Source organism: Podarcis vaucheri (assembly GCF_965113315.1).
Source record: "Podarcis vaucheri genome assembly, chromosome: 3".
NCBI classification, from domain to species: domain Eukaryota; kingdom Metazoa; phylum Chordata; class Lepidosauria; order Squamata; family Lacertidae; genus Podarcis; species Podarcis vaucheri.
In genome coordinates this window covers 19,688-567,944 of record NC_138761.1, presented here as the reverse complement: position 1 = coordinate 567,944, position 548,257 = coordinate 19,688, and the positions used below count along the sequence as shown (strand labels likewise).

Sequence of the window (548,257 nt, the reverse complement as noted above, 5' to 3'; positions counted from 1 at the left end):
TTCCATGTAAAATTCAATAGGGAGTGATCCAAGAGAGTCTGGGAGAATCTGATGCTAACTGCCAATACCAAGATGAAAGTCTGCCAGGTTTGCATGTACACACGCCTGTCTCAGAGGATGGGAAAGAAGCAGAGCTCTTAAGACAGGATGGCAGATTTGACCACATAGGCCAGGGGTAGGCAACCTAAAGCCCAGGGGCCGGATGCGGCCCAATCGCCTTCTCAATCCGGCCTGTGGACGGTCCAGGAATCAGCGTGTTTTTACATGAGTAGAATGTGTCCTTTTATTTAAAATGCATCTCTCGGTTATTTGTGGGGCATGGGAATTTGGTCTTTTTTCTTGTTTCCAAAATATAGTCCCCCCCCCACATGGTTTGAGGGACGGTGAAGCAGCCCATGGCTGAAAAAGGTTGCTGACTCCTGTTATAGGCATGACTGGGACCTGGTGGGATGAGACTCATGACTGGAATGTGGGAATTGAGGTGTATAACCTGTTCAAAAGGAACAGACCAAACAGGAAGGGAGGAGGAGTAGCATTATATATAAAGGATGTGTACACTTGTGAAGAAATCCATGACCTGGAGCCTGAAAATCAGATTAAGAGTATGTGGGCAAAAATGGTTGAGAGAGAAACCACCGTGGATTTAACTTGGACTTCCGGTTGGGCGCGGGTCCGGTTGCAGGCGAGGGTTCGTCTCCCCGGAGAGAGCTCTAGCTTTTTCGGCCAAATTGGGAGTTTTTGAGGGCGGAAAAAACTCCCGCTAATCCTCTGGAGGGTGTCCAGAGTTCCAGGTGCCCAGCAGCGCCGAGGTGCCGTTCGTCCGGTCGTCAGGTAGCCTTTGAATAAAGGTGAAGAGAACGACGGAGCGAGCGGCGGCGAATTGGGCGGCCATTACAGCGGCGAATCAGCGAAGCCCCGAGCCTACAGGCTAAGCGCCCCGCTCTCGATACAAAGAAACTCAGACACTGAAAAGGAGGCTGGAAAACAGTGTGTGTGGAGAGGATAAGAAAGTATCTGAGTAGAAAGAGATACATTCGAGTTCAGCGCCAGCTTGTCTTCATCGGATTAAGACGTAGCGCGGTTTGCAGAGCCGAAGGAGAAAGTAAGTTGCCGCTAGCGGCTACAGTGTTTGTCCTTCCCATAGACTCTCATAGAAACTAAACCTTCTCCGGAAGCAGAGGAGAAAGGGAAACAATCAAAGGAGGGCAGAGAAGTGCGGCGTTAAAAAGGGGAACCCAGTTGATATATTAACGGGACAGAGAAATATAAAGAGACAAAGGAGAATACTATTAAGAGGACTGCTGTTGGGACTGCTGTGCGAGGTTGTGTTAAGCGGCTGTGAAATAGTTGCGGAGAAAGAGAAGATAAAGCATATTCTGGTCACTTTGAATTACTGTATCGTTGTTCTGGGTCTCTCTCCGTTTGCTACCCCTCTTTTAGGATTCAATTTTTGGGTTGTGGAGAGAGTGAGGAGAGGGGGAAGAGCAGCGTGGAAAATAAGCAAACAGGAATGACCAATTAACCAAATACTCAACTACTTAAAGAACTCTGCTCATAAAGCTTGAAAGGAACGAACTTCCCCTGGTGGACTGAACTAAACATTGCACCCCAATCTTGGAAATTTTAGACCAGTTCGGGACTGGGAACCTCCTGAGCTAAAAGACTGATCGGACTAAGACGAACAGGGGCAACAAGAATTAAATCAGGACATTACTTCGACGGAGAATTAACCTACCCCCCCAAAATCTCAGGGGGATAACATTTAAGTAACATTTAAGTATATTGGTTAAGATGAATGTTTAGAGAGATGATGGCTTAATGGTTCTCGCTCTACCTTAGGGAAACTGCTATCTGTCATTATATATTGTCAACATATAAGGGGTTTATATTATATTATTTTCGGTGGTTAATAGCTTTCTAGGGTTAATTGAATAATTGGATAGTCTAATTATAAGGGTAGCTTAATTATAAGGGTAGGAGGTTATACATCGGGAAGACAAGTGATCAAGTGATATATTCAGCGATACAAAGGGAATCCAGAGGCTCAACAACAATGTCACATACCCAAAAGAAAGGGGCAGAGGGAGGAACCCCAACAGATAGGAGAACCTCAAAACAAGAAACTGAATTTAGAACAGAAATATTGAGGATGTTTGCAGAAATAAAGCAAAGTGAAAAAAACTTAGAGACAAAATTGGAACAGGTGGATAACAAAATCGGGGAAATGGACAAAAAGATTGCGGAGACAGTAAGTGAACTAAAAGGACAGATTAAAGAGGTTTCAAAAAGAGTGGATGAAGGATTAAAAAAGACAAAGCAGGAAATGAAAGAAATGAAACGAGAAGAAGAAAGGATGAGGAATGAGATAGCAGACCTGAATAAAATACAGGAAGAAATAAAAGACTCTATTGCAATGAACGAACTAAAACAGAGGGAGATTAATTTAAGATTGAGGCAAATCCCGGAAGTACAAAATGAAAATATAAAAGAAAGATTAATAAAAGAAATAGCACAGTGGATGGAGGTGGAGGAGGAAGATGTGGCGAGGACAATAATAAATGCTTATAGAATGAAAATAAAATCAAACAAAGCCAGGAAATTCCCAGGGGACTGTTTAGTTACGTTCAAAGATAGAGAGATGAGGAACCTGGTTTTGCAAAGAAACAGGGAAAAAAGATTATATATAGATGGACACTATATAATCATATTTAAAGATATTCCAATAAGGTTGTTAAAACGAAGAGAACCCTATAAACCACTAGTGCAGGGGTCTGCAACCTTTAAGACAAAAAGAGCCACTTGGACCCGTTTCCGAAGAAAAAACAACAACTGGGAGCCGCAAAACCATTGCGACATTTAAAACAAATATATCTCCGGAGCCACGATCTGACAGCGGGCGGGAAGGTGACGTCGGGACGGTGCGTGACTAACGCATGCACCTCCCCATGCGACGTCACAGCCAGTACAGCGCCCGCCACAGTGGGGAGTGTCGGGGCGCACAATGCGCCTCCTCCCCTCGCTAGTATCCGCCCCAGAGTCGCAGCAAAGATGTAAAAGAGCCACGTGCGGCTCCAGAGCCACAGGTTGCAGACCCCTGCCATAGACTGTCCCTGGGACAGGGGAGGCTGCTGATCCCTCATTTTCAAATCTGAAAGTTGACAGCTATGGCAGGATCCCGGGCCGGATGGGTCCCCTTTGGCTCCATGCACCTGCCTCAGGGCTCTTCTTGCATGGAGCCTCCATGGACAGAGCCAGTCCACCTTAGAGGGCAAAAGGCGCTCTCCTCCTGGGTGCCACTGTGGGCGCAGGATCCATAGCTGTCAACCTTCCCTTTTTTTGGGGGGGGGGGTATTCCCTTATTCCAGCACCGTTTCCCGCTGCTATCCCGGATTCTTAGCCCTCCCCTAGCCTGTCCCCGGGCCCGGGGAGGCTGCTGCTCCCTTGTCCGCTCTGGCCCGGCCTGACTGGAGCCCTGGCCCCCGAGGCCGGACACTGCATCCCCTCCAGGCCCCCCCCGCCCTTTCTTCTGCCCTCTCCATCCCGGGGGGGGAGGGGGCTCCTCTTTCCCCCTCTCGGCTCCTGGCCGGGCTCCTTTTCCTCCTCCGGCCCCCAGGCTCCCCCCAAACGAGGGAACAGCTGGGCGCGCCATTGTGGGCACAGGATCCTGGGCCGGATGGGTCTCCTTTGGCTCCATGCACCTGCCTCAGAGCTCTTCTTGCACGGAGCCTCCAGGGCCAGAGCCAGTCTACCTGAGAGGGCAAAAGGCGCTCTCCTCCTGGGTGCCATTGTGGGCGCAGGATCCTGGGCTGGATGGGTCCCCCTTGGCGCAAGGCACCTGCCTCAGGGCTCTTCTTGCATGGAGCCTCCAGGGCCAGAGCCAGTCTACCTTAGAAGGCAAAAGGCGCTCTCCTCCTGCTTGGGGATGCCTGGGTGCCACTCTGGGCGCAGGATCCCGGGCCGGATGGGTCCCCTTTGGCACAAGGCACCTGCCTCAGGGCTCTTCTTGCATGGAGCCTCCATGGACAGAGCCAGTCTACCTTAGCGGGCAAAAGGCGCTCTCCTCCTGCTTGGGGATGCCTGGGTGCCACTCTGGGCGCAGGATCCTGGGCCGGATGGGTCCCCTTTGGTGCAATGCAGCTTCCTCAGGGCTCTTCTTGCATGGGGCCTCCATGGACAGAGCCAGTCTACCTTAGAATGGCAGAGCGCAAGGCAGGGAGGAAGATGCTCTCCTTCTGCTTGGGGGCGCAGGATCCTGGGCCGGATGGGTCCCCTTTGGCGCAATGCCCCTGCCTCAGGGCTCTTCCTGCACGGAGCCTCCAGGGCCAGAGCCAGTCTACCTTAGCGGGCAAAAGGTGCTCTCCTTCTGCTTGGGGTGCCTGGGTGCCACTCTGGGCGCAGGATCCTGGGCCGGATGGGTCCCCCTTGGCGTGATGCACCTGCCTCGGGGCTCTTCCTGCACGGAGCCTCCAGGGCCAGAGCCAGTCTACCTTAGAGTGGCAAAAGGCGCTCTCCTCCTGGGTGCCACTCTGGGTGCAGGATCCTGGGCCGGATGGGTCCCCTTTGGCGCAATGCACCTGCCTCAGGGCTCTTCTTGCATGGAGCCTCCAGGGCCAGAGCCAGTCTACCTTAGCGGGCAAAAGGTGCTCTCCTTCTGCTTGGGGTGCCTGGGTGCCACTCTGGGCGCAGGATCCTGGGCCGGATGGGTCCCCTTTGGCGCAATGCCCCTGCCTCGGGGCTCTTCCTGCACGGAGCCTCCAGGGCCAGAGCCAGTCTACCTTAGAGTGGCAAAAGGCGCTCTCCTCCTGGGTGCCACTCTGGGTGCAGGATCCTGGGCCGGATGGGTCCCCTTTGGCGCAATGCACCTGCCTCAGGGCTCTTCTTGCATGGAGCCTCCAGGGCCAGAGCCAGTCTACCTTAGCGGGCACAAGGCGCTCTCCTCCTGCTTGGGGCGCCTGGGTGCCGGATTCTTCGACCTCCCCTAGCCTGTCCCCGGGTCCGGGGAGGCTGCTGCTCCCTTGTCCGCTCTGGCCCTCCTGCCTTGAGCCCTGGCCCCCGAGGCCGGACACTGCACCCCCCCAGGCCCCCCCCCGCCCTTCCTTCCGCCCCGCCCATCCCGGGGGGGGAGGGGGCTCCTCTTTCTCCTTCTCGCCAGGCCAGGCAAGGGTTAAGAGCAGCTGAGCCGCACGCCTAGAGAGGACAGGAAGTGACGGAGGCGGGTCTTCCGTATCCCCTCCCCGGCCCCTCCCCTCTGGTCTCCCCCGGTGAGTCTCCTCTCTGGTCTCGGGGTCCCGGGGTGCAGGGGGTCCTATGGGGGGGGCTCCTGCAGGGAGGGGCAGGCAGGGCTTTGCAAAGGGGGGGGCGAGGGGGTTTCTCCAGCTGGGGGTCCCCAGCCTACAACTCCCCCCATCCCTGAGCCCTGGCCTGTGGGGAAGGCAGGCCGGCAGGCGGATGGACGGAGAGGCGTCCCCTGGGGGGCTGAGTCTGGGGCAGGAGAGGAGAAGCCGGGGGAAGACCCTCTGAACCAGAGCTGCCCACCTTCAGATGGGAAAAGAAGGGATCCTAGAGAGAAGGGATTTGGAGAGACGCTGTGCCTGTACTACTGTGTTTAGGCCTCTGACATCTTTTCGTTTAGTTGAAGAATAGCTTAACTTCCACCTGAAAGAATGCCTCTCCTGACCCAACTTTCTCTCACCAACATTTTGTGTTTTTAAAAAAAGCTTTTCTGGTTTGACCAACTCCTGCCTCAGACTGCAAATCACGAGGTTTTCCCTCACGCAAGACGCCCCCCCCCCTTCAGCATCCTGTGGCAAAGGGTAGAAATTTGGTGGGGCCACGATAATGAGTGAGTCTGCGACATATGAGTTGGTGCTTAGCGGTGGGCTCTGCTCCAGAGGCTCCTCAGAGATTGGGGTCCCAGTGAACCCCTCATGTCAGCACCTTGAACGGAGCCCCATTGTTGTGGGGACTCAGTGAGGAGGGGTAGAAATGCCATCAATAAAGGGAGCCCAGCCAATCATCTGGGAGCTGCCAGATGGGTCTGGCATGACGTGTTTTCGAGAAACCCCTGCTGGGCCTTGGTAATCACAGCATCCTTTTCTCAGTCCTCACAGACTGACGGTTTAATGATCTCTTCTAGGACCTTCCCTGGTTGCCTGGTATCAATCTCAAGCTCACCAGTCAGTAGTTTTTCCTGTGTTTGAAGATGGGGACAACATTTGCCCCCCTCCAGTCTGCAGGAGCCTCTCCTGTTCTCCAAGAATCCTCAGAGCTCTAGATGAAGGCTCTGAGATTACATCCCCAAGCTCCTTCAGTACCTTGGATGCAGCTCAGCAGGTCCTGGAGATCTGAATTCACTTGAAGAAGCCAGGTGTCCAGTTCCTCCCTCTTTTCCGATCCTGGACTGCAGCTCCCTCCTTACATCATTTCTTCTTTGATTACTAGGCTGGGCATCACTTTCCTTATGCAGCCACACTGTTTTCCTTAGATGCTTCTCACTTTTATTTCCTGTTGGCACTGCCTGCATTTGGGCCTTCAACCTTGAAGAAGCTCCCATTTCTTTCAGTATTTCAGAACATAGGATCTCGCCCAGTATCTCCTTAAGTTTCTTTTAATTGCCCGCCTTAAAGTGAATTCCTGACTACACTCAGCTTGCCTTTCCCTCTGTCTCAGGGGAGGACATGATCACTTCCTCCCAGGTTTCCCAGTACTTCCACTTGGTTGATCAGTTCCCATCTGTTGTTGAGGACTAGGTCCAAGACAGATGATCCCCTTCTTGTTTCTTCCACCTTCTGGGTCATGAAATTGTCAGTGAGGCCAATAAGTTTGCTTTGTAGGCTTCGCTAGCACCTCTAAATCGGACCATCAGAACTTGGCAGAATACGAAAGGATTCCTTCGGATCTCTTGGAGGCTTCATGAGAGCCCAGATGGATGAGCAAGACTCAGCTGGCCCTGAAGCAGGAGGAGGCCCTGCCCTCCAAACTGGGAGCAGTGGGGAATTATGGGAAAACTCAGTGCAGAAGATCCTGGGTGAGGAGGACACCCTCTGCTCAGAGGTGCAGAGCCAGCAGTTGACGCAGTTCTGCTCTCAGGAGGCCAAAGGACCCCGAGAGGCTTGCGGCCGACTCCACCACCTTGACTGTCGGTGGCTGAAGCCAGAAAGTCATACGAAAGGTCAGATGCTGGACCTGGTGATCTTGGAGCAGTTCCTGGCTGTCCTTCCACTGGAGATGGAGAGCTGGGTGAGGGAATGTGGAGCAGAGACCAGTTCCCAGGCTGTAGCCCTGGCCGAAGGTTTCCTCCTGAGTCAGGCAGAGGAGAGGAAGCAAGCAGAGCAGCAGGTGAGAGAGACTTTCCTCTGGAAACTCCCAAGGGGCTCCAAGCAAGACAGGGAGCCTTCCAAGATGCTCTCCTAACGGCTCGCCCTCTTTGGAGAAGCAAGGGATGAGATCTGCTCCCCTAAAGTGTTTGCTCCGATCATTCCTTTTCTAATCCTTCTCCCCATTCTCTGTTTTGAACCCTTGTTACTCTTTCAGGGAAAGGATCTCTTTGCGGAAATGGGCCTGGATTCCTGTGAGGCAGAAAAGACTCCGTTGGACGCCAGAGGGAGGCCACTGGGTAAGGAGGAACTCGTCTTTCTTCTCATTCTGTGGATCTTGAAACTAATCTTTGGGTTCTGTTCATCTTTAGGGGGGGAGGCACTTGGGGCCAAGAGCCCAAAGGAGGGCAGATGTATTTTGAAGAACACAAAATTTGAAATGGGTACAATGTCAAAATGCACTCAACAAGCAAGACCTTTTCCATGGCACATCTTGTCAGAGGCTTTGTGCTGTCCAACTGGCCATAGATAAGACTCCCGGCTCCCAGCCAGTTCCAAACAATTGATTTATTTGACAAAATTCAAACGTACATCTCCAGCGTTTCCATCAACCTCCTTCCCCTTGAGCGCAGTTGCTCCCACTAAAGTTATTTCCTTCTTTTCTTTACCCAGCATGTAAACCTGCGAAGACTCCTCCCCTTACTTCCTCTGTGTACAGCATGACTTGTCCCAGGCTCACACTCCTCCTCCCCCTCTTATTCAGACTGACTGTCAGACGACTGGCTGCTGATAATCTCTCTAGGCTCCCTATAACTGCTGATTTCTGTCCTTTCCTCTTTTCCCGTTTGCCTCTCCCTGACATCCACCCCCTCCTCAAAGGCCCCCTCCCACTCAGGAGACCCGACTACGTCCCCTTCTCTTTCCTCAGAGGTGGTCGGGGAGAACCCCTCAAAACTACCCTCTTCCTCATCTGTCTCTTCGAACACACTTATCCAACCCCCAAGTCCGGGTGTTCCCCAGTCTACGTCTTTGTCTTATTCTTCCTCCTCATCCGACGCTGGGAAACCTTCGAATTCCTCTTCGTCATCTGTTGTTTCGAACACCTCTTGTAAGGACCTCACCTTGCTTTTTGGTTTGTCCGGAAAGAAATTGTGGAACTCCTCTACCAGCTCATGGTTAGACATACTATCTTCCGGGACCCAGTTATTCTCTGATGCCGGGGCCCCTTCCCAAGCCACCAAATATTCCACCCTTCCCCCTCTCCAACGAGAGTCCAGTATTTCCGTGACCTCGTTGCACTGCTCCCTTTCCTCCATTTCGGGTGGTGAGCCTTCCACTCCCCCACTACCCACTCTCCTTCCCTCCTCCCTGTAGGGGAACAGCAGTGACCTATGGAACATCCGATGGATTCTCATGCTTTCCGGCAACCTGAGCTTAAACGCCACCGGATTTATTTGCTGGATAACCTCAAAGGGCCCCACCTTCCTGGGCTTGAGTTTCTTACAGCCCCCTTTCCAAGGCAACCCTTGCGTGGACAACCACACCTTGTCCCCAATCTTGATGACCTCCCCTGCTCGTTGATGTTTGTCGGCTTCCTTCTTGTATAACTCCTTAGCCCTTTCCAAATTTAACTGCAGCTGTCTGTGGATCGCTTCCATTTCCTCCACAAACTGTTTGGCCGCTGGAACACTCCACGACTCCTCCCCCCTCCCGGGGAAGGCCCTTGGATGGCGCCCATGATTGGCAAAGAACGGTGTCATCCCTGTGGATACATTCTCTGCATTGTTATAAGCAAACTCTGCCAGGGCTAGTTTGTCCACCCAATCGTTCTGCTTCTGACTTACTTAACACCTCAAATACTGTTGTAAAACAGCATTCGCCCTCTCCGCTTGCCCATTGGTCTCGGGGTGTCTCGCCGTTGTAAAGCTCACTTCCACCTGGAGCAGCCCCATTAGCTTGCACCAAAATCATGAGGTAAATTGAGCCCTCCGGTCTGACACCACCCTTGCAGGTACCCCATGTAACCTAAACACGTGCTCTACAAAGAGCCTAGCTGTTTCCTCCACCGTTACGGCGTGTGAACAGGGCACAAAATGGCACATTTTGGTTAAGTGATCAACCACCACCATGACCGCTGTCTTCCCCTTACATCTGGGCAGATCAGTGATAAAATCTACACCCACCACCTCCCACGGCTTCTCAGGTGTAGGCAATGGTTCCAGCAATCCCGCTGGTGCCGCCCTTTCCCCTTTGGCCCTCTGACATGTGTCACAACCTCGCACATATTCCTTTACATCCTCTCTCACCCTTGGCCACCAAAATTCCCTCGTGACCAGTAGCATGGTCTTATGCTGTCCAAAATGCCCCGCCGTACAACTGTCATGTGTCGAGAACCAGCTCGACATCAGTAAGAAAATCAGTAAGAAATCAGTCTCACACCAAGATGACTTGAAGAAGAAGCTTTGGCTTCAGCCGTGCCATGTTTATTGTGTGCAGTAAGAAATAAATCATCCTCTCTCCTCCAGCACTGCGCTTGTTCTGCCTGGTACTCAAAGGTACCAAATCAAAGGAATGTAACCTTGCTTTTGCCCACAGACAAAGAGAGTGTTATGCTACGTGAGCCAATCATTAGTCTAGCATGAGGTGGTCACGTGCTCATCATGCTCTTAGCAATATCTCGTGCTGTAAAATCACTCTGCAATAATAAGAACTCTGCTCATGCTCTTATGTACAAGCAATCATTTTCCCACAGTCATGGAGTTGCTTGAGTATTCGTCCCCGAAGGTCTTCTCCTGGAACATACAAGGCCCCTTTGTGGTACAGTAACCCCCCTTTCACCTCAAAACCACCCTCGGCACCCCCTCTTCCTCTTAACTCCTCCATCTTTTGTCTGGCAAAGGCATCGTCTCTGACCATTTGCATCAGTTCGTCGTCCTTGACCAATGTCCCCCCGCATAACCATTTGCTCTCCGGGAACATCAGTCTTGCTACAGGTGGCCCTTCCCCCAACATATACTCAGGTTTCTGGGAGAGCGCATCCGCCCTCACATTCTGCTCTCCCGGCACGTATTGGATCTTGAAGTTGAAGTTGGCAAAGAACTCTGCCCACCTTATCTGTCTCTGGCACAACACCCGTGCCGTGCGCCAATACTCCAAGTTTTTATGGTCAGTGCACACCAAAATTTGGTGCTTTGCCCCAACCAGGAAGTGCTGCCATTGTTTAAAAGCAGCCACGATCGAAAGCAATTCCTTATCGTAGATGGTGTAGTTCTGCTCTGATTTGTTGAGCTTCCGCGAAAAGAAAGCACACGGACGCCATTCCCCTTTTCGATCTGGCTGCAGCAGCACCGCCCCTATCGCTCGATCTGATGCATCTGTTTCCACCCGTAGTGGTTGAGCCGGGTCGACGTGGATCAGTTGCTCCTCGGAAGCGAAAGCCTTCTTTAGTTTCTCAAACCCCTCTTGGGCCGCCTGCATCCACTGAAACTTTTTCTTAACACTGAGACAGTCCGTGATTGGTGCGGTCAATTCTGCAAAATTCTTTATGAATTTCCTGTAGAAATTGCTGAAACCCAGGAAACGCTGAACATCTTTCCTGGTTTTGGGACACTCCCATTCCACCACTGCCTTCACCTTCCCCGGGTCCATAGCCAACCCCTGGTCCGACAGCCTGTACCCCAGGAATTCGACTTGCTTTGCGTGGAACTGACACTTCTCCAGCTTGACCCACAAGCGGTTCTCCTTGAGTTTGCTCAGGACTTGACGTACATCCTTCACGTGCTGTTTTTCGTCTTCCGAGAACACAAGGAGATCATCTAAAAAACAGACACAGTTCTTGTAGAGCAAGGGTCCTAACATGTGGTGCATGAAGGCTTGGAAACAGTGGCTTCCGCACTGCAAACCGGAGGGCATGACTAAATACTCAAACGCCCCCATCGGGGTGAACATGGTGGTCTTCCACTCATCGCCTTCTCTTACTCTGATCAGGTTGTAAGCCCCTCGGAGATCCAGTTTGGTGAAAATCTTCCCCTTCCGCACCCGTGCCAAAACCTCGTCGATCCTCGGCACCGGGAAGGCCACCGGTTCCGTCTGGCTGTTCAAAATTCTATAGTCCACCACTAGGCGTCGCTCTTTTGTCGATCTCGTCGACGAAAAACACGGGACTCCCGCCTGCAGCCTTGGACTCCCTGATAAAACCCCTTCTCAGGTTCTTCTCAATAAACTCCTTGAGGTCCTTGAGCTCTCCCTCCGACATGGAATAGGTTTTTCCCACCGGCAACGTGGCCCCCGGTACCAGGTTGATCTGACAGTCATACGGCCGATGGGGTGGCAACGCATCCGCCTCTTTCTCGCTAAACACCTCCTGTAGATCCCTGTAACACGACGGAATCTCGCTCGTCCCCGCTCTGCATGCTGCTGCCCTCCTGCCCTCACTTTGACGATCTAGCCCTTGGGCTAGGCAGTTCTCCATGCAGTGCGTCGAGCCAAATGTCAGGGACCGTTGGTGCCAGGAAACCATCGGATCGTGCAACGCCAACTAGCTCATGCCCAATATGATAGGCGGCCCCGCCAGTGTGGCAACGTGAAAAGCGATGACCTCAGAGTGTGTGGCCACCCGCATTCGCATTGGGGGTGTTTGATGCGTCACTTCACCCCCCAGCAGTTCTCTCCCATCAATTGTTGTCACTTGCAGCGGAAAATCCAAAGGCCTCAGGTTCAGTTGGTGTCGCACCGCAAACTCCTTGCTGAAAAAGGAGGCTGAGGCCCCAGAATCAATTAACGCCAACTCCTCCACCGTCTGTCCATTTGGGAGTTCTAGCACCACCTTCAACATTATGCTTGCTTTGGGGTGCCCAAGCCGGGGACTTTCTGTGCTGCTCCCGCCTGGCTGTTGCCCCGGTTCCCCACCAGCCAGGCCTCTTCGTTTCCCGAATGCTGGGGCTCCTCTCCCTCTGCCTGCTGGGTGGCCCCCACCATTCCCTGCCAGTTACGACGCTCTGGGCACACTCTGGCAAAGTGCCCAGTCTTCTGACACACAAAACATCTTTTTCCTGCTTGCCAGTCTTTTTTTTCCTTCCCGCCAGACCGTTGGGCTTTCAAACTCTCCCGCGCCCTGGCTGTGCCTATCTCCGTAGGCTCCGGCGCTTGTTGACATTCCGAGGCAGCTGCAGGCATCTCAGGAATGTGGTCACCATGGAAACTCCGCTCTCTGCCTTGCTTCCTTTCCCGCCTTCTGGCTTCTTGTCTCAAACCCAGCCCAAGAGCCGCCTTTGTTAATTCGTCCATATTTTTAGGTCGTGGCCCCCTTGCCAGCTCGTCCTTAATTTCTGGATTAAGTCCATTTTTAAATATTGCTTGTACTGGGTCCGCCTCTAAATCCCACCCCAGTTTCTGAACCAGCCTAGCAAACTCAGACCAGTAACTGCGTACGGTGGATTTGCCTTGTCTCAAAGCCAGCAGCTCCTCCTGCGTTCTGTCAATTAAACTCTGATCTGCATAGATAAAATCCATTGCTTGCCAAAACTTGGCTTCATTTCTGAGAGCTTCATTCCCCGCGGCTATTAATGGCCTTATCCAGCTTCAAGCCCCTCCTCCCAGATGTCTAATGATGTGAGCAACCTTTGCTGCATCGTTCTGAAACTTATCTCCTTCCAGTTCCAGAAAATATTTCATCTCAGTCTTGAAATCCAAGTAACTTTCCGTGTCTCCCTGGAACCTTTCCACCCACACGCACCTGCCCCCATCTGCCGATAGCCCACCTTGGGTTCCTCTCTTAGCAGTACGGGCTTTCTCCAAACGGCTATGCAGGTCTTGGGATCTTTGTTCCAGAGCGACATTTCGCTTTATCAATTCCAACAGCTCCTTCTCCATGTCGAAGCTGTTCCCTTATTCCACCAGCTTTCCAGCAGAAAAAATAGTTGAGTGGGAGCAAGCTGTCAGAGGCTTTGTGCTGTCCAGCTGGCCATAGATAAGACTCCCGGCTCCCAGCCAGTTCCAAACAATTGATTTATTTGACAAAGTTCAAACGTACATGTCAGGGCTGCCACCCAGTCCCAGCTCACATAGGACCAAGTCCGCCAGCGTTCACTTTATAAGAGTCTTTATTAAGTTACAGGTTTCATTTCCGAACTGCAGCGTGCAGCTCTACACCTTCTGCCCTAGGTCGGCGAAGACCCGTCTGAGTCCCCGCCTCTTGCACACCAGCTTAATACCCTAGCCTTGCTCCACCTCCTTCGCCTCTCCCTACGTCTCTGGGTCCTTCTGCCCCCCTGGGCCTCCTCCCTTCTACTCTCCTCTGACGCTGACCCCCCTGATCCTTCTGCCTCCTTGCGGCGGGCTTTAGGACCTGGCTCACTCTCCGGGCTGCTTACTGCTCCAGCTTCCGCTGCATTTGAACTTGGCGCGCGCGCCCAACTCTCTACTTTCCTCTTAACCGTTGCCTCGCTCTCTGAGGAGGGCGTGACCACCCCTGACTCGTGCCCTCCCTCCTGCTGACAGCCTCCGGAACCCGATGCCTGGCTACCTTCCTCCCTGCTGCTCTCAGTCTTGAGCGTGGGTCCCGACTTCCAGCTGCTGCCGCTCTCAGTTATGAGCGTGGGTCCCGACTTCCAGCTGCTGCTCTCTGAATCTCCTCTGTTCCCTTCCTCCTGGGGTGTCCCCCCGGATCCCCCCCTTGCTCTGCTCACTGGGGCTCCCTTTTGGGAGTCCTCTGACTCACTGCTTAGGCTTGGAGATCTCGGGTCGTCATCATCACTCATTTTCCCTTCGGATTCCTCCCCCTCGCTCTCTGCTTCCTCCCTTCTCTGCGTCTCTGCTCCTGAACCCCTGACATCCATCCCCCCCTCGAAGCCCCCCTTTCCCCCCTCCCCGCTTTCAGGTGTGGGTGCTGGGTGCTCCATCATCACGGGAGGGAATGCCGGATACAGTTCGCTCCCCGTGGTTGGCCGCCAACTGAAGACCTCCGAGTCTTCCTCCTCGCGGTCGCCGACGTTGACCTGTTCCGCTTCCATCTCTGTACCGCCGTGCTCGAACCCAAGGTCCTCCCCGAACACGTCCATGTCAGTCTCTGCGTCGGTCGCTCGACCTGGCATCTCCAGCCACTTCCGGCGCCATTGCTCCTCCGGTCGATCGTCCCACCAATACGAGGTGTCTGACGCCGAACCCGCCGGCGATCCTTCTGGGGAACGGGTGCTCAGTGCTGGTTCCCCGTCCGAGTCGAATCCATGGAACGTGCTGGAAGAAAGTGTGGGCGTGAACAGCCAGTCGTCGAAGAAGCTCGCTGGCATGGGTCTGTGTGGGAAAAGGGCATGAAACTCGTCCTTGAGCAGGGGTTCCTCCAAAGCGTAGTCTGGCACCCAGCTATTGGCGCTGGCCCGGGTGCCCTCTCTGGCTAGGAGGTATTCGACTCCCTCTTCCCCCCATCTGGAGTCCAAAATCTCCGTGACCTCGTTGATGGGGTCTTGCTGCGTCACCCCTCGCGTCTCCGTCCGCTCCCGGAACGGACTCGGTGCCGTCCCTGGCTCCTGGAATCTGTGAGGTGCCTTGTAGGGAGTGAGCACCGACCTGTGGAACACCGGATGCATTCTGGAACCCTCCGGCAGCGCCAGTCGGAAGGCTACCGGGTTGATCTGTGCTTCGACTTGGTACGGACCAATTTGCTTGTGCCCCAACTTCTTCTTGGCTAGTGACCTGGTCGGCACTGCGTGGGCTGCCAACCAGACCCAGTCTCCCACTTGGATCTCTTCGCCCACCCGCCTGTGCTTGTCAGCTTGCACCTTGTAGGCGTGCTTAGCTAGCTCCAGCTGCCGTCTGAGTTGATCGTGTACTGCCTGCAACTCTGACGCGAACGCGTCCGCCGTCTGTGGTTCTCCGTCCCCCACTCTCTCCCGTCCCGGGAAGGTTCTGGGATTCCTCCCATTGTTGGCGAAGAACGGCGTCACCCCTGTGGACACGTGCTTCGTGTTGTTGTAAGCGAACTCGGCGAGCGGCAGGTAATCCACCCAGGTCGCAGGTTGTTGATTGGCATAGCATCTCAGGTACTGCTGCATGATGGCATTGACCCTCTCTGCTTGCCCGTTGGTCTGCGGGTGTCTTGCTGATGCCAGATCGACCTTGACATTTAGAAAACTCATCAGCTTCTGCCAGAAATTCGAGACGAACTGGCGCCCGCGGTCGGACAGGATAGACCGCGGCAGACCATGCACTTTGAACACGTGATCTATGAACAGTTTGGCGGTTTGTTCCGCCGTGGCCACCTTCGCACACGGAATGAAATGTGCCATCTTGGTGAACAAGTCCACCACCACTAGTACAGCTGTCTTGCCTCTCGAGCTGGGTAGATCCGTAACAAAGTCCAGGGCCACTCTCTCCCACGGTTCAAACGGCGTTTGCAGCGGTTCCAGCAGTCCCGCCGGTGGTTTGTGCACCGGTTTGGCCCTCTGGCAGGTGTCGCACCTCGCAACGTAGTCCGCGACTTCCCCTCTCAGTCTGGGCCACCAAAAGTCCCTTGCGACTAATTCCACCGTTTTTTCCGTGCCAAAGTGCCCGGCCGTGGGTGCGTCGTGCAGCTGCTGCAGTACCCTGGCGCGAAGTTCGTCTCCCGGCACGTAGATGGCCCCTTTACGTAAGAGCAAGCCGTCTCGTATCTGGAACTCGTCGCCCTTCGCCGTGCCCTTGTGCACCTCTGCCATCTTCGCCTGCGCGAAGGAGTCGTCCTGCAACGCCCGCCGCACCGCATCCAGGTCTACTGTGGCTGAAGCGCACGCCCACGCTGTTGGCGCGAAGATGTGCATGGCTGCCGCTGGCGTCGCCTCTTCGAGGTATTGCGGTTTGCGGGACAGTGCATCCGCCATGACGTTGGTGTCGCCTGGGACGTACTCTATTCGGAAATTGAAGTCAGCAAAGAACTCCGCCCAACGTATCTGCCTCTGGTTCAGGAACTGAGCCGTGCGCCAGTGCTCCAGATTCTTGTGATCCGTGCAGACCTGCACCGTGTGCTTGGCGCCGATCAGGAAGTGCCTCCACGCCTTGAAAGCTGCATGAATGGCCAGCAACTCCCTGTCCCAGATGGTGTAGTTCTGCTCCGACTTGCTGAGCTTTCTGGAGTAGAACGCTCCCGGCCTCCAGACCCCCTGTGGGTCCCTTTGCAGCAGGACAGCTCCCACTGCTCTATCGGACGCGTCTGTCTCTACCCGCATCGGCCTGCTGGGGTCGATATGCAGCAGTTGCTCTTCCGACGCGAAGAGACGCTTGAGTGCCTGAAAGGACTGCTCCGCCTGCTCCGTCCAGATGAATTTCTTTTTCTTGGAGCTTAGCGTGTCCGTAATGGCCGCCGTCTGCATCGCGAACCCCTTGATAAACTTGCGATAGAAGTTGGCGAAGCCGACAAACCGCTGGACCTCCTTCCGGTTGCGCGGGCTCTTCCAATCCAACACCGCACGAACCTTGGCGCTGTCCATGGCTAGCCCCTTGTCCGACAACTTGTAACCCAAGAAATCCACCTCCGTCGTGTCGAACTGGCACTTCTCCAGTTTGGCGTACAGTCTATGCTGCTGCAGCCTCTCCAGCACCTCCCGAACATCTTGGTCATGGGCTTGCTGCGATTCGGAGAATATCAGGATGTCATCCAGAAAGCAGACGCACTTCTTGTAAAGGAGTCCCGCCAACACATGATGCATGAAAGCTTGGAAACAGTGAGAACCGTTTTGCAATCCAAACGGCATCACTCTGTATTCGTAGGTGCCCAGAGGCGTGAACATGGCTGTCTTCCACTCATCGCCCTCCCTCATGCGGATGAGATTGTACGCACCTCGCAGGTCCAACTTGGTGAACACGCGTCCCTTGCGCACCGTCGCTAGTAGGTCGTCAATCCTGGGCATGGGGAAATCAGAAGGCTTGGTCATCTTGTTTAAGAGGCGAAAATCCACCACCAGTCTTTTTTGGGGCGTGTCTTTCTTCTTCACGAAGAAAACAGGACTGCCCCCTACTGCCCTGGACTCCCGGATGAAACCGCGCTGCAAATTGTGATCTATGAACTGTTTGAGTTCCTGTAATTCGTCCTCAGACATGGAATACAGCTTCCCTTTCGGCAGCGTCGCCCCTGGTAGGAGGTCAATCTTGCAGTCATATTGCCTGTGCGGTGGTAGCTTGTCAGCCTCTTTCTCGCAGAAGACCTCCAGAAAGTCTGCGTATTTGTGGGGGACTGCTTGCAACGTTCCCAACTGCAGTTGTGATTCCTCCTCCTCTCCCTCCTGTCTGGGCAGGATGCAGTGTTCTGCGCAATAAGAGGAGCCGAAGATCAGCTGTCTCTGGTACCAAGCCAGTGTCGGACTGTGCCTGTCCAGCCAACTCATGCCCAACACAATGGGCGTGTCCGACAGTTGGGTGACATTAAAACTGATGACTTCCCTGTGGTTGCCAAGGCGCATCACCATCGGTGGCGTTTGCTTCACCACCTGCCCCCCTAGCAACTCTCTGCCATCCACTGTGACGACTTGCAGGGGCAGAGTGGCAGGCAGTAGCTGTATAGCGTGCTGCTCCACAAAATCCTGCGCTATAAAGTCTGCGTTGCTTCCAGAATCCACAGAAAGCGGCACTTCGATAGTGACGCCATCGGGTAGCTGGAGAGATGCTGTGAGCTGCACTACTGGTTTGGGTGGGAGGGGGTCCGTGGGTTGCAAGATCGCTGGGGACTGCTTCACTGATGCGTCTGGCTGGGCCCCAGTGCCCCTGTCTCCAGCCAGACATCGTCGTTTCCCTGCTGTGGTTCTCCTTGCTGCGTTGCTGCAGTCACCATTGCTGAGGCTGCAGTGTGCTTGTGGAGCCTCCGGGGACACTCTTTCGCCAAATGGCCTGGATCCTCGCAGATGTAACACTTCCTGTTCCCTCTAGGAGGCTTCGCTTTCACTGCTGTCGGTGCTTGGGCTCTGGCTGCTGACTGAGCCCTTGCACCTCCCACCTCCATCGGTTCCCCTCCCCCTCCAGGCGGAGGTGTGGATTGCGCACGCGCTGCTTCTCTTGGAACGAAAGAGAAACTTCTCGCTGCTTCGCGCCCTCCACGTCCTTCATCTCTGCACCATGGACGTTCTTCCAGCCTCACCCCCACAGTCAGCGCCCTTTGGACCACCTCCTGCGTGCTTCGGGGCCTCTCCCCCCTTGCAATTTCATCCTTGACCGCAGAGCTTAGACCCTCCCAGAACAGGTCTCTGACAGGGGGCGAATCCCGGTCCCACTCTAAGGCACTGACCAGCGCAAAAAAGCGGGCGTGGTACTGCCGGACGCTTGCCCTCCCTTGTTTTAGTCCATGAATCTCCCGTCGGGCAAGATCCACATCAATGGTAGACAAAAAACACGCATCCATCGCTTTGATAAAGGCATCTGCATTCTGAAGCGCCGGATCTTTATCCCTCCACAAATTGCGTAGCCACGCTTTAGCATCCCCATGCAAATGGGATAGTATGAACCCCACTTTCTCTTCCTCATCTCTAAAGTCTTTTGCCAGCAGTTGCAGTGCGCACATTACGTCTGCTCGAAAATTGGGGTACTGTTGTAAATTCCCATCGAAGTGAGCCACAAGCCCTCCTGCTCTCCGTGCCAACCCAACCCCCTCCGGTCTGGGTCCTGGCTGCCCGTGTTTAACCCATGCTTCAAACCTGGCGTGGAGATCTCTGTAGGCGGCTGCCGCATCCTCCTCCCTCTTCTTGGATGCCAGTACCTCCGCGTTCAATTGGGTAACTGCCTGTTGCAGCGCTGCAACTGTCTCTGCTTCCGTCATCTCTGCTAACCGTCGTGAGCTTGCTCCCAAACACCGATCCCCTCCTCCAGCTGCCTCTCTCTCCGCTGCGAGATATCAGGTGTCCGAAGCTTTTGAGAGACGGGTCTTACTGTCAGGGCTGCCACCCAGTCCCAGCTCACATAGGACCAAGTCCGCCAGCGTTCACTTTATAAGAGTCTTTATTAAGTTACAGGTTTCATTTCCGAACTGCAGCGTGCAGCTCTACACCTTCTGCCCTAGGTCGGCGAAGACCCGTCTGAGTCCCCGCCTCTTGCACACCAGCTTAATACCCTAGCCTTGCTCCACCTCCTTCGCCTCTCCCTACGTCTCTGGGTCCTTCTGCCCCCCTGGGCCTCCTCCCTTCTACTCTCCTCTGACGCTGACCCCCCTGATCCTTCTGCCTCCTTGCGGCGGGCTTTAGGACCTGGCTCACTCTCCGGGCTGCTTACTGCTCCAGCTTCCGCTGCATTTGAACTTGGCGCGCGCGCCCAACTCTCTACTTTCCTCTTAACCGTTGCCTCGCTCTCTGAGGAGGGCGTGACCACCCCTGACTCGTGCCCTCCCTCCTGCTGACAGCCTCCGGAACCCGATGCCTGGCTACCTTCCTCCCTGCTGCTCTCAGTCTTGAGCGTGGGTCCCGACTTCCAGCTGCTGCCGCTCTCAGTTATGAGCGTGAGTCCCGACTTCCAGCTGCTGCTCTCTGAATCTCCTCTGTTCCCTTCCTCCTGGGGTGTCCCCCCGGATCCCCCCCTTGCTCTGCTCACTGGGGCTCCCTTTTGGGAGTCCTCTGACTCACTGCTTAGGCTTGGAGATCTCGGGTCGTCATCATCACTCATTTTCCCTTCGGATTCCTCCCCCTCGCTCTCTGCTTCCTCCCTTCTCTGCGTCTCTGCTCCTGAACCCCTGACAGTACATCTCCAGCGTTTCCATCAACCTCCTTCCCCTTGAGCGCAGTTGCTCCCACTAAAGTTATTTCCTTCTTTTCTTTACCCAGCATGCAAACCTGCGAAGACTCCTCCCCTTACTTCCTCTGTGTACAGCATGACTTGTCCCAGGCTCACACTCCTCCTCCCCCTCTTCTTCAGACTGACTGTCAGACGACTGGCTGCTGATAATCTCTCTAGGCTCCCTGTAACTGCTGATTTCTGTCCTTTCCTCTTTTCCCGTTTGCCTCTCCCTGACACATCTATGGCCCTTATCTCTAAGTGCTGAACCTCTAGTTACAGGTAGGTAGCCGTCTTGGTCTGCCGTAGTTGAAACAATATAAAAAAATTCATTCTAGTAGCACCTCATAGACTAATTAAGTTTGTTATTGGTATGAGCTTTCATGTGCATGCACACTTCTTCAGATACACTGAAACAGGTTTCTGAAAGAGACTTCTGTTTCAGTGTGTCTGAAGAAGTGAGAGATGCAGGAGCTGATGGCTTCCCTTTGACTTTTGTCTCTCGCAGGTGACCAAAGGATGCCCTCCAGACCTCCTCATCCATCTTTTCATGAGAACGGAGGAGAAGCAGCAGCTGTGGAAACAGACCTGGTATGGGGAAAGAGCTTTGTAGGGAAAGAGTCAGAGGAGTGGGGCAGCCAGGGAGCCTCTGGGCCGGAAAGAATTTCTCCTCCTCTTGGCTTCCGTCAAAGCCTCTGTCCTGAACAAAGATGGACAATGCCATTCAGGAAGGTTTCTGTGCTGACAGGAATGAACAGCCATCTCTCCTTAACTGGGCTTCAGAATGTCACTATTTTTATGATTTATCAGTAGCTGCAGTTATATTTCTATATTGATCTAATCAGGCTTCTAAGCAGTTGAGAAGCTTCCAAGAAGTTGAGAAGCCATAGCAAACAGTGGCCGGGATTCACATCAGCAGCCCCATCAGCTGCACAAGGGAATCCCCCTCCTCTCCCTCTCTGTGCCCCCATGAAGTTGGCTGTAGGGCAGAGGGAGGGTCCCATCGCCCCCCAAGCATCGCACAGCGGGAGTAGAGAAGGGATCGTTCTGTCTGGCAGACAGGAATACTTCCACAGACAGAATAATTTGAAGAACAGCATGCGGAGTTCCACCCATGCACACAAAGATTAATACCCATCATTAGAATGCACAGTAAAATAAATCAGTTGAAATGCTAAAATAGGCATCCAGACCTAAAACGTGCAGCCAAATAATCCCATGAAAAGAACACAACAAGGAATGGGCAGAAAACAACCGAGCAGTGTATAGTGGATAATCTTTATGCTGTCTCAGAAGAGGACCTTTTTCCTTTTCCTTCAGGGTCCGCTGTGCTTTGAAGATGTCGCTGTGTATTTCACAGAGGAGGAGTGGGCGTTGCTGGATCCTGACCAGAGAGCTCTGCATAAGGAAGTCATGGAGGAGAATCGTAGGATTGTGGACTCTCTCAGTAAGGATTCCTGCTGGACTATAATATATGTTTTGAAATACACCCACCCACCCACCCAAACCCACAGACCCCTACCTCCACCTGTGAGAATCCTGCAATATTTTGATGGCGCTCAACAGCATCTGGGATTCTCCTTCCCCCATCTCACCTTGAATCTACTGTTCTGTCTGCAAATATTCTTGCCCCACATATGCCTTTTTAAACCATGACCAGGCTGCTCTGAGCTGTCCAGACCTTCTGGAATGTAACCTTCCATGTGTTGGCAGAAGAAGTAGCAGCTTCTGTGAGGTTTTGTGTTTTTGCTTTGGTCACTTTCTGGTTGACCAAAGAGACAACTGGCCTTGCAGATGGAGGAGATTCCATGATTAGGCCAAACAAGATCCTTCCCGGAAGATGCCAGTCTGTTTGGATCTCAGGTTCCGATCAATCTGTGTGTCAAGGAGAGTCAACAAAGGCAGTGAACCCTGTAGTAAGACCTCAGATCTAAGTCCCTTCCGTTCTTCATCGATCACAAACTTTAATTAGAGCCAGTATGGTGTAGAGGTTAAGAGCGGTAGTCACGTAATCTGGGGAACCGGGTTCGCGTCTCCGCTCCTCCACATGCAGCTGCTGGGTGACCTTGGGCCAGTCACACTTCTCTGAAGTCTCTCAGCCTCACTCACCTCACAGAGTGACTGTTGTGGGGGAGGAAGGGAAAGGAGAATGTTAGCCGCTTTGAGACTCCTTCAAGGGAGTGAAAGACGGAATATCAAATCCAAACTCTTCTTTGTTTCCTGCTTGGCAGGGGGTTGGACTCGATGGCCCTTGTGGTCTATTCCAACTCTATGATTCTTCTTCTTTTTAAATGTAGACTTCATCATGGGGACAGAAGATGAACCTGCTTCTATCAGGTTTATTAGGTTTTTTCCCTGCAACTTATTGGTTTACCAAAGAGAAGACTGAACTTGCAAATGGTGCAGATTACATTGAGCCAAACAAAATCCATCCTGGAAAGTGCCAGGCCTTTTGAATCTCAGGTTTCCATCAATATGTCTCTCTCTTAATGCCAGTCAACAAAGGCATTCATTAACCCTGTAGTAAAACCGCAAATCTAACTCCCTTCTGTTATTTGTCTGTCACAAGTGTTTATTAGCATTGTTTAATAAGTTGGGGCTCCATTTCTTCCTGAGACTCTAATCTTCCCTCATTTTTGCAGGTGGTGATGGATTGGAAGTTATGAACAAGGGAGACCACGACAAATTACACACAGTGGGGAAGTTGTATGAATATTTGGAATTTGGAGAGAGCATCAATCGCAGCTCCGATTCCACTTCCTATGAAATAAATCCCATTGGAAAGAATCACTATCAGTGCTTGGAATGTCAAAAGACTTTTAGTCGGAAGGGTAGTCTCACTTCCCATCAAAGAATTCATACAGGAGAGAAACCATATCAGTGCTTGCAATGTGGAAAGAGCTTCAGACAAAGGAACCATCTCACTCGCCATCAAATAATTCATACAGGGGAGAAACCATATCAGTGCTTGGAATGTGGGAAGAGCTTCAGGCGGAAAGCTAAGCTCACAGATCATCAAAGAATTCATACAGGGGAGAAACCATATCAGTGCCTCGAATGTGGAAAGAGCTTCAGTGTGAGGGCTCACCTCTTGGCCCATCAAGTAATTCATACAGGAGAGAAACCCTATAAGTGCTTGGAATGCGGAAAGAGCTTCTCTCAGAGAGCTAAGCTCACTTACCATCACAGAATTCATACAGGGGAGAAACCACATCAGTGCTTGGAATGCGGAAAGAGCTACAATCACATCTCCAAACTTACTTGCCATCAAAGAACTCACAGCGGGGAGAAACCGTATCAGTGTTTGGAATGTGGAAAGAGTTTTACCCATAAGGAAAGTCTCACTTCCCATCAAAGAATTCATACAGGGGAGAAACCCTATCAGTGCTTGGAATGCGGAAAGAGCTTCCATAGGAGCTTCAATCTCACTTCCCATCGAAGAACACATAGCGGGGAGAAACCCCATCAGTGCTTTGAATGTGAGAAAAGCTTCAGTGAGAGGGCTAATCTGGTAGCCCATCGAAATATTCATACAGGAGAGAAACCATATCAGTGCTTGGAATGTGGGAAAAGCTTCAGTAGCAGATCTAATCTCACTTCCCATCAAAGAATTCATACAGGGGAGAAACCCTATAAGTGCTTGGAATGTGGAAAGAGCTTCAGGCAGAAAGCTCAGCTCACAGATCATCAAAGAATTCATACAGGGGAGAAACCATATCAGTGCATGGAATGTGGAAAGAACTTCAGGCAAAGGGCCCAACTCACTTCCCATCTAAGTATTCATGAGGGGAAGAATCCACATCAATGCTTGGAATGTGGAAAGAGCTTCAATAGGAGGTCTCATCTCACCTGCCATCAAAGAACTCACAGCGGGGAGAAACCATATCAGTGCTAGGAATGTGGAGAGATTCATCTGGAAGATAAGTCTCACTTCCCATCATACAATTCATACAGGAGAGAAACCATATCAGTGCTTGGAATGTGGGAAAAGCTTCAGTAGGAGATCTAATCTCACTTCCCATCAAAGAGTTCATACAGGGGAGAAACCCTATAAGTGCTTGGAATGTGGAAAGAGCTTCAGGCAGAAAGCTCAGCTCATACCCCATCAAAGAATTCATACAGGGGAGAAACCATATCAGTGCCTGGAATGTGGAAAGAACTTCAGGCAAAGGGCCCAACTCACTTCCCATCTAAGTATTCATGAGGGGAAGAATCCACATCAATGCTTGGAATGTGGAAAGAGCTTCAATAGGAGGTCTCATCTCACCTGCCATCAAAGAACTCACAGCGGGGAGAAACCATATCAGTGCTAGGAATGTGGAGAGATTCATCTGGAAGATAAGTCTCACTTCCCATCATACAATTCATACAGGAGAGAAACCATATCAGTGCTTGGAATGTGGAAAGAGCTTCACTAGCAAGAATAGTTTCACTTCCCATCAAAGAATTCATACAGGGGAGAAACCATATCAGTGCTTAGAATGTGGAAAGAAGTTCACCTGGAAAAAAAGTTTCACATCCCATCAAATAATTCATACAGGGGAGAAACTGTATCAGTGCTTGGAATGTGGAAAGAGCTTCAGTCACAGGCAGGGTCTCACTTCCCATCAAAGAATTCATACAGGGGAGAAACCGTATCAGTGCTTGGAATGTGGAAACAGCTTCAGGCAGAAAGCTAAGCTCACAGATCATCAAATAATTCATACAGGGGAGAAACCATATCAGTGCTTGGAATGTGGAAAGAGCTTCAGTAGGAATAGAAGTCTGACTTGCCATCAAAGAAGGCATACAGGGTATGAACCCTATAAATGCTTGGAGTGTGGAAAGAGTTTCAGTCGGAAGGACCTTCTCATATCCCATCAAAGTATTCATACAGGGGAGAAACCATATCAGTGCTTGGAGTGTGGGAAGAGCTTCAGGGAGAAAGCTAAGCTCACAGCTCATCAAATAATTCATACAGGGGAGAAACCATATCAGTGCTTGGAGTGTGGGAAGAGCTTCAGGCAGAAAGCTAAGCTCACAGCTCATCAAAGAATTCATACAGGGGAGAAACCATACCAGTGCTTGGCGTGTGGGAAGAGCCTCAGGCAGAAAGCTCTGCTGATATCCCATCAAAGTATTCATACAGGGGAGAAACCATACCAGTGCTTGGCGTGTGGGAAGAGCCTCAGGCAGAAAGCTCTGCTGATATCCCATCAAAGTATTCATACAGGGGAGAAACCATATCAGTGCTTGGAGTGTGGGAAGAGCTTCAGGCAGAAAGCTAAGCTCACAGCTCATCAAAGCATTCATACAGGGGAGAAACCATATCAGTGCTTGGAGTGTGGGAAGAGCTTCAGGCAGAAAGCTAAGCTCACAGCTCATCAAAGCATTCATACAGGGGAGAAACCATATCAGTGCTTGGAGTGTGGGAAGAGCTTCAGTCAAAAGAATAGTCTCACTTTCCATCAAAGAAGTCATACAGGGGAGAAACCACATAAGTGCTTGGAATGTGGAAAGAGCTTCAGTCACAGGGCTACACTCAAGGCCCATCAAAGAATTCATACAGGGGAGAAACCATATCAGTGCCTGGAATGTGGAAAGAACTTCAGGCAAAGGGCCCAACTCACTTCCCATCTAAGTATTCATGAGGGGAAGAATCCACATCAATGCTTGGAATGTGGAAAGAGCTTCAATAGGAGGTCTCATCTCACCTGCCATCAAAGAACTCACAGCGGGGAGAAACCACATAAGTGCTTGGAATGTGGAAAGAGCTTCAGTCACAGGGCTACACTCAAGGCCCATCAAAGAATTCATACAGGGGAGAAACCATATCAGTGCTTGGAGTGTGGGCAGAGCTTCAGGCAGAAAGCTAAGCTCACAGCTCATCACAGTATTCATACTGGGGAGAAACCATATCAGTGCTTGGAATGTGGGAAGAGCTTTAGTCGCAAGGATAGACTCACTTCCCATCAAAGAATTCATATAGAGGAGAAACCATATCAGTGCTTAGAATGTGGGAAGAGCTTCAGTCGGAAGGACCATCTCATATCCGATCAAAGTATTCATACAGGGGAGAAACCATATCAGTGCTTGGAGTGTGGGAAGAGCTTCAGGCAGAAAGCTAAGCTCACAGCTCATCAAAGTATTCATACAGGGGAGAAACCATATCAGTGCTTGGAATGTGGGAAGAACTTCAGTCAGAAGGGACAACTTACTTCCCATCAAACAAATCACTGTTAGGAGAGACCATATCAGTGCTTGGAATGTGGAAAGAGCTTCAAATGGAAGAAAAGTCTCACTTACCATCAAGGAACTCACAGCAGGGAGAATCATGTTATTTGAAGATGGGTCTCATATGTCCTCTCAATCTCCTCTTTGGCAGGCTAAGCCTACCCAGCTCCTTCTATCGTTCCTTAAAAGGCTTGGTTTCCAAATGCTTGATTATATTGGTCACCCTTCTCTGCACAGATTCCAACTTCTCAATATCCTCCTTTGATTGTGACATCCGGAATTGAGCACAGGACTCCAGGTGTGGTCTGACCAAGGCAGAAGGGAACATAGTATTACTTCCCATGACCTGGACATTAGACATAATAATAATAATAATAATAATAATAATAATAATAATAATAATAAATTTTATTTATATCCCGCCCTCCCCAGCCAAAGCCGGGCTCAGGGCGGCTAACAACAATCAAATAATCAGTCAAATAATCACACAATCTAAAAATATTTCATCTGTTGAGATAGCCTGAAATAGCATTAGCTTATTTTGCTACTGACTCACCTTGTTGACTCACGTTAAGCTTTTGGTGTCCTAAGACCCTTAGATCCTTTTACATGTGGTGTTTCCCATAGAATCATAGAATTGTAGAGGTCTTAGTGGACCACAAGCTGAACATGAGTCAACCGTCTGATGGCATCCAGCATGGAATGTGTGCCTCCGTTTTTCAGCATTTTTAGTAGTCTATAGCAGTCTCTGCTCTTTTTGCCTTCCCTGGGAGGAAGGCTGAGTGGATGTCTGAAACTCAATGTCAAACTGAAACTCAATCCAGATAAGACTGAGGCAGTTAGTGGGTGGTGCCCTAGACCAGATGGGTGGGAGATGGCCTGCTCTTAAAAAATTTAAATTGGTTTTACATAAAGTTATACACGATACCTGTAACCTTTCCAAAACATAAACAGTAACAAGGTTCTTTCAGACCTTCCACCCCATGGGTTCCAGTTCCAAAGATGTTACCTTTTCCCTTTTCCCTGCATCTTTTACCATTATCCATCTCTTATGTCACCATAGTAACCAAAGTTCAGTTCACATTACAAGTGTCCTTGTATCCCTGCCCATGATTTTAACTGTCTACAGTGGTCTTTCAAGTATACAGTAAAATTATTCCAGTCTTTTAAAAATACTTGTTCTTCCTGGTTTCTGATCTTTCCCCTTAGTCTCGCCATTTCTGCGCATTCCATCAGTTTGGTCTGCCGCTCTTCCTTAGTCGGTACTTCACCTTCTTTCCATCTCTGGGCCAAAAACATTCCCGCTGCCGTCATTCCGTACGTAAACAGTCTCTTATTTCCTTTGGGAATTCATCACATATATGATATTATAAGAGAGAAGCCTCTGGTTTTCTGCCAAAGGGTGAGGGGAGAGACTCCATCAGGCAAGGCCTCCTTCCACCTGCCTTGCCCCACCCTCTGCTTCTCAATGTGTTTTGTATGTACTGTGGCTTGTCGTTGTTTTATTGATTACACTGGTCAACAACAAATTTGTTGTCTGCGTTTTTTCAGCTGATTTAGGATGAATCTGATGCACTGAATCCAAAAATCACATTGGTTTTGCTCAATCAGGTCAAGTTTTTGAGCTATGGCCACATGTCATTTTTTTACGTTTTTGTTCACATGTATGCTTGTGTGGAGCATTTTAGAAGAAGTTGCTGGGGGTAAAATGCCATGTCGAATAATTGTTTTGATTGGAAATGATTATTTTAATGACAAGAAGTATTCAGGTCCAATAGTTCTGGGTGATTATGTCGAAAAGGGATCAGTTTGAAGTCATAAAGCCTCGAAATCTACCATAAATTGGTGCGGCAAAGCATAAAGTTGGGGGATCAAAACCCCTGGCTCACTCGAGTACATTGAAGGAGAACTATGAAGGGGTGAAGTATGTGCTGGAGAAAATTGGTTATGATCAGCATAAGTAGTTTATTTGTGTTGACCTGAAGATGGTGAACTGTTGGGACAACAGTCTGGCTTCACCAAGTTCCCATGTTTTCTGTGCATGTGGGATAGTAGGGACCGTGCTCAGCATTACACGAAGAAGGACTGGCCTGTGCGGGAGGAATTGGTGCCTTGCAGCAAAAGGAACGTCATCAACGACCCTCAGGTGGACAGAGACAGAATACTCTTCCCACCGCTGCACATCAAGCTCAGCTTAACTGTGACTGCTTCACTTACTTGTGCCAGGCTTTTCCAGGATTGACCATGGAGAAGTTGAAAGCTGGCATCTTTGATGGTCCTCAGATCCGTCAGCTCATCAGAGATCCAGAGTTCGGAAACTCAATGAACGAAATGGAACTGGAAGCGTCGAAGGCATTTGTTCTGGTAGTGAAGAACTTTCTTGGCAACAATAAGGCCAGAAACTACGCAGAACTTGTCAACAACATGCTGACTGCTTTCAGAAACCTGGGCTGCAACATGAGCGTCAAGATGCACTACCTATTTTCACATATGGACCGGTTTCCTGAGAACCTGGGTTCAATGAGTGACGAGCAGGGGGAGAGATTCCATCAGGACATGAAAGAGATGGAGACCAGGTACCAGGGTCGCTGGGACGCAGTCATGATGGCTGACTACTGTTGGACTCTGAAGAGAGACCTCCCTGCCGCTGAGCATTCCAGGAGTTCCAAGAAACGGAAGTTCAAGCCCTCAAGTTTGAAAAATGGTGAAGCAACATGCAATTTACGTGTACAGTGGTACCCCGCAAGACAAATGCCTCGCAAGACGGAAAACCCGCAAGACGAAAGGGTTTTCTGTTTTGGAGGCGCTTCGCAAGACGAATTTCCCTATGGGCTTGCATCGCAAGACGAAAGCCCATAGGGAAATGCTGGCGGTCAGGAGCAAAGACTTTCGCCCACAGCCGGCCTTCAGAAGAGGACCTCTTCTGAAGGCCGGCGGGGGGCAAAAGTCTTTGCTCCCCCCGCCTGCCTCCCCCCCGCCTGCCCCGGGCGATCTTAAAATGCTGGCGGGCGGGAGCGAAGCGTTCGCTGCCGACCCCCAGCATTTTAAAAATGCTGGGGGTCGGCAGCGCTTCGCTCCCCACCCCCAGCATTTTAAAACGCTGTTCCAAAGTGGGGCGGGGGGGGGTCGGGAACACCTGGCCCCGCCGCCCCACTTCGGAAAGCTCTTCCGAAGTGGGGAGGGGGGTCGGGAACACCTGGCCCCGCCGCCCCACTTCGGAAAGCTCTTCCGAAGTGGGGAGGGGGGTCGGGAACACCTGGCCCCGCCGCCCCACTTCGGAAAGCTCTTCCGAAGTGGGGAGGGGGGTCGGGAACACCTGGGCCCGCCGCCCCACTTCGGAAAGCTCTTCCGAAGTGGGGAGGGGGGTCGGGAACACCTGGGCCCGCCGCCCCACTTCGGAAAGCTCTTCCGAAGTGGGGAGGGGGGTCGGGAACACCTGGCCCCGCCGCCCCACTTCGGAAAGCTGTTCCGAAGTGGGGCGGGGGGGCGGGGACACCTGGCCCCGCCGCCCCACTTCGGAAAGCTCTTCCGAAGTGGGGAGGGGGGTCGGGGACACCTGGCCCCGCCGCCCCACTTCGGAAAGCTCTTCCGAAGTGGGGAGGGGGGTCGGGGACACCTGGCCCCGCCGCCCCACTTCGGAAAGCTCTTCCGAAGTGGGGAGGGGGGCGGGGACACCTGGCCCCGCCGCCCCACTTCGGAAAGCTCTTCCGAAGTGGGGAGGGGGGTCGGGGACACCTGGCCCCGCCGCCCCACTTCGGAAAGCTCTTCCGAAGTGGGGAGGGGGGTCGGGGACACCTGGCCCCGCTGCCCCACTTCGGAAAGCTCTTCCGAAGTGGGGAGGGGGGTCGGGGACACCTGGCCCCTCCGCCCCACTTCGGAAAGCTCTTCCGAAGTGGGGAGGGGGGTCGGGAACACCTGGCCCCGCCGCCCCACTTCGGAAAGCTCTTCCGAAGTGGGGAGGGGGGTCGGGGACACCTGGCCCCGCCGCCCCACTTCGGAAAGCTGTTCCGAAGTGGGGAGGGGGGGCGGGGACACCTGGCCCCTCCGCCCCACTTCGGAAAGCTCTTCCGAAGTGGGGAGGAGGGTCGGGAACACCTGGCCCCGCCGCCCCACTTCGGAAAGCTCTTCCGAAGTGGGGAGGGGGGTCGGGGCACCTGGCCCCGCCGCCCCACTTCGGAAAGCTCTTCCGAAGTGGGGAGGGGGGGCGGGGACACCTGGCCCCTCCGCCCCACTTCGGAAAGCTCTTCCTAAGTGGGGAGGGGGGTCGGGAACACCTGGCCCCGCCGCCCCACTTCGGAAAGCTCTTCCTAAGTGGGGAGGGGGGTCGGGAACACCTGGCCCCGCCGCCCCACTTCGGAAAGCTGTTCCGAAGTGGGGCGGGGGGCGGGAACACCTTCTGAAGGCGGGCAGGGGGCGAAAGTCTTTGTCCCCCCCCCCCGCCTGCCTTCCCAGGGGCTTTTAAATCGCCCTGGACAGCGGAGAAGTCCTCCGCTGTCCGGGGCGATTTTAAAATGCCGCCCGCCAGCATTTTAAGATCGCCCCGCACAGCGGAGAAGTCCTCTGCTGTCCCAGGGTTTTTTAAAATGCTGGGGGTGGGAAGAAAAGCCCTTGTCCCCGCCCCCAGCCTTCAGAAGAGGTCCGGGGACAGACTGTCCCCGGACCTGGTATGAAGGTGGTTTCCCTAGGAACGCATTAATTGATTTTCAATGCATTCCTATGGGAAACCGTGCATCGCAAGACGAAAAAACCGCAAGACGAAGAGAATTGCGGAACGAATTAATTTCGTCTTGCGAGGCACCACTGTACTTACCTTTATCAATGCTCACCATTCAGTTTACAGTAATCGATGTTTCTATCAGGTAATCAATATATGTTGTTGGAAAAAACATTTTTTTCTCTTAAAAACATATTTAGGATGATATGTGTTGACAAAAATCAGCTGATAATGCCACAAAAATGTAATCGATTTTGTCACAAGATCTGATTTTTTTCAAATCAACATAGCACAAAAACCTGACCTGATGGAGAGAAACGGATGCCATTTCCTGATTCAGCAGTGCAAAAATACCCTAAATCAGTTGTAGAAATCTAGACAACATTCAAAAAGTAAAAAATTGTTGCCCAGTGTTATACTTTAGATATTATTGTATCTGTTGAGTGGATTTCTGTTTAACTTTTATATGTTATTATTATGGTATACTATTCTAATTAATGGTTGAATGTTGCTATTTTGATGTACGCTGCCCATTTTAAAGTTATGTTTTGTATTGCATTAGATTGTTAGAAGATGTACATTTTCTGTTTCTTCAGCTTGTAAACCGCCTTGAGTATTGTAAGATAGAAAGTCGGTATACAAATTAAAATTGATGATGTTGATGATGACAAAAGTTTTCTTAAATGCTTTCTTTAATTCAGTATATATCATTTCCCAGAACTCTTTTACCACTCCACAGGACCACCACATATGATAAAAGGTACCTTCTTTCCTTTTACATTTCCAGCACAAATTTGAGCTGGTTCTATACATTTGTGCAATTTTACTCAGTGTTAGGTACCAACAGTACATTTTCATATAGGTTTCTTTCAACAGAACCGCAAGCCGTAAACTTCATATCCTCATTCCATAACTTTTCCCATGATAAAAATTGTATATTATTGTTAGGACATTTCCGTTCCACCTTAAAAGGGAGCAGGCTGTGAGTCACAGAGTCTGCGTATTAATCATGTGAAATTTGATTTTAATTTATTATTTATACCCCGCCCATCTGGCTGGGTTTCCCTAGCCACTCTGGGCGGCTTCCAAAAGAATATTAAAATACTGTGATACATCAAACATTAAAAGCTTCCCAAATTGCTGAGACTGCGTGACTACGGGAGGTTGATGGATCGTCCGGCAGCCGGCTTGGGGGCTCAGATGGACGTTATCTCCCTGGCAGTATCCCAACAACGGGTTTCGGGCCCAGATTCACGGCACTTACAGGAGAGTAAGACTGCAACAGACTGCTATTAATAAATCAAATTTCACCTGAAATGTGTATCTTGTGCAGAGAACAAGGTGAAGGTTGCTCCAAAAGGCAAGGAGTCTAGCAGGGAGGCTTCCAAACCCTACCAGCTAGTTCATGCAGACCTGGTTGGTCCTCTTGCGCCCTCTTTGGGAGGAGCAAGGTACTTCATGGTTCTAATTGATTCTTTTTCCAGGTAAAGGTAAAGGTACCCCTGCCCGAACGGGCCAGTCTTGACAGACTCTGGGGTTTGTGCGCCCATCTCACTCAAGAGGCCGGGGGCCAGCGCTGTCCGGAGACACTTCCGGGTCACGTGGCCAGCGTGACAAAGCTGCATCTGGCGAGCCAGCGCAGCACACGGAACGCCGTTTACCTTCCCGCTGGTAAGCGGTACCTATTTATCTACTTGCACCCGGGGGTGCTTTCGAACTGCTAGGTTGGCAGGCGCTGGGACCGAACGACGGGAGCGCACCCCGCCGCGGGGATTCGAACCGCCGACCTTTCGATCGGCAAGCCCTAGGCGCTGAGGCTTTAACCCACAGCGCCACCCGCATCCCAGGTACATTCATGTATTTATGCTCGAGCAAAAATTGCAAGCGTTTCCTAGGTTCAAAGCATTCTGTGCTTGGTTGGAGAATGCTCACAGTAAACGTATTGGCTGTCTGTTTACTGATCGAGGCGGGGAGTTCATTTCTCAGCAGTTTGAAGCTTTCCTGACTGAGAAGGGAATCCAGCATGACTTGACAATGCCTAGATCGCCATGGATGAATGGGCTTGCGGAGCGAGCAAATCAAACGTTGCTGCAAGGAATGAAAACCTTGTTGCATGATGCCAACCTCCCTGAGAAGTTTTGGGGGGAAGCACTGTCAATGGTAGTTTATACCGTTAATCGCAGACTGTCATCACCTATTGGTTGTACTCCGTACGAGAAGATGTTTGGTAAGAAACCGAACGTCAAGCACATGAGAATTTTTGGTTCTGACATGTGGGTACACACCCCACAGAGCAACAAGCTTGGGAAGCGTGGGGCACATGGTTTGTTCATGGGGTACGAAAAAGGTGCATACAGGGTATGGATGACTGACTCTAAATCCATAAAGTTCACAAGGAGTGTTGAGTATAATCCTAAGTGGGGGGAAAATGTGGGAATTTTCCAGAGTTACCCAGAGGAGGATGAAGGTGATGTGAAGAAAGCAGATCATGCTGAGAAAGCTGAGGAAACTGAGGATGATGATGATGATGATCAGAGTTCGGATTCCAGTTCAGTGGGCGGCGCTGCTGCTGGTGTCAGTGACAGTGATGACACAGCAGACTACAAGAGCGCAAAGGCGTCAGTCAGACCATCTGATGCGTCTGACAATGGACTGGAAGAACCACTGCTCACCATTGGTCACTTTTCTCCTAAGAAAGAGGAGATGAGTCCAGAAGACTTGCGTCTAGTACGTAGGTCTGAAAGGGCGACCAAAGGCAGACCTCCAAAGAGATTTGCTGATGAGTTTGCTAAGACGGCAACTGCTGTTCTTAGTAGCTCAGAGAAGGTGTGGGAACCTTGAAGCTTCAAAGAGGTTCACGAGTTAACCTCAAAAGATGCTGAGCCTTGGCTTAATGCCATGAAGGCTGAAGTTGATTCCTTGAACAGGAACCAAACTTGGGAACTGGTACCGGTAGTCCCAGGAATGAGACTGGTTGGCAGCAAATGGGTCTTCTGACAAGGTTGTCAGACACAAAGCCAGATTGGTTGCCAGAGGTTTTTCACAGGTACCAGGACAGGATTACCACGAGACCTACTCACCCACCGTCAAATATGAGAGCATTCGGCTGATGCTCAAGATCGCTGCGGAGGAGAAACTGCATGTTTCCCATCATGACATTAATACAGCTTTTTTGTACGGGGTTTTGGGGGAGGAGCTGTTCATGCTTCCACCTGATGGGGTGCAGATACAGAAGGGAATGGTCTGTAAACTGCGGAAATCCTTATATGGTCTCAAGCAGAGTGCCAGGTGTTGGAACACAAAGCTCACTGAGACATTGCTTTCTCTAGGTTTTCACCAAGGCAAAGCTGATCCGTGTGTGTTTGTCAAGGAGGAGGGGCAAAACAAACTGTATTGTTTATGTTTTGTTGATGATCTTCTGATGTTTTGGAAGAATCAGGCTTTTTACCAAAGCACCCTAGCTCAACTGAAGGAGCACTTTGACATGAAGGATCTTGGTGAGGTATCCAACTATCTTTCTCTGCAGGTGGAGAGGGACCAAGCAGGTAATTTTCTGGTACACCAAACACAGAAAACTGCTGATGTATTAACCAGGTTGAATTTGGTTGATGCAAACCCAGCAGACACACCGATGGTGACAGGTTACCAGGTAGACAGTACTGCTGAAGTGTTTTCTGACACAACGCTGTACAGATGCATTCTAGGCAAGTTGAATTTCATTGCTAGATGCTCAAGACCTGACATTGTTGTAAGCACTAACCTGATTAGCAGACATGCTAACAATCCTACTGTTCAGGATTGAAAAGCTCTGAAGCGCATAGCCCACTATTTGAAAGGGACTTTGCACTACAGGCTGAGGTTCACCAGTCAGAAGACTGGAGGTCTTGAAATCTTTGCAGATGCAAGTTTTGGAAGTGACACCACGGATGGTACGAGCACTTCTGGAGTATGCTACATGTACAACCACTGCCTGTTTGACTGGTTGTGCAAGAAGCAGACGACAGTGAGCCTAAGTTCCTGTGAAGCAGAACTCAATGCTCTGTCATTTTCACTCATGGATTGTGAATGGTTGATGCAACTGTTTAAGGACATCGGGGTTTCTGTGAAATGTCCTATACAAGTGTATCAAGACAATAGATCCTGTTTGACTTTGCTGAACTCGGAGGGTTGCAAGCAAAGGACCAAGTACTTGCAGATTAAGCTACATCGTGCAAGAGAGTGTATTCAGAAAGGACTCATTCAGGTGTCCTACATGCCAGGAAATGAAATTCCTGCTGATCTGTTGTCGAAGGTTGTTAACAGAGAACAACTTAAGGTTTACGTACAAAGGTTGCAATTGGGTTGAACCACAGGTACTACAGGTTACACGGAAAGGGGGAGGTTACACGGAAAGGGGGAGGATGTTAGGATATTTCCATTCCACCTTAAAAGGGAGCAGGCTGTGAGTCACAGAGTCTGCGTATTTCCTGTCACAGGATGTTTATGTTTGCTATTGCTTTCATTTTCTCTGTCTGTGCTTGAACGCTGAAGCAGACGGTCATGTCTTTTCTTTGTTCTGACCAACGTTGAATAAACTGTAAATATGCTCTCCTGCTGTGCATCTTTTGCTGTGTGGATTCTGCTGAAAGAGTGTGCACCAGCCTAGGAATGTGGCAATCTATTTCTAAGGCTTCGTGCCGCTAATTGCTGAGACTGCGTGACTGCGTGACTACGGGAGGTTGATGGATCGTCCGGCAGCCGGCTTGGGGGCTCAGATGGACGTTATCTCCCTGGCAGTATCCCAACCAAAGTCTCTTGCCCAGCAATGATTTAACTTCATCATTTTTAGTATACCATTCTAGGGAGATGGCCTGCTCTTGATGGGGTGACCCTTCCTCTGAAGGAGCAGCTTCATAGCTTGGGGTCCTCCTGGATCCTTTCCTGTTGCTCCAGGCTCAGGTGGCCTCCGTGGCCCAGAGTGCCTTCCATCAGCTTCGGCTGGTGGCCCAACTACGCCCCAGTCTGGACAGGGATCACCCAACTACTGTTGTCTATGCTCTGGCAACCTCAAGGTTAGATTACTGCAATGCGTTACACGTTGGGCTGCCTCTGAAGACGGTTTGGAAACTTCAGCTGGTGCAGAATTCAGCAGCCAGGTTGCTCACCGGAGCAAGACGGTTTGAACATATTGCACCAATCCTGGTCCGACTGCACTGGGTGCCCGTTCACTGTGCTGGTTTGACCTATAAAGCCTTAAACAGCTCAGGACCGCAATTCCTCAAGGACCGCCTCTCTCCCTATGAACCTCCCCGGACCCTGAGATCATCTTCTGAGGCCCCTCTTCGTGTCCCTCCTCCTTGAGAGGCCCAGAGGGTGGCAGCACAGGAACGGGGCCTTCTCTGCAGTGGCTCCCCATGTGAAGAATGCTCTCCCCAGGGAAGTTCCCCCAAGCGCCTTCGTTATACACCTTTAGGCACCGGGCAAAAATGTTCCTTTTTAACCAGGCCTTTGGTTGATTTGATTGACATCCTATGGCCTTTTAAAATGTGTTTGGGGGGGAGGGTTTATCAGGTGGTTATTGTTTTTATTTTGATTATTCTGTGGTTTTATATTCTGGTTTTATTCTGTGAATTGCCCTGAAAGCCTGTGAGCATAGGGTGGTATATAAATTTAATTCAGTGGTACCTCGGGTTACATACGCTTCAGGTTACATACTGTCAGAGCTGCTTGAAGATCCTAGCTCACAGAGGATCACGCTAGCCAGCGATCATTAAGTAAAAGTCTTTATTGAATTACAGTTTCCATTCTCACGCTGCTGCGCGCAACTCTACGTCTAGTAGCTAGATCGACGAAGCTCCGTCTGAGTCTCCGCCCCGTGCGCACCAACTTAATATCCTAGCCCTGCTCCACCTTTTCCGCCTGACTGTCCTCCTCTGGGTCCCTCTACCCCCCGGGGCTTCTTCCTTCCGGGATTCTTCTGACGCTGACCCGGACCCTCCTGCCTCCTTGCGCCGGGCTTTAGGACCTGGCTCCCTTTCCGGGCTGCTTACTGCGCCGCCTTCCTCTGCATTTGAACTTGGCGCGCGCGCCCAACCTTCCACTTTCCTCTTAACCGTTTCTTCGCTCCCCGATGGAGGTGTGGCCACTCCTGACTCATGCCCTCCCTCCTGTGGTGAGCTGCCAGCGCTTGCCCCCTGGCTCCCTTCCTCTTCCCTGCTCTCTGGCGGTGACGCTGGTCCCGATTTCCAACTGCTCTCCTCTGAGTCCCCTCTGGCTCTATCTTCCTGGGGTGCCCCCCTAGACTCCCCCCTTGCCCTGGCCACTGGTGCTCCTTTCTGTGAATCCTCTGATTCACTGGAAAGACTCGGAGATCTCGGGTCGTCGTCATCACTCATCTTTTCTTCTGCCTCCTCCCCTTCGCTCTCTGTTTCCTCCCTTGCCCTTGCCTCTGCTCCTAAACCCCTGACATCCATCCCCCCCTCGAAGCCCCCCATTCCCCCCTCCCCTCCTTCCGGTGCTGGAGCTGGGGTCTGCTGTTGCAAAGGGACGAACGTCGGATATCGTTCGCTTCCCGTGGCGGGCCTCCATCTGAAGTCTCGCGGGTCTCCCTCCCTGCTCTCGTCGACGACGGTCACCTCCGCTTCCATCTCTGTGCCGCCGTGCTCGAAACCAGGGTCGTCCCCGAAAACGTCCATGTCCGTCTCTCCCTCACTTCCTCCTGGCGGCGTTGCTCGTCCTGGGCCTTCCAGCCACCTTCTGCGGAACTGCTCCTCTGGTCTATCGTCCCACCAATACGAGGGTTCTGATGCAGATCCCGAGGGTGACCCCTCCGGGGAACGGACGTCTTGTGTCGGGTCCTCGTCCGAGTCGAACCCCCGGAAAGTGCTGGCCGAAAGCGTGGGCGTGAAAAGCCAGTCGTCGAAAAAGTCTGCTGGCATAGGTCTATGTGGGAAGAGGGCATGAAACTCGTCTTTGAGTAGAGGTTCGTCCAAGGCGTAGCCCGGCACCCAGCTGTTCGCACTGGCCGGGGTGCCCTCCTTGGCGAGAAAGTATTCTACCCCCTCTTCCCCCCATCTGGAGTCCAAAATCTCCGTGACGTCATTGATGCGCTCCTTCTGTGCCACTCCCGCGTGCCCCGTTCTGTCTCTGACCGGACTCGGCGCCGTTCCGGGTTCCTGGAACCTGTGCGGTGCCTTGTAGGGAGTGAGCACCGATCTGTGGAACACCGGATGCATTCTGGAACCCTCCGGAAGTGCCAGTCTGAAAGCTACCGGGTTGACCTGCTCTTCGACTTGGTAGGGCCCCAGTTGTTTATGCCCTAGTTTCTTCTTGGCCAACGACCTGGCCGGCACTGCGTGGGCTGCTAACCAGACCCAGTCTCCCACGTGGAGCTCTTCGCCAACCCTTCTGTGCCTGTCCGCTTGTACCTTGTATGCGTGTTTGGCCAGCTCCAGGTGGCGCCTCAGCTGATCGTGGACTTCCTGCAGCTCCGACGCGAACGCATCTGCTGTCTGCGGCTCCCCCTCCCCCATTCTTTCCAGTCCCGGGAAGGTTCTGGGGTGCCTCCCGTTGTTGGCGAAGAACGGCGTGACCCCCGTGGACACGTGCTTCGTGTTGTTGTAGGCGAACTCGGCAAGCGGCAGGTAATCCACCCACGTCGCAGGCTGTTGATTCGCATAGCATCTCAGGTACTGCTGCATGATGGCATTGACCCGCTCCGCTTGCCCGTTGGTCTGCGGGTGTCTCGCCGACGCCAGGTTGATCTTGACGTTTAGGAAGCCCATCAGCTTCTGCCAGAAATTCGAGATGAACTGCCGCCCGCGGTCGGACAGAATAGACCGCGGCAGACCGTGAACCTTGAACACGTGGTCTATGAACAGTTTGGCGGTTTGCTCCGCCGTGGCCACCTTCGCACACGGAATGAAATGTGCCATCTTGGAAAACAGGTCCACCACCACCAGCACTGCCGTCTTGCCCCTCGAGCTGGGCAGATCTGTGACAAAGTCCAGAGCCACCCTTTCCCAAGGTTCGACCGGAGTTTGCAGCGGTTCCAACAGTCCTGCCGGCGGTCTGTGCACTGGTTTGGCCCTCTGGCAGGTGTCACACCTCACCACGTAGTCTGCGACCTCCCCTCTCATTCCAGGCCACCAGAAATCCCTGGCTACCAATTCCACCGTCTTCTCCTTGCCAAAGTGCCCGGCCGTGGGCGCGTCGTGCAGCTGCTGCAGCACCTTGGCGCGAAGGTCGTCTCCCGGTACGTAGATGGCCCCTTTACGGATGAGCAATCCATCTCTCAGCTGGAAACCGTCGGCCTCAGCCTTGCCCCTTTGCACCTCTGCCATCTTTGCTTGCGCGAAGGAGTCATCCTGCAACGCTCGCCGCACCGCCTCCAGGTCCACGGTGGCCGCGGCGCACGCCCATACTGTTGGTGCGAAGATGTGCATGGCGGCCGCTGGCGTTGCGTCCTCCAGATACTGTGGCTTACGGGAGAGGGCGTCCGCCATGATGTTAGAGTCCCCCGGGACATACTCTATGCGGAAGTCGAAGTTCGCAAAAAACTCAGCCCAACGTATCTGCCTCTGGTTTAGGAACTGTGCCGTGCGCCAGTGCTCCAGATTCTTGTGGTCCGTGCAAACCTGCACCGTGTGCTTGGCGCCGATCAGGAAGTGCCTCCACGCTTTGAACGCTGCATGAATGGCCAGCAACTCCCTGTCCCAGATGGTGTAGTTCTGCTCGGACTTGCTGAGCTTCCTGGAGTAAAACGCTCCCGGCCGCCACACCCCCTGCTGGTCCTTTTGCAGCAGGACCGCCCCCACGGCTCTGTCCGAGGCGTCTGTCTCCACCCTCATCGGCCTGCTGGGGTTGACGTGAAGCAGCTGCTCTTCCGACGCGAAGAGACGCTTGAGTGCCTGAAAGGACTGCTCCGCCTCCTCTGTCCAAACGAACTTCTTTTTCTTGGAGCTAAGCGTGTCTGTGATGGCCGCTGTCTGCATAGCGAAGCCCTTGATAAACTTGCGATAGAAGTTCGCAAAGCCGACAAACCTTTGGACCTCTTTCCGGTTGCGTGGACTCTTCCAATCCAATACCGCTCGAACCTTGGCGCTGTCCATGGCGAGCCCCTTGTCAGACAACTTGTAGCCCAGAAAATCCACCTCCGTCACGTCAAATTGGCACTTCTCCAGCTTGGCGTAGAGCCTATGTTGCTTTAGGCTGGTCAGCACTTCCTTGACGTGTCTGTCATGCTCCTGCTGCGATTCCGAAAAGATCAGGATGTCATCTAAGAAACAGACGCACGTCTTGTAGAGAAGTCCCGCCAACACGTGATGCATGAAAGCTTGAAAAACGTGGGAGCCATTTTGCAATCCAAAAGGCATAACTCTGTATTCGTAGGTACCCAGTGGCGTGAACATGGCCGTCTTCCACTCATCTCCCTCCCGCATGCGAATGAGGTTGTACGCCCCTCGGTCTAACTTGGTGAACACTTTTCCCTTCCGCACCTTCGCCAGGAGGTCGTCTATTCGGGGCATGGGGAAGTCCGATGGCTTGGTCCCATTGTTTAAAATGCGATAGTCCACGACCAGTCTTTTTTGGGGCGTGTCTCGCTTTTTAACAAAGAATACAGGACTGCCCCCCGCTGCCTTGGACTCTCGGATGAAACCGCGCTCCAAATTATGATCTATGAACTCTTTGAGTTCCTGCAGCTCGTCTTCAGACATGGAATACAGTTTCCCTTTAGGCAGCGCCGCCCCCGGAAGCAGGTCAATTTTGCAGTCATATGGTCTGTGAGGGGGTAGCCTGTCCGCCTCCTTCTCGCAGAAAACTTCCAAAAATTCTGCATACTTGTGGGGAATCGCTTGCAGCGTGCCTAGCAGCAGCTGTGACTCCTCTTCCTCTCCTTCCTGCCGGGGCACGATGCAGTGTTCAGCACAAAAGGAAGAGCCGAAGATCAGCTGCCTCTGGAACCAAGCCAGCGCCGGGCTGTGCTTGTCCAGCCAACTCATTCCCAATACAATGGGCGTATCTGATAGTTGAGTGACATTGAAGCTGATGATTTCTTTGTGATTCCCAAGTCGCATCGCCATTGGCGGCGTCTGCTTCACCACTTGCCCCCCTAGCAACTCCCTGCCATCCACCGTGACAACCTGCAGGGGCAGTGTGGCCGGCAGCAACTGTATAGCGTGCTTGTCGACAAACTCCTGCCCTATAAAGTCCGCGTTGCTGCCCGAGTCGATAGTAATTGGCACGTCCATGGTGATTCCATTGGGCAGCTGGAGAGATGCGGTGAGCCTCACCACTGGTTTGGGCGGGAGGGGGTTCACGGGCTGTAAAATCTCTGGGGACTGCGTCACTAACACGTCTGGCTGGGCCCCAGGGCCTCTTCCTCCAGCCAGACTGCTTCGTTTCCCTGCTGTGGTCCTCCTTGCTGCGTTGCTGCAGTCACCATTGCTGAGGCTGCAGTGAGCTTGTGGAGCCTCCGGGGACACTCTTTCGCCATATGCCCTGGCTCCTCACAGACGTAACACTTCCTGTTCCCTCTAGGAGGCTTCGCTTTCACTGCTGCCGGTGCTAGGGCTCTGGTTGCTGACTGAGCCCTTGCACCTCCAACCTCCATAGGTTCGGCTCCTCCTCCTGGCGGAGGCGTGGATTGCGCCCGCGCTGCTTCTCTGGGAAGGAAGGAGGGGCCCCTGGCTGGTTCGCGCCCTCCACGCCCTTCGTCCCTGCTCCACGGACGTTCTTCCAGCCTCACCCCCACTGCCAGTGCCCTCTGAACGACCTCCTGGGTGGTTCGGGGTCTCTCCCCCCTCGCGATCTCATCTTTAATCGAGCTGTGCAGCCCCTCCCAAAAGAGGTCTCTTACCGGGGCCGAATCTCTGTCCCATTCCAGGGCACTGACCAAGGCGAAAAAGCGGGCATGGTACTGTCTGACGCTGGCCCTCCCTTGTCTTAGTCCATGCACCTCCTTCCGGGCAAGATCCACGTCAATACTTGATAAAAAACACCCATCCATCACTTTAATAAAGGCATCTGCATTCTGGAGCGCCGGATCCTTATCTCTCCATAAATTGCGTAGCCATGCTTTAGCATCCCCATGCAAATGGGACATGATGAATCCCACTCTCTCTTGCTCATCTCTAAAGTCTTTATGCAGCAGTTGCAGTGCGCACAGTACGTCTGCTCTAAAGTTGGGATACTGTCGCAGGTTCCCATCGAAGTGAGAGACCAGCCCGCCTGTTCGTCTCGCCAACCCAATTCCCTCCTGCCGGGGTGTCTGCTTCGTCAGCACGTCTAACCTGACCTGGAGATCCCTGCAGGCGGCAGCTGCCTCCTCCTCTCTCTTCCTGGATGCGAGAGCCTCGGCATTCAGTTGTGCCACTGCTTTTCTGAGTTCCTCTATCTGCTGCTCAGCCGTCATGTCGTCTGCTGTTCGTGAGCTCACTAGTAGGCACCTGTTTCTCTCCCCTCCTCGGGGCTGTAGATGCCCACAATTCTGAGACGGAGCTTACTGTCAGAGCTGCTTGAAGATCCTAGCTCACAGAGGATCACGCTAGCCAGCGATCATTAAGTAAAAGTCTTTATTGAATTACAGTTTCCATTCTCACGCTGCTGCGCGCAACTCTACGTCTAGTAGCTAGATCGACGAAGCTCCGTCTGAGTCTCCGCCCCGTGCGCACCAACTTAATATCCTAGCCCTGCTCCACCTTTTCCGCCTGACTGTCCTCCTCTGGGTCCCTCTACCCCCCGGGGCTTCTTCCTTCCGGGATTCTTCTGACGCTGACCCGGACCCTCCTGCCTCCTTGCGCCGGGCTTTAGGACCTGGCTCCCTTTCCGGGCTGCTTACTGCGCCGCCTTCCTCTGCATTTGAACTTGGCGCGCGCGCCCAACCTTCCACTTTCCTCTTAACCGTTTCTTCGCTCCCCGATGGAGGTGTGGCCACTCCTGACTCATGCCCTCCCTCCTGTGGTGAGCTGCCAGCGCTTGCCCCCTGGCTCCCTTCCTCTTCCCTGCTCTCTGGCGGTGACGCTGGTCCCGATTTCCAACTGCTCTCCTCTGAGTCCCCTCTGGCTCTATCTTCCTGGGGTGCCCCCCTAGACTCCCCCCTTGCCCTGGCCACTGGTGCTCCTTTCTGTGAATCCTCTGATTCACTGGAAAGACTCGGAGATCTCGGGTCGTCGTCATCACTCATCTTTTCTTCTGCCTCCTCCCCTTCGCTCTCTGTTTCCTCCCTTGCCCTTGCCTCTGCTCCTAAACCCCTGACACATACGCTTCAGGTTACAGACTCCGCTAACTCAGAAATAGTACCTTGGGTTAAGAACTTTGCTTCAGGATGAGAACAGAAATCGTGTTCTGGTGGCGCGGCAGCAGCAGGAGGCCCCATTAGCTAAAGTGGTACCTCAGGTTAAGAACAGTTTCAGGTTAAGAACGGACCTCCAGAACGAATTAAGTTCTTAACCTGAGGTACCACTGCAAATAAGTAGAATGTCTCCTCCCAGGATTCTTTCCCCCTCTGGATAAACAGCTCCTGCTGAAGTTGCAGGGGGGCAACGAGAGCGGCAGTAGCAGACCCAGCACCCCCCTCTTGCGCCCCAGAGGCGCTTGCTCTAAGGGGGAAGGGGAGGCCAAGGCAGCCCCCCTTTTCCTGCTCAGTCCAACAGGTGGACCTTCCCTTCCTCTGTTGGGTGAGGAAGGGCCGCTGGACGGTTAGTTCCGTCAAAGGCGACTGGGGCGCAGAGCTCATCTCGCTTCGGGCTGAGGGAGCCCATGTTGGTCCACTGACAGGTTTCCGGGTCATATGGGCAGCAGGACTGAACCGCTTCTGGTGCAACGGGACACTGTGAGAAGTGCCAGAGCGCACAGAAATACCACAGTGGTACCTATTTCTCTACTTGCGCTGGTGTGCTTTTGAACTGCTCGGTTGGCAGGAGCTGGGACAGAGCAAGGGGAGCTCAGTCTTGGGGACTGGAACCACAGACCTTCCACTGGGCAGCCCAAGTCTCAGTGGCTTATAGACCACAGAACCCCCTGCGCCCCACAACCTGTCCATAGTTGTCAACCTTCCCTTTTTTGCAGGAAATTCCCCTATTCCAGCGCCACTTCCCACTACTATCTCGGATTGTTAGACATCCCATAGACTGTCCCCGGGACAGGGGAGGCTGCTGATCCCTTCTTTTCAAATCTGAAAGTTGACAGCTATGGCAGGATCCTGGGCCGGATGGGTCCCCCTTGGCGTGATGCACCTGCCTCGGGGCTCTTCCTGGTTTCTGAGGAGTCCTGCACGGAGCCTCCAGGGCCAGAGCCAGTCTATCTTAGAGGGCAAAAGGCGCTCTCCTCCTGCTTGGGGCGCCTGGGTGCCACTGTGGGCGCAGGATCCTGGGCCGGATGGGTCCCCTTTGGCACAAGGCACCTTCCTCAGAGCTCTTCTGGTTTCTGAGGAGTCCTGCATGGAGCCTCCATGGACAGAGCCAGTCTACCTTAGAGGGCAAAAGGCGCTCTCCTTCTGGGTGCCACTGTGGGCGCAGGATCCTGGGCCGGATGTGTCCCCCTTGGCGCAATGCAGCTTCCTCAGGGCTCTTCCTGGTTTCTGAGGAGTCCTGCATGGAGCCTCCAGAGCCAGAGCCAGTCTACCTTAGCGGGCAAAAGGCGCTCTCCTCCTGCCTGGGTGCCACTGTGGGCGCAGGATCCTGGGCTGGATGGGTCCCCCTTGGCACGATGCAGCTGCCCCAGGGCTCTTCCTGTATGGAGGCTCCAGGGCCAGAGCCAGTCTACCTGAGAGGGCACAAGGCGCTCTCTTCCTGCTTGGGGTGCCTGGGTGCCACTGTGGGCGCAGGATCCTGGGCTGGATGGGTCCCCCTTGGCACGATGCAGCTGCCCCAGGGCTCTTCCTGCATGGAGCCTCCAGGGCCAGGGCCAGTCTACCTTAGAGGGCAAAAGGCGCTCTCCTCCTGCCTGGGCGCCTGGGTGTCACTGTGGGCGCAGGATCCTGGGCTGGATGGGTCCCCTTTGGCGCGATGCACCTGCCCCGGGGCTCTTCTTGCATGGAGCCTCCAGGGCCAGAGCCAGTCTACCTGAGAGGGCACAAGGCGCTCTCTTCCTGCTTGGGGTGCCTGGGTGCCACTGTGGGCGCAGGATCCTGGGCTGGATGGGTCCCCTTTGGCGCGATGCACCTGCCCCGGGGCTCTTCTTGCATGGAGCCTCCAGGGCCAGAGCCAGTCTACCTTAGAGGGCAAAAGGCGCTCTCCTCCTGCCTGGGCGCCTGGGTGCCACTGTGGGCGCAGGATCCATAGCTGTCAACCTTCCCTTTTTTGGGGGGGGTATTCCCTTATTCCAGCGCCATTTCCCGCTGGTATCCCATATTCTTAGACCTCCCCTAGCCTGTCCCCGGGCCCGGGGAGGCTGCTGCTCCCTTGTCCGCTCTGGCCCTCCTGACTGGAGCCCTGGCCCCCGAGGCCGGACACTGCCTCCCCTCCAGGCCCCCCCCCCGCCCTTCCTTCCGCCCCGCCCATCCCGGGGGGGGAGGGGGCTCCTCTTTCTCCTTCTCGCCAGGCGAGGCAAGGGTTAAGAGCAGCTGCGCCCCTTTCCTAGAGAGGACAGGAAGTGACGGAGGCGGGTCTTCCGTATCCCCTCCCCGGCCCCCTCTTGTCTCCTCCGGTGAGTCTCCTCTCTCGTCTCGGGGTCCCCGGGATGCCGGGCGGGGCTGGGTCAAGGAGGGACCCCCCATTCAGGGGGAAGGAGGCCGAGGGGAGGCAGCTTCCCGGGGGGGGGCTGCGGGGGGGGCTTCCCTGCGTGGCAGGACAGGAGGGAGCCCAAGCCGGGCTCAGAGCGGCTCCCCACAAGAAGACAGGGGGACCTTCTCCCCCTCCGGCCCCCTCCAAAGGAGACCAGCTGGGCGCGCCAGGCTAGGCAAGGGTTAAGAGCAGCTGAGCCGCACGCCTAGAGAGGACAGGAAAGGAAGAGGCGGGTCTTCCGGAACCCCTCCCTGGAGTTACAGACTCCGCTAGTCCAGAAATGGTACCTCGGGTTCAGAACTCTGCTTCAGGAGGAGAACAGAAATCGTGCTTCAGGTTCAGAACAGTTTCAGGTTCAGAACGGACCTCCGGAACGAATTAAGTTCTTAAACCAAATAATTCCGTTGTCCCCGAGAGGGGGCAATGACAATAAAGATATTATTATTATTATTAAACCCGAGGTACCACTGTAATTAATAATAATACTAATCGTAATAATAATTTCTTCATCCCCCGCCCACCTGGCCGGGTTTCCCCAGCCACTCTGGGCGCCTTCTATAACATATTTTCAAAAATCAACAAAACACCCAAGAGTGAAAACTTCCCTCGCTTCTCACGCAGATAGGTAGCCGTGTTGGTCTGCCATAGTCAAAATAAAAAAATCCCTTCCAGTAGCACCTTAAAGACCAACTAAGTTAGTTCTTGGTATGAGCTTTCGTGTGCATGCACACTTCTTCATCTCAGCTATCTGCCAATCTCCCATTCCCACCACCCTTCTGAGTAATACCCCTCCCCACCTTCTCACTATATAGAAGGGTCTGGCAACTTCTGTTTCAGTGTATCTGAAGAAGTGTGCATGCACACGAAAGCTCATACCAAGAACTAACTTAGTTGGTCTTTAAGGTGCTACTGGAAGGAATTTTTTTATTTCTCACGCAGAGCTCCTCCAGATGCAGGCAACGCCTCAGCTGCCTTTCGCCCCCATTCAGACATGCACAAGATGGGCAGAGATCTCGGCAGCCCGGGGTCAGGATGGGGGCTCTGGGTTCGTGTGAATCATAGAATCATAGAATCCTAGAGTTGGAAGAGACCACAAGGGCCATCGAGTCCAACCCCCTGCCAAGCAGGAAACACCATCAGAGCACTCCTGACATATGGTTGTCAAGCCTCTGCTTAAAGACCTCCAAAGTAGGAGACTCCACCACACTCCTTGGCAGCAAATTCCACTGTCGAACAGCTCTTACTGTCAGGAAGTTCTTCCTAATGTTTAGGTGGAATCTTCTTTCTTGTAGTTTGGATCCATTGCTCCGTGTCCGCTTCTCTGGAGCAGCAGAAAACAACCTTTCTCCCTCCTCCATGTGACATCCTTTGATATATTTGAACATGGCTATCATATCACCCCTTAACCTCCTCTTCTCCAGGCTAAACATGCCCAGCTCCCTTAGCCGTTCCTCATAAGGCATCGTTTCCAGGCCTTTGACCATTTTGGTTGCCCTCCTCTGGACACGTTCCAGTTTGTCAGTGTCCTTCTTGAATTGTGGTGCCCAGAACTGGACACAGTACTCCAGGTGTGGTCTGACCAGAGCAGAATACAGTGGCACTATTACTTCCCTTGATCTAGATGCTATATTCCTATTGATGCAGCCCAGAATTGCATTGGCTTTTTTAGCTGCCGCGTCACACTGTTGGCTCATGTCAAGTTTGTGGTCAACCAAGACTCCTAGATCCTTTTCACATGTACTGCTCTCAAGCCAGGTGTCACCCATCTTGTATTTGTGCCTCTCATTTTTTTTGCCCAAGTGCAATACTTTACATTTCTCCCTGTTAAAATTCATCTTGTTTGTTTTTGCCCAGTTCTCTAATCTGTCAAGGTCGTTTTGAAGTGTGATCCTGTCCTCTGGGGTGTTAGCCACCCCTCCCAGTTTGGTGTCATCTGCAAATTTGATCAGGATGCCCTTGAAACCAATCGGTTGAAACCAAGCCAGGAACAAAGGGGAAAGAGGATGGCCCCCCATGCGCCAGGTCAGGAGCGCCTCTGGCTGGGCTGAGATGCAGCCTCCTCGAGAGTCATTTTCCTCCTCTGCCTCTGAAGTCTCTGGGTGAAGGCGGGAGGAGCCGGTGATTGACAGCCCAGCCAGGCCGAGTGGGGGTGCAGTTCCCCCGAAAGGCCACCAGGGGGCCGGAGCCTCTCTCTCTGATTGGCTGCCCAGCCAGCCAGTCAAAGGGGGCGGAGCCAGCACTTTGGGCGGGAAAAGAAAAGGCGCTGTTTCTGAGGGAGTTTTGAGTCAGGGATGATGATGATGATGATGATGATGATGATGATGATGATATTGTCCTTTCTTGCCCTCTTGTCTGGCTGGCCTCCTCCCCCAGCCACTCTGGGCAGCTTCCAGCTCATATAAAGCCATAATAAAGCGTTGAGCCTGAAAAGCGAAGCTTCCCCAACGAGGGCCTTCAAGTGAGACAGGGAGGCAGAAAGAGGGATTGGGACCCAGGCCTGGACGGAGGGAGAAGTGGCTCTGGATGGAGCCTCTCGGAGGAGAAGCTGGTCTCTGGCCAGGGGAAGAAGTGCTCCTCCTCCTCACATCATTTATTATTTTATTACCTTGTTGGGCATCCACACTGTTTTCCTTAGATGCCTCCCACTTTCCTTTCCTGTTACAACTGTCTGCATTTGGGCCTTCAATATTTCACCTTGAAGAAAGTCCCAACCATCGTGGACTCATTCAGTAATTCTGACCCTGGGACCTCACCCAGTAGCTCCTTAAGCTTTCTGAAATGGGCCTTTTTCAAGTCCAGAGTGTGAGTCTGACTGTACTCAGCTTCCCCATGCCTGTGAGTCATGAAACCCAGGGGGACATGATGATGATGATGATGATGATGATGATTTATTTATACACCACCCATTTGGCTTGGTTTCCTCCCATGTTTCACAGTACAGTGGTACCTCGGGTTACAGATACTTCAGGTTACAGACTCTGGTAACCCAGAAATAGTACCTCGGGATAAAAACTTTGCTTCAGGATGAGAACAGAAATCGTGCTCCAGCGGCACCAGGAGGCCCCATTAGCTAAAGTGGTGTTTCAGGTTAAGAACGGACCTCCAGAACGAATTAAGTTCTCAACCCGAGGTACCACTGTACTTCCACTGTGTCAATCACTTTGTCCCTGTCTCAGGTCCAAGATAGATGTTCCCCTTCTTGTTTCTTCCACCTTCTGGGTCATGAAATTGTCAGTGAGGCAATTCTGCATGGTCGCTTTCCTTAGACCAGGGCTAGAGGCTTCCTTCTCTTTCTTCTTCCTTTTTTCCTGTTAATGAAGGTTCATAGGCGGTCCTGGAGGTGCTTTTGAATATGATCAGAGGGGACCGGTTGGTTGAAGGAATTCAGGTCGGAGCGAAACAGTACAAACTTAAAGCTTTTGCAGATGACTTGGTTTTAACACTACAGGAGCCAGAATCTAGCACAAAAAGAGTTTTAGAATTGATTCATGAGTTTGGTCGGGTGGCGGGATTTAAATTAAACAAGCAAAAAACCAAGGTTTTGGGGGGGAAATTGACACCTTTGGAATCAGAAAGGTTTCAGAAAGAGACAGATTTAAATGTGGTTAAAAAGGTGAAATACCTAGGGGTTAATTTGACTGCCAAAAATCTGAATTTATTTAAAGATAATTATGAAAAATGTTGGTCAGAAATCAAAAAGGATTTAGAAATTTGGTCAAGATTGAAACTTTCCTTGTTGGGTCGAATTGCTGCTATAAAGATGAATGTGTTGCCAAAAATGTTTTTGTTTCAAACCCTACAGATCATGGACAGAGTGGAATGTTTTGGAAAGTGGCAGAGAGATATTTCTAAGTTTGTCTGGCAGGGCAAAAAGCCCAGAATAAAATTTAAAATACTAACTGATGCAAAGGAAAGAGGGGGGTTTACCCTGCCGGACTTAAGGTTATATTATGAAGCTGCAGCTTTCTGCTGGATGAAAGATTGGTTACTCCTAGAGAACACTGATGTCCTGGATCTGGAAGGGTTCAACAATGCTTTTGGGTGGCATGCTTATCTGTGGTACGACAAGGTAAAGGTTCATAAAGCGTTCAAGAATCATATTGTCAGGAAAGCAATATTTAATGTCTGGACAAAATACAAAGACTTATTAGAAAACAAAACCCCAAGGTGGTTATCACCTATGGAAGCTAAGGCTTGGAAAAGACTCAATATGGAGGCCAAATGGCCGAAATATTGGGAAATAATAGAAAAAATTGGAGACACTTGGAGGTTGCAGAGTTTAGAGAAACTAAAGGATAAGGTGCGAGATTGGTTACATTACGCCCAGATTAAGGAGGTTTTTAATTTGGATAAAAAGACAGGATTCCAGGTGGAAAAATCGAAACTAGAAACAGAATTGTTAGAACCAAAGACTAAGGTACTTTCAAGAATGTACAACTTGCTGTTAAAATTGAATACTCAGGATGAAACAGTTAAATCAGCCATGATAAAATGGGCTCAGGACATTGGGTACAATATTATGTTTGCCGACTGGGAACGGTTATGGACCACCGGTGTGAAGTTCACGACATGTAATGCCTTGAAAGAAAATATTATGAAAATGATATACAGGTGGTACATGACCCCAGTCAAGCTTGCAAAAATATACCATTTGCATGATAATAAATGTTGGAAATGTAAGGAGACTGAAGGGACATTCTTTCACCTCTGGTGGACTTGTCCAAAAGTGAAGGCTTTCTGGGAAATGATCTATAATGAGTTAAAAAAGGTATTTAAGTATACCTTTCCCAAGAAACCAGAAGCCTTCCTCTTGGGTATTGTCGGCCAGAAAGTGTTAAAGAAGGATAGAACTTTTTCTATGTAGGCAACAACAGCAGCAAGAATACTCATCGCAAGATATTGGAAAACACAAGATTTGCCCACACTGGAAGAATGGCAGACGCAACTGATAGACTATATGGAGTTGCCCGAAATGACTGACAGAATCCGAGACTTGGGAGAAGAGACAATGGAAGAGGATTGGAAAAAATTTAAGGACTATTTACAAAAACAGTACAAACTGTATGAATGTTAAGAAATTGCATGACTGAAAAGAGTTTGGTACCAGCAACTTAGTTGAAAAGTATATGAGATTAAGTGATGTATAAGAAAATGAAATTTGAAGTAATATTATATTTGAATTAAATTAATAAGTATTGGAAAAAAATTATTTGAATTTTGAGACATAATATTTGAGAAGTATAAATTAAGAACTGAAACAAGGTAATAAATTGCTGTCTATAACTTTAATACTGAGAACGCAGAGAAGGGAGATGTGAGGAAGTCCAGTTAGATATGGAAAAATAGGTTATGAACAGTTATGATGTTTTTTATTTTAGACTTATGTTTTTGTTTATGTATATTTTCTTTGTTTGTTATTTCTTGGTGAAGGGATTGTAAATGTTTGGTGATCTTTCTTTGTCTGAAACTCATAATAAAAAATTTTTATTAAAAAAAAAATGAAGGTTCATAGGGCTGTGGTGCAGTCCAGCCCTGTTCCTAGCAAGACTCAGCCATGCTTGCTCAGGAAACATTTCTCTTCTCCTGACAGACCAATATGTTTGCTTTGTAGGATCTGCTAAATTGGACAATCAGAACTTGGCAGAAAACTAAAGGATTCCTTCCGATCTCTTGGAGGCTTCCTGAGAACATCAATGCATGAGCAAGACTCAGCTGGCCCTGAAGCAGGAGGAGGCCCTGCCCTCCAAACTGGGAGCAGTGGGAGATTATGGGAAAACTCAGTGCAGAAGATCCCAGGTGAGGAGGACACCCTCCGCTCAGAGGTGCAGAGCCAGCAGTTGACGCAGTCTGGCTCTCAGGAGGCCAAAGGACCCCGAGAGGCTTGCGGCCGACTCCACCGCCTTGACTGTCGGTGGCTGAAGCCAGAAAGTCATACGAAAGCTCAGATGCTGGACCTGGTGATCTTGGAGTAGTTTCTGGCTGTCCTTCCGCTGGAGATGGAGAGCTGGGTGAGGGAATGTGGAGCAGAGATCACTTCGCAGGCTGTAGCCCTGGCCGAAGGTTTCCTCCTGAGTCAGGCAGAGGAGAGAAAGCAAGCAGAGCAGCAGGTGAGATAGACTTTCCTCTGGAAACTCCCAAGGGGCTCCCAACATGAGGGAGAGTATTCCCAAATTCTCTATTAATGGCTCATCATTTTTTGGAAAACATTCAGTGAGTTAGATCTGATACGCCCAAAGGTTTTGCCTCTGCCATTTCTTTTCCAACTCTTCTCCCCATTCTCTGTTTGAATCCTATTTCAGGCAAAGGATCTATTTGCAGAAATGGGCCCTGATTCCTGTGAGGCAGAGAAGACTCCGTTGGATGCCAGAGGGAGGCCGCTGGGTAAGGAGGAAGGAGTTTTTTCTCATTCTGTGGATTTTGAAACTAATCTGTGGGTTGTGTTCATCTTTTGAGGGGAGGCTGAAAGCCCCAAGGGGGGGGGGGAGATGTATTTTGACACAACTAAAATTTGAAATGGGTGCAAATGTCTAAATGCACTCAGCAAGGAAAACTTTTAATAAGGCCTATCTGTAGTTAGAGATGAAGTGCTTCCCATTGACTTTTGTCTCTCTCAGGTGACAGAAGGATGCCCCCAAGATCTCATCCATCTTTTCATGGTAGTGGAGGAGAAGCAGCAACTGTGGAAACCGATCAGGTATTGTGATCAGGAGCTTTGTGGGGAAAGAATTAGGGAGCCTCTGGGCCCATTAAAATGCACAATAAAAGAATTCCATAAAAACATTATAAGAAGCATACATAATTAAAATATGTAGGAAAATAATCCCATTGTAACAACACAACAATTAGCGCACAAAAAACAACCGAGCAATGTATAGTAGATAATCTTTATGCTGTCTCAGAAGAGGACCTTTCCCTTTTCCTTTTAGGGTCCTCTGTGCTTTGAAGATGTCGCTGTGTATTTCACAGAGGAGGAGTGGGCGTTGCTGGATCCTGACCAGAGAGCTCTGCATAAGGAAGTAATGGAGGAGAATCGTAGGATTGTGGACTCTCTCAGTAAGGCTTCCTGCTGGATCATAGTATCTGTTTTGAAATCCAATACATATCTATATGTGAGGAATTTTCAATATTTTGATGGAGCACAACAGCACCACCACTAACATCTGGGATTCTAATTCCCCCACAGCTCACCTTGAATGGAGCGCTATCTACCATTTGGTCTGACAATATTCTTCCTCAACATATGGCTTCTTAAACCATGTTCATGCTGGTCTTCACAGTCGTGAGGGAAGTTAAAATAGCTTCTATCAGGTTTTTTGTCTCTGCTTCTGTTGGCTTTTTTGACAACTGACTTTGCAGATGGCAGAGATTCCATGATTGGGGCAAACATAATCTATCCTGGAAGGTGCCAGGCTCTGGTCCCCATCAGTGTGTATGTTAATGAGCATAAACAAAGGCAGTAAAGCTTGTAGTAATGATATTGTTCAATAATTTGGGGCTCCATTTCTTCTTGAGGTTCTAATCCATTTCTCTCTTTGATGCAGGTGGTGATGGATTGGAAATCATGAGCAAAGGAGACCATTACAAAATTGACACAGGAGATAACTCCTATTCCACATCCCATCAAGTAAATCCCATTGGGAAGAATCACTATCAGTGCTTGGAATGTGGAAAGACTTTTAGTCGGAAGGATAGTCTCACATCCCATCAAAGAACACACAGTGGGGAAAAACCCCATCAGTGCTTGGAATGTGGAAAAAGCTTCAGTCAGAGGTGCAATCTGGCGTCGCATCAGAAAATTCATACAAGGGAGAGACCATATCAGTGTTTGGAATGTGGAAAGAGCTTCAGTCACAGCTTCAATCTCACTTCTCATCGAAGAACTCACAGTGGGGAGAAACCATATCAGTGCTTGGAATGTGGGAAGAGATTCCGTTTCAGCGGCTCGCTCACTCTCCATCAAAGAATGCATACAGGAGAAAAACCATATCAGTGCTTGGAATGTGGAAAGAGCTTCAGGCAAAGTTCTAACCTCATGGCCCATCAAAGAATTCATACAAGGGAGAAACCGCATGAGTGCTTGGAATGTGGAGTGAGCTTCTCTCAAAAGGCTAAACTCACATCTCATCAAATAATTCATAAAGGGGAGAAACCATATCAGTGCTTGGAATGTGAAAAGAGCTTCAGTCGGAGGTCCCATCTCACTTCCCATCAGAAGATTCATACAAGTAAGAAACCCTATCAGTGCTTGGAATGTGAAAAGAGCTTCTGTCAAAGGGCTAAGCTCACTTCTCATCAAAGAATTCATACAGGGGAGAAACCATATCAGTGCTTGGAATGTGGAAAGAGATTCACCCATAAGGAAAGTCTTGCATCCCATCAAAGAATTCATACAGGGGAGAAGCCATATCAGTGCTTGGAATGTGGGAAGAGATTCACCCATAAGGAAAGTCTCACTTCCCATCTAAGAATTCACACAGGGGAGAAACCATATCAGTGCTTGGAATGTGGGAAGAGATTCACCCATAAGGAAAGTCTCACTTCCCATCAAAGAATTCATACAGGGGAGAAACCTTATCAGTGCTTGGAATGTGGAAAGAACTTCAGTCAGAAAGCCAAGCTCACAGCTCATGTAAGTGTTCATACAGGGAAGAAACCACATCAGTGCCCCGAATGTGGAAAGGGCTTCAATCACAGCTCCAATCTCAGTTGCCATCTAAGAACTCACAGCGGGGAGAAACCCCATAAGTGCTTAGAGTGTGGAAAGAGCTTCAGTCACAGCAGCTCTCTCTTTTTCCATCAAAGAATTCATACAGGGGAGAAACCATACCCATGCCTGGAGTGTGGAAAGTGCTTCACTAGGAAGGAACGTCTCACTTCCCATCAAATAACTCACAGCGGGGAGAAACCCTATAAATGCCTTGAATGTGGGAAAGGCTTCATTCAAAAGGCTAAGCTCACAGCCCATCAAAGAATTCATACAGGGGAGAAACCTTATGAATGCTTGGAATGTGGAAAGAGCTTTGGTCAGAGGGCTAAGCTCACAGCCCACCAAATAATTCATACAGGAGAGAAACCCTATAAGTGCTTGGAATGTGGAAAGAGCTTCAGTCAGAAAGCTAAGCTCATGGCTCATCAAAGAATTCATACAGGGGAGAAACCATATCAATGCTTAGAATGTGGGAAGAGCTTCAGTCAGAAATCTAAGCTCACAACCCATCAAAGGATTCATACAGGAGAGAAACCACATAAGTGCTTGGAATGTGGGAAGAGCTTCATTTGGAGGGCTACACTCACTTCCCATCAAAGAATACATACAGGGGAGAAACCATATGAGTGCTTGGAATGTGGAAATTGCTTCAGTAGAAAGGAACATCTTATTTCCCATCAAAGAATTCACAGTGAGGAGAGACCATATCAGTGCTTGGAATGTGAAAAGAGCTTCAAATGGAAAAAAAGTCTCAGTTTCCATCAAGGAACTCACAGCAAGGAAAATCATATTATTTGAACATATCCTTTGAATTTCCAGGCTAAACATATGGAAATCCCTCAAACGTTCCTCATAAGGAACCTCTAGGATTAAAAATAATAATATTTATACCCCACCCATCTGACTGGGTTTCCCCAACTACTCTTGGCAGCTTACAGCATATATACCATAGTAAAATATCAAACATTAAAGACTTTCCAATGTCTTCTAAAAGTTATGTAGTTCTTTATCTCCTTCAGATCTGAAGGGAGGGCGTTCCACAGGGTGGGCACCACTACCAAGAAAGCGTTCTGCCAGGTTCCCTGTAATTTCCCTCTTGCTGTGAGGGAACCAGCAGAAGACCCTCAGAGGAGGACCTCAGTCAACATGCTCTATGTGCTTGATATCTGGTTGGAGAATTCAGGATTGGCTCCTTCAGGAACAGCCAACAGTTTATTCCATTCTCCACCAGTGTAGTCCGGAATGTTGTCTTCTCCACCAGTAGCATGACACCAGAAGTCGTTGTGCTGCTGAACGATCTGTCTTGGATGTGGGAGCCCAGGGTGATGTTGCCTTGGATCCCTGTTGAATGTAAGACAGCTTGCCAGCGGCCTCAGGTGATCTTGCACCCAAAGGTGGGAGCTGAGGAGATCATCTTCATTGGATCATAGAACAGCAGAATTGTAAGGGACCCCAAGGCGCATCCAGCCCAATCCCTTGAAATGCAGGAATAGAGAACAGACTCAGCAGGCAGGAGGGTGTTTTATGAAAGGAAGTACCAATCCAGAGGAGGCTGAGAACATCAGAAGGGCCCCACTGTTTCCACATTGGCCAACCAGGTCTCCACATGGTTTATGAGAGAGGCTGGATCAATGGCAATACTTGCAGCTGCAACACGCTGTAACATCTTTATTTGGACCAGCAGCTTTTACAGAATCTAAGACACCTGAGATATTAGAACAATTGGCTAAATCCTTTGGGACTAAAAAGCAAGGGATTGTTTTCTATAGATACCTGGTTTCAGTCATTCAATTTGACATACAATACCTGAGAAACGAACAGAATAAAGAACTGGAGGTTCCTGTCTCGCCCCACCAGTGGGACAAAGTTTTAACTTCTGTAGCTCATGTTTCATTAGATTATTAATCATGTCTTATACAACAAAAAATAATGTTTATAATTTATTGGATGCAATGTCTGACACTTGCACATTTTGGGAGGAAAGTATTATGCTGTATAAATACTACTTTGGGGCAGGGAATTGAAATTGTCAGGGGATAATATTCCCTAAACCACATACCAACAACTATATGTGGACGACTAACGCCCTTCCTTCTGCTGAAAGACTGAAATTGATTCTAATATGGATATTTAATTAGAGATTAGATATAACTTTTGACTTTGTTCCAACTGTTCCAGTAGTAATTGCATTTAACCTTCCGATAGAATGCCTCAGTGAATGATTCCTGTGTGCCTGTATTTTGTAACCCTCGTGCTTTCTTCCTATGCTGTGTGAACATTGCATGGGCTTCTAGGAGGGAAATAGATGTTTTGCCAAAGGGTTACGTGTGGAGTTAGCATCCGGGGAAGAACTAGTATTTCTCCTGGAAGCTATGTGAGGCCCAGAAAGAGGAGAGAAAATTCTGGTCCTCGTCCCTTGTCACAGATGGTCTGGTTGCTAAGAAAACTCTACGATGAGTTGTAAGTTAAGACCTAACGGACTGTCAGTATGCTAGATAAATAAGGGAAATGATATCAGTATAGAGCCATGTGTGTTTACATCCCATGACCTGCAATCTTTCCAATGTGCGTAGTAGGATGTTTTGATGTTTATGGTCCTGTATTTTATGACTCTCTGTGTGCTGTGTTTGAAACTCTTGTTTGAGCTTTGTTCTGATGTGCCTCATGGCAGTCCTCTTCTTCACTGGCAGTACGACTAGAACAACCATGTTCTCGTCTATATTTGCCTATGGCAAATATAATATCTTGAATGCATTTATAAAAATAACCGGTCTACTTATTTACCCCTATATTGTATTGTATCGTGCTTCAAGCAGTTCATTTTGCTTTGTTGTGACCTTTCTCCACCTTTTTAACTTCATTTCTCTACCGAAACCTTCAGTAAAGTATCAGTATTAAAGGGGGGGTTGGCTCATAAAAGAAAAAGTGCCACCCAAAAGTACATCTAAAGAAACTGTTGTGGCTGCATAAGGAGCTTACAGATGAGCTGAGAGTTAAGAAGGGCATGTATAAGAAATGGAAGAAAGGTGGGCAAAAAAGCGGGACGCCTGGCCCCCCCTCCCTCAACAGACCCAAGACCAGTTCTCCTCCCTCCAAGAGAATAAACACAAACCAGGCAGCCACCACACGGGCAAAACTCGTCCCTTAGCCTGGGCACCTGGCTCCTGCGGCCCCAGAGAACAGCATGTACCCAGCCCCCTTCCCCACTTCCTCGGGGGGCTCCCTGAAAGAGTCCCCCCCCCCCAGTGCTCAGAATAGTTGGGAAACCCTCTTCCACCAGCCCTTTCCACCCATGCTACAATTCACGTACCCAGCAACCCTTTCCCCTGGTGTTAATTGCTGGCATCCTGGCCCCAGAGTGCCAGGCAAGAGGCCACCTCAAAGACACAAGTTATGTCACAATCTGGGAGGGTTTTCCAGCAGTTTGCCCCTATCCCTCCCCTGACCTCCACCTCACACCCCTTAAGTAAAAACAAAAGGAAATACCGGTATATACATGATCCTGTTTCTCAGCCATGTTGAGAACAGTGGTACCTTGGTTTAAGAACAGCTTCGTTTATGAATAACTTGGATTAAGAACACTGCAAACCTGGAAGTAGGTTTTGGTTTGTGAACCAAAGGTACCACTGTACACTCTATTGATTTTGAGTACACTATTGATTTTATATGACTTTCTAAAGTTTTCCCATTGAGCCAGCACATAGATGCATTTATCAGTGAATTGTTACATTTGGTAATGAGCAGCGGAGGCCCTTTTGAATAGCGATAGGAAAAAACGGTGTGATGAAGTGTTTTGTGGGGACATTTGCAGGAGTGATTGTGTTGATTTTGGTAGTTAGGGGGGTGCATGATGTCTGCTGAAGGGGCAACCCCCCAACACCTTTCTATAAATTCCAGTAACACTACCAGTGAAACAGCATGAAGTGTTGGTCTATGGATGAACGTGGGGTGGGGGGCGTTTTCCCAAAATGAAGATATTGTCATTAAATTTAAACTTGGATCAACCCAACTGAGCCATATGCTGATGGGGATGAGCATGTTTTTCGGACGCTTTGCTTTTACCTCCACGTGATGCTCTAGTGTGGGTGCACTTGTTGTTGTTTAGTCGTTTAGTCGTGTCCGACTCTTCGTGACCCCATGGACCAGAGCACGCCAGGCACTTCTGTCCTCCACTGCCTCCCGCAGTTTGATCAAACTCATGCTAGTAGCTTCAAGAACACCATCCAACCATCTCATTCTCTGTCGTCCCCTTCTCCTTGTGCCCTCCATCTTTCCCAACATCAGGGTCTTTTCCAGGGAGTCCTCTCTTCTCATGAGGTGGCCAAAGTATTGGAGCCTCAGCTTCACGATCTGTCCTTCCAGTGAGCACTCAGGGCTGATTTCCTTCAGAATGGAGAGGTTTGATCTTCTTGCAGTCCATGGGACTCTCAAGAGTCTCCTCCAGCACCATAATTCAAAAGCATCAATTCTTCGGCGATCAGCCTTCTTTATGGTCCAGCTCTCACTTCCATACATCACTACTGGGAAAACCATGGCTTTTACTATACGGACCTTTGTTGGCAAGGTGATGTCTCTGCTTTTTAAGATGTTGTCTAGGTTTGCCATCGCCTTTCTCCCAAGGAGCAGGCGTCTTTTAATTTCGTGACTGCTGTCACCATCTGCACTGATCATGGAGCCCAAGAAAGTAAAATCTCTCACTGCCTCCATTTCTTCCCCATCTATTTGCCAGGAGGTGATGGGCCCAGTGGCCATGATCTTCGTTTTTTTGATGTTGAGCTTCAGACCATATTTTGCGCTCTCCTCTTTCACCCTCATTAAAAGGTTCTTTAATTCCTCTTCACTTTCTGCCATCAAGGTTGTGTCATCTGCATATCTGAGGTTGTTGATATTTCTTCCGGCAATCTTAATTCCGGCTTGGGATTCATCCAGCCCAGCCTTTCGCATGATGAATTCTGCATATAAGTTAAATAAGCAGGGAGACAATATACAGCCTTGCCGTACTCCTTTCCCAATTTGGAACCAATCAGTTGTTCCATATCCAGTTCTAACTGTAGCTTCTTGTCCCACATAGAGATTTCGCAGGAGACAGATGAGGTGATCAGGCACTCCCATTTCTTTAAGAACTTGCCATAGTTTGCTGTGGTCAACACAGTCAAAGGCTTTTGCATAGTCAATGAAGCAGAAGTAGATGTCTTTCTGGAACTCTCTGGCTTTCTCCATAATCCAGCGCATGTTTGCAATTTGGTCTCTGGTTCCTCTGCCTCTTCTAAATCCAGCTTGCACTTCTGGGAGTTCTCGGTCCACATACTGCTTGAGCCTTCCTTGTAGAATTTTAAGCATAACCTTGCTAGCATGTGAAATGAGTGAAATTGTGCGGTAGTTGGAGCATTCTTTGGCACTGCCTTTCTTTGGGATTGGAATGTAGACTGATCTTCTCCAATCCTCTGGCCACTGCTGAGTTTTCCAAACTTGCTGGCATATTGAGTGTAGCACCTTAACAGCATCATCTTTTAAAATTTTAAACAGTTCAGCTGGAATACCATCACTTCCACTGGCCTTGTTATTTGCAGTGCTTTCTAAGGCCCATTTGACTTCACTCTCCAGGATGTCTGGCTCAAGGTCAGCAACCACACTACCTGGGGTGTACGAGACATCCATATATTTCTGGTATAATTCCTCTGTGTATTCTTGCCACCTCTTCTTGATGTCTTCTGCTTCAGTTAGATCTTTACCACTTTTGTCCTTTATTATGGTAATCTTTGTACGAAATGTTCCTTTCATATTTCCGATTTTCTTGAACAGATCTCTGGTTCTTCCCATTCTGTTGCTTTCCTCTATTTCTTTGCATTGCTCGTTTAAGAAGGCCTTCTTGTCTCTCCTTGCTGTTCTTTGGAAATCTGCATTCAATTTCCTGTATCTTTCACCCTCTCCCTCACATTTTGCTTGCCTTCTCTCCTCCGCTATTTGTAAGGCCTCGTTGGACAGCCACTTTGCTTTCTTGCATTTCTTTTTCATTGGGATGGTTTTAGTTGCTGCCTCCTGTATAATGTTGCGAGCCTCCATCCATAGTTCTTCAGGCACTCTGTCCAGCAAATCTAAATCCTTAAACCTGTTCCTCACTTCCACTGTGTATTCATAAGGGATTTGGTTTAGATTGTATCTTACCTGTCCAGTGGTTTTTCCTACTTTCTTCAGTTTAAGCTTGAATTTTGTTATAAGGAGCTGATGATCTGAGCCACAGTCAGCTCCAGGTCTTGTTTTTGCTGACTGTATAGAGCTTCTCCATCTTTGGCTGCAGAGAATATAATCAATCTGATTTCGATGTTGCCCATCTGGGGATGTCCATGTGTAGAGTCGTCTCTTGTGTTGTTGGAAAAGCGTGTTTGTGATGACCAGCTTGTTCTCTTGACAGAACTCTATTAGCCTTTGCCCTGCTTCGTTTTGATCTCCAAGGCCAAACTTGCCAGTTGTTCCTTTTATCTCTTGATTCCCTACTTTAGCATTCCAATCCCCTATAATGAGCAGAACATCCTTCTTTGGTGTCACTTCGATAAGGTTTTGTAAGTCTTCATAGAACTGGTCAATTTCAGTTTCTTCAGCACCAGTAGTTGGTGCATAAACTTGGATTACTGTGATGTTAAAAGGTCTGCCTTGGATTCGTATCGAGATCATTCTATCATTTTTGAGACTGCATCCCAGTACAGCTTTCGCCACTCTTTTGTTGACTATGAGGGCCACTCCATTTCTCTTACGGGTTTCTTGCCCACAGTAGTAGATATGGTAGTCATCCGAACTGAATTCGCCCATTCCCGTCCATTTTAGCTCACTGATGCCCAGGATGTCAATATTTATTCTTGCCATCTCATTTTTGACCACATCCAACTTACCCAGGTTCATGGTTCTTACATTCCAGGTTCCTATGCAATATTTTTCTTTACAGCATTGGACTTTCCTTTCGCTTCCATGCATATCCACAACTGAGCGTCCTTTCGGCTTTGGCCCAGCTGCTTCATCAGCTCTGGATCTACTTGTACTTGTCCTCCGCTCTTCCCCAGTAGCATGTTGGACACCTTCCGACCTGAGGGGCTCATCTTCCAGTGTCATAACTTTTATATGCCTGTTGTCTTTGTCCATGGAGTTTTCTTGGCAGGGATACTGGAGTGGCTTGCCGATTCCTACTCCAGGTGGATCACGTTTGGTCAAAACTCTCCACTATGACCTGTTCATCTTGTGTGCCCTGCTCGGCGTAGTTCATAGCTTCTCTGAGTTCTTCAAGCCCCTTCGCCACGGCAAGGCAGTGATCCATGAAGGGGGTGGGTGCACTTAGTTAGGCCAAAATCTCAGGCGGAAGGAAGCCTCTGCAAATTCCAACAGGCTCCATGTGTATCCTGAGGCTTAATTCCCCACCACCACCACGTTTGACACTTTATGTGACTGTTGTTCTGAGTGTTAAGCCTTTTTACTATGATTACTACTACATTTGTAATTCATTATTTCAGATGTCACAGGGACGGGGTGGCGGCGCAAAACACAAGTCTCTTGATGCCTGAAGCATGGGCAAGAGGCCCAGGTGTGCTTCTGTGGGGAGGGCATTCCCCCAGTTGAGGAACCGCCCCCAGGATGGCCTCCACCCAAAACTCTGAGGGTGGGGAAACTAGTAAGAGGCCCCTTTGCCAACCTGGTTGTTCCTGCCTAAGTGCACAGCCTTACATTTGTCCCTATTGCAATTCATTTTGTTAGCTTGCACCCGTTAAGATCATTTTGAATCCTGATTCTGTCTTCTGCGGCATCGGCCACCCCTCCCAGTTTGGTGTCATCCGCAAATTGGAGAAGCATCCCCTCAATTCCTTCCTCCAGGAAGAATCACCTTAAAACAACACAACAAATGGTCCACATCCTCCATGCCTAGCGGTTTTTTTTAATGCGGACGCCCACAAGGATCCTAAGCAGTTTGTAGAATGACAGAAGGAGCTTGGCTTGGCTTTGGGGCGCCAGAAACAGAGCTGAACTTGGGGCTCCCTCCCTCCATCTCCTCACTGCAGATGGTGACAGCAGCCAAGAAATTAAAAAGATGCCTGGTTCTTGGGAGAAAAGCAATGACAAACCTAGACAGCATCTTAAAAAGCAGAGACATCACCTTGCCAACAAAGGTCCGTATAGTTCAAGCTCTGGTTTCCCAGTAGGGATGTATGGAAGTGAGAGCTGGACCATAAAGAAGGCTGGTCGCCGAAGAATGGATGCTTTTGAATTCTGGTGCTGGAGGAGACTCTTGAGAGTCCCATGGACTGCAAGAAGATCCAACCTCTCCAGTCTGAAGGAAATCAGCCCTGAGTGCTCACTGGAAGGAGTGATGTTGGGAAAGATGGAGGGCACAAGGAGAAGGGGACAACAGAGGACGAGATGATTGGATAGTGTTCTCGAAGCTACCAGCATGAGTTTGACCAAACTGCAGGAGGCAGTGGAAGACAGGAGGGCCTGGCATGCTCTGGTCCAGGGATCACGAAGAGGCGGACATGACTAAACGACTAAAGAACAGGACTAGATGTCCTTTGGGTCCCTTCCAAGTCTGAGATTCAGGGCTTCTCCCCTAGGCTTCCTCTTCAGTCTGGGGGAGACAGATCTGAGCATTTGGGGAAAGACCTGCGGTTTAGGTCTGGGCTGCAGTTTTCCATTTCATTGTGGAGTGCTCACTGGAAGGACAGATCCTGAAGCTGAGGCTCCAAGGCTTTGGCCACCTCATGAGAAGAGAAGACTCCCTGGAAAAGACCCTGATGTTGGGAAAGATGGAGGGCGCAAGGAGAAGGGGATGACAGAGGACGAGATGGTTGGATGGTGTTCTCGAGGCTACCAGCATGAGTTTGACCAAACTGCGGGAGGCAGTGGAAGACAGGAGGGCCTGGCCTGCTCTGGTCCAGGGGGTCACCAAGAGGCGGACACAGCTAAACAACCACCACCCTCCACCTGCACGCGCAGCTCCGGACCCCGCCGTGTTTTCTCCTTTCTCAGAAGAGCAGGCAGCGCACTCCCACGTGCACCTCTATCCCTCGTCTATGGCCTTCCTCACGTGATCCTTGGGCGACTCCCTCCCTGCCAATCGGCGTGCGCGGCTTCGGAGGCGCCTGCCACGTCATCTCCGGGCGCCGGAAGTCCCTTTGGCGGCATGGCGGCGGCCCTGTGGAGAGGCTACCGGAGACTGATGGCCCGGCACCCCTGGAAGGTGCAGATCGGCACCGCCGGTAAGAGGGAGGCCGCGCCCGCCTTGCTCCCCTCGCCTGCTCCGGATTCATCCCGGCGGGGCGGGGAGGGCTCTGGCTTGGAGAGGGATGGCTCCGGGGCGGCCTCCTCCAGGGCAGGAATCTCCTTTCCAGGAAAGGGGAAGCAAACCTCCTCTCCTCGTTGCATTTGTTCCCGCCTCAAAGTAGCCGGTGTAGGCCTTCTTGTTGTTTAGTCCTTTAGTGGTGTCCGCCTCTTCGTGACCCCCTGGACCAGAGCAGGCCAGGCCCTCCTGTCTTCCACTGCCTCCCCCAGTTTGGTCAAACTCATGCTGGTAGCCTCAACGACACCATCCAACCATCTCATCCTCTGTCGTCCCCTTCTCCTTGTGCCCTCCATCTTTCCCAACATCAGGGTCTTTTCCAGGGAGTCTTCTCTTCTCATGAGGTGGCCAAAGTCTTGGAGCCTCAGCTTCAGGATCTGTCCTTCCAGGGAGCACTCAGGGCTGATTTCCTTCAGAATGGAGAGGTTTGATCTCCTTGCAGTCCATGGGACTCTCAAGAGTCTCCTCCAGCACCAGAATTCAAAAGCACCCATTCTTCGGCAATCAGCCTTCTTTATGGTCCAGCTCTCACTTCCGTACATCACCACTGGGAAAACCATGGCTTTAACTATACGGACCTTTGTTGGCAAGGTGATGTCTCTGCTTTTTAAGATGCTGTCTAGGCCTGTCATTGCCCTTCTCCCAAGAAGCAGGCGTCTTTTAATTTCGTGGCTGCTGTCACCATTTGCAGTGATCATGGAGCCCAAGAAAGTAAAATCTCTCACTGCCTCCATTTCTTCCCCTTCTACTTGCCAGGAGGTGATGGGACCAGAGGCCATGATCTTCGTTTTTTGAATGTTGAGCTTCAGACCATATTTTGCGCTCTCCTCTTTCACCCTCAATAAAAGGTTCTTTAATTCCTCCTCACTTTCTGCCATCAAGGTTGTGTCATCTGCATATCTGAGGTTGTTGATATTTCTTCCGGCAATCTTGATTCCGCTAAGGGATTCATCCAGCCCAGTCTCCATCTTCACCACAACCCTGTGTGGCAGGCTAGTCCCCCAGGGGCTGAGTGGGGGGTCACAAGCCCACTGTTTGACCCTCGGCTGGGCTGGCTCCTGGAGAGTGGGTGGTGCAGGGAGCTCTGCTGAATTGTTGGGGGGCCGCAGATGGCTCTGACTAGCCGCCCCCCTGCCTGAGGGACGTTGGGCTGCCCAGCTCTTCCCAGGTGGGAGGAGGACCCCCCCAGTCAGGAGCTAGGGAAGTGGGCTCCTTCCGTCCACCATCACGGGGGCAGCAGCCAGAGACCAAGCCCAGATGGGAGCATCCTGAGGTCTTGCCCTGAGGTGCCTCACGGTCGTCTTTTATCCTTCCAAGTTCATCCGCAAGCAAATGCCTTTTGCACACAGGCTCCATGAAATAGGAATTCCATTTCTCTTGAAATCAGACGGGTGCCCACAGTGCCGATGTTTGGCCGCCTGATGAAAATGTTTTTGTTTTGCCAAGTGCTTTTAGCTAATTCATTTTATTCCCTCTTGGTCATTGCTCTGCATTTTTATAGTTTTCAAAAATGATTTTAGTGTAGACTGCCATATTTTACAAGTTCATGGCTTATAAGTGCACTTAAAAATAAAAGAGCACTGTCCAAAAGCCCTCCCTTGCCCCAACGTCTTCATGCCTGCCCCACAGCAAAGGGGGTGGAATGTTGTATGTGACTGTAAGTGTGACAAGCCTGTCTAGCTGTAGCTCAGACTATGCACAGCCCATATTGGGGGGGGGGACGACGACTTTGCCTTTACCTTTACCTGAGCTGTAAATGGTGAAGGCCTCACCTGCAAGCCAGGGAAGACCCGCCTGGTAGCTTAGGAGGGCTGAGTCCCCTTGTGCAGCCAGGATAGCACCCTCTGCCTGGGATGGGGCCAGACCCTCCCTGCAGCAGCTGCCACTCTGGATTCTGTGCCCCAAACAAGTTCTGAAGCAGCAGTCCTTCCCACCCCGGACTCCCCAGCTCCTGGCCACCAACCTGGGTGGCTTCAAAAGAGGATGAGACAAATTCCTGGGGGTGGGGCTAGGGAAGGATATTAGCCATGATGTCAGCAATGCTTCTGAATATCAATCTTCTGAATATCTGCATAGTGCTGGGAACCGCAAGAAGGGAGAGTTGCTCTTGGGCTCAGATCCTGCTTGCAGGGTTCCCACAGGCCTCTGACTGACCTCTGACCTTACGCCAAAGAATAAACGGACATAAATCTGACATCAAGAATCACAAAACAGAGAAACCAGTAGGAGAACACTTCAATCTCCCAGGACATTCTATACAAGATCTCAAAGTAGCTGTTTTACTACAAAGGAATTTCAGAAATAGACTGGAAAGAGAAGCTGCTGAATTGCAACTCATTACCAAACTTAAAACCATGGAGAGACCTGGTCTGAACAGAGACATTGGATTCTTATCTCATTATACATGACTAAGCCATTTTTCACCTTCTCACCCCTTGCCTTTTCCTGGAAGACCTATTGCAGTCGTTAAGAGTTGTCAGCAGGCTCATCTCAGCTATCTGCCAATCTCCCATTCCCACCACCCTTCTGAGTAATACCCCTCCCCACCTTCTCACTATATAGAAGGATCTGGCAACTTCTGTTTCAGTGTATCTGAAGAAGTGTGCATGCACACGAAAGCTCATACCAAGAACTAACTGAGTTGGTCTTTAAGGTGCTACTGGAAGGAATTTTCTTATTTTGACCTCTGTGAGAACAGGATGCTGGGCTAGAGGGACCATCGGCCTGATCCAGTTGCTTCTTATTGGGTTCTTGTTGTTCTTTAGTCGCTTAGTCGTGCCCGACTCTTTGTGACCCCCTGGACCAGGCATTCCTGTCTTCAACTGCCTCCTGCAGTTTGGTCAGACTCATGTTTGTAGCTTCGAGAACACTGTCCCACCATCTCGTCCTCTGTCTCCCCTTCTCCTTGCACCCTCCATCTTTCCCAACATCAGGGTCTTTTTGCAGGGAGACTTCTCTTTTCATGAGGTGGCCAAAATCTTGGAGCCTCAGCTTCAGGATCTGTCCTTCCAGTGAACACTCAGGGATGATTTCCTTCAGAATGGAGAGGTTTGATCTTCTCGCAGTCCATGGGACTCTCAAGAGTCTCCTCCAGCACCAGAATTCAAAAGCATCCATTCTTCGGCGATCAGCCTTCTTGATGGTCCAGCTCTCACTTCCATACATCACCCCTGGGAAAACCAGAGCTTGAACATAGCTTTTAATTTGGTTCATTTCTGATACGGGTTTCCAGGCATTGCAAGTGGGGAGAGTTGCTGCTCTCTTGCTTCTGCCCATTTTGGGGGCCTCCCATTGTGGCATCTGGATGGGGGCAGGGGGGGGGAGACAGGAAGCTGAGCAAGGTGGACCCTTGGCCTAGAAGAAGTCCCAGAAAAAGAAGAATAGATACGAAAACTTATGGAATATGCAGAAATGGCGAAACATACTTGAAAAATAAGAAATCAAGATAGCAAACTTTCTATAAAAGAATGGAAATGGTTTAGGGAATATTTACAAACAAACTGTAAACAGATAGGAACATTGACAGGGTTATTGTAATCTGCAGTTTTATAAGAGTATATTTTTAAAGTAGACGAGTAAACGAGCAAATTAAGTTAATTTGTATATGCAAAAAATGTTAAAAATAAATTTAAGGAGCCACAGAAAGAGGGGGAAGGAAGTCAAGTTTTGAAATGTTAACATGATTGTAAAATTATTGAAATGTATAAAAATGAAAGTCTGAAATATAAAGTAAAAGGGTGGGCCTTGGCCTAGATCCAGCAGGGCTTCTCTTATCTCCTCCCTCCTCCCCCTGCTTCTTCACTTCTCCTGGGGGGGGGGTATCCATCCTTCCACCAGGTGCCATGGAACTGCCCGTCTGCTGTGTGTGTTGGGGGGGGGGAGTGGCGTTGGCAGCCTCCCAAGGCTCCTTGCGGGTGAAGTCATCGCTCGGGGAGTCGTCAATCTCTGTGGTGCGGCTGGCACAGAGCGACTCTCATCCCATTACACTTGGCCCGGCTGCCAGCTGCGTCATGCAGGTGCCACCTCTCTCCCCTTCCCGCCAATCTGGGTGAGTGAATGAATGAATGAATGAATGGAGCTGGGAGGGAGCCTTTGGCGACAGAAGCTGTGAGTTTGTCAATGAGCAAGTGGAGAAGCTGAGCCAACACCACGCTGTTTCTGACACGGCATCCAAAGGGGGGGGGTCCCTGTCTCTTCGGGGCTGAACATCCCACCCAAGGAAGGTCTGCACAGGCAAGGGGGCTGGGAGGGGGGAGGCATTAGAGAGCAGGCATTGGGACTAGTTTTGGAAGGGACCCTTGCACGAGAAGAGCCAAACGTCCTGTTCTCACAGTGACCAGCCAGGTGCCCCCAAGTGAATGACAGCCCCCCCCCTTGCCCAGAGCATGACCTGAGCTCAACTCAGTTCTGTGTGCTGCTTCCTTTCAAACCTTCCGATTCACAGAAACTCTCCTCTTCTTCCTCCTCCGCTGCAGATCTGGAACACCCCTGTTTCCTGGGGACTCTGGTGTTCTTCAGGAAGGGAGGATTCTGTGACCCTCCCTGGGGGGCGTCTTCCAGTCACGGGGCTGGCGCATACTTTTGCAGGGCCCCAATATCATGCTCAAGGCCGGAGTGAAATCTTGATGTTCATTCCGCTTTGCCATCTCGTTGGATTTCCCTTTCCCAACTCCTTTTCTTTTGCCTTCCTGCCAGGGGCTGTTAATTAGCTGGTGGGCAGAGCAGTCACTGAGACAGGGGTCAAATTTGGCATTTCTGGCAGATTCTTAGAATGGTAGAATTGGAAGGGACCCCCGAAGCCCATCCAGTCTAACCCCCTTCAGTGCAGGAATCGTAGAGTCTGTGTAAAAACCTCCCAGGAAGGGGAGCCCCACCCTCCTTGGGACCTGGAGGTCAGAGCATGCAGAGGAAACGGAGGCAGCTGTGCTGGAGACCCTGGCTGAGCCCCCTCCCTCGCTTGGCCATGGCCCCCTTCCGTCCCCCCTCTCTGGGGGAAGAGAGGCGGCTTCTCTTCTTCTGGGCACAGGGCTGAGTCTTCTCCCTTTGCCAGCTCACTGGATCCGCTCCAAGGAGGGAGGCTTGACGTCAACAGATAGCTGGCAGGGACTTTGGGGGAGGCAGTGGCTCAGAGGCTCTGCCCCCTTGGCCAGAGACCAGAAGAAGCCAGGCCTGGGCTGGGGAAGATGTGGCTTGGCAGAAATGGAGGCAGCCCTGCACCCCCTTTCCTCCGCCTTCCAACCCAGCAGTCTATAGTTTGCTTCTATTTTTGTTGTTGTTTAGTCGTGTCCGCTTCTTTGTGACCCCCTGGACCAGAGCACGCCAGGCCCTCCTGCCTTCCACTGCCTCCCGCAGTTTGGTCAAACTCATGCTGGTGGCTTCGAGAACACTGTCCCACCATCTTGTCCTCTGCCGTCCCCTTCTCCTTGTGCCCTCCATCTTTCCCAACATCAGGGTCTTTTCCAGGGAGTCTTCTCTTCTCATGAGGCGGCCAAAGTCTTGGAGCCTCAGCTTCAGGATCTGTCCTTCCAGTGAGCACTCAGGGCTGATTTCCTTCAGAATGGAGAGGTTGGATCTTCTTGCAGTCCATGGGACTCTCAAGAGTCTCCTCCAGCACCAGAATTCAAAATTCTTTGGTGATCAGCCTTCTTGATGGTCCAGCTCTCACTTCCACACATCACTATTGGTTGCTTCTATAGGGAGCATCATAAATTGTGGAGTTGGGAGGGACCCTGAGAGTCATCTAGTCCAACCTTCTGCAACACAGAGATCACAACTAAAACATCCCTGACTGACGGCCACCCAAACTTTTCTCTTTTTGTAAACCACTTTGAGAGATTCCCCCCCCCCAATCAAGCAGTGTATGAATTTTAGGAAAGAAATACATTGTTTTGTGTGTACATGAGGTTTTCCACGTGAGGAGCTCAGCCGTAAGGCCAAACATGGTTCGGCTCTGGGGGGGGTCGTGCGCGGCCCTCCCTCCTTTTCTGCCTGGAGCAAACGAGCTCAGAGCTGCCTTCAGGCTGGCAAACGGGGGGTTGAGCTGGCCTTGCCAACCAGGATCAAAACACTCAGGTTTAATTCCAGTTTTCAATCCGGATCTTCAAGGCAACAAGGAGCCAAATGTGCTTTGGCCCAAGCCAGGAAGTGAGTCCTTTGACTTGTCCTCTGGGGCTGGGCAGACATTGCACCCCACCCACGAGATGATGTTGCTTTTGCACAGGGACCCTGGTGGGCGTGGGAGATGTGATCTCCCAGCAGGCGGTGGAGAGGAGAGGGCTGGCTGGGCACAGCAGCCGGCGGACCCTGAAGATGATGGCCATCGGTTTCTGCTTTGTGGTGAGCCAGGGCAAATTGGGTGGCACAGGAGCACCAAGCCAGAAGGGCCTCCGGGCTGGGAGACGTTCCTCTTGGCTCCTGGGGAGACTGCTTCACCCAGGGGGCTGGGCCAGGGGGCTGCCTTGACCTGGCAGGCCTGGGTCTCTCTGGTCCTCTGTGGCTGTAGGGGGAGGCTCTGCCTCAGTTGCTGTGCTGTGACCCCGACTGCCCCTCTCCCCTGCAGGGTCCGGTCATTGGAGGCTGGTACCACGTCCTTGACCGCCTGGTGCCCGGCACCACCAGGGGGGCTGCGTTCCACAAGATGCTGCTCGATCAGGTCAGGGGGCTCTCTCCGGGGGACCCCCAAGCCAAGCGGCCGGCCGGGGCTTTGCAGCCTCCTCTTCCGCAGCTCAGGAATCCCTGGCTGGCGGGCATCCGACCTCAACCCAAAAACCTCTCAGGAAGGAGAGTCCACCGCCTCACAGGGGTCTCTGTTCCGCCGTCAAACAGCGAAGCTTTTCCTAGTGGTTCATCTCCTTTCTTGCGTTTAAATCCGCTGGTTTGGGTCCTCCCCTCTGGAGGAGCAGCAGGAAAGAAGCTGGCTTCTCCTTTGGGCATTTGAAGAAGGCTGCCCTATCACCTGTCCCTGCTCCGGCCCCCAGGGCGACTTGCTCTGATGCTTGGTTTGGCCCCTCTCTTCGTCAGCTGCACGGGGCGGGTGGGGAGGGGGCTTCCTGGGGGACCCTGGTTCCTGGGGGCCAGGGAGCTCTTCTTCCTTCCCAGCTCCTTGCTTGAAGTCTTCACCTTCTCCCCATGGATCCCCTCTCTTCTCTCCCACAGGCCGGCTTCGCCCCCTGCTTCCTGGGCTCTTTCCTGGCCGTGGCAGGAGCGCTCAACGGCCTGTCCCTGGAGGAGAACTGGGGCAAGATCCAGCGGGTGAGTTGGCCGCAGGGCAGCTGGCAGGGAAGCCATCTCTGGAGCGGCAGAGTTGCAAGGGACCCCCCCCCCCCGCATTGAAGAATCCCTGATTTCCTTCCTTGATGCTGCCAGTATTGGGGGTCACTCTGCCTCTGTGCTTGTAGTCGATTGCTGTGCCAGAGAGTTATTCCTTGGAGGTTTCCATTCCGCCTTCGGAGAGGTGTTTGGGGACGTCTTCCATGGCTGGATCCAGGTCTGACAAAAGGAAGGACTTCTCGGCCCAAAACACTTAGTTAAGCAGCAGAACTCCCTTCCACAAGGGACAGCCACGGCCACCCATTTGGATGGCTCTTAGATAAGGGAAGGGAGGCGGGTGGCGCTGTGGGTTAAACCACAGAGCCTAGGACTTGCCGATCAGAAGGTCAGCGGTTCAAATCCCCGCCACGGGGTGAGCTCCCGTTGCTCGGTCCCTGCTCCTGCCCACCTAGCAGTTCGAAAGCACGAAGTGCAAGTAGATAAATAGGTACTGCTCTGGCGGGAAGGTGAACGGCGTTTCCGTGCGCTACTCTGGTTCGCCAGAAGCGGCTTAATCATGCTGGCCACGTGACCCAGAAGCTGTACGCCGGCTCCCTTGGCCAATAAAGCAAGATGAGCGCCACAACCCCAGAGTCGCCCATGGTCAGGGGTCCTTTTACCCTTTTAGATAAGGGAAATTCCTCCAGGATGAAGTTGCTAGTCCTCATGGCCGAAGGAGAGGCTGGGGAGGGGGTGTCACAGGCAAGCTGCTGCTGCTGCTCTTCCCCTGCTGGATGAGGCCAGTGGCCCTTCTGGGGGAGCCTCCTCTTCTCACAGCGGCCGGCCAGGTGCCCCCCAGGGAAGCCGCCAAGCAGGATCTGAGCGCGAGAGCCCTCACCTGGTGGGGGGAGAGGGGCCACTGGACGAGGTGGCCGTCCCCTTGCTCTGGCCCTGCTCCCCCTCCGATGTCCTGGCCTGCCACACAGGCCCCCTGCCCATCCCGCCAGCCCCTCTGCCCTTTGAGCTGCAGCATCTGCCCCCCCCCCCGGCTGCCTTCTGTCCTGCGAGGGCCCTGCGTGACCCCTGCCAATGTCTCTCGCGTCACCTGGACAGCCTGGTACAGGGATCCGGCCCGCCTGACACACGCACAGCCCCCTCCCCATCTCTTTCAAGAGCCTCTTCTTCCCATCTGAAAGAGTCGGCTGCTTTACTCACCAGAGATGAGTCACAGGAGGATAAATGTCACAGTGACCCCCTCCCTCCTGAGCAGCTGGATGTGCCACCAAGTCTCAGAGAAGGAGGGGGGGTGGAGAGAGCCAAGCAGGATCAACACACCAGCACCCTTCTGCCTTTGCCTGACCCCCACTCAGGAGTAGAGAATTGGGGGTTCCATGGGCCAGAAGTATAGAGGGGGGCCCATGGTGGGGTTCCGTGGACCAGAAGGGTTTCTGCTCCCCCAACCCCACCAGGACTCTTCCAGGACCGAGTCCCAGGTGCCCCAAGGGCAGGTCTGTAGAGGGGGGTGGGAGTGGCTGAGCCTTTGTGAAGGGGGACCCCCCCCGTGTCCCTCAGGGAGGTGGGACCTCCGAGTATAGGGTGGTTTAATAATAATAATAATAATAATAATAATAATAATAATAATAATAAACAATAAACCCCTCCAAGGAGTGCTGTGAAGGTGACCTGGGAGGGGGAAGTCTTGGGAGGAATGGGGGTTGTTTTCTAAGAGGAGGGGGTGAGGCGAAGTCTGTGAAAGGAAGACCAACAACATTGTTGTTGTTATTCTTTGTTAGATTTATATTCCACCCTTGATCACAAGGTCTCAGGGCAGTTCACAAGATCAAGGCGCAAGGAGGGCAGAGAAAGGAGTCTGGGATAAACTTCTGGAGACGCTCCCTGGCTCTGAGCCTCCCCAGAAGTCTCCAGGAGGTGCCTGGCATGGAGAAGTCCCTCTCAGGGCGGGGGGGGGGGTTGACTGAGCCATGGCGGGGGCCCTGCCAGCCAGCCCTCACCCCCGCTTCCTCTGTGTGTTGCTCTCTTGCAGGACTACACGGATGCCCTGATCACCAACTATTACGTGAGTCCTCCAGCTGCCCCCTGGCAGGACCTGCCTCCCTGTGCCACCTGCCATCTCCCCCCCCCCCCCCGCACAGCCCTGCCTGGCAAAGGGGGCTCCTTGGCTGCCCTTCCAGAGGCCCTACAGGATCGCCTGGTCAGTCAGTCTGCAGCATCTCTCTGGCAGCCTCCAAGCTCAGCACATCAGGAGTTGGATGGGGCCCCCAATTGTCACGCAGGAATCACAGCTCCCCTTTCCCTGAGAGGTTTGGGCCTGGGGGGTTGGGGAGGGGTCTTCCTGAGGCCCTGCGCTTGGCGGCCATGCTGCTTCCCCAGTGGCGCATCTCTCGCTCCCTCTCCCTTTCAGATCTGGCCGGCTGTGCAAGTGGCCAACTTCTACTTTGTCCCCCTGAACTACAGGTAAGACCTCCCTTTCCTGCCTGCAGGGACACACACCCCCTGCCCCCCCTTGGCAGAGTCGCTGCCCCTCAGCTCTTTCTCTGCCCCCCCCAGGCTGGCCGTGGTCCAGTGTGTTGCCATTGTCTGGAACGCCTATCTCTCCTGGAAGGCCAACCAGCTGTGACCGGTGGAGGAGACTCATCCTGACTCCAGCCCCTCTGCTCCCGACTCTGGTCATCCACTACGGCCCTGTGCACCCGCCTGCCCCACAACCAAGAGGCCAGGCTGCTCCATGCACCCCCTCCCCAATACTGGCCCCCCAGTGGCAGAGAGAAGCCCGGAAGACCTGAGCTATGGTTGGGCTCCAGGCCCCAGTTGCTCCCAGTTGTCAGGGATGGTGGGAGCTGGAGTCCAGCCACAGGCTCACCCCTGATGGACCGTATCGCCTGGAGCTCCTTCCTGTGTCTCTCTTGGATGGTCTCTGGCAAAGGAAGCCCCCTCTGCCTCGACACCCGGCTTGCCAGCCCCACATGAGGGTTGAGGGCGTCATTCTGTGTCATTGGGAGGCCCCAGGGGTGCTGTGACCCCTGCGCCCCACTGGAAGCTCCTCATCTGCCTCCTTTGTCAGAGCACAGTGGGGAGAAACAGGCAGACTCTAGCCCAGGGGTCAGCAAACTTTTTCAGCAGGGGGCCGGTCCACTGTCCCTCAGACCTGGGGGGGGGGCGGACTGTATTTTTTTGGGGGGGAGGGGAGAATGAACGCATTCCTATGTCCCACAAATAACCCAGAGATGCATTTTAAATAAAAGGACACATTCTACTCATGTAAAAACACGCTGATTCCAGGACCGTCCGTGAGCCAGACTGAGATTGAGCTGGATCCGGCCCCTGGGCCTTAGTTTGGCTACCCATGACCTAGCCCATCTCTTGGCTCTTTCCCCTGGCAGAATGCATGGCAGCCTCTCGTGCCAAGTGAGGGGCCAGCCCGTGAGAGACCAGGCTTTTATCAACTGGGCACAACCCTCACTGCACTCATCACTTTACGTGGCTTCCAAAAAGTATTCAGCAACTGTATGAAGGAGAAAGGTCTCTTGGGGGCCATGTTGGGGTGGCTGCATGGAGCTTCCATGTACAGGGACAGTCTACCTCAGTCCTAATTGCTAGGGAAGGGAAGCAAGGGAGGGCATCTGGCATATCACTGTGACAGACTGCAAGGGCCCCCTTTGTGGCTTTCTCTGATCTTCCTGTGAAGGAGGCTACTGAGCCGAATAAATCCGTTGTGAAAAACAGTGTCTCCTGTCTTTGATGGCAGCACACAGACTCAACGTGAGTCTTGGGGCAAAGGTCTCTCAGGCCCAGGAGGTGCCACTCAGCCTCTGGATGAAAAGGTGGACAACGTGCCCAGCAGGATCTACGGGGAGGGTGTTTGTGTGGCCCCCAGAGGAAGTGAGGAACAGGAGAAGGTGAAAGCTGCAAAGGTGGCATTGAAAGGGGAATAGGCAAACGTGGCGGAAATGTCTATCCGTGGCTAAATTGAGCCTCTGTGGGCAGGAGGGGTCTACCTTCGGGTGGGAGGGGGGGTGGACATGATGGGTGCACCTGAGCTGGTGCGCTTTGTTGTTGTTGAGTCGCTTAGTCGTGTCCGCCTCTTCTTGACCCCCCAACCAGAGCAGGCCAGGCACTCCTGTCTTCCACTGCCTCCCGCAGTTGGGTCAAACTCATGCTGGTAGCTTCGAGAACACTGTCCCACCATCTCGTCCTCTGTTTCCCCTTCTCCTTGTGCCCTCCATCTTTCCCAACATCAGGGTCTTTTCCAGGGAGTCTTCTCATGAGGTGGCCAAAGTCTTGGAGCCTCAGCTTCAGGATCTGTCCTTCCAGTGAGCACTCAGGGCTGATTTCCTGAAGAATTGATCGGTTTGATCTTCTTGCAGTCCATGGGACTCTCCAGAGTCTCCTCCAGCACCAGAATCCAAAAGCATCCATTCTTCGGCGATCAGCCTTCTTGATGGTCCAGCTCTCACTTCCATACATCACTACTGGTGCGCTTACAAGCTCCTAAAGCACTGCTGCCTTGCGGGAATGTGGAATCGGGCATCTGCAGAAGGACGCAAAGAGTCCGGCCGGCGAAGGTGTCAGGACGGCTCCGAGGGCCGATCCTGCTCCGCCCGCTCCTTCGGCTCCTGCCTGCGATGGCGGTACGCGGCCTCCTCCCTGCGGGCCGGTCTTGTTCGCTCGCCTCCCGCCCGGCGCGTGTTTGCCAAGAGGCCAAGCAATTGCCGGGGGTGTTTGCTTTGTCTCCCGGCGGCCGAGCGCGCCAGCTGAGCCCCGCGCTGCGCCGCGCCGTCTTCCCTCGTGAGCGAGGCAGCCTCAGCTCCAGGCGACGCAGAGGCCGGACCCCCTTCCCCGGCCAGGGGGGCTTCAGGCGCAAGGCCCGCTCTCCGCTCGGCTGGGCCAAAAGGTGGGCGTGGGTGGCGGGCAGCGCGACGGTCGGAAATAAACCTGTCGGTCAGCCAGAGCCCCCAGGCGCTCTCTGGCCCAGCAAGGTAGACAGCTCGTCGTTGGGGGGGGACACCCCAAGAAGGGCGGCAGCACCCCCCTTCCAGCTCCCAGTCACGCTGCGGCCCAAGCCCGTGCCGGCCTGCTCCTCATCCATCCTTGGCTAAGAGACCCCCAAACCCAGTTCTCTGAAGCGCAAGTGAGCTCCCCTCGGGCCTTTCCTCCCTGGAGAGCCACGCAGAGTCCCGCTTCCCATCGTGGCTCACGATTTGCAAGGACCTGTCCTACAGGGACACCCCACCTCAAAGTCTGCCTCGCTCCCCTGCGCTCCCTCATGCCAGAAGCGGGAGCCCTAATGACGCTCAATTAAAAGGCACTTGGATGCGGTCAGTGCAATGGCCTCCGGGGCTCCGGCTGCGAGGCGAGGAGCAGGCTGCCGCACTAAGAGGCTGGGGAAAGAAAGGCGCTCGCGGGCCTTGCGGTGAGGTTAGCCGGGCCGAGCCTTCCCGAAACCCCGGACCCTGAAATCCCACGGGGAGGGAAAGGGCATTTCGGAGCGACCCCTCTGTCCCCAGACAGTCCGCTTCCCCGCCAGAGGCTCTCCAGCGTCTCCAAAGTCTTTGCCAGCCTCACCCGAGGGCGCAAAGATTGAACCTGGGCCCTTCTGCACTCCGAGCATCTGCTTCTCTCCCCCCCCCCCGAGCCGAGGCCTTTCCCAGCCACTGTGAGCCCTCCTTCCGCTGTGGGGGTCGGGAAGCAGGACCCCTCCCTGGCCCCCTCCCTGAACCCAGCCCCTGGCCTCGAGGGAGACCTTAATGGCTATAGGAATGATGGCTGGGGAGCCCGAGCGCACTGGGCGGAGGGGCTCGCGGGCGCCAGTTTGGGCAACATCCCAGCAAGGAGGAGTCGGGGTAGCAGAGGACAACCGCTCGGGGCTGCGCTCTGCGGGAGCGAGGCGCGTCTCCGGGTCTGGAGGCGGGACAGAGGCAGGGAGAGCGGTGGCGCCTGTTCAGCACCACGGAGAGCGGCTTCTCCCGGCCGAATTCGGCGCGCTTAGAATCTTCGAATTGTAGGGTTGCCGGGCCCTCCAAAGGTCATCTAGCCCAACCCGCCGAAGCCCCCTGTTCCTGAGCATGTGGCCATGTCTCTCCCCGGTGGACGTGGAAGGCAGTCTGTGCCCTGTGAGGAGATTTCGCCTGAGCGGGGAGCCGAGCTTCTCCCAAACCACAGCTTCCTCCGCAGCAAGCCCTAATCTTGCCCCCCTCCCCACTCCACCGTGACAGCGGCCGGAGGGCCAGTCTCTTGGGTCCGCTCGGCCGCCGGCCTCTGCTTCCTGGCTCTGCCTGCGGGGATTTGCCCCTCTGGCCTGGACCCCAGTTTGGACAGCCTCACTTTGGGGTTCCCCGCAGCCCAGGTCTGGATCTCCTCTTGCTCTCTGCGTGCTCGAGCCCGAAGCAACACTTCAGAACCTCACCCTCCAAACGGCGCCTAGAGAAGGCAGGCGGAGATGGGACAAAATGGTCCTCCTCTTCAGCTATGTTGTTTTGTGGTTGTTGTTGTTGTTGATTTTAATTAATAACTAAAGTAAATTAGATATTGCCTCGAGGGCAGGAAACCCCCTTCAAGAGGCCAACTGGCAATAAATCCCCCGGATCTCTCCCTTGAGGGCGCCGACTGCTAGGTGCTACTCCCTCCCCCCCCCCATCCTGGCGCGTACCCCACCACACTACCTGAGGATCAGGTTCCTTAGGGAAACAGCCTACGACTTCTGTGGCGTCTGAAGGGTCAATGTGCCGCCTGCACTTTCAACTGTCTTACCCTTATGCGCAGGGAAGCGCGGTGCGCTAGACACAAACCGCGCGGCCTTCCTTCTGCTCCCCTTTCCGGACACAGACGCTTCCCGCCCGAGCTCCGCCCAGCCATCACCTCCCTGCGTTGGACGGGGTTGCGCTAGATGACCCTCGGGGCCCCTTGCAACTATTCCGTTCTATGTCAGTGATTCTTGAACTGTGATTCCTGCATAGCTGGGGGTTGGACTAGATGACCCTTGGGGTCCCTTCCAACTCTGGAATTCATTCATTCTGTGGTTTTATTGGGGGGGGGGATATCGCTGTCCCGCACCCACAGCCCCTCCTCTCCAGTCTATCGCTCTCAGTCGGCGCAGCCCCTCCTCCAGAGTCGTGCAGCCCGGAGCCTGGAGGGGTAAGGGGGGGGGGGCGCGAGAAGGCCAAGCGGGGCGGGGGGGCGCGCGAGTGCCGTGGAGTCCAGGACGGACGTCCAGAGGTTCCTGCCCGCAGCCTCGGGGCTCAGCGGCAGAAGCGCCGAGAATCCCTCCCGCTTCCCGGCGGGGGCGGGGGGCGCGCAGGGGGGGAGCCGCGACTCCTTCTCCTCCGCCCGGTCCCAGGAGGGTCCTTCGGGGGCCGCCGCCGCCGCCCGCTCCATCGGCAATCAGTCCATGTCCCGAGCTGACGTCAATGGATCTCCCGGCCTGCTCTATATAAAGATTCCTCCCGCGGCTCCGCGCACCCTTCTTCCCGGCTTGGCAAGGACACCGTGGCGAGAGAGTCCCCGGCGTCGCAGGGCGGGAAAAAGGAGAAAGAGAGAGAGAAGAAGAAGAAGAAGAAGAAGAAGAAGAAGAGGAAGAAGAGGAAGATCTCCTCACGCCGAGGCGGAGAAAACCCTCTTTCCTGCGGAGGGAGCCTGGTCCGGGGCTGCCCCGTGTCGCCCCCTGTTGGCATCGGACACCCGGAGCGGCCGAGAGATGGCTGGTGAGGGACGTGGGTGGGGGCGCAGTCTTCTCTGCCCTAGAGTTTGCCCGGGGGACCTGGGGGGAGAAGAGCTGGAGGAGGGACGGGGCGGTGGGGGGCTGCGCTACAGGTGGGCGTCGGGGCTGCTTCAGCCTCTGCCTCGCGCGCTGCGACTGAGCCCTCTTGCTCTCTCGCTGCGAGAAGCGGCTGCGGGCCCCGACGGCCCCCTTGGGCCTGATGCGACGGCTCCGGGGCCCTCCTGATGTTCTGTTCCTCTCCCCCTCCAGGCCTGGACCGCCCCAGCCTGAGGCGGGCGCCGCTGCCCATCCTCGTGGCCTCGCTCCTGCTGGTGTCACACGCGGCGGCTCTCGGAGTCAGGCCGGCCCTCGACGGCAGCGCCGAGCGCGGCTTGAGCCTGCGGCTGCGGCTGCTGCTGCTGCTCCGGGGGGGAGACCGTGCCGCCGCCGCCCGGCCTCTCCCGCCCCCGCTGCCGGCTCCGGGGCCCGACGGGGCGGCCTTGCTGGTGCGCTCGCTGCCGCGCTGGGGCCCCGACGGGGAGCTGCTGCGCCGCCGCCTGGCCGAGCGCCTGAAGCGCCGCGACCCGCCGCTCTCCATCGACTTGACTTTCCACCTCCTCCGCCAGATGATGGAGATCTCCCGGGCGCAGAGCCAGCAAGCCCAGGCCGAGCAGAACCGCCTCCTCTTCGACTCGGTGGGCAAGTGAGACCCGGACAGGCCGGCCGGCCCAGGACCGCCTTCGGTCTCCTCCGCCCGGCCCGCCCGCAGAAGGAGGCCGCCCCAGACCAGCCGCCCCGGGAGGAGAAGGCGCAGACGCCGGGGCGCTCTTGGTGCGAGGAAGGGGGAGACGGAGCGCCTTTTTCGGCGTGCGAGGGGAGGAGGAGGGCCGGGAGAACCGGGAAGGGAGGACGGAGGCTGGAGGGGGGATCCCTCCTCTGTGAACCCGGGGAGGGGAGGCTGCCCGGCGGGAGAAGCGCAGAAGTCCAGGAGAAGCGCTGGGTGGAAGAGCAACCATTCGCCCCAAGGATTGGCCACTGAACTGCCCGGCGGGATCCGCTCCCTTTATGCTCTTGCGGGGGGCGCTGAGAAGGGAGGGAGAGAATCTCAGTGGGATGGAGGGGGAAGAGGCAGTTCTCTCCTCCCTTGAAGTTACACACACACCCCCAACCACGCTGAGCCGCTCCGAGAGAGGCTGGCGAACTTGAAGCGCTCTCCTCCTGCTCCTCCTGTGTCTTCGGGAGTCAGTCCCTCGGTCATTCGGCGGGGCTTCCTTCCAAGGGGTGGGCAAGCGCAGCGGGAGGTGGTGATGGAAGTTGCGGCTCTCCTCTCCTGAAATCCTGGCCCCCCCCATAGCCCAACTCAAGGGGGGATGGAGGGAGAGACCTTTTCGAACCTCTCAGGGTTGTCCGTGCAGACGCGGCTCCCCGATCCTGGTCCTGGGACGGTGCAGGATTATCCCACCCAAATTGCTCCCTCCCCAAACGAAGGAGACTCCTGCCCAGCCCGGCTTTGGCCGCGACCATCAGCACCGTGGACAGCGCCCTCGCCCCCCCCCGCCCCCCCGCAAGAGCTGCATTGAGAGGAGGAAATGGGGACCCATCCCTTCTCGCCGCCACTTTGGTTATTACGCGGCAGCCATCGCTCTGAAAATATATGGATTTATGATTTTCCACTATTGACTACTACTGTTGTTGTTGTTGTTGACGGTATTAATATTAGTAGCTCCGAAGGGATCTCTCCGAACTGAGTGAACGGGCAATAAAATGGCAAACGCAAATGTTAACAAGTGTCAAGATATGCAATATTTTGGGGCGGAAAATCTTAATTTCACATACACTTTTGTGGGGTCTGAACTGGAGCTGAGGGGCCGGGAGCGACAGGATCCGGGATCCGAGGAGGGGGAGGCTGAGTGAGGAGGGGGACGCCACGCGGGATATTGCAGAGTTCAGAAAAGCGCAACCAAAACGGTCGGGGGGGGGGTGGAGCGGCTGCTGCCCTGAGCAGAAAAACGGCAGCATTTGGGACCTTTTAGTTTAGGGAAAAGGGAGGAAGAGGCGACGCAGTCCAGGCTTATGAAAGGACGCGTGGCGTGGGAAAGTTTTCCTCCTCTCAGAGCAAAAATGATTTTGTGGAGCTGCAAAAGGTTCGGGAAAGGTCCTTCGAGGGGTTGGAGCGATTCGCCTATTTGGAAAAGTTTTCGGATCTTTTTATCTTGGGGGGGAAAGGGGGGGTTTCTGCCCTTGTTCCAGCCCCTCTCCGCTCCCCCCGGGGTCTCCGGGTGGTCCACGCTGGGGGCTCCTCCCCGCCTCTCCTCCTCCTCGGCAGCCCGACTGGGGCGCTGGAGAAACGGGAGCGCTTGCCTCCGGATTCCCCGCTGCCCTCGCCCAGCCTCTTCCATTCGCCCCGTCTCAGTCCGCCTCTTCGGCTCCTCGACCAGCAAAGCGACTGCCATGCCGTCCCCTCGCGGCCAGAGACCCTGAGGACGGACTCTGCCGGAGGGCAGCTTTAAAGGGGTTCTTTAGCGGCGCTTCCGGCACGGCAGGCGGGGTTGGACTAGATGACCCCTGGGGCTACCTTCCAAGGCTACAGCTCCGGGTGATCCTTGGCCTCCCTGCCCCCCCCCCATACCACTTCCACTTTCTCAGGCCGAGAGCGCGCCCCCTCCCACCGAAAGGAAAACGGGATCTGGAACCAGCGGCTTTAGCAAACGCGACACAACTTTATTCTTCTCTCGGCAGATTAAAAACTCGGCCAAGTGCAGGCGAAAGCGAGGGAGTCCTTCGGCGGGGGCGGCGGGGGGACGGACGCTGCTGCTTTGACTCCTCAGTGCTGACCTGCTTGAGGGGGAAAGAGCCACACTCAGGATTGGGGGAGGGGGTGCCTGGGCTCATCGGCCGGAAGAGAGAGGGCAGCCCCCCGCCCCCCCAGCAGAAGAAGGCAGAATTTCTCTTTGACGTCCAGCTCGGAGCAGAAAAGCAAGGAGGTGTGGGAGCCCTGAAAACTGTCCATCTGGGAATCCCCAGGTTTTCTTTAAAAACCTCAGATTTTTAAACTTCTGGAGGCAGGGTGGAGGGGGAGACTGTGCCCCACTCAGTGCTGAACCAATGGGCTGTGGATGCTCAACGGAGCTCATAGCCAGGGTGATCCACAATGGGGGGGGCGGGAGGAGCTGGAGCCACATCCACATTCCTGACTCCCCCCCCCCCAGCCTCATTTGGGCTGAGGCAGGTGTGCTGGGGAAGTTTACTTACATTCAGTTCGCAGCATGATCCTGAAGGCAGGCTTCAGCTTGTAGTTGGAGAAGAGAGTGTAGGTTCACGCGCTGCTGGCTGAGGGCCAGCAGACAGCAAAAGACACCAGGGTGGAATAAGGCGGAAAAGGGAAGGTGGCTGGGTGACCAGCCCTTTAATGGGGTCTCCCAGGTCACATCCAGGATGCACTTACCATGAGAGGCACTCGCTGGCTTTGGCCTCAGCCGGGGCAGGTTCTCTCCATCTAGGCAGAGAAAAGAGAGACCCAAGAGCCCTGAAGCCCATGGCGTTGTCCGGGGTGGACTAGATGACTCTGTGGATCCCATTCACCTCTACAACTCCTCTCTGGTTCACACGTCAGGCTCTGCCAGTGGGGAGGCCCCGTGTCTGAGCCCAAGCTCAGAGAAAGAGAGGAAGCAGCTGCCTGGCGCAGAGTGAGACCCTTGCTTGGTCCATTGAGCTTAGGGGACAGTGCCCCCCCCAAGGTCTCTGAAGCCCTACCTTGGGAAGCCCCTGGGGCGGGTGGGGGAGCATACCTGCAAGCAGAGCAGGTGCTCCACCACCAAGCATAATGGCCCTTCCCTCTATTTTGGGATGTGACCTCTGGCCTATGCTGCTGCCTGCCTGGACCCTGCTGGAGTGAGAACGCTTCCGGCCAAAGCCGGCTGAGCAGTCTTCTTCACCTGCGATGCGGGCATTTCAGGGGGTTGGCAGTGGTCAGTTTGGGGCTCTCCGATTTCAGCAGTGCCCTGTGTGGTGCTAATATTTGGTGCCCCCTCCCCCTCGCACTCTACAACATCATGGTGCTGCCCCCTGCAGCTATGAGCCCATTGTGGCCAAACCAGTCATGCCCCCCTAAATCCGCCTCTGGGGTTGGTCTAGATGGCCCTTGGGGTCCCTCCCAGCTCTACCATTCTGTGGTTCTACACAGCAAAGCCAGTCAGTTCCACAGAGACCCATCGCTGGAAGAGGGGCAGGAAGAGCTCTCCCACCACCACCAACAGATTTGCTTTCAGAACGGAAGAGAAACCGGCTGGGTCCGGCAGCCATTGTCCCTTCCAGCCCAGCCTCCTCTCTCACGGGGGCCACCTGGGTGCAGAGGCAGTTCCACAGCGCAGTCATACTGGGGACCCCACGGCACCACAGCAATGCTGTAGAGTGGAGAACGAGGAGGGGGGCAATTCTCGTGTCCCGCAGGGTGCTGTTGACATTTTAGAGCCCAAACTCTGCCAGAGCTGGATGCTCCACAAAGAAACCAGCAAGCAGGATCTGATCCCAAGAGCCCCCTCCCCTCCTGCGGCTTCCCTTGATAGCCTCCTCCTCCTCCTCCTTCATGAATTTTATATTCCCATGAGGAGGGGAGTTCCACAGTTCGACTGCATGAAGAAGTTCTTTCTCTTATCCGCCATGCATCTTCCAACAGATCCATTCCTGGCTTCCTGAGTAAATGGCAGGTGTGAGATTGATGGACTCTTCTGGAGCCCAGATCTTGTGGACCCACCCAGAACTCACAGTGCCTGATGGCTGTGCCAACCCCCAGCCCCACCACCAAGCAGCCCCAGCCCAGCCCCCCTTGCCCCCTCTCCCTCCCAGTCCCAGCTCACCTTCCGTCCCCTCGGGGGCATCTGTCCCCTCCAGATGTTCTCCCTCTTCTGCCTCCAGGCCCCCCTCTGGGCCAAGACCCTCCTGCTCCGCGTCCTCTCCAGCAGCATCTGAAAGGGAGAGGAGAGAAAGGGGCAGCTTGTGAAGAAAGCCCTTTCTTCAGCTGGAAATGTTGTGGATAGTAGGAGAGGATATATTAATTGAATATTATCCTTCTGCACTCATGCTAGTGAGCTGGTAGCAGAGCACATTCCCCTGTACATTGCAGGAAACTAGTTGGTAGATTCGTTAGAATCTCTTGAGTTAAGCAATCCAGTCTGGCTTGTCCAGATTGGGTTGTTCCTGGCAAATTCCCCTTTGTTCCCTCTTAAAAAGAATAAAAACACAACAGTCTTCTCTTAAAGTAATAAGAAGTTTACTTACATTCAGTTCACAGAATGATCCTGAAGGCAGGCTTTAGCTTGTAGTTACAGAAGAGAGTGTGGGTTCATCCCTTACGTGCTGCTGGCTGAGGGCCAGCAGACAGCAAAAGACACCAGGATGGAATAAGGTGGAAAAGGGAAGATGGCTGGGTGACCAGCCCTTTTATGGGGTCTCCCAGGGTCACATCCATCTACCTGGTCACATGCAGGGGGAGGAAGCTCCAGACCAGGTGTGACAGGAAGTCCTCCTGGCTGGAGCAACATCCCCCTGTGTGTCCACTCTGGCCAAACAGGAAATGTTGTACTTGACTGCTTTCTGTGATGTCACATCCCACACTGTTGCCCACCCACCACCTCAGGGAAAGTTGCAGGATCCCATGGAGATGGGGATAGGACATTTTCTCTCTCTGCATCAATCGTGCATAATTTTTTGTCAGAGGTTTTCTGGAAGCCCAAGTGTCTGCTGTGCTGGCAGGTGCAAGCAGGGTTCTAGGTGTCTTCTGTGCAGACACAGACACAGTCAGACCTGCAACACAGGGGCTGGACTAGATGACCCTTGGAGTCTCTTCTGACTTTATAGTTCTAGGATTCTGCAAACGCTCTTCAGACTAAAACTGCCAGCTTTTCATCGCTGTCTGCCAGGATATTGGGGGGGGGCTCAGTGGGGCTCCCTCTTCCTTGTGTCCCAGGTGATGCCAGTTCCTTCCCTGACTGTGGCTCAGCCCAGCAGGCCAGCGATCCTGAGCTCTGCCCAGGGAAGGAGATGGCCAGCAGCCTTCCCTTCTTCCCACCCCCTTCTGGTCCAGGTGTGAGTCTCACCTGTCTGGAATTCAATTGTCCTCAGCATTTCCGCCACGTGGTCGATGTTGACCGTGAAGTGGTCCATGCTTTCATAGCCAGGCTCTGGGTGGCTGCTCATGGAGACTTTGGACATGTCTGTGATTCTGCGGGGAAAAGGAGGGGAGAGGTGGGGCTGAGCTCATTCACCAGGCAGGCCGGCCCACTTTACACCTGTGTTGCAGCACAAAGTGTGTGAAGAAACACGATATCCCTTCCCTTCCATAGCGTGGGAGATTAGCAGCCAAATTTAACAAATGCATATTCTTGGGACTCACAACACAGGGCTATCTTGCCGGTAGGCAGATACTCAGACCATAGAGGTACGACTGGTAGAGAGGGCTCTGTGTGAGGTCATTTCCCCTGCATTCCTGGAGGACACTTCCTGTCCCTGCCCCTCTTCCTTTGACTGGCTTTGGATGCAGGTTATCCTGGACATGGAAGTATTTTGCCTGCAAAGCTTTTACTGCTGCCATTGCTGTGATCCAACGCATGAATATCAACCAAGTAAATATTATTTTTAAACTTACTTCCCTAGCTGTTGCCAGACTATTTATGAAGGAGAGCCAGCTGATTCCACAGCTGGACTTGCACTAAGGATGACTCTGAACCCAGAGAGAGACCCAGCTGCTTGGGGGGGGGGTGGAGTCGGGGGGGGGGCTCCCTCAAGGTCAAGAGGATCCAGGAGAGCCAATACGTGGCTGAGTCAGGGGGTGAAACTTTGGTGCCTGGGTGAGGGCTGCCGCCTATTGTTGGCTTGGCCCTCCGTTGTGCCCCTGGTCTGTGTGGTGGTGCTGAGCCCCTGGCCCCCCGGGAAAGATGCGAGAGGCTCTGCTCGTTGCTCCCCATCTCATGCGACTCACTTTTTGATCAGCTCCTTGGCCTGCTGCAGGAAAAGAAAGAGAGCGTTTCAGCACCAGCCCTTTGAACAACCCCCTTCACAAACCAAAAGGGGACCACTGGTTTTCCCAGGGTTGCACAGCCCCTCCCACTATTTTCTGTGGGTCCCTGCCCCCCACCCACCTCAAGCATCCTGCCCTGCCCAGCCCCCCCTCCCGGAGGCTCCTTCTGGCCCACCTGCGTGTACCTGGAGGTAGACGGCCATTTGGGGCTCCTCCATGGACTGGATGGCCGACTCCACCAGCTTGGAGGAGACCTCAAGGTGGTCCCCATACTGGCGGATCAGGCCCCGCACCCGCTGGAGCTTGTCGTCCTGCTCCCGCCCGATCTCCAGCAGAAGCTCCTTCTTGCGCTCTTCCAGGATGCTGTACAAGGAGTCAAAGCGCAGGCAGAGGTGCTGCTTCTGCCGCCGGGCGTTGTCCTGGCAGGGAGGCGGGAAGCAGGTTAGCACCGTGTGGTGGGAATTCTGAGGTCTTAGATATCGTAAATGTTCATAAGTGTACCAACCAAGCATCAGCGCAGGAAGACCGGCCTGAAACCATTTTGATTCTCAAACTGAGCAAATGATTTCTCTGCAAGGTCAAAGGAAAATGGAAAAGCCTCCCCATTGTCTTTTCCTTCACAAATCCTGTCTTAAGGGTATGTCTGTCTGTGTATGAACAGGGTGAGCCTGTGACCTGGCTCAGGAACTAAGTATTTATCATTACAAAAGACTGGCCAGGCTCCCCAGGGTATCCAATCAAGTGAGCATTAACAGGTAACCTGCCAGACAGGAGGTAAACAAACCACTCAGATTTCTGCTGTAAACTGCCTTTTCTGTGATGTAGGTATGATGCATCTGGGGGGCAGTCTTGGGTTACACCCCTTCTGTTATGCATGTATGATGTATGGAGGGGTGGTCTTGAGCTCCAGGGCAGGGAATTTAAAATGTCCATATAAGGCCTTGTGTGCCATTGTTCTGGGTTCCTCCTCTCTCCTGCGTGTGGGGAGTGAGGACCCTGTTGCAACAGATCAATAAAGATCAGGCTTACTAGCTGCTTTGCTTCTCAATATTCTCTGCTTGGTCTCTGTTCTTTTCTCCTCCCAATAGGGAACCTATGTAAGGACTCTGTATGGGCTCTTGGGTACCCCATAAGGCAGTGTTTCCCAACCGGTGTTCCGCGGCACACTACTGTGCCGTGAGACATTGGCTGGTGTGCCGTGGGAGGGAGGCGGGCGAGTCGGGCGGTGAGAGGCGGCGGCGGCGAGGATCCACGTCGAGCCGGGGGCGGCTCCGCGGTGGTGGTGCCGAGTGGCGGGGCAGCGCGTGCAAAAGGGAGGAGCGCGAGACAGCGGAGGAGGAGGAGGCCGGCATGTCCGGGCAGCAGCAGCAACAACAGCAGCAGCAACTCCCGGCGACGGCTCCTCAAGCCCCGCCGCCGCCCCCTCCTCCGCCCGCTATCGCCGCCACCACCACAACAGCCGCCGCCGCCTCAGTTGCTGCCGTCCCTCAGTCCCTCGCTCTGCTGCCTCCTCCCACCCCCAAAGCTTGGAGGTTCCCCGGCAAGGGGGAGGGAAAAAACTTTCACTTTCGTGCGTCCCTCCCGGCGTGACGCTGCGCGCTGACGTCACGGGGCTGTAATGGTGGTGTGCCGCGAGATTTTTTTCATTAAACAGGTGTGCCGTTGCCCAAAAAAGTTTGGGAAACACTGCCATAAGGGAAAAGGGCAGATTTTGTTTACAACAATGGTGGGCTCCCAAACCTTTCTGGGCCTCTGCCCCTTTGCTCCATAAACGCATGAACCCAGAGGCCCCCACCCCACCCTATAGAAAGGACCGTTCAACAGCAGCACAATAAAATTCAAAACAATGAATCACACATTTATTCAAAATGCAATTAAAACTATGAAGTTTAATTATTATGCCAAATTGGATGAACTTGACGCAGTGACCCTGAAGCCAGAGATTAATTTGAACCTCCAGCACCCCACTGCATCTTAGCCCCCCCCCCCAGGTAACCCCACTGCCCCCCAGGGGACACTACCACCCACTTTAGAAAGCCTGTCAAGTTTTGAAAAGGCTTCTTGCCGCCATCTGGGCAGGGCTCAGTTGGCCCCTTGGCAGGACTCACCCGTTCCCTTTATTTGTGAGTCACCTTTTGGCCCCGGGGGGGGGGTCCGAAGGCAACTGCAACTTTGAGGGTTTAAGGCTATATAATGGCAGGTTTTTAAATCGGCTCAGAGATCTCCTGGGGCTTCAGAATTCCCTGCAAATTCTACGGGGGGGGGGGGCTCTTCTCCCCAGATTACACTTGGGGAGGGGATCCACTAGAACAGTGTTTCCCAACCTTTTTTGGGCAAAGGCACACTTGTTTGATGAAAAAAATCTTGCGGCACACCACCATTACAGCCCCGTGACGTCAGCGCGCAGCGTCACGCCGGGAGGGACGCACGAAAGTGAAAGTTTTCAATTTTTTTCCCTCCCCCTTGCCGGGGAACCTCCAAGCTTTGGGGGGGGGAGGAGGCAGCAAAGCGAGGGACTGAGGGACCCTAACCCTAACCGATCACCTGGGAAAGCATGCGAACGAGGAGCCCCCGTGTCCTGCTCCCGGCAGCGGACGGCACAAAGCGAGGAGGCCTGGACAAGGCAGCATGCTCCCCGCTCTCGCCGCCTCGGGGCTTTTCTCCTCCAGGCCGCTTTCGAAGTCCCCTTCTCCGCTCCCAAGAGCCGGAGCCGCTGCTTCCAGGCCCTGTCCGAGCCCCGACTTGTGGCCTCACTTCGAGGAGCGCCTGTTGCTGGGGACGGGGCTGCATCCCCCTCAGCCGCCGCCTCGCTTCCTTCCAGGAGACCCGACGGCTCCCCCTCTCCCGCTCGCCCTCCTGCGCCCGCAGCAGACCGAGACCTCCCCGCCCCCACCCGGCTCGGCCCTACCTGGGCGCCTCCAAACCCGGCCGGCTCCGCGTCGCGCTCCACGCTGGGCAGCTGCAGCGGGGGCGCGCGGCGGCCCGGCTGAGCGCGCCCCGGAGCCGCCGCGCCGTCGCTCGCGAGTCCCTCCGAGAGCCCTCGGGACTGACTCCGGAGTCACGAAGCGGCGCGTCGCCCAGGGAAGGGGCGGCTTCCCACAAGTCCTCCGGGAAGCAAACGCCCTTGCCCGCCTCCCTCCAGGCAACATCTCGCGGCACACCAGGCAACATCTCACGGCACACTTGTGTGCCGCGGAACACCGGTTGGGAAACACTGCACTAGAAGAAACGAGCCCCAGCCGGGCGCCCAGGGGGAGCATGGAGGCTCCTCCCCACTCACCTCAATGGTTTTGCAGATCTCCTCCATCTGGGTGATGATGGCCTGGATCCGGTCGTTCCCAGCCACCAGCATGGCGATGCCATCGCTCAGCTCCCCCTGCCCAGTCAGAAAGAGGGAGGAAGACTGTGGGAGCAGTCAAATACAACATTCCTTGTTTTCCTAGAGTGGACATACAAGGGGATGTTTGGTCCAGCCCATGGGTAGGCAAACTAAGGCCTGGGGGCCAGATCCAGCCCAATCGCCTTCTCAATCCGGCCCACGGACGGTCCAGGAATCAGCGTGTTTTTACATGAGTAGAATGTGTCCTTTTATTTAAAATGCATCTCTGGGTTATTTGTGGGGCATAGGAATTCATTCATTATCTTTTTTCAAAATATAGTCCGGCCCCCCACAAGGTCTGACAGTGGACCGACCCCCTGCTGAAAAAGTTTGCTGACCCTTGGTCCAGCCAGTCAAAACTTCCTGTTCTGGAGCATTCTTCCTTTGCATGTGACTAGAGGTGGGCATGACCTTACCTGTCCAGGTAACAAAAGGATGAATCACGCAGGACTCTCTCTTTCACTTCTTCATTCAACCCGCTTCTCAGCTAGGAATGTTCTGCTAGCTGCCAGCCAGCAGAGGCACTGGGATTATTTCCCCATATGGGGTAGATCCACATGTACATATTTGTAACTGAGTCTGCCTTCAGGAATCCAGCTGACAATAAGATTGCCATGTCTTTGTCCTTTTAAGAGAACTTACCAGGAATTTACATTTCAATCTGAGACAGACTGAATTGTATACTCACACGAGCCTGCAACCAGCTATCCACTGTGCATGCAAGAAAGGGGAATGTAACTCTGCTACTTAAAAGAAACTTGCTAGCACAAGTTTGGAAGGATATGAATAAACAATATATCCTCTCCTGCCACCCTGAACATTCCCACAAAGACAACCTCAGCTGACCACTTCAGGGTCCTCGTCATGTTGCAAGATCTGTGAGGGGGCCCTCCAGGCTAATGGGGGGAGACCTCTCCTGCACCCCCCCCCCCAGATCCCAGCGTGAAGTGGGTGAGCTGAGCTGAGTTGGGAGAAGGCTGGAAGTTGGAGACACAGAGACCCGCTTGTTCTGTGCTGAATCCAAAGCTGCAGCAAGTGAGGAAGCAAGACCTGTCCGGGTGCTGATGCTGGGAGCCCCTCCATCCTGCGCTCATCCTTTGTAAAGGTAAAGGGACCCCTGACCATTAGGTCCAGTCAGCGGCGTAGCGTGAGTTATCAGCACCCGGGGCAAGGCAAGTAATTTGCGCCCCCTAACCCGGGGCAAGGCAAGTAATTTGCGCCCCCCCAACCCCTAACCTGCCACGTCAGGTGATCTGAGGTGAGTTGCCGCTGGCGCTGGCACCCAAACGACGCCGCTTGCCCGGAGGAGGAGGGGGGCAGAGAGGCGAGGAAAATGCAACATGGCCCAGCAGCTGCAGCAGCAGCAGCGGAGACGGGGCTGTGAGGAGGAGCTGCCTGGCGCATCCTCCACGGCCCTGACGTGGAGGAGAGCCGCTGCCTGCCGGACGCCTTCAGCCCGGACGCGCGCACAGCCCGTCGGTTCCGCGAGACATGCGGCTCCGCTACAGCCTGCGCCCGAGGCTCTTCTGCGACTCCGGAGGCAGCGAGCGCGCCCCCCAGATGTTGCGCCCGGTGCGGCCAGCCCCCCTTGCACCCCCACGCTACGCCACTGGGTCCAGTCGTGGCCGACTCTGGGGTTGCGGCGCTCATCTCGCTTTACTGGCCAAGGGAGCCGGCGTACAGCTTCCGGGTCATGTGGCCAGCATGACTAAGCCGCTTCTGGCGAACCAGAGCAGGGCACGGAAACGCCGTTTACCTTCCCACCGGAGCGGTACCTATTGATCTACTAGCACTTTGACGTGCTTTCGAACTGCTAGGTGGGCAGGAGCTGGGACCGAGCAATGGGAGCTCACCCCGTCATTGCAGGGATTCCAGCTGTCGACCTTCTGATCGGCAAGTCCTAGGCACTGTAGTTTAACCCACAGCGCCACCCAAGTCCCATCCTTTGTATATATGGGACCCAGATTTTACCGTAACATGGGTAAATGAAACCCTCAAGGCACCACAGTCTCCGCTGACCTTCATTCCCAGGAAACAGAACCTGCGTCAGCGACTGGGACCCCTGGAGTCTCCTTCGGGGACCACCGTGTCCAGGGCTCCAAAGCCAAAGGCGGCTCCTGCCCCCTCCGCCCCCATCCCTGCCTGCCCAGGGCAGAGATTGCCAGTGGGGCTGCAGGGAGAGGGCAGGCCCCCCTCCCCCGCTGCCTCTGCTGCTTGGTACCTTCTGGCGCTTGTAGATGTTGGTCAGAGGGGCCACTTCGCAGTCCTTGTGGGCCCCAAAGACTTTGCACATGGAGCAGGTGGGGACCTCGCAGGTGAGGCAGTAGATGTTGATCTTCTCGTCCTCATGCTCCTCACACATCAGCTGCTGCTCTGCCTTGGCATGGAGGGGTCTGGGGGGGCACAGCAGGGAGAAGGAAAGGCTGGGTGAGCCCCCCCAGACATTGCCCCTCCTCCTCAACCCACCCCTGAGACAAACGTTCCCGAAAGGAAAGGACCTGAGCATCTGAGAGCTGCTCCCTCATTTGGCCAGAAGGGAAGCTTGAGGGTGGACATGTCTGTGAGCAGAGGTGGGGGCCCCTGGGAGGGCTGAGCGCCCCTCCCTGCCCCCTGCTTACCGAGAGGATTCCTGCTTGTAGATGTCAATGATGTTTTCCACAAGGAGGTTGCGCTGCAGCCCATAAACGCCGTGCCGGTCCAGCACCACTTCATGCCGGCAGGATGGGCACCGGAACCGACCTCCTGAGGACACCGACGTGGAGCCGCGCGACTGCCAGAGAGGGTTGGAGGCCTGTGGGGGAGGCAGGAGGGGTCACTGTGTGGGGGGGGGGCGGAAAATAGACCTGACCCACATGTGGGTAATTAAAAAAATAGTCAAAGAATTGATTCTTTTGAATTCTGGTGCTGGAGGAGACTCTTGAGAGTCCCATGGACTGCAAGAAGATCCAACCTCTCCATTCTGAAGGAAATCAGCCCTGAGTGCTCACTGGAAGGACAGATCCTGAAGCTGAGGCTCCAAGACTTTGGCCACCTCATGAGAAGAGAAGACTCCCTGGAAAAGACCCTGATGTTGGGGAAGATGGAGGGCACAAGGAGAAGGGGACGACAGAGGGCAAGATGGTGGGACAGTGTTCTCGAAGCTACCAGCATGAGGGAGGCAGTGGAAGACAGGAGGGCCTGGCGTGCTCTGGTCCAGGGGGTCATGGAGAGGCGGACACGACTAAACGACTAAACAACAACAAAAAAATAGTTGACGGGGTGCCTAGATTCAAAACGTGGGGCTTTGCACCCTCTCCAACAGGAGAGAGCCCCCATCAAAGTTTAAAACAGTCCCAAAATTAAGCAGCAGTGTAATGTGGGAATGTAGATTGGAAAACCCTTTTGAATATCCTGTTTAATCTGTTTTAAAGCTCATGGCCCCTTCTCTCTACCCCTCCAGCAACAGACCACTCAAGTAACTTTAAAAGCTTTACTTACTAAATCCCAAGATTGGAGTCATGCATTATTCCATGCAGCAGCAAGGAGAACCCAGGTAGGATAGTCTTGTGTGCCTGCCTGGTTAAATAGCTGGAAGAGAAGCAGCTTCACTTCCTCCCTCAGGAGCTGAGGGAGCACAACCGAGCTGGGTGTGCAAAGCCCCACATTTTGAATCTAGGGGTGGGTGTGGCAAGGGACACACTGTCTTTCTCCATTCATGGTTTTCCCTTTGACCACAAGGTGGCGCTGCTGAGGCTAGAGAGACACCGCCCCCCTTGGGAAAACGCCCCCCCCTCATCCCACCCCAGGACCAGCCTCCAGAGAACACAGTTGCTCCCTTGGAAACAGCAGCCTCCACACCATGGGCAGGCAAACCAAGGCCCGAGGGCCGGATCCGGACCAATCGCCTTCTCAATCCGGGAATCAGCGTGTTTTTTCATTAGTAGAATGTGTCCTTTTATTTAAAATGCATCTCTGGGTTATTTGTGGGGCATAGGAATTTGTTCATTCCCCCCCAAAAAAAATATAGTCCGGCCCCCCAGAAGGTCTGAGGGACAGTGGACCGGCCCCCTGCTGAAAAAGTTTGCTGACCCCTGCTCCACACCAAACCAAAATGAATCCCTCCTGCAACTGTGGGTTTCGTTGCAGGATTTGCCAGCGTGTTCCAAGATGACCCCCCTGGGTTTTTGGGGGTCACAGGTGGACAGAGATGTCTTCCGCTTCAGAGGCCTTCTTCCCCCACAATTTGCGTCGTGGGGTCTGGGTGAATCTTGGGTATGCTTGGACGGTTTAAGTTTCCTGTAAGGATGAATGTGGTTTTTGGGGGGTGTTGTGTTACCTGACTGTAGAACAAGGGTTTTTTTCAGCCAGACCTCGCGGGTGTAGCCAGGATTTATTTTGGGCGGGGCAGGCACTATGTGTGTGTGTGGGGGGGGAGAACCTGAGTTATCTGTGACACAATTGGTCAGTTAGTTACGTATTTTTATTTATTTGCTTGATTTAGGGGGGACGGGGGGGGACTGAGGAGAGCTGTCCATCCGTCCCTGCTATGCCTATGCTGACCTGCCCCTCTCAGGTGAGTGCCATTGCCATTCGCAGAGAATGAGGGAGGTGTTCATGGTGAGTTTAGGCATCTCAGTTTCCAGAAAAATAGCCCTGCACAGACCCCTCTACCACCTCCCTGAACCTGGAGTCTAGGGAAAGGGGCATTGGCAGGTTATGGGTGGGAGGAAGGCAGAGAGAGAGAAAACCAAGGAGGCAAAGGCCCCAAATTTCACATCATGATTTGATTGGTGGCATTGCTCTGCCTCCGCAGCCCAAGGCAGAAAATGCCTCTGAATTTGCTGGAAGGCCCGGGAGGGGAGAGGGTTGCTCTTGCGGTCAGATCCTGCTTGTGGGTTCCCCATAATGGGCATCTGGCTGACCACTGCTGGAACAGGATCCTGGGTGAGATGGCTGGATCCTGCAGGGCTCTTTGAATGTTCTTATGCCACATGAAGGCAAATCTGGGCTGGAGATGATTTAATTAATTTGCATGCCACCCTATACCCATATTCTCAACATAAAATCATAATATAAAAAAATGCATAATAAAAACAAAGGCAATCCAATAGTCCCACAACACATTTAAAAGGTCAATCAGCCAATCTCTGGTAAAATCAATTACTGCATGGGATAGATACAATACATACAAAGGAGACAACTTTTGTTGCCCCGTGATTCTGGGGGTCAGTACCATCACAGTTGGGGGGTTTGGTTCTATGGGCTCCCCTTCTCAGACTCTCTGATCCTTGAGGAGCACCACTAACTTTCTGAGAAAACTACAGTCCATTGGCAGCCTCTCAGAAAACGCCATCCTTCCTGCTGTGGCTATGAAGACATCCTTAACACACACACACACACCATATGGAGGGTCATCAGAGCATCCTTGAAACAATTCCTCCTTGCGCTAGGAAACCCAGAATTACTTCAGCTTTGGGGGGAAATGTGCATCTTCCGCTGAATGGCAGCGTCTCAGTGCCTGGCTCAGAACAATCTGCTCCTGACCTGCTCTTGGGAGAAACTGACCGTGTCTTTCATCAGCTGGACTCACAGGCAGGAGGGGCTTGAGCCCCTGAACTGGTGGCGTCCAAAGAGGGTAGTACTGCGCCTTCTGGGGGATTAACTAGGAAGGTCCCAAGAGGCAAGGGGGCAGCAGGGGTCTCTGGAAGTGTCAATATCAGAATTTGGAAAGCCAGTATCACTGGATCAAGTTCATCCACCTTGCAGAATAATAATAATAATAATGTGATAAAACATCACACATTAAAAACTTCCCAATACAGGGCTGCCTTCAGATGTTTCCTAAAAGTTGTGTGATTCTTTATCTCCCTGACATCTAATGGGAGGGCGTTCCACAGGGCGGGTGCCACCACCGAGAAGGCCCTCTGCCTGGTTCCCTGTAACTTGGCTTCTTGCAGGGAGGGAATCACCTGAAGGCCCTCAGAGCTGGACCTCAGCGTCTGGGCAGAATGATGGGGGTGGAGACGCTCCTTCAGGTATACTGGATTTTGAATACAATTAATTCTTCCTGTTTTGAATTTCCTCAAGTTATTATCTTCCTTAGTGGCTTGCCTCAGCTGCAACAAAATATGTCTCTCCTGCATCGGTCTCTAGAGCCAAAACAGGCTCTGCAACCTCCCAACATTTTGTCTTCACCACAAAGGCCTACTCCTCCAATCAACCAGTCAAGGGTAGGGTGGGGGGCACTGGGGAGGGGGTTTATGGAACCAAGGGGGTGCCCCCTCCAAAAAGAAAAAGGTTTGGGAACTACTTCCCTAGACTGTTCCACAAAAGAAGTCCACTCTTCTCCACCTACATAACAGACAAATAAACCTCACCTTAAATAGGAAACCTACTGCCTGCTCTGCCTGCTGACCTGCTTTTGGCTCCCACCCAAAGCTCATCCCAAAATCCATTGTCCACAGCCAACCCTCCCAGGGAACGGCATCTGTTCAGACTCATCAGAAGCTCACAACGAAAAAATGTACGCCAGGCATTCCTCAGACTGGAATACCCACCCGACAAAGTGGAGGGAACTCCAGAACAGGGGGATCCCAGGAAGGAAGGATCAGTTGCACCACAGGGCAGAGGTGGAAGGAGAATGACAGGTCGCCACTTGCCCCCACTTCAAGAATCATAGAGTAGGAAGGGACCTCAAGGGTCATCCAGCCCAACCCCCTGAGATGCAGGAGTCTAAGTTAAAGCATCCCTGACAGATGGCCCTCCAACGTCTGCCTGAAAACCACCAAGGAAGGAGAGTCCAAGGGAGACCGTTCTACTGTTGAACAGCTCTTTCCATCAAGACATTCTTCCAGATGTTTGGGTGGAATCTCCCATCTTGTCGTTTGAATCTCTTGGCCTGGGTCCTCCTCTCTGGAGCAGCAGAAAAGAAGGTTGCTCCATGGGTCTTCCAAAGGTCCCATTTAAAACCATCCTGGGCAACGGCAGACGCTCTCTTCTGACAGGCCTTGGGCTGTAGGAGTCCACTTTCTTACGGACAATTCCTGCTAACAACAGGCCACACAACAGAGACCCCCTTTGTCCTCATCCTGGCGGGATTAGGTCCTGTACTAGTATCTCCAGAGTAGAGACACTGTACAGGGCCTAATCCTGCCACCCACAGCATCTGGGATTCATGCATTGCAATGCCTGCCTTCGCCTGCCAACAAGACCCCTTCTGCACATTGCAAACCCAAAAATATAAATGGATACAAATCCGTCATCAGAAATGGCAATATTAAAAGAAGCGCAAGGGAACATTTTGACCGCCCAGGAGAGTGGAGCTGACCTTACGTGACCAGATCCTGGAACAAAAGAACTTCAGAAGGGAGGCTGCAAGAGGAAACCACAGAATTGCAATTTATCATAGAATCATAGAATCATAGAATCATAGAATCATAGAGTTGGAAGAGACCACAAGGGCCATCGAGTCCAACCCCCTGCCAAGCAGGAAACACCATCAGAGCACTCCTGACATATGGTTGTCAAGCCTCTGCTTAAAGACCTCCAAAGAAGGAGACTCCACCACACTCCTTGGCAGCAAATTCCACTGTCAAACAGCTCTTACTGTCAGGAAGTTCTTCCTAAGGTTTAGGTGGAATCTTCTTTCTTGTAGTTTGGAGCCATTGCTCCGTGTCCGCTTCTCTGGAGCAGCAGAAAACAACCTTTCTCCCTCCTCTATGTGACATCCTTTTATATATTTGAACATGGCTATCATATCACCCCTTCACCTCCTCTTCTCCAGGCTAAACATGCCCAGCTCCCTTAGCCGTTCCTCATAAGGCATCGTTTCCAGGCCTTGGACCATTTTGGTTGCCCTCCTCTGGACACGTTCCAGTTTGTCAGTGTCCTTCTTGAATTGTGGTGCCCAGAACTGGACACAGTACTCCAGGTGTGGTCTGACCAGAGCAGAATACAGTGGCACTATTACTTCCCTTGATCTAGATGCTATACTCCTATTGATGCAGCCCAGAATTGCATTGGCTTTTTTAGCTGCCGCGTCACACTGTTGGCTCATGTCAAGTTTGTGGTCAACCAAGACTCCTAGATCCTTTTCACATGTACTGCTCTCAAGAGGCTAAAAGCCGTGTGCATTGGATCGGGACCCTGAAATTTATAAAATGATGCCTGGCCTGGAGAAAGAGAATGAATAAAAGTTTCTCTTCCTCTCTCATCACACTAGGAGATGTGGATATCAAAGGAAGCTGAATATTGGAAGATTCAGAATGGGTGAAAGAGTTTCTTCCCGCCGTGTGTAGTTAAACTATGGAACTCCCTCCCACAGGAGACAGCCAGGGACACCAACTTGAACTGGGCAAATTCAGGGGGGGAGGAGAGGCTCTCCTAGTTGCTGGACACAAGCGGGGAGGGGGCTCCTGGGCTCAGATCCTGCCTGGTGGTTCCCCATTTGGGCATCTGTGAAAACAGGACGCTGAGCTACGTGGGCCTGATCCAGCAGCCAGGCTTTGAATAATGTCTGTGCTATTGATGACTTGTTCTTAGTTAACTTAATCTGCCCTGCATTTCATTTTCCTCTGACCTCATTACTTGCAGGAAGCAACGATGTCGATGTGCGAATGCCTGAACACACACATCAGAGCAGCTGAAGACGGAGGAAGCCCAATGCAGGTCGCATATATAGAATCATAGAACGGTAGAGTTGGAAGGGACCCCCAAGGGTCATCTAGTCCAGCCCCCCCAACGCAGGAATCACAGCTCAAGAATATCTGCGGGAGGGCCATCTGCTCCTCCCCATCAACTCCATTTCCCCTCCCTTCCTCATTAGGGGACTAGGGATGGACCAGGATGGAGATAGGAAGCAGTCACCTCCTGCCTGAGGATCACCTGAGGGAGAAGGGAAGGTGGCTTGCTATTTAATTATTGTCATTTTATCCCACCTTTTTCTCCCAGGACATCATTTAATCTGCCCAACACCTTTGCCGGGTAGGCTAGGCCACGACTGACCACCCACTGAGCTTCATGGCCAGGGGGAGATTCGAACCCGAGTCTCTCCCAGGTCCGAGTCCGGCACTCTGACCACTGCACCACCCTGCTTCTGTGCAACGCCAGCCAGTGCTGCTCTCCTGATCATGTCCCCCTTCCTAGAGCTGTGTCCAGTACCTGAGCCCCCCACCCTCCTCAGCCCACTCATCCTCCTGCCCCCCCTGCTCTCTCCCCACACCTCAAAGTCTTCTTTGGGACAGGCGGTTCCACTTTTGTTTGGCTCAAGTTGTTCTGAGATACCTCAGGCAGATTCACAGGAAAGAGCAGAGGAGGAGAGTCGCTGGCCCTGACGCCCTCCCTGCTGGAGAATTCGGGTGCCCTCCAAACCCACCCACTTCCACTCCAGAGCTGAGAGCTGGCCGGGCAGGTGTGGAGACGCCGCTGGCCCTCACCTGGAAGATGTCGTTGGCGCACTTGCGGCAGAGGTTGTGCTGGCAGGGCAGGATGACCACCGGCTTGGTGAACATCTCCAGGCAGATGGGGCAGATGAGCTGCTTCTCCAGGTTGTCCATGCTCTGCGAAGTCCCCAACAGCGGCTTGAAGCCCACGGCAAAGTTCATCCCCGCAGTGGCCCCCTGCGCACTCCAAGGGGCTCGGTGGGCAACTGTGGACAGACACCCCGGGCCTCCCTCTGCCCTCTTCCTCTCCCTGCCCCCTATCTGCCCCTCACACGGCCTTGGACCCTTCCTCCCTTGGCCCCTGCCTGGCTCCCTCTCGCCTGGCCTGGTCCTTCGGCCTCCGCCTGGCTGCCCTTGCTCCTGGAAGTCCTCTCTGCCTCGCTCTGGAGCTGCTTCTGGCCACCACCCCTGTCCTGGGCCTACCAGGCTATTTTTAGGGGGTCACATGATCCCAATGGCATCCCAGCTGCCATTTTTGTCCCAGCAATTGGGGGGGGGGGTCAGAGAGGGGAGAAGCAACAGCAGCTGTCAGTGGCATCAGGTGACACTTAGTCACTGTTCCTCAACAGGGCAATGACATCTTTGGCCTTGGAGGTGGGGGGTGGCCAGAGGGGGTCTCCTCTGATACAGGCCATGTTTTCCATCTCAGGGTTCAGCCCTGGAAACGCCCCTCTTTCCCTTTTCCACATTGTATTGTAGCGAGAAAAGCAGGGGTTGCATTCAGGAGACTGAAATAGTGACATTTAGTGGAGTCCATGTTTGTGTATCGGGCAAGATCAAAACCTTGACTCCGCCTGCTTCTCTCAAGCAGAGCCAGAAGATGGGCTTTTGTCATAAACTGCACAGGGTACGTACACACACACACACACACACACACACACACACCGATTCAATCCGCCACCCCAAAATCCCTTTGGATTTCAGCTCGGATTCTTTTGCACAAAACCTTTGAAAGCATCCAAGCAGCAAACGTCGGCAGAGAGTTTGTGGTGGAGCTTGATCACTCAAGAATTCTGTGGGCATTCCATCCACTTATTTTTAAAATGTTAGGAAATCTGGATTGAACATATATATATATATATATATAGCCAAAATATAGTTTGTGGAGGAAGTACCACGGAGTTATTTTAAAAGTTTTGTGAAAAGGGAGATCTTGCATTTCTGTCTGAGGGCAGGGACATGGAGCCAGGTTCCAGCAAGCTCTTTTGGAGGGAATTGGAAAGGGCCAGCATGGAGAAGTCCCTGTCCTTGTGAGAGGAAGACCTCCTCCTCCTCCAGTGTTACCAGGGAGGTGCCAGGCAGCCTCTGGGTGGGGGCACAGTCCCTGAATGGAGCATACCATCCCTAGAAGGAGCAGTCACTAGGAGATCTCTTTCTTTGTTACGTCTGAAACAAAGGAGGCTGTGACTGTTTTGAACTGGGGCTTGAATGCAGTGCGGGGCTGGATATGGGCAAGTCAACTGAATTTCTGTAGACTCTGTGGGTGAGGTGCTGGAGAGTTTACCAGTTCTAAAAAGGGTTGTGCCACCTCAGAGGGAACAGGAAGTAGTTTAGGGGTGCCCAGGTAACATCCCCAGTGAGAAGTGCTGAGTGGCAACATGTTGGTATCCCAAGTATGCCCTTTCCTGTCTGGGAAATGCCACAATTCCCATGTTGGTAACCTCATGGCTGGACTACTGCAATGCACGCAGTGTGGGGCTTCCCTGAGGGTTGGTCTGGAAGCTGCATCAGATGCAGAATGTGGCAGTCAGGTTATCATTAATAATAATAATTAAATTCATATGCCCCACCCTTCATCTGAAGATCACAGAGCTGTTCACAACAGGTTGCTGAGAGGAGCACCTGGGCTTGCAGGTATCCCACCTGTGCTGAGGGAACCGGCACTGGCTGTGCATCAGCCCATGGACAAAGTCATGCTACATCAAATGCTGAACTTTCTGACAGTCAGAGCTGCTTGGCAGTGGAATGGTCTCCCTGGGGAAGCTGTGGACTCTCCTTCCGTGGAGGTTCTTAAACAGAGGTTAGCCGTCCACCTGCTTTAGCTGAGATTCTTGCATTGCCGGGGGTACGACTGGATGACCCCTGGGGTTCCCTCCAACTCTACAATTATATGATTCTATGAACTTAGGACCATCTGGGGAAATGTCACTCCTGGCATGGCTGGACTGTGACCTGTAAATGGGCATTTCCCACGATTGCTCCTGCATTACGGAACACACTTTCCCCTGCTGCAGGTGAAGCACCCTCTGCCAGTCACTTCGGGCATCTTGTGGAGGCAGGGATTTAAGCCACCCACCCCACAGTTTTCCCCGGCCCATAAGATTGGACTCCTGTTATTCAGAGGTGGTTTGTTCTTATCTTTTTTATCATATTTTCCCCTGATTTCATATATGCATATTGGTACAGCGCTCAAGACACCTTTTAATATTGAGTTTAGAAATGCTTTAAAGCAAAGACGCGTCAGAAGTGTGGTGCAAGAGGTGTCCCCTGCCAAGATCTTGTGGGTCTGATCAGAGCAAGTCCTTTGCAGCCCAACGTTTTGCCCTGTGATCTGTCCCTGTCATGAGCCCTCTAGCTTCCCTTCAGTGCCCCTCTTTCTGCTTCCACCCATAATGTTCAACAAACCCCACTCCCATGACAGGGCTTTTGCAGCAGGTCCAGAGAGGGACGGACGGACGGACGGACAGACAGACAGACAGACAGACGCCTCTTAAAGCCACTTCCACAAATTTAACAATGTGCTCAGCATTGTGTTGTGTGTGTATCCTCTCCAACTGGATTCTTGCCTCTCCACCTCTCCATAAATAACATCAAGAAAGTCATGCTGCCATTCTGCAAATATGTTTGGTCTCCCTCTTCACTGACCTGGGGGGATTTCGGCTGTTTCTCCTCCAAGACAAGCCCCATCGCGGAAGAATCGGGTGAGCCGAGGGTCCTTCTCTTCCAGGCATCATCACACCAGCTCAACTGCTATGCCAGCCTCAGTTTAAGTTGGAAAATGCTGCGCTTTTATTCCTCTCCCTGCCCCCCTGCCTTTTCTCTCCCTCTTTGTCTTGTGCTCCATAAGGCTGACTTGAAACTGGACCCCTGGAAGCCAGCCCCACTCACTCCCCCAACTGCTCAGCTACACCATAATACTCTCAAGGTGCGGGGGAGGCCATGGCATCACATCTCTACAGCCACCAGTGTCAGCAATGAATAAAGCATTTCCCAAGTTCTGCATTTGGGTACGATGAATCCAACGTGCAAATGAGGGATGGGCGACACCTGTGCCTTGGGCAGCAGCGCTTGTGAGGAGGAGCCAAAGATCTCCAGCCGACCGTGTGAGTCAGTGCTGGGATGCGGCAGCTCAGTCAGCGGCTGGGATTCCAGGCTGCCTCAACAGCCTGCTGGGCTCAGGCTGGCGCTCACCTGAAGGAGCGGCTCAGTGGGCCCAGATCCAGAATGAATAATCCAAAGGCGGGAAGGCTAAAAACAACAACACATAGATGTGGAGAATGCAGAGATTCCCCCACACTTTGCAAAAGCAAACGGTTGCGTTCAATGTGATTCCGGCATTGCAGGGGGCTGGACTAGATGACCCCGGGAGCCCCTTCCAACTCTACAGTTCCCCGAGTCGCTGCCATGCAACTGATTGTCCCGTTCTGTGAGCAGCAGCCGAGGAGAGTCGCCACCCGCCACCCTGAACCTCAGGGGAGAATCATGTCAGTATGTGAGAACTAGCTAAGCCTGCCTTTGCCATCCTGGGGGCTGTGATCCAAAACACCTGGAAGGGAAAGCCATTGCAGACACGGCAGGAGGCGCCTCCCACAGACTCAGGCCATCGACTCTTCTGGGTGCTGGGCAGAAGGGAGTCTTTTCCTGGCTGCCCGAGACCCTTTGATCCAGGGGGTCGTCTGCGGGGGAAGCCTCACCCTGGAGCAACAGGATTCCTCCCGTGTCTGGATCCCAACACTGAGATTCATCACCAGCTAAACATTGTGATACCTTGATATGTGACAATGGCTGAAGGATGGAGCCACAGAGAGATATTGGCTGCCTTCAGTTCTCCCCACAGCGTGATTTCTGCCAGTGCCTGCTCTCCAACAAGGGCTGCAGGAATGGAGAGCAGCCCTGGCTGCCTTCAGCTTCTCCCACGGTGATTTTTGCATAGCACACGGACACCATGATTTGTGATATATTGCCAGGTCTAAAAGTATGAAACTGGTATCCTGACAGGAGCTTCAAACTGGTTTGGGATGGTATGTCAATATATCACCCAGTCCTAATAAGAGTGCAAGATGAGTCCTGGTGGATCAGCCACAGGAGGCCAATCGAGTCCAGACTCACAGTGGCTGACCAGATGCCTTTAAGGGGAAACCCGTAAGCAGGATCCATGCAGAAGAGCAACTCTCCCCTCCTGAGGTTTCCAGCCACTGTGGGAGGGAGTTCCACAGGTTAATTGCATGTAGACGGACTTTCTATAATCCTTCCGTAACTAGGCTTCATTGGGTGCCGACGAGTTCCTGCTGTTGTGATCATTTTTCTCTTACCCTTTTCTCCAAGCTGAACAGAATTTTATAAACTGCAACTGTGTCACCTCTTCCTTGCCTTTTCTCTAAGGTAAAAAGTCCAAAACACGGCAAACTCTCCACACAAGATACCCAGTGGCAAAACACAATGGATCCCAGTCAGTTTAGAGCAAGAAACATTGAGGAGGGCTGGGATTCTGCGTACGTGTGAATGAGTGAAAGGCAGCCCCAAGGCGACTGTATTGGTCCGTCCCAGGAGAAGCAGCTCCTGGCTCCCATGGGGGCTGGGACCCCCCCTGCCCCCTTGGCTGCTCCCTCTATATTGAGGCTACGAGACCGGCCTTGGGCATCGGCTGGAGGAGCAGGCAGGGTCAAGGGAAAATGACAATGCAACGCGCTCCCCCAGAGGCCCCCCCCCCTGCAGCTCACTTTGCTATTCCTCTGGGGGTTCCCTGCGCTTTCTGGACCCTCAGGAAAGACCGCTCCCCCCACCCCACAAGAGGAGGGCTTGTGGCCAGCAAGGGGGGCTCCTTGCAATTCCCCCAACTGCCAGCGGGGGGGGCTCTCGTCCGCCTGGACAGCAGCTGGAGGACCTCTCCCCACAACCAGGCCAGAGATGCTGGAGATTAAAGACTGTGCATTTGTGTATTCTTATTTTTAATTTAAAAAAGGATGGCTGCAGGGAAGGGTGTCCAGGGGCTGGTCCAGGGAAAGGCCTGCAGGCCGCTGTCACGACCAGCGACACCCTTGGGGGGCCACCAAGGCCATCCGGACGCCGTGGGCCCCTGACAAGTCACCCACTCGGCATCGCTGCCAGGGCCGTCCTCGCTTCTCCTCATTAAATCAAGGCTCCAAAAGTACTTAACGGGTCGAATGCTCAGCTTTGGCAAGGACAGGGCTGCCAAGCCTCCCCCCGACCTCCCCCCGTCCCTGCTCCACAGGCGCCTTCCACTTCCGCCCTTGCCTCCCGGCCCTCCTGGGATGGATGGATGGGGGGGCAACAGCTGGATTTGGCAGGCTGGGAGAGAGGTGCCCCCAGGGGGGCAGTTGCTGCCCTGCGACCCCGTCTGTCCCCCAGCCTCCTGCGGAAGTGGACTCTGTGGAGAAGGCGTCCCTTCTCTCTCTCCTGGGCTTTCCGAGGAGCCCTGCGCTCTGAGGGAGGACTTCCTGACGGCCACAGCTCCCTCAGGAGGCGGCAGGCTGTCCTTCCTTGGAGGTTTTCAAGGAGAGGTCCGTGGGCGATGCTTCAGCCGGGATTCCTGCGTTGGGGGGGGGGCTCGGTGCCCCTGGGGGTCCCCTTCAGTGAGACGCCCGAGAGGCGGACTGACAGCATAGAAAGAGCAGCTTCTTCCTTCAGAAACATTTAATTGTGTCCGTAAACCCTAGAGAAGTTCCTTGTCACAGTGTGGAGAGAGGGGCCCTGCCCAAGAGGGGGCTGCCCCACAGCAGGGCCAGGGAGGGAGCTGGGGGGGGGACCAGGCTCCCCCCGCACAGTGATTGAATCCACCCAGAGCAGCTGCAGCTCAGGGCAGAGGGGGAGGGAGCCCCCCCAACCCACCAGCCAGGGAGGGGGGCAGGGACTCGCTTGCATTGGCCCCACAAATGCGCTTTGGCACCGATGCACGGGGCAGAAGGGGGGCAGGGCCGGCGAGCCCCACAACTCCCCCGCTTCGACAGGGAACCCCCAGCCGTGCCCACAGGGGCTGCCTGGCCGCCTTGGGAAGCAGGAGCCGTTGGCCAAGGAGAGAGCTGGGGGTCAGAAAGCGTCCGGAAAAAGCGGGTGGGCTGGCAGCGGGCGACGTCTTCCGCCAGCCCTAAACTGGAGGGGGGGCCACTTCTCTGGTCCTGCCAGCTCCCTGCGAGGCTGGAAGTTGCTCTCCTCCTCCGCTGTGCCCTCAGCCGCATTCCCTGAGAAGACTCCCAATGACGGTGGGGCGGTCAGCCAGGCGTGTGGCCCCCCTGCCTTTGGCAAGGACCCCCGGGGTGGGGGGTGGGGGTCTCTCTGCCCCAGAGTGCAGCAGCAGGCCTGACTCAGCCATGTGGGCCTGGGGGTGGTCTCTGGAATGGCTGCAGAAAAGGGGGGGCTGTGCTCTGGCCGTCAGCTGAACTCTGCAGGGAAGAGAGAAGAGGGGGGGTGAGGGGTGGGGGGGCACCTGGCAGAATGACTGGAGGAACAGCTTGGGTCTCAGAACTTGCGGGGAGCCTGGAGGCTGGATTAGGCCCAAAGGGCCCCCTGAGTCCCCTGTTCTCACAGGGCCCCCCCAGATGCCCCATTGGGAAGCCCCAAAGCAGTATCTGGGTGCAAGAGGGACTCTCCTCTCCTGCAGTTTCCAGTAACTGGTGGCACAAGGGCCGCTTCCTCCGCCTGAGGAGGCCGAGCCGGAGAAGAGCCATCCTGGCCAGCGTCACCCCGAGTCCTCTCCTCTGCAAGCAAAAGAGGGGGAGCAGGAGACACACAGAGAGAGGCCGGGGGGCCCTGTGATGCTCACAGCCACGGCTGGCACACCCCAGAGAGCCTGCCAACCCCCAAGGGAGCCCTCAGGACCTGAGCAGGGCCTTGTCTGGCACAGCAACCCCTGCCAAGCAGCGGGCGAGAGACCACCCTCCCCAGCAGCCCCCCAAGCCCTCCTGGTGGGGGAGGAAGGGGCTGCAAGCTCGGGAGTCTTTAGCCGAGATTCGTGCATTGCAGGACTTTGGGGGTCCCTACGAAACTATGGAGCCCCTGCTGCAGATTCCCAACTGGCCCACCCAATCTGGCTGCGTCACTCGCCAGGATCTGTGCCAGGCATGCCAACCATGTGAGCTGGGCATGAAATGGCCAACTGAGACCCACCGCCAAGCCTCTTACTGGGCAGGGGCTTCTCCTCGTCTCCCCACCCCACGCCTCTCAAAGCTGCTTCAGAGGCTTCTGCCCTTAGAGCCAGGCGAAGTCAGGCCTCTTTCTGTGGGGGGTGTTTCTGCCCACAAGTCCTGGGAAGTAGCAGCTTCCGCAGGGATTGCAGGAAAAGCCACCTTCGGCTGTGGTTGCCGCCATTGCTGGGGGCTGGAATGGATGACCCTTGGGGTCCCTTTCCAACGTGACCCACCTCCCCTCCCAGGAAGTGCCTCCTCCTGCAGCTGCCCCCCCCCTGGCAAGGGCGCCCGCTCTGCTTACGGGTCAGGGCTTGTGTGGCCGCTGTGTCTCGTCTGTGGTGTGCAAGGAGGCGCTGGCTGTGGGCTGCATGCGGATGGCCTCTCCGCCGCCTCCTGGGAAGAAAACAAGCACAGCTGCCATCAAGAGACCCCCAAAGGCTGGCCCAGGAGCAGGCAATTCCCCCTCCAGGCCCTCGGCAGAGACGCAGACCCCCCAGACTCTGCTCCGTAAAATAAAACCACTCTGGGTGGTTCCCAACAGAACACCAAGAACAATAATAAAAAAGCAGTAATATCAAACATTAGAAGAAGAAGAAGAGGAAGAGTTTGGATTTGATACCCCGCCTTTCACTCCCTTTAAGGAGTCTCAAAGCGGCTAACATTCTCCTTTCCCTTCCTCCCCCCCAACAAACACTCTGTGAGGTGAGTGGGGCTGAGAGACTTCAGAGAAGTGTGACTGGCCCAAGGTCACCCAGCAGTTGCGTGTGAAGGAGCGGAGATGCGAACCCAGTTTCCCAGATTACGAGTCTACCGCTCTTAACCACTACACCACACTTAAAAGCTTCCCTAAACAGGGCTGCCTTCAGATGTCTTCTAAAAGTCAGACAGTTGTTTTTCTCTTTGACATCTGATGGGAGGGTGTTCCACTGGGCAGATGCCACCACCAAGAAGGCCCTCTGCCTGGTTCCCTGTAACTTGGCTTCTCGCAATGAGGGAACCGCCAGAAGGCCCTCGGAGCTGGACCTCAGTGTCCAGGCTGAACGATGGGGGTGGAGACGCTCCTTCAGGTCTACTGGACCGAGGCCGTTTAGGGCTTTAAAGGTCAGCACCAACACTTTGAATTGTGCTCGGAAACCTACTGGGAGCCAATGTAGCTCCTTCAGGACTGGTGTTATATGGTCTCGGCGGCCGCTCCAAGTCACCAGTCTGGCTGCCGCATTCTGGATTAGTTGTAGCTTCAAAGGGTCAGCACCCATAGCCAGCGAAAAAGAAAGCCCACCCCTCCTTCAAAGTCATACCTTCGTTCTCAGCACGGATCTGGGCCTCCAGGTCTTCGGGGTTGACGTACTTGTAGGGCTCCTCCTCCTCTGGGGGGCGGCACTTCCCACAGCAGAAGCAACAGCAGCAGCAGCAGCAGCAACAGGTGATCAGACTGCAGCAGACCATCAGGGGCTGCGGAGAGGGGCAGAGCGGCCGGTCAGGAGCACAGGGCAACCAGAACGTGCCCCGTGGCTTATTACTAAACAGCATGGCATCGATACAGTTGGCACAACCATAATATAGTGGTACCTCGGGTTAAGAACTTAATTCATTTTGGAGGTCCGTTCTTAACCTGAAACTGTCCTCAACCTGAGGTACCACTTTAGCTAATGGGGCCTCCTACTGCGTGATTTCCGTTCTCATTCTGAACCAAAGTTCTTAACCCGAGGTGCTATTTCTGGGTTAGCGGAGTCTGTAACCTGAAGCGTCTGTAACCCGAGGTACCACTGTATATAATCTATACCCCTCAGTGAACTTTCTGGACCCTGGCACAGACCTTTATCGTGAAAGTGTCCCGGATGGCTCCCACTCCCCGATTCCCTAACCTCAGAAGGTGGTGGATTCTCTTTCCATATTAGGAAAGAAACGACAAAGCAAAGGGAAACTGAGGATGAGATCGTGAGGGCAGCGATGATTCACTGGGCATCAGATTTCAGGTGCAATATAGAACTTTCAGCATTCAAAAAATTATGTACATGACACCCAGTAAAAATGATATCTGATACCCAAAAAACTCACCAAAATGTATAAAAGAGGATCAAATTTATGTTGGATATGTTCAGATACAAAGAGCTGTTTAATTCACATGTGGCAGCAATGCAAATTCGCAAAAAAATATGGGAAATGGTACAGTCAAACCTCGCTTTCAAACATCTCGGCTGCCAAACGTTTCAGAAGCCGAACACCGAAAACCCAGAAGTGAATGCTTCAGTTTTCGAACGGACCTTGAAAGTCGAACGGCTTCTGAGGCGCGTTTCTCCATTTTTTCAATGGATTTTGTTGCCAGCCCTTTGATCCTTGGTTTACGAATGTTTTGGAATGGACTTCCGGAATGGATTACAGTGGTAATCCGCTAACCAAGAAATAGTACCTCGGGTTAAGAACTTTGCTTCAGGATAAGAACAGAAATTGTGCTCCGGCGGCGCAGCGGCAGCAGGAGGAACCATTAGCTAAAGTGGTGCTTCAAGTTAAGAACAGTTTCAGGTTAAGAACGGACCTCCGGAACGAATTAAGTACTTAACCCGAGGTACCACTGTATGTTCGAACACTGAGGTTCCACTGTATCTGACAAATTTAAAAAGATGCTTAAGTACATGTCCGTCCGCCCCCCCAAAAAACCAACCCAGAAGCATTCCTGTTAGCAATAGTAGGTCAGGAAATATCAGACAAAGTTCAAAACCTATTTCTATACTTGCGTATAGAAGCCACAAAAATACTGTATGCAAAAATGTGGGAAGAGAAATCCTTCCTGACAAAGGACCGATGGCTCTTTAAGCTAATAGAATACTTTGAACTAGCAGGTATGATGGCCAAAATATGAAATATAGTGGTGCCTCGCAAGACGAAATTAATTCGTTCTGCGAGTTTCTTCGTCTTGCGAATTTTTCGTCTTGCGAAGCACGGCCAAGTAGCAACTGCACCTCTTCAAGCGGTTTTAAGAAAAAGGAAACAAACTTGCAAGACGTTTTCATCTTGCGAAGCAAGCCCATGGGGAAATTCGTCTTGCGAAGCAACTCAAAAAACGAAAAACTCTTTTGTCTTGCGAGTTTTTCGTCTTCCGAGGCATTCGTCTTGTGAGGTACCACTGTATAGATTGAAAGATAGTAACAAGCAAGAGGGAATAATTGCAAGGGCGTTTAAAACGAAGCGGCATTAAGATTAATCCTATAAGCAGAGATGAATCTGTGATCAGGAGCAGGGGAAATAAAGGATCGCGCAGGCCAGTGGGCATAAGGCAAGCACAAATTCATAACAAACGCACATCATAACTCCAGCCAAAGGTCCTAAACGTCTGGCTGGTGTGTGTGGGAATACATGGGGGGGGGCCCATAGAGGTGCTCTCTCACTCTCACACACACTCGGCTGCATTTCCCAGGGGTGGGGGGGTTGGTCCCCCCCCAGAGGACAGCCACCCACCTTGAACCACCATTTGGACATGAGGAAGTAGTACTTGACGCTCTCCTCCCCAAACTGCTCCGAGACGTAGAGCCCCATGGAGCCGTACTCGTCGTAGATCCGCCGCTTGTTCTCGTCGCTGAGGGTGGTGTTGGCGTTGTTGATCTCCTTGAACTTCTCCGCGGCTTCGGGGTTCTCCGGGTTCTTGTCCGGGTGGTACTTCAAAGCCAGTTTCCTGAAAGGGAAAGGCGGCAGGGTCGGGGGCAAGCGGAGCCCGAGGGGAAATAAAAAGCATTAACGGTTCAAATCCGTTCAAGAACAGGAATTCCGACTCCACACCAGGAATAACTTTCTGACATTCAGAGCTGTGCGATCGTTGAACAGACTGTCCTTCCTTGGTTTTTGAGCAGAGGTCAGATGGCCCTCTGTCCTGGATGCTTTGTCCGAGATTCCTGCCTTGCAGGGGGTTGGACGAGATGCCCCTACCCTGGGGGGGGGGGTCCCTTCCAACTCCACAATTCTAGAATTCTAATACAAAGCTTCACAAGGTTGCAGAAACTCGGAAGCATGGAGAGAAATGGCTAGAGAAAGCCTGGATGTCCAAACCCGTCTCTGGGATCCCCTCACCTCTCAGGGCTGGAAAGGAGCAACGAGGCTGCCTTGAACTCGGAGCAAATGCGCTCAGGGGGGTGGAGGGAGAAGAGACACAACGCCCAGGGGGAAACCCGGGTGCTGAGGCCAATGGACGCCCCACACAAATTAAGCACGGAGAGGGCAGAAGACGCCCCCTTCCATTTCTGAGATGTCACCAGACGCCTCCCACGCCCCCCCCCCTCTGCACATGCACAAAGGCTGAGGAGGTTTGCCTTTTTAGAAAAAAAGGAACTGGGAAATGGAAGGCCTCATCCTGTGCTCCCAATGACTGGGACGTTTGCACCGATGTGACCAGGAAGCAAGGGGGCAGATGAAGGAAGGGGCAGGTGCTGGCAAGGACTAACCCCCCCCCCAGGGGTAGGGGGGCAAGAGGAACCTGCATGCTGCCCTCCTGCCCCACAAGTCTCTGCTGCCTCCTCTAGGGTTGGGAATTCTCCTTATTTAAGCCAGAGAATGTACAAATGTGAGAAGAGCCCAGTGGGTCAGGGAATGGGGGTATCTGTCTATTCCAGCACCCTCACAGTGGCCACCCACTGGGAGACCCACAAGCAGGACCTGCTTGCAACTCCACGGTTCCCCCACACCTGGTCTTGCGGGGTGGACTGCCCCTGGGCATGGAGGTTCTGCCAGCCTATCCATGTGGAGAGCCCTGCCGCTGGGCTGGGTCAAAGGGGGACCATCTAGACCCCAGTTAGCCTGTTCTCACAGCCGCCCCCAGGCGCCCTACTGGGAATCCCGCCAGCAAAAATGGTTGGGGAAGGAACCCAGATCTGATTGGGGGCAGGAGGAGAGCAGAGTGGGAGCCGCCCCTGCAAGCCCCCCTCTGGGCAGAGGAGAGAAGCCCACCTGTACGCCTTCTTGATGTCCTCAGAGGAAGCCCCTTTCTCCAGGCCCAGGATGCAGTACAAACTCTCTCCGGCCCGTGACATCTTCCGCTGCGGCCGACCGGCGTCCGCCATCTTGCTCTAGATTGAGTAGCACAAAAGAACTGGGTCAGGGATTGCGAGGGAGTGGACTGGATTGCCCTTGGGGGTCCCTTCTGACTCCCCAAGCGAGGGGCTGGACTTGGCCCCAGGTCTCAGGAGACCCCTGGCCAAGGCCCAACAAGCTCCAGAGATCACACTGGGGTGGGAGGCAGTGGGGCCCAAGTGACCTCCACAAACAGCATCACCTCGCTCTGGGTGGGGTGTGAGGAAGAGACCCTAACCCCCCCCCCCAGGATGCCTGCCCAGCCAGGTCTCCCTCCAATTCTCAAGAGCAGGGGGGTTCCTGCCCACTCCCCCCAAAAGAGCAGACCTCAGGCCCAATCTGGGGTGAGGCATGAGGACAGACAGACAGAAAGCTGGCAAATGCCCTCTGCCTCGCACAGCCTTGGTTGCTCTGGAAAGGGACCCTGGCATGGAAAAGGGGCTGGGCAGGATCGGGGGGGGGGCACCCAGCCAGCAGATCAAACACTCCCCCGTTACAGGAGGATAAAAAAGGGAGTGTGGTGGTGTAAGATGATAAGCTTAAGATGGTAAAATCAAGACCAGCTCAGTTGGTGGAGCATCGGACTCTTGATCTAAGGGTCACGGGTTCAAGCCCCACATCGGGTGAAAAAACACCTGTGCTGGGGGGCGGGGTGGGCTGGATGACCCTTGGGATCCCTTCCAGCTCTGTCAATCTATGAAAAAGGAACTGAGAAACCATTCTGTGTTTACATGCGCCTTTGTAATAATACACAACTTCCAACCCCTGTTGGAGCATTTTCTGGCGGTGTAGTGGTTAGAGAATGGGGCTGGGGAGGAGTCCCTAGGGCCCAGGGCCCAACTCAGCCGCAAAGCTCCCTGGGGGTGACCTGGGGGGCCCGTTTCCTTCTCTCTCCCAGTCTTGCCCACCTCACAGGGCTGTCGTGAAGACTGACCACGCCCCCACCTCGAGCTCCTTGGAGAAAAAGTGCCATAAGCACAGATGACACAGGCGGAAAGCAACTGCCTGTTACAGGAATTCTAAGGTCTTACATATATAAATTAAATGTTCAGAAATGTACAAGGCAAACACATACATAAGCATATAAACCATGTGCCTGAAATGGTACAGGAGAGCAATTCTGGGGTCATTTTGACTCTCCCAGGCTGACCGCAAGTATTTCTCTGCAAGGAGGAAGGAAATGGGGAAAGCTTTCTGACTGCCTTTGGACTTTGGGCGTGCACCTCTCTCTCTGCAAAGACAGCCTGGCAAGCATCTGTGAAGCTGAGGACACTCTCAGGGTAGTTTCAGGAACGAAGTATTGACCGGCTCCAAGAAACGGCCAGGCTCCCCAGAAAAGGCAACCAAGGAAGGCATGATCAGGGATCCTGCCAGATGGGAGAGAAGCCACACACTCTATCAACTTTTCCCTTCTCTTGCCAGGAATCCTATTCAGAATAAGGAAATTCCCCTTTTAAAAAGGGGAAACGTTGGCAGCTATGCCAGTTTCTGCTGGCGACCCCCTCTTTCTGTGATGCATGGGTGCTGTTTTGGGGGTGGGCACTTTCAAATGTCCATAGCAGGCCTTGCACCCCAATGTTGTGGGTTCCTGCTCCCTCCTGCGGGTGGGGAGGGAGGACCCTGTGGCTTCCGAGCCGCTTGGCTTCTCAAGATTCTCTGCTTGGCCTCTGCTCTTTTTCTCCTCCCTATAGGGAACCCCCATTGGGACTCCATAGGGGGCTCTTGTGCCCCCCAGAAGGGGAGGAGGAGCCCTTTCCCCCCCCCTCTCTCCCGCCCCTCTGGCCCGCCAGGCTAAGCCCGCCTGATCTGGCTTTGCGAGGCCGAAGGGCTGAGCCGGATTAGCCCGAAACGAGGCCACGGGGGGGGGGGAGGACCCCCCACCCCACCCCACCCCTCCCTCCCTCCCTCCCCCTCCCCCCTTCCCTGCCCGGCCGCCCTCCAAGCGGGGAGGGAGAGGGAGAGACCCTTCTTCCCCGGCCGCCCCCTCCCCGCCCGGCCCCCCGGGAAGCCTCCGCGTGACGCAATGCCCGGGGCGTGACGTCACGAGGAAGGGGCGTGAGGCGAGGCCCGGGTCCCCCCCGCCCGCCCGCCCCCCCCGGGCTCACCAGGCGGGTCTCCGGCCCCGGCCTCTTCCTCCGCCTCCGCCTCCGCCTCCGCTTCCCGGTCAGCGCCCGAGCGAGCAGGACCAGGCGCCCGCACTGCGCAGGCCCGGAGAGCCGCCAGCGAGCATGCGCACTCAGGGCAGGCCCGCAGTCCTCCGGAGAGAGAGAGAGCGGCCCGCCTTCCTCGCCGGCGCCGGAAGCCGAGGGGAGGAGCCCGAGCGAGGGGAGAGCAGCCGAGGAAAAGGGGAGGAGGAGGGAGGAGGAAGAAGAAGAAGAGAAAGAGAAAGAGCCCCCTCGGATGAGGGGAGGGGAAGGGGCAGGTCTGTCATGACATTTATACACCGATTTTGTATTTTGGTAAGCCAAGAAACTCACCACCGCGCATCCCTAACTCGAAGATTTGGCTACTTTAAGCGAAAACACGCAAAAGTTGAAATACTAAAACGGATGAAAAGTACCTCGTCTTGCTAAGCACCTGGGTGGGCCTAGCCAAGCAAAAATGTTTTTAGCAGGTGCTGAAGATGCTTGCTTGATCTCAGCAGGCAGGGGATTCCAGAGATGGAATATTATGGGGCAGCTGCAAAGGGGAAAGCCAAAGATTGAGAGATTCAGGGCAAAAAGAAGGAACTATGGAACTCCCTCCCACAAGCGGCAGTGATAACCAGCAACCTCACAGAGGGGTGGGCTTCACTGGAGGTGTTTAAGCAGAGGCTGGAAGGACACCTCTTTAAAGGAGATTCTCTAGCTGTGATTCTTGCATTGCAAGGGGTTGGCGTAGATGACCCTAAGGCAGACAATGTTGGGATACTGCCAGGGAGATAAAGTCCATCATGGCCCCAAGCCGGGCTGCCGGACACAAACATCCTGCTCCCTTTTAAGGTGGAACGGAAATATCCTAACAGACAATTGTTACACTATTTGTTCTAACTGTTTTTGCTATACGTAACAGAAATAGAACATAGACACCCCACTCCTTAAAAATAGGGTTCAACTAAGTTCGTGGAGACGATATATTTTACAAGATTAGGATAAAGTATTTTCTGTATTTTATATTGTGATTTTGTGTTGTTAACCACCCTAAGATCTATGGGTTTAGGAAGTCAAACAGCCCAGTTCTCAAACGTTTTTGCTCCTAAACGCCACAATCCCGGAAGTGTGTTCTGATTTGCATTCTTTTGGAAGCCTAACATCCGACGGGGCTTCCAGTTGGCTGCAGGAGCTTCTTGCAGCCAATCGGAAGCTGCACTTTGGTTTCTGAATGTTTTGGAAGTCAAATGGACTTCTGGGACAAGATTCCGTTCGACTTTGAAAATACAACTGTATAATAAAGCAATTTCTCAATGCCTTCGATTGTGAGTATAAAAACCCCAGGAATTAATGTCGGGTCTTTCCTTCCCCTCCAATCTATTGTAGTTTTCCTTTTGTATCGGTATGATTGATGTTTTTTGCATTATGTCTTTTTAAAAACTGAGCACCTGGAACTGGGCCTTGAAACGAAACAGGTCCTGAGAGCTCTGCAGGGAACCCCAGGCAGGAATCTTCCGAGTTGTCTTCAAGGGCAGCCCCAACACATTGAAATAGTCGCCTGGAGGTTTCCCTCCACCATTGCTGGACGTTCACTTCCACCCATTTGCCCAATCCATCTTTAATACAGGGGTCGGGGTGGAGCCTGAGGGTACTGGACTCCCATCAGACCACCTGCTCAGTCCTCAGGGGCCGTGGGAGTCTAGCACCACCAGGGGGATTTCCTGACTTCAATGGGGCACCTAGTTGTTTTTTTTAGGACTGCATCATCCAAGTCCTTCACCAGAAAAGCTCTTCTCTTCCGTCAGGCTGGAGGCTGAGCTTCCTTATAATAAAAGGTATTTTCCCATTGCAGATTTTGGTACACAGGTGACGGCCCACTTGTGAGCAGCTGCATCTATGAACATACCAGTGTACTGGAAGAAGCAAAGATCACGAGTGTCAAAGCAATGATTCTTCAACATCAACTTTGTTGGACTGGTCACGTTGTGCGGATGCCTGATGATCATCTTCCAAAGCAACAACTCTATTCTGAACTTAAAAATGGAAAGCGTAATGCTGGTGGTCAACAAAAGAGGTTTAAAGACTCTCTCAAGGGAAATCTTTTAAAAATGTAGTATAAACACCAACAATTGGGAAACAGTGGCCTGCAAGCGCTCCAGTTGGAGAACAGCCTTGACCAAAGGGGTCATGGGCTTTGCAGATGCTCGAACTCAGGACGCAAGGGAGAAACGTGCTAAGAGGAAGGCACGCTTGGCAATCCCTCACCGTGGTCAACTCCCGCCCGGAAACCAGTGTCCCCACTGTGGAAGGACATGTGGATCCAGAATTGGCCTCCACAGTCACTTACGGACTCCTTGTTAAAACCATGTTTATGGAAGCCAATCTTACTCGGCTACGAGGGATCGCCAAAGAAGAAGATATGCACGGCACTGGGAAATCACTAAATAATATAATCCATACCCAGAAATGGAGGGAGAGAGCTAGAAAGTCTTCTTGGCTCTTGAGGAGACCTTCCCCAGAGTCTGAAGGGGATTTCAGTGAGGGAAGAAGAGTCCAGCCAGCCCCAGAGCCTCAGTTCGAGTTGTGGATAATTTTGGTACTGTGTATCCTTGGAGAGTGCGGCAGAGAGAGCATTCAAAGGGTGCTCCCCCCCTTCTCCAATTTTCACACTTGTATTATTATATGGTATCCCATAATACTATACAGGAGTCGCCTGTTTTATTACATGGGCTTCTAAATGGGAAGTCTGCCATTCAAGCTGAGAGTGGCACTTTGAACATGCTGTCCTGAAGGAAGTGACCCCCTCGCCATCTGCCCAGCCGGGGCAAATCTGAACAAGCTCAGAGCCCCCCCCCCTCCCCAGTGTGTTCCCCTGTACAGACCCCCCTTCCCCCAAGGAAAAAGGGGAGAAGCAGGAGCCACTCTTGGTCTTTATTATCACGTACAAAAGCAAAGAAGGCAGATCTGTACAGTACTTGGAGAAGGAGGTCCAGGAAGGCAGGCAGGCAGGCTGGCCTTAGGCGAAGGACGGGGGTGGGAGAGGAGAAGACCCCCCCCCCCAGGCCTCTGGAGTGCAGGTCCACCTGCCTGCGGAGGCATGAGAAAGGGAGGGGGCGGCTGGCGCCATGGCCCGCTGGCTCCGAGGGCAAGAGGCGGCCAAGGACGTTTCCTGCACAGCCCGGCTGGCCCTGAGCCCCGGCAGCACAGGGGGAGTCACGGCGGGGACAGGACATAGCAGGGGGGTCCCTTTGAGCTGGGAGTGCAGCGGACCTCACTGCAGCCCCTCTAGCCCCGGGTGGGCCGGCAGCCAGAGCACTGGCGAGGAAGAAAGGACCCCAATAAATATGGAGACGGAGGGCAGTGGCGGCGGCGGCAGCCCTCTCCCCTCCCCGGGAGAAAGGCATGCAGTCACAGCAGCGGCCACAGGGTCTGGCGGCGCAGGGGGTCCAGCTCCCTCCAGGCCCCCCAGCCCTGTCGAAAAGCGAGGCCAGCTCAGCAGTCCATGCAGTCTCCCTCGTACCAGGAGGGCTGGGCGCTGTCGGTGCCAAAGTATCTGTCGCCAAAGTTCCCTGAGGAAAGGCAAGTCGCAGGGGTCACAGAGGAGCAGAGGCTGCTGGATCAGGCCCGGGGGGGGCATCGAGTCCAGCCTCTTGTTCTCACCAAACGCCCCCCAAGAACCCAGGAATCTAGGTGTGGAGGTTCCATGAGAACGTAAGAAAAGCCTGCTGGGATCAGACCAGTCCCACATCCTGTTCTTACAGCAGCCGACCAGACACCCGCTATGGGAGCAAACCAGCCAGCAGGATCCAAGCACGAGAGTTCTCTCCCCTCCCAGCCCCCACCTTGAGCTGGTTCTGCCCCTCCACGGGAAGTGGGGGCCGCTCAGGAGCAGGTGATGCCCCTGCCCCCCCAAGCAGAGCTCTTGCTCACCAATGCCTGGAATGATGTGGAACTCCTCGCTGACCCTCTTGTCCACGGCGGTGGTGATGATGCGCACCCGGGGGAAGGCGTAAGCGACCGAGTGGACCCCCATCTCGGCCATCAGCAGGGAGAGCAGGAAGATCTGGTCCTCCTGGACGTCGTGGTCCTGAGGCAGAGAGACACCGAGTTGAAAGGGACCCCCAGGGGTCCTCTAGACCTGCTGCCTCCAGGGCAAACATCACCTGGAGGGCGGTGCCAGCAGCCAAGCGGGCACCAAACGGCGCCTGGCACCCACTGCTTTCCACAGGCAGGGGGCTGGACTAGATGCCTCAAGGGGGCCCCTGCCAACTCTGATTCTAGGCTGGCATTCATAACGCTCTCCCCGTCGCCTGCCTGCCCTCCCACAACAACACGGGCAAACACCAAGGCCTGCTTGTTCCTGGGCCCTCCTGAGTAGCCCCACGCAGGGGTCCCGACCCCACAAGCTCCCCCCTGCGCTAGGGTCTCCCCACACACCAGCAGCACTCGGATGGCCATCATGGCTGCTGCCCCCGTGGAGACCGTGCTGTCCATCAGGATGACGTAGTCCTCGCTGATCTCCTTGGGGAGCCGGAGGTAGTGCAGCTGCAAGAGGCGGGGGGGGGGAAGGGGGCGCAGGTCAGTCTTAGCCGTGGGGAGAGGCAGCCCCTGCCCTCCCGCCAGCCCCCTCCCCTTCGCTACCTCTGGCTCCCCCGTGTTGTGGTTGGTCTGGATGAGGATCTTGCCCAGGCGAATGTCCTTGCAGACGGCTGTCAGCGCCTGCTCCATCGTCTCTCCCGCCCGCAGGATGGAGACGCCTGTGATCTGGGAGAGGAGGAAGCAGAGGAACTCGTCTCTGGCGGCCCTCAGCGCCCGGGACAGGATTGCCCCTGCCCTGCGTCCAATGGGGAGAAGCCCACAGCTCGGCAGCGCAAGGGCTCGGGCCAAAGACCCAGCAGCAGCAGCAGCTCCTGCGGAAAGGCCCTGCGCATTGGCTGCCGGCCAGAGTCATCTCCCACCCAGCGGCGCCCGAGACCCTTCCGTGCGCGGAGCGTGACTCACCCGCTGCCGATGGAACCGCTTCCCCTCGTAGACCGTCCCCTGCGGCGTCTCGACCGTCACCGGCTGCAAAAGGCCACGGAAGACAAGGGTGGGCGGGAGGCAGGAGAGCCCAGCAGGCACTGCAGGAGACCAGGGCTCTTGGGCTTTGCCCGCCAGGGGAGCTGCCCGCCAGCCATCGGGCCCACCCACCCGGGAGTGGCTGTGCCGCCTCCAGGGGCTCCTGTGGCATGCTGCATGCCAGACCTGGAAGTGGACGGGTCCCCCAAGGGCCATGTAGTCCACCCCTGCCATGCCACAATGGGAGCAGGAGGCGCACGCACCTTGAGGGGCAGGAAGGAGAGGGCATGCTCAATCAGCAGGCGCATGAGGCGCTTGGAGTAGAAGATGAACTCGTCCCGGGTGGTCTCCTTGTTCCTGAGGGGGAAGCAGAGGCAGGGGCAGCGGGGGGAGAAGGCAGGACTGGCACAGCGTCAGAATCAGAGAACTGTAAGGGACCCCCAAAGATCATCTAGTCCAGCCCCCCACAATGCTAAGAGTGGCAGCTGAAGCTTCCATCTTGCGGGAGGATCTGCAGCCAAATTGCAAGTTGCATGACGGCTAGATAGTCCAAGACAGGGGTCTCTATGGGGGCATCTCCTCTAAACCTTTCTGGCAGGAAGGGGAAACACAGAAACCATCTCCACTACGTGCCCTTTTTCCGACCTGTGATGAGGAAGGACGTTTCTTTGCCCTCCTCCAGAAAGCAACCTCCAGTTGGATCTGGATATTTGCGGCGTCTAAGGATTACTGCCTGCCTGATTTTCGTCACTGTAACTGTTGAATCCTGGCAAGACTATGATGTGAGTAAACCTTACTTTTTTCTTACTTAGTCTGAGTGACTCTTTTTTTGTTAAGAGGGAGAAGATAACCCAAATCCGCCTAAAGCATCCTTGGATATCATAGTTGTTCTACAAAGTTATGCAAGCGTGTCCTAATAGTTTTCAGAGGCGGATAGATAGCGATTTTCAATTCTACTGAAATAGGTATTTGTGTTCTCACAAGTGAAAGGATCATTACTAGATAAAAGATCCTCTCCTACTCATCCACCCCAAAGGGTGGATGACCGAACCCAAAGGGTGCTCATCAATGGTTCCTCTTCATCCTGGAGAAGAGTGACTAGTGGGGTGCCACAGGGTTCTGTCTTGGGCCCGGTCTTATTCAACATCTTTATCAACGACTTGGATGATGGACTCAAGGGCATCCTGATCAAATTTGCAGATGACACCAAACTGGGAGGGGTGGCTAACACCCCAGAGGACAGGATCACACTTCAAAACGACCTTGACAGATTAGAGAACTGGGCCAAAACAAACAAGATGAATTTTAACAGGGAGAAATGTAAAGTATTGCACTTGGGCCAAAAAAATGAGAGGCACAAATACAAGATGGGTGACACCTGGCTTGAGAGCAGTACGTGTGAAAAGGATCTAGGAGTCTTGGTTGACCACAAACTTGACATGAGCCAACAGTGTGAAGCGGCAGCTAAAAAAGCCAATGCAATTCTGGGCTGCATCAATAGGAGTATAGCATCTAGATCAAGGGAAGTAATAGTGCCACTGTATTCTGCTCTGGTCAGACCACACCTGGAGTACTGTGTCCAGTTCTGGGCACCACAATTCAAGAAGGACACTGACAAACTGGAACGTGTCCAGAGGAGGGCAACCAAAATGGTCAAAGGCCTGGAAACGATGCCTTATGAGGAACGGTTAAGGGAGCTGGGCATGTTTAGCCTGGAGAAGAGGAGGTGAAGGGGTGATATGATAGCCATGTTCAAGTATATAAAAGGATGTCACATAGAGGAGGGAGAAAGGTTGTTTTCTGCTGCTCCAGAGAAGCGGACACGGAGCAATGGATCCAAACTACAAGAAAGAAGATTCCACCTAAACATTAGGAAGAACTTCCTGACAGTAAGAGCTGTTTGACAGTGGAATTTGCTGCCAAGGAGTGTGGTGGAGTCTCCTTCTTTGGAGGTCTTTAAACAGAGGCTTGACAACCATATGTCAGGAGTGCTCTGATGGTGTTTCCTGCTTGGCAGGGGGTTGGACTCGATGGCCCTTGGGGTCTCTTCCAACTCTATGATTCTATGATATCCAACCTCTGCTTCAAAAACTCCATCGAAGGAGGAAGCGCAGATTCCCCTGCCCCCTAACCCAGCCCTCTCAGACCTTGCCCCCCCCCAGTACCTGATGATGGTGTGCATCCCGCGGACCTGGGGTGTGCTGTCCAGGACACTGAGGGTCTTTGGCAAGGGCTGTCCCTGGTGGGCCGACGCCAAGGCTGCTCTGTGCAGGAGGAGGAGGAGGAGGAAGTTGAGAGCTCACCTGCAAGGGGTCGGCTGGCCGGCTACAGGACAGGGGCTGCTGCTCCCCATGCAGTTTTGCCTCGCCTGGCTCACATCCTCAATGCCGTGACTAGGGGGGGAAGTGGGGCCACCTCAATGCGCCTCAAAGAAACCCCCCTTACTGGTCCCATTCTAGAGAGTTCTTGGATAATTCCCCTGCCACTGGAAGTCCAAATTCCCAGCCCCTCCACCCCGTGCCAGCGCTAGAATTTCTCTAGGCGCATTTTGCACCTGGCTGTCGGCCACTTGCGAACAAGTGAAGATGCCCGGGCACCAGGATGCCGCCTGACATCACCACTGCCGGGAGGTGCCTGCCTGGGGAATCTTGGGTATGGACTGCTATATTTTATCTGCACAATGAGAATGAATTTCAGGAACCAAAGACATATTGAAAAAGACAACTTTTAAGCCGCCTGGTCCCCTAATGGCAACTAGACATTCAGTTTTGGCAACTGCAATATACCGTATTTTTTGCACCATAACACTCACTTTTTTCCTCCTAGAAAGTAAGGGGAAATGTGTGTGCGTGTTATGGAGCGAATGCCTGCGGGTGGCAGGGGGGATCTGCTGCAGTCATGAGCAGATGATCCATGGTTCCCCTTCCTTTCCTCCTCTGTGGTTACAAAGCATGGATCCACATGGATCCTCAGGATTTTTGCATTGGGCTACTCCAAACTCACTGCCAGATCACATGTCTGTGGCCACAGCATGAACCACAAAAATCATATATCCACTATTTCATTTAGAATATTTTTTTTCTTGTTTTCCTCCTCTAAAAACTATGTGCGTGTTATGGTCGGGTGCGTGTTATAGAGAGAAAAATACGGTAGTTTACGGAGCCTTTTAGCGCCTAGCTTATGTATCTTGAGTTTCCAGCACTGCCCCCCCCCCACTCCCAAGCAGGCCAAGGGGGCTGCCCTAGTCTCCCAGCAGGGAGGGGGCTCCTTGCCACTCTGCACTACTCTGCCAGAGGGTGAAGGCTCCCGCTTGCCCCCCATCCCTGGGGTCCCCACCCAGAAGAGTCAGGCGCACTTTGTCCCTCTTCCTCTCCACCAGCTCCGCTCTGCCCTGCCCCTCCTCTCCCCACACCCCGCCCCACTCAAAACCGAGCACAAGACACAGGGGAGGGGCGGGAGGCGCAGCGGGGAAGAGCCAAAGGAGACCAAGTGTCCTCACATATGCCAGCGCAGCTTCCTCTGGTGAAGACGCCCAGGCCCAGCAGGGAGGGAAGGAAGAGAGACAGACAGACAGACAGACAGACAGGGTGTTAGGGAGGAGGGCAACGAGGGCAGCAGCTTCCTGCCAGGTGCAGGGGGGTGGCAGGAGGGGGAGAGGAGGAGGAGTGCCCCACAGGACCCAGGCGGGCGAGGGGGCAGCTGACATCTCCCCCTGCCCCCCACTGAAGGAAGGCCCAGAGCAGCTCCTCCCCCTCTCTCCCCCCTCCAGCAGCCAGGAAGGACAAGGCAAGGCAGGGGAGAATGCTGCTCTGGTGGTTGCCGGTCGCTTTGGGTTGCCTTGGGCGAGATAAAGCGACTAACAAATTTAGCCAACAAACAGGTAATCATACGTAGAATCTAGTCCAGTCCCCTGCAATGCAGGGTCCACACAGATGCTGCCACCAGCAAGCAGGGTTCAAAAAGCAGGGAGGGGGGTTGGCGAAGCCCCAAAGAGGGCTGGAGCTCCCCCAGGAATGCAAGGGGGAAGCAGAAGGGCTGCTGGGCCCCTCCTGCCCCTATCAGCAGCCCCACCAAAGACAAGCAGGCGGAGGGGACCGGCCAGAGGTGGCAGCCCAACCCAGCACGCTCCCCGAGGGAACCAGCCAGAAAGGCCTGGCAGCACAACGCAGCCCCAGGAAGTGGTCTGGCCCCCTCCCCATACAACCTGCACCCCCTCCTTGCCTTCTCCCCCCCCCCAGCTGCAGGACCCAGCCCTCCCCCCTGCTTCCTCGCTGGCTGGCTTGCTGAGTGGCTGGGAAAGCACCAGGAAGGGGGGCTGGGGGGGGAGGCGAGGGTCCAAGCTCTGCTCCTTCAGGGCCGCCGTCATACCTGACCGTGATTTCGCGCTGAGCGGTGGCAGGAGTGGCCCACAGCGGGAGGCAGCAGAGTCATTACAGGGGGGGCGGGGGGAGGTGGAGAGAAACACAGAACAGCCGTCACTGCACACCCCCAACTCTGCCCCCCCCCAGGCTTCCCACCTCCCAGGCCCAGTCACTGGGGCAGCCCAGCGCGGGACTGAGCCTCGTACAGGGGGCACCTGCCCAGGGTTTCGGGACCAGGCCGAGACCAGAGGGTCACCCAGTGAGGAGAGCAGGGCAGACCGAGGTGCCAAGAAGCGGGTGATGAGAAGAAGGAAGAGTGACCGCACGGGGCTGTGGACCACCCTGCAGCAGTGGAGACAGGTCCCCCCCCCATGCTGCCCCAAGCCCCCCCCCCGACCTCCTCACCTTCTCCAGCTGGCTGTGCACATGCTGGACAATCAGACCCAGGGCCACAAAGTTCTCCCCACCTGGAGAAAGAGCAAAGGGGGAGGAGAGGAGCCCGTCAGAAAGACTTTGGCTCAGGCACTTCCTCCTCTGGGAAGCTGACATCCAAGGCAGATAAAAGAAAAGGACTCCTTCCCACAGGGCACAGTAGACTATGGAACTCCCTTCCACAGGAGGCAGCGATGGCTACCAACCTCGACAGCTTTCAAAGAGGAGAGGCCCTGGGCACCAGCTTAGACCATGCTTCCAAGTGGTGTGAAGCAATGGAGAAATAGCTAAAGGGGAGAGCGGTCGGCTCCTTTGCCCACGTGGCATCTTGGCCCGGCCCCTTCTCCTTCCCGGGATACCAGGACATCTTGAGTTCCTGCTTCCACAATCCCAAGGTGCTTTGCAGACAGGCTCCTAAATATTCTGAAATGCCTACAGTGACCTTCTGGCCCCTGCTGGCCGCACCAGAGGGTCCTGCCCAGTACATGAACTGGTTCTGTTTGGCTCAGATATTAGATCAATCCTTCGTGAAGCTCCCAGAGATTTTTCAGGTCTCCTATGATTGGGGGGGGGGGATGGTTTTGTAAAGTATTGTGGTACCCAACTGGCAGATACTTTATACAATGCAGTTGAGGGCTCTCTCCTTTACAGCAGTTATCTCCACCCTGCAGGTACAGAGAGTGGGCCAGGGGCTCATTCTGTTCTCCCAGGGGCCAAACATAGGCCTTTGAGATGCCCACACACAGGAGGTGAGAGTGACCCCCCCCCCCGGATCTCCAGCCAAGGCGTATTCAAGGGCAGGGGGCCTCTGTTCCACAGCCAACTCATCTAGGTGCCACGGAGAGCCTGCCCTGCCCCCCATGCCTTTGCCTGATCCTCATCTAGAGCTACCGCAGTTGGAGACCTCAAGACGCCTTGCAGAAACCTAGCAGAGGTTGAATTCTGAATTCCACCTTCAAGGTTTGAGCGGTAGCAGCTGCAAACGGGGATTGGTGACTCCTGTGCAAAGAACCAAGAGCAGGAAGGAGTGCAGCAGCCAGCCTGAACACAGAGGGATCCTGCCCACCCAGACCTCCCCCCTTTCCAGAGGAATCTCCCAGCATCCCCCAACACTCTCCCGGGACACAGGGAACAAAGCCGCCTCCTGCGCAGACCCTGTGGGCCTCCCCTCCTCACCTCGCGGCACCACAATGTCTGCCGCCTGCATGGTGGGCTCAATGTACTGCTCAAAGGCCGGCTTCACAAACTTGCTGTACTGCTTGATGACGCCGGCCACTTCTCGCCCGCGCTCCATGATGTCCCTCTTCAGGCGCCGCACCAGCCGAATGTCCGAGTCGGTGTCCACAAACACCTTCATGTCCAGGAGCTGCAGGAGTCGCGAGGAAGAGGGCAGGAGGCTCAGGCCTCTGTGGGGAGGCCTCCCCTCTGACCAGCCCAAATGTGGGTCCTGGGGAGGCAGCCTCCTGAATGGGGCTCCCACAAACGAGACACGTTTGGGATACAAACACCCGAAGAGACCCCCACCCAGCTCCTCTCCCGCAGCCACAGGGCCTGTAAGGGAGCCCCTGCCTGGAACAGCCCCTCTTTCCATACCTGGAGGAGCTCCTTATTGGCAAAGGCCAGGATCCCTTCAAACACAATCACATTGGCCCCATAGATGGTTTTCTGCAGAGGAAGGAGGAAGGATGCATCAGACTAACCGGGAAGCACCCAGCACCCATACGAACCTCGCAAGAGCCTCTGGATCAGACCAAATGGGGACCCATTGACTGCAGCATCTGGTTCTCGCTGTGGCTCAACAGCTGCCTGAGGGAAGCCCACAAGCAGCACACGCCCCTCCTGTGGTTTCCATTGAGAAGCCGGCCGCCTCCATCCTGGCTAGTGGCCATGGACAGCCCTCCCCTCCGTGAATTTGTCCCACCCAGGAGATGGTCAGCTGGCCTCTTCCAGGCTGGAAGGCAACCTCTCATTCCCAAGAGAGCCCAGTCTCAGTCCCACCAGCCTGCCTCCTGGGCCTAGCCGTCCCACATACATCTGGGTCCCAAAGGAGCAAAGAGGCCCCCCAGGGAAAGCCGCACATGGGAGTGCACACATTCCTTCACCCCTACAGACACACACACAAAAAGAGTTGGCGCACCATCCTTGGGGAGATATTCATTGAAAGGGGTGGGCAGCCTCTGCTACTGGTTTCAAAACAAAAGTGGCTCTGCTTGGCATGTCTTCCCTCCGTGTGCCTGACAGATCCGTCCTCTGCTCTCAAACCCCCACCGCTCACCCACCCCCAGAAGACGTCCCTACAACACCAACAGACAAGGCCTGTTTTGTGTTCTCTTCAGGGATCTCAGGGTGCTGAGCATTTACCCTCCCGCTGAGACTCAATAATACGCTGTCCATCCAACCAAAAAAGCAACTTCCTGCAGACCAGAATCTCCTCTTCTACCAGTTTAACACACACACCTCCAGCTCCAGCCAGGATCTACAGACACCCACACTCCTTTGGGACCACAATGAACTATAATTCAAGACAGCCACTTTGATTTTATCATCGTATTTTGACTTTAGTCATATGCCACCTTGGAAGGATTTGTATCCTCAAAGGCAGGAAATAAATAAATTACCACAGATCAGTGAAAGGAGAGAGGGGCAATGCCAGGATGACGATCACACATAGAGGAGCCTTCCCAGAGGCCGCAGCCCAGAAGAAGAGCTCCCTTTCTCACCCCAAGTGGGCTTCAGAAGCAACACAAAGTCTAGGAATTCAGCGTTTTGTAGCAGGGCTGCAGCAGTGGCCTGTTTTTAACAAATGCATTTCAGCGTCTCTTTCACAGGCTGAGAGAGGCAACAGCAGACAGACATGGACGGGGGACACGGCTGTAAGGGACCAGAGCAGCATGAAGGCAGCAGCACACCTTGGCGGCGCCTCAGGGACACCACCCACCTGCAGAGCTGTCTTTTGGTTCAAAACAGCCCTGACTGCAGAAACGCTGCTTCTGCTCCCGGCTTCCCCTCGCAAACTGACTTCAGACTCAGGTAAACGCAAGCAGACTGCGCCACTCCTTGCAGCTGTGGAATACAGCGCAGGTCCCTTTGTGGCTCCCGCCCAGCCTCACGGAGGACGGCTCCTTTGGGCGTTGAGGGAATGACACAGCAAAGACTGAGGGAGGGGGTCTCAGTTCCCTCTTCCCAGTCTCGCCCCACATACCCACTCCTTGCTCCGGCTGTGCGTGGTGAAGTCGTAGACGGGCACTTTGACGCTTTTGCCCTCCTTGAGCTTCCGTAAGACGCTGATCAGCAGGTCAAAGTCAAAGGCATCGGGGTGGTCAAAGTTGTACTCGTTGCAGGCAGCCAGCTGCTGCTGGTCCTTGTTCAGCACCTGGGAGAGCGCAGGGGGAGGGAGGGGTGGATCAGAGAGGCAGAGGGGCAGAGGGGACCCCCCCATCAGATCTGGGCAGGAGACCCCACCCACCTTGTAGAAGCTGTCCATGGAGAGCAGCACCACCCAAGGCACATCCAGGGCTTCGATGATCTTGTTGGCCACCGTGGTCTTGCCCGAGGCACTTCCACCACACAAGCCTGAGAGAGAGGGAGGACCGTCAGGCAACCCATCCCCCAGATACCGGGACCCTTCAGCCGAGGGGCCCACCTGCAGAGGGCAAGCCAAGAGGCTCCGGTGGCCTTGCAGGGGGGGGATGTGATCCAAGGCCAGCTCTTCCCCGGCACAAGAGCCACATCTCAGCCCAAGGCAAGAGGGAGAGAGCTGCACCCACAGAATCACAGAACGGCAGTGCTAGAAGGACCCCCCAGGGTCATCTCGCCCAACTCTCTGCAATGCAGGAGGCACCTTTCCCACCCAAGGAAAGGGCGCTCTGAAGTCGTCTGTGCCACTGCCAGGAAGCAATCGGGTGACTCAGCAGGCAAGAGGGAACAAAGGGAGGGGGGAGACCCCCCCAAAAGATCTCCCCCCTTCCCCGAACCCTGCAGGCAAATGGAGGAAGCGCTGGGTGGGGCCCCCCATCCCTCCAGCCTCTCCCCCTCCTTGTCCTCAGCCGCCCCCAGCCCCCCTCCCCCTGCGGAAGGCGCCCCCGCAACAGACGGCGCCCCCAAGCCCAGCAGGTGCTGCAGTTGCGCGGGCGGCCCGCTTGGGCTTGGCAGCAGCCCCCTCCCGCCGTCTCCCTCCCGCGCCCCCCCCCCCGCCCCCGCTCACCGATGACGAAGGCCTCCTTGAAGGGGGTGCCGGTCTCGTTGTACCAGGGCGGGCGGCCGGCCGTGTAGATGGTGCGCTTGCTGGTCCGCAGCAGCGGCGGCTCCGTCTTGGACTGGCTCGTGGTCCGCTTCCGCGGCGAGAGCGACGGCGTCAGCGGCGGGCGGCACCCCAGGCTGTCCAGGGCGGGGGCTCCGCTGCGCCGGGAAGGAGGAGAAGGCCGCCTCTGAGCACGGGCAGAGCGCCCTCGGGGGAAGGGGAGGCCCGCCGCCCTCCGCCCTCCCGCCCCGCCCGCCCCTCGCCCCCGCCCGCCTCACCTGCTGCCTCGCCGCCCTCCCGCCCGAGCCGCCGCCGCCGCCGCCGCCTCAGCCGCCATCTTGCCCGCCTCGCGCCGCTCTTCCAGCGCCGGCAGCTGCAAAGCCTGCCGGGAGGCGCGCAGGGCGACGTAGCGGACGTCATCGGCGGCGCCCGCTCCGCGAAACTACCATTCCCGCCAGGCACCGCGCGCGCGGAGAGACCAGAGGCGAGAAAGGGTAGAGCCGCCCTCGCGTGGACCGCACGGGGCAATTCCGGGCTCCCTTCGGGGGATCCGATTCCCGGGGGGGGGAGTGTGGCCTAATGGTGAGAGTGCCGGACTCGGTCTGGGGGAAATCAGGGTTCGACTCCCCCCCTCGGCCATTATTGTTATTCTCTGACTGATTTAATTTGTATGCCGCCCTTCCCTCGAAGATCCCAGGGCGGCTGACAACAGAAAAGCTCCTGGGCCCGTCCTCGTCTTGTCTCTCAGCCTGACCTCCCTTTGCAGGGGGACGAGGCTCTGGGACAAGAGGGTTCGAATCCCCGCTCCCTGAGAGAGAGAGACCTGGCCTTGGAAACTGGGCAGGACGGAATAGAAAATTAATAATAATAATAATAATAATAATAATAATAATAATAATAATAATAATAATAATAATAATTCACAGGGCCGTTGTAGGGATTAATGGAGGAGAGGGGGAACCGTGTGCACCACCTCCAGCTCCAGGGACATAAAAGGAATGAATGGATAAATGAATGAAGCTGCCGGGAGAGGAGCCCCTCCCTGCGACTCCCAACCCAGGGGAGGAAAATCGGTCTCCTGCTTACCACCTCCCCCCACCCCGCAAAAAGTGCTCGGCGCTGGGCGAGGCTCCTTCTGCCTTGCAGTTGACTTCTTTGTTCCTTTGTAGGGCGACGCTGCTTCCCGCCACGGAAGGAAGGCTGTCTCCGCCTCGCAGCAAGGCCTTCTTGGCGGTGGCGCCTCTCCGCTGCTCGCTCACTTCCTTGTATCTCCCGCACGACCTTCTCCTTCTGCCGGCGCTGACGCAGAGCGATCCCCTGCTCCAAGGCTGGGGGGGGGGGCGCATCTGGCGACCCTCTGGGGTGTGCGGTGCCAGAGGGCCCGCCAAACCCAGGGATCTCCTGAAACCCTCCTATGTGATCCTTATAATATCTATCTCATGTATAAATAAAAAAAATCCTTCCAGTAGCACCTTAAAGACCAACTAAGTTAAAGGTGCCACTGGAAGGAATTTTTTTATTTTGACTATGGCAGACCAACACGGCTGTAACTATCTCATGTATAGTTTCTGTTATTATTATTATTTAAATGTCTTCGTGGCTTTACTTGTGGAAATGACTTAGAGCGACACGCAGATACCACAGAAAGACTAAAACCAATTAAAACAAAACCGCATCTAGATAAATAAAAGACACGTATTTGGTATGCATTTGGTATGTACGTATCATGTAGCATAACTTCATTGTACGATCATTTCGGGTTTTTTCTCTGGAAGCGTGCATCATATTTAATTAAATTTCTTATCATAATGTTTCATCTTTGATCAGATGGTTTGTAATTGGATACTTTTTGGTGGGGGAACAAGCGGCCTTTTGCACCAGGCATCACCCCTGGACGGGGGCAGAGACCCCCCCTTTCTCTTTTTGGCCATTCCTCTCTTGCCCCAGGACAGCCCTGTAAGGTAGTCCGCTGACAGCATTGCAGTTCGGCGGTGGCTTTAGACTCTCCCGCCACAAAGAAAGCCGCCCGAAACACAGCTCCCTTTGCAGCGCATGGGCGTCTCCTTAAAGTGCCCCCCCCCCGCAAGCGCAGGGGAGAGCTCCTCCTCGTGCGGGCCAGGAACGGGTTAAGTCGCAGGAACAAGCGAGCAGAAATAAATGGAGAATGCGATGGAGAAAGGGCAACGCTATAGGAACCTGCGCATTTTAACGTTGCTGAAATTACCAGATTGTTCAGGGTCCTGAAATAAAGAGCTCCGAAAGGACCTTTCCAAACTGAGCGAACGGGCGTTAAAAAGTCCAAAGCAATTCAGTATAAACAAGTGTAAAGTGATGCATGTCGGAGTAGAAAAAAATTATTAATTAAATTTGATATGCTTAATTTCACCTCTACAGAGTCTGACCTGGCGGTGGGTGGAGAGGAAGGACACTTGCTTAGCAGCTGTGAAAAAGGCCAGCGCCCTGCTGGGGATCACGAGGAAAGGAATTGGAAATCAGATATTGTGCTAACAGTGTCGTTTATACCAGTTTATGGTGTGGACACGTTGGGGTGCTGTGGGCGGTTCTGGTCGCCTCGCTTCAAAGAGGATATCGGAGACCCGGAAAACTCAGAAAAGAGCAATCAAAATGTTCCAGGGGATCATGGAGAGATTTGCCGCGTTTGGGACTTTTTAGCTTAGGGGAAAGCGGTGTCAGAGGCGACATGATAGGAGTTTATCAGATCAAACAGTGTAAGAAAGCGCGGAGCCAGGATTTTTGTTAGGGGGAGCGGGACCGGTTTGATTGGTCCGTTAGTTAAGTATTTCTATTGTTTTACTTGCTGGGGGGGGGGCAGATGCCCCCATGTTGGTGGGTTTGGAGCTGGAGAGGAGCCCTCCGACAGAGCGGGCGTCCGGCCAGGGACTCAAAGACCGGAGACTCGCGACTGGGACGACAGAATCACTCGATAGAGATATCTAGATATAATCGAACTTTATTGTTTTTCAGCATCAATGAAAAACTCCACAGATACATTTGATCCCTGGATTTTCTTAATAGACGGCGCTTCAGCCAAATAGAAATGGTCACTTCCCATCTGGAAATATTAATACTATCAACTCCGAATGAAAAGGCGGAGCAGCAGCCAGGAGACTTCGGGAAGAATCTGGGCGGCGGGAGAGTCCCCTCGCTTTCGGGGTTCCTGCGCCAAGTGCGGGCTCTTCCCACTTCCGCGGCCCACGGAGAAGCATCTCTCCCCGTCTCCTCGCATTTTGAAAGCCCTCTTATTTACTTCCTAAGATTTATATACCGCTCGACTGTTTAAAGAGCCTTTTACAAAATCTGTAAAACAAAACCAACATGTTAATAGTGATGCGCATTGATCTCCTTGCCTACAGAGAAGCGAAGGGGCTTGAAGGTGAAAAGGTTTGTGTGAGATAAGGGGGGGGGGGTCGATTCTGAAGGGCACCAGGGACCAGCTTCCCATCCGTTGCGTCAATTTCCTCACCTTCTCAGGTAAACCTCAAGCGCATTATCCGAGGGTCCATAATCGAGACGGGGGGAAAGTGTAACTGGGGGCAGCGCCAAGCAAGCCCTACGCGGCCTCTCGGAGTCTCGCTCCCCGGGTGTGGCACCCCAACAAAAAATAACATTGAACACCAACTGGTGTTTTCATTTGCGACAAGGACAGTTTCCCGTGGCAGCGCGGACTGTTGTTTTTAAATCAGAGGCATCACGGCTTCAGAAGACAAAGGCAAGGGCGCCTCCGCCTCTCTCTGCCCACCGGCGGCGACCCGTCCTTCCTGCCCCGCTCCTCCTCCGGAATGTAGGACTGCCGGGTCTCCCCGACGGAGGGGCGGAGAGAGAGACCCCCGCCAGGGCCTTGGCGCCGGTTCGCAGCCCTCCACCTTCTTTCTTTTGCGTCCTGCGGGGCGCCGCAGCGACTTTCCGCGCACCGAACTGGAAAGGAGTCTGGGAGTCCGCGGCACCGTCTAGCAGCGCCGGGAACCCGCCTCTCGGGGCTTTTCCCCGCGGCCTTTCTTCTCCAGGAAGGCGTCCAGCCGGCCAACGGCGCCGGTAAAAACGTCCCGCGGCGCATAGGCCTCCTTTGGGGCAAAACGCCCCATAAAGGAAGGCCGGGAAGGAGGCGCCTCGTTCGCCCCTCCTTGGGCAAAACCCCAGTGCCGGTTCCAATAAAAAATCCAGTCGCCCCCTTAGAAAAGTCCGCCTCCCCGCCCCGACTCCCGAGCCCCACGGAAAGATGTCGAGAGGCGTCCTCATTTCTGCGGAGCCTCAAGATGGACGGGGAGATTTGGGGGCAGCCGCAGTGCCCCCCCCCCGCCCGGGCTCTGGACTGCAGATTTCTTTTGCCCCCCCCCTCCCGGAGAGGGGCTTCAGGTGTGCAGGCATCCAAAGGACGCGCCTCCCCTGCGCTCTCCCATCCCTTCCTCCCTCCGGCTTCCCTGACGCCTCACAGGGAAAAACAAAGAAACGAAATTGGGCCGTGCAGGGGGTTTGGCCCCGGAGAAATGGATTCGGACGGGCGACCGCATTTTTCCAACCTCGGCGCCCCCTCGAGAGGAGAGGGGCGAGGCTGGCAGAGGGCAGAGCCAGCTCCGTTTCCTGGGCGGGAAGAAGCGCGCCGGGGATCGAGCGAAAACGATCCAAGCAGTGCCTGGATCTAGGCAGCCGCCGCCTCCTTGGCGGCTAAGATAGAAGAAAGTGGGGGAGCCTGACGGGCCGCGCCGGTCCACGGGCTGAGACTCTCTGCTGGGGGGGTCATTGTGCGGGGGGGGCTGCCGGGCCCCGGATTGGGGGACCCAGTTAGGCCCAAATCCGTCTGCCTCTTCCCCCTGCGCTGGAGGGAGCAATCGCGCCTGCCGCACAATGGATCTGCCGCGGGGCTCTCCTGAGATCCCTTCTCCGGCAGAAGATCCCTGCCTGTCCCCTTGGGAGGAGAGACCCTTTTCCGTGGCCCCCCATCATCACCTCCATCACCGTTTCATTGGATTGCCATCAATATCGATCCCGCGAGGCGAAGAAAGCGCTCCGACTCAGCCCCGCGGCGCCTCCCGCGCGCCCGTCCAGACGGAACCGGCTCGCTCCGCGCGCGGCGCCTCTCGCCGGTCTCTTCCCGCAGCTCCGCCCCGCCGACGGACGGGGGCTGCGGTCCGGCCCCGTTCCTCTTGGCTGGGCTGAGGAGACATCGCCCGCGAAGCGCCTTTCCTGACCTCCCAGCCCGGAGCCGAGCTGCGGGCCACCCCCTCGGACCTGGCGAGCTCTCCCCGGGTTCGACGCCCAGACACAACGGAGCGCCGAGCCAGAGGACCGCCCGGGCGCCTTCGCACCTCCGGGGATCCAGGCGAAGCAGCAGGGAGCAGCGTCTCGGGAGGCCCGGCGCCATCGGACATCTCCTGCGCTCGGCGCTGCGCCTGCCTCCTTCCCGGGCGCCACGACGGCGCGGCAGTGAAGAGGCGCGGCCGGGGCGTCTGAAGGCGCATCTTCCCGCGGCCCGCAGGGGGCGGGGCCTGTGGCAAGGGGCGGGGCCTTCCTCCGCCTGCCCGCCCACCGGGGGTTGCCTCTGCTTGGACCTCTCGACGGCGCCGGCAGCGGCGGCTGCAGCAACAGGACGCGGAGTCTCCGGAGAGCACATGGAGAGTGCCCGGCGCGCCTCTGTCTGAGGCCCAGGCCCAGAGCGCGGCAGCCAGGGGGTTTCTCCTTTTCTGGACGCGATGGAGCCCCCCTCGGGGGACGGCAGGGACCCCTCGGAGAGCGCTCGCCTGGTGGGCAGCCGCAGCGGCAGCAGCTCCAGCAGCGTCCGCCTCAAGAGGTAAGGGGGTCCCCCGCCTCCCCACGCGCCGAAGCCCCTTCCTCTCCTCCTCCGGAGACGCCGCCAGGTGCCCCCCTGACCCACTCGAAGACCCCTCTGAGATGGCCCTGGCTGCCTTTTTCCGCACAAGCGGCCTGAGGATTTTAATCTTCACGCTCCTGCCGAGTGAAGTGGCGTTTGGTGGCCCGCACTCCCCGGACAGCCAGGGACCCCCGCCGCCTCTTGCCCCCTCCCTGCCCAGTCCCCGGGGCCCCACCCGGCAGGTTCCCCGCCTTGCCTCCCCCCAGCACCCCCCTGCTCGGGAATCCCCGCATTTTCTGGGGAACTTCGTGTGTTCGTTGCGAGGGGGTCGGCCAGAGGGGGTCCCCTTGTGCCGCCGCTCCTCCACCTCCTCCTTCCGGGGCATCCTTGGATTCCTGCCCCCCCCTCCGACGGCTCATGGGGAATTCCACGGCAGTGGGACGTGAGCGGCGGGAGGGGGAGGCGCAAAAGTGGGGGGGGAGCGGGAATCGTGGAGGTGGGGGGTCTCCTTCCCAGTTCCTTGCGGGGCATCTTTCGCTTCTGCCTTCGCTCTGCTGCCGGTGTCGAGCGTTTCAGTTCTTACAGGGGGGGGGAGGCGGGGGTCCCTCTCGCCCCTCGCCGGAGGTGGGCGCTCCCTGCTCCCGGAGAGCCCCCAGGGGCCTTTCCTTGCGGCGTCTGCATTGACACCCCTCCCTCATCCGTCACGTCTGGGCTGCTGCACCAAAGGCAGGGAGTCTCTCAATAGAATGAGCAGCCGGAGAACCCCTCTCTGCCCCCCCCCCAAGACCCACGTCGGGGTCGCCTTGCCTGCGCAACATGCTGGAAACCTCGCAGCTCCAGGGCCCGCTCGGGGGGCAACCAGTCAGCCAAGCCTCACTGCCCGAGGGGCAGAAACAGGCTCTCCAAGCATCGCTGAGGAGGCCCGTCGGCCTTTCGCCTGTCCGGGGGGCGCCTCCTGGAGGGGCCGGCGGTCAGCCGCTAGTGATGGCGTTGCATCTTGGGGGGAGCAGGGCAGCTGTGGCTGGAAAGAGCCCCCCGAGGCGGGGGTGGGGGGTGCCTGGCCCTCGCTGCCAGCTTCCTGTGCCGTCGAGCCTGCCGCCTTGGCACGCGCCCGCTTGTTTTCTGTGGCCCCATCTGCCTCCAGAAGGCTCCGCCGGGTGCCAGGGAGGGACAGCTGAGCGGTGGGCTGGCGAAATCTGCGCCGGGGGAGCGTGCCTGCCTCGTTTTCCGGGGCCTGCATTTGAGGAGATGGGGGGGGCGCACACATGGACGGCAGGCTCCCCATCCCTGTGCAGACAGCCCCTAACCCAGCTTTTCCCCCCCCCCGCCCTCCAGAGCAGCCCCTGGCCGAGGAAAGGCGCCTTGAAGGTCACCGAGGTCAACGGCAAGGACAGGTGCCTGGAGGCTGAGATGCTGCTGGGGGGGGGAGGCCGCCTCCCCTGGAATCCAGCCCAGCCTGTCCGGAGCCCCGGAAGCGTTGCGGCAACGGGGGAGCAACCCCTGACGAATGCCGGCCTGTCACGGTTTCAGCCAACACGCTGGGAGCTGCTATTTTGTGTGGGAATGTTGACATTCGGCCCTGCGAGGTTGGCTGCCTGTGGGAAGGGCTGGGGCGCAGGACTCGCCTTGCACTGGGGCTGCCATGGGGAGGAACAGTTCGAGAGGGGAACTGCCCTGCTTCCAAGACTGCCTTTGAACTTGTGCTAGACCGCGACTCCTCAGGTCTCCGGCCTCATGTTCTCCTTCTCCATCCTGAGAGGAAACCTCTAGGATGGATCTCTCAGCCTCTGAGATGCAAGAGGGAGCCGGCCTCGTTGCTTCTCCTTAGTTAAAGTGAGAGTTTTTCCTGACAAGTTAGTATTTCCCACCATAAATCGAGACTTCAGTGTATCTGAAGAAGTGTGCATGCACACGAAAGCTCATACCAAGAACTAACTTAGTTGGTCTTTAAGGTGCTACTGGAAGGAATTTTTCTCATTTCCTCAGTGTGAGTAAATCCAGGGGAAAGTGTGAAATATCCTCCAACGGGGAAACTGAGTAAGAGGGAGTCGTGGGGTGGGGAGACATAGCTGAACAGGACGGAGGCGGATGGGGTACAAGTAAAACATGTCTACCTTCTCTCCTCTCCCTCCTTGATCTCTCTGGGTATTCCGAGCCTCTGTCTTTTGTGGGCGGATCGGGCCAATACTTGGAGTGCGCAGGGGATGAATTCTATTGTTAAAGATGAAATGACCACACAAAGAGAAGAACAAGCCCTGCTGAGGCGGAGTCAGCAGGGATTCCGCAAGGACGAGCCCGATCTCACCAGCCTATTGGTTGAGAGTGACAAGAAGCTGATAGAGGTGATCCAGTTGACAAAGTGCATGTGGGATCTCAGCACTATACCTGGCCCGTGACTCCTGAGTAAGCTCAGCAGTCAGGGAGTAAGAGGATATTCCTCGTGTAGATCAGGAATGGATTCAATAGCAGAGAGCAGGAACAATGGAGGGGTGGAGAAAGTGGAGTCGTCCCACCCACCCCCGGATCCTCTTGGGACCTGTGCAGGTTCCCTTCGCTGAGGATACCAAATTACCAAAACCAAAAGAGATTGTGAAGAGCTCTAAAAGGATTTCTCCCAACAAAGCGAGTGGGCGTTAAAATGTCAAATGCATTTCAGTGGAAACAAGTGTAAAATGATGTATGTCAGGACAAAATAAATGATGATGATTTCACACACACTGGTGAGGAGATTTTGGGGTCCTAGGAGAGCTCCCATGGACTCCAAGAAGATCTAACCTCTCCATTCTGAAGGAAATCAGCCCTGAGTGCTCCCTGGAAGGGCAGATCCTGAAGCTGAGGCTCCAAGACTTTGGCCACCTCATGAGAAGAGAAGACTCCCTGGAAAAGACCCTGATGTTGGGAAAGATGGAGGGCACAAGGAGAAGGGGACGGCAGAGGACGAGATGGTGGGACAGTGTTCTCGAAGCTACCAGCATGAGTTTGACCAAACTGCGGGAGGCAGTGGAAGACAGGAGGGCCTGGCGTGCTCTGGTCCAGGGAGTCACGAAGAGTCGGACACCACTAAAGGACTCAACAACACTACAGAGAGCTCAGTGAAGATGCCAGTCCAAGGTGCTGAAAAAGGCAAGTGGGGAGACTGGGGTCCTGCTCTGGCTGCCTCCCCTCGAAAGGGATATTGCAGAGCTGGAGAAGGTTCAGAAGAGGGCAGCCCCAGTTATCCAGGGTCTGGAGCGAGGAGAAGTTGCCGGGTTGGACTCGGAGGCAGCGGGGCTGCTGCTTCACCCGGTCAGGAGAGCGCTGCTTTGGGGCCCGGGGCCCGCTTGCGGGTTTCCCATCCTCCCTTTCTTACCTGGGGGGCCACTGTGAGAAGAGGGTACTGGGGTTCATGGGCCCTTGGTCTGATCCAGGCTCTTTTTATGTCTCCCCCCCCCCAGTTTCTGGCCTTCGGCAGTGGCGTAGCGTAGGTTGTCAGCACCCGGGGCAAGGCAAGTAATTTGCGCCCCTAACCCGTGGATTTGCGCCCCCTAACCCTAACCCCAGATGTTGCGCCCGGTGCAGCCGGCCCCCCCTGCACCCCTCACGCTACGCCACTGGCCTTCGGAGGTCGTGCTTCCGCGTGCCCTGGGCTTCCTTTGGTCTGCCTGCGCCTCCTTCGCTTTTCCTGGCTGGGGGCACCCCCAACTTCGAGGGGGATGGGGGGCACCGCTCTCTCGCTCCCCGTCGCTTTTTCCTCTCGAGGCCTCGACGGGATCCCCGCCCTTTTCCCTCCCTGTTCGCCCCGCAGCCTCGAGGGCTCCGCCACGGACTCTTTGCTCCAGCGCGGTTTCCTCCCTCCAAGACCGGCTGCGATGTCCCGGGGGTTGCCCCGGAAGAGCAGCGGGGCGGCCCCGCCAATGGCTCCAGCCCCGGCTCTGGAGTTCCTGTCTCAGCCCAGGGTCCCGTCGAGTCGGTCTGAATTCAGCAAGGGGGCGTCTGAGCCGCAAAAAGGAAAAGACGCGCGTTCACACAAACTCGAAACACGGACACGCATGTTCTTGACGGGGGTCTCTTGCTCCAGCTTGTGCGTATAGATAGACGAGAAGGAAAAGGCCCCTCCCCAATGTCTGGACTGCATGAGCTACGCTCCCTGGATCGGGGCCGAGGCGCAGCGCCCCTCGACGGCTCCTTTCTCTCTCTCTCCCGCCTGCGGGAGCCAGTCTTGGCGGGGGGAGGCGGGAGAAGGAGAACGGATTTTGCGGGGGCAAGTGATGGAGAGAAGAGCAGCAGCAGCCGTCCGTGGGTGGGAGGGGGCGGAGGGGACCACGTGATACTGCTCTGCGGGGGGGGGGGAGAGCCGCTTGGGAGGCTCCCAGGCGTGAGATAATCGAGGAGAGAAAGGCCTGCAAACTCCGGGGGGGGGGGGGACGGGACGGACACGAATGGAGGATAATTCTTCCTGAGTTTTTCATGGCAGCCATTCCATATCCACTAACATAGGGACATCTAATAATAATAATAATAATAATAATCCCTGCCCATCTGCCTGGCTTGCCCCAGCCATTCTGGGTGGATTCCAACATATGTAAAAACATAGTAAAACATAATTAACCATTTTTTTAAAAACCAACTTTATAGTTACTTCTCTCCTTGGTTTTCGGGCAGCAGAACTCCATATCCTCCACATTTCTCTGATGAAAATAGGGATGTCCTAAGGGAAAGTAAGACGTCCCAGAATCAAATCAGAAACCGGGACGGCTTGTGCAAATCTAGGACTGTTCCTGGGAAATCGGGAGGAGCAAAGGGAACTCCCTTGGTGCCGCAGACAGAAAGAAGTCATCAGGTGCAGTGGGAGAAATGGACGCTGTACCAGTCAGGTTTGTGTCTGGCGCGCGCACCCACCCACTGAACTGAACGCCCTCGGCCTGAACCCCACGGGGGGGCCCTTGAGATATTTCAAAGGACGACTCAAGTGCAGGTTTCCATGCCATCCAGAAGAGGGGGAGATTCTCCGCCGGCCGGCCGGCCATGGCTTCTCTACACTGAGACCTCTTGCTAACAGATCAGCACTTCGGACCTTCCTCTTTTTAGTCTCCTTATTTGGAGAAAAGCAGGCTTTCATAAGAATATGGCCCAGCCGATCCTCTCCCATTCCAGGATTCTGCCCTCTGGCTTTCTGGGCTGCCTCCTTCCTGCAAGCCCAGCACCCGCCAGCTCGGCTCCTGGGCCCAGCTGCCTCCCCGAATGGGTCCTTCTGGCAGCAAGGCAGCCACCGTGGCCAAACTGTCCAGGGGCATCACAGTTCTCCGGTTCCTGCCAGGCGGAAGATAATTAAATCTCCCCGCAGCCCCAGGAGACGAGCCCCAGTCACGGAGCCGGCTTGGCTATTCATTCCCTCCCCAGCGAGGCTCTTGGGAGCACTTGACAGGCATCTGTCTGACCAGGCCAGGCGCTGACAAAAGACCTCGCCTTGCTCCAAGGGGGTGTGAGGGGCATGACAGGGGCGGCCAAACCCAGAAGAGGAGCATTCTTCTGCAAGAAAGCGCCCTTCATTCAGGGCTTGGTATTGACCTGCGTGGCTTCCCTGTGCAGCCTGGAATGTGCCCACTGCCCAGGATCCCTTGGGTGGATTAAAACAGAGGCCTTGACAGATCAAGATGCATTTGCTGCCTTAGATAAGCCAGGAGACCAGCATTGGCATCTGGGTGTCTTTTTTAACATCCCTTTCCTGGTGACTCTGCATTGCAATGCAGGAATCACAGCTAGAGAATCTCCGGCAGATGGCCCTTCAAGGAAGGAGAGTCCTCCACTTTCTGATATCATTGTTGTTGTTGTTGAGTCGTTTAGCCATGTCTGCCTCTTCGTGACCCCCTGGACCAGAGCACGCCAGGCCCTCCTGTCTTCCACTGCCTCCCTCATGCTGGTAGCTTTGAGAACACTGTCCCACCATCTCGTCCTCTGTCGTCCCCTTCTCCTTGTGCACTCCATCTTTCCCAACATCAGGGTCTTTTCCAGGGAGTCTTCTCTTCTCATGAGGTGGCCAAAGTCTTGGAGCCTCAGCTTCAGGATCTGTCCTTCCAGTGAGCACTCAGGGCTGATTTCCTTCAGAATGGAGAGGTCGGATCTTCTTGCAGTCCATGGGACTCTCCAGAGTCTCCTCCAGCACCAGAATTCAAAAGCATCCATTCTTTGGCGATCTGCCTTCTTTATGGTCCAGCTCTCACTTCCATACATCACGACTGGGAAAACTAGGGCTTTATCATAGGATATCATAGGATCATAGAATTGTATAGTTTGACAGGTCATCTAGTCCAATCAGTTGCAATGCAAGAATCACAGCAAAAGACTCCCTGACCGGCCGCCAAGAAGGGAGAGTCCACCGCCTTCCAAGCCCTCGTCAAACAGCTCTGACCGTTAGAAAGTTCTTCCTACTGTTCAGTCGGAAATGGCTTTCTTGAAATTGGACTCCCTTGACATGGGTTGTCCCTTCCAGAGCAGGAGAAAACAAACTCGCTCCATCTTTAGATATCTGAAGATGGCTCAAGTCACCTCCTAGTCTCCTCTTTCCCCAGCTAAACATACCCAACTCTACACTGCTATTAATTTTTACCCTGAATCTGCAAAATTACTTCTAAATCCTTTGCTTTAGTTTGTGGGTAGACAGCCAGTCTGTGATTTGTTCTGGTTCGTGTCGGGTGTTTGTTCCCGTTTGTTTCATATTTTATTGGGTTGTATGCTTTACATAAAAATTAAAGATGTTAAATGGGGGGGGGAGTGACTCCACAAGGCAGCCGTGGGTGGCGTGAGGAAGGAGGGAGCTAATTCTCTGCGTGTGTATTCTGTGGGGGTTGAGCAGGACTGAGGGGCTGCCCCTCCCTCATGTTCCGGCCTTCTCCCAGTCTGTTTGCAGGCCCCCAGGATGCCTTCCCCAGCCTCCCCCTGGAGAACGGGCATGCGGAAGTGGCCGGGGGCCTGGAGATGGAGCGCCGCCTGGCCCCCCACTGCCACCAGGGGCCCTGCTCCCCCAGCCAGAGCCAGCTGAAGCTCCAGGCTCAGCGGAAGCTCACCATCGCCTGCGGGGTCTGCTTCCTCTTCATGATCGGAGAGGTCATAGGTCAGTGGGGCTGGGAAGCGGTTCTGGGAGGGAGGTTCATGGGTCACCAAGCCAGTGGCAGGCACCTCCATGGACCCGAGAGAGGCTCAGAGCCACAGAAAAGCTCTCTGGGATGCCGTGGGGGTTCTCTTCTTTCTTCAAGGAACAAGGACGACACACCTGTTGGGTGGGAGCGCAGATGGCCACCTGCTTCTCTCCTTCCAGGTGGATGGGGTCATCTGAGAGACAAAGGACCAGGCACACAGGGAGCTTCCTCTGGGATATTATTGCAGTCAAGCCAACAAGTCATGTTTTGCCAGATGGGCACGTGAAGGGGCTGAGGCTCACAGAGCTTTTTCCCGTAAAATTTGCTAGAGAGAACTCTGTGAAATCACTTCCCTTGTCTGTCTTGGCATGCTTCTTTCCTGCCTGGGAAGCCCTCTCTTTCTTCAAGATGACCACACACACACACACACCATTTTTGAATTTACATTTTATACTTTTGTAACTTAGATACTAGTTATAAGCCTGCCTTCATTTTGCTACTGTAATGGCTGCCTCAAGACTTAGATTATGTAAGTAAATACTACTTTTACTTCTTCACAAAACAATATTGGTGTGATTGTTGTTTTTCAGGGGGTAAGACCAGGAAAATCGAGCCTGTCTTAAAGCATCCTGGATTATTGTTTCTAGAAATCAAACCTGCCTTAGCTTCCATGTTTAAAGCTGCAAAGCGTGGTACTCTGCTGATCTCACTCATGTGAGCAAAGAAGAAAAATAACTAAATATATATATACCCTCTCCTGGTACCTGAATCCACTTTGTGGCTGAGAGAGGATGTTTCAATTTTCATTTGATTCACATTTATTTTATCTGTTTTGCAGTTCTTTGCTGACTTTCCAAGGTCTCTTTCAAGGTGTTCATTAAGACAATGAGCAGGAATCAGTTGACAGCAAAGCAATTGACATGGCAAAAACCCCCCTCAAAGGGCAGAGAAGATAAATCATGGAAGCAGCACTAGACTAAGCTCATCCTTCCAAAGACCCAGGAAGTCTGCCTGAGAGGGGCTGAGAGGGTATCCTGGTTAGAGTCAGGGCCTCCCCCCCCCAGTCCTTCACCCCTCCCTCCACAACACAGCTCTGCTTGCCTTTCAGGTGGGTACTTGGCTCACAGCCTGGCCATCATGACAGACGCAGCCCACCTGCTGACAGACATGGGCAGCATGGGTGTCAGCCTCTTCTCCCTCTGGGTCTCCACGCGCCCGGCCACCAAGATCATGAGCTTCGGCTGGCACCGCTCAGGTACCTCCAGATCCTCCACCCGGTTCCCACCTCCTCGCCAGGGGCATGAGGGGGCTCTCCCAAGGGGCAGCCGAGGGTCACTGCTGCTGCTTCTGCCTCACCCGCTTCTCCCACTGCCCCTTCGCCACCACAGCCTTCAGCCCAAGAGGCCACCTGGTGGCTCTCAGCAATTGCACTGTGTCCCAGAAAAAGCAGGAAAGCCTTCATCAGGCAGTGTGGAAAGGAAGCCTTTGGAGGGCCTGCCAAGCCGACTGGCCTCTGGGTGCCCCATTTGGGGCGCGGCGGCGGCAGCAGCAGCAGCAGCGAGATGCTTCTCCCATTACAGTTCAAAGGCTGGGGGGGGGTGACTCCCTCCCTCCCTCCCTCCCTCCTTCCCTCCTTCCCTTCTTGCTTCCCTCTGAAGTGGTGGCAGAACAGAGCCAGGCAGCCAAGGATCCAGAGAGGCTCACAAATTGTTCTCTGAAAAAGGCAGAAGGCAAATGGGTGGAGGGAAGACTGATGGAGGATGAAAGAGAAGAAGAAATGGATTCAAATGGCCTCTTCAGCACTTGAAAGAGATCAAAGGGCTTTTTTGATGCCTTCCCCACAAAGTGAAAGACCCCCAGACTCTCCAAGGGGCCTTCCCTGCTCCCAGGGCTTGACTTGGCTGCCCCATAGCCTTTCTGCGCCTCTTCTCTGATCCTGCTGGGGGGGTCCATTTCCCCTTCTGCCCCCCACCCATCTTCTTCCTCCCTGCTGCCCATTTTGTGGGGAGCTGAAAGAACTCCCTGCAGGAGTCAATCATGTCCTATTCTGGCTGCAGGACACCATCCAGGCATTGCCAAACTACAAATCCCACCCACCTCTGGCTACCAGCCCTGCTTGCTGGGGCTGATGGGAGTTGTAGTTCAGGAACACCTGTTGGGCCAAAGGTTCCCCACCCTGCTCTTTATTCGGCAGACCTTGGAGCGGTGTTTCAGCTTCCCGCCAAGAATGGGAGGTGGGCTAAGTCATGACCCTGGCAGCAGCAGGTCTCCCTGGCCCAATGCCAGCCTTCTTGTCCTCTCGGGCAGGGCAAAGGACTCCTCTGGGAACTGGCCTTGGGGCCAAGCAGGCAGGTCTGAGAGACCCAGGAACATCTCCCAACCTGCGATCCGGGTTCCAGGCAGCCTCAGGGAAAAGGCCCAGAGATGGCCTTGGTGCTCCCCAACTTGGAGGGCGGGCGCAGGGCTACTTTGGCAAGGCCCCCCCTGACTGGCATCTCCCTCTCTCCCCCCAGAGACGCTGGGTGCCTTGGCCTCGGTTCTCTCCATCTGGATCGTCACAGGAGTGCTGGTCTACCTGGCCTCGGCCCGCATCATCAGCAACGACTACGAGATCGAAGCCTCTGCCATGCTGGGCACCTCGGCCTGCGCTGTGGGCGTGAACATCATGTGAGGCCTGGCGCCGGGCATTGAGGGAGGCGGAGGGCGGATTCTCAGGCACAACACACTCCCATTGTCAGGGGCTGCCTCTGGTCAGTTCATTTAACCCCACACCGTGCAGGAATCACAGCTAAGGAATCCCTGTCAGGCAGCCAGCCAGCCGCTGCTCACAAACCTCCATCGTATCACAGAATGGGAGAGTTGGAAGGGACCCCAGGGGTCATCTAGTCCAGCCCCCTGCAATGCAGGAATCTCCGCTAAAGCATCCCTGACAGATGGCCTCCAACCTCTGCTTAGAAACCTCCAAGGAAGGACAGTCCGCCATCTCCTGAGGGAGACTGATCCACTATTGAACAGCTCTTCCTGTCAGAAAGTTCTTCCTAATGTTTAGTGGGAATCTCCTTTCTTGTCACTTGAAGCCCTGGGTTCGAGTCCTCCCCTCTGGCGCAGGGGGAAACACGCTTGCTCCGTTGTCCACATGGCAGCCCTTAAGATCTTTGTAGAAGGCAGCATTCTGCCCACAAGCAGGGCCCAAGAGCTGTGGTGGGCAAGAGGCTGCTGAGGTGGATGGCATACCCTCCAACATTTCTCTGATGAAAATAGGGCGTCCCATTCCATAATGATCATTTTAGTATTTGTACGCCACACATCTTACTGGGTTGCCCCAGCCACTCTGGGCAGCTTCCAACATATATAAAATCATAATAGAACATTAACCATTAAAAAGACCCTTCCCTGTACAGGATTGCCTTCAGACGGCTTGGGGGTCAGATAACTCCATAATGGAATGGAAATAGGGATTCTAAGGGAAAGTGAGCCATTCCAGGATCAAATCAGAAACCAGGACGGCTTCTCTAAATCAGGGATGTCCCTGAAAAACACTTGGAGGGTCTGGGAGGGGACCCCAATGGTTGCCTTGCCCTGGGAGGGGAAGGGTGTGTCCCCACCCCCAAAGCCTCGGCTCATAGCTCTTGCCACCCCTCTCTGCAGCATGGCCTACCTTCTGCACCAGTCGGGCTCCCCCCACAGCCACGGGGTGAGCACGGGGGGCTACGAGCGGATTGGGGAGAGCCCCTGCGGTGCGCCTGCGGTGCCCACCCACAGCAACACCAGCGTCCGAGCCGCCTTTGTGCACGTGGTGGGGGATCTGCTCCAGAGCATCGGGGTCTTTGTGGCTGCAACCGTCATCTACTTCAAGGTAGGGGGGCAGGCCTCCTGCTCTGGATAGGGACCCAGAGCCTCCCTCCTTGAAGCACTGTCTTGTTCCCATGGAATCCTAGAATGGTAGAGTAGGAAGGGACCTCCGAGGGTCATCCAGTCCAACCCCTGCAAGGCAGGAATCACAGCTGAAGAGATTTTCTTTTTTTTGCATTGACCAGCACCCACTGCAATTAAGAGGGACAGTGCATCAAATACAAACGATGCAGTAGATCAGTTTAAATTGCCAAATTAAAAAAGCAGCACAAATTAAGAATCAGAGCACCATGGGGGTTCTTATTTAAATATTTCCTGGTCCTGCCAAATGGTGGCGGAGCCAACCCTTAACGAACGCCCTGCCAACTCCCCAGGAGGGAGCCCAAGAGGTCCTCTTCCCCTGAATGTCCAGGCAAACCGGCTTCCCTGCAGCTTCCACTCGCTGGGTCCAGTTCCCCCTACTGGAACCACAGAGAGCAAGGCAGATGCAGCTCTGACGCCAGAGATCTTGGAAGGCTAGTCCCCCTCCCCTTATTAGACTTAATTAATTGACAAAATGTACATACCAAAGCAACTATCGGGTTGGATCCAAAGTAGCGCTGAGGAGCGTGTCACATCCATGCAAGGATTTCTGCCTGGGGAATGGGGCTGCCCCCTAAGTCTGTCCTAGGGGTCCTCTGTGTCAGTGCAGGGATCTTGTCTGTGTCTATCCCTGCCTCTCCTCCTCCTCTGCTTTGCAGCCCCAGTACAAGATTGCAGACCCCATCAGCACTTTCCTCTTCTCGGTCTTTGTGGTGGGCTCCACTGTCACCATCCTCCGTGACGTCTTTCGGGTGCTCATGGAAGGTGAGTTCCAACCCCAACCCTCTCGGGTCAAATGAGGCCGCCTCGTTAACCGGCTAAGGGAAGTCTGAGGAATAAAACCCTGGTGCAATTCCAGCCAGACCTCCTTGTCCCTTCCCTGCCCCAGGCCTGGGGCTGCTCAGGGCACTGGTTGCAAAGCCAACGTCAAAGGGTGCCCAAGACAACCCAAAAGCCAGCAGGGAAGCAGGAGGAGCAGGAAGGGGCGGGGAAAGGCAGAGGGGAAGAGGCAGGGGCCAAGTCCCTTGGCAAGTGACTGGCTCAGCCGTGGCACGAGGCACCTTTAGACTCCAGGCGTAAAGGCCAATGGCCCAGGGAGCATCCATCTCCAAGATTCTGCAACAGGAGACTCACACAGCCAAGGCTGGCACTGGGGCAGCTCACCTGACCCTCTGGGTATGGCTGAACTCCAACTTCCACCAGCCCAGCCAGTCAGGGATGATGGGAGTTGTATTCCAGCAATCTCCAGAGGGCACTGCTTGCCAAGCCCTGATCTGCCATGGATGCAGGGCTGCATCTTCCAAGATGTCCCTCCAAGAAGGCCCTGTGGCACATCCTCCACTCCAAACAGGCCTGCTCCTGGCCAGGGTTCCTGATGGACAGCCTTGCTCAGGGGCGGATCTGCTGTGAAACCAAGGAGCTTCAGGGCCCCTCGTCCCAGAGGAGCCCCAGAAGTGACTTGAGTCCACATGGCTTAAAAACATTGGGTCTTGTAGACACAATTGGATTCACATCATTTTATTACTTTTTGTCGCATGCATTTCAACAATTCCAAAGCGTCAGTAGCACCGATCTTTCAAAGGTGGGATGATCAGTTGTGGAAGAGACCCACTGAAGAGGACAGGGGCTACCCAGACCTTGTTGCTGGTTGCAAAGGGGTCCCCAGGACAGTTTGAGCTTCAGGGGCCCCCAAAATGTTGGTCCACCACTGGTCTGGAGCCTGCAACTGGCAGCCCAGCTTACCTCTCCTGGCAGCCGCTGTAGCGTTCCCAAAGCAAGGAAGGATTGGACTCTGATTCATAGAATACACACAAGGCTTGACCAGCAAGACTCTGGGAGGGATGCGCATAATAATTCCTCTCCACCCCTTGGCCCAGGTCGTTTTATTCACAAAAGAACTTTTTACACAGTCTTCATAAGAACCAATCAGATTTCCTCTGAGCATTTCAAAAAACCCCACGTGGGGACAAAGTTAAAACTACAAAGAGCTAATGTGAGCATGCATACGTAGTTCAGAGTAAAGAAAATAGGAAACAAGGAGGAATGCTTTTAGGAAACCCTGGAGGTCATAAACAGGAGTGGAAGGATGGCAGAATTTACCACCTCCTTGTGAACTCTCTTCCTGGCCCTTAAGATCTACCTAAAGATTCACAAACTACATCAGAGTAACCTACTATCTTTACGTACTGAGGATGCCTGAGGAAGCAACTGGCCTGTGCTTCAGAATGCTTAGACGTGCCTGTCAGGCGTAGAGAAAGCAAATGGCAAAGGTGCAGAGGCTTGTGGGATTTGATCGGAAACTATTGACAATGAATCAAACCCAGTCAAGGCAATGCCTTCATCGAGGACACAATGGCTTGCTCCATTTTTCATAATTCCTCATAGCAATCCCACCTGACCCCCACACTCTGGATATTTGCACCCCTACAATCCACCTTGTCTGCCAGTGGCCGCATGGCATAGCATGGGTTGCCGGAGCCCAGGGTTTTGCGTTGTCTAGAGAGCTCACTTCCTGGTTCGCATGGAGAAGCCGTCTTCATCTGAGTCCACTTGTGGAAGCCCATGGCTGTTTTAAGGCTGCACTGGGTGTTGAATTTTTTCACTCCCTAACCCTTTTTTGCCCGGGGCAACTGCCCTGGTGGCCCCTCACCCCACTACACTACTGAGTGACCATCTCCAGCAGGAGGTGCCCCTCCCTTGCTCTGCTCCAAGGTATGCCAGTCAGGAAGGGAGATGGCACCACATCTGCTCCTCCGAGGGTGGGAGCTGGGGGTTTGGAGGGACCCCGGGCAAGTCTGTTACCCCCCTGCCTCCCTCTCTTCCAGGATCTCCGCGGGGTGTGGAGTTCAAGGCCGTGAAGGAAGTGCTGCTGTCCGTCAAGGGCGTGAAGGGTGCTCACAACCTCCACCTCTGGGCCTTGACCCTCAGCCATCACGTGGTGGCTGTGCACCTGGCAATTGGTGAGCAGCCCCCCCCCTGGCTCTGAGTGCCCGGGACCCCCTGAGGAAATCCAGCAGCCCCTGAGAGGGCAAACGCCCCAGGCGATGGGGGAGGGGAATGCATTTCAGGATGCTACCCTGAGTTTAAAATGCCTCAAGAGCAAAACACATCTATCCAGGACAAAAATCAATTGGTACAGCTGGGAATGTTATCTATTCACTTAAAGGCATTTCATAAGCCACTTGATATTTTAAAAACTCAAAGTGGTGCACCACTTTAAAAAGTTTCATTAAAAGAAAAATGCATCATGGAACCAGTAAAACAGCAGCATAAAATCAGGAATCTGGGGAACTGACATAAACAAATAACAGGGCCCAATTTTATGGATCAGGAAAAGCTTAGGGGGTGGGGAGGATGTCTTTAGAAGACCTCTACAGCAAAGGGCATCCCATAATACAGGGGCAATGGTGAAAAATGCCTGTTTTCAGGTCACCCCCCTATGATGTTCTGTAGGGTGTGATAAGAGTACAATTTCCCCCAGGGGATGGAAGTGAGCTTAGCAGGTCTCTAAGGGGGCAGCTGGCCTTTGGGGAGACAAGAGTTGCTTTAAAAGTGAGCAATACTCGCCCCCCCCCGGCTCCTGCCCCTCCCTGTAGAGAGGATCAGACCCATCCAAGGAGGAGAGGGCTAGCAATGGCTGCAGCCACAATGGCTATGCTGTCTCCGCAGTTGGACGCCAGGGCTGGAAACTGTAGGGGAGGAGTTGCTCTTGCGCTCAGATCCTGTTTGCTGGTTTCCCCTGATGGGCATCTGGTTGGTCACTGTGGGAACAGGAGGCTGGGCCACTGGCCGGATCCAGCAAGCTCTTCTTTCGTTCTCATGGAGCCTCCAGGTGCAGAGGCAGTCTATCTTGATTCCCAGGTTCATAGAGGCATTTGGCCGCTGTGAGAACAGGATGCTGGGATAGATGATCCTGCAAACTCTTCTGTGGCCAAACTACCCAGCCCTGCTTCTGGGTCTCAGAGAAGAGTCCCTTCCCTGCCGCTCTTGCTGTGGACCTGGGACTCCCTGCCTCTCCTTGGGTGGGCAGCCTTTGCCCGGCTGACCCCTTTCTGGGTCTCTCCCCCTTCCAGACTCGGGTGCCGACATGGAGGCGGTGCTGCAAGAGGCCACCGCCGTTCTGCAGAGCAAGTTTGGCTTCGTCTCCTGCACCATCCAGGTGGAGCGCTACCTGGACGACATGGCCAGCTGCCGCCAGTGCCAGGACCCGCAGGACTGAGCCCAGCGCTGCCCCCTTGGTGCCCTCCAACTGCCAACCTCAGCCGGGAGGCGCTGGGAATCCCGGGGCCAGCAGGGGTGCGTCTCCTCTGCCCACCTCCACCGCCAGGGCCGCCTCAGCTGCCCAGCCAGAGGGGAGGAGGCTGAGCCCCTGCGCATCCTGTTCTTCTTCGTGTCACATTCCAGGCAGGCACGGGGGCCCCTCTGCTACTGCCCACCCCATTGCCTGCCTCAGTGTCTTTGGTGTGCAATGCAACCCAGCCCCCCAGGCGAGGCCTGCCATTTGTCGGTGTTTGCACGAGTGTGTTCCCTTTCCAGCAAGCTCCCTGCCGTGGAGTCGAGTCTGCAAGGCAGCCTATGAGTTTAAACAGCTGTACAGAATTGGGAGGGTTCCCCCCCCGGGTCATCCAGTCCAACCCACTGCAGTGCAGGAATCCCAACTGAAGCAGCCATGACAGACGAGGCCAGATCCTTCCCCGGCTTGGCCAGGCAAAAAGCAAAGTGGTCTGGCCAGGAGGTCAAAAAGGAGGCCATGGGAGGGAAGCAAACTCCTTGCTCATCAGTGGGGACCAAGCCATGGGGGGGGGAGCCCTGGGGGGCAGAAACCAGTTCCCCAGCCCTCCTGATCAGGAATGCCTCCGCTGCGAGGGGCCCACATGGAGAGGCCAGCCCCCCAGCCGCCCCTGGCCCAGCGACAACTAGGAAGCGCTGCTGCTGGGAGATCCCCCCCATGGAGGGGGCCAGTCCCGCCCTCCCCACACTCACGTGTCCTTGTGTCTGTGACCTTGTGGAGTTCACGTCTGTGTGTGTGTGTTTCGACCGTGTCGAGTGTCCAAGTGTTGTCTTAACTGAGTGCCCAGAGATTCCAATAAAGTGAGCTGCCTCAGCCCAACCTGCCAGTCTGCCTGCCAGTCCTTGGGGCAGAGGAGGAAGGGGGTGGGGGTGGGGGCTGTGTCTGCACCCCCCACATCCAGTCGGAAGGGATCCCCAAGTGTCCTCCAGTCCAGCCCCCGGCAACGCAGGAATGCCAGCTCAGGAACCCCTGATACCCCTTGCCTAAAAATGGAGGAGGGGTCGCCACCTTCTCCCCCAGCTTGGCCCTGACCAGCGCAGATGCCAGGCCAGATTCCTGGCAGGAGAACCAGCAGCTGCTGTGGGATTTGGGGGGGGGGTGTCCTCAGAAGAAAGAGCCGGCCTTTGAAACAAAACAAGTCACTTTAATAAGAACAACAGTTAAAGACAAGGAATGAGCTCAATGTGAGCAAGGCTGCTGTGCCCCCCCAAGAGCTGGCGGGGGCAAAATGCCCCAAATGCGTCTAGCAGGGAGCTGGTCTGGGCCCCACGTGGCTAGCCCACCCCAGCCGGCCCATTTGGGGGCGGCGGCAAAGGGTTGTTCCACTGGGCCAGCCAAAGGGAGGCAGAAACCCCCTCCCTGCCCTGGAGCTGTGCGTCACACATAGGGCAGGCTGGGAGAGACCCCTCACCCACCTCCTGCCCCAGAGGCAAAAGCACACAGTCATGGAGAGATGTCCAGTTGGGGGGCAGGGGCTGCTTCTGGCTCCCAGCCCCACCCAAGGGGAAAGGAGGCACCCACAAGCTCCCTGGGGGTCTGGCCCCTCCTTGGGCTCCTCCGTGTCCGTCCTCACAATGCAACCAGGATCCAGCCAGTCCGTCAGTGCCCTGCAAGATGCCCTCTTGGCTCTGGGCGCCTCGAACGAGATCCCCGCCTCCTCCTCGATTTCTGCCGGTGCCGGGGGGGTGCTCAGCTGACGGCGGGGTGTGCCCCCGGGGGCTCTGCTGCAGGGCTGCCCGCCTGCTCCTCCGTGTCGAACATGGCGCTGAAGTGAGCCTGGCACTCCCGGAGGAGCTTGCGGCTGGGGGGGGAGGCCAGGGCCTGGAGGCAGTGGAGACGCACCAGGCCGGACTGGCCCCCCGACAGCAGCCAGGTGTGGCAGGCCAGGTTGGGGCTGAAGCGCACCTGCGGGAGAGGAGGAAGGGCGTCAGGCAGGGAAGCGCACAGGGGGACGGAGCCTGCCCTCCCTTCAGGAGGGGCTGATCCAGGGGGCTGAGAGAGAGCAAGAGCCTGAGCTCTGGGAGGCCTGAGGAAAGCGGCCGAGGGAAAACTCTCCTCTCTCTCCCCCCAGGCAAGAACTTGCAGGGGCGCCATCACAGTCATTTTATTATTATTGACACCCCACCACCTGCCTGGGTTTCCCCATGAAGAAGGTTGGAGGATACAAAACAGATAAAAGAAAGAACTTCTTCACGCAGCGCAGTTAAACTGCGGAACTCCCTGCCACAGGAGGCAGCAACAACCGCCACTCATGGAGGAGAGGGTTCTGGGGGGCTTCTGGCCAGGATGGCTCAGCTCTGCCTCTAGGCCTGGGGACCAGCAAGGCTCCCCAATCCCAGTGGCTGGAACCCCCAAGACGGGAGAGCGCTCTCTGGCCTGGACCCTGCCTCTGGGACCCCCCCAGGCCTTGGGCTGGGCACTGGGAGGACAGGAAGCTGCGCTAGCTGGTTCCTCTGGTGCTGCTATGGGACCCCGCAAGCCAGAGACAGGACATGATGCTTCCAAATGTCCGTTGTTGGAAACAAGCCAGAGCTGCTCCTGTGCCAGATTCTGCTGGTGGGTTTCCCTTGGGGGCACGGGGAGAACAGGAGGCTGGACTCACAGGGCCCCCAACGCCTTGATCTCACTACAGTGGTACCTCTGGTTACGTACTTAATTCGTTCCGGAGGTCCGTTCTTAACCTGAAACCGTTCTTAACCTGAAGCACCACTTTAGCTAATGGGGCCTCCCGCTGCTGCCGGAGCACAATTTCTGTTCTCATCCTGAAGCCAAGTTCTTAACCTGAAGCACTATTTCTAGGTAAGTGGAGTCTGTAACCTGAAGCGTCTGTAACCCAAGGTACCACTGTAATCCACTCTGGAGTTCACAGGGGTAGAGCCCCCCCCCCCCGCTCACCTTGTGCACGGCCTCCAGCTGCAGGCGCCCCAGTCCGTCCCCCTCCTTCTCCTCTTCCGCCGGGAGGGGCTTCTTCCTCCCTTTCCGCCTGAAGATGTTCTTGAAGCTCCTCTGGAGAGGGAAGGGGGGGGGGCTGAGAGAGTTGGTGGGGCCAGGCCAAGTGGGGGGGGGGCTGCAGCTACATCCCATGGGGGCCTCCTGCTGACAGCTGGCGATTGATGGGCTTGGGAAGGAGCCTTATCAGCCAGGAACACACCACAGAAGAGCAGCGCACTGGGGATCAGTGATAGGAAGCCTGGACACTTGGGGAGGGGACACCCTGCCACCCCCCCAGCACACCCAGGTTGCCCCTCCAGGAAGACATAAGGGGTTCAAGCAGCCCCCTGCCCCCCGCTTCCTCCCAGGCCTCACCAGGTCCGTGTCTCGGAAGAGGATGTAGTTCTGGGCCACAGACTCCTGGTACGTCCTGCCCTCCACGGGGGCCATGAGCCGTCCGCCGGGGGCTCCTGTCGACGCCTCCTGGTTGTGGAGGCCGCAGGGGAGCAGGCTGGCCTTGTAGACGGGCTGCGGAAGGTGAGAAGGAGGGGGGCATGGGGGCACTGCCAGGCACAACAGCCCTGCCCAATGGCAGCCCAGCTTCGGAATCAAAGGAGATCCCGGGCGCAGCTTTCCCACTGTGGGCACCAGGTTGGCGCCGGACTAGAAGGGACTCCGCCTGATCCAGCGGGGCTCTTCTTCTGTCTCTGTGGAACCTCCAGGTCCCAAGGCAGTCCATCTACATTCCTAGAGTCTTGGGGGAATTTTGCCATGTGGGGAAGAGCCGCCTGGCCCAGATGGACCCTTGGGCCTGATCCAGCTGCCTCCCCTGACGTTAAGAGGCCAGGCTCCCCCCAAGTGGGAGGTTTCATGTCCCCGCAGGCAGCAGGAGCCAGAAGCCCCAAGTCAGGCACCCCACATTTTCCAGCTCCAGAGTCTTCCCACCCACCCCAAAGGAGTCCCCTTTCCTGATGACAACTTTTTAGAGACCTTTTTGGTCCCAACTCCAAGCGCCTCATGGAATCATCACTGGAAGGGACCTCAAGGGCCATCTAATCCAGCTCCCTGCAATGCCAGAGGCTTCACTCCATGTGGGGCTTGGACCCACGGCTGAGACAGAGAGTCTCCTGGTCTACCAGCTGAGCAGCCCCTGCACCCAAACCCGTCTGAGGGGAAAGGGAAGCCATGAAGGCTTGGAGCTCCTTTGGACCTCAGCCCTTCTCTCAGAGGGAACAGAAGCCCACCTTTGAAGGGGATGCCCTGTGATGCACAGAGAGACTTTTCAGAGCTCAAGGGGGGGGGCCTTGGGGCTGAAAGCACCCGCCTGCTAGAGGGACTCCAGCCAACGCAGCTGCCACCACCCACTGGATCCAGCCTGGACTATTCTGCGGCTACATCCACGGGGCTGCAGCTCCCTTCATCCCCAGGGACCCCCCACCCCGGATCTAGACGGGTGGGGCAGGCCTCGCTATCTCCCCTGCCGGACCGAAGGCAAAGCCTGTGAGTCCCCTGCGGACCCCCCTCCCTCCCTCCCGCTCAGCGGCAGCGACACCTACAAATCGGCGCTCCGACGGACGCTTGACGTTGTGCGGGTTGACAGACAGGTCAGGCATCATGGCCGCCACCAACTCCCCCGTGACGTCTCCAGCAGCCACCGTGTTGAGCCAGTCAGATCCAGAGATGCTCTGAAAGAGGAGGGAGGGAGGGACGTCACCTGGGCCCACCCCCTTCTTCATTCCCCCCTCCCCAGAAATAAGAGGGCCCCCAGTGCCCCAAGGTTGCCCTCCAACGCACGAGGCAGAGGAGACCCCGCTTACCCACACGGTGCCCTTCCGAGGGGCCACAAAGTAGGCCCGGAAGCCCAGGTAGCCGGCGTCCAGGTAGTGGATCCCACACAGGCCGTACCTGCAATGCAAGAGGGGGGCCGGGTGAAGAACGAGGCGGGGCGGGAAGCAGACCATTCCCCTGCCAAACAGGCCTCATCGTCAGAAAGCTCTTCTTAATTCCTGCCCCCTCCCCACTGCCATCCCAGAACAGCTCATGAATTTCATGGGAGCCAGCCTGACGCCTGCTGGGGTTGGCAGGTCTTCAGAACAAGGGCACCCTCTGCCCCGCACAGAAAAGCACCGTGGCCAAGCAGACCCCCTGGATTTCAGCTGCCACAGCCCCCTCCCCCCTTGAGGATTCCAGCAACGGGGAGGCAGAGCCCGGTCGTCCTGGCCAGCAGCCCTCCCCTCTCCGCACTCACGAGGCATAGCAGTTGTCCTGGGCCACCGTGATGCCGCTGTAGGGCAGCAGCCAGGCGATCTCCGTGCTCAGAAAGCGCTTGATGCTCTGGAGCGGCTCGTACAGCCGCCGCAGGTCCCAGTACTTGATCTTGCGGTCGTTCCCGGCCGTCACCATGAAGTTGCTGGGGCAAGGAAGGGGGAGGCGGCTCAGCGACGGAGGTCCTGGCGAGGCCCAACCGCTGGCAGGGTTGACCCAGTCTGGGCTTGGTCCCTTTGGGGGTCTCCCCCCAGGCAGCCAGGAGAAGGAGGCTGGAGGAAGTCCCCCCCCCGCTAAGCCCGGCCCCCACCTGTTGGCTTTGCACCACTGGATGTTGCGCACGGCGTGGTCGTGGGCCAGGAAGCAGTGGAAGGGGTAGAGCTTGAGGGAGCCGTCCGGCTGGCGCACTCGCTGCAGCAGGGAGCGGCTGGCCAGGTTCCAGAGGGCCACTGTGCCTGGAAGGGGGGGGGGCAGGCAGAGAAGAGTGGAATTGGAGGGGAGCTCAAGGGTCATCCAGCCCAACGGCTGGAAAGCAAGAATCAGAACTCAAGCATCCCTGACAAGCGGCCAGAGGAGGTGGGGGGCGCATCACCTTCCGAGGAGGCGGCTGGGATTGGGAGCCTGTGCTGGGGGACACACACATTCCCCCCCCCCCACCCTCCAGTTTCAGCTGCAGGGCTTTCCCCTCTCACCATCATAGAATCCAGCTGCCAGGCGTTGGTGGGGCTTCGCCGGCATCCAGGCCAAGCTGAGGCACTGTCCGCATTGGGAGGGGCTCCCGGCCTGGATGGCCCCCACCTGCAGGGAGGCCACGCACTGGACCTGCAGGGATGGAGGAGGAGGAGCAGTTGGGGGGGGGGAGGCCAGAGAAGGAGCCCCACGGAAACTCAAGGGTCGGGGGCCACCTTGGCACACTCAGGACTGACCTCCCGACCCCCATGCAAAGGGGGCTTCAGCCTTTCCAGAGCTGCAGCTGGACCAATGAGGGAGGCAGCTGGCTGCACACGGGCAAGCTCAGGGAGCCCCCTTTGCCCCTGCCCCTCAGAACAGGGGCAGCTTGGAGGGCTCAGGGTGCGGCTCCAAGAGATCCAGGACTTACCTTGCAAATGGTGTGCCGGGGGGAGGACCCACCTAGGAGGAGGAGGAGGGAGAGATGCTGTGAGGCCGGGAGCAGCCTCCATGGGGTGAGAGAAAGCGCCCCCCACCCCCACCTCAGCCAAGCCAGACTGCCCCCTCCTACCTGACGCAAGCAAGGTTAGGATTCTCAGGCTGCTCAAGCCAAAGCCCCCCCCCCCCAGTGCTCTAGACCCATCCGCAGGCAGCACCCTCATTTCCTGACTCAGGCTGGCTGGAGCCCCTGCCTTGTAAAAGAGACCTTTTCTAAAAGGCACCGGCAGAGAAATTGCCTGATAGCTCTTAGGGTGGCAGTGGAGCAGTTGCTTCAGAAGGATTGAGGGATCTCTTTGAAGCAGGCCGGGGGGGGGGAGGACTCTTGGGCTGGGGCAGCAGCCGCCTCCTCCAAGGCCCTCCTTGGACCAGGAGATGGAGATTGGGTGGGGGGGAGGCTGGCTGGCTGCACCTCTGCCAGGGAGCCAGCTGTCAGCCAGAGATGCCCTCGAAGGCACTGCCAGGCAGAGGGCTGAGCAGTGGCGTCTCATGGAGGGCGTGTCTGGAGAGGGAGGTGGGGCCGAGCCTCCTTTATCCCCCCCTGAGGAGGCAGGGCTGAGCACCCCCAAGGCCGCCTGCCTGCGGCCTCATCCATCACTCCTGCAGACAGATATCATTACAAGGCTCATTAGCTGATACGGCTGGCTGAGCACCCAGGCCGCTGCTCACCCCCCCCAGCCCCACCAGGGAGGGGGCAGCTGCCTCTGCCAGAACGTTTCCGCCACCCCATAAAACAGCCCTGAGCTGGCAAAACACCAGGCAAGGAGAGAAAGAAAGGGGGGAGCTCCTTGCCACCCGCCAAGGGAACCACACTGGCCCAGCCCTGGCGCCCAGCCCTCCCCGTGACCCTTCGCGGCTCTTCCTACCTGTTACCTGGGCTCTCCGGGAGCCACGCAGGTCCTCTGCGTGAGGCAGGCTGTAGAGCAGCACCTTGCCGTCAGAGAAGGCCACGGCCAGCAGCCCCAGGCGGCTCATCTGGGAGGGCGACTGCTGGGGACAGGAAAGAGAGCTGGGAGACGCCACGCTGTGGGGCCCAGCAAGCAGCCGGCCTTGCCAGCCTGCCCCCCCCCCGGCAGCCTCTGTGCTCTCTCTCAAGCGCACTGGGAAGGGGGTGCCCAGAGACGCCCCCCCCGTACCTTGTGGCGGGTGGCCGGGGGCTCCCAGGCGCCGCTGGGGCAGAACTTCATATCCCAGATGCAGCCGTGGTCGGTGGCAATGCCATAGGCCAGTCCCGGCTTGGTGGCTGACCTGGGAAGGGGAGAGAAGGCAGGGAGAGGCGGTCATAGCACAGGTGCAGCGTGGCCATTCAGACTCCAGCAGAGCAGCGCGGCCACGTCTTCGAGAGGAATCACAGAAGGGACCCCAGGGGTCATATAGCCCAACCCCCTCCAGCAAAGGGGTGACAGCTAAAGCATCTCTGGCAGGCGGCCCCCCAACCTCTGCAGAGCAAGGGAGGGAGCTCAGTCCACTGCTGCTGAAGAAGAGGAATTTGGATTTGATATCCCGCTTTATCACTACCCTAGGGAGTCTCCAAGCGGCTCACATTCTCCTTTCCCTTCCTCCCCCACAACAAACACTCTGTGAAGTGAGTGGGGCTGAGAGACTTCACAGAAGTGTGACTGGCCCAAGGTCACCCAGCAGCTGCATGTGGAGGAGCGGAGACGCGAACCCGGTTCCCCAGATTACGAGTTCACCGCTCTTAACCACTACACCACACTGGCAGGAAGGCCTTCCTGAGGTTTCCTCGGAATCTCCTTTCTGGGAACTTGAATCCTCCCCTCCAGAGCAGCAGCAAGCGCGTTGGTCCGGTCTTCCTTGTGGCAGCTCCTCACTCCCCCCCCACCTGTGCCCTCTTTCATGCCAGGGGCCCAGAGAGGCCCAGCTCACAGGTGCCAGCCTCTCTGGTCCTGCGGCAGAGAAAGCCCCTCCTCGCCTGCCCTCCCGCCTTGCCCAGGCGTCCCTGGAGATCAGGACATGTCCCGGCTGAGCTCCACTGGGTGGCCACCAGGCTGCCCTGGGGCTAAGGCTGGGGGGAGGCAGGGCCAAGGAGCGCTGCAGGGGGGCTGGGGGCTCCCCACTCACCCTGCCTCTTGCTGGAGGGGCCCCAGCTCCCAGAGCTGGAGCAGCGCTGGCCCCGCGTGGGTCCCCGCCAAGCTGTGCCGGTCGTCCATGCCAGGATTGCAGTAGATGGCTGCGTACTGGGAGGCCGGGGCGCCTTCTGGGGTGGGGCACCACTCCATGGCCCAGACGGGACCCCCCACAAAGAAGGTGACGTCCAGGCGCTCCTCGTGGGGCTGCAAGGCGTTGAACCTGCCAGAGGGGAAAGAGGAGGGGGCGTCTTGCCAAGGGGCTCACAGGCCGGGAGTCTCCCTTCAAACAGGGCAGATGACCACCAAGAGGATTAGGCAAATTCCTGGAGGAGGAGAGGGCTCTCACTGGCTCCTTCTCTGCCTCCAGAGCCAGGCTTTGGAAGCCCCAGGACGGGTGATTTGCTCTTGTGCTCAGAACCTGCTGGCTGGTTTCCCACAGGCAACTGAGAGCAGGGAGCTGGACTCCTGGGGCCCTTGGCCCAATCCCACAGGCGGTTCCCAGGCTCTTCAAGTACTGTGAGATGGACTCTCGGCTGAACGGCGGGAGAGACATTTACATAAAGTGACCGGCACCTGTTGATCCGGTAGAGGACGCTGCTTTCTTCGTGGAGGCCTTCGCGCTTGATGCAGAAGAGCGGGGACTTGGTCTCGCTGGGGAGGTATTCCTCAGCTTCGCTTTGGAAGAGGAAGGAGGAAAGAGGGGAAACTCACTCCAAGGATCTCCTTGACACACGCACACCCCCTGACCCCTTTGGGCTCTCGCAAGAAGCAGGGCTGCCCATGCAAAGCGGCCTCTTTCCTGGTGGAGATTTGGGGCTCCTCCTGCTGCTGCTGGTGGCGGCAGCAGTGGCAAAGGGCCCAGAGGGCATGCCACACGGGGCACCCTCTCTCTCCCCAGCATGCGCTCCCCCCCCATTATTGCAACTGCCAACCTGGGTCCAGATGTTCTTCAGAGTTACTGGCACCTGCCCCCCCTTCTTTGTCAGGAGGCCACTCACCTCTCCGAGAGGAAGACCCACTTCCGGGCAGAGGGCACCCACTCTGGAAACTCCCAGGGGGAGTAGAGCTGCTCCCGCCTGCAAGCAAACACAGCCACATGGCGTGAGAGAGAACTGCAGCAGGGAATGGGGCCAGCCCAGAGGGCGACAGCATCACGAGGGCAGGAACAAACCCAGGCAGTCCTCTGTAGTGATCAGGAGGGATTGCTATGAGGAATTATGAAATATGGAGCAAGCCATTTGTGTCAGCAATGAAAGCCTTGCGTTGCCTGGGCTTGAGCCATTTTGATATGATTTCTGCTCAATCCACGCCTCTGCGTCTCTGTCCTATTTCTCTGCCTGGCAGGCACACACAAGCATTCTACACACAGGCCGGTTGTTCACCAGGCATCCTGGGTCACAAAGATAGTAGGTAGCTTCTATTATACCCTTCCTTGGTTTTGTTAATCTTAGGGCCAGGAAACAGTTTCACATGAAGGTGATAAAGCTACCTATCTTCCTTGCCATCCTTCCCCTCATGTTTACTGCTTGTTTATGACCTCCGGGGTTTTCCTTCCTCTAGTCCTGTTTTATTTACTCTCAGATATGTCTGCATGCTCAAAGTAGTCTTTGTAGTTAACAGGATTTCTTCTGATCTGACTTTCTCCCACGTGGGTTTTTTTGAAATGCTCAGAGGAAATCCGATTGGTTCTTACGAAGACTGTGTAAAAAGTTCTTTTGTGAATAAAACGACCTGGGCCAAGGGCTGGACAGGATTATTATTGCCACCCCTCCCAGAGTCTTGCTGGTTAAGTCTCGTGTGTATTCTATTAATCAGAGTCCAATCCTTCCTTGCTTTTGGGACACAGCAGTCTTCGCCCTCGGGGTCCCAGCTGGAGTCCCTGGAACCCGCACCAGCCTGAATGTTTCAGGCGCACAGTCTCTCCCCCCCCCCCCCGATCGTATTGTTTGAAGGGCAGTACAATGAGCGCAGCTCCTTTCCGTACTGTAGGGCCATACAGTAAAGGAGCTGAGCTCTGTCCCGGTGGCGGAAGCAGCAGCACAGTTGCAAGGCAGGGACCCTCCCCTTTCCTCCCCCCCCATTCCCCCATTCCTGTGCTTCAGTTCCCCCACCAGCAAGGCAAAGTGGGGCAGGCAGCCCCCAACTTACACGCGGTGGGTGACGGAGAGCGCCTTCCAGATGGGGGCCATGACGGAGTTGTGTAAGCCGTTGGACGCAAACCCTCGGCAGTGGCTCTTGGGCCTCTGGGGAGAAGGAGGAGGGGGTCAGGGACAGAGGCCCATGGAGCCCACCCTCCCGAGCCAGCAGCCCCCAGAGAAGGGCCGGGCTTCCTCCTCATTCACAGAGGCCTCTGAGCAGACCACCAAGATAGTCACCGCTGCTCCACGCAGGCCGGGCTCCAGGTCGGAGTCGGAGACCTCGCTGAGCCGCAGGTCGCTGTCCTCTTCCTCCTCCTCCTCTTCCTGCAAGAGCCCTTCCTCCGAGGGGTTGAAATCCGCATCCTCCTCGCTCTCCCGCTTCTGGCTCTGGGGCTTCCGGCCTCGCCGCTTCCGACTGGGCTCCTCCGGCCGCGGGGCGTTGTCCAAGGGCTCGCTGCAAGCGGGCGGCTGGTACACAGAGGTCAACTCTTCGGCCAGCTCCTGCAGGTACAGAAGGGCTCTGCAGGCCGAAGGGGAGGGAGCAGGGACAAATGGTCACAAGACACCCCAGAAGGGTGGGAGCAGGGTGGGGCTGCGGCAGGCCCCAAACACAGCCCGCCTGGGTCCAGCCCCTCCCCGTCCTCTGGGCCAAAGTGCTGCTTGCAGAAGTCCTGCAGCTCCAAGTGCCACACAAATTCTGGAAGCTCCCATGAGAGGAAGTGAGGACTAGCAACCTGGGTGGCTTTAAAAGAGGATTAGACAAATTCTGGAATTCTTAAGTGTCTTTGTCCAGTTATTGTGACACAGACTCTACCGAGTGCCAGCGCCAGCTCCCTCCTCTCTCTGCATCATTCTGCAGAACTTTGCCTTGCATGCAGATATCTGCAGAGTCAATTAATTATGCCGTACAATTTGTTGACTAGGATTTCTTTAATCTTTTCCCACTTGGTTTTTGCTCGATTCAAAACACAAACAACCAGAGGACAGCTTCCACTGAAAGCCCATCAGAAAACAGGCTCCGCTTGGCCCCAACTCCATGAGGTCACAGGTGTCGGTGGTTCTGCAACCAGGTGAGGCCCCTGTGGAATCCCCTTCCCCACGTCTTGAAAACCTCTTAGGAAGTCCTGACCTGCTCAGGAGGAGAGGTGCCTGGATCAGCCCAAAGGTTCCTTTAATCCAGCATCCTGTTCTCAGGGGGCCAAGCTGATGCTCCACAGATAAGCCCCCAGCGTGTCTGGAGCAGGGGAGCCCCCTGCCTACCTGTGACTCCCAGAATCTGAGAGTGAGACGCTGCTGCTTCTGATGGGGAGGCAGAACACAGCCATGGTAGCCAGTAGCCGCTGACGGCCTTCTCCTCCCCCAACTGGGATGGCTTTAAAAGAGGATTAAACCCATCTATAGAGGAGAATGAACCCATGATTCCATGCATGGCTAGCAATGGCTACTAGTCACGGTGGCTCAGCTCTGCCTCCAGTTGGAAGCAGCAACGCTTCAGAAGTCCAGGGGCTGAAGAGGAGAGTGGGCCTCTTGTGCTCAACTCCTGTGAGAACAGGATGCTGGACTGCCTTCCGGTTGGTCGCTCAGTAATGGCAGTTGGGAGCTCTTTCAGCCGAAAGAGCCCCAGGGCTTTGAAGTAGGGGGAGGCCACGAGAGCATTGTGGTTCCCCAAAAAAACCCTCAGATTGGGCGTTCTGAGGACCTGGAGATCCGGTGGGTGCCTTTTCGTGACTCCCCCGCTCCCCGGTAAGCTTGGAAGGGCCCTGAGAGCGAGCAGGGTTGGAGACGCGGCACAGCGGAAACAATTGCTTCCTTCAAAGCGCCAAGCTCTGAGACTGGTGATCGTGAGGGGCCAATTCCTTCTTGGAGAAAAGACTTAAAATTGGGAACTGTAAGTAAAACAAAGTACTAATTCGAAAAAAATCAGCGGGGAAAAAGGGATTTAAAAACGGAGGTCGTCCCTTTTGTTGGAGGAACTTAGAATCGGTATGCAAAGACCGAAGCCTTAAAGGAAAAAAGATATTTGAAACTTTGCAGGCAAACTTCTGCCCCCCCCCCCTTCTCCAGAGGGAAGAGGGGGAAATTGTTTTAAAGAAGACTGCGGTATTGAGTAAAGAGGCTCCTACATTCTGTAGCGGACCCCCCCGCCCCCCCCCGGGAGGGAAGGCTAGTCTTTATTGTGACGTCACAATGGAAGAGGAAACATTTCATCTCTGTTCCCACTGACTTTGCTACATTGTATCCTGCGGCTGCCTGGTTATACTTTAAAATGTCCAAAAGTGTCTTTTCCTTTTAGGATTGACTACAAATATTTAAAGAAAAAAGAAAAAAGGGGGACTTGGGGGGGGGGAATTCTCTCTTCTCAGCCTGTTTTTAAAGAACAGGGAGGCTGCTGTCTGGCTGGCACCTGTGGGACTGGTGGAGGGAATCTGTTTTTTCCTCTCACTACACCAGGCTGTGGGACCGACCTTGGAATTCCTAAGCCATTATGTTTATTATGCAGACAAAACAAGACGCGGCTCTAAAAATCAACCCTTTGAGGAATCATTTACAATACTGAATGCTATTACAGATTGTTTAAATCGTAATACAGCAAGCATAGAAAAGTTGGACAAAAGGTTTGAAGCTTTAGACTAATTGGAAAAGCTTGCAAACACCAGATAGGCTTAGGATTTAAATATGTAATATGATGAATTAATATGTTTAATGCTGAACTGGAAAGAAAGATGGATGTTAAGTGATTAAGGTTGTGACTTATGTTTGTTGGTTTATTTGTTTATCTGTGTATAAAATTTTGTGAAAAAGCAATAAAAAAATTTGGGGGAAAAAAGAGACCAGGATCCTGGACTAGATAGGCCGCTGACTTAATCCAGCAGTTTTTTCTCCTGTTGTTCTAGAATCTCCAAGTCCAGAGGCAGTCTATCTAGATTCCTAGGTTCCCTGGGGCATTTGGTCACCGTGAGAACAGGAGTCTGGGCTCAATGGGCAACAGGCCTGATCAAGCAGCCTCTCTTTACATTCAATCCCCTTTTAAAGCCTTCCAAGCTGGTGGCCATCGCTGCCTCCTTTCTCCCTGGGCCTAAGAAGGCAGTGCCACTCCTGCTCAGTAGTAAAGAGCTACCAGTGAGTTCCTCCCCCTGCCCGTCAACGCCTCTCGCTTACACTTTTGCTGCCCTCCGCTTTGGGCGCCCCCCGGGCGTCGTCTCCAGACAGTCCAGCCCTCCATCACCGGCCAGTAGCTTCTGTTGGTAGAGGGGTTCGGGCGCCTGACACTCCAGTCCCTGCGACAGCTTCCTCAGGAGCAGCTCCGCCTTGGACTTGCGCCCCCGCTTCTTCGGCACTTTCACAGGCAGGGGCGGGCCGTTCTCCGAAGGCCCGGGGGCCTCGGGGGGTCCCTGGGGCTCCTGGCGGTCAGGGCCTCTGCCGGCAACGCCTCTCTTCTTGCGGGGCCTGCGACCACGCGGGCGCTTCTGGGCGGATGGGAGAGCTGCCGGCTGCTCTTTGGCAGGAACCAAGGCTGCCTCTGGGGAAGCGCAGAGTCCATCTGCTTGGAAAAGGAAGGGCCAGGTTAGGGAAGTAGCCGCTGCCATGCCAGGCGGAAGAGGGCTCCCAGCTCCTGCCTCCCCTCCCCCACTTCCAGCCTCAGCTCCCCACAACTGAAGCCTGCCAGGTCTGAGGACAGGGAGCCAGAGGGATGGACTTATTTTTATACGGAGGGCTGCACATGGCCTCTTTCTTGGCAGGGGTCATTTTGTCAGGACTGCAGCACACAGGTAGAGAAGGATTAACTTCTCCACACACACGGCAACCCTAGCAAAAAAGACCTCATTAGCACTGTAATTAGGGTTAACAAAAAAAGCCTTCCTAGTCAAGCCGATGGGAGCTCCTCCTCTCGCAAAAAACCATCCTTGCTGCACTTATTTAAATATTTCATTTATATCCGACCTTTTCCTCCAAGGGGCTCAAGGTCATGGGGGCAGATCTCCACTCATTTTATTCACACAACCACCTTGTGAGCTAGGTGAGGCCGAGGGGCAGTGACTGGCTCTCAAGGTTACCCAGTGAGCTTCACAGCTGAGCGTGGATTCAACCCCTGGTCTCCCAAGTCCTAGTCCAATGCTCCAAGCATTGCACCACACTGTGACCGTGGCAGTGATCACAGAGTGTACGTGTGGTTGTGTCCTTAACTGTGAAGTCCAGCAGCTGCTCATCCAGCTTGCCTGGGACCTCAGGGTCTTCCTCAGCGCTCCTCCCAGTCCCTGCGGAGTTACAGGTTCTACCCAAATCCTCCCCAGAATCTCATCAGCCTCCTCATCAGAACCATTTCTGCAGAGATTTCAGGTGCTGTGATGCTGCCCCAACTCCCTCCTTCCCACAACTCCCCAAAGGCATCACCCTCCCTAAGATAAAGGCAGAACCTGCCCCCTCATCCCCCCCCACTTGAACCCCCTCCTTCTGCACCAGATTATCTCCCTGCAGGGCATAATGGAAGAAGGACCCCCCTCCCCCATTTCCCAGGCATGTTCAGTAAGGAGGACCTGCTTGCCCAAGGGGCCTGTGCCTAATTTTGCAGCTCCTTCAGCAAGCCCTGGCCCCCCTCCCAGGCAGAGCCCAGAGGGTCCCCAAAGTCTGGATTAAGCAAAATAAGCCCCGTTTAGGGCCTCAAGGGAAGGTGGGCACCATAGAAATGGTCACAGGTTAGCTGGTCACAGATCAATCCGATGAGAGTTCATTTTCTCAGTTTCATTTCATTTCAAAAATATTTTTTTATTTTATGGTTAATTACTGTTTCTATTTTGAATTCAATACACATGGGGGCACCAAAATCTTCTAAGTGCTTAGGGCCTCTAAAGGTCTTAATCCGGTCCTGCAAAACACTCAGAAGCGGCTTCCAGGAGGCCTTGGGGTTGGGGAGTCCCCTTCTGCCAGCCTCCTTCTGCAGGTGGCTTACAGGATCCCAGCCACTGGCCCTAGAGACGTACCAAGGGCTTCCCGAGCGCCTGTCTCCTCTGCTTGCCCCTTCAGCTGTGTAGAAGGCAGCTTGCCTTTGGTCTCTAGGCCACTCTTCTTGCAGGGGGGGCTCTGGGGCTTGGGCCATTCTTCCTGTGGGCAGCTTTCCGTAGGGGGGCCTATTGCTGCTGCTGCTGTGCTTGCCTCGCTCAGACACGCTGCTCCCGCCGAGGCCAGCGCTTCTGGGGCAGGATAGTTCTGCCCGCCCCAGCAAGGGTCTCTACGGCAAGGCTCCATGCAAAGGATACGGCTGGCACATCCATCTGCTCGGTCTGCGGCTTCCCTGGCTATCCCCATGGCACAGCTTGGCGTGGGGCAAGGGTCCATGAAGGCACCACAGTGACTCAGGCAGGTGCAACTCCCATCTTGCACTGGGACCTGCCTGTGAAAGAGAGAGGCAAAGGAAGAAGGAAAGCTGTGGGGAGGACAGTCATCTCAGATCAAATAAGCAGATGAAAGAAACGGCGCTGTTTTAATTATTGTATCGCATTTAGATCCCATGTTTTCCTCCAAGGAGCTCACATAAATGTCACTGGGGCTAAATTATTCTACTTATTTTGAACATGCTTTTTTTTTGGGGGGGGGACTTCCTTTTGCCAAGAACATGTTCTCACAACATCAGGGTTTTATGTAGGAGGTTACTACTATAATAAACTATATAGCATCTAGATGGTAATTTTCCAGTATTAGAAAAACTGTGGAAATGTAATGTGAGCCAAATAACTAGTATAAACCTAGCGTTTTATTATAGTTACCTTGGGTTTCATAAAATGATCTATGAAATTCTTCCTTAAGTAAACCACACTGAGATCTTCAAATGAAGGGCGGTGTACAATTTTAAGAAATAAAACGAATAAATACAGTGGTACCTTGGGCTAAGTACTTAATTCGTTGCGGAGGTCTGTTCTTAACCTGATACCGTTCTTAACCTGAAGCACCACTTTAGCTAATGGGGCCTCCTGCTGCCGCCACGCCGCCGGAGTACGATTTCTGTTCTCATCCTGAAGCAAAGTTCTTAACCTGAAGCACTATTTCTGTGTTAGCAGAGTCTTTAACCTGAAGCGTTTGTAACCTGAAGCGTATGTAACCTGAGGTACCACTGTAAATGAATTTTAGTTTCACAACCACCCTGTGAGGTGGGTTAGGCTGAGGCAGTGAATGACCCAAGCTCCCCCAGTGAGCTTCCTTGTTGTGGGAATTTGAGCTCTGGTCTCTTAGGCTGGCTGTCCTCTCCATGCACCATCACTGTGTGAGCAGAAGGTGGGGGGGGGGGCTGTGGGCCCTTTGCTTCAGCAACAGGAAACCTTCTGCACTCAGGGAGGCTCCTCACATCATTTGGACTCCTCAGGGGGCACAGCAGCCTGCTCTTCCCTAACAGGTTGGAGCATCCATGGGGCTGAGGTGAAGCTCAACTGCAAAAATAAATGTCGCAAAGCCAGGAAGGATTCAAAGCTCACGAGACAAGGGAAAATCTCCCCACTGGCTATGTTACATAGCAAAATAAGACGGGCTGTTGCACATGCACTCTTAACATTGTTGTTGTTGTTCAGTTGTTTAGTCGTGTCCAACTCTTTGTGACCCCCTGGACCAGAGCAGGCCACTCTTAACATAGCCTGCTTTTATTTCATTCTGTCAGATACGGATTGACTCATTCATCTGAGATCCCTGAATGGTTTTTGTTACCTTAATTACCCCTTAAAGTGGGCAATCGATCAAGTGCCGCAGATTAATCTGGAGAGTTTAATGCCCTGCTGGACAGCCTGGACAGCTCAGCTGGTGAGAGGCTGGTGCTGATACCGCCAGGGCTGCAGGTTCGATCTCTGCAAGGGACAGCTGCCTGATCCTGCGTCGCAGGGCGATGGACTAGAGGATCCTTCGGGTCCCTCCCAAGGATCAGCTTGGGCGCCCAGAGGTGATGTGCTGGGGATCCAGTGGGATCCCGGACCTGCACTTGCTGCCTGGCCAGGGCCGCTCCCCCCCCCCGCCAGAGACCTGCATCGGGGGCCGCATCTCGGGGGCCACGTCCCCCCCCCGCCGGGCAGGCGAGACCCCCGAGCGGGAGACCCGCCCCCCTTCAGGAAGGGGCGGGGCCAGGCGCTCCTCTTTCCGCGGAGAACGAGGCCCGTCCGCTCCGCCCGGCGCCGCGGAGGCGTCTTTGGCCCCGGCCTGGCGACTCCGGCCCGCGCCTCACCTCTCGCTCGCCGAAGCCGGTCTCCGGCCGAAGCAGCAGCGGCGGCCCCAGCAGCCAAGATGGCGGCCGCCACGGGCGCGCAGCGATGACCGCAAGCCCCTGACGTCACTTCCGTCCCGCGACGCGGAAGCTCTCCCGGCGGCGTTGGCGGCGGCTCTTCCCCGCCTCGTTCATCCGCTCGCCGCGGGCGTCGCAGCCTCGGGAGCCCCTTCGCCTTCGCGCTCCCGCCCCGCCGCCCCTCTGGCCGCGACGAGCGGAACCGCGCGAGCCCCGCCCCCTCCGCGGGTGCCGCCGACGTCACTTCCTCCGCGCGCCTCGCCGGGAAAGGGGCTGCCGCGCCCCCTGGCGGCCGAGGCGCCGCGCGCAGCTTCTTTGTTCCTCCCGCGGCGGGTCGGGAGGCGTGGGAACGCAGAGACACGCGTCGGACCCGCGAAAGGCCCCAAGGGCAACGCAACCGAAGCAGCCGGCGAGGCGCCTTCGCCAAGCGAGCTGTGGGTCTCTCGGGCCCGTTGATTGGGGCCACAGCCCCCCCCCCAGCTTTTAAGGGGCAGCAAGGAGCCGCTTGGCTGAAGGCAGTGACTCCCCCCCCCGCACACTGACACCCCCAATCACAGGGCCGTAGCGTCGGAAGGGACCCCGAGGGTCATCCAGTCCAGCCCCCTGCAAGGCAGGAATCTTAGCTGCCTCCATGACAGACCCTTGGCCAGGAAGGCTCTCATTTTTGCTGGTCCAAGAGGAACAGGAGACAGCAGGCTTGTGGTGGTCTTCACCTGACCCGCCCGCCCCCCCCCCCTATAATCTGACACAAGCCTGGACAAAAGTTTAGCAGGAATAATAAGCCCAGAGAAAAGGAGACCTTTGGATAGGCCCTTTGTGAGGAGCTGACAATACTCTGCTTTAAATGTAATAGGGCTGCTGGGTTTTTTGTCCTGTGTTGCACTGATTTTTCTGTAAAGTGCCCTGGGTTTGTTCCAAGAAGGTAGCCCAAAAAGTGGGCAAAGAGATCAGTGAGCATCCTTGGGCCACAGGAATCAACCAGGATCTGAAGAGAATCAGGCTCTGCCGTGACTGGCACTTCCTTTAATGTTGTGAACTGCCCTGTGATCGTTGGATGAAGGGCACTATAGAAATTCAATAAATAATAATACTTACTTTAAAAGATTTCTAACCACCTTGGGCAGAAGTGTGGGTTGTCCTCCCTTTATATAGAGTCCATGACGTATAGCCACGCAAAGGCGGTGATCGCTCAAAGATTAAGGGATATTGCCAGACAGGAGGACATAGCCCGTGTGAAACCTGGGTTGTTTCTGGGGGAGCAGTTGTATCGGGCTGCTCCAGCTCGCTACCTGGCGGATATCCACTACGTGGAATACCGCAGACTATTTACTGCGGCTAGGCTGAATGTTCTTGACTCGGCGGTCCTGAAGGGAAGATATGACCAGAGATTATGCCACTGTGCATTGGGTGAGGTAGAATCCACAGAGCACATTTTATTGAGCTGTCCCTTCTACAACGATTTAAGACAGTATCTTATAACTCCATACTTACCCCAGCTCAGTTCCCGACAAAGAGGAAAGCAGACAGCATATCTGCTAAATAAGTCTTCTGGGAAAACAACCTTGTCAGTGGCTAAATTTCTTTTCCTGGCACTCAAGTGTCGGAAACGTATAACTGAATGCTTTGATGTGGGTTATCTGTGAGAGGTCTAGTTCTGTGGCCCTACCTTACTTATGTATCTCCTATGATGTTATAGTTTATAATTATTGTGTAATGTTTTAATTCTGACTATCGGTCGAATAAAGAAATTGATTGATAACCACCTTGGGCCTATCGGGAGGGTTTGTCCCTCTATTGTCAAAGCAAGATGGAAGTGCAAGGCTGATGGGGCTGGATCTACAGAGCTGGATTGTCCAACCGATGAGGCAGAAAAGGGTGGCCTCTCTGTTCAGAGGGAACCAGAAAAGCCCCTTCACACATCCCAGCCCAGAGTTTGGGCTCCGCGTCGCCCCCCCCCCACTTTGAGACGCATCCATGGCAACAACAACCCCTTTGGGGAAGGTCTTCCAGTGGTCCTGTTCTGTCCATGCGCTCAGGCACACACACACACAGCGGAGGCAGGGAGCAGGGCACACGCAGGTTTATTGACCCCACCCATTGGCATTACTGCTCCACATTCTTGACCCGCAGCACAACCGGGACGGAGGTGCAGGGGATCATCCCCAAGTCCGTAATGACCAGGTCCACCAGCTCCAGGGGGGTCACGTCATAGACCAGGTTGAGGAGGCGCAGAGACTTGCTCTCCTGCCAGCCGGCCAGCGGGGTCCTCCCTGGCTTCCCACCAATCAGGTCGTCGGGGTCATCTGCAAGTGGCACAGCGGACAGCCGGGGTCAGAGAGATGATGCCAGTACATTTCCGAGCACAATTCAAAGTGTTGGTGCTGACCTTGAAAGCCCTAAATGGCCTCAGTCCAGTATATCTGAAGGAGCGTCTCCACCCCCATCATCCAGTCCGGACACTGAGGTCCAGCTCCAAGGGCCTTCTGGCAGTTCCCTCCCCGCCAGAAGCCAAGTTACAGGGAACCAGGCAGAGGGCCTTCTCGGTGGTGGCACCCGCCCTGTGGAACCCCCTCCCACCAGATGTCAAAGAGAAGAACAACTACCGGACTTTTAGAAGACATCTGAAGGCAGCCCTGTTTAGGGAAGCTTTTAATGTTTAATAGGTTATGGTATTTTAATATTCCGCTGGAAGCCCCCCAGAGGAAGCTGCCTAATAATAATAATAATAATAATAATAATAATTTTTATTATTATTCCCCACCCCCCGGCAAGAGGAGGGTTAGGGTTCTCCCTCCCAAGGCCAAGCTCTGGGGCAGCCCCAATAACAGGGCTTGAGTGCAAGAAAGAAAGAAAGAAAGAGTTTGGATTTGATATCCCGCTTTATCACTCCCCTTCAGGAGTCTCAAAGCGGCTAACATTCTCCTTTCCCTTCCTCCCCCACAACAAACACTCTGTGAGGTGAGTGGGGCTGAGAGACTTCAGAGAAGTGTGACTGGCCCAAGGTCACCCAGCAGCTGCAGGTGGAGGAGCGGAGACGCGAACCCAGTTCACCAGATTACGAGTCCACCGCTCTGAACCACTACACCACACTGGCTCTCAAGGGCCTGGGTTCCATGGCAGATCATCTGCTGGGCATGTAGAAGGAGCTCAGCAGCATCTCCTTGTTCATCTTCGAGGACAAGGCGGCTTCCTGAGTTCAAAGGCAGGAGGGGCATTCCAGGGCCCGACAGGCTTCCCCCACTCTGCTTGCTGCCATGGCAAACAGTTGCCCCTGCTAGTTGAGGGAGGGAGTGCCCTGTACGTGCACCAAGACCCTCTCAACTTACAGAGGGCTGCGGGGAGGGAAACGGGTGTTCTCATGGCATTAGCAAAAAGTGCCAGCTGGGCATCTCCCTGCTGCTCCCTCTCTTGTTAGTGGGTCCTCCAACTCCCCACCCCCACGGGACCTGCAGCATACCGAGCTCGTTGGAGACGAAGGAGTCGGTCTGGACTCTCTCGCAGAACTTGTAGGTCTCGCAGCAGACCAGGACCGGCACGTTGTGGGCCTTCGAAAGCAGCGCGATCTGTGAGGTGCCCATGCGCGACATCACGGAGCCGTTGGCCAACAGCGCATGCGCGCCCAGAAGCACTTTGGAGACCTGCCAGGGGAGGAAGCGGAGCTGGGGACCTCGGCATTCTTTCACGCCCAGCGAGGGTGCCGGGGGAAGCCCCCGCCCAGACTCAGCCAGGGCAGAGGCACAAAGCCTTTGCGGAGTCCGTCTGCCCGCAGAAAGAGCCTGCCCGCTCCCCTGCCGCCTCCTCACCTCGGGCAAGACGTAGGAGACGGCGTTGATGAGGACGTAGCTGCAGCAGATGCCCCGCTTGACCAGTCGGCGCAGCGTCTCCTGCCCCTCCAGCCGCGGGCGGCTGTCCACCACCACCACGCGGAAGGCGCGACCCGCAGAGCGGCACTGGGCGTGGGCGTCGCAGAGGATGCGCGTCACCAGGGAGGAGCTGGCAGGCAAACGGGGGCAAGGGGTGAGGAGGGGCCGTCCTGCTCCTGCCGCCTCCCACCCTCCGCTGCTCTCACAACCCATCTCACGAGCAGGGCTGTCTCAGCGTCTCGCTGACTCGGTCGCCCCCGAACTCGCGGTGCAGCCTGCCGCAGCAGAAGAGCCCGGCGTGGCACTCCGACCGACGGACGGGCTCTTCCCTAGACTCAACTCTCGGGCCCCAGACTCTTGGCCTAGCGCCCCTGAGAGCCTGGCACACGGGTGCCCCACACCCCTAGTACCTATGGGTAAGACGGCCCTGCTCACAGGGGACAGGTCAGCCCAGGCAGGGGCGGGAGCTGCAGGCCGGGCTCCAACAGGCCTCCCGGGACGCAGCCCCCTCCAACACCTCGGCTCCCCAGCCGACAAGACCCTTGCCACCCACAGCAGGGTGCCCACCCCGGACCCTCGACTCCGTACCATCCATAGATGAGGATGACGTCCCCGTCGTTGATCTTCTCTAAGGCATACTTGGAAATGGCTTCGGCCGCCAAGACGATCTTCTCCCGCTCGTACCTGTCAATGGCCTTTTGGAGGTCCCGCTTGGCCTGTCGCGGGAGGGGGGCCTGGTCACACCAAGCTCTCTGGCCCATCTCCGAGAGGGGAAAAGCCCCCTGCGTGCCCCCGGAGGACACCAAGAAGCCCTCTGCCTCCCAAGCTGGCACAGGGACGGGGCTACCACCCCAAGGATGAACCCAGAGAGGTCTGGCAGCTTGTGGTGGGCTCCGCTGCCACTCCAACCCGCCAGGGAGCATGGCAGAGAGACGGTGCCCCTCTTGCGCCTGCCACGGACCCCATGGCCAGCCCAGTCCCCTGCCCCCCAAGGCGCTGCTGGACGCACCTCCTCCTCGCGCCTGGAGGCGGGCAGCGCAGAGATCTCCTTCTTGAGGAATTTGATGGCGTTGCCCATGCTGGTGGAAAGGGGCCGGCACTGGTTGAGGAAGCTGCAGGAGGAAAGGAGCGCTCAGCCCAGCCTCATGGCCCCCCCCCCGCTCCCCAGGGCTGCCTGCCCCCTCCCTCTCTTTCCCCAAAGGGGGCCAGCCCCTCCCCGTCACCTGATGTAGGGCTTCAGCTTGTTCACCAGGTCCCGCGAGAGCTCCTCGTTGGCTGGGGTGGTGTAGTCCCCAATCACCTGCCGGGACGACATGAGATGGCAGCTCACCCAGCGCCCTGATTCCGCCCGGGGCCAGCCAGGACGCCTCTCCTGGGAGACCCACCAACCTCTGCAGGGGCACGGGAGACAGAGGCCACCCACAGACCTCTCCTAATCCCACCCAGCCCTTCCACAGCCCCCAAGGCTAGTTGCCAACGCTGCTTCCATAGGTTAATTCTGCCTTCTCTGGACAACTCTGATCTCGAGCACCAATATTAGGAAAACTAGAGGGGCGGGGATATAAATTTAATAATAATATTTGTGTTGTTGCTGTTGGAGGGAATGGTGGATTATCTGTTTGTTTTGTTTGTTTTTTGTATTTTATCTTGTATTTTTTTTTGCTGTGAACTACCTTGAAGAGGCAGTATACAAATTTAATAATTAAATTTAATATATGTATGTTAACAACAACAACAATGAGGAGGAAAACTCTAATCCTAAACCTCTGCTTGTGGGACATCTTTGGGGGAAGAAAAGGCTCAGGAGCGAAAAGGTAAAGGATCTCTGGACAGTGAAGTCCAGTCAAAGGTGACTATGGGGTTGTGGCGCTCATCTCGCTTTCCAGCCAAGGGAGTCGGCATTTGTTCAGACAGCTTTCTGGGTCATGTGGCCAGCAGGACCAAACCGCTTCTGGCGCAACAGGGCACTGTGATGGAAATCAGATTGTACAGAAACGCCATTTACCTTCCCGCCACAGTGGTACCTATTTGTCTACTTGCACTGGTGTGCTTTCGAACTGCTAGGTTGGCAGAAGCTGTACAGAGCAAGGGGAGCTCACTATTCCACAGGGATTCAAACCGCTGACCTTCCGACTGGCAAGCCCAAGAGGCTCCGTAGTTTAGACCACAGTGCCACCTGCATCCTGCTCAGGAGTAAACCCAAGATGGCTGGATGGCGCCCAGTGCAGCTCCTTCCAGCAACTCCTGCAGCCAAGCTGGCGCCAAATGTCCCGCTCTGCTTTCCTTTGGACCCCATCAGCGAGATCAGGGGGGGGGGTCTTGTTCTCTGGGCAGCCCTAGACCTCCAGACACGCTGCCCAGGTTTGCATCCCGGGGAGGTCACTTCACTGTTTCCAATGCAGCAGTTTGGCTTCACCCCTGGAGGCACACTCCATTGTCTCTGGAGACAGAGGGAGGCCTGTTCTCTGGGAAGGCCAACTCCTGTCTTGAGACTGCTGGCACACCCTCTGCTTGGGGCTGCCCTTGAAGAGCCTCCAGGATGCTGCCACTGCCTGGGCTGCTCACCCGGGAGATGCGAGTGCGAAGCCAGCCCTGACTGGCAGCCGGGCAGGGTGTGGGTGTGATGTTCGGCTACTCTGCTGCTTCCTTGCAGCCAACCACCTTTGCGCAACCCCACCCAGAACCCTCCACACACCTGTTTGAAGACCCTCAGGAGGGCGATGCAGCGGGCGTTGGAGCCATTGATGGTGCCCTGAGAGTACTGGAGGCCGAGGCGCACCACCGCCGGGTGGATGGCGGAGGCCGGGATGCTGCAGGGAGACAAGAACACACAAACACACCGCAAGTCATTTCACACAGGCGCCACACCTTTCGAGGAAGGGACTGAACAGGTTTCTTTCCACTCTTGCCCTCCCTTAAGAGGACTTTGGTGACTCAGCTCCACGCCTCTCGTGACTCTGCACACTTTCCTTTCTCCCCACACGTTGGCTTGTGAGGGCTTCCCTTCTGAAGGCAGCCCTGTTTAGGGAAGTTTTAATTTTTGAAGTTTTATTCTCTTTTTAAGGTTCCGTTGAAAGCCACCCAGAGTGGCTGGGGAGACCCTGCAAGATGGGCAGGGTAGAAATAAATTATTATTATTATTATTATTATTAAAGCATCCACTAAAGAACAGGCCTTTTCTGTGGTGGGATGCTCTCCCCAGAGAGGCTCACCTGGCACCATCCTTGCATTCTGTGAACCACCCTGAAATCTTATGACGACGGGTAGTATATAAATCTTAACAACAACAACAACAACAATATTTTTAGGCATGAGGTGAAAACATTTCTGTTTACCTAGGCCTCTGGCCATTAAATAACTTGTTAAAGGGGGGGGGGTGAGGAGACTGTTGTTATTGTTGTTTTTTGTTTTGCTGTGCATTCTGTTATTATTATTATGCTGCATATAAATTATGTTCTAAATGTTGCACACTGCTCTGGGATCTTTGGATAGTGGTATATAAACTGAAATAACAACAGCAGCAACAGCAACAACAATACAGGAACTGGAGTACAACACATGTAGTTTGTGTGCTCACTGCCAAACTGGTACTTTTCCTGCTTCACAGATTCATTTTTAAAAAGCCATACAAAACCTCAACACGTTTTTTGAAGGGGAAAAGTTGTGGGTTGTGAAGCAGTGTTGCTATTGCTGTCGCCCCCCCCCCCCCCACTTTTTCAGATACCACAAAAAAGAAAAGTAGAGGTGCTAAAATGAAATGCCTTTTTGGTAGTTCTCTCATTGCAAAAAGTGAAATTAGAGGGAGCCAGGAGTTGTGCCTGCCCAGTGGAATGCCCTCCTGGCAGATGCCAAAGAATTAAACAACTATATAACTTTTTGTAGACTTCTGGAGGCAGTCCTCTGATGGGAAGCTTTTAATGCTTGGTGGTGACTGGTTTTGTCCCCTTTGTATTTTTCTTGGAAGCCACCCAGAGCGACTGGTGCAACACAGTCAGACGGCTGGGGTACAAATAATACATTATTACAGTGGTGCCCCGCAAGACGAATGCCTCGCAAGATGGAAAACTCGCTAGACGAAAGAGTTTTCCGTTTTGGAGGTGCTTCGCAAAACGAATCTCCTATGGGCTTGCTTTGCAAGACGAAAATGTCTTGCGAGTTCCTGCGGTTCCCCCCTCCCCCCTTTTTCTAAGCCGCTAAGCCGCTTATCAGCTGATCCGATAAGCTGATAAGCCGCTAAAAGCCGCTAATAGCGCTAATCCTCTAATCCATCAATGGGCTTGCTTCACAAGACAAAAAACCCGCTAGGCGAAGAGAATCACAGAACGGATAATTTTGGTCTTGCGAGGCACCACTGTATTAGTAGCACCCTCATTATTCCTGTGTTTCCGTGGGGAGATGGGCTGGGCGCCCCATTGGTGAGGAGGGCACCTGAGGGCAGGCAGCCTGGTGGGGCAAGACGGGGCAGATACATTTGAGACACTGTGCATTTATATGGGAATTTAATTACATGCTCTACCCAGTTAATTATATACCCTGGGAAATGAGTAATATTAAGAAGCGCCAATGCAGGCGGAACGCCCCTCTGCTATGCACCCCACGAGGTCCCCCCTGGGAGAGGCTCCTTCTTGCTCAGCCCCACAGCGGCTGTAAGGGAGCGAGGCTGAGCTGGATGGAGCAGCCCCCCAACTTCCTCCTCCCTTTCCCCATCATCCATCTACAAACAGCCCCATCACAAACGCTGCAAAAGGCAGCGAGAAGCAGCATAAAATGAATGGGGCAGCCCCACAGCCCTGGTGGGGGAAACGGAGTTCTCCAAGGAAGTAAAAGCATGGAGCTCCCGGGGTCGGAACGTGACGGACGGGCGCCAGGAAGGCACCACGGTGGATTTGATTTAAATCAAATCAATTTAAATCACTAGTCAGTAAGACTTGATTTAAATCATTTTTTTACAGAAAGATTCATTCCTGCTGGTATCATCTTAGTATTTACAACTAGAGGAAGGCTTCATTTTTGGAATAATAAATTTTCAGTGTAGTTATAGCAAAAATTGCTGATTTGGTTATACTATTAGAAACACATAGATAATTATGAAATTATTGTGAGGTTTAATAAGTTAACTGTTTATATTTGGACAACTTTTCTGCTGTACTTTATTGGAAGAAGAAAAATAATCATTTCCTTAATAACAATTTAAATTATTTAACCAAAACAGTAACATTATGGCATATGTATCTGTGTTTGTTAACTGATGTGGTTAAACATTTTTTTAATTAAAAAAAAACCCTTAGACGGAGTTTTAGCACACATGAAAAACTTAAAACAAATCCTTACTTCCTGATGAATAGCCTTTGGACTATAATGTAACTTAAAAAGAAAACTATCTTTAGAAAAAAATTTTTCCTCCAAAAGCATTTTATTTTTAAAAAATCCAATTTAAATAAAAAATATGATTTAAATTTAAAAATCCATTGGTTCCCCCCGCAAAACCATTGATTTTTATCCGCCCTGGAGGGCACCCACCTCATCTGCTGTGTCAGAAGCTTCTTGCGGCTGTACTGGTGGAGGTGGGAGAAAAGGCTGACTTTCGCCCCGTAATCTGGCCTCAGAGGCACCTGCAGCAAGGAAGAGGAAGAAGAAGAAAAGGGGGGCTGAGGGCCGGAGGCAAGACCCTCTGCACCCCCTGGAAGCGGCAGCAGTGCCCCACCGCCCATTGCCCTCCATGCCCCTTGGGAAACTTTCCGCAGTTGTTGTTGTCTTCCTTTCCGGAGCCCCATCAGTGGAACCAGTTGCCAAAGGGAGGGGGAGATGGATTGCCCCCCCCATCCCAGATCTCCCTTCCTTTCCCCTCCAAGCCCAGCCCCCCCTTCCTGAGCCACAACAGCCTCCTCCACCTCCGCCACGTGGCCCTGTCCTCGGGGTCCCCCACATCCCAACATTTTTATTACTGTTACTTTAACTATTACATTTTCATAAAACGGATGCACTAACTAGAAAGAGAATTGCTGACTAACCAGCCAGGTGGGGGGGGGGAGTGGAGGTTGTTTTTATTATGACTTTTGTGTTTTTATCCTGTGTTTTTATGTGGGAACTGCCCTGAGACCTAGGATAAAGAGCAGCATCATAGCTGTCAACGTTTTCCTTTTTTTAAGGGAAATTCCCTTATTCCAAATAGGATTCCTCGCAAGAAAAGGGAAAAGTTGACAGCTATGAGCAGCATACAAACTTAATAAATAACAAGAAATAAAAAAATGATTTCCCCTTTTTGGAAGCCATCTTACACAGCAGCACTTAAAAACATACAAAAAGTTAAAACGCTAAAAGGATAAAACATACGTCGCTTCCTAAGACTACAGGTGCTTGAGATCAAGAGGCAGGGAGTTCCAGAGGGCAGGCGCTGCCAGATTAACCCGGGAAGTGCTTACAAATGCGCAAAACTTGTGGGGTGAGAAGGGGGCGGAAGGAAAGGCGGGGGACGGAAGGTAGCCGTGGTGCCCCCCCCTCCGCTGCGCATCTTCTCCCCTCCGCCCCCCCCCCGCCTACCTGCTGCCGCTCCAGCTTCTTGGCCAGCTTCTTCTGCGCCGCCGCATCGTCCACCTGCACGTGCTCCGGGAGCCGCTTCAGCCCTGCGGAGAAGGAGAAGGAGCAGGCCGGGCGGGCGGGCGGTGAGGCCGGGCAGCGGCCGCCTTCCCCGGGCGCCCTCCCCGTCGGGGCGCCGCCTTACCTGGCTGGGTCTCGGCGGGCGGCGGGCGCGCCTTGGGCACCGGCGGGGGGGCGGCGGGGGGCGCCTGGCCCGCTTCGCCCTTGCGCGCCTGCTTGAGCGCCCGCTCCGCCTCCTGCTTGGCCCGCCGCTCGGCGCGCAGCTCCGCCTTGCTCTTGCCCGACGGCGCGGGAGGCTCCGCTCCTGCGGGGGGGGGGGAAGAGGAGGGGGAGGCGGCGGAGGGTCAGCGGAGAGCAGCCGGGGAAGAGCCAGCCCGCCGCCCGGCAGGTACCCGCCCTCCGGTGCCCCGACCTGGCGCTAGCGGCGGCGGCGCGGGCTCCGCGACGGGGAGGGGGCCTCGGGGTCCCTCCGCCGCCGACGCCTCCTGCTGCTGCTGCTCCTGCCCGGCCTCGTCCTTCCCGGCGTCGCGGCGCCGCTGCTGCTGCTTCTTCTTCTGCAGCTTCTTCTCCCGCCGCTGCTGCAGCTTCTCCTCCTCGGCGCTCGGAAGCCCCGACGGCGCCTGCAGGGGACGCGAGAGCAGAGCCCCGCCGGGGCGTCAGAGGCGCGCAGCCGGCCCCGACGGCGCCCTCCCCCCGGATCCCAGCGGCGCCCCTACCTGCCCGGGCCGCTCGCCGGCCTCGCCGCCGCCGCTGCTGCGCTCCGCCATCGCCGGCTCCTCTCTCCGACGGCACCGGATGCTGCAGCGCCCACTACGGGCCGGACGAGCAGCGGAGGGGAGGAGCCAGGCCCCAGGCCCCGCCCCCCGGTGCCGCTCGCCTCCCCCCCCTCGGGCCGGCGGGGCGGGGATGCCCCCCTTAGGCAGCGTCAGGGAGCGGGGATGCCGTCGCGGGCGGAGCCCCCTCCTCCGCCCCGGGGCTGCTCGCGGTAGGGGCGGCCCCCTCCTCCCCCGACGGCCCCTTCGTCCTCCCGGGCCCCGGCGGCCCCGTCCAGCGGGAGAGGCGGACCCTGCCGCCGCCCTTCGCCCCCGGGGCTCGGCGGGGCGGCGGCGCTGGGCTGGCTGGCGCCCCTGGTGGCCGCGGCCCGGTCTTCGGCCAGCCCGAGGGGGAGGAGCCGCCCCGCCCCGACGGGGGCCCGCCTCTCCTGGCGCAAGATGGCGGCGGCGGCAGCGGCGGCTGTCGGGGCGGCGGAGCTGGGCCCTTGCCCGGGCCGGAGGTAGCGGAGGGCGAGGCGAAGCGAGCGGCCATGCACTTCTCCATCCCCGAGACCGAGAGCCGCGCCGCCGACGGCGCCAACGCCGCCTACGTGGTGCGTGGCTGGACGGGGGGGGGAGGAGGACGCCCCCCGGAGAGGAAGCCCCGCTCGGCCCGGCCGGCCCCCCCAGCCGCCGGGTGGGTGGGGTGTCCGCGACGGGGCGGCCTCCGCTGCCGGGCTGGCCGGCTGCCCTCTTCTCTTTCCCGGGACGGGGGCTCCGCGGGCTCCGGTTGCCCCCCCAAAAAAACAGCCAGGCCAGAGGGCCTTCGTGTGGGGCGCAGCGCTCGGGGCCTCCCGTCCTGCCCCACTTACCGGGGCAGAGTCACACCAGTGCCGCCCCCCCCTCCATTTCCAAGCGAGACCCCCTTCGGAGGAGGGAGAGGCCCGTCGGGCTGCCAGCCTGGGGGTGTGCCAGCTGCGCCAAGCGGCCACTTGGGCACCGAGTCCTCCCCTTCTGCTCCTGCTGGGGGGGGGGCACGGACTTTCCTGCCCCGGCTCCCAAAGCCTCCTTCTGGAGGAGAAGGTGGGGGGGAGCGGGTTCAGGCCCCCCCCCTGCCACGCTTGCTGCCCCTTCGGTTGCTCTGGCACCCCCCCTGGCCCCTGACCTGCCCCCCTTCTCTCCCCTGGCAGGCCTACAACATCCATGTCAACGGCGTCTTGCACTGCCAGGTGCGCTACAGCCAGCTGCTGGGCCTGCATGAACAGGTAGGGGGAGCATGGCGGGGGGTTGGGCTGGATGACCCTCGGGGGTCCCTTCCCATGGATTGCATGCTTGGCCCATGGGGGTTGGCTGAGTGCTTCCCCCCAGTGTTTGGGGCGGGGGGGGGGTCTGGCCCCCTTGTTCTGGAGCCAGGCTGGGCGCAGAAACGCTCTCCCTCCTTGCAGCTCCGGAAGGAGTATGGGGCCAACGTGGTGCCCGCCTTCCCCCCCAAGAAGATCTTCACCCTCACCCCCGTGGAGGTGGAGCAGCGGCGGGAGCAGCTAGAGAAATACCTGCAGGCAGGTGAGTCCCTGGGAAAGTGAGCTTGAGGGTCAGGGGGGAGGCCTAGCAAGGAGCCCCCCCCCCGGGCTGACAGCTGCCCTTCTCTCGTCCTTGTGCCCCCGCAGTGCGCCAGGACCCCCTGCTGGGAGGCAGCGAGGTCTTCAACAGCTTCCTGCGCAAGGCTCAGCAGGTGAGGCAGGGCAGGTGAGGTGGGGGGAGGGAGGGAGGGGCCCGGTGGGCGAAGGGCCAGGCGCTGACCCTCTTTGTGCCCCCCCAGGAGACCCAGCAGATCCCCACAGAGGAGGTGCAGCTGGAGGTGCTGCTGTCCAATGGACAGACCGTCAAGGTCAACCTCCTCACCTCGGACCAGACGGAGGACGTCCTGGAGGTGAGGCCTTTTGGGGGGGGGCACGGAGGACGTCCTGGAGGTGAGGCCTTTTTGGGGGGGGGCAGTGGGTTTATTAACAAAGCCAAGAGGACGTTCACGGTGGCGCTTAGCAAGACGTGCCAAAGTTAAAACATGAAAGCAGATTGTGATTGAATGCCTTGAATGTGTTTTGTGCCTTTCTTAAGATGGCAGGTCTTTTTCCCCAGGGGAGGGAGGAGGGAAAGAGGGAGGAAGCAGCTGCTTTTGGTGACCCCCCCCATTGCTCCCCATTGTCCGCAGGCCGTGGCCTCCAAGCTGGACCTGCCAGAGGACCTGATAGGCTACTTCCACCTCTTCCTGGTGCGAGAAGCCAAGGACGGGGCCTTTTCCTGTGAGTGGCCCCCCTGCTGTTATGTGCGCCTTGCTTGGCAGGATCGGGGAGGGAAAGGAGGGGGAATTTGGGGGGTGGCGGGAAGGGGGGGGCTGGTCTGGGGGCTGGGGCTGCAGCTCTGTCTTGGCTTTCTTCCCAGTCATCCGGAAGCTGCAGGAGTTTGAGCTGCCCTACGTGTCGGTCACCAGCCTCCGCAACCCGGAGTACAAGATCCTTTTGCGCAAGAGGTGAGGGGGCGGCTGCTGCCGTGGGGGGGGGGGGAGACCCCAGACCCCCAGCCAGCACTGTCCCTCTAACGGCCCCTGCTCCCTCTTCTCCCCGCAGCTACTGGGACTCCGCCTACGACGATGACGTGATGGAGCAGCGGGTGGGGCTGAACCTGCTCTATGCCCAGGTAAGCACCGGGACCCGGGCTGGGCTACGGGGATGGACTAGATGACCCTTGGTGTCCCCTCCAACTCTGTGCAGCCCCAAGATTCCTCTCCTTTCCCCTTCCAGACGGTGGCCGACATCGAGAGGGGCTGGATCCTGGCAAACAAAGAACAGCATCGCCAGCTGAAGTCCCTGCAGGAGAAGGTCTCCAAGAAGGAGGTTGGTTGGGACCCTGCGTGGGTCGGGCCCTGCCAGCCCCCAGCTCCTCTGTTTGGGGGGCTCCAACGCTGCCCAGGAGGGTTTGGGGGGGGCTGGACTGGAGGACCGTGTAGCACCCCCTCCAACGCTGAGATTCCCACTCTCTTTTTCCTTGGCGCAGTTCATCCGCCTGGCGCAGACGCTCAAGTATTACGGCTATCTCAAGTTTGACCCCTGCGTGACGGACTTCCCCGAGAAGGGCTGCCACGTCATTGTGGGCGCCGGGAACAGCGAGCTGAACTTCCAGGTCAAGCTGCCCAGCGACCAGATCAAGGAGGGCAGCTTCAAAGTGACGCGCATGCGCTGCTGGAGGGTCACGTCCTCAGTGAGTGATGCGCGGAGCCCCTTTCAGTTGCACTGAGACCTGCGCCCGGTGGCTGCCTCTTGGCCCTCTTTCCCCCCAGGCAATTTGTGGGTGTGTCGTGTGTCCCCCCCCCCGCAAGCGCAGAAAGGCTTGACACCCCCACACCTGCTCCTTTCCAGGTCCCTGTGCATAACGGGACGTCCGGCCCAGCAGGCAGCAAGTCGGAGGTGAAGCTGGAGTTGGCTTTTGAGTACCTGATGAGCAAGGACCGCCTGCAATGGGTCACCATCACCAGCCCCCAGGTAGGCCCAGCAGTGAGGCGGGAGGGTTTGGCCCTGTGGGGCAGCCGCCTGAGACCCCCTGGCCCTGCCCCATACCCGCTTCTGCGCTCGAGAGCATGCCTGCCCAATAACGCACTCCAAACACTTCTTGAGAAATGCAAACCGGATTTTATTCTAGTCTGACTCACAGCCCCAAAATTATGGCGCAAGTGGCTGGACTTCCTCCCTGAGGTCAGCAAAACCGGGGCTCTTGCTGGGGGGGGGCGGGGGCAGCGTGGCACACGGGACTAATGTCACAAGGTCTCTCCCCCCCCCCCCGCAGGCGATAATGCTGAGCATCTGCTTGCAGTCGATGGTGGATGAGCTGATGGTGAAGAAGTCCGGGGGCAGCATCCGCAAGGTGAGGCTTTGGGCCCCAGCGGGGGGCGGAAACAGAGCCACCCTGTTTTTGAGGGCCACAAGACCAACCTACTTTTCTGTCTTTCCCCCCCACCAGATGTTTCGCCGGCGAGCCAATGGAGCCCTGCAGCGCTCCGACAGCCAGCAAGCCGTGAAGTCCCCCCCTCTCCTGGTAAGAAGCCCCTAACCCCACCAGACCCCTGCCCCAGCCTGCCCGTGGGGGGGCTTGGTCTCCTCTGACATGTCTGCCTGTCCCAGCAGGATTCGCCCGATGCCAGCCGGGACTCCCTCACGAAGGTTGCGGTGAGTAGCGCCTCCCTTTGCCCCCCTCCCGCGTCCCCTGACTTGTGGAAGGGGCCCCCAGGGGACATCTAGCCCCAGGTCCCAGGGGCTGCCTGTTCTCACTCTCCCCCCTCACCCTTCTTCCCCCAGAGCAAGCTCAGCTCAGTCAGCCTGAGGGCCATCAGCCATTCCAGCTCCGCCACCGACATCGGGGCGAACGATTTCCACGGCAACTACGCCTTCGAGGGCATCGGCGACGAGGACCTGTAAGCGGCCTGCCCCCCCCCCCCGCCTCCATGTGGAATGTACGACCTCCCGGGTTGACCTCGATGTGCCTCGACCCCAGTCGGCTCCTCGCCCCCCACCCCGCCTCCCTCCGCGCCCCGGGACGGGCAGCGGGTGGGGTTGCCGGCTGGCGGCTTCAGCTCCATACGCGCCAAATTAGGGTAGAGTGGACATTTTGCACAGCGATCCGACACAGCTCTGGCGCTGGCCAATAGACTTCTGTGTAACTGCTAGGCTTGTAATCTCGTTTAATCTCCCTGCTGTCTACAGATGAACACGAACGAATGTTTGTGGCGATGATTAAATAGATGATTGGGAAGTCCTGTCTGCGTCTCCTCCTGCCTTCTCCTGCTTTACGCAACACAAAGGAATACAGAGAAAGGAAGAAACAGCTCACACAACTCTCCGCAGTTCTACAGAACTTTGCAAAGACCAGATGTAAGAATTGGGCATTTATGTTCCACCAAGTGTCTGTTTCTTTAAATAACAGCCTTTACTTAAAATATGCAGTACCAAAATCATGTCCAGGTGTGATACAGGATATCCCAAAACCAAAGTCCCACCAATATCTCCTTTCAATAAAGAGAAAATAATAGCTCCAAGTATATTTGTTTCTAAAGCATAATCCACATCCCTGGGAGTGTTGTAGCGTTCTTCTCAATCGCTCCAACCGCAGTGGCAGCTGGGGCACTTGGTGGAATAAAAATGCCCAAGTTTTACGTTTGGTCTTTGCAAAGTTCTATAGAATTGCAGAGAGTTGTGTGAGCTGCGTTTCTCCTGCTTTACAGAGAAAGGGTAACTGCCCCGTCTGTGCTGTTTACGGGGGGGGGGAGAGACTCCCCAAACCACCTACTTCCTGGGGGGGGGGGGAGCCACCTCCCAGCCATGCTGGTTGCCGCGTGTGAGTTTCGGTTCTGCTGCTCTCCCCCAGCCAAAATAAAGCAAGATAAGAAAACAGTTTAATGCATTAATACACGATATAAATTACACAGACTCAAGCAGCAACCACAGTTAAAAGGGGCTGGGGAGGAGGCACAGAGAGGACAGGAAAGCACCAAGAACCGCCCTCAGTCGGAGGGGTTTTTTTTTGGGGGGGGGAGTGTTCTGCTGCCCCACAGATACAATCTTTTCCAGGTGACGTGAAAAGGGCCCGATCCGCAGGAGCAGGCAGTGCCCAGCCGCGTTTTGGCCAAGGAGGTCCCAGTGCTCCGCTGCTGGCACGAACTGCACTGCCCCCCCCACAAAGGTCCCTACAGCTGCTTCCCCCAGTCCTGGGGGCGGGGGCTTGTTTGGCGAGTGGAAGAGGCCCCCTCTTTCTCCTCCTGCAGTCTGAGCCTATTCCTATGCAGAGGCACCCGGGAGGAGGCGGGTGCCTGCGGTCTCCCCCCGCCCCCGGCGGGCCCTCAAGGCAGGCTGCTGTCCAGGCTGGGCCCCCCCTCCTCCTCGGGCAGGCCCTGGCCGTGCACCTTCTGGTGGCGCTTGTAGTTGTCCCAGTGGCCGGTGGTGTAAGGGCAGGTGCGGCACTGGAAGGGCTTCTCCCCCGTGTGCCTCAGCATGTGGCGCTTGAGGTTCATGCTCTGGTTGCAGGAGTAGGAGCAGAGGCGGCAGCGGAAGGGCTTGTCCCCCGAGTGGATGCGGCCGTGGCGCTTGAGGTTGGCCAGGTTGCCGCAGGCGTAGGGGCACAGCGGGCACTTGTAGGGCTTCTCCCCCGTGTGCACGCGCTGGTGGCGCTTGAGGTTGTCGAGGTGGGCCGAGGCGTAGGGGCACAGGGCGCAGGCAAAGGGCTTCTCTCCGCTGTGCGTCTTCATGTGCCGCGCCAGGTGGTTGGGGTAGGTGGTGACGAAGGGGCACAGCTGGCACGAGAAGCCCTTGGGCGATGACTGCTCCGCCCCCAGCACCGCCAGGCTGCAGCGCCCGCACACCGGCTCGCCCAGGCCCTCGTCCGCCTCCAGGACCAGTCCGCACGCCCGGCACGTGAAGGGGAAGAGCAGCTCCGGGAGGACGGCTGCCGAGTCCTCGGGCCTCAGGAACGGGGAGCCCGGAGCCAAGAGCGGAGGCTCTGCGGAGGAGAAAGAGCAGTGAGGGGGGCAAAGGACCCCTGCAGCCCGGGACACGTGGCCCACGTTCTGCGCTCCTGCACGCAGTGTCCACCTAAGAGCTCCCCATTCCTCTTATCTACTCCAAAGCTGGTTCCCACACTGCTGGACTCTGCTGGCCCTGTAGAGGTTAGGCTGGAGATCCCTTCCAATGAGGAGGCCACCATCTTGGGAAGCAGAAAAAGGGATTTGCTGGTTTATTTATTTAGCTAAGGAGGGGCCTGAGGAGAGTGTTCCCCACTACCTTGCTGGGAATGGCTTAAAATCAGTCGCAAGGGACTTCCAGGGTCCTCTGGTCCAATCCCTTACGTAGGAATTGCTGCTGCTGCTCCGGAATCACTGATAGATGGCCAAGCAAGCACTGAAGAAGAGTCCTGCACCATAGGAGGGAGCCCACTCCCCTCTCCAACAGCTCTCACCTCCAGAAAGTTCTTCCTAATGTTAAGTCGGAATCTCCTCCCTCGTCATCTGAAGCCAAGGCTCCAGATCCTGTCCCCTGGAGTAGCAGAAAATAACCTGGCTCCATCTTCCAGGGGACGCATTTCCAGGCTTCTCATGGTCATCTGTCAGGAATGCTTCAGTTGAGATTCCTGCACTGGATGACCCTCAGCACCCCCTTACAACTCTACATTGCTAGGATGGATAAGAACATAAGAGAAGGCTGCTGGATCAGGCCAGGGCCCCCTCTAGTCAAGCCTCCTGCACTCGCAGTGGCCAAGAGCCTTCTCCCCTCCTGGGGTCAAACTCTGGCTCTCCTCTCCAGGCTACACAGACCCAACTCCCACAACCATTCCTCGTAAGGATGGGTTTCCAGACTCCTTGCTCATCCTGGTCTCCCTTCCAGCTTGTCAATATCCTTTTGTTCCAAAGCTAAACAGCTCTTACTGTCTGAAAGTTACTCCCAACATTCAGTCAGAATCTCCTTTCTTTGATTCAAAGAACTAGGAAGGATACCCATTAAACATTAGGAAGAGATTCCTGACAGCTGTCTACCAGCTCCATCTGGTACGCAGGATGAGACCCTCCCTGCCCGCAGACTGTCTTGCCAGAGTGGTGCATGCTCTAGTTATCTCCTGCTTGGACTACTGCAACGCGCTCTAGGTGGGACTCGGAAGCTAAAACTAATCCAGAATGCGGCAACCAGACTGGTGACTGGGAGCAGGTGCCAGGACCATATAACACCAGTGCTAAAGTATCTACATTGGCTCCTGGTACAAGCACAATTCAAAGTGTTGGTGCTGACCTTGAAAGCCCTAAACGGCCTCAGCCCAGTAGACCTGAAGGAGCGTCTCCACCCCCATCGTTCTGCCCGGCTACTGAGGTCCAGCGCCAAGGGCCTTCTGGTGGTTCCCTCATTGTGGAAGCCAAGTTACAGGGAACCAGGCAGAGTGCCATCTCGGTGGTGGTGCCCGCCCTGTGGAACGCCCTTCCATCAGATGTCAAGGAAATAAACAACTATCTCACTTTTAGAAGGCATCTAAAGGCAGCCCTGTTTAGGGAAGCTTTTAATGCTTGATGTCTTATCGTGTTTTTAATATTCTGTTGGGAGCAGCCCAGAGTGGCAGGGGAAACCCAGCCAAACGGGCGGGGTAAAAACAATAACATGTATTATTACTATTGACAGTAAGAGCTGTTCAGGAATGGAACCGGCTCATTAATAAGGGTGTGGACTCTCCTTCACTAGAGATTGCTAAGCAGCTGTTGGGCGGCTATCTGTCAGGAAGTCTTTCTGCTTTGCAAGGGGTTGGACCCCCACCCCCGGCCTCCCCCACATACCTGTCTCCTGCTCCGCAGCCGCTGGCCCCTCCATCTCCGCCTCCGACTCCCCCTGCGCCCCGGGGCTGTGGCGCCGCAGGGGGTTGCCCCGGCCGCATCGGCAGGTGCAGGAGCCGCAGCGCAGCGGGCGCTCCTGGCCGTGGACGCGCTGGTGCCTCTTGAGGTTGCCAAGGCTGCTGCAGGCGAAGGGGCAGGTGGGGCAACGGTAGGGCTTCTCTCCCGTGTGGGTGCGCAGGTGGCGCGTCAGGTTGACCAGCTGGGCTGAGGCGTAGGGGCAGTGCGGGCAGTGGTAGGGCTTCTCCCCGTTGTGGGTCTTCATGTGGCGCTTGAGGTGGCTGGAGTAGTGCGAGGCAAAGGGGCACAGCTGGCAGGAGAAGACCACCCGCCCCTTGGCGGAACCTTCCTCCTCCTCCTCCTCCTCCTCCAGCTCTTCCTCCTCTGGCGGGCAGCAGGCGGCAGAGGCGGGGGCAGGCAGGCCGCAGTGCTGGCAAGCCTGGCCGGGCCCCTCGCCATTGTCCTGGGCCTGGCACAGCGGCGGGAACTCCTCATCGCTCAGCACGTAGGACGAGAGTCCGGGCGTCCCCCCGAGGGAGTCTGCGGCACACAAGGAGGGGGCATCAGGGGGGCAGCGGGGGGCATCCTCACCTCGGCCCGTCCCTTTCCTGCTGGCACAACAGGGGGTTACCACCGTGGCGGGGGGGGGCGAGCGATCCCTAAGCCTTTTCTGGCAGCCCTGGGGGAGCCCTTCCTCGGCCCGCAGCCCCTCTGCCCCTGCGCCCCCCAGATTCCGCGCTGCGCTCCGGCCCCTCCCGGCCCGCTTCCCCCGCACCTTCCGAGTCCTTCTCGAAGGCGAGGCCGGCGGCGCCGCTCTCCTCCTCGTCGTCCTCGTCCTCCAGCTCCAGCTCGTGCTCCGAGAGGAAGGCGCCCGGCGGAGCCAGGCCCTCCTCGCCCGGAGGATCGACCGCCGCCGCGCCCGCCGCCTCCACTGCAAGAGAGCGAGACGGGGCGCCCCGGTCAGACACGGGCGCCGGGTCCCGGGAGCCCCGCCCCAACCCGGAAAAGGACCGACCCCCCCCCCCGCCGCCGCCCGGTCCGAGCGGAGGAGGAGGAAGAGGCTCCCGTGGCCCGCCCCCCCCGGCCCCGATCCCGGCTGCCCACCTTTGACGGGCTGCGGGTGGCGCTGCTTCCGGCGGGGCATCTTGCCCGGCCCAGGCCCCGGGGGCGGCGGGGCTGGCGGGGCGGCGTCGGGCGGCTCCAGCCCTGGGCGCCTCCCGCTCGCCGGGCCGCTCGGCGCCGCTGCTCCGGGGCCGCCCCGCCTCTTCCTCCGCCACGCCCCGCCTCTCGCCGCCGCCGCCGCCGCTCCGCCTCCTCCCGCCCATCCGCGGGGCGGGCGGCCAGAGAAGCGCGCGCTTCCGGTTCCGCTCCCGGCCGCGCGGCATGACGGGAGGCGGAGTCGCGGCCCTCGCGAGAGCGAGACTGGCGAGAGCGCAGACTCAGCGCGGAGACAAGAGGCGTCCTGGGGCGGCGGCTTCCGGGCTCCGCCTTGACCGCCGCTCCGGCTGCTCCTCCTCCCCGCCCGACGGGGAGGCGGAAGATGCTCCGCCCTGAAGCGAGAGAGAGAAGCACGTGGCGGAAGAGGAAGGGAGGAATGCGGGGTCAGCAGCGTGTCACTTTCCAGGGGCCCGAGGGGCTCGGCTGCCTGGCGCCTGGTCCTCCCCAACGGGGGAAGCAGCCACGGAAAGGCCCCCTCCGGCCCCCGTTCCTATGCCCGCCGAAGAGTGGGCATCCTCCCATTGAAGAGCCCTTCCTTCCCCGGGCGGGTCACATCTTTGAGCTTGTAACTCTGCGCGCAAGGCCCGTCTGGGTTACATTCCTGATCGGTCAGCCTGGTCTTTGGGGCTCCGAGTGCTGTCAGGGCATTTAAAGTTCAAAGCCACGCGGAGCAACCGCCGCTTCCCCGAAGAAGAAGCCGCCTCAGTTGGACGGCCAAGGAGAAACCGAAGGGGAGGAGCCGCGCTCCGGGTCGGGGAGCCCCGTCTATGCTCTTATCACTCTAGCCTCTTCTATCTCTAGGGATGCTCCTCCATCCGCTTGCGCAGAAATCCGGAAGCGAGGGAGGCGGGGCTGAAGCCACCATGGATCCGCCCCCGGTGACATCACCGCTTGGGTTTGGGAGTCCTGGGGGCCCAAAAGAAGGCGGGGCTCCTGCTGTCCCATTGATGGGGTGGGGGGAAGGGGTCTGCAGGGGGGGGGGGGCTTTGCATGTCCATCCCTGGCCACCCGCCCCCTTTTGGCCCCTTTGATGCTGAGAGCACAGAGGCCAAGAATAGACTCGCCCATCTCCTTCTCGCTTGAAGGACCTTCCGGGTCTTCTCTCCCAGGGCAGAAGGGAGGATTCCCCAGAGGGAGAAACGGGTCTCCATCCTGAAACAATGAGAGCTGCTCTTTCTAACCCAGGTCTGCTGTCGGGACGCTGCGGGAGAATCACGCGCAATGCTCTGGCCCTGCAGAACTGGCCATCTTACGCTGGTGTAACATCAGCAGAGAAAACACATAAAATGTGCACTTCAAGCCAAAACATATTTATTCAGAAGCAAGCCCATTCAGATCAGTGGGACCTGCTCCCTAGTAAGTGTGCATAAGATTGCAGTCTTTAGGTGGGATCCTGCACGCTCCCAGCACAGCGGTGGAATGGAAGCCAAAAGTAACCCCGGGAACTCAGCCCCTGCAAGCCGCCCGCAGTTTGAAACCCCTTTGGAGCCCCCTCCTCCCACAGGCCAGTGAGGAAGCATCGCCCTTTAGACCGGGGGACACAAAGGGAAGGAGCGGCAGAAGGTGGAGCTGAGTCCGCAGAGCAGCTGCCGACAGAGGGACCCCGCGAGGGGTGGAGAGGAACAGCGGCGAGCCAAAAAGGAAACTGCACACCCATTGGGCACCCCATAGTTTTGAGAAGCAGGGTCATAACAATTGTGGGCTCCCTTCCTCAAGCTTCCGGGGTACCTGTGGGACTCCCCGAATTTCCTTGATGGCGCTACATTTAGCCCCCAAACTCTTCTGCTTTATATCAAGTAGCCCACCATTAGAAACAGCTTGGGGGGAAACAAGCGTTGTCAGGAATGTCGGAGGATCTGCAGCCAAATCACAGATTGCATGACGGCTAGATAGTCACGTATCCTCTAAACTTTTATGGCGGTAAGGGAAACAATATAAAAATAATCTCTCCTTCTTCCTGTCACTACACGCCCTTTTCCCTCTCTGTGATGGGGAAGGATGTCTTTGCAATCTCCAGTTTCAACTGGACAATGGGAATTTGTAATGTATAAGGATTTCTGCCTGCCTGATTCTCATCACTTCATATGTTGAGTCCTGATCCCTCACTGCTGCCCAAGGGTGAAGGCGCTACGGAAGTCAAGTGGCTGCAGGTGGACAGCGGTAGGCAGGGAGCAGCAGCCGGGGAACAGCAGCAGCCGTACCCAAGGGGCCCTTTGGGGATGAATGGGGCCCCCAGAAGAATGGGGTCTCCACACACTCCCCTCTTGGAGGCTGCTTTGCTTCAGAGGTGATGCCCCATCACACACTGATTATTGCATCCCGGGTCTCGCCACTGATTCTTAAGGGAATTTCTTACATCAACCTTGGTGGAGAGAGAGGAACTGCATAGATCTCCCTTTGCAGGATCAAAAGTTAAAAACAAAACATGTGAACCCTTGAGAAGCCCCCTTGGCAATAGCTCCCCCTCACTCCATTTCCCATTGTGTGGGGGGGCAGGGGGTCCTAGGTATCCCCTTGCCTTGCATTATATACAGAAGCACAAAGGTTCCATGTCCAGTTTGGGTCCTCCTGCGACCAGTGCTGGAGCCACAGTGGAAGACGAACTGGGCGAGGCCCGGGGGCGGGGGGGGGGGGGCTGGCAAAGCAAGTCTTTCAGGGCGGAGGAAGAGGCAACTCGGTTGTCCATCCGGATGGGACTCAAAGGCTTGGAAATAAACCAGTATTCTGCTGCCACACATGCCCAGCTCCCCCCAAAACCGACTCCAGCTGAATCCATAAAATAGCTAGAGGCAGACGGGGGTGGGCGGGCAGGGAAGCCGGCTTTGGCTGACCATGAGGGGGAACTGCCCAGTGGTCAGAGCTGTAGGACAGAGCTTGCCTCGGGGGCTCTCCTTGGTTGCTGCCGCTTCAGGAGGGGCTGCAGCAGAGGGCCGCCTCCCAGGGCTGCTGGCGATGCATCTTGCATGGAGAATAGTGCTCCCCTAAAAGCCCTTTTCACTAAGGACCCCAAGTCCTGGGCGTGGACCCTGAGGCCTCTCCCCGCCTTTGGAAGAGCCCGAGGAGGCCTGCAGGCGGATGCGGCAATCCCCGCCACCCCCAGCGCTCTGTTTCCAGCAGGGGACAGACAAGCAGCTCAGAAGCAGGCCAGGGAAACCCCAGCGCTGCCATCCTCCCAGCTGCTCCTCGGGGGTGCACTGCTCCTTTCCCCGGGGGCTCCCGTGGGAAGGGCGCGCTGGCGGGGAGGCCTCACGAGGGTCCTCTCACTGGCCTTCCCCGTTTTAAAGGCGCGGCCGCCTCTCCGTTCCAAGCAGCACCCCGACCAGGAGCGGGGGGTTCCTTGGCCCGCGGTCCGCTGGAGTCCGGTCCCACGGTCCGCCCGCCCGCGGCCACCGTTGCCTGCCAGCCGGGAAGCCACGGACCTCGCCCTGCGCCGGCCCTGCTGACCAAGGCTCCGTCTCCCGGGCGCCCCGCTCGCTCCCTTCTGCGCTCGCGTCCTTGGGGCCAAGTGGCGTCTCCCGGTGCAGCCGTCACTGCGGGGCTTTCGGGGGGGGGGCACCTTCCCAAGATGCTGTGCGGCGGCGGCGGCGCTGGAGCTGCGGGGATCCTCAGCTGAGCGCCGAGCAGACCCAGGCCGGTAAGGCGGCGGCGACCCCGGAGCCCTGCCGGTTCCGAGGACCCGAGGCCCGGGGGAAGCCCGACCTGCCAGGGCGGGGTCCTCTCCTCCCCGGGAGACCTTGGCGCGGCCGCCGCAGCGGATGCGCGGGGCGCTGGGGCTCTGCTTGCGCTCGGAGGCGGAGTGGACGGGGAGGCGCGAGCTGCAGGCGATGGGCCGGGCCCTATGAGGGCGCTGGCGGGGATGGGGAAGAGCCGGGCCCCGGGGCGCCCCTCCGCCGCCCGGACAGCCCGCGGGCCTGAGTCTCGGGGGCGGCAGCAGCAGCAGCAGCAGCAGCATCCTCGCCCGGCAGTAGCAGCAGCAGCATGAAGCGTCCGCCGGCGGGGCCTCCCTCCCGGGGCGCCTCGGGCCTCTTCGGAGCGCAGCCCGCCGCGAGGCCGGAGCCGGAGGATGCGCTGAGCGCGGCGGAGGAGGCGTCGGCGGGGGGCCTGCGCGAGTGCCCGTTGTGCCTGCTGCCCCAGCCCGCGGCGGCCTTCCCGGAGCTCTCGTCGTGCGCGCACCTGTCTTGCCTCCCCTGCCTGCAGCAGTACCTGCGCCTCGAGATCCGCGAGAGCCGCGTGCCGCTGGCCTGTCCGCACTGCCCGGCCCCGCTCCAGCCCGCCGAGGTGCACCAGCTGCTGCGCCCGGAGCCCGCCTTGCGCGACAAGTACGAGGAGTACCTGCTCCGCCGCCTGCTCGCCGCCGACCCGGGAACGCGCTGGTGCCCAGCCCCGGACTGCAGGTGCGCGAGGCCGGCGGGGCGGGGGGGGGATAAAGGCCCGGTTGCTCCGGGAAAGGGCCGGCTTTGCGCGCCCAGGGGCCCTGGGAGACCCTCCCCTGCCTGACCCCCCCCCCCCAGAGGGAGGGAGGGAGATGGTGGGGCGCCCAGAACTGCCTCGCCAGAAGCGGCTGCTGAGGAGGTTGGAGCTGTGCGCTTGCCTCCCACCAGAGGGCGCTCAGGGCCGCTCGGCTGGCTCTTCCCAGGGAGACCCCCAGAAAGAGCAGGGTCCAATCCTGGCGTCCAGTCCTTGACCCCTGGATGCCGGGAAGGCGCCCCTGCACCTGCGCGCCGTCTGTCCAGCCTGCGGCGCACAGCCCGCCCGCGCCCCCCAAGTCCGCTCACTGTGTTTCCCCGCCTGGCGGTGCTGCGACCCCCCCCCTCCATGGTTTTAGGGAGATCAGAACTTTCCTTAGAACTGATTGTTCAGTTAGATAAGTATTTCTCTTGTTTTACGTGATATGGGGGGGGGAGCTGCCCCCCTTGGCTACGCCCATGCCCAAGCCTCCTTCAGCACCCTTGGGCCGGGGGTGGGGTGAGGGGGAGCTGTGCTGGGGGCTCCGACTCCGCCGAAAGGCAGCCCAGTCTGTTCCCAGGATGGAACTGCGAAGCTGAAAACAGAAAAGTTGTCCCGCTCCCTCCCGCTCAGTACCTCACACATTTCCCGTCAATTAAGATGAAACACGTGTAGGTCTGAATTGGATTGTGGAAGTATTAAAATCTAAAGGTCTCGGGAAGGAAGACCGTCCAGGCACATCAGAAGCTCGGCTGGCCAGGACCCCCCCCCCCCCAGGGTCGGCCAGGAGCCTCTGGTGCCTGGAGGCCAGAGACCAGAGTCTGGTTAGTCCCGGCTGCAGAATCGGGGCCCCCAGACTGCAGCAGGCAGCGGCTCCGGCCAGCCGTCTCACCGGGCCTTCCTTATGGGGGGGGAGAGTGGAGCTCACTGCTTCCCCCTCCTCTGCCATGTCAGGAAAGTTACAGATAGGTAGCCATGTTGGTCTGCCATAGTCAAAATAAAAAAATTCGGCGGCGGCGAGAGGCGGGGCGTGGCGGAGGAAGAGGCGGGGCGGCCCCGGAGCAGCGGCGCCGAGCGGCCCGGCGAGCGGGAGGCGCCCAGGGCTGGAGCCGCCCGACGCCGCCCCGCCAGCCCCGCCGCATGCACACGAAAGCTCATACCAAGAACTAACTTAGTTGGTCTTTAAGGTGCTACTGGAAGGAATTTTTTTATTATGTCAGGAAAGGACCACCATCTGGTTAGGTGAGAGCCCGGTCTCAGTAAAGGGGGGGGGGGCAAATGTCCCACTGTGCGGGGAGGACCAGGAAGGGCGAGGCCTGCTGCCTCCCAGTCCGAGCCCCGCTCTCCCTCCCGCTCCCAGCAGGGGCAGACTTGGGGGGGCGCGCCTGCCGGGCTCCCCTTTCTCTCAAAGCGCCTCTCCTTGCAGCTACGCGGTCATCGCCTACGGCTGCGCTGAGTGTCCGCGCCTGGTCTGCGCCCGCCCGGACTGCCGCACCGAGTTCTGCTTCCACTGCCGGCAGCCCTGGCACCCCGACGCCTCGTGCCAGCAGGCCTGGCGAGGATGGAGCCAGCAAGCGCCCCCGGGCGCCACGGAGCTCTCCCTGCAGCTGGTCCGGAAGGAGGAAGCCGGGGCCGCGCAGGGTGAGTGCAGCCCCCTTCTCGAGGGCGGAGCCCTAAGGGGGGCCCTCTCCCCGCCTAGACGCCCCTCTCTCTGGGCCTGGCCCCCCCAGACAAGGACGCCTCTCTCCCCGCAGACAGGGACGCCATCAAGGTCTGCCCGCGCTGCGGGGCGCTCGTCATGAAGGTGGACGACGGCAGCTGCAACCGCATGAACTGCACCATCTGCGGCTGCCTCTTCTGCTGGCTCTGCCTGCGCGAGATCACCGACGTCCACTTCCTCAGGTGCGACTGGGGGGGGCGGGGGGCAGCAGGACCGGGCTTGGCCCCTCCGAGCCCGCGGAAGCCGCCTAAGGCCCTCCTCGCCCCGCTTGCCCGGAGGAAGCCCCGTCGAGGCGGACGCGAAAGGGAGGGAGGGAGCTCGGCTGGGTTGGCACGCGCCTCCCTGGGCGTTTCTAGGGAAGCGGTTCGGTCCTGCTGACCTGGAGAAAGTGTCTGCGGGCAAAGCCCGGCTCCCTGGGCCTGAAAGCGGACATGAGCGCCGCACCCCAGAGTCGAATTTGACTGGGCTTAACCGTCCAGGGGTCCTTTACCTTCTTATCCTTTTTTAGACAGTGAAATATTCCATCCCTCTCTCCTGCTAAAATGACAGGACGGGATGCAACCTAAACCCAAAGAAAATAATCAGCTCGGAGGGCAACAGTTTCCCAACCGAGCCGGGATGCTTTGGATGCGACGCCTGCGTCCCAGCGGGTTGGACTGGATGACCCCGGGGAGCCCGTTAGAATTCAACAGCTCCGTGATTCTATGAAACGCAGCCAAGGTGGCCCACGAAGCAAAGTCCCGCCGGGGCAAAAGATGTTCTGGAGGATTCTCAGGAGGGAGGGAGGGAAGGAGGGAGGCGAAAATAAGGCAGGTGGGTGGGCGCCTGTCAATCACATGGCAGTCATTAGGATGTCACGTGATGGGCAGGTGAGTTGGGCTGCCCCACCTGTCAAAGATCCGTTCCCCTCCAATCTTCAAAGGGATCTGGGAGAGGTTTCCAAAATTCGTAGACTCACAGAAGTGTCGAGTTGGTTGGACGGAGCCCCCGAAAGCGAAATGGGGAGCTGGTGGTGGGGCCCCCCAGAAGAGGCGCTCTGGTGCTCCTGCGGGTGCTCTTCGACACCCCCTTGCCGACTCCCCCCTTGTCTCCTCCTCCCCAGTCCTTCCGGCTGCACCTTTTGGGGGAAGCAGCGCTGGTCGCGCACGCGGAAGGTCCTGTGGCAGCTGGCGATGGTCCTGGGCGCCCCGATGGTGATCTCGCTGGTGGCGGGGATCGCCGTGCCCGTCATCACGCTGGGCATCCCCATCTACATGGGCAAGAAGGTAAGGGGGCCGCGGCTCCCCGGAGGTTGGGCGAGGGTCCCCGTCCTGCTGCGCCGGCCTGAAGGGCCCCGAGCGAGGAGACCCACTGCCCCTCCGCCGCCTCCTCCTCTCTCCGCCAGGTGCTGAGCCACGGGCGCAAGAGCAAGCTCTCCGGCTGCCAGCAGTGCCTGTCGGTGGCCAGCAGCATCCTGCTCTCGCTCTTCGTGTCGCCCGTCATCACCGCCGTCACTGTGGGTAAGGGCCACCAGGGGGCGCCTCTCCGGCCGCGGCAGAGGGCCTTGCCGCTTAGTGGGTAGAGCAGCTGCCTCGCCGCCAGAAGGTCCCGGAGGGGTCAGTCTCCAGGGAGGGCTGAGAATCCCCCACCCCGAGCCCCGGAGAGCAGCGGCTGCTGCCAGTCCGTTTACAGGGCATGGAGCTACCGAATGCAGCTGCTCCTCTTCTTGTTAGACCCACCAGGACTAGAGTCTTGCTTCATTTTCATGGAGGAGCTGTGGCTCCGCGCCGGAGCGTCTGCCTTGCCTGCAGACGGTCCCGGGTCCCGGAAGGGCTGCGAGAGACGCCTTGCCTGGAGCTCGCTCGCCGGAGGCGGCCTTCTCTGCTCCTCACGCCGGCCTCTCTGCCCGCAGGCGTCGGGGTGCCCCTGCTGCTCACCTACGTCTACGGGGTCGTGGTGCTCTCGCTGTGCCGGAACCGCTGGGGCTGCGGAGGCGCCCGCAGGAAGGCCGGCGAGCGCAGCGCCGTCGAGCTGGAGAACCTCGCCAAACGTACGTGAGTCCCGGAGCCCCTCTGCCTCCGCCAAGGCTCCGTCCTAACCGGGTGGGCGGAGGGGGGCTGCGGTATAGAAGGGCCTTTGGGGGCAGAGACCCTCTGCCGGTCATCCTTGGCCAACCGGCCCAGGAGCATTCCCATTTGGTTGTGCATTGATCTGCTGCTTTTGCTGTAGTGCCATTATTAAAGCCAGCCGGAGAGCTTTTCATTTAAGGCGCCCTATAAATGAGCCGACCGTCAGCTGCCTGCGAGCAAAGCCTCTTTCTTCCTCTGGCAGTGAACGAGCTGCTGGCCGCGCTGCCCACGCCGAGGGGGGCTGAGGGAGGGGGCTCTTACGCCGCCGCCGCCGCCATGGCTGCCCCCTTCCTGCCCAGCCGGAGCAGCGGGCAGCTGGAGGAGTCCTGCCCGAAGGGCCCGGAGAGCTCGTGGAGCGAAGAAGGAGCCCAGGCCCCTTCCCGCAGGTCAGTCCGGGGGGCGGGGGCGGGGGGGCAGTGCGGTCTAGTGGCCGGAGCGCCGGGCCCCAGCTCCCTCGCGGGGTTGCTCTGGATATAAAACGCGGCGGGGAGAGCGCCTGGGGGGGGGGAACGTGGGGCAGAAGTGAAATTATTATAAAATGATGCCCCCGGCTTTTTTGACGCCACTCCCGCCAGTGACCCAGGTCTCTGCCCCGCGCAGGGACGGGCGGAACAGGGTGGAGGTGGCGGTGGAGGTGGAGACGGAGCCTCCGGCCGCCCACGAGCACAGCCTCTGCAGCCTCTCCACGGATTCGCTCACCGGCACCAGCGACGGCTGCAGTTTGGCCGGAGTGACGACGGAGTGACGCCGCTTCCCCGGAGAGCGAGGCTCGCGCCCAGGTCGCCGCCTGCCGCCTGCTGCTGCAAAGGCGGACTCGCCCGCCGCCCCCGCCGGACTGGCCAGCGCAGATGCCCCCCATCCACCCCCCTGCCTGCCTGCCTGCGCACCTTCTGCACTTGTGCCCCCCCCCTCACCCGCCAACGACTTCAGGCTCTGGACTTTGGTGCTTTGAGGCAATAAATTTGCAGCTCACAGAGAAGCCGGCCTCCTCTTTCCTCCCCAAGGGGCGAGGGAGCAGCGCCTCCGCTTTCCAGGGACCCGGAAGAAGCCTGCGCCCCCCCCTCCCCTCGAGGACCCTGCAGAGCACAGCTGGTCAGTCAGGGTGGAGAGGACTGAGCCGCGGGGGGACAGGAGCTGTCACTTGAGTCTTTGGAGGAGGAGGATGGCGATCACGATAATAAATACCAATACCCCGCTCATCTGGCTGGATTTCTCCAGCCACGTCTTGAGCCAGAAAGACGATTTGGAGCTGACTGTGCAGGAGGAGGAATCATAGGACTGTAGAGTTGGAAACGACCCCAAGAGGCCGAGATCGTTCAGTGGAGACTGGGCCGTGTGTTGGGGGCAAAGAGCAGAACCCCTGCCAGAGAGAAAGAAGAGTAGGCGCTGCGTTTAGGGCCTAGATGGCTTAGCCTTAGACGGCTTTGAAAGAGGATTAGATCAATTAATGGAGGAGGGACAGGCTCTCCGTGGCTCCCAGCCAGGATGGCTCTGCCCTGCCTCAGGGTTGGGGGCAGCAATGCCTTGGAACCCCTTTTTGGAAACCACAGGAGGGCAGACGGCTCTGGCGCTTGTTTTTCTCTCTTGCTGGTTTCCCAAGAGGCCCCTGCCTTGATCCAGAAGGGCTTGTCTTATGTTTACACGGCCAGCTGTGTTCTTGGTGACCAGACCAGGGTCTGGGGTCTCTCTCTCGTGTCAGGTGAGCCAAGGGGCCATGAGGGCTTGAACTGTGGAACTGGCATAGGAACCTGCCCAATGGCAAGCCAGACCATTGGTCCCTCCTGCCTGGTAGCGTCTACACCAACTGGTAGCAGCTCTCGATTTGTAGACATTCTATGATATTTCTGGAGACGCCAGCAGGGATTGAACCTGGGACCTCCAGCTAGAGCCCAGGCAGCCAGGGAGCAGTGGGGCAGCCCTGTTTCCTGAGGAGTGCTCAGCTGGTTCATCACCCAGACGCAGGGTGAATGGGGGCTGCAGAGGCCCAGGCCACGGCCTGCACGACCTTCATGCCAGGCCAGAGATTTGTGCAGCTTGGGGGAACAGATCCACACCCCCCTCCTCCATCCTGTTGGGCTGGGCCAGGCAGGCACCTCAAAAGCTCAGGATGTACCTGCCAAAGGACCCCACTGCAAAGGAGAGGGCCCTGGTGATCAGCTGGAGGACAGGGGGAGAGGATCCAGCCTTCTTGCTACCTCACTCACAGCCCTGGGATCAGCTGGTGGTTTGCACAGCCCCCAGCCGTCTCTCTGTCCCTGGTGAGAGCAGAGCGCCCCCCTTGGTTGCCTGGCCACCAGGCAAGCAGGAGCAGCGTCTGGGAGCCCCTTTTGTGAGCAGACCAACTGGGAAAGCTCTTTTTGGGAGGTTTTTTCAGCAGAGGTTGGGTGGCCATCAGCTGTGACTCCTGAATTGCAGGGGGTTGGACTATACCACCCTGGGGGTCCGTTCTACCTCTACAATTCAATGATTATAAGCTCTTTCGCAGTGAGAGAAGGAGAGAAGTGTCTGAAATGAACCAAGCCCTGTTAATCAGTTTTGTAAAGCTGGATGGGATCCCCAAGGCTCATCTAGTCCAGCCCCCTGCAATGCAGGAATCTCCACTCAAGCATCCCTGACAGGTGTCCATCCAATCTCTGCTTAGAAACCTCCCAGGAAGGAAAGTCCACCACCTCCCGAGGGAGACCATTCCACTGTTGAACATTTCTTACTGTCAGAAAGATTTTCTGTATGCTGTGTCTGAATCTCCTCTCCTGAAACTTGAAGCCATGGGTTCGAGTCCTGCCCCCAGAGCAGGAGAAAACAAGCTTGATGCATCTTCCATATGACAGCCCTTGTCTCTCAGTCTCCTCTTTTCAAGGCAAAACATCTCCAGCTCCCTCAGCTGTTCCTCATAAGGCTTGGTTTCCAGAACCTTGATCAGAACTGCCCTGAGACCCTCAGGCGGTATATAAATTCAATAACTCATCATCATCACCGTGGTCACTCTCCTCTGCACATGATCCAGCTTAACATCCTCCTTAAATTGTGGTGCCCAGAACTGAACACAGGTGTGGTCTGACCAAGGCGAAATAGAGTGGGACCACGACTTCCCTTGATCTGGACACTAGACTCTGTGGATGCAGCCTCGTATAGCATTAGCCTTTTTTGCTGCTGCATCACACTGTTGCCTGCGGTCCACCAAGACTCCAAAAACCTTTTCCCATGTAAGCCAGGTGTCCCCCATCCTATATTTATGTATCTGGTTCTTCCTGCCTGAGTGCAGAACCCAAAATTTGTCCCTATTGAAATTCATTTTGTTAATTTGGGCCCAGTTATCCAATTTGCTAAGGTCGTTTTGAATTCTGATTCTGTCTTCTGCAGCATTAGCCACCCCTCCCAGTTCGGTGACATCTGCAAATTTGATGAGCGTCCCCTCAAGAGAGCAAGCAAGGAGCAGGGAGGGAACACGGACTCCTTCCGTCACACGGAAGGCTCAGTTCCTTCCACCCCACAAAAGGACACTACAGCCACGCTTCAGTTTTTGGGATTTTAGTTTGAAAAATCTCAGTTGAAAGATAGTGAGGCTTGGCGGCCAACATGGGAAGGGGGGCGGGCGCCAATCCCACAAATAAAAAAAACCCGAGAGGCCTTAAATAGGGGGCAGCTGAGAAACCTCGACAATGAAAAACTGCTTCCCTCCAACAGAAACATCACAGGCACGGAAATGGCAACAACCACTTGGAGAGACGCTGCGGGGGGGTGGGGGGAGTGGGGGGGCCGCCTTCAGGGCCCTGGACCTCCCCTGCCATTCCCTCTTCGGAATGGTTGCCAAGAACAGCAAGTGGGACCCCCGGGAACCCCCTCCTCCAAATGACACAGACAAACTGGGCCTCCCTAAGGCTAAAAAAGGCCTAACTGGCACCAAGAGTTCAGCGTCGCTTAGAAAACAAGAGTCCAGGGCGAGCTCAGGCGATTCCCAGCCCAAGGCGGGCGGTGCTAGTCCTGCCTGGCCTTCTTGCTGCAGCTCTCTTCCGTGGGGGCCGGGGGGGCTGCCTCTGCCGCCTCTGCTGCTGCTGCCGCCCCCGTGCTGCCACTGCCGCTCTCCTCCTCCTCCTCCTCCAGTTTCCGTTTGCCGCCCTCGGCCGGGGGCCCCGGGGTGGGGCGAGGCTTGAAGGAGATGATGATGCAGGTCATGTTGTCGCAGCCGGTCCCGTCACCAGACGTGTCCGGAGCCAGGCAGCGGTCCAGGAGCTGGCAGAGAGAGGGAGAGAGAGGGGAGGCCCAGCGTCACCTCAATGTGCCAGCTGTGTCTCGCAGGAGCAGCAGCTGCGTCAAGGATGCTCAAGGCAGCCAGCTGGCATTGGGTGTGCGGCTGGCAGAAGATGAGCAGGCAGCCTGGCGCTGGGCACAAGGGCACCTCTCCTCAAATGGGTGGAGGAGGAGCGAGACAGAGAGAGGGAAAGGCACACACAACAGCCCTGAAGGTAGGCAGGCAGGCAGGCACCCCCAGCAGGGCCCAGAGGTCCCAAAACCTGGTTCAGGCCCATGCAGAGGTACACTTGCCCTGGGCCTCAGAGGGGACGCCAGCCAGGGATGTGCCAGGCACACATACGCTGCCATGCCAAGAACACCGCATGCCTCTCAGCCGACTGCAGACTTAATGGGCAAAACGACCATGTCTGTCTGCATGCATTGCAGGTTAGGCAACGGCCTCAGGGTGGGGCGTCTCATGGAAAAGAGCCCCGCTCGGGGCCTCAGACAAGCTTGGGTGCAGGCCTGGTCTCCTTTCCCTGCGCCCCCCCCCTCACACAGCCAGCTGGGTGGGATTTCCTGCCTGCTGGCACTACTGGAGCCCAGCCCCTGCCAAGGGCCCTGCGTTTGGGTTGAATTCTGGTCCTCCTGCTGTGGTCCTTTGGTTGTGATACAAATTCAATACATCATAATTTTTGCACCCCTGCCTCTTAAAAGTGCCTGAGCCCAACAGCTGAAATGGCTTGTGAGGCCTGCCACTCACCTCTTCTACTATGGACGAAAGGGATCGAAGTTCTCCATTCTCCTGCTTCTGGGTGATCTTGGACTGGACAAAGTCCACCACCTCCTGGCTGCTCATGACATTCCTGGGCAGAGGCGGACGCAAAGAGAAGGGAGGTCAGCCGGCGCAGGAGGAAGGCCAGGCTTCTCTCGGACCAGCGCAGCCCCCTCCGGGATCCTGCGTGAGCCCCCCAGGGAGCTGAGAGAGGAGCCCCAGCGGCAGCAACAAGGGCAGCAGCGCTCCCCCCCCCGCCTTCCCTCGGCCACCTACCAGATGCCGTCGCAGGCAATGACCATGAAGTCGTGGTCCTCGTTGATTGTCAGCACCTTGATATCCGGCAGCGCAGAGATCATCTGCTCCTCCGGGGGAAGGTTCTTGTTGCGCTTGTAGAAGTGGTCGCCTGCAGAGGAGAGAAATAGGTGAGGGGAGCCTTTGGGCTGGACTTTCTCCTTCCGCAAGAACTCTCCAGGGCAGGCTCCCTCCCAAGGGGGTGAACTCGCTTTTCTTGGAGGTTTTTAAGGAGAGGATGGGTTGCCACCTGCCATGGATGCTTTCGCTGAGATTCCTGCATTGCAGGGGGTTGGGCTGGATGGCCTTTGGGGCTCCCTTCCAACTCTGTGATTCTATTATTCTAAGCAGTGGGGGGAGGGAACAGGCCATCTTCCTCCCATTCAAACCTTGACCTCGCCTTCCCCTCAGAGCAAAGGGCTCCGCGATGGAGCGATGGGCCTTCCAGGTCAGGGGAAGGAGGGTCGCTGGGCTCTCCCTAGCAGGGAAGGGGCAGAGACGAAGTGACTGCCTGGCAGCCTGCTGAACCGCTCACCAATGGCTCTGGAGAGGTTGAGGCCCCCATTCACCCGGCCGTCCATGGTCACTTTCCCACCAGCGTTCTTTATCCTGGCCAGCTCCACCTCATCCTCCGGCTTGTGGTCATAGGACATGTCCACGGCTTTGCCGCCCTCCGACACCACGCAGCGAGAGTCTCCGGCGTTGGCCACAATCAGCTGCTTGCCCCGGATAAGCGCCACCACTGCCGTTGTGCCGCTGTCGGAGCCGGGCTGCAGACCAAGAGGGCAGGGCTCAGCAAGCGCAAGGCCGGCCTGGCCTGAGGCCCCCAGGGCTCCTCTGGGCTAGTGAGGTCCGCAGAGACCCCCTCCTCCCGCCCAGGCCCTGACTGACCTTCTCCTTGCCTTCCATGCCTGGGAGCATCATGTCTTCGTCCTCATCCTCCTCAGCTTCCTCGGTGTCGTCTTCGTCCTCGTTTTCTGCCTCCTCGCTGCTGTAACCATCCTCATCCTCACTGCATTCCTGGTTGAAACAGAACCCACTCTTGGAATCTCTTATATATAATCTAATAAGGTAAAGGACCCCTGGACAATGAAGTCCAGTCCAAAGGCAATGATGGGTGTGGCGCCCATCTTGCTTCAGGCTGAGGGAGCCGGTGTTTGTCCACAGACAGCTTTCCGGGTCATGTGGCCAGCAGGACTAAACTGCTTCTGGCGCAATGGGACCCCGTGATGGAAACCAGAGCGCACAGAAAGGCCGTTTACCTTCTGGGTGCAGCAGTACCTATTTATCTTCTGGCACTGGCGTGCTTTCGAACTGCTGGGTTGGCAGGAGCAGGGACCGAGCAACGGGAGCTCACCCCATTGCACGGGTTCAAACTGCCAACATTCCAATTGGCAAGCCCAAGAGGCTCAGTGGTTTAGATCATAGTGCCATATGGTCTGATAACCAAATGGCAACTACAGCCTGGGTTATGTTCACCACAGTAGAATGTCTTGGCACTTAAAAAATAATAATAATGAGGTTTTGAAAATTACAGTCGTACGTAATCTGTTCCAGAAGTCCGTTCGACATTTGAAAACCAAATCACGGCTTCTGATTGGCTTCAGGAATCTCCCGCAGCCAATTAGAAGCCGTGGAAGCCTCGTCGGATTCCAAAAGAACGTTCGCAAACCGGAACAATCACTTCCGGGTTTGCGGCGTTTGAGAGCCAAAACTCTGAGTTCCAGGACATTCAAGATCCAAGATATGACTGTGTCTCAAGAGTCTCCTGTTCCCTTCCAACTCTGCAATTCTTTGGTTTCATTTCTATACTGCTTTATACTTGAAAGAACCAATCGTAAAGCGGTTTACAACACATTAAAACATCAAATAAAAGAATCCAGAGTAAGACCAGCCTGGCATCCAGAGAGCTCTGTGTGGTCACAATTGGCACTGTGCCAGTCGCAAAACGCGGCTGCCTGATTTCCAAGGCTGAAGCTGAGTGCAGCAAAGGGGCCTGCGGGACAATGACACCTGGTTTCCCCACCAGCCCAGACAGGGGAAGACCGTGGGGCTCAAGTGGCCAACCCACCCACCCACCCACGTTAGGTACCTCACTGTCATCTTCTTCCTCTTCCTCCTCCTCTTCTTCTTCCTCCTCCTCTTCCTCCTCCTCACTGTCCTCAAAGAACTTGGACTTCGCCCCCCGCTGGGCCTTGCTTGCGGAGGAGCAGGACGGTTCTGCTTCGCCTGTGCTGGAGGCTGCCCCTCCCTCAGCAGCCTTTTTCTGGGAAGGAGCGGCAGCATCCCCCCCGCCAGCCGCGTCTGGGCCAGGGCAGGCGCTGGAGGACTTGGGGCATGCCTGGCCGTTGGCTGCCTCCTCCTCCTCCTCCTCCTGGCGGTGCCTCAGGAGCTCCTCTGGGTCCACCTCCCCATTCAGGCTCCGCCCTTTCTGCGCCTCTTCCTGGGCCGGGTCTTTGCTGGGGGGCCCCAACTTGCCCTTGACGCAGTTTTGGCCATAGCGCGTGAGCAGCTCCTCAATGGTCATGGTGGCCTCTTCGTGCAGCAAGGCAGCCTCCTCGTTATCCACTGAACCGGGACAGAGAGAAAGGAAATTGGGGGTGGGGGTGGGTGGTCAGGGTCACTGTTCCCTGGCCCAGTACTGCAATTCAGGAGGAAAATGGCTTCCAGGCCCAGGGCAGGATCAAGCCAAGCATCTCTGCTACTGCAAGGACTTCCTCTCCATATGTTGCCTCTAAAATTCCCGCTCCAGGTTCTCATTTTGAGAAGAACATGCAGGGAGAGAAGACTTTTGTTGTGCAAGCAGAAATCCACTCTGCTGGATCCTGCCCATGCAACCTACACTAGAAACAAGGAAAGAAGGAGCTGTTCTCCCAGCCAATCCATCACAGAGTCCCTTGGAACCCCATAACACCCCCGCCCCACCTTCACCTGGTTTCTCGGAACATACAGAGCTTTTCATACCCCTCAAGCCCCCTCTCCACAATAAACCAGCGCTGCTTTGCCCATGAATCTGGGCAGCTGCAGCCTCCCAAGGAAGCCAAATCAGGCTAGTAGCCCCAGCCAAGTCTCCACCTTTTTGTAGTGCAATCCTAATCTCACTGTGTACAAGACAATGTTTGCCTCTCTGCCTCTCCCAGTGGGACAAAGCTAAGAGAATCCTTTGCCCCCCCACCCCGCCCCCTCTGGTTCTGATTCAGTTCTGTCTCCAGAGACACTCCTGTCTGGGGAATGAACTGCCTCTGTTGCTCACCATCATCTTCATCAGCCACCTTTTCCTCCTTCTCATCCCCATCATCTCGGGGTCGACCTGCCATCAGCGACAGTTCCTTGATCACCTCCTCAGTTGTCAGCTTAGCATCGATTGCCAGAAAGGCATCCTCAAGAGCCTACAGCAGCACAGAAAGGGCATCAGTCCCAGCGGTGCTCTCAAACCCAACACTGCACCAGAACCAAGCAAAACAGGAGGGCCTTCTGTCCTGTGCCTGAGTCTCTTGGTAATATGGAGTCTTGCGGACAGACTTGGTTCAGCTAAGAACAATGACCAGTTCACGTTCCAGCCTTTACTCTAATTGGGGGTGGGAAGGCTGAACTAAAGGCTGAACTTGGGAGCTTCCTAAAGCCATCAAGCTAGCCAGTTAGGAGACAAGAGACAATTGGGCAAAGCAATTCTGCCATTCTCTAGAGGCCTGTTACACATAACCAAGCAACCCCTGAAGGTCTCAGAAATGAAGCACCCTAAGAATTCTTCTTCTAACAGTTACTTGACCATATAACATCACATTCAGGAAAATAAAGATGTGAAAATCAAGGGCCTTCTGAGGAATGATTGATGGAGTTGGGGATGTTTAGCCTGCAGAAGAGGAAATGCAAAGGTAACTTGATAGCCACTCTAAATACCAGAAGGGCTGTCCCGTGAGAGATGGAGAGCTTGTTTCCTGCTGCTGCTCCAGAGAGCAGGATCCAAGCCAAGGGATTCAAATGACAAGGAAGGAGATTCTGTTCAAACCTTAGGAAGACTTTTCTGCTGTTGGGAGCCGCCAAGGGTGGCTGGGAAAACCCAGCCAGATGGGCAGGGTATAAATAATAATAATAATAAGTGTAAGAAATGTTTGATTGCGGAACAGAATCTGCCAGAAGGAGGCAGACTTTCCTTCCTTGGAGATTTTCAAAGGAAGGTTGGATGGCCACATCTTTCCTTGTGATTCCTGCATTGGTGGGGGTTGGACTGGATGGGGGTCCCTTCCAATTCTACAATTCCAAGAAGGATCACAGCCCCCAAATCCAAGTAGCAGCAACTGGCCATGCCACCCTGTTGAAATTTGCCAGTGCGAGGCCCCATTTAGCTTCAGAGCCGCAAGAAAGGGCTGTGCTAACGTCCCTTTGCAACATTTCCCCGGGGCTCAGCTTTGGGCGCTAAGCTCCCCACCCTGCACAGGTCGTGGCTGGAACCTGGCAAGAAGACCTGTGCCCCCACGTGCTGCGAAGGGCTTCCTGAGCTCCGAAGCCGGGGAGGGGGAAGCGGCTCCTTGGAGAAAGGCCCTTACCTTTTGCAGCTTGCCCTCTTTGTATGCTTTCTGGTCCTTGATGATTTCTGGGAGGTACTTGGCGCAGTACAGAGCGACCTCTTCCCCTGGAGTGAAGGAGAGGGGGGGGCCGTCAGAGGATCGGACCAGACGGCCCTGGGGATCAAGGCAGAGGGCCCCGAGGGGCGCCAAGAGACTCCCGGTGGGGTGGGCCCCGGTCCCTGCCGCCCCCTGGGGGCTCCCGTCCGGCCCCCCGAGCCCAGGAGCCCCGCTCACCTCCATGGCCGTCGTAGACGGAGAACATGGCGGTCTCGCCGTCCAGGTCCGGGATGCAGTTGTGGGCGTCCTGAAAGAGAAGCGGCCGTGAGCGGGAGGCGCTGCCCGGGGGGGTCTCTGGCCCGCTCCCTCCCCGCCCCCCTCCCTCCCGCCCCCTCGCGCACCTCCATGGAGACCCGCCAGCCCTGCATGGCGCTGAAGCCGAAGCGCAGCGGGCGAGGCCCGTCCCCGGCGCCGTCCCCGGAGCTCTTGGCGGTGCTGGGCTGCGACAGGTAGGCCCCCATGGCTTCGGGCAGGCGCGGGCCCCGCCGGGCCGGCAGAAGGGAGGGAGGCCGGGAGAAGGAAGGAACCGAGCGAGGGAAGGAAGGAGACCGGCAGGCGGAACCGGAAACGGGCACCAGAGAGCCGCCGCCGCCGCGCGGAACAACGAGCGCCGGAAGCTGAGGCGACAGAGCCGCCGCCGGAAGTGAGGGAGCGGAAAGCGCTCGGCGAGGTCCGCGGCCGCGAAGGATGACGGGAAGCGCAGGCACCATCGAGTCCGCAGGAGCGGCTGGTTGCCAGGCAACGGCGGCGAGGCCGCCCGCGGAAGGGACCCGGGGCCCCCGGCGAGCCTCCTCGGGGACAGCCTCTCGCGGGCGCTTCCCGGCCGGGTCTCCCCTTCGGCGCCCCGCTCTCCATCCCCGCCCCTTCCCGGCCCGGATTCCCGAAGACGTTGCCTTTTGCGGGGCCCCCTCGGCGCCTCTTTGCAGGACGAGGAACCTCAGATCAGCGAGGAAGGAAGAGAGGAAGGGAACTAAGCCAGAGCCGAGGGAAGTGGGGAAAGGGGTCGGAAAGGATACAGGAGCCCCAGAGTAGCGCTTCCCAAACGGGGGTCTGCAGGTGTTTTTCGGACGAGAGATCTGGAGACCCATGGTGGACGTGCCCAAGGATTAAGGCTTTCTGGGAGATGATATATAATGAAATGAAAAAGGTATTTAAATATACCTTCCTGAAGAAACCAGAGGCCTTTCTCCTGGGCATGGTCGGCCAATTGGTGCCAAAGAAGGACAGAACTTTTTTATGTATGCAACAACAGCAGCAAGAATACTCATCGCGAAATATTGGAAGACACAAGATTTACCCACCCGGGAAGAATGGCAGATGAAGTTGATGGACTACATGGAATTGGCGGAAATGACTGGCAGAATCCGAGACCAGGGAGAAGAGTCGGTGGAAGAAGATTGGAAAAAAATTAAAGACTATTTATAGAAATATTGCAAAATTAATGAATGTTAGAATGATGTTGGATTGAAGTTAAGTGGTTTCTAGCTGTAATGGTATAAAAGAATATGAAAAAAATTGGATTTTTAACAGGTAAAAATTTAATGCTATAATATATTAAGATTAAAGATCAGGATAAAATAAGGAGGGAAAGGAATTGCTGAACTAATAAATTGAACTGGAATACAAAAAAGGGAGGTATGAGGAGGTCCGGGAAACAAGCAAATGAAAGATAAGTGACAAAAAGATGGAATTGTTTTTAACTGTTTTTTATTTTGTATTTTTTCTTTTTCATTATGTAATATTGTGAAAACTTTAATAAATATTTATAAAAAAAAAGATCTGGAGACCCAAGTTTGGGAAACCTGCCTAGAGAACAAAAAACTGGCAGGACCAAGAGATTAAACTGTGGCAAAAGTAGAAGGAGCAACTGATGAAGTGGAAGAACCACTAAATGATAAAGCTGGGATTCTGGAAAACAAAAAGTTATAAATGAAAAGATATCTGGATAATCTGACATCAGTGGAACTGAGAAGAGAGTTCTATCTACGATTGGGAGTGATCCCAGGAGGTAAAGCTATTAAATCTCTGGCATTGTTTTTTGGAAAAGACTGGGAGAAATGCAAAATGGAAACACAAATGGAAGAGTCAATACTAGATAAGGTGGAAAACACAGCAAATACAAAGTGGAAATTGAAGAGACAGAACTGGGTGCGGACCAATGGATATGCAATAATGTATTAAATTATATTCACAGTGGAGAGATGCTTATACCTGCAGAGGGAGAGATTTATCATTATTTTATATAGAGTCATGGTTGATGAAATTGTTGGATAAAGTTGATAAATGTTTGAGACAAACTCTTGCTGACATTTATCAATATCCTTAACTGGGAACCCCTTTTGGACTTTTTGTGTAAAAAGGAAAACACATCTGGGTTTGAAGACTGGAAAAATACTGGTTTATGGTAGTTGGATGTTGTCATGAAATGAATGTTTTGAATTTTTTTTATGTAACAGACAGGAGAATCAGAAGCCTTTTTTGTTTTATTCCCCCCCCTCTTTTTTTCTTTCTCCCCACCTTTCTCCTGTTGTATCAAAAAAGCTTTAATAATTTTAAAAAATGTATGCAGCATTACCTTTTTCTGGCTCCTATCGAGGGAACTCCTTGCCACTGGCAGTGTCAGTCAGTGTGGAAGAAGCTCTCTAGCCAGCAACAGCCAAAAAGGCGAGTGGAAATGTCTGAAGCCCACCAGCTGCCTGCCCAGGCTTCCAGGCCTCCTCCTCTCTGGCTTTGGGGCCTTAACATCCAATGGGGGCTCAAAAAGTAGAGACATGCAGGACTCCTCCAGCAGCAGCAGCAGCTCCTCCTCTACAGGACTAACATCTGTCTGCCTGAGATGCAGCCTCAAGGAGCGGGTTTTCTCTTCTCCACACAGCAGCACACTTGCTGCCCTCCCCCCTTGCTGCCAGGGCTACAAGGGGAGGAGAGAATTTGACCCTCAGTGCAGAAGGGCTCATAGAGATGGAAGATCCAGCCCCCTGCAATGTGGGAATCTCAGCTGAAGAATCCCTGACAGATGACCATCTGACCTCCATTTAAAAACCGCAGGGGAAGAAGAGTCCACCAGGGAGGGCTCCTCCGCTGCCTGCTGGGGGTCCCCCCCCCCCCGCTCCTCCAGCCTTGCCCAGCCCAAGTACTTGTCTGAAGAGGCCTGAGGCGCAAGCTGCTCCCTGCAGCTCTCTGTATTCAAAGGGGGCCTTGAAAGAAGGCTGACTCCCCTTGGGGGCTGGTCCCCTCCTCAAAGACCAGAGACAATGAGGACACTGTGGCTTATTTACAAAACAGTTTATTAAAAATAGGAACAGAAACAAACACTTGGAGCAGCCTCAGCTCTGGAGATGGGAATGGGTGCCCGTCGCTGAGCAACCGGCCCCAGCCCTGTTGGGGAGGGGGGGAGGGAGGGGAACCCAGCTCTTGGGGGGGGGGCGGTGTCTGGCCAGCTGCTGGCTGCCTCTTGCACCTGCGACATTCATGGCACTGTGCCCACCTGCCCACCCACTTTCTCCAGGGCTCAGGAGGAGGTGCCTCTGCTGCACAACCCAGGGCAAGAAGGGCAGCCCAGCAAGGGCCGCCCAGAGGAGGGTGAGGCTGCCAGAGAAGGGGGTGACTGTGGGGCTGGAAAGCATGTGAGAGAGGGGGAGGGGCAGGGGGAGGAGCCAACCTTACTCTTCTTCCCCCCTCCCTCCCTCCCACCCCCTTAAATAACAAGACAGACATCTCTGTGCTGTGCAAAAAAAAAACCTCTGTACAATTCAAGCAAAACAAAACAAAACTCCATGCGTTGAGCCGGGGGAGAGGGAGGCCACTGGCCCCGGGGGGGAAATAATACTGACAAGGCACACAGCCCCCCTTCCCCGCCTTGCCCCCTCCCTCCTGCCCCCCTCCCGATGGTGGCAGCGATTGTCTGCAGGGCTCCTGGCGGCTGCGGCACATGCAGGAGGCACAGCCAAGCTGGTTGTGTGCAGCGGTGGCAGCAGCGGCCTGGCGGGGGAGGGGGCCCTTTGCGGAGGCAGCGCCCGGGCACTGCTGGCATGGGGGCAGCCCTTAGGAGGAGACGGTGACGGCCGCCAGCGCTCCGTTCCGCGAGTAGAAGAACTTGCTGAAGGCCTCTTCAAGTAAACAGCTCAGCCGGCTCTGATCAGCCTGCAAGGGGCAGAGGGAAGGAGAGGCCAGTGAGAGCCCCACTCCTGGGCTGAGCCCACCCACCCACCCAGCCTGCCAGTGGGCAGGATCCTACCTCACTGATGAATCCCAGCTGGACCAGTTCGGCCGCCAGCTCCTGGATATTGTCACCTGGGAGAGGGGGAGAAGAGGAGGCAGCAAAAGTCAGGAGGAGGAGGGCTTCCCTTGCCCAGCAATGCCCAGCCGGGAGGGAGGGAGGGAGGGCAGAACTTACTGGGCAGCAGGTCACAGCTCAGGTGTCGGTTCAGCTTGTCTTCCAGCCTCAGCAGCAGCGTCAACTGGGCAGAGAGAAGCCAAAGTCAGTCCCTGGCCCCTTCAAGTAGGGCAGCGTGGCAGAAGAGACACCCCCCCCCCCAGCCCAGGTTGGTACATACATGGTGCTTCACCCCTTCCTCGACTGACTCGATGTTGCATTGCATCAGGACCACCTGCGGGAGGCAAGGGGAGGCAGTGAGTGGGGGGGAGGCCCTGGCTGTGCCTGCTGGCCAGGCTCCAGGACCTGCAACTCACCTTGCGGGTTTCCACTTCTGCAGGCTCTGGCGTGGGCGTCTTGACCGATGGGGGCGCAATGGGAGACGTCACCACCTCCTGCTGCGGCTGATGAGGGCGGGGCAGGCCGAAGGCCGTGAGGGGGTAGATGCCGTTCCTAGAGGGGGAGAGGGGTCAGGCTCTGTTCCCCAGGTGGACAGCAAAGTTGCAGGCCTTCCACTTGGTGGAAGAGAAGGGAAGGAGGCAAGGGTCCAGGCTGGCACACAAGAAGGTGGTGGAAGAAAATTCTCACCTCACATCCTCCAGAAACTTGTCTAGCTCCAGGGCTGGGGACTGGGAGAAGCTGTGCGGTGGGGAAAGCACAGAGTTAGATAAAGGGGGACCTCAATGCCGAATGCAAATTCTCTGGTGTCTGCTCCCCTCCCTGGCCTCCTTGGGGAGGGGCCAGAGGGACACCCACTGCTTGCCCCCCCCTCCCCACATTCCCAGCCCCTCAGAGAAGCCTCACATCATGCGGACGCCCTCGCGGTCGGCATGGTTGATCTCAGCCAACACTGCACTCATGTCCAAGTTCTTGGTCATTTCTTCAAGGGCGTTCTCTGGGATCATGTCTGTCAGGAGGCAAAGGAGTCTTTCAGGAACGTTGCAGGGGGCTGGGCTAGATGACCCTCAGGGTCCCCTCCCCACCTACAATTCTGCAAGGAAGGCAAAGGACACTCCTGGCCTCCTATGAAGGGCGGGTGGTGGGTTAACAGAGGACAGGAAGCGCAGACGCTTCTCGCAGTTGATGGAAGGCAGGAGAGGGGCTGTCCAAGGGCCAATTCTATGACTTGGACTAGAAATGATCTGAGCCATCAAAAGTGGCCAAACTATTCAGCACAAAGGAAGCCCAAGTGGTTTGCAAAGAGCCCCCAAAGGATCTCTCCAAACTGGCTGAAAGAAGTGCAGTGGAAGTCAGAGCGAAGCAAGTGGCCTCTGGGCAGAAACATCCACACTTCCCAGATGCCCCATGGGATCCGAACTGACAGGGTCTGGCCAATGGGAGAGGCCTTTGGGCTGCAGCGGAAAACACGCTCAGTGAGTGATGGCAGGAAGAAAAATGCCATGCTTAGTGTGTTATGAGAGCAACTGAAGTTCGAGGCATTTTTGTATTGCCAACATCCTAGCACCTGTCCATAGAGGCAGGAGAGGGGCGTGGAAAAAGCCAACCAAGATACGGGGAACCTTCTCTAAAAACGGAATGTGAAAATAATTGGGCCTTTTCAGCTTAGGGAAAATGAGGAGGAGGAGGAGCACTAGGAAGAGAAGCAACCAGAGTGGGGTGAGGGACGAATGGATCCTAGGGGAAGCTATTTCCCCTGTGGCAACCCAAGCCCCTTTCTGAAACTGCAGGTTCTGCCAGAAAGTGGTCCAGGGACTTCCTGCCTTCAGAGTGGGGGGTGGGGGCCCCCACCGCTCCCCAAGCAGAATGCAGCACCACAAGATGTGCATCACAGCACCAACTGAGGGCCAGGCTGCTGCATGGAAGGAGGGGACCCACCCAGGGCCACCTGTCAGAGCAGCTCAAAGGGCCCTCGGGGCTGAGAAAGCCCCAGACCCCAGCAGCCTTCCAGCCTGCCCCAAAGAGCTTGCCAGGAGCTGGGAAGGCACGGAGGGCCAAAGGCTCCAGGCCAGACCCAGCAAGGGCCGCTCTGCTCAGTGCCCTTGGCTGCTTCTGCTCTCTGCCTCCCCAGCCACTTCCCTGGGCACCCCCCCCCCCCAGTCTCCACTCACGCTGATGGCCCACAATGCAGTGGGCTGCCAGGAGCTTCAGAGAGGGCACTTCAAAGAGGGCTTGGTGGAAGAGGAGCTCGCGGGCCGTGGGTCGCTTGCTTGGCTGCAGCTCCAGGCACTTTTGGATGAACTCCTGGAAGGAGGGAAAGGAAGGAGAAGGCGTGAAGGCCGAGACTTGTGCCCGTCCCAGGAGGGAGGGAGGGAGGGAGGAGGGGAGGGGCGCCTCACCCGCTGCAAGGGATCTTCCAGCAACTGGATGGCATTGTTGATCGCTTCCTGGGGCACGTAAGAGGATTCGCCATTGCCCTGGATCTCCAGCACCGCCATCTGCAGGGACAGCAGAAGCACAGCTCAGTGGGGGGCTGAGCCCCACCGTTGGCATGCTGCAATCCCGGAGGAACCAAAGGGCTCCACCAGCTGCCATCACGCACAACGAGGGAGAGAAAGGGGACTGGCTCTCTCCTTTCCAAATGGGTCTCTCTCTCCTCTGTTCCTGGAGGTTTCAGAGACCAAATGACACCCCCTCCAGACACAAGGAGATGCTCTGTGCACTCCTCACCCTGTCGAGATGCCAAAGAAGCCACCCCTTCCCATAAGGATTCGAGGTTGGGGGGGAAGCAGCTATGCCCCCAACCCTCCCTCTTCACAGCTCTCCTTGCCTCACCTCCAGCGCACACATCCCAAAGGAGTAGATGTCCACCGCGGTCGTCACATGTGCAACTTCTGGAACACAAAACCAGGAATCAGGACCCCCCTGGCTGGCTGGCAATGGCCATTCAGAGCCACTCAGTCATCGGGCTTGGGAAGTTGGGGGGTACCAGTTGTTATTGGCCCATAACCTGTTCAGACTTGGAGCCACCATTTGTAGCTGATACTACGCCCCACTTTGACCAGGGCAAAGAGCAGAGTATGCACAGCTCCAGAATCCAGGAGAGTCTTCTAGCAGAGTATCAGAGTTTTCCTGTTTTCCAGTCTTTCCCAGAGTTCCCAGTTAAGAAACCTCCTTTCCCACTCAGTTCAGTTTAAAGTGCTTATTGTCTCATGGCACAAGACAAGCATAAACACCTCAGCTACATGAACCTTTAAGAGAGGCTGGTACATGAGCTAACCTACTAGAATACCATTCTTCTGGTCTTAGAAGGAGACCTTGTGAAGATACAAGAGAAATCCACTCGCACTTGACCCTGAACCACTGTGGGCTGAACCACACAGCATGGAACCTGCAGCTACTCCACCAACACCTCGCACTGAGCAAGAGCTCACACTCCTGGCAACGCTCCTGAATGCAACCTCAGCTTTATAGCCGCCTCTGCCCACACACGTTCCTCAGAGCAGCATTTCTCAACCGTGGGTCTCCAGCCGTTGTTGGACTACAACTCCCATTGTCCCTAGTTAGCAGGACCAGTGGTCAGGGATGATGGAACTTGTAGTCCAATAACATGGCTGAAAAGCACTGCCTTAGAGAAAGGAAGGGTGGGTGAGTCATGCTCTGGGCATTTAGCCTTGGACTGGTATCTAAGCCACCCAGTGCAGCTGGTGTGCAAACTCTGAACAGACACCAAACATGGAGGGGGGGCCTCAAGACATGGAAACTTGGTGTAATTTGGAAAATTACACCAAGCCTGATGAGCCACTTCAGCCCTCCCCCCCCAACAATGAACTGCTGCTCTGCCGCCTTTCTTACCGCCATACTCCGGGGCAAAGAAGTGCAGGTTCTTCTGCTCCTCGCGACACGTCTTCACGTGGTTGTTGATGGTGTCTGGGGCCACTGGAAGAGGGGGGGAAACAGCAAGGAATCAGGGGCTGAGCCTCCTCCTCCCTCCCAAATTGGCGGGCAGAGGGCATTCAGGCACAGCTGCTGCCCCCCCCCCAGTCCAGTCCCAGCGCAAGACAAGGGCAGGCGCAGCTCAGAAGCAAAGGGGGGAGGCAGGCCCACGCGCTCCTCCAGATCTTCCATCTTTCCTGGGTGAGCTCCAAGCCCCAGCAGCCAAAGCCACCCCACCAGGGAAAGCAGATGAGCCCATGGGGAGCCGGGGGGGGGGAGTGGGGTGGGCAAGGCAGCACTGCTGAAGGAAGAAGGCTCCTGGGTCTCCCCTGCAGAGAAGCGTCAGCTGGACCAGCACTAAGGCAGGCACAAGGGGCTGCAGAGTAAGGGGGGGGTCCTGAGCAGTAGCAGCAGCAGCTGGTGTTCCACAGACACCCACACTGACCCACCCACAGACACCTGAATGACAGGGAAGGGTACAGACAAGACAGTCCTCACCTCTCTCTCTCTCTCTCTCTCTCTCTCTCTCTCTCTCTCTCACACACACACACACACACACTGGCCGGCTTCAGGCCTTTTCCTGAAAGCCCAGCAATGGAGAGGGGGATTCCCACTTGATCAGGTTTGCACCAGCCTCTGTCTCCCCACCAAAGAGGGCTGCCTCCCCTCCACTGCTGCCCCATCCATTCACCCAAGAGCAAAGACCCCAACAGCCCAGTCGCCTTAGAAATGCCAAGGGGAGGGGGCCGTGGCCCTGGAGCCAGGGGTGCCGCAGACCCAGGCCCCAAAGCAGGGATCCACACAGAGGGCAGGACTTGGTGGGCACCCTGAGGGTAGTAGCGATGAGCAGGAGGAGATGGACGCTGGGGCAGAAGCTGCACCAAGCCTCCTCCTCCCCCTCCTCCTCGGCACCCCAAGCCAGACGCAGTACCAGCCACTTTCTAACACAACTGCTGCTGCTGCCTTAGAAGGGAAGATTACACCAGCTATGGCCTGCAGCAAAGCACCCCTAAAATCCAGCTTGTGACCTGGTAGCCTGCACATGAGAAGGAAGCTCAATTTTGTCCTGGAAAGGCAGAGAAAGACTCCATGACAGGAATGCTCAGTTCAGGCAAGCTGGAGCTCCATGAGCTGCTGCCACCTTTTCTGCAAAGCTCTCCCGTCCTCCAAAAGTGCCGCAGACTCCCTTCTGGAAGCAGTAAACCATCATAGGACCCCCTCAACGCAACTCAAATTACCAGCCTAGTGGTTTCAATGGCCAGAGGCGCCTGCTAGAAGAGTCCCAAATTTACCCACCCACCCACACCCCGCAGTTCAGATGTGGTTTTAAAGGTCATTTCCCAGACACTGAAGCCAAACACGTCCTGACTGGCACCCTTCAACGTTTTCTTTGCGCTTGGGTCACTGCCAGGAAGGCGGGATTCATGTTCTCTGCTTTCCATTTTCAAGACTGACTTGGGCTTAAAATGGTGCTTTTCACTCTAGCAGACAGAATGGACCTTCCCCTCTCAGCCACTGCCCCAGCCTCCCACCTGATGGTTTTGTATATAGAATTGTCTTTTACTTAAAACTTTGCTCCAAAGCTCCACAAAAGCACTCCCCAGTCCTGCTGCTTCCCCTGACCCCCCAGGGACCCCCAAAGCCAAATCTCCCACTCCACTCCTGACCCATGGAACGATATCCTGGCCTCTCCTCCTGGGGTTTCCACCAGGTGTTAGAACTGTGGTGTCTGTAAGGGGTTCGGACTTCCTGGTTAGTTTTAATTTCAGCCTCTACACAGGGGGCCAGACATGTACACAAGGGTTTGGACCAGGGGTCTGCAAACTTTTTCAGCAGGGGGCTGGTCCACTGTCCCTCAGACCTTGTGGGGGCCGGACTATATTTGGAGGAGGGGAATGAATGAATTCCTATGCCCCACAAATAACCCAGAGATGCATTTTAAATAAAAGGACACATTCTACTCATGTAAAAATATGCTGATTCCTGGACCGTCTGCGGGCTGGATTTAGAAGGCGATTGGGCCGGATCCAGCCCCCGGGCCTTAGTTTGCCTACCCATGGTTTGGATGCTCCCCAGTCTCTCAACCAGCTCAGGCACACTTGTCCTGATCAGAATAAATGTAAGGTACCTGTATTTTTAATTTCAGAAATATGCCACCAAATATAATTGTATGTGCTAATCCCATCTGTCTGCAGAGTTTCCGTACACAGCAAGCGTATTCTAGTCACAGAAAGGTGTTTTTATCCCTCATGCCAAAAATGGGAAACTTGCTCAAAGGCTTCCTTCTGCTGGGGAACATGCTTTTCAGGAACAAAGTCTGGCATTCAAGTTGCAGCACCTGCGGTTGAGGCTCTCAGGCAGGCCAACGAAGCAAGGCGGAGCTGCTGGCATCAGGCAAGAGAGACAAGGCCACGCGGCTCTCGACTCGGAAGAGGGCAGCTTCTGTCCTTCCTCTTGCGGAGAACGGCAGGGCCTTCAACTTCCTGGAGCGCAGGGCTCACTTTTGCCCAGGCAAGCCTTTGCCAACACAGCTGGCAGCTATCTTCCTGCTGCCCACCGTCTTTGGGATCCAGCTCAAAGCATTTCACTTTCTTAAAGCAGTTAAATAAGCTTGGGCTCCCTTCCCTGAAAGTGTTCTCTCTCTGTGTGTGTGTGTGGCAGATGAAGACCCAGCCCCCTACCGCCACCTTGGCTCCTCCGGAAAGTGTCTTCTGGGGAAGGCTGGCCCGCCAGGAACCGGGGGGGGGGGTGCATAGCAGGCGGCCCCAGCCCCAAAGAGGTCCCTCCAATGTAGCTGCCATGTCTTTGCCAGACTTAGTGCTTCAAGTGTCCAAATCAAATGCACTGTCCAGTGGTACTCTCAGGAAGCAAGCGGACTTGGTTTTGCAGACTTCCTTCTGCCTCTGGGCAGGGCAAGGCGTTTGACAGACCCTGGAATTTCATTCCCAGCCCATGAAAACCTCGCCAAGAGACACAGCCACGCCTGAGACTCACTGAGCACACGACCCAAACTCACCCACCCCAGAGACGGGGGCCCTGAGAAAAGCTGAGCTCTGCTCCTGGCCCAGGCTCCCTTCCACAGAAGACATGCCACCTGCATGCAGCCCAAGCAGCGCCAGCGCCCTGGCCGCCCTCCTCCTCCTCCTCGCGTTACCTGCCGCCTCTGCGCCACGAGCGCCACCTCTCCTCTCGGCCCTGCTCCCGTCCAGCTTCCACCTGCTCCGCTCCACTGAGCTCGCCTGGACCAAGGTCCCCAAGGATTTCTTGCCTGCCCAAAGCGAAGGGCTCTTTCAGTCCTTGGTCATGCCCGGGGGGGGGGGGGGGGAGGACACCCCAGGGCCCCCGTCTCACCGCCTGCAGGGCACAGCTCGTCTTGCACCAGGCATTGGCCTTCTCCGCCAGCCCTGTGTCTTCTCCTTGCTGGCAGTGGAAGCAAGAGAAGGCCTTTCCCAAGGCAGACCTCCCTACCACTAAGGCAGGCAGCTCCCCAAAGGGGGCGGCAGCAGAGCAGCTGCAGGGCCTGAGCACTTCCAAGGCTCCGCCAGGGTCTCCCAAGCACCTCCGGGCCCCTGCGCAGGCGACACCAGGCATACAGCTCCCAAGAGTCAGGCTCCGCCACACGCCTCCGACCCATTGCCAAGCAGCCGGCCGCAGGGAGCTGGAGGAGGAGGCAGCAAAGCCACAAGCAAACAGCAAGCAGGACCCCCCCCCCCTCAGGGCCACGAGCGCAGGAGGAGGAGGAGGCTGCAAGGGCAGCAGCAGCTTCTCCACAGGCACAAGCAGCCCAGGACACATGCAGGAGGCAGCCATGCAGCAGAAAGGCAGCCCCCCCACCCCACCCCCACGAGGAGCCCCAACAGGTGGCAGGACTGGGGTGGAGCTACATAGAGCCCAGGTGCCAGCCTTCGCCGGGAGGAAAACGAGCGCCATATATGCCAATACACAAAGTGATGCTCTCGTATCTATATCTCTATAGATAGATGCTCCAAAGGTCACAGTCACATCACAGAGCAGAGAGATTTGCTCACCATTAGCAAAAATCCTATGAAAGACTGTTGGCGAGAGAGAGAGAAAGAGGCAGCCCATAAAAGCAGGAAGTGAAACCAGACATGGCGGGCGCCGAGGGGTCAGCCCTTCACCTCAGCAGTCACAGCACCCACGGCCGCCACAACCGGGCAGGGAGAGGCGGTCCTTGCCTACCCAGCCACAGCGGAAGGCGATGGGGGGTGGGGTGGGGGGCTCCTGGGACAAGGCCCTTCCCTGCTCCTGCCAGGACAGAGCTCAGCCCCCAAGAAGCTGCCCGTTGGCCACCCCAGCAGGGCATCCGGAAAAGGCGCTGACCAGGCTGGCACGGCCAGGAGCTGCTTCTGGGCCCAGGAGCAGACCAGAGACTCCCTGCCAAGGGAGTGGGGTGGGGAAGGGGCCCAGGCACGGGTGGGGAAGGGGAGGGGGCTTCTCTTGAAGTCCCTCCCCAGGGCACGCGATCTAGTAGTGCAGGATCCTTGCTGCCTTCCTATCTCCCTTGCCCCCAGGTCAGCTCCAAGCCCCCCCCCCCGATTCCCAGTGGGTCATGGGGGAACAGAGGCCTGAAGTCCTCTCCCCAAGGCAGCCCCTCTTCCACAGAGTGCCTGGCGACCCCCAGCCAAGCCAAGCCCAGAGGCCTCTCCAGTCCAGGAGTCCAGCAGCCTCCCCTCTTTTCACTAGCCCCCCTGACCTCCCCCCCCCCCGCTTCAGGGCCTCCTCTGCACACCTCACAGGCAGCCTCAGGTGGGGCTGAGCAGTGGGAACCTCCTGGACAAAACTGCCAGCCCCCGGGGCTGCAAGAAGCTCCCCACCACCCCTGAATTATCAGTGGGGCTGGGAGTGGAGATGGAGGGAAGAGAAAACAGGCAGGGAAAGAGGCAGAAAAGGGCTCTGGGTTTTCCCAAAGATTTTTTTGGCTTGGGGGTGGGGTGGGGTGGGAATCTTAACAGATTTTGGGGGGAGGCCTGAAGGGAGGGAGAAATGTCTCTGAAGAAGGTGCATGCGGAGGACAGAGGGGGGATCCGAAGGTCAGGGTTCAGGTGCTGGGACCACGACCACAACCCAGCCTGCACCCACTTGCTCCCAGACTTAGGGGAGGAGGTGGCAAAGCCGGGCAGAGCCTCCCAAGCAGCGCTGCAGGCCCTGAAGCTCTTCCCAGCCCAAGGGAAGGGAAAATGGCGGGACAAAGTACTGGCCCCCCTCCTGATTTCCTCCCCAGCTTCAGCTGACCAAACCCGCAAGACAACCACCCGTTCAATTCCCCACTAAGTACAAAAATGGCTCATCAAGAGGTTGTGGGGAAGTGGCAGCCGGAAGCCAAAGGTGGCGAGGGGCAGGTGGGGGAGCCTCTCCCTCTGCCATCTGTGCCCAGCCCAGCGTGCCAATGCCCAGGTGGGACCCAAAGGAGCCACCCCGTTCCGTGGGGACTGAAGCAGGACCAGTTGAGGCTGGGGCAGGCGGAGGCCTCCGAGTTTGCTGCAGGGCCAGATCCACACAACAGATGCCAGTCACACCACAGCCGCGCTTCCTTCTCTTCCCTCTTCTCCAATGGGCCTCGGAGGGGAGAGCCAAGGGCACTTGATCCCGACAGACAGCGGCAGAGCAGGGCTCCACCCAAAGGCGCTGCTGGCGGGCGCAAATGGTGCCGTGGAGCTTTCCTAAATCACAGCACTTGCTGCCCCTTGCCATGTCCCGGAGAGCAAGAGAGTTTGACAGAGCAGGTGCTTCACCCCCTGGACTCAGCTGCTTCAGGAACCCCAGTGAGATAAGCTCCACCGGAGATGTCAAGCCGAAGCGGCGTTGGTCCCCGTGTGGAGGCAGGCTGGAAGCTCTGCCATGATCCGGAGCCACAGGGCAGGTGGCAGCATCTTGGCCCAACTGCAGAGACCCCTCTCTTGTGCCCGGGGGGGATTCTGAGCATTGTGCAAGGTTGCCAGCCGCCACCGCCCTGGAGTTCCCCAATCCCAAGCGTGGCTCTTCTAGCCTGAGTGAGTTCCCTGTCCCAGCACCTCAGGGGCCTCATCCATGCTCTCTCTCACCCACATAGCATGCCAGGAAAGGCTCTTCTCTTGGAAGCAGTGAGGGTTTCTTCCACTAGAGATGGCCAGATGTCGTCACTGGCCCATAGCTCCTTATGGCTGGTCTTGTCTGGATGAAATATCGTAGACCCAAACTTGTACAAAGCAAAAAAGAGGGTGGTGCTATTGTGAGCTCTCTGCCCTGTGGTGGTCTTTGCAATTCTTGAAAACTTGAACACACATTATTTTCTTGAAAGGGGGGGGGGAGAGAACCTCTGCTCAAAATTTGGCCAAGACTCCAGCAGGTTCTGAAGTCTGTTCTATGCTGGGGCAGAATCCTGAGACGAGTGGCTCCAAGCGATGGCCCTGCAGGCGCAGCAGCAGCAGCAGGGAAGACTGGGCACCCCTTGGCACCCCCACAAAACTCTCTGCCCACCACTCAGCCAAAGGCATCCCAAGCACAGAGCAAGCAGGCCAGTCAATCTTGCAGTTTGCGTCAGAAGAGTCTTTGTTCCACCAGGAGGGCTGGTCTTCCTCAGCCTTGGCAAAAGCATCACTGGGGGCAGGTCTCTGGCACCTTCCCTGCCTCGCAACATATGGAACTCACTGTGACAAGGGCAGGGACATGAGTCCAGGCGGAACCCTCACAGGGCTGTTGTGAGGAGGAAAGGGGAAACCAGGGAGGCCACCTTTGGTCATTTTAGAAAGGTCTATGCTGCTCTTCAACAAAAATCCCCAGGGCTGTTTACAGAAAAGGGCGATGCAAAACTCCATTGGGAAAAACCCCAACCACCCTGAACTCCTTTTTTCGGGGGGGGGGGGTCAGGAAAAGGCAAAGTCACAGGGTGGTGGTGGGACAGGCCCTTCAAAGTCCAGAAGAGAATCTCCACCCTCAGAGGCAGTTTACCAGACAAGGCCTCTGCACTCAGCCGGGTGACATTTTGGCTGCCCCTGGACTGCAGGCACCTTTGAAGGGCTTTGTTCTCAAAGGAGTTTTAGGACTTGAAACCACAGAGGCCAGCAGTCCATTGCCATGCACCACACACACACACACACACACACACACACACACCCCAACACTTGCATCCCTTGGCAGCTCTACACTGTGATGGGTTTCCTACCCATTTAACTGCCACAGGTCTCTCCTAGTGCCCAGGAAATTGCAGTCCCAGCCCTTGTCTTCTGCCAGGAAAGCCAACCTAACTGCCCTTGGCAACAAGAGGGTTCTGGCTAGTCTGTCCCAGGAGCTCTCAAGAGAATCCAGAGATTTCCCAGAAGTGGGAGAGCCCCAGAAAAAGCCCAAGGGGAGCTCTCCCATTTCCTCCTCAGAGCTCTCGGGGGCTGGGGATGCCCAAAAGACAGCTCGGCAAAGCACTCCAGCTGCCCTTCCATTTCCTCAAAGCCCCGGCTGCCTGCTTCTCAAGCGCCGGCTGGCAGGGAAGCAGCAAGAAGGAAGAGGAAGGAGGGACCAAAGGCCACCTGGAAGCAGTTTCCTGCCCCGTGCCCTGGAGGGACGCAGGCAGCCATGGTCTGGGCAGCCTGTCCAGGCACAGAGCGTGGGGTGGGAGGAAGCTGGGGGCTGGGAAGCGGCGGCGGCGGCAGCAGCAGCAGCACTAGCTGCTCAGGGCCACACGTATCCAGGTGGCAGAGTTCTCCAGGAGGTTTCCAGAAGTCAGCAATGAAGGCTACAGAGAGAGGCACCAGCTGAGGCTCAGAATCCCAGGTGAGCAGGGCAGCAGGAGCCCACCCAGCCCCTGGGCCTTCTGGGGAGCTCCTTCCCTTTCCAGTGACTCTTGAGATCACTGGCTTGTGGCTCTGAAGGAGAGGCTTACCTGACCCGATCTTGATCAGCCCATTGTGCTGGATGAAGATGGTGTCACAAGTCAGGTTTCCGTGAATGATGGGGGGATCGCAGGAGTGAAGGTAACTGGAACGGCAACACAAGGAATGGTGGGCCCAAGAGGCTGGCACCAGAACCCACCACCCCCAACAAAAGGCCACTTCCACAGGGGCAAAACCAAGACCTTGTGCCTGAGGCTGCCAGGGACTCCCCAAGAGAGCACCAGCCACCACTCTCCTACCCTCATCAGCTTGAGAAGGAGGGGAGGCAGGCAGGCAGGCAGGCTGGCAAAGCGGCAAGCCAAGTCCTGCCACAACTGCCAGAGGGAGCCGGAAGCAACCGCTCTCCACCCTGGCCTCGGAAGAACCAAAGGGGGCATGCGCAGCCAGGCTCCCAAAGCCTTTGAGGGATTCAAAGCATGTACCTGAGAGCAGACAGGATCTGGGTGCACCAGCGCTTCCAGGCCTAAAGACAGAGAAAAGGAAGAGGCTCTGAGCAACACCCACAACAGGCAGCTTGTCTGCAACAGGCAAATACTTTCCTTATTTCCTTGCTTCCCTCCATGCCGCTCAGAAGGAACAGGCCAGACACTTCCTGGTTCCTCCCCAGCCTCCTGTCCTTCTGCTTCTCTGTGCTCAAAGGCAGGACGGCCCCAGCAGGAGGCCTGGGACCCAGGAGCAGAGGGAGGAGGGAGGAGAAAGAAGTGAGGGTCACCTTTTCATTCATGGTTTTGTGGTTCTTCTTCGTCTTCTTCAGAAACTGCTTCAGGCTGCCAGAGGACATGTACTCAGTGATGAAGATCACCTGGGAAGGAGAAGGAAGTCACCAACTGCTGCTGCTTCTCCACAAGCCCATCAGGAAGACGTGGGGGGGCACCCCACTTACCCTGGCCTTGTTCTCCTTCACATCTGCCCAGTACTTGTGGAACTTCACAATGTTCAGGTGTTCTAGCTGGATCAGGTTGTCAAAGACAGCTTTGACCTTCTCCTGGAGGGACAAAGCAGAGGAATGCCAGACCCCAGCAAGAGGAGAGCCCATTGCTTAGCCCAGCCTCACAGCCGTGGAGAGACGGGTGCAGTGCTGGGAGAGAACCCCCAAGGGCTGGCCAGGCAGCAGCCAGCCCCTCCCCCCAGGAGGCTAGCCAGTCTCCCCACAGGGTTCTGCACTGCTGGGATTTATGCCACTACCTCCCAGGCGTCCTGAGCACGATGCCCACCTACTCCCCATCCTTCCCATCCCAGGCTCACCAACCTCCTGAAGCTTAAAATTCTTGCGCTCCGAGAACTGGACCTCATTCCAAACCACTTCCACCCCTTCTTCTGTGTCCATTGCCAGGTAAGCACTGTCAATCCCAGGAACATTGCGCTGATTCACCTGCATGGAGAGGGGCAAAAATAAAAGCAGTGATTCAGGGAGCTGTGGAGACGAGGAGCTAGTGCCTGCGGAGACCCCCACGCCTGAGTCAGGAAACTCCTGAGGACAGGAGCAGCCCAGAAAGATTTGCTCCAAGACCTCTTCCTGACAAGTCAGTCTTGCTGCTCTGAAAATCACAGCAGAGATTCATGTCACAAAGAGTCAAAAAGCTCTCGTACCCTAAATGATGGTGGCTGAGAAAGTCAGTCCTGGAACCAACTGGAGGGGGGTGGTTGCCTGGGCTTTATCCTGAGTGATGCCCAGGATCTGGGGCAAGATCTCAATCTCATTGACATTTATCAATTTCAAGACATGACTAGAAGGTTGCCAAGTCAGCACAAGACAGTTTGAAAGGGGGAAACCTAAAAATGTGGGGATCAGTTAAGAACTGAGACGATGAAGTTTCCCCAAGGTGCTCAGTGGCTATTTAACACCATGATGACAGCTCAGCCAGAATGTAGACCACTGATTAGGAAATGCACCCCCACCAGTCCAGCAGAGAGATTTAATGACAGAGGGTGCCTTCATTCAGAGAACAGAAATCTTGCCCAAAGCAGAATAGAAAGGAGTAAGGACCCTGGAAAATAAGAAAGTGAATGGCATAATGCTAAAGGGGATTCCTGCGTTGCAAGGGGTTGGACTAGATGACCCTTGGGGTCCCTTCCAACGCTACAGTTCTATGATTCTACGAAAACCATGGTTGACTAAATATCCAAACCAAGATAATCAAGGGTCAGGAAACCAAGCCTTATGAGGAATGGTGGAGGGAACTGGGTATGTTTACCTTGGAAAAGAGGAGACTGAGAGGAGATACAAAAGCCATATTCAAGCCATATTCTGAAGGGCTGTCCCATGGAAGAGGGAAGGAGCTTGCTTTCTCCTGCTCTGGAGGGAAGGACTTGAACCAGTGGAGCCAAGTTTCAAGAAAGGAGATGCCAACTCAACACCAGGAAGAGCTTTCTGACAGAAGAGATGGGTCTTGTGCTTGCAGGGTTCCCATAGGAGGGGGGTTGTCCTTTTGTTTTATTTTTATTACTTTATTTCATTTCATTTCATTATTTATATGCCACTTATCTGGCTGGGTTTCCCCAGCCACTCTGGCCGGCTCTCAAGAGAATATTAAAAACACAAGAAAACATCAAACAGTAAAAGCTTCCCTGACATGTTCTGACACCAGGGTACAGGAAAAGACGTTTGGTTCTCTTCACAACATGCTTGGAATTTCACCACCATGAGCAATTATGGGTCATTTATGGAGACTGCCTCCCTCATCACTGACTCTCTGGAGGAAATTAAAAACATTCCTGCTTCCCCAAGCATTTGATGGCTGAAATGCTCTTCCTGAAATCCCTGTTGGGGGGGATGCTTTTCATTGTTTTAAATAAAATAAAATTAAATGATATTGCTATTGATGTGTTTGCCACCCTGGGCACCTCTGAGAGAAAGAATGGGATGTAAGTTGAATTGATGCCGATGCTGATGATAAAATAATGGCAAAAACCTGGAAAATTCAGAATAATTTTAAACAGTACTGAGCCCAATGCAGATCCTTGGGGGCCACAAAGCCTGCCACGCCTCAATTAACCATAATTCTGATAACAACCCCCCCTCCCATGGGGTCCCCCCCCCGGTTGTGATGGCATGATGCCAGAGGTTTTGTCTCCCTGCAACACTTAAAAACAAAACAAGAAACTACCAAGTTACGATCCTATGATAACAAAAAGTTTGTGGGCACTTGTTCCCCCAGAGGGTTGGGCCAATATGGCCCCCCAGCCAAAAAAGGTAGATCTACACATTTGAAGAGAAACAAATCAAGAAGACTGGAAGGCCAGGCTTTGTGGAAGTCATTCCTCTTGTTCTTCTGGCCTGAACAATTCACACTGCAAGAATTTCCCCCAGCTATGCTAGGACAGATGTTTGGCTGAAAGGTCTACCATGCCCATGGATCCCTTGAAAGGGGGGCTTCCCCCTGGTGGGCCTGCCCCCTGCCGTCTCCCCTGGCCCTGTGGCGTGGGAGAAACCAGCAACAGCAGCAATGCCAAGAGCAAGAGGCCTCAGGCCACCAGGCTGGTCCCCTCCCCAAGCAGGGGAGAGGCAAGGGAGCAAGAATGGGCCAGGATTCCTCCTCCTCTGCAGAAGGCAAGAGCTGCCTCTGGCTGCCAGGGGGGTGGGGGCACCCCAAGGCTTGGCTGGACCCACACCTGGAACAAGCTGGCCTGGCTGATGGCTTGCCTAAGACGCCTCCTTCTGTAGCCAGTATGCAGGAAGGCACCAGGCCCTCTTGCTGCCTCCACAGCCTGGAGCCTTGCACAGAGACAGGTTCCCTGGGTGGGCTTTCCCCATCCATCACCAGAGTGACGCAGAGGCAGGAGAGACACCTCCTTCCTGATGCTGCAGAAGAGGGCAGGACTCTTTCCCCTGGTCCTTCTATTCAGGAGGCCAGAGCACCCCCTGCCTCTGGGGCCCACGCTGCCTCTTTTTCAGGCCTGCTTCCCTTGCCCCTGCCCAGCCAGCCAGCCAGGCTTCCTCCCTGCCCCAGCTTGCAACAGAAATGACGCAGCAGCCTGCCTTGCATCAGGGCCACATTCCTCCCCAGGGCCCAACCCTCTTCTGGGGCACAGCCACTTCCTCCAGTCCTCACCAGGTCAAGCCGCAGTGAGTCAGCCAAAGTGAGTTGACTCGGAATAGGAAAGGGCTGGTAGGCAGGCTCCTCGCCATCTGCCCAGAGATGTCTAGCAACACGCCCCCCCCCCAGCCCAGCCAAGGAGGGAGGGGCAAAGGAACAATGAATGAGAACAGCTGCAAGAAGAGGGAGGGCCAAACTGCAGCCAAGGAAAAAAGGCCCCCAGACTCAGGGCTGCTGGCAGGCAGATCTATTTGGGGAAAGGAAGGGGAGGAGGGCAACCCAAGCCCATGGCCAAGGAAGCTCCCAGGCCGCTTTGCACCCCAAAAAGGATCATCAGACAAGGCTTCCAGAGGGGTCTGGCCCAATTCCTTCCCACCTTGTTCTCCCTCTTCTCCGGACACACACACTTCCCCCACCCAGAGGCACGGCCCCTTGGAAGCCAAACAAGGCCTCCTGTGTTGGTCTCAGACCCTCAAACTCCTCGCTCTGCTCTTCACTTCCAGCTTCGGGACCAACTCTGACAGAGGCCAAAGAGGAGTCAGGCCAGGCTAGCGATGACCAGTCTTTCTGGAGATTCTGATCACATTTTAGTGTAAAAGGCCTGGCCATTTTGAGCTGCTCCCTGGGAGGGGAGGCTTTTCCATCAAAGGCTCCAGACCACAAGACAGCCAGGATAGCCCCGGGAATGCCCTGTGCAAAGCGGGCATGTCAGCTGCCCCTCAAGACCAGCAGTCAGTCAGCCTTGGCTGGTCAAACTAGTCACCATCCTGCCACTCTCGGGGCACAAAAAGGTGAACTGTGCGCTGCTCAGCCTCCTCCCAAGCCCCCCCCCATCTTCCAAAGGACGATTCAGCCTCTGGGTGAGCAACAAGTCCCTTCCAAGCAAGGAACATCTTCTGGCACCCAGGGGCCTGGGGAGAGGACCCTCTCCTGGAACATGAGCCAAGGAAGCAGGAGGCAGCCGTAGCTGTCAAGCCTTTCAATTCCTGAAAGGGCATGGAAGCCGAGTGTGGCACCACAACCTGAAACGGCAAAGCACCTTTGCACCCACAAGTCAGGGCTCCCAAAGCTTCCAGATGCAGCTGGTGCCATTTCTACCAATGCCTACTAAAGCCATCACCCAAACAGGAGTTTCCGGTAAGTTCCAGCATTGCTCTGGTTAGGGAAAGGACAGCTCACACAGGCAACCTATGGAAATGGGATAAAGTCCCTGAAGACAACAGTGCCATGTTCCTTGAAGAGAGAAGTACTGGGTGGGTGACTGGAATTAAATGCACACACACTGAGCACCACCTGGCCGTGCCCAGCTTCAGGGGAAGAGAGAAAAGAGCTCTGTATAAGGTAAAGATAAAGGACCCCTGGACGGTTAAGTCCAGCCAAAGGCAACCATGGGGTGAGGCACTCATCTCTGCTTTCAGGCCGAGGGAACTGGCCTTTGTCCACAGACAGCTTTCCGGGTCATGTGGCCAGCAGGACCAAACTCCTTCTGGTGCAATGGGACACCATGATGGAAACCAGAGCACACCGAAACGCCGTTTACCTTCCCACTACAGCCGTACCTATTTATTTACTTGCGTGGTGTGCCTTTGAACCGCTAGGTTGGCAGGAGCTGGGACAAAGAGACAGGAGCTCACCCCGTCGCACGGATTCCAAACTGCCAACCTTCTGATCAGCAAGCCCAAGAGGCCCAGTGGTTTAGACCACAGCTGTGTACAAGGCTGTCTTAGAACACTGCTCAGGAAGTTGAGGGACTGCAGAATATAGCATCAGAATTGTTAAAAGGGATGATGGATGGAGAATATCACCAGGAGCTACATGCGTACAAATCCTGGTTCTAATCTGAGCACATTTGAAGGTGTTACTTTTAGCTTATAAATGTTCTAAACAGTTTTGAACCGTGACACCTACAGCAGGGCTGGGGAACCTGTGGCCTTCCAGGTGTTGTGGGACGGATGGCAGGAGGTGAGAGTTCCACAATACCTGCAGAGCAACTCCCCGTCCCTTAACCTGGCTGGCTGGTGCTCAGGGGAGTTGCAGCCCCTAATCTTTCCTACATAAACCTGCCTGACCAGTAAGTTGAGCCTCAGAGCCACCACTTCTCTCGGAATTCTTTTTCCCAGAAAGGATTGCCTGCGGTAGTCTTTATTCTCGCTTTGGTGCCAGGTGAAAACTTGGATTGGCCCAGACCTTGAAATTCTGTTTATTTTAAGCTCTAGCTTGAGTTTCAGCTGGCCAGACCTGCAACTGCTAATTTTTATTGAGCTCTTTTATTCATAAGCAACTCTGATCTAAATCTGCACATAACACTGAGATCGGCATTCAGTTTCTAATACCAAATACTGAATGCTTCCTTATGCGCTTACATTCATAATCTTATGTAAGATTTACTTGTCATGTCACTTGTCCATGTCTACTGTCGTTATATCCCACCTGGGGGAAAAGCCCACAGCCACCTTGAAAGAAAGCAGGAGAATGCTGAACTGGGTATAAAATAAAGGATGATGCATCAATAGAGAACAGAGGCTGAAATAGAAGACAGACTCATCTCTTGAGATCCTTCATCTGCAAACAGCCTGACACGCCCTCCCCAAGAAGCAACACAAATGTGAAGCAGGCAAGGAACCTTTGGCAAAATACTCTTATAAAATTCCAATATTTTGTCACTTGCTGAAAATATTGATTTGGTAGTTATAATTTTTATGGTGTTTTAATTATTTCATCCTACACTGCTATGATGTGATTATGAACTGGTGGTTTATAAATATTCTTACAAACCAACCAATATTATCAGAGCTGGAATGGACCCTGAAGGCCATCTTGCACAACTCCCTGCTCACTGCATCCCTGATGGATGGTGGTCCAGATGCCTCCAGCCCCCCCCCCGCCCCCCACGGCACCTCTGTTCCACTGCCAAGCAGCTCCTCCACTTGGGAACTTTTCTACTAATGTTGAAATAAGAATCTGTTTCCCTCCTGCAATTCCCATGCATTGCTTCTTGTCCTGCCCTCCAGAGCAACAGAGCAAGTGTCTGCCCCATCTTCTGCCTAACAGAAGATCACCATCATCTCTTTATCCCCTAAGCATATGCAGCTCTTTCCACTACTCCCCCCCCCGTAATTTCCGTAACACCACCAACTATGTTCTACCTCCCCCCCCTCAGGTCCTGCTTGTGGGCTTCCCACTGGGGCATCTGGCTGGCCCTTGGGGGGGGGGGCAGGTGCTGGACTGGATGAGCTGCTGGTTTCTTCCAGGTCCTTTTATGATGATCAGTTAAGACACCTAGATCCTCTCCATGTTCAGCAGTAAATTTCATAAATCACTCAGGAGCCATCCAAGCATTAAATGGTATATAAATCAATAATAATACCATCCTTTCTTTGTGCTACAAACACAGAGGCCCGACTTAGAGAACCACAGAGCAGAGTCCTCCCTTGCAGGAAACTGCTCTGCCCCCCCCCCTGCAAGTCCACAACTACTGAAAACCTGGGAAGCAAGGAGGCCCAGGGGCAAAGAAGAAGAGAATGGTGGAGTGGGAAGGGACCCTGAGGGTCATCCAGTCCAGCCCCCCCCCCCATCTCAGCTCAAACACCCCTGACAGCGCCCGGGGAGAAGCCCCAGCTGGTGGGCCAGGAGCGGGGCTCCAGCTCAGCTCCCGGGCTGGGCAAGATCCCCGCCCCTGAAGCTTCCGGGAGCCCGACTGTGGCCCGCCGGCTGCGCCTCCCGGGCTGGCTCCCGGACAGGGCAAGGGCCGCCCCGGGGCCGCTTCTCCCTCCTCCTCCTGCTCCCGGGGCTCCCGGGGCTCCGCTCCCACCTCCTCGCGGCGCTTCTGCCACCTCCCGCACGGCGACTCCTCCAGGATCTCCGACTCGTCCTCGCTCTCCTCCTCCTCCTCCTCTTCCTCCTCCGGCGCCGCCGCCGCCGAGGCCGCCGAGGCCAGCGGAGGGGACAGCGAGGTCATCCCGGGCGCCGCCGCCGCCGCCTCGGCCTTCGGGTCGGAGCCGCCTCCTCCTCCTCCGCCTCCGCCTCCTCCTCCGCTGTTGTGTCCGGCCTGCTTGGCTTCGCCTTCGGACATCGCCGGGAACCGAGAGGGGCGACCTGCAGCGGGGCGGGAGGGAGGGAGGGAGGGAGGGCGATGAGGCGCCGGAGGGACGGGGGGGCGGGGCCTGCTGGGCCCCCGGGAAGGGGCGGGGCGGGACTGGGGCGCCCCCTCCCGGGCCTGATCCCCCTCCCTCCCCCCCTCCCCCCGGGGCCCACTCACCGGGCGCGGGCCGGGAATGAGGCGCCGGAGGGGCGGGGGGCGGGGCCTGGGCGGGGGGGCGGGGCCTGGGCCCCCGGGAAGGGGCGGGGCGGGACCGGGGCGCCCCCTCCCGGGCCTGACCCCCCCTCCCTCCCCCCCTCCCCCCGGGGCCCACTCACCGGGCGCGGGCCGGGCTCCAGCTCGCGAGGGCCAACGGGCAGCAGAGGGAGCCGCGCGCCGCCTCACGCGCTGCGGAGGGAGCGAGGCCAGCCGAGGCGGGCCGGGACCCGACGCCGACCAATGGGCGGGCGAGGCGAGCCGCGGAGCGCCTTCGGATTGGCCGCGGGACTGGCTCCGCCCGGCGCCTCTCGGGCTGCGACGTCGACGCTGACGGGGAGCGGAGTGCGCGTGCGCCCGCAGGAGAGGGCGGGGCAGGGAGCTCGCCGGCCGGGCGGGCGGCGGCGCGCGTGCGCAGTGCGGACTCTCCGGGAAGCGCTTCCCCGGGAGGCGCCCGCGGGCCGGGCCGGGCGGGGCGGGAGGAGGCCTCTCCCCTGTCCATCCCACTGGGGAAAGGGGCTTGGAGGGCTCCTGCCAAGCGGGGCTTTCCTTGGCGAGGACCCCGCGTCTCAAGCAAATAATAATAATTTCAGGAATTTCAGAAATAGACTGGAAAGAGAAGCTGCTGAATTGCAACTCATTACCAAACTTAAAACCATGGAGAGACCTGGTCTGAACAAAGACATTGGATTCTTATCTCATTATACATGACTAAGCCATTTATCACCTTCTCACCCCTTGCCTTTTCCTGTAAGACCTATTGCAGTCGTTAAGAGTCGTCAACAGGCTCATCTCAGCTACCTGCCAATCTCCCATTCCCACCACCCTTCTGAGTAATACCCCTCCCCACCTTCTCACTATATAGAAGGATCTGGCAACTTCTGTTTCAGTGTATCTGAAGAAGTGTGCATGCACACGAAAGCTCAGACCAAGAACTAACTTAGTTGGTCTTTAAGGTGCTACTGGAAGGGATTTTTTTATTTTGAATAATAATAATAGAATTTATATATTGCCCTCTACCCACGGGTCTCAGGGTGCTTTATCTATTTATAGGATCTGTGGGATTAGCAGAAAGGACTCAGCCAGGCTATTGGGAAAGGTTTTATCAAGAACATCTTGCTCTCCATACTATTTCAGCTCAGGTTTTACTGGTAAAAAGTGATATTTCATCAATAAATTGATGGATTCCTTGATAAAATGTAGCTAAGTGAAAGCATCTGCTATAAATAGGCACATCTGGCTACTTTGTTACCATTTTAACTGAGATGTTGCCATGGTCATTTGCAAAAGGGCTCCTACTACATTACTATCCCTGTGCATTGAGAGTGATATGTCATTATATTTCCATAAGAGTTGGAATCAAATGAAAAATCCATGGCAGATGACTACCCAACCTCTACTTAAAAACCTCCAAGCAAGGAGAATCAGCCACCCTCAGAGGCAGATTTGAAGATTACTGACATCACCTTTCAATCTTCTCCAGGCTCACAAATCAACTGTTTCTTTACCTGTTCTAGGACCCTTCCTGGTATCAAGCTGACTGGTCGGTAGTTGCCTGGATCTTCTCCCCCTTTTTGAAGATGGGGACATTTGCCCACCTCCAGGGACCTCACCTGTTCTGCAACGTTCTAAGGCAGATGCTCTGAGATTACACCTGCAAGTTTCTTCAGCACCCTTGGGTGCAGCTCACCAGGCCCTGGAGGCTGGAATTCATTTGAAGTCTCCAGGTGTTCCCTTTCCCCCTCTTTCCCTATCTTGGGCTGCAGCTCCCTCCTTGCATCGTTTACAGTGGTACCTTGGGTAACAGACGCTTCAGGTTACAGACTCCGCTAACCCAGAAATAGGACCTCGGGTTAAGAACTTTGCTTCAGGATGAGAACAGAAATCGTGCAGCAGGAGGCCCAATTATTGAAAGTGGTATCTCAGGTTAAGAACAGTTTCAGAGGTTAAGAACAGACCTCCAGAATGAATTACTGTCAGGGGCTCAGTGACAGAGGCACAGGGGAGAGAGGAGATGGAGAGCGAAGGGGAAGGATCTGAGGGCAGCATAGGGGAGTATGACAGTGACCCGAGAGATTCCATGAGCTTCTCCAGCGAATCAGAAGATTCCCAGAAGGAGGCGCCGATGGTCAGGGCGAGGGGGGTCCCAGGGGGGACACACCAGAAACAGGGGGCCAGCGGGGACTCCCAAAGCAGCAGCTGGAGATCAGGACCAGCTTCCCCACCAGAGCAGAGTGGGGGGGAAGAGGCCCAGGTGTCAGGTCCAGCTAGCCCCCCCGAAGGAGAAAGCAGTGACAGGAGCAGTGAAACGGTCAGGAGGAAGGTAGCCGGCTGGGCGCGCGCGCCAAGTTCAAATGTACAGGCGCGCGGGACAGCAGAAAGCCCGGATCGGGAACCGGGTCCTAATGCCCGCCGGAGGCAGAGGGTAGACTCAGGGGATTCAGCGTCAGAAGAGTCTAGGAAGGGCGAAACCCCAGCTGACAGGCGGACCCAGAGGAGGAAAGAGCAGAGGAAGAGGTGGAGCAAGGCCAGAGTCTTAAACTGGTGTCTGGGGGGCGGAGACTCAGACGGAGCTTCAGCGGTCTAGAGTTTCAGACGTAGAGCTGCACGCTGCTGATGTGAAAGACAAACTGAACTTCAATAAAGACTCTGAGTGAGAGACTGCTGGTGTCCTTCTACCGAGGCTCCATAGAGAGCATACTTACATACTGTATTTGTGCTTGGTTCTCCAGTTGTACAGCTAGGGAGAGGAAGGTGCTCCAGAAGGTCATAACCACAGCCCAAAGGATTATTGGTCACCCTCTCCCACCTTTGGAAGAACTGTACGGTTCCCGTTGCCTTAGGAAAGCAAACAACATCCTGCAGGATCCATCTCACCCGGGATACAGTCTGTTTGCACTACTGCCTTCTGGCAGGAGGTATAGAAACATCAAGTCTAGGACAAATAGACTGAAAAACAGTTTCTATCCAAGAGCTGTGGCCTTTTTGAATGCTGTAACTCGATAGTGAGACCTGGGAGTTTGATGGGTGTGGGTGTGGTTGGAAGGTGGTTTGTTTGGTTGTTGCTGTTGTTTTGCTTTTGTTGTTTTTAAGGGTTGGCATCCAATTTCGTTGCACTTGTGCAATGTTGCACTAGTGTAATGACAATAAAGAATCTATCTATCTATCTATCTATCTATCTATATAACAACGAAGTGGCGTTGGTCCTTTGTGAGCTGGGACCTAGGGCAGCTCTGACAATTATGTTCTTAACCCGAGGTACCACTGTATTCTGTTATCACCAGGATGGGCATCACTTTCCTTTTGGGTGAAGACAGAGGCAAAGTAGGTGTTGAGCACTTCCGCCTTCCCTCGATCACCCAAAAACCTTTATCCTCTTTTAATAAAAAGGCGGACACTGGGTGATAGAAGCTAGCTGGCCCCTGTCATCCTGGGCAGAACTGTTGGTGCTGTGCATTTCTTCCTTAAATCAGGTAGAAGGGAGGGAAATTCAGTGGTTATTTAAGTTACTAAGGAGTAGACCTTATGCAAATCCAGAGTGGAGTCCTTGAGACGGTTGAATAGCATCTTGTATGCCTCTTTCCTGCAACTCCTGCAGCCAAGCTGCTGCCAGACAAATGCTGGAGAAAACCTGTTTCAGACATTCTGTCACTGACAGCCTGGGAGGGGGGGGGCACATGCCGGCCTGGGCGGGGCTAAAGGCCAAGGTGGGGAGGGCAATGGATGTGGCTTTTGTACAGCTTTCAGCCTTGCAAGTCCGAGGATTCTGCAGACATCCTTCTCCAGCCAACAAGCAAGAGACATTATTCAAGGGTGAAGTCAGTTCTCTTGCTGGTCCCTGCAATGTCCCAGAGACCCCACTGGCCTCTGCTGGAGCTTAGGCATTTGGGGTCCTCCCTCTCTCCAATGCAAAGGAATCCTCCCTCAGCAGACGCCCCCTTTTTATATAGACAGTCTTAGCCAGTCACACAATTATCTGCATTGTTCTTTGTATCATTTTATAACTGTTCCATGTTCTAACATCACAATAGTAAAGTGCCCTGATGTTTTATGATCTAGCAGTTCAGAAATACTTTTATAAATGAACAAGAATTGCAGCTCAAGGAGGACCCATTCCAGCCAGGGGGAAGCAGGGGCGGGGGGAGCAGAGCTGGCCAGAGAGGGGAGAGGGATGAGCAGCAGCCAGTCTGGCACAGGAAGAGGCCTGGGGGCCGTATTTGCTCCCCAGCCCGGCCTGAGGACACCCCCGCTCTGCTCGGAGGCACAGCAGACCCAAGAGGTCAGCAGCGGCCTCGGTGGCCTTTGAAGCGACGCTGGCCGCTTCCAGCCACGGCCTGCTTGCAGCTCTGCGGCGCCCCAAGCAGAGGAGCAGCTGGCCGCCTCTCGGCGCCGGGGGTCGGCTCTGTTCTGGAGGAGGTCGCTGCTTCTCTGCTGCTTCCTTGTCGACCTACTTTCCCGTTCCCGCTGCTGCTGCTGCTGATAAAAAATGTGGCCGGTGGGATGAAGCAGGCAGCCAAAACACTGGGAGGAAAGGGAGGCTTTTCCTGTGCCCCCTGCCGCTTCCCGGGCCGGACAGGTGTGCGGGACCTTTGGCCCTCCAGGTGTCGCTGAAGCGCAACTCCCATCAGGCCCAGCAAGTGGCTCCCTGGCCGGGATGGCAGGAGCCGGAGCCGAGCCGAGCCGCCCCTGGCGGGCCAAAGGTCCCGCGCACCTGCGGGAGGAGCCGGAAGCGCAGCCGGGTCTCTCCGGGGCTGAGCGAGAAGCGGGATGGGTGAGCGCCGGGCCTCGCAGTCCCCTCTTTGCTCCCCGCCGGCCAGCAAAAGCCAATGTACTCCAAGTCCCACCCCCGAAAAGAGGAGTTTCAGCTCCGAGGGGGCTGCGGCCTCGCCCCATATCCGCCGCAGGGGCCCCTTGAGGAAGGGGATCCCACCAGTGGCGTAGCGTGGGGGGTGCAGGGGGGCCGGCCGCACCGGGCGCAACATCTGGGGCTTAGGGTTAGGGGGCGCAAATTACTTGCCTTGCCCCGGGTGCTGACCACCCACGCTACGCCACTGGATCCCACGCAGCCCAGGGGGGCTCTGATCCCGAGCTGCGCTCCTCCTCCTCTTCACGTCTCTTTCTACCCCCACCCCCACCCCCTCCGCAGATGCGGGACCCCGCGCGCGGCGCCTGGTGCGCAGCGGCATCTCGCTGGTGGTGCTGGGCCACTTGACCCTGGTGCTGGGCGCCATCGTGCACGGCTCCGTCCTGCGCCACGTGGCGCGCCCCGCGCGCACCATCACCTCCGAGTACGCGGTGGCCAACGTGATCGCGGTGGTCTCGGGGCTGCTGGTGAGTGAGGGGGGGGGGCGGCGGCGGGGGGGCGGGCTGCGGGGGCGGGCGAGCTCCTCGGGGGCAGGAGCAGCCGAGAGCCACCGCCTGCTGTTCCCCGTGTCTCCCGCAGAGTGTCGCCGCCGGCGTGGTGGCCATCCTGGTGTCGCGGAGCCGCTCCCCGCCTTGGCTGGTGAGTGCGCCTTGCGGGGAGGAGGAGGAGGAGAAGGGGCCAGGCGCCGCGCGGGCGGGGGAAAGGGCGCCCTGGGCGGGGGCCACAGGCTGGGCTCGGGGCCCCCGGGGCCCGCTCACCCGTTGCCTCCCTCCGCCCCCCTTCTCAGCGCTGGGTGCTGCTGGCGGCGGCGCTGGCCAACGCGCTGGTGTCGGGCGCCTGCTGCGCGGGGCTGCTGCTCGCCGTCTCGCTCACCGTGGCCAACGGAGGCCGCTTCCTGCTGGCCGGCTGCAACCGCTCGGCTCTGGCGACCGACGCCCGCACCGTGAGGACCGACGAGTGTCCCTTCGACACCACCCGCATCTTTGTGAGTTGCTGGTACTATCTTGGTATTGTATTTATATGCATCCCGTAGTTTCCCCTAACAGAGATTCAAGGTGGCTTATAGCTAAAAACACCGGGGGGAGTATAATTAAAAAGCAATTAACAGTAATTGGCATTAATAAAATTTCAGTTGTACAAAATAAAATGAAAAAAGAGAAAAAGAATAAAAAGTGCAAAGAAAAATAAAAAAGGAATATATGTGCATGTTGCACTTCCAAATGTACTGTTCTTGCCCTAATACATATATGACTGTGGATAACCTGCTATATTATGTATAAATTCATTCTAAATGTCAATATATTTATCCAAAGTCTGCATCTCTCCACAATCTGACCATCTTTTGCAAGGAATGTCATGTCTTCATTCCTTGGATTAAAGAGAACCAGATCTTTATTCTTCATGTTCATCCATACCAGTCTTTTGGTCATAGGGTTTTATTTGTCTTTTTGTCAACTTCCATGCAGCAGGTATATAATTCAAAAGAATATATACTTCTGAAAATTTCATTATTTTCTGCACAGTCATATTGATGCACTCCAGCACTTTCTCCCAAAACTTAAGGAGTAAGAACAAATGTTTCAAAGAAGTGCTATCTTTATTACATCTTCAACAAAAAGCTGCATAAGGCAGTCCTTTTGTATAAAAATTGTATGGAGTTCAATATCATTTTCTGTTGTATAAGTCGTAATTCAAGATCCATCGATATCTTTGCTACAGAAACTGAAACACTTTCCCACTATCAAACAGTATAAAGGTAAAAGGGACCCCTGACCATTAGGTCCAGCCGTTGACCGACTCTGGGGTTGCAGCGCTCATCTTGCTTTACTGGCCGAGGGAGCCAGCGTACAGCTTCCGGGTCATATGGCCAGCAGGACTAAGCCGCTTCTGGCGAACCAGAGCAGCGCACGGAAACGCCGTTTACCTTCCCGCCAGAGCGGTACCTATTTATCTACTTGCACTTTGACGTGCTTTCAAACTGCTAGGTTGGCAGGAGCAGGGACCGAGCAACGGGAGCTCACCCCATCGTGGGGATTCGAACTGCCAGCCTTCTGATTGGCAAGTCCTAGGCTCTGTGGTTTAACCCACAGCGCCACCTGCACCCATCAAACAGTATAGGAGCATCCAATTCTTTATTCCAAATGTTTCTTAAAGTCTGCATCTCAAACTTACTAGTAAATAACAAATATCTATAGAAAGTAATTGTATGTTTTCAGTTTCAAAAGATTTGACCAATTCTTCTAATGAGGTCTTGGCCGCTCCCCAGCTGACCCTGCTCTGCCTGCCTCTTCCCCCCCCCCCAGGACACGGCCCTGGCCCTCTGGCTCCCTTCCTTGGTGATGGCAGCGGTGGAGGCTGGCTTGTCCGTCTGGTGCTGCGTGGCGTCTTTCTCTCTCTCGGGCCACGGCCCCTCCTCCTACAAAGTGGCACTGGTAAGAGGGCACCTTTCTCCCTCTCCCCACATCCTCCCCACCCCGGCACTTGCAGAGCGACCCCTGGAGGCCACCCAGGGCGGCCCTCTTGCTCCCTGCTTTGCCCCAGGTCCCTGGGCAGTTGAAAAGCTTCTCTTTGGGCTCCTTTTCCAGCTTCAGGAGGCTGCCCCAGCAAAGGAGGAAAGCTCCGGAAGAGACCCTCATCACCAGCTCCTGGCTGACATGCAAGAAGAGGAGAGCAGCCTTTAGTGGGGAGAAAGAGCCTGCCCCACTTTTGCTGCAAGAGGCCCATGATAATGGGCTGTGCTGGGATGGCCAGACACAGAATGATAGAGTTGGAAGGGACCCCGAGGGTTGTCTAGTCCAGCCCCCCGCAATGCAGGAATCTCAGCTGAAGAATTCCTGATGGATGGCTCTCCAACCTCTGCTTTAAAACTTCCAAGGAAGGTGAGTTCACCACCTTCAAATGTAGCCCATTCTCCACTGTCAAACAGCTCTTACCATCAGAAAGTTCTTCCTGATGTTTAGTCCTTATCTCCATTCTTGTAACTGGAAGCCATGGGTTCAGGTCCGACTCTCCGGAGCAGGAGAAAAGCAGCTTGCTCCATCCTCTGTGTGACAGCCGTTCAGATATCTGAAGATGGCTCTCATATCTCCTCTCAGTCTCCTCTTCCAGGCTAAACATCCCCAGTTCCTTCCACCATTCCTAATAAGGGTTGGTTTCCAGACCCTTGATCCTCTTGGTCGCCCTCCTCTGCACACAATCCAGCTTGTCCATATCCTTCAATTGTGGTGCCCAGAACAGGACACCAGACTCCAGGTGGGGTCTGACCAAGGCAGAGGAGAGCGCTCCTTTACTAGCCAGGCAGGAATCTTCTCCTGGCTCAACTGGCAGCCCTTTGCAAGGGGGGGGGGAGAGAGAGAGATGCTTCTTCTGTACTAATTCCCTGCTCCCCACATTGTAATACTCCCTGTGGCTGGGGCTCCTCGGTGCAGCTGTGTGCTCCTTCAGAGTAGCTGCAGAGCAACTCTGTGACCCAGCCTGGCACTGGGAAGAGTAGCACTTGCACCTACTTTGCCATCCAAACTGCCCCCCATGCCCAGATGGAGAAGGGGCATGTTGCAGCCAAGGAGAGCAGCACAGAGACAGGCGTCAGATTAGAGAGAATTGGTTTGTCTCCTGAGGGAAAGTCCCCTGTCCCTTTGCTCGGGGGCTGGCCGGCGGCCTCAAACCCCATTGCCCAGCAGAACGCGGCTTCACACACCCCAGGAGGCCCTTTGACCAGAGCTGGACCCCTCCGGCCCCCACCCAGCCAGTTGTACTGGACTTTGAGAACTCGGAATCCAAGTGCTGTGGCAGAATTAAACTGTACAGACTCAGAGTGGACAGTCCTTTCCTTCACATGACCCCCCCCCGTCTCTGCTGCTCCCACTGGGACCCAAACACCCTCGCTTGGGGCTCTGGCAGTGGCATATGCTCCCTGGCTCTTCACCCCCCCCCCCGAGGGCCCCTATCTGTACCTGGAGCACCCGCATGAGAGTTGCCACGTTCCTTTCAGGGCTGCTCAGCTCTGAGTGCTGCTGGCGCCACAAGCCCCAGACCAGAGGCGGCTCACCTGGCCACCCCCTTCCAACCTTGCCGGGGTGGGGGAGTGTCACATGTCAGCCATGGATGGGGCACCAAAAGCATGATTCTCCAGACCAGCTGAAAACCAGCTGCTGGGAAGTGCCAGTGGGCAGGCGGCTTGCAGGCTTCCCTTACGGCCTCAGGTTGGCCACTGCACCTGGGCCCAGCGCTTCTTATCTGAGAAGACCACCCCACCTGTGCCCAGAGACAGGGTCACCCTTCTTGTATACCAACAGGCACACAGATGGGGAAGATGGTCCCCTTTGGCGAGGGAGGGAGCGGTTTCAGTCCTGAGCGTGGTGCTGGGGGGGGACAAAGGGGTTTCAACATCCCTGCCCAGCCCAGCCCCAGGATCAGCAGGACTCTCTCCAGGTGACGGACAGAGTGACCCCTCCAACCCTCCATGTTTATCCTCTGAGTGTTGCTTCGGCTGCTTCCAGTTCTTCCCTTCAGCTGGTTAGAAAGATGGTTAGAGAGACGTAGAAACGATAACATTTAATTAGAAAGGAGGAAGGCTCCAGCGTCTGGTCCTGGCTGTGTCACTGGAAGGAGAAGTTGGTGCCAGGCAGCCCCCCGCACCACTGGTTGATGAACTTGAGCACGTCCTGGCAGGAGGGGTTGTGGGACATCTGCAGGAGAGGGCGGGAAAGTCAGGGCAGGGTTGGGAGCAGGCCAGACTCTCGAGGCCCCCCCCCCACCCCACCACTCTCCCTCTCACCTTGACCGCCATCAAGAACTTGTTCCAGCTCTCCTTGTTGGCCTCTTTGCCAGGGCGCTTGAATTCCACCTTGTTCCGCAGCACAGGGTAGCCTGGCAAGGGGCACGGAGATGAGACCGGTTGGGGAGGCTGGGCTGGGGGCGCCATGACAGGGCGCAGCTCTCCCCTGAGAAAGGCAGCTCCCTTGGGAGCTCAGCCGGGGCAGGGGCAGCTGCTGCCCCTGGGCTCTGCGCATGGAGATGGTGTGGACCCCCTCTCTGGCTCAGGCTGGGCGGCCTCCCCAAGAGACTCGCGGAAGACCAGCAACCCCGACTGAGGCGCAAGGAAACACACAAGTGTGGAACGCCCTCCTGCAGGAGGCAGCCGCGGCCACTAAGCTGAACAGCTCTGAAAGAGGACGGGGCCAATTCATGGAGGAGAAAAAGGCTCTCTCAAGCTCCCAGCCGCAATGGCTCTGCTCGGCCTCCACAGCTGGAGACAGGGATGCATCTGAATCCCAATTTCTGGAAGCTGCAGGAGGGGAGAGTGTTGCTCTGGTGCTTGAATCTGTTTGGCTCCTGTGAGAAGAGGAGGCTGGACTACGTGGGTCCTTGGCCGGATTCAACAGGCTCCTCTTGCGTTCTTACAGGACAGGGGCACAGCAGTGGCCACCCCCAGCCAGCCAGCCGGGATGCAGGGGGCCGGGCTGGGTGGCCCCCAGGGTCCCCTGCGAGGGTCCTGCGCCCCCTCACCTGTGATCAGGCAGGGCAGGGAGCGCACGCCGGTGCTGGCTGCCACCAGAGAGGCCTCGTAGGTGTCACGCTCGTCGTGGGGCAGGACCTGCTCCAGCCGCTGGTCCATGGAGACGGTCAGGACCCAGTCGCGGGTCTCCTCACGCTGCTCCTCCTGCCATGGGGGGGGGAGTGCAAGGGCCTCTCAGATGCAGGCAGGCCGCAGGGCAAGGGCAGGGTGGGGTGGGGGGGCTGCCTTCCCCTCTGTGCCCCCCCAGGGAGCACCTTCCCTCCCCCCTTCCTCCCCCCCCGGCTGTTGCTGGGCACCCACCGTGACGTGCTGCTTGGCAGGCAGTGGCACCTCAAAGGGGATGTCTGTGTTCTGGAAGTCGGAGTGGTCCAGGGCGTCCAGAGAGCCCTCCTCAATCGCCTAGGCAGATCAGACACAGGAAGGGCTTTTTCTGACCAAGGCCGTCCCCCCCCCAGCCCCATTCCCAGCCCCCTCCAAAGGAAACACTCACGTCCGTCAGGTCCAGAAAGTGGTTCAGGAAGATGAAGGCCATGTTCTCCCACCCAACGCCCTGCAGGGAGACGGGGGCGGCGTGAGGGGCTGCTCTGGCTGCCCCTCCTGCCCCTGATGCTGCCAGCTGAGGGATGCCAGTCGGGAGGGCAGAGGGGATATTGGGGGCAGCCCAAAGCACCAGAGAGGCACCAGCGGGTTGTGCTGGAGGTCCCAGGCTCCACCCCACCCCTTGCCTGGCAGCCGGATCAGAGGCTCCTGGGCCACCAAAGGTGAGGGAAGGAGCAGCAGCGCTCGGGCAGCCGCCCAAACCTCGAGATGGAGCAGGGGGTAAGAATGGGGGTGCCGGGGGCAGGAGGGGGTCCTCATCCTGCCACAGCACCCGCTGGGGGGAGCTGCAGCTGCCCCAGGGTCCTTTCCGGCTAGGGTGCTGCCCCTGGGCCCTGGCGGCTGCTCTGGAGGGAGGTCTTTGGGCACAGGGGACCAGGAGAGGCCGCTGTGTGGCTCAGAGGGTGGAAGGAAAGGCCAGGGGGAGATTCACAGTCTCTCAGGTTCCCAACTGGGCTGGGCGCCCCCCAGGGGAGGATGGGACTGACTGGCCAAAGCCCCATCCCCAGCCTCTCCCCCCAGCCTGGCTTCAGCTGCCCCCTCTCCCGCCTCTTGCCTTGGCTGCTGACCCAGCTTCATAGAAGGCCTTGTCTGCAGGGATGAGCTCCGTGTGGCGCAAGAGGGCGATGGAGAGCTTGGCTGCCACCGTGTCCTGGAGGCAAAGGGACAGTCGTCACCCTCCCTCCCCATCGCTCGGATCCCACCTGGGAGGAAGGTCCCCCGGACCCAACGGGCTGCCGCTGGCCCTCGGGAGCAAAGGATTCTGGGCCAGGGGAGAGCTGCGGCTCAGGATGTGAACCTCTCTTCATATATACGATATGTTCATGGGAGGAGAAGCAGCTGAAAGTCTGGCTCTTTCCTCTCTTCCTCTGGGGAAGGAGGAAGTGTGGCTGGGAGGAAACCAGAGCTGGGGGCAAGACCTTCTCCCCGCCCTTTGGGCCTCTGTCGTTCGCTCACCAGCTGCTTGATGCTCTGGGCTGCTGACCGCGTGGCATAGTAGTGCGCCACCACCAGCATGGTCTCAAACTCCTCGTGCGCCGGCGTGTTTGCTTCGCTGGACTTCACAATATTCTCACACTGTGGGGAGAAGGGACCACTGGGCTTGGCACACAAGGCAGGGCAGTCGGGGGGGGGGAGCCCTTGCTGCCTTCAATGGGAGGGCCAAGAAATGCAAGCAGCAACTGCAACTGCTGTATTCACAGAAACATGGAATTGCAGGGTTGGAAGGGACCACCAGGGTCATCTAGTCCAACCCCTGCCCTGCAGGAATCTTTTGCCCAAAGTGGGGGCATTGCAGGGGGTTGGGCTAGATGACCCTCAGGGGTCCCTCTCCAGCTCCTTATTTCTATCACTCTGGTACAGGATTTTCTGCCTCAGAGCAGAATGTGTTGCTTCTCCCCTACAGAGCGAACCACACCCACAGCAGGGGAGGACCCTCCATCGGGCAGGTCTGCAGAGGTCCCCATTTGGCCCGGAAGGCGGTTCAGCCCAAGCGAAGACGCAGTGGAGAACCTTAAACTGGGAGGGGGACCCAGGACCTGCCCCCCGGCCCCAACCAGATCCCAGCCCATCCTGAGGCACTTTTGCAGCCGCTGCCGCCGCCGCTCTCACCAGGTTGAAGAGCACATCTCGCAGGTCGGCCCAGCTGTGATAGGCCTCTGCGCAGTTCATGCCAGGCACGTTCACCATCTCCACAAAAAGCCGCTTGTAGATGTTGAAGTTCTGAGGGGAAAGGAAGGAGCGAGAGGGGCGGCGGGGGGCAGCTCAACTGAGACGGGACCCTGACCTGGTGGAGGGTCTCTGCTCTGGGGGTCAGGTGCACCGCCTGCCCTGGGTGGGGCTGCCCCCTTGCCCGCCCCACTGCTGCAGGACCCACTCTTTCACTGGCCATGGCAGCCTGGGCTGGCACAGCCAAGCTCCCCTTTGCCCCACCGAGAGGAGAAGCCAGAAAGACGCTGCAAGGCTGCCCCAGGGCCACCAGCCCCCTCTGCCCTGCCCTTGCGTGGGTTGGGCAGGCTTCCTTTTGCCTGCGCCTCTTGTGACTCAACCCTGGCATGGGCACAGGCCAAGGGCTGCCCGGCCAGCCTTCCCACAGGCAGAGCCCACCGCGGGTCTCCGCTTACCTGGGCATTGGAGGGAGCGCCGTGCTGGACGTAGAGGCTCAGAGCTTTCTCCCAGCAGCCTTCGCGGATGAGGTGGGTGGCATAGAGGGCCACGTACTTGTGCAGCACCTTGTAGTTCTGCAAGGGGGAGAGGGGGGCAGGGTGGGCTCCGAGGGGCGGAGGCCAGGCCCCTTCTGATCAGCATTTCCCCTTTCCTGGGGTTGGGAGAAGGGGCAGACTGGCCAAGCCCTCCCTGCAAGTGACCCAGGCTCCCAGTTGCTGCGGTGTGGGAAGGCCAGAGGTTGCGCCTCCTGCAGCCCAGAGGAGGGAGCCTTCTCCCAGCCCCTGGATTGTGGGCCTTTGCCTGCCCCACAATAGCGGGCGGAGACACCGGCCAGTATTGCTGGGTGGGAGCTCTTGGCTGCAGGAGAAACCGAGGCAGGTTTGCTGCTGAAGGCAGGCGCCCCCCCATCCCCCCCTCTGGGTCCCTGCCCCATACCTGCTTGGCAGCTGTCTCCAGGCACTTCTCCCACTGCTCCCTCTCCACGTACATGTCGAGGGCAGCCATGACATCAACTCCCACCAACTGCCGGAGGAGAAAGGAAGCGCTGACCAGAGGGGCCACACCAGCCTGGGCCTTGGGGGGGTGGGCAGCCTCCCCAAAGCCAACCCAGAGGCTGCCTGCCACCTTTTGTTCTGGCATGGAGACCCCCTGAAAAGCCCTGACCCTGGGCTTGGGCTTGGCTGGTTAACCACGCAGCTCTTCCCATGGCAGGTCTCAAAACCCACCACCGGGGGCATGTGGGGCAGGTTGGGGGTCAGTTCCTTAGGAGGCTCTTGGAGAAAGCTCACAGCCATTTGCAGCCTGAATGTGTGGGATGCAGAGCCCCCCCCCCCCGGGGAACAAGAGGGGCTGGCTGTGCGTTTGAACCCCCCCCCAATCTCACCGAGTCCACCTTGCCCTGGTCCTTGAGATACTCCTTGTAGTGTTGATCCACGTACGCCTCGTACCTGCCGCAGAGGAAGGGGCCGTCACTCGCAGCCGGGCAGAGAAGGGCCCTTGCAGCTACCTGGGGCCTAACCCAGCCTCTGGGCCCCTAGGGGAAGGGCTGGGCCCTCTGGAGCAGGCAGGAACCCATCCAGGCACCCCCCAGCTCTTGGCAGTAAAGCAAGGAGGTCTGCTGGGCACCCCACCCCATGCACAGCTCTTCAACGGCTCAGGACTATGAACCCAGACCCTCAACTGTCATCCAAGCTCTTCTTCCTCATGAGAGGTTCAGAGGGTGGCAACGTAAGAAGGGGCCTTTTCTGTGGTGGCTCCCCAATTGTGGGATGCTCTCCCCAGGGAGCCTCACCGGGTACCTTCACTACAGATCTTCAGGAAACAGGCAAAAGCGATCCTCCTCTCCAAGCCCTCTGGCCTTAAGCTCTCTATGGGCTCTCGCAGGGTGTTTTTCACATATTATTTCAAAGGGGTGTGTGCATTGCTTTCATTTAAATGTATTTATGTGGGATTTTGTTCTCTGCAAGTCACTTTGAGTTGTCTTTGGCAAGAAAAAGCAACCAATTAATAATAGTACAGTGGTACCTCGGGTTAAGAACTTAATTTGTTCCGGAGGTCCGTTCTTAACCTGAAACTGTTCTTAACCTGAAGCACCACTTTAGCTAATGGGGCGTCTTGCTGCCGCCGCGCCACCGGAGCATGATTTCTCTTCTTATCCTGAAGCAAAGTTCTTAACCCGAGGTAATGTTTCTGGGTTAGCGGAGTCTGTAACCTGAAGCGTCTGTAACCCGAGGTACCACTGTGGTAGTAGTAGTACTAAATTAAACTGCTATACTGCCCTCAGAGTGGTTTACAATAATAAAAACACAAAAATGCATAACATAGTAAACAGTGCAACACCCCCCAGTTCATAAGGCCATAGGCCAATATTTCATAAATAATAACAGCAATAGGTCACAGATAGGTAGCCGTGTTGGTCTGCCATAGTCAAAATAAAAAAAATTCCTTCCAGTAGCAGCTTAAAGACCAACTAAGTTAGTTCTTGGTATGAGCTTTCGTGTGCATGCGCACTTCTTCAGATAGGTCAGACACTCTGAGCTGGAAGACCCTGAGGCCCACCTCAGTGGCCCTGGCTGGCCTAGAGGGAAGGGGTTTCCTGGGGGATCCCCCCCCCCCCAGCCTACCTGGGGTCCAGCTCCTTGGCCACCCGCTTGGCTTTGTTCCACTCCTCTCCCTCCATGAAGGCATCTATGGCTTCCTTGATGAGGTCCAGGTTGAGGTAGAGCTCAGCTGCCTGGGAGGGCAGAGGTGGGGGGGCTCAGTCGGGGCCAGGAGTCTGGAGGCCCCCCCCATGGTTCATCCCAGGCCAGCCCCCTCCCCCAAGAGATGCCCAGCCCCTGCAGACCCTGGCCCTTCCCTTACCACGTTGAACTTCCCAATGCTGACCAGCTGGGGCCCCACCAGCCGCATGACCTCGATGCTCCGCGGCTGGCCAAGGAACTTGATGGACAACTCAGCCGCCTGCAGGGAGGGGGGAGGCACAATCACAGACCTGTGGGGTCGGGAAGGGTCCCCCAGGGTCATCTAGTCCAACCCGCTGCACCGCAGGGATCTCAGTGACAGCATCCCGGACAGACAAGCGCCCAATCTCTGCTAAAAGTCTCTGGCGAAGGAGAGGACACTGTTTCCCAGGTGAGTTGGGCATAGCCCTCTGGCTCCAGAGGCCCCCATGGGGCCTGGCAGGGAGCGGATCCTGCAGCGAGAGCAACACGCACCTTCATCCAGCACTTCTCCATCAGGGGGTTGTTTCCGGGGTCCCGCACCTTCAGGTAGCAATCCACGGCCCGGGCAAACTCGCCCGCCTGCTCCCACTCTCTCGCCTGCTCCAGGATCCCCTCCACGCCCCTGCCGGCCAACAGCACCAAATCAACGTCCGAGGATGGGGGGAGAGGAGGAGGAGAGCTGGGGTCCCTGCAACCCACCCCCCAAAAGGGCGGCTCTTCACTGACTTCAGGAACCTTCGCCCTGGACAGGTTCAGGGGGTTTCAGGGCAGGCTCTCTGCCATGCCCTCCTCGGCTCCCTTTTTATTTTTGCCGTGTTGGAGGCTTGACATTTTTGTAAGCTGCCTTGAGTCAAGGTGGAAACAAGAGCTCCCAGAACTGGCAAGTTGGAAGGGTCCCCCAAGGGTCATCTAGTCCAGCCCCCAGAACCGTAGGGCCTGCAACTAAAGCCACTCATCACATGGGTTGGGGGCCACTGCGCTCAGTGGTGGAGGAGGGGGCAGTGCAGTTGCTGGAGCCCAGAGCCTTTAGCTGAGATTCCTACACTGCTGGGGGCTGGAGTCCCTTCCAGCACTATGCTTCTAGGCCGGGGGCTGGGCCCCTGGGAACAGCTGGGCAGCCGGGCCACGTGCCCCCCTTCCCCGCCTCCGCTTGCCTGGGCCCTTTCTTGGCCACTTCCTGCTCATACTCCTCCTGCAGCGCCTCCAGGTCCCCCGGCAGGAATTCCTTGCAGACGCGCAGAGCGTCACTCCACATGGCAGCCTCCTGGAGAGAGAGCCAGGGCAGGGTCACAGGATCCCCTCCGGCCTCAGCAGCGTCTGGGGAGGAGGGAGACACCGCGCGCCACCTCGGAAGGCAGCTGCCCCAGAGCAAGGGCCCAGAGCCTGGCGCATGACCCCCCCCCGCACACCCCCCCAGCCCGCTACCTTGTAGTGCTTGACAGCCAGGTCCAGGCGCTGAGCCCGCAGCAGCAGCGCCTCGGCCTTCTGGAACTCCTTCTGCTTGAAGGCGGCGTCTGCCTGGCCCACCAGCACAAGGACCACGCTGTCCGGGTCGTGCGCCTCCGCCACTCGCTGAGCGGCCACCCAGTTCTGGGCATGGGCGTACCTGGGGGAGCACACAGGATCAGGGCGGGAAGGAGCCAGAGAGGGCATCCTCCCAGGTGGACGGGGGCGGCACTCACATCAGAACGGCCTCCTTGGGCTTCCCGGCCTTCACAAACTGGACTTCAGCCTCCTCAAACTTGCCCTGTGTGCAGGGGGGTGGGGGTGGATTAGCCTCTCTCTCTCTCTCTGCCCAAGAGAGCAGCTTCCCCACCCGCCTTCCAGGCACGGCCTCCTCCTACCTCGTCCTCCAGGAAGGAGCCGTATTTGAAGTGGATCTCTGGCAGCTTCTGCTTCAGGGAGAGCCTGGCCAGCTCAAAGGCAAAGTCAAACATGCTGAGGGGGAGCAAGGAGAAGATGAGGGGCTGGGGAGTGGAGTCACGACCCACAGGCCCCTGCTGGGAGGCGGCCCCAGGGAGGACAGGGTCATGGGGGCCCACCGGTGGGTGTTGGAAGGACGCTGCCCTACCCAGCCACGCCTGGTGCAGCAAAGCTAACTGTGAGGGGCATGGGGGCAGAAGACGGCCCTGAAGCCCTTCTGCCTTGGAATCACAGGGCTGGAAGGGACCCCTGAGGGTCATCCAGCCCAACCCCCAATGTGGGACTCGCAGCTGAGGCCGTCTACTCACTTGTTGTCGGCTGCGTGGTCAATGGCCATTTCCAGGAGCCCAAACTTGTTGAGGAGCTTCACGGCGGCCTCCCCGCCAAGGCTCTTCGCCCACAAGAAGGCCACGTGCTTGTGGGAGTTTGCCCCCCCGTGAGCCTTGGCCACCTGTCTTGGACCAGGGCAGAAAGGAGGCCACGGGTCAGCAAGCTTCCTGCCCCCCAACTCACTGCCCAAGGCAGGGTGGAAGGCCTCCCACCCGCCTCTCTCTGTGGGGTTTGCAGCCAAATCACAACTGTGCTTAGCTAGACAAGCAGAGGGCGAGAGCACAGAGAGTTCTGAAACTCCCCAGAAAGGACCCTCTGGGTGACCCCCTTTCCTTGCCTCCTCTGGGCAGGAACTCTGTAGCCAATAAGATAATCCTTTAACTTCCTCCCGTCTCTCAGAAGACTGTCTTTTCACCGCACTTCCAAGCTAAGCAAATGTGCTTTGCTGCAGCTCTTTCTGCTTTGCTGCATTTGCTGCCTGCACTGAGTAAGGAAACCTTTTGGTTTGTTTGTTTGTTTATCTTGCTAAAAACGAATGGCTCATTCTCTGCAACAGGGGTGAAGAGATGGAGGTCAGCAGACCATAAATAAAGGGGATAAAAAGATGCAATCACCTAATTCCTAAGCTTTAGCAAACTGCAAAACCTTTGAGTGTTTTACTCTGCTAAAATGCTTCACAGCCCATTGACGTTTTGTATTTCTGCCACACACATAGGATAGGAGGGTTTAATCTACGAATTAACCCTCAATCCTTCAGTTATGCTGTGAACCCCCTGAGAACTACAGGCCTATAGCAGTAAACACATAATAGTAATAAATAAATCCCCCCAGGAGTAAGCCTGTACAGGACATGGGGGGGGGGGACCACAGGAACCAACTTGCCTCCAACACCCCCTTTGGGCAGCCTAGAGCAGAGCTAGCCAGACTTTTCATGTTGGTGGCACACTTCTTAGACATGCATCATCTTGCAACACAGCAGTTCAGTTTTCCTAGCAAACTGGAGGTGAACCTGACCCCTTTCCAGCCCCAGGAGGAGCATGGGGAGCCTCTGCATGACGCCACTGGCATAGCTCACCCTACTGCCACCTGGGATGGACGGGCACACGCACGGCTGGGAGAGAACAGCCAGGGGGCGGCACGGAGGGAGCAGGAAAGGAATGCTGCCCCCACTGCTGCTTCTCCCCTCCATCGCTTCCACCCCGCGGCAAGCCTGGCCTGGGAGTGCACTCAGCCTGCTGGTGCTGAGCCATTGTGCAACACACAGCCCGGGGGGGGGGGCAGAGATATGCAGCCACTGCCTCTCCCCTCCCCTGCTTCCACACAGACACCCACAGACACACCTGGTCAGGAATGACCCAGGAGTGGAACTGCCTGGCTGTCATATGAGGCTGGGAGAGCCACCTCCCCCCCGGCCTCCGTCATGGCCTGGCCCCGGCCTCAGCCCTCTCGCTCTCCTGCCCTCTCGCCCAGCCCAGAGGTGGCACACGGGGCAAGTGCAGGCGGGAGGAAGAGCCGGGTGCAGCTTGGCCTTGCCTCTCTGGAGCTCTGACCCGCTAACATGTCGCGACACTCCGCTTGGACCGCTCTGGGTCAGAGCGATGGCTCAGCCCATTGCCCCCATGGAGCAGTGCATGCTGGGAGCTGCCCTTGCTTACCCGGTAGGCTTCATCCCACATGCTGTTGACGCGGTACATGTTGACGCTCGCCTTCCAGTCCTTGGCCTCCAGGTAGTGATATTCCGCCTCCTGCAGGCGCCCCTCCGCTTCCAGCTCCTGGGGCACAAATAAGCCAGTGACGCCCCTTGAGCCTGGTTCCTCCTTGCCCCCCTCCCCGCCTTCTACCTACCTTGCCCAGGTGGAGGTGAGTGTCGCTGAGCAGGTCCTTGTGGTACTTCCCCAGCAAGCAGATCATCTCGTCATACATCTTGCACTTCTTGTACATGGTGATGGCCAGGTCCGGCTCGTCCACCGTGATGAAGAGCCTGGGGAGGGCAGAACGGGGCACTGAGGGCGAGGCCCCCGAGGAGGAGGAGGGTGTGGGCCCCCCAGCCCAGCAAGGAGCCTGCGCAGCACCCACCTCTCGGCCTCCTTGTACTTGCCCTGACGCTCCATCTCCTGGGCCTGCGTGATGTAGAGCACCGAGACGTCCTCGGGCCGCATGCACTTGGACGCCAGCTGCAAGGAGAGTCGGGGCTGGGAGCAGGCGCCAGAAGGAAGGAGGGACCCCCCCCCCGCAGGAGAGAAGAGCACCCCCAAGAATGCCCGCCACTGGGGCAAACAGGGCCAGCCAGTCCAAATGCCACCCCTTCCTTCTCCTTCTGCTTCCGAGACCAGAATAGAGGGAGACCCTGCAAGGTCTCTCAGTGCTTTCGTTGTGATTTCTGCCCTGCAGGGGGCTGGACCCTTCCAACTCTACCAGTCTATGATTCCAGAGGGCCTCAATAGCTGCAGCTCAAGGAACAGCCAAAGGACCCCATCCGTGGCTCCTGCACTGCTGCCATGAAGGCCTGGCTGTGGATCTCTGGGTTTTGATGGCCATCTGCAGCCGGAGCCCCCGAGTGGGATGAGCCCCCCAAGCACAAACCCTCACCTTGTGCGCCTGCTCCCAGCGCCCCGCCTGCGTGTACATGTCAATGGCCTCCTTGCTGTGGTCTCCCTTGACGTACAGATCCTCCGCTATCTGCAGGAGGAAGGAGGTTCCTGTCAGGCTCCTGCCCACAGGACAACGGCTGGTGCTCGGGGCGCTAGGGAGGAGGCTCTCACCTCATACTCCTGCAAAGCGGCATAGTGCTGGGCGACGCGGAGGTAATACTTGCTGGCCGTCTTCTTGTCCTGCGTCTCCAGGATGTAGATGGCCTTCTTCCACTGCCGTGCCCCAATGGCTGCCTCAATGGCCTTGATGGCGCACCTAAACCGTGGAACTGAGGCATGGGAAGGGCGCCCCAGTCCACCCCCACCCCCCGCAAGGGAAGAGGCCAGGCTTCTCCCCAGGGCCAGGTTCTCATGGCAGGAGAGAGGAGCCCAGGCCAGGCCCTGCCAGCGGCAAGGGGGAGGCTGCAGGGCGGGCAGGCAGAGGACCTCCCCCCCAGCTGCCTTTGTACCTGGCCTCAATGTAGTGGTTGATGGCCGCATCCAGCTGCTTCTGCTGCACCAGGTGGTCCCCCCAGGCCTCCTCCAGCTTCACCACCTCGGCGGGGAAGACGGAGCGCGCCAACTCCACAGCTGCCGGGAGGGGGAGATGGAGACATGGGCAGGCAGCCTGGGGCCAGGATGGGGCCTGGCCCAGGACTAGCCCTCCAGGGAGCAGAGAGGCAGCCAGGGCTGGGGAAAGCGGGGCAGCCAGCCTGGGCAGGAGGGGCCACAGCTGCAAATCACAGGCCAGACCCAGCAGCCTCCACTGCCGGGAGGGAGAGCTGTGCCCAAGGACTCTGCTGGCTTCTTTTGCCTCATTCAGGGGAAAGGGTGTTGGTCAACTTTAAGTAAATATATGAAATGCACGCCCACCCACTGGAGCTGGCCGGGCCCCGCAATACCTTTCAGGAAGGAACTGCCCTTGCGATAGCACTCCAGGGCCCTCTGGGGGTTCCGGATCTTCTCAAAGAGCTCCCCAGCCTGAGACGGGGGGGGGGGAGGGAACAACCGGTGGGTCTTTTAGGAAGGTGAGCAAGCGAGGGGCTGGGGTGGTGCGCATGCCCTGTGCCCAGGGGCGAGGGTGGGGCCAGCCGGGGCAGGATGCTCTGCATGCCCTCTGAGGAGTCCGCCTGCCTCCTCCCCTCGCTGCCTTACAACTGAGGAGGAGGCGGAGGGGGACCATTTGGGGCACCCAGGCCACCGCGTCACTCCCGGGAGAGGCACTGCAGGCCCCGCGGTGAATGCTGCCCAGTATTTTGTCACCCCCCTCAGGGGTGACACCCGGGGCCCCCGCCAGAAGGGCTCTGGGGTGGAGCAGGGAGGGAGTCTCCCCTCCATGCGGCTCCTCTCAGCCCTCACCTGCTCAAAGAGGTCCCCTCGGATGAGGGCCGTGGCGATGCGGTTGACCAGGTCGGTGTTGCCCAGCAGCTCCTCGTGACCCGTGGCCAGACGCGCCGCCTTGGCCGGCAGCCCTGCTTTCAGGTAGAGTCCGATGGCTGCCTGCAGGTCCCCCTGGCCCTCCTGCACCTCCGCTGCCCGCTCCTCCTGCTGGGTCTGCAGCAGCCACTCGTAGTAGCCCTGGCGCAGCTTCTCCAGCGCAGGGTGGCCCTGTGGGCAGAGGGAAGGCGGGTGGCAGCACACAGGGGGCCTGGCTGAGACGTCTCCCCAGCGGCCCCCTCCCCAAACACCTGCCCCCCTACCTTGGCCTCGGCCACCGAGATGCATTCGTCCCACATGTGGAGCTCCTGATACATCTCCATGGCTTCCTCCACAGCGTTCTGGAGAGAGGAGAGGAGAGAGCCCAGCGTGAGGGGGGCCTGGGGGACTCTGGAGCTGCCCACAAACGCCCCCTGCCCACTTCTGGGCTCACCTGCTCCAGGAAGATCATCTCCGCCAGCTTGTAGTTCTTCTCCAGCATGGCCAGGCGGACACGCACCTGGTAATAGTCTGTGCCGTCCCCTCCCTAGAAGAAAGCGGGCAGCTCTCAGTCAGGTGGGACGCCAGGGCAGGGGAAGGAGGAGGAGGGGGCTCTGCCGTGGGCAAGAAGGGCAGGGCAAGGGGCAGCACAGGGAAAGGGGCTGTGGGGGCTGCGGGGCGGAGGCGAGGCTGGGGAGGAGCAGGTCAGGAGCACAGAGGGGCGCAAAGGGGTGCCCCCCCCCCGCCCCGGGACCCACTCACATATTCCTTGGCCACTTGGTCAGCAATCTCGTTGGTCTCGTGGAGGAAGCGGGCCTTGGAGACGTGGCCCAGAGCAGCAAAACACCTGGGGGGCGGGGGCAGAGAGAGACGCTGTCATGGGGGTCATGTGACAGTTTCTGCAGCCTGAATCTCTTGCAGAAGCAGCAATGGGGAAGGGTGTGGGGCGGGGTCCGCTCGCCCACCCTTGCCCCACACAGAAACACGAATGAGTGGATGACATGGGCAGAGGGGCGGCTCCCTTTGGAGGTGAGGATGTGCAGTCCCAGGACGCCTGGTTGGCGTGTAGAACTAAGCAAGGCCGTTTTCTGCTGCAAGGGGGCAGAGAGCCGTGAGGAATCCCCCGACCAGCCCACAGGCTGCGGCCTCACTGCCCTTGAGCTGCCAGCTGCTCTCTGGGGCCAGCCAGGCCCCTCCCCCTCCCCACAGACCTCTCTGCAATGTGCAGCTGCTTGGCCTCCAGAGCCAGGCGGCTCAGCGTCTTCCACATGGCCTCCGTCTCAGCAGACATCTCCAGCGTCTCCAGGAAGGCAACAGCCCTGGGAGGGGAAGGCAGAAGGGGGTGAGGATCGGGGCCGCCAACAGGGAGGGGGAAGCCCAGCTGCACAAAGGAACTTCCTCCCTCCCCCCCCCCCATGAATTCATTATGAAAGCTTTTCTAAAAGTTCATAAAGCTTTTTTGAATCAGTCAGTAAGGGAAGCGGTGTATGAAGTATGGGGGAAATGTAAAATTTTATGAGAACAAAAAGCACCCTGGTGGCTCAAACCCACTGGAGGAAATATCCTTAAAAAAGCAAATATGAGAAAAGACTGTGTATCTCATAAAGAATTATTAATAGCAATAGATCATGAGTTGAAATTAAAGACCTTTGAAGATATAAGAGGATTATTAACTGATTGTTTACAATACCATCAACTTAATGATATATTTAAGATGATCCTAGATAAAGGTTTTCTATTCTATATGTGATCATATAGTGAGGTAATACTCCACAATTCTTCATAATAACAACAACAACAATAGTAATAATTTTATGATTTCTACCCCACCCATCTGACTGGATTTCTCCAGCCAGATGGGCAGCTTACAGGAGTCTATCTATCCCTTGGTCTCCGCCCCTTCTGTTTCTTCCCATATTGCTCCATCTCTGCCAAGGCCTTGCCAGGGACTGTTCCCTGGCCGGTTCCAGCTTCCTGCTGGTGACGCAGCCCCCCCCCCCCGGACTCCTCTCCCAGCCGCCCACCTGTGGTAATCGCCGTCGTCGATGGCGGTGCCAAACTCGATCAGCCCTTCGTCCAGGGTGTAGGACACGGTGTTGACCCCCTCGGTCACAATCACCTCCGTCTTGCCGTTGCTCCTCTCCAGGTCCACGATGTCACCCTGCCGGGAGCCAAGCCCCAGGCTTTAAGCCCTGCCTTCTGCCCCACCCGGGGCCCTCTCAGCCCTTCGGGACAGAAGCCGCCTCACCTTCATGGGGAACATGGTCACTCGCTCGGGGGTGTCGATGTTGTACCACACGCAGAGGCTGTTCCGGTTCTGGGCCACCACGACGTCGCTCCCGGGGACCCACTGCACGTAGGAGCAGTAGCTCAGGATGGTGGTCTTGGTGGCGCTCTCGATGTCGTAGAGATGCAGCTGGGGGGGGGGAGAAGAGGCAAGGGATCAGCGGGGCTGGGGAGGGAGGCAGGTCAGCCCCCCCTCCACCCCTGGCCTCCCGCTCACTTTCATCTTCTTGTCCCGGAAGAGCAACTTGTGCCCGGTCTCATTCAGCTCCAGCCAGTCGATCTTGCTGTCGTGGCTGACGGTGCCAATATTGTAGCTGCCCACGAGGTCCACTGAGAGGAGGCAGAGAAAAGGCAGGTGGCTCAGGAGAGGCGCCTGGGGCAGCCTGAAGCACTGCCAGGGGGACGGGGAGTTTTGGGAAGGGGGTCCTCGCTCACCTGTCGCTATTGTTTTGATGTCCACCAGGTAAGCCAGACGCTTGTTTTCCTCCATTCCCTGCTGCCTCCTTTCATTGATGCGGACACTGGGAGAGAGAGAGAAAGGAAATAATACATGGGGGGGGGCACTGCTCCCTCTTCTTCTTCCCCATGGGAGAAAGAGGGCCTCCTTGCTCACCTGATGAGATGGGGGTTCATAAACTCAGTGCGCACAGAACCCAGGATCTCATTGCTCCCATACTCCACCAGGGTCAGCTCCCCTGCGTTGAATATCATGCAGACCTAGGGAAAAGGAGAGGTTGGGAGAAGGAAGAAAGGAGCCCCCCCTGCCCCCCAAAAGAGGCCCTGCGGTGTAGGGGAAAACCCCCAGAGCAACCCACGGGGCTACCCTCCCCCAATACCGTTGCTCTCCTTGCAGACCGGCCAGAACCTTCTTCTTGTACTACCGCAGGCCCTGCCAACTTACATTCTCATTGTCGAAGAAAAACTTCTCATTCCCGCCAGATCCCTGCCAGGCGACCTGAGAGAGACAGGGGAGAGGGCAGGTGCCCATGAGCTCCAGGCCAGGCACACCACCCCTCAGCAAGGCTGCCCCATCCCCCATCCCACTTCCTGCCAAACAGACCCAGAGACTCCCACCAAGCTGCCCCACTTGTCTGCAGTCCTCTGGGCTCTCTGGGAGCACGCTGGTGCTCTCTTGCGTCAGGAGCCCATTGGGAGCCTGCCAAATTCTTCCCCACAGGCGCAGGATGCTCACCTCGCTGAGCTTGGTGGAGCTGAGGTCCCCCAGGAGCAGCGTGTCGGAGGTGTGAGCCACAAGGTAGCGCTCCTTCCCCAGGATCTTCACCTCGTCAATCTCATAGCCATAGTGGGATTTCAACACCACCCGCATCCCAGTGGAGAGGTTCTTCACAATCACCTAGGAGAGGGGGGTGGGTGACGCAACTCAGATCCTCTCCTTCCTCCCCTGGCACACACAAGGGCAGCTTGCAGTGGAAGGAGATGGCCGGTCCCTTCCCCACTCGGCAGCCCAGAGGAAAGCAAGGCTGGCTGACAGGAGGGGCAGAGCAGCCCTTGGGCCAGGAGGAGGCAGCCCCCTTCCAAGGAGACAGGTGCTTCCACAAGATTCCTGTTTCTAAAAGATGCTGGTGGAAGAAATTGCATTTCATGTTTGCGTGCATGGGTGTTTCCTTAAAGAAAATGTATGTTCCAAAATATTTGGTTGAGGACCTTCAAGGATAAACAAGTAGAAAAGGTGGGATTTAATAATAATGATAATGATAATATCAATAATGATAATAATCATAATAATTTTATTATTTATACCCCACTCCTCTGGCTGGGTTTCCCCAGCCACTCTGGGCAGCTTCCAACATATATAAAAACATCAATTCTTAAAAGCTTCCCTAAAAAGGGCTGCTTTTAGATAGTTCTTTATTTCCTTGGCACCACAGGGAGGGCACCACTACTGAAAAGGCTTTCTGCCTGGTTCCCTGTAACTTTGCTTCTTGCAGTGAGGAAACCAGCAGAAGGCCCTCAGAGCTGGACCTCCGTGCCTGGGCTGAGCGATGGGGGTGGAGACGCTCCTTCAGGTATACTGGACCGAGGCCGTTTAGGGCTTTAAATTTGAGTCATATGGGAAAACGCCAAACAGAAGAAGATTCCTGTGGCACCTTCAAAATTATCACCCTGGTGGTGGCAGGAGCTTCTGTGGGCTCCAGCCTGGAAAAGCAGAAGGGACTGGAAGTGAGGCTCTTCACTGGCCCCAGTGAGCGAGAGGGAGAATGGCCAAATGAAGCCTGAGGGGCTACAATCCATTCAGAAAGGTTTACTTTAACTACATCAGCAGAAGAGTAGTGAGTGCATTTTAGTTTACGAAAGACAGAATCAATATAAGTGCTCATAATACGTAATTGCATCTTGAGAGGAGATTCTAAGAAATGATTAAGTAGCTATTACATGCCAGGTTCACAACATACAAGATTATAATGAATCCTACAATGGCAGCCCTCTCATTCATAAGCTGACTCCATGATCCCAGATGCCCTAATTAGTTTAATTAGCTGCCTTTGAGTTTAAGAGAAGAACATAGCTACCAATCTAGAGTCAAATCCCAGGGAAAAGGCTCCCGGGGTCTTAGATGTGTGCCACAGGATCCAGGAAAATCCAAACACAATATTAGTCGAGGCAAAAAGCAAAGAAAGTAATGTTTTAGAATGAAAATAGTGAAGCCTGAACCAACTGAAATTTGGTGAGAGAAAAGGACAAATAGGAATGCAGAAAATCTGGGGTGACAAAGGAGGATCAGGAAAAAAACTGCACTCAATGCTACAACCTGAGACTTCCTCAGAAAGGGGCGGCTTTGAACAAAGCTGGATGGGCATCTTTCAGAGATTTGGAGCCCAGCTGGCCCCTTCTTGGCGTTCTTGCTTTGATCTTGCTCCTCCATCCTTTTGGGAAATGGCTCTTACTCATTTTGTGTCAACCTTCTGGGGCCTGAATATTTGGCTCATGAACAGTTTTGGATGGACACAGCTTTTATTTTCCCGAAAATTGGCTTGGACCACACTATTTAATACAATTTTTTGGAACAGAGTGTAGCCCCTGCAGTTTGCTCCTCACTCTTTCAGCCCCTTAGCAAATCAAGGACCTTGCTTGCATCTTGATCTGCAGCAAAACTGACCTTTGCTTAGAGAACATTTTCTTACCCTTATCCTGAGTAAGAGAAGCAGGGAGTAAAAGGAGCAGGACAGGCAACCTTCCTCCGGGCAACCTGCCCCCCCCCTCCAGCAGCCCCCTCCCCCTTCTTCCACCCCACAGTCCATGGCCAGAGCCCACCCCTGCAGCCATAGGTCACACCCACCTGGCTGGGCCCCACGTAGGTCATCTCAAACTTGTTCTTGTAAATGCTCCTGCGCAGGCAGCAGTCAAACTGCTCCACTCCGCCACAGAGGGTGCCCTGCAGGAACAGAAGCCTTTTCAGCCCACAAGCCCTCAGGCCCTTCCTGCCCTGCAGGGAAGCTGCATCAAGCGGGCACGATCTGGCAGAGAAGGCGGCCTGCCCCACTCACCGCGCAGAGCCGCGAGCCGTCCCGCTTCCAGGCCAAGGCGGTGATGGTGTAGAGGTGAGGGATCTCCTTGGGCTTGGCTTCCTCCCAGGCACTCCGACGGGGGCTCCAGTTCAGCACCCTCAGCCTGGGGAAACCAAGGGGGCAGGCAGTGAGGGTCCGAGGGGGAACAGGCCCACCCCCCCCCGTCCCGGCCCTCTGGCTCAGCCGCACCTGTCAAAGCTGCCGATGACCACGGACTGGCCCCCAGGGCTGGCTGCCGCCACCGTGAACTCCTTCTCGGAAGAGTCCCGGCTGTAGTCGAAGGTCTGGATGACGTGGCCCTCCTTCCCGTAGGCCACCATCTTTTTGTCGCAGCCGGCGGCCACAATGCTGTTTGAGGCCCAGGCCATGGCGTAGGGGGGGCAGGGGTGGACCACCAGCTTGCCCTGTCCAGGCACCAGGAGCAAGAAACAGGGAGCAATGAAAAGCCGGAGGGAGAAAAAGATCTGCTCCCCCTGGTGCCAAAGCCAGCTGAGACCCCTAGGCAGCGGCAAACTCTCTGCTCTCCCCCCCTAGCTCAGCCAGGGGGTGGGGTTGCAACACCTGACCTTTTGCTTCTCTGAATGCCAGGGGAGGCCTGCACTGCACCACTAGGCGCAGGTGGGAAACCAGGAGGCCAGGACTTTAGTGTGATAGTAGGCGTTGCTGGAGGATGGTGGGGGCAGCCTTGCTGGGACTAATCTCCCCCCGCTTCATTTAAAGCGCTTGGTACAAGCAAAGGGCACACAAGGGCTTTGAAACACGTGTGAGAGACCGACCCCCATGAGCTCCCTGCTGAAAGCAGCCCCTCCCCCCACCTCGGCAAAACGGCTGCTTGGGAATAATTCTCCCCTCTCAACAACACCTCCCCAAACCGAAGGTGCTCTCTGGGGCCCTTCCATGCCTCAGAGGCAGCCAGTGTGACCAGTCTCCTTAACTGGAGGTTGGGTGCATTTTGTGCATTGCGGGAGGGTGGCCTAGATGACCCTTGGGGTTCCTCTCCCTCTGTAATTCTAGGACTCCCCCTGCCCTGGTCTCCGCGCAGGCCTGGTCTAGGTGGGTGGGGAAGGGGCTCCTGAGAGAAGAGAGCCTGCCTGCACCTGTGACTCCCCAGAGCCTTCATCGTCAAAGAAGTAGCGCACGATGGTTCCGTCGGCATGTCCAGAGAGGATTCCCTTCCCTGAGATGCTGTGCGGCAGCAGGAGGAGGAAGACAAAAGGAGGTCATCAGGGAGCCCCAGCGGGGCCTTGCCCTCAGGGCAGAGAGACTTGGGGGGGTCAGGGTTGCCCTGTGGGGCTTCTTCACCCTCCCACACTCACTTGGAGGCCAAGGAGACGACGTAGGAGTCTGTCCCATAAATGGTGGATGATTTGTTGGTCTTGGTGTTGGCCAGGCGAACCTTCCAGAGAGATAAGTCTGGTCAGCCTTTGATGTGCAAGGGAGCAAAGCGAGAGAAGAGGCGCCTCCAAAACCCCACACTCCCTCCAGGGCAACAAGCCAGGGAGAAGGCGGAGCCCCGGGTGGCGTCAGGGCCAGATGGAGGGTCTCCTCTGCAGGAGGCTCCAGGCGGGCTCTTTCCCACTCCAGGAGCTAAGAGGTGGAAGCCCGGTGGCCAGGCCACTCCTACCTTGCCCTCAACAAGCCCAAAGACGATGGTGTTTTCCTCCGGCCACAGCAAGCAAGTCACAGCGCTCTGGTGGGGAACAGGGCGAAAAGAAGGGGGTCAGGAGGAGGAAAGCAGGCAGGGAGGAGGCCCAGCTCCACCTCGGAGGAGGGGCTGCAAAGAGGCAGCTGGCTCCTCTGTCTGGAAGAGGAGGCTTCTCCCTTTTGATGCTGCCCCCTCCCCTCCAGCCCACAAGAGAGTGGGGGTCCTGCCCAGCAGAAAAAAAGGAGGACAGGAGAGAAGAGAAGAGAGGAGAGACTTTGTCTCTGAATCATGTTGGGACCAAGACTGGTTCTCTGCGCTTGGCCTTGGCTTGTCTGGACTGAGCTTTATCTGCAACCCTGTTGGTGAGTTCTTGGGTGAAAGGCTCATGTTTTCTGTAACTGGGAACCACCCTGCAGCCACTGGGCACATCCCCTGGGGTTTGATAACTCCCAACTGCCCAGTAATGAAAACCTGGAGGTGAGGAGGCCCCAACAGCAGCCTTGAGGGTCTCTGCAGGCACATGGAGACTGGGTGCTGGGTCTTACCGTCTGAATGAATTTGTTGCAGATCACCTTCTTGTCCCCCCTGAAGAAGAGCAAACAAAGAGAGTCATCCTCAAAGACCACTGTGGTTCCAGGAAACTTGTCACAGGGCTGCTAAGGCATCCCACTGGATCAGATAATGCAGAGCATCTAGCAGTAAAGAACACTGCGCCCCCTCAGCTCCGCCCCATAGCAAGTGAGGCTCCAGAGAGGAAAGCAAGCCTCCATCAGCAACAGCCACCTGGGCTATGAGTGCCGGCAGCTGTCTTTGCAGCAGGAAGGACACAACAGAAAAGGCCACTGTGAGAGCAGAACGCTGGACTCTTCCATCCTCTTGGGATGGAAAGGGGGTGGAAAGAAGTGGGGAAAGGGGCCACCCCAGATTGGTCTCCCCACACCATGCAAAGACTCTTACCATTCCTCCCCAATCTTGTAGACGAAAACTATGTTGTCCGTCTGCCCAACAGCAATCTTTGTGGAATCTGGGGAGAATGCCATGCCCTTCACCACATAGCTCTTCCTGCCATACTAGGGGACGAGAGGACACAGGGATAAAGGCGGGCATGAGGACCCATTCTGAGATTCCACAGACTCCCTTGCCATCGTTGCCACAGTGAGCAGTCGTGCGTATTTGGTTTAAGTTGCTTTGCAAGTTTACTTGCTACTGCCTTCATCTGTCGCTGAAGTGTCCCTGGGTTTGGGAGGGCTTTGGGGTTCATTCTGCTCCCTCAGGGCAGCCGAGAGCACACATGTGTGGTGGCAAGCTATGAGTTCAGGAGCTGCTCTTGACCTGACGGCTGGGAGGCGTCAACACCTTCATCCCATAGTTTTGTGTTGCCCAATGACAGTTTTGCCTTTTGACTGGCTCCAGGTACAGGAAGACCCAATAGCTCCAGTGCCATTCAACACTTTTCTCCTGATGTTGCCTATCAGCTGAATTACTGCCACTTGGGTGAGTATTTGTGTGAATGCATGAGTGTTTCAACCTCTTGGTACCAGTGCATTAATGTATACTTGACTATATGAAATAAATGTTACATGAGAGGTGCATAAACCCAGATCTGGTCTCTGATGTGTCTTCTTGAAAGTCCTATAGCATACGGGATATCGCTTGTCTCTCCGGATTTCAAAAGAACCAAGTTACACTAGAAGCATTTTCCGTTTCTGTCCTACCTCCCAAAGGAGCTTGGAGCTGGCCAGCAAGGCTGCTTGTCTCCCCCCACACCCCCTGGGGTTCAAGACTGAACCTACAGGCTCTGCAGCAGCCCCTTCTTGAGGCCAAGGATGGGGAGCAGCCCCCCTTGCCCTCCAGGTGTTGTTGGACTCCAAACTGCCACCAGCCTGAGGTGTGGGGCACAGCCAGTGGGGGGGGGGGCGGACAATGCAGATCAGCCATATCTGGGGGGGGGGCACCTTGGCTTAGGGCAAGTCGTCTGCTCCGTGTGTCTCTTTCCTTAAGGGGCTTGAGGCAGGACCTGTTCCCCGGAGGCTCTGGGGGTCACCCCCCCCCCAACAACGACCGGGGCTGTTAAAAGGACTCCGCTGCCAGAGCCACGTCTCTCGGGGGCTCCGATGGCGGGGGGGGGGGAAAGCGCTGGCTGAGCTACCTTGGGGTCGGTGGGCTTGGTGGAGAACTTGTCCCGCCGCTCGCCGTGCTCGTCGTAGAGGAGGACCACGCGGTCCACGGTGCAGACGGCGAACTTGGCGTTGTTGGGGGCCCACGCCATGCACGTGACCTTGGCGGCCCCATCCTGGGAGGAGGAGGAGGGAGAGGCCGAGGCTCAGCGACGCCGCTCAGGCCGGAGCAGTCACGGCAGGCGCCGCCGCCCCCGCCCCGGGACCCCCTTCCCCGCCTGGCCCGGCCCTCTCTCTGGGCCGCCACCCCCCCGGAGCCTGATGCCCCGCGGGCCCCCGACGGCCCAGGGCTCCCACCTGCGGGGTGAGCAGGGTCCGGACGTGGCGCAGCTGCATCGCCTTCCCGTCCCCGCAGGCCGCGCGGCGTCTCCGCCCGTTGCCCCAGCAACCGCCCCGGGAGAGCGGCCGCCTCTGATGACGTCGGCAGCGCCGCGCGGCGTGGAAGGCGGAAGGGCGCGCCGAGGCCCAGAGATCAACGAAAGGGCAGAGTGGCGCCCGCCCCCATCCGGAGGGGGCTTTCCGGGCTCGGGCAGGAGTTCTCCTCCGGGTCCTCCCGGCCCCTCTCCCCGTTCCTAGCTCTGTGGGCGAGGGTGCTGGCCGCGCATGCGCCCTGGCCCGGCCGAGGAGGCGGAGCCCCTCCCTCCCTCCGTCCGCTCCCTTCCCGATGGAGGCGCTGCGGGCGGCGGGCCGGGCCGTGCTGCGGAGCCCCAGCCTCGCCCGCCACCGCCTGGGCGTCGCCCGCCTCCGCCGCCACCGTGAGTCCCTCCCCCCCCCCGCCGCGGGAGCCCCACGTGGGACTCGGGGGGGGGGTCTCCCGGGGCCGCCTCCTCCTCCTCCTCCCCGGTGGTCTGACGGGGCCCCGCGCCCCCTCCCTGCCTCTCTCCCCGCCGCAGAGCTGCCGGAGTCGTGGTCCGACATGCGGGAGCCGCTGCTGGAGGGGATGGGCTTCGCCCTCAAGTACCTGGGCATGACGCTGGTGGAGAAGCCCAAGGGGGAGGACATGGCCAGCGCCGCCATCCACCGGATCCTGGCCACGGTAGGAGGCGAGAGGGAGACCCGAGGCTCGCAGCAGGCGGGCGGCTTTCGGACTCCAGCTCCCACCATCCCAGACCGCTGACCCTGCTGGCTAGGGAGGGTGGGAGTTGTAGTCTCAAGACAGCTGTCAACGTTTCCCTTTTTTAAAGGGAAATTCCCTTAGTCCGAATAGGATTCCTCGCAAGAAAAGGGAAAAGTTGACAGCTATGCTGGAGACCCTGGGTCAAGAGGGGGAGAGGGCTGGCCATGGCCGCTGCTCTGCCTCCACAATCCAGGCGGCAGGATCCCAGCTGCTGGAAATCCTGCTCTTGGTTTTCCCTTCGAGGCATCTGGGTTCTCCTGTTTTCTACTTTCAACTGAGCCTCGACATGATCAAGAGCAACCAGGGAATCTGGGACATGATTGGAGGAGTCACGTGCCTGGAGCGTTTGGTGCCAGAGAAAACTGTCAACAGATCAAGCTCCTTTTAAGGGCAGACCTACATAAAGAACGTTGCAGCTAATATGTTTGGAAGTAGCTCAGAAAAAGCTGTCTTCTTGAAGGAATCTTGCAGTTGAGGAATCTGTGAAAGTTGGCTGCTTGCTGAGGGTCTCGCTGAAGGTCTTGTTCCCCTCAGACAGACTCACTGCTGATGCCACGGGGGCTGGTTTCAGGAGCCACTGGCTACGCATCTTGGTGAAGATCAGATCTGTTCTGGTTTCCCAACCTAAGAAAATAAGCTACTGGAGAGCCAGAATAAAGGGCAGCCCAAATGGTGCAGGGATTGGAAGAAACCTTGCTGCATCTGGGGCTTCCTGATTTGGAGAAAAGGGTTTTGTCCTGACATGCTGTCTGCAGGTGTGATGATGAGCACCAGCCTAGATCTATCTTTGAAAGGGGATTGGACAAATCTACGGATAAGGAGATGGAGATGCCTCCCAGTGGGAATTCTCTGTCTGCAAAAAAGAGAATGTTTCCTGAGTTCTTTCTGTGCTCCAGCCTGCCTCTTTCACAGAATGGGTGCAGGGTGAAGGGGGGAGAGCTTCTTGGAAGTCTGCTAGGAGCTGAGGGCTGGGCTAGGGGGTCTTCTGTGATTATCCAGGAGACCTCCTTCCCCATCTCTACCTTCACTCCTCAGGCTCGGGTGGGGCCCAAGAAATTCCGGAAGGTGATCTTGACTGTCTCCCCACGAGGCCTCTCTCTGCAAGACGCTGAGACCAAGGAGACCATTGAGACCATCTCCATCTACAGGTGTGTGAGGATGCTTTTGCAAGGTAGGGCTGCTGGAGGCCAGGGAGCTGCCTGTCTGAGCCCCTCTCTGCACGGCTGCCTGGCTGAGGACTTGCCCCCTGGCTGGCTGGGCTGTGAGCAAGCATAAAAAGCAAGCAGACAGGCACCCAGTTGGGCACTGCGGAAGCCAAGCAAGGGGCAGCCCGCAGGCGTCTCCTTTGGAACAAAGACCTGCTGTCCTGGGGGACGTGGTTTGCTGGGGAGCCCCATCACGGTCCCTCCCTGCTCCCCGGTTCCAGCTTCTGCTGCCTGCAGGACAGGAACATTTTCTGCTCTTCCGCTTTCCGTAATCCACTGCTGGGGCAAAATGCTCTCATTGTGCTGCGTCTCTGCCTTGGCCCTGCATGCCCAGCAACCTGGCCATCTCCCCCGGCCCCCTGCCCCTGCTCTTGCCCTGCCAGGGGTGCTTGGTGTGGGGATGTTGAGCGCTGCCTCCTCTCCCGCCCTCTTTCAGGATTTCCTATTGCACCACAGACAAGCTGCAGAACAAAGTCTTTGCCTACGTGGCACAGAACCCCCAGAGCGGTGCCCTCGAGTGCCACGCCTTTCTGTCGCCCAAGAAAAAGATCGTAAGTGTTGCGTTCGCCCCCTGGGGAGGGCTGGGTCCTGCGCTTCTCTTTTGGGGTGGGGTTTGCTCGCTGGTTGGCCCCTCTGCCCAAGGGTTCCCCACCTCCCTCCCAGGGCCCTTTGCAGGGCGCTGCCTCGCCAGCTGCCCCGGTCGCCTTCTCTTGCCTCGTGTCACCCATGCAGGCCCAGGCTGTGACTCTGACGGTGGCTCAGGCCTTCCAGGTGGCCCTGGATCTCTGGGAGGCTGCGCAGGCAGGTAGGGATGGTGGCCGTGCCCCTTGCCATCGCTATGCCAAACCCGTGACCTGCTCCCGTCTGGCTTCCTTGGTGGCTCTCCGGCCGCCCGCCACCCCCGGTGCACCCTTCTTTTCCAAGGTTGTGGGGTGGTGAGGATGGTGGGGGGCACAGGAGGGGGTCTTCATGTCAAGGATGCAAAGTGCCAGCAACTGGGAAAGGCAGGGGGCGCTGTTGGGGGTTTCAGCCTCTGGGCATTTTTTCTCCACCAGGCTCCAGGGAAGGGGAGGGGGAGAAGAAGCCCTCCCTGAGTCCGCTGTGCCCCCCAGTGGAAAGCACCCGCCCGCCTGGCAGGTCACCCCTTGGCAGCCCCCCCTTCAAGACCAACTTTGAGGTACGGTATTGGGAGTGACCTGCTGCCCCACTGCCAGGCCCCCTTGGCTCTCAGGGCCAAGAGGCCCCCTCCCTCACCAGCCCCGCCCTTTGTGTGTCAGCGGGGGCTGCCTGCTCTCTCTCGACACCTGGCTTTCTCTGGCCCTAGGAGGAAGAGGAGGAGGAGGAGGAGGAGGAGGAGGAGGAGGAAGATCTCAACGAAGCCTTCTCTGGGTAGGGGCCTGTTGGCTGCGTCAAGGTCCCCTGTTGGTTGGGGGGGCAAGGCAGTCAGAGGTGTGGGTTTTCTGTTTCTGGGGGGGGGGACACATTGAAGGGCTGCTGCAGGGCTTGTGGAGTAGGAAATGGTCTGGCGGGGGGGGGGGCTCTCCTTGCTGCTGCTGCTCTGATCTTTGTCTCTTCTCTGCCCCAAGCCGCGTAGAGGAGAGGGGCCGCCCCACCACAGGTAACCATTGACCCCCCCCCAGCATGGCCCCGCCCTCAACCTTTGCTCGGGATGAAGGGGTGGGGGAACCCCTTTGAAGGCTTTTCATTTCCCTTCTTCCAGGGGAACGGGGGGTTCCCCTGCATTTTCACATGGACTCTTCTCTCCCTCCCGTCTCTCTCTCTCTGTTTTTCCCCTTCCTCTTGAGTGGCTCCTCTCAATGCCCTTGTGTGTTTCAGGTGTGGGGGGGCTTGCCTTTGGGGGCTCCCCAGTTGCCCGCTTCCAGTCGGTGGCGGCCTGGGGCTGCAGCCCCCCCAGCAGCTGCCTGCCTCCGGGGACATTTTTCTGAGGCTGCTTCTCCTCATCTTTCTCCTGCCACTCACCGTGTCTTCGCTGCTCATCTCCAGCACAGCCTCTGCTGCCCCTTGTCTGTCACCCACAAGGACCAGCTGCCCCCCCCCCCGGGAACCTGGTCTAGCCTGCCTTGGACCCTCAGCAGCACCCCAGGCCAGCCCCTTACCCTGCTGGCCTGGGGAACCCCAGCAGCACCCTGCGGGGCATTCAGCAGGGGTCCTCAGCCCCAGGACCTCTCCTGCAGTGGGGGGGGGGGTGCACCAGGCCTCCTCTTGGTGCTCTTGAGGCCTGAACATTGGGGGGGGCGGCATTCAGATTCCCATCAGTCCTCACCCGCCCCATATTGAGGAGGGCTGTGTTGAGTGTAGAGAAATCCTTCCCTCTGCTGCCCCCCCCCCCGCCCTGCCGTCCAGCTCTGGTGGGAAGGCAGCCCCCCCCTCCCCACCAGCTGCTCATCACTGCCAAATCACAGCTTTGTAGCAAAAAGACTAGTTTTTAATGTCCTTTTCTAAAGGGAAATAAACCATTTCTACTGTTGTTGTACTTGGGTGTCTTTCCTTGCAGAGGCCTCAGCCCACGGGGGGAACGGGGCAGCGAGTGGCACAGCCGGCCATCTCTGGGGGAGCCCGACTGGCACGCAGGGGGGTGGGGTGGGGGGCATAGCACCGTCCGTCTCCTTCCTGGGCCAGGACTCCTGGCTCACCTGCCTGGGGCTCACCAGTCTGGCACCACCTGGAAGCCACTTCCAGAGCTCTTCGGGTGAGCTGTGCCAGGCAGGCCCTTCCCAAGGGGGGGGGGGAGAAGCCAGCCAAGTGGGCCTGGGGGCAGCCCTTCTGTGGGGCGGCAAGGTGGGCAAGCCGGGGATTCCACAGCTCCCACCACGGCTCTTTGCTGTGCAAGGGGAGGGAGCCTGCGAGGGTCTTCACTTGTTCTCTGGCTGGGGTGGGGGGAGTGGAGCAGCAGGGAGGCAGAAGAGGGTCCTTTGCTGCCCAGCTGGGGAGGTGGAGAGCTGCCTGTCCTGAGGGAAGGGTGGGATGGGGTGGCTTGACCTCCAGGCAAAGGGCCCTGAGCTGCTCTCAGCCCCACAGCTGGAGGGAAATAGGCAAATGGGGCTGCAAGCTGTTCTCTCTCTGCCAGGACCGAAAGGCCACCTGCCACTGCCAACGCAGTGCTCTGAGCTGAGCCTCCAGGCCGGAAGCGCTGGATTCCTGGAAGGCGGTGCTGGGTGCTCATGTGTCGGGGGGGGGGCTCCTCCTGGATGTGGCCAGGGGGAGGTGGTGGGTGGCAGTTCTCCAGCTGCCAGGAGGGAAGGGACCCCTCCTGATCTTGCTGAGAAGGAAGAAGGTGGAGGTGGGCTGGCTTTGGCTGGAGGGGGAGGGCAAAGGCAGTTGGCACACAGCTGGTACCCCCCCCCCCAAGAGGAAGCCAAGGGCAGCTGGCAGGAACCCTATAACTGCGGTGAGAGGGGGCAGGTGGGAAGGCCTAGGGGCTGAAGGGAACTCTTAAGGGAGGCGACAAAGTCTGCCCAGCATGGTCTTCTGGGTGGTGGCCCCACTCAGGGCCCAGTCCAGAGCTTCCATGGTGAAGCTGCAGGGGGCTGGGCGATGTCGCGCCTTCAGCTCCCGCAACGAGGCTCTTCGGATAGCAGCGGTGGGTGGCGCTGGCCTGTCCAGTGGGTGGCGCTGCTGCTGCTGCGCTCTCCGTTGGCGGTGGCCCCAGAGAGAAGGGCTGGGCGAGAGGGGCTTTCCGCATGCACTTTGGCCCCGGCGGGCTCCATGCAGGTCTGCTCCTCCTGGGGCCAGAAGAAGCAGGAGCTCTTTGCATGCAGGGAAGCAGGAGGCTGCGACGGTGGCGGCGGGGCGGAGGCCGCGGAGGTCCCCGCCAGTTTCAGCTACACCTCGATGATGTTGACAGAGGGCGATTTCATCTTCTGAAAAAGGGAGAGAGAGGGTCGTGGGAGCGAGCAGGACCCCCAGAGAGAGCTATTGGGGGCCCCGACGCCTCCCGCTCCCTCTTGGCCAGGCTGTGCCCCTCCCCCGCAGCTGAACTGCGGCGCCTCCTTGGCAGCATCGCCCCCCTTGCCCTGGGGCGCGCCCGGCACCTTCGCTCCTTCGAAAAATGCGTCTCCAAAGTCCCCACCTGTCATTTTCCCTTGCAAGATGGCAACCCGCCCTGGGCGGGTTCGGTTCCGGCGCCCTTCAGGCCGGCTGCCGCCGACGAAGAGCGCTCCTAGCGACCCAGCTCGGCCAAAGCCGGCTTCCCCGGAGCCCCGACGGCTCCCGGCGCCGCGCTTTTGCTGCAGCCGCGCAGCCAGCACCCGGAGGAGAAGGAGGCGGTGGCGGCACAGGCCCGCTCCAGCCGCCGAGAGCCCCGAGGACGGGGCAGCAGCTCCGGCCCCGCTGTCTCGGGCTGGGCTGCCCGCCGTCGAGCTCCGCCCTGGCCCCCCTCCCCGGCGATGGTGGGCTGAGCCAAGCCCCCGCCCGCTCACCTTGCTGCGGAGGAGGCCCCCGGTGGGCCGCTCGGGCGTGCTGTGCTCCGAGGTCGGCTTGCTCTTCTCCTTGTTGTTGTTGGAGTCGTTGTCCTTGATGATGTCGTACTGCTTGCAGAAGAGGGCGATCACCGCTGCCGAAGCAAAGAGGAAGAAGGAAGGTGAGGAGGGGCCTCCATCGCGCAAGGGTCTCTCCCCCCCCCCCGCCCCCGCCTTTGGACGTGCTGGAGTCCGCGGCTGGTTGCTTCCCAGATCTTTTATTTGCGCAAAAGTTCAACACAGCTCAGTCAGAAAAGGGAATTCGTGTTCCGTCGGCCCTGCGCCCCGAAATAAGCATTTCTGATCCTGCTGCTGCTGCTGCTGGGCTCTTCTGACGGAGCCGCGTTCAACGGGATGCTTCATTTGGACGCGCAAGGCTGTCAGGCCCCTCCGTGCAAAGAACGGCAGCCAAAAGATGCAGCAAAGAAGAAGGAACTTTGGCTGTGCGCCCAGAGACCAACTCCGGGCCAGCGCTCGTGGGATCCTCACACACCCGTCAGGAACACAAGAAGCCGAGCGTGCTGGACGCGGCCCAAGAGAGCTGCTTCCCACCCGCCTCACCTGCCCACATGAACAGCACAGCCACGATGATGACGATCTCGCCCGTCTGCAGCTGCCGCTCCTTGTCCAGCCCCTCCATGGTGATGTCTCCTGCGGAGAGAGGGACGCCCCGTCGGGCGAGGCAAGGGGATCTGTTCAGAGCCGGGGGAGAGCAGCTGCAGGCCGGGTAGGGTCTCGCCGGCCCCTCCGCCGGGGCTGCCCACAGCTCACTGAGGGGGCCCCACCCGCCTTGGACGGAGGGACCACGGAGCTTCCTGGCCCCGGAGGAGGCCCGGGACTGACTGGGGGGAGACAGGCGGCGCTGGAGGGGGACAGGGGCGCCCAGCCGGTCAGCGAGGCTCCGGAGGGTGGGGGTGGGAGAGGGGAAGGTCCCCCGGGCGCCTCGCCTACCCTGGCTGGAGCTGTTGGACGGCAGGCGGTCACTCTGCTTGAGGGTGCGGAAGTGGACCCTCTTGCTGGCCTGGCTCTCGCCGTGCAGGCCGATGCTCTGCACCTGGATGACGTAGTCGGCATCCTCGGCCAGGTCCCAGAGCACGCACGCCCGCGTCGTCGTGTTCACCTCCCGGATGAAGCGCTGCATCTGCCCGTCCTGCCGCTGCCGGAAAGGGGGGGGGCGTCAGAGCGGGTGAGGGCAGAGAGAGAGAGGGAGGGAAGAGAACATAGCCCCCCTTGGCTGACAAAGGGGTTGGAGAAGCGAGAAGCAAGGGGGCGGTGGGGCTGCGGGACAGAGGAGTGGTGCGCCCCCCGCCGCCTCCTCCTCCTCCAGCCTCACCTGTTGCAAGATGGCGTAGCCGATGACGACGTCCCCTTCCGGGACATCCCAGGAGACCATCGCGGAGTTGGCCTTGAGCTGGGTGACGGTGACGTTGACGGGCGACGGGGGCCGATCTGTGAGGCAAGCAGGGATGGAAGGGTCACTGGTGGCTGGGCAGGACTGGACTGGATGACCCCAGGGGTCCCTTCCATCTCCGCCTCGGGTTTCTCCTCCCTCCTGGGGGCTGGCACAAGTTGGTGCTGCTGCGGGGAGGCCTTTGCCCAGGGAGCAGCGGCCTTTCCAGGGGATTTAGCACCCCTAGAGACGGAGGGGAGCAGGGCCTGGAAGGCAGCGTCAGCGTCCTTGGTGCTGTTATACTGAAGGTGTCATTTTAGAGCTAAGAGTTATCATCTTGCAATGCAGTGCTTTCGTGCAAGCTGCTTTGAGCTTTAGTTTTTGAAAAACAAACAAAAAAAGAACTTAATCTGAAAACGAAAGCCATTTTCCCTCTAAAAGTCTACAAATATAAACGAGACCCAGACAGAGCCGATTAAAGGTTATGAGCCCAGGGCGCTTTATTTGTGTTGAAAAATGGACTGAGCACCAAGATGGAAAGGGCTCCCTAGGCCCGAGATTCTGACTGCAAGCTGAAGAAGAAGAAAAACTGGAAACTGGCGGTGGAACGACCTGCTGGTGGAGACAGGAATATTCCTTTGAGAAGGATAATACTGGGTCAGTGAGTTCCAAAGATCAATTAAGAATTGTCTGAAAAATATTGTTCCAGCATATTTTCTTTTCTTATTTTTTGCTCCATGTTCGCTGTGCCCCCCTATTCATCTTTTACTCGGAAGGGCGAAAGGTTGTTGCCTCTCCAAGGGGAAAGAGGGAGAGTGGCTCAGCGGAGGGGGGGAGCCTTGCAGGGAGCCGTGAAACAAGGAAAGACCCTCCATCCCGCAGAAACACCTGCTCCTCCCAGGGCTTCACCTCCTCTCCTCCGAGAGTTTCCACATTTGGACTCCGCAGTTCGCCTTCTCTTCCAGCCGACCTCCCCGCCAGTGGCGCCTCCCGCCCGCTCAGCTGTCACAGTTGCGCTCTCCCCGGTTTCATCCGAGTCCTGGCAAAACCGCGCGCCCTGGACTCCGCTTGGTCCCCTGGCTGTGCTGCCCCCCCTTCAGCCACAGAGGCCCCCTTTCTTTGGGGGAAAGGGGCGGCAGGTTGCCTCCTGCCCTGGCTGGACTGCCTTTTCCTGCCCTCGGCCACAGGGCCGCTCCCTGCCTCCAGCTCCCTCTCCAGAGGAGACCCGGGGTGGAGAGTGAGGGGAGGCAATGAAACCTCCAAGGATCCCCTTCTGCTCCTGCGCCATTTCTGCAGTTGTATTTTAAGCCATTCATCTGTTTTCAGGGCACCAGGCAAGAAGCAGGAGGGCCATCTATTTGACCAGTAAACGAATAAATGTATTTCTTGGAACTCTGCGGGCGTGACTGCCAATAGGTCCCTCTCGCCGTACCCGCCTGGTTTCAGACTCCCCGGGAATGGCAGCTCCTGACAACCACCTACTTTCCTTGCAAGCTGCACTTACAACTCCCAGGGGCCTCGGCTCAAAGTCAGCTATTGCGCATTATAAAGACGGGCCCCGCCAAGCAGGGGAGTCGGGGGGGGGGGCGGAAGCCGGCGTGTAAGCCCCCGGGTGGGTGGAGAGAGGTCAAAAGGTGTCCTCCTCCAAGCGAGGGGGCGTCGGGCCCCTCGTCTTGGGCAGCTGGAAGTAAAGCAACAGCCGCCGGTTTGGGGACGGATTCCGGGCAAAGCAGGCCAGACTGAGGGGATCGTGACCGTGCGTGGGGTGTCTCATGGGTCAAGTGCGGTTGGGGGCGTCGGGCGTCAGAATGGGCCAGAGTCACCTTCTCCTCGTGGGTCAAGGGCAGCGGAGAGGCCGCAGGGTGCCAGGAGGTGCCCCCTGCCAAGAGACCTTTGCCACTTCTCGAGAGAAGGCGGAGGCCGGGGACGTGGGCAGAGGCTCCTTCTCACCCAAGCGAGGCCAGCTGGCAGCCGCGGCCTTCCCTGGAGCCAGGCTTTTACTCTAATGAAATTGGCCGGGGTTCCGCTGGCGGCTGCCGGGAACAAGGCGCTTCGAGAGGGGCCCGAGCCTGCCTTGGCCGCGGCGCTGCCGCCCCGATCCGGCTGCTTCCGCGGGTATTGGGCGGCCAGTGACGCAGCCGAGCAGGGCAGGGCAGAGCTGGGCCCAAGAGACCCCCGCCTTGCCCGCCCCCTCCCTGGCCCTCCGACGGCCCTCGTCGGGGTGCGGAGCAGCCCGGGTTCAGCACCAAGGCCAGCGGCCCGAGAGGCGGCCAGCCGGGCCTGCGCTGGTCTCGGGCGCCGATCCTGACCCCCGGGGGCCTTTTCTCTCCCGCCTCCCGCCCCGCCCGGAGCCCCGGCACTTACTTGCGCGCACCAGGCACAGGTCGCAGCTGACCAGCACCAGCACGGCCGCCGGGCTGAGGTACCGGGCGGGGAGGGAAGCCATGGCCGCGGACGGGCGCAGCACTTGCTCATGGAGCCCGGGCGGCGAGGCGACGGCGAGGCTCCGGGCGCTCAGGGGGCGGCCAGCGCGGGGCCCCCCGCAGTCTCCGCCGCAGCGGCTCCCGCCGGACGGGTCAGTGCCAGCGCCGCGCTCCCGGCTGCGGAGCCTCCGGCTCTTCCGCCGCCTCGCGGCTCCATCCAGGCGGGCCGAGGCGTCCGCAGAGCCCAGCCGAGGAGCCCTGCCCAGCGGCCGAGGCCCGGTTCCGCTGCGGAGACTGCTCGGGCGGCGGCGGCGGCGGCAGCAGCAGGAGAAGAGGCAACGCGGTCCCTGCAGCAGCACCAGCCGCGCTCCGTCGTGGAGACCGCCTGCCCGCCCAGCGCCGCCCCGTTGGCGCCGCCTCCGCCTCGCCTCCCGCCAGGGCAGCAGCAGCAGCTGCCCCGGCCCTGAGTGGCCGCTGGCCGGAGCCCGGGAATTGGGGCAAGAAGGAGCCCCCGCCGACGTCACGCCCCGGCCAGGGTCGAGGGGGCGCCCTAGGGGCTTATTTGGGGGGGAGGCGCGGAGTAAGGAAGAGCCGCGCAAAGCAGAACCGAAGTTGCACGTGGGAAAGCCCTCCGGGATTATGGGTGGGGCAGGGAGGTTTGCGGGGGGTTGGACTCGATGACCCTTGCGGCCCCTTCCCGCTCGGCCCTTTTGGGATTCTGTGACGTCATTCAGCCCCAAGAAGAGCGGGATCCGACTCTCCCCCTTGCGATCTGCACACGAGAAACGTCGCTGCCGTGGGGCAAGGCGTGTGCTGGGGGGGGGGTACATTTGCCAGGTCCCTCCGCCCCCGTCCAGGACCCTCCGGGCTGCCTCTCGTCACCGGCTCCACTGACGTCCTTTCTCGGTCCTTGACGCGGCAGCTGTTGAAGCCGCGCTGCGGGCGCACCTGCCTGGGGGCCTTTCACAACCCAGTGGATCCTCGGGTGAAGCAGCTGATCATTCCCCAGAGGAGCCGCAGCGACGCATTGCCACCCCAAAATATCTGTTTGGGGCGCTGGCCCCTCCTCCTCCTCACTGGAACTCTGCTGGATCAGGCCAAGGGGGGGCCCACAGATTCATCATCATCATCACCACCACCAATTAAATGTGAGCCGCCCTCCACCTATAGATCGCGGGGCAGTTCACAGCATCCTTTTCCCACAGGAGCCAACTCCCAGGGGCTGTGGGGTCTTCGGCCCCAACAATAAAATATTTGAGGGGGCTGCTCCCTTAGCTGATGGGCATTGCCATTCAAATGTGGTGCCTGCAGCCTTCTTAAACAATCCAACTCTAAAATCAGTAGCCACTAGGCCCTTGACCATCTTTGAAAACCTCCTGACAGCAGAGGGACACAGTGAAGGGATGGTATCCACAATATACAATATATGGCTCCAAAATCCCACAAACCCCCTTGACACAATCAAAGAACAATGGGAAGATGACATAGGCTATGAAATTAAGCCCACCCAATGTACTAGAATGTGGCCTAAGCCTCCTTTTAGGTCACTATGAGCCAAAAGAAGGGAACTCACTCTGAAACTCACCTGCAGGTGGTACTTAACACCCTGGAAACTGGCGCTGATATGCCCAGGATTTTAATGTTTGAAGTTTTATTCCGTTTTTACTGTTCTGTTGAAAGCCGCCCAGAGTTGCTGGGGAAACCCAGCCCGACGGGCGGGGTAGAAATAATAAATTATCATTATTAATTATTATTGGAGAAGCTACTGCACCTCCACAGGCACATACCTCCACATGTGGTGGGAATAACCTAAAATCCAACCCTTCTGGATAGCAGTTCTACAAAAGATATGCAAAAAAACTAACAGCTATTAGAACTCACCCCAGAATTGGGCATAAGGAACATCTTCCAAAATCGAATAAACTAATAAACTGAAACTGACGTGGGGACAAATAGAAGAGGGCGCCTTCACCCCAGTCTGGCTCATCGTTATCACATACACAGCCCAACAAGACAAGAAGAAGAAGAATCCACAGACAGCACAGGAATCAATCTGGCTTACCTGACCCAACAAGCGCCCCCCCCCATGCAAACCAGCCCCACTGCAGACAACCAGCCCCACCCTGCCCCCCAACACCTCTCGCTACCAAGGGAATGTAATAAACAAATACAAAGAGAACCTCCCAGCAGACGCCGACACAACCCCCCCCACTTAGACTAAAGAAAGGGAATGTACTATATAAGCCTCCCCCCCCCTCCGCCCTCTTCCTCCCCAACCTTATACATTACTTGTTCTGCATTCAACACTCGTGTCTCTCCACAAATGTAACTGATCTGGAAGAAAGACTGTACCACCTGGAAAAAAGAGACGAGGCATGCACTTTTGTAAAGCAAGAAAATCTTTAATAACCAGGAAAATGTCGTGCCAGCCTGCCCCGCATCCTGGGCACTGCGCCAGGAGGGGGCGGGCGGGGGGTCTCGGGCTCGGCCGGAGCAGCAGCAGCGGGGCTTGGTCCCGGGGCGGCGAGGGGAGCCCCGCTCTTGGACGAGGCCAGCTCCCCTCCCGGAACGGGCGCCGTTTGGGGAGCGGCTCTCTCGGCCCCCGGGCGCCATCTTAGGAGAGGCACGGTGGGCCGGAAGCGCGTCGGAGAGAGGGCGGGTGAGGCGCCGCCGCCGCCATCTTGGACGAGGGCCGGAATGAGCGCCATCTTAGGAGAGGCATCGTCTCTCTCCTCCCGGGCGCGGCTGAGCGGCGCTGTCTCCTCCCTCCGGTTCCGGGAGGGGAGCCCCGTGGCTCAGTCGCCGTCTCGGTCCCAGACTGCCCGCCTCCGAAGCTGGAGGCTCCGCGGAAGCAGCGCCGCCGGCCACTCCAGGGCGGGGAGGGGGGGCCTGTCGAGCTCGCAGGCGTCCCCAAAGGATTCTGGGAGCTGTGATTGAGAGAAGACCCGGATTCCCTTAAGGCAACCTGGGAACTGTAGTTTCCCACGATTTCTGCCAAGTGATCCTGGAAATTGTAGTTCAGGGAAGAACTAGCAGCCTCCAAACAACTCCTGGCGCCCTGAACAAACTAGAGTTCCCAGGACTCTCCCCAAGCATCCTGGCAGCCCCCTCTGGCAAGTGCAGTTCCTTTGGGGTTCAATCGCAAGCCCCCCGCACCCTGAATAGGCATCATTCTGCATTTCCCTTTGGACCTGTCACTGGATGGAGCCAGAGGAGGGACAGAGGACTGGGCCCCTCTTCTACAGTTTTGTTTTCTTTCCCTGCAGACCTCCCAGCTTTCTGGATTTCTTCCGCCACCACCTTCATAAAAAAACATGGATTTTTAAAAGATGCATGAAATAGAGAGTAATATATTTACGTGGTCCATGAAATCAATTTGGAACTTCAGACTTTGTGTGGGCACAAACAAGATCTCCGTCTCATCCATTCAGACATGACGTTTTCCCCTCCCTGTGTGTGCAGGCAGATGTGAAATGATTCCCAGCTCAGTTTTTTAAAAAATGTGTCACAAGATTCAGCCCCAAGAGAGGCATTCAATCAAATCTCTATACTTTTAAAAGAAGTGGACAACAACAATTTTGTGACTAAGAAAAATGATCTGTTTCCTTTTTGTCCTCCTGGAACAACTCAGCCAAGCCACTTCTCAGAGGGACTCATTACCATCTCCCACCTGTGTCAGGCAGGAGGTGGAGACAATAAATAAGCTCTTGGGGATCCATTAAATTGAATCCACTAAATGCAGAAGTTACCAGAAAGAAATACACAAGCATGGTCTCTTTGAAGACAGCATACAAGGAAACAGAAACTGGTTACAGGTCAAATCAGAATTTATTGTGAAAAAAAATCTCTTTATTTAATAAATTGTCCTAGTTAAAGAGCAGCTACTAATACTACAGTTGACACGGTACCAGAATCAATACAGCCAGCCTGCTGTACTGCTCTGCAAAAACACCTTATAAACATATTTTGCCAGGGAGGTGAACGGATGGGGGGGGGGGGCAGGGACGACCACAGCCTGCACAGCAGGCGTAGAACTTGCACTACATTTAATTGTATTTACAAAGTCAAATTTGCAATCTTTCTTATTCCGAAAAGCTCAGGATCTCATACAACATGATACTAAGAACAAAATTATATATACACATATACATTATTTTTTTTAAAAAAATCAACATTTTGAGCACAGCAATTTAAGTTTGCTTTCCTTTTGTTACCAGAAAGTATTGCTTCCCAAGGCCAAAGCAGCGCAACCTGTCTTCTTATAAGGCTGTTCTCAAGGACTTCACATCTGCTGATTGCAGTACGTAGTGAATCGAAACCACAAAGAGGCACCCAAGGACTCCAAAGGGACAGCAGGACAAAGGGGCTGCCGGCTGGTCAAAAAGATGTTGCCAGTCTCAGAAGACAAAGTGCCCAAGTGACAGCTGAGCAGATCACTGGAGGCAGACTTACTTTTTATCCTTCTCCTTTGACCAAAAAATAAATACAATGGGGGGGGGGGGGGAAGGCTTGTAGCGTAGCTCACAAAACAAACGCAAGACCGTCTCTTGCACTCAGGCTTACCATCTAAAAATACATGACACAAAATGAAAATGTATTTGTGGGGTGGGGAAGTGATACGGAAGGGGGGGGCATGCCTTTCAAGGGCGCCCAACCCCACGTGGAACCCTCAGCCCCCACACCGTTGCACAAGCACCACACTCTACCCCAAGCCCCATCAATAAAGTGCCTTTTCCCTTTCCGCTATCATGGGCGAAATAAGCCCAAAATCTTATGCCTCCCTCCCGCTCTATCTTTACAATGGGTCGACCGTACGAAGCTGTATTCCCTGTTCTTTCAATGGCTGCATTCTACCCAATCAGAACCATGCATTCGCCTTGCAGAGCTAGCTCAGCGTGTCAAATCTTGCTGTTGTTGTTGTTTAGTGGTGTCCGCCTCTTTGTGACCCTCTGGACCAGAGCACGCCAGGCCCTCCTGTCTTCCACTGCCTCCCTGTTTGGTCAAACTCATGCTGGTAGCTTCAAGAACACTGTCCCACCATCTCGTCCTCCTTCGTCCCCTTCTGCTTGTGCCCTCCATCTTTCCCAGCATCAGGGTCTTTTCCAGGGAGTCTTCTCTTCTCAGGAGGTGGCCAAAGTCTTGGAGCCTCAGCTTCAGGATCTGTCCTTCCCGTGAGCACTCAGGGCTGATTTCCTTAAGAATGGAGAGGTTTGATCTTCTTGCAGTCCATGGGACTCTCAAGAGTCTCCTCCAGCACCAGAATTCAAAAGCATCCAGTCTTTGGCGATCAGCCTTCTTTATGGTCCAGCTCTCACTTCCATACATCACTACTGGGAAAACCATGGCTTTAACCATACGGACCTTTGTTGGCAAGGTGATGTCTCTGCTTTTTAAGATACTGTCTAGGCCTGTCATTGCTTTTCTCCCAAGAAGCAGGCGTCTTTTAATTCCGTGGCTGCTGTCACCATCTGCAGTGATCATGGAGCCCAAGAAAGTAAAATCTCTCACTGCCTCCATTTCTTCCCCTTCTGTTTGCCAGGAGGTGAGTTGGTGTGAGTGTTTCTGCTCATGGAGCTCTCTCCCTAGGAAGGCTTGCTTGGCTCCTAATCTGGTAGCTCTTCAGTGCCAGGAAAAGACTCATCTTTTAAAGTCCTAAGTATATTTTAACTACATCTTTCTTGATGGCTGCTTTACAGTCAATTTGCATTTCCTTGTCTTGCATTGATTTTATTGTTGATTGTATTTCATTATGAGCTATCCCAAGTGTCATTAAGAACGGCATACTAAAATACAACAACCAAAAGCCAAATATTGCAATGTCTCTCCAACTTCAAAAAGGAGACTATAGGTGAAATCCAACATCTCAGGATAAAAATCAATAAAGCGTTGAAAAGAGAAAGAGAGACCACAGCAAAGGGAATGCCAGAAATAAACAAATGGTGGGAGTTATCTCTCCAAATGCAACAAATTGTAACTTGTATTGAATATACTGTGGTACCTTGGGTTAAGTACTTAATTCGTTCCGGAGGTCCGTACTTAACCTGAAACTGTTCTTTTTTTTATAAATAATTTTTATTAATTTCCAATATACATTTGTAACATCATATCAAAATTTGTCACATATTCTCTGTTTTAGACTTCCTTCAGCCTCTCTGACAATCATTCATATCCAGTTTTTTTTTAAATACGCATTTCCTAATTTTAGTATTGCATTTTATATACCCTCTCCTTCAAATTTTTTTTTATACAATATTTCTTAAACATCCACAGAGCTTCTTGGAATCCCACAAGCGTCATTTGCTCATCACATACACAAACCTGAAACTATTCTTAACCTGAAGCACCACTTTAGCTAATGGGGCCTCCCGCTGCTGCCGCGCTGCCAAAGCACGATTTCTGTTCTCATCCTGAAGCAAAGTTCTTAACCTGAAGCACTATTTCTGGGTTAGCGGAGTCTGTAACCTGAAGCATATGTAACCTGAAGCGTATGTAACCTGAGGTACCACTGTATTCTCATGCAAGAGTGACTTACAGTGTAGCTAAGGAGATGGGGAAAGTTGCTTCTGTCCTTGTTACCTAGAAGCACAGGCACTCCTTAGCAGGGGGCCGTGACCCTCTTGTGGTGGCAGAGTGGCACCTGACCTGCTCCCAAGTTCCACTCTAGCATCTCCAGGAAGAACTGTCTGCCAGTCAGTGTTGACACTGCTTGAAGGAGCAATGGTTGGACTCAGCACAGGGCAAATTCCTGTTTTCCTGTGTAATCACATTCTGGGCAGCACTCCAAATTGCAGTGACCCTTGTTGGCTAGGAAAAATGCAATTCCACCCCCAACAGGTGCTTTGGGGGTCTGAGAAATGATGCCTTAATCCCTTGCAACAAGGGTGCATGCCCTATAAACTAAAGAGGCAGAGAAGAAAGTTCTTCAGAACAGCAACACCAAAAGAGATACACCTGTCCTAAGTCAGTCTGGGTGATTTCCCCTGCAGTTGGGGGAGTGTGGGGCAGCCAGGCCTTGAATGCAGTCGAGAAGGAGCCCTGGGCCAGAGAGCTCAAAACGTTCCCCGTGTATCTAGGAGATGAAGACAGGAGAAGGACTGGGTCATGAATGTGGAGTTTAAATAATTAGGACAAGGAAACCTTTGGCAAGCTTACTTAGCGAAAAGCCCTCCGTATTAGGCACAAGGAAGGCAGAATGCCGAATCAGTGCTTTGCCAGGCTGCTCAGAGCCAGGTGGGAAGGCCAGCTCAGTGGCAACGCAGGGCAAAGAGGTGGGGGGGGGGGCACCGTGGGAAAGGAGCGCCAATGGAGCAAAAGAGAATAAAAGCAGCAGACTTTCTATTGTTTGGGGCGGCCTCTTTGGAGCCTGAGCCCAGAGGCACTGCTGACTCCGCTCTAGTCAAAGAAAGTCGCCCCCTCGCGCCTGTTGTCCAGCCCCTCTCTCTCGGGGATAAAGGGTCCCTCCAAAGAAGAATCGGGGAGTTCCCCCCCCTCACTTGTCTAACAATTCCCACGCAAGGCTTCACTACCAACTCCTACAAGTTGCTGCCCGTGCCGCGTGCCCTTTCGTTTTCTTTGAAACAACAGAATTCTCCTGTTTCTTTCAAGCAGCTGAATTTGCTAGTGCCTGTGGATACATCTCCCCAGACAAGCGGGGCCTTTGGAGGAGGGCATGGGAGACTCCCCCCCCCCCCGCCCTTCAAACTCAGAACAGGTTCGAGAGTCTGGCTGCTGCGCCAGGAACCTGCGCCCGCGTTGCTCTCGCCTAAAATGAATGTAACAATTAACTTTAAAAATGCCTTTTTAAGGGCGACCGGCTTCCACCCAGCAGCCCAGCGGCCGCGCGCTCCGCCCTGGAGTCAAAGGGCGCCTCGCCCTCCCCTTTCTAGCCTTGTCCCGGTGGGCGCGGTCTGTGGGGAGGGAGGTGTCCAGGGGGCGGGGACGCCTCCGCCTCCCCCCCCCAGCCGAGCAGCCCCCCCGCCGTCGCCTGCCCAGCCCGACCCGCCTCAGTCCGCGAGGCTCTCCGGAGAGACTAAGTGGGAACGTCGAGGATAATGAAAAACGGGAATACCAAGGCGCCGGTTGCGAAGGTGCTTCCTCGGCCCGAGTGAGCCGGGCGCCGACGGGGCTCCGCAGGCTCCGAGGGGGCGGAGGGCGAGGAAGGCGAGGACGGGGCGGGCTCCCGGGATGCCCCTTGGGACCCACTCCAGGAAACCTGTCCTTTAGAGGCAAGACATGGGGGGAAGACGGAAGAGGGGCCTGGAGGAAGAATTCGGCTGGTCGAGGACGGGGCGGGGCCGCCGCTGCTCGGCCTGCCCCCCCCGCCCCGTCCCTCCCTGGGCTTGACCAAAGGTGCCTCCGCGCCGCCTTCGCCCACTTCCGACGGCACAACAGCCCCGCGGCGGAGAGCGAGCGAGCGACCCCGCCAGCAGCGCCCCCCCGCCCGCCCTCCGAGGGGCTTCGGCCACCCTCCGCCCCGCCGAGAAGGTAGGGGACCGAGCCAGACCCGCTCCGGGGGCAGGGGCGGGCGGCTGGGCGAGATGGGCGCCGGCGTCGGCTGGGCGCGGTCTCCTAAGCAGGGCAGCCCCGAGCAGCGGCGGAGAGAAACGGCCTGGGCTCGGGGCGCGGGCTTGGCGCGGACTAGTGGGGGCGCCGACGGGGCGGGGAGACTCGAGAGCGGCTGACGGGGAGGGGGCGCCTTCAACTGCTGGCGATTCTTGATTAAATGTCGATCGCGCCCTTGGTCGGAAGATCACAGGTCCGTTTGCAGGGGGTTGGCCTAGATGCCCCTGGGGGGTCCCTTCCAACTCTAAGATTCTATACAAGCACAACATAGTATAACGTAGTAATAAAAATAATAAATACCCCCCCCAGACCAGAGGTTATTCGGCAGCCCAAGGCCTGCCCGGCAAGGTGTGGCTAGATGCCCCTGGGGGGTCCCGTCCACCTCTCCCATTCCAGGAGCCTGGCGTTTCCACCAGGTGCCTAATGGTGTTTCTCTGGCTGCAGGTTTCACAGCGCAGCTCAGACCGTGTCAGGAAGGGGGGGGGCAGACACAGCCCACTTGTTTACCCTTTGGTCACCCCCATGCCAGGGGGCACAGGGGGAGGGAGCTCCAGCGCAGGCCCCTCTTGCCCTGGCAGGCCCAGCCTGGCACCCTCCTCCCTGTCTGCTCTTTGGCACAGCTGTTGGCACCCTGCAGCCCTCTGGAGACGGAGTGGGATTGGCTGGAAGGAGGAGCTGCCGCACTTTGGCCCCTGCCAGCCCCCAGCCACCCAGATCCGGCTTCTGGGGACTTTTGCCCCTTGGGCTTTTCAAGCAGATCTCTGCCCGGTCCCTGGAATCGTCCCCATTCCATTGTTTCTTCCCAAGCAGCTTGGAGGGCACCCAGTCCAGGCAGTGGCAGCGTTGCCTTGGCAGAGGTCATTGCGTTCCCCTTCCTTTTTCTCAGTTTGGCTTTGACCATCTACTCCTGACGAAGTCTTCTGTGCCAGGGGAGACAAACAAGGAGTTGACCCTCTTGCTTGGCTTTCCCCTCACGCTTCCCCAGCTGCCTGCCAACTCCACACGGCGTTGAGTTGGAAGGGATCCCAAGCGCCATCCAGTCCAAGGCCAGCAAGGAAGGAATCTTAGCTGACACCCTCCCATCCAAAGACAAGGAAATGAGCAGCTCCCTGACTGCTAGAGGACATCTGAAGGCAGCCCGGTATCAGGAGGTTTTTAACGTTTGAGGTTTACTATGTTTTATATGTACTGTAAGCTACTCAGAGTGTCTGGGGAAACCCAGCCAATTGGGTGGGGTGAAAATAAAACAATAAATAAATAAATAAGTAACGCAAGCAAGCATCCATGGCAGATGGTCACCTAACCTCTGCTTAGAAACCTCCAAGGAAGGAGAGTCCACAACCTCTTGTGAGAATCTGTTCCACTGTTGAGCAGCTCTTACTGTCAGACAATTCTTCCTGATGTTTAGCTGGAGTCTCCTTCTTGTAACTTGAAGTCATTGGATCAGGTCCTCCAGAGCAGGAAAAAACAGGCTTTCCCCCTCTTGGGCTAATGGATCCCTGCCAGGCACATAGCACAGGATGGGGCCTGCTGGGTAGCGAGCGGCTGCTTAGTATCTTGGCTTTCTTATCAAATGCAGGCAAGCTGCTGCTGCTGCTTCTTGAGTTAAAAGCATCATACTTTTTTAAACAAAATTATTTGGTTTTTCAAATTCCAGTTTTACAATCAGATATCCAACATACAGACAAGATCCCAGAGAATCTCATAGAATCATAGAATCCTAGAGTTGGAAGAGACCACAAGGGCCATCGAGTCTAACCCCCTGCCAAGCAGGAAACACCATCAGAGCACTCCTGACATATGGTTGTCAAGCCTCTGCTTAAAGACCTCCAAGGAAGGAGACTCCACCACACTCCTTGGCAGCAAATTCCACTGTCAAACAGCTCTTACTGTCAGGAAGTTCTTCCTAATGTTTAGGTGGAATCTTCTTTCTTGTAGTTTGGATCCATTGCTCCGTGTCCGCTTCTCTGGAGCAGCAGAAAACAACCTTTCTCCCTCCTCTATGTGACATCCTTTTATATATTTGAACATGGCTATCATATCACCCCTTAACCTCCTCTTCTCCAGGCTAAACATGCCCAGCTCCCTTAGCCGTTCCTCATAAGGCATCGTTTCCAGGCCTTTGACCATTTTGGTTGCCCTCCTCTGGACACGTTCCAGTTTGTCAGTGTCCTTCTTGAATTGTGGTGCCCAGAACTGGACACAGTACTCTAGGTGAGGTCTGACCAGAGCAGAATACAGTGGCACTATTACTTCCCTTGATCTAGATGCTATACTCCTATTGATGCAGCCCAGAATTGCATCTCCTGGGCTTCCCTCCTCCCCTTTGTGGGTACAGTTGTTAATCATTTCCTCCTGCATCTTTCATAATAATCCAGATCTTTTAAATCTCCATTATATCCAAAATTCACCATTAAACTACAAGTGTAGTCAAATGCAGGCAAGCTTCTAGTCCTCATTGGACACAGCAGTGTGCAGGACGCAAGCACTGGCCCTTTTCTCGTGGCGCTTGGTCTCTACGAAATACTCCACCTCAGACGCTACAGTTGATGGCCTGAGGGGGCACCCGGCCTTCTCTGGGGGGTCTGTCCCTGGGAACACTCTTGTGAATGGAGAGGAGGCCCCCTCCCCTTCTTGCCGTGGGGCCAACCAAGTGCAGGCTTCATCTCCCCTTCTCTCCCTCTCCTCCTCCAGCAAGATGGCGTCACAGAAGCTGCAGGTGGCCGTGGTTGGGGCAGGGGCTGCTGGTCTGTGCGTTGCCCGCCACATCCTTGCCTCGCCCGAGACGTTTGCTCCTCCCGTGGTGTTCGAAGCCTCTGGCTGCCTGGGAGGCACCTGGGTTTACTCGGAGGAAGAAGCCAAGGGGCAGCCCACTCACTCCAGCATGTACCGGGACCTCAGGTAGCCACCCGGGGGGGATGTGGCCCCCCTCTTTCACCCCTGCGTGTGTGTCTTGGGTCCCTGGGGGGCAAGGGAGCTCATCCTGCGGCTGCGTCCTGTTCCCCCTCCCAGGACCAACCTGCCCAAGGAGGTGATGGCCTTTCCTGACTTCCCCTTTGACCCGGCGCTGCCCTCCTTCCTCCACCACTCGGATGTGCTGGCCTACCTGGAAAGCTACGCGGAGCATTTTGGGGTCTACGACCACATCCAGGTGAGACTCAGGTGGGGTGGCGGCGCTTGAGTCTGTTACTGGGAAATTGGAAGGGGGGGGGGAGAGACCTCCCCACCATGAGCCTTGCCTCACCACAAGGCAAGGACAGGGGGTCTTCGCTGCACATTACCCAAACCTCTTTCATTTAGATTCAGAACTCCATTCACAAAGTGCCTGTCTAATCATAAACTCCAGATCCCTGATAGCAGCCCCTAAGGCTTAGAAAATTAAGAGCAACAAACAGTGGTACCTCGGTTTTCAAACGTCTCCAATGACAAATATTTTGGTTCTCGAATGCTGTAAACCTGGAAGTAGATGCTTCAGTTTTTGAACATGCCTTGGAAGTCAAACGTGCCACACGGCTTCCGTTTTGAGGATTCTGTTTTGAGTTTACTGTTTTCAAATGTTTCAGAACTTGAATGGTCTTCCGGAACGGATTACGTTCGAAAACTGAGGTACCACTGTATCTGCAAAGGCATCTGCAAGGGAAGCTCAGCTCAGTTTGCAGGAGGAGCCCGTGACTCCCCTCTGAGCCCCAGGTCTCCAGCAAAGGAAAACAGGGAAAGTGCCAGAACCAAATGTCGCAATTCACTGAAAAATGTATCTATGTACTGGCTTGCTGGGAAAACTTTAGAAATTCATAAGAAATTACTTGTTGGATCAATCTTCTCAGTTCCAGGGAAGTGAGGTATAAGGGGAGGGGTGAGAGAGCCTGCCATAATCCCTGGGGTGTACAGTCACTCCGCGGGGCTTTCCCAAGGAGTCGTGACCCCAAAGAGTGTCAGACTGAGTGTCGGACTCAGTCACAATGCCTACCTGCCCCATAATGGGATGAAAGGGGTGTATTTGACTTGACTCAGGGGCCAGAGAACTGTCAATGCTTTCCTTTGTACTGTGATGGAGCAAGTGTGAAATACTATATTTGAGTGACAGGGGCAGGCCTGGATCTCAGGTGCTACCTGAGACGCCACCTTTTCTGTGACATATCTATGATGTCTGGATGATGTAAGTCAGAGGGAGGCCACAGCAGCCAGGACTCCGGATCCCTTTTTGGTCCAACATAAAGAGTACCCCTGAGCATGTGGCATTTCTCTGGCCACTAAGAACCCAAGAATAGCCCGCAGGATCAGGCCCATGGCCCATCTCATCCAGCACCCTGTTCTCACAATGCCGGAACAGGATCCGAGCACAAGAGCTTGGAACAGGCAGTCCCCATACATCTGGGGCAGGCCATGTCCCACCCTCTTGTGTCAGAAATGAAGGGCTGCCTGGCATCTCCAGGGGTTCAGCAGGAGCCTCTCCAAGCTCGTTCCAGAGCTGTGGCTTCTCGGGTCCCAGCAAGGGGGTCCTCTGCCCCCCAGAGGCCTTTCCCTGCCCACTGCTGGGGCTCCGCTGGCCCCCTCCCTGCCTGAGGGCCTTCTTCTCCCTCCTGCAGTTCCGGAGCGAGGTGAGCCACGTCCGGCCTGTGTCCAGCAGCGAGGGCCAGCCAGGGGGCTGGGAGGTCACAGCCACACTGCAGGGGCCAGAGACAACCCAGAAAGTCACAAAGCACTTTGATGCCGTCATGGTCTGCACTGGGTGAGTTCAGCAATGGAAGTCAAAATCCCTTTGGCCCAGTGCCAGTGCCCGGGGGGGGGGGGCATGACTTGGCAGCAGGAGCCACAGAAATCATTGCAAGGAAAGTGTGAGTTAGCTGCCCCCTGAGGCTTCACAGAACGATCTTCACCCGTGTCCTGCATCAGTCAGGCCTCCTATGGTCTCTGCCCTTCATGGGTGTAGACAAGCTGGGATGGGGTCAGAAGGGGCAAGAAAGAGGGTCCGAGAGGGGAGGTGAAAGGGGTTGGGTGTGCTTTGCCTGGAAAGGAAAAGACCAAGCAGGCGACATGATCACATAAAAGGGCTAGAGGGTTGCTTGGGGGGGGGCATGGCAAAACGCCTTTGTCAGAGCTGCTACCAGGTCCCAGCTCACATAGGACCACGCCACACAGCGTCCACTTTAAAAGAGTCTTTATTGAGTTACAGGTTTCATTTCCGAACTGCAGCGTGCAGCTCTACACCTTCTGCCCTAGGTCGGCGAAGACCCATCTGAGTCCCCGCCTCTTGCACACCAGCTTAATACCCTAGCCTTGCTCCACCTCCTTCGCCTCTCCCTACGTCTCTGGGTCCTTCTGCCCCCCTGGGACTCCTCCCTTCTACTCTCCTCTGACGCTGACCCCCCTGATCCTTCCGCTTCCTTTCGGCGGGCTTTGGGACCTGGCTCACTCTCCGGGCTGCTTACTGCTCCAGCTTCCGCTGCATTTGAACTTGGCGCGCGCGCCCAACTCTCTACTTTCCTCTTGACCGTTGCCTCGCTCTCTGAGGAGGGCGTGACCACCCCTGACTCGTGCCCTCCCTCCTGCTGACGGCCTCCGGAACCCGATGCCTGGCTGCCTTCCTCCCTGCTGCTCTCAGTCTTGAGCGTGGGTCCCGACTTCCAGCTGCTGCTCTCTGAATCTCCTCTGTTCCCTTCCTCCTGGGGTGTCCCCCCGGATCCCCCCCTTGCTCTGCTCACTGGGGCTCCCTTTTGGGAGTCCTCTGACTCACTGCTTAGGCTTGGAGATCTCGGGTCGTCATCATCACTCATTCTCCCTTCGGCTTCCTCCCCCTCGCTCTCTGTTTCCACCCTTCTCTGCGTCTCTGCTTCTGAACCCCTGACATCCATCCCCCCCTCGAAGCCCCCCCTTCCCCCCTCCCCGCTGTCAGGTGTGGGTGCTGGGTGCTCCATCATCATGGGAGGGAATGCTGGATACAGGTCGCTCCCCGTGGGTGGCCGCCAACTGAAGACCTCCGAGTCTTCCCCCTCGCGGTCGTCGACGTTGACTTGTTGCTCTTCCATCTCTGTACCGCCGTGCTCGAACCCTAGGTCCTCCCCGAACACGTCCATGTCAGTCTCTGCGTCGGTCGCTCGACCTGGCATCTCCAGCCACTTCCTGCGCCATTGCTCCTCTGGTCGATCGTCCCACCAATACGAGTTGCCTGATGCCGAACCTGCCGGTGAACCTTCTGGGGAACGGGTGCTCCGTGCGGGTTCCCCTTCTGAGTCGAATCCATGGAACGTGCTGGAAGAAAGTGTGGGTGTGAACAACCAGTCGTCGAAGAAGCTCGCTGGCATGGGTTTGTGTGGGAAGAGGGCATGAAACTCGTCCTTGAGCAGGGGTTCCTCCAAAGCGTAGTCTGGTACCCAGCTATTGGCGCTGGCCCGGGTGCCCTCTCTGGCTAAGAGGTATTCGACTCCCTCCTCCCCCCATCTGGAGTCCAAAATCTCCGTGACCTCGTTGATGTGGTCCTGGTGCTTCACCCCCCGCGTCTCCGTCCGTTCCCGGAGCGGACTTGGCGCCGTCCCTGGCTCCTGGAACCTGTGAGGTGCCTTGTAGGGAGTGAGCACCGACCTGTGGAACACCGGATGCATTCTGGAACCCTCCGGCAGCGCCAGTCGGAAGGCTACCGGGTTGATCTGCGCTTCGACTTGGTACGGACCGATCTGCTTGTGCCCCAACTTCTTCTTGGCAAGTGACCTGGTCGGCACTGCGTGGGCTGCCAACCAGACCCAGTCTCCCACTTGGATCACTTCGCCAACCCGCCTGTGCTTGTCAGCTTGCACCTTGTAGGCGTGCTTAGCTAGCTCCAGCTGCCGTCTGAGTTGATCGTGGACCGCCTGCAGCTCTGACGCGAACGCGTCCGCCGTCTGTGGTTCCCCTTCCCCCACTCTCTCCAGTCCCGGGAAGGTTCTGGGATGCCTCCCATTGTTGGCAAAGAACGGCGTCACTCCTGTGGACACGTGCTTCGTGTTGTTGTAAGCGAACTCGGCTAGCGGCAGGTAATCCACCCACGTCGCAGGCTGTTGATTGGCATAGCATCTCAGGTACTGCTGCATGATGGCATTGACCCTCTCTGCTTGCCCGTTGGTCTGCGGGTGTCTTGCTGATGCCAGATTGACCTTGACATTTAGAAAACCCATCAGCTTCTGCCAGAAAGACGAGATGAACTGGCGTCCGCGGTCGGACAGGATAGACCGTGGCAGGCCATGCACTTTGAACACGTGATCTATGAACAGTTTGGCGGTTTGTTCCGCCGTGGCCACCTTCGCACACGGAATGAAATGTGCCATCTTGGTGAACAAGTCCACCACCACTAGCACAGCTGTCTTGCCTCTCGAGCTGGGTAAATCCGTCACAAAGTCCAGGGCCACCCTCTCCCACGGTTCAAACGGCGTTTGCAGCGGTTCTAACAGTCCCGCCGGTGGTCTGTGTACCGGCTTGGCCCTCTGGCAGGTGTCGCACCTCGCGACGTAGTCCGCGACCTCCCCTCTCAGCCTGGGCCACCAGAAGTCTCTCGCGACTAATTCCATCGTTTTCTCTGTGCCAAAGTGACCGGCCGTGGGTGCGTCGTGCAACTGTTGCAGTACCTTGGCGCGAAGGTCGTCTCCTGGTACATAGACAGCCCCTTTGCGTAGGAGCAAGCCGTCCCGCACCTGGAACTCGTCCGTGGTAGCCGTGCCTCTGAGCAGTTCCGCCATCTTGTCTTGTGCGAATGAGTCGTCCCGCAATGCACGTCGCACCGCATCCAGGTCTACTGTAGCTGAGGCACACGCCCACGCCGTCGGTGCGAAGATGTGCATGGCCGCCGCTGGCGTCACCTCTTCTAGGTATTGCGGTTTTCGGGACAGTGCATCCGCCATGATGTTGGTGTCGCCTGGGACGTACTCTATTCGGAAATTGAAGTCAGCAAAGAACTCCGCCCAACGTATCTGCCTCTGGTTCAGGAACTGAGCCGTGCGCCAGTGCTCCAGATTCTTGTGGTCCGTGCAGACCTGCACCGTGTGCTTGGCGCCGATTAGGAAGTGCCTCCACGCCTTGAAAGCTGCATGAATGGCTAGCAACTCCCTGTCCCAGATGGTGTAGTTCTGCTCCGACTTGCTGAGCTTTCTGGAGTAGAACGCTCCCGGCCGCCACACCCCCTGCGGGTCTCGCTGCAGCAGAACAGCTCCCACGGCTCTGTCTGACGCGTCTGTCTCTACCCTCAACGGTTTACTGGGGTCGATATGCAGCAGTTGCTTCTCCGATGCGAAGAGACGCTTGAGCGCTTGAAAGGACTGCTCCGCCTGCTCCGTCCAGATGAATTTCTTTTTTTTGGAGCTGAGCGTGTCCGTAATTGCTGCCGTCTGCATCGCGAACCCCTTGATAAACTTGCGATAGAAGTTGGCGAAGCCGACAAACCGCTGGACCTCCTTCCGGTTGCGCGGGCTCTTCCAATCCAATACCGCACGAACCTTGGTGCTGTCCATGGCTATCCCCTTGTCCGACAACTTGTATCCCAGGAAATCCACCTCCTTCGTGTCGAACTGGCACTTCTCCAGCTTGGCGTACAGTCTATGTTGTTGCAACCTGCTGAGCACCTCCCTCACGTCTCGGTCGTGAGCTTGCTGCGAGTCCGAGAAAATCAGGATGTCATCCAGGAAGCAGACGCATGTCTTGTAGAGGAGTCCCTCCAACACGTGATGCATAAAAGCTTGAAAACAGTGAGAGCCATTTTGTAATCCAAAGGGCATAACCCTGTACTCGTAGGTGCCCAGCGGTGTGAACATGGCCGTCTTCCACTCATCGCCCTCCCGCATGCGGATGAGATTGTACGCCCCTCGTAGGTCCAACTTGGTGAACACGCGTCCCTTGCGCACCGTCGCGAGGAGGTCGTCAATCCTGGGCATGGGGTAATCAGACGGTTTGGTCATCTGGTTCAAAAGGCGGTAGTCCACAACGAGTCTTTTTTGGGGCGTGTCTTTCTTTTTCACGAAGAAAACGGGACTGCCCCCCACTGCCTTGGACTCTCTGATGAAGCCACGCTCCAGGTTATGCTTGATGAACTGTTTGAGTTCCTGCATTTCATCTTCAGACATGGAGTATAGCCGCCCCTTCGGCAGCGTCGCCCCCGGTAGGAGGTCAATCTTGCAGTCATATGGCCGGTGAGGGGGTAGCTTGTCCGCCTCCTTCTCGCAGAAGACCTCCAAAAAGTTCGCGTATTTGTGGGGGACCGCTTGCAACGTTCCCAACTGCAGTTGTGATTCCTCCTCCTCTCCCTCCCGTCGGGGCAGGATGCAGTGTTCTGCGCAATAAGAGGAGCCGAAGATCAGTTGTCTCTGGTACCAAGCCAGTGTCGGACTGTGCCTGTCCAGCCAACTCATACCCAACACAATGGGCGTGTCCGACAGTTGGGTGACATTAAAACTGATGACTTCCCTGTGGTTGCCAAGGCGCATCACCATTGGTGGCGTCTGCTTCACCACCTGCCCCCCTAGCAACTCTCTGCCATCCACTGTGACGACTTGCAGGGGCAGAGTGGCAGGCAATAGCTGTATAGCGTGCTGCTCCACAAAGCTCTGCGCTATAAAGTCTGCGTTGCTTCCAGAATCCACAGAAAGCGGCACTTCGATAGTGACGCCGTTGGGTAGCTGGAGAGACGCTGTGAGCTGCACCACTGGTTTGGGTGGGAGGGGATCCGTGGGTTGCAATATCGCTGGGGGCTGCTTCACAGATGCGTCTGGCTGGGCCCCAGTGCCTCCGTCTCCAGCCAGACATCGTCGTTTCCCTGCTGTGGTTCTCCTTGCTGCGTTGCTGCAGTCACCATTGCTGAGGCTGCAGTGTGCTTGTGGAGCCTCCGGGGACACTCCTTCGCCAAATGGCCTGGATCCTCGCAGATGTAACACTTCCTGTTCCCTCTAGGAGGCTTTGCTTTCACTGCTGCCGGTGCTAGGGCTCTGGCTGCTGACTGAGCCCTTGCACCTCCAACCTCCATCGGTTCCCCTCCCCCTCCTGGCGGAGGTGTGGATTGCGCACGCGCTGCTTCCCTCGGAACGAAAGAGAAACTTCTCGCTGCTTCGCGCCCTCCACGTCCTTCATCTCTGCACCATGGACGTTCTTCCAGCCTCACCCCCACAGTCAGCGCCCTTTGGACCACCTCCTGCGTGCTTCGGGGCCTCTCCCCCCTTGCAATTTCATCCTTAACCGCAGAACTTAGACCCTCCCAGAAGAGGTCTCTGACAGGGGGCGAATCCCGATCCCATTCTAAAGCACTGACCAGCGCAAAAAATCGGGCGTGATACTGCCGGACGCTCGCCCTCCCTTGTTTTAGTCCATGAATCTCCCGTCTGGCAAGATCCACATCAATAGTAGACAAAAAACACGCATCCATCGCTTTGATAAAGGCATCTGCATTCTGAAGCGCCGGATCTTTATCCCTCCACAAATTGCGCAGCCAGGCTTTGGCATCCCCATGCAAATGGGACAATATGAACCCCACCTTCTCTTCCTCATCTCTAAAGTCTTTTGCCAGCAGTTGCAGTGCGCACATTACGTCTGCTCTAAAATTAGGGTACTGTTGCAAAGTCCCATCGAAGTGAGCCACAAGCCCTCCTGCTCTCCGTGCCAATCCCACGCCCTCCGGTCTGGGTCCCGGTTGCCCTTGCTTAACAAGCATTTCAAACCTGGCGTGTAGGTCTCTGTAGGCGGCTGTAGTCTCCTCCTCCCGTTTCTTGGAAGCCAATACCTCTGAGGACAACCGGGTCACTGCCTCTTGCAGCGCGGAGATCCTCTGTTCTTCCGTCATCTTGCTAACCTTTGTGAGCTTGCTTACAGACACCCCTCTTCCTCCCCTAGCGGCTTCTGCTCCCGCTGCGAGGTTTCAGGTTTCTGAAGCTTTGATGAGATGGGTCTTACTGTCAGAGCTGCTACCAGGTCCCAGCTCACATAGGACCACGCCACACAGCGTCCACTTTAAAAGAGTCTTTATTGAGTTACAGGTTTCATTTCCGAACTGCAGCGTGCAGCTCTACACCTTCTGCCCTAGGTCGGCGAAGACCCATCTGAGTCCCCGCCTCTTGCACACCAGCTTAATACCCTAGCCTTGCTCCACCTCCTTCGCCTCTCCCTACGTCTCTGGGTCCTTCTGCCCCCCTGGGACTCCTCCCTTCTACTCTCCTCTGACGCTGACCCCCCTGATCCTTCCGCTTCCTTTCGGCGGGCTTTGGGACCTGGCTCACTCTCCGGGCTGCTTACTGCTCCAGCTTCCGCTGCATTTGAACTTGGCGCGCGCGCCCAACTCTCTACTTTCCTCTTGACCGTTGCCTCGCTCTCTGAGGAGGGCGTGACCACCCCTGACTCGTGCCCTCCCTCCTGCTGACGGCCTCCGGAACCCGATGCCTGGCTGCCTTCCTCCCTGCTGCTCTCAGTCTTGAGCGTGGGTCCCGACTTCCAGCTGCTGCTCTCTGAATCTCCTCTGTTCCCTTCCTCCTGGGGTGTCCCCCCGGATCCCCCCCTTGCTCTGCTCACTGGGGCTCCCTTTTGGGAGTCCTCTGACTCACTGCTTAGGCTTGGAGATCTCGGGTCGTCATCATCACTCATTCTCCCTTCGGCTTCCTCCCCCTCGCTCTCTGTTTCCACCCTTCTCTGCGTCTCTGCTTCTGAACCCCTGACAGCCTTGATGGTAAGAGTCCTAGGACAACCAGTTACTGAGATGGGGGTGCCCTCACTGGAGGTCTTTCAAGCAGAGCCTTGGGATTCCTTTGCTCTGGATTCTCAACACTGAGCGGGGGGGGGGGGCAGTCATAGAATCACAGAATGGTAAAGTTGGAAGGGATCCCAAGGGTCATCTAGTCCAACCCCCTGCAATGCAGGAATCTTATTGGCTGATGTCAAGTGCCCAAGGTGGCTTGAACTGGCTGAGCTGGGGGGAGCGCCAGGGACCATTTTCAGGATCCCCCCCTCCCCATTTTATCAGGAAGAGGCAATCATGTTCTCTTAGTCTCTGGGAACCAATCAGGGCAGAGGTGGGGGCAGGGGCGGGACCTGGCTGGCCATGTGTCCTGACAATCCTGTTTTTGCAGCCATTATGCCAACCCATTCATCCCTCCCATTCCTGGCCTGGACAGCTTTCAAGGTAAGGACCAAGGAGGAGCTCTGAGGCAGCAGCCTGGCCGGGCTAAAGGGGGTCTTCCGGTGTCACCCCCCATCCCGTTTCCCACAGTGGCCAGCTCTCCCCCCTTCCTCCCCAGCAGCTGACCTTCACTGGTAGACTGCTGTGGAAGCTGAAGGCTCTGTACAGCTGACCCGACGAAGAGCCAGTGGTGGGGGCAGGTCTTCTTTAAAGCTGAGGGCAGGTCTTCTTGTTGCCAGTTCTGCAAGTTTGCCTTGTGTGGATAAGCCGTTCCTTTTGTCTGTCCAGAGTCTCCTTCTAGTGGTCACATTTTATTATTATTATTAATTTATTATTTATACCCCGCCCATCTGGTTTCCCCAGCCACTCTGGGCAGCTTTCAACAAAACACTAAAAGACAATAACCTATTAAACATTAAAAGCCTCACTAAACAGGGCTGCCTTTAGATGTCTTCTAAAAGTTTGGTGGTTATTTTTCTCTTTGACATCTGGTGGGAGGGCATTCCACAGGGCGGGCGCCACCACCGAGAAGGCCCTCCTCTCCTCCCGGAGAGGTTCTGAGGGTGACAACAAGAGAAAGGGCCTTTTCTGTGGTAGCTCCCCGATTGTGAAGTGCCTATCCCCCAGGAGGCTTGCCTGGCACCATCATTACATGCCTTAAGGTGCCAGGCAAAAACATTCCTCTTTATCCCGATCTTTAGCCATTAAATAATCTAGGGCCTGTTGCTGCTATTCATAGAATCCTAGAGTTGGAAGAGACCACCAGGGCCATCGAGTCCAACCCCCTGCCAAGCAGGAAACACCATCAGAGCACTCCTGACATATGGTTGTCAAGCCTCTGCTTAAAGACCTCCAAGGAAGGAGACTCCACCACACTCCTTGGCAGCAAATTCCACTGTCCAACAGCTCTTACTGTCAGGAAGTTCTTCCTAATGTTTAGGTGGAATCTTCTTTCTTGTAGTTTGGATCCATTGCTCCGTGTCCGCTTCTCTGGAGCAGCAGAAAACAACCTTTCTCCCTCCTCTATGTGACATCCTTTTATATATTTGAACATGGCTATCATATCACCCCTTCACCTCCTCTTCTCCAGGCTAAACATGCCCAGCTCCCTTAGCCGTTCCTCATAAGGCATCATTTCCAGGCCTTTGACCATTTTGGTTGCCCTCCTCTGGATACGTTCCAGTTTGTCAGTGTCCTTCTTGAGCTGTGGTGCCCAGAACTGGACACAGTACTCCAGGTGAGGTCTGACCAGAGCAGAATACAGTGGCACTATTACTTCCCTTGATCTAGATGCTATACTCCTATTGATGCAGCCCAGAATTGCATTGGCTTTTTTAGCTGCCGCGTCACACTGTTGGCTCATGTCAAGTTTGTGGTCAACCAAGACTCCTAGATCCTTTTCACATGTACTGCTCTCAAGTACTGCCCAAGTGCAATACTTTACATTTCTCCCTGTTAAAATTCATCTTGTTTGTTTTGGCCCAGTTCTCTAATCTGTCAAGGTCGTTTTGAAGTGTGATCCTGTCCTCTGGGGTGTTAGCCACCCCTCCCAGTTTGGTGCCATCTGCAAATTTGATCAGGATGCCCTTGAGTCCATCATCCAAGTCGTTGACAAAGATGTTGAATAAGACCGGGCCCAAGACAGAACCCTGTGGCACCCCACTAGTCACTCTTCTAATTCGAATTCGTATTCTTATTCATTAAATTTGTATACCCCTCTGTACTCCTCAGGGCGGTTGCAACATAAAATCGCAATATAAAAACACAAAATACACAATAAAAACAAAAAGCAAAAGCAACCCTATAGTCCCCCTCCCCCTGTTAAAGGTGGGGGAACTCTTATTGCGGTTATCTGATCGTTGTGCTGCCTATTACTAGCCTTTCTGTTCTCTTCTTCTTATGATGCTTCCTAATTTTTTTTTCTTAATGTTGCACTCCACCCTGGGATCTGTCCATGAACGGTGGAATATACTAATTTGGGGTTGGGGAGCAGGTGGGGAGACCTGGCCAGGGGAGGGCGGGGGGCTGGAGCGCCCGAGGAGCTGTGGGCTCCCGGCGGGCAAGAGAAGGCTGCCCGTGGGCAGGGGGAGCCATGCCCTTCCCGCAGCACCCACCCACCCACTCCTGCCTGCCTTTTGCTCTCCTCTCCAGGCCGCCTCCTGCACAGCCACTCCTACCGGCGCCCGGAGCCCTTTGCCGGGCAGAGGGTGGTGCTGGTGGGCGCCGGCCCCTCCGGAGTCGACCTGGCGCTGCAGCTGGCCCCTCTGGCGGCGCGGGTGGTGCTGAGTCACCAGGGTCCGCCGGTCCGCGGGCTGCCCCGGGAGGTGCTGCAGGCTCCCCCTCTGGCTCGGGTGTCGGCGGAGACGGTGGTGCCCAGGGAGGGCTCTGCGCTGCCAGCCGACGCCTTGATCCTCTGCACGGGCTACCAATACCGCTTCCCCTTCCTGGATCTGGCGCAGCTGGGCTTGCGGGAGACGGAGTATGGGGTGGGGCCCCTGTACCGGCACCTGCTGGCCCCCCGGCACCCGTCGCTGTTCCTGGTCGGCGTCTGCCAGCAGATCTGCCCCTTCCCGCATTTCCACTGCCAGGCGCTCTTTGCCCTGGCGGTGCTGACGGGCGGCTGCCCGCTGCCCTCCGCCGCCGAGATGGAGGCCGATGCCCAAGTGCAGCTGGAGCGGCACCTGCGCGAGGGGGGTCTGGCGCGGCACTTCCTGCGCCTCCGGGCCCAGCAGTGGAGCTACGCGGAGGAGCTGGCTCGCCTCGCAGGGTTTCCCCCGCTCCCCCCGGCGGTGCAAGAGATCTATGAAGCGACGCGCGCCAGCCGTGCCCAGGATGTGAGCACGTACCGTGGAAGGAACTACCGGCTCTTGGGCCCAGATGCCTGGGAAGTCGTGCAAGGAGAGGCCGGGGATACAGAAGGAGGGCCTCTTCTTTGAAAGCCGACCAGCCAGGGGCCATCAGCGCCACCATCTTGTGGCAGGGAGTTCCACAGATTAGCCAGAGCATTAGATGACTATGCTGCCGGCCAGTTCCGCCGGGAGACCCACCCCCAGATTAGGGTGTTTGGAGGGAAATGTCGCTTGGCCAATGGGCGGGTGGGCAGCCTCTTTTGGGGGGGGGGCTTGCCAAGGAGGGGGGTGGCAGCCTTGCGAGGGAGGCTGGGCCCAGAGCACAGGAGCCTTGCGCATCCTGGGGGGGGGGGTCGTGGCCGCCCATTTGCCTTCTCCTTTCTGAGGGGTGAATGGGGAGCCCTGCCTGCCAGTGCCTTAGGCAGACGAATCACAAGCTGTTTGCCATGTTAGTTCTGAAGAAGCAGAAGAATAAAAGGACTGTCACGTGCTCTGCCTGGAACTGAATTTATTTCTCTTTTAATCCCAAGGTGGTTTAGGGCAGAGATGGGCTGCTCTTTGGGTTGGGGAGGGACAAGCCACCTCAGGATTTTCAGGTACAGGTAGGGAGCCGTGTTGGTCTGCCATAGTCAAAATAAAAAAAATCCCTTCCAGTAGCACCTTAAAGACCAACTCAGTTAGTTCTTGGTATGAGCTTTCGTGTGCATGCACACTTCTTCAGATACACTGAAACAGAAGTTGCCAGATCCTTCTATATAGTGAGAAGGTGGGGAGGGGTATTACTCAGAAGGGTGGTGGGAATGGGAGATTGGCAGGTAGCTGAGATGAGCCTGTTGACGACTCTTAACGACTGCAATAGGTCTTACAGGAAAAGGCAAGGGGTGAGAAGGTGAAAAATGGCTTAGTCATGTATAATGAGATAAGAATCCAATGTCTTTGTTCAGACCAGGTCTCTCCATGGTTTTAAGTTTGGTAATGAGTTGCAATTCAGCAGCTATAAGCCATTTTTCACCTTCTCACCCCTTGCCTTTTCCTGTTAAGACCTATTGCAGTCGTTAAGAGTCGTCAACAGGCTCATCTCAGCTACCTGCCAATCTCCCATTCCCACCACCCTTCTGAGTAATACCCCTCCCCACCTTCTCACTATATAGAAGGGTCTGGCAACTTCTGTTTCAGTGTATCTGAAGAAGTGTGCATGCACACGAAAGCTCAGACCAAGAACTAACTTAGTTGGTCTTTAAGGTGCTACTGGAAGGGATTTTTTTATTAGGATTTTCAGGGTGTGGGATCAAGATCGCCCTCACCCCCCTGTAGGAGGCCAACAGGAGGTGGAGCCGGAGTCAATGGCAGGCAGAGCCAACTCCTCCTGCCCCCCCCCAGCTGAGATCTACAGCCCAGACAGAGGAGGAGGAAGCTGACAGGCAGCGCCACACTCTGGCCTGATTGCTGGGAAGGCAGACAGAGGTTGGTGCGTGACAGGAGAGAACCAGCAGCAAATCACAGGAAGCAAGTGGTGAACTCTTTATTAGAAAAAGCAGGATCGGCACAGGAGCGTCAGGGCTAAGGAGCACAGCAACTCTTCTCTGGCAATTCTTGCCCCCATGAAGACTTGTGGAGACTGAAGGGACCAGCTCTGCTACTGGTAATGTGCGCTGTCTCCTGGGGCCCTTCCAGCTCTACAGCTCAAGGATTCTGTACCCTTCCCAACCCCCCTGGGGGAGCCTTTCCTCCTGGCATGAGCGGCCTCGATGCTTCTGGCACCACCTTCCTTGAACAGCAGGGCAGGACCAGACACCCACAACTGTGCCAGTCAAGCTGCAACCTCACAAATGCTTGTGCTGCCGTTTCCCTCTGCCCTGGTGGCCTCTGCCCCTTCCAAGGGTAGCATCTCCACACCCGAGGGCAGCCCAAGGAGACCCTGGGCCCTCAAGGGCTGGCCAAGGTTCCCCGTGCCTCTGGCGTTGTTGCTGTGGGAGCTGTGTTGCTGCTGTGGGTTGCTGTGGGAGCCCCAGCCTCTGAGCAGGTAATCCAATGGCACCAGGTGCTGGAAGGTCTCTGTGGCAAAGTAATAGGCCAGGGGGTCCAGGGCGGCGTTGGCGCAGGCCAGGAGCAGGGCACACTGGTAGGCCATGTCCAAGCGCTCCCCCTGCAGCCGTGGTGCCTGGTACAGAAGAACCGCCATGTGGTAGGGCAAGAAGCAGCCCAGGAAGATGCCCACGTTGGTCACCACCATGTGATGGATCTTTGTGCCGTTGACCAACTCCATCTGAACAGCCCCGCTGTGGTGCACGGCACGCAGGAGCTGGCAGGAGCAGGTCACCATGATGGCCAGCGGCAGGGCGAAGGCGAGCGCCATGGCGGTGGGGACCCCGCGGGCCGAGATGTAGTGGGGGCGTTCGTCGAAGCAGAGCATGCGCTGCTCCTTCTGCCTCTGTGTGACGTAGGTGGGGATGGTCCCTGCGATGCTCAAGGCCCACACCCCTGCGCAGATGTACCTGGCCTGCTGGCGCACGGCTCGGGCCCTCGGGCTGAGCGGGAAGCAGACGGCCAGGCAGCGGTCCCAGCTGAGGCAGGTCAGCAGGAAGATGCTGCAGTACATGTTGACCAGGAGCAGCGTGCCCACCCCTTCGCACAGCAGCTGGGGCAGCTGGGGCCGCCAGCCGTAGAAGTGCACCCTCAGCGGCAGCGAGGCCAGAAGCAGCAGGTCGCAGGCCACCAGGTTCTTCATGTAGGTGATGGTGATGGAGCGCCCGGCGCGGCCCAAAAGAAAGATGCACAGCGCTGCAATGTTCAGAGGGAGGCCGACCGCAAAGATAAGGGCGTACATGCCAGCAAAGGCCTGGTCGGTTGGACGGGTGCAGTTGGTGCAATTTGGGCTCATCGCTGCCAGTCTCGGGTGGGCTGGGGCTCGCTCTGGAGTGCTGCAGGAAGCCTGCAGGCCGCAGCTGCTGACCAGCACCGGCCTTCTAGCACCCGCTCCCTGGAGAAAGGAGACAAGGAGTTGTGTGTTTTGCTAAGTTGCGACCCTCTAACTTTTTATTGGCTGTCTGTTGCTGGTTTATTTAGAATCATAGAATGGTAGAGTTGGAAGGGACCCCAAGGGACAGCTAGTCCACCCCCTGCAATGCAGGAATCTCAGTTCAAGAACCCCTGGCAGATGGAGGAGGAGATGGAGAAGCTGGAGGGTGGGCAGAAAAGGGTAGCCAAGATGGCAAAGGGTATGGAAACCAAGTCTGATGAGAGACAGTTAAGGAAGTTGGGAATGTTGAACCTGGAGAAGAGGAGGCCGAGAGGTGACATGATGACAATCTTCAAATATTTGAAGGGCCATCACCTGGAAGATGGATCAAACTTGTTTTTGCAGGTGGAAGCTCCTTAATTGGGAGTTTTTCTACAAAGGTCAGACGGTCACCTGTCAGAGATTCTTTAGTAGTGATTCCTGCACGGCAGGGGGTTGGATTAGAAGCCTTTAAGGGCTCCCAATTCTATGATTCTAACAGGATGTAGTCACTTCCACCCAAGGTGACTGCTACTTCCAAAAATCAAAGAATTTTTTGAGTATCTTACATTCCTGGCAGAGTTTGAGTTCCAACAGATATCAGGGGAGCTGATCTCCCTCTTATTTGTGAATATTTAGTCATCTGCTCTGGGAACGCCTCATCCAAGTCTTCAGTCCGGCTTGGAGGTCTATAGCAGACTCCCACAGTGATGTCACTGCTGTTTTCCTATCCTATAACATTTACCCAAAGACTCTTAACCTGCCTTCCATGCTCCAAGTCCAACTTCTACACTTCATTCATGAGTCTCATCCTACCAGTTTTCAATAATGCCTATTAGGTCATATTTTCCATCCCATATCAAGAGCTCAAGTTCCTTTTGTTTATTTCACATGCTCTGTGTATTAGTATAGAGACAAGTGAAGCTGGAGAAACAGTAGAGTTGGTAGCCCAAGGGTCCTCTAGTCCAACTCCTCCCTTATAGGAATAGGAATCTCAACTAAAGTACCATGACTCATTCCTTTCAGCTGCTTCCTTCTGTCCCCCCCCCCCCAGCTTCCTGTGTATCAGTAAAGTAATCATACTCAGTACTTGGTGTCTCCTTGTCCTTGGAAATATTTATATTGATTCTGTGACCTAGAGTAACTGAGAGAGGCAGGAAGCTTGGTAGATAAGGCCTTTGGAGACAAGAGAGCTGTGTCATGCTCTCAGAATGATGGCTCCCCTGCTATCATGGAGAATGATGGTCTGGGCATTGCTCGTCTGTTATCTAGCTAGCCTGGTCTGTAGTGTTGGGGGTGTGCATGTTGGCACCAAGGACATGGGGAAATTGAATTGTGAAGTCCTAGGAGGAAAGCTTCAGGTTGCCAGGTATGCTGTCGAGAAATCTCCAAGGTAGCTTTCTCTGAAATGCTACCAGATCCATGTGCAGGGTCGGCCAGCCAGGCACAGCTGTGTGGTCTGATTGTGGGGGTGAGACAGTGTTGTCAGGAGCAGGGGGTTCAATTTGTTGGGTGCTGGGGGGCATTTTGGGATGAGCCTGTGCAAATGATGGGTTCCTCTTCAACACAAATGGGAATACTGGCACATTAAATCTGAAAGATGGCAGAGCTGCTTTTAAACAGATGGTGGGGTGCAGGGAGTGGCTGATAGGACTTGTGGAGGGTGGTGTTCACAAGAAGCCTTTCCCCGAGGGAAGGATGAAAGTGAAAAACAAAAGGGACCTGTCCACCTGCTTCCCAGGGCCATCTCCTTCTACGAACACATTTAAAGAATTTGTTGCTGTTGGTCTTTATGGTTTTACCAATGTGAACCTCATAATTCTTTTTTAAAAATTATTATTATTATTTTTCGGATCCCTTATTGGCCGCTTGCGTCCCCGTCCCCCCCAAGTTTTGTGTTGCTTTTGGTTCCCTTGATGTGGGTGGCGTTCTGGTTTTCTTAAGAATGTCTTTTTGCCTCTCACGGCTTATCTGATTCTGCTTGCTAACCGCAAAGGCATCCTCTGGGCCCTTCTGCTATCTTGCCTAACCTGCTGAGCTTTTTCAACTCCCAAGCCTCTCTGCCTCCTCCTCCTCTTTTATTTCCAAGAACTTTGAGGAGCTTGACCTTCTGGACTTTGCCCCTCAGCTGCTTTTTTGCCAGTCAGGGTGCCTCTCTCGAAGCCTAGCGTGACTCTGCTGGGCTCTCTTGCCAAGTCTCCATTGAGCTCTATATTGCTTTGGTGCACAGGGGTCCCTACAGCAGCAGCAGCAACAGCAGTTTCTTATTTATACCCCACCCATCTGGCTGGGCAGAACCTGATTGTTAGTGTAGCAGCACCAACACTTTGGAACTCCCCAAGGCTACCCAGATGTTTAGAAAGTCTGCAGGAGTTTTAATTTGTTTTAGTCTATTTTATTGTGCTTTTTAACTTTATATATCATGTTTGTAGGTTTCTTTTTAGTGATTTTTAATCATTTTATCTTTTTTGTAAACCGCTATGAGTTTTTTTCCTACAATCGAGTGGCGTGCATATTTTATTAAAATAAGTCAGTGATGTCTTTCTAACAATTTCTAAATTCTGCATTGTTTTTAGTCAAATGATGAGCTGGCCCTACATGTACACAAAGAGGGTCAGCCATGAGAACCACTGGCCTTTGTCTGGAGGAGAAGGAGAGGGCAGCCTCAGGTTTCCTGAAGGCCGTCTGGAGGAAGCCGCCATTGTCCAGCTTCTCTTCTGCCTGGGGGAACTGTGCTTGTGTGGCTGCCCCATCCCCCCCATCCTCTTGGATCCTGCCTTGGGCCAGCGCCTGCCTGTCTCTTCTCCCTGGGGAGGGAGGGCGAGGGAGCTGAGAGGCAGTCAGGCTCCTGCCTCTGCCTGCTGAGCCTGGGCAGCAGGTGGCCAGGAGGCGCCTCCCTCTTCTTCAAGGCTTCACACCAGCAGCCTCCCTGCCAGACAGAAGAAGGGGCTCTTCCTCCCCCACCCATTTCCCACAAAACTTACTTCACATCTCGGAGGAGCCAGTTGCAGAGGGGAGAAGCGGCTTCATGGGAGCAAGAGCCACCACCTGCTCGCCCATCTTCAGCAGATCTCCTCTGGCTTCCTGCTTCTCAAAATGTCAAGGTTGAAGCACATACACACAACCCGCCACCCGCTGGGCAGAAACCACATCCCTGGGAAGTCGGTTGCCTCAGAGGAGCACTTGCAGATCATTTTCCGTTAGCGGTGCCTGGGTGCCGGGGGTGGGCAGGGAGGGAGCAGAGTCTGCAAAGAACTCACGAACTCATGGAACCGCAAAGGAAGCCACGAGTGGCCTCCTGGAGGGTCTGTGGCAGCCGTAAGACCAGCTCTCGGGACACGTCAGAGCCCCACATGCAAGCAGTGGGGGCTACAGGAGGCTTGTCGTTCAAAACGCATATGGCTGACACAATTTGGGCAGGAACCAGGGACAGGATATTACCTTTAAATGCTATGGGATTGTTTCAATATTAAATTCAACAGTTGCTGTGAAAGAGGAAAGGGTGTCCACACAGAATCCCAAAGCCAGCAACTGGGAATATGAATTTCAGTTTAGGGTTTCTCCTCTGTGGGAGGACAGTCGACTCTCTTGGCAGCTGAAATGATGCTCCCAGACTGGAATGGGTACATCTACTTGCCAGAAACTGGCCAGGGAGTGACTTGTGGCCACATCTATGCCTCCCTCCTGCCCAAATGGTCAAGTGGGCTCTCTTTGCAGACAGACTGTCAGGTAAACACCCTAGAAATTTGAATAAACAGTGGCATGAAGATGCCCCCTTTTATTTTTTTGAAGCATATCTGCTTAGCCCCACCCCATAAACAGCATGCACCACCCTGGGTTGTCTGTCCTGACGGGATGAAACTTTGGGAGGCAGCTGATCTACATGTCCAGGGTTAACATGCTGCCCGCAGTCACACTTGGTCACACCCTGAACTAATCTTCAGGGTGGCAGGGGTGGGGAAGATCAACAGCTGAAGCACAGGCAAGAATGTCGGAGAATCATAGAATTGTAGAGTTGGAAGGGACCCCAAGGGTCATCTAGTCCAATCCTCTACAATGCAGGAAGCTCAACTAAAGCATCCATGACAGATTGCCATCCAGCATCTGCTTAAAAACCTCCCAGGAAGCAGAGACCGTTTCACTGCCAAAGGGCTCTTATTGTCTTCCTCCTGGTGTTTGGTTGAAATCTCCTTTCTTGTAACTTGAAGCCATGGGTTCGAGTCCTGCCCTTCAAAGCAGGAGAAAACAAGCTTGCACCATCTTTCATGTGACAGCCCTTGAGATATTGGAAGATGGCTCTCCACGGGGCGCAGGTGTCTAAACCACTGAGCCTCTGGGGCTTGCCAGTTGTAAGGTTGGCAGTTAGAATCTGCACAATGGGGTGAACTCCCCTTGCTCTGTCCCAGCTCCTGCCAACCTAGCAGTATGAAAGCATACCAGCATGAGTAGATAAATAGGTACTGCTGTGGCGGGAAGGTAAACGGCATTTCTGTGTGCTCTGGTTTCCATCACGGTGTCTCATTGCGCCAGAAGCGGTTTGGTCCTGCTGGCCACATGACCCGGAAAGCTGTCTATGGACAAAGGCTGGTTCCCTTGGCCTGAAAGCAGACATGAGTGCCGCACCCCATAGTCGAATTTGACTGGATTTAACTGTCCAGGGGTCCTTTACCTTTCTTTACCCTATCTCCTCTCAGTCTCCTCTTCCCCAGGCCAAACATACCCAACTCCTTCAATAGAGACAAGTTTTCCTTCCTGGTTCACAGTACTAGAGTGCATAGTAATTGACTGAAGCTGAATGCTGGAAGATTCAGGGTGGACAAAGAGAGGCATTTCTTCACACAGGCACCAACTTCTGTGGCTTTACAAAGGACGAGGCGACCAGGAGCTCCCAGCCACGATGGCTCCGCATTATCTCCGGTCTCAGAGGTTGCTGCAGATTGCAAGTGTGGAGAGTTGCTGTTGCACTCAGGTCCTGCTTGTGCCATATTCAGAGGAATCCCACCTGCAGCTGTGGAAGCAGAAGGCAGCCATTGTGCTGGTGGCCATGGATCAGCCCAAAAGTGCCACGAAACAGCACAGAAGTCTATACAAAGAAGGATTTCAGCTTCTCAGGGAACAGGCAGAAGGGTATTGACAGAGGGGCTTCCTGCTCACTTGTGCTCCATGTGAATTTGCTGTCTTTTTCCTCCTGGGGGCAGTTTGGTTTTTTGGTCTCAGGCTTGGGGCTGGATGCCTTGCAAAAACCTCGCTTCTAGAAGCTTCCACCAAGCTTGTCTGTTGCATACCTGCAACCATTCTGCAGGACAGTGACAGACCTACAATTATGGGACCCTGAAACTTGAACTGTTATGGGGGGGGGGGGCTTGACAATCAGCAATGAGTTCTGGGTGACCCCTGTGACCACCTTCAAGAGGGTCATTCATAACAGATCACAACAGTTTTGTTTTTTAAAAAAATATCTGATATGGATTAAAATGGCTGTCCTGGATTTTCTCACCTGTCCAAGTCACTGAGGTGAATAAAAATGTCTGATGCCTTATAATTATTGAGCCCCACATTGGGTGAAAGATTCCTTCCAATTCTATGAATTTATGATTCTATATGTCTATGCAGGGGGGTGAAAAGGAGAGAAATGTTCTATACCGTACATGCATGAAGCATCATTGAACGATGAAATAAAACCTAGAAAAGACCACAGTTAATATAATATTGCATCATAGACACCTATGAGAATACATACTACATGAAGCACGTTTTATAAAATACTCTTTATTCCAGTCTTGCAGGGGGTTGGACTACATGACCCTCGTGGTCCCTTCCAATTCTAAGATTCTATGATTCTTTTTTTCTGGTTTTTCAAGCAAGATATTCACATCCTGAGAGTTTCCAAGCTGTTTCTGGAGACAAGATGGAGTGCTCTACAGCAGAATGGCAGCACCTGACTCTTCAACTTTGGGATTGTCGGAAGAAAGACCACCCAGAATTAATCAGCTTGAGTCATGGGACTCAAAGGGGGTTGACTGGACCCCGTTTTTCAAAGCAACGTGAGCCAAAGTCGCTTCTGGGGCTCCTCTGGGATTCAGCTTCAGTTTCATATTTTTCAAGGAAGGTCCGCTTCCGTCTACACCCTGCAAGGGGGGCCTTTGTGCCCTCCACCCACTGTGGGGGCCCATGAGATGCCTGTGGGGAGCACAAAGGGAGCCCTGCCACCCCCACCTGGGCCAAGGCTTGGTCTGGCTGCGCCCTTCAGCCCCCAGGTCCTGTCTCCTTCTCTCCCCCCCGTCTCCCCCCCCCCAGGGGTTGCAGGCCGCTAAGGAGCAGGGGTGTCCCGGGCCCCTAATGGCATGCCTCCCCTGACCAGGCTGCTACTCCTCCAGGTGCAATTCAGGGCCCGGAAGCCAGGCAGCGTCACCCGCCCCAGCCGGGCCAAGTCAGCCGGCGAGCCTTGGTTCATGCGGCGGACCAGGTCCTTCTCGAAGAGCAAGGGGTGGTAGGCACCCAGCGTGCAGGCCTCATCCACAAAGTCCTGGTAGTAGTGGCACCGTGAAGACTGGCGCTGTGAGGGCAGGAACTCGTAGACATGGACCAGGTCACAGAGCGACAGCATCAGCACTGTCCCTGGAAGAGGGAGAGATGGAGGTGGGGCCGCTGCAAAGAAGGACCTGCAGGGCGGCAGAGGAGGGGGCCAGGAGGAAACTTCTTTCGCCAGGGCTGGAAAGTTGGTGCTTGATGAGTCCCCCTGAGAATGTGGAAAGTGCCTCGCACCTCATGCCCTGGAGTGACCTCAGCCGCCCCCACCCTCAGCCAGTGAGAGGAAGGAAAGCAGGGCTCAGAGGAGCTCTGAGTAAAAAGGGAGGGAGCACCCTTGGGAGACACGAGGGAGGGGAGTGCCTTCCTTACCAAGCAGCCCTGAGGAGGGGGGGTTCCGCTGGACTGCCTCGGGTGCCCCTTCCTGCACCAGCCCCCAGAGCTGCCACGGCACTCGCGGGTGCAGCAGGTGGAAGAGCTGCTGGGGCCTCTGGGAGCGCATCGCACGGAAGGGTCCGAAGATGGGGTAGTCGGGGGCCTCGAACCACTGCCGGGAGAGGGAGAAAGGGGAGTGTGGAGCAGAGCAGAGCTTCAGCTCACCCCACCCCACCATCTTTGGTGCAAAGGTCTCTGGCTCTTGATTTCCTCCTAGCTGTGAAATTCATTCTCTAAGCCAGAGGGAAATTGCAGGGAGTTCCCCTGACAGCCGCCAGAAGGCGCCAGAGGCGCTGGGTGAGGACTGCAGGGCCTGCTCCCTTCCAGGGCCTTTTCCAGCTGGCCCCGGGGGCGTGGCCCAGGCCCTTATTTGGAACAAACCTTTGGGGAAGCTGGGAAGCGTTCTGCCATTGCTTCCCAGTTCCAAGTGGTTAATGTGTTTTAAAATGTCCTCAAGCAGTCGGTGGCAATTTAAATTTGTAGTTCCTTTTTTCCTTTGTTGGGGGTGGGTGGGTGGGATGGATATTTGGTTGGGGATTAATTTTAGTATAATTGTTCTGTTTTTGTTTTCTGTTGTTTTATTGGTTCTGTATAGTTTGTCTTTTGTTTTTAAGGGGCGGGATCAGGGCTGCCTGGGAGTGGCTCCCCAGCCAACACAATGGCTGGGACAAGTTTCACGGGGGGGGGGGGGAGCACTGGGACATCCGATCTCGGTGATCATGGGCAGGAGGCGGAGTTACACTAAGACCAGACCATGTCATTACCGAGGAGGCAGGTTTAGTCATTGTTTGAAGACTATCCCTGCCTCCGGGTCTGGCCTTGACCGGATGGATACTAGAATCAGCAAGGGATACCCACATGACCTGAAGGTGTTGCTGTGTAATGCCAGGTCAATGTTGAATAAAACCACTGCCATCTACGACCTGATTGTGGATGGAGGACTTGACCTGGCATGTGTGACAGAGACCTGGTTGGAGGAAGCAGATGGGCCTGTCCTTGCCGCTGCTTGTCCACCAGGTTTCTCTTACGCACAGCAACCCAGGTCATGTGGGCGGGGAGGGGGGGTTGCAGTGATTTTTAGGAAGTCATTAGTTTGCACCAGGCGTCCTATTGGGAAGACCCAGCTTTCTGAGTGCATGTTCTGGAAGTTGGGCAATAGGGGCAGTACAGGATTCCTTTTGGTGTACCGACCTCCCGGCTGCACCAAGGATTCCCTGCCCGAGCTGCTTCAGGTCATCGCGGATGTTCTCCTGGAGATACCTAGTTTGGTTGTCCTAGGGGATTTTAACATCCATGCCGACACGACCTTACAAGGGGCCGCTCGGGACTTCGTGGAAAGCATGGCCTCCATGGGGCTGTCCCTGAATAAGTTGGGCCCAACTCATAGTCATGGACATGCCTTAGACCTGGTATTCACCTCTAGTGACGTGGGTGATCTGACACTAAGTAAAAGTGAAACCAAAGAAGTGCCATGGTCAGATCACTTCCTGGTGCAACTGGACTTCTCCACGACCCTTCCCCTCTGCAGGGAGGTGGGACCAATTCGGATGGTCCGCAGGTTAATTCTGTGTCCAGGGCAGCTGTCTACCAGCTCCACCTGGTACGCAGGCTAAGACCCTACCTGCCCGCGGACTGTCTCGCCAGAGTGGTGCATGCTCTAGTTATCTCCCGCTTGGACTACTGCAATGTGCTCTACGTGGGGCTACCTTTGAAGGTGACTCTGAAACTACAGCTAATCCAGAATGCGGCAGCTAGACTGGTGACTGGGGGCAGCCGTCGAGACCACATAACACCAGTCCTGAGAGATCTGCATTGGCTCCCAGTATGTTTCCGAGCACAATTCAAAGTGTTGGTGCTGACCTTTAAAGCCCTAAATGGCCTCGGTCCTGTATACCTGAAGGAGCGTCTCCACCCCCATCGTTCTGCCCGGACGCTGAGGTCCAGCACCGAGGGCCTTCTGGCAGTTCCCTCACTGCGAGAAGCAAAGCTACAGGGAACCAGGCAGAGGGGCTTCTCGCCCGCCCTGTGGAACGCCCTTCCAGCAGATGTCAAAGCGATAAACAACTACCTGACATTCAGAAGACATCTTAAGGCAGCCCTGTTCAGGGAAGTTTTTAATGTATGATATTTTAGTGTTTTTTGGTTTCTATGGAAGCCGCCCAGAGTGGCTGGGGAAACCTAGCCAGATGGGCGGGGTACAAATAATAAATATTATTATTATTATTATTATTATTATTATTATTATTATTATTATTATTATTTATTATCATCAAGTCCTGGGAATGTAATTCACAGAGGATGCCCCTGCCCTCCCCTGGCGCCCACGGATCTTGTCCTGCCCCAAGCACAAGGCAGAGAGAGGGTCTCACCTCCTGCAGGTCCCCTGGGAAAGGGGCTGGGTCCCAAGCAACCAAGGCTCCCTGCGCATAGAGTTGGTCATCCAGAAAGTGCTGCTCAGGAGAAGCCATCAGCTGTGGGGTAGAGGGGGGCGGATCGGGTCAGAACGGGCCTGACTCCAGGATCCCAGAAAGCTGTTCAGATGCAAGAAGAGGCGGAGAGGGGGGGGGCAGGGAGAGGTCCCCAGGGTTGCTCGCCCTTACGTGCAGCTTTGTTAGACATGTGGGTTTCTTGCCCAGAGCCCACAAATACCTGCCCAGGGATTACTGAAGCCTAGCGGGGAAGGGCAGGCTGGCAGGCAGAGGGCAGCCCCACCTTTCTCTGCACTTTCAGAGAGGCCATCCTTCCCTCTTCTATCCTCTTGTTGCTCCCCTGAGAGAAATTATCCCTTTTTCCTCTGAGCTGCTTGGCACCTACTGCTGCTCATATTGCACCCGAGTGTGTAGCGCACCCACCCTCCCACCCGCAGAGGAGCAGCATGGGGGTGACTTCTGTGGGCAAGGCCCCTTGATGCCACGTCCAAAGCCCCAGCAGTGCACAGGTGCCCCTCAGCCAGAGCACAAACTCACACTGGAGCTGGCGAAGGCAGTAACTTCAGCGCCATCACTCTTGGGTAACATTGAGACAACAGCTCTTGATCCTGCTGTGTTTACCAGTGCCACCTGCATCCTGTGCTGTCAACAACTGTTCCTTGCGAATGGTTCCCTGACTCAGGGCAGGTGTTCACTGCCGAGATGAGCGCATTATTCACCAATCTGCTGGTAAGCGGCTGAAGGTGTGTCTTTTTATGGAAGCTCTGATGATCACTGGCTGTGATTTTTGCACCTCACGGCCATTCAACTCTCACCTGAAGACACGGGCCTGAGTTCACAAAAGTTCATCTCATAATTAATAACATTTGCTCGTTTTGAAGGTGCCTCAAGCCTCTTTGTGCCAGTGGGCTTCAGCACACCCTAGAGCTGGAGGGCAGGGATTGTGGCTACAGAGCAGTCCAAAGCTCATAACCCCACACACTGCAGCCCCGCGAGGCTGCCCCCAATTGGCTCTGTCCCTTTTTCTGGCCCAAACCCATATCCACACCCTGCTGTCCTCTCCCAGCCCCCCCCTTTCCTTGCCCACCTGGGAATTCACGAGGCGGATGGTAGTTTTGGTGCCCACGTCCTGCTCATAGCCAGTAGTTGGGGCTCCGTTGAAACGCAGAACAGCATCATGGGAGTCTAAGAGGAGGAGGAATATGAGGGCCAGGGGAAGGGAGAGCAGGCGGACCCCTACCCAACCAGGACCCTTCTTAGACCTGCAGCTCCCTTCCTGGGGAGAGGGGCAGCCAGCCATGCTGGGGGGGGGGGCTGCTCAAGACATGTCCCAGGGGAACGAGATGGCCCATTTCAAGCAGACTCCCACGAAGACCAGATAATTACCCATTATTTCAGTATTGTTGTTATTTTATCACTGTGTAACTGTAAAGTATTGTTAGGAGTTTCCTCCTGAGACTTTGCCAACAGAAATGCTCTGCTAACATTTCTAGGATGTGAAATGAGCTCCTTCTGTGAGAACTCAGATGGAGTTTTACACAAAAGGCACAACCCGGGCTCCCCTGCAGGGCCCAAGGGGAGCTGAGCACCTCCTGCTGCCGCTGCCACTCTGCTGCTAAACTACTTGAAATGGAGAGGAGAGAGCCAGGAACAGGAGGTGGGATCTGAAGGGAACAACTCCTATCAATGGCTCGTAGCCACAAGGGCTCTGCTTTGCCTCCACAGTCGGAGGCAGCCGTGCAGGACTCAGGAGGAGAGACTCAGGGATCCTGTTCTCAGATCCTGTTTGGGAGCTTCCCATAACAGGCACCTGGTTGGCCTAGATGGGCCACTGACCTGCACACTCTTCTTTTGCTCTGAAACCCAACTATAGCTGGGTGACTCCCATAAACAGGAGAGGCGGGTTGCTTCATGCTCCCGAGTGCCAGGATGCATGGCGCCCTCTCCTGAAGGGCAAGGCATTACCCCCTTGCCCCCTGGAGGCTGTGCCAGAGCCACCCGCCGGGATGCCCCCCCCCCAACCAGCACTCACCAATCTCCTTGCCCAGTCCGGAGCCCAACATGGAGCCAGCAGAGCTGACGACGGCACACTTCCCCAGGGGCCCCAGCTCCTGCCTCAGGCTCCTGCGGGGCAGCAGCCCCCTCCACTCTGGGTCTGCAAAGGGCCCCTCGTCCCCCAGGAGCGTGGTCACTGCCACGCGGCTCTGAAGCTGGCACAAGAGCTCTGTCCCAGCGGCATGGGGGTTCCCTCGGCGATGCACGGCCCCCGGGGGCACCCGGTACTTATTCATGGCTTGGTAGTTCTGGAAGACTTGCTGAAGGCGGGGGCCCAGCACCCCTGAGGAGAGCTTCTTCTGCCAGGCAGCCCAGGGCAGGGGCTGCAGCTGGACAGTCGTCCTGGAGCCCTGCCAGGACCTGCCCAGCCCCTCGGCAAGGCGATGCCAGAATCTCCACAGGCCAGAGAGGAAGAAGTGCCACAGCGGAGCCTGCTGGGCAGAGGCAAGGCTGGCGGGTCCAGCACCCAGGAGCCGCTGAAGAGTCCGGTTGCTTCTGGAGTGCGGCTGGAGGCTCCGGGAGAAAGCGGCAGCTGCAGAGGTTGGGGGTCCTCCTGCCCCATGGTGAGCCAAGCGCAGCACGAGCCCCGACTGCAGGCAGAGCAAGGAGAGTGTGGCCAGGCACAGCACAGCAAAGCTCAGCCAGGCACAGCCCCGTCCCCATCGCCAGGGGGGGCGCAGGCAGCACCAGGGGTCCACGGGCCTGGGGAGAGATGGGCACAGCAAGGTGAGACACCTGGGGGTGCCATGGTTCCGTGCTTTGGCCACAGAATCAGCTGCGTGGCTGGAGTAGCCAAGTGCGTGTCAGGTCCAAAGGGCAGCCTGGCTGGAGTGGAGCAGCTCAAGGCAGACTGGCACCCCCCCTCACCCCCCCCAGCAAACAGTTTCCTGCCTCTAGAATGCAGGTCCCATGTAACTGCCCTCTTCATCCTCCAGGCATGTCAAACTGTTTTAAAAGTTACCAGAATTGTCATTACCACCATTCTCTTGTGGCAATGAGTTCCACAGGTACACACTGTGATTTTATTTGGCCTGAATGTCTGGCTAATACATTTCCCTGGGGGACCAAGAGACCCTCTCTTTCTCTCTCTCTCCACACCCTCCATCATTTCATGAACTTCTCCCTGCATTTTAAATCCCATTCCCCCCCCCAACCCAAAGAGCCCTAAACGGTGTAAGCTGTCCTCGCGGGGGACGTCCTGGATCGTTTTCCAGCTCCTTTCTGAGGGGCATCGACCAGACCTTCCTCGCTTGCTTCGGCTCCAGAGACTTGGGGAGGGGGCTGCCCTCATCCCTGAAGATGCCCTTTTCCGGGGCGAGGTCTGACCTTTCTATTTCCCATCTATAAAACGGACAAAGCTTCGAGCCCGCTAAGGCCTCAGACTCGGCGCGGCTTCTGCAAAGGGAGATTCTGCAGCAGCCGCTTCGGAGGGGAAGGGCAAGAAAGTGGGGCAGCCCCACTGCCAGCTTGGAGTCCCGGCAGCCCCTTCCTCTGCCCGAGGCTCTGGAGGCAAGCGAACAGGCGGGAGCCCGAGGGCCAGAGCGGAGCCGGAGGAAACAGCCCCCGAAGGCGCCCGACCCGGGCCGGCTCGCCCTGTCCTCTGCGCGCCGCTGCGCCCCTGGCGCCGCCGGTCTCCAGCTTGGGGACCTCCCGGCTAGAGACGCGCGGCGGGAACAACAAGCAGGCTGCGCCGCCCGCGAGGCTCCTTCCCCCCCTTGCAAGCCCCCCACCCCACCCGGGGCGCGGGCCAGAGAGCTGGCCTTCCCCAAATGGAGGGGGACCCCGCCGCCGCTCACCTTCTCCGCCACCGCATCGCCGGCTCCGGGCTCCAGCTGCAGCGGTGGGCGGAGCAAAGCATCCCCACGGAGGCCACGCGCACGGGCCCCCCGAGGCCGCCCCCCCCGCCGGGAGCCCGCCGCCGCTTCCTTTCCAAGCCGGGTTGCTGCGCTGGGCAGGGGCGGCGGTCTTTGCCCCCCCCCCGTCAGGTTTCCAAAGGGGAAAGAGCATCTCTTAGCAGCCCCGTTCCCGGCATCTTCGCCCTCCCGCCTCCGCGCCGCCTGGCTTGCTCGTGTCCACGGAGGGGAAGATGGCAGGATCCCCGGGGACGGGCTCCACGGGGAGCTGCTTTCCAGCACCAGGCCTGGCGGCCGACCAACTCTGCATGGCAAAGACGTCTGCCCACACCAACCCCGCCATGTGGGAATCCCTTGCAGACAGGTCGGGCATCCCTAGCAGCGGCCAGAGGAGGATTGACCGCCGGGAGGAGCGCAGAGGGACGAACCGCTGGCCGGGCCACGGCGGGTGCGCCGGTTTTGCAACGGCTGGCCGGCTCCCTCCCTCCTGCGCGAGCGGGCACCGTGCGCCCTTCGATCCGTGCATTTCCAGGGTGCCCTATTCTTATCACAGCGCCCACTGTGTCATTGCAGCTTACGCGTTGTCTGGATCAGGCCCAACTATTCCAGTCTCCTCACTAGGCGCTCCGGAAAGGGAAGAAGCCCCCCTAGCAGGACCGGAGAGCAGCAGCATGTCGTGCTCGGAAGCATTTTTGCCTCGGACCCCGAGGGCAGAGCATGGCTTGGAAAGGAAGGGGCTGGCAGCCATTGAACCGGGTCCCCAATGAAATTTGTGGACTCTTTTAAAGCCATGCAGGTTGGACGAACCTCCCAACCTGTCCTGACTCTCCCAACATTCGGCTTCACTGGATGTCCACAGGTCCCAGCGTTGCAGGATCCCTGGGATCCCTTCCAACCCTGCAGGGGTCCTTTACCTTTTTTTCCCCCATGGCAAAATTTGCACCATCCACCCAATTGCCTGCTTGTGATTGCAACCTGGCTTGCAGAAGAATGAATTTTGACTGGGAAACCACTGCCCATCTTGACAAGGGAAGTGTTCTGTGAAAGGGAGCCGGGAGGCCCACACTCCTCTGGGGGTTCAGGGACAGAGCTCCCTTTGAAGGCAAGGAAACAGGAACTAGTAAAAGCCACTTTGGCACCATCATTGCTGTGGGACTTGGAAGCTGATTTGCATGCGGTTGCCCACAGGTGGGGAAAGACGCTTCCCTGCCAGTAGAAAGAGAGGCAAGAGCCAGTCCACCATGGAAGAGGTGGCAAAAAGGTATAAATGCAATATATAACCAACAGAAAGCAAAAATTATTATTAATGGAGAGTTTGCTTGTATATGTGTATTAATGATAAAAAATAATAAAATTTATAAAAAAAAAGGAAGAGGTGGCAGAGGGAGGGACTGCCTATCTTTAAACTCCCCCAGACCCAGGAACAAAGAACTGAGAAGCACCTCCTAGGAGAGAGAAGGGAGGGGACTGGCAGGAATCCTGTGTGATGGGGAGAGACCCTCAAGCGGCACTCACTCCCCTGGGAAAGCAGACACAGTCTTCAGCAGACCAATGCCTGGCCAAGAGCTGCTTTGTGCTCTGCTCTGGTCAGCAGTGGCCAGGCCAGCCATTTTCAGCAGGAGAGAAGGCATTCACCTCGCTTAGAAGCCCAGGCAGCAAACGGGGTGTCTGGCTCTGCCCTCCCAAGAGCCACAGGGCAAAGTGGTTTCTGAACAAAGTGCGTGAGCTTTTCTGCAGGAAATGTCCTGCTCAGTTTAAGCTTCAAAGGAGATTTGTAAAGTGGTTTGATATGCAGAGTGCTTTTAGCTTAGGTTTTGCAACCTGGAATGCACGTTTAGAAAAATGCACATTAGGACTGAGTAGAAAGCCTCCCTTGAGTCTGCCTGTCTGATCCTAGTCACTGTTCCCCTCGTGTAATCTACAGCCCTCTGTTAGGTTTCCATAGCAGTCTGATGCAGCCCCATAAAGCAAGTCTTTTTAATCTAACTGGCTGCAGCACAAGCCCCCCAGGAGTACAAAAATAAAGCAAGCTTGGGTACCAGTGCAAGGGGAGCTCCCACAGCAGCCGTGCAAGCAGACAGGACAGGCAAAGCTCTCTGTCTTGCTCTTACGGTAAAGGCATTAACAGTGGTTAGCCAAGAGATGAGTGCCGGAACCACCCAACCACCTGCAAAGTCGACTGCCTGCCTCTTGGACGGAAGTGGTGGGTCTGTGCTGAGAGCAACATCCTCCTGGCTCTCTGGGAACCAGGCTCTTCCCTTGAGGCCAAGGGAGATGACGGGAAGATGCTCAGAGGCATTTCAGGCAAGGAGGCCTTAAGGAGCAGGATTGTTCCAAGCAGTTTTTATTTCCCACCCCTTTCCTAAAGATCCCTGGGAGGGGGGATCTGCCTTCTCACAGCTGCCACATAAGGGGGGGAATCTGTTACCTCTTCCCCAGTCAGTCATCACCAGCTCAGACTCCACCAGCACAGATGTAATGGTAGGAAATTTTGCCCCCCCCCCGCATCACTGTACCACTTTCTTGCCCATCCTCGCTTCGGAGGTTCCTTGGGAGCCCTTGCTTTCCCTCTTCTTGGGCTTCTGCCAGCCAGAAGAACTTGCTGCTTCACCCCCAACTCCAGCTCCCTTCTTGGAACAGGCAGATCCTCAGGGAGCCCCCTCCCCTTTCTCCTGTGAGGGAGCCCAGCCACATCTTCTCCGACCCTCTCAAGGTTCCCATGCCATTCTGAGAGGCCCCGCCTGCCTCCCCATTGGCATAGGTGGCCAGGGAAGGGGGAGGCCCCCCAGCACACATACGCCCCCCAGGAAGAGGCAGAAGCAGCAATTCATAACAAAATATACATTATCTCATGATAACTTACAAACTGAACGCATATAATATTACAGTGAAATTCGCTGGGTGACAACGGGAAGATGGGTCACTTCAATGCATGCTCTTCCACAATGGGTTGACCCTGCCTCCCCTGGCCTAGGCGGTCTCTGCTGGAGCCTCACCCCCAAACAAAATGGGATCCCAGCCACTGCCATCATTTCCAAGGACTCTGTGTTAACGGGCAGAAGTCTGCAGCCAGCCCTGCTCAGCTCCACCAGCCCAGAAGGCAGCACAGTAAGGGTAGCCTGAGAAGCCTCCAAGGAGCCAGTCTCTCTCACAGGGGCCCAACTTCCTCCGGCTCCAGGCCCCCCTTGGGTTCTCCTCTCGCCTCCCCTAGTGGCCGCTTCTGGCCGCGTAGCGCTGCTTCGCCTCCTGCAAGAAGTTCCGGAAGGCGGGTTCTTCGCAGCGCTCCTCCGTCACTAGGGCAGGGGACAAAAAAGCCCCTGGGTGAAGTGGGTCCCAGAACACCACCAAGGGGGAAGACCATCCCGGAGGGAACATCCCCGGCCAACCACAGTGGACTTAAAGTGAGCTTGCTACGCAGAGTCCCTCTGAGATCAAGGCCAGGGCTCATGCTGCACCAACACACCCTGAAACGGGATGCAGGCATTTTGGAGGATGCCCCCTCCCCCCACCGGTCTCTTGATTTGCCTTCCCCGCCCCCAAACCACTGACCTTTCCCAATCTCCAGAGCCCGCCTCACCTTCATGGTCAATGTCGTCAGTGTCACTCTCTTGGCCTTCCTCCGGCTCCTCTTCCCCCTCCAAAGTTCCTCGGGTCAGAATCAGTGCCGAGGGACCCGCTGCGGATTCTGCTATGGAGCCTGGAGACAAAAGCCAAGTGGCTGCCAAGCCTGTCCTGGCCCCAGACTGTGCCCCCCTCCCGCCTGCCAGGGGCCCACCTTGTCGCTCCTGCCCCCACCACAAGGCAATGGGCAAAGCTCTGTGCCAGGAAGACTCCCAGCCTGCATGCTCAAGAGGGGCTGCGCAGCCATGGCAGACAGGCAGGCGGAGGTCACAGGCATAAACAGGGAGAGGCTGGCTGGGAATCCAGGGAGGAGGAGACAGCAGCAGCCTAATCCAACAGGTGCAGCGTGGGGCTCCCCAGCTGATCAGCTGAGGAAAGCAGTCAGCCAGGGTACAGAGCAATGGCTCAAGGGATGGGGGAAAGGTTGGCACTGCCAGCAGCCTCCTCCCTGCTTGAAGGCAAGAGCCAGTTGTGGCCCCCAAGCAGCCTCTCTAGGTCTCCGCAGCCCCACCCCCTTGGCCTTGACTCACCTGGGGCGGCCGCACTGCTCTCCATCGCAAGGGGGCCCAGGTCTCTCTGCAGACGTTGCAGCTGCTCCTGCTGCCGCTGGCTCTCCACCTGCTCCTGCAAGCAAGGAAAGGGAAGGAAGCAATTCCTGCTGGTCCTCCAGCACAGGCGGGGCCCTGCCTGCCTGCCTGCCTGCCTTCTCCAGCAGAGCTCCAGTTGGCACCTGTGGGGCTCCAGCCTGCCGCCTCCCAGCATGCCCTGGTGGTGCCCAGAGCGCACCTGTGCAGCTCCTAAAGCATCTGCTGCCGCCACCCGCAGCAAAGCTGGTGAGAAGTCAGAGCCCTGCAGGGCCAACAGCAGCTCTGAGTTCTTCAGGTCGGAAGCTGAATGTGTGTGTCCCTCAGAGCTGAGAGAGAGTGGAAGGAGAAACCACCCAGGACTCCAGTATCTACAAAGATGTACATTTATGTGCTCACATGTACAGAAGGCAGCACACTAAACCCTGAGTGCCAATGGCTGCTCTGAGTTCTTCTGGCAAGGGAGCAGCAGCCTCCTCTGGCCACTTGGGAGGGCAATTGGGAGCCCCCAACATGCTGGCAGGAGGGGCTCCCTGACCTCTGGTAAGATGGAAGTGCCCACCTCGAGGCCAAAGGAGGACTTACACGAGCAGAAGGAGCTTCTCTAGCCACATTGTCCAGCCTGGACCCTGAGGTCCTTCTCAGTCGTGGCGCCCACCCTGTGGAACGCCCTCCCGTCAGATGTCAAGGAGATGAAGAAGAACTACACATCTTTAGAAGACATCTAAAGGCAGCCCTGTATTGGGAAGTTTTTAATGTTTGAGGGTTTGTTGTGTTTTTAATATTTTGATGGGAACCGCCCAGAGAGGCTGGGGCAACCCAGTCAGATGGGTGGGGTACACATAATAAAATGATGATGATGATGATGTGTGGGGGGGGAGCCTTTCCCATGTGCCTGACTGGGGGCAGGGGAAGCGCCAGCAGAGGGCAGAGCGGCAACGCGCCACGTGCATCTGGAGGCAGACTCACCATTTTCTTCCTTAGGCGCTCATACTCTGGGCGGTATTCTCTGGAGGGAGAAGAAGAGAAATGGGTTTCAGCTGTTTATTCTTGGCTCCCAGGCAACCCTTGTAGAGACTAGGAGGGCCCCTCACAGCAAGGACCACAGCCCAGACCTCCAGTCACTGGCCCAAGGGCAGGGCTGGAAGAGACTTCCCCCAGGGCCTCATGTCTCCCCATAGAGCAGCAGAGGGGATCTTGCCCCCTCAAAGGCCCCCTGTTCTGGTCACCCTATGCTGCATCTAGAGGGATCCCCAAATGGATTTGCAGGAAGCCTTGGAGTTAATGCAAGCTCATCTGGACCATTGTTCTGCAGCAGAGCAGGATGGCAGAAGCCTCACAGAGAAGGGGAGAGAGAAAGGCTTTCATCCCTCTCTTGTAATGCTGCAACTTGGGGGCATCCAATGAAGCTGCAAGTCAGAAGACTCAGGACACACAAAAGGAAGGACTTCCTGACACAGCATGCAGTTCAGCTCTGGAACTCCCTCCTGCAGGAGGCAGTGATGGCCCCCAATTCGAATGGCTCCTTCCACAGGCAGAGGGAGGATGCCTCTAGGCGCCAGTTGCTGAGAAAAGCAGGTGTGCCGAGGGCTCCTGTTGGCCTCCGGATCTGCTTCCAGGCATCTAGTTGGCACTGTGAGAAATGGACAAGGACTAGGTGGGTCCCCTTACACAAGGGGACACTCTCACCTCTCATACTCATCGACAGCTTTGGAGAGGAGTTCGAAAAATTCATCCAGCCCTGACCCCTGGACAGCAGAAACACCAACCACCTGCAAGAGAAAGTCCTTCGTTTCAAACAGGGTTTGTGCGGAGCGTGGGAATTGAGTGCAGGAGAGGGGCTTGCAAACACCTTCCTCTGCTCCAGTGGAGCATCAGCACCAGAACATTGCCTAGCCCCCCTCCCCGAGGGACAGGAGCGATGGGCACAAGCTCCTTTTCCATAAGAGGTGGCACAAGGCCATCCAGCGGGAGGGGGGCGCACCTGAACTCTCAGGCCTCCCTGGACCAAGTCCTTCAAGCATCCACAATAGTCTGTCCAGATGAAACAGCACTGGGTATCCGGTATACTCAGGGTTTGGGGGGGGGGGTTGCAGAGGAAGGTACCCCTCCCTCCTTGGAGCGGCTTCCCTGAAAGTTGGACGGAGTGAAGGTGGGAAACAAATGCCAACTTCATGCAGTTTCAGGAGTGTGCCTCATTCACCATCCACACCTGGATGGGGGTGGGTGGGGGGAACCGTGCCCACCTTGAGCGAGTGGTAGAACTCGTCCAGCACCAGGCTGAGGGAGCGAGTCAAGTTGCTGACATAGGTGGTCTCCTGGCTGAGGGCGTCCTGGAAGGCTTCAAAGTCTTGCATCCACTCCACAGCAAAGCTGTGGTCGATGATGTCTGTCTGCGTCAGGAAGGCAGAGAGCGAGTGAGGGTGGCAGGGGGCACAGGTGGGCAGATGCTCCGCAATGGGGCAAGGACCACAGGCCCCACACCATGACGGCTGCTTCTCTTGGCCATGGCAGGCCAGGCCAGGCCAAGAGGCAGCGGCAGCTCCTCCTGCCCCCCCCCCACCATGAGACAAGGGCCAGCTAAGCAAGTGAAGGCTGTGGTCACACCCAGAGTGCAAGCTCCACCCTGGAAAGACGCAATTGCACAGCAAAGTTTCATCAGCAAAAGGGACAGCAGCCCTTCAAGGCACCTGAAGAGCCTTCCATGCCTGCTCGCCCACCCCTGATCCTCGCAACCTTCCATTCTTTATGGGGGTCAAGCTGCCTTCCTTCCTCTCTGGAAGTGGCAGGCTCTGCTCCAAGGAAGAAGAAGAAGAAGAAGAGTTTGGATTTGATATCCCGCCTTTCACTCCCCTTCAGTAGTCTCAAAGCGGCTAACAATCTCCTTTCCCTTCCTCCCCCACAACAAACACTCTGTGAGGTGAGTGGGGCTGAGAGACTTCACAGAAGTGTGACTGGCCCAAGGTCACCCAGCAGCTGCATGTGGAGGAGCGGAGACGCGAACCCGGTTACCCAGATTACATGACTACCGCTCTTAACCACTACACCACACTGGCTCTCAGTGGCATCTTCCTGCTGGCTGAACATTCCTTTTGTCACCCTCTTCTTTGCCGCCCTCACCCAAACACTGCCAAAACAGCTTCTGCTCTCAGATTCAAGTACTTCTGTGCAGCTGTTTGCATTATCTGCATTTCTGTTCGACTGATCACTTTAGGACAGGAGTGGCCTCAACAGCACACAATGCCCATCTCCTACCAGGAGTCCTTCATTTTGTCATGGAGGCCATGGCTGAAGAAGCCAAACCACTGCAAATAACATCTGCGGGACCAGCTTCCAACATCCCACTGTCTACCCGTGCTCTGATCTTCTCTCTCTCGCACTGGAATTGTTTGCGACCCTGCCTTTTGTAAGGCTTCCTGCAGAAACTCCCACCCAACTCAGCTCTTTTCCCTGTCAGTGTATTGGGCCATGGAATTCTCCTGACTAGCATTTCTCTGAGCATATTAAAATCAACTTCCTTAAATGCGGCAAATCTCTTTAGCTACACCCCCTTAAGCTTTCCGTAGAGGCCTGAATTCCAGCACACCCTGCATGACCACTGTCTGCCGTCGTTCCTGCCCCAAGTTCCCACTGCTTTAAAGCCACTGAACAATTTTTCCCTGTAGGCTGGACTAATTGCCAAGGTCAGTCAATCTCCTCATCTCTTCCTCCACCTTTTGAAAATGCAAGTTGTCCACAAGGCAGGCCAGGAATTGGGTGGGGGAATCCATGCTCTGTGGAGTACGTCTCCCAAAAGATCCCAGGGTGTGCTGAAGTTCCCCAAAACTGCCAGTTCCTGCTTCCCTGAGGCATATGTAACTTGTTTCAGGAAAGCATCATCCAGATGGTCTTGTTGGTTCAAGTCTTAGACTGGATTTTGGCATTCCGCTCACCTTGTTCATGGCCACGATAAATGGGAGCTTCGTCTTGTACAGGATACTGAGAAGAAAACAACAGCAGCATGATCAGGGATACAGAGATTGCCATTTTCGATCTGGGGTTGCCACAAAGACATTTCGCTTAGAAACTCATGACTGAAAGAGCAGGCAGTTTGTGTGCTTTCCTAGAGAAGGCCTAAGAGCAGCAGAGGCAGCTTCTTGCTCAAGGTTCAAGGAAGAAGCCAAGAAGCCACCAGAAGAGGGGCTAACAATTCCACCTCCCGGGAATGAGGGAGTCGTCTCTGAGCCTTTTCAGCAGCTACTGAGAGAACAACCCTTTTCCCAAACAAAGAACAATCAGAGAGATGCTCTCCAATAATGGGTAAGCCATTATTAATTGCAGAACAGATAAATAACACTATGGAGAGAATCCTCCTCTTACCTGCAGGCGTAAAGCATGTTAGACATGAACGTGACAGGGCTGGTGCTGCGTGACGTGTCCATCACATAAACCACCACGGATGGGAAGGAGGAAGCCTAAATGGGTACATCAAAGGGGGGGAGCATTAGCCCAACAGGGCAACCTGCCCCCAGGCACCTCCTGCAAAGGAGGCCAGCTGAGCAGAAGGTCCTCACCAGAGCTTCAGTGATGATGGTGCCGGAAGCAGACCAGGTGAACACCTCAATCTGCCCAGGAGTGTCAATCAGGACGTACCTGCAAGGGGAAGAATTTGTTCTCTCTCACACACAGGCCACGTTCAAATCACTTTCTCCAAAACAAGCTCACCCACTAATCAGCTAACACCTGGAAGATGGGGTTTAATCGTGCACTGGTTGCACAATCCTGTTCACATCAGGGAACAGGATCCCACAGCCCAGGCAGCAAAATTTAATCTTCACTCATCAGCTCCTGAATGGAGATTAAAGATCAGAGTGAGATCAGCACAAAATTGGGGTCTCTTTTAAACTCCCGATTTTTTTCTTTAATTGTTTTGGAATTATTTTCACTTCTAAGATTAATTATGGTTTGCCTTGAATGTCTCACACTAAGTTAGAAAAGTGGAATGACCATCGTGAATACATGCACAATAATGTGACACAGTTCACCCCTTTGTTCTGCTGAAGGTGAGGCTGCATATGCACCTCCCTTCAAGAGGAACTTCCATCACCCCCCTCCCCAGGTGACAGAAGGGGCTTCCCACTGACTCACTGAGATGTTGCCTGTCGTTTCTCAATGAACTTCATCACCTAGTCAGAAAGAGAAAGATGATTTATAGGTAGAAACAGAGAATTAGAGTTTGCAGTTAAGTTCATGATACACAAAAAACCATGATATCATCAGCATCAGAAGTACAGAATTACCATTATGTGATTAAATTGTTAACTGGGATATAAACAACAACAAATTTATTTGTACTCCGCCTTCCCCGGCTGGAGCCGAGCAGCTAACATCATAAAACTAAGACAGTATACAAAGAACATAAGAACAGGCAACCTATTAATTAAAATACACCTTAAAATTAGTTCAGATACAAATTTGCTCTGAGCCTTAGTACTGATAATAATATGTGGCCCTCTGATGTGGCCCAGAATGTCAAATGCTCATCATTGCTGGCAAATTCTCCAAGTGAGGATGTTTGGCACCTACAAACTCAAGCTAAATGCAGTACCATTCAGTGAAATTCACCAGAAATTACGTACCTGGTCAAATCTTGTTGCAAAAAGGTTCAGAGAAGTCACAATACCGCCGTTGGGGCCCAGCCCATACCTGGTGCACATTCAGGAAAGGTTGGTAGAAATCTGAAAGTCACCTCAGACAGCGTATTCCCTTCCCCTTCCTCTACCCCAGATAGAGACTCAGGCCATTTAAAGCAAAGGTGTCACATAAAACCACATTTGTAGAGATCGCCAACGTCAGCAGCAACAGCTCAAGAGACACACTGGCAATTTCACCAGATGCACAAACACCCTGCCCAGCCTTACTACATCCTTTCAACATTGGTTTTCTCCACCCATTGCAGTGTGCAAAGTCCAGCAATCACCCTCTAGCCCAGGGGTCGACAACCTAAGACCCGGGGGCCGAATGCGGCCCAATGGCCTTATCAATCTGGCCCACGGACGGTCCAGGAATCAGCGTGTTTTTACATGAGTAGAATGTGTCCTTTTATTTCAAATGTCTCTCTGGGTCATTTGTGGGGCATAGAAATTCGTTCATTTCCCCCCTTCAAAATATAGTCCGCCGCCGCCCCCCCAAGGTCTGAGGGCCAGTGTCTCCCAGTCCCCCCTCCCCCGCTTTGCCCGGGTAAGGATACTGCTTCATGACCTCCTTGTACTTCACGGTGTCTCGTATGTCTTTGGGGAAAAGGAGAGGGGGAGAAATGAAGCCCCCCGGCCAGGAGAGCCCCGTCCCGCCGCCCCCCCCCCGGCCCCGGCCCCGGCCCCGCACTCACCGATGTTGGCCGGGAAGGGCAGCTCGTGCACGGCGGGGTCCAGGTTGATGACGTAGGGCGGGCAGCCCCGGCTGTGCAGGTGCGCCGTCAGCCGCTGCGGGAGGAGAGGAGCGCCGGCGTCAAGCCCCAGGGGAGCCCCCCCGCCCCCCCCCGGCCCGCCCTCCCTCCCTCGCTCCCCGCCCCGCCGCTCACCTGCACCAGCGCCGTCTTGCCCGAGCCGGCCATGCCCAGCACCAGCACGCAGACCGGCGGGGGTCCCTCGGCCCAGCTCGCCGCCGCCGCCGCCGCCGCCGCCATGTCGCCTCGCGGTCGCCAGCCCGCTTCCGCTTCCGGCCAGGGGCGGAGCCAGAGGGCCGCTCTTGGCCACCTCTCGCTCCAAGCGGGCTGCCTTTGCTCCCCTCTTCCCTTTCCGTCTCTCTGCTCTTTTGACCATAGAGGTGCCATAGAGAGGCAGAGCGGCCGCTCCGCTCCGCGGCCGTAGAGCGCAAAGCGAGTCCTCCCGGCCAGCGGCAATGACGTCACGAGGGGAGGGCGAGGAGGGGCCCTTCCCCGGTGAGGCGCCTGGTCCCCTTGGCAACGCGGGGCGGGAGCTGAACTCCCGGAGGGGCGGGGCGGAGTGACGGAGGCGGTCGGGGGTGGCGGGAGCGCCCTTAACCCTTCCCGTGCCGGCGCGGCCTCCTCCCTCCTTGGGGCGGCGCCAGGAGCCTGGCAGAGGCCGGTCTCGGAGGGCGGGGAGGGGGAGGCGCCGAGGCCTCGTCCCGCGCGAAGCAGGAGCCCCGCGCCGAGACCGGAGGAGCCGGGCAGCCGCTCGCCTTCCTCCTCCCCCCCGCCGGAGCTCGCCTAGGATGGGTCCATGCCCAGCCCCGCTCCCTGGCTGGAGATGAAGGGGGCCAAGCCCGCCGCCGCCGCCGCCGCCAGGACCCCTGCCCGGGAGGGGGAGGAGGAGGCCAGGGAAGGTGAGGAGGGGGCGCCTGGCGCCTGGGGATTGTCCCTCTGGAGCTTGGCACCCTCCTCCTCCGGAGAAGCCCCGGGAGCCGGGTCTGGGGGAGGCGGAAGAGGGGACTGCCAGGCGTCATGCCGGCCAAGCAAGCCCCTGCCCTGCAGACACCAGCCCGCCATAAGCTCAGAGGGCACCAGGTGACGTTCAGGTACAACCTCAGCCCCTTAGCTATAAGCCTGAAAGCGTCTTAAATCAGCACCCTTCCCTCCATCTTGCTTGACTAGCCGAGGGAGCCCACGTTTGTCCAGGCAGTTTTTCCAGGTTATGTGGCCAGCATGACGAAGCCGCTTCTGGCGAAACCAGAGCAGCTAATGGAAACGCTGTTTACCTTCCTGCCGGAGTGGTTGCTATTCTTGCACTTTGTCGTGCTTTTGAACTGCTAGGTTGGCAGGAGATGGGACAGAGCAACGGGGAGCTCACCCCTTCCAAGGGAAGCTCACCCCTTCACAGGGATTCGAACCAACGACCTTCTGATCGGCAAGCCCTAGGCTCAGTGGTTTAGATCACAGCGCCGCTCGCGTCCCTTATTCTTTGATAGGAGCTATTAATTTGCATGTCACTCCGGGACACAAAGGCAGAGAGCATAAGGAATCGCAGGATGCAGCTTCTCACTGCCAATCCCAGGCCTGTCAGGTCCACGCAGAGGCTGCTCGTGGGAAATGCTGACTTCAAATGAATTGGGTCCCATCTAAAGATAGGAAGTTTGGTTAAAAAGGCTTCTGCTGGCTGAGTCTCTTAATGACCCTTTCCCGATAACCTTTCATGAGAACCTTGAAATCCTCTTGGGAGCCTAGGAAGCTTCCTTTCCCTGAGCCAAACCGTCAGGTCCTTCTAGCAGCACTGCCTGCACTGCAGGGGCTTCTCCAGGGTTTGGGTCAGGGATCCTCTTCCTGGAGATCTCACTGGGGACTGAACCTGTGAACTCCTGCCCTCAACAGTGCTGGTCTCTCAAGAACTAGACTCTCCTGGCACTGTTTGTGTGATTTGGCATTCCTTTATGAGATATACAGCAGAACTACTCCTACTACATGCCTATTTTGTAGTTTTGTTTTCACCTTTTGATTTTCAACTGTTATAATTGTTCTCTCTCTTCTACAATAACAATAACTAAAGAAGTGTGCGTGCACACAAAAGCTCATACCAATAACTAACTTAGTTGGTCTCTAAGGTGCTACTGGAAGGAATTTTTTTTATTTTGTTTCAATAACAATAACATTTATACCCCGCCCATCTGGCTGGGTTCCCCCAGCCACTCTGGGTGGCTCCCAACAGAATATTAAAAACACAATAAAGAATCAAACATTAAAAACTTCCCTAAACAGGTCTGCCTTCAGATGTCTTCTAAAAGTCTATGCATTCTATACAACAGGGACGTCCAACTTCCAAGAGGCTGCGATCTGCTCACAGATCGACCAGTAGATCGCAATCGACTTGTTGTACGTGCTTGCTATACATTATAGAATGAAATAATAATACAGTCCTGTACAGTCCTATTATCGTACAGTCTACGAACAGTCCTGTTAATGAACTATTCGAGCAACGAACTCCACAAAACCGGAAGTAGGTGTTCTGGTTAGCGAACTTTGCCCCGGAAGCCGAACGGTGGAAGGGCACCGGTGGTGGGAGGCCTCAGTAGGGAAAGCACACCTCAGTTCAAGAGCGCTTTCGGCTTAAGAACGGACTTCCGGAATGAATTAAGTTCATAGACCGAGGTAGCACTGTAATAAATCCCCCCCCCCCAAACCCCACACATGTCTCAGTCTTTCTTCTCCTCTTAGCTGGGGATTCCCTTTCCAAGGCAAAGCACGAGCAGGAAAACAAAGATGCAGGCGATGACAAGGAGCTCCCCAAAAAGAAGCAGAAGTCTGGTGAGTGGATTCTACTTTGGTTCCTTTCTCTGGGCCCCTGCACACTCCTGGCTCTCCTGCAAGGAGAGACCCCCTGCCCACCTCCTCCTGATGTGAGGGGGCCGCCCATTCCTGTCCCTTTGCACTCTACACTTTGAGCTTTGCTGCTCCCAAGTGATGGGAGCCCCTCATGAACTATTCATCTTCCTGTGTTGGAGCTTGAGCCCATGTTGGGGCGGTCACTTCCCTTGGCCTCCATCTCTCCCCAAGGTTGTTGGTGGGGTGTTCTGGGTTGTGGTGGAGGGTAGATGGCCCTGGCTGCAGAGGCAAACCTTCACTGCTGTTTTTCCTTGTCCCAGGGAAATGGCAGCAGATGGGGCGACAGCCTAATCTCAAGCCCAAAAGCGGCCATAGAAAAAGAGACACACCGGTATATGCCGCAGGTAAAACAGGACCCCGACATCGCAGCTCCTTGGTGAGGACAGAAGCCAAGGAACCAGGGCCGTCGTCCTCTGGACCCCAGGACCTCTGGCGAAGGGGGGGGGGCTCTTGTCTGCCCTCCCTGTGTGCAGCCAGGAATGGCGCATAGCTGAAAAAGCAGGCGGAAGAGGTTGTTGGGGTGCATTACTGGGGGGGGGGTGCAGAGGGCTAGTAAGTGTGACTGTGTCCCTAAGCATAGAAAGAAGAGCCCTGCAGCAGGTGGGGCAGCCCAGGATGCCCCAGTGGGATGCCCACAGGCCAGGTGAGAGGGCAGCCCCACTCAGGACCAGCCCAGGATGCCCCAGTGGGATGCCCACAGGCCAGGTGAGAGGGCAGCCCCACTCAGGACCAGCCCAGGATGCCCCAGTGGGATGCCCACAGGCCAGGTGAGAACCTTAAGAGGCTGAGTCAGCCCCTTCTTCTGCTCCCCCAGGCAGCCTGGAAGAGCACTGGCAGCTGGAGATCCTGAGCAGAGGCCGCGTCACGTGTCCCACCTGCAGGGCTGTTGGGAGGAAGACGGTGGAAGGGCTGAAGAAGCACATGACCAGCTGCCAGCATGTGAGCAGGCGGGGTGGGGGGTGGGACCTTATCCTTTCCCTGGGTAATCCCTGGGGATCCTCCCAACCCTGCAACTCCCTCTCAAGGCGTAACAGTGTCATCAGAAACCCGCTACAGTGGTGCCTCGCAAGACGAAAGAGTTTTCCGTTTTTTGAGTCGTTCCGCAAGATGGATTTCCCTATGGGCTTGCTTCGCAATACGAAACGTCTTGCGAGTTCTTGCGAGTTTGTTTCCTTTTTCTTTAAGCCGCTAATAGCCGTGCTTCGCAAGACAAAGAGACTCGCGGAACGGATTAACTTCGTCTTGCGAGGCACCACTGTACATCAGGCCGAGGGAGGCCCACCTCGTCCTGCTTCCTGTCTCCCGCATCAGCCAGCCAGGAAAACCCCCAGCAGCAGCTCCCCCCCCCACTAGCCCCCAGCCTGCCAGCAGCTCTTGCTCAGAGGGGAACCATTTCACCCTGGAGTTCAAGGGGATCCTGCCAGCCCCTCTTCTCCCCCACAGCCCTTTGGGGTCCCTCATGGCATTGCTTGCATGATGCTGCCCAAAGAAGAGTCGTTGTTCTTGGCCATTGAGACTGAGGGTTCAGTGAAGCAGCTTCTGCTCTGCACGTCTGCATGAGGGGGACGCCCCCAAGGGACTTAGTTATTTTGTAAAATTTATATACGGCTTGTTTGTAAGACAAATCTCAAAGCAGTTTACAAAAAAAGGAACAGTAAAATTATCGCTAAAAATTTAGAACCACAATTTTTAAAATGCAGACATTAAACTCACTGTAGAATAGAGCAGAGCAAGTCAGTTTCCGGGAGGGGGAGGGGGGAAAACGGACGGACGGACACTTCAGGCCCCAAACTCCAGGAGCAAGGACTAATGGGAGATGTTCCCACAGCCTGTGCTGCCCAGATGCTACTGCTGACATGTGCAATGCCTTGTGGTCTTCCTAGGAGATGCTCACATGCCACCACTGTGGGAAGCAGCTGCGGTCTCTGGCAGGAATGAAGTACCACATCATGGCAGACCACAACAGCCTGGTAAGCAGATGCTGCGCGCCCACAAGAACGTGTCTGGCTCCCCGGATGCCTCAGGCAGATGCTTCAGTCCCTGGAAGGCCAGCCTGCTGCCTGTCTGTATATCCACCCCCCCTGGGCCTTGTTCAGGGCCTCTGGGGAGCCTCTGGCCTGACCCAGCCTGCCTTGACTCCCGACACGGCGACAGTTCAGCCCCAGCAGGTCTTCCTGGGCCTTTGTCCTTGGGTCACCTGCAAGCACAGAATCATAGAGCTGGAAGGGTCATCTAGTCCAACCCCTGCAACACAGGAATCACAACTGCGTCATTCCGGACAGGGGGCCACCTCTGATGGAAGATCTCCAAGGAAGGAGAATCCACCACCTTCCCAGGGAGCCCCTTTCACTCTCAAACGGCTCTTGCCTCCAGAAAGTTCTTCCTGGGCTTTAGTGGGAATCTCCTGTCTTGCAATCTGAATGCCTCGCTTTGGAGCGTCTCTGGCCAGCCTTTCCCTTCCCTTTTACGCAGCCGGTGGGGACAGAGGAGGCGGCCTGCGATCTGGGCGAGAGAGAGCGCTTGCGGAGGGTGCTGAAGCGGATGGGGAAGCTCAAGTGCCCAAGGCAGGTGAGATGGAGCAGCCTCTGGCCTTCCGGGGAGCCAGAGCGGCCTGGGCCAGGCTGGGGCAGGGGCCTGGGACCGCCTCAGGCTCCTCTCAGTGAAGGCAGGGCTGACTCGCCACCTTCCAGCTGGTGGTGGAGGGGGGACGCAGAAGCCCCCCTCCCTCCTTCCTGGGAGCCTGTGCTCCTCTCTGCCCCCTCTCCTCCCCCAGGGCTGCACAGGCAGCTTCACCAGCGTCCTGGGCTTCCTCTACCACACACGGAAGTGCGGGAAGGAGGCTGCTGAGCTGGAGCAGATGGCTGTGAAGTGCCAGCACTGCGGCAAAGCCTACCGCTCCAAGGCGGGCCTCGCCTACCACCTGAAGACGGAGCATGGCCCGGTGAGTTGCCAGTGAGGAGCACAGAGGGGGGGACCCCTCCCCATCTCTGGAGCACTCTGCAGAGGAAGCCCCTCTTCCTGACTGACAGGCGGGTGGAAGAGGGGGCGGGGCCACGCCCAGAGAAGCCACTGCAGGCCCCCTCCTCCCCTTACGGGGCCGGGCATTGTCACCTGCAGAGAGCCTTTGCCACCCCTTTCTGGCAGTGGCAGGCGTTGGCCAGAACACAAGAGCTAAGAGGAACCTCTAGATCAGGCCGATGGCCGCCCAGTCCAGCCTCCTGTTCTCACAGGGCCAGCCAGATGCCTGTGGGAAACCAGCAAGCAGGAGCTGAGCCCAAGAGCCCGGAGCCTCTCCTGCCGTGCTTTCTGGCCACTGGCCTGCAGAAGCGGAGGTCAGCCATCAAAAGCCCAGCCTTCCGTAAATCTGTCCGTTCCTCTTTGAAAGCCACCCACATTGGTGGCCATTGCTGCCTCCTGTGGGAGGGAGTTCCACAGTTTGCACTTTTAGTTTTACTATCCTTTTAGTCTTCGGCTTCATGGAATGTCCACAGACTCCAGCGTTGTGAGAGAGGGAGAAAAAAACATTTCTCTATCCACTTTCTCTAGGCTTTGCGTAATTTTACGAACTAGTTCCATGTCCCTCTTCCTCGCCTTTTCTCTAGACTGAAAAGTCCCAATTGCTGCAGCCTTTCCTCCTCCCCATGCTCACCTTGGTGGCCCTTTCTGAGCATCGCTCCCTGTGTCCTTCCTGTCAGATCGCCTTGCTGGGCCAGGACATCCAGCCGGCCCCCCCGGAGGAGGTGGCAAGCGCAGAGCCCAGCAGCGGAGGCCGCCGTGCTCTGAGGAAGTCTGCCCAGGCAGCCGCCCACCACCTGCAGGAGGCCCTGGCCAAGGAGGCCCTGGACAAGGAGTGGCCCAGGCGGAAGGTCTGGCAGGACCTGGTTCCCGAGGACCGGAAGGTGCGGCCGTTTCCTCAGAATCCATTTGGCCCTGGGAGCAAGAATAATAATAATATAATAATAATTTATTATTTATACCCCGCCCATCTGGCTGGGTTTCCCCAGCCACTCTGGGCGGCTTCCAACTGAATATTAAAAACAGTACAGCATCAAACATTAAAAACCTCCCTAAAGAGGGCTGCCTTCAGATGACTTTTAAAAGTAAAATAGTTATTTATTGCTTTGACATCTGCTGGGAGGGCGTTCCACAGGGCAGGCGCCACTACCGAGAAGGCCCTCTGCCTGGTTCCCTGTAACCTTACTTCTCGCAATGAGGGAACCGCCAGAAGGCCCTCGGCACTGGATCTCAGTTTCCGGGCTGAACGATGGGGTTGGAGACACTCCTTCAGATATACTGGACCGAGGCCGTTTAGGGCTTTAAAGGTCAGCACCAACACTTTGAATTATGCTCGGAAATGTACCGGGAGCCAATGCAGATCTCTCAGAACCGGTGTTATATGGTCCCGGTGGCCACTCCCAGTCACCAGTCTAGCTGCCGCATTCTGGATTAATTGCAGTTTCCGGGTCACCTTCAAAGGTAGCCCCACGTAGAGCGCGTTGCAGTAGTCCAAGCGGGAGATAACTAGAGCATGCACCACTCTGGCAAGACAGTCCGCGGGCAGGTAGGGTCTTAGCCTGCGTACCAGGTGGAGCTGGTAGACAGCTGCCCTGGACAGAGAATTAACCTGTGCCTTCATGGACAGCTGTGAGTCCAAAATGACTCCCAGGCTGCGCACCTGGTCCTTCAGGGGCACAGTTACCCCATTCAGGACCAGGGAATCCCCCACACTCGCCCGCCCCCTGTCCCCCAAAAACAGTACTTCTGTCTTGTCAGGATTCAACCTCAATCTGTTAGCCGCCATCCATCCTCCAACCGCCTCCAGGCACTCACACAGGACCTTCACCGCCTTCACTGGTTCTGATTTAAAGGAGAGGTAGAGCTGGGTGTCATCTGCATACTGATGAACACTCAGCCCAAACCCCCTGATGATCTCTCCCAGCGGCCGCATGTAGATGTTGAAAAGCATGGGGGAGAGGACAGAACCCTGAGGCACCCCACAAGTGAGAGCCCAGGGGTCTGAACACTCATCCCCCACCACCACTTTCTGGACACGGCCCAGGAGGAAGGAGCGGAACCACTGTATGACAGTGCCCCCAGCTCCCAACCCCTCTAGACGGTCCAGAAGGATGTTATGGTTGATGGTGTCAAAGGCCGCTGAGAGATCCAGCAGAACTAGGAAACAGCTCTCACCTTTGTCCCTAGCCCGCCGGAGATCATCAACCAGCGCGACCAAGGCAGTTTCAGTCCCATGGTGAGGCCTGAATCCCAATTGGAAGGGATCCAAATGGTCTGCTTCTTCCAGGCGTGCCTGGAGTTGTTCAGCAACCACCCGCTCAATCACCTTTCCCAAGAATGGAAGATTTGAGACTGGGCGATAGTTGGCCATACTGGCCGGGTCTAAAGATGGTTTTTTAAGAAGCGGTTTAATGACCGCCTCTTTCAGCGGATCTGGGAATGTTCCCTCACAGAGGGAAGCATTCACCACCCCGCAGAGCCCATCGCCCAGCCCTTCCCGGCTTGCTTTTATAAGCCAGGATGGGCAAGGATCCAGGAGACAGGTGGTTGGTTTCACTTGTCCAAGCAGCCTGTCCACATCCTCGGAGGTAACAGATTGAAATTGATCCCATGTAACAGGACTAGACAGAACTCTAGCACTCTCCGCCCTGGCCCTGCTCCCACGGTGGAGTCTACCTCCTTCTGAATCTGAGCGACTTTATCTGCAAAAAACTTTGCAAAAGCCTTGCAGGAGATCTTGGGGTCCCTTACCAAGAAGAGTCCTGGTTGACCTCGAGGTTTCTCAGGGGCCAGGATGCAGCAAGGGAGTGCTTTCTCCCGAGGAGCAGGGTCTTTTGCAATAGGGGGGGGCACGTTGTAGAAGCCCCCGCCTCAGGAGGCCTGCCCAGCCTGCTCTCTTGCAGCTTGCAGGGGAAATGCCCAAAGCTTTTCGTCAGGTTGATTTTTTTCGTTACTATTGTTGTCATCTATCCATCTCGAGAGACAATGGAGTGCACTTCCAGGGGTGAAGCCAAACTAGTGCATTAGCAGCAGTGAAGTGAGCTCCTCGGTTCAAGCCTGGGGGTCCTGGGCTGCCCAGACAACAAGACCCCCCCTCTCAGCCTCTCTGATGGGGGCCAAAGGAAAGCAGAGCAAGACGCTTAGCAGTAGCTTGGCTTGTTACCACGAGGCTGAGATTTTGTAGTAACAGCTATTTTAAGGCTTGACATTTTGTCTAACACTGGAATGGAGTCGAAGTCTTTTCAAAGTACAGGTGCAAATGGCTGCACTTCCCCCAGGGGCCAGGAGCCCGAGAAGCCGAAGAGGCTGGCTGGCCTCTCAAGGAAGGGGGTGTCCCTGGGGCTCAGGAGTCAGGGTGCTTTGCCCCTGCTTAGCTGGGTGCGGGGGGGGGGGGGCTGCTGTGGGAGTAGCTGAAGGCAGCAGCCCCTGCTCCTCACTCTGCCTTCCGGCTCTGCTCTCTTCTCTTCCTCAGCTGAAATACACCCGCCCAGGACTGCCTGCTGTCAGCCAGGAGGTTCTGAGCAAGTGGAGGGCAGAGATCAAGGCGTGCCGACGGGTCCGCTGCCCAAACCAGGTAACGGGACGGCTGGGCAAAGCTTGGGGGATGCCACTAACTCTCCTGACTGGACATGGGCAGCAGAGCTCCTTTCTCCTTGCCCCAAACACTTGCAGCGGAGGCTTTGGGGGGCTCTTCCTTGGTGTTAAGCTTCCCATGGAATAATCTGGAGGCCCCTCCCTCTGCCCTTTTGCACCACAGAGGTGCAGAGTGGGGGGAGTCCCCAAGTATCTGAGAGGAGGCTAAGAGCTGTTGCTGCCAGGAGCCTCTGGATTTCCCCTCCTGCTTTCAGACCCCCCCATCTCTGGGGCGCTCCTGGGTGGGGAGGGCCACTGACCGCCCTTTCCTGACTCTCGCCTTCCACCGCAGGGCTGTGAGTGTGTCTACAGCAGCATCTCCGGCCTCAAGTCCCACCTGGGCAGCTGCACCTTGGTATGTGCCAGCCTCTCCTTGGGGCTCCAGGAGGTGTGCGCTTGGGGGGCTTCAGCTGCTGCCTGCCATTGCCAAGCCACCCCTGGAGGCAGACATGGATTCACCATCACCATCTCTGCGCCCCAACTGGCAGATCACTCCCTCCACAGGGACGAGACACTTGCGCTTAAAATCGGGGGAGGGGGGCCTTCCCCTTTCCCCTTTCCCCTTTCCCCTTTCCCCCTCCTCCTCCTCCCCCCCCCCGCTGTCTTCCTCAAGTTCTTGCTGCCAGAGATTCTAGGCCACATTTCCGTCTCACTGCAGGGGGAGTTTGTGGCTGGGACATACCGGTGCCTGCTGTGTGAGAAGGAGTTTGTGTCCGAGAGTGGAGTCAAGTACCACATCAACACTGTGCATGCGCAGGTGAGGAGCAAGGGGGCTGCGGGAGGGCGCATGGACCCAATCCAATGCCACAGACCTTTCCGCTGGGCCCGCGCCCTCACCGGGGTCTGCGGCCATTGACCTGGCTGAGCCTGTGCTGGCACTCCCCCTTCCTCTCGCTCCCACCTCCTGCCTCTCCCCACCCCCAGGACTGGTTTGCAGTTGGCACACACACCGCCAAGAGCTTCAAGAAGCTGCTGAAGCAGCAGCCGGAGGAGGCGGAGCAGAAGAGAGCGCCCAGGAAGCCTCCGCCCAGCGGGAGCCGCAAGAGGAGGCCACAGACTGCTGCCTCCCCCAAGAAGGCCACACCCAGGCAGGAAGCAGGGGGGGAGCAGGGGCAGCAGCAGCCCCTCAAGGCCAGCTGCCCCCAGCAGGCAGGAAGTGGGAGCTGTGAGGAGGAGGAGGAGGAGGAGGATGACCCTCCCCCTCTGAAGCTCAGCCACAGGAGAGGGAGGGAGTAGCGGCCCCCCTCTGGTCTCTCAGGGTGGGGGGGATTCATAGAAAGGAAGGGGATCCTCTGGCCACACCCTGCCCTCCAGCCCCCCTCAGGCGGCCTTGGCTGCTCAAGTGACTGACTGGGGAAGGAGCCCCACGCCTCCCCCCAATGCTCAGCAGGGTTTACTTCTGAGGAGGCACATCAAGGACTCTGGTCCTCCCCAGGTGAGGCCACTCTCTCCAGGTGAGGAGCCACCAGAGGTGGGACTTCTTTCCTGGCCTCCGTCGGGCAGGGGGTGAACGATAGCCAAACAGTCACACATTCCAAGGTAATTTTTGCATTAAATTAGTTATAAAAAACCAAAATTAGCTACATGAAATTACTAAAATTGTGAATAAAAGTTTTATATAATCCTCTGGGTAATTTGGATTTGTTTAATAACATAAATCAGAACAGCATATTGAATTGTATGAAGTTTCCTGGTTTTCCTGGGTAGTATTACGCCCAGGTGTAAAAATACATGAATTCCAGATTGTGTGTCACATCTTATAGACAGATTTGTAAATAAGATGGATGGATTTTCTTCTGTACCCATTTCTGAGTGCTGAGTTTTCAAAAAACTGTGGGTGCCCCTCCCGTGTTTCCCGGCGCATCAAGGCCCCCTGGAGTCTCCCACGAGAGGTGCCCTTTTGCCCTGCTGTTTGTGAGGACCCTCAGTCAGGAGAGGCCGTCTTGGGAAGGGGGCTGCACCCACCGGGTGCCAGGCTGACCTCACAATGTGTTGCTGTAGCAACAAGATAAACGGAACTGCCGGAGGAGGAGGAGGAGGAGGAGGAGGAGGAGGAGGTGTCACTTGGTCCAGGCTGGACTGCCTGGGAGAGCGGCTGGCGCGTTGGTGACAACTGCTGCTGGCCTGGCCCTCTGAGCACCATCCTTTCAGAGGGGTGGAAAGGGGTCCACAGGGCAGGCCTCCTTTCAGTGCCTCTGGAGCCAAACCAGCCACTCCCTGCAATAGAGGCGTCTCCTGTGCCAAACCAAGAGAGGTGTTGACCCTTTGCTTTTCTCTGTTGCCTGTCTTGAAGGCAGCTGTGTGGAGCTGGCTGGTCTTGACCGACCCAGGCCTGGCCAGGGGTCTGTGGCCCTGAGAGCGCGGCCAGGGCGAGGGAGCTGGGATGCAGTCACTGGAGGCTGGTCCCGAGGACTGGCAAGCCCCCGAGCTGGCCAACCTCTGCCCACCCCCTCTAAGCCGGGGCAGCGGGACAGTGGTGGAGTCCCCGTTGCTGGACCCTCTGCTGCTCAGCCAGGAGGTGCGAGAGCAGCTGACAGCTCACCTCCAACGGAAGCGGCTGCAGCTGCTGTGGGGCTTGCCTGGCCTGGTGCACAGCTCGCTGGAGAGGTCTGTGCCGGCCCTGCCGGGCTTCCTGGCATGCACAGCCCCGCAGGCAGCCACCGACCACCAGAGGCCCCTTTTCAAGGTGGAGAGGCGGCAGTGCCTGGAGCGCCACCTGAGGGAGAGAGCGGTGCATCGCAAGTGGGGCTTCCCCAAGAGGGTCTGCAAAGCCCTCTGCTGGCCGCTGCCCCCTCCCGGGACACCTCTGGCCCAGGCAGCCCCACAGCAAGAGAGGCCCTCTTCGAAAGGGAGCAGCTCTCCAAAGCAACACAGTGTTTCGGCAGCACTGGCTTGTTCTGCCATGACCATGGCAGCCAAAGGCGGCAGAAGCTGGTGGAGCCCAGAAGCGACCCAGGAGCCTTTGCCACGGGCCTCGGGACTGGCACGCCTGCCTGGGAAGCAGTGGGAAGAGCTGGGTGGGGATGGCCCCTGGAACAGCCTGCCCACCTTGGAGCTCCTCCAGGTCCATCTGCCCTCAGCCACAGCCCACCCGGACGGGGCTCGGAGCCTGCCTGGGGAGGCGTGTGCTAGCGTGGAGCTCCAGCGCTGCAAGAGGCAGCAGCCAAGCTGGGGCCGGGCACCCCTTGCCCAAGGATGTCCTCCTGCAGAGAAGCATCCTCTTGCTGCAGCCGCCCAAGGGAAGATGAATCCTGAGGAAGGGGGCTGGGATTCCCCTCGGACTGCCTGGGCCATCACAGATACCCAAAGAGAGCTGCCTCCACCAACCAGCAAACGGGATCCCGCCCGGCTGGATCTGGTCCTTTGGGATCTGACCCCAGCCTTGGCTTCCATCCCAGGTGGGGGGGAGCAGGCCCCGGAGTGCCGCCAAGAGAGCCCCCCTCTGACTGAGCGGCCTTGCTGTGCTCACTCCGCCTTCTGCCGCTGCTGCTGCCACCATCACCACCAGGAGGCTGCTTTGAAGCCCTGTCCCACGAGCCTCCTGGGGAAAGCTATGCCTCACACCCCTGAGGGGTTGGGTGGGCAAACTAGTTCACCACGAGCAACAGACCTTTCCACAAACAGTCCCAGAGCAAATCCAGGATGTGAAAGATTTCTTACGACTGACAAAAAGCAGTACTTCGAATTCCACCTGCGCGAGAAGCTTCTGCATCAGCGGTGGGGGGTGCCCAGGAGGGTGAAGGAGTCTGTGGCCAGGTCGGCCCTCCTGCAAAGCACCATCAGGTGAGGCCCGCCCCCCCCCCGGACCTGCCCCATGTGACACTGCCAAGATGCAGGAGCTCAGCTGGCTGCAAGGAGCTTCGCTGTTCCTCAGTGCTGCAAGGAGAGGTCCAGAACCCCATCCTCACCCCCGAGACACAGAAGTCAGATGAGGAGCTCAAGCTGTTGTGTGAGCAGCCTGGCTAGAAGATGGCAGTGCAAGACAGGCATGCTCATCATACTGGGCTTGGATGAGTCCTCAGCGCCACTCCTTTGGACTGGAGTGCAGATACTTTGAGCAGGAAATAAATGTATTGTTTCTGATGGGAGTTTAATTGAGGATTAAATCCATAAATTAAAATCAAAACCTCCTATCCCACATGTGGGGGAGCAATATGAGAGCAAACATGCTGTGAAGCCCCTTTAGCAGAGTAAAAATACTTAGGCACTTTGGCAGCTTACTGTAATCTAGGAATTAGGCAATTACATCTCTATCCCTGGTACAGATAGGTAGCCGTGTTGGTCTGCCATAGTCAAAATAAAAAAATTCCTTCCAGTAGCACCTTAAAGACCAACTAAGTTAGTTCTTGGTCTGAGCTTTCGTGTGCATGCACACTTCTTCAGATACGAAGAAGTGTGCATGCACACGAAGAAGTGTGCATGCACACGAAAGCTCAGACCAAGAACTAACTTAGTTGGTCTTTAAGGTGCTACTGGAAGGAATTTTTTTATTTTATCTCTATCCCTGTTTATTTGTGGTCTGCTGACCTTTCCCCTCTCCATCCCCTTTGCTAAGAATGAACCACACGTTTTAGTAAGATAAACAAAAGGTTTACTGACATTTGAATGCAGGCAACAAATATATCAAAGTAATATGCTGGTAAAAAAACCTTTGTTACAAAATACAAAGTTAGTTTCTAAAACGGAGTCTGAGCTGAGCCTAGGAATATACTAGGGTTGCCATATTTCAACAAGTAAAAAGCCGGACACAATTTTTTGTTGTGCAAAATCCCCCCCCCATCATTTCCGACATGGGTTGTCATACGTCCAGGTTTTCCTGCACATTTTTGGAAATTCTGCCTGGACACTGTTTCTGATGGACAAATCCCAGATATGTCTGGGGAAACCCCGATGTATGGCAGCCCTACTAATACGTCTGCTCACATCACTGGCTTGACAGAAGAGAGGGTGAGAGAGCTCAGGCAGGAAGAAATTACATAATAAAGCGAGATGAGCGCCGCAACCCCAGAGTCGGTCATGACTTGGCCTAATGGTCAGGGGGTCCCTTTACCTTTAGTTTATATCCTTTGTTAGACATTCCCATCAAAGCGTTAAACAAGTGACCGCATCTTCTTTGGCGATCACTCGTAGCCGAGTAAGATTGTCTTCCATAAACACAGTTTTAACAATGAGTCCGTAAGTGACTTTGGAGGCCAATTCTGGATCCACATGTCCCTCCACAGTGGGGGCATTGGTTTCCAGGCAGGAGTTGATCATGGTGTGGATTTGCCAAGCGTGCCTTCCTCTTAGCATGTTTCTCCCTTGGATCCTGAGTCTGAGTGTCTTCAAAGCCCAGGACACCTTTGGTGGTGCCTGTTCTCCAACTGGAGCGCTCGCAGGCCAGTGTTTCCCAGTTGTTGGTGTTTATGCTACATTCTTTAAACCTCTTTTGTTGACCACCAGCATTATGCTTTCCATTTTTAAGTCTCATACAGCCCTTCATGTGCCTGTCTGGCCATCATACCTTTGTCATCTTGACTGGAAACCACAGGGGGTTAATGTCTCCAAGTCCAGCTTGTCACTTAACACACAGCCCATCCTGCACCTTCCCCAGTCACAAGCTGTGCGTCTAGGAAATGGGGGCTGCCTTTAGTTGATGACACTTAAGGACTGATAAGGACAACATTTTGGGGTGCGGTACTTAACTGTTTCCCAGCTTCGGTAGGGTCTAGCCCTGCGGGTTCAGAATTGGTCAGGTTCAAGCAAGAGATCACAGCCAGGCAAATTGAAGCAAAACAAAAGCTAGGAAACCTGATCGTCTATTGTTGCAACAAGGTTTCAACTCCCAAACAAAACAAAGTCCAGAACAAAGGGCAAATGGCCTCTTTTGTCACAGAAAAGGCATAGTGTCAGATAGAAATTTGAGAACCAGAAATGCCCCTGTCTATCCTGCATAGTTCAAGTACCCACACCCCACAAGTCAATTAAAGTATTTACATATCCCTTTGTCAGGAAGGCATCCCTTGGCATTTTTATTTAGTCCTGAGTCTCATTTCCCTCTGACCATTACTAGTCTGGTCCCTTTGTCAGGGCTGTTAACACTTGGTTTGGCCGTTAGGAGGGGTATCCTAAGTATGTGTTGTCACATCTTGAGAATTATGGAGTCCCTGTTCCATACATGCCATGAGTCAGGTCCCCTCCCCTCCATCCTGGGATCACAATTTTTATCACCTTTTTGAACTAAATAAAACTATCTGACTAATTTTAGTGAATTTCTGTGCTTCAGAAAATGGGGTTTCCTTGCCTTATTATGACACTGGGAACCCAGTATAACAGACGGAAACGTACATAAGTCAGTGGCCGTGTGTGCATGTATTGCTCAGTAGCAGGGCAAGCTCCTGTGTCCTGGAACTCTGATGTGTCAAGTCCTTACGCATAGCGTGCCAATGCTTCTGAGGAGTTGGTTGGTGCCCCTCCTTTGTCCATAACAGTGGCTGAGCAGCTGCTTGGCAGCCAGAGGCCTCCTGAAATAAAAATATCTCCAGGTAGAAATCCTACATTGCCAAGGTAGGAGTGAATGTAGGGAGATCCTGCACCTGGTCACTATCTGGACCCAGCTAAGCCATGACCCCGATCCTGACCATTGCTGAACCGCAACCAAAGATCTGCCCGCACCCCCAACATACCTCCTGGTTTTGTTAGCCTGAGTCGTGAGGCTCCCTTAAGTAGGGCCACTGAGATGGCTTCCCTCATCTGTCCCTGCAGAATGAGAGTTTGCCTCCCATCCTGTTTTATTAACAGTTTTTCTATCTCAACTCACCACACCTCGACAAAGCAATTTGTAAAGCAGCAACCTAATAAAATTGCAAACTGTGAAAAGAAGAAGATATTAAACCACATTAAGTAATATTACAACAACAGCAGTTAAGCAAAACTGATTAAAATGGGTTCAGTGCAGCGCATTAGTTGGACTATGGAACTCCCTCCCACAGGAGGCAGCGATGGCCACCAGATGGGATGACTTCCAAAGAGGACTCGACAAACCCACGGAGAGGGCGAGCGATGGCTACTAGTCAGCCTGGAGGCTATACTCTGTGGCCACAGTCCATGCTGCTGCTGGATTCCAGATGCTGGCAGCCACAGGAGAGCGCGCTCTTCCGCACGGATCCTGCTTGCAGGTTTCCCCCAGGCATCTGCTTGGACACCGTGAGAACAGGAGGCCCGACTAGCTGAGCCACGGGCCCGATCCACCAGGCTCCTCGAAGGCTCGCCTGAAGGTTCTCTCCGCCAGGACCCTGGTCAGCGTCTCAGCAGTTGCGCGGCTGGAGGCAGCTCGTCTGCCCTGCGCTGCGGAGAAGGGGCGCCCGCCCTCCTGCGTCTCCGCGCGTCCCCGCTGCCGGTCGCTCTCCTCCTCCGGGGCCGCCGCGGCGCAGGAGGGCCAAATCCCGCAGCGAGTCCTGCTGCCGCCGCAAGCGCTGCACGCGATCCTCCAGCCGGTCCTTGTGCGCCTGCAGCGCCCGCGCCCTCGCCACCAGCCGCGCCAGCTCCTGCCTCAGCTCCCGGTTCTGCCGCTGCGCCTCCCGCCTGTGCTCCAGCAGGCACCGCGCGGCCACCTGGTGCGCTTCTCCGGCCACGCGCGCCGCCCGCTCCCGCGCCTCGCGCTCCTGCGCCGCCTTGGCTTGCGCGAAGCGCGCCGCCGCCTCCTGCCGCCGCTGCACGTGCTCCTCGCGGGCCGCCGCCTGCGCGCGCTGCAGCTCCCGCACTCGGCCGGCCTGCTCCTGCTGCAGCGCCCGCACCCCGCGCAGCTCCTCCAGCTCGGCGCTCAGCCGCGCCAGCTCGGCCTCCTGGCGGAGCAGCTCCGCGCGCAGCCCTGCCTCCTGCTCGGCGGAGCGGGCCAGGAGCTCCCGGCGCTCGTGCTGGATGTGCGCCAGCAGCTGCCGGCTCTCGTCGCCCAGCAACACGGCCGCCCCCTCCCGCCGCTGCGCCCGCTTGGCCACATAGTCCAGGAACTCCCGGCTCTCGGCGCGCAGCTCCTGCGCCTCCCGCTCCAGGAGCTCGTGCTGCGCCCGCAGCTGCGCCCGCCGCCCGCGCAGCCGCTCCAGCTCCCGGCAGACGCGCTCCAGCTCCCCTTGCAGCGGCGAGGCGCCTTCCTGCGGCGGGCCACCCCCGGAGTCCTGGGCGCCGCTCCCGGGGGCTGCGCGTCCTGTCCCAGCTGGCTGCGCCTGCGGCAGCGTCTTCCCCCGGCGCTTGCGAGGCATCCTGAGCCCTGGAGGAGGAAGGAGAAGAAGGGCGCTGGAAGTCGTCCAAGAGCGGAGCGGCTGCCCCGCGGAGCCCGACTAACCCAGGGCCCTCGGGGGAGCGGAGTAGGATCCGCCGCTCACGTGCTCCGTGCGCAGAGCCCCCCGCTGTTGAGCAGTTGAAGCGGGGAGCATTGGCCGTTCAGAGGAATCCAGAGGGCCCCCCCCCTTCAAGGGCAGAGGAAAATGTTCCTCTGCTAAGTTAGGAACCGAAAGTTTGAGCGGCTCTTGGCCCCGGTGGAATTGGGGGTGGAGGAGGGCTCTCCCGGGCGCAGGAGAGTCGAACAGGGGGGGCAGTCCCCGGGCAAGAAGGGGTTCTACTTGCAGGCTGCGCTGGAGGGTCCTTCGTGGCGCACGAAGAAGCAGAGCCGGGAGGCGGAGGAGAGGCCCCCTCGATGTGTTGTCGGTCGCCTGGCGACCGGGAGGGGAGGGGCAGGCAGGCAGGCGGGGCTCCTTCCAGCTTCCCGAGAGCCTCCCCAGACGACGGGCCCAAGAGGCTCCGGGGGGCACGAAGAAAAGTGTCGGGCGGGCGGGCCCGTCCAGGAGCAGGAGGCACGATGCTCGGGACCGATCGGGGCTCCGGTTCGACAGGCGCCGACGGCCGGCTGCTGCGGGGCTTGTAACCCGGGAGGTCCTTTGGGCCGCTGAGCTGTGTCTCCAGCCCGCCGGCCCGCGTCTGCCTTCCCCCTCGGAGAACTCAGCGGAGAAGGGCAAAACTAGTTTGAGTTGGTTCTGCGGAGTCTCTTTGGCTCTGGCGCCCCCTACCGCTTGTCTCCCTCCTGCCGTACCAGTCCTAGGGGGCACCGACCCCCCCACATTGACCCTAACTTCCATGTGGTTTGCTCCTGAGTAGCCTCTGGTTGGGCAGAAGAGCTTGTCCACCTGGAAAGAAAACTCTTAACCTAAACATCTGCTGTGCTGCCTTGGGAGTGATCTTCCAGTGGTGGAGTTTCCTTCCTTGGAGATTTTAAACAGGTCGGTTGGCCCCTGTCATGAATGCTTTAGCTGAGATTCCTGCATTGGGGGGGGGGGGTTGGGCTAGATGACCCTTGGGTCCCTTCCAACTCTGTGATTCTATGAGAGAAGAAAAGGCTCAGGAGTAAACACTACACAAATACTGAGCGGAGTCCCCAACATGGTTGGATGGCACCTGGAACAACACCTTCATCAGTGAGGCTGAGAGGGGGGCTGTCATCTGGGCAGCAGAAGACAACATATGCACTGCCCAGGCTTGGGGGGGGGCACTTTGGTAGTGCTAACCCAGTGGTTTGACTTGTCCATACCATTTGCATACTTGAAAATGCTTGGCTTATTGAATTCCTGCCTGCCCATCCCCAGTGCCAAACCTAAACCATGCAAAGACTCAAGGTTCATGAGTTGTAACCAGATGTGTTACTGTAGGTTAAGAGGAACACAGGCGGCCCTCCAGATGTTGGCAGATGTCGCAACACCATGGGCCTCTGGAACGAATTAAGTACTTAATCCGAGGTACCACGGTATCTGAGAAGTCAGAGGCAACCACAGTCAGTCACTTTCTGGTTACCTCCAGGATGAATTGCACTACAGTGGTACCTCAGGTTAAGAACTTAATTCATTCTGTAGGGAAAGACTTGCCAAAAAAGTTGAAAAACATCTTCATGTATGCGACAACGGCGAGAGTTCTGGTAGCACAAGGATGGAAGACTGAATAAACTCCAACTAAAGAATCATGGCAAGAAAAATTGATGGACTATGCAGAACTGGCAAAATTGACATATAAACTACGAAATAAGGACTCCTTGGCAGGTTTTGAATAAACATTCACAAATTTTTTACTGATAATAATAAGCTAAACAGTTGGAGGATCTATACAACTCTGTAACATGCAGAAAATAGCATTCTTGGAGAAACCAAAGACTGGAACTCAGGGAAGTCGGGGGGTGGGGGGATGGGTTTTATGGGAGGGGGAGGAAAAATGGGGGGGGGGGAATAAGGATATGTTTTTGGAAAATATGTTTTGTTATAACTTTGAATAAAATTTATTTTAAAAAAAGAACTTAATTCGTTCTGGAGGTCTGTTCTTAACCTGAAACTGTTCTTAACCTGAAGCACCAGTTTAGCTAATGGGGCCTCCCACTGCTTCTGCGCCGCTGCTGCATGATTTCTGTTCTCATCCTAAAGCAAAGTTCTTAACCCGAGGTACTATTTCTGGGTTAGTAGAGTCTGTAACCTGAAGCGTATGTAACCTGAGGTACCACTGTAATGGCATTTTATGAAGATAGTTCAGAAAGTTCATTTGGGCTAGAATGCTGCAGCCACACTACTATCTGGGGGCAGCAGGACAAATCACATGCCAACTTTCAATCTGTGCAGTTGGCTACCAGTTTCTTTTGGGGCTCCATCAAACAGCCCTGCGTCTTTCTTCTCAAAACCTCAAACCAGCCATTCTCTCAGCAGGAACCACCTCTGATGATTCTGAATGACTGACTTCCTGTTGACAGGAGCTCAAGGCCACAGCTTCCACCCTCTCCCTTTCCTGAACAGCAAAAGTGCACCCAGCAGCCACATGTACCCTTTGTGTACATATGCACAGGAGCAAGGGTCACTTTTCCAGGCCAGCTGAAGAGGGATACTGGCTGGGGTGGGGTGTGGTCAAGGCCACCCGTGACGCCATCCCAGGGCACATGCTCCATCCAAGTGGGAGGTCAAGCTGGGCCTTATGAAAGCATTCCTTTGCCACGTGGAGCCCTCAGAGTTCATGGTGCGCACGTTCTGTGTATTTGGGGAGAGAGGTTACAGTCTGATCCTTGCGGGTGGCTCAGGATGTTTTTCTAGAACCTGAGCACTCCAGTCACCCACCCCAAACCGAGCAAGAACAGGACACCCAGTGCACAGACAAATCTTTTATTACAAAAAGAGAGGAGCCCAGAACTCGCCAGCTGGTTCCCTGTCAAAGACAGGAGGAGCGACACAGTCAACCTCAGGCTCCAGGGCAGAAACGAAGGAAATGAGCTGTGCCAGCCTCATGCACTGAGACAGAGAAAGGGGCAGGGGCTCCAGGGGGCAGGGGGGACCCAGGTCCCTTTACCCCCAACCCACCTGCCATGCCCACACAATGACACTGCCAGCATATACTGACTACAGGCACCACAGACAATTTGCTGCAAGCCTTGCAAGGTCCCCCAGGACATTTCATGAGACCTGGAGAAGGCCTCTCTAAGACCCACCTGGCTTGGGCTGAGTCTGCAGGTGGATGGCGCCCAGTCCGCGCTGCCTAGCTGGGTGCTGGTGGCTGTGGAAGGGCAGGCTGGGAATCTGAAGCCCTTCCTGTCTCCCCAGTAGCACGCCATGGTCCACCAGGCAGCCAGCCTTGCAGAAGAGGGCACAGGTGGCAGGGCCAGGGATGTGAGCTGGCAAGGAGAAAGCACAGATCGGAGGGGCTGGCAGGAAAGGCTGACACCCACTTTCGCATGGCAGCCCAATGCCGGGGGTGCATGGAGGAGAAGGGCAGGACAGGGCATGGCAGGGCAGCTCCTGAGACAAGGGAGTCGTTTGGGGGCAAGGCTCACCCTGCCAGGGGGCAAAGAAGGGCATTCCCCAGAGGCACAGATCCATCTCCCAAAAGGAAGAAGAACCTGTTTCCTGGCAGAGCAGGATCCTTGTCCTGGCCTCACTTCCGGTAGCTCTCATCCCAGATGCCTCCTCATCCCTTCCCTCCACCCCTTTCCCCACGGGGAGAAGACAGGCCAGCACCAGCAGGGCAGTCTCAGGCGAGGAGGCCTCTCTCTCGGCAGGCTGAGTGCCTCTGCTTGGAAGACCGTCTGGGGCTTGAGGCTGTGGGACCCCTTGGAAGAAGTGCCCCCCCCTATGTGCTCTGCTCATCAGGTTCTGACTTGTCAGCCCCCCGCTTCCTTCCAGGAGCGTTCAGCGCAGTGTCAAGGGCGGCTCGGAGGGAGGGAGCAGCATCCAGGCGGGCGCGGGCCTCTGGCACCGAGCAGCTACGCAGGAGGCAGAGCAGGGCTGTGGGTACAACCTGGGCAAATGGAAGAGATGTGGGGAAATCTGCAGTCAAACTGACCATTGTGTTTGTTAATAAGCATATGAAAGGGTTAAGGAGTACAGAGTTCCTGTATTCCTGCATTTCCTGTGGCAGGAAATAGGACAAAAGATCTTAGAACCATAGTGTTGGAAGGGCCCCCAAGGGCCATCTAGTCCAACCCCTTGCAATGCAAGAATCTCAGCTAGAGCACCCAGGACAGCCATCCAACCTCTGCTTTAAAACCTCAAAGGAAAGACAGTTCACCAGCATCCGAGGGAGACGGTTCCACTGTCAAACACCTCTCACTGTCAGAAAGTTTTTTCCTGATGTTTAATCAGTGTCTCCTTTTTTGTAACTTGAAGCCATTGGTTTGGGCATCTTAATCTTTTCTTCCTCCTTTCCCCAGTTTCTCTTTTCCTTTCAAGCCAGCAATGTGAGCAGATGCACATATATGGGCTCTTCTGGGATACCGTACTCCATTTTGGAAACTAAATTTGCATTTTGCAACTAAGAAGTAGTTTTACCTGCATACCACTTTGATTTATTTGCTGTCTGTATTGAATGAAAGTAAAATCTTTTTGTTTTTACTAAAACAGGTGGTTCATTCTTAGCAATGGGGACAGAGAATGGAAAGGTCAGTAGACCACAAATAAACAGCAATAAGAGGTGTGTTTGGTGTGACTTGTACCTCCTGTGTCATGGCACAAGTGTGGGATGACCAGATGAAGTGGGATGGGCAGGTGCGGGGGGGGGGGGGAGGGAGGGAGGGAGAGAACACCTGCCCACCTTGCTCTTGTCTGTTGCTACGGCAATGTGCTTGGAGACTGGAGCTGTGCGGAGCTCCTCAGAGAGCGGCTCAGGGTCATAGATGGCTTGCAGGAGACCTTCCAGGCACTTGGCATGAGGCTGGCCCGAGAACCTCTGGAGGGAGAGAGGGAAGTTGGGGGGGGGGCTGCCAGGGGGTGGCAAAGGGCACAGGTCCCTCCTGAGTGTGGGGCCTTGAGCTCTGCTTTTTCCCGCAAGGTGGTGGCCCCACAGAGCCCCTGTGATGTGAGCAAACTTCACTCAGGTTCATGTCACCATGTTGCCCTGACGGTGCTCATGGGCGTCCTTGGACCAGGCACTGTCTTTCCGTGAGTAGCCTCCCTAAGATGGTTGTTGTGAGGATCACAAGGATAAAGCCTGCCACTGCTTCCCAATGCATCTTAGTGGATGATTGAGATACAGCACAAGCAAATCTGGGAGACAGGCAGGGTCTCAGTGTTAGAAATTGGAAGAAGGAGGGAGCTGGACTGAGCGGAAGACCTCGGCTGGCCAGGCACTGCTGTGGCCAAAGCAAGACTCTGCTGGCGCTCTGCTGGCCAGCCCTCCCCCTGGGAAGAGGACACCCACCGACTAGCTCCATGGCCCTGCAGGGGAGCCTTCTGGGATACCCCCCCCCCCCGTACCTGCAGGATGCTGACGGCCCGCCAGAAGAGCTTGGAGTTGCTCACTCGCAGGTCCACCATGTAATTGCGCAGGATCTTGCCCTTCAGCACGTGAGCCCCGGTGCTGACTGTGTTCAAGATCCACTTGGTGCTGAGCTCCCTTTGGAACCTCTGCAAAGGGACGGGGGATGGGCTGAATGGGCAAGGGGAGGGTGGGCAGAGAAGGGCCAGGCCAGGGGGGGCTCCAGCCTGGACACAAAGCAACTCCCCCCTCCCCCTTGCCAGTGGCTCCCCGCTCCCCACTGCCCCCTCCTCACCTGGATGAACTTGCCTTCATACTCCAGGAAGAGGATGGGCCACATGATGCTGATGATGGAGGGGAAGAGCTTCTTGAGCGAGGCCTGGCGGGGGCAGGGGGCAAAGCAGGGAGAGAGGGGGAACAGTCAGCCAAAAGGGGCTTGCTCAATGGGTGGGGCAGAGCCCTCTTGCATGTGTGATTCTGCCCCTCCAGGGCAGTGGACCATGGATGATAGCCACCGTGACCAGTAGCCACCAGTCATCGGGTATTGAGGCCTGCAAACATGCCCACCTTGCAGACAGCACCTACCGGCAGGTATTGCCCAACTGTGGCATGAGAAAGGGCTTGCACGTTGGAGGTCCTCTCCTTCACCTGGACCACCAACTTCTCCACTTCATCAAGGTTGTCTGCAGTCAAGAGAGGAGAGAGGGGTGTTGGTGGCAAAGGAAGGCAGCACAAGAGGGTTGAGGGTGCTCACTCCCCCACCAGCTGTTTCCCTTTACGGAAAGGAGGGAGAGGAGCCGATCCAAGTGCCTTTGACTCACAGGTGGGGCTGTCTGATGTGGAGCCAGCCACTGGTCCAGGCAGCCCAGGATTGTCTCCAGGGGCTCTGGGGGACAGGATGGCCCCCTGTGTGTAGGAGATTAGCATTCAAAATTCAACAGTTAAGAAGTATAGGGGCTATTTAACCACAGGGCTGTAAATTGCTAGACAGGCAGATTTGGACCATAGAAATGTAAAAGGTGGAGAGAGAGAGCTCTGTGTGATGTCATTTCCTCTGTTTCCTGTCGCTTCTCTCTCTCACTTCTTCACCATGTCTTCAAGTCAGACGGATGTTGGCGATCTCCCTGACTGCACAATCCAATTTTGGAATCAGCTATATATTTTGAAACCCTTAAGTATTTTACCTGCATAGTTTTACTGCTGCCTTTGCTGTGATCCAATGCAAGACTGCTAAGTAAGTAAACACTAATTCTACTTACTTTATAAGTTGTTGCTGGATTCTTTGTTAAGAGGGGCTAAGCCAGCTAACCTTTGGTGGTAGTAGTAGTAGTAGTAATAATGATATATTTTTTCTACCCCAGCCACCTGCCTGGGTTGCCCCTGCCACTCTGAATGGCTTCCAGCAAAATATAAGAAAACAGAACAAAATATCAAGCAGCTGGATTTGCTCAGAAAATATAATGCTTTGCAGCCTAGTTCTGTATTTTGCTGCCAAGGATGGGCACATGGAAGACTGGCAGTTGTAATTCATGTACCCTCCCCATGCCATCCATAACCTGATCCAACCACTATGGCCAGACTCTTCTCACATGCCTTGCAGATTGTGATTCTTTTCACCTAGAGATGCTGGTGGCTGGACCTCGGAGCCGCCTCCTGCTCTGCCGCTGAGCTGCAGCCCCTTCTCTGAACCAGCAAAGAGGGTAGGGGGTCAGGAGCCCTCAGAGCGCTGGCTCCAGCAGCCCCCTTTCTGCCATCCCTTCTGTGCTTGCTGAGCTGCAGACTCCCTCGTCCTCCCACCTCATGGCTCCCTAGAACATCCAAAGGGCCCTGCAGCTGGATCCGGCCAAAGGAGGCCCATCTAGCGGAGCATCCTGGTCTCACACAGTGGCCAACCGAAAGGAAGCCCACAAGCAGGATCTGAATGCAGCAGCAGCAGCAGCAGCAGCAGCCAGCCCCCTTTCCACTTGGGGCCCAGGAACTGGTCCTATTCAGAAGTATCTTGACTCTGACAGTGCAGGCAGAACCCAGCCTTGTGTCCTCCATGAATTTTCTTCAGAGTATAACAGCCAACTTGGTGGCCATCTCTGCCTCCATAGTCTAACCATGTGGAGATGCCTTTCCTTTCTCCTGCATCTCCCAAGAGGCCCCTGTGCCCCCCAGCCCCCCCCCGGTCTCTCACCATCCACTGTGAAAAGGAAGAGGACGGTATCCAGCTCCGTCAGTGATGGGAGGATTGTTTTCACAAAATCTTCTTCAGAGAAAGCAAACTTGGGGCCCTGCAGGAGAAAAACAGAAAGAAGAAGCTGTCCATGCCTGGCTTCGGGGGGGGGGCATGTGGGGGGTCTTGAGTTATGGGTTGGCCCTGATCTACCAGAAATGAGATGAGCTGGCTGTTGCCTCGGAAGCCCTGGCACTGCTTGGTCTGTGTGCCCAACTCTCATGTGCCTTGGAGAAGGGGGTGACCCTTGGAGGGCGCAGCTCCTCTTGCTTTCGGGGTTGGGCCCGTGCATTTGGGTTTGGTGTCCCCTTTCTGTAGAAGCCCCGAAAAGAGGAGAAGGAGATGGAGGAGGAGGTGGAGAAGGAGAAGACCCCAGCCTAGGAGGTGTCCAAACAACCTCCTCCTCTGACCACTCGCCTGTGCAATCAGATCAGCCTCTCTGTTGAACATTTCGCTGCGGTCCCCAATGAGGAAGCCCCGGACATCGTTGATGTCTGTGCCATGAAGGGAGAAGCAGAAAAGAGAGTTCATGTGTCTGCCTAGGAAGGAACCCCCGCCCTCTCTGTCTCTCTCTCTCTCACACACACACTCATGCACACGCATTGGCACCTCCTGCCAATCGCCTGCAGCCTCCTCCAGCACATGACATTTCCTGGGCCTGGGGAATGGGGACATTCAGGTGGCGGTGGGTCCCATATTTACAGGACCACTCTCTGCCCAGACTGAATTCACCCTCCTTGCCTGGTAGGGCTCACCTGCCCCAAAGGTGGGGATGCACTCGGCCCCATCCATGATGGCGATGATGCCCAGGGTATGCCAGCCGACCAGGTAGACATAAGCCTTCTTCTGTAGGCTGTGGCGGAGAGAGGCAGAGATTGTGCTGGGGGGCAGAGAGTTTTTGACAGGCCAAAGCCCACAGGAGCTGAGGTTCAAGGAAGATAAATTCTGGTTGCTGTGAATAAATTCCTGCCCACCTGAGGCTCACCTGGTCCCTGCTTGCTTCACAAGGGCAGCGATCTTCTTGCTCTGACCATAGGTGACTTTGTGGGCCCGCTCATAGGTGCGGAGGATTTCCAGAAGACACCTGCAGAGAGGATTCAGAGAGAACTCTGCTGGGCTTTGTGCTGCTGGTCAGCTGCCAGGAGAGGGACTGGGAGCTAAGAGAGGCTCCTCTCCCCGCCCCATGGAGGAGCCCCCAGAGACTGCCCTGCTTGGCTTCTGCTCCATAACTCACTTCTCTGAGATCTCGCTGTCCTTGGAGACTGTCTTGTGTGCAGTCAGGAGCAGAGTTTCCAGAAGGATCTTGGTGGCGCTGCCGCCCTTCATGCGGGATGAGCCAGTGAGCCCTTCAGGCTGAAAGAGCACAGCGGGCTGAGACCGGTCCCTGCCTGGTCCCAATGCCCCATGGCAGCTGCCAGGATGTGCCAGAGATCAGGGCCCCATGGACTGGGCTGGCAATCCTGCCTGCCTGCACTAGCCCATCGCAGGCCTTCCTGGGAACAAGCTCTTATACTGGAGCACAACTAAAGCATACCCTGATGCCCACAGCCCCCCCCCCTTGCAGGGCTGATGACGAAACAAATTGCCCTGAAAGATAGAACCTGAAGGAAGTAGATTTCAGGTAAACATGCTTATTGAATTCCATTTTTCTCATATATGTGAGTGCTGGGGAGGGCAGGGAATGGGGCGCACAGGGGGGCGGATGTCAGGGAGAGGCAAACGGGAAAAGATGAAAGGACAGAAACCAGCAGTTATAGAGAGCCTAAAGAGATCATCAGCAGCTTGTCGTCTGACAGTCAGTCTGGCGTAGAGGGGGAGGAAGATGAGCCTGGGACAAGTCAGGCTGTACACCGAGGAAGTAAGGGGAGGAGTTTTCGCAGACTTGCATGCTGGGTGCGGAAAAGGAGGAAGTAAGTTTAGAGGGAGCAACTGCGCTCAAGGGGAAGGAGGCTAATGGAAACGCTGGAGATGTACGTTTGAACTTTGTCAAATAAATCAATTGTTTGGAACTGGCTGGGAGCCGGGAGTCTTATCTATGGCCAGCTGGACAGCACAAAGCCTCTGACAGCGGGTTCTACTCTAGAACAGGTTCCTGCCTGCAGAGAGATGTTGGCTTGGCACACCCTTTCCTCACTGACTGATGGCACCAAAGCCTTTTGAAGAACCCTGACCATCCACGGGCCTCTTCCAGGTGCTTCACCTGAGGGAGGTGCAGCAGGTGACACCCTGAGAATGGGCTCGGCCAGAGGTGACAGCCCCTGCCCCCTATCTGTGGGCTGCTCTCTCCAGTGGACCACCCTCGCCCCACCAATGCCTGTATGTGCTATGGATGCGCAGGGATGGTAGGTCTGATGAGGGAAGCACAGGGAAGGCCCCCCCCCCCACTCCCCAGCACTCACCCCCACGGCAGGATTGAGGATGAAGGCCTGGTGGGTTTCCTGCAGCTTCTCCATCCTCTCGGCCACTTGCCGGAAGGTGGAGTGGAAGCCCTCAATCTTGTCTGTCCTGTAGGGAGATGGGTGGTGTGAGAGGGCAGGCAGGGGCCTCTTGCCCAGATCCCCCCCCCTGCTCCGCTGGATTCTGACGCTGTCCAGCCACTTCATCACTTTCTTCACCTCCACAAGGTCACCCTCCCCAGAGCCCCACATAGACCTCCTCTTGCTTGCCACAGGGAGAATTTAGAACGTCCATTATAGATTACTGTTAATGCAGATGAACATTTTTCAAAGCCCAACCTCTGAAGCAGAAAGAAGGTTACACATCCCACTCCATACTCACTCTCATTCTACTTTAGCTGGGGATTTCTTGATTATCTTACTAAAATGTGTAGTTCATTCTTAACAAAGGGCACAAAGGGGGGAAAGTCAGCAGACTACAAATAAACTGGGATAAGAGGTGTAATTGCCTAATTCCTAGATTCCAGTAAGCTGCAAAAGCGGCTGTGTGTTTTTTACTCTGCTAAAAGGGCTTCACAGCCTGTTTACTCTCATATTTCCCCACCACATGTGGGATTGGTGATTTAAATTTAAAGTTACACATTTAATCCTCAACCCATCTCCATTAGCTGCCTTCTTCTCCCCCAGCCAAGCGCCTCTGGCCTCTGGCACACGAGATGCTCTGAACAGGGTTGGCCAGACTGGGCAAAGTGTTTGGCAGCTCACCCTGCAGCTCTTCTGGACCTGCCCCTGCCCCTCCCCCCTTACCTGGCCATGGTGACTGGGTTGAATCCCACCAGAACTGGGACATAGATGTCCAAGTTGTTCATGCAGAAGTCCAGCTGCCCAGCCACGTAGGGAGCCTGTTGCAAGCAAGCAGAGCCCGTGTGAGGCGGCCCCAGCCACAGTGGCCATGCCTTAGTTGCAGGCGCAGGCAGGCAGCTTCTGCTCCAAAGGCCATGTTCCTCCAAGGCCAAGCTCCAAGGGGACCCCGGCTTGGAAAGGGTTACTTCCGTCTCCCAGACCCATATTTCCTCTTCCAGGCCTGGCACCAATGTACAAAACACAGAGCAACTGCCGAAGAAGAGCCTGTTGCATCAAGCCACAGGAAGGCCAGCCAGCCCAGCCTCCTGTTCTCGCAGGGGCCAACCAGCTGCCCCAAAGGGAAACCGCAAGGAAGAGTCGAGCCCATGATCAACTCTCCCCTCCCGTCACTTCCAGCCACTGGTATTCAGAAGCATTGCTGTTTCCAATGGTGGAGGCAGAGCAGAGCCATTGTGACTAGTAGCCGTTGTGGCTAGCAGCCACTGATAGCCCTCTCCCCCTCATGTATTTCTTGCCTCCTCTCAAAGACCTGCAAGTCAGTGGCCCTGACGGCCTCCTGCAGCAGCAGGCTCCATAGTTAACTCCACGTTGCCTCACTGACTGGCAACAGCTCTCCAGGGTTTCAGGCAGGGATCTCCTCCTGTGCCACTCGGAGATGGGGGATCAAACTTGTGCCTTCCTGCCCTAAATCAGATGCTCCAGCCACTGAGCTCCAGTGGCCCTTCTCCATTGCCAGCAGAAACATCCACTGGACACACCTAAGGACTTGACATTGAGGGAGTTTGTCAGAGGTGGCTTTTGTGGTCCTCCACGTGAAACCTTCTGGCTGGGGGGGGGTGCAACATCCCTCTCGTCTTCTGCTCCCCTGCCCATCTGGAACAGAGAGATCCCTTCGTCTCCTACAGGAACTGGGAGGGTTCCCTCCCTCCCTCCCTCCCTCCCTCCCTCCCATCCCTCCCTCCCTCCCTCCCTCCCATCCCTCCCTCCACTCCTGTCCTGCATGAAATACTCACAGACAAACCACATGAAATCCCAAAGAAAATGACCTTCTTTTTCCCTTCACAGACCTGGAGGAGGAGGAGAGAGAAAAGGGAGCTCAGTTGTCACTGTTATGCTGCTGCTGCTGCCCATAACCCCCCCCCAGCCCACCCAGGACCAAAGGCACCCATCAGCTCTCCTGCCCAGAGCACCTGTGGGCTCTCTTCCTGCCAGCAAGGCAAGGGAAACATGTCCCTGGTGGAGCTGCTCTCCATCAGAAGAATCTGTAGCTGGTGCTTGCTCCTTTGCAACAGCAGCTCTGGGGAGCCGCTGGGTACTCAGCGCCGAGGGTGCTGGTAGGCAAGGGTCTCTCCACACACACACACACACACACACACACACACACACACACCCCAGCAGCCTCACCTTCTTTAGGTCCTCAATGCCCAGCAGCGCACTGTCCTCAGGGCCCTCCAGGGAGGCTACAAGAGACCTGTGAGAAGAGGCATAAAAAATGCACTTGTCTGTGGGGGAACTAAATTTGCAGCCAAAATGAGATTTCAAGTTTTGCTGGATAAGCAAAGGGTTAAGACACCTGAAGATCCCCTATAAATTGCTAAAGAGGACACTCTGTGAGGTCATATCCCCTGCTTCCCCATGGTAGGAAAAGTAACAAATGAAAATATTCCTTACCACTTCCTCCCTCCTCAGTCTCTTTTTCACCATGGAGCTGAAGAGAAAGGATGCTTAGTCTAGACTCCATTTTTTTATCTCAACCATATTTTTATAATGTCAAATTCTGCCTCTCTTGTTTTCACTGCTGCTTCTGCTGGGATCAGGTCTGAAACTTTCTGTAACAAGGTTAAGCCACCTTGTCCTAGAAGTTTCCACATTTTATGCTGCAAAGGGATGCAGACCCTTCAACTGTCCCAATTTAATCAGGGCATCTGATTTGGGGGGACCATGCTTTCAAGCGAGATCTTGGCCCTGAAATAAGTGCACCCTAGTTTTCTGCTTGGACATGTTGGAGGGTATGAGGATGGTCATTTTACACGCTGCTAACTAACACAAGTGAGTAAGAGGAAGGATAAATCATATCCCGCCCTGCCCTCCAAATCCACCCAAAACTCTGAACCCTCGAACATGAAACTCTGCATCCTAGAGCTCCAGTCACCACCAGCACCACACAAATGCACACATGCAAAAGACTCTCTTCTCCAAACTCAGGTCTGCACAATTTGTCCCCCACATGTCCCAGACACCCCCCCACCAGTCTAGTAGCCTAGAGTACCAAATGGCTCATCCTGTCTCCTTACCTGTCCCCACCAGCAATTATATACGTGTACTGGGGCAGCTGCCCCAACCCCTTCAGGAGTATGTTAAAGGATACCTAGGAAAAACAGACACAAAGACAGTCAGGGAGGTGTGGGGCGACCTGTGCCCCCCCCCCCCGCTCTGAGGGACCACCCCAAAGGCCACAGTGCAAAGCCTGCCTTTCCTAGCAATGCAGTCCCTGTGTGGCATCCCCGGCAGGTGCCCCCTCCCGCTGCAGCCCTGAGCCAGGCTCAGTGGCAAACCCTCCAGCGCTGGCTCCCCAGGGATGCCCCACAGATGGCAGCAGCCCTCCCTGCATCAGCAAGCCCTCTTCATTAGCTGCACAGCCCTTATCTCCAGGCATGGGGGGGGGGTTGAGAGAAAGGGGGGAGCAGAAGGAAGAGGAGGGTGAGGCAGGAGGCACTCACCGCCATGAGGAAGCCCATCCGGCCAGAGGCTCCCCCTCCACTCAGCACAATGAGCGTGTTGTCTGGCTCCTGAGGAAAGAAGGAAGAGACAAATAGGCTGGGTGTCCACCCACTCAGCTGATCCTGGCCCAGCTGCCAAAGGCCCTCTAGCCCAGTCCTCATAAGCAACGGAATAGCTGGCCTCCACCATAGTTTTGCCCTCCATCCAGCGGAAACGGTGGTTGTAGCTGGACATGTGAGATAACTAATCTCATACAGTATAACCAACATCTATTGCATGAAGGGGATAATGCCGTAGAGTAAGCTGCCCTGCCAGGTCACTTCCCCTCACCTTGGGAAGAAGGTCATTGTCAGGACTGGTCCTTGTCCTCTTCAGGTCACCACACCAACGCTTCTTGTTCTTTTATAACTTTTTATTGCGTATTAACAAAATAATCTTATAAACGGTTCTTAACTCTTCTTCCTCAGAGTCACTTCTTTCAGCTACCTTCTGAGCTCTGCTTCTCCGTGACCAGCCACTCTCCAAATGGCGAAGGCGCCCTTCCGATCTCTTTTTCCTACCCTCCTGGCTAGAGCTGGCTTGCATCTCCCCTCCTCCCAATCTGAGCTAGAACTGAAGCCTTTCCTTTCCTGGGAACAGCCGGTCCCTCCCTCTTCTTCCTCTTGCTCTCTTCTGTTAGAGTCACTGCTCTCCTTCCCTCCTTGGGGAAAGCTTTCTCCCTCTGAGAAACTGGAAACTTCTAACTCTTCCCTGACAGTAATCAAGCATTTTTTTGTATCTCAGTCTTTCCACTCTGCCGCCAATGTGAAGAAACGCCTACATTTTAGCTTTGAAGCTAAATGTGAAGAAACTTCATTTAAGCTAAACTTAATTATGTGTTTGAATTACCATTTTAAGCCTGCCTGAAAAAAGCTGCTGCATCTGTTACTCTACAGCAGATATTTTAAGGGGGAGAAAAGGGGGAAATCCCAGGAGAATCCAGTCTGCCTTTAAGCATCCTGGATTACTTAAACAGAAAAGGCTAAAACTAGCCTATTTCAGCTTCCCCTTTAAGCTGCAAAGGGATGGGCACTCCGTTGAACTCACAAACATGATGAAGGAAAGATAATATCTAATTATTATATCCTCTCCTAGCATTTATACACATCCCGACAACAACAACAACAACAACAACACACACACACACACACACACACACACACTGCCTCCTGCCATACCTTCAGCACCTCTTGCACTTTGGCAATTATGTCCACCATGGTCTTCAGCACTGACTCGCTGTACAGCCTCTGGGGGAGACAGAAAAGCGTGTCAGTGGCACTCAGTGCTATTTCTCCATCGCATCTGCTATGACTGTTCTAAACCAGTGCCCAGGTGCAGCAGTGGGCAGGATGGCTGCCAACAAACTGAGACAATGCTGGTGAGACAGAGACCTTGGGGTGTGTGGGTGTGTGTGAGTGGTTCCCAGATGCAGAAGATGGGGGGTTCGCCAGTTCAGGGCATGGTTGTGCCTCGTCTGAAGGAGCAGGTCTGTAGTCTGGGGGTGCTGCCAGTTTAATTTCTGCTACTGGAGGCTCAGGTGACCTCTGTGGCAAGGGACACCTCATGTTAGCTTAGGATGGTGTGCCAACTACACCCTTTTCTGGTCAGAAATAGCTTAGCTGTCATTCATGTGTTGGTAACTTCACAATTGGACTACTGTAATGCATCCAACATCAACTTCATTGGACTGGTCATGTTGTTTGGATGCCTGATTATCGTCTTCCAAAGTACCGTACTACTCTCTTCCCAACTTAAGAATGGAAAGTGAAATACCCGTGGACAACAAAAGAGGTTAAAGGTGCCCTCAAGGCAAATCGTTAAAAATCACACTGACAGTTGTGAAACACTGGCCTGCAAGCGCTCCAGTTAGAGAACAACCTTTACCACAGGCACAAACTCAGGGTGAAGAGTAGAAATGAGCTAAGAGGAAGACACGATTAAGTGGGCACAGGACATTGGTCACAACATCATGTCTGCTGACTGGGAATGGTTGTGGAACACCGGTATTAAATTTACGGCATGTAATGCCTTAAAGGAAAATATTATGAAAATGGTTTACAGGTGGTACATGACCCCAGTCAAGCTAGCAAAAATTTACCATTTGCCTGATAATAAGTGTTGGAAATGTAAAGAAACTGAAGGCACTTTCTATCATCTTTGGTGGACGTGCCCGAAGATTAAGGCTTTCTGGGAAATGATATATAATGAAATGAAAAAGGTACTTAAATGTACTTTCCCTAAGAAACCAGAGGCCTTTCTCTTGGGCATTGTCGGCCAATTGGTGCAAAGAAAGATAGAACTTTCTTTATGTATGCTACAACAGCAGCAAGAATACTCATCGCGAAGTATTGGAAGACACAAGATCTACCCACCCTGGAAGAATGGCAGATCAAAGTGATGGACTACATGACACTGGCTGAGATGACTGGCAGAATCCGTGATCAGGGAAAGGAGACGGCGGAAGAAGAATGGAAGAAATTTAAAATTTATCTTAAGGACTACTATAAACTTGACGAATGCTAGAATGTCGAGGTTTTCAGAAAGAAAGGGTTACAGTGATATAAGATTAGATTAAAGAAAAGATTAAGATGACAGAGGTTGGAAAGAAATATTTAGAAGTTGTCAAAAAACTATGGACATTGGGATGCAGAAAGGGGAGGTATGGGGGAGTCCAAGAAGAGAGGTTTATGGAAAAAATGTTATGAAACAATACGTGTTTGTATGTCTTTTTATGTGTTTGTTTGTTTTAAAAAAATTTGTAAAACCAATAAAAATTTTATAAAAAAAAAAATAAGAGGAAGACACGTTTGGCAAACCCTCATCATGATCAACTCCTGTCTGGAAACTCACAGGGTCCCTTCCAGCTCTGCTATTCTATGATTCTACAGTGTTGAAGGGTCACATTCCAGATCACCCCCCCCCCCCAGGCAAGTAGGCAGGGAGAGGCAGAGTCACCTTGTAGTTGACCAGCGCTTCGTCGTCTTCCTGGAATATTTCTGCATCACAGTCTCTGAGCAGCTGGACGATCTGTGCAGCGTCTGCCTTGTCCAGCTCCCGGGTGATGGGGTTGGACTTCTCTGTGATGGGCAAGGCAGCCTCGTACCCTGCCAGCTGGGAGAAAAAGGCATGAAGGGAGGGAGCTGTGGGGAACAGACGCAAGGGGGGCAATAAGATCCCTCCGAGATCTCCTGGGATCCACCCTGAGAGAAGCTGTGCCTGCCTAGACTTCCCGGTGGGTTTTCCCTTGGTAGGTGGCACATTTTTGCTGAGTTTCCACCTAGGACTTTTGAAGTCCTGGGACACATGTCCCAGAATCTTTGTCCCATTGAGCACCTGTGCACAGGGCTGCCATGCAAATCCATGACAAATTTCTATTTTTATTTAGATGCTAATCTGCCAACACCATGACTCACTGTGGCTGACATACACAATATGATCAGACACATCAATGCTGTGCGGCTGCAGCCTCAAAGGGACATGCAATCCAGCGTCCAGATATGGGGCGCCTCTTCTCAAGGAGTTTCAGAAAGAGGCTTGGAAATGTACTGAGGTCCTGGATCAAACCTCCTCCCAGGATATGTTGCAGTGCACGGGGGAGAATATCCCATCCTTGGAGGGCTCCTCAAGGGGCAAGGAAGAGGTTCTGAAGTTTAAGGAAGAACCTTCTGACAATGAGAGCCGTGGACTCTCCTTCCTTGGGGGTTTTTAAGCAGAGGCTGGGTGGCCCTCTGGCAGGGATTCTTTCGCTGTCATTCCTGCATTGCAGGGGGTTAGGCTAGATGACCCCTGGGGTCCCTTCCAACTCTACAGGTCTCTGGTTCTATGATTCAGGCACTCATACCAACCAGAGAGGCCACCACTCCCCACTCCAACAGAGCACCACCCGCCCTCCCTCCCTCCCGCCCTCTTTCAGCATCTTTCCGTTCAACAGCCCTGGGGGACTCAGGCTGCCTTCTCTTCCGCAGCCCTGGGACCTGCGGCAACAGGAGGTCCTGCTGGGAAATGGCAGGTGGGCAGAGGGGGCTGTGGCGCCCCTCAAGTCCCGGGGGCGTCTGCCTGGCCACTGTGAGAACAGGAAGCTGGGCTAGATAGGGGATTGTTGGCCTGATCCTGCAGCCGGGCTCTTGCACTTGTGGGGCCTTCTGCATGCAGGGCCGGCGCTCAGTGACAGAGCTATGCACGGACCCGTCTTCTAGGGGCAGGCGCTGGGTGCACCCCCCCCTTTTCTCCTCATCTGGTGGTGCCACTCAGACAAAAGAAGCTTCCTTCCGAAGACATGCAGGCACCCACCCCCCGCTCCCCACCCCTCAGAAGCCAGGCTTCCTTTCACCAAGCTCCACTTGCCCCCCTGCCCTTGCAGGGAAGTGCTGGCCCTTCTCTCCCACCCAGCTCCTGCGCCCGTCCTTACCTCCCACTTGGCCTGGCCTGGCGTCTCGATGACATGAGGGTATTTCTTGGTGCCCCGCATGTTCAAGGCCAAGAACAGGCTCAGAGCTCCGGATGCCGCTTCTGCCGGCCTTATCAGGCCTCTGCTGTAATGATTAATCCAGGCAGTTAAAATTCAAGCTGCTCATTGCTCTGCGTCCAGAGCAGAGATTCCTCGCTTATGGGGGGGCGGGGGGCGGGGAGGCAGGGCTGCCACCTCTATCTCCTGGAGGGCACAGTCAGGTGATTGCATCACTCCTGGCTCACCAGGAGGAGGAAGCAGGCCCCTGGTTGATGGCTGCATGGCAAGCAAGGCGAGAGAGGCGCTGTTGGAAGGGCACCAAGAGAGAGGAGTGAGGGAGATGTACTGGACAGAGTGTCGGGCCTGGGAGAGCAGGGTTCGAATCCCCACTCAGCCATTATGCTTGCCGGTCACTGCCTCTCAGCCTAACGTACCACTCAGGGTTTTTGTGGGGTTTAAGTGAGGAGAGCTCTCGGTGCCACTTGAGCTCCCTGGAGAAAAAGATACAATGGGATAGAAAGACAATGAAATGACTAAGAATGCCACGGCTCTCCCACAGCCCCACAAGGGTCTCAGGCCCAGGTGGAAGACTGTCCCGCTCTAGCAGCTGTGGAGCTGAGGCCCAGAGGCAGTGGTTGCCAAGGCACTGAGGGCAGCAGCTGGCAAACTCAGGAGGAAGATTAAACCAAACTGAATCTTTGGGCTTTGCAGTTCGCAGCTCTGGGGTGGCTCAAACCTAAATCCCAGTCTCTCCCACTGGCATTTGCCCTGGAGCCCAGGACACGGAGCAAAACATGTTTGCTTTCACCAGGCGAGGGTCAAAGGGCCCTTGTCATGCTTAATGACCCCTCCTCTCCTAGCCTGTGCCAGACTCCAGGACAAAGGCCCGTCTGCCCTGTGAGCAGCAGCAGCAGCAGCAGGGAAATTGTCTGGTTCTTCCCTGAGCACTGGTGGAGGAAGGGGGTGCAGTGGGTGCAGTGGCCCACCCCAGGTCATCACCGCCCCGCCCCCTGGGATGATTGCCCTGCCCCCGCGGACAGATAGCCCCGCCTCCAGGTGCACAGCATCTGTGCCGTTCCAGGTGCCGGGACAGCTACCTCTGCCTCTGTCCCTGAGTGCTTAGATCAGTGGTTTTGAACCAGTGTACCGTGGCACCCTGGGGTGCCTTGAATGGTATGTTGAAACGGATTGGAAAGGGGGGGGACTTTTCTCTTTTTCAATATGATTTACCTAACACCCCCCCCCCCCAAAAGAACCGCCACAATGATTGATAGCAAGTGAGATGGGAAAATAAACTGTGTGGAAACAAAATTATTAACCAAAGGCTTTGTTTTGCGGAAGATCTGAAAAGGAAACAAAAGGCTTTTGGCGTGACGCAGTTCTAATTGGGAACCGCCATTATGAGACAGACTTGGTGGCAAGATTTACAGTCAAAGGGGGAGAGGTGCAGAAATATGAGATGACTGGATCCTTTCTGAACTTGAAGCATGGGTACCCCCAACAAAAATTTAAAATTTGGCTAAATATTTGGAGTTTATTATGTATTGGTATAATTTGGAATTAATGTGATATGATTGGTTTGTTAATTGGGAATTTAATAAAAATTATTTTAAAAAAATAGATCAGTGGTTTTGAACCAGTGTACTGTGGCACCCTGGGGTGCCTTGAATGGTGGTCAGGGGTGCCACAGGCAACAGTGTGTCTCTGTCTCCCAAAGGCTTGCACAGCTGCCCTGGCCCTGGGCTCCCTCTGTCCTCCACCAGCTGCCTGGGTGAGACCTGGGAGGGTGAGGGGAGGGTGGATTCAAGGCAGAACAGAGAGGAACAATGACTTCCCTTGATCTGGACATGAGTTATACTACTGGCAAGTCAGATGTCCTTCCTGTTATATTTGTGCAGCTGGTTCTTCCTGCCTAAGTGGAGAACCTTACATAACTTTACATATGGAATTTAATCATTTCCCAACTTTCCCCTCACCTGCCTCTGAGCTGTGACCTCCCTCAAACCCCTGCTGTAATTCTAAACTGTCTTCCTCTTCTCTGGAAGGGTCAGGCTGGGGAGGCGGTCTCCACCATTCCTCCTCTGCTCAGTCCCTGGCACCTGGGGTGTTCTCCCTCTTTGGGCAGATGATGCCATCTTCCTCACCCAGCCAGTCCCTGTGAGCAGAACTACCTGAACTGCATTTTGGAGCTCAAAGTGTCCTCCTCAATATTGGCCCATATTTCCGTAGAAAACAAACAGTAAATGATGGTAATAACCTCCTCCCATATTTCCGCAAATAAGAAATCGTAGATGATGATGATAATGATAGGGGACTCAAATGGCAGGACCCGTCCGCCACCAGGGTGTGGCTGAGCAGCTCAGCTCGGCCTTGTGGGTGCCGGTGACGTAGATGAAGTACCCTGTGAGAGAGGAGCACGAAAGAGGGAGCTGAGGCACGGGTAGCGTGATGCCACCCCAAGATCAAGATTTATTCATCACTGTGACCCCAACATAAAGGTAAAGGTAAAGGTACCCCTGCCCGTACGGGCCAGTCTTGCCAGACTCTAGGGTTAGAATCATAAAATTCATCTTGTTTGTTTTTGCCCAGTTCTCTAATCTGTCAAGGTCGTTTTGAAGTGTGATCCTGTCCTCTGGGGTGTTAGCCACCCCTCCCAGTTTGAATCAAGTCTTACCAACTCTGGGCATGCACTGAGTTCGGCACCTCCAGGATCTCACAACTACCTTTCTGAGCTCGTTTCTACATGTGTTTGTAGGCATGATATTGACATAGGTATAGATCATATAAATGTAGAGATAATTTTTAGGCAGATATACACATAATAAATAGCTCAGTTCCATAACTATAGGCATATATGTGTATATATATAAATAAAATGGGTGTGTGTGTGCACGTGTGCATGTACATATATGTAAATGAAATATGTATTTGCCTGTGTATATGTGTTTGTATATAAATAAATAAATAAATAAAATGTATATATGTATGTGTGTGTTTGCTTTCGTAGATGTATATGTATACATCTACGTATATGTATGTGTGTGTTTGCTTTCGTGTGTATATACATGTATATACACTATAAATATACAGTAATTGATACGTGCATGTGTGTGCATATATCGATAGAGATATAAAATGAATATCTATATACAATGTATGTGTTTTTATAGATGACATAGAATCATAGAATCATAGATTGTTAAAAAAAATAAAAATAAACAATAGAATTCTAGAATTGCAGAGTTGGAAAGGACACCTCGGGTCATCTAGGCAGGAATCTTCTGCCCAAATTGGGGCTTGAACCCACAACCCTGAGATTAAGAGGAGAAACCCGGCCAGATGGGCAGGGTATAAATATAGTAGTAGTAGTAGTGGTAGTAGTAGTAGTAGTAGTAGTAGTGGTAGTAGTCTTGTTTAGAGAAGTTTTTAACGTGTGATATCTAAGTGTATTTTTGGTTTCTATGGAAGCCGCCCAGAGTGGCTGGGGAGGCCCAGCCAGATGGGCGGGGTATAAATAATAAATTATTACTATTACTACTACTACTACTACTACTACTATTATTATTATTATTATTATTATTATTATTATTATTATTATTATTATTATCTTGTACTCTACCAACTGAGCTATACATATATTTATAGGTTGTGTGAGTGTATAACAGAGCTTTGCAAACTTTTATGTTGGGATGCGGGTGGCGCTGTGGGTAAAAGCCTCAGCGCCTAGGACTTGCCGATCGCGTGGTTGGCGGTTCGAATCCCTGCGGCGGGGTGCGCTCCCGCTGCTCGGTCCCAGCGCCTGCCAACCTAGCAGTTCGAAAGCACCCCCGGGGGCAAGTAGATAAATAGGGACCGCTTACCAGCGGGAAGGTAAACGGCGTTCCGTGTGCTGCCCTGGCTCGCCAGATGCAGCTTTGTCACGCTGGCCACGTGACCCGGAAGTGTCTGTGGACAGCGCTGGCTCCCGGCCTATAGAGTGAGATGAGCTAACACCCCAGAGAACACCCCAGAGGACAGGACAACACTTCAAAACGACCTTGACAAATTAGAGAACTGGGCAAAAACAAACAAGATGAATTTTAACAGGGAGAAATGTAAAGTATTGCACTTGGGGGGAAAAAATGAGAGGCACAAATACAAGATGGGTGACACCTGGCTTGAGAGCAGTACATGTGAAAAGGATCTAGGAGTCTTGGTTGACCACAAACTTGACATGAGCCAACAGTGTGACGCGGCAGCTAAAAAAGCCAATGCAATTCTGGGCTGCATCAATAGGAGTATAGCATCTAGATCAAGGGAAGTAATAGTGCCACTGTATTCTGCTCTGGTCAGACCTCACCTGGAGTACTGTGTCCAGTTCTGGGCACCACAGCTCAAGAAGGACACTGACAAACTGGAACGTGTCCAGAGGAGGGCAACCAAAATGGTCAAAGGCCTGGAAACGATGCCTTATGAGGAACGGCTAAGGGAGCTGGGCATGTTTAGCCTGGAGAAGAGGAGGTTAAGGGGTGAGATGATAGCCATGTTCAAATATATAAAAGGATGTCACATAGAGGAGGGAGAAAGGTTGTTTTCTGCTGCTCCGGAGAAGCGGACACGGAGCAATGGATCCAAACTACAAGAAAGAAGATTCCACCTAAACATTAGGAAGAACTTCCTGACAGTAAGAGCTGTTTGACAGTGGAATTTGCTGCCAAGGAGTGTGGTGGAGTCTCCTACTTTGGAGGTCTTTAAGCAGAGGCTTGACAACCATATGTCAGGAGTGCTCTGATGGTGTTTCCTGCTTGGCAGGGGGTTGGACTCGATGGCCCTTGTGGTCTCTTCCAACTCTAGGATTCTAGGATTCTATGAAATTGTTTCTTTACGTAAAGGTTCAGCCTTGCTGGCATCCTCTGCATATTACCCACCTTCCGGCGTGTTGGTGGTGTGGTCGCGGGTGGGGCAGGGTGGGGATGGCAGTGCCTGGGAGCTGCAATTCCTCGCCCAGGAAAGGCTCTGGTAGGCGTTTGTTGCCCACCTGCACCAGCCCTCCTCGAAGGGGCGCAAGAGGAAGGCCTCTGGGGGAGAAAGGCAGGTGAGGGGGGTCCCAGGGGTGCCCTTTCTGCCCTCCCCCCTTTCCGGTGGCACTAACGTCCCCCCGGCCCTGAATGCCCCCCGAATGCTCACCGTAACCCCGTTTATCTCCACCGTCGCCACAGTCGTTGGTGTCATTGCAAAGGTGGGCAGGGGCCACGCAGCTGCTTGGCAGGCACGGGCGCTTGTCTGGGGCACAGCTCCAAGGACCTGGAAACATTTGGACAGTTAATGGGGAGCCTCCAAGCCCCAGGGCAGTCTATCTGGTTGGCCCGGTTTCGGGGAGGCGGAAAAGAAAGCCTTACTTTGGGGGCCACAGTTCCTGAACTGCGCGTCATCCAGCGCCACGCTCGCCACCGAGGAGAAGATCACCTGTGGAGGGGGAGGCAGCGCTCTTGACATGCTCCAGAGAAGGAGCTGGCCGGGGGGGTGGGGCGAGGAGCCCAAGACCCACCTGGAAAGCGCCAAGGACTCTTCCAGTGTAGGCCAGCAGGGGGCACCAGGCGCCAGAGGACGAGGCGGGGCTTTGCCACGGGGGACAACGTGGCTGCCGTGGCTCAGCTCCAACGTGAAGCTCCTGTTGAGTCCTGCGGGGGAAGGGCGGAGGGGTGAGGTACCTGGGGGTCATCCAGTCTGACCCCTGCGAGGATTGTGGATTGCCATCTGGTCTCAGCCGCTCTCATTTTTAGCAGTCCCCGATGGGGGACGGGAAGCAAGGCATCAGTAAATTTCATGATAAGAATGATCAGGATGGTATTTCTTTACGCCAACCCTACCAGGCGGGTCAGTGGTCTGGAAATCAATAAATAATAATTATCTGATACGATACATCCTGCAGTTTAGAAACGTAATATGTGATATTGATATGGAATTACAAGAACTGTGCCAGGCAGCATTTCCTCCACCACACAGGGGAAAAGGCCGGGCAGGTGGCTCTGCGCCTGTTGGATTTCCGACCACCAGCGCCCCAAGTTTACCTGTCTCGGCCATGCTGTACCAGGCGTGGAGCTCACAGGCTGAGGCTGCGTTGCTCAGGGTTAGGGAGCGGAGTCGGGCGGGGGCGGCAGGCGGCTTGGCTCTCTGCTCCCAGATGCTCATGTACCAGCCTGAGGGGAGGTTGGGGGGGGGCGCCAGTTCAAAGGGGTGCTCCAACCGCTAAGCAATGCTTCCCCTCCCTTCAAATGAAGCATGTTTACCCTTGTCGGTGCCCCGCATGTGGTCAAAGGGGGGGGGGTGGTGCCACGCGCCTAGTCTCTGCCCTGGGCACCACCGGTACTCTACGTGCTGACATCCTCCTAGCCGCAGGTGGTGCCTTCAACGTCGCAGGCCAAGGCGGCACCTGGCAGTGCCAGCCCATTCCGGTAGCCTGGAAGGAGAAGGAATCAGGCGCCCTGAGCAAGCTGCAGTTCCCAGCATTCTGGGCACCAAGTGCCCTTAGGATACCCCTGTTCCCCCCATGAGCTACAGTTCCCAGAGTGCCCTAGGAAGAGAAATGGGCTTGGGAACTGTAGTTCTGTCAAGGGAATCGCAACCCTCAACGCCCAGAGCAAGCAATCGTTTCCAGGGTGCTTTGGGGGACATTGTGGGAACTGTAGCTTGTTCAGTTTCCCAAGGAGACCCTCTCAGAGCTATAACTCCCAGCGTTCCATTGGAAAGGCTGTGCGGAATATTCTCCTCCCAGTTCCCAGGGTCCTTTGATCAAGATGAGTTAAATCAAAACGTACTTGTCAGAGCTGCTACCAGGTCCCAGCTCACATAGGACCACGCCACACAGCGTCCACTTTAAAAGAGTCTTTATTGAGTTACAGGTTTCATTTCCGAACTGCAGCGTGCAGCTCTACACCTTCTGCTCTAGGTCGGCGAAGACCCGTCTGAGTCCCCGCCTCTTGCACACCAGCTTAATACCCTAGCCTTGCTCCACCTCCTTCGCCTCTCCCTACGTCTCTGGGTCCTTCTGCCCCCCTGGGCCTCCTCCCTTCTACTCTCCTCTGACGCTGACCCCCCTGATCCTTCTGCCTCCTTGCGGCGGGCTTTAGGACCTGGCTCACTCTCCGGGCTGCTTACTGCTCCAGCTTCCGCTGCATTTGAACTTGGCGCGCGCGCCCAACTCTCTACTTTCCTCTTAACCGTTGCCTCGCTCTCTGAGGAGGGCGTGACCACCCCTGACTCGTGCCCTCCCTCCTGCTGACAGCCTCCGGAACCCGATGCCTGGCTACCTTCCTCCCTGCTGCTCTCAGTCTTGAGCGTGGGTCCCGACTTCCAGCTGCTGCCGCCCTCAGTTATGAGCGTGGGTCCCGACTTCCAGCTGCTGCTCTCTGAATCTCCTCTGTTCCCTTCCTCCTGGGGTGTCCCCCCGGATCCCCCCCTTGCTCTGCTCACTGGGGCTCCCTTTTGGGAGTCCTCTGACTCACTGCTTAGGCTTGGAGATCTCGGGTCGTCATCATCACTCATTCTCCCTTCGGCTTCCTCCCCCTCGCTCTCTGTTTCCACCCTTCTCTGCGTCTCTGCTTCTGAACCCCTGACATCCATCCCCCCCTCGAAGCCCCCCCTTCCCCCCTCCCCGCTGTCAGGTGTGGGTGCTGGGCGCTCCATCATCATGGGAGGGAATGCTGGATACAGGTCGCTCCCCGTGGGTGGCCGCCAACTGAAGACCTCCGAGTCTTCCCCCTCGCGGTCGTCGACGTTGACTTGTTGCTCTTCCATCTCTGTACCGCCGTGCTCGAACCCGAGGTCCTCCCCGAACACGTCCATGTCAGTCTCTGCGTCGGTCGCTCGACCTGGCATCTCCAGCCACTTCCTGCGCCATCGCTCCTCTGGTCGATCGTCCCACCAATACGAGTTGCCTGATGCCGAACCTGCCGGTGAACCTTCTGGGGAACGGGTGCTCCGTGCGGGTTCCCCTTCTGAGTCGAATCCATGGAACGTGCTGGAAGAAAGTGTGGGTGTGAACAACCAGTCGTCGAAGAAGCTCGCTGGCATGGGTTTGTGTGGGAAGAGGGCATGAAACTCGTCCTTGAGCAGGGGTTCCTCCAAAGCGTAGTCTGGTACCCAGCTATTGGCGCTGGCCCGGGTGCCCTCTCTGGCTAAGAGGTATTCGACTCCCTCTTCCCCCCATCTGGAGTCCAAAATCTCCGTGACCTCGTTGATGTGGTCCTGGTGCTTCACCTCCCGCGTCTCCGTCCGTTCCCGGAGCGGACTTGGCGCCGTCCCTGGCTCCTGGAACCTGTGAGGTGCCTTGTAGGGAGTGAGCACCGACCTGTGGAACACCGGATGCATTCTGGAACCCTCCGGCAGCGCCAGTCGGAAGGCTACCGGGTTGATCTGCGCTTCGACTTGGTACGGACCGATCTGCTTGTGCCCCAACTTCTTCTTGGCAAGCGACCTGGTCGGCACTGCGTGGGCTGCCAACCAGACCCAGTCTCCCACTTGGATCACTTCGCCAACCCGCCTGTGCTTGTCAGCTTGCACCTTGTAGGCGTGCTTAGCTAGCTCCAGCTGCCGTCTGAGTTGATCGTGGACCGCCTGCAGCTCTGACGCGAACGCGTCCGCCGTCTGTGGTTCTCCTTCCCCCACTCTCTCCAGTCCCGGGAAGGTTCTGGGATTCCTCCCATTGTTGGCAAAGAACGGCGTCACTCCTGTGGACACGTGCTTCGTGTTGTTGTAAGCGAACTCGGCTAGCGGCAGGTAATCCACCCACGTCGCAGGCTGTTGATTGGCATAGCATCTCAGGTACTGCTGCATGATGGCATTGACCCTCTCTGCTTGCCCGTTGGTCTGCGGGTGTCTTGCTGATGCCAGATTGACCTTGACATTTAGAAAACCCATCAGCTTCTGCCAGAAAGACGAGATGAACTGGCGTCCGCGGTCGGACAGGATAGACCGTGGCAGGCCATGCACTTTGAACACGTGATCTATGAACAGTTTGGCGGTTTGTTCCGCCGTGGCCACCTTCGCACACGGAATGAAATGTGCCATCTTGGTGAACAAGTCCACCACCACTAGCACAGCTGTCTTGCCTCTCGAGTTGGGTAAATCCGTCACAAAGTCCAGGGCCACCCTCTCCCACGGTTCAAACGGTGTTTGCAGCGGTTCTAACAGTCCCGCCGGTGGTCTGTGTACCGGCTTGGCCCTCTGGCAGGTGTCGCACCTCGCGACGTAGTCCGCGACCTCTCCTCTCAGCCTGGGCCACCAGAAGTCTCTCGCGACTAATTCCATCGTTTTCTCTGTGCCAAAGTGACCGGCCGTGGGTGCGTCGTGCAACTGTTGCAGTACCTTGGCGCGAAGGTCGTCTCCTGGTACATAGACAGCCCCTTTGCGTAGGAGCAAGCCGTCCCGCACCTGGAACTCGTCCGTGGTAGCCGTGCCTCTGAGCAGTTCCGCCATCTTGTCTTGCGCGAATGAGTCGTCCCGCAATGCACGTCGCACCGCATCCAGGTCTACTGTAGCTGAGGCACACGCCCACGCCGTCGGTGCGAAGATGTGCATGGCCGCCGCTGGCGTCACCTCTTCTAGGTATTGCGGTTTTCGGGACAGTGCATCCGCCATGATGTTGGTGTCGCCTGGGACGTACTCTATTCGGAAATTGAAGTCAGCAAAGAACTCCGCCCAACGTATCTGCCTCTGGTTCAGGAACTGAGCCGTGCGCCAGTGCTCCAGATTCTTGTGGTCCGTGCAGACCTGCACCGTGTGCTTGGCGCCGATTAGGAAGTGCCTCCACGCCTTGAAAGCTGCATGAATGGCCAGCAACTCCCTGTCCCAGATGGTGTAGTTCTGCTCCGACTTGCTGAGCTTTCTGGAGTAGAACGCTCCCGGCCGCCACACCCCCTGCGGGTCTCGCTGCAGCAGGACAGCTCCCACGGCTCTGTCTGACGCGTCTGTCTCTACCCTCAACGGTTTACTGGGGTCGATATGCAGCAGTTGCTTCTCCGATGCGAAGAGATGCTTGAGCGCTTGAAAGGACTGTTCCGCCTGCTCCGTCCAGATGAATTTCTTTTTTTTGGAGCTGAGCGTGTCCGTAATTGCTGCCGTCTGCATCGCGAACCCCTTGATAAACTTGCGATAGAAGTTGGCGAAGCCGACAAACCGCTGGACCTCCTTCCGGTTGCGCGGGCTTTTCCAATCCAATACCGCACGAACCTTGGTGCTGTCCATGGCTATCCCCTTGTCCGACAACTTGTATCCCAGGAAATCCACCTCCGTCGTGTCGAACTGGCACTTCTCCAGCTTGGCGTACAGTCTATGTTGTTGCAACCTGCTGAGCACCTCCCTCACGTCTCGGTCGTGAGCTTGCTGCGAGTCAGAGAAAATCAGGATGTCATCCAGGAAGCAGACGCATGTCTTGTAGAGGAGTCCCTCCAACACGTGATGCATAAAAGCTTGAAAACAGTGAGAGCCATTTTGTAATCCAAAGGGCATAACTCTGTATTCGTAGGTGCCCAGCGGTGTGAACATGGCCGTCTTCCACTCATCGCCCTCCCGCATGCGGATGAGATTGTACGCCCCTCGCAGGTCCAACTTGGTGAACACGCGTCCCTTGCGCACCGTCGCGAGGAGGTCGTCAATCCTGGGCATGGGGTAATCAGACGGTTTGGTCATCTGGTTCAAAAGGCGGTAGTCCACAACTAGTCTTTTTTGGGGCGTGTCTTTCTTTTTCACGAAGAAAACGGGACTGCCCCCCACTGCCTTGGACTCTCTGATGAAGCCACGCTCCAGATTATGCTCGATGAACTGTTTGAGTTCCTGCATTTCATCTTCAGACATGGAGTATAGCCGCCCCTTCGGCAGCGTCGCCCCCGGTAGGAGGTCAATCTTGCAGTCATATGGCCGGTGAGGGGGTAGCTTGTCCGCCTCCTTCTCGCAGAAGACCTCCAAAAAGCTCGCGTATTTGTGGGGGACCGCTTGCAACGTTCCCAACTGCAGTTGTGATTCCTCCTCCTCTCCCTCCCGTCGGGGCAGGATGCAGTGTTCTGCGCAATAAGAGGAGCCGAAGATCAGTTGTCTCTGGTACCAAGCCAGTGTCGGACTGTGCCTGTCCAGCCAACTCATGCCCAACACAATGGGCGTGTCCGACAGTTGGGTGACATTAAAACTGATGACTTCCCTGTGGTTGCCAAGGCGCATCACCATCGGTGGCGTCTGCTTCACCACCTGCCCCCCTAGCAACTCTCTGCCATCCACTGTGACGACTTGCAGGGGCAGAGTGGCAGGCAATAGCTGTATAGCGTGCTGCTCCACAAAGCTCTGCGCTATAAAGTCTGCGTTGCTTCCAGAATCCACAGAAAGCGGCACTTCGATAGTGACGCCGTCGGGTAGCTGGAGAGATGCTGTGAGCTGCACTACTGGTTTGGGTGGGAGGGGATCCGTGGGTTGCAAGATTGCTGGGGACTGCTTCACAGATGCGTCTGGCTGGGCCCCAGTGCCTCCGTCTCCAGCCAGACATCGTCGTTTCCCTGCTGTGGTTCTCCTTGCTGCGTTGCTGCAGTCACCATTGCTGAGGCTGCAGTGTGCTTGTGGAGCCTCCGGGGACACTCCTTCGCCAAATGGCCTGGATCCTCGCAGATGTAACACTTCCTGTTCCCTCTAGGAGGCTTCGCTTTCACTGCTGCCGGTGCTAGGGCTCTGGCTGCTGACTGAGCCCTTGCACCTCCAACCTCCATCGGTTCCCCTCCCCCTCCTGGCGGAGGTGTGGATTGCGCACGCGCTGCTTCCCTCGGAACGAAAGAGAAACTTCTCGCTGCTTCGCGCCCTCCACGTCCTTCATCTCTGCACCATGGACGTTCTTCCAGCCTCACCCCCACAGTCAGCGCCCTTCGGACCACCTCCTGCGTGCTTCGGGGCCTCTCCCCCCTTGCAATTTCATCCTTAACCGCTGAACTTAGACCCTCCCAGAAGAGGTCTCTGACAGGGGGCGAATCCCGATCCCATTCTAAAGCACTGACCAGCGCAAAAAATCGGGCGTGATACTGCCGGACGCTCGCCCTCCCTTGTTTTAGTCCATGAATCTCCCGTCTGGCAAGATCCACATCAATAGTAGACAAAAAACACGCATCCATCGCTTTGATAAAGGCATCTGCATTCTGAAGCGCCGGATCTTTATCCCTCCACAAATTGCGCAGCCAGGCTTTGGCATCCCCATGCAAATGGGACAATATGAACCCCACCTTCTCTTCCTCATCTCTAAAGTCTTTTGCCAGCAGTTGCAGTGCGCACATTACGTCTGCTCTAAAATTAGGGTACTGTTGCAAAGTCCCATCGAAGTGAGCCACAAGCCCTCCTGCTCTCCGTGCCAATCCCACGCCCTCCGGTCTGGGTCCCGGTTGCCCTTGCTTAACAAGCATTTCAAACCTGGCGTGTAGGTCTCTGTAGGCGGCTGTAGTCTCCTCCTCCCGTTTCTTGGAAGCCAATACCTCTGAGGACAACTGGGTCACTGCCTCTTGCAGCGCGGAGATCCTCTGTTCTTCCGTCATCTTGCTAACCTTTGTGAGCTCGCTTACAGACACCCCTCTTCCTCCCCTAGCGGCTTCTGCTCCCGCTGCGAGGTTTCAGGTTTCTGAAGCTTTGAATGAGACGGGTCTTACTGTCAGAGCTGCTACCAGGTCCCAGCTCACATAGGACCACGCCACACAGCGTCCACTTTAAAAGAGTCTTTATTGAGTTACAGGTTTCATTTCCGAACTGCAGCGTGCAGCTCTACACCTTCTGCTCTAGGTCGGCGAAGACCCGTCTGAGTCCCCGCCTCTTGCACACCAGCTTAATACCCTAGCCTTGCTCCACCTCCTTCGCCTCTCCCTACGTCTCTGGGTCCTTCTGCCCCCCTGGGCCTCCTCCCTTCTACTCTCCTCTGACGCTGACCCCCCTGATCCTTCTGCCTCCTTGCGGCGGGCTTTAGGACCTGGCTCACTCTCCGGGCTGCTTACTGCTCCAGCTTCCGCTGCATTTGAACTTGGCGCGCGCGCCCAACTCTCTACTTTCCTCTTAACCGTTGCCTCGCTCTCTGAGGAGGGCGTGACCACCCCTGACTCGTGCCCTCCCTCCTGCTGACAGCCTCCGGAACCCGATGCCTGGCTACCTTCCTCCCTGCTGCTCTCAGTCTTGAGCGTGGGTCCCGACTTCCAGCTGCTGCCGCCCTCAGTTATGAGCGTGGGTCCCGACTTCCAGCTGCTGCTCTCTGAATCTCCTCTGTTCCCTTCCTCCTGGGGTGTCCCCCCGGATCCCCCCCTTGCTCTGCTCACTGGGGCTCCCTTTTGGGAGTCCTCTGACTCACTGCTTAGGCTTGGAGATCTCGGGTCGTCATCATCACTCATTCTCCCTTCGGCTTCCTCCCCCTCGCTCTCTGTTTCCACCCTTCTCTGCGTCTCTGCTTCTGAACCCCTGACAGTACTGCAACGGCTCTCGTCAGAGCAATCCCAGCGGTCGCAGGCAAAGTTGCAGGCGCTGGCGCTTGAGTTCCCATAGGCGCCCCAGCTAGGAAATGGAAGCCCAGCTTGGGGGGGGGGGCGGAGGGGAAAGTGCCATTAAAAGGAGAGGAAGAGTAAGAGAGACAGGGAGCATCCTAGAACAGGAGAGATGGAAGGGTCCCAAGGGTCATCTAGTCCAACCCGCTGCAAGGAAGCTCAGAGCTATAATTCCCAGGACTTTGGGAATTGAGAGAGGGAAGAGAGAGAGGGACAGGATTCGCAGCCCCCGTCTCCCTTTGCCCCCCGGCTCACCCCAGCCCAGCAGGGCACCCCACAGCATCCACAGGCACGTCATCCTCCCAGCAGCGCCCAGTAGGACTTTGCCCCCAACTTACCTGCGCGCTGGCAGGGTGAGGGGGCCAAAAGCCGGCGGGGCGGAGGCAGAAACCAGGACTTTGGCCCCTGCACCCCAAAAGACATGGGGCTCCCCTGGCCCCCCAGGCGCCTCTTCTGCTCTGGCGGAGCCTCCTGGGCCAGAGGCAGTCTACCTGGGCTGCTCCTGAGGGAGCTTGGAAGCAGCGCTCAGGGAAACGCTGCGAGGAGAAAAAGGAGAAGGCGAATAATGAGGAGAATCATTAATAATAATAAGGAAAAACCTTAATTATGAGGTTATTTTATATAAATATAATATAATATAATAATAATAATAACGGGTCTGCATAAAAGGCGGATCTACACAGATCCTCATGGATCCTCCACTTTTTAAAAAATAATTCCAACAAATGCAGTGTCAAACCACACCTAGAAGGCACGCCTACAAACCGGACTATAAAAAACGTGGATCCAACACTTTGCCGCGGTGCAGCACCATAAAAACATGGATCCGAGGCACGGATACTCATGAATTCATATGATTTTTATATTGAAACAAAATAAATACACCATGCTACTGTAGACCACATCTTAGTCTGTAGGAGGAACCAAAAAAATCACGCATCCACTGTTTCGTGGTGCCGCAATGGCGCAAAAACATGGTTAAAAAACACGGATCCTCATGAATCCTCATGATTTTTGCACTAGATCAGCCCAAACTCACTTTCAAATTACACATCATGTCCAGGGGCACAACATCCACCACAGAAATCACGGATCCACAGCTTCCTGGCGAAACCGTGGCCCAAAAACGTGGTTTTCAAGAACAGATCTTCATGGATCCACACGCTTTCTGCATCGGGCCAACCCAAACTCACCGTCAAATCACACATCATAGCCAGGGGCACAGCCTACACCACAAAAAACTCAGATCCACGCCTGCCTGGCCACGCCCTGGCCCAAAAACGTGGTTCCGAAGCACGGATCCTCATGAATCCTCATGATTTTTGCACTAGATCAGCCCAAACTCACCGTCAAATCACACATCATGGCCATGGGCACAGCCTACACCACAAAAATCACAGATCCACGACTTCCTGGCGAAACCGTGTCCCAAAAACTTGGTTCCGAACCACAGATCCTCATGGATCCTCACACTTTTTGCATCGGGCCACCCCAAACTCAACATCAAATCACACATCATGTCCAGGGGCAAAGCCTGCACCACAAAAATCACGGATCCACGGCTTCCTGACCATACCGTGGCCCAAAAACGTGGTTTTGAAGCACGGATCCTCATGGGTCCTCATGCTTTTTGCATTGGGCCAACCCAAACTCACCGTCAAATCACACATCATTCCCAGGGGCACAGCCTGCACCACAAAAAACTCGGATCCACAGCATCAAATACATGCCAAAAAATATGAAACTGCTTACATACTGTCAACTAATATCCAGATTCAAGAAAGACTGTATGGCAAACATTTAAATCAGTGAAAAGATAGAATCTGAGTCCATCATAACAGAGTTCTACCTTCTGGGTAAAATTTATAAACTATTACTCAAATATGACACCAAGCCCGAACAAGCAAAACCTTATATGACAAAATGGATGCAAAAATTTTAAGAGCAGTTCACAGTAGAACAGTGAGAACAATTATGAATAAAGGAATAAAATTTACTGCAAATTAAGCCCTAAAACAAAATTGGTGCAGTGGAACCTCGGGTTGCAGACATAACCCATGACTGAGGCACGTCCGCAACCCACAGCATTCGCATCCTGAAGCGCCACGTCTGCACAGGCACTGGTGCAATTTGGCGCTTCTGCGCATATGAAAGACCCAGTTCTCTGAGTGCATGTTCTGGAAGCTGGGCAATAGGGGCAGTACAGGATTCCTTTTGGTGTACCGACCTCCCGGCTGCACCAAGGATTCCCTGCCTGAGCTGCTTCAGGTCATCGCGGATGTTCTCCTGGAGATACCTAGTTTGGTTGTCCTAGGGGATTTTAACATCCATGCCAACATGACCTTACAAGGGGCTGCTCGGGACTTCGTGGAAAGCATGGCCTCCATGGGGCTGTCCCTGAATAAGTCTGGCCCAACCCATAGCCGCGGACATGCCTTGGACCTGGTGTTTACCTCTATGGATGTTGGTGATCTGACACTAAGTAAAAATGAAACGAAATAAGTGCCATGGTCAGATCACTTCCTGGTGCAACTGGACTTCTCCGCGACCCATCCCCTCTGCAGGGAGGTGGGACCAATTCGGATGGTCCGCCCCCGCCACTTAATGGATCCAAATGGTTTCCAGAGAGTGGTAGGGGATGCTTTATCCCATGTTGATGGCTTTCAGCTGATTCCCTGGTGGCCCGCTGGAATGTGGAGTTAACCAGGGCTATCGACTATCTGGCTCTGAAGCGCCCTCTCCGATTGCATGGAGCCCGGACAGCCCCGTGGTTTTCTTCGGAGCTGCGGGTGAGGAAACAATCGCTGAGACGGCTCGAGTGCCAGTGGCAGAAAACTCATTCTGAATTGGACCGGACACAGGTTAGAGCTCAATGTCGAGCCTACCAAGTGGCGATAGCAATGGCGAAGAAGACTTTCTTCACCATCTCTATAGCGTCTACAGAAAATAGTAGCAGGAGACTCTTTCAGGTGGTTTGCAATTTAATGGAACCACCTTTACCACCGGGGCCTTGTAAAGACCCCAAGACCTCCTGCAACGATTTTTCAAATTTTTATGCAGATAAAGTTGCTCATATTCGGAAGGAGGTAGACACCACCGTGGGAGCAGGGCTGGGGCGAGAGAGTGCTAGAGCCCTGTCTGGTCAAGTTGCATGGAATCAGTTTATCCGTTACCCCCGAGAATGTGGACAGGCTGCTTGGATGCGTGAAACCAACCACCTGTCTCCTTGATCCTTGCCCATCCTGGCTAATAAAAGCAAGCCGGGAAGGGCTGGGCGATGGGCTCTGCGGGGTGGTGAATGCTTCCCTCTGTGAGGGGGCATTCCCAGACCAGCTGAAAGAGGAGGTCATTAAACCGCTTCTAAAAAAAACATCTTCAGACCCGGCCAGTATGGCCAACTATCGCCCAGCCTCAAATCTTCCATTCTTGGGCAAGGTGATTGAGCGGGTGGTTGCTGAACAACTCCAGGCACGCCTGGAGGATGCAGACCATTTGGATCCCTTCCAATTGGGATTCAGGTCTCCTCATGGGACTGAAACTGCCTTGGTCGCGACAATCGATCATAACATCCTTCTGGACCGTCTAGAGGAGCTGGGAGCTGAGGGCACTGTTATACAGTGGTTCTGCTCCTTCCTCCTGGGCTGTGTCCAGAAAGTTGTGGTGGGGGATGAGTGTTCAGACTTACTTGTGGGGTGCCTCGGGGTTCCGTCCTCCCCTCCATGCTTTTTAACATCTACAGGAAGCTGCTGGGAGAGATCATCAGGGGGTTTGGGCTTGGTGTCCATCAATATGCGGATGATACCCAACTCTACCTCTCTTTCAACTCAGAACCAGTGAAGGTGGTGAAGGTCCTGTGTGAGTGCTTGGAGGCGGTTGGAGGATGGATGGCAGCTAGTGGATTGAGGTTGAATCCTGACAATAATGAAGTTCTGTTCTTGGGGGACAGGGGGCGGGCTGGTGTGAAGGACTCCCTGGTCCAGAATGGGGTAACTGTGCCCCTGAAGGGCCAGGAGCACAGCCTGGGAGTCATTTTGGACTCACAGCTGTCCATGGACGCACAGGTCAATTCTGTATCCAGGGCAGCTGTCTACCAGCTCCATCTGGTACACAGGCTGAGACCCTACCTGCCCGGAGACTGCCTCACTAGAGTGGTGCATGCTCTTGTTATCTTCCGCTTGGACTACTGCAATGCGCTCTACGTGGGGCTACCTTTGAAGGTGACACAGAAACTACAACTAATCCAGAACACAGCAGCTAGTCTGGTGACTGGGAGTGGCCACCAAGACCATATAACACCGGTCTTGAAAGACCTACATTGGCTCCCAGTACATTTCTGAGCACAATTCAAAGTGTTGGTGCTGACCTTTAAAGCCCTAAACGGCCTCGGCCCAGTATACCTGAAGGAGCATCTCCACGCCAATCATTCTCCTCAGACACTGATGTCCAGCACCAAAGGCCTTCTGGTGGTTCCCTCACTGAGAGAAGCAAAGTGACAAGGAACCAGGCAGAGGGCCTTCTTGGTTGTGGCGCCCGCCCTGTGGAATGTCCTCCCATTAGATGTCAAAGAGATAAACAACTACCTGACATTTAGAAGACATCTGACGGCAGCCCTGTTTAGGGACGTTTTTAATGTGTGACTTTTTAATGTATTTTTATTTCATTTTTTGGGAAGCCACCCAGAGTGGCTGGGGAAACCCAGTCAGATGGGCAGGGTACAAATATATTTGTTGTAGTAGTAGTAGTAGTAGTAGTAGTAGTAGTAGTAGTAGTACTTCTTTGTAGGATTTGATAATCTTTATAGGTCTTTTAAATTTCTAATCTATCTATCTATCTATCTATCTATCTATCTATCTATCTATCTATCTATCCCCTCCCCCGTTTCCCTTTCTGTACTTCCTTATCCTTATAAAATTGAATATATATATATATTTAAAATTTACGGCTCCACAGTTCTCTGGGTCGCCCCATATTCATTACCCAACCACCTAGAATCATAGAATCATAGAATCCTAGAGTTGGAAGAGACCACAAGGGCCATCGAGTCCAACCCCCTGCCAAGCAGGAAACACCATCAGAGCACTCCTGACATATGGTTGTCAAGCCTCTGCTTAAAGACCTCCAAAGTAGGAGACTCCACCACACTCCTTGGCAGCAAATTCCACTGTCGAACAGCTCTCACTGTCAGGAAGTTCTTCCTAATGTTTAGGTGGAATCTTCTTTCTTGTAGTTTGGATCCATTGCTCCGTGTCCGCTTCTCTGGAGCATCAGAAACATAACCTTTCTCCCTCCTCGATGTGACATCCTTTTATATATTTGAACATGGCTATCATATCGCCCCTTAACCTCCTCTTCTCCAGGCTAAACATGCCCAGCTCCCTTAGCCGTTCCTCATAAGGCATCGTTTCCAGGCCTTTGACCATTTTGGTTGCCCTCCTCTGGACACGTTCCAGTTTGTCAGTGTCCTTCTTGAATTGTGGTGCCCAGAACTGGACACAGTACTCCAGGTGAGGTCTGACCAGAGCAGAATACAGTGGCACTATTACTTCCCTTGATCTAGATGCTATACTCCTATTGATGCAGCCCAGAATTGCATTGGCTTTTTTAGCTGCCGCGTCACACTGTTGGCTCATGTCAAGTTTGTGGTCAACCAAGACTCCTAGATCCTTTTCACATGTACTGCTCTCAAGCCAGGTGTCACCCATCTTGTATTTGTGCCTCTCATTTTTTTTGCCCAAGTGCAATACTTTACATTTCTCCCTGTTAAAATTCATCTTGTTTATTTTTGCCCAGTTCTCTAATCTGTCAAGGTCGTTTTGAAGTGTGATCCTGTCCTCTGGGGTGTTAGCCACCCCTCCCAGTTTGGTGTCATCTGCAAATTTGATCAGGATGCCCTTGAGTCCATCATCCAAGTCGTTGATAAAGATGTTGAATAAGACCGGGCCCAAGACAGAACCCTGTGGCACCCCACTAGTCACTCTTCTCCAGGATGAAGAGGAACCATTGATGAGCACCCTTTGGGTTCGGTCAGTCAGCCAGTTACAAATCCACTGAGTGGTAGCATAGTCAAGACCGCATTTTACCAGCTTCTTTACAAGAATATCATGGGGCACCTTGTCAAATGCCTTGCTGAAATCAAGGTAAGCTACATCCACTGCGTTCCCTTCATCTACCAGGCTTGTAATTCTGTCAAAAAACGAGATCAGGTTAGTCTGACATGACTTATTTTTCAGAAATCCATGCTGACTATTGGTGATCACAGCATTCCTTTCTAGGTGCTCACAGACTGTTTGCTTAATGATCTGCTCCAGAATCTTCCCTGCTATTGATGTCAGACTGACTGGGCGGTAATTATTTGGGTCCTCTCTTTTCCCCTTTTTGAAAATAGGGACAACATTTGCCCTCCTCCAGTCTGCCGGGACTTCACCTGTTCTCCAGGAATTCTCAAAGATGACTGCCAGTGGTTCTGAGATCACATCTGCCAGTTCTTTTAATACTCTTGGATGCAGTTCATCTGGCCCTGGAGACTTGAATACATCTAAACTAGCCAAATATTCTTGTACTATCTCCTTAGTTATTCTGGGCTGTGTTTCCTTTGCTGAATCATTTGCTCCAAATTCTTCAGGTCGGGCATTGTTTTCTTTATCTATGCTGCTCATGGCCAGATCACTTTGGGGCACTGCCATGCTGTAAAAAGATTCTCATGAAGCACAGATCCCCATGGATCCTTTGGTTTTTTTATGTTTGGTCACCCTGAAATCACTATCAAATCACACCTGATGTATATGACCACAGAACGAACCACAAAAACCACAGAGCACAGCCAAGGAACAAACACTATATTAAATACTTTAATCCTAATGGATCGGCATGATTGTTAAATGGACTCCACCAAATTATATTGTAAGATCACACCAATGTCCATGGAATGACCGAAATACAAACGCTATCTGAAATGGTTCTGCATTAGCAAGAACATTGAAATAAAATGACATTCATATTCATAGCTTCCACTGTGAAGAACTGCACCTGGAAATTTTTGACACTGCTAAACCTCAAGAATATCCAAGGCAGAGATTGTTCTTACCTGTGAATGTAAATTATCAAACCAACTAGATGGAGACCACCAAAGTAACCATGAAAAACAATCACCTGTCTTGCGTCAATTCAGCTACAAATGGTTTTGGGACAAAAGTTGGTTGCTTTGCAGGGGTAGTAATTATAAATGGAGGTTTAACTGCAAGTTTTTTTGAGAACAGATTTTGTCAGTGCAAACTTTGAAATAGGGGGTTTCCAACGTGGTGCCCATGGGAATCATGTTGCCTGCTGACAGCTTTCCTGGAGTCCACCACGTGTTTTTAGAAAAAGAACAGGATTAGTGGTGAATTGTGCCCAGCATGACTTCAGATTGTTCATAGTACATTTGATTGACTGCAGGGGCATATGAAGGGGCAGCGGGGTGATGGTGCCCCAGGGTGCCATGCTGGGGGGAGAGTGACAGTAAGGTCGCTGTACTGGCTGCCGCTCTCGCGGCAACTGTACAGGCAGCCCCTCTCGCAGCGACCGTATGGGCCATGGCTCCCTTGACCAACTACACTCTGTGGGGCTTAGGAACTCACTTTGGTCACCCCTTACCTGCAGAGCTGGCAGCCTCTCACCCTGCCTTGTGGAGTGTTCCCTCAGTCTCCTCTCCACTCTCCTTGGGAATCCTCTGGGCAGCTGCAGCTGCTGCCCCTGGTCCTTGATCTGCCCCCCACTCTGCCCCAAAGAGAGGTGCCTCCTCACACTGCCCACAGGGGCTTGAGAAGCACCCCTTTGCCAGTCACAGAGGCAGCATTTGCCTGGGGAGCCTGCTGCCAGGGATGCTGCAACAAACAGCTGTGCAAGCCTTTGGGAGGCAGAGATGCAAGAGGGCATCAGAGAAGGAAAGGAAGGAAAGAGGGACTGAGGCCAGAGTAGCCCACAGCACCCCTGAGCACCATTCAAGGCACCCCAGGGTGCCATGGCACACTGGTTGAAAACCACAAACCACTGATGTAAGCTAACAGGAAAAAAGATTAAGTTTTGCAAGCTTGATGGGTGGTGGTGGTGGTCAGAATATCATGTGAAAGAGACAGAGCATGGCTTATTTCTGTCTTGCATAGAAGCCTGCTGAGCCTATGGGAATAATAATAATAATAATAATAATAATAATAATAATAATAATAATTTATTATTTATACCCAACCTATCTGGCTGCCTTCAGATGTCTTTTAAAAATAGGATAGCTGCTTATTTCCTTGACATCTGATGGGAGGACATTCCACAGGATAGGCGTCACTACCAAGAAGGCCCTCTGTTTAATTCCCTGTAACCTCACGTCTCGCAATGAGGGACCCGCCAGAAGGCCTTTGGCACTGGAGCTCAGTGTCCAGGCTGAATGATGGGGGTGGAGACGCTCCTTCAGGTATACGGGACTGAGGCTGTATAGGGCTTTAAAGGTCAGCACCAACACTTTGAATTGTGCTCGGAAATGTTATGAGATCCAATATAGGTCTTTCAGGACCGGTGTTATATGGTCCCAGTGGCCACTCCCAGTCACCAGTCTAGCTGCCACATTCTGTATTAATTGTAGTTTCTGGGTCACCTTCAAAGGTAGCCCCACGGAGAGCACATTGCAGTAGTCCAAGCGGGAGATAACTAGAGCATGCACCACTCTGGTGAGACAGTCTGCGGGTAGTTAGTGTCTCAGCCTGCTTACCAGATGGAGTTGGTAGACAGCTGCCCTGGACATAGAATTAACCTGCACCTCCATGGACAGCTGTGAGTCCAAAATTACTCCCAGGCTGCACACCTGGTCCTTCAGGGGCACAGTTACCCTATTCAGGACCAAGGAATCCCCCACACCCGCCTGTCCCCTGTTTCCCCTCAGGGAATGTGCAGGCGACCTTGGAACGGACAGCTCACGGAAGAACCCCGACCAAACCCAAGAGGAGGCGTGTAGTGGTGATAGGGGATTCCCTACTGAGGGGAACAGAAGCAGCGATCTGTGGGCCTGACAAGATGTCTCAGGAAGTGTGCTGTCTCCCCGGGGCTAAGATCCAAGATGTAACTGAACGACTGCAAGGAATCATAAAACCCACTGACAAATACCCCTTCCTCCTGGTTCATGTGGGAACCAATGACACTGTAAGCAATAGCCTCCAGAAGATCAAAAGAGACTACGAGGCTCTGGGCAGGAAATTGAAGCAACTAAATGCACAAATTGTCATCTCGTCTGTCCTCCCAGTTGAACGACGTGGCCCAGGGAGAGAGGGGAAAATAGTGGAAGTGAACAGCTGGCTTCGCAAATGGTGCAAACAGGAACGGTTTGGTTTCTTAGATCACGGACTGCAGTTTCTTGAAGATGGACTTCTGGCAAGTGATGGGCTGCACCTCACAACGGTTGGGAGAAATGTTTTTGCCAAAAATCTCAGAAACCTCATCAGGAGGGCTTTAAACTGACTAATGTGGGGGAGGGAGACAGTGCTCCTGAAGGTAGGAGTCTATCAATTGATGAAGATGATCACCCAAATGTCATAGACCAAATGGAGCAAACAGCACGCAGACCTAGTGATGGGAGGAAAAAATCCTTAAATAAGAGACACGGGGGAATGATTAATGGTCTTCAATGTCTGTACACTAATGCGCAAAGCATGGGAAATAAACAAGATGAGCTTGAGCTCTTGGTACAGCAAACTAAATATGACATAATAGGCATCACTGAAACCTGGTGGGATAAGTCCCACGATTGGAATGTAATAATGGGGGGATACAATCTATTTCAGAGAAACAGACCAGACAAGAAAGGAGGAGGAGTGGCGTTATATGTCAGGGATGTGTATACCTGTGAAGAGATCCAAGATTTAGAACCTCAAAGCCAAAGTGAGAGCATTTGGGTCAAAATTAAGGGAGAGAAGAATAACAGAGACCTCATTGTGGGAGTTTACTATAGATCCCCAAGCCAAACGGAGGACATAGATGATGCCTTCCTGGAACAGATGGCCAAGCATGCAAAAGGAAGGGAGATAGTAGTAATGGGGGACTTCAATTACCCGGATATTTGTTGGATGTCAAACTCAGCCAAGAGCATAAGGTCAAACAGATTCCTCACTGGCCTTGCAGACAACTTCATTGTCCAGAAAGTGGGAGAAGCAACAAGAGGAACAGCCATTTTAGATCTGGTCCTAACCAATGTTGATGACCTGGTTAGTGGGGTAGAAGTGGAAGGATCATTAGGCGCGAGTGATCATGCTCTTCTGAAGTTTACTATACAGCAGAAAGGAGCAGCCAAGCATACTAGGACTCAATTTCTTGACTTTAAGAAAGCCGATTTCATAAAACTTAGGGAAGTGCTGGGTGAGATCCCATGGACAGTAATACTAAAAGGAAAGGGAGTTCATGATGGCTGGGAGTTTGTTAAGAGGGAGATAGTAAAAGCACAACGTCAGGCAATACCAATGAGACGGAAACATGGAAGGTGCCTAAAGAAGCCAGGGTGGCTATCTAAAGAACTTTTAACTGAATTAAGATTAAAAAGGGATGTGTACAAAAAATGGAAAAGGGGGGAAACCACCAAAGAGGAATTCAAACAAATAGCCAGCACGTGTAGACACAAAGTCAGAAAAGCTAAAGCACAGAATGAACTCAGGCTTGCTAGAGAGGTTAAAAGCAACAAAAAAGGCTTTTATGGGTATGTTCGTAGCAAAAGGAAGAACAAAGAAACAGTGGGGTCACTCAGAGGAGAAGATGGTGAAATGCAAACAGGGGACACAGAAAGGGCTGAACTCCTCAATGCCTTCTTTGCCTCAGTCTTCTCCGATAAAGAAAACAATGCCCGACCTGAAGAATTTGAAGCAAATGATTCAGCAAAGGAAACACAGCCCAGAATAACTAAGGAGATAGTACAAGAATATTTGGCTAGTTTAGATGTATTCAAGTCTCCAGGGCCAGATGAACTGCATCCAAGAGTATTAAAAGAACTGGCAGATGTGATCTCAGAACCACTGGCAGTCATCTTTGAGAATTCCTGGAGAACAGGTGAAGTCCCGGCAGACTGGAGGAGGGCAAATGTTGTCCCTATTTTCAAAAAGGGGAAAAGAGAGGACCCAAATAATTACCGCCCAGTCAGTCTGACATCAATAGCAGGGAAGATTCTGGAGCAGATCATTAAGCAAACAGTCTGTGAGCACCTAGAAAGGAATGCTGTGATCACCAATAGTCAGCATGGATTTCTGAAAAATAAGTCATGTCAGACTAACCTGATCTCGTTTTTTGACAGAATTACAAGCCTGGTAGATGAAGGGAACGCAGTGGATGTAGCTTACCTTGATTTCAGCAAGGCATTTGACAAGGTGCCCCATGATATTCTTGTAAAGAAGCTGGTAAAATGCGGTCTTGACTATGCTACCACTCAGTGGATTTGTAACTGGCTGACTGACCGAACCCAAAGGGTGCTCATCAATGGTTCCTCTTCATCCTGGAGAAGAGTGACTAGTGGGGTGCCACAGGGTTCTGTCTTGGGCCCGGTCTTATTCAACATCTTTATCAACGACTTGGATGATGGACTCAAGGGCATCCTGATCAAATTTGCAGATGACACCAAACTGGGAGGGGTGGCTAACACCCCAGAGGACAGGATCACACTTCAAAACGACCTTGACAGATTAGAGAACTGGGCCAAAACAAACAAGATGAATTTTAACAGGGAGAAATGTAAAGTATTGCACTTGGGCAAAAAAATTGAGAGGCACAAATACAAGATGGGGGACACCTGGCTTGAGAGCAGTACATGTGAAAAGGATCTAGGAGTCTTGGTTGACCACAAACTTGACATGAGCCAACAGTGTGACGCAGCAGCTAAAAAAGCCAATGCAATTCTGGGCTGCATCAATAGGAGTATAGCATCTACCGTATTTTTTGCACCATAACACTCACTTTTTCCTCCTAGAAAGTAAGGGGAAATGTCTGTACGTGTTATGGAGCGAATGCCTGCAGGTGGCGGGGGGGGGGGATCTGCTGCAGTTGTGAGCAGAGGATCCATGGTTCCCCTTCCTTCCCTCCTCCGTGGTTACAAAGCATGGATCCACATGGATCCTCAGGATTTTTGCATTGGGCTACTCCAAACTCACTGTCAGATCACATGTCTGTGGCCACAGCATGAACGACAAAAATCATATATCCACTATTTCATTTAGAATATTTTTTTCTTGTTTTCCTCCTCTAAAACTACGTGCATGTTATGGTCTGGTGCCTGTTATAGAGCGAAAAATACGGTAGATTAAGGGAAGTAATAGTGCCACTGTATTCTGCTCTGGTCAGACCTCACCTGGAGTACTGTGTCCAGTTCTGGGCACCACAATTCAAGAAGGACACTGACAAACTGGAACGTGTCCAGAGGAGGGCAACCAAAATGGTCAAAGGCCTGGAAACGATGCCTTATGAGGAACGGCTAAGGGAGCTGGGCATGTTTAGCCTGGAGAAGAGGAGGTTAAGGGGCGATATGATAGCCATGTTCAAATATATAAAAGGATGTCACATCGAGGAGGGAGAAAGGTTATGTTTCTGATGCTCCAGAGAAGCGGACACGGAGCAATGGATCCAAACTACAAGAAAGATGATTCCACCTAAACATTAGGAAGAACTTCCTGACAGTAAGAGCTGTTTGACAGTGGAATTTGCTGCCAAGGAGTGTGGTGGAGTCTCCTACTTTGGAGGTCTTTAAGCAGAGGCTTGACAACCATATGTCAGGAGTGCTCTGATGGTGTTTCCTGCTTGGCAGGGGGTTGGACTCGATGCCCCTTGGGGTCTCTTCCAACTCTATGATTCTATGATTCTATGTATCTAAGAGGTCTCCTTTCCACTGACATCATCATTCCATCATGTTGTCATAATGCTGTGACCTCATGTCTCCAGGGGCTTGGCGGCCGTTAGCAACGCTGGTACACAGCAACCGTTTGAAAGCGTGAGTGTGTTTTCTTATTCTCTCCAAAGTCAGTGTGGTATATTTAGTTTTAATTTGGCATTTGTGTTCCCTTTTAATAAGAATAAGAATAAGAATAAGAATAAGAATAAGAATAAGAATTTTTTATTTTTATTTATTTTATTATTCCTGCCCTCCCCGGCTGAGGCCGGGCTCAGAGCGGCTAACATCATAAAAAAACCCCAGGAAGGACCTTTTAGGCAGAATTTTGTTCCAAAGCCAGAACCATTCAGCTCTTTCAGGAGCTGGCCAGGGTAAAATGGAGAAATTGGAGACAGAGGCCTGTTCAGAGCTATTTGTGGTGGTGTCATTACAACCCATGGAATTCCTTACTAATTAAATGTCTCCCTGATTTCACAAGAGGAATAACCATGCTCTATATAGCCCATGTCTGGGAAAAGGTGGCATTTCCCCAAGGTCTTACCATGAGGGTGCAGTGAATGAGAATTGGCCCCTAACAGCTTGCTTGGTTCCCTCCCCTGTACGTTTTAGGCTCACGTTCCCTTTTTCTCTGGGATGCGGTGCAGGCCGTGATTTGGGCTGACTTCCCAGAGAGCCTCTGTTGTAAATAAAAATTGCCCTTTTCCCTTATGGGGTATCCAAGAGCCCATATAGAGTCCTTACATAGGTTCCCTATTGGTAGGAGAAGATAACAGAGGCCAACCAGAGAATATTGAGAAGCAAGGCAGCTAGTAAGCTTGATCTTTCTTGATCTGTTGCAACAGGGTGCTCCCCTCACCCCCAGGATAGACGAGGAACCCAGAACAATGGTGCGCAAGGCCTTATATGGACTCTTGAAATTGCCACCCTGTAGACCCCCTGGAACATCATACATACATCACAGAAGGGGTGTAACCTAAGACCACCCCTCAGATACATCACACCTACATCACAGACAAGGAGGTCTAAACAGAAATTTAATGTTGTTTTTGTCCTTGTTTATCTCCTGTCTGGCAGGTTACTTGATTGGATTGCCTGGGGAGACTGGCCAGTCTTTTGTAATGATAAATACGGTAGTTCCTGGGCCAGGTCACAGGCTCACACCCTATTCAAACACAGACATACCCTTAAGACAGGATTTGTGAAGGAAAAGACAATGGGGAGGCTTTTCCAGTTTGACCTTGCAGAGAAAACATTTGCTCAGTTTAGGAATCAAAATGGCTTCGGGTCGGTCTTCCTGTGCTGATCTATGTACGTGCGCCTATCACACCATCACATGAGTGGTGTGAGTTTTTCAACCGCATTCTAAATGACATACAGCATTACCAAACCAATAAACAGAATATCCAGTCAATCTTCAGTACAGTGGTGCCTCGCAAGACGAAATTAATTCGTTCCGCAAGTCTCTTCGTCTTGCGGTTTTTTCGTCTTGCGATGCACGGTTTCCCATAGGAATGCATTGAAAATCAATTAATGTGTTCCTAGGGAAACCACCTTCAGACCAGGTCCGGGGACAGTCTGTCCCCGGACCTCTTCTGAAGGCTGGGGGGGGGGGACAAGGGCTTTTCTTCCCACCCCCAGCATTTTAAAAAACCCTGGGACAGCGGAGGACTTCTCCGCTGTCCGGGGCGATCTTAAAATGCTGGCGGGCATTTTAAGTCCTCCGCTGTCCGGGGCGATTTAAAAGCCCCTGGGAAGGCAGACAGGGGGGACAAAGACTTTCGCCCCCTGCCCGCCTTCAGAAGGTGTCCCCGCCCCCCCTCCCCACTTCGGAACAGCTTTCCGAAGTGGGGCGGCTGGGGCAGGTGTCCCCGCCCCCCGCCCCACTTCGGAACAGCTTTCCGAAGTGGGGCGGCTGGGGCAAGTGACCCCTCCCCCCTCCCCACTTCGGAACAGCTTTCCGAAGTGGGGCGGCTGGGGCAGGTGTCCCCGCCCCCCCTCCCCACTTCGGAACAGCTTTCCGAAGTGGGGCGGCTGGGGCAGGTGTCCCCGCCCCCCCTCCCCACTTCGGAACAGCTTTCCGAAGTGGGGCGGCTGGGGCAGGTGACCCCGCCCCCCTCCCCACTTCGGAACAGCTTTCCGAAGTGGGGCGGCTGGGGCAGGTGTCCCCGCCCCCCCTTCGGAACAGCGTTTTAAAATGCTGGGGGTCAGGAGCGAAGCGCTGCCAATCCCCAGCATTTTAAAACCTCCCCGGGATACGGGGAGATTTTAAAATGCTGGGGGTCGGCAGCGCTTCGCTCCCGACCCCCAGCATTTTAAAATCTCCCCGGGACAGAGACTTCTCTGCTGTCCCTTGGAGATTTTAAAATGCTGGGGGTCGGCAGCGAACGCTTCGCTCCCGCCCGCCAGCATTTTAAGATCGCCCGGGGCAGGCGGGGGGGAAGGCAGGCGGGGGGGGGGAGCAAAGACTTTTGCCCCCCACCGGCCTTCAGAAGAGGTCCTCTTCTGAAGGCCGGCTGTGGGCGAAAGTCTTTGCTCCCGACCGCCAGCATTTCCCTATGGGCTTTCGTCTTGCGATGCAAGCCCATAGGGAAATTCGTCTTGTGAAGCGCCTCCAAAACAGAAAACCCTTTCGTCTTGCGGGTTTTCCGTCTTGCGAGGCATTCGTCTTGCGGGGTACCACTGTCCCTATAAAAGAACTTCAGGGATAGGACCAGAAGCATTAGCCTCATCCTTAGGATCAGAAGCTGAGGCTCCCACAGATGACAGTTGTTGTTTTCAACACAACAAAGCCACTTCCGAACCTGGCGAGAGGTTGGGGTTGCGGGCTTCACGCCCACTCCATGTGCTCGGGGGCTGCTTCCAGCCCCCGTGAGACCGAGGGAATCCCGGCCGCGTCGTCAACCCAGCCAGCCAGTTGGGTGGCTGGGGAGCGTAGCCTGCCCTATTTAGGGCCGGCGTGGCCGGGGCTCGCCCTCTTTTCGCCTCGCCAGCCATCCCGCTTTGGTTTGTATTAAGGTTGTTTTGTCTCTTACCTTTTCTTTAGGCTGTGTATCTCAATTCCTTCGGTGATCGATTTTCACTTGGATTTACCCGCGCATCGGTGTTGTGCCTCCCATTGGATTGCCCACCCGTGTTCCAGGCAGCCGCTTCGGCAGCCAGAGCCATTTAGCTCCGGAACAGCAGGGCTGAAACCGCGCTGGAAAACCCCATCGACCGAGTGTTCCCTTCTCTCTGGGTGGCTTCTCTGCAGCGGAGCTTTGCGGAACGCGGTTTGCACGTTCAGCGCCAGCCCATCGCTGTTTAGTCCTTTTACTCGGAAGCGCACAGCTTGCCTGACGGATCAGGTTAGACTGGGGGTTCTTATTTCTAGCCGCATTTGCAGGGTGGTGGGGCACCTTTAACGTTTGTGGGGGGCTTGGTGGAGCAAAAGGAGGGAGGCTTAAAAGGACACGTCTTTGTCGCTACCCCTTTGCATTTGGTACTGGCCGCTTTGCCTTTGCGTTCCAACGGTTGCTTCTTCACCATTATACCTTTCCAAGAACTTCAGCCAGACTTCCAGATCGGATTTTACCTCTTTAGATAGGCGAACCCTGTGATGGGGTGACCGCAAGCCTGCTGACAACCTCGCGAGGCGGCTGCAAAATGGGCGGCCTGGGGAAACCACTCAGCAAGCAAAGTTCAAATGGCCTAACAACGACTGAATCTGCCTGAGCGTAACTTTTCTTAGAGGGAGAAGTTGCTGAATGAGGTCCCTAAGCGCAACCATTTTTTCACTAGGAAGTTTTGAGGTTTGGGCGACTGTGTCCAGCTCAATGCCTAGGTAAACCATAGTTGTAGCTGGGCCCTCCATTTTATCTGCAGCCAAAGGTACTCCCAGCTCTCCTGCTAAAGATGTGAAGGCTTCCAGAAGGGCCGAGCACCTATGCCTACTATCAGCTACGAGAATAAAGCCGTCCAAGTAGCGCAACATACCCTCAGACCCTGTTCTAAAACGAAGCGCCCAGTCCAAAAAGGTACTAAATGCCTCAAAGGCTGCACAGGCCACTGAGCAACCCATAGGCATTGCTTTGTCTACAAAGTAAGTAAAGGTAAAGGTACCCCTGCCCGTACGGGCCAGTCGTGTCTGACTCTGGGGTTGCGCGCCCATCTCGCTAAAGAGGCTGGGGGCCAGCGCTGTCCGGGTCATGTGGCCAGCGTGACGAAGCTGCTCTGGTGAGCCAGCACCAGCGCAGCACACGGAAACGCCGTTTACCTTCCCGCTATAAAGCGGTACCTATTTACTTACTTGCACTTAAGAGTGCTTTCGAACTGCTAGGTGGGCAGGAGCTGGGACCGAACGACGGGAGCTCACCCCGCCGCGGGGATTCGAACTGCTGACCATACGATCGGCAGGCCTAGGCGCTGAGGTTTTACCCACAGCGCCACCCGCGTCCCATGTCTACAAAGTATGCCCTGTCAAATTTAAAACCCAGCCACTGGAAATCTTCCGGGTGGACTGGCAGGAGTCAGAAAGCAGACTCTATATCACATTTCGCCAGCAACGCGCCTTTTCCAAATTTGCGAATAAGTTTAACTGCTTGGTCAAAGGAGGCATACCTCACAGAGCAAAGTTCCTGAGGTATCGCATCATTGATGGACCCTCCCTTTGGGTAGAATAGGTTGTGAATCATGCAAAACTCACCAGGTGCCTTTTTGGTGACGATGCCTCATGGGGATATATGCAAACCCTCTATGGGAGGGACAGAAAAGGGGCCGGCTACCCTCCCTGCCTTAATTTCTTTAAGTATTTTCTTGCGCGCCACTTCGGGCATCTCTCTAACTGATTTCTGATTTGGTGGGTCACCTGATTTGGGGGGAAAGCAACTGGGATCCTAAAACCTAAACTAAAACCTTCCCATAGAAATAATGCAGCTGTTCTGTTGGGATAGAGATCCAAAAGGGCTTTTAAGGCTCACGTACCCTTTTTCTCTGGGATGCGGTGCAGGCCGTGATTTGGGCTGACTTCCCAGAGAGCCATCATATGAGCGGTGTGAGTTGTTCAACCACATTCTAAATGACACACAGCATTACCAAACCAATAAACAGAATATCCAGTCAATCTTCAGTACCTATAAAAGAACTTCAGTGATAGGACCAGAAGCATTCGCCTCATCCTTAGGATCAGAAGCTGAGGCTCCCACAGATGAGTTGTTGTTTTCAACACAACAAAAGGGATGGTGTTTCACTCCTGCATCTGCTAGAGAACCGCCCTCCCCTTTTCCAACTAACTGAAAGTACAACCTGGGCATATACACAGAAGCCCAAATGATTATTTGGAGGCAGAACAGGTACTGCTTGCAGCTGATGGGGTGTGGCTCTTCCCATGCGCAGGCTTCTTTAGAGCGGATCGGTGTCCTGAAGCGACTGTCTGTGGTACATGCCTTCCCCTTTCTCCGGGGGGGGGGGGAGAAGCCAGGGAGTGAAGGAGGTGAGGACAGGTGACCCCCCCTAGGCCCGAAGTCACCCCAGGCCTCAAAACCAAATTTCCCCTTTCTCTCGTCTACAACAGCTTTTCTCTGCTCTTCTCTGCTTTCTCACAAGATGCTGCTGCATAAGCAAAAGGTTATTTTTTATCAGTACAAGAAGGCTTCAAAAAGCTAATGAATAGGCTCTGTCAATGCCAGGAATAAGCAGGTCTGGGAACTGAGTCTTATCTCATCCAGTTGCAACACATCTTGGACACGCTGAACGCAAGGCTTCTCAACCCCCTTGGCTTCTCATCCTCCTTTCCTGGGAAGGGCGCCAAGAGACCCAAGAGTCCCAGGACAGGAGCTTTCTGTTCATGAGACTTCCGGGTTGGTGCCTCCGGTAATGGCGGAATTCCTCTGATCGGGAGGAATTTGCCCCGTGGGAATCTGGGTCTGGCCACCACGGCGAAGGCGGAGACCCGCAAAAAATCACAGGCGGGAGAAGCCTGTGAATGTGGGATTCGGCGGGCACCCTTTGCGCCTCCCCTACTCATGGGGAAACCCGGTTTCGGGGGTCCGGAGCAACGTGGGGTGAGTGGCGAGGTGCTTCGAATCGTCTGCTCCTTCCACGGAGCGAAGCCGCATAGCTGTTGCCAGAGAGCGCTGACTTTTTCCTGTGGACAATTTGACTTCAAAGTAATTACCCATGAGTAAAGCTGAAGCGGGAGAATTGGATTTTTAAACGTTTAATTTGGTATTGTAATGGGGAGGTTCAATACAGGAAGTCCATCTTCCCCTTTTGTAAATAGACTGAAGCAATGAGGCTGCAAGCTGAAGTCTTGGAAAGCCTTTTGTAAAGGACTAAATTTCCATCGGTAAAGAACATTAAGCCCCCCCTTGGAGGCAGGAGAAGGGGGGGGGGAGTTGTGGACTGAGTATGCCTGCAGGAGAGAGTGAAGAGAGCTAAAATACCGCCGCTCTGACCCTGGGAACAGGCTGCTAGCAGGACTGACGTCTTTTGGAATGTTCATTGACAGTGTTTAGAACGTTCATTGACAGCTAGCTAAACAAGAGAAATACTGTCTCCGGCTGCTTTTAAAAAAGGAGTAAAAGTAACTGAAAACTGAAACTAACTTTGGATTGTTTGAACTGTGTTTAAAAGAGGACATTACTGACTAATATAAATAGAAACTGTTTCCCCCTAGTGGAAGCCTTTGAACTGGTGACTTTACAAGAGCTGGGCTAGGGGAATTTCCAGCTGCAAGATAAAAACTCTGAGACTCTGGGACTGACCTTGAATCTTTTAAGTGTTATGGCAAATGGAAAGGAAAAAACAGACCAGTTAACTGCTGAAAAAAACATTAAGGTCTGGGAGAACTTGGCAGCAACCCAGGAGAGGCTCAACACCAGGCCTCCCTGCTTCTTCTTCTGCTGCTGCTTCTGCACCAGTACAATCAAAACCAAGAGGAATGTCGACAGAAGAGGCCTTAGCGGTTGCATGAAATAAGATAAATGATTCATTGGAACAGCTTAATAAGAAAGCGGATGCGACAAATGTGAAAGTGGATGCTGCAACTATTAAAATCGACTTAAATACAGAAAGTATAAATAACTTGGGACAAAAGGTGAACACCAATATAGAAACCATCCAGAAACTGATACAGGAATCTACTTTGATACGGCAGACTGCGGAGGAAGCTAGCGAGAAAGCCATTGCTGCTGAATGTAAAGTAACACAACTGGAGAGAGAGAGAGTCCCAGCGCCACAGAGGCAACTTGATGAACATAAGTTGACGCTTGCTATGATTGAACTTAAAGAAAAACAGATGAATCTGAGGATTAGAGCCCTACCCGAATTGGAGAAGGAAAGTTTGACAGACTTTCAAACACAGGAATTTGCTGACCTTTGGGACTTGGACTTGGGTCAAGAAGAGTTTAGAATTGTGAGGGCCTTCAGACTTGGAAGAGGAGGGAAAAAAGAGAAGAATAGAATAAGAGACTGCTTGATCACCCTTCGAACTAAAGAAGAGAGAGATAGAATCTTGAGCTGGCACTACCAGAAGAACTTAGAAGTACAACAGTCAAGAGTGGAAATTTTTTAAGACGTCTCCAAACATCTTTTGGATCTTAGGCCTAACTACGGAGATATTGTTGCCCTGCTGAGAAGGAATAAAATCATCTTTAGGTGGGAGTTTCCCCAAGGTCTATCGTTCGATTTCAAAGGAAGGAAAATAAAAATAAGATCAGTAGAAGAGAAAGTAAAGTTTTTGTATAAATACGAAGAAGATCTGCAGAAGGAACTTGGAAAAGAGCCAAGAGCATTGGATAGAAGATCACCAGATAGAGGACTAGAGCAAGGAGCATCAGATAGAAGATCACCAAACAGGGGAATATTGGATATATCAGCATTATCCTTTGGACTGGATCTCCCAGTGAACGTGTCACCACCACCACCAAGAAAAGAAGAGCAAGCATTGGGTGCTGTTGGAGGAATATCAAAGTAATTACACGATGGCGTTGCAGGTTTCGAGCTGGAATGTGAATGGACTGAACTCTCCAGAAAAAAGGCGGAGAGTATTTCATTTATTGAAAAAAGAACATTTGGACTTGATTTGTTTACAAGAAACACATGTGATAAGGCTACACAGGAAAATATTAAGTAATAAAAGACTGGGCCAAGAATTTATCTCATCAAAGTTAAAAAAAGAGGAGTGGTCCTTTATGCAAAGGAGAGCCTATCACCGAAATTCATATTCAAAGATGACCAAGGAAGATTTGTTGCAATTGAAATTCAATCACAAGGAGAGAAATTTCTGATCGTAGGTATTTATGCACCAAATGAAGGAAAATCGGAGTTCTATAAGAAGCTACACGAGACTCTGATGGACTACATGGACTACAATATGATTTTGATGGGAGACATGAATGGAGTGGTGTCTACAAATATGGACAAGGCACAGAGACAGGTAGTCCCCAAAGATGGCAGACTACCAAAAACCTTTTTCGACATGACTGAAAATATGGATTTAGTTGACATTTGGAGAATGAAGAACCCTCTGGGAAGAGAGGGAACTTTCTTCTCTGAGGCTAAAATGACATGGACAAGAATTGGCCAAATCTGGGTAACCAGGGGATTGGCTCCGAAGATCAGCAAAGTGGAGATTTGTCCCAAAACTTGTTCTGACCATAATGCCGTGAAGATGGAAATGAAATTGATGCCAATTGGTTCCTTTAGATGGAGGATGAACGATAGTTTGTTCAGGAATGAAGAGGTGACCAAAAAGGCCCCAAAAAACTCTAAGAGACTGTTTCGAGATAAACATTCAAGTCTCCAGGGCCAGATGAACTGCATCCAAGAGTATTAAAAGAACTGGCAGATGTGATCTCAGAACCACTGGCAGTCATCTTTGAGAATTCCTGGAGAACAGGCGAAGTCCCGGCAGACTGGAGGAGGGCAAATGTTGTCCCTATTTTCAAAAAGGGGAAAAGAGAGGACCCGAATAATTATCGCCCAGTCAGTCTGACATCAATAGCAGGGAAGATTCTGGAACAGATCATTAAGCAAACAGTCTGTGAGCACCTAGAAAGGAATGCTGTGATCACCAATAGTCAGCATGGATTTCTGAAAAATAAGTCATGTCAGACTAACCTGATCTCGTTTTTTGACAGAATTACAAGCCTGGTAGATGAAGTGAACGCAGTGGATGTAGCCTACCTTGATTTCAGCAAGGCATTTGACAAGGTGCCCCATGATATTCTTGTAAAGAAGCTGGTAAAATGCGGTCTTGACTATGCTATCACTCAGTGGATTTGTAACTGGCTGACTGACCGAACCCAAAGGGTGCTCATCAATGGTTCCTCTTCATCCTGGAGAAGAGTGACTAGTGGGGTGCCACAGGGTTCTGTCTTGGTCCCAGTCTTATTCAACATCTTTATCAACGGCTTGGATGATGGACTCAAGGGCATCCTGATCAAATTTGCAGATGACACCAAACTGGGAGGGGTGGCTAACACCCCAGAGGACAGGATCACACTTCAAAACGACCTTGACAGATTAGAGAACTGGGCCAAAACAAACAAGATGAATTTTAACAGGAAGAAATGTAAAGTATTGCACTTGGGCAAAAAAAATGAGAGGCACAAATACAAGATGGGTGACACCTGGCTTGAGAGCAGTACATGTGAAAAGGATCTAGGAGTCTTGGTTGACCACAAACTTGACATGAGCCAACAGTGTGACGCGGCAGCTAAAAAAGCCAATGCAATTCTGGGCTGCATCAATAGGAGTATAGCATCTAGATCAAGGGAAGTAATAGTGCCACTGTATTCTGCTCTGGTCAGACCTCACCTGGAGTACTGTGTCCAGTTCTGGGCACCACAATTCAAGAAGGACACTGACAAACTGGAACGTGTCCAGAGGAGGGCAACCAAAATGGTCAAAGGCCTGGAAACGATGCCTTATGAGGAACGGCTAAGGGAGCTGGGCATGTTTAGCCTGGAGAAGAGGAGGTTAAGGGGTGATATGATAGCCATGTTCAAATATATAAAAGGATGTCACATAGAGGAGGGAGAAAGGTTGTTTTCTGCTGCTCCGGAGAAGCGGACACGGAGCAATGGATCCAAACTACAAGAAAGAAGATTCCACCTAAACATTAGGAAGAACTTCCTGACAGTAAGAGCTGTTTGACAGTGGAATTTGCTGCCCAGGAGTGTGGTGGAGTCTCCTCCTTTGGAGGTCTTTAAGCAGAGGCTTGACAACCATATGTCAGGAGTGCTCTGATGGTGTTTCCTGCTTGGCAGGGGGTTGGACTCGATGGCCCTTGTGGTCTCTTCCTACTCTATGATTCTATGATTCTTTTTCCTTCCATTTCTGTGCATATAGAATCCTAGCTGCTGTTGTTACATATAGAAACAACTTTAACTAATTATAACGAATAGCAGGTCACCACAACCAAAAACTGCAGTATCTCTAGCCCACCATTGCAATGATAAACTCTAAAAATGTAATTGAGACAAGACAATTTAAGGAAAATTCATCAGAAACTATTCACTTTGGTTGTTGTTAGTGGCTGTGGACAGGCCATAACATTACAGCACATGACTCCTTCCCCCCAAGAATCATGGGAACTGTAGTTGACCTCTAAACACAGTGCTATAGATCCCAGTGCAACGCATGCCTGGCTTATCCTAGAGATCACTGTGTGCAAAATCTGCGATGCCACTTGAGCCTAACATTTACCCTGCAATGCCAACCACCTTTGCCCAGGACAATGTACGACCCCCTGGACTCAGCTCTTCAAAAATTATTAGAATTTGGACTAAGAAACAGGAGCGTTCTGCAAGGAAGAACTGACACAAACTAACTTGATTGTTGGATTTGAACTGGAAGGAATACTAAGTAACCAAAATCCCTCCAGAGGGGGTTTAGGGACATTACAAGAATGGCTGAAGGAGGCAAAACTCAAGCAAAATTGGACAGAGTTTTCTTTCTCTTGGGAAAGTTACAAGGCCAAATTGATGTTTTGGCTACCAACGTTGCAACTCTGGACTTAACAGTAAATAAGTTCATTGAATCTGATAAGGATTTGATCCAGGAAGCCCAAGCAGCTGGACAAGAGGAGAAATTTGAGAACTTTGAGAGTGTGGAGAAAGAGACACATGTTGTTTTTGAGGAAAAGGAAGGAGGAGATATAATGTTGCAGATGGCAAAGGAGAGCCAGAGGCCTGACATGATGGTTATAAAGGAAAATAAGAACTTGATGATGAAAATCTGGTCTGAATTGGTGATTGAAGAATGGAGAGGTCTCTCTCTGTGGAGATCTGAAGACCCAAGGATTACAAATTTGATTAAGGTGAAAGTTGGAGCTTTGGGGACATTTGGATTTGAAAGGAGTAAGAAACAAGATTTGGGCTCCACTTTTAAGCATGGAGGTCTGGCTGGAAGAAACATGGATCCTGTTGGGCCAGAGCTTCTCCGAGATCTGGTGTTCAATATTAAGGACTATCAAAAAAACTGGCAGAGAGGAACTGAGAGACAATTAAGAGCCTCGGACCTGAGATCCCCAGGCTTATAGTAGATTAAGACTGATGGACATTTGTTGGGGATTGAAACTGGGAAAGGGGATGGGGTGGGGTTGAAATCAAACCTTTATTAGGCATTGTACAGATAAAACCATAAAAGAAAAAGTAACATATAAGTGACTTGAAGTATATGTAAGAAGGCAGCGGTTGGCTACAAACATATATATATATACACATATAGAGTCAGTGATTTTCCTTGTTAACCTGCTCCTTGGAGGGCTGCTACCAAAAACTCAGCTACCCCCGCCGTTACCCTTTGGTCAACGTCGGATAGGCAGAATCCCACACATTCACCTTGTTGGGGTTCCAGGCCACCCAGAAGAGGGGACAGCACGCGTTGACGGAGCGTACTGTACAATGGACAATGAAAGAGAATATGCTCTACAGTGTCCGGGACATTCATAGAGCATCTGCAGAGTCTCTTGTTTCTAGGGATGTTTTGATATCTTCCCCTGACAAAAGCTGAGGGAAAAACATTCAACCGGGCCAGCATAAAAGCCCTACGTTGGGCTGGGATTGTTAATTTAGTGACGTAGTTGGCTCTGCTATCTAAGATATTTAAATCATAGAATACGGGGGAGCAAATTTTGTTTACTGCTGCCATAATATTTTGTCTCTCAACATCCTTTAATCTAGTTAGGATATTATGGAAAATGTATTGCTCATTAGAATTGTATAGGGGCTCCAGCTCGATGCCTAAAGATTCAATCTTTTTTTCAAGGTACTGGTACCATCTTGATTTATAAGAGTCTTGAAGCAAATCAGCGAGCAGGCTTGATGGAGAGCAGCGAAAATGGCAGCGTAACCAGTACTTTATTGAGGTGGACCAGGCCCAGTATTCCATTGTGTGTATGCCTATTTCTGCACACATTGTTTCATATTTGATCACAGCTGGGAGTCCAAGAATACGTCTCAGAAAGCTGGAGTGGATCTTTTTTAGATCACTGTTATATGCTTGGACCCATAGTGGGATTCCATAGAGTATCTGGGCTTGCACTTTTGTTTGAAATATCTGATTGGCCGCAGGGATAAATTGATTACCTTTCTGATAGTAAAAACGAGCAACTGCTGATGAGGTGCACTTTGCCTGTTTTATGGCGTTTGTGCGATGATTTGCCCACCCTAAATTGCTCTGGAATAATATTCCCAGATACCTATAGATTTTTACTTGTTGGATTTCATGCCCTCTTATTTTCCATTTCTCTAGTTTCCAACCATTCGAGAAGACCAAAATTTTTGTCTTCTCATAATTTATTGAGAGTTTATTACATTCACAGTAAAGGATCAGAGAAGATATAAGACGTTTCAGACCCAGACTCGTTAATGATAGTAGAACTGCATCGTCTGCGTATAATAAGAGAGGAACTGGTTTCTGATTAAGTTTAGGGGCATGTGATTCTATTTTTTGAAGGTGATCTGGTAAGTCTGATAAAAATAAATTAAATAGAAAGGGTGCAAGAATACACCCTTGTTTTACCCCTTTCGAGTTTGGGATGTCTGGTGAAAGGTGACCTTTGGTGCTAAGTTTGACTTGACAGACATTGGAAGAGTATAGATTTTGTATTAAAGTCAATAAACGCTGATCAATTTTTAATTCTGCGAGTTTCCTCCACAGCTTTGGGCGGTCAATTGAGTCAAATGCACCACGAAAATCTACAAAAGCAGCATATATCTTAGATTGCCTTTGGGATCTATATTTTTCAACCAAATGCATAAGTATAAGGCAGTGGTCTAATGTAGAGCAGCCTTTAGAGAAACCTATTTGTTCTTTCCCTGGTAAATTTAGATTTTTCATCCAGGGAAGGAGTTTAGATAAAAGGTGCTTAGCGTAGATTTTCCCTATCACTGATAATAAGCTTATCGGTCTGTAATTCCTTGGTTCTTTTGGGTCACCATTTTTAAAGATTGGGATAATTATTGATCTTAGCCATATCTCAGGTATGATCCCCTCTTTGTCTATGAGAGTAAACAATTGAGCTAAGGGTTCTGCCCACCAATCTATATAGGTCTTGAATAATTCTATTGGTAGACCATCAGGCCCAGGAGATTTCCCCGATTTAAAATTTTTAACTATTTCTCTAATTTCCGCTTCTTCTACCCTTGGCCACTCCTGGAGTTTATTGATTTTGTTTTTAGTGATCTCATTTCCTTTAAGTTCACTGTGTAGATTGTTAAAGACAGAAGTAAAATATTGGTACCATTTGGATTCTGCAATTGGTGATTGGGTTAATTGATTTTCGGGTTTCAATCCTCCATACACTAGGTTCCAGAACGCTTTGTTGTTTTTGTTCTGAATTGAGTCGAGTAATTGTAGCCATTTTTGGGTTGCGTATTTCTGTTTCTTTTCGGCCAGAATGTGATGATATTTTCTTTTTTCATCAAGATAAGAGGGCTCTAGTTTAGTGCGGTTATTTTTAAATATTTGGCGCAGTTTTCTTTTTAGCTGGAAACATTCATCGTCAAACCAGGGGCTAGCGCTATGTTTAAGTATCCAACCTTTAGGTGGGGTACTAAGCTCTGCAAACATTTGAAAAATTTCATTATAGATTTTCGGAATATCACTGTGGGGATTAATGGTGGGGATTAAATTAGATAGTACTTGTTTTCTCAGGTTGGCTGTTAGCTTTTGCCCCACTGCTGCACTCATTTCCTGGGACCATTTTAATTGAGTCATTTGTTTGTGTTGAGAAGGTTCTATGGTATTATATTTGGTTATTTTAGTTTCGTCCTTTAAGTTAATAGACAACAATAATGGCTGATGGTCGCTTTCAGTACGCGTTCCAATTTTGAGGTCCATGATCGAATTTATAATATTATAAGGAACAAGAATATAGTCGATGACACTGCATCCTCGGGGGGAGAAGTATGTAAATTCCCCGCTTCTATCGCCTTTTGTTGAGCCGTTCACAATCTGTAAATTAAAGTTGTTACACAATTCAAGTAGGCGTAAGCCTTCGTTGTTTACAACCCTATCTCTGGAGGAACGTCCTATTTTTAGGGCATGTGCGATATCATTATCAGTATTCCAATTTAGTTTACTACATAGTTGTTCATTGTTGGATCCCACTCTAGCATTAAAATCACCTGCTATTATCAGTGAGGCATTTGGGTATTTATCGGTCAAATTTTCTATGTAGGAGGTTAGTTGTGACCAATTTTCATTGCTGCTGTTGTTTTTGGTTGGGGGGATATAGACATTTATAAGTAACAAAGTATCGTCTTTTTGTGTTAAGAGTAGAGCTTGTGCAAGTGGTAAGCATTTTTCTAGGTGTTTGGGGTGGGGTTTGGGGATCCAAAGGGTGTATAATTATAATTTGTCTTTTTATTTTTATTCTGTTTTGTTATTTGTATGAAAAATGAGGAATTCGTGGAAGGGAATTTGGGTCGACTTTAGAAAAAGGATTTAAGAATGAGTACTGATGTATAAATTTTGATGTTTATAAGGTAAAATCGGTTTTTTATAATGAATTAAACATAAAAAGGTTAAAAAATTGGGGATAAGAACTTGTTGAACTAACAATTTGAGCTGGAATATAAGAAGGGGGGGTGTGGGGAAGTCAGGGAAATATGTTATTGAAAAATAAGGATTGTAAACTGTATATGTTTTTAATTTTTCTTTTTGTTTTTTCTTTTTGGCTTTTTAATCTACTAAAATGGAAAATCTTTAATAAATATCTATTAAAAAAAGAAAAGAAACAAGAGCGTTCTGGAAAGAAGGATATTTTAAAAAGACCGGAAAATTAAATTATGAAATGGGGGGGGGAAACTTGGGGAAAATATATTTAAAAAACTCTTCCAAAAATCCCTTTAAAAGAATCAAGTCTTTTTTAAAAAAAAGTCCTTAAAAAGTATTTAAAAGAATCCTTTCCAAAAAATTAAAAAATTGTACAGTAGCCCCTTAGAGGTAGGGGGAAACAAGAGAGAAGAAGGCAGCCAGAACATGGAAAGGCCTCTCCAAAATTTTTAGTTTGGAATGTATAATTGGCTTTATTGTTTGTATTATGATGTGGCAAGATTTGATTTGATTTGTTATCATTAGAATGTTACTAATGGAGAATTAATTTTAAAAATATTCAGTCCATTAAGAAGTTCTTAGTTCATCTTCAGTGAAGGTTTGCCGGATCATAAATCAGCAAATAGAATGTAAATAGAAAAAGAGATGAGCAACCAAAATGGTCCAAGGCCTGGAAACGATGCCTTATGAGGAACGGCTAAGGGAGCTGGGCATGTTTAGCCTGCAGAAGAGGAGGTTAAGGGGTGATATGATAGCCATGTTCAAATATATAAAAGGATGTCACATAGAGGAGGGAGAAAGGTTGTTTTCTGCTGCTCCAGAGAAGCGGACACGGAGCAATGGATCCAAACTACAAGAAGGAAGATTCCACCTAAACATTAGGAAGAACTTCCTGACAGTGAGAGCTGTTTGACAGTGGAATTTGCTGCCAAGGAGTGTGGTGGAGTCTCCTACTTTGGAGGTCTTTAAGCAGAGGCTTGACAACCATATGTCAGGAGTGCTCTGATGGTGTTTCCTGCTTGGCAGGGGGTTGGACTCGATGGCCCTTGGGGTCTCTTCCAACTCTAGGATTCTATGATTCTATGTATCTAAGAGGTCTCCTTTCCACTGACATCATCATTCCATCATGTTGTCATAATGCTGTGACCTCATGTCTCCAGGGGCTTGGCGGCCGTTAGCAACGCTGGTACACAGCAACCGTTTGAAAGCGTGAGTGTGTTTTCTTTTTCTCCCCAAAGTCAGTGTGGTATATTTAGTTTTAATTTGGCATTTGTGTTCCCTTTTAATAAGAATAAGAATAAGAATAAGAATAAGAATAAGAATAAGAATAAGAATTTTTTATTTTTATTTATTTTATTTGTATCCTGCCCTCCCCGGCTGAGGCCGGGCTCAGAGCGGCTAACATCATAAAAAACCCCCAGGAAGGACCTTTTAGGCAGAATTTTGTTCCAAAGCCAGAACCATTCAGCTCTTTCAGGAGCTGGCCAGGGTAAAATGGAGAAATTGGAGACAGAGGCCTGTTCAGAGCTATTTGTGGTGGTGTCATTACAACCCATGGAATTCCTTACTAATTAAATGTCTCCCTGATTTCACAAGAGGAATAACCATGCTCTATATAGCCCATGTCTGGGAAAAGGTGGCATTTCCCCAAGGTCTTACCATGAGGGTGCAGTGAATGAGAATTGGCCCCTAACAGCTTGCTTGGTTCCCTCCCCTGTACGTTTTAGGCTCACGTTCCCTTTTTCTCTGGGATGCGGTGCAGGCCGTGATTTGGGCTGACTTCCCAGAGAGCCTCTGTTGTAAATAAAAATTGCCCTTTTCCCTTATGGGGTATCCAAGAGCCCATATAGAGTCCTTACATAGGTTCCCTATTGGTAGGAGAAGATAACAGAGGCCAACCAGAGAATATTGAGAAGCAAGGCAGCTAGTAAGCTTGATCTTTCTTGATCTGTTGCAACAGGGTGCTCCCCTCACCCCCAGGATAGACGAGGAACCCAGAACAATGGTGCGCAAGGCCTTATATGGACTCTTGAAATTGCCACCCTGTAGACCCCCTGGAACATCATACATACATCACAGAAGGGGTGTAACCTAAGACCACCCCTCAGATACATCACACCTACATCACAGACAAGGCGGTCTAAACAGAAATTTAATGTTGTTTTTGTCCTTGTTTATCTCCTGTCTGGCAGGTTCCTTGATTGGATTGCCTGGGGAGACTGGCCAGTCTTTTGTAATGATAAATACGGTAGTTCCTGGGCCAGGTCACAGGCTCACACCCTATTCAAACACAGACATACCCTTAAGACAGGATTTGTGAAGGAAAAGACAATGGGGAGGCTTTTCCAGTTTGACCTTGCAGAGAAAACATTTGCTCAGTTTAGGAATCAAAATGGCTTCGGGTCGGTCTTCCTGTGCTGATCTATGTACGTGCGCCTATCACACCATCACATGAGCGGTGTGAGTTTTTCAACCGCATTCTAAATGACATACAGCATTACCAAACCAATAAACAGAATATCCAGTCAATCTTCAGTACAGTGGTGCCTCGCAAGACGAAATTAATTCGTTCCGCAAGTCTCTTCGTCTTGAGGTTTTTTCGTCTTGCGATGCACGGTTTCCCATAGGAATGCATTGAAAATCAATTAATGCGTTCCTAGGGAAACCGCCTTCAGACCAGGTCCGGGGACAGTCTGTCCCCGGACCTCTTCTGAAGGCTGGGGGGGGGGACAAGGGCTTCCCACCCCCAGCATTTTAAAAAACCCTGGGACAGCGGAGGACTTCTCCGCTGTCCGGGGCGATCTTAAAATGCTGGCGGGCGGCATTTTAAAATCGCCCCGGACAGCGGAGGACTTCTCCGCTGTCCGGGGCGATTTAAAAGCCCCTGGGAAGGCAGGCAGGGGGGACAAAGACTTTCGCCCCCTGCCCGCCTTCAGAAGGTGTCCCCACCCCCCCTCCCCACTTCGGAACAGCTTTCCGAAGTGGGGCGGCTGGGGCAGGTGACCCCGCCCCCCCTTCGGAACAGCGTTTTAAAATGCTGGCGGGCATTTTAAGTCCTCCGCTGTCCGGGGCGATTTAAAAGCCCCTGGGAAGGCAGACAGGGGGGACAAAGACTTTCGCCCCCTGCCTGCCTTCAGAAGGTGTCCCCGCCCCCCTCCCCACTTCGGAACAGCTTTCCGAAGTGGGGCGGCTGGGGCAGGTGTCCCCGCCCCCCCGCCCCACTTCGGAACAGCTTTCCGAAGTGGGGCGGCTGGGGCAAGTGACCCCTCCCCCCTCCCCACTTCGGAACAGCTTTCCGAAGTGGGGCGGCTGGGGCAGGTGTCCCCGCCCCCCCTCCCCACTTCGGAACAGCTTTCCGAAGTGGGGCGGCTGGGGCAGGTGACCCCGCCCCCCTCCCCACTTCGGAACAGCTTTCCGAAGTGGGGCGGCTGGGGCAGGTGTCCCCGCCCCCCCTTCGGAACAGCGTTTTAAAATGCTGGGGGTCAGGAGCGAAGCGCTGCCAATCCCCAGCATTTTAAAACCTCCCCGGGACACGGGGAGATTTTAAAATGCTGGGGGTCGGCAGCGCTTCGCTCCCGACCCCCAGCATTTTAAAATCTCCCCGGGACAGAGACTTCTCTGCTGTCCCTTGGAGATTTTAAAATGCTGGGGGTCGGCAGCGAACGCTTCGCTCCCGCCCGCCAGCATTTTAAGATCGCCCGGGGCAGGCGGGGGGGAAGGCAGGCGGGGGGGGGAGCAAAGACTTTTGCCCCCCACCGGCCTTCAGAAGAGGTCCTCCCGACCGCCAGCATTTCCCTATGGGCTTTCGTCTTGCGATGCAAGCCCATAGGGAAATTCGTCTTGTGAAGCGCCTCCAAAACAGAAAACCCTTTCGTCTTGCGGGTTTTCCGTCTTGCGAGGCATTCGTCTTGCGGGGTACCACTGTCCCTATAAAAGAACTTCAGGGATAGGACCAGAAGCATTAGCCTCATCCTTAGGATCAGAAGCTAAGGCTCCCACAGGTGAGAGTTGTTGTTTTCAACACAACAAAGCCACTTCCGAACCTGGCGAGAGGTTGGGGTTGCGGGCTTCACGCCCACTCCATGTGCTCGGGGGCTGCTTCCAGCCCCCGTGAGACCGAGGGAATCCCGGCCGCGTCATCAACCCAGCCAGCCAGTTGGGTGGCTGGGGGGCGTAGCCTGCCCTATTTAGGGCCGGCGTGGCCGGGGCTCGCCCTCTTTTCGCCTCGCCAGCCATCCCGCTTTGGTTTGTATTAAGGTTGTTTTGTCTCTTACCTTTTCTTTAGGCTGTGTATCTCAATTCCTTCGGTGATCGATTTTCACTTGGATTTACCCGCGCATCGGTGTTGTGCCTCCCATTGGATTGCCCACCCGTGTTCCAGGCAGCCGCTTCGGCAGCCAGAGCCATTTAGCTCCGGAACAGCAGGGCTGAAACCGCGCTGGAAAACCCCATCGACCGAGTGTTCCCTTCTCTCTGGGTGGCTTCTCTGCAGCGGAGCTTTGCGGAACGCGGTTTGCACGTTCAGCGCCAGCCCATCGCTGTTTAGTCCTTTTACTTGGAAGCGCACAGCTCGCCTGACGGATCAGGTTAGACTGGGGGTTCTTATTTCTAGCCGCATTTGCAGGGTGGTGGGGCACCTTTAACGTTTGTGGGGGGCTTGGTGGAGCAAAAGGAGGGAGGCTTAAAAGGACACGTCTTTGTCGCTACCCCTTTGCATTTGGTACTGGCCGCTTTGCCTTTGCGTTCCAACGGTTGCTTCTTCACCATTATACCTTTCCAAGAACTTCAGCCAGACTTCCAGATCGGATTTTACCTCTTTAGATAGGCGAACCCTGTGATGGGGTGACCGCAAGCCTGCTGACAACCTCGCGAGGCGGCTGCAAAATGGGCGGCCTGGGGAAACCACTCAGCAAGCAAAGTTCAAATGGCCTAACAACGACTGAATCTGCCTGAGCGTAACTTTTCTTAGAGGGAGAAGTTGCTGAATGAGGTCCCTAAGCGCAACCATTTTTTCACTAGGAAGTTTTGAGGTTTGGGCGACTGTGTCCAGCTCAATGCCTAGGTAAACCATAGTTGTAGCTGGGCCCTCCATTTTATCTGCAGCCAAAGGTACTCCCAGCTCTCCTGCTAAAGATGTGAAGGCTTCCAGAAGGGCCGAGCACCTATGCCTACTATCAGCTACGAGAATAAAGCCGTCCAAGTAGCGCAACATACCCTCAGACCCTGTTCTAAAACGAAGCGCCCAGTCCAAAAAGGTACTAAATGCCTCAAAGGCTGCACAGGCCACTGAGCAACCCATAGGCATTGCTTTGTCTACAAAGTAAGTAAAGGTAAAGGTACCCCTGCCCGTACGGGCCAGTCGTGTCTGACTCTGGGGTTGCGCGCCCATCTCGCTAAAGAGGCTGGGGGCCAGCGCTGTCCGGGTCATGTGGCCAGCGTGACGAAGCTGCTCTGGTGAGCCAGCACCAGCGCAGCACACGGAAACGCCGTTTACCTTCCCGCTATAAAGCGGTACCTATTTACTTACTTGCACTTAAGAGTGCTTTCGAACTGCTAGGTGGGCAGGAGCTGGGACCGAACGACGGGAGCTCACCCCGCCGCGGGGATTCGAACTGCTGACCATACGATCGGCAGGCCTAGGCGCTGAGGTTTTACCCACAGCGCCACCCGCGTCCCATGTCTACAAAGTATGCCCTGTCAAATTTAAAACCCAGCCACTGGAAATCTTCCGGGTGGACTGGCAGGAGTCAGAAAGCAGACTCTATATCACATTTCGCCAGCAACGCGCCTTTTCCAAATTTGCGAATAAGTTTAACTGCTTGGTCAAAGGAGGCATACCTCACAGAGCAAAGTTCCTGAGGTATCGCATCATTGATGGACCCTCCCTTTGGGTAGAATAGGTTGTGAATCATGCAAAACTCACCAGGTGCCTTTTTGGTGACGATGCCTCATGGGGATATATGCAAACCCTCTATGGGAGGGACAGAAAAGGGGCCGGCTACCCTCCCTGCCTTAATTTCTTTAAGTATTTTCTTGCGCGCCACTTCGGGCATCTCTCTAACTGATTTCTGATTTGGTGGGTCACCTGATTTGGGGGGAAAGCAACTGGGATCCTAAAACCTAAACTAAAACCTTCCCATAGAAATAATGCAGCTGTTCTGTTGGGATAGAGATCCAAAAGGGCTTTTAAGGCTCACGTACCCTTTTTCTCTGGGATGCGGTGCAGGCCGTGATTTGGGCTGACTTCCCAGAGAGCCATCATATGAGCGGTGTGAGTTGTTCAACCACATTCTAAATGACACACAGCATTACCAAACCAATAAACAGAATATCCAGTCAATCTTCAGTACCTATAAAAGAACTTCAGTGATAGGACCAGAAGCATTCGCCTCATCCTTAGGATCAGAAGCTGAGGCTCCCACAGATGAGTTGTTGTTTTCAACACAACAAAAGGGATGGTGTTTCACTCCTGCATCTGCTAGAGAACCGCCCTCCCCTTTTCCAACTAACTGAAAGTACAACCTGGGCATATACACAGAAGCCCAAATGATTATTTGGAGGCAGAACAGGTACTGCTTGCAGCTGATGGGGTGTGGCTCTTCCCATGCGCAGGCTTCTTTAGAGCGGATCGGTGTCCTGAAGCGACTGTCTGTGGTACATGCCTTCCCCTTTCTCCGGGGGGGGGGAGAAGCCAGGGAGTGAAGGAGGTGAGGACAGGTGACCCCCCCTAGGCCCGAAGTCACCCCAGGCCTCAAAACCAAATTTCCCCTTTCTCTCGTCTACAACAGCTTTTCTCTGCTCTTCTCTGCTTTCTCACAAGATGCTGCTGCATAAGCAAAAGGTTATTTTTTATCAGTACAAGAAGGCTTCAAAAAGCTAATGAATAGGCTCTGTCAGTGCCAGGAATAAGCAGGTCTGGGAACTGAGTCTTATCTCATCCAGTTGCAACACATCTTGGACACGCTGAACGCAAGGCTTCTCAACCCCCTTGGCTTCTCATCCTCCTTTCCTGGGAAGGGCGCCAAGAGACCCAAGAGTCCCAGGACAGGAGCTTTCTGTTCATGAGACTTCCGGGTTGGTGCCTCCGGTAATGGCGGAATTCCTCTGATCGGGAGGAATTTGCCCCGTGGGAATCTGGGTCTGGCCGCCACGGCGAAGGCGGAGACCCGCAAAAAATCACAGGCGGGAGAAGCCTGTGAATGTGGGATTCGGCGGGCACCCTTTGCGCCTCCCCTACTCATGGGGAAACCCGGTTTCGGGGGTCCGGAGCAACGTGGGGTGAGTGGCGAGGTGCTTCGAATCGTCTGCTCCTTCCACGGAGCGAAGCCGCATAGCTGTTGCCAGAGAGCGCTGACTTTTTCCTGTGGACAATTTGACTTCAAAGTAATTACCCATGAGTAAAGCTGAAGCGGGAGAATTGGATTTTTAAACGTTTAATTTGGTATTGTAATGGGGAGGTTCAATACAGGAAGTCCATCTTTCCCTTTTGTAAATAGACTGAAGCAATGAGGTTGCAAGCTGAAGTCTTGGAAAGCCTTTTGTAAAGGACTAAATTTCCATCGGTAAAGAACATTAAGCCCCCCCTTGGAGGCAGGAGAAGGGGGGGGGAGTTGTGGACTGAGTATGCCTGCAGGAGAGAGTGAAGAGAGCTAAAATACCGCCGCTCTGACCCTGGGAACAGGCTGCTAGCAGGACTGACGTCTTTTGGAATGTTCATTGACAGTGTTTAGAACGTTCATTGACAGCTAGCTAAACAAGAGAAATACTGTCTCCGGCTGCTTTTAAAAAAGGAGTAAAAGTAACTGAAAACTGAAACTAACTTTGGATTGTTTGAACTGTGTTTAAAAGAGGACATTACTGACTAATATAAATAGAAACTGTTTCCCCCTAGTGGAAGCCTTTGAACTGGTGACTTTACAAGAGCTGGGCTAGGGGAATTTCCAGCTGCAAGATAAAAACTCTGAGACTCTGGGACTGACCTTGAATCTTTTAAGTGTTATGGCAAATGGAAAGGAAAAAACAGACCAGTTAACTGCTGAAAAAAACATTAAGGTCTGGGAGAACTTGGCAGCAACCCAGGAGAGGCTCAACACCAGGCCTCCCTGCTTCTTCTTCTTCTGCTGCTTCTGCACCAGTACAATCAAAACCAAGAGGAATGTCGACAGAAGAGGCCTTAGCGGTTGCATGAAATAAGATAAATGATTCATTGGAACAGCTTAATAAGAAAGCGGATGCGACAAATGTGAAAGTGGATGCTGCAACTATTAAAATCGACTTAAATACAGAAAGTATAAATAACTTGGGACAAAAGGTGAACACCAATATAGAAACCATCCAGAAACTGATACAGGAATCTACTTTGATACGGCAGACTGCGGAGGAAGGTAGCGAGAAAGCCATTGCTGCTGAATGTAAAGTAACACAACTGGAGAGAGAGAGAGTCCCAGCGCCACAGAGGCAACTTGATGAACATAAGTTGACGCTTGCTATGATTGAACTTAAAGAAAAACAGATGAATCTGAGGATTAGAGCCCTACCCGAATTGGAGAAGGAAAGTTTGACAGACTTTCTCACACAGGAATTTGCTGACCTTTGGGACTTGGACTTGGGTCAAGAAGAGTTTAGAATTGTGAGGGCCTTCAGACTTGGAAGAGGAGGGAAAAAAGAGAAGAATAGAATAAGAGACTGCTTGATCACCCTTCGAACTAAAGAAGAGAGAGATAGAATCTTGAGCTGGCACTACCAGAAGAACTTAGAAGTACAACAGTCAAGAGTGGAAATTTTTTAAGACGTCTCCAAACATCTTTTGGATCTTAGGCCTAACTACGGAGATATTGTTGCCCTGCTGAGAAGGAATAAAATCATCTTTAGGTGGGAGTTTCCCCAAGGTCTATCGTTCGATTTCAAAGGAAGGAAAATAAAAATAAGATCAGTAGAAGAGAAAGTAAAGTTTTTATATAAATACGAAGAAGATCTGCAGAAGGAACTTGGAAAAGAGCCAAGAGCATTGGATAGAAGATCACCAGATAGAGGACTAGAGCAAGGAGCATCAGATAGAAGATCACCAAACAGGGGAATATTGGATATATCAGCATTATCCTTTGGACTGGATCTCCCAGTGAACGTGTCACCACCACCACCAACAAAAGAAGAGCAAGCATTGGGTGCTGTTGGAGGAATATCAAAGTAATTACACGATGGCGTTGCAGGTTTCGAGCTGGAATGTGAATGGACTGAACTCTCCAGAAAAAAGGCGGAGAGTATTTCATTTATTGAAAAAAGAACATTTGGACTTGATTTGTTTACAAGAAACACATGTGATAAGGCTACACAGGAAAATATTAAGTAATAAAAGACTGGGCCAAGAATTTATCTCATCAAAGTTAAAAAAAGAGGAGTGGTCCTTTATGCAAAGGAGAGCCTATCACCGAAATTCATATTCAAAGATGACCAAGGAAGATTTGTTGCAATTGAAATTCAATCACAAGGAGAGAAATTTCTGATCGTAGGTATTTATGCACCAAATGAAGGAAAATCGGAGTTCTATAAGAAGCTACACGAGACTCTGATGGACTACATGGACTATAATATGATCTTGATGGGAGACATGAATGGAGTGGTGTCTACAAATATGGACAAGGCACAGAGACAGGTAGTCCCCAAAGATGGCAGACTACCAAAAACCTTTTTCGACATGACTGAAAATATGGATTTAGTTGACATTTGGAGAATGAAGAACCCTCTGGGAAGAGAGGGAACTTTCTTCTCTGAGGCTAAAATGACATGGACAAGAATTGACCAAATCTGGGTAACCAGGGGATTGGCTCCGAAGATCAGCAAAGTGGAGATTTGTCCCAAAACTTGTTCTGACCATAATGCCGTGAAGATGGAAATGAAATTGATGCCAATTGGTTCCTTTAGATGGAGGATGAACGATAGTTTGTTCAGGAATGAAGAGGTGACCAAAAAGGCCCCAAAAAACTCTAAGAGACTGTTTCGAGATAAACATTCAAGTCTCCAGGGCCAGATGAACTGCATCCAAGAGTATTAAAAGAACTGGCAGATGTGATCTCAGAACCACTGGCAGTCATCTTTGAGAATTCCTGGAGAACAGGCGAAGTCCCGGCAGACTGGAGGAGGGCAAATGTTGTCCCTATTTTCAAAAAGGGGAAAAGAGAGGACCCGAATAATTATCGCCCAGTCAGTCTGACATCAATAGCAGGGAAGATTCTGGAACAGATCATTAAGCAAACAGTCTGTGAGCACCTAGAAAGGAATGCTGTGATCACCAATAGTCAGCATGGATTTCTGAAAAATAAGTCATGTCAGACTAACCTGATCTCGTTTTTTGACAGAATTACAAGCCTGGTAGATGAAGTGAACGCAGTGGATGTAGCCTACCTTGATTTCAGCAAGGCATTTGACAAGGTGCCCCATGATATTCTTGTAAAGAAGCTGGTAAAATGCGGTCTTGACTATGCTACCACTCAGTGGATTTGTAACTGGCTGACTGACCGAACCCAAAGGGTGCTCATCAATGGTTCCTCTTCATCCTGGAGAAGAGTGACTAGTGGGGTGCCACAGGGTTCTGTCTTGGTCCCAGTCTTATTCAACATCTTTATCAACGGCTTGGATGATGGACTCAAGGGCATCCTGATCAAATTTGCAGATGACACCAAATGGGGAGGGGTGGCTAACACCCCAGAGGACAGGATCACACTTCAAAACGACCTTGACAGATTAGAGAACTGGGCCAAAACAAACAAGATGAATTTTAACAGGAAGAAATGTAAAGTATTGCACTTGGGCAAAAAAAATGAGAGGCACAAATACAAGATGGGTGACACCTGGCTTGAGAGCAGTACATGTGAAAAGGATCTAGGAGTCTTGGTTGACCACAAACTTGACATGAGCCAACAGTGTGACGCGGCAGCTAAAAAAGCCAATGCAATTCTGGGCTGCATCAATAGGAGTATAGCTGCATCAATAGGAGTATAGTATTTTTTGCACCATAACACTCACTTTTTCCTCCTAGAAAGTAAGGGGAAATGTCTGTGCGTGTTATGGAGCGAATGCCTGCAGGTGGCGGGGGGGGATCTGCTGCAGTTGTGAGCAGAGGATCCATGGTTCCCCTTCCTTCCCTCCTCCGTGGTTACAAAGCATGGATCCACATGGATCCTCAGGATTTTTGCATTGGGCTACTCCAAACTCACTGTCAGATCACATGTCTGTGGCCACAGCATGAACGACAAAAATATATCCACTATTTCGTTTAGAATATTTTTTTCTTGTTTTCCTCCTCTAAAAACTTCGTGCATGTTATGGTCTGGTGCCTGTTATAGAGCGAAAAATACGGTAGATTAAGGGAAGTAATAGTGCCACTGTATTCTGCTCTGGTCAGACCTCACCTGGAGTACTGTGTCCAGTACTGGGCACCACAATTCAAGAAGGACACTGACAAACTGGAACGTGTCCAGAGGAGGGCAACCAAAATGGTCAAAGGCCTGGAAACGATGCCTTATGAGGAACGGCTAAGGGAGCTGGGCATGTTTAGCCTGGAGAAGAGGAGGTTAAGGGGTGATATGATAGCCATGTTCAAATATATAAAAGGATGTCACATAGAGGAGGGAGAAAGGTTGTTTTCTGCTGCTCCAGAGAAGCGGACACGGAGCAATGGATCCAAACTACAAGAAAGAAGATTCCACCTAAACATTAGGAAGAACTTCCTGACAGTGAGAGCTGTTTGACAGTGGAATTTGCTGCCAAGGAGTGTGGTGGAGTCTCCTACTTTGGAGGTCTTTAAGCAGAGGCTTGACAACCATATGTCAGGAGTGCTCTGATGGTGTTTCCTGCTTGGCAGGGGGTTGGACTCGATGGCCCTTGGGGTCTCTTCCAACTCTATGATTCTATGATTCTATGTATCTAAGAGGTCTCCTTTCCACTGACATCATCATTCCATCATGTTGTCATAATGCTGTGACCTCATGTCTCCAGGGGCTTGGCGGCCGTTAGCAACGCTGGTACACAGCAACCGTTTGAAAGCGTGAGTGTGTTTTCTTTTTCTCCCCAAAGTCAGTGTGGTATATTTAGTTTTAATTTGGCATTTGTGTTCCCTTTTAATAAGAATAAGAATAAGAATAAGAATAAGAATAAGAATAAGAATAAGAATTTTTTATTTTTATTTATTTTATTTGTATCCTGCCCTCCCCGGCTGAGGCCGGGCTCAGAGCGGCTAACATCATAAAAAAACCCCAGGAAGGACCTTTTAGGCAGAATTTTGTTCCAAAGCCAGAACCATTCAGCTCTTTCAGGAGCTGGCCAGGGTAAAATGGAGAAATTGGAGACAGAGGCCTGTTCAGAGCTATTTGTGGTGGTGTCATTACAACCCATGGAATTCCTTACTAATTAAATGTCTCCCTGATTTCACAAGAGGAATAACCATGCTCTATATAGCCCATGTCTGGGAAAAGGTGGCATTTCCCCAAGGTCTTACCATGAGGGTGCAGTGAATGAGAATTGGCCCCTAACAGCTTGCTTGGTTCCCTCCCCTGTACGTTTTAGGCTCACGTTCCCTTTTTCTCTGGGATGCGGTGCAGGCCGTGATTTGGGCTGACTTCCCAGAGAGCCTCTGTTGTAAATAAAAATTGCCCTTTTCCCTTATGGGGTATCCAAGAGCCCATATAGAGTCCTTACATAGGTTCCCTATTGGTAGGAGAAGATAACAGAGGCCAACCAGAGAATATTGAGAAGCAAGGCAGCTAGTAAGCTTGATCTTTCTTGATCTGTTGCAACAGGGTGCTCCCCTCACCCCCAGGATAGACGAGGAACCCAGAACAATGGTGCGCAAGGCCTTATATGGACTCTTGAAATTGCCACCCTGTAGACCCCCTGGAACATCATACATACATCACAGAAGGGGTGTAACCTAAGACCACCCCTCAGATACATCACACCTACATCACAGACAAGGCGGTCTAAACAGAAATTTAATGTTGTTTTTGTCCTTGTTTATCTCCTGTCTGGCAGGTTCCTTGATTGGATTGCCTGGGGAGACTGGCCAGTCTTTTGTAATGATAAATACGGTAGTTCCTGGGCCAGGTCACAGGCTCACACCCTATTCAAACACAGACATACCCTTAAGACAGGATTTGTGAAGGAAAAGACAATGGGGAGGCTTTTCCAGTTTGACCTTGCAGAGAAAACATTTGCTCAGTTTAGGAATCAAAATGGCTTCGGGTCGGTCTTCCTGTGCTGATCTATGTACGTGCGCCTATCACACCATCACATGAGCGGTGTGAGTTTTTCAACCGCATTCTAAATGACATACAGCATTACCAAACCAATAAACAGAATATCCAGTCAATCTTCAGTACAGTGGTGCCTCGCAAGACGAAATTAATTCGTTCCGCAAGTCTCTTCGTCTTGAGGTTTTTTCGTCTTGCGATGCACGGTTTCCCATAGGAATGCATTGAAAATCAATTAATGCGTTCCTAGGGAAACCGCCTTCAGACCAGGTCCGGGGACAGTCTGTCCCCGGACCTCTTCTGAAGGCTGGGGGGGGGGACAAGGGCTTCCCACCCCCAGCATTTTAAAAAACCCTGGGACAGCGGAGGACTTCTCCGCTGTCCGGGGCGATCTTAAAATGCTGGCGGGCGGCATTTTAAAATCGCCCCGGACAGCGGAGGACTTCTCCGCTGTCCGGGGCGATTTAAAAGCCCCTGGGAAGGCAGGCAGGGGGGACAAAGACTTTCGCCCCCTGCCCGCCTTCAGAAGGTGTCCCCACCCCCCCTCCCCACTTCGGAACAGCTTTCCGAAGTGGGGCGGCTGGGGCAGGTGACCCCGCCCCCCCTTCGGAACAGCGTTTTAAAATGCTGGCGGGCATTTTAAGTCCTCCGCTGTCCGGGGCGATTTAAAAGCCCCTGGGAAGGCAGACAGGGGGGACAAAGACTTTCGCCCCCTGCCTGCCTTCAGAAGGTGTCCCCGCCCCCCTCCCCACTTCGGAACAGCTTTCCGAAGTGGGGCGGCTGGGGCAGGTGTCCCCGCCCCCCCGCCCCACTTCGGAACAGCTTTCCGAAGTGGGGCGGCTGGGGCAAGTGACCCCTCCCCCCTCCCCACTTCGGAACAGCTTTCCGAAGTGGGGCGGCTGGGGCAGGTGTCCCCGCCCCCCCTCCCCACTTCGGAACAGCTTTCCGAAGTGGGGCGGCTGGGGCAGGTGTCCCCGCCCCCCTCCCCACTTCGGAACAGCTTTCCGAAGTGGGGCGGCTGGGGCAGGTGTCCCCGCCCCCCCTTCGGAACAGCGTTTTAAAATGCTGGGGGTCAGGAGCGAAGCGCTGCCAATCCCCAGCATTTTAAAACCTCCCCGGGACACGGGGAGATTTTAAAATGCTGGGGGTCGGCAGCGCTTCGCTCCCGACCCCCAGCATTTTAAAATCTCCCCGGGACAGAGACTTCTCTGCTGTCCCTTGGAGATTTTAAAATGCTGGGGGTCGGCAGCGAACGCTTCGCTCCCGCCCGCCAGCATTTTAAGATCGCCCGGGGCAGGCGGGGGGGAAGGCAGGCGGGGGGGGGAGCAAAGACTTTTGCCCCCCACCGGCCTTCAGAAGAGGTCCTCCCGACCGCCAGCATTTCCCTATGGGCTTTCGTCTTGCGATGCAAGCCCATAGGGAAATTCGTCTTGTGAAGCGCCTCCAAAACAGAAAACCCTTTCGTCTTGCGGGTTTTCCGTCTTGCGAGGCATTCGTCTTGCGGGGTACCACTGTCCCTATAAAAGAACTTCAGGGATAGGACCAGAAGCATTAGCCTCATCCTTAGGATCAGAAGCTAAGGCTCCCACAGGTGAGAGTTGTTGTTTTCAACACAACAAAGCCACTTCCGAACCTGGCGAGAGGTTGGGGTTGCGGGCTTCACGCCCACTCCATGTGCTCGGGGGCTGCTTCCAGCCCCCGTGAGACCGAGGGAATCCCGGCCGCGTCGTCAACCCAGCCAGCCAGTTGGGTGGCTGGGGGGCGTAGCCTGCCCTATTTAGGGCCGGCGTGGCCGGGGCTCGCCCTCTTTTCGCCTCGCCAGCCATCCCGCTTTGGTTTGTATTAAGGTTGTTTTGTCTCTTACCTTTTCTTTAGGCTGTGTATCTCAATTCCTTCGGTGATCGATTTTCACTTGGATTTACCCGCGCATCGGTGTTGTGCCTCCCATTGGATTGCCCACCCGTGTTCCAGGCAGCCGCTTCGGCAGCCAGAGCCATTTAGCTCCGGAACAGCAGGGCTGAAACCGCGCTGGAAAACCCCATCGACCGAGTGTTCCCTTCTCTCTGGGTGGCTTCTCTGCAGCGGAGCTTTGCGGAACGCGGTTTGCACGTTCAGCGCCAGCCCATCGCTGTTTAGTCCTTTTACTCGGAAGCGCACAGCTCGCCTGACGGATCAGGTTAGACTGGGGGTTCTTATTTCTAGCCGCATTTGCAGGGTGGTGGGGCACCTTTAACGTTTGTGGGGGGCTTGGTGGGGCACCTTTAACGTTTGTGGGGGGCTTGGTGGAGCAAAAGGAGGGAGGCTTAAAAGGACACGTCTTTGTCGCTACCCCTTTGCATTTGGTACTGGCCGCTTTGCCTTTGCGTTCCAACGGTTGCTTCTTCACCATTATACCTTTCCAAGAACTTCAGCCAGACTTCCAGATCGGATTTTACCTCTTTAGATAGGCGAACCCTGTGATGGGGTGACCGCAAGCCTGCTGACAACCTCGCGAGGCGGCTGCAAAATGGGCGGCCTGGGGAAACCACTCAGCAAGCAAAGTTCAAATGGCCTAACAACGACTGAATCTGCCTGAGCGTAACTTTTCTTAGAGGGAGAAGTTGCTGAATGAGGTCCCTAAGCGCAACCATTTTTTCACTAGGAAGTTTTGAGGTTTGGGCGACTGTGTCCAGCTCAATGCCTAGGTAAACCATAGTTGTAGCTGGGCCCTCCATTTTATCTGCAGCCAAAGGTACTCCCAGCTCTCCTGCTAAAGATGTGAAGGCTTCCAGAAGGGCCGAGCACCTATGCCTACTATCAGCTACGAGAATAAAGCCGTCCAAGTAGCGCAACATACCCTCAGACCCTGTTCTAAAACGAAGCGCCCAGTCCAAAAAGGTACTAAATGCCTCAAAGGCTGCACAGGCCACTGAGCAACCCATAGGCATTGCTTTGTCTACAAAGTAAGTAAAGGTAAAGGTACCCCTGCCCGTACGGGCCAGTCGTGTCTGACTCTGGGGTTGCGCGCCCATCTCGCTAAAGAGGCTGGGGGCCAGCGCTGTCCGGGTCATGTGGCCAGCGTGACGAAGCTGCTCTGGTGAGCCAGCACCAGCGCAGCACACGGAAACGCCGTTTACCTTCCCGCTATAAAGCGGTACCTATTTACTTACTTGCACTTAAGAGTGCTTTCGAACTGCTAGGTGGGCAGGAGCTGGGACCGAACGACGGGAGCTCACCCCGCCGCGGGGATTCGAACTGCTGACCATACGATCGGCAGGCCTAGGCGCTGAGGTTTTACCCACAGCGCCACCCGCGTCCCATGTCTACAAAGTATGCCCTGTCAAATTTAAAACCCAGCCACTGGAAATCTTCCGGGTGGACTGGCAGGAGTCAGAAAGCAGACTCTATATCACATTTCGCCAGCAACGCGCCTTTTCCAAATTTGCGAATAAGTTTAACTGCTTGGTCAAAGGAGGCATACCTCACAGAGCAAAGTTCCTGAGGTATCGCATCATTGATGGACCCTCCCTTTGGGTAGAATAGGTTGTGAATCATGCAAAACTCACCAGGTGCCTTTTTGGTGACGATGCCTCATGGGGATATATGCAAACCCTCTATGGGAGGGACAGAAAAGGGGCCGGCTACCCTCCCTGCCTTAATTTCTTTAAGTATTTTCTTGCGCGCCACTTCGGGCATCTCTCTAACTGATTTCTGATTTGGTGGGTCACCTGATTTGGGGGGAAAGCAACTGGGATCCTAAAACCTAAACTAAAACCTTCCCATAGAAATAATGCAGCTGTTCTGTTGGGATAGAGATCCAAAAGGGCTTTTAAGGCTCACGTACCCTTTTTCTCTGGGATGCGGTGCAGGCCGTGATTTGGGCTGACTTCCCAGAGAGCCATCATATGAGCGGTGTGAGTTGTTCAACCACATTCTAAATGACACACAGCATTACCAAACCAATAAACAGAATATCCAGTCAATCTTCAGTACCTATAAAAGAACTTCAGTGATAGGACCAGAAGCATTCGCCTCATCCTTAGGATCAGAAGCTGAGGCTCCCACAGATGAGTTGTTGTTTTCAACACAACAAAAGGGATGGTGTTTCACTCCTGCATCTGCTAGAGAACCGCCCTCCCCTTTTCCAACTAACTGAAAGTACAACCTGGGCATATACACAGAAGCCCAAATGATTATTTGGAGGCAGAACAGGTACTGCTTGCAGCTGATGGGGTGTGGCTCTTCCCATGCGCAGGCTTCTTTAGAGCGGATCGGTGTCCTGAAGCGACTGTCTGTGGTACATGCCTTCCCCTTTCTCCGGGGGGGGGGGGAGAAGCCAGGGAGTGAAGGAGGTGAGGACAGGTGACCCCCCCTAGGCCCGAAGTCACCCCAGGCCTCAAAACCAAATTTCCCCTTTCTCTCGTCTACAACAGCTTTTCTCTGCTCTTCTCTGCTTTCTCACAAGATGCTGCTGCATAAGCAAAAGGTTATTTTTTATCAGTACAAGAAGGCTTCAAAAAGCTAATGAATAGGCTCTGTCAGTGCCAGGAATAAGCAGGTCTGGGAACTGAGTCTTATCTCATCCAGTTGCAACACATCTTGGACACGCTGAACGCAAGGCTTCTCAACCCCCTTGGCTTCTCATCCTCCTTTCCTTGGAAGGGCGCCAAGAGACCCAAGAGTCCCAGGACAGGAGCTTTCTGTTCATGAGACTTCCGGGTTGGTGCCTCCGGTAATGGCGGAATTCCTCTGATCGGGAGGAATTTGCCCCGTGGGAATCTGGGTCTGGCCGCCACGGCGAAGGCGGAGACCCGCAAAAAATCACAGGCGGGAGAAGCCTGTGAATGTGGGATTCGGCGGGCACCCTTTGCGCCTCCCCTACTCATGGGGAAACCCGGTTTCGGGGGTCCGGAGCAACGTGGGGTGAGTGGCGAGGTGCTTCGAATCGTCTGCTCCTTCCACGGAGCGAAGCCGCATAGCTGTTGCCAGAGAGCGCTGACTTTTTCCTGTGGACAATTTGACTTCAAAGTAATTACCCATGAGTAAAGCTGAAGCGGGAGAATTGGATTTTTAAACGTTTAATTTGGTATTGTAATGGGGAGGTTCAATACAGGAAGTCCATCTTCCCCTTTTGTAAATAGACTGAAGCAATGAGGCTGCAAGCTGAAGTCTTGGAAAGCCTTTTGTAAAGGACTAAATTTCCATCGGTAAAGAACATTAAGCCCCCCCTTGGAGGCAGGAGAAGGGGGGGGGAGTTGTGGACTGAGTATGCCTGCAGGAGAGAGTGAAGAGAGCTAAAATACCGCCGCTCTGACCCTGGGAACAGGCTGCTAGCAGGACTGACGTCTTTTGGAATGTTCATTGACAGTGTTTAGAACGTTCATTGACAGCTAGCTAAACAAGAGAAATACTGTCTCCGGCTGCTTTTAAAAAAGGAGTAAAAGTAACTGAAAACTGAAACTAACTTTGGATTGTTTGAACTGTGTTTAAAAGAGGACATTACTGACTAATATAAATAGAAACTGTTTCCCCCTAGTGGAAGCCTTTGAACTGGTGACTTTACAAGAGCTGGGCTAGGGGAATTTCCAGCTGCAAGATAAAAACTCTGAGACTCTGGGACTGACCTTGAATCTTTTAAGTGTTATGGCAAATGGAAAGGAAAAAACAGACCAGTTAACTGCTGAAAAAAACATTAAGGTCTGGGAGAACTTGGCAGCAACCCAGGAGAGGCTCAACACCAGGCCTCCCTGCTTCTTCTTCTGCTGCTGCTTCTGCACCAGTACAATCAAAACCAAGAGGAATGTCGACAGAAGAGGCCTTAGCGGTTGCATGAAATAAGATAAATGATTCATTGGAACAGCTTAATAAGAAAGCGGATGCGACAAATGTGAAAGTGGATGCTGCAACTATTAAAATCGACTTAAATACAGAAAGTATAAATAACTTGGGACAAAAGGTGAACACCAATATAGAAACCATCCAGAAACTGATACAGGAATCTACTTTGATACGGCAGACTGCGGAGGAAGGTAGCGAGAAAGCCATTGCTGCTGAATGTAAAGTAACACAACTGGAGAGAGAGAGAGTCCCAGCGCCACAGAGGCAACTTGATGAACATAAGTTGACGCTTGCTATGATTGAACTTAAAGAAAAACAGATGAATCTGAGGATTAGAGCCCTACCCGAATTGGAGAAGGAAAGTTTGACAGACTTTCAAACACAGGAATTTGCTGACCTTTGGGACTTGGACTTGGGTCAAGAAGAGTTTAGAATTGTGAGGGCCTTCAGACTTGGAAGAGGAGGGAAAAAAGAGAAGAATAGAATAAGAGACTGCTTGATCACCCTTCGAACTAAAGAAGAGAGAGATAGAATCTTGAGCTGGCACTACCAGAAGAACTTAGAAGTACAACAGTCAAGAGTGGAAATTTTTTAAGACGTCTCCAAACATCTTTTGGATCTTAGGCCTAACTACGGAGATATTGTTGCCCTGCTGAGAAGGAATAAAATCATCTTTAGGTGGGAGTTTCCCCAAGGTCTATCGTTCGATTTCAAAGGAAGGAAAATAAAAATAAGATCAGTAGAAGAGAAAGTAAAGTTTTTGTATAAATACGAAGAAGATCTGCAGAAGGAACTTGGAAAAGAGCCAAGAGCATTGGATAGAAGATCACCAGATAGAGGACTAGAGCAAGGAGCATCAGATAGAAGATCACCAAACAGGGGAATATTGGATATATCAGCATTATCCTTTGGACTGGATCTCCCAGTGAACGTGTCACCACCACCACCAAGAAAAGAAGAGCAAGCATTGGGTGCTGTTGGAGGAATATCAAAGTAATTACACGATGGCGTTGCAGGTTTCGAGCTGGAATGTGAATGGACTGAACTCTCCAGAAAAAAGGCGGAGAGTATTTCATTTATTGAAAAAAGAACATTTGGACTTGATTTGTTTACAAGAAACACATGTGATAAGGCTACACAGGAAAATATTAAGTAATAAAAGACTGGGCCAAGAATTTATCTCATCAAAGTTAAAAAAAGAGGAGTGGTCCTTTATGCAAAGGAGAGCCTATCACCGAAATTCATATTCAAAGATGACCAAGGAAAATTTGTTGCAATTGAAATTCAATCACAAGGAGAGAAATTTCTGATCGTAGGTATTTATGCACCAAATGAAGGAAAATCGGAGTTCTATAAGAAGCTACACGAGACTCTGATGGACTACATGGACTACAATATGATTTTGATGGGAGACATGAATGGAGTGGTGTCTACAAATATGGACAAGGCACAGAGACAGGTAGTCCCCAAAGATGGCAGACTACCAAAAACCTTTTTCGACATGACTGAAAATATGGATTTAGTTGACATTTGGAGAATGAAGAACCCTCTGGGAAGAGAGGGAACTTTCTTCTCTGAGGCTAAAATGACATGGACAAGAATTGACCAAATCTGGGTAACCAGGGGATTGGCTCCGAAGATCAGCAAAGTGGAGATTTGTCCCAAAACTTGTTCTGACCATAATGCCGTGAAGATGGAAATGAAATTGATGCCAATTGGTTCCTTTAGATGGAGGATGAACGATAGTTTGTTCAGGAATGAAGAGGTGACCAAAAAGGCCCCAAAAAACTCTAAGAGACTGTTTCGAGATAAACATTCAAGTCTCCAGGGCCAGATGAACTGCATCCAAGAGTATTAAAAGAACTGGCAGATGTGATCTCAGAACCACTGGCAGTCATCTTTGAGAATTCCTGGAGAACAGGCGAAGTCCCGGCAGACTGGAGGAGGGCAAATGTTGTCCCTATTTTCAAAAAGGGGAAAAGAGAGGACCCGAATAATTATCGCCCAGTCAGTCTGACATCAATAGCAGGGAAGATTCTGGAACAGATCATTAAGCAAACAGTCTGTGAGCACCTAGAAAGGAATGCTGTGATCACCAATAGTCAGCATGGATTTCTGAAAAATAAGTCATGTCAGACTAACCTGATCTCGTTTTTTGACAGAATTACAAGCCTGGTAGATGAAGTGAACGCAGTGGATGTAGCCTACCTTGATTTCAGCAAGGCATTTGACAAGGTGCCCCATGATATTCTTGTAAAGAAGCTGGTAAAATGCGGTCTTGACTATGCTATCACTCAGTGGATTTGTAACTGGCTGACTGACCGAACCCAAAGGGTGCTCATCAATGGTTCCTCTTCATCCTGGAGAAGAGTGACTAGTGGGGTGCCACAGGGTTCTGTCTTGGTCCCAGTCTTATTCAACATCTTTATCAACGGCTTGGATGATGGACTCAAGGGCATCCTGATCAAATTTGCAGATGACACCAAACGGGGAGGGGTGGCTAACACCCCAGAGGACAGGATCACACTTCAAAACGACCTTGACAGATTAGAGAACTGGGCCAAAACAAACAAGATGAATTTTAACAGGAAGAAATGTAAAGTATTGCACTTGGGCAAAAAAAATGAGAGGCACAAATACAAGATGGGTGACACCTGGCTTGAGAGCAGTACATGTGAAAAGGATCTAGGAGTCTTGGTTGACCACAAACTTGACATGAGCCAACAGTGTGACGCGGCAGCTAAAAAAGCCAATGCAATTCTGGGCTGCATCAATAGGAGTATAGCTGCATCAATAGGAGTATAGTATTTTTTGCACCATAACACTCACTTTTTCCTCCTAGAAAGTAAGGGGAAATGTCTGTGCGTGTTATGGAGCGAATGCCTGCAGGTGGCGGGGGGGGATCTGCTGCAGTTGTGAGCAGAGGATCCATGGTTCCCCTTCCTTCCCTCCTCCGTGGTTACAAAGCATGGATCCACATGGATCCTCAGGATTTTTGCATTGGGCTACTCCAAACTCACTGTCAGATCACATGTCTGTGGCCACAGCATGAACGACAAAAATATATCCACTATTTCGTTTAGAATATTTTTTTCTTGTTTTCCTCCTCTAAAAACTTCGTGCATGTTATGGTCTGGTGCCTGTTATAGAGCGAAAAATACGGTAGATTAAGGGAAGTAATAGTGCCACTGTATTCTGCTCTGGTCAGACCTCACCTGGAGTACTGTGTCCAGTACTGGGCACCACAATTCAAGAAGGACACTGACAAACTGGAACGTGTCCAGAGGAGGGCAACCAAAATGGTCAAAGGCCTGGAAACGATGCCTTATGAGGAACGGCTAAGGGAGCTGGGCATGTTTAGCCTGGAGAAGAGGAGGTTAAGGGGTGATATGATAGCCATGTTCAAATATATAAAAGGATGTCACATAGAGGAGGGAGAAAGGTTGTTTTCTGCTGCTCCAGAGAAGCGGACACGGAGCAATGGATCCAAACTACAAGAAAGAAGATTCCACCTAAACATTAGGAAGAACTTCCTGACAGTGAGAGCTGTTTGACAGTGGAATTTGCTGCCAAGGAGTGTGGTGGAGTCTCCTACTTTGGAGGTCTTTAAGCAGAGGCTTGACAACCATATGTCAGGAGTGCTCTGATGGTGTTTCCTGCTTGGCAGGGGGTTGGACTCGATGGCCCTTGGGGTCTCTTCCAACTCTATGATTCTATGATTCTATGTATCTAAGAGGTCTCCTTTCCACTGACATCATCATTCCATCATGTTGTCATAATGCTGTGACCTCATGTCTCCAGGGGCTTGGCGGCCGTTAGCAACGCTGGTACACAGCAACCGTTTGAAAGCGTGAGTGTGTTTTCTTTTTCTCCCCAAAGTCAGTGTGGTATATTTAGTTTTAATTTGGCATTTGTGTTCCCTTTTAATAAGAATAAGAATAAGAATAAGAATAAGAATAAGAATAAGAATAAGAATAAGAATAAGAATTTTTTATTTTTATTTATTTTATTTGTATCCTGCCCTCCCCGGCTGAGGCCGGGCTCAGAGCGGCTAACATCATAAAAAAACCCCAGGAAGGACCTTTTAGGCAGAATTTTGTTCCAAAGCCAGAACCATTCAGCTCTTTCAGGAGCTGGCCAGGGTAAAATGGAGAAATTGGAGACAGAGGCCTGTTCAGAGCTATTTGTGGTGGTGTCATTACAACCCATGGAATTCCTTACTAATTAAATGTCTCCCTGATTTCACAAGAGGAATAACCATGCTCTATATAGCCCATGTCTGGGAAAAGGTGGCATTTCCCCAAGGTCTTACCATGAGGGTGCAGTGAATGAGAATTGGCCCCTAACAGCTTGCTTGGTTCCCTCCCCTGTACGTTTTAGGCTCACGTTCCCTTTTTCTCTGGGATGCGGTGCAGGCCGTGATTTGGGCTGACTTCCCAGAGAGCCTCTGTTGTAAATAAAAATTGCCCTTTTCCCTTATGGGGTATCCAAGAGCCCATATAGAGTCCTTACATAGGTTCCCTATTGGTAGGAGAAGATAACAGAGGCCAACCAGAGAATATTGAGAAGCAAGGCAGCTAGTAAGCTTGATCTTTCTTGATCTGTTGCAACAGGGTGCTCCCCTCACCCCCAGGATAGACGAGGAACCCAGAACAATGGTGCGCAAGGCCTTATATGGACTCTTGAAATTGCCACCCTGTAGACCCCCTGGAACATCATACATACATCACAGAAGGGGTGTAACCTAAGACCACCCCACAGATACATCACACCTACATCACAGACAAGGCGGTCTAAACAGAAATTTAATGTTGTTTTTGTCCTCGTTTATCTCCTGTCTGGCAGGTTCCTTGATTGGATTGCCTGGGGAGCCTGGCCAGTCTTTTGTAATGATAAATACGGTAGTTCCTGGGCCAGGTCACAGGCTCACACCCTATTCAAACACAGACATACCCTTAAGACAGGATTTGTGAAGGAAAAGACAATGGGGAGGCTTTTCCAGTTTGACCTTGCAGAGAAAACATTTGCTCAGTTTAGGAATCAAAATGGCTTCGGGTCGGTCTTCCTGTGCTGATCTATGTACGTGCGCCTATCACACCATCACATGAGCGGTGTGAGTTTTTCAACCGCATTCTAAATGACATACAGCATTACCAAACCAATAAACAGAATATCCAGTCAATCTTCAGTACAGTGGTGCCTCGCAAGACGAAATTAATTCGTTCCGCAAGTCTCTTCGTCTTGAGGTTTTTTCGTCTTGCGATGCACGGTTTCCCATAGGAATGCATTGAAAATCAATTAATGCGTTCCTAGGGAAACCGCCTTCAGACCAGGTCCGGGGACAGTCTGTCCCCGGACCTCTTCTGAAGGCTGGGGGGGGGGGACAAGGGCTTCCCACCCCCAGCATTTTAAAAAACCCTGGGACAGCGGAGGACTTCTCCGCTGTCCGGGGCGATCTTAAAATGCTGGCGGGCGGCATTTTAAAATCGCCCCGGACAGCGGAGGACTTCTCCGCTGTCCGGGGCGATTTAAAAGCCCCTGGGAAGGCAGGCAGGGGGGACAAAGACTTTCGCCCCCTGCCCGCCTTCAGAAGGTGTCCCCACCCCCCCTCCCCACTTCGGAACAGCTTTCCGAAGTGGGGCGGCTGGGGCAGGTGACCCCGCCCCCCCTTCGGAACAGCGTTTTAAAATGCTGGCGGGCATTTTAAGTCCTCCGCTGTCCGGGGCGATTTAAAAGCCCCTGGGAAGGCAGACAGGGGGGACAAAGACTTTCGCCCCCTGCCTGCCTTCAGAAGGTGTCCCCAGCTTTCCGAAGTGGGGCGGCTGGGGCAGGTGTCCCCGCCCCCCCGCCCCACTTCGGAACAGCTTTCCGAAGTGGGGCGGCTGGGGCAAGTGACCCCTCCCCCCTCCCCACTTCGGAACAGCTTTCCGAAGTGGGGCGGCTGGGGCAGGTGTCCCCGCCCCCCCTCCCCACTTCGGAACAGCTTTCCGAAGTGGGGCGGCTGGGGCAGGTGACCCCGCCCCCCTCCCCACTTCGGAACAGCTTTCCGAAGTGGGGCGGCTGGGGCAGGTGTCCCCGCCCCCCCTTCGGAACAGCGTTTTAAAAGGCTGGGGGTCAGGAGCGAAGCGCTGCCAATCCCCAGCATTTTAAAACCTCCCCGGGACACGGGGAGATTTTAAAATGCTGGGGGTCGGCAGCGCTTCGCTCCCGACCCCCAGCATTTTAAAATCTCCCCGGGACAGAGACTTCTCTGCTGTCCCTTGGAGATTTTAAAATGCTGGGGGTCGGCAGCGAACGCTTCGCTCCCGCCCGCCAGCATTTTAAGATCGCCCGGGGCAGGCGGGGGGGAAGGCAGGCGGGGGGGGAGCAAAGACTTTTGCCCCCCACCGGCCTTCAGAAGAGGTCCTCCCGACCGCCAGCATTTCCCTATGGGCTTTCGTCTTGCGATGCAAGCCCATAGGGAAATTCGTCTTGTGAAGCGCCTCCAAAACAGAAAACCCTTTCGTCTTGCGGGTTTTCCGTCTTGCGAGGCATTCGTCTTGCGGGGTACCACTGTCCCTATAAAAGAACTTCAGGGATAGGACCAGAAGCATTAGCCTCATCCTTAGGATCAGAAGCTGAGGCTCCCACAGATGACAGTTGTTGTTTTCAACACAACAAAGCCACTTCCGAACCTGGCGAGAGGTTGGGGTTGCGGGCTTCACGCCCACTCCATGTGCTCGGGGGCTGCTTCCAGCCCCCGTGAGACCGAGGGAATCCCGGCCGCGTCGTCAACCCAGCCAGCCAGTTGGGTGGCTGGGGAGCGTAGCCTGCCCTATTTAGGGCCGGCGTGGCCGGGGCTCGCCCTCTTTTCGCCTCGCCAGCCATCCCACTTTGGTTTGTATTAAGGTTGTTTTGTCTCTTACCTTTTCTTTAGGCTGTGTATCTCAATTCCTTCGGTGATCGATTTTCACTTGGATTTACCCGCGCATCGGTGTTGTGCCTCCCATTGGATTGCCCACCCGTGTTCCAGGCAGCCGCTTCGGCAGCCAGAGCCATTTAGCTCCGGAACAGCAGGGCTGAAACCGCGCTGGAAAACCCCATCGACCGAGTGTTCCCTTCTCTCTGGGTGGCTTCTCTGCAGCGGAGCTTTGCGGAACGCGGTTTGCACGTTCAGCGCCAGCCCATCGCTGTTTAGTCCTTTTACTTGGAAGCGCACAGCTCGCCTGACGGATCAGGTTAGACTGGGGGTTCTTATTTCTAGCCGCATTTGCAGGGTGGTGGGGCACCTTTAACGTTTGTGGGGGGCTTGGTGGAGCAAAAGGAGGGAGGCTTAAAAGGACACGTCTTTGTCGCTACCCCTTTGCATTTGGTACTGGCCGCTTTGCCTTTGCGTTCCAACGGTTGCTTCTTCACCATTATACCTTTCCAAGAACTTCAGCCAGACTTCCAGATCGGATTTTACCTCTTTAGATAGGCGAACCCTGTGATGGGGTGACCGCAAGCCTGCTGACAACCTCGCGAGGCGGCTGCAAAATGGGCGGCCTGGGGAAACCACTCAGCAAGCAAAGTTCAAATGGCCTAACAACGACTGAATCTGCCTGAGCGTAACTTTTCTTAGAGGGAGAAGTTGCTGAATGAGGTCCCTAAGCGCAACCATTTTTTCACTAGGAAGTTTTGAGGTTTGGGCGACTGTGTCCAGCTCAATGCCTAGGTAAACCATAGTTGTAGCTGGGCCCTCCATTTTATCTGCAGCCAAAGGTACTCCCAGCTCTCCTGCTAAAGATGTGAAGGCTTCCAGAAGGGCCGAGCACCTATGCCTACTATCAGCTACGAGAATAAAGCCGTCCAAGTAGCGCAACATACCCTCAGACCCTGTTCTAAAACGAAGCGCCCAGTCCAAAAAGGTACTAAATGCCTCAAAGGCTGCACAGGCCACTGAGCAACCCATAGGCATTGCTTTGTCTACAAAGTAAGTAAAGGTAAAGGTACCCCTGCCCGTACGGGCCAGTCGTGTCTGACTCTGGGGTTGCGCGCCCATCTCGCTAAAGAGGCTGGGGGCCAGCGCTGTCCGGGTCATGTGGCCAGCGTGACGAAGCTGCTCTGGTGAGCCAGCACCAGCGCAGCACACGGAAACGCCGTTTACCTTCCCGCTATAAAGCGGTACCTATTTACTTACTTGCACTTAAGAGTGCTTTCGAACTGCTAGGTGGGCAGGAGCTGGGACCGAACGACGGGAGCTCACCCCGCCGCGGGGATTCGAACTGCTGACCATACGATCGGCAGGCCTAGGCGCTGAGGTTTTACCCACAGCGCCACCCGCGTCCCATGTCTACAAAGTATGCCCTGTCAAATTTAAAACCCAGCCACTGGAAATCTTCCGGGTGGACTGGCAGGAGTCAGAAAGCAGACTCTATATCACATTTCGCCAGCAACGCGCCTTTTCCAAATTTGCGAATAAGTTTAACTGCTTGGTCAAAGGAGGCATACCTCACAGAGCAAAGTTCCTGAGGTATCGCATCATTGATGGACCCTCCCTTTGGGTAGGATAGGTTGTGAATCATGCAAAACTCACCAGGTGCCTTTTTGGTGACGATGCCTCATGGGGATATATGCAAACCCTCTATGGGAGGGACAGAAAAGGGGCCGGCTACCCTCCCTGCCTTAATTTCTTTAAGTATTTTCTTGCGCGCCACTTCGGGCATCTCTCTAACTGATTTCTGATTTGGTGGGTCACCTGATTTGGGGGGAAAGCAACTGGGATCCTAAAACCTAAACTAAAACCTTCCCATAGAAATAATGCAGCTGTTCTGTTGGGATAGAGATCCAAAAGGGCTTTTAAGGCTCACGTACCCTTTTTCTCTGGGATGCGGTGCAGGCCGTGATTTGGGCTGACTTCCCAGAGAGCCATCATATGAGCGGTGTGAGTTGTTCAACCACATTCTAAATGACACACAGCATTACCAAACCAATAAACAGAATATCCAGTCAATCTTCAGTACCTATAAAAGAACTTCAGTGATAGGACCAGAAGCATTAGCCTCATCCTTAGGATCAGAAGCTGAGGCTCCCACAGATGAGTTGTTGTTTTCAACACAACAAAAGGGATGGTGTTTCACTCCTGCATCTGCTAGAGAACCGCCCTCCCCTTTTCCAACTAACTGAAAGTACAACCTGGGCATATACACAGAAGCCCAAATGATTATTTGGAGGCAGAACAGGTACTGCTTGCAGCTGATGGGGTGTGGCTCTTCCCATGCGCAGGCTTCTTTAGAGCGGATCGGTGTCCTGAAGCGACTGTCTGTGGTACATGCCTTCCCCTTTCTCCGGGGGGGGGGGGAGAAGCCAGGGAGTGAAGGAGGTGAGGACAGGTGACCCCCCCTAGGCCCGAAGTCACCCCAGGCCTCAAAACCAAATTTCCCCTTTCTCTCGTCTACAACAGCTTTTCTCTGCTCTTCTCTGCTTTCTCACAAGATGCTGCTGCATAAGCAAAAGGTTATTTTTTATCAGTACAAGAAGGCTTCAAAAAGCTAATGAATAGGCTCTGTCAGTGCCAGGAATAAGCAGGTCTGGGAACTGAGTCTTATCTCATCCAGTTGCAACACATCTTGGACACGCTGAACGCAAGGCTTCTCAACCCCCTTGGCTTCTCATCCTCCTTTCCTTGGAAGGGCGCCAAGAGACCCAAGAGTCCCAGGACAGGAGCTTTCTGTTCATGAGACTTCCGGGTTGGTGCCTCCGGTAATGGCGGAATTCCTCTGATCGGGAGGAATTTGCCCCGTGGGAATCTGGGTCTGGCCGCCACGGCGAAGGCGGAGACCCGCAAAAAATCACAGGCGGGAGAAGCCTGTGAATGTGGGATTCGGCGGGCACCCTTTGCGCCTCCCCTACTCATGGGGAAACCCGGTTTCGGGGGTCCGGAGCAACGTGGGGTGAGTGGCGAGGTGCTTCGAATCGTCTGCTCCTTCCACGGAGCGAAGCCGCATAGCTGTTGCCAGAGAGCGCTGACTTTTTCCTGTGGACAATTTGACTTCAAAGTAATTACCCATGAGTAAAGCTGAAGCGGGAGAATTGGATTTTTAAACGTTTAATTTGGTATTGTAATGGGGAGGTTCAATACAGGAAGTCCATCTTCCCCTTTTGTAAATAGACTGAAGCAATGAGGCTGCAAGCTGAAGTCTTGGAAAGCCTTTTGTAAAGGACTAAATTTCCATCGGTAAAGAACATTAAGCCCCCCCTTGGAGGCAGGAGAAGGGGGGGGGAGTTGTGGACTGAGTATGCCTGCAGGAGAGAGTGAAGAGAGCTAAAATACCGCCGCTCTGACCCTGGGAACAGGCTGCTAGCAGGACTGACGTCTTTTGGAATGTTCATTGACAGTGTTTAGAACGTTCATTGACAGCTAGCTAAACAAGAGAAATACTGTCTCCGGCTGCTTTTAAAAAAGGAGTAAAAGTAACTGAAAACTGAAACTAACTTTGGATTGTTTGAACTGTGTTTAAAAGAGGACATTACTGACTAATATAAATAGAAACTGTTTCCCCCTAGTGGAAGCCTTTGAACTGGTGACTTTACAAGAGCTGGGCTAGGGGAATTTCCAGCTGCAAGATAAAAACTCTGAGACTCTGGGACTGACCTTGAATCTTTTAAGTGTTATGGCAAATGGAAAGGAAAAAACAGACCAGTTAACTGCTGAAAAAAACATTAAGGTCTGGGAGAACTTGGCAGCAACCCAGGAGAGGCTCAACACCAGGCCTCCCTGCTTCTTCTTCTGCTGCTGCTTCTGCACCAGTACAATCAAAACCAAGAGGAATGTCGACAGAAGAGGCCTTAGCGGTTGCATGAAATAAGATAAATGATTCATTGGAACAGCTTAATAAGAAAGCGGATGCGACAAATGTGAAAGTGGATGCTGCAACTATTAAAATCGACTTAAATACAGAAAGTATAAATAACTTGGGACAAAAGGTGAACACCAATATAGAAACCATCCAGAAACTGATACAGGAATCTACTTTGATACGGCAGACTGCGGAGGAAGCTAGCGAGAAAGCCATTGCTGCTGAATGTAAAGTAACACAACTGGAGAGAGAGAGAGTCCCAGCGCCACAGAGGCAACTTGATGAACATAAGTTGACGCTTGCTATGATTGAACTTAAAGAAAAACAGATGAATCTGAGGATTAGAGCCCTACCCGAATTGGAGAAGGAAAGTTTGACAGACTTTCAAACACAGGAATTTGCTGACCTTTGGGACTTGGACTTGGGTCAAGAAGAGTTTAGAATTGTGAGGGCCTTCAGACTTGGAAGAGGAGGGAAAAAAGAGAAGAATAGAATAAGAGACTGCTTGATCACCCTTCGAACTAAAGAAGAGAGAGATAGAATCTTGAGCTGGCACTACCAGAAGAACTTAGAAGTACAACAGTCAAGAGTGGAAATTTTTTAAGACGTCTCCAAACATCTTTTGGATCTTAGGCCTAACTACGGAGATATTGTTGCCCTGCTGAGAAGGAATAAAATCATCTTTAGGTGGGAGTTTCCCCAAGGTCTATCGTTCGATTTCAAAGGAAGGAAAATAAAAATAAGATCAGTAGAAGAGAAAGTAAAGTTTTTGTATAAATACGAAGAAGATCTGCAGAAGGAACTTGGAAAAGAGCCAAGAGCATTGGATAGAAGATCACCAGATAGAGGACTAGAGCAAGGAGCATCAGATAGAAGATCACCAAACAGGGGAATATTGGATATATCAGCATTATCCTTTGGACTGGATCTCCCAGTGAACGTGTCACCACCACCACCAAGAAAAGAAGAGCAAGCATTGGGTGCTGTTGGAGGAATATCAAAGTAATTACACGATGGCGTTGCAGGTTTCGAGCTGGAATGTGAATGGACTGAACTCTCCAGAAAAAAGGCGGAGAGTATTTCATTTATTGAAAAAAGAACATTTGGACTTGATTTGTTTACAAGAAACACATGTGATAAGGCTACACAGGAAAATATTAAGTAATAAAAGACTGGGCCAAGAATTTATCTCATCAAAGTTAAAAAAAGAGGAGTGGTCCTTTATGCAAAGGAGAGCCTATCACCGAAATTCATATTCAAAGATGACCAAGGAAGATTTGTTGCAATTGAAATTCAATCACAAGGAGAGAAATTTCTGATCGTAGGTATTTATGCACCAAATGAAGGAAAATCGGAGTTCTATAAGAAGCTACACGAGACTCTGATGGACTACATGGACTACAATATGATTTTGATGGGAGACATGAATGGAGTGGTGTCTACAAATATGGACAAGGCACAGAGACAGGTAGTCCCCAAAGATGGCAGACTACCAAAAACCTTTTTCGACATGACTGAAAATATGGATTTAGTTGACATTTGGAGAATGAAGAACCCTCTGGGAAGAGAGGGAACTTTCTTCTCTGAGGCTAAAATGACATGGACAAGAATTGACCAAATCTGGGTAACCAGGGGATTGGCTCCGAAGATCAGCAAAGTGGAGATTTGTCCCAAAACTTGTTCTGACCATAATGCCGTGAAGATGGAAATGAAATTGATGCCAATTGGTTCCTTTAGATGGAGGATGAACGATAGTTTGTTCAGGAATGAAGAGGTGACCAAAAAGGCCCCAAAAAACTCTAAGAGACTGTTTCGAGATAAACATTCAAGTCTCCAGGGCCAGATGAACTGCATCCAAGAGTATTAAAAGAACTGGCAGATGTGATCTCAGAACCACTGGCAGTCATCTTTGAGAATTCCTGGAGAACAGGCGAAGTCCCGGCAGACTGGAGGAGGGCAAATGTTGTCCCTATTTTCAAAAAGGGGAAAAGAGAGGACCCGAATAATTATCGCCCAGTCAGTCTGACATCAATAGCAGGGAAGATTCTGGAACAGATCATTAAGCAAACAGTCTGTGAGCACCTAGAAAGGAATGCTGTGATCACCAATAGTCAGCATGGATTTCTGAAAAATAAGTCATGTCAGACTAACCTGATCTCGTTTTTTGACAGAATTACAAGCCTGGTAGATGAAGTGAACGCAGTGGATGTAGCCTACCTTGATTTCAGCAAGGCATTTGACAAGGTGCCCCATGATATTCTTGTAAAGAAGCTGGTAAAATGTGGTCTTGACTATGCTACCACTCAGTGGATTTGTAACTGGCTGACTGACCGAACCCAAAGGGTGCTCATCAATGGTTCCTCTTCATCCTGGAGAAGAGTGACTAGTGGGGTGCCACAGGGTTCTGTCTTGGTCCCAGTCTTATTCAACATCTTTATCAACGGCTTGGATGATGGACTCAAGGGCATCCTGATCAAATTTTCAGATGACACCAAACTGGGAGGGGTGGCTAACACCCCAGAGGACAGGATCACACTTCAAAACGACCTTGACAGATTAGAGAACTGGGCCAAAACAAACAAGATGAATTTTAACAGGGAGAAATGTAAAGTATTGCACTTGGGCAAAAAAAATGAGAGGCAAAAATACAAGATGGGTGACACCTGGCTTGAGAGCAGTACATGTGAAAAGGATCTAGGAGTCTTGGTTGACCACAAACTTGACATGAGCCAACAGTGTGACGCGGCAGCTAAAAAAGCCAATGCAATTCTGGGCTGCATCAATAGGAGTATAGCATCTAGATCAAGGGAAGTAATAGTGCCACTGTATTCTGCTCTGGTCAGACCTCACCTGGAGTACTGTGTCCAGTTCTGGGCACCACAATTCAAGAAGGACACTGACAAACTGGAACGTGTCCAGAGGAGGGCAACCAAAATGGTCAAAGGCCTGGAAACGATGCCTTATGAGGAACGGCTAAGGGAGCTGGGCATGTTTAGCCTGGAGAAGAGGAGGTTAAGGGGTGATATGATAGCCATGTTCAAATATATAAAAGGATGTCACATAGAGGAGGGAGAAAGGTTGTTTTCTGCTGCTCCGGAGAAGTGGACACGGAGCAATGGATCCAAACTACAAGAAAGAAGATTCCACCTAAACATTAGGAAGAACTTCCTGACAGTAAGAGCTGTTTGACAGTGGAATTTGCTGCCCAGGAGTGTGGTGGAGTCTCCTCCTTTGGAGGTCTTTAAGCAGAGGCTTGACAACCATATGTCAGGAGTGCTCTGATGGTGTTTCCTGCTTGGCAGGGGGTTGGACTCGATGGCCCTTGTGGTCTCTTCCTACTCTATGATTCTATGATTCTTTTTCCTTCCATTTCTGTGCATATAGAATCCTAGCTGCTGTTGTTACATATAGAAACAACTTTAACTAATTATAACGAATAGCAGGTCACCACAACCAAAAACTGCAGTATCTCTAGCCCACCATTGCAATGATAAACTCTAAAAATGTAATTGAGACAAGACAATTTAAGGAAAATTCATCAGAAACTATTCACTTTGGTTGTTGTTAGTGGCTGTGGACAGGCCATAACATTACAGCACATGACTCCTTCCCCCCAAGAATCATGGGAACTGTAGTTGACCTCTAAACACAGTGCTATAGATCCCAGTGCAACGCATGCCTGGCTTATCCTAGAGATCACTGTGTGCAAAATCTGCGATGCCACTTGAGCCTAACATTTACCCTGCAATGCCAACCACCTTTGCCCAGGACAATGTACGACCCCCTGGACTCAGCTCTTCAAAAATTATTAGAATTTGGACTAAGAAACAGGAGCGTTCTGCAAGGAAGAACTGACACAAACTAACTTGATTGTTGGATTTGAACTGGAAGGAATACTAAGTAACCAAAATCCCTCTAGAGGGGGTTTTGGGACATTACAAGAATGGCTGAAGGAGGCAAAACTCAAGCAAAATTGGACAGAGTTTTCTTTCTCTTGGGAAAGTTACAAGGCCAAATTGATGTTTTGGCTACCAACGTTGCAACTCTGGACTTAACAGTAAATAAGTTCATTGAATCTGATAAGGATTTGATCCAGGAAGCCCAAGCAGCTGGACAAGAGGAGAAATTTGAGAACTTTGAGAGTGTGGAGAAAGAGACACATGTTGTTTTTGAGGAAAAGGAAGGAGGAGATATAATGTTGCAGATGGCAAAGGAGAGCCAGAGGCCTGACATGATGGTTATAAAGGAAAATAAGAACTTGATGATGAAAATCTGGTCTGAATTGGTGATTGAAGAATGGAGAGGTCTCTCTCTGTGGAGATCTGAAGACCCAAGGATTACAAATTTGATTAAGGTGAAAGTTGGAGCTTTGGGGACATTTGGATTTGAAAGGAGTAAGAAACAAGATTTGGGCTCCACTTTTAAGCATGGAGGTCTGGCTGGAAGAAACATGGATCCTGTTGGGCCAGAGCTTCTCCGAGATCTGGTGTTCAATATTAAGGACTATCAAAAAAACTGGCAGAGAGGAACTGAGAGACAATTAAGAGCCTCGGACCTGAGATCCCCAGGCTTATAGTAGATTAAGACTGATGGACATTTGTTGGGGATTGAAACTGGGAAAGGGGATGGGGTGGGGTTTGGGGATCCAAAGGGTGTATAATTATAATTTGTCTTTTTATTTTTATTCTGTTTTGTTATTTGTATGAAAAATGAGGAATTCGTGGAAGGGAATTTGGGTCGACTTTAGAAAAAGGATTTAAGAATGAGTACTGATGTATAAATTTTGATGTTTATAAGGTAAAATCGGTTTTTTATAATGAATTAAACATAAAAAGGTTAAAAAATTGGGGATAAGAACTTGTTGAACTAACAATTTGAGCTGGAATATAAGAAGGGGGGGTGTGGGGAAGTCAGGGAAATATGTTATTGAAAAATAAGGATTGTAAACTGTATATGTTTTTAATTTTTCTTTTTGTTTTTTCTTTTTGGCTTTTTAATCTACTAAAATGGAAAATCTTCAATAAATATCTGTCAGGGCTGCCACCCAGTCCCAGCTCACATAGGACCAAGTCCGCCAGCGTTCACTTTATAAGAGTCTTTATTAAGTTACAGGTTTCATTTCCGAACTGCAGCGTGCAGCTCTACACCTTCTGCCCTAGGTCGGCGGGCTTTAGGACCTGGCTCACTCTCCGGGCTGCTTACTGCTCCAGCTTCCGCTGCATTTGAACTTGGCGCGCGCGCCCAACTCTCTACTTTCCTCTTAACCGTTGCCTCGCTCTCTGAGGAGGGCGTGACCACCCCTGACTCGTGCCCTCCCTCCTGCTGACAGCCTCCGGAACCCGATGCCTGGCTACCTTCCTCCCTGCTGCTCTCAGTCTTGAGCGTGGGTCCCGACTTCCAGCTGCTGCCGCCCTCAGTTATGAGCGTGGGTCCCGACTTCCAGCTGCTACTCTCTGAATCTCCTCTGTTCCCTTCCTCCTGGGGTGTCCCCCCGGATCCCCCCCTTGCTCTGCTCACTGGGGCTCCCTTTTGGGAGTCCTCTGACTCACTGCTTAGGCTTGGAGATCTCGGGTCGTCATCATCACTCATTTTCCCTTCGGATTCCTCCCCCTCGCTCTCTGCTTCCTCCCTTCTCTGCGTCTCTGCTCCTGAACCCCTGACATCCATCCCCCCCTCGAAGCCCCCCCTTCCCCCCTCCCCGCTTTCAGGTGTGGGTGCTGGGTGCTCCATCATCACGGGAGGGAATGCCGGATACAGTTCGCTCCCCGTGGTTGGCCGCCAACTGAAGACCTCCGAGTCTTCCTCCTCGCGGTCGTCGACGTTGACCTGTTCCGCTTCCATCTCTGTACCGCCGTGCTCGAACCCAAGGTCCTCCCCGAACACGTCCATGTCAGTCTCTGCGTCGGTCGCTCGACCTGGCATCTCCAGCCACTTCCGGCGCCATTGCTCCTCCGGTCGATCGTCCCACCAATACGAGGTGTCTGACGCCGAACCCGCCGGCGATCCTTCTGGGGAACGGGTGCTCAGTGCGGGTTCCCCGTCCGAGTCGAATCCATGGAACGTGCTGGAAGAAAGTGTGGGCGTGAACAGCCAGTCGTCGAAGAAGCTCGCTGGCATGGGTCTGTGTGGGAAAAGGGCATGAAACTCGTCCTTGAGCAGGGGTTCCTCCAAAGCGTAGTCTGGCACCCAGCTATTGGCGCTGGCCCGGGTGCCCTCTCTGGCTAGGAGGTATTCGACTCCCTCTTCCCCCCATCTGGAGTCCAAAATCTCCGTGACCTCGTTGATGGGGTCTTGCTGCGTCACCCCCCGCGTCTCCGTCCGCTCCCGGAACGGACTCGGTGCCGTCCCTGGCTCCTGGAATCTGTGAGGTGCCTTGTAGGGAGTGAGCACCGACCTGTGGAACACCGGATGCATTCTGGAACCCTCCGGCAGCGCCAGTCGGAAGGCTACCGGGTTGATCTGTGCTTCGACTTGGTACGGACCGATTTGCTTGTGCCCCAACTTCTTCTTGGCTAGGGACCTGGTCGGCACTGCGTGGGCTGCCAACCAGACCCAGTCTCCCACTTGGATCTCTTCGCCAACCCGCCTGTGCTTGTCAGCTTGCACCTTGTAGGCGTGCTTAGCTAGCTCCAGCTGCCGTCTGAGTTGATCGTGGACCGCCTGCAACTCTGACGCGAACGCGTCCACCGTCTGTGGTTCTCCTTCCCCCACTCTCTCCCGTCCCGGGAAGGTTCTGGGATGCCTCCCATTGTTGGCGAAGAACGGCGTCACCCCTGTGGACACGTGCTTCGTGTTGTTGTAAGCGAACTCGGCGAGCGGCAGGTAATCCACCCAGGTCGCAGGCTGTTGATTGGCATAGCATCTCAGGTACTGCTGCATGATGGCATTGACCCTCTCTGCTTGCCCGTTTGTCTGCGGGTGTCTTGCTGATGCCAGATCGACCTTGACATTTAGAAAACTCATCAGCTTCTGCCAGAAATTCGAGATGAACTGGCGTCCGCGGTCGGACAGGATAGACCGCGGCAGACCATGCACTTTGAACACGTGATCTATGAACAGTTTGGCGGTTTGTTCCGCCGTGGCCACCTTCGCACACGGAATGAAATGTGCCATCTTGGTGAACAAGTCCACCACCACTAGTACAGCTGTCTTGCCTTTCGAGCTGGGTAAATCCGTGACAAAGTCCAGGGCCACCCTCTCCCACGGTTCAAACGGCGTTTGCAGCGGTTCCAGCAGTCCCGCCGGTGGTTTGTGCACCGGTTTGGCCCTCTGGCAGGTGTCGCACCTCGCAACGTAGTCCGCGACTTCCCCTCTCAGTCTGGGCCACCAAAAGTCCCTTGCGACTAATTCCACCGTTTTTTCCGTGCCAAAGTGCCCGGCCGTGGGTGCGTCGTGCAGCTGCTGCAGTACCCTGGCGCGAAGTTCGTCTCCCGGCACGTAGATGGCCCCTTTACGTAAGAGCAAGCCGTCTCGTATCTGGAACTCGTCGCCCTTCGCCGTGCCCTTGTGCACCTCTGCCATCTTTGCCTGCGCGAATGAGTCGTCCTGCAACGCCCGCCGCACCGCATCCAGGTTTACTGTGGCTGAAGCGCACGCCCACGCCGTTGGCGCGAAGATGTGCATGGCTGCCGCTGGCGTCGCCTCTTCGAGGTATTGCGGTTTGCGGGACAGTGCATCCGCCATGATGTTGGTGTCGCCTGGGACGTACTCTATTCGGAAATTGAAGTCAGCAAAGAACTCCGCCCAACGTATCTGCCTCTGGTTCAGGAACTGAGCTGTGCGCCAGTGCTCCAGATTCTTGTGATCCGTGCAGACCTGCACCGTGTGCTTGGCGCCGATCAGGAAGTGCCTCCACGCCTTGAAAGCTGCATGAATGGCCAGCAACTCCCTGTCCCAGATGGTGTAGTTCTGCTCCGACTTGCTGAGCTTTCTGGAGTAGAACGCTCCCGGCCTCCAGACCCCCTGTGGGTCCCTTTGCAGCAGGACAGCTCCCACTGCTCTATCGGACGCGTCTGTCTCTACCCGCATCGGTCTGCTGGGGTCGATATGCAGCAGTTGCTCTTCCGACGCGAAGAGACGCTTGAGTGCCTGAAAGGACTGCTCCGCCTGCTCCGTCCAGATGAATTTCTTTTTCTTGGAGCTTAGCGTGTCCATAATGGCCGCCGTCTGCATCGCGAACCCCTTGATAAACTTGCGATAGAAGTTGGCGAAGCCGACAAACCGCTGGACCTCCTTCCGGTTGCGCGGGCTCTTCCAATCCAACACCGCGCGAACCTTGGCGCTGTCCATGGCTAGCCCCTTGTCCGACAACTTGTAACCCAAGAAATCCACCTCCGTCGTGTCGAACTGGCACTTCTCCAGTTTGGCGTACAGTCTATGCTGCTGCAGCCTCTTCAGCACCTCCCGAACATCTTGGTCATGGGCTTGCTGCGATTCGGAGAATATCAGGATGTCATCCAGAAAGCAGACGCACTTCTTGTAAAGGAGTCCCGCCAACACATGATGCATGAAAGCTTGGAAACAGTGAGAACCGTTTTGCAATCCAAACGGCATCACTCTGTATTCGTAGGTGCCCAGAGGCGTGAACATGGCTGTCTTCCACTCATCGCCCTCCCTCATGCGGATGAGATTGTACGCACCTCGCAGGTCCAACTTGGTGAACACGCGCCCCTTGCGCACCGTCGCCAGTAGGTCGTCAATCCTGGGCATGGGGAAATCAGAAGGCTTGGTCATCTTGTTTAAGAGGCGAAAATCCACCACCAGTCTTTTTTGGGGCGTGTCTTTCTTCTTCACGAAGAAAACAGGACTGCCCCCTACTGCCCTGGACTCCCGGATGAAACCGCGCTGCAAATTGTGATCTATGAACTGTTTGAGTTCCTGTAATTCGTCCTCAGACATGGAATACAGCTTCCCTTTCGGCAGCGTCGCCCCTGGTAGGAGGTCAATCTTGCAGTCATATTGCCTGTGCGGTGGTAGCTTGTCAGCCTCTTTCTCGCAGAAGACCTCCAGAAAGTCTGCGTATTTGTGGGGGACCGCTTGCAACGTTCCCAACTGCAGTTGTGATTCCTCCTCCTCTCCCTCCTGTCTGGGCAGGATGCAGTGTTCTGCGCAATAAGAGGAGCCGAAGATCAGCTGTCTCTGGTACCAAGCCAGTGTCGGACTGTGCCTGTCCAGCCAACTCATGCCCAACACAATGGGCGTGTCCGACAGTTGGGTGACATTAAAACTGATGACTTCCCTGTGGTTGCCAAGGCGCATCACCATCGGTGGCGTCTGCTTCACCACCTGCCCCCCTAGCAACTCTCTGCCATCCACTGTGACGACTTGCAGGGGCAGAGTGGCAGGCAGTAGCTGTATAGCGTGCTGCTCCACAAAATCCTGCACTATAAAGTCTGTGTTGCTTCCAGAATCCACAGAAAGCGGCACTTCGATAGTGACGCCATCGGGTAGCTGGAGAGATGCTGTGAGCTGCACTACTGGTTTGGGTGGGAGGGGGTCCGTGGGTTGCAAGATCGCTGGGGACTGCTTCACTGATGCGTCTGGCTGGGCCCCAGTGCCTCTGTCTCCAGCCAGACATCGTCGTTTCCCTGCTGTGGTTCTCCTTGCTGCGTTGCTGCAATCACCATTGCTGAGGCTGCAGTGTGCTTGTGGAGCCTCCGGGGACACTCTTTCGCCAAATGGCCTGGATCCTCGCAGATGTAACACTTCCTGTTCCCTCTAGGAGGCTTCGCTTTCACTGCTGCCGGTGCTAGGGCTCTGGCTGCTGACTGAGCCCTTGCACCTCCAACCTCCATCGGTTCCCCTCCCCCTCCTGGCGGAGGTGTGGATTGCGCACGCGCTGCTTCTCTTGGAACGAAAGAGAAACTTCTCGCTGCTTCGCGCCCTCCACGTCCTTCATCTCTGCACCATGGACGTTCTTCCAGCCTCACCCCCACAGTCAGCGCCCTTTGGACCACCTCCTGCGTGCTTCGGGGCCTCTCCCCCCTTGCAATTTCATCCTTGACCGCAGAGCTTAGACCCTCCCAGAACAGGTCTCTGACAGGGGGCGAATCCCGGTCCCACTCTAAGGCACTGACCAGCGCAAAAAAGCGGGCGTGGTACTGCCGGACGCTTGCCCTCCCTTGTTTTAGTCCATGAATCTCCCGTCGGGCAAGATCCACATCAATAGTAGACAAAAAACACGCATCCATCGCTTTGATAAAGGCATCTGCATTCTGAAGCGCCGGATCTTTATCCCTCCACAAATTGCGTAGCCACGCTTTAGCATCCCCATGCAAATGGGATAGTATGAACCCCACTTTCTCTTCCTCATCTCTAAAGTCTTTTGCCAGCAGTTGCAGTGCGCACATTACGTCTGCTCGAAAATTGGGGTACTGTTGTAAATTCCCATCGAAGTGAGCCACAAGCCCTCCTGCTCTCCGTGCCAACCCAACCCCCTCCGGTCTGGGTCCTGGCTGCCCGTGTTTAACCCATGCTTCAAACCTGGCGTGGAGATCTCTGTAGGCGGCTGCCGCATCCTCCTCCCTCTTCTTGGATGCCAGTACCTCCGCGTTCAATTGGGTAACTGCCTGTTGCAGCGCTGCAACTTTCTCTGCTTCCGTCATCTCTGCTAACCGTCGTGAGCTTGCTCCCAAACACCGATCCCCTCCTCCAGCTGCCTCTCTCTCCGCTGCGAGATATCAGGTGTCCGAAGCTTTTGAGAGACGGGTCTTACTGTCAGGGCTGCCACCCAGTCCCAGCTCACATAGGACCAAGTCCGCCAGCGTTCACTTTATAAGAGTCTTTATTAAGTTACAGGTTTCATTTCCGAACTGCAGCGTGCAGCTCTACACCTTCTGCCCTAGGTCGGCGGGCTTTAGGACCTGGCTCACTCTCCGGGCTGCTTACTGCTCCAGCTTCCGCTGCATTTGAACTTGGCGCGCGCGCCCAACTCTCTACTTTCCTCTTAACCGTTGCCTCGCTCTCTGAGGAGGGCGTGACCACCCCTGACTCGTGCCCTCCCTCCTGCTGACAGCCTCCGGAACCCGATGCCTGGCTACCTTCCTCCCTGCTGCTCTCAGTCTTGAGCGTGGGTCCCGACTTCCAGCTGCTGCCGCCCTCAGTTATGAGCGTGGGTCCCGACTTCCAGCTGCTACTCTCTGAATCTCCTCTGTTCCCTTCCTCCTGGGGTGTCCCCCCGGATCCCCCCCTTGCTCTGCTCACTGGGGCTCCCTTTTGGGAGTCCTCTGACTCACTGCTTAGGCTTGGAGATCTCGGGTCGTCATCATCACTCATTTTCCCTTCGGATTCCTCCCCCTCGCTCTCTGCTTCCTCCCTTCTCTGCGTCTCTGCTCCTGAACCCCTGACAATATCTATTAAAAAAAGAAAAGAAACAAGAGCGTTCTGGAAAGAAGGATATTTTAAAAAGACCGGAAAATTAAATTATGAAATGGGGGGGGGGAACTTGGGGAAAATATATTTAAAAAACTCTTCCAAAAATCCCTTTAAAAGAATCAAGTCTTTTTTAAAAAAAAGTCCTTAAAAAGTATTTAAAAGAATCCTTTCCAAAAAATTAAAAAATTGTACAGTAGCCCCTTAGAGGTAGGGGGAAACAAGAGAGAAGAAGGCAGCCAGAACATGGAAAGGCCTCTCCAAAATTTTTAGTTTGGAATGTATAATTGGCTTTATTGTTTGTATTATGATGTGGCAAGATTTGATTTGATTTGTTATCATTAGAATGTTACTAATGGAGAATTAATTTTAAAAATATTCAATCCATTAAGAAGTTCTTAGTTCATCTTCAGTGAAGGTTTGCCGGATCATAAATCAGCAAATAGAATGTAAATAGAAAAAGAGATGAGCAACCAAAATGGTCCAAGGCCTGGAAACGATGCCTTATGAGGAACGGCTAAGGGAGCTGGGCATGTTTAGCCTGGAGAAGAGGAGGTTAAGGGGTGATATGATAGCCATGCTCAAAGATATAAAAGGATGTCACATAGAGGAGGGAGAAAGGTTGTTTTCTGCTGCTCCAGAGAAGCGGACACGGAGCAATGGATCCAAACTACAAGAAAGAAGATTCCACCTAAACATTAGGAAGAACTTCCTGACAGTAAGAGCTGTTTGACAGTGGAATTTGCTGCCAAGGAGTGTGGTGGAGTCTCCTACTTTGGAGGTCTTTAAGCAGAGGCTTGACAACCATATGTCAGGAGTGCTCTGATGGTGTTTCCTGCTTGGCAGGGGGTTGGACTCGATGGCCCTTGGGGTCTCTTCCAACTCTAGGATTCTATGATTCTATGTATCTAAGAGGTCTCCTTTCCACTGACATCATCATTCCATCATGTTGTCATAATGCTGTGACCTCATGTCTCCAGGGGCTTGGCGGCCGTTAGCAACGCTGGTACACAGCAACCGTTTGAAAGCGTGAGTGTGTTTTCTTATTCTCTCCAAAGTCAGTGTGGTATATTTAGTTTTAATTTGGCATTTGTGTTCCCTTTTAATAAGAATAAGAATAAGAATAAGAATAAGAATAAGACTAAGAATAAGAATAAGAATTTTTTATTTGTATCCTGCCCTCCCCGGCTGAGGCCGGGCTCAGAGCGGCTAACATCATAAAAAACCCCCAGGAAGGACCTTTTAGGCAGAATTTTGTTCCAAAGCCAGAACCATTCAGCTCTTTCAGGAGCTGGCCAGGGTAAAATGGAGAAATTGGAGACAGAGGCCTGTTCAGAGCTATTTGTGGTGGTGTCATTACAACCCATGGAATTCCTTACTAATTAAATGTCTCCCTGATTTCACAAGAGGAATAACCATGCTCTATATAGCCCATGTCTGGGAAAAGGTGGCATTTCCCCAAGGTCTTACCATGAGGGTGCAGTGAATGAGAATTGGCCCCTAACAGCTTGCTTGGTTCCCTCCCCTGTACGTTTTAGGCTCACGTTCCCTTTTTCTCTGGGATGCGGTGCAGGCCGTGATTTGGGCTGACTTCCCAGAGAGCCTCTGTTGTAAATAAAAATTGCCCTTTTCCCTTATGGGGTATCCAAGAGCCCATATAGAGTCCTTACATAGGTTCCCTATTGGTAGGAGAAGATAACAGAGGCCAACCAGAGAATATTGAGAAGCAAGGCAGCTAGTAAGCTTGATCTTTATTGATGGACTCTTGAAATTGCCACCCTGTATCATACATACATCACAGAAGGGGTGTAACCTAAGACCACCCCTCAGATACATCACACCTACATCACAGACAAGGCGGTCTAAACAGAAATTTAATGTTGTTTTTGTCCTCGTTTATCTCCTGTCTGGCAGGTTCCTTGATTGGATTGCCTGGGGAGCCTGGCCAGTCTTTTGTAATGATAAATACGGTAGTTCCTGGGCCAGGTCACAGGCTCACACCCTATTCAAACACAGACATACCCTTAAGACAGGATTTGTGAAGGAAAAGACAATGGGGAGGCTTTTCCAGTTTGACCTTGCAGAGAAAACATTTGCTCAGTTTAGGAATCAAAATGGCTTCGGGTCGGTCTTCCTGTGCTGATCTATGTACGTGCGCCTATCACACCATCACATGAGCGGTGTGAGTTTTTCAACCGCATTCTAAATGACATACAGCATTACCAAAACAATAAACAGAATATCCAGTCAATCTTCAGTACAGTGGTGCCTCGCAAGACGAAATTAATTCGTTCCGCAAGTCTCTTCGTCTTGCGGTTTTTTCGTCTTGCGATGCACGGTTTCCCATAGGAATGCATTGAAAATCAATTAATGTGTTCCTAGGGAAACCACCTTCAGACCAGGTCCGGGGACAGTCTGTCCCCGGACCTCTTCTGAAGGCTGGGGGGGGGGGACAAGGGCTTTTCTTCCCACCCCCAGCATTTTAAAAAACCCTGGGACAGCGGAGGACTTCTCCGCTGTCCGGGGCGATCTTAAAATGCTGGCGGGCATTTTAAGTCCTCCGCTGTCCGGGGCGATTTAAAAGCCCCTGGGAAGGCAGACAGGGGGGACAAAGACTTTCGCCCCCTGCCCGCCTTCAGAAGGTGTCCCCGCCCCCCCTCCCCACTTCGGAACAGCTTTCCGAAGTGGGGCGGCTGGGGCAGGTGTCCCCGCCCCCCCGCCCCACTTCGGAACAGCTTTCCGAAGTGGGGCGGCTGGGGCAGGTGATGAAAATCTGGTCTGAATTGGTGATTGAAGAATGGAGAGATCTCTCTCTGTGGAGATCTGAAGACCCAAGGATTACAAATTTGATTAAGGTGAAAGTTGGAGCTTTGGGGACATTTGGATTTGAAAGGAGTAAGAAACAAGATTTGGGCTCCACTTTTAAGCATGGAGGTCTGGCTGGAAGAAACATGGATCCTGTTGGGCCAGAGCTTCTCCGAGATCTGGTGTTCAATATTAAGGACTATCAAAAAAACTGGCAGAGAGGAACTGAGAGACAATTAAGAGCCTCGGACCTGAGATCCCCAGGCTTATAGTAGATTAAGACTGATGGACATTTGTTGGGGATTGAAACTGGGAAAGGGGATGGGGTGGGGTTTGGGGATCCAAAGGGTGTATAATTATAATTTGTCTTTTTATTTTTATTCTGTTTTGTTATTTGTATGAAAAATGAGGAATTCGTGGAAGGGAATTTGGGTCGACTTTAGAAAAAGGATTTAAGAATGAGTACTGATGTATAAATTTTGATGTTTATAAGGTAAAATCGGTTTTTTATAATGAATTAAACATAAAAAGGTTAAAAAATTGGGGATAAGAACTTGTTGAACTAACAATTTGAGCTGGAATATAACAAGGGGGTGTGTGGGGAAGTCAGGGAAATATGTTATTGAAAATTAAGGATTGTAAACTGTATATGTTTTTAATTTTTCTTTTTGTTTTTTCTTTTTGGCTTTTTAATCTACTAAAATGGAAAATCTTCAATAAATATCTATTAAAAAAAGAAAAGAAACAAGAGCGTTCTGGAAAGAAGGATATTTTAAAAAGACCGGAAAATTAAATTATGAAATGGGGGGGGGGGAACTTGGGGAAAATATATTTAAAAAACTCTTCCAAAAATCCCTTTAAAAGAATCAAGTCTTTTTTAAAAAAAAGTCCTTAAAAAGTATTTAAAAGAATCCTTTCCAAAAAATTAAAAAATTGTACAGTAGCCCCTTAGAGGTAGGGGGAAACAAGAGAGAAGAAGGCAGCCAGAACATGGAAAGGCCTCTCCAAAATTTTTAGTTTGGAATGTATAATTGGCTTTATTGTTTGTATTATGATGTGGCAAGATTTGATTTGATTTGTTATCATTAGAATGTTACTAATGGAGAATTAATTTTAAAAATATTCAATCCATTAAGAAGTTCTTAGTTCATCTTCAGTGAAGGTTTGCCGGATCATAAATCAGCAAATAGAATGTAAATAGAAAAAGAGTCTGTCCCCGGACCTCTTCTGAAGGCTGGGGGGGGGGACAAGGGCTTTTCTTCCCACCCCCAGCATTTTAAAAAACCCTGGGACAGCGGAGGACTTCTCCGCTGTCCGGGGCGATCTTAAAATGCTGGCGGGCGGCATTTTAAAATCGCCCCGGACAGCGGAGGACTTCTCCGCTGTCCGGGGCGATTTAAAAGCCCCTGGGAAGGCAGGCAGGGGGGACAAAGACTTTCGCCCCCTGCCCGCCTTCAGAAGGTGTCCCCACCCCCCCTCCCCACTTCGGAACAGCTTTCCGAAGTGGGGCGGCTGGGGCAGGTGACCCCGCCCCCCCTTCGGAACAGCGTTTTAAAATGCTGGGGGTCGGCAGCGCTTCGCTCCCGACCCCCAGCATTTTAAAATCTCCCCGGGACAGAGACTTCTCTGCTGTCCCTTGGAGATTTTAAAATGCTGGGGGTCGGCAGCGAACGCTTCGCTCCCGCCCGCCAGCATTTTAAGATCGCCCGGGGCAGGCGGGGGGGAAGGCAGGCGGGGGGGGGGAGCAAAGACTTTTGCCCCCCACCGGCCTTCAGAAGAGGTCCTCCCGACCGCCAGCATTTCCCTATGGGCTTTCGTCTTGCGATGCAAGCCCATAGGGAAATTCGTCTTGTGAAGCGCCTCCAAAACAGAAAACCCTTTCGTCTTGCGGGTTTTCCGTCTTGCGAGGCATTCGTCTTGCGGGGTACCACTGTCCCTATAAAAGAACTTCAGGGATAGGACCAGAAGCATTAGCCTCAGTCTTAGGATCAGAAGCTAAGGCTCCCACAGGTGAGAGTTGTTGTTTTCAACACAACAAAGCCACTTCCGAACCTGGCGAGAGGTTGGGGTTGCGGGCTTCACGCCCACTCCATGTGCTCGGGGGCTGCTTCCAGCCCCCGTGAGACCGAGGGAATCCCGGCCGCGTCGTCAACCCAGCCAGCCAGTTGGGTGGCTGGGGGGCGTAGCCTGCCCTATTTAGGGCCGGCGTGGCCGGGGCTCGCCCTCTTTTCGCCTCGCCAGCCATCCCGCTTTGGTTGACAAGGTGCCCCATGATATTCTTGTAAAGAAGCTGGTAAAATGCGGTCTTGACTATGCTATCACTCAGTGGATTTGTAACTGGCTGACTGACCGAACCCAAAGGGTGCTCATCAATGGTTCCTCTTCATCCTGGATTGCCACCCTGTAGACCCCCTGGAACATCATACATACATCACAGAAGGGGTGTAACCTAAGACCACCCCTCAGATACATCACACCTACATCACAGACAAGGCGGTCTAAACAGAAATTTAATGTTGTTTTTGTCCTCGTTTATCTCCTGTCTGGCAGGTTCCTTGATTGGATTGCCTGGGGAGCCTGGCCAGTCTTTTGTAATGATAAATACGGTAGTTCCTGGGCCAGGTCACAGGCTCACACCCTATTCAAACACAGACATACCCTTAAGACAGGATTTGTGAAGGAAAAGACAATGGGGAGGCTTTTCCAGTTTGACCTTGCAGAGAAAACATTTGCTCAGTTTAGGAATCAAAATGGCTTCGGGTCGGTCTTCCTGTGCTGATCTATGTACGTGCGCCTATCACACCATCACATGAGCGGTGTGAGTTTTTCAACCGCATTCTAAATGACATACAGCATTACCAAAACAATAAACAGAATATCCAGTCAAGCTTCAGTACAGTGGTGCCTCGCAAGACGAAATTAATTCGTTCCGCAAGTCTCTTCGTCTTGCGGTTTTTTCGTCTTGCGATGCACGGTTTCCCATAGGAATGCATTGAAAATCAATTAATGCGTTCCTAGGGAAACCACCTTCAGACCAGGTCCGGGGACAGTCTGTCCCCGGACCTCTTCTGAAGGCTGGGGGGGTGGGGACAAGGGCTTTTCTTCCCACCCCCAGCATTTTAAAAAACCCTGGGACAGCGGAGGACTTCTCCGCTGTCCGGGGCGATCTTAAAATGCTGGCGGGCATTTTAAGTCCTCCGCTGTCCGGGGCGATTTAAAAGCCCCTGGGAAGGCAGACAGGGGGGACAAAGACTTTCGCCCCCTGCCCGCCTTCAGAAGGTGTCCCCGCCCCCCCTCCCCACTTCGGAACAGCTTTCCGAAGTGGGGCGGCTGGGGCAGGTGACCCCGCCCCCTCCCCACTTCGGAACAGCTTTCCGAAGTGGGGCGGCTGGGGCAGGTGTCCCCGCCCCCCCTTCGGAACAGCGTTTTAAAAGGCTGGGGGTCAGGAGCGAAGCGCTGCCAATCCCCAGCATTTTAAAACCTCCCCGGGACACGGGGAGATTTTAAAATGCTGGGGGTCGGCAGCGCTTCGCTCCCGACCCCCAGCATTTTAAAATCTCCCCGGGACAGAGACTTCTCTGCTGTCCCTTGGAGATTTTAAAATGCTGGGGGTCGGCAGCGAATGCTTCGCTCCCGCCCGCCAGCATTTTAAGATCGCCCGGGGCAGGCGGGGGGGAAGGCAGGCGGGGGGGGGGAGCAAAGACTTTTGCCCCCCACCGGCCTTCAGAAGAGGTCCTCTTCTGAAGGCCGGCTGTGGGCGAAAGTCTTTGCTCCCGACCGCCAGCATTTCCCTATGGGCTTTCGTCTTGCGATGCAAGCCCATAGGGAAATTCGTCTTGTGAAGCGCCTCCAAAACAGAAAACCCTTTCGTCTTGCGGGTTTTCTGTCTTGCGAGGCATTCGTCTTGCGGGGTACCACTGTCCCTATAAAAGAACTTCAGGGTTAGGACCAGAAGCATTAGCCTCAGTCTTAGGATCAGAAGCTGAGGCTCCCACAGGTGAGAGTTGTTGTTTTCAACACAACAAAGCCACATCCGAACCTGGCGAGAAGTTGGGGTTGCGGGCTTCACGCCCACTCCATGTGCTCGGGGGCTGCTTCCAGCCCCCGTGAGACCGAGGGAATCCCGGCTGCGTCGTCAACCCAGCCAGCCAGTTGGGTGGCTGGGGGGCGTAGCCTGCCCTATTTAGGGCCGGCGTGGCCGGGGCTCGCCCTCTTTTCGCCTCGCCAGCCATCCCGCTTTGGCCCTGCGGGACTTGACATCCTTCCGCAGGGCCTGCAAGACAGAGCTGTTCCACCAGGCCTTTGGCCAGGGCACAGCCTGACTCCCTCCCTCGGCAATCTTCGCAGAGCTCTGGCCCAATGGTTGCTAGTGGCTTGAATTAATTAATTTTTATAATGAATGATTTTAGAATGTTGTTTATGTTGTACCTTTGTACTGTTTTATTGTTGTTAGCCGCCCTGAGCCCGGCTTCGGCTGGGGAGGGCGGGATATAAATAAAATTTATTATTATTATTATTATTATTATTGTATTAAGGTTGTTTTGTCTCTTACCTTTTCTTTAGGCTGTGTATCTCAATTCCTTCGGTGATCGATTTTTCACTTGGATTTACCCGCGCATCGGTGTTGTGCCTCCCATTGGATTGCCCACCCGTGTTCCAGGCAGCCGCTTCGGCAGCCAGAGCCATTTAGCTCCGGAACAGCAGGGCTGAAACCGCGCTGGAAAACCCCATCGACCGAGTGTTCCCTTCTCTCTGGGTGGCTTCTCTGCAGCGGAGCTTTGCGGAACGCGGTTTGCACGTTCAGCGCCAGCCCATCGCTGTTTAGTCCTTTTACTCGGAAGCGCACAGCTCGCCTGACGGATCAGGTTAGACTGGGGGTTCTTATTTCTAGCCGCATTTGCAGGGTGGTGGGGCACCTTTAACGTTTGTGGGGGGCTTGGTGGAGCAAAAGGAGGGAGGCTTAAAAGGACACGTCTTTGTCGCTACCCCTTTGCATTTGGTACTGGCCGCTTTGCCTTTGCGTTCCAACGGTTGCTTCTTCACCATTATACCTTTCCAAGAACTTCAGCCAGACTTCCAGATCGGATTTTACCTCTTTAGATAGGCGAACCCTGTGATGGGGTGACCGCAAGCCTGCTGACAACCTCGCGAGGCGGCTGCAAAATGGGCGGCCTGGGGAAACCACTCAGCAAGCAAAGTTCAAATGGCCTAACAACGACTGAATCTGCCTGAGCGTAACTTTTCTTAGAGGGAGAAGTTGCTGAATGAGGTCCCTAAGCGCAACCATTTTTTCACTAGGAAGTTTTGAGGTTTGGGCGACTGTGTCCAGCTCAATGCCTAGGTAAACCATAGTTGTAGCTGGGCCCTCCATTTTATCTGCAGCCAAAGGTACTCCCAGCTCTCCTGCTAAAGATGTGAAGGCTTCCAGAAGGGCCGAGCACCTATGCCTACTATCAGCTACGAGAATAAAGCCGTCCAAGTAGCGCAACATACCCTCAGACCCTGTTCTAAAACGAAGCGCCCAGTCCAAAAAGGTACTAAATGCCTCAAAGGCTGCACAGGCCACTGAGCAACCCATAGGCATTGCTTTGTCTACAAAGTAAGTAAAGGTAAAGGTACCCCTGCCCGTACGGGCCAGTCGTGTCTGACTCTGGGGTTGCGCGCCCATCTCGCTAAAGAGGCTGGGGGCCAGCGCTGTCCGGGTCATGTGGCCAGCGTGACGAAGCTGCTCTGGTGAGCCAGCACCAGCGCAGCACACGGAAACGCCGTTTACCTTCCCGCTATAAAGCGGTACCTATTTACTTACTTGCACTTAAGAGTGCTTTCGAACTGCTAGGTGGGCAGGAGCTGGGACCGAACGACGGGAGCTCACCCCGCCGCGGGGATTCGAACTGCTGACCATACGATCGGCAGGCCTAGGCGCTGAGGTTTTACCCACAGCGCCACCCGCGTCCCATGTCTACAAAGTATGCCCTGTCAAATTTAAAACCCAGCCACTGGAAATCTTCCGGGTGGACTGGCAGGAGTCAGAAAGCAGACTCTATATCACATTTCGCCAGCAACGCGCCTTTTCCAAATTTGCGAATAAGTTTAACTGCTTGGTCAAAGGAGGCATACCTCACAGAGCAAAGTTCCTGAGGTATCGCATCATTGATGGACCCTCCCTTTGGGTAGAATAGGTTGTGAATCATGCAAAACTCACCAGGTGCCTTTTTGGTGACGATGCCTCATGGGGATATATGCAAACCCTCTATGGGAGGGACAGAAAAGGGGCCGGCTACCCTCCCTGCCTTAATTTCTTTAAGTATTTTCTTGCGCGCCACTTCGGGCATCTCTCTAACTGATTTCTGATTTGGTGGGTCACCTGATTTGGGGGGAAAGCAACTGGGATCCTAAAACCTAAACTAAAACCTTCCCATAGAAATAATGCAGCTGTTCTGTTGGGATAGAGATCCAAAAGGGCTTTTAAGGCTCACGTACCCTTTTTCTCTGGGATGCGGTGCAGGCCGTGATTTGGGCTGACTTCCCAGAGAGCCATCATATGAGCGGTGTGAGTTGTTCAACCACATTCTAAATGACACACAGCATTACCAAACCAATAAACAGAATATCCAGTCAATCTTCAGTACCTATAAAAGAACTTCAGTGATAGGACCAGAAGCATTCGCCTCATCCTTAGGATCAGAAGCTGAGGCTCCCACAGATGAGTTGTTGTTTTCAACACAACAAAAGGGATGGTGTTTCACTCCTGCATCTGCTAGAGAACCGCCCTCCCCTTTTCCAACTAACTGAAAGTACAACCTGGGCATATACACAGAAGCCCAAATGATTATTTGGAGGCAGAACAGGTACTGCTTGCAGCTGATGGGGTGTGGCTCTTCCCATGCGCAGGCTTCTTTAGAGCGGATCGGTGTCCTGAAGCGACTGTCTGTGGTACATGCCTTCCCCTTTCTCCGGGGGGGGGGGGAGAAGCCAGGGAGTGAAGGAGGTGAGGACAGGTGACCCCCCCTAGGCCCGAAGTCACCCCAGGCCTCAAAACCAAATTTCCCCTTTCTCTCGTCTACAACAGCTTTTCTCTGCTCTTCTCTGCTTTCTCACAAGATGCTGCTGCATAAGCAAAAGGTTATTTTTTATCAGTACAAGAAGGCTTCAAAAAGCTAATGAATAGGCTCTGTCAATGCCAGGAATAAGCAGGTCTGGGAACTGAGTCTTATCTCATCCAGTTGCAACACATCTTGGACACGCTGAACGCAAGGCTTCTCAACCCCCTTGGCTTCTCATCCTCCTTTCCTTGGAAGGGCGCCAAGAGACCCAAGAGTCCCAGGACAGGAGCTTTCTGTTCATGAGACTTCCGGGTTGGTGCCTCCGGTAATGGCGGAATTCCTCTGATCGGGAGGAATTTGCCCCGTGGGAATCTGGGTCTGGCCGCCACGGCGAAGGCGGAGACCCGCAAAAAATCACAGGCGGGAGAAGCCTGTGAATGTGGGATTCGGCGGGCACCCTTTGCGCCTCCCCTACTCATGGGGAAACCCGGTTTCGGGGGTCCGGAGCAACGTGGGGTGAGTGGCGAGGTGCTTCGAATCGTCTGCTCCTTCCACGGAGCGAAGCCGCATAGCTGTTGCCAGAGAGCGCTGACTTTTTCCTGTGGACAATTTGACTTCAAAGTAATTACCCATGAGTAAAGCTGAAGCGGGAGAATTGGATTTTTAAACGTTTAATTTGGTATTGTAATGGGGAGGTTCAATACAGGAAGTCCATCTTCCCCTTTTGTAAATAGACTGAAGCAATGAGGCTGCAAGCTGAAGTCTTGGAAAGCCTTTTGTAAAGGACTAAATTTCCATCGGTAAAGAACATTAAGCCCCCCCTTGGAGGCAGGAGAAGGGGGGGGAGTTGTGGACTGAGTATGCCTGCAGGAGAGAGTGAAGAGAGCTAAAATACCGCCGCTCTGACCCTGGGAACAGGCTGCTAGCAGGACTGACGTCTTTTGGAATGTTCATTGACAGTGTTTAGAACGTTCATTGACAGCTAGCTAAACAAGAGAAATACTGTCTCCGGCTGCTTTTAAAAAAGGAGTAAAAGTAACTGAAAACTGAAACTAACTTTGGATTGTTTGAACTGTGTTTAAAAGAGGACATTACTGACTAATATAAATAGAAACTGTTTCCCCCTAGTGGAAGCCTTTGAACTGGTGACTTTACAAGAGCTGGGCTAGGGGAATTTCCAGCTGCAAGATAAAAACTCTGAGACTCTGGGACTGACCTTGAATCTTTTAAGTGTTATGGCAAATGGAAAGGAAAAAACAGACCAGTTAACTGCTGAAAAAAAACATTAAGGTCTGGGAGAACTTGGCAGCAACCCAGGAGAGGCTCAACACCAGGCCTCCCTGCTTCTTCTTCTTCTGCTGCTTCTGCACCAGTACAATCAAAACCAAGAGGAATGTCGACAGAAGAGGCCTTAGCGGTTGCATGAAATAAGATAAATGATTCATTGGAACAGCTTAATTAGAAAGCGGATGCGACAAATGTGAAAGTGGATGCTGCAACTATTAAAATCGACTTAAATACAGAAAGTATAAATAACTTGGGACAAAAGGTGAACACCAATATAGAAACCATCCAGAAACTGATACAGGAATCTACTTTGATACGGCAGACTGCGGAGGAAGCTAGCGAGAAAGCCATTGCTGCTGAATGTAAAGTAACACAACTGGAGAGAGAGAGGGTCCCAGCCCCACAGAGGCAACTTGATGAACATAAGTTGACGCTTGCTATGATTGAACTTAAAGAAAAACAGATGAATCTGAGGATTAGAGCCCTACCCGAATTGGAGAAGGAAAGTTTGACAGACTTTCTCACACAGGAATTTGCTGACCTTTGGGACTTGGACTTGGGTCAAGAAGAGTTTAGAATTGTGAGGGCCTTCAGACTTGGAAGAGGAGGTGTCAGAGTTGCTCCCCGATCCTAGCTCACAGAGGATCACGCTAGCCAGCGATCATTTAGTAAAAGTCTTTATTGAGTTACAGTTCCCATTCTCAAGCTGCTGCGTGCAACTCTACGTCTTATGGTTAGATCGGCGAAGCTCTGTCTGGGTCCCCGCCTCCTGTACACCAACTTAATATCCTAGCCTTACTCCACCTTTTCCGCCTGACTGTTCTTCTCTGGGTCCCTCTGCCCCCCGGGGTCTCTTCCTTCCGGGACTCTTCTGACGCTGACCCCCCGGACCCTTCTGTCTCCTTGCGCCGGGCTTTAGGACCTGGCTCCCTTTCCGGGCTGCTTACTGCGCCACCTTCCTGTGCATTTGAACTTGGCGCGCGTGCCCAACCTTCCACTTTCCGTCTGACCGTTTCTTCGCTCCCTGATGGAGGTGTGGCCACTCCTGACTCGTGCCCTCCCTCCTGTTGTGAGCTGCCAGCGCTTGATACCTGACTCCCTTCCTCTCCCCTGCTCTCTGTTGGTGACGCTGGTCCCGATTTCCAACTGCTCCCCTCTGAGCTCCCTCTGGCCCTTTCCTCCAGGGGTGTCCCCCTAGGCTCCCCCCTTGCCCTGGCCACTGGTGCTCCTTTCTGTGAATCTTCCGATTCACTGGAAAGACTCGGAGATCTCGGGTCGTCGTCATCACTCATCCTTTCTTCTGCCTCCTCCCCCTCGCTCTCTGTTTCCTCCCTTGCCCTTGCCTCTGCTCCTGAACCCCTGACAGGAGGGAAAAAAGAGAATAGAATAAGAGACTGCTTGATCACCCTTCGAACTAAAGAAGAGAGAGATAGAATCTTGAGCTGGCACTACCAGAAGAACTTAGAAGTACAACAGTCAAGAGTGGAAATTTTTTAAGACGTCTCCAAACATCTTTTGGATCCTAGGCCTAACTACGGAGATATTGTTGCCCTGCTGAGAAGGAATAAAATCATCTTTAGGTGGAAGTTTCCCCAAGGTCTATCGTTCGATTTCAAAGGAAGGAAAATAAAAATAAGATCAGTAGAAGAGAAAGTAAAGTTTTTGTATAAATACGAAGAAGATCTGCAGAAGGAACTTGGAAAAGAGCCAAGAGCATTGGATAGAAGATCACCAGATAGAGGACTAGAGCAAGGAGCATCAGATAGAAGATCACCAAACAGGGGAATATTGGATATATCAGCATTATCCTTTGGACTGGATCTCCCAGTGAACGTGTCACCACCACCACCAAGAAAAGAAGAGCAAGCATTGGGTGCTGTTGGAGGAATATCAAAGTAATTACACGATGGCGTTGCAGGTTCCGAGCTGGAATGTGAATGGACTGAACTCTCCAGAAAAAAGGCGGAGAGTATGTCTGTCAGGGTTACTTCCAGATCCTAGCTCACAGAGGATCACGCTAGCCAGCGATCGTTAAATAAAAGTCTTTATTGAGTTACAGTCTCCATTCTCAAGCTGCTGCGTGCAACCCTACGTCTTATGCTTAGATCGGCGAAGCTCCGTCTGAGTCTCCGCCCCTTGCGCACCAACTTAATATCCTAGCCCTGCTCCACCTTTTCCGCCTGACAGTTCTCCTCTGGGTCCCTCTGCCCCCCTGGGTCTCTTCCTTCCGGGATTCTTCTGACGCTGACCCCCCTGACTCTCCTGTCTCCTTGCGCCGGGCTTTAGGACCTGGCTCCCTTTCCGGGCTGCCTACTGCGCCACCTTCCTGTGCATTTGAACTTGGCGCGCGCGCCCAACCTTCCACTTTCCGTCTAACCGTCACTTCGCTCCCCGATGAAGGTGTGGCCACTCCTGACTCGTGCCCTCCCTCCTGTTGCAAGCTGCCAGCGCTTGCTCCCTGGCACTCTTCCTCTTTCCTACTCTCTGGCGGTGACGTTGGTCCCGATCTCCAACTGCTCCCCTCTGAGTCCCCTCTGGCTCTTTCTTCCTGGGGTGTCCCCCTAGTCTCCCCCCTTGCCCTGGCCACTGGTGCTCCTTTTTGTGAATCTTCTGATTCACTGGAAAGACTCGGAGATCTCGGGTCGTCGTCATCACTCATCCTTTCTTCTGCCTCCTCCCCCTCGCTCTCTGTTTCCTCCCTTGCCCTCGCCTCTGCTCCTGAACCCCTGACAATGTCATTTATTGAAAAAAGAACATTTGGACTTGATTTGTTTACAAGAAACACATGTGATAAGGCTACACAGGAAAATATTAAGTAATAAAAGACTGGGCCAAGAATTTATCTCATCAAAGTTAAAAAAAGAGGAGTGGTCCTTTATGCAAAGGAGAGCCTATCACCGAAATTCATATTCAAAGATGACCAAGGAAGATTTGTTGCAATTGAAATTCAATCACAAGGAGAGAAATTTCTGATCGTAGGTATTTATGCACCAAATGAAGGAAAATCGGAGTTCTATAAGAAGCTACACGAGACTCTGATGGACTACATGGACTATAATATGATCTTGATGGGAGACATGAATGGAGTGGTGTCTACAAATATGGACAAGGCACAGAGACAGGTAGTCACCAAAGATGGCAGACTACCAAAAACCTTTTTCGACATGACTGAAAATATGGATTTAGTTGACATTTGGAGAATGAAGAACCCTCTGGGAAGAGAGGGAACTTTCTTCTCTGAGGCTAAAATGACATGGACAAGAATTGACCAAATCTGGGTAACCAGGGGATTGGCTCCGAAGATCAGCAAAGTGGAGATTTGCCCCAAAACTTGTTCTGACCATAATGCCGTGAAGATGGAAATGAAATTGATGCCAATTGGTTCCTTTAGATGGAGCATGAACGATAGTTTGTTCAGGAATGAAGAGGTGACCAAAAAGGCCCAAAAAACTCTAAGAGACTGTTTCGAGATAAACATTCAAGTCTCCAGGGCCAGATGAACTGCATCCAAGAGTATTAAAAGAAATGGCAGATGTGATCTCAGAACCACTGGCAGTCATCTTTGAGAATTCCTGGAGAACAGGTGAAGTCCCGGCAGACTGGAGGAGGGCAAATGTTGTCCCTATTTTCAAAAAGGGGAAAAGAGAGGACCCGAATAATTATCGCCCAGTCAGTCTGACATCAATAGCAGGGAAGATTCTGGAACAGATCATTAAGCAAACAGTCTGTGAGCACCTAGAAAGGAATGCTGTGATCACCAATAGTCAGCATGGATTTCTGAAAAATAAGTCATGTCAGACTAACCTGATCTCGTTTTTTGACAGAATTACAAGCCTGGTAGATGAAGGGAACGCAGTGGATGTAGCCTACCTTGATTTCAGCAAGGCATTTGACAAGGTGCCCCATGATATTCTTGTAAAGAAGCTGGTAAAATGCGGTCTTGACTATGCTATCACTCAGTGGATTTGTAACTGGCTGACTGACCGAACCCAAAGGGTGCTCATCAATGGTTCCTCTTCATCCTGGAGAAGAGTGACTAGTGGGGTGCCACAGGGTTCTGTCTTGGTCCCAGTCTTATTCAACATCTTTATCAACGGCTTAGATGATGGACTCAAGGGCATCCTGATCAAATTTGCAGATGACACCAAACTGGGAGGGGTGGCTAACACCCCAGAGGACAGGATCACACTTCAAAACGACCATGACAGATTAGAGAACTGGGCCAAAACAAACAAGATGAATTTTAACAGGGAGAAATGTAAAGTATTGCACTTGGGCAAAAAAAATGAGAGGCACAAATACAAGATGGGTGACACCTGGCTAGAGAGCAGTACATGTGAAAAGGATCTAGGAGTCTTGGTTGACCACAAACTTGACATGAGCCAACAGAGCTAAAAAACCCAAAGGGTGCTCATCAATGGTTCCTCTTCATCCTGATCAAATTTTCAGATGACACCTGTCAGGGGTTCAGGAGCAGAGGCGAGGGAAAGGGAGGAAACAGAGAGCGAGGGGGAGGAGGCAGAAGAAAAGATGAGTGATGACGACGACCCGAGATCTCCGAGTCTTTCCAGTGAATCAGAAGATTCACAAAAAGGAGCACCAGTGGCCAGGGCAAGGGGGGAGACTAGGGGGACACCCCAGGAAGATAGAGCCAGAGGGGACTCAGAGGGGAGCAGTTGGAAATCGGGACCAGCGTCACCGCCAGAGAGCAGGGATGAGGAAGGGCGCCAGGGATCAAGCGCTGGCAGCTCACAACAGGAGGGAGGGCACGAGTCAGGAGTGGCCACACCTCCATCAGGGAGCGAAGAGATGGTTAGACGGAAGGTGGAAGGTTGGGCGCGCGCGCCAAGTTGAAATGCACAGGAAGGTGGCGCAGTAGGCAGCCCGGAAAGGGAGCCAGGTCCTAAAGCCCGGCGCAAGGAGACAGAAGGGTCCGGGGGGTCAGCGTCAGAAGAATCCCGGAAGGAAGAGACCCCGGGGGGCAGAGGGACCCAGAGGAGAACTGTCAGGCGGAAAAGGTGGAGCAGGGCTAGGATATTAAGTTGGTGCACAAGGGGCGGAGACTCAGACGGAGCTTCGCCGATCTAAGCATAAGACGTAGAGTTGCGCGCAGCAGCTTGAGAATGGAGACTGTAACTCAATAAAGACTTTTATTTAATGATCGCTGGCTGGCGTGATCCTCTGTGAGCTAGGATCTGGAAGCAACCCTGACAACACCAAACTGGGAGGGGTGGCTAACACCCCAGAGGACAGGATCACACTTCAAAACGACCGTGACAGATTAGAGAACTGGGCCAAAACAAACAAGATGAATTTTAACAGGGAGAAATGTAAAGTATTGCACTTGGGCAAAAAAAAATGAGAGGCACAAATACAAGATGGGTGACACCTGGCTTGAGAGCAGTACATGTGAAAAGGATCTAGGAGTCTTGGTTGACCATAAACTTGACATGAGCCAACAGTGTGACGCGGCAGCTAAAAAAGCCAATGCAATTCTGGGCTGCATCAATAGGAGTATAGCATCTAGATCAAGGGAAGTAATAGTGCCACTGTATTCTGCTCTGGTCAGACCTCACCTGGAGTACTGTGTCCAGTTCTTGGCACCACAATTCAAGAAGGACACTGACAAACTGGAACGTGTCCAGAGGAGGGCAACCAATATGGTCCAAGGCCTGGAAACGATGCCTTATGAGGAACGGCTAAGGGAGCTGGGCATGTTTAGCCTGGAGAAGAGGAGGTTAAGGGGTGATATGATAGCCATGTTCAAATATATAAAAGGATGTCACATAGAGGAGGGAGAAAGGTTGTTTTCTGCTGCTCCAGAGAAGCGGACACGATCCAAACTACAAGAAAGAAGATTCCACCTAAACATTAGGAAGTACTTCCTGACAGTAAGAGCTGTTTGACAGTGGAATTTGCTGCCCAGGAGTGTGGTGGAGTCTCCTGCTTTGGAGGTCTTTAAGCAGAGGCTTGACAACCATATGTCAGGAGTGCTCTGATGGTGTTTCCTGCTTGGCAGGGGGTTGGACTCGATGGCCCTTGTGGTCTCTTCCAACTCTATGATTCTATGATTCTATGATTCTATGAATACTACAGTGGAAAAAAGAGTGATTTGGGACGCAAGCAAAGTGGTTATGAGAGGATTCTTAATACAATAGAATGCAATTAAGAAGAGAACTCAGAATGAAAAAAAGGATAAAATCCTGAGGAAAATAAAGGAAGGAGAGAAGAAACTGAGAGCAAAACCAAAGTCACAGGAGATCTTGAAAGAGATAAAGTTATACCAGGTACAATATAAGAAGCTGATGAATCAGGAAATAGAATGGAAGATTAAACAAATGAGGCAAAAGACATTTGAATCGGCAAATAAGTGTGGAAAATTGTTGGCCTGGCAAATGAAAAAAAGACAAAAACTCAATACTATTACGAACTTGGAAGTGGAAGGAAAGAATATACAGAACCCAGTGGAGATCAGGAAGTGTTTTCAGAGGTATTTTAAACAACTTTATACACAGGAGAAGCAGAAAGAAACGGACATTGATCGATTTTTGAAAATAAATGGACTACATAAAATCTCTCAGGAAAAACAGCTAATGTTGAACTACAAAATAACGGATCAGGAGGTGGAAGGGGCCATTCAGAACATGCAATTAGGTAAATCTCCAGGACCAGATGGTTTGACTTCAAGATATTACAGATCTTTGAAAGAATGGTTAATACAACCATTGAAGGAAGTCTGCAATGAAATATTGGAAGGGAGAAAGGCACCAGAGTCGTGGAAGGAAGCTTACATAACACTTATACCAAAAACAGAGACTGAAAAGACACAGCTCAAGAACTACCGCCCCATATCGTTGCTTAATGTGGATTACAAAATTTTTGCAGATATTTTGGCTAAAAGATTAAAAAAGGTGTTAGTAGAAGAAATTCATAAAGACCAAGCGGGCTTTCTCCCGGGCAGACACTTGTCTGACAATATGAGGAATATGATTAATATTCTAGAAAAACTACAAGTGAATATCAATACTAAGGCAGTTTTGATATTTGTGGATGCAGAGAAAGCCTTTGACAACATCTCTTGGAGTTTTATGAAGAAGAATCTACAGGGGATGGGGGTAGGTCAAGGTTTTGAAAACGGTATAGATGCAATTTATTCAGAACAAAAGGCAAAATTAATTGTGAACAATGTAGTGACAGAAGAGTTTAAGATTGAGAAAGGGACATGACAAGGTTGCCCAATTTCTCCATTGCTTTTTATATCGGTCCTTGAGGTGTTGTTAAATATGATTAGAAAGGACAAAAAGGTTAAAGGTATACAAGTGGGAGCTAAACAGTACAAACTGAAAGCATTTGCTGATGACTTAGTATTGACTTTACAATGACTTAGTATTGACTTTACAGAAGCCAGAATCTAGTACTAAAAGGGTATTGGAACTGATCCAAGAATTTGGACAGGTAGCAGGTTTTAAGTTGAACAAGATGAAAACTAAGGTTTTAGAGAAAAATTTAACTGTGAACGAGAGAGAAAAGTTTCAGGAGGAGACAGGACTAACATTGGTTAAGAAAGTGAAATACTCAGGGGTTAACATGACTGCCAAAAATGTGAATTTATAAATAAATGTTGGATTGAAGTGAAAAAGGATTTAGAAATATGGACAAATTTGAAGTTATCATTGTTAGGCCGAATTGCTGTGATAAAATTGAATGTATTGCCAAGGATGTTGTTTTTATTTCAAACATTGCAAATTTTGGATAAGATGGATTGTTTCAAGAAGTTGTTTTAATAATGCATTTGGCTGGCATGCATATTTGTGGTACGATAAGGTCAAAGCACATAAAGCGTTTAAAAATCATATTGTTAGAAAATATAATGGTTGGGAGTTACTCGTGCGTAATCCTGCTCCGTTTGAGCATTAGATTGCCTGGTTAAACCCTCCGGACTACGCAGCCCATAGTAGCGTGGCTGCCCTTAGTCACTCGTAGAATCTGTCTGTGGGCGTTTCTTAAAGCGTTGCCAACATAAGAGTTGTTTGACGCCCAATCGTCTCCGCCTCTCACTGCGCGGGAGTCTCCTGCGCAGGGTGGGCGTGGGCAGCGGGGTGCTTGGGCTCTCCTCACTAACTTCCAACGAAGAGTCCTGGAGCCCCTGCACCTCCCTGTCCCGTTGCTCTCCTGGATCCCTGGTGTTACACTCATTCTCTTCCCCTTCTTCCCAGCTGAGTCTCCCCCTAGCGCTGGGACCTTCTCCTGCAGAATCAGAGACCCTCTCCTTCTCCCGTGCCTCTGATGGCAGTTCCCTGACAGAAAAGCATTGTTTAATGTTTGGATAAGATATAAGGATTTGTTAGAAAAGAAAACCCCAAGATGGTTGTCACCAATGGAAGCGAAGGCACAGGAAAAACTCAATATGGAGGGCAAATGGCCGAAATATTGGGAAATTCTGGAACAAGATGGAGACAGTATAAAATTGCAGAGCTTTGAAAAATAGAAAAATAAAGTGTGAGATTGGCTTCATTATTACCAGATAATGGAGGCATATAACTTGGACAAAAAAATTGGCTTCCAGGTGGAAGAATCAAAATTGGAAACAGAAATGTTAGAGCCAAAAATCAAGAATCTGTCAAGAATGTATAACTTGCTGTTGAAATGGAACACTCAGGATGAAACGGTGAAATCAGCTATGATTAAATGGGCACAAGATGTTGGACATAACATAATGATGGCTGACTGGGAACAGTTATGGACCACAGGTATGAAATTCACAGCATGTAATGCCCTAAGAGAAAATTTAATGAAAATGATTTATAGGTGGTACATGACAGCAGTCAAGCTTGCAAAAATTTACCATTTGCCCGATAATAAATGTTGGAAATGTAATGAGACTGAAGGTACATTCTTTCACCTTTGGTGGACATGCCCAAGGATTAAGACATTCTGGGAGATGATCTATAATGAAATGAAAAAGGTATTTAAATATACCTTCCTTAAGAAACCAGAGGCCTTTCTCCTGGGCATGGTCGGCCAATTGGTGCCAAAGAAGGATAGAACTTTTTTTATGTATGCTACAACAGCAGCAAGGATACTCATCGCGAAGTATTGGAAGACACAAGATTTACCCACCCGGGAAGAATGGCAGATGAAGTTGATGGAACTGGCGGAAATGACTGGCAGAATCCGAGACCAGAGAGAAGAGTCGGTGGAAGAAGACTGGAAAAAGTTTAAAGACTATTTACAGAAATACTGTAAAATTAATCATAGAATCCTAGAATCCTAGAGTTGGAAGAGACCACAAGGGCCATCGAGTCCAACCCCCTGCCAAGCAGGAAACACCATCAGAGCACTCCTGACATATGGTTGTCAAGCCTCTGCTTAAAGACCTCCAAAGAAGGAGACTCCACCACACTCCTTGGCACACTCCATTTTTCTAATGAATGTTAGAAAAATGTTGGAATGAAGTTATATGGCTTTAGTAGAAATGTTATAAGGAATTAAGTATAAATAGATAATAGAGTGTTAAAGGAAAAAATAAGGTTAGAATGTGTTAAGATAATTATAGGATAGAAAACAGAGGAAGATGGAAAGGAATTGCTGAAACAATTAATAGAAGTGGAATACAAAAAGGGAGGTGTGAGGACGTCGTGGAAATAAGTGAATGAAAGATAAGATATTGAAATGTGATGTGTTTTAAACTGTTTTTGTTTTGTTTTGTTAGTTTAATGTGTTAATGTTATGTATTAGTTATGTATTAGTGTTATGTCGCGTTTTTGTGTTGTATTGTATTGTCCATTTTTTTTTCTTTTTTGTAGTGTTTAAATTGTTGGAAAAGCAATAAATATTATTATTATTTTTTTTTAAAAAAGAGCTTTCTGTTCATGCTCAGGGAAACTCGTGAGGCAAGACTCCTGAGGAGGGGGAGAAGGGGGAGGGAACTGAGGGGGGGGGAATATATGCTCTGTGCAAATGGCTGTGAACTCGTGCTTGTTTGTGAAGTTATCACTCTAGCTCCTTCTACCAATCCCGGATGGTAGAAATAAAGCTTTTTCTCTGACATTATCCCTTGAGTGCCTGTTTGGCTCCCCTTTCCCTCTCTCGGGTGCAGTGCTCTTCCCACCCGAGGGCAAAGCCTGAAAAGGCTGCAGGAGTTGTGGCGTCCTCAGGCACAGAGGTTTCCCAGGTAGCTAGTCCCAGGGTCCACTTCTGCAGGCAGCGCACCTCCACCCGCACACAAGACAAGCCGCCTGCAGGAGTCGACTCCTGCAAAGTGGCCCAGCAAGGGGAGATCCTTCCAGCAAGGTTTCAGGGCAGACCTTCAGCCAGACCTAGTCTGTCCTGGGATCCACCCATAATGAGAAAACTAAAACAAAACTATTCACACAAAAGGCAGGCCTTACATCCAGGCTTTTACTGACCGTACATTAAAAGACCTTTTCACAAGAGATATTGAAGATAATAAAACACAGCACCCAGAATTAGGAAGAGATAACCAGGCTGCAATAGTAGATCATGTCAGATCATTTTCCTCCACAAATTTTACAATATTCTTCCACGGTATCCACTTCCTCCCCCCTTGGATCTACATGAGCTTGCTATTTCCAGGTCTGCCAAATATTTGGTCATCCTTCTCACTCTGAGTAAAAAGACTTCCTCATTTCAATGTTTACAAATAAAAATACCATACCAAATACTTTGAATCATTCCCAGAATCAATATCCAGGGTAATATTTCCCAATTGCTAAATTTCCAGCAATCAAAACTGGAATATCATATTCCAGTCTTAACAGATTACCTAAAAATGACAATTTCTTATCCAGAGATTCTATTTATTTTTTTAAAATAATTTTTTATTGATTTTTCCATGGATTCTACTTCTAACACTATATCTTTAACAATTTTTCATATTTCGACCCTCCTCCCCTGGACTTCCCTCATACTCACATTTGTTTTATTTCCCTATTGTTCACCTTGCGTATTTGATGTTTCCCCAAAATTTCCTCAATACATATAGTCTTATTTTTTGTTGTAGACAGTTGTGATTGTTCACTCAAACCCTGCCAATGAGTCCATTTCTTTATGTTGCCTCTTCATATATGTTGTAAATGGTTCCCATTCTCTTTTAAAGTCTTTGTTGTCCTTTTCATGTAATTTTTCTGTTAGTTTTGCCAGTTCTGCATATTCCATAAGTTTCCCTTGCCATTGTTCTTTCGTGGGTATTTCTTCTGTCTTCCAAGTTTGTGCTAATAAAATTCTTGCCGCTGTTGTTGCATACATAAATAATTCCCAGTTTTCTTTTTTTACATCTTGGTCTAAAATTCCTAGAAGGAATGCTTCTGGTTTCTTAACAAAAGTCTTTTTACACAGTTTTTTCAATTCATTATATATATATCATTTCCCAATAATTCCTAATCTTTTTGCATCTTGCAGGATGCCTTTTTTTCTAAAAAGAAAAAAGAAAAACAAGATCTATCCCTCCCTTGAGGAAGAGGCCGATGCCCTACTGCCGCCATTGGCGAAGCCTTCAACATCAGCCACAGAGGGCAGGAGGAAAAATCAAGTTGCACCCAAAAACAAGATCTACCCCTCACTTGAGGAAGAGGCCGATGCCCTACTGCCGCCATTGGCGAAGCCTTCAACATCAGCCACAGAGGGCAGGAGGAAAAATCAAGTTGCACCCAAAAACAAGATCTACCCCTCACTTGAGGAAGAGGCCGATGCCCTACTGCCGCCATTGGCGAAGCCTTCAACATCAGCCACAGAGGGCAGGAGGAAAAATCAAGTTGCACCCAAAAACAAGATCTACCCCTCACTTGAGGAAGAGGCCGATGCCCTACTGCCGCCATTGGCGAAGCCTACACCATCAGCGGCAGAGGCCAGGGCGGCAGAGGCCAGACCCCTAGTCTTGCCAGGGCTGGGGCAGCCCCAGACCAGCACTTTTCAGCAGGCAAGCAGGCAAGACAGCAGGCAAGACCCAAGCAGGGAAGACTCAAGACAGCAGCGGCCCTTGTCCCTGCCCAGCAAGCAAGACCCAAGCCAGCAGCGGCCCTCAAAAAAGAAGAGCCTTGCGGACTCTGGGCCAGCGTTCCCAGGTGAGTAGGCAGAACCAGATCCCTTTTGGGTTCCCCTTGGCCTTAGACTTGGTGTTTACCTCTACGGATGTTGGTGATCTGACACTAACAAAAGAAGTGCCATGGTCAGATCACTTCCTGGCACAACTGGACTTCTCCGCGACCCTTCCCCTCTGCAGGGAGGTGGGACCGATTCGGATGGTCCGACCCCGCTACTTAATGCATCCAACTGGTTTCCAGAGAGTGGTAGGGGATGTTTTATCCCAAGTTGATGGCCTCTCGGCTGATTCCCTGGTGGCCCCTTGGAATGCGGAGTTAACCAGGGCTATTGACTGTCTGGCTCCGAAGCGCCCTCTCCGATTGCATGGAGCCCGGACAGCCCTGTGCTTTTTCCCGGAGCTGAGGGTGATGAAACAATCGTTGAGACGGCTAGAGCGCCGGTGGCGGAAAACTCACTCTGAATCAGACTGGACACGGGCTAGAGCTCAACGTCGAGCCTACCAAGTGGCAATGGCGACAGCAAAGAGGGCCTTCTTCGCTGCCTCCATTGCATCTGCACAAAACAGCAGCAGGAGACTTTTTCAGGTGGTTCGCAATCTATCGGAACCACCTGTACCACCGGGGCCTGGTAGGGACCCCAAGATCTGCAATGCTTTTGCAAAGTTTTTTGCAGATAAAATCGCTCAGATTCAGAAGGAGGTAGACTCCACCGTGGGAGCAGGGCCAGGGCGGGAGAGTGCTAGAGTTCTGTCTAGTCCTGTTACATGGGATCAATTCCAATCTGTTACCTCCGAGGATGTGGACAGGCTGCTTGGACGAGTGAAACCAACCACCTGTCTCCTGGATCCTTGCCCATCCTGGCTAATAAAAGCGAGCTGGGAAGGGCTGGGCGATGGGCTTCATGGGGTGGTGAATGCTTCTCTCTGTGAGGGAGCCTTCCCAGACCCACTGAAAGAGGCGGTCATTAAACCGCTTCTTAAAAAAAAAATCTTTAGACCCGGCCAATTTGGCCAACTATCACCCAGTCTCAAATCTGCCATTCTTGGGCAAGGTGATTGAGCGGGTGGTTGCCAGACAACTCCAAGCATGCCTGGAGGATGCAGACCATTTGGATCCCTTCCAATCGGGATTCAGGCCTCACCATGGGACTGAAACTGCCTTGGTTGCGCTGGTTGATGATCTCCGGCGGGCTAGGGACAAAGGTGAGAGCTGTTTCCTAGTTCTGCTGGATCTCTCAGCGGCCTTTGACACCATCAACCATAACATCCTTCTGCACCGTCTAGAGGGGCTGGGAGCTGGGGGCACTGTCATACAGTGGTTCTGCTCCTTCCTCCTGGGCCGTGTTCAGAAAGTGGGGGGGGGATGAGTGTTCAGACCCCTGGGCTCTCACTTATGGGGTGCCTCAGGGTTCTGTCCTCTCCCCCATGCTTTTTAATATCTATATGAAGCCGCTGGGAGAGATCATCAGGGGGTTTGGGCTGGGTGTTCATCAGTATGCAGATGACACCCAGCTCTACCTCTCCTTTAAATCAGAACCAGTGAAGGCGGTGAAGGTCCTGTGTGAGTGCCTGGAGGCGGTTGGAGGATGGATGGCGGCTAACAGATTGATGTTGAATCCTGACAAGTCCTGTTTTTGGGGGACAGGGTGCGGGTGGATGTGGGGGATTCCCTGGTCCTGAATGGGATAACTGTGCCCCTGAAGGACCAGGTGCACAGCCTGGGAGTCATTTTGGACTCACAGCTGTCCATGGAGGCACAGGTTAATTCTGTATCCTGGGCAGCTGTCTACCAGCTCCACCTGGTACGCAGGCTGAGACCCTACCTGCCTGCGGACTGTCTCGCCAGAGTGGTGCATGCTCTAGTCATCTCCCGCTTGGACTACTGCAACGTGCTCTACGTGGGGCTACGTTTGACGGTGACCCAGAAACTGCAATTAATCCAGAATGTGGCAGCTAGGCTGGTGACTGGGAGCGGCCGCCGGGACCACATAACACTGGTTCTGAGAGATCTGCATTGGCTCCCAGTATGTTTCCGAGCATGATTCAAAGTGTTAAAGCCCCAAACAGCCTCGGTCCTGTATACCTGAAGGAGCGTCTCCACTCCCATCGTTCAGCCCAGACACTGAGGTCCAGCGCTGAGGGCCTTCTGGCGGTTCCCTCATTGCGAGAAGTAAGGTTACAGGGAACCAGACAGAGGGCCTTCTCGGTAGTGGTGCCCACCCTGTGGAATACCCTCCCTTCAGATGTGCAGGAAATAAGTAGCTATCCTATCTTTAAAAGACATCTGAAGGCAGCCCTGTTTAGGGAAGTTTTTAACATTTAACGCTGTATTGTTTTTAATACTTGATTGGGAGCCGCCCAGAGTGGCTGGGGAAATTCAGCCAGATGGGCGGGGTATAAATAATAATAATAATAAATTATTATTATTATGATACAAGGCTGGGGTCTCTCTTGGTTTCCTTGATGTCTGGGTGCAAGTCCCCCCCACCCCACCCCTCCTTGTTATGAGGCGTGTAACATGGAGCAGGGACTTCCGGGTGGCTGCCCCTGTTCTGCATTGCTGGGGGTTGGACTAGGTGACCCCGCAGGTCCCTTCAGACGCTACAGTTCTATGATCCCTGTTCAGATATGGCATGCACCCGCTCATTGCAACAGGCGAGAAGCCCCCTGAGGAAGAACTTGCCGTCTTTTCTCGTGTATAAGACGAGGTTTTTTACCCCCCAAATCAAGTGTCAAATTGGGGCTCCTCTTCTACAGGGGGAGTGCTGAGGGGGGACGGGCGCTTGGTTGTAGCTGCCAGGAGCAGATTCCCAGCCGTGATTTCTTTGCTGTGGAAAGGGCTGTTGTCGACTGGCAGACGATAGGTGACTTGGTGGTTGATGCCTGCAACTGTGCAATTTGATTAATGGCTCCCTCCCCCCAAATAAAACTCAACCACTCTGGGCAACCCCTCCCCAAAAAAGCTTAACAAGTCTTGGCAATCTGCCCCCATTTCTAAATTTTGAGTGCCCAAAAATATGGAGCATCTTATATATGGGGGCGTGTTATACATGGAAAAATACGGTACCTTTCCCTCTCATCCGCCTCATTTACTCACCCCTCTCTCTCTTTCTTTCTGAAGAACTCTCTGATGAAAACTTCAAGTTCCTCTGGATGGGTAAGAAAATGCTGGGGGGAGGAAGAACAATCCCAGAAGCTATGGAGAGGATGGATGAAAAGGAGATTTTGGACACCATCCTCCAACACCTCCAGACATCTCCCCAGGTGTGTGTGATGCAGGGTGGATTTGATTGAAATCAAATCAATTTAAAACATATTTTTACATTCTTGCTTGTATAATCTTAATATTTACAACCAGATGAAGGTTTCATTTTGGGAATAATAAATTTCCAGAGTAGTTTTTACTACTGATTTGGTTATACTGTTAGAAATGCATAGACAGATAATTATGAAATTATTGTGGGGTATAATAAGTTAACTGTGTACAGACGCTTCAGGTTACCGACTCCGCTAACCCAGAAATAGTACCTCGGGTTAAGAACTGCCATCGGCTCAGGGGCGAGAGGGGAAAAGCCGGGTGGATTACAGAGAGCCCCCAAAGATGGTGGGAAGCAGCAGTTCCTCAGCGGAGGAAGGAGAGGAGATGCAGGGGTCGGAGGAGGCAAGGCGGTGCCTGGACACCTTGCCTGAGCAAAGCGGGGAGGAGGGGGGTCCCCCATTACCCAAGCCTTCCTTGTGCAGTAGGCTTCCGCGCAGAGAGGGGAGGCGCAGACTGGGCGCCAAGAAATTACTCTGCTGGGGAAGGTTGAAGGGCCGCCCACTCTCAGATTCTGCCCGTGAATGAGCAAGACACGGAATAGAGGCGCTCTGCATTCTAAAAGTTTTGATCACTAAGAAGAAAGCTTGAAAACAGACTCTTGAGCCATATTGCCTGATTGCTCTCAAGCAACCAACCGATACCTCTAACAGTGGTGCTTCAGGTTAAGAACAGTTTCAGGTTAAGAGCAGATCTCCGGGACGAATTAAGTTCTTAACCTGAGGTACCATTGTATATTTGGACAACTTTTCTGCTGTACCTTATTGGAAGGAGAAAAATAATCATTTCCTTAATAAGAATTTAAACAATTTATTTAACTAAAACAATAACATTATAGCTTATATATCCATGATGTAGTTAAACATTTTTTAAAAATATTCTTAGACTAAATTTTAGCATATATGAAAAACTTAAAATAAATCCTTACTTCCCAGTGAATAGCCTCTGGACTATAATGCAACTTAAATAGAAAAATATATTCCGAAAGATTTTTCCTCTAAAAGCATTTTATTTTAGAAATCCAATTTAATTTTTTTAAAAAATGTGATTTAAATCAAAGAAATCCATTAAAAAAAATAATGGGTCATTGATTTTTATCCACCCTGGTCTGATGTTGCGCAGCGTGAACCAGGATTTCCCAACCTGGTGCCCTCTAAATGTTCTGGACCATATGCTGCCTGGGGCTGGTGGGAGCATGTAGAAGGGTTCAGGTTGAGGGGAACTGCCATTAACTATCACAGACAAAGGCAAACTTGGCCCTCCAGCTGCTTTGGGACTACAGCTCCCATCATCCCTAGCTAACAGGACCAGCAGGTCAGGGGTGATGGGCATTGGAGTCCCCAAACAGCTGGAGGGCTGTGTTTGCCTAGGCCTGAACTATTGGGAGCCCAGCTTGGAGGAAGGTCCTATTTGCACATGCAGGAGACGACTTTCCGCTGGTGAGAAGGAGTGGTAACCGCCAGTCTGGGGGGGCTTGAAAAGAGGACCAGGCAAACTTGGGGAAGCAGAGAAGACGATCAGTGCAGGATCTGTAGACCGGAAGAAGAACCAATCCATGAACTTGATTTGGTGGGGTGACTTGGACCCCAGGAAATGTTGCATGTTTTTTTCTTTATTCAGAAGCATTCCTGCCTCCAACAGTGGAGGAAGAGCAATTAGGACATGCTGAACTTGTCAACTTTCAAATTCCCCAAATGAGGAATACTAAAGAGTTGTAATAGGGACGCGGATGGCGCTGTGGGTTAAACCACTGTGCTGCTTGGGCTTGCCGATCGGAAGGTTGGCGGTTCGAATCCCTGCGATGGGGTGAGCTCCCGTTGTTCGGTCCAAGCTCCTGCCCACCTAGCAGTTCAAAAGCACATAGTGCAAGTAAATAAATAAATAAATAAATAATAATAATAATAATAATAATAATAATAATAATAATAATAATATATTTATATGCAATCCCTCCCCAGCCGAAGCCAGTACTGCTCCGGCTGGAAGGTAAACGGCATTTCCGTGTGCTGCTCTGGTTTCACCAGAAGCGACTTAGTCATGCTGGCCACATGACCTGGAAAAACTGTCTGCAGAAGCGGACAAATGCCGGCTCCCTCGGCCTTAAAGTGTTAATGGAAAAATCTGAGGGCTCTCTTGGACAAAACAAAGACACCAACCAGGATAACTTGGAGCAAAACAGCAGCCTGTAGGCTTGGCCTTTATTGAACTGTTGCAACAGGGTTCCCTTCCCTTGCAAGAGAGAGGAAAGACCCAGAACAATGGGCTGCAAGACCTTATAAAAACTTTTGAAATTCCCCTCCTCTAGCCCAAGCCCACCCCCAGAAACATCATGCATACATTACAGAAAGGAGGGGTTGACATCATGCATACATTACAGAAGGGGTTGACCTCATGCATACATTACAGAAAGGAGGGGTTGAGGGAGGAGTTGTGGAGGTAACCTGATTATCTTGTCACCTGGCTGGTTCCTCCTTTCCCCCTCCCCATGAGTACTTTCCAGGTGACAATGGGGAGTTTGCAGTTTCCTGCCCCCAGAGGGAAGATCTGATCATTGTCCTTTGTTTCAGTCTGTGGTGAATCCACTGTTCTTTGTGATTTTGATTGTCTTCTGTCTGGGATTATCAGGGTTGACATAGCAACTGGGCAGGGCTCCTGTGGATGTGCTGGGATGGTGAAGGGATTATGGCTGACCAGAAACCAAGCCACCCCCCTTTGATAGTCCTTGTCACATGGAGTAAAAAAAATGGAACAGTGCAAATCCGATGTATGGTTGATTTTCTATGAATTTATAACAGAAATATGGCGTATGTAGTGTGTGAGTGTGAGTGTGTGTGAAGTTTGTGCAAACAGAATGATTGGGGTGGGGGGTTCCTGCTACAGTTCCCCCCTTCGGAGATAAGATTGCAAAGGTGGCTACTTTGCAATCCTTTTCTCCGCACAATTTAAGGTGGTAAATAATAACCTGGAATTCTCCGTCCCAGATGTGTGTGTCCATGTGAACCTGAAAGGGACTTGGATATCATGCTACTTTAAGGATATTTGCATAGAAATATAATGGTGTAACAGTGCACATAGTTAGACATAGGATATCACGTAAATTAATATTTTGTTGCTCAGTTACTTGTGGTATTCTAGCACCTTGGAAGAAATATTTTCTCAATAGTGGTCTATGCTTTACATTTAGCAGGAAGGTCCACTAATGACTGCAAAGTGCAGTTTGCTTCCCCCCCCCCGCCATTTTTGTGTTCTCAGGTGTCAAGGTAGCTCTTCTGTGGTCTCACATCGGCATGGTGTCGCAGTAGTGGCAATCCCTGGTGAATCCACTTAGGGCTTTCATATTTATCATGTAGCCTGGCACCCACCACAGCTGGCACAGGTTTCGGACACGTCCTGAGAGAAATGTCTTTGCCTTGGCCAAAATCCATGGGATTTCTTATTATTATTACAGGCTCTGGTCTTGCAGTCCTGGGAAGTTGCTCACTTGCACTTTAAGGACCAAAAAGCTAATTGCAGCCTGGATACACTTGCCCAATTCAAACTGAGTCCAATTTGAATTTATGTGCCCATGGTTCTCAACCTTTCAAACCAGTCTGTTAAAGGAAAACCGTTCTTAAAAGGGCACTTTGTCCAAATAAGACAATTTAACTCTATAAGGGATTGTTCCTGCTAAACCAAAGCATGTGCACCTTCATGTATCTTATCAGCTTCTCTTTGGTAAAGCGAGTTTTAGCACATTTTAAAATGGGTAGGGAAGTTGGCAGAGTGCCAGGTGGAACAACGAAATGTGGTTATAAATTTATCTAATTCTAAACATTGGACTACATAATAGCCTGACCTATTAAAAAGCATAAAATGTATGAGAATCCTCCACTGGGGTGTAAGGAATAAGACATTAAACATAAAAACAATTACACACAAAATAGCCCCCCCACAAATAACACACTGTCAGACACATTTCAACATTCCTACATAATAACACGTAATACAAAACAAACTAATTAAATATCAGTTGCATATCTTGACACAATTGTGATCTTTTACGCATGTATCTTTTGAATCCTGGAGCACAGAGGCTTGAGGTTCAAGTGAAAAGATGTCCTTGCAAGTCAACTCCACCCCCCTTTGTCAGGCCCACTCCCCCGGCAGTCTATATCCTTTGAAAGAGATAGCTGTGGGCACTTGAAAACTCTGGTGTCTTGTTGCAGGTCTTGTGATGACGAAGAACTGAGTTGAGGGGTTGTTGCTGCTTTTCATCATTGCACATCTGTAGAAGTGATATCCTGTAAGGGGGCAGGGTTTTGGGGACTTAAAAACACAGTTAGACAAGGAAGGGGCAAAAGGCAAAAAGGATGTCCTCCAGTTTCCATGGGAAGCTGCAAATAATAACAATCTTAGCACATTAAGCATTTTATTCATTTCAATATTATTATCACATTTCCGCATAATTACTGTTATTATCTGCTAAGTTTGTTTGCTTTCCTTCACTTAGTTTTGTTGTTGTTGTTCTTTTCATATTATAAAATAAAAATTACTCACATGTATAGAAAGAGAACTGTAAAAAATACAAAGGTTAAAAAATACAAAGGAAAGCAAAAAATTAGATTACCAGTCAGATGAAAACAAACTTGACACAAAGACATCAGATTTAGAAAAGAATTATTATTAAATATATTATCAAAACCACGCAGATTACTACTAGACTGAAAAAAATGGGAAAACCATGGGGAAAAACTTTAAATTCACCATGTGCTATCTGATAAAAGAACTTCATGAAACTGACTTTCAACATGTGATGAACATGTCCCCAAAGTAGAACACACACACACAAAATCACCTATGAGGAACCAAAAATAAATAAATGCTAAGACACGCAATTAATAAGAAACTTGAAGTAACCTGAAGTAATCTGTTTTGGCATTTTAGCATCCCAAATGATGTGACAACATCAGCTGTAATGTTAATAGCGGAATACTGGGAAATGAGTTAATACCAAGAAAAATGAATGGCAATTTAAAGTTGTGCAGGTACCTTGCACTAGCCAAAATGACAGAATTAATAAGAAATGCTCAGGCAAAAAGGTAAACAAGTACCATTCCACAAACAATGTTTGGTTGTGCTTCGATTAACTTCATAGACATCATGGAGAAACGGATTAAATAAATGAAAACAGATTATTTGTAACTTTAAAAAAAGTGTCAAGGCCACAAAGAGATGGAAGTTACTAATATAGCAGGGATTCAGACTTGTTTCACAGAACAGAAAGTAAGTTGCTGTGGGAGGAAAAAGGGACAAACACTTTGTTATCGGGGTTCACATATCCTGTTAAAAGGGAAAATTATTTCATGTGAGAAGCTTGTCAGGAAATGCTGTTCCTAAAATTCCCATTGAGGGGGGGGAATGCTTTGATATTTACCTGTGAAAAGAATTTGGCATGTTAAGATTTGGAACCTGGAAAGCTCTTGACTTTTGATGCTCTTGACTTTTGATGGGCTAGGTTTTTTTTGTTTTGTTGTTGTTGTTGTTGTTGTTGTTTTTAGCCTTTTGTCTTAAGTAGCCCCTGGAGCAAAGACAGATTAAGGTTGATTTCCCTCAATGGTTCCAAGTTTTCTTTTACATTTGGAAGAAACCTCCTCTCCCCCCTTACAGTTCCCCCTTCCTCTCTCTCTCTTCTTTAGCTGATCTAGCCTCTGTGCATGTGCAGAGTTCATGTCTCAGCAAACCTTTTATACTATTGAAAATGTTGCATCCTTTGGCTAAATTACCATTTGAATAAGGGAAGGGAAGGGTAAGGAGTAGATTTTGAAAACAGGGTTTGATTTTAAACAAAAAAGAGAAACTCAGCAATTTAAGTATTCACCAAAACTAGCAATTTCAGCCCAAGCAAAAGAGACTGCTTCCTTTATGTACAGGAAAGGGCTAATATCCCTCTGGCCATTCGCGGAACAATCAACCGCTCTCTTATTTATGAGTAAAAATGGCCAGAGTTAGAATTCATAGGATTTTTTAACATTCTCAGTCATTTCAGCCTTACCATTTGCAGACAAATTTTACTGCCCTTTATTTACAGGATGGATGGTCAAGGCGCCTATGTATTCGTATGTGCTGAAACTTTGAGTTGACTTTGAAGTCTGATTTTTTTAAATAGTAGACAAAATGATAAACACTGTAATCACCCAAATGCTTGATGTTACCAGTTGTGCTCCAAAAAATAATGGCTTCATCTCGCACCTTTTAAAACTAAAAAGCAAAGCTAGGCTGAATTTCAACTCCATTACCACACCAGAATTTAGGAATTACCCTCCAATGCTTGCAGACACATGTCCTTCCACACAGCCACAAATCGGGAGAGTTGAAAGGGGACCCTGGGGTCATCTAGTCCAACCCTCCAAAATATAGGGTTCACAGCAAGATTTCGCAGCAAGATTTGTACTACCAAAGAGGCATACACATTTAAGTACAGATTTACAGCTGGGAAAGAAAACAAACATCTATGCTCATATCATTTACTAAGGAAAAGGAAAATAAAAGTGCATAACTTTACACAGAACCCTTTTTGCAGATCTTGAGATAGTTTGAGTGAGTTTGAAATGATATTTAAGGAAGACTGAAGTGAACAGTTTTCGTAAGATAGGGAGAGGATCTCTTATAAAGCACAGTTAAAGCAGCCCTAGATTTGATTTTTTTAAAGGGAATACACAAGTGTTGCCCCCCTCCCCTCTTTGCAGTTTCCTTTAAAGGAAGCTTACTCGGGAGTAAATTTACCTGGCACAGAAGGAAGAAGGGAGAAAACAACTGAAAGAGGCAGAATGAAACAAGGGGGGGGGGCGTTTTCTAACAAAAGAGGCCAGGGAGTCTTACAGAGACTGATATCAGGAGCCTTACAATAACTCTTCTGTCCAACCAAATCAAAGTTAAAACTGGACTCACATATTTTTTCTTAGAATGAACACCATACTTTTATAGGCATACGTTTAATGAAATACATACACTGCATTTTAGCTTGAGAGAGCAATTGGCTCAACTAGGCTTTTGCAGCAGAAACATTAGGGTAACTTCACCTTCCAAAATAGACTGGAGCAGAAGTGTACTCCCAAAAGTTACAACAAAACATCATTTACCATTAGACTTAAATCACCCTCCTCTCTTAAACTAGAGGAAGGAGGTGGGGTAATCCCCTTTCAGAACACAAGTAGCACGTATACAGGATTTTACCACTTGGGAGGAAAACTCTTTTAGAGCCTCTCTCAAGTAACAAACATTTGCACACTCCATTCTCCATTTTGTTTTGTTTAAGATTGATAAGGCGCAACATGGCTTCCTTAGATTTAAAATTTTGAAGCAAGCTTGCAATTTAAAACTATGTGCATTTAAGAACAGTCTGTGGACGCCAAGGCCAATGTAAATACAAACCCTTGAAATATTCCTGAATCTTTGAGTACATCTCTTATTCATTTATTTTATTTTATTTTATTTTATTTTATTTAAGAGAAACTAAGATCTCTAATGCGTGGGCTGTTATTATATCTACTGCCTTCTGAGCACCATTAAGTTTACAGTTTCATGTTCTAGCTCTAGGCTACAGTTTAACAACACAAACGTGACCATTTTCGCCCCTTTATTTTATTTCTATTTTTTCTCTAATTGGAGATGACAAGCTGGAGGGGCATATTAGAATCCTCTCTGGGGCAAAAAGACTTCATGGAAGCTTTGTTGCCAGGAGGAGTCCAGCTAGGGTGTTTAGTGAGCTCCCATTCTCTCATATGTTATTATTGGGCCTTTTTTTTCTTCCGTTAACGAAGTACGCTAAAGACAGAAAGAGTGGAAACACACACACAAGGGAGGAAAGGCAATGGGAAAGAAAGGGGGGACAGAAAAAAATATCCTTTCAGTACTCAAAGTACCCTTGACTAACACAATTCCTACATATCTACAAGCTACAAACTCATTTCAAGAAATCTTATACATGAACTCAAACTCCAGCCACGGGACTCCTTGCCCGAGAAAACTTCAGCCACGGGACTCCTTGCCCGAGAAAACTCCAGCCACGGGACTCCTTGCCCGAGAAAACTCCAGCCACGGGACTCCTTGCCCGAGAAAACTTCAGCCACGGGACTCCTTGCCCGAGAAAACTTCAGCCACAAAACTAAAATTCCTTTTCCTCAGTGCTGCTTCACAAGACTAATCCTAGTGTGGGGCCCCACTTTGTGAACCGCCCCTTCTACCCTCCACAACAGCCTCCTGCCTAGCCTTTGAGACTAAGTTTGGGCTCCCTACTAGACGCCTGCGCTGTGCAGTGCCAGATTGGGGGTCCGAGAAAACAAAGTTTTGAAAGGGGAGCAAACGACCTTGCGTTCTCACATACCCAGGTCATCCCTAACAAAGGTCGCCAGGCAGGAGGGGAAGCTTCATTTGCATAGTTAGGGTAGGTGGAGAGTAAGAGAATACTTGAAAGACTCCTCTGGACGACTCCGAGAGAGGGATGTCAGAGAAAAACAGTAAAGAGCCACGCTTTCCCGGACTCAATTCCAAGACGGAAAACGGGGGAGAAAAGGGATAGAGAGATCAAGACGTCCCTGGACGACTCCGAGAGGTAACGCCGGAAAACAGCAAAAGGTACCACAATTTCCCCAGCCAAGCACCGTGTAAGAATTTGTGGGGAGAGAAAGGGAAAGGTTTTGACGTTTCTAGACGACTCCGAGAGATAACGTCAGACAGAAAAGTTCCGTGATTTCCCTGGCCACTTTCCGAAGGGGAAAATCGGGGGAGAAAAGGGGAGAGAGAGAACGTACCCGGCCGACTCCGAAGGGTAACGTCAGAAATGAAAGAAGGAAAGTATGGCTGTCGTGGGGACATTACTTTTCCACCCCCCCCCAATGTATTTACTTCAAACCATACTCACGTTCGAAGATGTCCCCCCGCAGATCCCAGGATCCTTTTCCCTTAGCCGGCTTGACCTCGCCTTTGCTCCCCTGGTTGAGCTTTTGGTGACGATTGATTACTGCCCGCAAAGAGGAGGCAGGGAGAGGAAGAAGGATCTCTGGGCTAAGGTTGCCCAGTGGCGCCTGATCCCCTCTATCTCCCTCCTCACCTCTGCAGGAGAACCAAGTGTCCCTGAGCGCGGTCGCCAACTGTTAACGGAAAAATCCGAGGGCTCTCTTGGACAAAACAAAGACACCAACCAGGATAACTTGGAGCAAAACAGCAGCCTGTAGGCTTGGCCTTTATTGAACTGTTGCAACAGGGTATTCCCTTCACTTGCAAGAGAGAGGAAAGACCCAGAACAATGGGCTGCAAGACCTTATAAAAACTTTTGAAATTCCCCTCCTCTAGCTCAAGCCCACCCCCAGAAACATCATGCATACATTTCAGAAAGGAGGGGTTGACATCATGCATACGTTACAGAAAGGGTTGACATCATGCATACATTACAGAAAGGAGGGGTTGAGGGAGGAGTTGTGGTGGTAACCTGAGTGTCCTGTCACCTGGCTGGTTCCTCCTTTCCCCCTCCCCATGCGTCACTTCCAGGAGACAGAGGGGAGTTTGCAGTTTCCTGCCCCCAGGGGGAAGATCTGATCATTGTCCTTTGTTCCAGTCCGTGCTGAATCCACTCCCATATGCAAGTTCTTTGTGATCCTGATTGTCTTCTGTCTGGGATCATCAGGGTTGGCATAGCAACTGGGCAGGGCTCCTGTGGATGTGCTGGGATGGTGAAGGGATTATGGCTGACCAGAAACCAAGCCACCCCCCTTTGATAGTCCTTGTCACATGGAGTAAAAAAAATGGAACAGTGCAAATCCGATGTATGGTTGATTTTCTATGAATTTATAACAGAAATATGGCGTATGTAGTGTGTGAGTGTGAGTGTGTGTGAAGTTTGTGCAAACAGAATGATTGGGGTGGGGGGTTCCTGCTACAAAAGCGAGATGAGCTTTAAGCCCAGAGTCATTTGCGACTGGACCTAATTGTCAGGGGTCCCTTTACCTTTACCTTTAAAGAGTTGTAACATGACTTGGGAATTCAGAAGATGTGTAAAATTGCATACAAATCATTAAAACAATTGCCTAGTACTTGCAATCTATTATTATTATTTAGTATTACCCGACATTTTCAGATGCTAAAATTGAAATTCTTTGGTTTTCCAAAAGCAGTTGATGTAGCTGGTGGGGTCTCCTCCCTGTGACTCACCCAAACCTTCCCCGACCCTTAGAATGCCCTCTATAGATATTATGGACTCAAGCTGCGGGAATCCAGGAGCGCAGAGACAGTCCACCAGTACCTGCACTTACTCCTGAGGTTGGCTCTCGAAGAGGAAGCAGACAGAGAGGTGAGTGAATGTGTGGGACTGGGACTGCGCTCACACGGAGACTCTCCACCTCCAGCAGTGTCCTGGAAGAGCCTCCTCCTTCTGAACCCTCCTGCTTCAAGCGCCTCCCCAGGCTGCTCCCCAGTGTCCCACCACCACAATCCAGGGTCCCCCACTCTTACTCATCCAGCCAGTCCCTGACATTACCCCACAGACCCCACCAGCCCTCTGTCCTGATTTCCGGATTGGTCTCTGCTCGTGCCCACCCGGTCACCCCCTCAAAGGAGGAACAGTTTTTCAGCATTCAACATATCTGGGGCAGATTTGTTTAGTTTTGGGTTCGATCAGAGCAGCCAACAAGTGGCCCTCAATGCCTTTCTTGGCAGCCCTCAGCAACCTTGGAGGCACCCCTACACACCTGTAGGCCTTGCACCGCCTTCCCAAAGCTGGGTAAGGAGGTGCTGGGCTTGGGGAAGGAGGCAGGTGTGATCTGTCAGGGTCCTAGAGTCCTCAGTTAGCTCTTTCCCACCTTTGGCAAGAAGGTGGGAAGGCGCTAGGTCCCACCAGAACCTCATGCCTCCTTCCCAAAACCCAGCGCCTCACCTGCCTACCTTTGGGAAGGCAGCATGCAGGCCGGGGCGTGTGTGTCAAATGTTGGCCTTGCTCCCCTCTCCCACATGACAAGTCAGTGTGCACCCCACAGGTTCTGTGCTGAACTACTCTTGTGGCCCACTTGGTATGAGAAATTGGAGCACCCTGGTTTAGATGGTGCATATTCCTGCTCTGGCGCCTTTGGGTGAGGGGTGGATTACAAATACTTCCAGTGTATAAATGATGCATTTTAATGTAGTTGGGTGTTTAATGAAGCCAAGAACTGTATCACAAGATTCGAAAATGTCAGAATGCAAGGCATCCTTGCATTGCAAGCTGCACATGAGTCTGGGAGGTGTGGTCTGGTCAGTTCACATCAGAATCCACAGAAATATCGTTCTTCAAACCACCCCTATTATTATCCAGGATGAAAGAATCTGTTCAAATTGGTTCTCTAAGTGTCTCATTTCCCCACTCTCAAATTTGGTTCCCCACATTTTGCAGCAATCTGCTTACAGAATCACATTGATCCTCCATCCCTCATGATCAGCTTAGCTTAATGGTTGCCATCAATTTCATTTTAATTGATTTTAATTAATTTTTATAATGAAATGTTTTTAGAATGTTGTACTATTTTATTGTTGTTAGCCGCCCTGAGCCCGGCTTTGGCTGGGGAGGGTGGGATATAAATAAAATTTATTATTATTATCACTAATTGCAATCAAGAAAACGACATGTTTGACGTGCCTCATTCTCTCTAGGGAATTTCTGAGGCTATTGGTGTGGCTTCAAGCACCCATATTTCCCAGGTGCTGAGGGCAGTGCGGGATTTTGGCCGCGCGGCCATTGCAAGGAAGACTGAGACGTCTGAGGTAAGTGAGGAAGGAGCATAGCAAGAGTGTAGGTCAGCCATCCCCAGCCTGGCGCCCCTTCCCCATCCGCCTGTTTTGAATTGGAACTCCCATCAGCCCCTGACAGCATGGCCAATGGTTAGACGAAGGTCCTGGCAAATTGGATCCTTAGCAGCTATTTACATCCACACCAAAGCATGTGAAGCAGCCTCTGGGTTCCTCTGATCTAGGAAAACAGAGCTGTGTTGGAGAAGAACAAATCCTGCCCCATTTCCAAATATGCTCTTTTTCAAGGGATGGGATCCTTACCATTCCAAAAAGGCAATTAGATCTGCTCATCCTCTCAGTATGGAAGCCAGACAACTTCCTCTGTGGGTATGTCTCAGTCATCCTTCTGAAGTGGGCTCCAGCAGTCCTGTCTCTGTGGCTCCAGATCCTAGATCTGATCTGATCCCTTGGCTCAGTCAGTCAGTCAAACGGAATCGTTAGAAACCATTGGTCATCCCCAGAGTACATGCAATACAAAAGTACACTGGCCCATGTTTTTAGGTTGGTTGTCAGATGGTTGGTTGGCATTTCCTCAATAGTGGAAGCTAATGGGGGACCCCAAGGGTCATCTAGTCCAACCCCCTCCAATGCAGGAATCTCAGCTCAAGCATCCCTGAGAGATGGCCATCCAACCTCCAACGGAGAGTCCACAACCTCCCAAGGGAGAGTGTTGTGCTGTCAGAAAGCTTTGAATGAAGAACCTCTTAGAGTTTGGAAGAGGGGACACCACTCCAACTGAGGGGAGGGAGCAGAAACCAAGAGAGAAGGCAGTCGGCAGGCTGGGAGAGGCAGAGAGAAAGAGGGGAGAGGTTTCAGCTGCATCCCGGGGCAGGGCAGCTGCCAAATTTGCTCTCGTGCAAGGGTTCTTCTGCTTACGGGAGTGCCTGCTGGCCCCATTCAACTATGTTCTAGAGTAGACCCATTGAATTTAATGAAGATGACTAAGTTAGGCCCATTCATTTCAACAGGTCTACTTGAAGCAAAGCATAGTTGAGTGTCACTCTCTGTGTTCACCTCCATATATTTGTCAATTAAGCAAATTATTACAAAGGCATAGTAACTGCGTGCGGATCTAACAGTTCCATAACCTGAGGGGGCCTTGGGGTCATGTGCCCCCGACTCTCCAATTCTCCAACCCAGCTGGAAGGGGATCAGAACCTTTTCCTTCCACTTTCAGTTAACTTCCCTCAAGCTTCCGGTCTCCTTTTTGCAACTGTGCTAGAGGAGAAGGGAGCAGGAGCCGATGAGTCCAAGGCTCATTCACACAATAATAAACCATGGTTTATCACAGAGGTAACCAAAATGGTGCCCTTCAGATGCTACAGACTGCAACTCCCATCCCTCCTGACCACTGGCCATGCTGGCTGAGGCTGATGGGAGCTAGAGGCCAACCTATGTTGATGCCCTCTGAACTCTCTTGTGCTCTGCCATCCAAGAGAAATGAAACCCAGGAGTGTGGTACCCCTGGATTTTTGCTGTGAGTTGGGAAATGACCAAGGAAATTTCCCAACCCTCACTATGGAGAAGATGAGCAGATCCACCCAGTTCATTTTAATTTTAAAAAAGCAGCTCCCATGGAAAAGAGCACCAGTGGTCAGTCTACCCTACACTGTCCTGTACTTTCTCCCTGGTTGACTGACCAAACCCAAAGAGAACACCTTCATGGTTCCTCGTCATCCTGGGGAAAAATTGACCAGTGGGGTGTCACAGGGTTCTGTCCTGGGCCCGTTGTTGTTCCACGTTTTTTTAAAAAATAAATGACTTGGATGAAGGAATTGAGGGGATGCTCATCAAATTTGCAGATGACACCAAACTGGGAAGGGTAGCCAATGCCACAGAAGACAGAATCGGGATTCAAGATAACCTTAACAGATTGGAGAACTGGGCCCAAACTAACAAAATGAAATTCAGTAGGGTCAAATGTCAGGCTCTACATTTAGGCAGGAAGAACCCGATGCACATATATAGGATGGGGGAGCCCTGGCTTGCCAGCAGTTTGAGTTTCCTGGAAGAAAAAAAAAATACAAAATTTGTAAGTCTGCACAACAACTTGTTGTTGTTGCTTAGTCGTTTAGTCGTGTCCGACTCTTCATGACCCCCTGGACCAGAGCACGCCAGGCACTCCTGTCTTCCACTGCCTCCCGCAGCTTGGTCAAACTCATGGCTGGTAGCTTCGAGAACACTGTCCAGCCATCTCGTCCTCTGCCGTCCCCTTCTCCTTGTGCCCTCCACCTTTCGCACAACAACTTACTGACTACTAATATTTTCCCAGCTGCTAAAAGGTCCCAACTAAATGGTGATTTGTCTCCAATTGCACTTAAGGTTCCCAAACTCACTTTCCCCATTCTTTCCCTCCAGAATACTAGCGAGACCAATGCCAGTATCACCGCCATCCTTTGCTGCGGGCAAATGGCATTTGGGGCACGGCAGGATGAGCTCCCCCTTTTCATAGACCTAATAACACAGGAGCTCCTCTTCCAATTCCAGAACAGCAGGAAGGTATGGCTCTGATTATCACACGGACTCCTGTTGTTTGTTCTCTCAGCTATACCATACTTTTCCGTGTATAAGACAAGGTGTTTTTTATTATTATTAAAAAATGATGTTTAAAAATGAGGGTCATCTTATACACAGATAGTGCATAGGGGGGACATGGGTTTGGTTGCCGCTGCAAGCCGGAGATAGTCAGTGGCTATTGTGCGTGTTATTGGTGGCTGCGGCAAGGGGTGGTATTGACTGGCTGTCGCTGCGGAAATTGGGAAGGCGATTGGCAGTTTCTGCTGGCGAGGGACAGACAATAGGTGGGTTTTGTGACGTGTGTAAGTGGCAGCATAGGTCCAGCGGGTGAGCAATTTTTGGAATCCCCTCCACCCAAATAGCTGAACAACTGTGGGTAATCCTCCCTTCCAAAAGCTCAGCAACTCTGGGCAATCCCCCCCCCCATTTTCTTAATTGGGAGTCCCCCCTAACAGGGGGTGTCTTATACATGAAAAAATACGGTACATCCTGCCTTTCTCCTGTCATATTACTCCAGGAGGTGTGCAACCATTTCCCCCGTGGTCACCATCCAGGCACTGAGCAGACCTTGCACCACATTGCCTTCAGACTGTGCCCTAGGGCAGGGTCTTTGGCTTCATCCACCGAAGGCTGGTAGACTGGGGTGTATACTGGCTCCACCCTTAGGACCAGATGGGGCATTACAGTGGTACCTTGGTTCTCAAACTTGATCCATTCTGAAACCAAAGTGTTCCAAACCAAGGCACGCTTTCCCATAGAAAGTAATGCAAAATGGATTAATTCTTTCCAGACTTTTTAAAAAGAAACCCTAAAACAGCAATTCAACATGAATTTAACTATCTAACAAGACCATTTATGGGTTAGGGTTAGGGTAAGGATTAGAATTAGGGTTAGGGTCAGTGTGGCTTTATGTTTCCTTGTGATTTTGATTCAAACTCAATTTTATAAAATCCCTTCTCCTTTCAGAACGAGGATTTGAAGAAGAGCTTTATGAAGGCAGCAACTCTAATAACCCAGGCGCTTGTGCAATCGACTGTGGGACATGTCACCTTCCCCCACAAAGAGGAGCTCACCTTCTGCATCATAGTGAGTAAAAAGAAAAAGAAAAAAAGAGGGGGAATCTCCTGGGGTTTCTTTTCAGAGCATTTTTTCTTAGAAATAGCTGTGTAGGTCTAGCTCTGGGTTGCATGTTCTGACCATCTGGCCCCAAACCATTTCTGGGTGGTCACGTTCTGCTGCAGCTCAAGTTTCCAAACCCTCTTGAAAGGCAGCCCTCCATTGTGGCAACCTCAGCAGGCTGTCACCAGCGCCTAAGGAAAAGAGGCTAGGTTCTCCCCGGAGGAGAGGGCTGTCGAGGGCTCCCAGCCATTATTACTATGTTCGACCTCCACAGAGGAAGGAAGCCATGTTTCTGCATATAGTTGCTGGAAGCCGTAGGCGGGGAGAGGGCTCTTGGGCTCCTGGTCTGCTCCCTGGACTAGATGGGCCCTTGGCCTGGTCCAGAAGGCTGGTCTTCTGCTCTTCTTATGGGGTAGAGCTCTGCCCAGGAGAAAAAGGGATCTTATTCCCAGATCCAGGAAGCCCACTCTTCTCCTCTAGGAGGACCCACTTGCCAATTGCAAAGAAGTTGTCAAGTGGGCTGGATAGAGAGCACACCTCAGGGCTTGGTGTGGTGGCGGCGGCAGGGATGGCGCCTCCAGTTCCCTGACATGCTGTGTGCTTCCCCACCACAGGAGGTTATCAAAGAGGAGCCAGTGGCATCACTCACCATCCTGCACCAGGCAATGGAAAACATCACTCGCCTGACGTAAGTACGGCCAGGCACAGTACATATTTCTTCACCAGGTTTATGGACTGCTGGGTGCTGATCCTTTCCTCTCCCCTTCTTTCTCTTCTCAGTGCCTTAAGACCATGCATGGGCCCCCTGCTCCGGGCTCAGCTGATCAAAAACACCATCCGGAAGGTCTTCAAATTGCCATCCTTTCAGGTTACGAAGATCAAAGCTGGGAGCTCTGTGCCACCAACGCAGAGCCAGGTGACTGGACCTTCTGCTTCTGGAGGAAAATGGGGTTGCCAGGTTAAAGGATTTGAGGGCAAAGAGTCTGAGCCGTGTAAGCCGCAAAGAATGCTGCCTGAGACACTTGACCCATCACAATGATGTAACAGCCAGAGACTTGGGGTGTATATTTTTGATTTTAATCATGTTTCCATATTTATTGCATTTCACCTTTGCTAGAATGCATCCACGTATGATTCCTGCATGCCTGCATTTTGTGACTCTCATGCCTCCCTCCTACGCTGCATTTAATTTAATTTGTTTGCTTGTTTGTTTATATGCTGCCCATCTGACTGGGTTACTCTAGCCACTCTGGGCGGCTTCCAACAAATTAAAACACAGCCAGATGTCAAATATTTAAAACTTCCCTATGCAGGGCTGCCTTCAGATGTCTTCAGACGGAAGTATAATGATGTATCTCTCTGACATCTGATAGGAGGGTGTTCCACGGGGTGGGCCCCACCACCAAGGCGGCCCTCTGCCTTGGAACACCCCAAGGAAGTTGAGCCCAGTGTGGAGTCCTGTATCTTTATATCGCATGACCTGTAACCTTACATACATCAAGAAACGTTTGATGTTTATGACTCTCTGTGTGCCGTGCTTGAACCCCTGCATAAGCTTTGTTACAAATTTGGGCTAGAAGGCTCCAGAGCATATGGGATTTCCATGGGGGTCTTCAGCTTCTAAGTGCTTTTGCTTCTCTCCTTCCAGGACTGTTATCAACAAACTGTGTACATCTGGCTCAACATGCTCACCAGCTTGCTGTCGGAGGCCCCCTCTCTGGAGACGCTGCAGGAGATATTAGTGGTAAGGGAGCCCCCAAGGTGTCAGAGCAGGGGGAAGCAGCAGCTCCCATGCCGGAGGACAGACCCTCTTGAAATGATTGCACGGGGGGCATCTGTGGCCAACTCGCTGGTTGTGGGTGCTGATGGTCAAGTGGGCCTCTGTTCTGCTAGCAATGCTTGTGCAAGGCACACAAGATATGTCCTCTGCTGATGGCGTATGGGGAAGGGCCGTGGCTCGGGACAGAGCATCTGTCTTGCATGCCCAAGGTCCCCCGTTCAGTCCTCAGCATCTCCAGGTGGGGCTGGGAAAAGGCTCTCTGCCTGAAAGCCCAAAGGGCCAACTGCCAGTCCTCATTACCTGTGGATCAATGGCTGGGCTTAGTCTAAGGATGCTTCCTGCATTCCATTGCTATGGCTGTGGTGAGGTGTATGTTGTATTGTTGCAATTATCACACACACAAACACACAAATGACAGATTGCAGGGCGGTTCACAACATAAAAATACAAAATCAGAACAGAAAATGCATAATAAAACAAAAGCAACCCAAGAGCCAATTAATATCTAATTCTACTAATGCTTTTTTTTAAACGGCTTCTTTTTTCTGTGTCTTTAGTTGTTCTTGTTTTGTTTGTAAGCTGCCTCGAGTCCCTGTCTGGGAAAGAGGTGGGGTATTATTATTATTATTAATAATAATAATAATAAACAAATTGCAGCAAACTTTCTCCTTTACAAAACAACCCCTTTTTGCAATTTGTCCCCTCTATGATGCTTTGTGAATTTGCAAACCTGGATTAAGGGTTGTCCTTCCATGTGATGACGATGATTTCTCTCTCACAGCACACAAATGGCTGGATTGACTCCACAAAAATCAGTGAGAGGCAAAGAGCAGTCAAGACCACCAACGTACTCATAAAATATGCCTCCGAGCATTTGGACTTTGATGTGAGTGACCAAGGCTTAATGCTGCAATTTCAAATCATATTGCGTTGGAAAGTTCAGGTGTGAACTAGATGAAAGCTGTATGGCATGGCCATCCCAGGGAAAGGTGCCAGCCAGTGCTATTTTTCTAGAAAAAGAGGTGCCAGGACTCACCATGAACTCACCTCCCTCCTTCTCTTATAATGGCAAGAGTGCCCACCTGAGAGGTGGCAGTGTTAGCTATTTGCAGTCTAGTAGCACGGCAGAGAGCTTGCTGGGGAGACCATGCATTAAAGAGGGACTCAAAAATAACTTAAACAAGGTTTTAATAACAAAAACAAAAACTCCTAAATACACCAACAACAAACCAGACCCAACCACCAACCCATCCCCCAGGGTAACGGAAGAGCTAGGTGCTGCTCCTTATATACGACACCCAAATGCTGACACAGCTTAATCAATACAACTCAGCACCTGCTATGTTTCACAGCTGTAAAGCTGGGTCTCGTTATTTTGCTCTGGCCCTTGCTCTGGCCCCTTAAAGACATACACAACTGGTGGAACAATGATGAACCTTTACATTTAAAATAAAAAAATTCCTTCCAGTAGCACCTTAAAGACCAACTAAGTTAGTTCTTGGTATGAGCTTTCGTGTGCATGCAGTGTATCTGAAGAAGTGTGCATGCACACGAAAGCTCATACCAAGAACTAACTTAGTTGGTCTTTAAGATGCTACTGGAAGGAATTTTTTTATTTTGACTATGGCAGACCAACACGGCTACCTATCTACTACTTTACATTTAAAGAAACCATTCAACATTTCCCCTGCGGTTCATCATTGTGGAACAAAATCGTAAAGCATATTTTGTACATGTCTTTCATGAGTAACCTTTGGAAGTGCTTTAGTAAAAATGTCTGCAATTTGATTGTCACCTGGAACATATTGAAATACAACCATTTCATCAACAATTAGTTTCTTTACAAATTCTAAACGTAATTGTCAGAGTTGCTCCCCGATCCTAGCTCACAGAGGATCACGCTAGCCAGCGATAATTAAGTAAAGTCTTTATTGAGTTACAGTTTCCATTCTCAAGCTGCTGCGTGCAACTCTACGTCTTATGTCTAGATCGGCGAAGCTCCGTCTGAGTCTCCGCCCCTTGTGCACCAACTTAATATCCTAGCCCTGCTCCACCTTTTCCACCTGACTGTTCTCCTCTGCTCCTGAACCCCTGACAGTAATCTTAAGACTCTAGTGCGCTGCGTATTGGTCTCTGAACATAGGAAAGCGAGTCCACTCTGGGAATCAAGGTAAACTTTTACTGGTAGTGTTACTTGCATCTGTAGGTCTGCGAATACTTGCAGATACCATTCTACATCACGAGTGGCCTGAACGCATGCACATAATTCACTCTCTGTTGTGGAGAGACAAATAATGGTTTGTGTCTGGGACTTCCATTCAAATGGACAACCGTTATAACAAAACACCATACCAGACACATCCCTGCAATTATTTTGTTCCACTGCATGAGATGCATCGCAGAAAATTTCAAAACCTTTGTCAATACATGATGTAAACTGCAACCTATAATGTTTGGTATGTTTAAGGTACACTACCACTCTCTTAAGAGCAGAGAAACATTGCGTAGTGGGCTTTTCCACAAATTTTGCCAGAAAGTGAAAGGCATAAGTTATATCTGGCCTTGAGATTCTTTGAATGAAATTTAGCTTGCCTATAGCAGAACGATACAAAGTTTTGTTAGGAAATGGCTTATCTTCACCTGTAAAGGTGAAACCACACACCATAGGCGTATCCTTCCCATTTGCATTTTCTTAAACCCATTTTGAATCAATAAGTCTCATATCTGGGGTTTGTGGTACAAGAGACCAGGTGTTATGCTCTTTTAAAGAAGCTATCTCAGAGTTGATAGCTTTATACCAATTTACAACTTGGTGCTTAGGTAAATTCTGAACATCATTGTAGCTTTTTGGCTCAAAAACCGCCTTATTGGCATACACAGTATTTAAATGTTCATCTGCAATGGATGTGCAGTCCTTTTGCAAAATGTCCCTGCTTATTGCAGAACCAATAACGCTTTGCAGCTTTAAATGCAGCCGTATCACCACAAGTTTGCATATGGCGTTCCTCATTGTTTCTGGAAACAGGAGTGCTTATGGCACAAGCCTCCCTTCTATCCAACTCGCCCATTAATCTTGCCGTTACCCCTTCCACAGTTAATTGTGCTGGTGGAACGGCAGATATCTGGCTAGCTACACCATCAAAGTCCTCATTAAGGGAACAAAGAATGATAAAAACATACTGAATATCAGGTATCTCCATGTCCCTTTGAATTAATTTGCAGCGTATTGCCTCCAGACATCTCAAGTGTGCTGCCAAATCACCACCAGGCTGCAACTTGGTCTGGTACAGCTGCTTGAAAAACATCAATGCAGACGCTGACTCTTTTCTAATATGCACTGCTGCAAGACTGTCCCACATTTCTTTGGCAGTTTTCTTATTTCTTATATAGACTACTTGCTGGTCGCTAACTGCCAAATTAATTATTGCCCTGGCTTTTGCATCTCCTTTCAACCAAGCATTAGTTACAGGGTCAGGAGGGTCATCAGTTACATAGGTCCATACTTCTCTTTTTTTAAAAAAGTAATATTTATTAAAGTTTCAAAAGGTACAAAAAACAAAACAAAAAGACAAAGAAAAACACAGAAAATTCCACCTTTAAAATCTCATTTTCAATAACTTCTTTTCACAACTTCCCCTCACCTCCCCTTCTTGTATTCCAGATCCAATTATTTGTTCAATAAGTTTTTATCCCTAATGTCTTAACCTTAATTTGTTAGTGTGTTTATTTGTATTAGATTTTAACCCTTAATTCATTATTATATTTAGTTCAGTTTATAAATCAACTTTTAATTTATATACCTTAATCATATGTAAAAAACTTTTTCTAAGGTTGACCCTATTTCCCTTCCACGAATTCCCCATTCTTATAATGATAAACAACATGAAATTTGACACAGCATAAAAAAGATCAGGCCCCCTTTGGATTTCCAAACCCCACCCTTCTCTCCCCGGTTTCAATCCCAAACCGTAGTCCATTTAGTCCATCTATTTAGCCTGGTGACCTTACGTCCGAGGCTCTCAAATCTCTCTCAGTCCCTTTCACCCGGCTTCTTTGAAAGTCCCTTATGATTGACACCCAAACTCGAAGGGGCACTCTCTCTATAATGTCCATGATCCTTCCAGCCAAGCCTACTTGTTTAAAGGTGGAGCTCAAGCTCTGTTTCTTAAATCCATGTGTCCCAAAGACTCCAGCTTCCACCTTGGTCGAGCTTGAAACCATCTTGACAGGCCTCCGGCTATCGTTTACCTTCTGTGACGTTTCGGCCGCCCCTCCTTTCTGCTCCTCCTGTTCAGCAAGTATCTTTTCCTCCTCTTCAGTCTTTGGTTTCTTTTCTTGTCCAGCTGCCTGTGTTTTGAACATCAAGTCTTTTTCCAGCTCAGAAGGTATATTTACTGTTGACTTCGGTTTTGTAGGACTTGTAGACAAAACATGGCCTTGCTCATACATCTTTCGCAGCTTTCCCATGAGAAAGACGACCTCATCCAGATCTGCCAGAATTTTCCGACCTATTTCCATTCTTGTAATGTCCGTGAATCCCCTCTAGAGGGATTCTGGTTACTTAGTATTCCTTTCACTTCCAATCCAAGAGTCAAATTTATTTGTATCAATCGTTCTTTACTTTCAATACCTTGTAATGATATGACCGGCTAAACCAAAACTTTCAGTTTTTTTCGACTTTGACAGCTAATTTGACAGCTGTCAAAATCTTCTGTAAACCCTCAGCAGGCTCCTTTCACGGGTTACTCCCGGTCTCGGGAAAAGTGGCACTTAATCAAAGCAAATAAACTCTTGTCCTCCAGCACAGTAACTTAGACTTTTAAATCCGTGGAAATTAATAACTTTTATCCAATCAGGGGAAAAAACAGCTCTTCTCTCAACCTTAGTTGGCAAATCCTTGCTTTAAACTGTTTACAATGGGGGGGGGGAGACGGACTTCCTCTTTGCACCTCCCCCGCTCGTGCCAGATCCACAAAAAAAGAATAATTTTAGTCCAATTTCCAAATTACTCACGGGTTGTTGTTCTTGATTTTGAGTCCAAATTTTTTTAAAGGAAGATGTCAGCGCTCTCCGACAAATGGCATGCGGCTTCGCTCGGCAGGGGAAGCAGTAGACTCACAGCACCGCGCCACTCCCCGTCCCCCGTTCCGTAGCCTTTAAAAAGGCTCCTTCGCGGGTTGGGAGGGCGCTAACGGTGCCCACCGAGTCACCATGTCCACGGGCATCCGCGCCCGTGGTTTTTAAGGGTCCCCGCGTCGCCGGCGCGGCAAGACCCAGCCCCTGTCGAGCAGATTCCCTCCGGAGCTCGGAGGGAATCCGCCATTAGCCGATTGCGCTAACCCGGAAGTCCATAGGTCCATACTTCTCTAGAGGTCAAAAGCGCCTCCACCCGAAAAGACCATAAACTATAGTTCTCATCTGTTAGCTGTGGGAACACCAGAGCCTTCTCGGCTTCTGGAACCTGGTCAACCATTCTGGAACTCTTCCAGACCCACAGAAACTACACTAACAGGAGAAGGAGTTTTCAAACCTTTCTCAGAGTCCAAAAATATGCAGTCATCCACTCAGCAGCTGGGCCCATAACCAAAGATGTTAGCTATTTGCAGTATAGTAGCACTGCAGAGAGCTTGCTGGGGAGACCATGCATTAAAAAGGGACTCAAAAATAACTTAAACAAGGTTTTAATAACAAAAACAAAAATTCCTTATACACTAAATACATCATCATCATCAACAAAACAACAACAACAACAACAACAACAACAACAACAACAACAACAACAACAACAACATCTTTATTGTCATTGCCCCCTCTCGGGGACAACGAAATTACTTGGCTGCTCCATCCACCCAGGTAGGGCACTCCACACAAAATCAAAACAACTATAAAAACACTAATTAAAACAATACAGTATAATACAGCAAGGAAGATTAGATGACTTTCAAAGTCCAGGCTTCCCATTCAGGGCCGAGATCGCTCTGGAGAAGAAGCTGTTCTTAAGACGGCTCGTTCTTGTCTTCATCGTCCTGTATCTCCATCCCGACGGCAGGAGCTTGAAGAGACAGTGACCAGGATGCGATGGATCTTTTACTATGTCCAGTGCCTTCCTATGGCACCTTGTGGCATAAATCTGCTCTAAGGTGGAGAGTGGGCAGCCAACAATGCTCTCTGCTGCCTTAACAACTCTGCACAACCCCAACCTGTCCTGGGTAGTACAGCTTCCGTACCACACACATAAGCCATAAGTGAGCACGCTCTCAATGGCACAGTGATAGAAGGCAAGCAGCAGTTTCTGCGGAAGATGGTTTTTCCTTAGAATTCTCAAAAAGTACCGTCTCTGCTGCGCCTTCTTCACAAGCCCCCTTGTGTTGACACTCCAGGACAGATCAACAACAAACCAGACCCAACCACCAACCCATCCCCCAGGGTAATGGGAGAGCTAGGTGCTGCTCCTTATATACTACACCCAAATGCTGACACAGCCATTCAACATTCAACCCTTCAACAGCCAGAACTGAGTTCCAGTGAGTTCTGGCTGGGGAAAAAGCCCTGGGGCAAGCCTAGGGTGGGCCACCTAAGCACAGCTCTCTTGCCCTGCGCCCCTCTGCCACCTTTGCCGACTGAAAGCATGCCAGATGGTTTTCTCTTGCTGGGCTCTGTGGGACGAGGGCTGACTGTGCATCTCTCTCTCTCCACCTCCTAGGTATCCCAGGATTTCCCCCTTCTTGGGCGGCTGGTGGCGCTCTTGTCCCTTCACCTCACAGACAACGTGAAGGAGATTGGCCTGCAGTCAGCGGAGGCCTTGTACCATCTCCATTACATCATGATAGCCAAAATGGGTGAGGGCGATGCTGGGAAATGGCTTGTTTCTTGTAAGCCGCAGGGTGGGAGGTCTGTAGCCCTCCAGAGGCTGCTCCAACTCCCATCATCCCTGAGTGTTGCCCATGCTGGCTGCTGCTGGGGTTGATCAGGGAGTTCAGGAGGGCCAGAATTCGTGCCAGCACTGGCCTAACGCCAACACCCTGTTGGCCAGAGACGAGAGGGCAGTCTTGGGGGAGGGATTCACTGCTGAAGAACATCAGAAAAGCCTTCTGGCCCAGCCCAGTCCAGCATCCTGTTCCCACAGGGGTTGACCAGATGCCTGTGGGAATCCAGCAAGCAGAATTCAAGCTCTTTCTACTCCTGTACTTTGCTGCCTCTGACCATGGAGGCAGAGCATAGCCATCCTGGCTAATAGCCATGGGTAGCCTTCTCTTCCATGAATTTGCCTCATCTTCTTTGAAAGCCATCTTGGTCCGTGGCCATCAGTGCCTCCTGTGGCAGGGAGTTCCAGAGTTTAGCTGTGCACTGCAAGAAGAAGGACCATCCTGAAACTTCAGTTTCATTGGAGGTCCAGTTGTTCTCATGTTCTGACGGTGAGAGAGAAAGCTTTCTCTCTCCACTTTCTCCATGCCATACATTGTGTCTCCTCTTCCTCGCCATTTTTCTAAACGGAACCCCCCCCCCCCAAATGCTGCAACCAGCTCCACAAGCACCCCAGTCCTTTTGGTTGCCCCCTTCTGAACCTTTTCCCCAGTTCTGAATTATAATTTTTGAGGTGAAATCAATAATTGTTTTTGTTGGTCCCAGTGGGAAAACTGGAGGTTTTGAGCAGGGAGCACTAATGCTGGTTTCTTTTGCATGCATATTCCAAAACCCAACGCTGCTTAGGTAAGGAACTGGCGAAGAGGGGGAATAAAAATAAGAAAGGCAACATGGTCAGATGGGTCCGAGAAGACTTCTTCATCCCTGGGCCCTCCCTCTTCCACTACAACATCGCAAAAGTGGCCAAGGTAGGGGTGGCTTTTTGTACTCTTTATTGCTAAGACCGCAGCCACTCCCAGTTAGCAAAGATTTGCTCATTCGGGCCATTGGGGCCCTGCCCCACCAACTTCAGCCTGCCCTCAGGCAGCCCACGCCTTCTAGGGATGAGGGAGAGATTCAGAGCAGTTCACACTGGAAGCCAAACTATCAAATCGAGGCTTTCAGAAACAATAGGAGAACTGAAACACAACCCGCCTTTGAAATTCACATGTCCTTGAATTTCGCAATGCCAAACAGTGTGTAAAAAAATACATGCGCGAGCTATTAGTGTAAATAACATTCAGAAATGCATTGTATTAGAATCAATTGCTCAAAGACAAGTGCCCGGTAGCCTGAACTGCATGCAGAATTCTACTTCTTGACATTCTGCCAGGTGCTGGGAGACCTGGGGTTCAGATCCCCACTCAGCCCTGAAACTCACAAGTCAGTCACAGTCTCTCAGTCTAACCTGCCTCGTGAGACTAAAACGGGGAGGAGAGAGAACCATGCATGGGCTCCTCAGGGCGGAAAAAGAATAGGGAAAGCGGACTCATTCGGAGCATCTTTCACGAGGCACGGCCAAGCCAGTGAACTATGCCAACCTTGTGGTGGGTGTTTTTGTTGTATATTAAGAACTAAGCACACAGCCGGCAGGTTCCCACCCAGTCTGTTTGGCATTGGTTATATAACGGATAGCCACTATTATTCACCCTCTCTGTTCCTGCGAGAATTTTTTTTAAATTTTCTAGTCTGATTTTAGATTGAACCTCTTCATGTTCCAATGTCATAACCAATTTAAGATGTGGATCGAAAATAGCAAGGCGTCACCTGACTTTTAGTTTTGTTTGTTGTAAAATCTTTCAGCTACTTAAATAAACACATAAATAGAATCACTGAATTGTAGAGTTGGAAGGGACGCGGGGGTCACTTAGTTCAACCCTCTCAAGGCAGAGTGGAGATGTCTTTCACTTGGTTTGTGAAGGCACCCTTGGACTACTGAAACGTGGTCAGAGTGTGGAGCAGAAGAAAACTCCCTCTTCTTTCTTCTCTGTGCCAGGCTTTTGGGGAGCACCTCACGCCCAGCCAGATCAACGAAGTCGTGTTGAAGGCGATTGACAACCTGACAGTGGAAGACAGAGCCGTCTCTCAGGCTGCAGGAAAGCTCCTAAGATCCTTCCTTGAGGAATGTGGAATGGAAATGGAAAGCGTAAGGCTCAAAACGGAGGCAGGGGGAGCGGGTTTCTTCTAAATTAAACATTCTCTTCGGACTTAGAATTAGCTTCTTTCTGGGAAGTAAGAAGGCATTGTGTGGGAAGTAAGAAGAGCCAGTGTGGTGTAGTGGTTAAGAGCGGTAGTCTCGTAATCTGGGGAACCGGGTTCGCTTCCCCGCTCCTCCACATGCAGCTGCTGGGTGACCTTGGGCCAGTCACACTTCTCTGAAGTCTCTCAGCCCCACTCACCTCACAGAGTGTTTGTTGTGGGGGAGGAAGGGAAAGGAGATTGTTAGCCACTTTGAGACTCCTTCGGGTAGTGATAAAGCGGGATATCAAATCCAAATTCTTCTTCTTCTTCAATTTCCGTGTCTGTGGCTCGCGCCTCTGTTTCCATCCTGCTGCAGTTCGGCATCCAAAAATCAAACACCCTGTTTTTCATCTCGCTGTCTGCTTTGGCAGTATTTTAATTACATTATTCCACCCTGTTCATTTCAGTGCAAAGGAAACACAATATGGGCAACACTGAGGTCAATTAATAAAACTTTGCTATGATCAAAATGATACCCTCCCAAAACTAACCTACCTATTCCAAACCCTCCCAATCTGGATTCCCCCAACACAACTCCGCAGAGGGCAGAGAAAACTACACTCTTTTATCTTCTCACATAAAAAAACAAAAATAAGCCCCAAATACCTGACCTCCCCACCTCAGAAGGAGGATGGGGAATCCCCAACATAGAAGCATATTACATTGCCAGCCAAATACTCCATATAATCCCATATATACTAGAAGATGAGACAAAACAATGGGTACACCTAGAGAGGGACATAATTGAAAATACCAACCCCATCCCCACTAACCCCCCTGCCCTACCACCCATTATTCCACCATGCAGCACAAAACCTCCAGATAAAAACCTGGCAAACCAAAGGCTTATATCGCCTAATAGACTTCTGTAAAAATAACAAACCTTTGTCAACACAAGAAATACAAGACAAACTAGAAGACACCCAAATGCCCTGGTTAACACATCCCCAATTACATGCCCTCTTAAACAATCCAACAATAAAATCAGCAGCAACTAGGCCCCTGATAACCTTTGAAAACCTCCTCCTAGCAACAAAGGGAAACGGTAAAGGGATGGTATCCGCAATATACAAAATACTACTCCAAAATCCCACAAACCCCCTAGACGGAATAAAAAAACAATGGGAGAATGACATAGGCTATGAGATTAACCCCACTCAATGGATCAGAATGTGGTCTAAACCCCCCCTTTAAATCCACACCAACGAAAAGAACTCACTCTGAAACTCACCTACAGGTGGTACCTAAGACCAAGAAAACTAGCGCTAATATGCCCAGGAACCTCACCAAAATGCTGGAGAGGGTGCACCTCCACAGGCACATACCTCCACATGTGGTGGGAGTGCCCCCAAATCCAACTATTCTGGACAACAGCCATACGAGAAATATGTAAAATAACTAAGCAAGTATTAGACATCACCCCAGAACTGGCCCTACTAAACATCTTCCAAGACAACAATGCCCACTTACACGACAAAGAACTCATAACCCACTGTCAGGGGCTGCCTCAGGTCTCAACTCACAAAAGACCAACGCCAAGATCTTCTTATATACAAGGATGTTTATTGCAGTTCATTATTGGTTCCACAACCGAGGCGCGCAGCCCCGCGTCTCTTAGCCTTAGACGTTTGAAGTCCCCTCTGAATCGGTCCCGCCCCTACACCAGTTTAAGAGGCTTGTGCTGGTCCACCTCTTCCTGTCTTTCCTTTTCCGCAGGGTCTTTCTGCCCCCCTGGGTTCCTTCCCTCCTGCTTTCCCCTGAAGCGGATTCCTCAGATGCCTGCTCCCCCCTCCTTCGTGCTTTGGGACCGGGCTCCTCCTCCGGGCTCTCTGCATTTCCGCGCGCCTCCACATTTGAACTTGGCGCGCGTTCGCTACCCCTGACCTTCCTCTTGACACTCACACTATTCCCTGTACTACTCTCCGCCCCTTCTGGCAGGACGTCCTGCCCCGATCTCCTTCCCCTGTCTCTTTCCTGCTCTGCTCCGTGTGTCACACTGGGAACTCCACCCTCTTCACTCCGTTCCTACTGGGAAGCCGGCCCCGATCTCCCACTCCCACTCGGGGTTTCCCTGCTGCTTCCCTGCTCCTGGCAAGTCCCCCCTGTGACCCCCCTTGGCCTGACCAGGGGCGCCCCCTTCTGGGAATCCTCCGATTCACTTGAGAGACTCATGGAAGACCTCAAGTCATTGTCATCCTCTTCCTCACTGTCCTGGGATTCTTCCCCATCGCTCTCCATCTCCCCCCTCACCTGTGCCTCTGTCCCTGAACCCCTGGCATCCATCCCCCCCTCGAAGCCCCCCCTTCCCCCCTCCCGCTGCTCGGGCGCAGGTTCTGGGGGCTCCGTCATTGCGGAGGTCGCTGCCGGACACAGGTCGTCGACGTCGATCTCATAGAATCATAGAATCATAGAATCATAGAATCATAGAGTTGGAAGAGACCACAAGGGCCATCGAGTCCAACCCCCTGCCAAGCAGGAAACACCATCAGAGCACTCCTGACATATGGTTGTCAAGTCTCTGCTTAAAGACCTCCAAAGTAGGAGATCTGCTTCCAGTTCAGTGTATGTGTGCTCGAACCCATGGTCCTCTCCCAACATGTTCACGTCCTCCTCTCCCCCTGTTGCCTGGGTGGGGTCTGCTTGCCAAGGCCCCATCCGCCACCTCGTGCGCCAGTCCTCTTCTGGTAGGTCATCCCACCAGTAAGAAGGGTCGGTGTCCACCCCCGAACACGATCCCCTTGGAGGGCTCGACTCTGGCGTCGTCTCCTCTGCGGAGGAGAACCCTCGGAAGGTGCTGGCGGAAAGTGTGGGCGTGAAAAGCCAATCGTCGAAAAACTGTGCTGGCATGGGCCTGTGTGGGAAAAGGGCATGGAACTCGTCCTTGAGGAGGGGTTCGTCCAAAGCGTAGTCCGGCACCCAACTGTTGGCGCTGGCCGGAGCGCCCTCTCTGGCGAGAAAATATTCTACTCCCTCTTCCCCCCATCTCGAGTCCAGAATCTCTGTGACCTCGTTGATTGGTTCGGCCCTAGGTGACCTCCCCCTCTTGGGCGACTCTCCGTTTGGTTCTGGTGCCGTCCCTGACTCCTGAAATCTGTGTGGGGCCCTGTAGGGGGTGAGCAACGACCTATGAAAGACCAGGTGCATTCTGGAACCCTCGGGGAGGGCCAGTCAAAACGCTACGGGATTGATCCTGGCCTCAACTTGGTACGGCCCTAGTTGCCTGTGTCCTAGCTTCTTTTTAGCTAACGACTTGGCCGGCACTGCTTGGGCCGCTAACCATACCCAGTCTCCCACCTGGATGTCTTCCCCCTCCCTCCTGTGTTTGTCCGCCTGCACCTTATAGGCTTGTTTAGCTAGCTCCAAATGTCTCCGTAGCTCGTCGTGCACCTCTTGCAATTCTGCTGCGAAATGGTCGGCCTCCTGTGGTGCCCCCTCCCCCATCGTTACGAGCCCCGGGAAGGTTCTGGGATGCCTTCCATTGTTAGCGAAGAACGGCGTCACCCCCGTCGACGCGTGCTTCGTGTTGATGTAAGCAAACTCAGCCATCGGCAGGTAATCCATCCAAGCCGCGGGTCGCTGATTGGCGTAACATCTCAGGTACTGCTGCATGATCGCGTTGACCCTCTCTGCTTGGCCGTTGGTCTGCGGATGTCTCGCCGACAGGTTGATTTTGACGTGCAGGATCCCTAGGAGCTTCTGCCAGAAACTGGAAACAAACTGGCGCCCCCTGTCGGACAGTTTGGACCGTGGCAACCCATGCACCTTGAACACGTGGTCGATGAATAGTTTGGCTGTCTGCTCCGCTGTCGCCACCTTCGCGCAAGGAATGAAATGCGCCATCTTGGTGAACAGGTCTACAACCACAAGTACCGCCGTCTTGCCTTGCGAACTGGGCAGATCAGTGACAAAGTCCAGCGCCACCCTCTCCCACGGTTGCAGTGGCGTCTCCAACGGTTCCAGCAGTCCCGCTGGCTTCTGGTGCACTGGCTTGGACCTTTGGCACGTGTCACACCTGGCGACGTAATCCGCGACCTCCCCTCGCATCTGGGGCCACCAAAAGTCTCTGGCCACTAATTCCGTCGTCTTTTCCTTGCCGAAGTGGCCAGCGCTGGGTGCGTCGTGCAACTGCTGCAGAACCTTCGCGCGGAGATCGTCTCCCGGAACGTAGAGAGCGCCTTTACGGGTCAGCAGGCCGTCGCGTATTTGGAACTCGTCGTCCTTCGCTGTGCCTCTCCGCACCTCTTCCATCTTGGACTGTGCGAACGGATCCGCCTGCAACGCGCGACGCACCGCCTCCAGGTCCACGGCGGCTGAAGCGCACGCCCACGCCTGCGGTGCAAAAATGTGCCTGGCTGCCACCGGTGCCGCCTCCTCGAGATACTGCGGTTTCCTGGAGAGCGCATCTGCTATGACATTGTTGTCGCCTGGGATGTACTCTATCCTGAAATCGAAATCCGCAAAGAACTCCGCCCAGCGTATGTGCCTCTGGCTCTGTAGCTTCGCCGTGCGCCAGTACTCTAGGTTCTTGTGGTCCGTGCGGACCTGCATGGTGTGCTTGGCTCCGATGAGGAAGTGCCTCCATGCCTTGAAAGCTGCGTGGATGGCCAGCAACTCCCTGTCCCAGATGGTGTAGTTCTGTTCCGACTTGCTGAGCTTCCGGGAGTAGAAAGCGCAGGGCCTCCAGTTCCCCTGCGGGTCTTCCTGTAAGAGGACGGCCCCCACCGCTCTGTCAGATGCGTCAGTTTCCACCCGCATGGGCCTGCCGGGATTCACGTGTAACAGCTGTTCTTCGGACGCGAAGAGACTCTTAAGTCTCCTGAAGGACTGCTCCGCCTGGTCCGTCCAGGTGAACTTCTTCTTCTTGGAGCTGAGAGTGTCTGTGATAGCTGCCGTCTCCCTGGTGAAACCCCTGATGAACTTGCAGTAAAAGTTGGCGAAGCCGACGAACCTCTGGACCTCCTTCTGAGTTCGCGGGCTCTTCCAGTCCAACACCGCGCGGACCTTGGCGCTGTCCATGGCTAGTCCCCTGTCGGACAGCCTATAGCCCAGAAAATCCACCTCCGTCACGTCGAATTGGCACTTCTCCAGCTTGGCGTAGAGCCTGTGCTCCCGTAGCCTCTGCAGGACCTCCTTAACGTCACTCTCGTGCGCCTCCGGCGATTCCGAGAAGATCAGAATGTCGTCGAGGAAACATACGCACTTCTTGTAGAGGAGTCCCGCTAGCACGTGGTGCATAAAAGCTTGGAAAAAGTGGGAGCCATTTTGGAGACCAAACGGCATAACTCTGTATTCGTAGGTGCCCAACGGCGTGAACATGGCCGTCTTCCACTCATCACCCTCTCGCACGCGTATGAGATTGTATGCGCCACGGAGATCCAACTTGGTGAAGATCTTCCCTTTCCTCACCGTCCCGAGCAGGTCGTCAATCTTGGGCATGGGAAAGGCTGCAGGCTTTGTCTTCGAGTTTATGAAGCGATAGTCTACAATCAGCCTTTTTTGGGGCGTGTCCTTCTTCACGAAAAACACAGGACTGCCCCCTACTGCCTTTGATTCTCGGATGAATCCCCGCTGCAGGTTGTGATCTATGAACTCCCTGAGCTCCTGCATCTCATCCTCGGACATGGAATACAGCTTCGCAGTCGGTAGCGTTGTCCCTGGCAAGAGGTCAATTGCGCAGTCGTAGGGCCGGTGGGGTGGCAACTGGTCAGCCTCCTTCTCGCAGAAGACCTCCAAAAACCCCTTGTACTTGAGGGGTACTGCTTGCGCCATGCTGAGCCTCAGCTGCTGCCCTTCCTCTTGGCCCTCCTCCTCTTGACCGGTCTGGATGCAATGCTGCGCACAGTAGGACGAGCCGAAGGTGAGCTGCCGCTGGTACCACGCCATGGTTGGGCTGTGCCTATCCAGCCAACTCATGCCTAACACTATAGGCGTGTCTGACAGGCGGGTGACGTTGAAACTGATGACTTCTCGGTGATTGCCAATCTGCATCACCATGGGTGGAGTCTGTTGTACCACCTGCCCACCCAGCAACTTCCTGCCATCCACCGTGACGACGTTCAAAGGCAGCGTGGCTGGTAGGAGCTCTATGCGATGCTGCTTGACAAATTGCACCCCCACGAAGTCTGCGTTGCTTCCACTGTCAATGGTAATGGGGACTTCCAGGGTGCGTCCATTAGGTAGCTGGAGAGTTGCAGTGAGCTGCACCACTGGCTTGGGTGGCAGGGGGTCTGTGGGCTGCAAAAGCGCTGGGGACTGCCCTACTGACTCGCCTGGCTGTGCCCCAGCATCTCTGCTTCCAGCCAGGCATTGCCGTTTCCCTGAAACTGCTCTTCTTGTTGTGCTGCTGCAGTTACTGTTGCTAAGGCTGCAGTGTGCTTGTGGAGCCTCTGGGGACACTCTTTGGCCATGTGCATCCCACTGTCACAGATGTAACACTTCCTGTTCCCTCTAGGAGGCTTCTTCTTGACTGTTCCGGATGCTGGGGCTCCGGCAGCTGACAGAGCCTTTGCACTCCCCAGTTCCATTGGTTCCTCCCCTGCCAGCAGCTGAGGTGAGGGACGCGTACGTCCTGGATCTCTGGGAAGGAAAGGAGGCACTCTAGACGGTGCGTGAAGCTGGCTACCCCCCTCATTGCACCAAGGGTGTTCTTCGTGGCGTACTCCAATGGCGAGCGCCCGCTGCACCACTTCTGCCAGGGTTTTAGGTCTGTCCCCCCTTGCCAGTTCGTCTTTCACAGGGCCAGAGAGCCCCTCCCAAAACAAGTCTCTGACTGCCAGAGAGTCTTTCTCCCATCTCAGCACATTCAGCAAGGCGAAAAAGCGAGCATGGTACTGACGTACTGTAGCCTTGCCTTGCCTTAAACCATGCATCTCTTGGCGTGCTACATCCACATCCATGGTAGATTGGAAACAAGCGTCCATGCATTTGATAAATTCATCGGAGTCCCTTCTAGCAGGGCAATCCTCGCACCACAGATTGCGCAGCCAAGCCCTCGCTTCCCCATGCAAGTGGGACACAATGAAACCCACTTTCTCCTCCTCATCTTTAAAGTCGTCGCGAAGCAAATGCAACGCATATTCTACGTCTGATCGAAAACTGGGGTATTGCTTCAGGTTCCCATCGAAGTGGGCTACCAAGTTGCCACCCCTTCTGCCCAGGGCTACTCCAGCAGATTTGGTTCCCGGGAACCCCACTTGGCATGCATGATCCCACCTGGCTTGCAGATCTTGGCACCGCTTCTCCGCCTCTTCCCCCTTCTTCTGGGAGACCACTACCGCAGTGGTAAGCTGGGAGACTGTGTTGCGTAGATCAGCTATCTGCTCCTCCATACTCATGGCTGCCAAACTTCGTGAGCTTTGCAAAAAAATTTTTTGCGTACTTTAGGGAGGGGACTTACTGTCAGGGGCTGCCTCAGGTCTCAGCTCACAAAAGACCAACGCCAAGATCTTCTTATATACAAGGATGTTTATTGCAGTTCATTATTGGTTCCACAACCGAGGCGTGCAGCCCCGCGTCTCTTAGCCTTAGACATTTGAAGTCCCCTCTGAATCGGTCCTGCCCCTACACCAGTTTAAGAGGCTTGTGCTGGTCCACCTCTTCCTGTCTTTCCTTTTCCACAGGGTCTTTCTGCCCCCCTGGGTTCCTTCCCTCCTGCTTTCCCCTGAAGCGGATTCCTCAGATGCCTGCTCCCCCCTCCTTCGTGCTTTGGGGCCAGGCTCCTCCTCCGGGCTCTCTGCATTTCCGCGCGCCTCCACATTTGAACTTGGCGCGCGTTCGCTACCCCTGACCTTCCTCTTGACACTCACACTACTCCCTGTACTACTCTCCGCCCCTTCCGGCAGGACGTCCTGCCCCGATCACCTTCCCCTCTCTCCTTCCTGCTCTGCTCCGTGTGTCACACTGGGAACTCCACCCTCTTCACTCCGTTCCTGCTGGGAAGCCGGCCCCGCTCTCCCACTCCCACTCGGGGTTTCCCTGCTGCTTCCCTGCTCCTGGCAAGTCCCCCCTGTGACCCCCCTTGGCCTGACCAGGGGCGCCCCCTTCTGGGAATCCTCTGATTCACTTGAGAGACTCATGGAAGACCTCAAGTCATTGTCATCCTCTTCCTCACTGTCCTGGGATTCTTCCCCATCGCTCTCCGTCTCCCCCCTCACCTGTGCCTCTGTCCCTGAACCCCTGACACCCACCTACTTTCAGCAGCCAGAAACACCATAACCAGACACTGGAGAGACTTGTCAGGAGTAAGCCTGGACCAATGGTACCAAATAGTATGGGAAACAGCCCTACTAGAAAAATTAACCAATAAACTGAAACTGACACAGGGACAAACAGAAGAAGACGCCTTCACCCCGGTATGGCTCCCCTTTATCACATACACAGCCCAACAAGACAATGACAATAATCCACCAACAGCATGCAAATCAATATGGCTAACCTGATCCAAAACACCCACCCACCCCACTCTCACACGAAAACAAAGATCACCACAGCCAATCACAAACAAACAACTACACCCTAGGCCAACCCCAACCTCTCTCACCACCAAAGGAACACAAGTGGAGAAACAATTTACATAGTTTTCTGAATCGAACCAGTCAATGTCAAGAATAGATCAAATATGGGTTTCGAATGAACTGACTCCAAGAATACTACAAGTTGAAATACAATCTAAAGTAATCTCAGATCATAATCCAATAAAATTGGAACTAAAAGGCTTTGAAGAAAGAACATTTAGATGGAAAATTAAGGGTTTTCTTTTGGATGACCAGAAAATTGTAGGAAAAGCACAAAAGAAACTAACTGAATACTTTGTTGAGAATTGCAACAAGGGTACAAAGATGAGCGTAGTATGGGACGCAAGCAAGGCTGTGATGCGAGGTTTTTTTATCCAGCAGAATTCATTGAAGAATAAAAACAGAGAAAAGGGGGGGAAGGAAATTTTAAAGCAGATAATGGACAATGAACAAAAATTTATTAGAAAACCGAATAACTCCAAAATAAAACAAGAAATTAAGACCTTGCAATCACAATTTGCAATGATAATAAACAAAGAAGTGGAATGGAATATTAAAAAGTTAAGACAGAGAAACTTTGAATTCGCTAACAAATCAGGCAAATGGCTTGCGTGGCAAATAAAAAAAAGAAAGGAGCAGAACACAATTAACAGAATCATTGTGAATGGCGAAGAGATAGATAATCCGAAAGAAATTAGAAAAGGATTCTTGGACTTTTGCAGACAATCATATAAAAATAAAGAAAGGAATAATATGAGGAAAATTGAGAGATTTTTAAAAGGGAAAAAGGTGCAAAGGATCCCGGCAGATAAAAAAGACCAACTGAATGCCCTAATAGAGGGGAAAGGCCCCAGGGCCAGATGGATTTACATCAGGTTATTATAAAGAGTTAAAAGATGTTCTGATGATACCTTTAAAAGAAGTTATGAATAATATTTTAAAGGAAAGAGACATCCTGGAAACGTGGAAAGAAGCATTCATTACACTTATCCCAAAACAGGACTCGGATTTAACCCAAGTTAAAAACTATAGGCCTATTTCATTGCTGAATACAGACTACAAAATTTTTGCAGGGATCTTAGCAAGAAGAATGAAAAAGATATTATTAGAAACTATTCATAAGGATCAAGCAGGTTTCCTTCCAGGTAGACAGATGAAGGATAATGTAAGGAACATAATTAATATTTTGGAATATCTGACTGCCAGGAATGAGAAACAAGCTATACTTATGTTTGTGGATGCAGAAAAGGCCTTTGACAACATAGCATGGGACTTTATGTTGAAAAATCTGGAGTATATGGAGGTGGGAAAGGAGTTTTTCAATGGGATAAAGGCAATATATACAGAACAGAGAGCTAAATTGATTGTAAATAATGTGACTACGGAAGATATTAAAATATCTAAAGGAACTAGGCAAGGATGTCTGCTTTTGCCATTGCTGTTTATAATGGTCCTGGAGGTCTTTCTTAATGCAGTTAGACAAAACAAATTAATAAAAGGGATAACAGTTGGCCAGAATGAATATAAAGTTAAAGCCTTTGCTTTAACTGGTAATAACGATTGGTAATAACGATCTGGTAATAACGATTGAAGAACCAATAGAAAGTGTAAAAGAACTATTAGAGGAGATTGAACAATTTGGGAAAGTGGCAGGGTTCAAATTAAATAAGAAAACTAAAATAATTGCAAAAAATATGGAGCAAAGTATGATAGAAATAATGCAACAACAATCGCGAAGTATTGGAAGACACAAGATTTACCCACCTGGGAAGAATGGTAGATGAAGTTGATGGATTATATGGAATTGGCGGAAATGACTGGCAGAATCCGAGACCAGGGAGAAGAGTTGGTGGAAGAAGATTGGAAAAAGTTTAAAGACTATTTACAGAAATACTGTAAAATTAATGAATGTTAGAAAAATGTTGGAATGAAGTTATATGGCTTTAGTAGAAATGATATAAGGAATTAAGTATAAATAGATTAATAGAGTATTAAAGGAAAAAATAAGGTTAGAATGTGTTAAGATAATTATAGGATAGAAAACCGAGGAAGATGGAAAGGAATTGCAATTAACAGAAGTGGAATACAAAAAGGGAGGTGTGAGGACGTCGTGGAAAAAAGTGAATGAAAGATGGGATAATGAAATTGTTTGATTTATTTTACTGTTTTTGTTTTGTTTTGTTAGTTCAATGTGTTTAATGTGTCAATGTTAGGTAGTGTTTTTGTATTGTATTGTATTGTATTGTATTTGTAGTGTTTAAATTGTTGGAAAAGTAATAAATATTTTTTTTTTTTTAAAAAAAAGAAATAATGCAACAACAAACAGAGATAGAGGTGTGAAAAAGGTAAAATATTGGACTCGATGGCCCTTGTGGTCTCTTCCAACTCTATGATTCTATGATTCTATGATTCTATTTAGGAATTTGGTTAACTCCTAAAAACATTGATTTGTATCAGAACAATTACATACCGGTTTGGAACGGAATAAGGAAAGATCTGGAGGTGTGGGGTAGAATGAAACTATCTTTTTGGGGCAGAATTTCTGCGATAAAGATGAGCGTCCTTCCAAAGATGTTATTTTTGTTTCAGACTATCCCCATAATAAAGGGGGTAACGATTTTTAAAGAGTGGCAAAGAGTGATCTCAAGGTATATCTGGCAGGGCAAAAAGCCGAGAATTAAATTTAAGCTACTAACAGATGCGAAGGAAAGAGGAGGCTTTGCCCTGCCAGACCTGAAGTTATATTATGAAGCAGCATGTCTTTGCTGGTTGAAAGAATGGATAAAATTAGAAAATAAAGAGTTACTGGACTTAGAAGGCTTTGATAACAGATTTGGATGGCACGCGTACTTATGGTGTGGGAAGAAGAAAATTCACAAAGGCTTTGGGAACCACATCTTCCGGAGTGCGTTAATAGAAATATGGGATAGGTATAAAAACCTATTAGAACCAAGAGTTCCACACTGGTTATCTCCGTTAGAAGTTATGAGTGTAAAGAAAATTAATATGAGAGGTAAATGGATTACATATGGTGAACTGATAATTAAAGAAGGAGGAAAATGGAAATTAAAACCATATGAACAAGTTAAAGAATATGATTATGATTGGTTGCATTATTTTCAGGTTGAATGAAATGTTTAAAAAAGATTTTAAAGAAAGTGGTTATGCAGAAAAAGATTCTAAGTTTCAAATTGACATAATAAACAATGATTGTAAAATTCTGTCAAAAATGTATAAGATATTTTTGGAATGGCATACGAAAGATGAAAAAGTGAAATCGGTAATGATACAATGGGCCAGAGATTTCGGTTATAATATACAATTTGATGATTGGGAAAAACTATGGAAAGAAAACTTAAAATTTACTGCATGCACGGCGTTAAAGGAAAATGTGATTAAAATGTTTTATAGATGGTATATAACACCAGTAAAATTGGCAAAAATGTTTAAGACGTGTAATAAGTGTTGGAAATGTAAAGAAAAAGAAGGAACATTTTATCATATGTGTTGGGATTGTAAGAAAGTGAAAAGTTTCTGGGAGAGTATATATAATGAATTGAAAAAGATGTTAAAATATACGTTTTGTAAAGAAACCAGAGGCTTTTCTTTTAGGGATTACAGGAAACGAGATAAGAAGAAAAGACTGACAAATACCCCTTCCTCTTGGTTCATGTGGGAACCAATGACACTGCAAGCAATAGCCTCCAGAAGATCAAAAGAGGCTACGAGGCTCTCGGCAGGAAATTGAAGCAACTAAATGCACAAATTGTCATCTCATCTGTCCTCCCAGTTGAACGACGTGGCCCAGGGAGAGAGGGGAAAATAGTGGAAGTGAACAGCTGGCTTCGCAAATGGTGTAAACAGGAACAGTTTGGATTCTTAGATCACGGACTGCAGTTTCTTGAAGATGGACTTCTGGCAAGCGATGGGCTGCACCTCACAACGGTTGGGAGAAATGTTTTTGCCAAAAATCTCAGAAACCTCATCAGGAGGGCTTTAAACTGACTAATGTGGGGGAGGGAGACAGTGCTCCTGAAGGTAGGAGTCTATCAATTGATGAAGATGATCACCCAAATGTCATAGACCAAATGGAGCAAACAGCACGCAGACCTAGTGATGGGAGGAAAAAATCCTTAAATAAGAGACACGGGGGAATGATTAATGGACTTCATTGTCTGTACACTAATGCGCAAAGCATGGGAAATAAACAAGATGAGCTTGAGCTCTTGGTACAGCAAACTAAATATGACATAATAGGCATCACTGAAACCTGGTGGGATAAGTCCCACGATTGGAATGTAATAATGGGGGGATACAATCTATTTCAGAGAAACAGACCAGACAAGAAAGGAGGAGGAGTGGCGTTATATGTCAGGGATGTGTATACCTGTGAAGAGATCCAAGATTTAGATTCTCAAAGCCAAAGTGAGAGCATTTGGGTCAAAATTAAGGGAGAGAAGAATAACAGAGACCTCATTGTGGGAGTTTACTATAGATCCCCAAGCCAAACGGAGGACATAGATGATGCCTTCCTGGAACAGATGGCCAAGCATGCAAAAGGAAGGGAGATAGTAGTAATGGGGGACTTCAATTACCCGGATATTTGTTGGATGTCAAACTCAGCCAAGAGCATAAGGTCAAACAGATTCCTCACTGGCCTTGCAGACAACTTCATTGTCCAGAAAGTGGGAGAAGCAACAAGAGGAACAGCCATTTTAGATCTGGTCCTAACCAATGTTGATGACCTGGTTAGTGGGGTAGAAGTGGAAGGATCATTAGGCGCGAGTGATCATGCTCTTCTGAAGTTTACTATACAGCAGAAAGGAGCAGCCAAGCATACTAGGACTCAATTTCTTGACTTTAAGAAAGCCGACTTCCTAAAACTTAGGGAAGTGCTGGGTGAGATCCCATGGACAGCAATACTAAAAGGAAAGGGAGTTCATGATGGCTGGGAGTTTGTTAAGAGGGAGATAGTAAAAGCACAACGTCAGGCAATACCAGTGAGACGGAAACATGGAAGGTGCTTAAAGAAGCCAGGGTGGCTATCTAAAGAACTTTTAACAGAGTTAAGATTAAAAAAGGATGTGTACAAAAAATGGAAAAGGGGGGAAACCACCAAAGAGGAATTCATACAAATAGCCAGCACGTGTAGACACAAAGTCAGAAAAGCTAAAGCACAGAATGAACTCAGGCTTGCTAGAGAGGTTAAAAGCAACAAAAAAGGCTTTTATGGGTATGTTCGTAGCAAAAGGAAGAACAAAGAAACAGTGGGGTCACTCAGAGGAGAAGATGGTGAAATGCAAACAGGGGACACAGAAAGGGCTGAACTCCTCAATGCCTTCTTTGCCTCAGTCTTCTCCGATAAAGAAAACAATGCCCGACCTGAAGAATTTGGAGCAAATGATTCAGCAGAGGAAACACAGCCCAGAATAACTAAGGAGATAGTACAAGAATACTTGGCTAGTTTAGATGTATTCAAGTCTCCAGGGCCAGATGAACTGCATCCAAGAGTATTAAAAGGAAGAAGAAGAAGAAGAGTTTGGATTTGATATCCCGCCTTTCACTCCCCTTCAGGAGTCTCAAAGCGGCTAACATTCTCCTTTCCCTTCCTCCCCCACAACAAACACTCTGTGAGGTGAGTGGGGCTGAGAGACTTCACAGAAGTGTGACTGGCCCAAGGTCACCCAGCAGCTGCATGTGGAGGAGCGGAGACGCGAACCCGGTTTCCCAGATTACGTGACTACCGCTCTTAACCACACTACACCACACTGGCAGATGTGATCTCAGAACCACTGGCAGTCATCTTTGAGAATTCCTGGAGAACAGGTGAAGTCCCGGCAGACTGGAGGAGGGCAAATGTTGTCCCTATTTTCAAAAAGGGGAAAAGAGAGGACCCAAATAATTACCGCCCAGTCAGTCTGACATCAATACCAGGGAAGATTCTGGAGCAGATCATTAAGCAAACAGTCTGTGAGCACCTAGAAAGGAATGCTGTGATCACCAATAGTCAGCATGGATTTCTGAAAAATAAGTCATGTCAGACTAACCTGATCTCGTTTTTTGACAGAATTACAAGCCTGGTAGATGAAGGGAACGCAGTGGATGTAGCCTACCTTGATTTCAGCAAGGCATTTGACAAGGTGCCCCATGATATTCTTGTAAACAAGCTGGTAAAATGCGGTCTTGACTATGCTACCACTCAGTGGATTTGTAACTGGCTGACTGACCGAGCCCAAAGGGTGCTCATCAATGGTTCCTCTTCATCCTGGAGAAGAGTGACTAGTGGGGTGCCACAGGGTTCTGTCTTGGGCCCGGTCTTATTCAACATCTTTATCAATGACTTGGATGATGGACTCAAGGGCATCCTGATCAAATTTGCAGATGACACCAAACTGGGAGGGGTGGCTAACACCCCAGAGGACAGGATCACACTTCAAAACGACCGTGACAGATTAGAGAACTGGGCCAAAACAAACAAGATGAATTTTAACAGGGAGAAATGTAAAGTATTGCACTTGGGCAAAAAAAATGAGAGGCACAAATACAAGATGGGTGACACCTGGCTTGAGAGCAGTACATGTAAAAGGATCTAGGAGTCTTGGTTGACCACAAACTTGACATGAGCCAACAGTGTGACGCGGCAGCTAAAAAAGCCAATGCAATTCTGGGCTGCATCAATAGGAGTATAGCATCTAGATCAAGGGAAGTAATAGTGCCACTGTATTCTGCTCTGGTCAGACCTCACCTGGAGTACTGTGTCCAGTTCTGGGCACCACAGTTCAAGAAGGACACTGACAAACTGGAACGTGTCCAGAGGAGGGCAACCAAAATGGTCAAAGGCCTGGAAACGATGCCTTATGAGGAACGGCTAAGGGAGCTGGGCATGTTTAGCCTGGAGAAGAGGAGGTTAAGGGGTGATATGATAGCCATATTCAAATATATAAAAGGATGTCACATAGAGGAGGGAGAAAGGTTTTCTGCTGCTCCAGGGAAGCGGACACAGAGCAATGGATCCAAACTACAAGAAAGAAGATTCCACCTAAACATTAGGAAGAACTTCCTGACAGTAAGAGCTGTTCGACAGTGGAATTTGCTGCCCAGGAGTGTGGTGGAGTCTCCTACTTTGGAGGTCTTTAAGCAGAGGCTTGACAACCATATGTCAGGAGTGCTCTGATGGTGTTTCCTGCTTGGCAGGGGGTTGGACCCGATGGCCCTTGTGGTCTCTTCCAACTCTATGATTCTATGATTCTATGATTCTCTGACTGTAAACTCTTCCAATATGCAGTTACAGCTGCAAGGATTTTACTGGCCCAGAAATGGAAACAAGAGGAAATGCTGACGATTGAAGATTGGAGACTGAAACTGACAGACCATGCAGAATTGGACAAGCTAACTGGGGAAATTAGATATCTTAAGGACCAAAAGTTCATCGAAGACTGGGGAAAATTTGTAGAATATCTGAAAAATACATGTGATGTGCAAACAACGTTAGTGATACAGTGGTGCCCCGCAAGACGAATGCCTCGCAAGACGAAAAACTCGCTAGATGAAAGAGTTTTCCGTTTTTTGAGTCGTTCCGCAAGACGAATTTCCCTATAGGCTTGCTTTGCAAGATGAAACGTCTTGCGAGTTCTTGCGAGTTTGTTTCCTTTTTCTTAAAGCCGCTAAGCCGCTAATAGCCGCTAATAGCCGTGCTTCGCAAGACAAAAAAACCGCAAGACGAAGAGACTCGCGGAACGGATTAATTTCGTCTTGCGAGGCACCACTGTATTTCAAGAAGCACTGTGAAATTTAAGATGTATTGTTATAAAAAATAATAGAAGTGGGAGGGAAGACTAAAGACAATACTAAGGAGAAGGAATGCGTAATTAAGAGGTAATGATCGATGATTGTCAGAGAAGCTGAAGGAAGTCCAAAAAGAGAGAATTTATTTGTTAAAAAATGGATAAAATTGTATATCTGTGTTGTAAATCAATAAAAATTATTATAAAAAAACACAAGTGAACAGCAGAGAACCGGCACGAGTAACGCTGACACCAAACCCTACATACATTAAGCAAAATAGAAACAGGTTCACCACACTTTCTCATCCTGGTCTTCTTTTATCTTCTTCCAGCTGCCTATGGTTGTGAATGAGATTTACAACCATCTCCATCAGATCCTCGACACCCACACTAAGGGTCAGACGCTTTCGGCTATTGTCAGCCTAGCCACCAAGCGCCTGCAGCCGGTCGTAGACAGCCTGTTGGACTGCTCGATGGAGTGTGATGAGTAAGTTTTTGTGATGTGAAAATGGGGAGGGCTAGATTTAAGGGGTTTCTTAATTTATATTTATTTATATTGAATTTCGTACTTGCAAAAAATTGTGCTCCAAGTTGTGGTTTCTTTCTTTGCTAATGTATGTGCAATATAAATAAAATATCAAAGGCCTGACTTTTTTTAAGAAAAGGAAAAATGAAAAATTCTGTTTTGAAAAATTGCAGAAGTGCCACAGAGATCTGGAAGGCGCTGGTTGCCAATCTGTATACCAGCAGCAAGCTGCTGAGACCCCTCCTGAAAAGGCTGCAGGATGAAGACCCCAAAGCGGAAGTCACTTCCAGGCGACGCAGCACTTCTCAAATGCCAATGGCGGTCAGTTTCTCTCTCCTGGATTGTTTTGAATGGGAGCTGGATGGGGCTGGGGGCTTCTTGCTGGGAGGGGGGTGCATCTTCATAAGTGGTCCATCCTGTGAGCACCTGCTTTGTATGCAGAAGGGCCCCAGCATCTCCATGTCGGGGAGTCCCTCGCCTGAAACCCTGGGCAGCCACTGCTAGTCAGTGTAGACAACACTGAGTGAGATGGACCGAGGCTCTGAGTCGCGTCTGAGTCTGAGATCTTGATCTGACGATGACCTCTGCTGAATGCCGTTCTCCTCTCCTTGTCCCTCCAGGCTACCAACGCTCTGTGTCACATCCTGTCGTTCCCTGAGGCTGCAGGTATCCTGAAGAGCAAGTTCCACCACCTGCTGTTTGCACTTAGCACTCACATCTGTTTTGTCCATGAGGCGAGAAGAAGAGGTTCCAGGGCGACAAGTCTAATCCCGGAGCCCTCTTCGCATCTCGATCCGCTGACGTGAGGGACCTGCTAATGTATTTGGGGGGCCCCTCCCTTCTCTCTCTGACCCATAGGCTCAGCCCTCCCCCAAGAGATAGGCTTCATTTGGACATGGAGGTTCTGCTTAGGTTAGATAGCTAGGAGACCCAGGCTTCCCCAACCCCTGTGCTCTTCAGTCGCTTTGGACCACAACTGCCACCAGCCCCAGCCAGCATAACTGGGCTGAAGATGGGAGTTGTAGCCCAAAACATCTGAAGGACACTAGGATGGGAGAGGATGCTGGAGGCTCTCCCGCACGATGGGCTGATTTGGGTGTGGTGGGACTCACGTGTCATGAAACCTTAAGTCTCCATCACAGCCAAAAGGTTGCCGCTTGTGCTGGAAACATGGGGGAGGCTGCAGGGGGTGATGGTTGGGGTTGGACTGCAAGATGTCAAGGACCTAAAACTCCCCAGATGAACATACCCAGACCTTGTGCTCATCATCGGAAGCCCCTCTTCACGTGTGCCTCCTCCACACAAGAAGGTGCCTTTTCTGTGGTGGCTCCCCATTAGTGGGTTGCTCTCCCCAGAGGGGCTTGCCTGGTGCCTTTAGATGCCAGGCAAAAATGGTCCTCTTCAATCAGGCCATTGGCTGATTAACCTCCTTTCTACTGTGTTTGTTGGAGGGAGAGGAGTTATTGGTTTGCTTTGGTTCTTGTTTTTATTCTGTATTTTGTGCTTTTTAACTTGCATTTTTATGTTGTGAACTGCTCGGAGATCTACAGGTGAAGGGCAGTATACAAATTTTAAAACTATAATCTTCTTAATTCCTTCACTTGACTCAGGATCGCTGTGCAGGCCCTGAAACAACTGATTGGGCATCTTGAATACCTTGATGATTCTGAGGCTTTGGGGTTGCAAAGCTGCTGGGATATGCTGTCAAGTCCAGAAAGCTTTTTCAAAGGCATTCGTCTTCTGGCAAGGTAAGAAGGTGAAAAGGACTGGCAGGTGAGGCATGAAGAGCAAGGCCTGCTTTCTGGGGAAATGGGGATAAACTTCTTATTTATTTCAGAAAATGTACCATATTGTTCACTCTATAAGACGCAATTTTCCCCTCCTAAAAAGTAAGGGGAAATGTGTGTGCGTCTTATGGAGCAAATGCAGGTGGGAGGCTCTGCTCAGCGTTCAAGTAACCTGGTGGTGGTGGTTGTTGTGCAGGAACACTGAGCGGTTCTTCCTGCCAGCTTCAGGCTTGTGAATCCTTTGCTCTTACTCTTCTGTTTCAGGACCTTATTCACCTCCTCGCCCAAAGAATACAAGAGGATTTCTCGTTTGGCACGTGAATATATGTGCTGTCCAAACGATAAAAAGAGGGCCATCGGCATGGCCTTTTACTTTGAGGTAGGAACTGGAAACAGGGAATGCCTGTTCTAATGTCTCTTTTATATATATATATAAATATCTATTAAGATTTTGCAAATTATATCAAACAAAACAATACACACAAACACAAAAAAAGAACAAGTATTGTAGTAACGTTCCACTCGCCCACGCTACCCCTCCATCACCCGACTTTGCTCTCCGGCCAGTCCAGGTTTCTTGAGCAGGTTGGCGAGGGAGTTACTTTTCACAAACACAGGCCGAAATTACACCGGTAAGGCTGCCACCACTCCCTTTAGTTCAGGGGAACCCAGAGACACAATCCAGGGAGAAGAGTGTGTCCAATTAACCTGGCAATTCCCTCCCCTTACAAGCTGCATCCACAGGCTTGCAGGCAGAAGTTCACTCGGTAGAGCGTGACTAAGCAGAAGGCTTGAATTTAGCTATTCCCCCGGAAAAGGCACAAATACCAACAGGTTCTACTATAAAAGTTTATTTTAAAAGAATAACCGAAAACATGTTGAAAAACAACAGGCACATCTTAGGAGTCTTACAAACATCAAAATAACAACGCTGTATATTATAACTAGCTTTTGCATACTCACAAAGGAACACACTTAGAGTAGAGAGAGTCCTTTCAAGCTGTTGCGTAATGGAGCTGTTTGAGGATTTCCATTTCAAAAGGACGTAACGACTGCTAACGATGGAAGTTACAGCCGGGCATCTTTGCAAGTTGCAGAGCAATGGCATAGAGCATCGAACAAAACATCCCTTGATCTTTTATCTACAATTCTGACTTTGCGTCGTAACTTTTGGCCAATCAAGAGTCTTAGTTTGATCAGCTCATTCTTTTGCAGCTGGGTCAGTTTAGGTTTGAACCCTTAATCAAAGAATCTTCCTCCCACCTGTGGAAATTAACCAGATCCCCAATTCTCAGCAATTTGAAAACAAACAACCTCCGGGAAGGAGGAAGAGATTCTTACCACCAGCCCAGGTGTCAAATCTTCCATTAATCAAGGACCCCTTTCCTCCCATAAACCTCTCATGGCAAGGAGCCAAAAAGTCTGGGGTTTAAAGATACACAGCTCCTTTTCCCAGGGTCCTTGCGGCTGATAAAGTACCCACAAGGCCACAGTCTTTTACTTGACCAAGGAATGATTTTTCTAACAGTTATAACTTTACTACAAGTATAATTTCAAAACCTTATTTTCTTAAAACTTACTTCACCGACCTCCTCATACCTCCCCTTTCTGCATTCCTATTTCAAATATTTAGTTCAGCAAATCCTCACCCTTAATTTTATCTAATTGTTGACCTTTCTTTTCTTTTAACTTAATCTTTACAGCTGTACTCCATTTAATTTCTAAAACCACATCATTCTAGCACTCATTAATTTTACAATGTTTCTTAAGATAGTTCTTAAATTTCTTCCAATCTTCTTCCGCCGTCTCTTTCCCCTGGTCCTGGATTCTGCCAGTCATTTCTGCTAGTCCCATATAGTCAATCACCTTCATCTGCCATTCTTCCAAGGTGGGTAGATCTTGGGTCTTCCAATACTTTGCGATGAGTATTCTTGCTGCTGTTGTAGCATACATAAAGAATGTTCTATCTTTCTTTGGCACCAATTGGCCAACAATGCCCAGGAGAAAGGCCTCTGGTTTCTTAAGGAAGGTATATTTAAATACCTTTTTCATTTCATTATATATCATTTCCCAGAAAGCCTTAATCCTTGGGCACGTCCACCAAAGGTGAAAAAAGTACCTTTAGTTTCTTTACATTTCCAACATTTATTATCAGGCAAGTGGTAATTTTTTGCAAGCTTGACTGGGGTCATGTACCACCTATAAATCATTTTCATAATATTTTCCTTTAAGGCATTACATGCCATAAATTTCATACCGGTGTTCCACAACTATTCCCAGTCAGCAAACATAATGTTATGACCAATATCCTGTGCCCACTTTATCATAGCTGATTTCACTGTTTCATCTTGTGTATTCCATTTCAACAGCAAGTTATACATTCCTGACAAGTTCTTAGTATTGGGTTCTATCAGTTCTGTTTCTAATCTTGATTTTTCCACCTGGAAGCCAATTTTCCTGTCCAACTTAAAAACCTCCATTATTTGGTAATAATGGAGCCAGTCTCTCACTTTGTCTTTTAATTTCTCAAAACTCTGCAATTTAAATTTATCCCCCTCTTGTTCCAAAATTTTCCAATATTTCGGGCCTTTTGGCATCCATATTGAGTTTTTTCACAGCCTTAGCTTCCATTGGCGACAACCACCTTGGGGTTTTATTTTCCAACAGGTCTTTATATCTAATCCAGACATTATATAATGCTTTCCTGACAATATGATTTTTAAAAGCTTTGTGAGCTTTAACCTTGTCATACCATAAATATGCATGCCACCCAAAAATATTGTTAAAACCTTCTAAATCCAAAATGTCTGTGTTCTCAAGAAGCAGCCAGTCTTTCAACCAGCAGAAAGCTGCTGATTCATAGTAAAGTTTAAAGTCCGGCAGGGCAAATCCCCCTCTTTCTTTTGCATCAGTTAAAATCTTAAGTTTTATTCTGGGTTTCTTTCCCTGCCAGACAAATTTCGAGATATCTTTCTGCCACTTCTTGAAACAATCCATCTTGTCCACAATTTGCAATGTTTGAAACAAAAACAACATTCTAGGCAATACATTCATTTTGATCACAGCAATATGGCCCAACAGTGAAAGCTTCAAATTTGACCATATTTCTAGATCCTTTTTTACTTCCGTCCAGCATTTCTCATAATTGTCTTTAAATAAATTCACATTTTTAGCTGTCATGTTAATCCCCAAGTACTTCACTTTCTTAACCACAGTTAAACCCGTTTCATTCTGGAACCTCTCCCTTTCAGTAACTGTTAAATTTTTCTCTAATACCTTAGTCTTTAATTTATTCAGTTTAAATCCTGTGACTTGACCAAACTCTTGAATTAATTCTAAGACTCTTTTAGTACTAGTGTCTGGCTCTTGTAATGTAAGTACCAAGTCATCTGCGAATGCTCTCAGTTTGTAATGTTTAACTCCGACCTGTACCCCTTTAACCAGCTGGTCCCTTCTAATCATGTTCAGCAAAACCTCGAGGACCGATATAAAAAGCAATTATTTCTAATGTTTCTTATGGTTTCTTTATTCCTCGCAATTTAACTGTCAAATGTTCTTTAGCATTTACACATTTTTTATTTAATTGTACAACTTCAGCTGCATTCACTGCTATCATGTCTAATATATATGGACAATGTTTTTTGATAGAAGATGAATGCATACATAATAAAAGATGCACTTACAGTGGCTTTGCTCCAACTTAGGGGATGTCTGACTCCGATACGGACACTTCCATGACCTAGTGAGCAAGTTACTGCAGGCAGCAATCATACAGGTATTCTGTTAATGGATGGACAAGTCTTCACCTTTGGAAGGCTAAGATTTTTCTTAAAATTACATTTTTATATGTACTATTGGAAACACCTTAAAGCTGGTATAAGTTCATATGTATTTATTTTTGCCCGCTTTAAAGATTGATTTTTGTGTGTCTGCTGGTTTATTATATATCTTCTTTTCTCTTTGTTCCGCTATGTATCGGGGTGGGGAGACTAATAATAATAATAATAATAATAATAATAATAATAATAATGTCAGGGGTTCAGGAGCAGAGGCGAGGGAAAGGGAGGAAACAGAGAGTGAGGGTGAGGAGGCAGAAGAAAAGATGAGTGATGACGACGACCCGAGATCTCCGAGTCTTTCCAGTGAATCAGAAGATTCACAAAAAGGAGCACCAGTGGCCAGGGCAAGGGGGGAGACTAGGGGGACACCCCAGGAAGATAGAGCCAGAGGGGACTCAGAGGGGAGCAGTTGGAAATCGGGACCAGCGTCACCGCCAGAGAGCAGGGATGAGGAAGGGCGCCAGGGATCAAGCGCTGGCAGCTCACAACAGGAGGGAGGGCACGAGTCAGGAGTGGCCACACCTCCATCGGGGAGCGAAGAGACGGTTAGACGGAAAGTGGAAGGTTGGGCGCGCGCGCCAAGTTCAAATGCACAGGAAGGTGGCGCAGTAGGCAGCCCGGAAAGGGAGCCAGGTCCTAAAGCCCGGCGCAAGGAGACAGAAGGGTCCGGGGGGTCAGCGTCAGAAGAATCCCGGAAGGAAGAGACCCAGGGGGGCAGAGGGACCCAGAGGAGAACTGTCAGGCGGAAAAGGTGGAGCAGGGCTAGGATATTAAGTTGGTGCACAAGGGGCGGAGACTCAGACGGAGCTTCGCCGATCTAAGCATAAGACGTAGAGTTGCGCGCAGCAGCTTGAGAATGGAGACTGTAACTCAATAAAGACTTTTATTTAATGATCGCTGGCTGGCGTGATCCTCTGTGAGCTAGGATCTGGAAGCAACCCTGACAGTAAGCTCCGTCTCATCAAATTGTGGGCATCCACGGCCTCGCGGAGAGGAGAGAAAGCGGGTGCCTACTAGAGAGCTCACGAACGGCAGACGCTATGACGGCCGAACAGCAAATAGCGGAACTGAGAGAAGCAGTGTCACGACTGAATGCCGAGGCGCTGGCATCCAGGAAGAGAGAGGAGGACGCAGCTGCCGCCTACAGGGATCTCCAGGTCAGGTTGGACGTGCTTACGAAGCAAGGGCAACAGACACCCAAATCAGAGGGGATTGGGTTGGGGAGACGCACAGGCGGTCTGGTCTCTCACTTCGATGGGAATTTGCAACAGTACCCCAACTTTAGAGCAGACGTAATGTGTGCACTGCAACTACTGCACAAAGACTTTAGAGATGAACAAGAGAAAGTGGGGTTCATCATGTCCCATTTGCATGGAGACGCAAAAGCATGGCTGCGCAATTTGTGGAGAGATAAGGATCCTGCGCTCCAAAATGCGGACGCCTTTATTAAAGCGATGGATGGGTGTTTTTTATCAAGCATTGACGTGGATCTTGCCCGAAAGGAGGTGCATGGACTAAGGCAAGGGAGGGCCAGCGTAAGGCAGTATCATGCCCGCTTTTTCGCTTTGGTCAGTGCCCTGGAATGGGACAGAGATTCGGCTCCTGTCAGAGACCTTTTTTGGGAGGGCTTGCACAACTCGGTTAAAGATGAGATTGCGAGGGGGGAGAGACCCCGGACCACGCAGGAGATCGTTCAGAGGGCGCTGGCGGTGGGGGTGCGGCTGGAAGAACGTCCGTGGAGCAGGGACGAAGGGCGCAGCGGGCGCGAACCAGCCAGGGGCTCCTCCTTCCTTCCCAGAGAAGCAGCGCGTGCGCAATCCACGCCTCCAACAGGGGGAGGGGTGGAACCGATGGAGGTTGGGAGTGCAAGGGCTCAGTCAGCAGCCAGAGCCCTAGCACCGGCAGCAGTGAAAGCGAAGCCTCCTAGAGGGAACAGGAAGTGTTATATCTGCGAGGATCCAGGGCATAAGGCGAAAGAGTGTCCCCGGAGGCTCCACAAGCACACTGCAGCTTCGGCAATGGTGACTGCAGCAACGCAGCAAGGAGAACCGCAGCAGGGAAATGACGATGTCTGGCTGGAGGAAGAGGCACTGGGGCCCAGCCAGACGTGTCAGTGAAGCAGTCCCCAGGGAATTTACCGCCCATGGACCCCCTCCCGCCCAAGCCAGTAGTGAGGCTCACCGCATCACTCCAGCTACCCAATGGAATCACCATGGACGTGCCAATCACCGTCGACTCGGGAAGCAATGCAGACTTCATAGGGCAGGACTTTGTCGACCGGCACGCTATACAGTTGCTGCCTGCCACGCTGCCCCTGCAGGTTGTCACAGTGGATGGCAGGGAGCTGCTAGGGGGGCAAGTGGTGAAGCAGACGCCACCTATGGTGCTGCGGCTTGGAAATCACAAGGAAATCATCAGCTTCAACGTCACTCAACTGTCGGACACGCCCATTGTATTGGGCATGAGTTGGCTGGACAAGCACAGCCCGACGCTGGCTTGGTACCAGAGGCAGCTGACCTTCGGCTCTTCCTTTTGTGCTGAACACTGCATCATGCCCCGGCAGGAAGGGGAGCAAGAGGAGTCACAGCTGCTGCTAGGCATGCTGCAAGCGATTCCCCACAAGTACGCAGAATTTTTGGAGGTTTTCTGCGAGAAGGAGGCAGACAGGCTACCCCCCCACAGACCATATGACTGCAAGATTGACCTGCTGCCGGGGGCGGCGCTGCCCAAAGGGAAGCTGTATTCCATGTCTGAGGACGAACTGCAGGAACTCAAAGAGTTCATAGATCATAATTTGGAGCGCGGTTTCATCCGAGAGTCCAGGGCAGCGGGGGGCAGTCCGGTATTCTTTGTTAAGAAGCGAGACACGCCCCAAAAAAGACTCGTGGTGGACTACCGCATTTTGAACAGTGTGACCAAGCCATCGGACTTCCCCATGCCCCGAATCGACGACCTCCTCGCAAAAGTACGCAAGGGCAGCGTGTTCACCAAGTTGGACCTGCGAGGGGCGTACAACCTCATTCGCATGCGGGAAGGAGATGAGTGGAAGACAGCCATGTTCACGCCCCTGGGCACCTACGAATATAGAGTTATGCCTTTTGGATTACAAAATGGCTCCCACGTTTTTCAAGCTTTCATGCATCACGTGTTGGCGGGGCTCCTCTACAAGACGTGCGTCTGTTTCTTGGATGACATCCTGATCTTTTCGGAATCGCAGCAGGAGCATGACAGACACGTCAGGGAAGTGCTGAGCAGGCTGCAGCAACATAGGCTGTACGCCAAGCTGGAGAAGTGCCAATTCGACGTAACGGAGGTGGATTTCCTGGGCTACAAGTTGTCTGACAAGGGGCTCGCCATGGACAGCGCCAAGGTTCGAGCGGTGTTGGATTGGAAAAGCCCACGCAACCGGAAGGAGGTCCAACGGTTTGTCGGCTTCACGAACTTCTATCGCAAGTTTATCAAAGGCTTTGCTATGCAGACAGCGGCCATCACGGACACGCTCAGCTCCAAGAAAAAGAAGTTCATCTGGACAGCGCAGGCGGAGCAGTCCTTTCAGGCACTCAAGCGTCTCTTCGCGTCGGAAGAACAGCTGCTTCATGTCAACCCCAGCAGGCCGATGAGGGTTGAAACAGACGCCTCAGACAGGGCCGTCGGAGCCGTCATGCTGCAGAAGGACCCGCAGGGGGTTTGGAGGCCGGGAGCGTTTTACTCCAGGAAGCTCAGCAAGTCCGAACAGAACTACACCATCTGGGACAGGGAGTTGCTGGCCATTCATGCAGCATTCAAAGCGTGGAGGCACTTCCTGATCGGCGCCAAGCACACGGTGCAGGTATGCACGGACCACAAGAATCTGGAGCACTGGCGCACGGCACAGTTCCTGAACCAGAGGCAGATACGTTGGGCTGAGTTCTTTGCGAACTTCGACTTCCGAATAGAGTATGTCCCGGGGGACACCAACATCATGGCGGACGCGCTCTCCCGTAAGCCACAGTATCTGGAGGACGCCACGCCAGCGGCCGCCATGCACATCTTCGCACCAACAGTGTGGGCGTGCGCTGCGGCGACAGTGGACCTGGAGGCGGTGCGACGAGCGTTGCAGAATGACTCCTTCGCGCAAGCTAAGATGGCAGAGATGCAAAGGGGCACGGCGGCGACCGATGGGTTCCAGCTGAGAGATGGATTGCTCATCCGTAAAGGGGCCATCTACGTGCCGGGAGACGAACTTCGCGCCAAGGTACTGCATCAGCTGCACGACGCGCCCACTGCCGGGCACTTTGGCAAGGAGAAGACGGTGGAATTAGTCGCCAGGGATTTCTGGTGGCCCGGAATGAGAGGGGAGGTCGCGGACTATGTGGCGAGGTGCGACACCTGCCAGAGGGCCAAACCAGTGCACAGACCGCCGGCCGGACTGTTGGAACCGCTGCAAACTCCGGTCGAACCATGGGAGAGAGTCGCCCTGGATTTCGTCACGGATCTGCCCAGCTCGAGGGGCAAGACGGCTGTGCTGGTGGTGGTGGACTTGTTCTCCAAGATGGCACATTTCGTCCCGTGTGCAAAGGTGGCCACGGCGGAACAAACCGCCAAACTGTTCATAGACCACGTGTTCAAGGTTCACGGTCTGCCACGGTCTATTCTGTCCGACCGCGGGCGGCAGTTCATCTCGAATTTCTGGCAGAAGCTGATGGGCTTCCTAAACGTCAAGATCAACCTGGCGTCGGCGAGACACCCGCAGACCAACGGGCAAGCGGAGCGGGTCAATGCCATCATGCAGCAGTACCTGAGATGCTATGCGAATCAACAGCCTGCGACGTGGGTGGATTACCTGCCGCTCGCCGAGTTCGCCTACAACAACACGAAGCACGTGTCCACGGGGGTCACGCCGTTCTTCGCCAACAATGGGAGGCACCCCAGAACCTTCCCGGGACTGGAAAGAATGGTGGAGGGGGAGCCGCAGACAGCAGGTGCGTTCGCGTCGGAGTTGCAGGAGGTCCACGATCAGCTGCGGCGGCACCTGGAGCTGGCCAAACACGCATACAAGGTGCAGGCAAACAAACACAGAAGGGTTGGCGAAGAGATCCATGTGGGAGACTGGGTCTGGTTAGCAGCCCACGCAGTGCCGGCCAGGTCGTTGGCCAAGAAGAAACTAGGGCATAAGCAACTGGGGCCCTACCAAGTCGAAGAGCAGGTCAACCCGGTGGCTTTCAGGCTGGCGCTTCCGGAGGGTTCCAGGATGCATCCGGTGTTCCACAGATCGGTGCTCACTCCCTACAAGGCACCTCACAGATTTCAGGAACCAGGAACGGCGCCGAGTCCGCTCCGAGAGGGAACCGGGCAACGGGGAGTGGCACAGGAGGTGCGCATCAACGAAGTCACGGAGATTTTGGACTCCAGATGGGGGGAAGAGGGGGTAGAATACCTTCTCGCTAAGGAGGGCACCCCGGCCAGTGCCAACAGCTGGGTGCCGGGCTACGCTTTAGACGAACCTCTGCTCAAGGAAGAGTTTCATGCCCTCTTCCCGCATAGGCCAATGCCAGCGGACTTTTTCGACGACTGGCTTTTCACGCCCACGCTTTCAGCCAGCACGTTCCGGGGGTTCGACTCGGATGAGGAACCGACACGAGACGCCAGTTCCCCGGAGGGGTCGCCCTCGGGATCTGCTTCAGAACCCTCGTATTGGTGGGATGATCGACCAGAGGAGCAGTGGCGCAGGAAGTGGCTGGAGGGTCCAGGATGAGCAACGCCTCCAGAAGGAAGCGAGGGAGAGACGGCCATGGACGTTTTCGGGGACGACCAGGGTTTCGAGCACGGCGGCACAGAGATGGAAGCAGAGGTGACCGTCGTCGACGAGAGCAGGGAGGAAGAACCGGAAGACTTCAGATGGAGGCCCGCCACGGGAAGCGAACTGTACCCGACATTCGTTCCCTTGACATGGCAGCACCCAGCTCCAGCACCGGAAGGCGGGGAGGGGGGAAGAGGGGGCTTCGAGGGGGGGGATGGATGTCAGGGGTTCAGGAGCAGAGGCGAGGGAAAGGGAGGAAACAGAGAGCGAGGGTGAGGAGGCAGAAGAAAAGATGAGTGATGACGACGACCCGAGATCTCCGAGTCTTTCCAGTGAATCAGAAGATTCACAAAAAGGAGCACCAGTGGTCAGGGCAAGGGGGGAGACTAGGGGGACACCCCAGGAAGATAGAGCCAGAGGGGACTCAGAGGGGAGCAGTTGGAAATCGGGACGAAGCAGTTGGAAATCGAGCGAAGAGACGGTTAGACGGAAAGTGGAAGGTTGGGCGCGCGCGCCAAGTTCAAATGCACAGGAAGGTGGCGCAGTAGGCAGCCCGGAAAGGGAGCCAGGTCCTAAAGCCCGGTGCAAGGAGACAGAAGGGTCCGGGGGGTCAGCGTCAGAAGAATCCCGGAAGGAAGAGACCCCGGGGGGCAGAGGGACCCAGAGGAGAACTGTCAGGCGGAAAAGGTGGAGCAGGGCTAGGATATTAAGTTGGTGCACAAGGGGCGGAGACTCAGATGGAGCTTCGCCGATCTAAGCATAAGACGTAGAGTTGCACGCAGCAGCTTGAGAATGGAGACTGTAACTCAATAAAGACTTTTATTTAATGATCGCTGGCTGGCGTGATCCTCTGTGAGCTAGGATCTGGAAGCAACCCTGACAAATAATAATAATAATCCTTTGCTCATCCAAATAAGCTGTTTTCATTTATTTATTGAGGCCACTAAGTCTTTGAACGGAAGAGATTTCTCCAGTTTCAAGCCTCATCTCATGCTCTTCATGAGCCAAGTCCAAACCCTCCTGCAGTTCAGACCCAGTTTAGGATGTGTTTGGTTCAGCATGATTCCAACCAGCTCATTCTCCTTCCTTCCCTTTCCCACCAAAATGTACCTGACTGTGAGAGCAGAGGCGAATTAGATTGGGAGGGCCATGCCCAGCCCTAGAGGTTGGAATGCGGAGTCCAGGCCCACCAGAAACCAGCGGAGAACTCCATAGTTCCAAATGGAAGCACCAGCCTAGCTTCTGCTGTGGCCAGATTGGGATGAGAAGGGGCAGGATGGGTCATGCGTGGCTGGGTGCTTCTTGATGGAGATCATTGAATTGAAGTGAGCTGCTTTGGGGGCCAACCTGAATCAATCCCAAAATAACCCGTTCAAGAGGTGCTTTTTAGAAACTGAGCTCACAGCCTAACTGTAAAACCATGACATTATATGCTTATGAAATACGTGATATTTGTTGTCTGATAAGGGGGGGAGGCAGCTCTATAACTTCCATGGGTCACAAAAAGCCTGGGGTTCAAAACAAGGCACCACCTTCTCAGGTAAATATCAGGCTTGAGTCCATAAATGTTGCTCGACTTTATCTGGTGTCACTTAGGCTCTGCCTGTTAGACCGCCCGTGCTGCCGCCGCCATTCGGCCCGTGAGACCGCCCGTGCTGCCGCCGCCACCGCTCGGCCCGTGAGACCGCCCGAGCTGCCACCGCCGCCGCTCGGCCCGTGAGACCGCCCGAGCTGCCGCCGCCGCCGCTCGGCCCGTGAGACCGCCCGCCCTGCCGCCGCTCGGCCCGTGAGACCGCTCGGCCTGTGAAACCGACCGAGCTGCCGCCGCCGCCGCTCGGCCCGTGAGACCGCCCGAGCTGCCGCCGCCGCCGCTCGGCCCGTGAGACCGCCTGCCCTGCCGCCGCCCTGCCCTTGAGACCGGCCGCCCTGCTGCCACCGCCGCTCTGCCCGTGAGACCGCTCGGCCCGTGAGACCGCCCGTGCTGCCGCCGCCGCCGCTCGGCCTGTGAGACCGCCCGTGCTGCCGCCGCCACCGCTCAGACCGTGAGACCGTCCGAGCAGCCACCGCCGCCGCTCGGCCCGTGAGACCGCCCGCCCTGCCGCCACCGCCGCTTTGCCCGTGAGACAGCCTGCCCTACCGCCGCCCTGCCCTTGAGACCGGCCGCCCTGCCGCCACCGCCGCCCTGCCCGTGAGACCGCTCGGCCTGTGAGACCGCCCGTGCTGCCGCCGCCGCTGCCCGGCCCGTGAGACCGCCCGCCCTGCCGCCACCACCCTCCCCGTGAGACCGCTCGGCCTGTGAGAACGCTCGTGCTGCCGCCACCGCAGCTCGGCCCGTGAGACCGACCGCCCTGCCGCCACTGCCCTGCCCGTGTGACCGCTCGGCCCGTGAGACCGCCCGCCCGCCCGGCCGCCGCCACCGCTCGGCCCGTGAGATGGCCTGCCCTGCCGCCGCCCGGCCCGTGAGACCGCCCGCGCTGCCGCCGCCGCCTCTCAGCCCGTGAGACCAGCCGCCCTGCCGCTGCCGCTTGGCCTGTGAGACCGGCCGCCCTGCCGCCGCTGCCCTGCCCTTGAGATCGCCCGCCCTGCCGCCGCCCTGCCCGTGAGACCGGTCGGCCTGTGAGACCGCCCGTGCTGCCGCCGCCGCCGCTCGGCCCGTGAGACCGCCTGCCCTGCCACCGCCCGGCCCGTGAGACCGCCCGTGCTGCTGCCGCCGCCGCTCGGCCCGTGAAACCGCCCGCCCTGCCGCCGCCGCCATGCCCTTGAGACCGCCCACCCTGCCACCGCTCGGCCCGTGAGACCGCTCGGCCTGTGAGACCGCCCGTGCTGCCGCCGCCGCTCGGCCCGTGAGACCACCCGCCCTGCCGCCGCCGCTCGGCCCTTGAGACCGCCTGCCCAGCCGCCACCCTGCCCGTGAAACCGGCCGCCCTGCCGCCGCCGCCGCCCGGCCCGTGAGACTGCCCGCCCTGCCGCCCCCGCCACTCGGCCCGTGAGACCGCCCGCCCTGCCGCCGCAACCGCTCGGCCCGTGAGACCGGCCGCCCTGCCGCCGCCGCCCTGCCCTTGAGACCGGCCGCCCTGCCGCTGCCGCCGCCCAGCCCGTGAGACCGCCCACCCTGCCGCCACCGCCCTGTCCGTGAGACCGCTCGGCCTGTGAGAACGCCCGTGCTGCCGCTGCCGCAGCTCGGACCGTGAGACAGCCCGCCCTGCCACCACCGCCGTGCCCGTGAGACCGCTCGGCCCGTGAGACCGCCTGCCCTGCCGCCGCCCGGCCCGTGAGACTGCCCGCGCTGCAGCCGCGGCCGCCCGGCCCGTGAGACCACCCGCCCTGTCGCCACCGCCCTGCCCGTGAGACTGCTCGGCCTGTGAGACCGCCCGTGCTGCCGCCACCGCCGCTCGGCCCGTGAGACCGCCCGCCCTGCCGCCGCTCGGCCCGTGAGACCGCTCGGCCTGTGAGACCGCCCGAGCTGCCGCCGCCGCCGCTCGGCCCGTGAGACCGCCCGAGCTGCCGTCGTCGCCGCTCGGCCCGTGAGACCGCCTGCCCTGCCGCCGCCCTGCCCTTGAGACCGGCCGCCCTGCCGCCACCGCCGCCCTGCCCGTGAGACCGCTCGGCCCGTGAGACCGCCCGTGCTGCCGCCGCCGCCGCTCGGCCCGTGAGACCGCCCGTGCTGCCGCCGCCACCGCTCGGACCGTGAGACCGTCCGAGCAGCCACCGCCGCCGCTCGGCCCGTGGGACCGCCCGCCCTGCCGCCACCGCCGCTTTGCCCGTGAGACAGCCTGCCCTGCCGCCGCCCTGCCCTTGAGACCAGCCGCCCTGCCGCCACCGCCGCCCTGCCCGTGAGACCGCTCGGCCTGTGAGACCGCCCATGCTGCCGCCGCCGCTGCCCGGCCCGTGAGACCGCCCGCCCTGCCGCCACCGCCCTCCCCGTGAGACCGCTCGGCCTGTGAGAACGCTCGTGCTGCCGCCACCGCAGCTCGGCCCGTGAGACCGACCGCCCTGCCGCCACTGCCCTGCCCATGTGACCGCTCGGCCCGTGAGACCGCCCGCCCGGCCGCCGCCACCGCTCGGCCCGTGAGACGGCCTGCCCTGCCGCCGCCCGGCCCGTGAGACCGCCCACGCTGCCGCCGCCGCCTCTCAGCCCGTGAGACCGGCCGCCCTGCCGCCGCCGCTCGGCCTGTGAGACCGGCCGCCCTGCCGCCGCCGCCCTGCCCTTGAGATCGCCCGCCCTGCCGCCGCCCTGCCCGTGAGACCGGTCGGCCTGTGAGACCGCCCGTGCTGCCGCCGCCGCCGCTCGACCCGTGAGACCGCCTGCCCTGCCACCGCCCGGCCCATGAGACCGCCCGTGCTGCTGCCGCCGCCGCTCGGCCCGTGAAACCGCCCGCCCTGCCGCCGCCATGCCCTTGAGACCGCCCACCCTGCCGCCGCTCGGCCCGTGAGACCGCTCGGCCTGTGAGACCGCTCGTGCTGCCGCCGCCGCTCGGCCCGTGAGACCACCCGCCCTGCCGCCGCCGCTCGACCCTTGAGACCGCCTGCCCAGCCGCCACCCTGCCCGTGAAACCGGCCGCCCTGCCGCCGCCGCCGCCCAGCCCGTGAGACCGCCCGCCCTGCCGCCCCCGCCGCTCGGCCCGTGAGACCGCCCGCCCTGCCGCCGCCACCGCTCGGCCCGTGAGACCGGCCGCCCTGCCGCCGCCGCTCGGCCTGTGAGATCGCCTGCCCTGCCGCCGCCCTGCCCTTGAGACCGGCCGCCCTGCCGCTGCCGCCGCCCAGCCCGTGAGACCGCCCACCCTGCCGCCACCGCCCTGTCCGTGAGACCGCTCGGCCTGTGAGAACGCCCGTGCTGCCGCTGCCACAGCTCGGACCGTGAGACCGCCCGCCCTGCCGCCACCGCCGTGCCCGTGAGACCGCTCGGCCCGTGAGACCGCCTGCCCTGCCGCCGCCCTGCCCTTGAGACCGCCCGCCCTGCCGCCACCGCCCTGCCCATGAGACCGCTCGGCCTGTGAGAACGCCCGTGCTGCCGCTGCCGCAGCTCGGACCGTGAGACCGCCCGCCCTGCCGCCACCGCCGTGCCCGTGAGACCGCTCGGCCCGTAAGACCGCCTGCCCTGCCGCCGCCCGGCCCGTGAGACTGCCCGCGCTGCAGCCGCGGCCGCCCGGCCCGTGAGACCACCCGCCCTGTCGCCACCGCCCTGCCCGTGAGACTGCTCGGCCTGTGAGACCGCCCGTGCTGCCGCCACCGCCGCTCGGCCCGTGAGACCGCCCACCCTGCCGCCGCCGCCGCTCGGCCCGTGAGACCGGCCGCCCTGCCGCCGCCGCTCGGCCTGTGAGACCGCCCGTGCTGCCGCCGCCGCTCGGCCCGTGAGACCACCCGCCCTGCCGCTGCCGCTCGGCCCTTGAGACCGCCTACCCAGCCGCCACCCTGCCCGTGAAACCGGCCGCCCTGCCGCCGCCGCCGCCCGGCCCGTGAGACCGCCCGCCCTGCCGCCCCCGCCGCTCGGCCCGTGAGACCGCCCGCCCTGCCGCCGCCACCGCTCGGCCCGTGAGACCGGCCGCCCTGCCGCCGCCGCCGCTCGGCCTGTGAGACCGCCTGCCCTGCCGCCGCCCTGCCCTTGAGACCGGCCGCTCTGCCGCTGCCGCCGCCCAGCCCGTGAGACCGCCCACCCTGCCGCCACCGCCCTGCCCGTGAGACCGCTCGGCCTGTGAGAACGCCCGTGCTGCCGCTGCCGCAGCTCGGACCGTGAGACCGCCCGCCCTGCCGCCACCGCCGTGCCCGTGAGACCGCTCGGCCCGTGAGACCGCCTGCCCTGCCGCCGCCCGGCCCGTGAGACTGCCCGCGCTGCAGCCGCGGCCGCCCGGCCCGTGAGACCACCCGCCCTGACGCCACCGCCCTGCCCGTGAGACTGCTCGGCCTGTGAGACCGCCCGTGCTGCCGCCACCGCCGCTCGGCCCGTGAGACCGCCCGCCCTGCCGCCCCCGCCACTCGGCCCGTGAGACCGCCCGCCCTGCCGCCGCCACCGCTCGGCCCGTGAGACCGGCCGCCCTGCCGCCGCCGCTCGGCCTGTGAGACCGCCTGCCCTGCCGCCGCCCTGCCCTTGAGACCGGCCGCCCGGCCGCTGCCGCCGCCCAGCCCGTGGGACCGCCCACCCTGCCGCCACCGCCCTGTCCGTGAGACCGCTCGGCCTGTGAGAACGCCCGTGCTGCCGCTGCCGCAGCTCGGACCGTGAGACCGCCCGCCCTGCCGCCACCGCCGTGCCCGTGAGACCGCTCAGCCCGTGAGACCGCCTGCCCTGCCGCCGCCCGGCCCGTGAGACTGCCCGCGCTGCAGCCGCGGCCGCCCGGCCCGTGAGACCACCCGCCCTGTCGCCACCGCCCTGCCCGTGAGACTGCTCGGCCTGTGAGACCACCCGTGCTGCCGCCACCGCCGCTCGGCCCGTGAGACCGCCCACCCTGCCGCCACCGCCCTGTCCGTGAGACCGCTCGGCCTGTGAGAACGCCCGTGCTGCCGCTGCCGCAGCTCGGACCGTGAGACCGCCCGCCCTGCCGCCACCGCCGTGCCCGTGAGACCGCTCGGCCCGTGAGACCGCCTGCCCTGCCGCCGCCCGGCCCGTGAGACTGCCCGCGCTGCAGCCGCGGCCGCCCGGCCCGTGAGACCACCCGCCCTGTCGCCACCGCCCTGCCCGTGAGACTGCTTGGCCTGTGAGACCGCCCGTGCTGCCGCCACCGCCGCTCGGCCCGTGAGACCGCCCGCCCTGCCGCCGCTCGGCCCGTGAGACCGCTCGGCCTGTGAGACCGCCCGAGCTGCCGCCGCCGCCGCTCGGCCCGTGAGACCGCCCGAGCTGCCGCCGCCGCCGCTCGGCCCGTGAGACCGCCTGCCCTGCCGCCGCCCTGCCCTTGAGACCGGCCGCCCTGCCGCCACCGCCGCCCTGCCCGTGAGACCGCTCGGCCCGTGAGACCGCCCGTGCTGCCGCCGCCGCCGCTCGGCCCGTGAGACCGCCCGTGCTGCCGCCGCCACCGCTCGGACCGTGAGACCGTCCGAGCAGCCACCGCCGCCGCTCAGCCCGTGAGACCGCCCGCCCTGCCGCCACCGCCGCTTTGCCCGTGAGATAGCCTGCCCTGCCGCCGCCCTGCCCTTGAGACCGGCCGCCCTGCCGCCACCGCCGCCCTGCCTGTGAGACCGCTCGGCCTGTGAGACCGCCCGTGCTGCCGCCGCCGCTGCCCGGCCCGTGAGACCGCCCGCCCTGCCGCCACCGCCCTCCCCGTGAGACCGCTCGGCCTGTGAGAACGCTCGTGCTGCCGCCACCGCAGCTCGGCCCGTGAGACCGACCGCCCTGCCGCCACTGCCCTGCCCGTGTGACCGCTCGGCCCGTGAGACCGCCCGCCCGGCCGCCGCCACCGCTCGGCCCGTGAGACGGCCTGCCCTGCCGCCGCCCGGCCCGAGAGACCGCCCACGCTGCCGCCGCCGCCTCTCAGCCCGTGAGACCGGCCGCCCTGCCGCCGCCGCTCGGCCTGTGAGACCGGCCGCCCTGCCACCGCCCGGCCCGTGAGACCGCCCGTGCTGCTGCCGCCGCCGCTCGGCCCGTGAAACCGCCCGCCCTGCCGCCGCCGCCATGCCCTTGAGACCGCCCACCCTGCCGCCGCTCGGCCCGTGAGACCGCTCGGCCTGTGAGACCGCCCGTGCTGCCGCTGCCGCAGCTCGGACCGTGAGACCGCCCGCCCTGCCGCCACCGCCGTGCCCGTGAGACCGCTCGGCCCGTGAGACCGCCTGCCCTGCCGCCGCCCGGCCCGTGAGACTGCCCGCGCTGCAGCCGCGGCCGCCCGGCCCGTGAGACCACCCGCCCTGTCGCCACCGCCCTGCCCGTGAGACTGCTCGGCCTGTGAGACCACCCGTGCTGCCGCCACCGCCGCTCGGCCTGTGAGACCGCCCGCCCTGCCGCTGCCGCCGCTCGGCCCGTGAGACCGGCCGCCCGGCCGCCCTGCCGCCGCCGCCGCCCAGCCCGTGAGACCGCCCGCCCTGCCGCCACCGCCGTGCCCGTGAGACCGCTCGGCCCGTAAGACCGCCTGCCCTGCCGCCGCCCGGCCTGTGAGACTGCCCGCGCTGCAGCCGCGGCCGCCCGGCCCGTGAGACCACCCGCCCTGCCGCCACCGCCCTGCCCGTGAGACTGCTCGGCCTGTGAGACCGCCCGTGCTGCCGCCACCGCCGCTCGGCCCGTGAGACCGCCCACCCTGCCGCCGCCGCCGCTCGGCCCGTGAGACCGGCCGCCCTGCTGCCGCCGCTCGGCCTGTGAGACCGCCCGTGCTGCCGCCGCCGCTCGGCCCGTGAGACCACCCGCCCTGCCGCCGCCGCTCGGCCCTTGAGACCGCCTGCCCAGCCGCCACCCTGCCCGTGAAACCGGCCGCCCTGCCGCCGCCGCCGCCCGGCCCGTGAGACCGACCGCCCTGCCGCCCCCGCCGCTCGGCCCGTGAGACCGCCCGCCCTGCCGCCGCCACCGTTCGGCCCGTGAGACCGGCCGCCCTGCCGCCGCCGCCGCTCGGCCTGTGAGACCGCCTGCCCTGCCGCCGCCCTGCCCTTGAGACCGGCCGCCCTGCCGCTGCCGCCGCCCAGCCCGTGAGACAGCCCACCCTGCCGCCACCGCCCTGCCCGTGAGACCGCTCGGCCTGTGAGAACGCCCGTGCTGCCGCTGCCGCAGCTCGGACCGTGAGACCGCCCGCCCTGCCGCCACCGCCGTTACCGTGAGACCGCTCGGCCCGTGAGACCGCCTGCCCTGCCGCCGCCCGGCCCGTGAGACTGCCCGCGCAGCAGCCGCGGCCGCCCGGCCCGTGAGACCACCCGCCCTGTCGCCACCGCCCTGCCCGTGAGACTGCTCGGCCTGTGAGACCGCCCGTGCTGCCGCCACCGCTGCTCGGCCCGTGAGACCGCCCGCCCTGCCGCCGCCGCCGCTCGGCCCGTGAGACCGGCCGCCCTGCCGCCGCCGCTTGGCCTGTGAGACCGCCTGCCCTGCCGCCGCCCTGCCCTTGAGACCGGCCGCCCTGCCGCCGCCGCCGCCCAGCCCGTGAGACCGCCCGCCCTGCCGCCACCGCCCTGCCCATGAGACCGCTCGGCCTGTGAGAAGGCCCGTGCTGCCGCTGCCGCAGCTCGGACCGTGAGACCGCCCGCCCTGCCGCCACCGCCGTGCCCGTGAGACCGCTCGGCCCGTGAGACCGCCTGCCCTGCCGCCGCCCGGCCCGTGAGACTGCCCGCGCTGCAGCCGCGGCCGCCCGGCCCGTGAGACCACCCGCCCTGTCGCCACCGCCCTGCCCGTGAGACTGCTCGGCCTGTGAGACCGCCCGTGCTGCCGCCACCGCCGCCCGGCCCGTGAGACCGCCCACCCTGCCGCCGCCGCCGCTCGGCCCGTGAGACCGGCCGCCCTGCCGCCGCCGCTCGGCCTGTGAGACCGCCTGCCCTGCCGCCGCCCTGCCCTTGAGACCGGCCGCCCTGCCGCCGCCGCCGCCCAGCCCGTGAGACCGCCCGCCCTGCCGCCACCGCCCTGCCCGTGAGACCGCTCGGCCTGTGAGAACGCCCGTGCTGCCGCTGCCGCAGCTCGGACCGTGAGACCGCCCGCCCTGCCGCCACCGCCGTGCCCGTGAGACCGCTCGGCCTGTGAGACCGCCTGCCCTGCCGCCGCCCGGCCCGTGAGACTGCCAGCGCTGCCGCCGCGGCCGCCCGGCCCGTGAGACCACCCGCCCTGTCGCCACCGCCCTGCCCGTGAGACCGCTCGGCCTGTGAGACCGCCCGTGCTGCCGCCACCGCCGCCGCCGCCGCTCGGCCCGTGAGACCGCCTGAGCTGCCGCCGCCGCTCGGCCCGTTGGACCGCCCGATCTGCCGCCGCCGCCGCTCGGCCCGTGAGACCGCCCGAGCTGCCGATGCCGCCGCTCGGCCCGTGAGACCGCCCGCCCTGCCGCCGCCGCTCAGCCCGTGAGACCGCTCGCCCCGTGAGACCGCCCGTGCTGCCGCTGCCGCCGCTCAGCCCGTGAGACCGCCCGTGCTGCCGCCGCCGCCGCTCGGACCGTGAGACCGTCCGAGCTGCCACCGCCGCCGCTTGGCCCGTGAGACCGCCCGCCCTGACACCAGCGCCGCTTGGCCCGTGAGACCGCCTGCCCTGACGCCGCCCTGCCCTTGAGACCGGCCGCCCTGCCGCCACCGCCGCCCTGCCCGTGAGACCGCTCGGCCTGTGAGACCACCCGTGCTGCCGTCGCCGCTGCCCGGCCCGTGAGACCGCCCGCCCTGCCGCCACCGCCCTCCCCGTGAGACCGCTCGGCCTGTGAGAACACTCGTGCTGCCTGCCGCCGCAGCTCGGCCCGTGAGACCGACCGCCCTGCCGCCACTGCCCTGCCCGTGTGACCGCCCGGCCCGTGAGACCACCCGCCCTGCCGCCACCGCCCTGCCCGTGAGACTGCTCGGCCTGTGAGACCGCCCGTGCTGCCGCCACCGCCGCTCGGCCCGTGAGACCGCCCACCCTGCCGCCGCCGCCGCTCGGCCCGTGAGACCGGCCGCCCTGCTGCCGCCGCTCGGCCTGTGAGACCGCCCGTGCTGCCGCCGCCGCTCGGCCCGTGAGACCACCCGCCCTGCCGCCGCCGCTCGGCCCTTGAGACCGCCTGCCCAGCCGCCACCCTGCCCGTGAAACCGGCCGCCCTGCCGCCGCCGCCGCCCGGCCCGTGAGACCGACCGCCCTGCCGCCCCCGCCGCTCGGCCCGTGAGACCGCCCGCCCTGCCGCCGCCACCGTTCGGCCCGTGAGACCGGCCGCCCTGCCGCCGCCGCCGCTCGGCCTGTGAGACCGCCTGCCCTGCCGCCGCCCTGCCCTTGAGACCGGCCGCCCTGCCGCTGCCGCCGCCCAGCCCGTGAGACAGCCCACCCTGCCGCCGCCGCCGCTCGGCCCGTGAGACCGGCCGCCCTGCCGCCGCCGCTCGGCCTGTGAGACCGCCTGCCCTGCCGCCGCCCTGCCCTTGAGACCGGCCGCCCTGCCGCCGCCGCCCAGCCCGTGAGACCGCCCGCCCTGCCGCCACCGCCCTGCCCGTGAGACCGCTCGGCCTGTGAGAACGCCCGTGCTGCCGCTGCCGCAGCTCGGACCGTGAGACCGCCCGCCCTGCCGCCACCGCCGTGCCCGTGAGACCGCTCGGCCTGTGAGACCGCCTGCCCTGCCGCCGCCCGGCCCGTGAGACTGCCAGCGCTGCCGCCGCGGCCGCCCGGCCCGTGAGACCACCCGCCCTGTCGCCACCGCCCTGCCCGTGAGACCGCTCGGCCTGTGAGACCGCCCGTGCTGCCGCCACCGCCGCCGCCGCCGCTCGGCCCGTGAGACCGCCTGAGCTGCCGCCGCCGCTCGGCCCGTTGGACCGCCCGATCTGCCGCCGCCGCCGCTCGGCCCGTGAGACCGCCCGAGCTGCCGATGCCGCCGCTCGGCCCGTGAGACCGCCCGCCCTGCCGCCGCCGCTCAGCCCGTGAGACCGCTCGCCCCGTGAGACCGCCCGTGCTGCCGCTGCCGCCGCTCAGCCCGTGAGACCGCCCGTGCTGCCGCCGCCGCCGCTCGGACCGTGAGACCGTCCGAGCTGCCACCGCCGCCGCTTGGCCCGTGAGACCGCCCGCCCTGACACCAGCGCCGCTTGGCCCGTGAGACCGCCTGCCCTGACGCCGCCCTGCCCTTGAGACCGGCCGCCCTGCCGCCACCGCCGCCCTGCCCGTGAGACCGCTCGGCCTGTGAGACCACCCGTGCTGCCGTCGCCGCTGCCCGGCCCGTGAGACCGCCCGCCCTGCCGCCACCGCCCTCCCCGTGAGACCGCTCGGCCTGTGAGAACACTCGTGCTGCCTGCCGCCGCAGCTCGGCCCGTGAGACCGACCGCCCTGCCGCCACTGCCCTGCCCGTGTGACCGCTCGGCCCGTGAGACCGCCCGCCCGGCCGCCGCCGCCGCTCGGCCCGTGAGACGGCCTGCCCTGCCGCCGCCCGGCCCGTGAGACCGCCCGTGCTGCTGCCGCCGCCGCTCGGCCCGTGAAGGAGAAAGCAGTGGGGGGAGCAGTGTAGCCGTTAGGAGGAAAGTAGGCAGCTGGGCGCGCGCGCCAAGTTCAAATGTGGAGGCGCGCGGGCCAGCAGAAAACCCGGATTGGGAGCCAGGTCCTAAAGCCCGCCGGAAGGGTGGGGAGGAGTCAGAAGAATCCGCCTCCGAAGAAAGTAGGAAGGAGGTAACCCCAGAGGACAGGAGGACCCGGAGGAGAAAGGAGCAAAAGGAGGAGAGGGAAAGGTGGAGCAAAGCTCGGCTCTTGAACTGGTGTATGAGCGGGGAGGAGTCAGACAGAGCTTCGCCGGTCTAAGGACTCAGACGTAGCGCTGAGCGCCACGGATGTCAAACCAACAATGAACCACAATAAAGACTTTTGTTTATAAAGAGCAACTGGCGTTGGTCCTCTGTGAGCTAGGACCTGAGGCAGCGCTGACACTAACCTTAACTGTAACCCTAACCCTAACCCCAAACCTAACCCTAACCCTAACCCTACCCTAACCCTAACCCTAACCCTAGCCCTAGCCCTAGCCCTAGCCCTAGCCCTGGCCCTAGCCCTAACCCTAACCCTAACCCTTAACCCTAACCCTAACCCTAACCCCACCCCTATGTTGGGAAACTGCCAGGGAGATATAGTCCATCATGGCCCCAAGCCGGCTGCCGGACGTCCATCGATCTCCCGTAGTCACGCAGATCCAGCAATTAGCGACACGAAGCCACATTCCAGGGCTCGTGCACACCCTTTATCAGCAGAAAACACAGCCAGAAAAGCTGCACCGCAGAAGAGCATTTTACAGACTTTATTTAGCGTTGAACAGAACAAAGGAAAACATGACCGTTATAAGTCAGCGTCTCTGACCGACTGAAAATCGAAAGGAACAGCAGAACATAAACATCCTGTGAACAGGACATGCGCAGACTCTGTGACTCACAAAGCCTGCTCCCTTTTAAGGTGGAACGGAAATATCCTAACATCCTCCCCCTTTCCGTGTAACCTGTAGTACCTGTGGTTCAACCCAATTGCAACCTTTGTACATAAACCTTAAGTTGTTCTCTGTTAACAACCTTCGACAACAGATCAGCAGGAATTTCATTTCCTGGCATGTAGGACACCTGAATAAGTCCTTTCTGAATACACTCCCTTGCACGATGTAGCTTAATCTGCAAGTACTTGGTTCTTTGCTTGCAACTCTCTGAGTTCAGCAAAGCCAAACACGATCTATTGTCTTGATACACTTGTACAGGACATTTCACAGACACTCTGATGTCCTTAAACAGTTGCATCAACCATTCACAATCCATGAGTGAAAATGACAGAGCATTGAGTTCTGCTTCACAGGAACTTAGGCTCACTGTTGTTTGCTTCTTGCACAACCAGTCAAACAGGCAGTGGTTGTACATGTAGCATACTCCAGAAGTGCTTGTACCATCCGTGGTGTCACTTCCAAAACTTGCATCAGCAAAGATTTCAAGACCTCCAGTCTTCTGACTGGTGAACCTCAGCCTGTAGTGCATAGTCCCTTTCAAATAGCGGGCTATGCGCTTCAGAGCTTTCCAATCCTGAACCGTAGGATTGTTGGCATGTCTGCTAAGCAGATTACAGCTTACAGCTATGTCAGGTCTTGAACATCTGGCAATGAAATTCAGCTTGCCTAGAATGCATCTGTACAGCGTTGTGTCAGAAAACGCTTCAGCAGTACTATTTACCTGGTAACCTGTCACCATCAGTGTGTCTGCTGGGTTTGCATCAACCAAATTCAACCTGGTTAACACATCAGCAATTTTCTGTGTTTGGTGTACCAGAAAATTACCTGCTTGGTCCCTCTCCACCTGCAGAGAAAGATAGTTGGATACCTCACCAAGATCCTTCATGTCAAAGTGCTCCTTCAGCTGAGCTAGGGTGCTTTGGTAGAAAGCCTGATTCTTCCAAAACATCAGAAGATCATCAACAAAACATAAACAATACAGTTTGTTTTGCCCCTCCTCCTTGACAAACACACATGGATCAGCTTTGCCCTGGTGAAAACCTAGAGAAAGCAATGTCTCAGTGAGTTTTGTGTTCCAACACCTGGCACTCTGCTTGAGACCATATAAGGATTTCTGCAGTTTACAGACCATTCCCTTCTGTATCTCCATCCCATCAGGTGGAAGCATGAACAGCTCTTCATTCAAAATCCTGTACAAAAAAGCTGTATTAATGTCATGATGGGAAACATGCAGTTTCTCCTCCACAGCAATCTTGAGCATCAGCCAAATGCTCTCATATTTGACTGTGGGTGAGTAGGTCTCGTGGTAATCCTGTCCTGGTACCTGTGAAAAACCTCTGGCAACCAATCTGGCTTTGTGTCTGACTACCTTGCCATTCTGGTCTGTCTTGGCCTTGAAGACCCATTTGCTGCCAACCAGTCTCATTCCTGGGACTACCGGTACCAGTTCCTAAGTTTGGTTCCTGTTCAAGGAATCAACTTCAGCCTTCATGGCATTAAGCCAAGGCTCAGCATCTGTAGAGGTTAACTCCTGAACCTCTTTGAAGCTTGAAGGTTCCCACACCTTCTCTGAGCTACTAAGAACAGCAGTTGCTGTCTTAGCAAACTCATCAGCATACCTCTTTGGAGGTTTGCCCTTCGTGGCTCTCTCCGATCTGCGTACTAGACGCAAGTCTTCTTGACTCATCTCCTCTTTCTTAGGAGAAAAGCGACCAATGGTGAACAGTGGTTCTTCCAGTTCATTGTCAGACGCATCGGATGGTCTGACTGAGGCCTTTGCGCTCTGGTAGTCTGCTGTGTCATCACTGTCACTGACACCAGCAGCAGCGCCGCCCACTGAACTGGAATCCGAACTCTGATCATCATCATCATCATCATCATCATCCTCAGCAGCTTCCTCAGCTTTAGCTGCTTGCTTGACATCACCTTCATCCTCCTCTGAGTAACTCTGGAAAATTCCCACATTTCCCCCCCCCCACTTAGGATTGTACTTGTCAGGGGTTCAGGAGCAGAGGCGAGGGCAAGGGAGGAAACAGAGAGTGAGGGGGAGGAGTCCGAAGAAAGGATGAGTGATGACGACGACCCGAGATCTCCGAGTCTTTCCAGTGAATCGGAAGATTCACAGAAAGGAGCGCCAGTGGCCAGAGCAAGGGGGGAGCCTAGGGGGACACCCCAGGAAGAAGGGACCAGAGGGGGTTCAGAGAGCAGCAGTTGGAAATTGGGGCCAACGTCCCCAACAGAGCGCAGTGGAGAGGAAGGGCGCCAGGTATCGAGTTCCGGCGGCTCACCGCAGGGGGGAGGGTATGAGTCAGGAGTGGCCACACCTTCATCGGGGAGCGAAGAAACGGTCAAGCGGAAAGTGGAAGGTTGGGCGCGCGCGCCAAGTTCAAATGCACAGGAAGGCGGCGCAGTAAGCAGCCTGGAAAGGGAGCCAGGTCCTAAAGCCCGCCGCAAGGAGACAGAAGGGTCCGGGGGGTCAGCGTCGGAAGAGTCCAGGAAGGAAGAGACCCCGGGGGCAGAGGGACCCAGAGAAGAACGGTCAGGCGGAAAAGGTGGAGTAAGGCGAGGGTATTAAGTTGGTGTACAGGAGGCGGGGACTCAGATGGAGCTTCGCCGGTCTAGCTTCTAAGACATAGGGCTGCACGCTGCAGCTTGGAAATGGAAACTGTAACTCAATAAAGACTTTTATAAAGTGAACGCTGGCTAGCGTGATCCTCTGTGAGCTGGGATCTGGAAGCAGCCCTGACAGTAAGCTCCGTCCCCAAAGTTTTGGCACCTAAAGCCTCGCAGCGAGGGGTGAAGACTGGTGCCTACTCGCGAGCTCACGAACGGCAGACGAGATGACTGCCGAACAGCGGATAGCGGATCTGCAAGACGCAGTGACACAACTGAATGCGGTACGGCGAGCGTTTCAGGACGACTCGTTCGCGCGAGCAAAGATGGCAGAGGTGCACAGAGGCACGGCGGCGACCGACGAGTTCCAGGTGCGCGATGGATTGCTCATCCGTAAAGGGGCCATCTACGTGCCGGGAGACGAACTTCGCGCCAAGGTACTGCAGCAGTTGCACGACGCGCCCACTGCCGGGCACTTCGGCACGGAGAAGACGATGGAATTAGTAGCTAGAGACTTCTGGTGGCCCAGAATGCGAGGGGAAGTCGCGGACTACGTGGCGAGGTGCGACACCTGCCAGAGGGCCAAACCAGTGCACAGACCGCCGGCGGGACTGCTGGAACCGCTGCAAACCCCGTGCGAACCGTGGGAGAGAGTGGCCCTGGACTTTGTCACGGATCTACCCAGCTCGAGAGGCAAGACAGCAGTGCTAGTGGTGGTGGACTTGTTCACCAAGATGGCACATTTCATTCCGTGTGCGAAGGTGGCCACGGCGGAACAAACCGCCAAACTGTTCATAGATCACGTGTTCAAGGTTCACGGTCTGCCGCGGTCTATACTGTCCGACCTGGGGCGACAGTTCATCTCGAAATTCTGGCAGAAGCTGATGGGCTTCCTGAACGTCAAAGTCAACCTAGCGTCAGCGAGACACCCGCAGACCAACGGACAAGCGGAGCGGGTCAATGCCATCATGCAGCAGTACCTGAGATGTTATGCAAATCAACAACCTGCAACGTGGGTGGAGTACCTGCCCCTCGCCGAGTTCGCCTACAACAACACGAAGCACGTGTCCACAGGGGTGACGCCGTTCTTTGCCAACAATGGACGGCACCCCAGAACCTTCCCGGGACTGGAAAGAATGGGGGAGGGGGAGCCGCAGACAGCGGAAGCATTCGCGTCGGAGTTGCAGGAGGTCCACGACCAGCTCCGGCGGCACCTGGAGCTCGCTAAGCATGCATACAAGGTGCAAGCGGACAAACACAGGAGGGTTGGCGAAGAGATCCAAGTGGGAGACTGGGTCTGGTTAGCAGCCCACGCAGTGCCGGCCAGATCGTTAGCAAAGAAGAAGCTAGGGCATAAGCAGCTAGGGCCCTACCAAGTCGAGGCACAGGTCAACCCGGTGGCCTTCCGACTGACAGTTCCGGAGGGATCCAGGATGCATCCGGTGTTCCACAGATCGGTGCTTACTCCCTACAAGGCACCACACAGATTTCAGGAACCAGGAACGGCACCGAGTCCGCTCCGGGAGGGGACCGAGCAGGGGGGAGTGCCACAGGAGGAGCACCTCAACGAGGTCACAGAGATTTTGGACTCTAGATGGGGGGAAGAGGGAGTAGAATACCTCCTCGCCAGGGAGGGCACCCCGGCTAGTGCCAATTGCTGGGTGCAAGGCTACGCTTTGGAAGAACCTCTGCTCAAGGACGAATTTCATGCCCTCTTCCCACACAGGCCCATGCCAGCCGACTTTTTCGATGACTGGCTTTTCACACCGACGCTTTCAGCCAGCACGTTCCATGGGTTTGACTCGGACGTGGAACATTCAATGGACACACACTCCCCGGAAGACTCACCCTCGGGATCGGCTTCGGAACCCTCGTATTGGTGGGACGATCGGCCAGAGGAACAGTGGCGCAGGAAATGGCTGGAGGTTCCAGGTCGAGCGACGGACCCGGGAGCGACCGGGGCAGAGTCTGACTTGGATGTGTTCAGGGAGGATCCTGGGTTCGAGCACGGCGGCACAGAGATGGAAGCAGAGATGACCATCGTCGACGAGCGCAGGGAGGAAGAACCGGAAGGCTTCAGTTGGATGCCAGCCACGGGAAGCGAACTGTATCCGGCATTAGCCCCCATGACACTGGAGTACCCAGCACCCACACCTGAGGGAGGGGAGGGGGTAGGGGGGCTTCGAGGGGGGGATTGATGTCAGGGGTTCAGGAGCAGAGGCGAGGGCAAGGGAGGAAACAGAGAGTGAGGGGGAGGAGTCCGAAGAAAGGATGAGTGATGACGACGACCCGAGATCTCCGAGTCTTTCCAGTGAATCGGAAGATTCACAGAAAGGAGCGCCAGTGGCCAGAGCAAGGGGGGAGCCTAGGGGGACACCCCAGGAAGAAGGGACCAGAGGGGGTTCAGAGAGCAGCAGTTGGAAATCGGGGCCAACGTCCCCAACAGAGCGCAGTGGAGAGGAAGGGCGCCAGGTATCGAGTTCCGGCGGCTCGCCGCAGGGGGAGGGTATGAGTCAGGAGTGGCCACACCTTCATCGGGGAGCGAAGAAACTGTCAAGCGGAAAGTGGAAGGTTGGGCGCGCGCGCCAAGTTCAAATGCACAGGAAGGCGGCGCAGTAAGCAGCCCGGAAATGGAGCCAGGTCCTAAAGCCCGCCGCAAGGAGACAGAAGGGTCCGGGGGGTCAGCGTCGGAAGAGTCCAGGAAGGAAGAGACCCCGGGGGGCAGAGGGACCCAGAGAAGAACGGTCAGGCGGAAAAGGTGGAGTAAGGCGAGGGTATTAAGTTGGTGTACAGGAGGCGGGGACTCAGACGGAGCTTCGCCGGTCTAGCTTCTAAGACGTAGGGCTGCACGCTGCAGCTTGGAAATGGAAACTGTAACTCAATAAAGACTTTTATAAAGTGAACGCTGGTGTCAGGGGTTCAGGAGCAGAGGCGAGGGCAAGGGAGGAAACAGAGAGCGAGGGGGAGGAGGCAGAAGAAAAGATGAGTGATGACGACGACCCGAGATCTCCGAGTCTTTCCAGTGAATCAGAAGATTCACAAAAAGGAGCACCAGTGGTCAGGGCAAGGGGGGAGACTAGGGGGACACCCCAGGAAGATAGAGCCAGAGGGGACTCAGAGGGGAGCAGTTGGAAATCGGGACCAGCGTCACCGCCAGAGAGCAGGGAAGAGGAAGGGCGCCAGGGATCAAGCGCTGGCAGCTCACAACAGGAGGGAGGGCACGAGTCAGGAGTGGCCACACCTCCATCGGGGAGCGAAGAGACGGTTAGACGGAAGGTGGAAGGTTGGGCGCGCGCGCCAAGTTCAAATGCACAGGAAGGTGGCGCAGTAGGCAGCCCGGAAAGGGAGCCAGGTCCTAAAGCCCGGCGCAAGGAGACAGGAGGGTCCGGGGAGTCAGCGTCAGAAGAATCCCGGAAGGAAGAGACCCAGGGGGGCAGAGGGATCCAGAGGAGAGCTGTCAGGCGGAAAAGGTGGAGCAGGGCTAGGATATTAAGTTGGTGCACAAGGGGCGGAGACTCAGACGGAGCTTCGCCGATCTAAGCATAAGACGTAGAGTTGCATGCAGCAGCTTGAGAATGGAGACTGTAACTCAATAAAGACTTTTATTTAATGATCGCTGGCTGGCGTGATCCTCTGTGAGCTGGGATCTGGAAGCAACCCTGACAGCTGGCTAGCGTGATCCTCTGTGAGCTGGGATCTGGAAGCAGCCCTGACAGTACTCAACACTCCTTGTGAACTTAATGGACTTAGAGTTAGTCATCCATACCCTGTATGCACCTTTTTCGTACCCCATGAACAAACCATGTGCCCCACGCTTCCCAAGCTTGTTGGTTTGTGGGGAGTGTACCCACATGTCAGAACCAAAGATTTTCATGTGTTTGATGTTGGGTTTCTTGCCAAACATCTTCTCATAGGGGGTATAACCAATGGGTGATGACAATCTGCGATTAAAGGAGTAAACAAAATTCCCCAAAGCTTCCCCCCAAAACTTATCAGGGAGATTGGCATCATGCAACAAGGTCTTCATTCCTTGCAGCAATGTCTGATTTGCTCGCTCCGCAAGCCCATTCATCCATGGCGATCTGGGCGTTGACATGTCATGCTGGATTCCCTTCTCAGTCAGGAAAGCTTCAAACTGCTGAGAAGTGAATTCCCCGCCCCGATCGGAAAACAAACAGCCAATACGTTTACCGTGCACATTCTCCAACCAAGCACAGAATGCCTTAAACTTCGGAAATGCTTGCGATTTCTGTTCGAGCAAAAACACATGAATGTACCTTGAAAAAGAATCAATTAGAACCATGAAGTACCTTGCTCCCCCCAAAGAGGGCGCAAGTGGACCAACCAGGTCCGCATGCACTAGCTGGTAGGGCTTGGAGGCCTGCCTGCTAGACTCCTTGCCTTTTGGAGCAACCTTCACCTTGTTCTCTGCACAAGATACACATTTCATGTGAAATTTACAGGGTTTGATGTTCAAACCTTCAACCACCTCTGGCATCTTGGCTAGTGCCTTCCAAGAGAGGTGACAAAACCTTCGATGCGCATCGTGAATGCAACCTGCATGAAGAACTTTGTTAGTTTGTGCAACACAACAAGAATCAGCATTAGACACAACAGCACTAGTGTCGTCATAAGTTATATGGAACAAACCATCCATAAACTTTGCATGCAAATAGTCCTCTTTGCCTTTACTGATGACACAGACGCTCCTCTTGAAGGAAATCTGAAAACCACGCCCAGTAAGCTGTGGGACACTGAGCAAGTTGCTTGCAGCTCCTGGAACAAAAAGTACATTACTGATGGTAGTGTGCAGACTTGCAAGTTTCACAGTCCCTTCTCCTGCAATTTGCAACGTCCTTCCATCAGCCAGGTGGATCTCACCTTCTTGAGGCTTGAAGGAGATAAACAGGTGGCGATCCTTCGTGACATGGCGGCTCGCACCTGAATCAACAATAAATTTGCCTTTGGCTGTTGGAGCAGTCTTTACAGCAAGCAAACCCTTGTTTTCCACTGGTGTGGGCTTTTGCAGCTTGCCCCCCTGCTCCTGGCCAGCAGACTTGCCTTTAGCCTTTGGTGAAGCTGTGCCAGCAAACATAGCCTTGTTTTTCCCTGGCGTGGGCTCTTCACCCTCCCTCTGCTTCTGGCCATCTGCAGACGTCTGCCTCTGTTTACCTTTGCCTTTCCGGCCTCTGCAAAGGCGATGACCTTGGTTCCCATGAGAAACAGAGCTCTCAGCTGCCGACTCCTCGGCTCCCCCTGGAGGCTGGAATGCTGCCTGGGATGACGTGACGGTCAGCTCCCCCTGCAGCTTGCAACCGGTGCCCTCAGCATCCCTGCAGTCACTCGCATTCTGGGAAACAGCTAGGACCTCCGATGCAGCCAAACTCTGGGCTGGGATGACTGGCTGGTGGGCTTTCTTCAAAGCATTCCACATCCCATGTGCAGTGGTGTTGCCAGCAAGCGTCTTAATTTCCTCAAGAGATACGGATAAGACTATTACGTCTATCACCTTCGAATCATCGGCTTTCCATCTCTCTGTCAGAGGAACCGGGGGGGCCCCCTCAAATACGGTATGCCACACCCCAAACTGACGCAGCAAACTTTCACACCATTTTGCCCAGGTTTCATAATTCTGTCCATGTAACTTAGGACACTCATTTGCCTCAGAAGCTTGGGAAAACTCCATTTCCAGCTTTTTGCTTTAGCCGTGAGTCTTATTAACTTCAGAGACTCCTTATCTTGGCAGCCATTAATCACGAAGCCTCTTTGGCGCAGCTCCCAGGCCAATTAAGCCCTGCCAGAGATCAAAGACTCCTTCCGAGGTAAACAGAAAGAAAAGCCTCAATTTCTTTTGCTTTTCCCCCATACCTCTCAGTCTGTTGCAGATTTTACTCTCCTGTAGGTGCTGTGAATCTGGGCCCGAAACCTTGTTGTTGGGAAACTGCCAGGGAGATATAGTCCATCATGGCCCCAAGCTGGCTGCCGGGTGTCCATCGATCTCCCGTAGTCACGCAGATCCAGCAATTAGCGACACGAAGCCACATTCCAGGACTCGTGCACACCCTTTATCAGCAGAAAACACAGCCAGAAAAGCTGCACCGCAGAAGAGCATTTTACAGACTTTATTTAGCGTTGAACAGAACAAAGGAAAACATGACCGTTCTAAGTCAGTGTCTCTGACCGACTGAAAATCGAAAGGAACAGCAGAACATAAACATCCTGTGAACAGGACATGCACAGACTCTGTGACTCACAAAGCCTGCTCCCTTTTAAGGTGGAACGGAAATATCCTAACACCCTACCCCTACCCCTACCCCTACTTCTACCCCTACCCCTACCCCTACCCCTAACCCTAACCCTTACACTAACCCTAACTCTAACCCCTACCCCTATCCCTATCCCTACCCCTAGCCCTAGCCCTAGCCCTAGCCCTACCCCTACCCCTACCCCTAACCCTAACCTTAACCATAACCATAACCCTAACCCTAACCCTAACCCTAACTCTTACCCTAACCCTAACCCTAAGACTGACCCTAACCTTAACCTTAACCTTAACCTTAAACTTAACCCTAACCCTAACCCTAGCCCTAGCCCTCGCCCTAGCCCTAGCCCTAACCCTAACCCTAACCCTAACCCTAACCCTAGCCCTAACCCTAACCCTAACTCTTACCCTAACCCTAACCCTAACCCTAAGCCTGACCCTAACCTTAACCTTAACCCTAACCCTAACCCTAACCCTAACCCTAACCCTAACCCTAGCCCTAGCCCTAGCCGTAGCCAGAGCCCTAGCCCTAGCCCTAGCCCTAGCCCTAACCCTAACCCTAACCCTAACCCTAACCCTAACCCAAACCCTAACCCTAACCCTAACCCTAACCCTAGCCCTAGCCCTAACCCTAACCCTAACTCTAACCCTAACCCTAACACCTAACCCTACCCCTAGCCCTACCCCTACCCCTAACCCTAACCCTTACACTAACCCTAACTCTAACCCCTACCCCTATCCCTATCCCTACCCCTAGCCCTAGCCCTAGCCCTAGCCCTACCCCTACCCCTACCCCTAACCTTAACCTTAACCATAACCCTAACCCTAACCCTAACCCTAACCCTAACTCTTACCCTAACCCTAACCCTAAGACTGACCCTAACCTTAACCTTAACCTTAACCTTAACCTTAACCTTAACCCTAACCCTAACCCTAACCCTAGCCCTCGCCCTAGCCCTAGCCCTAGCCGTAGCCAGAGCCCTAGCCCTAGCCCTAGCCCTAGCCCTAACCCTAACCCTAACCCTAACCCTAACCCTAGCCCTAGCCCTAACCCTAACCCTAACTCTTACCCTAACCCTAACCCTAACCCTAAGCCTGACCCTAACCTTAACCTTAACCCTAACCCTAACCCTAACCCTAACCCTAGCCCTAGCCGTAGCCAGAGCCCTAGCCCTAGCCCTAGCCCTAGCCCTAGCCCTAGCCCTAACCCTAACCCTAACCCTAACCCAAACCCAAACCCAAACCCTAACCCTAACCCTAACCCTAACCCTAACCCTAACCCTAACCCTAACTCTAACCCTAACCCTAACCCTAACCCTAACCCTAACCCTAGCCCTAGCCCTAACTCTAACCCTAACCCTAACACCTAACCCTACCCCTAGCCCTACCCCTACCCCTACCCCTACCCCTACCCCTACTCCTAACCCTAACCCTAACCTTAACCGTAACTGTCAGGGGTTCAGGGGCAGAGGCACATGGGAGGCAGGAGAGGGAGGACCATTGGGCAGAGTCTGAGGACTGCGAGGAGGAGGAGGAATGTGGCCCAAGGGACTCCATGAGCTTTTTCAGCGAATCAGGGGATTCCCAGGAGGGGGCACCTGTAGCCAGGGGGAGAGGAGCCCCAGGGGGGACTCATCAGGGGGAAAGAGCCAACAGGGAATCCCGAAGCAGCAGCTGGAGATCAAAGACGGCTTCCCCTCCAGAGTGTAGCGAAGGGGGGGGGAGTTCCAGTGTGTCGGGAGAAGCAGCTCCGTTGGCTGGAAGGGAGGAGAGGTCAGAACAAGCCACTCTCCCGGAAGGGGAGGGGAGCAGTGAGAGGAGTGACGTTACCATCAGGAGAAGGGTTGGAAACTGGGCACGCGCGCCAAGTTCAAATGTGCCAGCGCGCGGGGAAACGGAGAGCCCGGGGGAGGAGCCAGGTCCCAAAGCCCGCAGGAGGGAGGGAGAGCCGTCGGGAGATTCAGCGTCAGAGGAATCCAGGAGGGGCGCAACTCCAGCGGGCAGAAAGACCCTGCGGAAAAGGAAAGACAGGAGGAGGTGGAGCAAAGCCAGCATCTTAAGCTGGTGTATGGGGGGCACCGACTCAGAAGGGACTTCTACGGTCTAAGCTAACAGACGTACGGCTGCGCGCCGCTACTGTGGAACAACTAATGGACTTCAATAAAGACCTTTGTATATAAAGAGAAACTGGCGTTGGTCCTTTGTGAGCTGGGACCTGAGGCAGCCGTGACAGTAAGTCCCTTCTCTGAGTACGCAAAATTTTTTTTTGCAAAGCTCACGAAGTTTGGCAGCCATGAGTATGGAAGAGCAGATAACAGCCCTGCGCAACGCAGTCACAGAGCTTTCCACTGCGGTAGTGGTCTCTCAGCCGAAGGGTGAAGACGCAGAAAAGCGATGCCAGGATCTGCAAGCCAGGTGGGATCATGCCTGCAAAGTGGGGTTCCCGGGGTCCAGATCAGAGGGAATTGCTCTTGGACGGAGGGGCGGCAATTTAGTAGCCCACTTTGATGGGAACCTGAAGCAGTATCCTAGTTTCAGAGCAAACGTCGTATATGCGCTGCATTTGCTTCGGGAGGACTTTAAAGATGAGGAGGAGAAAGTGGGTTTCATTGTGTCCCACTTGCATGGGGACGCTAGAGCCTGGTTACGCAATTTGTGGCGTGAAGATGGTCCTGCGCGCAGGAATTCTGATGAATTTATCAAAGCCATGGACGCTTGCTTCCAGTCCACCGTGGACGTGGATTTGGCACGCAGGGAAATGCATGGATTGCGCCAAGGAAAGACTACAGTCCGTCAGTACCATTCTCGCTTTTTTGCCTTGCTGAATGTGCTTGGCTGGGAGAAAGACTCCCTGGCCGTAAGAGATTTGTTCTGGGAGGGCCTTTCTGGCTCAGTGAAAGATTAATTGGCAAGGGGGGACAGACCTCAAACCCTTGCGGACGTCGTGCAGAGGGCCCTCACAATAGGAGTACGGCACGAAGAATGTCCTTGGCACAGTGAGGAGGGTCGCCAGGTCCGTGCACCAGCTAGAACACCTCCTTTTCTTCCCAGGGATCTGGGACGTGTGCATCCCTCGCCTCAGCTGGGGGCAGGGGAGGAGCCGATGGAACTTGGTGGTGCTAAGGCTCAGTCAGCTGCCGGAGCCCCAGCGTCAGGAGCAGTCAAGGCGAAGCCTCCTAGAGGGAGCAGGAAGTGTTACATCTGTGACAGTGCGATGCACATGGCCAAGGAGTGTCCCCAGAGGCTCCAAAAGCACACTGCAGCCTTAGCAACAGTAACTGCAGCAGCAAGCCATGAAGAGCAGTTTCAGGGAAACGACAATGCCTGGCTGGAAGCAGAAATGCTGGGGCGCAGCCAGGCGAGTCAGTGAAGCAGTCCCCAGCGCTTTTGCAGCCTACAGACCCACTACCACCCAAGCCAGTGGTGCAGCTCACTGCAACTCTCCAGCTACCTAATGGACTCACCCTGGAAGTCCCCATCACAATTGACTCTGGCAGCAATGCAGACTTCGTGGGGGTGCAGTTCATCAAGCAGCATCACATAGAGCTTCTACCAGCCACGCTGCCCTTAAAAGTCGTCACAGTCGATAGCAGGAAGCTGCTGGGTGGGCAGGTGGTACAACAAACGCCACCCATGCTGATGCAGATTGGAAATCACCGAGAGGTCATCAGTTTCAACGTCACCCGCTTGTCAGACACGCCTATAGTGTTGGGCATGAGTTGGCAGGACAGACACAGTCCATCATTGGCGTGGTACCAGCGACAACTCACCTTTGGCTCATCCTACTGCGCACAACATTGCATCCAGACAGGCCAGGAGGCAGAGGACCAGGAGGAAGGGCAGCAGTTGCATCTAGGCATGGTGCAGACGGTCCCCCACAAGTACAAGGGGTTTTTGGAGGTCTTCTGCGAGAAGGAAGCTGACCAGTTGCCACCCCACTGACCCTACGACTGCGCAATTGACCTCTTACCAGGGGCGACGCTGCCGACTGCAAAGTTGTATTCCATGTCTGAGGATGAGATGCAGGAACTCAGGGAGTTCATAGAGCACAATTTGAAGCGGGGTTTCATCCGAGAATCCAAGGCAGTGGGGGGGCAGTCCTGTTTTTTTCGTGAAGAAGAAGGACACGCCCCCAAAAAGGCTCATTGTGGACTATAGGTTCATCAACTCGATGACAAAGCCCAAGGCCTTTCCCATGCCCAAGATTGACGATTTGCTCGCGACGGTGAGGAAGGGGAGGATCTTCACCAAGTTGGATCTGCGCGGAGCATACAATCTCATACGCATGCGAGAGGGTGATGAGTGGAAGACGGCCATGTTCACGCCGTTGGGCACCTATGAGTACAGAGTTATGCCGTTTGGTCTCCAAAATGGCTCCCACTGTTTTCAAGCATTCATGCACCACGTGCTAGCGGGACTCCTCTACAAGAAGTGCGTATGCTTCCTCGACGACATCCTGATCTTCTCAGAATCGCAGGAGACTCACGAGAGCGACGTAAAGGAGGTCCTGCAGAGGCTACGGGAACACAGACTCTACGCCAAGCTGGAGAAGTGCCAATTCGACGTGACGGAGGTGGATTTCCTGGGCTACAGGCTGTCCGACAAGGGACTAGCCATGGACAGCGCCAAGGTCCGCGCGGTGTTGGACTGGAAGAGCCCGCGAAATTGGAAGGAGGTCCAGAGGT

The 548,257-nt window shown here is 53.9% G+C and overlaps 29 protein-coding genes and 2 long non-coding RNA genes across 59 annotated transcripts; 13 read left to right on the top strand and 18 right to left on the bottom strand.

Annotated features, from left to right (window-relative positions):
• The first annotated feature begins 6,816 nt into the window (after positions 1 to 6,816).
• On the top strand, positions 6,817 to 56,591 carry LOC309529381 (uncharacterized protein). 5 transcript variants are annotated; one of them, XM_082217460.1, is made up of 5 exons: positions 6,817 to 7,338; positions 51,962 to 52,043; positions 52,277 to 52,356; positions 52,589 to 52,715; positions 53,204 to 56,591. In XM_082217460.1, exons 1-5 carry the CDS (start codon positions 6,913 to 6,915, stop codon positions 55,165 to 55,167), a joined length of 2,679 nt encoding a protein of 892 aa, XP_082073586.1. In that variant the 5' UTR covers positions 6,817 to 6,912; the 3' UTR covers positions 55,168 to 56,591. The 5 variants fall into 5 exon arrangements, with proteins under 5 accessions (XP_082073586.1, XP_082073585.1, XP_082073583.1 ...); XM_082217459.1 differs by lacking the exon at positions 51,962 to 52,043 and adding an exon at positions 7,534 to 7,615; XM_082217457.1 differs by lacking the exons at positions 51,962 to 52,043; positions 52,277 to 52,356 and adding exons at positions 7,534 to 7,615; positions 20,542 to 20,624.
• LOC309529426 (uncharacterized protein) lies at positions 23,928 to 36,608 on the top strand. Its single transcript, XM_082217575.1, has 2 exons — positions 23,928 to 26,546; positions 35,763 to 36,608. The coding sequence occupies exon 1, from the start codon at positions 24,234 to 24,236 to the stop codon at positions 26,253 to 26,255; it is 2,022 nt and encodes a 673-aa protein (XP_082073701.1). The 5' UTR covers positions 23,928 to 24,233; the 3' UTR covers positions 26,256 to 26,546; positions 35,763 to 36,608.
• Positions 56,592 to 63,490: 6,899 nt separating the features above from the next.
• On the top strand, positions 63,491 to 74,674 carry MPV17 (mitochondrial inner membrane protein MPV17). 2 transcript variants are annotated; one of them, XM_082217136.1, is made up of 7 exons: positions 63,492 to 63,605; positions 69,906 to 70,021; positions 70,245 to 70,337; positions 70,841 to 70,936; positions 72,978 to 73,010; positions 73,356 to 73,408; positions 73,502 to 74,674. In XM_082217136.1, the coding sequence occupies exons 1-7, from the start codon at positions 63,530 to 63,532 to the stop codon at positions 73,569 to 73,571; spliced, it is 537 nt and encodes a 178-aa protein (XP_082073262.1). In that variant the 5' UTR covers positions 63,492 to 63,529; the 3' UTR covers positions 73,572 to 74,674. The 2 variants fall into 2 exon arrangements, with proteins under 2 accessions (XP_082073261.1, XP_082073262.1); XM_082217135.1 differs by lacking the exons at positions 70,841 to 70,936; positions 72,978 to 73,010; positions 73,356 to 73,408; positions 73,502 to 74,674 and having other exon boundaries at positions 63,491 to 63,605; positions 70,245 to 70,778.
• A 3,970-nt stretch (positions 74,675 to 78,644) lies between these two features.
• Positions 78,645 to 79,535, top strand: UCN (urocortin; the record flags this gene model as incomplete). Its single annotated transcript, XM_082216296.1, has 2 exons — positions 78,645 to 78,651; positions 78,918 to 79,535. The coding sequence occupies 2 exons, from the start codon at positions 78,645 to 78,647 to the stop codon at positions 79,352 to 79,354; spliced, it is 444 nt and encodes a 147-aa protein (XP_082072422.1). The 3' UTR covers positions 79,355 to 79,535.
• Positions 79,536 to 81,347: 1,812 nt separating this feature from the next.
• Positions 81,348 to 98,876, bottom strand: TRIM54 (tripartite motif containing 54). Of its 2 annotated transcripts, none has more exons than XM_082217809.1 (10): positions 98,455 to 98,876; positions 91,660 to 91,832; positions 91,263 to 91,434; positions 88,943 to 89,038; positions 85,848 to 86,081; positions 85,624 to 85,646; positions 84,743 to 84,867; positions 83,504 to 83,611; positions 82,093 to 82,143; positions 81,348 to 81,485 (listed from the first exon to the last, which is right to left on the bottom strand). In XM_082217809.1, the coding sequence occupies exons 1-10, from the start codon at positions 98,620 to 98,622 to the stop codon at positions 81,472 to 81,474; spliced, it is 1,164 nt and encodes a 387-aa protein (XP_082073935.1). In that variant the 5' UTR covers positions 98,623 to 98,876; the 3' UTR covers positions 81,348 to 81,471. The 2 variants fall into 2 exon arrangements, with proteins under 2 accessions (XP_082073935.1, XP_082073936.1); XM_082217810.1 differs by having other exon boundaries at positions 81,348 to 81,482; positions 98,455 to 98,875.
• Positions 98,877 to 104,316: 5,440 nt separating this feature from the next.
• DNAJC5G (DnaJ heat shock protein family (Hsp40) member C5 gamma) lies at positions 104,317 to 113,089 on the bottom strand. Its single transcript, XM_082217998.1, has 6 exons — positions 112,988 to 113,089; positions 110,760 to 110,878; positions 109,281 to 109,494; positions 107,123 to 107,276; positions 106,126 to 106,217; positions 104,317 to 105,080 (listed from the first exon to the last, which is right to left on the bottom strand). The coding sequence occupies exons 2-5, from the start codon at positions 110,870 to 110,872 to the stop codon at positions 106,129 to 106,131; spliced, it is 570 nt and encodes a 189-aa protein (XP_082074124.1). The 5' UTR covers positions 110,873 to 110,878; positions 112,988 to 113,089; the 3' UTR covers positions 104,317 to 105,080; positions 106,126 to 106,128.
• Positions 113,090 to 116,273: 3,184 nt separating this feature from the next.
• LOC309529463 (uridine-cytidine kinase-like 1) lies at positions 116,274 to 127,467 on the bottom strand. Its single transcript, XM_082217666.1, has 15 exons — positions 127,381 to 127,467; positions 127,067 to 127,260; positions 126,329 to 126,435; positions 126,065 to 126,235; positions 124,456 to 124,527; positions 124,039 to 124,228; positions 122,836 to 122,897; positions 122,438 to 122,454; positions 120,235 to 120,333; positions 118,333 to 118,426; positions 118,013 to 118,075; positions 117,653 to 117,775; positions 117,449 to 117,556; positions 116,942 to 117,098; positions 116,274 to 116,580 (listed from the first exon to the last, which is right to left on the bottom strand). Exons 1-15 carry the CDS (start codon positions 127,437 to 127,439, stop codon positions 116,504 to 116,506), a joined length of 1,593 nt encoding a protein of 530 aa, XP_082073792.1. The 5' UTR covers positions 127,440 to 127,467; the 3' UTR covers positions 116,274 to 116,503.
• Positions 127,468 to 132,673: 5,206 nt separating this feature from the next.
• On the top strand, positions 132,674 to 149,087 carry SLC30A3 (solute carrier family 30 member 3). Its single transcript, XM_082214786.1, has 8 exons — positions 132,674 to 132,908; positions 139,805 to 140,019; positions 141,153 to 141,299; positions 142,558 to 142,711; positions 143,693 to 143,900; positions 144,637 to 144,742; positions 146,803 to 146,937; positions 148,051 to 149,087. Exons 1-8 carry the CDS (start codon positions 132,811 to 132,813, stop codon positions 148,194 to 148,196), a joined length of 1,209 nt encoding a protein of 402 aa, XP_082070912.1. The 5' UTR covers positions 132,674 to 132,810; the 3' UTR covers positions 148,197 to 149,087.
• Positions 149,088 to 149,391: 304 nt separating this feature from the next.
• Positions 149,392 to 166,229, bottom strand: GTF3C2 (general transcription factor IIIC subunit 2). 3 transcript variants are annotated; one of them, XM_082217411.1, is made up of 19 exons: positions 166,058 to 166,229; positions 163,839 to 164,244; positions 162,019 to 162,403; positions 159,097 to 159,379; positions 158,870 to 158,964; positions 157,720 to 157,797; positions 157,295 to 157,396; positions 156,714 to 156,941; positions 155,768 to 155,879; positions 155,498 to 155,618; positions 154,564 to 154,595; positions 154,157 to 154,286; positions 153,775 to 153,919; positions 153,448 to 153,609; positions 153,017 to 153,104; positions 152,756 to 152,884; positions 151,575 to 151,727; positions 151,164 to 151,274; positions 149,392 to 150,173 (listed from the first exon to the last, which is right to left on the bottom strand). In XM_082217411.1, exons 2-19 carry the CDS (start codon positions 164,191 to 164,193, stop codon positions 149,958 to 149,960), a joined length of 2,925 nt encoding a protein of 974 aa, XP_082073537.1. In that variant the 5' UTR covers positions 164,194 to 164,244; positions 166,058 to 166,229; the 3' UTR covers positions 149,392 to 149,957. The 3 variants fall into 3 exon arrangements, with proteins under 3 accessions (XP_082073537.1, XP_082073538.1, XP_082073539.1); XM_082217412.1 differs by having other exon boundaries at positions 162,019 to 162,400; positions 163,839 to 164,248; positions 166,058 to 166,221; XM_082217413.1 differs by having other exon boundaries at positions 163,839 to 164,248; positions 166,058 to 166,211.
• Positions 166,230 to 168,178: 1,949 nt separating this feature from the next.
• Positions 168,179 to 177,445, bottom strand: EIF2B4 (eukaryotic translation initiation factor 2B subunit delta). The gene is made up of 12 exons (XM_082215839.1): positions 177,291 to 177,445; positions 176,987 to 177,194; positions 176,699 to 176,878; positions 176,518 to 176,600; positions 175,498 to 175,589; positions 172,673 to 172,787; positions 171,201 to 171,277; positions 170,987 to 171,089; positions 170,566 to 170,693; positions 169,918 to 170,107; positions 169,572 to 169,752; positions 168,179 to 168,417 (listed from the first exon to the last, which is right to left on the bottom strand). The coding sequence occupies exons 1-12, from the start codon at positions 177,339 to 177,341 to the stop codon at positions 168,218 to 168,220; spliced, it is 1,608 nt and encodes a 535-aa protein (XP_082071965.1). The 5' UTR covers positions 177,342 to 177,445; the 3' UTR covers positions 168,179 to 168,217.
• A 334-nt stretch (positions 177,446 to 177,779) lies between these two features.
• On the top strand, positions 177,780 to 182,409 carry SNX17 (sorting nexin 17). Of its 2 annotated transcripts, none has more exons than XM_082218473.1 (15): positions 177,780 to 177,940; positions 178,517 to 178,591; positions 178,772 to 178,889; positions 178,994 to 179,058; positions 179,146 to 179,256; positions 179,536 to 179,626; positions 179,766 to 179,853; positions 179,951 to 180,020; positions 180,125 to 180,217; positions 180,378 to 180,581; positions 180,740 to 180,862; positions 181,164 to 181,241; positions 181,338 to 181,412; positions 181,499 to 181,543; positions 181,673 to 182,409. In XM_082218473.1, the coding sequence occupies exons 1-15, from the start codon at positions 177,878 to 177,880 to the stop codon at positions 181,790 to 181,792; spliced, it is 1,419 nt and encodes a 472-aa protein (XP_082074599.1). In that variant the 5' UTR covers positions 177,780 to 177,877; the 3' UTR covers positions 181,793 to 182,409. The 2 variants fall into 2 exon arrangements, with proteins under 2 accessions (XP_082074599.1, XP_082074600.1); XM_082218474.1 differs by having other exon boundaries at positions 177,781 to 177,940; positions 181,502 to 181,543.
• Positions 182,410 to 182,744: 335 nt separating this feature from the next.
• On the bottom strand, positions 182,745 to 187,118 carry ZNF513 (zinc finger protein 513; the record flags this gene model as incomplete). Of its 2 annotated transcripts, none has more annotated exons than XM_082218471.1 (4): positions 182,745 to 183,866; positions 185,680 to 186,341; positions 186,509 to 186,664; positions 186,838 to 187,118. In XM_082218471.1, the coding sequence occupies 4 exons, from the start codon at positions 187,116 to 187,118 to the stop codon at positions 183,211 to 183,213; spliced, it is 1,755 nt and encodes a 584-aa protein (XP_082074597.1). In that variant the 3' UTR covers positions 182,745 to 183,210. The 2 variants fall into 2 exon arrangements, with proteins under 2 accessions (XP_082074597.1, XP_082074598.1); XM_082218472.1 differs by having other exon boundaries at positions 185,680 to 186,273; positions 186,838 to 186,983.
• A 3,811-nt stretch (positions 187,119 to 190,929) lies between these two features.
• LOC309529992 (E3 ubiquitin-protein ligase RNF19B-like) lies at positions 190,930 to 196,302 on the top strand (the record flags this gene model as incomplete). The annotated part of the gene is made up of 8 exons (XM_082218437.1): positions 190,930 to 191,345; positions 192,824 to 193,038; positions 193,152 to 193,299; positions 194,220 to 194,382; positions 194,502 to 194,616; positions 195,009 to 195,146; positions 195,428 to 195,611; positions 195,826 to 196,302. 8 exons carry the CDS (start codon positions 190,930 to 190,932, stop codon positions 195,968 to 195,970), a joined length of 1,524 nt encoding a protein of 507 aa, XP_082074563.1. The 3' UTR covers positions 195,971 to 196,302.
• Positions 196,303 to 198,737: 2,435 nt separating this feature from the next.
• PPM1G (protein phosphatase, Mg2+/Mn2+ dependent 1G) lies at positions 198,738 to 205,754 on the bottom strand. Its single transcript, XM_082217632.1, has 10 exons — positions 205,491 to 205,754; positions 205,327 to 205,396; positions 205,072 to 205,157; positions 203,778 to 203,913; positions 202,617 to 203,092; positions 201,416 to 201,544; positions 201,060 to 201,294; positions 200,507 to 200,636; positions 200,219 to 200,321; positions 198,738 to 199,455 (listed from the first exon to the last, which is right to left on the bottom strand). The coding sequence occupies exons 1-10, from the start codon at positions 205,608 to 205,610 to the stop codon at positions 199,201 to 199,203; spliced, it is 1,740 nt and encodes a 579-aa protein (XP_082073758.1). The 5' UTR covers positions 205,611 to 205,754; the 3' UTR covers positions 198,738 to 199,200.
• Positions 205,755 to 208,419: 2,665 nt separating this feature from the next.
• Positions 208,420 to 229,858, bottom strand: NRBP1 (nuclear receptor binding protein 1). Of its 3 annotated transcripts, none has more exons than XM_082217630.1 (19): positions 229,695 to 229,858; positions 229,090 to 229,373; positions 222,491 to 222,613; positions 222,125 to 222,226; positions 221,954 to 222,043; positions 221,664 to 221,704; positions 221,232 to 221,326; positions 217,387 to 217,410; positions 213,278 to 213,361; positions 212,258 to 212,316; positions 211,822 to 211,920; positions 211,594 to 211,726; positions 210,329 to 210,431; positions 210,113 to 210,163; positions 209,842 to 209,977; positions 209,706 to 209,759; positions 209,546 to 209,609; positions 209,387 to 209,442; positions 208,420 to 209,292 (listed from the first exon to the last, which is right to left on the bottom strand). In XM_082217630.1, the coding sequence occupies exons 2-19, from the start codon at positions 229,348 to 229,350 to the stop codon at positions 209,194 to 209,196; spliced, it is 1,674 nt and encodes a 557-aa protein (XP_082073756.1). In that variant the 5' UTR covers positions 229,351 to 229,373; positions 229,695 to 229,858; the 3' UTR covers positions 208,420 to 209,193. The 3 variants fall into 3 exon arrangements, with proteins under 3 accessions (XP_082073756.1, XP_082073755.1, XP_082073757.1); XM_082217629.1 differs by lacking the exon at positions 217,387 to 217,410 and adding an exon at positions 216,513 to 216,626; XM_082217631.1 differs by lacking the exon at positions 217,387 to 217,410 and having other exon boundaries at positions 229,695 to 229,807.
• A 1,232-nt stretch (positions 229,859 to 231,090) lies between these two features.
• LOC309529799 lies at positions 231,091 to 233,208 on the bottom strand. Its single transcript, XR_014218470.1, has 2 exons — positions 232,826 to 233,208; positions 231,091 to 231,555 (listed from the first exon to the last, which is right to left on the bottom strand). It is a non-coding gene; the product is annotated as an uncharacterized lncRNA (long non-coding RNA).
• Positions 233,209 to 234,304: 1,096 nt separating this feature from the next.
• KRTCAP3 (keratinocyte associated protein 3) lies at positions 234,305 to 238,250 on the top strand. The gene is made up of 6 exons (XM_082217979.1): positions 234,305 to 234,343; positions 234,719 to 234,903; positions 235,016 to 235,075; positions 235,224 to 235,421; positions 236,740 to 236,868; positions 237,022 to 238,250. Exons 1-6 carry the CDS (start codon positions 234,340 to 234,342, stop codon positions 237,115 to 237,117), a joined length of 672 nt encoding a protein of 223 aa, XP_082074105.1. The 5' UTR covers positions 234,305 to 234,339; the 3' UTR covers positions 237,118 to 238,250.
• A 724-nt stretch (positions 238,251 to 238,974) lies between these two features.
• Positions 238,975 to 261,321, bottom strand: IFT172 (intraflagellar transport 172). The gene is made up of 48 exons (XM_082217235.1): positions 261,171 to 261,321; positions 260,846 to 260,989; positions 259,654 to 259,766; positions 259,242 to 259,281; positions 258,676 to 258,741; positions 258,368 to 258,447; positions 258,149 to 258,236; positions 257,241 to 257,455; positions 257,031 to 257,154; positions 256,823 to 256,918; positions 254,717 to 254,878; positions 254,426 to 254,479; positions 254,138 to 254,241; positions 253,960 to 254,045; positions 253,742 to 253,854; positions 253,487 to 253,654; positions 253,263 to 253,399; positions 252,450 to 252,557; positions 252,001 to 252,085; positions 251,693 to 251,785; positions 251,523 to 251,600; positions 251,182 to 251,430; positions 250,725 to 250,803; positions 250,293 to 250,413; positions 249,955 to 250,099; positions 249,782 to 249,871; positions 249,269 to 249,366; positions 249,038 to 249,173; positions 248,848 to 248,964; positions 247,171 to 247,313; positions 246,784 to 246,877; positions 246,622 to 246,686; positions 246,365 to 246,545; positions 246,094 to 246,203; positions 245,432 to 245,561; positions 245,079 to 245,177; positions 244,841 to 244,950; positions 243,601 to 243,664; positions 243,153 to 243,239; positions 242,675 to 242,791; positions 242,163 to 242,273; positions 241,509 to 241,628; positions 241,108 to 241,203; positions 240,445 to 240,504; positions 240,255 to 240,353; positions 239,945 to 240,098; positions 239,214 to 239,305; positions 238,975 to 239,124 (listed from the first exon to the last, which is right to left on the bottom strand). The coding sequence occupies exons 1-48, from the start codon at positions 261,207 to 261,209 to the stop codon at positions 239,035 to 239,037; spliced, it is 5,250 nt and encodes a 1,749-aa protein (XP_082073361.1). The 5' UTR covers positions 261,210 to 261,321; the 3' UTR covers positions 238,975 to 239,034.
• Positions 261,322 to 261,525: 204 nt separating this feature from the next.
• On the top strand, positions 261,526 to 265,689 carry LOC309529525 (low density lipoprotein receptor adapter protein 1-like). Of its 5 annotated transcripts, none has more exons than XM_082217828.1 (9): positions 261,526 to 261,628; positions 261,767 to 261,909; positions 263,026 to 263,138; positions 263,632 to 263,746; positions 263,928 to 264,000; positions 264,251 to 264,372; positions 264,523 to 264,584; positions 264,782 to 264,813; positions 265,032 to 265,278. In XM_082217828.1, the coding sequence occupies exons 1-9, from the start codon at positions 261,538 to 261,540 to the stop codon at positions 265,139 to 265,141; spliced, it is 861 nt and encodes a 286-aa protein (XP_082073954.1). In that variant the 5' UTR covers positions 261,526 to 261,537; the 3' UTR covers positions 265,142 to 265,278. The 5 variants fall into 5 exon arrangements, with proteins under 5 accessions (XP_082073954.1, XP_082073953.1, XP_082073952.1 ...); XM_082217827.1 differs by having other exon boundaries at positions 264,520 to 264,584; XM_082217826.1 differs by lacking the exon at positions 264,782 to 264,813 and having other exon boundaries at positions 265,032 to 265,689.
• On the bottom strand, positions 265,620 to 271,854 carry FNDC4 (fibronectin type III domain containing 4). The gene is made up of 6 exons (XM_082217980.1): positions 271,428 to 271,854; positions 269,007 to 269,122; positions 268,625 to 268,829; positions 268,235 to 268,324; positions 267,635 to 267,768; positions 265,620 to 267,076 (listed from the first exon to the last, which is right to left on the bottom strand). Exons 1-6 carry the CDS (start codon positions 271,507 to 271,509, stop codon positions 267,038 to 267,040), a joined length of 666 nt encoding a protein of 221 aa, XP_082074106.1. The 5' UTR covers positions 271,510 to 271,854; the 3' UTR covers positions 265,620 to 267,037.
• Positions 271,855 to 279,460: 7,606 nt separating this feature from the next.
• LOC309529997 (uncharacterized protein) lies at positions 279,461 to 295,502 on the top strand. 3 transcript variants are annotated; one of them, XM_082218452.1, is made up of 6 exons: positions 279,461 to 279,590; positions 282,743 to 282,949; positions 283,061 to 283,199; positions 284,635 to 284,777; positions 292,114 to 292,166; positions 294,315 to 295,502. In XM_082218452.1, the coding sequence occupies exons 1-6, from the start codon at positions 279,538 to 279,540 to the stop codon at positions 295,097 to 295,099; spliced, it is 1,380 nt and encodes a 459-aa protein (XP_082074578.1). In that variant the 5' UTR covers positions 279,461 to 279,537; the 3' UTR covers positions 295,100 to 295,502. The 3 variants fall into 3 exon arrangements, with proteins under 3 accessions (XP_082074578.1, XP_082074579.1, XP_082074580.1); XM_082218453.1 differs by lacking the exon at positions 279,461 to 279,590 and adding an exon at positions 279,703 to 279,970; XM_082218454.1 differs by lacking the exon at positions 279,461 to 279,590 and adding an exon at positions 280,166 to 280,241.
• A 1,169-nt stretch (positions 295,503 to 296,671) lies between these two features.
• Positions 296,672 to 303,581, bottom strand: LOC309530000 (lysophosphatidic acid receptor 6-like). The gene is made up of 2 exons (XM_082218457.1): positions 300,995 to 303,581; positions 296,672 to 297,992 (listed from the first exon to the last, which is right to left on the bottom strand). The coding sequence occupies exon 2, from the start codon at positions 297,891 to 297,893 to the stop codon at positions 296,823 to 296,825; it is 1,071 nt and encodes a 356-aa protein (XP_082074583.1). The 5' UTR covers positions 297,894 to 297,992; positions 300,995 to 303,581; the 3' UTR covers positions 296,672 to 296,822.
• Positions 303,582 to 303,953: 372 nt separating this feature from the next.
• LOC309529996 (beta-galactoside alpha-2,6-sialyltransferase 1-like) lies at positions 303,954 to 311,341 on the bottom strand. The gene is made up of 6 exons (XM_082218451.1): positions 311,254 to 311,341; positions 309,435 to 310,159; positions 308,490 to 308,587; positions 307,343 to 307,444; positions 304,911 to 305,085; positions 303,954 to 304,628 (listed from the first exon to the last, which is right to left on the bottom strand). The coding sequence occupies exons 1-6, from the start codon at positions 311,313 to 311,315 to the stop codon at positions 304,321 to 304,323; spliced, it is 1,470 nt and encodes a 489-aa protein (XP_082074577.1). The 5' UTR covers positions 311,316 to 311,341; the 3' UTR covers positions 303,954 to 304,320.
• Positions 311,342 to 314,136: 2,795 nt separating this feature from the next.
• On the bottom strand, positions 314,137 to 322,190 carry GPN1 (GPN-loop GTPase 1). Its single transcript, XM_082218456.1, has 14 exons — positions 322,075 to 322,190; positions 321,883 to 321,976; positions 321,745 to 321,784; positions 321,134 to 321,200; positions 320,643 to 320,680; positions 320,069 to 320,147; positions 319,875 to 319,969; positions 319,448 to 319,493; positions 317,762 to 317,908; positions 317,205 to 317,287; positions 316,485 to 316,524; positions 315,462 to 315,555; positions 314,888 to 315,007; positions 314,137 to 314,603 (listed from the first exon to the last, which is right to left on the bottom strand). Exons 1-14 carry the CDS (start codon positions 322,177 to 322,179, stop codon positions 314,518 to 314,520), a joined length of 1,134 nt encoding a protein of 377 aa, XP_082074582.1. The 5' UTR covers positions 322,180 to 322,190; the 3' UTR covers positions 314,137 to 314,517.
• Positions 322,191 to 322,379: 189 nt separating this feature from the next.
• ZNF512 (zinc finger protein 512) lies at positions 322,380 to 333,098 on the top strand. 8 transcript variants are annotated; one of them, XM_082218443.1, is made up of 12 exons: positions 322,380 to 322,434; positions 324,661 to 324,750; positions 325,089 to 325,172; positions 325,643 to 325,767; positions 326,712 to 326,798; positions 327,301 to 327,396; positions 327,602 to 327,769; positions 328,524 to 328,727; positions 331,316 to 331,417; positions 331,769 to 331,831; positions 332,135 to 332,233; positions 332,401 to 333,098. In XM_082218443.1, the coding sequence occupies exons 1-12, from the start codon at positions 322,395 to 322,397 to the stop codon at positions 332,710 to 332,712; spliced, it is 1,470 nt and encodes a 489-aa protein (XP_082074569.1). In that variant the 5' UTR covers positions 322,380 to 322,394; the 3' UTR covers positions 332,713 to 333,098. The 8 variants fall into 8 exon arrangements, with proteins under 8 accessions (XP_082074569.1, XP_082074571.1, XP_082074567.1 ...); XM_082218441.1 differs by lacking the exon at positions 322,380 to 322,434 and adding an exon at positions 322,677 to 322,838; XM_082218442.1 differs by lacking the exon at positions 322,380 to 322,434 and adding an exon at positions 323,315 to 324,318.
• Positions 333,099 to 337,258: 4,160 nt separating this feature from the next.
• On the bottom strand, positions 337,259 to 340,636 carry CCDC121 (coiled-coil domain containing 121). Of its 2 annotated transcripts, none has more exons than XM_082217031.1 (2): positions 340,074 to 340,636; positions 337,259 to 339,714 (listed from the first exon to the last, which is right to left on the bottom strand). In XM_082217031.1, the coding sequence occupies exon 2, from the start codon at positions 339,711 to 339,713 to the stop codon at positions 338,763 to 338,765; it is 951 nt and encodes a 316-aa protein (XP_082073157.1). In that variant the 5' UTR covers position 339,714; positions 340,074 to 340,636; the 3' UTR covers positions 337,259 to 338,762. The 2 variants fall into 2 exon arrangements, with proteins under 2 accessions (XP_082073157.1, XP_082073158.1); XM_082217032.1 differs by lacking the exon at positions 340,074 to 340,636 and adding an exon at positions 339,837 to 339,890 and having other exon boundaries at positions 337,259 to 339,721.
• A 1,983-nt stretch (positions 340,637 to 342,619) lies between these two features.
• Positions 342,620 to 363,330, bottom strand: GCKR (glucokinase regulator). 3 transcript variants are annotated; one of them, XM_082218438.1, is made up of 20 exons: positions 363,283 to 363,330; positions 357,866 to 357,989; positions 356,413 to 356,597; positions 354,636 to 354,704; positions 353,418 to 353,486; positions 352,992 to 353,065; positions 352,102 to 352,168; positions 351,711 to 351,764; positions 350,641 to 350,735; positions 349,837 to 349,942; positions 348,672 to 348,790; positions 348,423 to 348,521; positions 348,193 to 348,290; positions 347,855 to 347,931; positions 347,399 to 347,495; positions 345,805 to 345,902; positions 345,515 to 345,598; positions 345,219 to 345,368; positions 344,557 to 344,691; positions 342,620 to 343,764 (listed from the first exon to the last, which is right to left on the bottom strand). In XM_082218438.1, exons 1-20 carry the CDS (start codon positions 363,313 to 363,315, stop codon positions 343,597 to 343,599), a joined length of 2,001 nt encoding a protein of 666 aa, XP_082074564.1. In that variant the 5' UTR covers positions 363,316 to 363,330; the 3' UTR covers positions 342,620 to 343,596. The 3 variants fall into 3 exon arrangements, with proteins under 3 accessions (XP_082074564.1, XP_082074565.1, XP_082074566.1); XM_082218439.1 differs by lacking the exon at positions 354,636 to 354,704; XM_082218440.1 differs by lacking the exon at positions 363,283 to 363,330 and having other exon boundaries at positions 356,413 to 356,568; positions 357,866 to 358,019.
• Positions 342,620 to 456,378, bottom strand: LOC309530003. Its single transcript, XR_014218585.1, has 2 exons — positions 456,192 to 456,378; positions 342,620 to 343,194 (listed from the first exon to the last, which is right to left on the bottom strand). It is a non-coding gene; the product is annotated as an uncharacterized lncRNA (long non-coding RNA).
• LOC309530002 (apical endosomal glycoprotein-like) lies at positions 360,168 to 371,967 on the bottom strand. The gene is made up of 7 exons (XM_082218459.1): positions 371,686 to 371,967; positions 371,358 to 371,459; positions 364,174 to 364,343; positions 363,955 to 364,083; positions 363,432 to 363,564; positions 363,071 to 363,349; positions 360,168 to 360,305 (listed from the first exon to the last, which is right to left on the bottom strand). The coding sequence occupies exons 3-6, from the start codon at positions 364,190 to 364,192 to the stop codon at positions 363,346 to 363,348; spliced, it is 285 nt and encodes a 94-aa protein (XP_082074585.1). The 5' UTR covers positions 364,193 to 364,343; positions 371,358 to 371,459; positions 371,686 to 371,967; the 3' UTR covers positions 360,168 to 360,305; positions 363,071 to 363,345.
• A 10,584-nt stretch (positions 456,379 to 466,962) lies between the features above and the next one.
• On the top strand, positions 466,963 to 494,246 carry LOC309529998 (maestro heat-like repeat family member 5). The gene is made up of 10 exons (XM_082218455.1): positions 466,963 to 467,060; positions 477,320 to 477,436; positions 478,768 to 478,878; positions 481,264 to 481,404; positions 482,389 to 482,508; positions 484,190 to 484,285; positions 485,103 to 485,207; positions 491,025 to 491,160; positions 492,032 to 492,153; positions 493,221 to 494,246. Exons 1-10 carry the CDS (start codon positions 466,995 to 466,997, stop codon positions 493,410 to 493,412), a joined length of 1,206 nt encoding a protein of 401 aa, XP_082074581.1. The 5' UTR covers positions 466,963 to 466,994; the 3' UTR covers positions 493,413 to 494,246.
• A 7,674-nt stretch (positions 494,247 to 501,920) lies between these two features.
• On the top strand, positions 501,921 to 515,926 carry LOC309530001 (maestro heat-like repeat-containing protein family member 7). Its single transcript, XM_082218458.1, has 7 exons — positions 501,921 to 502,020; positions 509,990 to 510,249; positions 510,462 to 510,609; positions 510,909 to 511,090; positions 511,899 to 512,036; positions 512,340 to 512,454; positions 515,780 to 515,926. The coding sequence occupies exons 2-7, from the start codon at positions 510,101 to 510,103 to the stop codon at positions 515,816 to 515,818; spliced, it is 771 nt and encodes a 256-aa protein (XP_082074584.1). The 5' UTR covers positions 501,921 to 502,020; positions 509,990 to 510,100; the 3' UTR covers positions 515,819 to 515,926.
• Positions 515,927 to 548,257: the final 32,331 nt, after the last annotated feature.

Bases quoted from the DNA above. Each gene is read 5' to 3' on its own strand.
- MPV17 (XM_082217135.1), top strand. From the start codon at position 63,530: ATGGCGGCGGCCCTGTGGAGAGGCTACCGGAGACTGATGGCCCGGCAC. The intron at 63,606-69,905 runs GTAAGAGGGAGG...GCTTTTGCACAG, and splicing joins GGTGCAGATCGGCACCGCCG to GGACCCTGGTGGGCGTGGGA. The intron at 70,022-70,244 runs GTGAGCCAGGGC...TCTCCCCTGCAG, and splicing joins CCATCGGTTTCTGCTTTGTG to GGTCCGGTCATTGGAGGCTG.
- PPM1G (XM_082217632.1), bottom strand. From the start codon at position 205,610: ATGGGGGCCTACCTGTCGCAGCCCAGCACCGCCAAGAGCTCCGGGGAC. The intron at 205,397-205,490 runs GTGCGCGAGGGG...CTTCTCTTTCAG, and splicing joins GCTGGCGGGTCTCCATGGAG to GACGCCCACAACTGCATCCC. The intron at 205,158-205,326 runs GTGAGCGGGGCT...CCTTCACTCCAG, and splicing joins CGTCTACGACGGCCATGGAG to GGGAAGAGGTCGCTCTGTAC.
- LOC309529997 (XM_082218452.1), top strand. From the start codon at position 279,538: ATGAAAAACGGGAATACCAAGGCGCCGGTTGCGAAGGTGCTTCCTCGG. The intron at 279,591-282,742 runs GTGAGCCGGGCG...CTCCTCCTCCAG, and splicing joins AAGGTGCTTCCTCGGCCCGA to CAAGATGGCGTCACAGAAGC. The intron at 284,778-292,113 runs GTGAGTTCAGCA...CTGTTTTTGCAG, and splicing joins GCCGTCATGGTCTGCACTGG to CCATTATGCCAACCCATTCA.
- TRIM54 (XM_082217809.1), bottom strand. From the start codon at position 98,622: ATGAACTTTGCCGTGGGCTTCAAGCCGCTGTTGGGGACTTCGCAGAGC. The intron at 91,435-91,659 runs GTAAGCAGGGGG...GTGCCCCCCCAG, and splicing joins TACAAGCAGGAATCCTCTCG to ACCCCTCCATGCCAAGGCAG. The intron at 83,612-84,742 runs GTGAGACTCACA...TCTCCCTTTCAG, and splicing joins GACAATTGAATTCCAGACAG to ATGCTGCTGGAGAGGACGCG.
- SLC30A3 (XM_082214786.1), top strand. From the start codon at position 132,811: ATGGAGCCCCCCTCGGGGGACGGCAGGGACCCCTCGGAGAGCGCTCGC. The intron at 140,020-141,152 runs GTCAGTGGGGCT...CTTGCCTTTCAG, and splicing joins CATGATCGGAGAGGTCATAG to GTGGGTACTTGGCTCACAGC. The intron at 141,300-142,557 runs GTACCTCCAGAT...CTCTCCCCCCAG, and splicing joins CTTCGGCTGGCACCGCTCAG to AGACGCTGGGTGCCTTGGCC.
- EIF2B4 (XM_082215839.1), bottom strand. From the start codon at position 177,341: ATGGCGGAGCGCAGCAGCGGCGGCGGCGAGGCCGGCGAGCGGCCCGGG. The intron at 177,195-177,290 runs GTAGGGGCGCCG...CGTCCCCTGCAG, and splicing joins CCGGCGAGCGGCCCGGGCAG to GCGCCGTCGGGGCTTCCGAG. The intron at 171,278-172,672 runs GTGTGTGGAGGG...TCGTCCCGGCAG, and splicing joins TCCTGAGGGTCTTCAAACAG to GTGATTGGGGACTACACCAC.
- LOC309529996 (XM_082218451.1), bottom strand. From the start codon at position 311,315: ATGCTTTGCTCCGCCCACCGCTGCAGCTGGAGCCCGGAGCCGGCGATG. The intron at 307,445-308,489 runs GTGGGCAAGGAA...TCTACCCCACAG, and splicing joins TCCGCCTCGTGAATTCCCAG to CTGATGGCTTCTCCTGAGCA. The intron at 304,629-304,910 runs GTAAGGAAGGCA...TCCCTCTTCCAG, and splicing joins CCCCTCCTCAGGGCTGCTTG to GGACAGTGCTGATGCTGTCG.
- LOC309530000 (XM_082218457.1), bottom strand. From the start codon at position 297,893: ATGAGCCCAAATTGCACCAACTGCACCCGTCCAACCGACCAGGCCTTT.
- GCKR (XM_082218438.1), bottom strand. From the start codon at position 363,315: ATGACGCGCAGTTCAGGAACTGTGGCCCCCAAA. The intron at 349,943-350,640 runs GTAAGGGGGGAG...ATCTCCCTACAG, and splicing joins AACCCAGTCACCATGGCCAG to GACAGACAAGATTGAGGGCT. The intron at 347,932-348,192 runs GTGAGCCCTACC...TTCATGGCACAG, and splicing joins CATCCCCACCTTTGGGGCAG to ACATCAACGATGTCCGGGGC.
- DNAJC5G (XM_082217998.1), bottom strand. From the start codon at position 110,872: ATGGCGGACGCCGGTCGGCCGCAGCGGAAGATGTCACGGGCCGGAGAG. The intron at 109,495-110,759 runs GTGGGCTTCTCT...TTTCCCTTTCAG, and splicing joins GACATCAAGAAGGCGTACAG to GAAACTGGCTTTGAAGTACC. The intron at 106,218-107,122 runs GTATGACTTTGA...TTTTCTTCCCAG, and splicing joins GATCCGTGCTGAGAACGAAG to GAGGCGGCGGAGAGGCCATC.
- LOC309529381 (XM_082217457.1), top strand. From the start codon at position 6,913: ATGAGAGCCCAGATGGATGAGCAAGACTCAGCTGGCCCTGAAGCAGGA. The intron at 7,339-7,533 runs GTGAGAGAGACT...TTACTCTTTCAG, and splicing joins GGAAGCAAGCAGAGCAGCAG to GGAAAGGATCTCTTTGCGGA. The intron at 52,716-53,203 runs GTAAGGCTTCCT...TCTTTGATGCAG, and splicing joins TAGGATTGTGGACTCTCTCA to GTGGTGATGGATTGGAAATC.
- LOC309529426 (XM_082217575.1), top strand. From the start codon at position 24,234: ATGAGGGGAAGAATCCACATCAATGCTTGGAATGTGGAAAGAGCTTCA.
- LOC309530002 (XM_082218459.1), bottom strand. The intron at 363,565-363,954 runs GTAAACTTGGGG...CTTCCCCCGCAG, and splicing joins GTACAGCATGGCCGAGACAG to GACTCAACAGGAGCTTCACG.
- GTF3C2 (XM_082217411.1), bottom strand. From the start codon at position 164,193: ATGGACCCTTGCCCCACGCCAAGCTGTGCCATGGGGATAGCCAGGGAA. The intron at 153,920-154,156 runs GTGAGAGGGGAA...CCCCCCTTCCAG, and splicing joins GGCAGCTGGATTCTATGATG to GCACAGTGGCCCTCTGGAAC. The intron at 150,174-151,163 runs GTGAGCGGGGGG...CCTCTCCCGCAG, and splicing joins AGCTGGAGGCCGTGCACAAG to GTGCGCTTCAGCCCCAACCT.
- LOC309530001 (XM_082218458.1), top strand. From the start codon at position 510,101: ATGGTTGTGAATGAGATTTACAACCATCTCCATCAGATCCTCGACACC. The intron at 510,610-510,908 runs GTCAGTTTCTCT...TTGTCCCTCCAG, and splicing joins CTTCTCAAATGCCAATGGCG to GCTACCAACGCTCTGTGTCA. The intron at 511,091-511,898 runs GTGAGGGACCTG...CACTTGACTCAG, and splicing joins TCGCATCTCGATCCGCTGAC to GATCGCTGTGCAGGCCCTGA.
- CCDC121 (XM_082217031.1), bottom strand. From the start codon at position 339,713: ATGCCTCGCAAGCGCCGGGGGAAGACGCTGCCGCAGGCGCAGCCAGCT.
- IFT172 (XM_082217235.1), bottom strand. From the start codon at position 261,209: ATGCAGCTGCGCCACGTCCGGACCCTGCTCACCCCGCAG. The intron at 257,155-257,240 runs GTGCGGCTGAGC...TGGTTTCCCCAG, and splicing joins GTCATCGGCAGCTTTGACAG to GCTGAGGGTGCTGAACTGGA. The intron at 249,872-249,954 runs GTGAGAGCCTCC...TTCCTCCTGCAG, and splicing joins CCGCTTTGCAGGAGTATGAG to ATAGCGGAGGATCTGTACGT.
- LOC309529463 (XM_082217666.1), bottom strand. From the start codon at position 127,439: ATGGCGGCTGAGGCGGCGGCGGCGGCGGCGGCTCGGGCGGGAGGGCGG. The intron at 126,436-127,066 runs GTGAGCGGGGGC...CCTCTCTCTCAG, and splicing joins CAAGGAGGCCTTCGTCATCG to GCTTGTGTGGTGGAAGTGCC. The intron at 117,557-117,652 runs GTAGCGAAGGGG...CGCCTCTTGCAG, and splicing joins ACAACACGGGGGAGCCAGAG to CTGCACTACCTCCGGCTCCC.
- LOC309529525 (XM_082217825.1), top strand. From the start codon at position 261,538: ATGGAGGCGCTGCGGGCGGCGGGCCGGGCCGTGCTGCGGAGCCCCAGC. The intron at 261,910-263,025 runs GTAGGAGGCGAG...TTCACTCCTCAG, and splicing joins TCCACCGGATCCTGGCCACG to GCTCGGGTGGGGCCCAAGAA. The intron at 264,001-264,250 runs GTAGGGATGGTG...TTTCTCCACCAG, and splicing joins CTGGGAGGCTGCGCAGGCAG to GCTCCAGGGAAGGGGAGGGG.
- GPN1 (XM_082218456.1), bottom strand. From the start codon at position 322,179: ATGGCGGCGGCGGCGGCGGCGGCGGCGAGCTGGGCCGAGGGACCCCCG. The intron at 320,681-321,133 runs GTACGTAATTTC...CTTTCTGACTAG, and splicing joins TTGCAACAAGATTTGACCAG to GTGATGAAGTTCATTGAGAA. The intron at 317,909-319,447 runs GTGAGCGGAATG...TTCCTGACGCAG, and splicing joins TTATCGTGGCCATGAACAAG to ACAGACATCATCGACCACAG.
- NRBP1 (XM_082217629.1), bottom strand. From the start codon at position 229,350: ATGTCCGAAGGCGAAGCCAAGCAGGCCGGACACAACAGCGGAGGAGGA. The intron at 216,627-221,231 runs GTAAGCCTCTCC...CGCTTTGGGCAG, and splicing joins GCTGATCAAGATCGGGTCAG to GCAAGAAATCCTTGGGGACC. The intron at 209,978-210,112 runs GTGAGAATTTTC...CTCCCCCTCTAG, and splicing joins AAGTTTCTGGAGGATGTGAG to GAACGGCATCTACCCCCTCA.
- SNX17 (XM_082218473.1), top strand. From the start codon at position 177,878: ATGCACTTCTCCATCCCCGAGACCGAGAGCCGCGCCGCCGACGGCGCC. The intron at 179,257-179,535 runs GTGAGGCCTTTT...CATTGTCCGCAG, and splicing joins AGACGGAGGACGTCCTGGAG to GCCGTGGCCTCCAAGCTGGA. The intron at 181,544-181,672 runs GTGAGTAGCGCC...TTCTTCCCCCAG, and splicing joins ACTCCCTCACGAAGGTTGCG to AGCAAGCTCAGCTCAGTCAG.
- KRTCAP3 (XM_082217979.1), top strand. The intron at 235,076-235,223 runs GTGAGTGCGCCT...CCCCCTTCTCAG, and splicing joins GCCGCTCCCCGCCTTGGCTG to CGCTGGGTGCTGCTGGCGGC. The intron at 235,422-236,739 runs GTGAGTTGCTGG...CCCCCCCCCCAG, and splicing joins TCGACACCACCCGCATCTTT to GACACGGCCCTGGCCCTCTG.
- ZNF512 (XM_082218441.1), top strand. From the start codon at position 322,736: ATGCCCAGCCCCGCTCCCTGGCTGGAGATGAAGGGGGCCAAGCCCGCC. The intron at 325,173-325,642 runs GTAAAACAGGAC...CTGCTCCCCCAG, and splicing joins CACACCGGTATATGCCGCAG to GCAGCCTGGAAGAGCACTGG. The intron at 327,397-327,601 runs GTGAGATGGAGC...CTCCTCCCCCAG, and splicing joins AGCTCAAGTGCCCAAGGCAG to GGCTGCACAGGCAGCTTCAC.
- LOC309529998 (XM_082218455.1), top strand. From the start codon at position 466,995: ATGGAGAGGATGGATGAAAAGGAGATTTTGGACACCATCCTCCAACAC. The intron at 485,208-491,024 runs GTGAGTGACCAA...TCCACCTCCTAG, and splicing joins CCGAGCATTTGGACTTTGAT to GTATCCCAGGATTTCCCCCT. The intron at 492,154-493,220 runs GTAGGGGTGGCT...TCTCTGTGCCAG, and splicing joins ACATCGCAAAAGTGGCCAAG to GCTTTTGGGGAGCACCTCAC.
- FNDC4 (XM_082217980.1), bottom strand. From the start codon at position 271,509: ATGGCTTCCCTCCCCGCCCGGTACCTCAGCCCGGCGGCCGTGCTGGTG. The intron at 268,830-269,006 runs GTGAGGCTGGAG...CCTTTCCGGCAG, and splicing joins GCTACGCCATCTTGCAACAG to CGGCAGGACGGGCAGATGCA. The intron at 267,769-268,234 runs GTGAGGCGGGTG...TTGCTTCGGCAG, and splicing joins TGTGCTGTTCATGTGGGCAG to CGGTGATCGCCCTCTTCTGC.